This window comes from Balaenoptera ricei, chromosome 13 (genome assembly GCF_028023285.1).
Source record: "Balaenoptera ricei isolate mBalRic1 chromosome 13, mBalRic1.hap2, whole genome shotgun sequence".
In the NCBI taxonomy this organism is placed as follows: domain Eukaryota; kingdom Metazoa; phylum Chordata; class Mammalia; order Artiodactyla; family Balaenopteridae; genus Balaenoptera; species Balaenoptera ricei.
Genome location: NC_082651.1, coordinates 39208424 through 39785139, shown reverse-complemented (window position 1 = coordinate 39785139; position 576716 = coordinate 39208424). Strand labels below are relative to the sequence as shown.

General features: G+C 41.9%; 9 protein-coding genes, 1 long non-coding RNA gene and 1 pseudogene across 23 annotated transcripts; 4 read left to right on the top strand and 7 right to left on the bottom strand.

Moving 5' to 3' along the window:
• The first annotated feature begins 55633 nt into the window (after nt 1–55633).
• On the top strand, nt 55634–60721 carry NOTO (notochord homeobox). Its single transcript, XM_059943516.1, has 3 exons — nt 55634–56066; nt 58533–58747; nt 60563–60721. Exons 1-3 carry the CDS (start codon nt 55634–55636, stop codon nt 60719–60721), a joined length of 807 nt encoding a protein of 268 aa, XP_059799499.1.
• A 2153-nt stretch (nt 60722–62874) lies between these two features.
• SMYD5 (SMYD family member 5) lies at nt 62875–74680 on the top strand. 3 transcript variants are annotated; one of them, XM_059942953.1, is made up of 13 exons: nt 62875–62997; nt 66724–66832; nt 67604–67743; nt 68185–68306; nt 68688–68757; nt 69354–69458; nt 70285–70347; nt 70555–70625; nt 70941–71047; nt 71441–71497; nt 72349–72443; nt 73111–73181; nt 73284–74680. In XM_059942953.1, the coding sequence occupies exons 1-13, from the start codon at nt 62902–62904 to the stop codon at nt 73429–73431; spliced, it is 1254 nt and encodes a 417-aa protein (XP_059798936.1). In that variant the 5' UTR covers nt 62875–62901; the 3' UTR covers nt 73432–74680. The 3 variants fall into 3 exon arrangements, 2 of the variants coding, with proteins under 2 accessions (XP_059798936.1, XP_059798934.1); XM_059942951.1 differs by having other exon boundaries at nt 66724–66895; XR_009506502.1 differs by lacking the exons at nt 73111–73181; nt 73284–74680 and adding an exon at nt 71887–72022 and having other exon boundaries at nt 72349–72425.
• Nucleotides 74681–75157: 477 nt separating this feature from the next.
• PRADC1 (protease associated domain containing 1) lies at nt 75158–79240 on the bottom strand. The gene is made up of 5 exons (XM_059942954.1): nt 79064–79240; nt 77006–77106; nt 76369–76478; nt 75921–76088; nt 75158–75695 (listed from the first exon to the last, which is right to left on the bottom strand). The coding sequence occupies exons 1-5, from the start codon at nt 79128–79130 to the stop codon at nt 75575–75577; spliced, it is 567 nt and encodes a 188-aa protein (XP_059798937.1). The 5' UTR covers nt 79131–79240; the 3' UTR covers nt 75158–75574.
• Nucleotides 79241–80214: 974 nt separating this feature from the next.
• On the top strand, nt 80215–96680 carry CCT7 (chaperonin containing TCP1 subunit 7). 3 transcript variants are annotated; one of them, XM_059942947.1, is made up of 13 exons: nt 80215–80350; nt 84289–84380; nt 85208–85361; nt 86019–86125; nt 87501–87626; nt 88504–88556; nt 88908–89079; nt 92276–92440; nt 93264–93452; nt 94085–94182; nt 94570–94702; nt 95200–95406; nt 96318–96680. In XM_059942947.1, the coding sequence occupies exons 3-13, from the start codon at nt 85334–85336 to the stop codon at nt 96537–96539; spliced, it is 1500 nt and encodes a 499-aa protein (XP_059798930.1). In that variant the 5' UTR covers nt 80215–80350; nt 84289–84380; nt 85208–85333; the 3' UTR covers nt 96540–96680. The 3 variants fall into 3 exon arrangements, with proteins under 3 accessions (XP_059798930.1, XP_059798929.1, XP_059798931.1); XM_059942946.1 differs by lacking the exon at nt 84289–84380; XM_059942948.1 differs by lacking the exons at nt 80215–80350; nt 84289–84380; nt 85208–85361; nt 86019–86125; nt 88504–88556 and having other exon boundaries at nt 87565–87626.
• Nucleotides 96681–102293: 5613 nt separating this feature from the next.
• Nucleotides 102294–111472, bottom strand: FBXO41 (F-box protein 41). Its single transcript, XM_059942775.1, has 12 exons — nt 110577–111472; nt 108825–109050; nt 108243–108316; nt 107617–107975; nt 106593–106834; nt 106244–106359; nt 105971–106123; nt 105733–105828; nt 104202–104320; nt 103885–104043; nt 102497–102612; nt 102294–102365 (listed from the first exon to the last, which is right to left on the bottom strand). The coding sequence occupies exons 1-12, from the start codon at nt 111470–111472 to the stop codon at nt 102303–102305; spliced, it is 2619 nt and encodes an 872-aa protein (XP_059798758.1). The 3' UTR covers nt 102294–102302.
• Nucleotides 111473–132567: 21095 nt separating this feature from the next.
• EGR4 (early growth response 4) lies at nt 132568–134725 on the bottom strand. Its single transcript, XM_059942868.1, has 2 exons — nt 134283–134725; nt 132568–133883 (listed from the first exon to the last, which is right to left on the bottom strand). The coding sequence occupies exons 1-2, from the start codon at nt 134416–134418 to the stop codon at nt 132568–132570; spliced, it is 1452 nt and encodes a 483-aa protein (XP_059798851.1). The 5' UTR covers nt 134419–134725.
• Nucleotides 134726–230120: 95395 nt separating this feature from the next.
• ALMS1 (ALMS1 centrosome and basal body associated protein) lies at nt 230121–462490 on the top strand. Of its 10 annotated transcripts, XM_059942935.1 has the most exons (24): nt 230121–230443; nt 248219–248344; nt 257390–257585; nt 261054–261171; nt 262303–264077; nt 264331–264449; nt 264556–264705; nt 270207–270366; nt 293987–298471; nt 299515–299648; nt 340560–342403; nt 365678–365919; nt 371678–371803; nt 384828–384998; nt 392950–393087; nt 395030–395200; nt 414608–415770; nt 448777–448894; nt 450637–450840; nt 451287–451516; nt 452572–452755; nt 454917–454980; nt 460984–461083; nt 462330–462490. In XM_059942935.1, the coding sequence occupies exons 1-24, from the start codon at nt 230147–230149 to the stop codon at nt 462372–462374; spliced, it is 12360 nt and encodes a 4119-aa protein (XP_059798918.1). In that variant the 5' UTR covers nt 230121–230146; the 3' UTR covers nt 462375–462490. The 10 variants fall into 10 exon arrangements, with proteins under 10 accessions (XP_059798918.1, XP_059798920.1, XP_059798922.1 ...); XM_059942937.1 differs by lacking the exon at nt 371678–371803; XM_059942939.1 differs by lacking the exon at nt 384828–384998.
• Nucleotides 378037–378597, bottom strand: LOC132377023 (mitochondrial import inner membrane translocase subunit Tim8 A-like; annotated as a pseudogene).
• On the bottom strand, nt 388939–390177 carry LOC132376643 (eIF5-mimic protein 2-like). The gene is made up of 2 exons (XM_059942415.1): nt 390094–390177; nt 388939–390004 (listed from the first exon to the last, which is right to left on the bottom strand). Exons 1-2 carry the CDS (start codon nt 390175–390177, stop codon nt 389081–389083), a joined length of 1008 nt encoding a protein of 335 aa, XP_059798398.1. The 3' UTR covers nt 388939–389080.
• Nucleotides 462491–463540: 1050 nt separating the features above from the next.
• On the bottom strand, nt 463541–464244 carry NAT8 (N-acetyltransferase 8 (putative)). The gene is given in 5 exon segments (XM_059943515.1): nt 463541–463760; nt 463762–463781; nt 463783–464042; nt 464045–464093; nt 464095–464244. Coding segments are annotated over 5 exon segments (699 nt in total).
• A 25100-nt stretch (nt 464245–489344) lies between these two features.
• Nucleotides 489345–497863, bottom strand: LOC132377016 (uncharacterized). Its single transcript, XR_009506501.1, has 3 exons — nt 497617–497863; nt 491278–491324; nt 489345–490568 (listed from the first exon to the last, which is right to left on the bottom strand). It is a non-coding gene; the product is annotated as an uncharacterized LOC132377016 (long non-coding RNA).
• Nucleotides 497864–576716: the final 78853 nt, after the last annotated feature.

Sequence of the window (576716 nt, the reverse complement as noted above, 5' to 3'; positions counted from 1 at the left end):
ACTCCATCCTATTAGAACCTATTAGAACCTTTACTTACTCTGCTCCTATATAGTGGCTTCCTTGCCTGTCTCACTCTGTTCACAGGTGAGCTTCCTGCCTCCTCCCACCCACCCACCTGCCACCCCTGCAGTCTGGCGTCGACCTCACCCACAGCTCGTCCTGAAGTTACCAATAACCTCCAATTTGCCAAATTCAGTAGATACTTTGCAGTCCTTCCTTGGCCTCTCTGAGGCAACTGACACAGCCAACAACTTCCTTTTTAAAAGGGAATTTACACAAATAATATGTAAGTACATTCTATTATTCCAAAAGAAGAAAGAAATCAAAACCATACTGATATAGATAAAGGGTAAAATTCAGTCTTAGCCTCCACCCCTGCCTCTTCTTGCCCCAGAGGTAATTTTTATTAACAGACTGCCGTGGCTTCTTCAAGGGCTTTTTAAATTTATGTACCTCCATATAGATTGACTTGGACTTTTTCTAGTATATAAATTGGATAATGCCACATTGCTTTTTCATTAAACATGTATAAGAGATTTTCCAGTCATTATGCATAAATCCATCTCTTTTTTTATTGAGGTATAATTGATTTACAATATTATGTTAGTTTCAGGTGTACAACAGAGTGACTCAAAACTTTTATAGATTATACTCCATTTAAAGTTATTGTAAAATATTGGCTATATTCCCTGTGCTATATGACATATCTTTGTAGCTTATTTATTTTATACATAGTAATTTGTACCTCTTAATCCCATACCCCTATCTTGCCCCTCCCCCCTCCCCTCTCCCCACTGGTAACCACTAGTTTGTTCTCTATATCTGTGAGTCTGTTTCTGTTTTGTTATATTCACTCGTCTGTTTTATTTTTTAGATTCCATATATAAATGATAACATAAGAGTATTGTCTTTCTCTTTCTGACCTATGTCCATCCATGTTGTTGCAAATGGCAAAATTTAATTCTTTTTTTATGGCTGAGTAATATTCCATATATATATATTATCTCACATCTCATTACCCATTCATCAGTTGATAGACACCTAGGTTGTTTCCATGTCTTGGCTATTGTAAATAATGCTGCTATGAATATTGGGGTGCATGTATCTTTTCAAATTTTGTTTTCTTCAGACATATTCCCAGGAGTGGAATTGCTGGTAGATCCATCTCTTCTATTTTTTTTAAGACTTTTTTTGATGTAGACCATTTTTAAAGTCTTTATTGAATTTGTTACAATATTGCTTCTGCTTTATGTTTTGGTTTTTTGGCCATGAGGCATGTGGGATCTTAGCTCCCCGACCAGGGATCGAATCCGCACCCCTTGCATTGGAAGCCGAAGTCTTAACCACTGGACTGCCAAGTCCCCATCTCTTCTTCATTTAAACTATTCCATAGTGTTCCATTGTAGCAATGTTCCATAATTCATTAAACTGTCACCCTACTGATGCACATTCAGGTTGTTTCCACATTTTAATTCTACAAACTGTGCTGTCGGCTCCCACTTCCTTCCAGGAGTGTGGCTTACTAGATACTTATGAAGGGCCCTCCTACTACAAAACAACTAGAGGTTACATAAAACATGAATTTTTTCTGAGCTCACTTAAAAACAAGAAAAATCTCAAAAAAGAAAAGAAAAACAAAACCAAACAAAATACAAAGAAGCAAAAACTTTAAGCTCAAACCAGAAAGGTAAATGATAGGAACTCAAGTCAGGGCTGCCTGAGCCAAATGCCAACAGCAGCCCTCAAGAAATCTGCAGGACTGAAGCAGGTGGGCACCTGAGCCTGGGGCTCAACATTAAGGCCAGGACTCTATAAGGGAACCAAGGTGGTTCCAGGCCCTGGTGCCCACAGTTTCTCCTGGAAGCAAAGCCAGCCCCTTTCTGGAGGAAAGCATCCCTATTCACCTAAACAGTCAAAGAGTACCACGCAAACCACGAAGAGTGGGAGTCAGCAGAAACAATAAACAACAGATGTAGATTCTCAATTAAAGTGGAATTATCAGCTACATAATGGAAACTCCTATGTATGAAATGTCTAAGGAAATAAGAGATGGAATCACAAATGAGCAAGAGAAAAGAGACTATTTAAAAGGACAAAATAGGACTTCCCTGGTGGTCCAGCGGTTAAAAATCCGCCTGCCAATGCAGGGGACACGGGTTTGATCCCCGGTCCGGGAAGATCCCACATGCCAAGGGGCAGCTTAGCCCGTGCAACACAACTACTGAGGCCGAGCTCTAGAGCCCGTGAGCTGCAGCTACTGAGCCCACGCGTCACAACTACTGAAGCCCGCGAGCTCTGGGCCCCGCGTGCCACAACTACTGAGCCCACAACGACTGAGCCCGCTGTGCCTAGAGCCCGTGCTCCGCACAAAGAGAAGCCAACACAATGAGAAGCCCACACACCGGAACGAAGAGTAGCCCCCGCTTGCTGCAACTAGAGAAAGCCCACACGCAGCAACGAGGACCCAGTGCAGCCAAAAAATTAAATATGTAGATAGAATTTTTTAAAAAGGACAAAATACAATAGAAAAAATTAGTGCTTCTAGAAAAGAAAAATGGAATTGTTAAAGTGAGAAAACAGTGAACATGGAACAAATGGACAATATGAGCATGTTGATGTGATGCAATAAATAGTACACAGCCCTGTGTACAAAGTGGTCTCAACAAAACAAGAACCCAAAGTTGATCAAGCCTTCAGAGCTGATTTCCAGTTTACAGCAACACAGGACAGAAAAAAAAAATTAAACAATACCACAACACGAGGAAGGTCAAAGATAAAAACAAAAATTGGGACATTCCACAGGACAACTGATCCAGTTTTTTCAACATGTCACTGTCACGAGAAAAACAAACAACAAAGTAAAAAAGGAGAGATGGCCCTAGACTAAGAAAAATTTATAAGACACAATTACTAAATGTAGTATGTGGATCCTAATGCAAACAGACCAACTATGAAAAGACATTTCTGAGAAAATTGGGGAAATTTGAATATGACCTGATATTAGAGAACACCAAGGAATTATTGTTAATTTTGTTAAATGTGATAATGGCATTATGTCTATGTAAGAAAAAGTTCACATATTTTAGCGATGCATTAGGTCTAAATTTAGTTTCCAAATAGTTCATCAACACACACACAAGGGGAAAAGCTGAAGCAAGTTTGACAAAATTTTGATAATTGTTGGCTCTGGGTAATAGATATATGGCAATTCATTAAACTGTTCTCCCCCATTTTTCAGGTATGTTTGAAATTGTCCATAATAAATTACTTTTAAATATCTAGAGAAGGATATTATACATATCTTGTTAACATTTATAAAATCTCCCAAATTTTACTGTTAGAGAATGCTTTATAAATTCTATATGAACAATTTTATGCTTAGTCTTTCTAATTCATTTTTCACAATAATTAATACTTGTAGAATACTGTGTAGCATTCTCTAAGTGTCATCACTTTGAGATCATTGCAATAATCTTGTGAGGTACATATTATTGCCATCATGTAAAAAAAAAAAAAATGTTGTTTTCTTCTTATGCATGAAGAACAGTAAAACATCTCACCTAAATTTTGGGGTTTTTTTTAACATTCCAATATAAGTCTCATTTCTTTTTTTTTAAACTTTTAAATTTTTATTTATTTATTTTTTTGGTCGTGCCTCACGGCATGTGGGATCTTAGTTCCCTGACCAGGGATTGAACCCCTGTCCCCTGCATTGGAAGCATAGAATCTTAACCACTGGACCACCAGGGAAGTCCATGAGGCTCATTTCTAAAAACATTCTTCTTTTTCCTGCCAACTTTCCAACTTAGCTAGGAGATTTTTTCTGATGATAAAAGTAATACATTCTTGCTGTATAAAATTTTAATGACATATAAAAATATAGAAGAGGGGAAAAAAATCATACATAATCAAAATGCCCAGATGCAGTAATGAATATCACTGTGATATATCTCCTTTTATTCTTTTAAACATATGGTCTTATTAAATACTGAATAATTATAAAAGAATATTTATTACATATGTTTAAAATACAAGGGATAAAAACAAAGCAAACATCAGTGGATCCACCACCCAGTTAATAAACCAGAACTTTTGAAATCCCTGCTGCCCTTCCCAGATCCCAGCCCTTTCATTCCCAACAACATTAATGTGTTTTGAATTTTGTGTTTTCACTTCACTTTTCCTTATAGTTTTACCACATATGTATTAAGCAATTCCACATGGTCCAAACTGGAACCCACTTCTAAGCAATATGTTGTTTCATTTAGTCTTGACTTTTCTATAAAATCATACTGCATGTATTTTTCTGTAGTTTGCTTTTTCATGGTCATGAAATTTGTTCGCGTTGATTTGTGTAGCTATATTGCATTTATTTTTCACTGCCTTATTGTGTTGCAAGGACCACAGTCTTATCTATTTTTCTTACCCTACTTTCAATGGATCACACTTTTATTTCTGTGCATAATTTATATATAATTGAGATAAGTTGTATATAACTGATATATTGATTTTTTTGCTTAAAATTATTTAAGATAATTTTGTACACTATTTTTAAAACTTTATCAATACCATGCAAATGACTTCATAATATTAATTTTATGTACATATAATAATTTACTTAAACATTCCCCAGTGGTGGAATTTAATCTTCCTTCAGTTTTTCCATCAATAAATAATACCACACAGGGAACTATATTCAATATCCTGTGATAAACCATAATGGAAAAGAATATGAAAAAGAATATTATGTAAAAAAAAATACAAATAATACTACAATAAAAAAGCACTTCACTGGGTATGCTGAGCCACAGATCAGACACAGCTGAAAAGAGATATAGTTAAGAAAGAGCTGAAGAAATTATTTAGAGTGCAGCAAAGAGAAACAGGAGATGGAAAATGTGAAAGAGGTTTTAAGAGTCTTGGAGTATAGAATGAAAAGGCCTGTACTTTGTCTAACTGAAATCCCAGAAGGGCATTATAGAGAGACTATAGGAGAAGCAATATATGAAGAGATAGAGGAAGAGTATTCCAGAACTGATGAAGTATATGAATACACAGATACAGAATGGATGCACAGCATAATATCAAGCATGATAAATAAAAAGAAATCCACCCCTAGATGCTTGGAAGGAAAGTGAAGAATACTAAAGACAAAGAAAGAGTTGTAAGAGCAGCCAGAAATTAAAAATTGTTTAAGTTTAGTTAAAAATCTTATAATCTTAAAATTGAATTGACAATATCAATATGAACTCAGGGCTTACTTTTTAAAAAAATAACATGTATTTTCCAGCTCTGTCTTCTGAAGAAATGAGAATCCAGTAGCAATAAGCACCTTTAGTGACCAAATTTTGCTCTCTAAATACCATCTCTCACAAAAAGGAACCAGGGCTCCCTGGAGAAATGTATGATTCCAGCTCTAGGGCAGGAAATGTTCAAGTTGAACCTAGGAGATCTATTGAACCATAAAGTAAAGAAGTTGTCAACAACTACCTGAGGAATTTTTTTTTTTTTGGCTGTGTTGTGTCTTCGTTTCTGTGCGAGGGCTTTCTCTAGTTGTGGCAAGCGGGGGCCACTCTTCATCGCGGTGCGCGGGCCTCTCACTATCGCGGCCTCTCTTGTTGCGGAGGACAGGCTCCAGACGCGCAGGCTCAGTAGTTGTGGCTCACGGGCCTAGTTGCTCCGCGGCATGTGGGATCTTCCCAGACCAGGGCTCGAACCCGTGTCCCCTGCATTAGCAGGCAGACTCTCAACCACTGCGCCACCAGGGAAGCCCCTGAGGAATTTTTAAAAGATCATGGGAGGCAGCTTGAAGTGACATTGGCTAAAGATCGAATAATTTCAGCATCAAAAATAATAAATAATAATGACTGTATATTGAAGCACATAGAATACAGAAACTTCCATAATGTCATAATCCCACATATACACACCCCTCATCAGTCACCTTGAGGGTACATCAACTGCATTTCAATCAAGTAGTCAATGAAGAAAAGTTTCTGATAGATTAATTCCAGCTAATAAATGGAGAAGGAATGACAGATTAGAAGGAAATTGCCATTTTGCACTCCCTAATTCAGTAACGGATAAATTTAACATCAAAGTGAAACAATCAGGGACTTCCCTGGTGGTGCAGTGGTTAAGAATCCACCTGCCAATGCAGGGGACATGGGCTTGAGCCCTGGTCCGGGGAGATCCCACATGCCACGGAGCAACTAAGCCCATGTGCCACAACTGCTGAGCCTGCACTCTAGAACCCGTGAGCCACAACTACCGAACCCTTGTGCCACAACTACTGAAGCCCGTGCTCCTAGAGCCTGTGCTCCGCAACAAGAGAAGCCACCGCAATGAGAAGCACATGCACCGCAACGAAGAGTTGCTCCCACTCGCCGCAACTAGAGAAAGCCCTCACACAGCAACAAAGACCCAACATAGCCAAAAATAAATAAATAAAATAAAAAATAGTAAAAAGCCAATTCTTTAAAAAAAAAAAGTGAAACAATCAAACACAGTGTGCCTCCTGTCATGATGCACCAGGAGCTACATAGTGCCACCTATGCAGGTTTTCCAAAATAATTTAACCTAAATCTAATTAAGGTTCTAGATATAACTACCAATTTATGGGAAATACAGGGCTAGAGGAACAAGTGATATGACACCATGAAGAGGTAATCAGCAAATCCTGTTTGTGGGAAATTCTATAGGACAAATACCCTGTTTTTATCAACAAATAAATGACATGAAAAAGGAGGTGGAGTGGGGCTATTATAGATGAAAACAGATTTGAAAGCCATATAAACCAAATGCACAGTGGACTTTGAACGCTGAGTCAAACAAACCAATTGTAAAAGACCTTTTTGGAACAGAGGAATTTGAACATGCATGAGGAATTAGATGACATTAAGAGATTAACATTAAAATAAAGCAAAAAGTCCTTATCTATCAAAGACGCAATCTGGGGACTTCCCTGGTGGTCCAGTGGCTAAGACTCCATGCTCCCAATGCAGGGGGGCCAGGGTTCAATCCCTGGTCAGGGAACTAGATCCCACATGCCACAACTAACAGTTCGCATGCCTCAACTAAAGATCCCGCATGCTGCAACGAAGATCTCACATGCAGCAACTAAGACCTGACACAGACAAATAAATAAATAAATAAAAATTTTTTAAAAAGACACAATCTGATCCATATAAGATGTTTCCATAGCATCTTATGGAAAAACCCGAACGAATTTTTTGGCCAACCCATATATAATCTGAAATTTGCTTTAAATTCTCCAGCAAAAACAAAAAATGCTTCTGGAAGCCAGGTATTGGGAATGTAGAAGTTCATTAAACTCTTCTCTCTGCTTTGGGATACATTTGAAATTTTCCATAAAACAAAGTTTTTTGGGGAATTCCCTACTCGTCCATTGGTTAGGACTCGGCGCTTTCACTGCTGGGGCCCGGGGTTCAATCCCTGGTCAGGGAATTAAGATCCCACAAACTGCATGGTATGGCCAAAAGAAAAAAAAGTTTTCTTAAGGCAATCAGGAATAAAAGTCTTATCACCTACAAAGAAACAATAATTAAGCTGACAAAGATTGATCAACAACGAGTGGGGAACAGAAGATAGTAGAACAATATATACAAAGGACTAAGAGAAAATAGCTGCCATGCTAGAATTATATATTCAGCAAAACTATCTTTGAAGAATGAGGTGAATTAGGGACATATACAGATAAACAAAAACTGAGCTTAGCACGAATAAACCTGTACTAAAGAATGCTCTTTCAGGAAGAAGGAAAATGATCCAAGAAGGAACGTCAGAGATTTAAGAAGGAATGGTGAGCAAAGAAATTGGTAAACAAGTAGGTAAACAAATGTTGCTTGTATAAAATAATTCTAATAATGTCTAATTTGTGTGGTTTAAAAACATAATTAAAATACTAAACAACAATAGTATCTAGGAATGTGGTGTATCTCTCCATTTGTTTAGCTTTTCTTCTTTTAAGTAATGCTTTAGAGTTTTCTTCATATAGGTGTTGCTCTTTTTTTTATTAATTTAAATCCTAGGTATAGTGTTTTTTATTTTTTTATTGTGTAAAATATAAATAACATAACATTACCAGTTTTAACCATTTTAAGGTGTATATGCACAGTGTTTTATAGTTTTGGGGGTTTTTTTTGCCACACCACACAACATGAAGGATCTTAGTTCCCCGACCAGGGATTGAATCCTTGCCCCTTGCATTGGAAGCGTGGAGTCCACTGGACCACCAGGGAAGTCACAATACAGTGTTTCAGGTTTTAGTTCCTATTGGAAATGGTATCTTTTGACTCATGTTTTTTAATCACTTATTGTTGGTCTGTAGGAGAACTGTTGATTTCTGTATGTTGATATTGTATTGGCCACTTAATTCTCTTGTTCATTATAATAGTCTTTCAGTTAACTCTCTTTTCTAGGTACATAATAGCAACATCTGCAAATAATAATATTTTGATTCTTCCTTTCCAAAAAGTAGACTTTCTTTGTATCTTCTTGTCAAAGTAGGACCTTCAGTACAATGTTGAGGAATAGCAATGATAATGGACATTTTTGTCTTGGTCTTACGTTTTATGGGAATGCTTTTAACAATTCACTATTAAGTATGCTACTGATTTCTGGTAGTTTCCCTTTGTCGTGTAAAGGAATATTTTTTTCTATTTCTAGCTTGCTGAAGTCTAATGAATTCTAATAAAGCTGAGATCCTATGTGATTCAAAGATGTGTTTCATTCAAAGATGTGTTATCTGGCCTCCAAATAGAAATTAAGAAGAAACTTCTATTTATATTCTACTAGAAGAACATACTTTCCAAGAGCCCCTTTTTCTTTCCTTCCTCCAGTTTTCTTTTACCCTGGACCTACTCTGGAGACCTTAACATTCCCAAACCCAAAGCTTTTCTTAAGCACCAATGCAGTGACACCGCCCCGCCACCCTGCATGGATTTTCTTTCTCTAATTTTTAAAATGTACTCTTTTTATTAGGTACTTAGCCTCTCAACCTAAGGGTCCCACCTTCCCTCCAGCCTCTTGGTTTTGTCTCTCTTTTCTTACTCTCTGGGCCATACATCATAAAAGATCTTGGGACCAGGCTGGCAGCTTCTTCTTTAGAGGACTAGCAGTTGGGACACTCATCTACTTTTAAACTGTCTCATCCCTTGCATCTACCACATTATCCCTTGGTTATTCTCCAACCTCTCTGATGTATCCATTCCCTCTCTTCCCAGCCCCTGAAATACTGAGGGTCCCCAGGCCTCTGCCTTTGGGCTGTCTCTTTCTCATGCTCCCTGGGCAATCTCAGCCACTTCAGATCTTGCACCATTGCGTACACAATGATGACCCCAAATCTGCATGTTTACCCCAGATCTCTCCCCACTCCAGAATTGTATATCAATTGCCTAGTACACATCTCCCACAGGGTGTCCCTCAGGACCTCGTACTCCACAGGTATGAGAACCCCACTCACCTTCCCTGACTACCACCACACTGCTCCTCTCCTGCATTCCTGACTTTTGGATGTTATACATGCGAGAAACGTGGAAGTCAGCTAACCTCTCTCTCACACTTGCTTCCCACATTCAATAGCTTATCAGAACCTTCCCATTACATCTTACCTGGCACACCCCTCCCGCAAGGAGCAGAGGTGAACTGAGCGCGCCCTCTGCTGGTAGTTTGAAGAACTACAACTCCTTCGAGCAGCTGCGCTCCTTGAGTCGCTCTGGACTTGGACTTGGATCTCTCCATTGAATTTGGTTGCTTTGCCCCAACCAGCAAGGCCGCCCCCAGGGAGGTCTGCGAGCAGTGAGGAAGTCGCTCATTCCCCCCTCTTCCAGCTGCTGGCCATTCTCACTGCACCCACTGCTCCACGAGGCACACCGCCCCTCTGCCCCTTCCCCTCCCCTCCTCCCACCTCTCCTGGCTCACCGCAGAATGGGACCTCCCCGAAGCAGGAGTCCCCTGCTTTCCTTGGGCTTAGTTGGATATGCAGCCTGCTGGACCAGACTCTGGGCGTGGATGGATCTCGCCTTTGAGTGTTTAGAAAGAGCTGCCCCTTTTGGTGCAACCCTGAGGACACGCAGATTTAAAGGCTCCCCTTCCCCTTGGATGGAGGGTGGCGGCCAGGGAGGCATAAGAGGAAGCCCTGTGCCAGGTCCCACAGTTTGGTGCCCTAAGAGCAGGCTGGGTTTCATTCTCCTGTAGCATCTTATTAAAGTGTCCTGTGTTCACAGCTCTGCCACCTCCGAGATGGGTTCCACAGTCTAATGGAGGAACAAACAAATAACAGGCAATAGAAGATGGTGGAGGGGGGCCAACAGGTCTTAGTGTCATTCAGAGAGTGGAATCAGCTGGACTTGGTGGTCGATTAAAATCATTAAATGAGTATTAATTGAATGTTCCTGAGTGCTGGACACTGTGTGGAGTCTGAAGAAGTGGGGCAGGGGACGGGGGGAACTCCCAAGTACCTAGTGTGAGAATCTGGAACCAGGAAGTGGAAAGGACAGACTAGAAGGCTAGGGGAGGAAGATAATGGGACAAACTGAGTGCATGGTGCATGTGAGACCTCCACATGAGCGGCCCAGCAGACAGCTGACAGACAGGCTGGAGCTCAGGTGTGACGTGACAGCAGGGAGCTCACAGGACCTCATGGGAGCCCTCAACGTACAGGTGTGACTGCAGCCATGGTGAGTGGGCTCCCGGGAGAGGGGGGTGTAGAGTGAGGAGAGGAAAGGACCAAGGAGAGAGACGCCCCAAGATCATTCACTCTGAAGAGCCTGAGAAAGAGGCCACAGAGGAGTGGGCAGACAGGTAGGGAGAAGGTGTGTGGACATGGAAACCCAGACAGAGTAGTTCAAGAAAGAGGAAGGGGGCAACAGTGGGAAGTCCTAGGGTAATAAAGGTACAGAGAAGTGGCTAGGACTTAACCACAAGGAGACTATGGAGGAGGGAATGGTTTTGTTGAATGGATACAGGCAGCAGGTGCACTGCAGTGGACAGAGAATTTGGTAGTGAGGAAGGGGAAGTAGTGAATGTACGAATTCTTGGGGAAAGAAGAGTGCTGTTTGTCTTAATGAGAGAAACCTGAGTGGGGTCTGGGAAATCAAGGAGAGAAAGTAGAAGATAAAGGACAAGAATTGGTGATAGAATAGGTAACATAACATATGGCCCCAAACAATTTGGCCAAAAGTAATCTGGTTTGAGATGGCATGGGATCACTTAAATATCCAAAAAGGGATTGTTTAGGTCAAATAAATGTCTAATAATATGGGATTTATAGCAAAATATTCATCTAAAAATTGGTAACTAATTGGAACAAACACAACATCTAACAATATAATTTTAAATGTTTTCTTTTCTTATGTTTTCTTTTTTTAAATATTTATTTATTTATTTGGCTGTGCCAGGTCTTAGTTGCAACCTGTGGGATCTTCATTGCGGCATGCGGGATCTTTAGTTGTGGCATGCAGGATCTAGTTGCCTGACCAGGGATCGAACCTGGGCCCCCTCCATTGGGAGCGCACAGTCTTAACCACTGGACCACCAGGGAAGTCTCTGTTATGTGTTCTTATAACTAAGAAATACATACTTATTTCAGGAAAAATCAGAAAATGCCATGAAACGAAGGCACTTAAAGAACACCCATAATCACTCACCCAAAGTGAGTGGTACTTATACTGGCATTTTTTATTCCAGATCCTCTTCTATGCATTTATCATTATTCGGCAAAAACTGGGATCATAGTGCACATATTAGGGTATGCATATTATTGATCTCCTGCTGCAGAGTACGTTATCCCAATTCTTAGTGGACTAAAACAAAAGTTGTTTATAGTTAGTCCTCCTTATTTGTGTATTCTGTATTTGTGAACTCACCTACTCATGAAAATTAATTTATAATCCCAAAATCAATACTCAAAGTGCTTTCATGGTCATTTATGTGTGTGTGTGTGTGTGTGAGTGTGTGTGTGTGTGTGTGTGTGTGTGTATATATATATACAGAGCAGCAAAAAGTTTGAGTTGCCCTGTGGGCATATTCCCAGCTGAGGTTGAATAGGGTGTCCTGATTCAGCTTTCATACTTAAACAAGTGTCCTTTTCTTGGTCTATTTAGTGCCACGTTTTTTGTATTTTTTGCTTTTTTTTGGTGATTTCACCGTTTGAAATGGCTCCCTTAGGCATAAGAAGACTGTGACGTGCTTTACAGAGGAAGCACGTGTGTGAGAGAAGCTTTGTTCAGACATGAGTTGCAGTGCTGTTGGCCATAAATTCAGTGCTAATGAATCAACAATATATGTTAAATTAAGGTATCCTTAAACAGAAACACAAATAAAACAGGTTATGTATTGATCAGTTGATGAAAATGTGACCAGAAGTTTGCAGGAACCTAACTATATTTCCCCTAGGAGCAATGGTTTAGTATATGAAAATTCAGTGTTCTTGGTGACTTTATAGAACATAACTGCCGTGAATAATAACAATCAACTGTATTATCTCAATTTCTGTAGGCCAGAAATTTGGGTACTTAGCTGGGTGCTTTTGGCTCAGGGTATCTCATGAGTCAAGTTGCAGTCAAGTCATGGGCCAGGACTGCAGTCATCTGAAGGCTTGTCTGAGGCTGGAAGTTCTGCTTCCAACACACCTCCCTCACATGGCTGTTGGCAGGAGGCCTCAGTTCCTTGTCATGCAGGCTACTCCAGAGGGTTTGCTTGAATGTCCTTATGACATGACAGCTAGATCCACTAGAGCAAAACAAGGAGAAGGCCAAAATGCCTTTTACACACTAGTCTTGGCAGTCCACCCACTACCACAAGAGAGTCAATTAGTCCAGCCCACACTCAAAGGAGGAGTATCAAAGAATTTTTAGACATTTTTAAACTACCACAACCAACTATCTCTGAAAAAAATGCACAAGATACTAATAATATTTGTTTCCTGTGAGCATAAGAACTGGGTGGCAGGGAGATGAGAGGGAGAATTTTACTTCGTACCCTTTCTATCTGCAGAATTTTTAACAATATAAATCTATTCGTTATCCAAAAATAAACAAATGAATTTTAAATGACTCTGGAATATCCTTTTTTTTTTTTTTTTCCATCAAACTGGTTTCAGTCCAGCATAGTCGTTAAAAGAGACCTCTGAGCAGGTAGGGCTGGTTAGAGCGGGAGTACAGAGGCTGGTAAGGAGGAGAGAAGTCTGAGTTGAGGGTATTCTCTTTTTATGGCCACTATTTACTCTGTGAAGTGGGAGGCTTTGCGGAGGAGGTAACATTTAGCTGAGCCATAAAGGATGGCAGGGATTTGACCTGGCTGAAATGAAGGGCAATGGCACTCCCAGCAAAGGAACGCGTGAGCCGAGATGGAAACGTGGGACTGAGGAGGACACACCCGGACAACCGGAGGTTCAGGCGCGTGTGGGAGGCTGGACGGGCAGGCTGCGCCCAGGGCATGGAGGACCTTGTATGGCAAGGCTGGCATCAAGGTTTTATTTGGAGGCAGTGAAGGGTTTTGATCCAAGTTATGGCCTAGTTAGAGCAAGGCTTTAGGGATATCAATCTGTGAGCCGACTATCAGTTGGATATGGTAAGGTCTGGAGGCCAGACAATCTGTTATAAAACAATCTCAGTGAGTAAGGTGGTGCGATGATGTAGTCACATGCACAGGCTCTGGACTGCTCGGGACCAAATCCTGGGTTCACCATTTCCTAGATGTGCTACTGAATCTGAGCTTTAAAGGCTAATAGAATCTTTCCTGAAGGCTGTGTGAGGTTTACATTCTCTTGGTAATTCTTGCACCATGCCTGGGACACAGCAAGTGCTCAGTAAGAGTCAGCCCTTACTGTTAAGGGAAGCCCAGCCCCAGAGTGATTGGTCGTGGAATTAGAAGGGGAAGAATCATGCGAGGGGCAACTTTGGGTGACTAATTAGTAGGAGGAGAGAGTGAGGGGACACAAAGCCCTCCAGTTTCCTAGAAGCATGGCAGCTGCATAAATAAAGCCAGGGCTGGCAAGTGAGGAACAGCTGTGGAGGGCAGCAAGATGCTGAGTCAGGTTTGGGATGTTGGGCTCACCATGTGGGCAGGAAGTTGACTAGAGCTGAGAACAGAGCTCAGAACCGTGGACTTTAAAGCAGGAGCTGCCTGATAGCAAGTGCAGCTGAAGATGGGGGTGGGATGCAAGGGGCGCAGGAGAGAGCCGAGTGTATCATGCTGAATGTCTGCAAGGGCTGTGGGGAGGAAGTAGAAATGTGGAAGAGATCATCAGACAAGTAAGGAACCCAAGAGAGACCAGAAACCCCGAAAGGAATGTTTCAAACAGAAGGGTGGTGTCAGCAACACTGACGGCCTCTGAGAAATCGAGGAGGATGAGTGTGAAGGGCCGGTGGTAGCCTTGGTGACAGCCATTTCACTGGTGTGCTGGGGGCACTGGCCAAACTGCTATGGGCCAGGCAGGAGCGGAGGCAGGCGGCAACTGGCAGTTGGGATGTACACTATTCTTTTAAGAACTCTTCGTTTGAGTTATCCTGTAGTCGTGCTCAAACCACAGCGCAAGAAGCATATACAGGTGTCCCCCACTTTTCAAAAGCTCACCCCATGCCACTTCGATCTTACGATTTTACGAAAGAGGGGCATTGGCAACTGTTTTTGCTAACCAAAAGAAATTTGAAGAGGAGTTCCCCTTTTACGGTGAAAAGTGAAAATAGCCTTCTGCGTTTGTTTTGCAGTGAGCTGTCCTGGAGGCAGCTCGCACCCTCAGCAGCAAGAGGGGCACCACCAAGCTCCTCCCCTGGAACTACTCTCAGCATCTCAGCATCAGCTGCCATAGCTCTGAACTGGGTCCGTGAGCATCTGTGCTTTATCTCCATTTATTTTGTGCATCTGTTAGCAAGATGTGTCCTAAGGTATATGCTTCTTCACTTTACATCATTTCAGCTTATAAAAGGTTTCATAAGAACACTTTACTTTCAGACAGCAAGGAAAACCTGTACAGGATGTTTGTTAAAACATTGTAATTTTAAAAAAAAATCAGAAATCATCAATACGGAGTTGTTAAGTAAAGTATGGTACATCCAGTACTCATAGAAAAGAATGAGACAGAGCTATATGAATTAGGAGGGTATAATCTTCAAGATCCATTAGGTGAAAAAGGCAACAAAAGCAAAATATGTGTATTATCTGATCACTTCTATTTTTAAAAAAAAGATTATATGTTTTCTCTCTGTGTGTGTGTCTCTCTCACACACACACGCACACACATCTTTGGAAAAATACAAAGAAAAATGTAACGGAGGCTGCCCGGGGAGCTAGAGGACTGGGAAGGAGATTTGTTCTCTTTACTTTGAAATAACTTGCCTGTGACTTAGCAACCCTACTCCTAGGTATTTACTCAAGAGAAATGAAAACTCATGTTCTTACAAAAACCTGTACACCAACATACATATAGCAGCTTTATTTATTATAGCCCCAAACTAGAAACTACTCACATGTCTGTCACCTGTAATGGGTAAGCAAACTGTGACATACTTATACAATGGAATACTACTCAGCAATAAAAAGGAACAAACTATTCATACATGCAATAACATGACCGAATCTCAAATGAGCTATGCTGAGTGAAGAAGTCAGGCTTAAAAGGCTACATACTCTAGCATTCCATTTATATGACATTTTTGGAAAAGGTAAACTACGGGGAAGGAGAACAAATGAGTTGCTGCAAGGGGGTGGGTGGAGGAGAAGCTGAGTAAAGTAAGAGGGAGGATGAAATTTGGGGAGGTGATAGACTGTTCCATATCTTGATTTTGGTGGCGGTTACAGGACTCTTTGCATTTGTCAAAACCCATAAAACTATATGCCAGAAAGAGAAAAATTTCAATTTATTCAAATTTAAATGCTGGGGCTAGTTCTCTGGTGCTTCTTTGTTCCACCCTTGTGTTGTTTGTCTCCATTAAGACAGTTAAACAAACAAACAAACAGCCCTTTTGAATGCTTTTTTCAGGTTTCTAAAGATGAAGAAGTTGAAGGTGCTGGCCTCTTGGCCAGTGATGGCTGAGATGGGCCTGGCTTAACCCAGGTCAGGGAAAGGGCTTTGGGGAGCCAAGTGCATTCTGGATGCTTTTTAGCAGGATCAGAGAAGAGAGGAAGGAGGCTGACCTGAGGACGAAAGCCCTGGGGAGAGGTGAGCTTGTGCAAGAGTGCTGCACCTGGTGGAGGGGAGGAGCAGAGTTGCGCAGGAGGGAAGTGGCGGGCTGCTCCCACCTTGCCAAGCGACCTTAGGTTGGCGCACTCATTCCAGGTCTGCAGGGCGTGTCTGTCTCCCGCCCCACTGGCTAGGGGAGGGAGGTGGGCAGTGCTGGCCAAGATAGGCCTGCCTGGGGTGGGGGGATGGAAGGAGTCAGGGGTCGGCGGCCAGGCCCCCCAGGCTGGGTCACAAGGGAGCGGAACTCGTGGCTTATCAACCTCATCGGTGCCTGCCACACTCCACCACCCCTCACCCCGACCAACTGCTCCAGCCCATTGCCCAGCCGAAGGGAAAGGCTGGAAATAGACTCTCCTGGATTTCATTCATGTCTGCAGTTATTTGACCACTAAAGGGCTGCCCGCCCGCCAGTCGCATCTCCAGAGTGGGAGCAATCGGAGGGAAAGAAGTGTGATAATAGCTTACACTTACTGACTGCAGACACTGTTCTTAGGGCTCTATACGTATTAACTCATTTGATCTTTGAAACTCTTTGAGGGAAGGAGGTATTATTACCTATGCCCATTTTACAGATGAAGAAACTGAGACACAGAGAGGTTAGGGAACTTGCCTAAGGCCACTTTTGAACTTGGGTGGGATTTGGTTCCATTCTTAAGACTTTGCTACACCAATGGGGGGAGGGGGAGTCTGGGCCGCTCACTGTGGAGTGTCTTGAGTTTTTGCTTTGTTTTCTATATGGGGGCCTGCCTGTAATGCCTTTCGATTCAGGGGCCCCTTGGGAGGTGGGGGTGAGCATAGGTGATGGTTCAATTCTGTTTTAAAGATAAACTTCTGGGCTGACGCTTGGGTTGGTAGTGAATGCAGCCCGCGCTGCCACCCTGTGGTCATACCGGCAAAGAACATCTCTCCCAGTTCCCTCAGGGACTTGAAACAGAAAAGTCTCCTCGCTTCCTCTCCAGACCTGGCGGGACCTTGACAGCCAAGACTTTCTTAAGAGGGCCCAGGAGCCCCATCAGTTTAGACAGTGTTTTCCAAACTGCAGTTTGGAACCCATTAACGCTTGAAATCTATTTAGAGGATCACAACCAATAGTTTTAAAGGGAAAATTTTAAAAGAATAGAAAATACTATGGTGTATGACATATACTAAATGCAAATATCATTTTGTGGAATTTCAGATATATATACATGTGTGTACTGGGATCCGCTAAAAACCTATTTCTCACTATGACATGAGGCCAAAATGATTTTTTTCAATCTCAAATCTACTGATTCGAGAGTCTAGACTTCCTGGGATTAAGGATCTATTTTCTTCAATTTATCTAACCCCTACATCCTCCTCTGGGCCATTTTTTAAAAAACATAGCTATTTGGTTTTTTTCCTAACAGTATTCTTCACTATATTCTTTTCATTTTAATTATAGAAGTTATATAAGAATACATTCTGGTTGTAAGAGTCAAGCATTTCAGGAGTGCCGAGTAAAACAAGAACCTTGCCTTCTTCTCCCTCCACTCCCAGGCACAGAGGTCACCCCAGAACAGTGTGTTGCACTTCCCTGGCCCTCTTCCATAGATGGGCAGGTATATGTGCACATGTGCACATTGTTTTACTTAAACCGTGTGTACTTAAACTCTGCATTTTTTTCGCTTATGATATCATAGAGATCTTTTGCTGTCTGTACATATAAATTTATCTCATGCCTTTTAAGGGCTGAGTGATATTCCACAGTATGAATGAACCACAGCGTACTTAGCCTCTTGCCTGTAGGTCCCTTACCCTATTGTCTGCTGTCCCCTCCTATGAGCCTTAGCCTCCCTTTTCTAGACACTCTTCTTCCCTTCTCTCTCCAGGGCACTCCTCTCCCTTACCCTGGCCCTGAAACATCTGGGGCTCCCTCCCCTCTCCAACCTCTGGCTCCGCCCACCAGCCTCCCTAGTCTCTGCTGTGGCCAGACCCTGGCTGGCAGCAGCCACGGCCTGGCATGGGGGAGCCTCCAGGACTGGAAGATGCTTTGCTACACTCTGAGTTAATTATTTAATTGGGCGAAACATCCATTAGGGAGGATTCTCACTTTCCAGACAGCCTGTGAGTAAACATGTCAAGAAGAGTGAGGTGTTGGCGAAAGCTGCCATTCACCCTGGCTCCTCCCCCAGCCCCCACTCCCCGGCTAGGGAAGGGGAGCCTGCAGGACTCTGCCCAGATGCTTCTGCAGCCTGGACCAGGACAAGCTGGCCAGGCAGGCCCCAGAGACAGGCTGTGTCCCTGAGGAGGGAAGATGTGGCTCGGGGCCCTCAGCCCCACTACTGGCATGTATGGGGAATAATGTTACAGTCAGGAAAAGCCACTCACACCAGATAGCTCACTACAGAGGGGATTTAATTCGAGAACCCAGTTACAGGAGTGTTGGAAGTGATGAAAACGGGGGAGGGCGAGGCAACTGAAAGATGAACTGTTGCAGGAAGCTGCTAGGACCCCGGAGCTGGACCATCAGGGGAGGAGGTGGTATTGACCAGAGGCAGAGGCTGGGGCTGCCAGGTCAGAGCTACAACTCCGAGGGGCCAACAGCTGGGAGCTGGAGCCATTTGGGGGAGGGTGGTGCCTGGCAGAAGCTGGCTACACAGAATAGATGCCACTGGAAGCAGAGAGGATGAGAAATACTCTGGGCTTTTCCCTCCTCCCGCCCTCCAGCGTCCCACCAGTGCCTCACGTTGGTTGAACCCAGCAGGAAACCAGTGGACACAGCAGCTTGGGAAACATAATTTGCAGGGTCAGCTCCCTGCATACGGGGCAGAGCAGGGGAATGGCAGGAGGTGAATGGAGGTGCAAACGGGCAATGACCAGCACATGAAGCCCATGTGGTGCTGGGTCTGCAGGTGTGAAGGGTAAGGCTTTCTCTGAGAGGCAGAGACCCTGTAGCTGCTGCGCTGTGGGTATGCAGGATAAAGAGAAGGCCTGGTTTGCACCTGTGCCTGTCAAGGTTCTGTGTAGAAAAACCCTTCGGACATTTTAACCAAGGAGAGATTTAGTACGGAGAATGAGGTGTTTTCCAAATTGTTGGAAGGGCCAGAATAGTAAATTTGAGACAGAACACCCAGGAATGATTTCCAGAAGAATTCTAAACTGACCCCAGTGGCACTACAACCTCTGTCTATTGGTCTCATCTTTTGAATGGGTTCAAAACCACTGTAGCTAAAATACAGAGATCAAGAAACCAGAATCAAGTCACTACTGACATTGTCACCACTGTCTTTGCCTCTTGATATCCAGAAGCTAGAGAAGGGACCATGTGAAGCTGCTGTAGAAAACAAACAAAAACCCAGAAACAACCAGAGACAGAAAAAAGCCTCAGCCGCACATCCACCTTCCAAATGTCATGAATGTAATTGATTGGTGGAATCCTATTCACTTCTAGAGCCCTAGCTGCAAGGGAGACTGGGAAATGCAGGTTTTAGTTTCCCAGCCTCTCCAGGCAAAAGGAGGGAGGAGACATGGGAGGTTGAGGGAGCCCATTCTCAGTGTCCACCACCCCACTTGTGGGAAACTCAGATGGAGGAGACAGTGCAAGACTGCAGGCCACATAGTGTGATGGGGACTCCAAGTGGCACAGAGGTTCTGAGAGGGCAGCTCACCTTATGGCCTCCCAGAGTGGTAAGCTAACATATTCACACAGTCACAAGGGCCAGCCCCCTGCACAGCTCATTCCATCCTCCCACCTACCTCATAAGACAGGGCTGAGTACATCCCCATTGACTCACAGGGAAACTGAGGCTCAGAGAGGTTAAGCAGTCTGCCCAAGAGCACACACAGGTAAAGGGCAAAATAGGGCACAGAACCAGGGTTGGTTGACACCAAAGCTCTTTGGCTGGGTATGAAGAAGGGGGTGGAAATAGAGTAGATGGGAGGTGGGAGGGGGCTGAAGGAAGACCCTCCGGGTGAGGAAGCCACATGAGCAGAGGCGCTGAGGTGTCTGAGCGTGCTGGATGTGTGCAGCAGCGAGCAGGAGGTCTGGCAGGGAGTGGGCATGCTTAGGGGAAGGGTGGAGAAGGGGTGGGCCATGCTCGGGAGGAGACTGCCTGCTGCACACACCATGAGGGACACTCGCTGAGCACAGAGGGAAGGGGAGCTGCAGGGCCTGGCACTGCGTGGGCAGGAGCCCATGGGGAAAGGGGCAGGAACTGGAGGAAGGCACTGGTGAGGGAAAGAGCGGGGCCAAGGTCAAAGGCGGAAGCCGAGGCTCAGGTGAGCAACAGAGCATGGGGGCAGCCTTGCCCAGGTGGGAGCTGTTAGCTCCACCACCAAGTAAACATCATTTCTGGGCTGGAGAACAGGCACTGCCAAGGGGAAACACAGCCGTGCTGAGAGCTGTTCAGGAGCTGGGGGTTCCTGCCTTGTCCCCTCCACCCAGCCAGGGCTAGCCCTGGTCAGCTGGGACCCTCCCCAGGGTCTCAGGAACAGCACTCCTTGCTTAAGAATGGCCTCATTCCTCCCCCAGAAAGCCTTCTTGGATTACCTCCACCAGGAGCTCCTGGAGCCAGGGCCAGCTACATGTATGGCCTGTGCAGTTGCCCAGGCCCCATGCTCAGAAGAAGGTCCCCATGCTTGGTTTAGTGCTCTGCCATCATCACCTTGAAATTCTCAATAATTTTTTAACAAGGGACTCTGCATTTTCGCTTTGCACTGGGCCCACAAATTATGAAGTTAGTCCTGCCTGGAATGAAGAATAATCTAAGAAAGGTTTCCATGATTCCTTGGGATCGGGGTGGGGGCTCCCCATGGAACTTTCAGGGAGGGTGACTGAAGGCCTTAAAAGGCATTCCTCCTGTTGTTTTGGATTCCTGCACCTCACATGCCCCCGGTATATTCCTCTATAAGTGCGTGTGGCTCTCCCATATCCTGTACCCAGCCCTGCTCTAAGCTCTGAGAAGCAGCGGCTGTATCAACTGTTTAGTGCACGCTGGTCCCCAACCCCCTGCCAACTCCACAAAGAGCCATGCACGTGGTGGGTGCTCCACGGGGCTTGCTGAGCCAACGTGAAGGCCAGCTGGACAGGGTGGACAGACTGACCATCTCCGATGGTCCTCTTCTGCAGCCTGGGAGGGAGTGGAGTGGGGAGAGAAGGGAGGGAGACCGAGTGTGTGTGTGTGTGTGTGTGTGTGTGTGTGTGTGTGAGAGAGAGAGACAGAGACAGAGGGAGGGAGGGCGCACATAAAACAGAAACAAATAAAGAGTTCAAATGTGAAACGATTAAAAAAATAAATCGAAGAGAGTGAGATAAGGCAGAGGAGCCTCTGCTCCCTAGTTAACATTCATTGGACTGAATAATCAGGCTTCATTATCTCAAATTGTCTGCATATTTGCCCTCAAAATGCTAATTTACAGTTGGCTGGGAGCAGTCTCGGCCTATTTTGACTAAAATATTATTTCACTTTATTGAGCATTGTTCTTAGCTGTCGGGCATCTTGGTTCGCAGGGAAAGGAGGGGAAGAAATAGAGGGAGGGAGGAAAACATTTTCTATCAAAGCTCTGCCCCGCTCAAGTCTGATTATGGGCTCCCTGTTTTGCGTAGAAATGGCATTTCTGAGCCTCCAAGTAAAATTAGAGTCTTTATCATTTTCTTTTAGGGAATAGACAGTTTATCATTAATCTCAGCCAAGGAAATAGGAGAAATAATTTTTTTTGTTTGTTTCACTGAAGGGATGGAAAATCTCGCTCACCACTCCCCCCTCCCTCTTCAGTGCTGAGGCAGCCGCTCCCTCCTCCTCCACCACATTCTCCCGACCTCCAAAGGTCTGGTGTTCTCTGCCTCTTGCCCTTCTCTGTCCTAAAGGCCCCAGTGACCAAAGAAATGGTCGCAGGTTACTCACATCAGCTCTGGAGTTTGGCTGGACTTTCCCAGAACCTCAGCCCTGGAAGTCTTAAAGATGTGAGCTCCAAATTTGATTCTAGAATTGAGTTAGAAAGACACAGCCCTCCTTGGAGCTAAAAGTTTGTAACTGTCCTTTCAAGTCTTTGTTCACTTGTGAGCATGATGTTCCAGACAGCGAGATCTGGGCCCCGGGCTGGGTTTCCACTCCACTGAGCGGCACACACTCTCTCCCAGCCTCCCCGTGACTGAGGGCAGGAGCTTGTGTGAGCCGTCACTGGGTCAGGCCGAGGCCAGGCCATTTCTCTGTGGTTAGAGTCACAGGGAAATGCACCTTAAAATTGTTTTAGTTCAACCCCCAAAACCAGATGACAAAACTGAGGACAGAAGTTAGCAGTCGGAGGTTGCAAATCCAGTGAGTGGGTCATCTTGGTGACTCTTATTACTGTTTGGGAGGCTTCTCTCCTCTCCTCTATCAAACTCCTCTCTGGATGCCCTTTTTGGTCAGCCCTCCTTCTACTTTTTTGTCATCCATTCCCTGTCTTAGCTCTTCCGTGGGCAATGAGTGGCCATTCTTGCGCTCTGTGGAGCGGAGAGGTTCTGGATTGCTGGTGCCTTCTGCCTTGCCTTCCCTGTGAAGGTCAGCCCAGGACCCAGGAGTCAGTATGCCCAGCCAACAGGCCTCCAGCTATCCTGCCCCAAAGCCATCCCCTCCTCAGCCAGCCAGGCCTTCCACCTCCTTCAAAGCCTGAGAAAGCCGTCCTCTTCTTCTCTACCCCAGAGTAAGCAGAAGTTGCAGGTCCCCAGGCCAAGGTCCCGGGTCACCGCGTGCACTTGGGCAGATTGTACATTGTACGAGGGCACTGGTCAGGTCGGCAGTGGGGCTGAGATCCAGCCCCTGCTTCCTTAGCGCTCAGAGCTGACTCACTTCTCTTTCCCACCCGCCCTAACTATCTGAGCTCAGCCTTCTCCCAGGGCTCTTCTCCTTCTGAATTGTCCTAAGCCTGAATGTGTTGACTGGATCGAGACCCAGATTGATGTGTCCACTCCCCTCCCCCACCCTGGATCTGTGTGGTGTGTGGGGCCTTGCCATCTGTACTCAACAGGATTCGAGGCCTGCAGGCACTGGCCTCTGTCCACTTATTGCAGCCAGCACCTGTCCCTGCCTGGGTCTCCATGCCTCTGGTCACAGTAGTTACTGCTGTCTCTCAGCTTCCTGACCTCCTGAGACACTGGACTCCCCAGACCCTCCGTGCATTGCTCCCTAGCCAGCCTAGGCCTAGGGGCAGCAGCCTCTGGCCAGGCACAGGGTCATTGGTCAGGGGATATCATCAGCCATTTTGCACAGAGGCTTCTGGAAGGCAGTATCATGAAACAGCCTATAGGCCCTCTAGCCATCATGCACACAGAGCAGACATCACATACACACATCCCAGCCAGCACAGCACACACTCCGCAGACACACCCCACCCCACAGACAACACTTGCCCTCACCCTTAGCAAACACTACCAACACATAGACACAACCCAAGAGATACTACGCACACACCCACACTCAACAGACACACACACGCAGCCAACACCCCCCCACCAACCTATGCTCATATCCAGCAGAAGCCATATACACCCTCACACTTTCCCAGGCACACACACACACACACACCCAACAGATACTATATACAAGCCCACCTGCTCACACGTGCTCTGTCACATTTATCACAGTTGGTGGCCATGCACCTGGTATGATATGAGAAAGCTGAGAAGCCCCCAGCAGGCCGTACCTAAATGCATGAGGTGGAGAGCCTTGTACCTTCATAATTTGCCTGATGAAATTACAAAACAGGAGGAGGAAATTCCACTGCTTCTGGGATGCAGGACCCTGGCTTTAGCTCAGTTCTGTCACTACAGAGACATGTGACCTGGATCACCCTCTCCACAACAAGAAATAAGGCATTAGGAGGACTTGTACAAAGTCTTCAGATGGGCGTTAGGGCCCCGGCTGTTCATCATACAGCATATGTTGAGGGCCACCCTGGCCTGGGTGCTGCAGGGCAGATAAGGAATTCCAGGCCAGGCTTGGTCCCTGTCCTCAGAGAGTCAGCGTCAGGCTGGAGAGAGAAGCAGGGCTTAGTATCAGAGGATGTAAGAACAAACACACACCAATTGTGCAAATTCACTCTCAGGCAGAGGGCCTGAGGATTAAACGGGGTTCGAGGTAAAACAAGAAACCCCGGGGTGGCCACTGCAGCTGGCCATGTCCAGAGGGAAGAATTCAGACTTGGGGTCAAGGAGGGTAGGAGATACAGTCATTTATTCATCCATCAGCTATTTATTTATTCAGCACCTACTGCCTACCTAGTGCTTTGAGGAATGAGGTCCCTGCCTCCTGCTGCTTCTGTCCCAGCTGAGAGACTGTCAGTATGAACCAAGTGAATAGTAAGGATGATATCAAGGTGATGTCAGGCTATGAGACAAATCGGCAGGTAATGGGCAGTGACTGGGGCCACCTTTGTACAGGGGAGGGCTCACTTAGGGCAATGAGGGCAGGCCTGGGACTAGGGTGAAGCAAGGAGACACTCCCTCTCAGGAGTGTACGACCTTGAAAGGGAGTGCCTCCTTAAATTTGTGCCCTCAGTGGTGCCTCACTTGCCTCACCCTCATCCCAGCCCCGTTCAAGGGCATTAAGGGGAGGCACCTAGGCATGAGCCTCTAGTTTGCTGTCAAGTCCTCGCAGCCTGATTTCTCTCCTATATCTCTGTTTTTGTGCTCCATTTCCGTAGACCTCCACTTACTCTGGCCCAGCCTACGGCCCCAGCCCTAGCTTTCCTTCCCGAGGCCTCAGGGTGTCAGAGAAGGCCCCTGCTCCCTTCCCACCAAACCCCCCCACTACCACCACCAGAGCGCCGAGGCTTGCCACCGCACAGAGAAGCCAAGCTTTGAACTGTGGGCATAGGCCCAGGGAGGTCGCTCAGAAGGCCAAGGTTCAGTTTCCCTGGCCTGCGGTGGCTGTGCTGCGAGGGGAAGGGGTGCACTGTGGGGGCCTGGATGGGAGGCTGGGAAGAAAGAAAACTCACCCCAGCGAGGAACAGAGTCTTGTCCCTGTAACGCCATCACTTGGCCTCAGTGGGTTTGCCCCCAAAGGCTCGCATATCACGCTATTTCTCTCTTCCCCTGGCACTGACCCCTCTCATTAAGAACTTGTAGAAGAGACCATGTCTATTTCCCAGCTTGGAGCACTTGGCACTCTGCACCCCATATTCAGTGAAGAATGACTGAATGCGGTTGCAGTGAGATTCAGGCCACTCTGGCAGATCCCAGGAAGTGGGTCCCCGCCACTGCAGAAGCACTGGGGCCTACGGGGTGGTTTGGGGCACACAGGGGCCTCTCAACCCCCAGCTCCATAGTGGGCTCTCAGGGGGTCAAGCCCAGCCAGGCCCCTGTGGGTCCTCTGCACCCCCTGCCTCACCTAACAAAGGCCGGCGCGATCTGGGATCTCACCTCCCTCAGCCTGGCAGGCCGGGGCAAGTTTGCGGGTATTCCCCTCTTCGCCCCTCCCCCCCATTTCCCCCTGGCAACCTCCATGCCCTTTCCAAGGACATTCTCCACCTCCAAGTCCGGACTGACCTCGGCTAGAGAGGGGCGCTAGGGACAGGACATGGGGGACGGGTAGGTGGGTCCGGACTGCCTCCTAGGCCCCGGGTAGGGGGTGGGGCGCCCCTCCCGGAGCTGGGCCGAGACCCCGGCTCCTGCGCTAACAATCAATGGGCCGCAGCCGGCGGGCGGGGCCGGGCCGGAGGATTAGGGCGGGGAAGCGCAATTACAGCCGAGCGGCCGAGCTCCGGATTTCGTCCGCTGCGCTGCTCAAATGCCACATTTCGGATGCAGCGCCGCGCCCGCCCTGTTTGCTCGGGGAGTGGGGGCCCCGGGGCAGGAAGCCAACTCGCAAGTGTATCGGAGATTAGGGCCGGCGGCGGCGGGGGCGGGCACTGGACAAACACGCGGCGGCCGCCTCAATCCTCCGTCCTCTATTCCGCCCGCGGCGACGCTGGCCGGGCCGTGACTCGGCGACGCGCGGACGCGGGTTGGGAAGGCCGCGGCCCCGCCCCCGCCCAGGGCCTCCGCGCCCGCCTCAGGGGACTCTCCGCCTGGGCTCGCGAGCGAGCGGGGGCGGGGCGCTGAGCTAGCAGGGCCGACAGGCACCTGGCGGGGGAGCAATGGATTTTTTTTCTTCCTTCAAATATTTATGAATTTTGCATCTTTTCCTTAATGAGCTTACACGTGGAGGACCAACTCCCGTAAAAATTGGGTTGGTACCAAAGATCATGGTGGGAGAATGAGGAAAAGAAGGAGGGCACGGAGACCGAGCAGGGCTTGGGTGGAGTCGGGAGGACGAGGAAAGGGCGGAGGAAGGGGAAGAGGGAGGGCGAACGGAGGAAACCCAGGCACGGTCTCCTTCAGTCCCTCCATGACTCGCCCCCCAGGCCTGGCTCAAACCCTCCTCCTCGCACCCCTACTTCCCCATCTGCCTGGTGGCGCGAGGGGAAAGAGCCCCCGGTTGGGGATGGGGAAGGAAAAAGAGGCAAAAGTGAAGGTGTGGGAGTGGTGGGCCCCTCGCCCGGGGGGAACACCAGGGAGCTAGCAGCACTGCGGAAAATGCAGCGGTCCCCGGGCGGAGCAGCCCCGGACCCGCGCGGCAGGGGATGGCGCCTCCTGGTGTCCAGGAGACCGCGCTGCCCGGCGCTAACCGCCGCCCTAGGTCTGAGTTCAATGGCCTGGGAAGTGAGCCTTTGATAGGCCTCCAGGAGCCCTGGAGGATATGTCCAGACTCTTAAGCCAGAGTTTCCAGGGACCCAGAGGTCAGAAGGACAGTCTAGGACCCCAGAACAAATTCCTCTCCTGGGAGCTGTAGGGTTCACCCCTACACTGGCTTCTGCCACATCCCCAGCTAGAGCTCCTCCTGCCCTTCCACAACTCACCCTCAATCCGTGCTGCTTCCTGTTCCCTGAGCAGACTGACCATTCCTACAAACATGCCTTTGCTCAGGTTTCTGGGAGGGTCCAAATCCTGACCACCTACCAAGGCACATCTAGCGTCCAACCTCTTCCTCCAGGAAGCCCTCCAGGGCTGCTCCAGCTCAGAGGCTCTTTGAACCAGTCAGGCTATATGTTCTCTTGGAACTGAGTGGTTTTGGCCAGGGACCAGATCTGCCCACACCCACCCCTACCCCCCCCCCTCCAGACAGCTGGAGCTTAAAATGTTAGTGGGCTGGTCCCTGAGGCACCTGTGCCCAGGAGCGCCCTGGTCCCTTAGGAGTGACACAGTTTCTCTTCCAGGGAACCCCACCCAGTTCCTCACTCCTCTGACTGGCTCCCCTGCTCCATCCTCCACCCCACCATGATCCCTTGGGAGGTAAGGCCACTTTGTAATCACCCCTGTTCTTGGAAAGGTTATGAAGTCCTTTCTCTTGCTATTGACACCTCTGAACTGAACAAACAAGCTTCCTTTTCACCCTCTCATGAGGTCCTTAGTGAGCTGCTGAAACCTCCAGAAATGACCAGTTCAGGCAAGTTCCAAGATTTGGGAGGTTAAGCCCTCACCTCAAGAGAGGTTGTGGCTAAACCCACCAGGAACCTGCCCTCACCATGGGTGGATATACCGACCAGACAGACAGTGCAGCCTGTGGAGGGCAGTGCAGCAACATCAGCCATTTCAAATGAGCCTCTCTCTCATCCCAGGAACTGCACATTTAAGAATCTCTCCTAAGGACTTCCCTGGTGGCGCAGTGGTTAAGAATCCGCCTGCCAATGCAGGGGACACGGGTTTGATCCCTGGTCCAGGAAGATCCCACATGCCGCGGGGCAACTAAGCCCATGTGCCACAACTACTGAGCCCGCGTGCCGCAACTACTGAAGCCCACACGCCTAGAACCCGTGCTCTGCAGCAAGAGACGCCACTGCAATGAGAAGCCTGAGCAGCGCAAAGAAGAGCAGCCCCCGCCCACTGCAACTAGAGAAAGCCCTCGCGAAGCAACGAAGACCCAATGCAGACAAAAAAAAAAAAAAAAAGAATCGCTCCTAAAAAGTACTTGCAGGGAGCACAGCGCCTGTAAGGATCTTGCCATGAGGGGAAAGGGAAAACCATCTTTTTTTTTTTTTTTCTTGTGAATTTTTTTATTTTGGAAAATATAGTTTCTCCCATAAAATATGCTATTTATGTTAACATATAATGCTTTATTATTGTTATTTTAAACAAATAAATATTTTAAAGTTTTCTCAGTTTTAATTTTTAATATAGCAAATACCAGTAGATAACATCCACAAAAGCAAAAGCTCTGCAGGATCCTCAATAATTTTTAAGAGTGTAATGTACTCATAAGGCAAAAAGTTTGATAACTGCTGATCTTAGTAGTATGTCAATGGCTGACAGCATCACTAAGAGAGAGACATACAGACATTACTATTACTTCCATTGGAAGTAGACACTACCTATGAAGAAGTCTTGCTAAAAGTTATATTGAACCTGACTCTGAACAAAGTTCTATGAGCAACTACCAATTTATAGGGAATGCAACAGATGAACATGTGGGAGATGCAATCAGCAAAATCCAGACTGAAGGAGATTACAATAAAAGCACCATTTTTCTTGAACAAAAATGGCAAAGTCGGGGTGTGGGTGAGGAGAGGAATGGGGAGACAGAGACTTTGACAAGAGAAACAAAAGGCAGATCAAACAATTTTAAAATATGGACTTTTCCTGGAACCTGATTTGAACAGACATTGTTAAATACTGTTATAAGAAAATGAGAAAAATGTAAATACTGACTAAATATTTGTTGGTATTAAGAAATTGATCATTTGGGGGGGTGATACCAGTATTGTAGTTATGTGTGTTTTCTTTCTTTTTTTTTTTTTTTAATGTAGCAATTCTATAGAGATGCAATTTTTGCAGGTGAAGTGATATAATGCCTGGGATTTGCTTCAGAGTAATTTGGAGAAGTAAGAGGTAGTAATAAACGAAACAAGCCTAACCATGAGTTAATTATTGAAGCTGGGTGATATTAAATAGGGTTCATTATATTATTTTCTTTACTATTTTACATGTTTTCAAATTTTCGTAATAACAAGTTAAACAAATATATAGGCGATGCAAACTCCACATTGTTCTGTGGGATGGCTTGCCCACACGCCTAGAACCCGTGCTCTGCAGCAAGAGAAGCCACTGCAATGAGAAGCCTGAGCAGCGCAAAGAAGAGCAGCCCCCGCCCACTGCAACTAGAGAAATCCCTCGCGCAGCAACGAAGACCCAATGCAGACAAAAAAAAAAAAAAAAAAGAATCGCTCCTAAAAAGTACTTGCAGGGAGCACAGCGCCTGTAAGGATGCTTGCCATGAGGGGAAAGGGAAAACCATCTTAAAGCCCATCAGTGGTGGGCTGGCTCAACTATTGGCATGCTGTGCAACCATTTGTTAAAAATTTGGTGGAGGTATATACACTGACACAGTGACGTGTCCAATATATATTACGTGAGAAATAAAGCAAGTTTAAAAACAGTTTAAAATACTTTGATTCAATGATTTTTGTAAAAATCATTATAATAAATATGTTAGTATATGTATGGAATAGAAGTAAACCTGAAAAAAGGTGGTTATTTTGTTAGTGGATTATGGAGGGGCTTTCATTTTCTTAATGGTAATTTTGGTATTGTTTAATTTTTATGCAAAATGTATGTATTATGTTTGGAATTAGAAAAGGAAAATAAGTCTATGGACCCATCTTGTCAGGACAGAAGGGTCTTGGCTGGAAGCACATTTGAGGCTGGCAAGGGTTGTGGTCTAGGAGCAGGAAGATGGGTCCCACCGACACACAGCCACCTCCTAGGTGTGACTGCGTAGGAGGAGGGTGGATTTCCTCGTACCCCCCCTCCCTCCGTCCCCCACCCCCCCCCCACCTCCCCGCCCCAGGGTCTGGAGGGGAACCAGACGAAAATTGTAGTCTTTTTCGTTTTAACATTTGGGAATCTCCTGCAATTCACTATGCTCTTCCCCCTGGGAGGAGGGGGGGACATGCTTGTTTCTACCCCGCAGTTAAGAAGCGTTGACTCCACCAGCCAGAGAGCAGTGATCTTAAGCACCCGACCTAACTAACGCCCTTCCTTCCCCCTCTACTGCCCTCTGGGCACAGCGCCGCGCGCCACCTCCCGAATCGGGCTTCATTTCCCGGAGCTTCTGAGGCGTGTGTACAAGCTTATCCTAACTCCTAGCCTCGCGGGTGAGGAGCCTCTCCCTCCTCGCACAGCCTCCTCGCGCGCCCTTGCCCAGGCTGCTGAGACCCCGCAGGCGCGGTTGCAGGGGACGGCCAGCGGAGGCGGCGCCCCCATCCCACGGTCTGCGCGCGCCCCCTGCTGCCCGCCGCGAGAAATGACACACCCCACCGGCCTGGCCCTTTGGCCCTTCAGTCCCTGAGTGCCAAGCACACCCCGCCCCCCACCCCGAACCTCTCCTATTACATGCGTTCCCCAGGCCTTGCTAGGACAGAGCCCAGGAGGGACAGGCACTTAAAAAGCAAAATGGTGCCCCCGAGGCTATCATCCCACTTCAGAGGAGGCCTAAGTGCCTGCTGCATCACATCACGCAAGTTAGATACACGGGCAGAGCAGAGCCTACATTTCCTGACCGCATGTCCAGACCTCTACAAAGCACTGAGGGGACAGAGGGCTTAAATTCTCCAGGGCACTGTATGAGAAGCTCTGAGGAGACTGAGAAAACGGGGTCCTGCCTTCCAAAAACCTAGAGCCCCAGAGCAGGAGCAGGACTGATTCTGTGTCCTGTCAGCTGCCCACACAGGCCAGGGGCCAGCATTGTGAGTGTACCTGTTCTGTCACTGGGCTGGGCCTACCCAGGTGATGAGCACTGACAAGGGCCTCCCCAGTACCAAGTCCAGGTGTGCTTCCAGTCAACAGAAAAGCACCAGCTCAGGAAAGCTCCAGAAGCACCTCCTCCCCCAGGGCTGAGGCTATGAGTTCCCTGCGGAAGAAGAGACAATGCAAGATCAGGGCCAGAGGATCCTGGAGGGAGGAGAGGGTGCCCTTCTACTATGTACTAGCTGTATCACCTGGATAAGTAGCTTACCCCCTCTGAGCCTTATATTCCTTATCTGTAAAGTAGCATTCATGATTTTTCACAGATTGAGATTCGGATTCACTGCTACAGTTTTGCTATATCCAGCACATAGCACATGATCCATAAATGTCCGTTAACAGTGTAATGGAAAAAATAAATTGTAGTCTATTCATTTTTGGAATACTCTATAGCAATAAAAATTAATAAACTATGGCTATGTATATAAAACTCACAAACATAGTGCTGAGTGAAAGAGACAAGCTGAAGAATGACAAGTACAGTATGATGCCACATATATAAAGTTTAGAAGCATGCAAAACATTTCATGCTATATGCTGCTTATGGGTAAGTAACTATAGAGCAATTGTATGAGACCATGAATGGAAATGATAACACCAGGTTAGAATAGTAATTAACTCCAGTGAATGGAACTGGTGAGAGGTGCAAAGGGGCTACATATGTGTCCATAATGTACTTTTACTTAAAAAAACAAAAACTGAAAAAAAAAAAAAAAAAAAAAACAAAAACTGAAGTAAACGTAGCGAAAGCTGCAGTCGATAAAGTTGGATGTTGAGTTCTTGGGTGTTTATCATATTTTTTTTTTTTTTTTTTTAAATTTAATTTATTTATTTATTTACTGTTGGCTGTGTTGGGTCTTCGTTTCTGTGCGAGGGCTTTCTCTAGTTGCGGCAGGTGGGGGCCACTCTTCATCGCGGCGCGCGGGCCTCTCACTATCGCGGCCTCTCTTGTTGCGGAGCACAGGCTCCAGACGCGCAGGCTCAGTAGTTGTGGCTCACGGGCCTAGTTGCTCCGTGGCATGTGGGATCTTCCCAGACCAGGGCTCGAACCCGTGTCCCCTGAATTAGCAGGCAGATTCTCAACCACTGCGCCACCAGGGAAGCCCTATCATATTTTTATGTATAACGTTCTTAGTGTTTGAAATATTTTATTGTAATAAAAAAGGAGAAGAAAACAATTGCTTACCTAATAATAGACCCTATGATAAGCCCCTGCTTTCAGCAGCCCCACCCACTCACCTCCCCACTTGACCTATTCTCCTCCATCTTTGATCTCATCCATCCATGTTTTTCTTTTCAAACTAGAACCCAAATGCAGATGACTCCCAAATCCAGCCCAGACACCTTCTCTTACCTAACTTCTTGTCAGATGTCCCTACTGGAATATTTCTCAGAAAACTCACCCTCAATACAGCCAAAAGTACCCCCTTCCAACTGCCTGCAGCCCACAGCTGGAAGGACATGCATGTTGAGAGAAGATAGATACCCAAACATCTTGTTGAAATTTTTGAATGCTGATGATAAATAAAAAGATCTTCCAAGCTTTTTAACATTAGAAAAGGTTTTCTACAAATAAAAATCAACCTGACAGCGGACTTTTCATCTGCAATGTGAAATACTAGAAAACAGCTGTTAGAAGCAATGAAACTTCTATCCACAGAGCACCAAAGAGAGAACTTTAAAATGGTTTTGAGTAAAGAGGAAAAGAAAAAGAAAGGTTTACCATTTATGTAAATTAAAAACATATATACAAAACAGCCCTACATGTTTTACATGGGTCCATAGATAGTCAATAACAAATGGTTTATTAGGGGAGCAGGGGAATTGGCAAGGGGATGAGGATAAAGAGGAAAAGACAGACAAAAAGAAGAGTGGGATCTGGTATGGACCTCAGATGGTAATGGCCATGAACAGGTAGGAAAGATTACCTCAACCCTCTGCTCCTGAGGTCCAAAAGGGGGGAAAAAAATCATTACAAAAGAAAAGTGTTCCCAAATTCAGAAAAAAGGTTGAGAGGCCATGGATTAAATGATGAGTTAGTTATAAGATGATTTGGAGAGGTGGCAAGGAGAGCTTGCAGGAACTTGAGATCAGGTATTTATTTTTGCTTAGAAAAGTGACATTTGAAGAAATATGGCAATGTATTTGCCTAAATCAATCCCTATCCCAAATCCCTTAAGTAAAAGCTGAAGCCCTGGTAATCCTGGGCCGGAAACTCAGGCTGGTGGCAGCTCACCTGGCTCCTTTAGAGCCCTTGAGAGGGACACCTGGCCATAGGGGCAGACACTGATCAGGCTGATGATATGTTCCTGCCCTGCTCACGTCCCATGAGCCTCTGTTCCATGCCAGGAACTGTATCCTTATTACTTGTTTTAGATTTCACTAAACCCAACAAAGTGGGCTGTATTAGCTGAAGTTAATACCATCAGTTACATTCATTCACTCATTGGTTTATTCATGTAACAAATATTTGTGGGCTGACCGTTCTGTGCCAGGCTCAGTTCTAGGCTCCAAGAGAAAAATCAGTAAGCAAAGCAGATAAAAGACCTCTGCTCTTTAGGGAGCTTACATTATTGTTGAAAGAGCTAATAAAAATAAATAAATAAGGAAAATATATGTTTGTTGGATAGTAATAAGTACTATGGAGAAAAATTAAGCAGTACAGGGAAATAAGGAGCGTAGGACAAGGCAGGGAAGGCCTCATTAAGAAGGTGATATTGGGACTTCCCTGGTGGCGCAGTGGTTAAGAATCTGCCTGCCAATACAGGGGACACGGGTTCGATCCCTGGTCCGGGAAGATCCCATGTGCCGCAACTACTGAGCCCACAGGCTACAACTACTGAAGCCCGTGTGCCTAGAGCCCGTGCTCCACAACAAGAGAAGCCACCACAATGAAAAGCTCACTCACCACAACGAACAGTAGCCCCTGCTCACCGCAACTAGAGAAAGCCCGTGCGCAGCAACGAAGACCCAACGCAGCCCCCCCCAAAAAAAAATTAAAAGAAAAAGAAGGTGACATTGCAGCAGGGACTGAAAGAACGTGAGGGAATGAGCCATGCAGATAGCTGAAGGACAAGCAGGAGGAGGGAACAGCAAGTGCAAAGGCCCTGAGGCAGGAGTGTATTTAGTCAAGGGAAAGCCAGAAGGCCAGTGTGTCTGGAGCAGGGTGAGACACAAGAACAGTAGTGGATGAGGTTAGAGAAATAAGGAGAGTGGAGGGCCTTGTCAGCCCCTGCCTGGGGTGACTTGGGGAGTCAGTGGAGTTGAGAAAAGGGGTGACATGATCTTACCCTGTTTACCAGAACCATTGAATTGAAGTCTGTAGAAGAACAAGGGTGGAAGCAGGGGAGCAGATAGGTCATTATTGCAGTCATCCTAGCAAGAGACAGGAGGCTTGGTGCACAGTGATATCAGGGGAGGTGACTGGGCGAGGTCAGATTCTGGATATATTTTGAAGGTAGAGCCTTATGAGAAGTATGCTGATGGACTGGATGTGAGGATGAGAGAAAGAGTGGATCCAAAGATGATTCCAAGTTTTTTGGCCTGAGCAGCTAGAAGGATGAAGTTGCCATTTTCTGGGGTGGGAAAGTCTGTAGTGGGAGCAGGATGGAGACAGGTGGGGAGGTGGGAGGCCCCTCAAACTCTCACAGCTTGAATGTGCACAAGCCTGATGTAAGCCTACATCTGTCTGACTCCAAAGACCCTTCTTCTTTAGCTCCTCCACACTGCCTGCCCCAGAGAAAAGGCAAAGCAAGAGGGGTCCTACCCCTGCCCTCCTCTGCCCTCGTCAGGTCAGCATATTGTGGGGAAATGACACCTTCAAACACTGGATTATAGTTAGTTTTTGACTCTGTTGCATTCTGTAAGCTGTCTTCATCTTCAAAGATCTGTCCGTTTAGTGAACAAGCATTATCATTTTTCATTGGTCTTAACCCATGAGATTCCCAAATCATTGACCTTCCCCATCCTCCTCTCATGAGTCTCCCATTCTACCAGAGTAAACCATTCAATGTGTTTTGGTTATCTGCTGTTGTATAGCAAACCACCTCAAAACTTTGTGGCTTAAAACAACTATTTTACCTGCTCACAACTCTAGGGGTCAGGAATCTGGGCAGGGCTCAGCTGGGATGTTCTTCTTCCTCACAGGGTGTCAACTAGGATCTCTTATGAGGTTGCAATCAGGCCTGGCTTCCTAGGTGTGGTACCTATGCAGTTGCACAGGGCCTCACGCTGAGAGAGACTCTGCAATTGGTTTAATGCTCTACTCTTGCTGTCTTGAAATTCTTAACCATTTTTGAACAATAGACCCTATGTTTTTACTTTACACTGGACTCCACAAATTATGTAGCTGGTCTGGCTTGCAATCAGATGGTGGCTGGGACTGGAACATTCAGGATAGCTTTATTCACAAATCTAGTGTCTTGGCAGGGTTGGCTGGGAGGCTGGGACTCTCTCATTCTCTCAACATGACTAGCTTGGGCTTCCTCACATAGAAGCTGGATCCCAAGGGCGAGCACCCCAAATAGCAAAGGGAAAACTTCAGATCATAGGGTCCTGCCTCAGAAGTTACACAGTGTCACTTTCTTCATAGTCTACTGACCAGAACAAGTCATAGGGCTAGCCGACATCCAACAAGAGGGGCTAGGGAAATGGCAAGGCCTCTCTGCAAACAGAGCATGTGGGAAGGAAGCCATCTTTGGACACATACCCTACCACTCAATGTTTGTGTCCTATCTGCCCATAGGGCCTGCGTTCCCAAGAGGACAAGAGAAGGATGTGCCCGCTGCTTCTGCTGCTGCCCTCTCCCTACCTCTGCCACACTCCCCAGCTGCAGCCAGTTGAATTGGTTTGTCTCAGGTAGGGTAAGGGATCTCTTTTGTCCACTTAGACTCCAAGAATGACTAGAGGACTGGCCTTGGCCAGAGAGGCTGTGAAGTATGCCGATCACTTTACCAAGCATGGTGGTGGGGAAAGGGTGGGCCGAGTAAACAGGTGCAGAAAGCTTGGGGACATGGCCCCACCCCCTTCCCCCTGGTAACTGGAAGGAGGAGTTGAAAGCAGGTCTAGGGGCTTGCCATTCAAGGAATGGGCCCCAGGCTAACAGCACCAGCATCACATGGGAATGTGTTAGAAACGCAGAATGTAAGGACCCAACCCAGACCCACTGAGGTGGATCTACAATTTAACTAGATTCCTGGGTGATGTGTATGCACATTAAAGTTTGAGAAGCTAGTAGACTCTAGAACAGAGGTTCTCACCTTGGCCACACAGTGGAATCACTTAGGAAAGTCGTACAAGTCCCGGTGCCCCAGGCACACCCCAAACCAACTAAATCAGCATTTCAAGGTGGGAGCCTGGCATTAGGTTACTTTGTTCCTCACTAGGCACTTCCCCTGGTGAGTGAGGAAGCCAAACTCCAACGCTTCCTGCCTTAGGACTCCTCACTGGGTGAGCCCCATGTGGTTCTCTTCTGGAAAGCAGGGAGCCAGGGCTGAGCTTCCAGTGGGTTCCAACCCTCCCTCTCCTCATCAGGAGCTTGTAGGCATTGATTTTCCCAGAGTACTCTCTGGACCCTGCAGGCTCTGAGTCTGGCCATTACTCCCACTTCCCATGCCTACGCCTACGTTTGAAGCCAGGACTCCAAGGGGCAGCTCTCCATGTGAGTGTGAACAGCAAACAAATCAGTCTGAACACAAATAAGGTAACTTCCTAACAGGAACCTCAGTTCAGTGCTGAACAAACAGGCAGCCAGAGCCCCCACCCGACTCCTAGACCCCCAGCTGGTGGCAAGGACCAGCCTCTGCACCTGGCTTGGAAAGTGAGGTTTCCCAGGACTGCCAATGCTCCCTTCCACCCAGTTCTCTCCGCATCCCTGGACTTGACCTCCTCAACCTTAGTAGGGGATGGCAGAGGCTTGGTGACAACCCCAGAAGCCCACTTGTGGAAGAGCCTTAAAAAGGTTACAAGGGCATGAGGGAAGGTCTGGGCTGGTGTGAGGGCCTGTGACAAGTCTGTCCTCTTCTCCCCGCCCAACACCCCTGACATCTGCCTGCAAACCACACACACCATCACCACCACCACCACCACCATCATTTCTATTTTCCTTTCTTCTGAACACAGAAACCGCTTTCTAGGTGGTTCTTTCATCCTCTCCCCCTCCAACTCCATCTGCTTACAAGACACTTGGAGAGATGACACACATGATAACCCAACTCCTTCTGTGTTTTTCCATTTCAACAACACCCCTGAGTTTCTGGACCCTCAGACCAGGTTTGAATGTGATGATGCAGAGACGGGCTGAACCTGACTGTCAGTGACTTTTTAAAAAGAACCGATACCTTTGTTCACCTCTTCTACTGGTGTTGGAAGTTCAGTCAGTTATAAGTAGTTGAAACAAGTCGGTCTTTAAAAGGATTTACTTTCTCTCTCACACACACACACCCTTCTACTACAGCTCCATCCCCCATGCACCCCCAAAGGGAAAAAATAATCCTCCCCCCTTGAAGGGCTGTGGGGCACAGAGGAGAAATTAACTCAATTAAATTCAATTTCAGCCATTTAAGTTGACACTCTTAGTGTGGAATTTAGCGTCAGATGGACCTGGGTTTGAATTCTTACAGTTCACTAGCTGTAAAACAAATCTTAGCTCTTCAAGATCCAGTTTCCCCATCTATAAAATGGGAATAACAGCAGAATCATGGGGATCAACAAGATACACCCCTTACCCAGTGCCTGTGGTATAAATAGGGGTTTGGTAGAGGACCATCCCTCTTTCTTGTTCCTTTCTTTAGAAACTGGAGGAATAAAGGAGAAATAGAATTCAATTCAGCAAATATGTGTGTACTTACTGTGTGCTGGGTACTGTGGTAGGCGTGGCTGGTGGGTAACATGACAAAGAAGCTGCTGACCTGGGTCTGGGGTTGTCACAGGGGTATGGTGTACAGTGAGCTGGAAGCTGAGTCCTGGACCAAGTTTTGCCTTTTGTGCAAATCTCTCCCCACTTAGTTCAGTCTCAATGTCCTTCCTTTCAGTACAACAAAGGGCTTTGACTAGTTGGCTGCGGAGGCCCCAACCAGCTCTAAAGTACTCTAAGTGGGTAGAAAACATACTAGTCTCACTGAATGAGGGTTGTCTGCCCTGGTCCTTACACTTCCTCTCTGATCACTGCTTCTTCCCTCTGCCTTTGCCCATCCTTAAAGCTGGGAGTCCACACGGGTCCATACTAGCTAGCCCTTCTCTCTTCTCTCACAGCACATTCTTTTTGCATAATCTCCCCCACTCCTTGCCTTTGTAGGCTATCCTCTCTTTGGAAGTATCTGCAGAGGAAAGCCTCCCCCAAGAAGCCTTCCTGGATCTCTGAAGCTATAGCTAATCTCTGTCCTTCATACTCACATAGAATCTGCCCTTTTAGTTTGACAGTCACATTACTTAGTTGTGAATCTCCCCCACCATGAGATTGTGAGTTCCCAGTGGGAAGAAACGGTAGTCTTCATTCCTTTGCACCCCTCATAAACCCAGCACATAAAATAGGTCTCAAACAAATAGATGTTTGTTGACTTCAGTCTAATTAAAGAGCACAGGATTTCAGAGAAAGTCTTAAAAGCAGCATACATAAGAAAAAGCTAGGAAACAGTAGGTAACTGCAAAGTGCAATGTGTGTTAGCAATGTGCGCCTCTTCTGTGTCACTGTGCATTCCTGGGAGAGAGGAACAAACAACAACTTGTTTGCTCTTGGCCTGTCAGGTGCAAGGGGGTGCAGGAGGGGCAGAGGAGGGGAGAAGCAGGTGTGGGGGGAGCTGAGACAGCTGGGCAGTGGGAGGAGGTGTGGGGCTTCCCCCGAGGTGGCCCTCAGGCCTTCTCTTCCTGTAGGCTGGGCTGGACTTGAGGCCTGATGTGTGTGGGCCCTGCATCTCAGCTGCAATGACCACCATATTCCCTAGTTAGCACCTTTCTTCTGGGTGAAAAAGTCTCCCTTTGGCAAGATGAAAGAGAAAGAGGGATGGAGAGAGACTCTGCGAAAGAGAAGGTGGAAAAGGAGAAAAGGGACAAGGATTCTCGAGGGTGTTGGAGGAAAGGGCAGCCAAGGGGTCTCCCAACATACCTTCTCCAACTTCCTCGGTCCCCGGTGGCCCTGGGGTCCTGACTAGGGTTCAGAATATTGGTGTCTACAGCTATGTTTCTCCCCTCAGTCCAGAGAAAGAAACTAGTTCTCTACTTAAGTGAGATAATCCAAGTGTAAAGCTTAAGTGATCAGTAAGTATTAGCAATCATTATTATTACCTTTTTCCCCCTCTTCCTCCTCTCTACATGTAAAACCTATAGACAAGTATAGAGAATAATACAAAGCATATCCATATGCCCACCACCACCCACTTTTATCAAACATTTTTACTCTAGTTGTTTTAAGAAATATTACAGAAAATTAACAGCATATGTACCCCTCCCTAGTCCCATTCCCTTCTTCTTCCCCGGAGCTTATCCCTATTTTAATTGTCATATTTATCATGCTCAAGAATGTCTTTATACTTGTACCACTTATTTATGTTTTATCTTATGCATGTTTGTTTATTTATTTATTTATTTATTTATTGGCTGTGTTGCCTCTTCGTTGCTGCACGCGGACTTTCTCTAGTTGTGGTGAGCGGGGGCTACTCTTCGTTGTGGTGCGCAGGCTTCTCATGGCGGTGGCTTTTCCTGTTGTGGAGCACGGGCTCTAGGCGCTCCGGCTCAGTAGTTGTGGCACACGGGCTTCAGTAGTTGTGGCGCACGGGTTTAGTTGCTCCGCGGCATGTGGGATCTTCCTGGACCAGGGCTCGAACCCGTGTCCCCTGCATTGGCAGGCATATTCTTAACCACTGTGCCACCAGGGAAGCCCCTTATACATGTTTAAACCTTTTTATAAATAGGCTCGTGGCTTTGTACTGGGTCAACTTAGCTAAGCTAGAACTACATTTCCCAGAATTTCCTTCCTTACATGGTTCTGGGCTAGGTTCGGCCACAGGAGAAATCCGCATGATACTTGTGTGGCAGAAGTGACGCTGCAGGCAGCACGTTCACACTGTGTGAGGTAGGCGCTGGGGTGGCTCACGCGCCGCGGCTGAGCTGCTGGCTCCCCTTGCTGGTGGGGGCAGCAGCTGGACACAAAGCTCCTTTATCTGTCCCCAGACCCTCTTCACTTTCCCCAACTCCTGGGCTAGGTATGTATTTAGTTCTAGAACAAAGGACACCAGAGTCTTTTGCAGGTCACCTACATCAACGAAGTTAGAGGCTTGGAGGTGGTGTGAGACTGGGGCCGTTTCCAGCTCCCTCTCGCTCTTCCTCCTGGATCCTGGTTCGTCCTTGCTTCCCCACTTCATATCCATCTTTCCTTCTCGACTGCCTGCCCAGGGGATTTCAGTCCCCAACCCCAGAAAAAGAAGTAACAGCCTCACATAGACTCTATAACCAGCTCCCATAATTGCATAAAGTCAAATTCCCATAATAAATTCCTTATCCTATTGTCACTCCTAGTGGTTCTGCTTCACAGACTGGATCCTGACTGGAATAGAATTTGCTAGCAGACATAGTTCCAAGAAGAACAGAACCTTAGTGAGTGATGGGTTCTCTAAATTTGGTCTAAATTGTCTAGAATTGATTCTGTGATCTAATTAGATCTAAAGGCATACATGACCCTTACCAAGGGTCACCAAGGGTTACCAGGGGTAAAGGGATCACTGTTACTCCATGGCATATAACAGGAGAAAATGTTTTAAAATAATCACGTGTAGGGACTTCCCTGGCAGTCCAGTGATTAAGACTCCAAGCTTCCACTGCAGGGGGCGTGGGTTCGATCCCTGGTTGGGGAGATAAGATCCTGCATGCCCTGTGGCATGGCCAAAAAATTCAAAAAAAAAAAGAAAGAAGGAAAGAAAAAAAATAATCACCTGTAGACAATTGCAATCAAGTGCCTATAGAAGTCAATGCTTTGATTGACCAAGTATTTGCTTGAGCATAACAATTAGAATGAGATTGGTAGGTTGCTAAAGTGCCCTGAAGAACTTGGGGAAAGAATATGATGAGTCAGGGCTTTACATTCCCATCTCAAGGTCCATGTAGGGACTATGGCTTGTGTCCTCAGAATTCTCTTCTGTTAAAATTAGGTAGTTGATTGGGAAGGAGTGGGACCATGAAAGTTAGGATGGAGACATGTATTGACAGATTCCCATGAACCTGGGGACCTTGAGTCCCTAAGTTCTGCTGAACCTCTTTTTTCAGTAGAAATGGCACTTCCACCCCTATCTGAGGAAGTCTCCCTTGCCTGTGGGGCCTGTAGTGGCCTTCCCTGAAGTAGAAGTATTGATTTTTCTCAGGATCTACCTCCATTGCTTATAGGCTCAAGTCCAAACAGACTCCAAAGGGTGAAGTACAAAGCATGATTCAAGAGAAGGTGTGATATACACCAAAATAATTTCATGACTTTGCCAATTTATATCAATGGAAACCTGGGGAAATGTGTAGATATGGATCCCTAAGGTGCAGACTCAGGGTGGAAGGAAGGAATATAAAGTCAGATTAGGCTACATTTATTTATTAATGTAGAAATTTCTGATTCAATGTGTTAGCTTGAGTGGTTCCAACCATTTGCTCAGTTGGCTGATTGAAATCTGGAAGCTAGAATGTCAAAACTTCTTTGGTATACAGTAGAAGAAAGTATTCAAAGGCTAAGGAAGATTGGAATGCTACAGTAGATTTATCATATAAGACCTATTTACCTACCTCCTAAAAAATGTGCTCAGGAAAGTCCAGAGGACACTCCTTTCCCCAAGCCTGTGAGAAGCACATTCACAAGGAGAGCCCTGATATCCTTGAAGAGCTCTATGGTGGCTATTCTATGTAGGCCAAAAATAATGGTAGGAATTTACACTATTGAATCTGGCTCCCCAAATTCAATGGGGATGATGAAATCCCAGGTTAGCAGGGACCAAGTAATGGTACTTAGTCACCAAAGACAAAGTAGGTAGAGTTATTATTAATGGACTCATGAAAAATGTGGCCATGGTGGGAGGGATAGAGGTCATGCATGGGCTTAGTAACATGGATTCTCACTCACCAAGGCCAGTCTGGCTACAGCCACTGCTGAGTGCCCAACCTGCCAACAGTAAAAGCCAACACTGAGTTCCCAATTTGGAAATCAATCAGCCACATGGTGGCAGGTTGTTTACAAAGGAAGGAGCAGGGCTTTGTTCTCAATGGAATATCCAGTAACTGTGACATGGATTTGCCTTCCCTGCCCACAATGCTTCTGCCAAAATCACCATCTGTGAACATACAGGATGCCTTATCTGTATGTCATGGCATTCCACATAGCATTGCTTTTGACCAAAGAATTTCTTTTACAGCAAATGAAGAGAAACAATGGGCTCAGGCTCATGGTCTTCACTGGTCTTACCATGTTCCCCATCACTCTAAAGTAGCTGGCCTGAGAGAACAGTAGAATGGTCTTTTGAAGACTCAGTTATGGTTCCAGCTGGGTGGCAACACCTTGAGGGCTTGGGTAATGCCCTTCAGGATGCAGGATGTGCTCTAAATGAGCAACTGACATAGGGTGCTGTTTCTCCCAAAGCAAGGATTCGTGAGTCAGGAAACAGAGTATAAATGAGATAGCACACAGTACTTCTCTAGCAGAATTGTTGCTTTCTGTCTCTGAAACTTTGGGCTATGTTAATCTAGAGTATTAGTTCCCCAAAGAGAAATATTTCCACAGGAAACATAGCAGTGGTTCCATTGAACTGTAAATTGAGACTGGCCCTGGCTACTTTGGGCTTCTCTTACCAGTGAATCAACAGGCAAAGAAGGTTATTGTACTGCCTGGGGTGGTTGGTCCTGACAATCAAGGGGGGAAAGGGGAGTCTCTTTACCAAGTATTCTCACCTCCTGTGATTAAAACTGACAGCAAAACTACTACAAACTAATGCAGGAAGGAGTGCTATTGGCAGAAACAAGGGTCACCCCATCAGGCAGGGAATATGAAATGGGGAGTGGAAGCGTATTTTTAAATATCAGCTAACACAACACAACCAGTTGCAGGAATGAGGACGAAACTTTTCTTCTTATTTCAATGTAAATATTTTTGTGTTTTAACCAAAATTTCCCTTCGCCTTCCCATCCCCCTACTGTCTAAATAAGTTTTTAACATTATTCATCAGTAATTGTTACAGGATATCACAGGGGCAGTGTGACATAGCTAGAAGAGAGGTGAACATCACCAAACTATGAAAACTATGAACTTACAGACTTTGTATCTTCTTTTGGCAGGGGAGGGTTAGAAATGAACTTTTTCTTTTTCCACATGGATAACCAATTGCTCCGACATATTTTCATCGTACAGGGGTAGGTATATGATGTTAAGCGGAAACAGAATTTCGCTGTAGTTTGCTTTCAAACTTTATTTGAAAGTTACGTCTGGTGAAAACAGGTATTTATGGATGCCAAGTTGACAAAGGGTGGACGGTGATGGCTTTGGACTGTATCACCTTAACTAAGCTGGAATCATACTTCCTAGAATTCCCTTTCCTCTATGGTTCTGGGCTAGGGTTGGCCACAGGAGAAATTTCCATGATATTTGAAAGGTAGAAGTGAAGCAGCTATGTTTATACTTGGAAGGTCGCTGTAGGGTCAGGTGTTATTGCAGTTCAAGCACAGTGTTGTGGACCTGTTGGTTCACTTTACTGGCGTGAGGCAAGAGCCAAGTCTGCAGCTCTTTCAGCTCTCATTGGATCTCCTCCTTCAGCTTCTTCAACTCCTGGGCTAGGTGCATTTTTAGCTCTGGGATGAAAGACACCAGATTCTTCTACTGATCTCCTGCATCATGGAAGTTGGAGGCTTGGAGGGAGTGAAAGAAAGAAGTGAGTTCCAGTTTCTTCTTGAGAGCTTCAGCTCTTCCTCGAAGGTTCCAGCTATCCCGATCCTCCCCACTTCATGTTCACTTTTCATTCCTCACTGCCTACCTTGCCTAGTTGAGCCCTCAGTACTAGATGCAGAAGCAATAGCTGTATGTGAACTGTTTAACTAGTTCCCATAATTATATAAGATCAAATTTCCATAATAAATGCCTTATGGCATGTCACCCCTAGTGGTTTGGATTTTCTGATTGAACCCTGTCAGCTCTGGGGGTTGTACATATATTCTCTCAGTTTGTGACTTGGCTTTTATCTTTGTTTATGGTGTCTTTTATTGTACAGAAGTGTTAAGTTTGAATGTATCAAAATTTATTGTGTTTCTTGTATTTAAGCAAGTCTTCCTTATCCTGAGGTCATAAAACTATGCCCTTTTGAAAAAAGAAATCTCCTTTTTTCTTTATACATATTCATAACCAAATAATCTGTCTACATTTTTACTATAGCTTTATTAGAAGTGTTGATATTGGGTAAGGTAAGTTCCTTTACCTTATTCACTTTTTTCAAATTGTCTTAGATACTCTTGGTGTTTTGTTCTACAGTTTTTGAATCAGTATGTCAAGCTCTATAATTGGGATTTTTAAAAATTCTAATTGCATTTAATTTTTGGATAATTTTGGGAATAGTTGTCATCTTTTGACCTTGAGTCTTCCCGTTCATTTATTAAGGTCTTATTTTATGTCCTTCAATACTGTTTTCTACTTTTCTCTTTAAATATTTCACACATCTCCTAAGTTCATTCCTATGTACCTTATAGTTTATGTTGCAGTTATGAATGAGATATATTTTTCTATTACATTTGCTAATAATATTTACATTTACCAATTTTTATATATTGATCATACACCCAGCAACTTTACTAAATTTTCTGATTAGTTTTAATAGTTTCTCTGTGAATTTACTTGAATTTTCTCTGTAGGTAGTCATATTGTCTACAAATAAGAGTAATTTTATCTATTCCTTTCCAATTCTTACATCTTTCTTTTTGTGTCTTATGGCATTGTATCTCCAGTACAATGATAAATAGACACTACAATACTGGATATACATCTTATTCCTGACTTTAATTAGGGCTACTTCTGAAGTCTCATTTTGAAATATAATTCTTCCTGTAGGTTTTTTTGTTTGTTTTTTTTGTTTTTTGGCTGCGTTGGGTCTTTGTTGCTGTGTGGGATTTCTCTAGTTGTGGTGAGTGGGGGATACTCTTTGTCGTGGTGCGTGGGCTTATCGCAGTGGCTTCTCTTGCTGCAGAGCACAGGCTATAGGCCCGCAGGCTTCAGTAGTTGTGGCTTTCAGGCTCTATAGCGCAGGCTCAGTAGTTGTGGTGCATGGGCTTAGTTGCTCTGCAGCATGTGGGATCTTCCCAGACCAGGGCTTGAACCCATGTCCCCTGCATTGGCAGGTGGATTCTTACCAACTGCACCACCAGGGAAGTGCCTAATGAGGATAGTTTAAGAGACTTCTGGGACAATATCAAACATGGTAATATTCACATTCCAAGGGCCCAGAAGGAGAATAGAGAGAAAAGGGGGCAGAGAACTTATTTGAAGAAATAATAAGTGAAAACTTCCCTAACCTGGGAAAAGAAACAAATATTCAGATCCAAAGAGCATAGAGTCCCAAACAAGATGAACCCAAAGAGGTCCACACCAAGACATGCTGTAATTAAAATGGCAAAAATTAAAGATATTTAATTATATTTAGATATAAAATAATTGGCATAAATATAAAGATATTTAAAAGCAGCAAGAGAAAAGCATTAGTTATACACAAGGGAACTCCCATAAGACACTCACAACAAAGGAAAGGAATCCAAACATAATACTAAAGATAGTCATCAAATCAAAAGGGAAGAGAGCAAAAGGAGAAAGAAACAAAAAAGAACTACAAAACAACCATAAAACAATTAAAAAGGCAATAAGTGCATACCTATCAATAATTACTTTAGGGAATTCCCTGGTGGTCCAGTGGTTAGGACTCTGCGCTTCCACTACAGGGGCCATGGGTTCAATCTCTGGTCAGGGAACTAAGATCCTGCAAGTCACACAGCATGACCAAAAAAAATTACTTTAAATATAAGTGGATTAAATGCTCCAATCAAAAGACATAGAGTGGGGCTTCCCTGGTGGCGCAGTGGTTGAGAATCTGCCTGCCAATGCAGGGGACACGGGTTCGAGCCCTGGTCTGGGAAGATCCCACATGCCACAGAGCAACTGGGCCCGTGAGCCACAATTACTGAGCCTGCGTGTCTGGAGCCTGTGCTCCACAACAAGAAAGGCCGCGATAGTGAGAGGCCCGCGCACCGCGATGAAGAGTGGCCCCCGCTTGCCACAACTAGAGAAAGCCCTTGCACAGAAACGAAGACCCAACACAGCCATAAATAAATAAATAAATAAATAAAAGAAAGGCAAGTAACTTTAAAAAAAAAAAAAGACATAGAGTGGCTGAATGGATACAAAAATAAGACCTATATATATGCTGCCTATAAGAGACTCACTTCAGATCTAAAGACAACACACAGACTGAAAGTGAGGAAATGGAAAAAGTATTCCATCCAAATGCAAATGAAAAGAAAGCTAGGTTAGCAATACTTATATCAGACAAAATGGACTTTAAAACAAAGACTGTAACAAGAGACAAAGAAGGACATTACATAATGATCAAGGGAACAATCCAACAAGAAGATATAACAGTTGTAAGTTATATGCACCGAACATAGGAGCACCTAAATATATAAAGCAAATATTAACAAAACATAAAGGGAGAAATTAACAAAAATATAATACTAGTTTGGGACTTTTATGCCCCACTTACACCAATGGACAGATGATCTAGACAGAAAATCAATAAGGAAACAATGGCCTTAAATGACACATTAGACCACATCGACTTAATAAATATATATAGAACATTCCATCCAAAAGCAGTAGAATATACATTCTTTTCAAGCACATATGGAACATTCTCCAGGATAGATCAAATTCTAGGCCACAGAACAAGTCTCAATAAATTTAAGAAGCTTGAAATCATATCAAGCATCTTTTCTGACTACAACAGTATGAGACTAGAAATCAACTACAGTTTTTAAAACTGCAAAAAATGCAAACACATGGATGCTAAACAAAGTACTACTAAACAACCAATGGGTCACTGAAGAGATCAAAGAGGAAATTTTTTAAATACCTGAAGACAAATGAAAATGGAAACACAATGATCCAAAATCTATGGTATACTAAAAAAGCTGTTCTAAGAGAGAAGTTTATAGTGATAAAAGCCTACCTCAGAAAACAAGAAAAATCTTAAATAAACAATTTAACCTTACACCTAAAGGAACTAGAAAAAGAAGGACAAAAAAAAACCCAGATGTTAATAAAAGGAAAGAAATAGTAAAGGTCAGAGTAGAAATAAATAAAAAGAAACTAAAAGAACAATGGAAAAGATCACTGAAACTAAGAGCTGATTCTTTGAAAAGCTAAATAAATAGATAAACCTTTAGCCAGATTCATCAAGAAAGAAAGAGAACAGTCCCAATAAATAAAATCAGAAATAAAAGTTACAACCGACACTACAGATATACAAAGGATCATAAGAGATTATGATGAACAATTATATGCCAATAAAATGGACAACCTAGAAGAAATGGATAATTTCCTAGAAATGTACAACCTCACAAGACTGAATCAGGAATAAATAGAAAATATGAACAAACCAATTACCAGTAATGAAATTGAATCATTAATCAAGAAACTCCCAATGAACAAAAGTCCAGGACCAGATGGTTTCTCAGGTGAATTCTACCAAACACTTAAAGAAGAATTAACACAAATTCTTTTCAAACTACTCCAAAAAATTAAAAAGGGAGGAATGTTTCCGAACTCATTCTACAAGACCAGCATCACCCTGATACCAAAACCAGGCAAAGACACCACAAAAAAATAAAATTACAGTCCAATATCTCTGATGAACATAGATGCAAAAATCCTCAATGAAATACTAGCAAATCAAATTCAATAATACATTAAAAGAATCATATACCATGATAAAGTGAAATTTATTCCACAATGCAAGGATGGTTCAATATCTGCAAATCAATCAATGTGATACACCATATTAACAATTTGAAAATAAAAATCATATGATTATCTGATGCAGAAAAACTCTTGACAAAATTCAACATCCAAAAAAAAAAAATTCAACATCCATTTATAATAAAAATTCTCAACAAAGAGGGTATAGAGGGAGCATACCCCAACATAATAAAGGCCATATATGATGAACCTATAGTCAATATCATATTCAATGGTCAAAAGCTGAAAGCATTTCCTCTAAGATCAGAGACAAGACAAGGATGCCCACTCTTGCCACTTTTATTCAACACAGTATTGGAAGTCCTAGCCACAGGAATCAAACAATAAAAAGAAATAAAAGTAATCTAAATTGGAAAGGAAAAAGTAAAACTGTCACTGTTTGCTGATGACATGATACCACATATAGAAAATCCTAAAGACGCCACCAGAAAACTACTAGAGCTCATCAATGCATTTGGCAAAGTTTCAGCATACAAAATTAATATACAGAAATCTGTTGCATTTCTGTACACTAACAAAGAAGTATCCAAAAGACAAATACAGAAAACAATCCCTTTTACAATTGCATAAAAAAGAATAAAATACCCAGGAATAAATCTAACTAAGGAGGTTAAAGCCCTGTACTCAGAAAACTGAGACATCAATGAAAAAAACTGAAAATAACACAAATGAATGGAAAGATATACCACGTTTATGGATTGGAAGAATTAGTATTGTTAAAATGACATACTACCCAAGGCAATCTACAGATTCAGTGCAATTCCTATCAAAATGCCAACAACATTTTTCACAGACTAGAACAAATAATTCTAAAGTTTTTGTAGTAACACAAAAGACCCTGAATGGCCAAAACAATCTGAGAATGAAGAACAAAGCTAGAAGTATTATACTCCCTGATTTCAAGTTATACTACAAAACTACAGTAATCTAAACAGTATAGTACTGGCACAAAAAGAGACACATAGATCAGTGGAACAGGATAGAGAGCCTAGAAATAAGCCCATACACTTACAGTCAATTAATCTATGACAAAGGCAGCAAAAATACACAATGGAGAGAAGACAGCCTCTTCAATAAATCGTGCTGGGAAAACTGGACAGCTAGATGCAAAAGAATCAAACTGGACTACTTGCTCATACCATATACAAATATAAACTCAAAATGGATTAAAGAATTAAAAGTAACACCTGCAACCATAAAACTCCTAGAAGAAAACATAGGCAGTATGCTCTTTGACACAGCAATATTTGGGGGGATATGTCTCCTCATGAAAGGGAAACAAAAGAAAAAATAAACAAGTGGGACTACATAAGGCTAAAAAGATTTTGAACAGTGAAGGAAACTATCAACAAAACGAAAATGTAACCTACTGAGTGGGAGAAGATATTTGCAAATGACATATGCAAGAAAGGGTTAATATCCAAAATATACAAAGAACTCATACAACTAAATAGCAAAAAAACAAACAACCCAATTAAAAAATGATGAGAGGACCTGAATAGACATTTTCCCAAAAAGACATAACAGATGGCCAACGGACACATGGAAAGATGCTCAACATCACTAATCATCAGGAAAATTCAAATCAAAACCATAATGAAATATCACCTCACACTTAGCAGAATGGCTATTATCAAAAAGACAACAAAAACAAATGTTGGTGAGGATGTGGAGAATAGGGAACCCTCATGTGCTTTGGTAGGAATGAAACTGGTACAGATACTATGGAAAACAGTATGGTGATTCCTCACAAAATTTAAATAGAACTACCATACAATCCAGCAATTCCACTTCTGGGTATTTTTCTGAAGTAAACAAAAACACTAATTTGAAAGCATATATGCACATCTATGTTCATTGCATCATTATTTACAACAGCAAGATATGGAAGCAACCTAAGTGTCTATCCATAGATGAATGGATAAAGAAGATGTGGTATATATACATATACAATGGAATATTACTCAGCCATAGAAAAGAATGAAGTCTTGCCATTTGCAACAACATGGATGGATTTAGAGGGTATTATGCTATGTGAAGCAAGTCAGTCAGATAAAGACAAGTACCATATGATTTCACTTATATGTAAAATCTAAAAAACAAAACAAATGAATAAACTTAAAACAGAAACAGACTCAGAGATACAGAGAATTAACTGGTGGTTTCCAGAGTGGAGGGAGGGAGATGAGTGAAAGAGATTAAGAAGTAAAAACTTCCAGGGACTTCCCTGGTGGTCCAGTGGTATAAAATCCACCTTCCAGTGCAGGGGACATGGGTTCGATCCCTGGTTGGAGAACTAAGATCCCACATGCCGCAGGGCAACTAAGACCACGCGCCACAGCTACTGAGCTCCCACACCTCAACTAGAGAGGCTGCGTGCAGCAAACTACAGAGCCCACATGCCCTGGAGCCCACACGCCACAACTAGAGGGAGAAAACCCACATGCCACAACTAGAGAGAAGCCCACACGCTGCAACGAAGAGCCCACGCACCACAACAAAAAGATCCCGCGTGCCACAACAAAGACCTAATGCAGCCAAAAATATAAATAAATAAATAAATAAATAGAAGTACAAACTTCCAGTTATAAAATAGGTTAGTCACAGCCCTAAACTTTGGGGTGCCTGTGTCTTGTTGATTTTTAGTTTTCCCAATTTATATGCCCATGAGTGGAAGTGCCCTATGCTCTCTAGCTGTGTTTTTTAGATGTTTCAGGACATACCGTACACTTCTCCAGAGTGGCCGTTGGCAATTTACATCCCACCCATCAGTGTAACAAGGCTTCCTTTTCTCCCTGGCCTGTCCTGCATTTCTGGTTTTTACACTTTTTTAGGATGGCCCTTTTGCCCGATGGGAAGTGAGACTTCTTTGTAGTGCTGATTTGCATTTCCGGCTTGCTTGGTTGGCCAAAAAGGGTGTATGCGTTTTTTCCTAAATATATTCAGGAAATATATTTATATATAGGGAATATATATATATATATATATGGAATATAGTCAATAATATTGTAATTACTCTGTATGGTGACAGATGGTAACTAGATTTATTGTGGTGATCATTTTCAATTATACTTCAGTAAAAAAAGAAAAAAAGAAAAAAGATTCCATTGTATGTATAAACCACGGTTTGCTTACCCATTCTTCCATCAATGGACACTTGGGTTTCTTCTATGTTTTAGCTATTGTGAATAATGCTGCTATGAACATGGGTGTATAAGTATTTCTTTGAGACCCTGCTTTCAATTCTTTTGGGTATAGACTCAGAAGTGGAATGGCTGGATCATATGGTAATTCTATTTTTAATTTTTGAGGAACTGCCATACTGTTTTCCACTGTGGCTATACCATTTTACATTCCCACCAACAGTGCATAATGGTACCAATTTCTCCACATCCTTGCCAGCACTTGTTATTTTCTGTTTTGTTTTGTTTTCTTTCAATAACAATGGGTATGAGGTGGTACTTCACTGTAGTTTTGACTTGTATTTCCCTAATGATTAGTGATGTTGAGCATTTTTTCATGTGCTTATTGTTCTTTCATATATATTCTTTGGAGAAATGTCTATTCAAGTCTTTTGCCCATTTTTGAATCAGGTTGTTTGCTATTTTGTTGTTGAGTTTAGGAATTCTCTATATATTCTGGATATTAATCCCTTATCAGATACACAATTGCAAATATTTTCTCCCATCCTGTGTGGCCTTTCTACTCTGTTTATAGCATATTTTGATGCACAAAATTTTTAAATTTTTTGTTGTTGTTGGGTAGAGTGTTCTGTATATGTCTGTTACATCTAGTTGGTTTATTGTGTTATTTAAGTCTTCTATTTCCTTACTTATCTTCTCTCCGTTTGTTCTATCCATTATTGTAAGTAGGATATTAAAGTTTCCAACTATTATTGTTGAACTATTTCTCCCTTCAATTCTGTCAATTTTTGCTTTGTATATTTTGATGGTCTGTCATTAGGTACATAAATGTTTATAATTATTACACTTCTTCCTGTATTGAATATTTTATTAATATATAATATCCTTCTTTGTCTCTTGTAACCTTTTTTTTTTTTTGGTTTAAAGTCTATTTTGTCCGATATTAGTATAGCTACTCCTATTCTCTTTTGGTTACTATTTTCATGGAATATCTTTTTCCATCCTTTCACTTTCAACCAGTTTATGTCTTTGCTTGTCAAGTGAGTCTCTTGTATAGAGCATATAGTTGGTTCATGTGTTTTTATCCATTCTGCCAATCTCTGTCTTTTGACTGGAGAGTTCAATCTATTTAAAGTAACTTAAAGTAACTGATTATTACTTTATTGATAAGGAGTGGCTTACCTCTGTCATTGTGCTGTTTTCTGTATGTCTCATAGCTTTTTTTGTCCCTCATTTCTTACAGTATTGTCTTCTTTTGTGTTTAGTCAATTTTTTGTAGTGAAATGTTTAAATTCCTTTCTCATCTTCTTTTATGTATATTCTATAGCTATTTTCTTTGTGGTTACCATGGGCATTACATTTAACTTACATCCTAAGTTATAACACTCTAATTTGAATTTATACCAGCTTAATTTTGATAACATACAAAAACTCTGCTTCTTCACAGCTCCATCCCTACCCTCTTTAAGTTGCTGATGTAACAAAATTACATCTTTATATGGTGTGTGCCCCAAAACATAAGCTAATACTTTATTTAAATGCATTAATCTCAAATTATGTAGAAAACAAGATTTGGAATTACAAATCAAAATTACAGTAATACTAGCTTTTACACTAATAATTTTTTCTTTAAATGTGTTAGTCTCAAATCATTTAGAAAACAAAGTACAGTTACAAACCATTATTATAATTAATTTTTAAATTTTTGTGTATTTGAATCAATCAATATTTTCCTTTATTGCTTCAGATTTTGACTCATCCTTGAAAAGTCTTTTTTCTAACACCTCCACAAAAATCAATTCCAGACCTAAACATAAAAGGCAAAATAACAAAGAATTTTAAAAATAACAGAAGAATATCTTCATGACTTTGGATAGGCAAAGGTTTCTTTTAAAAGACACAAAAGCAGATGATTAAGCTTTACTAAAATCAGTAACTTTGTTCACCAAAAGAAAACTTTAAAAGAACGAAAAGGCAGGCCGCAGAGTGGAAGAAGATATTTGCTTCTATATATATTGTAACAAAAGACTTGATTCCAAAATATCTATCTCTATCTATACATAAATATTCTTACAAATTAATACGAAAAAGATAGTAACCCAATGGAAAAATAAGGAAACCACTGGAACAGGCGCTTCACACAAAAGGGGATATCCAAATGGCTGATAAGCTTAAGAAGAGATGCTCAACTTGAACAGTCTTCAGGGAAATAAATGTAAATTAAAACACATTTTGCTAAAGGTCAAATAGCTAGGGGATTTGAACCTAGGCAGTCTGTTAACCTCTCCTGCTCTATTTACTTATATGTAAATTGAGGATATTAATGTCTATATCCTCAGGAGCTTACAGTTTGAGGAGAAATAAGTGAAACAACAGAATATAGATAACTACGTACTGAAATACAGTGAATTATGTATGGAAAATCCAGACCTAGAGACACAGTGACCATATTTTTTACCTAAAAATCAGCACAAACATACTTAACAAAATGTTCATACACCTTCCATCTTACAAGCTTTTTCTTGTTCTTTGTCAACTTCCCCTGATTCCAGGGTGCATGCTGTTATTGTAAATAGCCTCTCTCCTCCCCAAAATAGCTAGCATGTAGCTAAAAATTCAATCTCATTCAACTCTTGTAAGAATCCCATTAGGTATTATTTTCTCACTTAAGAGACCATTCCCAATTTATAAGAAATTGAGGCTTAGAGTGAATAGGCCACTTATCTGAAGTCACAGAAAAGTTCAGTGACAAAGTTGGGATTTGAAGCCAGGTTTGTCCAACTCCAAAATCCACATTTTCCATCATCTTGCTCCACTGTTCCCTGACTGCATAAGCTGCTGTCTTTGTGGGCCCGAAAAAGTGGGTGTGTGTATCCAGGCTCACAAGGCCTGCTTCTGGTGCCTTGGCACTGCAGTCTGGGTGGGTTCTGGGTGGGTCCTGGGTGGGGTGGGGGTGTAACACAGCCCCTCCTTCTTAGAGGAAAAGCTCCTCAAAAAGAAACACGTTGAGAAATGGAATGGTGTGGGTAAGATTTGGGAGTTATGGGGGGGGGGGGCCGGGGAGCATCTAGAACTTTCCAGATCCCAGTGGGTCTGACCTCACGTAAGAGAGAGTCATTCCCACCCATGCCCCATCCCTAAGGCTCTCATTCCTGTATCCTCATCTCTGACCCTGCGTACTCTGGTCAGAACACAGTAAGCCTAGACCTGGGATCAGACTGGATGCTTGCGCATCATTTTGCCCACAATCTCACATTCCAGGCTGCCTGGGGGGTTGCTCAGAAGGCAGGGCCGGTAGTTGCTGAAGTGGGAAGTGGGGGAGGGCAGGAACCCAGCAAGGTTCCTCCAGCCCTTACTTTGCAGAGCAGACAGGGCATGTTGGTGTTCCAAACAGCTGACACCTATGGACAATGCCACTGAACTGCAACTCGACCTGGTAGAGTGGTTTCAATGTTAGGCATTGATTTGGGGAGGCAGAATGCTATGGGAGGCTGGAAGGCAGGAATCCCTCAGAACTCTGCAATCACAGCATAGTGCTCACTGGCCAATTCTAAATGATTTACATGCATTAACTCATGTAATCACACAGCAACTCCATGAGGTACCTACCATCGTTATCCATTTTACAGGTGAAGAAATTCAAACAGTCACTTGTAACTTGCCCAAGGACATGGGTAAATACTGATTATCCAACTGTAAAACGGGATACAAATGCCTGCCTTACACCTACATAATTCAGGTTTTGTAGGACGTCAACTCTCATGCATTTGCAATAAATTAGTATTTCTTAATCTGGAACCATTAATCTTTTTACCCTTCTACTTTTTTGTATACAGGAAAGATTTTTCCAGTGGGGCCTAAGTAATGTGGGTGCAGAAAGTTCCTGGAAAGACCCAAAAGAAATTGGTAACTACAGCAGTGTCTCCAGTCAGGGAAAGGTGGGAAATTAACACTTCACAGTGGTTAAACAAGATATTTAAATTAAATTTTTTTAAAAATTTAAGGGCTTGCGCAGTCACAGGTGAGTGTGGCCAGGGCTTCTGCTTCACAGACAGTGAGAGGATGAGCCAAAGCTTGAAGGCAAAGCTTCACATCCATCTACACTGGCAGGGTGGCTCGCCCGGGATCACCAGCAAGTCACAGCGAGCTCAGGGTCCTTTACCCGACAGCACGGGCCGGGGTTGGGGGTGGGATTTTTTTTAATGCATAAGGAGGGAGGGCGCTGGGGCACACCGAACTTTGGAACTTCGCGGGGTCGGCTGCGCCCGGGAGGCGGCGCCTGGGCTGCGGGAAGAAAAGGCCCGGCCAGTCCGGCCCCGCCCTGTCCAATTTAAGAGCCCTCGCCGGCAGCTGCGGCCGTTCCTGGACAGCAAGGCTCGCTCCCTTATTTAAAGCAGGTGTCCTCACTCGCTTCTCGCGCTGCCCACACAGCCCAGAGGCCCCCGGCTCCCCTTTCTGCGCCCGTCCGGGCAAGGGCCGCGCCATGCCCAGCCCCGGGCAGCGAGGCTGCCGGCCGCCCGCTACCTCGGGCGCCCGGGTCCAGCGCCCGCGCTCCAGCTGCTCTCCCGCGCCCGCGTCCCCCGCGCCCGCGTCCCCCGCGCTGCCGCGCCGCTCGGCAGGCCCAGGCCCACCCCGTGCAACCGGACGCCTCGAGTCCTCCTTCTCCGTCGAGGCCATCCTGGCCAGACCCGACCACCGTGCGCCCGCCGTCTCCCCTCTGTCTGTCTCCGCCGGCGCCGCCGGGGGCCTCTGGACCGCGCCCTCCCGGCCTCCCGCTCCGGTTCTGCCCGGCGCGTGCCCGGCGACGTGGCTGCCCGCCTACCTGAGCGCGGGGCTCGACCAGCCGTGCCCCCGGCTCCCGGTGCTGCGGCTGCGCGCCGCCCACTTCTGCGGCCTCCAGGGCCTCGGCGTCCCAGGTACGAGGTGGCGGACGGCCGCGACGGTGGGCACAGGGTAGAGGAGAAGTCCCCGAGGTTGAGAGCCACACACGGTTAGAGTGGGTGGAAACGCTATGACCCTTGAGCCTGCCGTTGATACTGGGCGGAGAGAGACACCGGGTGGGAGGCTGCCCGGCCCGCCGCTGAGGTGGGAGAAGGTGTGTGTGGTGAGGCGGGTGCGGAGCGGGAGGTGAGGGCGGGCCAGAGGGGGCTCGGCAGACAACCAGGGCCAGCGCAGGGTTGCAGGGGGCCCAGCCCCGCGTCCCTGGACGAGGGATTGGTAGAGGCCCTTGCTGTCTCCCACACCCGCTTTGGATAACGCTTGGTGGCGGAGGCTCTTGCCCAAAGCGGCTCTCGTCGCGAACCCAGGGCCCGGTCTTAGATGGGAGAAGCGGATGCTGCCGCTGGTACCCTCCAGCGAGGAGCCGTAGGGAGTTAGCCGACCCGCTTACGGCCTCTGCTGCTCACCTCTGTGGGAGCTTAGGTTCCGCACTTCACTGCTCTGCGCCTGCTTGCTTATAGCTCCTAGAGTGGTACCTTGGGGCTCTGGGCCCTGGAGCGCAGTCACTTAAATCCCAGCGAGCCTGTAACCATTGAGGTAACTTTCTCCTCTAGCATTAACATCCATCTACACGAGTTTCTGCCGTTTTTGGCTATCTGGTTCATGTATCCGCGTGGTTCCCATGAAGGAAAACAGAAGCGAAGTTAGTGCAAGCCTTATTGACCCATACCAAGATCCTTGTAAGACAATCTTACCTGGTTCCTAATTCCTGGGTTCCCCCCATCCTGCATCTCCTCAACTCCCTTCGGCTGGCATTTCTCCTAACCATGTGGGAGAGAAACACTGGTCTCCCAACCCCATCCAGATTCGTGCCGCTGAATGAGAGCCACAGCCCTCACTCCAAGCCACCTTTTTCTAACATCCCCACACACCTGAGGTTTGAATTGCAGTTTACTACTTTGTATATGGTTGTCTCATTTTCAAGTTAGTTTTTGCATGGGTGTTACATCCACACAGTTCAAACTTCAAAATGTTAACTAAGATATAGTATGGAGGAGAGTTTCCTCTACCACTCCTGTCCCCCAGCCACCTGGTTCTCCCCACCCCACAGGCAGCCAGACACCAGTTTCTTTATCCTTCCAGTGGTATTTTATACATATTTAATACCTGCACACACGTATATATGTGTGAAAATAAATACATATATACATACATACACACACACACACACATTCTTCTAACCCCCATACTAGACACACTGCTCTGCACCTTACTCTTTTCACTTGACCATGTATCAGAGATTTTTTCCTTGTAAGTCCATGCAGAGCTTCTTTGCCACAGAATGGTCCATTGTAAGGCTGTACCATATTTTAAATCTGGCCCCATTGATTATTTTTCATAGTTTGCTATTAATGCTTATGTTTATGGTAAGCCAGGTGAGCCCAGTGGTTTGGGTCTTGGGCAGCCAGGCCTCACTCCCTTCACTGGGGCAGTTTCGTTTGCCAGCCCTGGAGCCTCCCCAAGGCTAGTGGGAGCTAGCACTGCGCTTGCCAGGCCTCTGTCTGGAACACTTCCCTCCAAGCTAGCCCAAGGGCTCACTTCCTCACTCCTTTGGAGTTATGACTCAGGTACTGCCCCTTGGCAGACCAATCTCCATCTCTGCTGGCCCACAGCTCTATGAGCTGAAAAGCACCCTTGTGTGCATTAGAAAAGGTCACCCCCTAACTTCAAGCTGGCACAACACCTTGTCAGGCAGGAAGAATTGGCCTGTGGAGAGTGGGCAGAATTTCAGACTCCACTTACCCTCTCAGCTGGGTACCTGTGTGCAGGGCATAAGCTATACATAGTGGCCCTGTTCAAGTGTCAACTTAGTGAGGTGCCTACCTTTCTAAAGATACAAACTATCCCCCCTCCCCCTCCCACACACTTAACCCTGTCCTTCCCTGCTTTATTCTTCTCACTGGTGTTAATCCCTTTCTGACATACTCAATATTTTACTTATTTGCCTTTTTTACTGTTAGGGATTTTCTGTTTTGTCCTGGAACCATGCCTGAAACATAGTAGACATTCAAAAAGTTGAATGAACGAAAAGGATGAACTCTCACTCTTTGTTGAGAAGCAGGTCTCTTCTCTGCTCATCCCATAGGGTTTTCCTGAAGTAGCCAAGGAAAGGAAAGGAGAGATGGAGGTTTGGCATCTCCTCTTAGGGCCAAAGATTATGCCACTCACTTGAAGAATAATGGAGGCCGAAGCGGTCTCACAACACTGTCCCTTCTTTCTCATTTGTTTTACTTCTGCGCAGTCTCTTCCCACCCTGTCTTCTTGCTGTGTTACCTGGCCAAGGGTAAGACAGGGCAGTGGAGCTGTGAGCTTGTCCTCTCTCCTCTAAGATGAGAAGCTAGGGGGTTACCGGCTAACCTCTCCTCCTGCTAATTGCTCTTCAGGCTTGGAGCTGGCTCACTGCCTAGGCCTCTGGGGTCCTCGAGACTGGGCCCAAACTCAGGACCTTCAGGACACTGAGAGATCCCAAAAGAGAGTTCGAACCATGTTTAACTTGGAGCAGTTGGAAGAGTTGGAGAAAGTGTTTGCAAAACAGCACAACCTAGTGGGGAAGAAGAGAGCCCAGCTGGCAGCCCAGCTCAACCTTACAGAGAACCAGGTGAGAGCAGGGGACTCCTGTGGGGCCCGGGCTGCACCTAGGGACAGATACTACTCTCTCAAAGACCCTGAGTGGGGGCTGGGAGGAATTTATGGGCCTTCATCCTCTGTGCCAGGCCGATGGGGGAGACAGGCCCTAACCACTGGCACACTCCCTTCCCTGTATGATGAGAAAAATAGTCCTATTTGAAATCACATTATGGAAACAACACATGGTGTTAATCTAGAACTTTATAACGTAATGTTTCCATGCTAAGTAAGGAGCTGACAGTGAAATTAAGTAGGTATTCAAGGGACTAAATATTAAAAATAATAAACATTCCCTTGACCCCATATTCCCCTCTGGCTACTGCATCATCTCTCTGCTCTTTTCAGAGGCAAACCTATCAAGAACTGGCTATGTTCTCTCTATGTCCTCACCTCCCATCTACTCCTTAACTCATTGCAATGTGAATTCTTTCCCTACCATTTCATTGAACCTTCTCATCAAGGTCTCTAATGTCCTCCATGTTGCCAAAGTCAACAGATGCTTTCCTTTCCTCATCTTACCCCACCACTCAGTACAGTCAACCACTCCTTCTCTTATGAAATACACTCTTCTCTTGGCCTCCACACCAAGACACCACACTCTCTTGGTTTTTCTTCTGGCTTTTTGGTCCTTTCTTCTTGGTTGCCTTTGTAGGCAACTCTTCTCTAAGTGACCTCAAATTTTTTTCCTCCCTAGCTGATTTAATCTATCCCCATGGGTTTTAAATACTATCTGTAAGCCAATGACTCCCTAATTTTTATCTTCAGCCCACCTCTCTTTCCTGACTTGTACATCTACCTACCTTCTTGAGGCCTCCACTTGGATGTCTTGTGGGTAGCCATTTTAAACTTCAGTCAGAACCTCAATTCTTGATTTTATTTTTCTCCCCAAATCTCTTCCTTTTCCCACACATGGCACCACTGTCCACCCAGTTGCTCAAAATACTTAGTCATCCTAGATTCCTCTTTCTCTCCCACTTCCAATCCATCAGCCAGCCTTTTCACTTCTACCTCCAAAATACAACTGGAATCATTTCATTTCTCTCCATTGCCCCCAGTTCCAAATGGGACTGTTTTTCTCATCACACAGGGAAGGGAGCCTGCAGACCCAGCTCTCGCTGGATCCCTGCAATAGTCTCCCCAGCTGTCTCCCCGAATCTGTTTATATCCATTCTTCACACAACTGCCAGATGTGCAATTTACTTGACATGTAAATAGGACTGTGTTGCATCCCACTTAAAAGCTTGAAGTTGACACTTCTAACCCATGGCCTTCACAGTTTCCCTTCCTTTGCTTTCCCCTCTCTCAGATGTGTCTGCCATGCTCTCCTCCTTTTTGGTCCTCAGACGCTCCAAGCTTGGTTCCCCTGCCCTGGCTTGCTTTTTTCTCTGACCCCATCGGGCTGGCCTCTCATCCTCTGAGCCTCAGCTTAAGTGCTGGTTCTTCAGGGAGGCTCAAACCCCTGTTCATACCCCCATTTGTGTTTATACATTTGTCTCCATGTTTGTTATTAGTCTCCCTCCACTGGACTATGAGCTCCATGAGGGCAGAGACCATGCCTCTACTGCTCACTATTATCACCATCACCTAGGGTGATGCCTAGTTCATATCAGGAGCCCAATAAATATTTGTTGAGTGAATGAGTGGTGACTGGAATTAGAGGGAAGGGTGTGCTTCCCTTAGAATGAAGAGTAAATTTTGGCCAGAGAGGAGTGGGCACTGTGGGAATGGGGGAAGCAGTGGGAACTGCTGGTCACATTCTGATCTCTTCTCACTGCCTCAATTACAGGTGAGGGTCTGGTTCCAAAACCGCAGGGTTAAGTATCAGAAGCAGCAAAGGCTGAGACTGCCAGCTGCATCTGCCATGGCTGCCTCCCCGGACGAGCCCTCCAGCAGCTCCAACACCACCATCCAGAGAGAAGACGCAGAGTCAGGAATGGACAGCTGAGGACTGGGACGGAGGCTCAACCCAAACTGTTTGGTCTAGTTCTTCCTGAGGGCACCAACTGGACCTCCCTGTTCCAATTCTTAATGAAGAGCTTGTCAGGTCAAAGGGCATCAGGGGAATCTGAACTGTCAAGCAGGGGCCCCCCTTTTCTATATCTACCCCTGGGAGCTGTAATAATGCAAATGATCATGGGTACAGACTTTGGCCTTCAGCTATGTCCTTGGCTAAGTTACCGAACTTCTGAAGTTTTTTTTTCCCCACCTGTATAATGGGTATGTTGATAACGTAGACCTCCCAGGGCTGAGATGATGTCTGTAAAACACTTATAGTGTGCCAGGCTCAGTACTAAGTGTGCAGTAACTATTAAGGCTTATAGGTCCCCTTCACCTGTGGGAGTAATACCTCACCCCTGGCTTCTCCAGGGATTAATCTTTGCCTGGCCTGGCTGTAGACGAGAGAGGGCCTCCTTGAATCAGTATCTGGGCCTAGAAGACTCTTCCCCATTGGAGATGGTGGAGTTGAGAGCAAAGAAGGAAGGGCAGACCATTTAGCCCACTTCCTCTTGCAGAATTTCCCAAAGTTTTCTTATTTTGTCTGAACCGTTAACACTCTCAGAAGGAGCTCAGGCCCAGCTGCCTCCTTGGAGCAGACATGCTACCCTGAACACCATCTTTTTCCGTCTAGCTACTTGAGTTGACCCCCTATCCATCTTCATACAGAGTAGAGAGATTTAACTCTGCCTTTGCCAAAACTGGCATTTTGTCATAAACTCTGCTGTATTATTTATTATTCCCCTGCTTCACAACCAGTTCTCATGGCTCCCATTCCTTCCCAGGAATCTACTCAGCTTCTTTCCAAGAAGCGTTGCTGATAGCCTACTCTTGTGAAACCTGCCACCAACATTTCCAGAGCTAATTTCTCTAGCACTCCACATTCCCTGGCGGGCTTCCGTTGAGGGTATTCATTTAAAACACATAATGACTTCTGGGTGTTGAGATGAACTGGTGGAAGGAGGACTGCCCTGCCACCTAGTGGTGAGAGAGGGCATGGTCCACACTGCTCTCCAGAGTTTTCTGAGGGAGGAAGGAAAGGCAGGGAGCAGGGGTGGCCTTGGAAAAACCACCTGCCGCCAAGGCAGTTGACCATCGTCTCCAGGACCAAGCTGCAGCTGGAGGGAGGCCAGGGTCCAGCTTCAAGAACCCTCCTGTTCCTGTCTTCCGGGAATTCCTTCCTAATGCTGGACCCAGTCAGCTCTATTAAAGGAACACAGCTACATCTGCCTCTTCCAGGAACCACTGGCTCACTTTTTTTTTTTTTTTAAATCACCAGCAGTGACCTATTCAGCAGTTACTGGGCTCTATCAAATCCCTAAATGTCACCATGAGACCGCAGCAGATGCAGACACAGGTCCCTTTTCAAGTAGCACAGAATCAATTGGAGCACGAGGGAACAAACTGAGACATGGTGGTCAGGCTTGGCTGTGGGGACAAATGTTCAGGTCAGTCCTGAACAAGAGAATAGGTCCCTCTCCGGTTGTCAGGACAATGTGCATCTGCGGACTCACTTCTGCATACAATTTCACGGGTCCTTAGACCCTCCAGCACCCCCAGGCTACAAGGTCCCTACGCCCTGAAGAGTCTGAGGAAGACACACGTCCAGCTTGATCTGTCGTAGGACAGTCTGCCCCGCTGCCAGACTGCCTAAGGAAATAGGAAATCTTGCGCCGTACTTTGTAGGATGGATAGGTGGAGTAAGCTAGTTCTTCCCTTCAGGTTGAGGGTCAGAGAGGATAGCAGTAAGTCAGCCCGTTGCTGTCCCACCCCATGACTAGGTCCAGAGAGCGCTTTACTCAAGACGGACCACTGGGTGGCAGAGACAACAGACACAAAGGTGAACTCGGATACAGGTACACAGATCAAAACTACACGCACACGCAAGCTCTGGTACTGGCCACGAAGATAGAGACAGAGGCAAAACTGCGCAAAGGCAGGCCCAGCTACACCCAGTAAACGAACTACTTAACCTACAGATACAGAAACCAAAAAGATCCAAATTAAGACCGGCTAGCGCGCAAACCCTCGCAGCCTCGGGGACACTCACGCTGGGGTCGGGGCCGGTGAGGGGCGGGGCCTCCCGGGTCGAGGCGGGGTCAAGGGTCAGCAGGCGGAGGTACGCCCAAGATGGCGGCCTCCATGTGCGACGTGTTCTCCTTCTGCGTGGGCGTGGCGGGCCGAGCCCGGGTCGCCGTGGAGGTGCGCTTCGTGAGCAGCGCCAAGGTGAGGCCGCGACGGACCGTGCCGGGGTCCCCCACCCCGCCCGGCGTTGGAGACAGCCCCACCGGACCCCACGCCTGGAATCTAGAGGCTCCTCTGCCGCTCGGACGCTGCGGCCCGTTCCCGGCTCGGGGCCCGGGGCCTCCCTGTCCCCGCGCGCAGGGTTCCGGGGCGGTCATGCGGTGGGCCCGAGCCCGCTGAGTTTCCGTGCGCGTCCCCTGCCCCCGTGGAACCAGGCCTTTCCGCCAGTGGGGCCGGGGAGCGCCAGGCCGGGGGACGTTACTTCTGGGTCCTGGGAGCTGTGGGCGGGACGTGCTGGGCAGGGGGAGCTGCAGTACAAAAACGCGTGGGTCCTCAGGGAACTTTCTGAGTGAGATTTGGGTGGGGGTTGAGGGAAAAGGCCAGGACACTTCACGAAGGGTCTTGGAGTGTTAAGGAGTTTGGACTGAAGCCCGTAGTAGCACTGAAGGGTTTAAATCAAGAGGGTGACATTTTGTTGTTTTATTATCGTGTTTTAGAAGTTCATTGTAGAAAAAAAAGCGCATGTAAGGAAAGAGAAGGTAAAACACTCAGAATCTTATATTTGTGCAAATATGTGCATATTAAAACGGTATTTCTAGAAACTGCTTTTTGATGCAGCAGTAAATATTTCAATATCAATAATGCTACATATTAATTTTTAAGAGTTGAGTAATAGTCTGTTTTATGGGAGGACCACTGTTCATTCAACAACTGCTCATTTATGGACCCTTATGTTGTATCTTGTTTTTCAATCCTGAGGTCAAAGATATTGGAGCTCAGTGACTGTGCACACATCCTTTTGTTCTCACCAGCACTGAGTATTTTCTTTCTTGGTTATCTTTGCTGGTTGATATGTGCAAAATGATATCGCTTTGTTCTCATTTATATTTGTTTACTAATGAGGTTGAACACTTTGTCACGTGTAGTGGCTGTGTGTATCCTTGGTCCTTGCCGTAGATGTCAGCCTTCTAGTCTCATCTGTCTCCTGCTCTCAACATCATCGTACTCATCCAGTTCCCGAACCTAACCTTCCACTGTCCTCTTTTCACTCCAGCGGTACATGGAGCATTCCTCTCTTTCCGTGATAAATCACCTCCCATATCCTTGGCCTCCTCAGCTGCCCACAACTCCATCTCCACCCCGAGGCCTCCAGTGCTCGTCATTGGCTCACAGTTTGATGGTGTCTCAGTTCCATCGCTCCTAGCCTGCAGAGATATTCACCTTTACTTTCACTTCACCCCTATCTCTCAGGCCCCTCCTTTTTTTACTTCTTCCCTCTTACTTCATCACTTCAGCCACTCTCCTTGCCCAATTGTCCTGTCCTAGCCTTCTATCAAAACCCCAGCTCTGGAAGAATGAGCTGGCTTCCCTCTCCATGCCTACAACTGATCTGCTGCTGCAGAAGAATCACATACCCAGACCTGGTGACAAGATGGCTTATCCTGGGCTTTTTGCCTCTACATTCATCAAGTGAGATTGGTTTGTGATTTTTTTTTTTCCTTTATGGTATCTTCCTTAGGTTACCACATCAAAATTATGCTTGTTTGTTTTTTGTTTTTGTTTTTGTTTTTTTAATAGAGAAGCTTTCCATTTTTTCTCTGTTATTGAATAGTTTAAATAGCACAAGAATTACTTATTTGGTTTGAGACAGCTGGCTCATGAAACCATATAGGGGCGTCACATGGGGGTAGTTTTTGACCACTTTCTCTATTGCTTCTATGGATATTGGCAGGAGTGATTTCCAAAATTTTACCAATTGCTATGCCAGGGACATGACCAGTCAGAACAGAAACCTGACCAAATATGGTAGATGTCAACCGGGATGCTGTACTAATGCACATCAGGCAGGTATTGGCATTGCAAGTCTGTCTTGGCTTTCTTCCTTTTGAATTCACTTTTGGCACTTAATATTTTTCTAGAAAATAATTTAATAAAGAATTAATTTACTACATAGTCTTAGATTTTTTGGTACAATCTTTTTTTTTTTTTTAAACTTAAACTTTTCAAATTGGAGATAACTTTGCATAGTTTGTACCCTTTCCATTCAGGTTCCGTTCTCTCCAATCTTCTTGGTAATATGAATTAGAGTTGTTTTTCTTGAAATACTTTATATGTTTGGGGGATAAGTGGTTTCATAGAGGAACAGCTCTGATTCTTTCCTTTGCTTTACTAAATATTTCCTACATTTGGTCCTCCAGAAAGAGGGAGAAAGAGATCAATATTTATTCAATATTGAGATTTGAGATTGTCAGAAGTAATGTGGATACCTTTCTATATCTTGTTGTCCCACAGAGGAAGGCCAGGTTTTCATTTTGCTGGGTGGGTCCCAGGGGCTACTAGGCATGGAGGTGGGCTTCTAGAAAGACAACCAGGCTGCATCCACGGCTTTGCCAGTGGTTTTGTTCCAGCTGTCCCACTGTACCATATTAGAGCTCCCAGAGTTATTCACAGGATTGAGATTTGTGGCTCACGGGGTGCTCAGGGCCTGTCCAGGTCTATACATCCTGCTGCTCTGATTTTGGGAGGTGCCCCTGTCTATCCAGAGTGCCAGTGCAGAAGGAAACCGGGAGCTACCCAGGAGGCCACATGACAGGACACTTCACTGCTGTGTCAATCATTTCCTTTCTCTCTCTTTTCATGACAGTTCACTGTTGGCAGGGGCACCACTCTGTATAGTGGGAGAAAGTGCCCAGCTGGGCCAGTAACTGCCTAGGTTCTGAAGCTGTCTCCTGAGTCCCTTCGCACATGTGAGAGATGGCAATTCAACAGTTGTTTTCTCATCCTTCATCCCCTACATATCTACAGTGCTTTAGACCAGTACTTCTCATTTAATGTGCATATGAATCACCTGGGCATCTGCAGCTGATTTTAACAATGCAGATTCTGATTCAGCACGTGTGGAGTGGGGCCTGAGATTCTGCATTTCTAACATCTCCCAGGCAATACCCATGCTGCCCAGTCCATCACTTCACTTTGAGTAGTAAGGAGCTAGAGTTCATGAAATTCCTTCACCTGTGCTATATCATTGCATCCTGGAAACTACCTGGTAGGTATTATTATAATACCCGCTTTTCACATGGTAAAAAAGTGAAGCAACTGGCTCAAAGTTTCACAGCAAGTTAGCAGTAGGACTGGCGCTAGGATTAGTCATTCCTTTCAGTGTAACACCTGAGAACTTGTTGGGTACCAGGTACTATGTATGCTAGGTGCTGTGAGTACCCAGCTGACCAGGGAAGAAGGGCATATTCTCCCGCATAGGCCTCTCCCTCCCGTGGTGTAGGATTTCTCTGCAACCCTGAGGAGCAGCTTCACGACCAGGATCCTGGAGGGGCACGTGGGTGACTCAGAGAAGGCCGCCCTGTACCAGTTCCTGGTACTGGAGGCTCCAGCCTGCTGTGAACCTTGGCCCTGCTCTGGCCATCCTAAAAATTCTCCTCTCATTAGTCTGACACGGCTGATGTGGTGGCTCTCTTCCCATCCCAGGCCCTCTGCTGCTCCCCCTCCTGGACAGGCTGGTAGAAGTGCGACTGAAACTGGGCAGAGCTGCATTTCCAGAGGAGGCAGTCACGGAGGGTGCCGACCACGCTCCATGAACCCTCCTGAGGCAGAGGCTTCTGACAGGAGGGAAGCACGTGGGGGTGAGGAGCCCCTGAAGCTATGTCCTCTGTCTCTTCTTATGGCCATCCTATTCCTTCTCTGCCCTCTTAGGGAAAGGGGTTGTTTGCCACACAGCTGATCCAGAAGGGGGAGACCATATTCATCGAACGGCCCCTGGTGGCTGCACAGTTTCTCTGGAATGCACTTTATCGCTACCGAGGTGAGCACATCTCACCTACTCCTGAGGGCTGTTGGGCCCAGCAGCGTTTGCGCATGGAAGAGAGTACGTACATCCCTACCGGCTGACGTCTCTAGGACTCCAGGTGTTGGGAGGAAAGTGCGACTTCCCTTGGAGAGCTGCGCCTGAGAACCATGCCTCTGTCTAATCTCAGGCCATTTGCGGCTGTAAGCCTGCTGCAGAGAGGTTCTTCCAAAGTGCTCCCTGGGGGAGGATTGTCACTCAGGTGGAACTCAGTGTGGCCTATACTGTAAGGTACTAGATGTCGTGCTGAAGGGCTCTGTGCCAAAGTGGAGCCCCCTACCAAGAGGAGACCCCATGCCCCTTGGTTAAAAAAGGCTGTTAGGGGTCGGAGACAAATAGGACGCTCTTAGCTTTGCCAGTCACGTGCTTTTTTCACACTTTTCTTGGGCTAGAGAAAAATCTGTGAAAGGAGGGTCACTCGGCTCCAGAATGTGGGGAAAGCCCAGTTTGGGGGCTGGGTGGGGAGCCCCGTAGACTAAGTCCCATCAAGAAGCAGAGGGAGTCTGCCGGGATGGGTGGGGACTCCGGGGAGGGAAGAAGGCATCATCTATAATGCGTGTGAAATTCATTCATTTAACATAGTCATTCATTCACTCACTGCTCAGACTTTTATTGAACACCTTCTCTGAGCTAGGTGCTATATTAGCCCTGGGGATATTGCTGTGAAAAGGGCAAATGCGGCCCCTGCTCTCAAGACACTTAATTGTCATGTCTGGCTCTCTCCCCCAGCCTGTGACCACTGCCTTCGGGCACTGGAGAAGGCAGAGGAGAACGCCCAGAGACTGACTGGGAAACCAGGCCAGGTTTTGCCTCACCCTGAGCTGTGCACTGTGCGCAAGGACCTGCACCAGAATTGTCCCCACTGCCAGGTGAATATCCCTGGGGGCTAAGCTGAAGTCCTCTCTGGGGAGACAGGAGTGAGGACAGACTTGGTCATGGCCCTTGAGAGCCCGAATGTAGGGAAAGACATTAAAAAGACATTACTGTTCCAGTTTCGTCCTCTCTGTTCCAGTCCCATTGTGTAGAAAATAGGCTTGGTGGGAGCTTGCCCTCTTCCTAGGAGCCTGGCAGGGGCCCTTCCCTGTACCTGAGAAGCAGTCTCTCCTTCCCATGGTTTTACAAGCCTGGGTCAGGTGCCCCTCTCGCATGCCCCCAGAGCACTGTGTGCTTTTTCATCTCATAATACCACTGACTACTGCTTAGGGGGTATTTATGGAAGGAGTGCAGTTAGAGGAGGTGAGACCACATGGGTGTCTGTGCCTCACCCCACTGCCAGATCCTAGGGTGCTGACCTCCACCTCCCCTAACAGGTGACGTACTGCAGTACAGAATGTCTACTAGCCGCAGCTGAGCAATACCATCAGGTCCTGTGCCCAGGCCCCTCCCAGGATGACCCCCTGCATCCTCTCAATAAGCTGCAGGAGGCATGGAGGTAGGTAGCATTTCCTCTCTTCTTTCCTTTACCCTTCCCTCCCTGCCTGCCTTCCCCGTGCTTAGTGGATGCAGCCATCTTTGTTAAGTTACCACCCCCTAGATTTTTCCTCCATTCTTAGGGCTGAACTATCACCCATTCCCCCTGCCTTAAATCTGAGCCGCCAGTCCCACCATTCTCAGCATTTTACGCACTCCCAGAAAGAGCCCCATTAAGCCCATAGGGGTATAAAATCCTGCCCAAGTCCTTGCCAATGACTTTCTCTCTTTGGTTATAAATGAGATTGGTAGGAAAGATTCTCTGTAGTAATCAGACTGGGCGTCCCTGAATTCAGCTACTGGGGAGGGAATTTCTAGGCCAAGCCTTTTTCTTTCTCCCCAGGAGTGTTCACTACCCCCCTGAGACTGCAAGCATCATGTTGATGGCCCGGATGGTGGCCACGGTGAAACAGGTGAGCCCACCTGATCTTCTCAGGGAAGCTGACTCCGGCCTCATTCAACCCTTGGCCTCAGTTTTCTTCTCACCTTAACACTCTGGCTTGGATACAGAGTTCCTTCTGGGCTTCCCAAAGGAGAGCTGCTTTCTGTGTAAACCTTAGGAGTAGCTAACCATAGATCTAGCAGGGGAAGTGGGGGCTCATCTTGCCTGTGGTCTGTGACCTATGGGTGACTTCCTGTGCAGCAGCAATTCATATATAAGCACCACCTTTTCAGGATTGTGTCTCTTAGATAAAGCGAGAGAAGCCACTCTGACCCCTTTAGTATTGTTGCTCCTCAGCCTCATTCTGTCTTCCCAAGTGTCGTGAACTGGTTAGGTTGGCACCAGCTGCGGAAGATGGTTGGGTGTGGGCAGGGTGTGGAGGAAGGGTCTACTTAGAAGCTCATGTGTGATGGTGTTTCTCTGAGGGCAGGGGCTTTAGAATGACAGCTTACTCCTCCCACACGGGCAGGAGTGGCAGTAAAGAGGAGGGTATCCGTGAGTCCATGTGTGCACAGGCATGCGTGAGCATGTGTGAACCTGACCCTGAAGTATATTTGTTCACTGCAGGCGAAGGATAAGGATCGTTGGATCAGGCTCTTCTCCCAGTTCTGTAATAAAACGGCCAATGAGGAGGAGGAAATTGTCCACAAACTCCTGGGGGACAAATTCAAGGTTGGTCTCCCCACATGACCCTCCCACCGCCCCCCAGTAGCCTGGGGATGTCCGTGGCTACCTAAGGGAAGCTCCACATTTGCTGCCTTCCCAGCCACAGGAAGAAATTAGAGCCTGGGTCCAAAAATCTGTTCAGAGACTTGTATTCCTGCCGCTATTTAACTTCATGACCTAATGTGGACTTAAAATTGGGAAGTGGGGTGATGACAGAGGATGGAAGGGCTGGGTGCCCTGATGTGGGAAGGCAGGACCCCATGATAGGATTCGCAGTGGGCGAATCAAGTGTAATGGAAAATGGAGGGCTGGGGGTTCCACAGGGTCAGGGAGCGGTGTGAAACAATTTTAGTTGCCAATGTACTGAGCACTTGCTTCAAATCAGAGTTACACATTCTCCCTGAGAATAGCAGACTTCCATGCAGGAGCTGCCTGAAGGTGGAGGTAGGTGTGTGAAAGGGCATCTGGGGTGGGCCTTCCTGCACTGAATCTGGGGAAAGGAGGGGGAGGGTCAAGCTGGTCTGGAGGCTGGGGCAGGGAGCCTGGAGGGTGGTGGTGAGGACAGAAATTCTAAGCCAGGCTGCCTCCGCCCTGCTGGTACAAGGGCTAGAAAATAGGGAGGAGTTTGGGGTTCGCTACCCTGGGTTGGAACAGGCCAGAGACTGCCAAGTCTCTTGGAGATAAGGATTCTGTGGCTTTCCTTTGCCCCCAGGGAAAGCTCGGTCTACAGAGCTCGCCCTCTTCCTTCCCTTACGTGGTCTTCTGGGCCCTGCCTGGGTGCTAATGGGAAATCCCCAGGGATGCAAGTCTCTCCCTGCTTCCCCTAAACCAGGGCCAGCTGGAGCTTCTGCGGAGACTCTTCACAGAGGCCCTTTATGAGGAAGCACTCAGCCAGGTGAGTGTGGGGAAGGTGGGACCAGTGGCCTCCCAGTCACTCCAGCTCTCCAGGAGCAACCAGGTCAGCGTCTCCTACTGGGACAGCTAAGCCAGAGCAGACCTGGTCTTCTGGAGTTGGGATGGTACTGACTCACAGCAGACTTCCACAACAGGAAGAAAAGCTAGTGGCTGTAACCCGAGTGCTCTTCTCCCTTTCTCCCCACAGTGGTTCACTCCAGATGGATTCCGGTCTCTCTTTGCTCTTGTTGGGACCAATGGCCAAGGAATTGGGACCAGGTTAGGAGGGAATGTTCCAGAGCTGTTGGACTTGTCCCTCAGGGCTGGGGTGGGAGATGGACTGAGGAAGGTAGCCACATCTCTTTTCAAGACTAGGGTGGGGCAGGGTGTGACTCTGGCCAGAATGCTGGACTAAACTCAGTGGTGGAGGTCAGAAAGACTGAGTCTTGGGAGCACTTGGTCTGTTGGGGAAGGACACACCCACCCACCCCCACCCTCCCCCCGGAGAAAGAAATGGACTTAACTTGCTTGGAGTGGGAGAGCCCTGTGAGCTGGGCCTCTTCCTCTCCAACCATGGCTGCCTGGGACCCCCAGCTCCCTGAGCCAGTGGGTCCATGCCTGTGACGCTCTGGAGCTGAAGCCTCAGGACCGTGAGCAGCTGGACGCCTTCATTGACCAGCTGTACAAGGACATCGAGGCAGGTTGGTGAGATGGAGCCTTGGCCTCACCCAACTTTGGAGACATCCATCAGTTAGGCAGTGGACACAGTCTTCCCCCAGGCAGCTCTGAGTTCGTGGTTGGGGAAGGTAATCCCTGTGTGCCTATGGGAAGCTTCAGATCTGTCTGCGGGACATACAGGAGAAATGGCTCCGCGATCTGTGCAGAGGCTTGATGCTGGGGGTGGGGGAGGGCCGGACAGTAAGGTGGTACCATTTATAGGAAAGCAAGGCTTGCGCCTCAGAGAAGCAATTTCAGGTAAAATAGTAGTGATTGGGTGGCAAGACAGTGGAGCCACTGCCTGTCCTTATAAGCCTAGTTCCCTTTTCCCACCTATAACGTGGATGCAATAACATCTGCATATTACTGTCTTACAGCAACTGGTGAGTTTCTTAACTGTGAAGGATCTGGCCTCTTTGTGCTGCAGAGCTGCTGTGAGTCCCGGCATTGAGAAGGGGTAGCGTCACAGCTGCAGTTCATCTCTCTTGGCCCCTTCTGGGCTGGTAGAGTTGAGTCTGGGAGTGGGGTTAGGGCTGAGCTTCCTTGGGGATTTCCCCTCAGCCTTCTCCTTCCATTATTTTTTCATTCATTTATTGGACTCTTGTGCCTTGATATAAAACCTTCCAGTGGGCTAGGCCCAGTGCTAAGGCAGGGCACAGAGCTCTGATTCTTGCAAAGGGGAGCCTGGGTTTTGCCCCACCACTGCCCTGTGAGCTTTGGTAGGAGAGTGTTGTGATAGCCCGGGAGGAGCTCAGGCTGGAAGGCAGTCTCATCAGCACCTGATGGAGGGGGCAGAGCCAGCTCAGACTGTTGTCTTTTCCAGATCCCAGCCTCCCACCCTCTGCTCTCCTCACTGCAAAACCTTCCTCCCAGGCTCTGGGGACACTACTCCTCCCAAACTAGGCTCTCAGAGGGCCTGGCTCAGCTGTTACCAGACATCCAATAACAGACAGGACTGAGTTAAGTGGCCTGGCACGGGCATCCCTTTCACAGCCCTGTCCCTCCCTTTGTGAGACACTGGGAACGCATCTGAGGATCAAGTTGACCAGTGAGGAGAGAAGGGGCAGTCATGGCAGGAGGGGAGGGGAGCGATGCGGGAGTGCATTAGTGCCTGTGCTCTTCCGGAAAGAGCACTGGACAGGGATATAGGAAACTGGGGTCCCAAGACCTGCCTAGCCCTAGCAGGGATCAGAGAACAAGGAAAGATGGGACCCAGTGCTCTGCACAGTTAAGGCTGTTATTTTTATTAGTCAACAGTCCTCATTACCTGCCTCTCATGACCCAGGCAACCACAGCTGTGTCCCCAATGCAGAGACCTCCTTCCCAGAAAACAACTTCCTTTTGCATGTCACCGCCCTGGAGGATATTAAGCCAGGAGAGGTGAGGGGGCCAGTAGCTGTCGGGGTGGGTGGGCAGTGGGCCTTGCAAGTTCTCTCCAGGAATTGGGAGCAGCAGTGGCTACAGTCCCAAGTTCAGGCTGTTGGGTTGAATCCCCACATGCTCCAGGACATGAGTCTTCCCCATGAGTATACTCTAACCCCACCCCACTTCAAAAAATAACTCCAGAAAGCCTCAGAGCAGTGTTTCAGAGACAGCTGTGTGCCTAAGTTCTTGTCCCCAGCTATCTTTTGATCAAGGAATCTGCAGCATCTAAGGAAGCAAGACACGGCCCTTTGTAGCTTGGACTGTGGGGTGCTAGTGTGGGTTTGGGGCCCTGGCTCTTAGAGCTGTGCACGGAGCCTGGCTGAAACTTCTTTCAGGGCAAGTAGCTTCACACCAAGATAACGTCTGCCCCAGCCACAGACCTTGGCCATGGCCCGAGGCCAACCATAGCCCCCTGTCTCAGACACAGATTGTGAAAGCCTCATAGTGGCCTCTGCTGTGAGCACAGGGGAGTGGATCAGGGTGGCCTGCTCCTTCGCTGAAGGGCAGCTCTGGCTCCTGGGGATGGGGCAATGGTTGGACATAGGGCAGAGGCTGGGGAGGCCCTAATGCCATCTGTTAGAAAGCACAGACTGTCAGAGCCCACCTCTCTTCTGCCCGTTAGGAAATCTGCATCAGCTACTTAGACTGCTGTCAGCGGGAGCGCAGCCGCCACAGCCGCCACAAGATCCTCAGGTGCCAGCTGGGGGTGTGCTGGGCTGCCGGGCTCTGGGCTTCTCCGTGCTGGTGGCTGCCTGACTTTGTACCCTCACCATCAACCCCCCCAACCCTCTGCAGGGAGAACTATCTGTTCGTCTGTTCCTGCCCCAAATGTCTGGCAGAGGCTGATGAACCCAACATGACCTCTGAGGAGGAGGACGAGGAAGAGGACGAGGAAGGAGAGCCGGAAGATGCTGAGCTGGGGGATGAGATGACTGATGTGTGATGTCACCCTGCCTAGAAGTGGTCCTACCCCAGACCCTGCCAGAAGAGGGGGCCTTGCCCCAGAGCAGAGGCTTGGAAGGAACTCCCACTCCTGTTGCCTGCTTTCCCCCCATGCCAGCTCTGTTTCTTCCAGAGGGTAAGACAGGCTGGACCCTAGGCCCTCCATCTCCCGCCAGACCTCATGCCCAGGACACTGCTGCTGAGCGGCTCAGGCTCTGCGTTGTCACTGAGCCTCTCAGAACTGGCCTCCCCCTGAGGTACGGGTGTAAGTGGCTGGAACCAAGGTCACGGCCTAACAGTGTTTCTTCCCCTTGGCCCCATGGCCCCGCTTACTCATCCACCTGAGGCTTCATCCTCCTCAACTCACTGTTGGTGGGGGGGCGGTTGGGTCACAAAGTGGCAGCCTGAGAACAGCCTGACTCCACTGAAGAAGAGAGGGGGTTAGACACCCTTAGCCTCTTCCCCACTCGCACAGCTGGGAGAGGCAGGAGGGAGGAACTGGGCCTCCAGAGTACCTTCCCTAAGGCTTTCTGCGGGGCAACACCGAACCAGGGGGATTACCTCCCTCTGCTCACCTCCCCACACCCACCATTTCCACATCTGGGGAGTAGAGAGTCTCCCCAGACAACAGACTCTGTCCTTATGCCTTGCCTCTCAGGCCCTAGCACAGTGGCTGGCCTCACAGGGTATGGAAGAGGTCTCTGCCTCCCTTGGGAGGGACATCATCACCCCTTCCTCCCCCCTCCTCCCACTGAGGACTCTAGCAGCATGGCTGAGCTCTGGGGGATGAAAGGCCGGTGCTCCTTAATTTAGGATGTCATAGAGTCTTCTAGAGCATGGGTCAGTAAGGGGCTCTCCTAGTCTCAATCTCCGTCTTTAGGATCCCTGCAGAGGAACATTGAAGTCTTCCAGAAATCTAGGAGAGCTAGGCTAGATACTCAGATTAGCCCTGACTGTGTCCCTCTCCTCCCCAGATTAGCACTGCCCCTTACTCTTGGGTTGGAAGCTGTGGAAGTTATAACCCATCACCTGCAATTCCTTTCTGCCTACCTTTCCTGAGGGGCCTGCCACATGCCCCTGCTGAGGGATCCCAGGGAGGGCAGGTGCCGCCCCACAGGCCCTTTCCTGCATCATGAGCCAGGTGGAATCTGCCTGTCTGGCCTATTGGGTTCTTAATCCTTCACAGCAGCCAGCACCCCCTCCTCCCCACCTGCCCACTGTTCTCAATAAAATATGAGTGGTGACAGGCCTTTGCAGGAATGCTTTGTGGAGAATGGCTTGACAAGCTGCTCCAGGAAGGCAGCAGTCACACAGGTGGTGCAAAAGTGCATAGGATAGAGCAGGTGACGGCAGGAGATGGGAGCTCCAGCTCCCCAGTTTGGGGTCATCCCTGGTCTTGCCTATACTCTGCTGTGCAAATGTTTCTAAAGTCCAAGAGCAGGGCTCCTCTGAGGCCCAATGTGGGTCCTCAGTACCAGGCTACAAGATGGGGCTTTTGCTCAGGGACTGAACTACAGCTTCCCAAGTTTTTGAGCAGGAGGCTGTTGTGATCCAAGATTAGCAATCTGAGCACTGGTCCTAAAGGGCCTTGGGCAAGTCATGTATCCTCTCTGGACCTCAATTTCCTCCCTTCAAAACAAGAGCATGGGACCAGATAAGTGTTTGAAGGCCCCTCCCACCCCTGTGTGCTTTTACTCTAGGACACAGTTACAACCCTGATGAGAGGCTTTATTGCTAAAAAGTCAGTGAGGGTTTATTATGTAGTCCTCAAACACCAGCTCCTTATACCATTCCAGCAACTGCTATGAAAGACCCTGGGTGGGGAGGCTGAAGCCAGGTGGGATGTGACAGGTCTCAGATGGCTCTCAGACCACCTGCTGTTGGCCCCTTTAGTTCCAGACCCTAGCCCATAAGACCTGGGGCCTGGCTCTTGCCTCTTCCCATAGCATGAGACAACTTAGGAGCCCAGGGGAGGGAAGGCCAGTGGTGTGGCTTCCTTCAACTTAGCCAAGGCCCAAGCCCTTTTCCTCTACCTGGCTCCCCCAGTCCCCAGATGCTATCCCCAAGTCCCAAACAGCAGAATTCCTGGATTTTCCCCTTCCCAGCCCAGAGTTGCTTATGGCTGGAATGTAGGACCAACTCTTCTACCAGAAGGTCCAGGGCGGTTGCAGCAGCTCAAAGGTGGGGATGCTGGTGACATTGACTGGGATGGAAATGATGGCCCATGGCAGCCCATGCTGTTCCAGGGAGCGGCGGATCATGTAGCTGGGAGAGCATGAAGAGAGGTGGTGATGGTCACTTTCCTGGCACCCCATCCTGCCCCACTGTCCCCATCACTCTGGGAGTTCCAGAGCCTGAGGACTTTTTTGGCCCTCCAACCAGGGCATCCCAAGATGAGGCCTGTGGGTAGGGACTGGTGATTGCCCTTGACCTCCCCGAGTCATGGCACCCAGCTTGGTGCTGATACAGCCAGAGACAAAGAGCCCTCACCCATCTCGGCCAAGCAGGAAGAGGGCAGGGATGTCAGCTGTGCGCTGGGTACTGTCTTGGATCATCTCCACGTAGAAGCTGTCATTGTCAACTGCGTTGTCAGAGATGATCACTGCCCGCCCACCGTGCTCCTGCACCACCCGGGTCTTGGAGAGGAAGGAGCAGCCCCTGGAAGAGGTGGTGATGAGACCAAAGGAAAGGCGGGGTCCTAGCTCTCTGTTCCCCAGACCACCACCCTGGGAAGATGAAAGGAGGGCCCTGGAGGCTTTTCTATAAAGGCTCACAAGTAAATGGCCAAAGGCTTGGATAATCTTAAGATGTTTCTTAAAGACCCTTAAAAAGATGAATTATTTAAAAGCAGCTATTTCAAAGCATCACCACCAACATTGATCTCAGAATCTACCCTATGCCTGCCTTCCCCTTGTGCCCATGCCTGTCCGCTCCTTACCCCCTCTCCACCAGAGCGATCTGGTCCTGGATGAAGAAACCGTTGCTGAGTTCCCCGCAGGCCTCTGAAGGTTCAGCAGGGACAAGGTGAATCTGCTCATACCTTGTATGCTGAAAGACATTTAGACAGGTGAGAGTGTGGGGAGACACACCTGCTTTAGGACTGGGCTGACCATCCCATGTTATCAGCTTCTCACAAAGTGTGAGGGAAATGAGGAACGATTTCTGTGTACTGGACACTTGAGCATTTTTACTTAATTCTCACAAAGGTCTGTCTAGTCCTATCCCACCCTGCCTTTCCCAGACATAGGTAGGGAAGTTGGTATGGACCCAGAGAGGGGAAGTAACTTGCCTTGAGTCATGTTGTTCAGAGGTGGAGCTAGCAGAGCCCTTGATTTTTCACTACTTCGTGTCCCTAAGAAAACAGCTTTTCCCTCTGTGGTGCCCAGGTCTGTATTATACCCAGAGGAATAGCTGGAAGCCCTTCCTGGCTCTGTAGCCCCTGGAAGACAGAGCTGGATTCTGCCCCCTTCTCTGTCCCAGCACTCAGGTATGGGTTGAAGCGATGAGGGTCACCTCAACTTAGTGTGGGGAATGTGGAGACAGGATCAGAGATGAGGGGGCCTCCCTGAACTTACAAAGATACCACCAAAGTCCTTGGCAGGTGTGGCTGTGAAGATGTATCGAATGTCCCCAGGACTCAGCACTTGAAAGTACAAATAATCATGGATGCGTAAGCCTGAAAGGTAAAATGTACAGGTGAGAAGGCTCCAGGGAAAAAAGCTGGTTCAGGTTCAGATCATGGACCCCATGCCTTCAACGGGGCTGGTTAAGGTCTGGGCCCAGAGACCCAGCTTCAGCCAGTTGGGTCTTCCAGGTGGGTAGGATAGATGGTCTCTACCCTGGAGAGGATAGAGTTGATGCAGACAGAGTTAGTAACCCCAGAGATTTACAGCTATTGCTGCTGCTGCTTACACAGGTGAGCCAGGAAGACAGAACTCCAGTGTTAACCTCTCTGAGGGTTAATTCATTGATCTTTGCTCTGAAGCAGACTTGGGAATTTCAAGATGGAGATGTGGTAGCCTGCGTACAAACCAGCTGTCACCAAAACTTAAAAGTTGACTCTGGTTCCACTGCCATCCCCCTAGTCCAGCCACTATCATTTCTTGTCCTGGCTGTTGCAGCTTTTTAACTGGTCTATCTTAGCCTCCATTTTTGCTCCCTACGGTCCATTCACCCAATAACTGCCAGGGATTTTCTTAAAACATCTTAAAGCAAATATCATGTCACCACTTCAGTACCCTTCAATGACTTCCCTTTGCACTTAAAATCTAAACTTAACTCTGGTCTGCAAGGCCCTGCTTGATCTGGCCCTCCAACCTCATCTCTTCCTATGTTCAAGCTACACTGCCCTCCTTTCAGTTTCTTCACATCTCCAAGGCTTCTTGCAAGTTCCCTCACCCTATCCCCACCTCTACCCCTTTATATGGCTCACTTCTATTCATCCACCAGGTCATAGCTTAAATGTCACTTTCTCAGAGAAACCTGCCCTGTGACTGCTCTCCCCTTATGCCCATTCAAAATGTACTTTTTCTCCAGTGACATTTCTAACATCATTTGTAATTATACAGTATTTATAATTTTTTGTTTATTGTCTATCTCCTGCACTAGGACAAGGACCTAAGTTTGTAACTTCATTCAATACTGTATCCACACTATCTAACATAGTGGCTAGGATACAGTTGGTACTCAAAAAGGTTGTTGAATGAATGAACAACTATTTCCAGCTCCACTGCTTTGAGGAAGGGAATTGCCAGAATAACCAGATATTTCTGGGGTGTGGATCTCTTCAGCACCAAAGTGTAATGTTTTACCTGAACTTAAGTCCCTGGTTTCCTTAGCCCAGAGAGACTGAGGAATGTGAAAGGGTGGAAGTTGCTGCCACAGGTCTGTTAGTCAATCAACAAACTATCAAGTCGCTACTGTGTGCCAGAGCGTTGGGATGGATTGTGGCTTTAGCTGTCCTTTTCTACTGTCCAAAATCAGCTGCCAGGTAGAGCTCCACTGGCTTGGCACTGGGCTACATATATGGCCTTTTATCCCGGGAGTGGAGACTTCCCATCGGGTACAGATACACTCCCAAGGAAGCTTTCCTGGATTAGCACTAAACTTCCCCTCCTCCCCACACACATCTTTGCCTGGCCTTTGCATCTGCTGATCTGTATAAATCAAGCGTAGGTATACACATGTGCTCACGTACGTATATGGGTGTATGTTTATGTTCTCGTGTAGGTGCAAACAAGTTGGGTGTGTACGTATGTGCTAGTGCCTGTGAACCCACGTGTAGCAACGTGTGGCCCCGTTTATGTATGTGAGTGCTCACGTTATCTCCAGCTTGTAGTATCGCTAGTTGCTCCTTGTTGCTCGCCCCCTTCGCCACCTAAGTCAGCGCTAGTGGGGGTAGGGGGAGTCTTACTTCGACGTGGGGGGCTGAGGACTCACAGCCCAGCCTCAGACCGCACCCAGTTCATGTCCCTGGGGAACCACTACCCACCCACTCCAGGCGCCCGTCTCTGAACCTGCCCTGCTCCGAATTCCCGGGGTCCCCAAGGTGACCCGTGGCCCCCGGCCCGAGACGGGCTTAAGCTGGACCGCCAGCCCCGCCCTGAAGCGCAGCCCCGCCCGTTGCTGCTCACCGTGGGCCGCGACGCACGCGGGGAGCCAGAGCACGAGACAACACCAGCCCGCGGCGCCGGCGACCATCTCCAGGGCCCGGCCCGGCGCCGCGCTTCCTCCAGCCGCCCTGCAGCGCGTAGCTCGCCGGACTTCGGCCTGACAGCTGCTCTGGACTACCGCCCCCAGACCCGCTCACGCCGCCGGTTGGCGCACCGGAACGAGGCCCAGGGCTGATTGGTTCTGACGCCTGCTCGTGTAGCCACATTTTCCGCCCCTGTGCCCGCCCACTTCCTATTGGTGGAGCGAAATGGGGCCGAGGAATGATTTGTTTAAACTCTTAACTGCAACTGCCGTCCCCGCCCCAGCATTTCTCAGATTGGATGCGACTCCGTAGGACCTCGCTGGCTGGCGGGGCGGGAGAACTGCAGGTGGGAGATCCGCAGGACTCGCCTCAGCCGCCGAAAGTCTTGGCCAATCAGCTCGTGCGGTCTCGGCCGGATCCTTCCTGTGGCCGCTTCGCAAGACGACGATTTACCTTCCCCTAGTTGTGCTTTCCTCCTTCCCATCCCCTCTTTGGGAAGGCATTCGTCTAGCGCCCAGGTGGTCTCCGGCGATCCCCGCCTAGTTCCACCCGCGCTTGCGCTCTCATAGTCAGTAGGCTCTGGGGACATAGACTGATGTACACGACCCTCGAAGCTCTGCCCAGTGCCCAGCCAGAAAACGAGCATTGGGGCCAGGTGCCCGCGCCTGTTTACCTACCATTTACTGTACAACTGTGATTTTGGACACCTAACCTCACAGCCTCAGTTCTCTCATCTGTAAATTGGTCATGATTTCAGTACCATCGCGATAGCGTTGTGAGGGTTAAATGAGCTCACGTCAAATGCTTACTTAGCAAAAGCCTGTTTCGCAGTCAGCGTTCAATAAATACTTGCGTTTATTGCATTCCTTGGGCTGGCGTTTGAGGGGAGAAGGGAAATGGAATTAGAGTTAGTGGGTGACGCGGGCCAAGCAAGGATCCTACATGCTCAAAAAGAAGGGCACCATCGAAAACCGGCAACTGTTCCTTAACCACTGCTTATCGTAAGAGCGCCAGCGGAGGCCCAGCCTCTGGCCCTTCTAGCCACGCCGACTCTGTGGTAGCGAACCATAGAGTGGCGGAAGTGGCCCATCCCCTTCCTCTCCCGGTCCAAAGACTTGGCGAAGCTTCTGGGGGTTTCTCTGGCGCGGAGCATTGTGGGGTTGCTGGGCGGCCCGGGCGCAGAGAAGAGGAGTACCGGGCCGCTGAATAGGCTTCCAAGATGATGGTGAGTGGTGTCTTGCGCATCTGGCTCCATCCGCTGCCATCTGGTCGGTAGCTGGCGCCGCCTGGCCGGGGCCGGTACAGTAGGACCCCCCCACCCCCACCCGCCCACCCGCCGCCAGCCTACTGCCTCGGTCCTTCCCCCGAGCCCTGTCTGTGGGTGATCCCGGCCCGCCGCCGCCTGGTGGGCCCGGGCACGGAGCAGGGGCCCTCGGCGAGGGTTGTGTGGGGTTCAAGAGGAGGCTCTGGTCTGGCCGGCTGGGGATTACGAATCCCAGGGTGCTTCGGGGCCGCGAACCCGCATCGGCCACCCGGTTTTCTGAGCCCCCATAATCATGACATGGGTTAAATGACTGCGGGTTGAGCGTGCATACGCGGTCGAGGGCCAGACTTGGAAGCTCTGGCTGCCCTGGAAAATGCGGATGTGAAGCGGGTGCTTCCTAGAACCTGCAGAGGCAGCATGGGGACCTTATGTTGGGCCGAGCCCAAGGTCTCAACTATGGTCGCTCACTTGCTGCGTAAATGGAAACAGACCTCTCCGCTCGTACTTTAATTAACTCACTCATTCATAAAGTAAACACATATTTATTACATTTAAATAATGTACCTGAATGTACCAGGCTCCGCTGGTTGTCGGAGGTCCAACTCTTCAGCCAGGAGAATAGGTAGGGCAGATGGGGACACTGCATCAGAGGTGGGAAGACCCGGCCTCTGACTCCGACCCTGTCTGCGCCTCCAGATGTGACATTAGGCGGCTTTTCTAGTTGGCCACCTAACTCTGGTTCTCGTTTTCTTAAGTTAGGGAGGTTGGTGAATCCTGGAGTGTCTCTGTAGCCCTCCTCCCCTCCCCGCTTCCACGGCGTCCCTTTTTCCATCTCAGAGCTGCAGAAACCTTACGTGGGTCCCAAAGCACCTCGGTGGCATCTCCTGAGTTGCTGTTGAACAGGGTCAGCTTTTAAGTGTTTGAAGCAAAACCCTAAGATACTGCTCCCTGTGCACTTGGCAGTTCACTCGTTCATTCTAGCCTACCAGTCCAACTCAGTTCTCTGTTCTTTTCCTGCTTCCTCAGCTTATCGCTGACCTAGTAGATGTCAAACTGACACTTATGAGGTGTTCATTATGGCCACATGCCCTGTGAATCCCGCCTGTACCCAAGATAGAAGGAACCTGGCACTAATCTGTATTCCCTCTCCCTTTCATACCTCCAGTACTGCCTTTTTCAGTCCATCTTCAACGTTACTATTCCTGAAGTCATCTTCATCTTGTGTGCAGAGGCAGCATAGTAGAGCAGTGGAGAGTAAGGGCTCTGGAGCTACACTGAATGCCTAGGTTCGTAACTAGCTCTGCCACTTACTAGGTGTGTGACTTTGAGCATGGTGTTACATTTCTGGCCCTCAGTCTGTTAAAGAGGATTAAATGAATGAATACGTATGAAGTGCCCATCAGGTAGTAACACTCAGCATGTTAGCTAGTCTGCTAGGTGGTTGCTTGCCCTTTCGTCCTTGTAATCCACCTTCCTGCCAAGGCTACCATAAGAGTTTTGGTTGGCCTTTAAAGAACTGGGGATCAGAACCAAGATTCTTCTGACTGGTGATAAAACCCTTCACCAAGAGGCTCCAGACCACCACCTTGGGTTTTTCCTGAACTGACGTCTGTTCTGTTTCTTTGCTGTATTGACCATTTATAGCTCTCCTTTTGGTGTGTGAAACTTCAGTCACCAAGAATTCTCCTTGCTGTTATTGAATTGGTACCTGATATTCTGGAAGCCTTCTGTGGTTGAAAGAGAGGTAAAAGGGTTCCCCAGAAAGCTCAGTCTTTGGTACAGCCGTACAGAATGTATGCTTGCCTTTGTGGTATTGAGAACTACATGCCTTAGCATATGAACACCTGTTGTTTTATAGAGCATCAAGCTTAATAATGCTTAATAAAAGTTTTTAAGGAGGATGAAGAAGAAGACTATTAAGCTGAAATTACCAAGCCTTCCATGATACCCTTGGCAGATTACTGGATTCTGCTGTTGTTTCTTTACTTGAGTAAAAATGCCGTTGGAAAGTAACTTAGGGACAGAAGCTGGGCTTTCCATAGTAGTGCTTGCCCCCCTGAAACGGATAGAAGAGGACCCATCCTGATTGACCTGGCTTGGCTCAATCCAGCCCTGCCACCTTTCCCTCCTTAAATGATCTCTGTACCCAGCCTGCCATTTCTGTAGGGCCTTTAAAGCATAGGGAACTTGGGGACAACGTGGTGAGCTGCTTCCAAGGCCTCTTTGCTTTGTACTTAAGAATTTTCAGTGAATTTAGTATCACCATGCTGCCGATGCTTTTCCAAAAATAACTGACTGCTACCTTATTTCACGGCTTGTATAAAGCATTTTCAAGTGTAGTTGACCCTTGAAGAGCTCGGGGGTTAGGGGACCTGACGCCGCTCAGTTGAAAATTTGCATATGATTTAGTCAGCCCTCCATATCCGGGGTTCCTCTGTATCCGAGGATTCAACCAACCTCAGATAGTGTAACACTGTAGTATTTACTATTGAAAAAACATCCAGGTATAAATGGAGCCACACAGTTCAAACCCATGCTCTTCAAGGGTCAGTTGATATGTAACAGTTGAATTTTCAGCACCAAAAGCTTCTGTATATTGCTTTGTATGTGACCAAATCTAGGCATTCTGCACATTGAGATTAGTGTACTCCTTACCTTTGGGAAGCTTGTACTTTAAGATGGATGGCAATATAAACATTATGCTCAAGAAGGAGCAGAGAGAGTGTTGGGATCCCCTGTTCCCAATGCTCATGTTAACGGCTGTTGAGAAAACTTGGAAGAATGGAGGCTCTGAGGAGTTGCTGGCCTAGTGGAAAGAAAGTGGTTTTGGTAGAACGGGGCAGTGTGGCTCTTGTTGGTGGGGTTACAATTTGGAGGTAGAGGGAGAAAAAGTTTATAAAAACATTGGATAAGTTAGCCTTGGAGAGGTGAAAGAATCTGTCGAAGGAAATAGGAAGGGATTAAGACTCAAGTTGGTTTTTGATTTAAAACCTAAGGCTTCATCCGGGGCAGGGTTGGACCAGAGGTGACTTGAGGTTGCCCTGAGGAATGATTTATAGCAGGACTGGGAGAAGGTGGGGCCTTTTGGGGGACACAGCTTTCCTTGTGAGGAACCTGAAGGAAGGCTGAGAGTATGGAGAAGCCATTTCTTGCCACTAAACCTGGGATACTACCATGAAAAGGAAGGAATTTTCCTTCCAGTATTCTTTAAAAAAAAAGTAATGTGTGATATGTTTGTTAGAAAAAGTTGAAACAAAACAAAATATCCAAGTGTCAAAACTTTTTTACTTACCACTCTTACTCATTAGAGTTTGTTGTACATTTTTCCAGCCTGTTTTTATGCATTTGCACATTATATCTTGCCTCTTCTTACCCATTTTCTATAGTTGTTTTTTGGGTTTTTCCCAATGTAAATTAGACTATGCCATTCCTCTGCTAAAAGCCTTTCCAGGGCTTCCCTTCTTTGTAGGACTAAAATCTAAACTTAACGATAGTCTATAAGTGAGTAGTGACCTGGTTCCTGCCTGCTTCTTCAGCCTGATTCCAGTCTTCCACTTACTCACTACCCTCCAGCTACACTGGCCAAAGGAGTCGAATTTTTAAAGAAACTGCTCAGTTAATGTGGAGTCAGCCTCATGGGTTGCTCGACTTTGTAGGGTGTGAATTCCTGGTTCCTTTTTGTTGGGCTGAGAAAGCCCTGTGCTTTCCTATGCCTTCCCTGCTCGGACACCTGAAGTACCCCCTAGGAGTGGACATGGGCAGTGATTTTCAAACTTTATATTGCAATCCACAGGAAAAAATAAATTTCAAAGCATAGCGTAATAGCACACGCGTAACTAACATAGCAAAAATGTTGCAACGGTATTTATCCTTAATTTGTTTTACACACATAAAATAAGTCACAAATGCAGGGAAGACTGGGCCTGGTTCATGAGCTCATCTCTGAAGGCACAGCCTTGGATGCAGAGAGGAAGCAGTCTTGTGTGCTAAGGTAAGGAATTACTGTCTGCTAATGGTCACTGGAGCAAAGGTACCTCAGCAGGCGCTTTAAAATAAGCAGATATCCCTGTCTTCCCAGAGTTTCTAAAGCAGTTCCACAGATTAAGCCTCTGCGAGAACAGTGACTGTTCTGGAGACCAATGCAAAATAGAGAAAAACTTGTTTAGGGTATCTGGTTGGAGATTAGTCACAAGGAGGCTTTATGGAACCAGCATGAGAGAGGGAAACATTGCTGTGCAAATTAGATTTGTTGTCATTTTGTGAGGCGGACAAAGGTGCCATTTGTTTCTCTGCCTAGCCATTTCTCTACACTCCAGCTATACATCATTGGTAAAGCTGTCTGCCTGGGCATCTCCAGGACAACATCTGAAGCTGTTAGCACCTTATGTTTTGCATCAGTGCCCCATATACTTCTCTACGATTAAGCTCTAATGCAGATAAATGGATGTTTGCTGGAGGGTGAACACTGAGCGTGGCCTAATTCCTTAAAACAGGGAATAAGGTCAGCAGTTGAAAGGGCTATGCTTATGCATTTGGGCACTGGAGAACACATTCTTTGATTTGTTCTTTTTGACTAAATCAGTGCTTCTCAAACCATTTTCTGGCACACCTGCAAGTATGCTATCTCTGGAGGTAGAGGCAGTTTAAGGAATGGATATAGTGGATGGACATTGGAGGAATGTGGTTTAAAAGGGCCTCCAGGTATTTCTGTTACTGGGGAGATGAGAGCATTTTTCCTCTCCCTCCTTAAGTCTTATGTAATGAATGATTATTTTTCAAAAACAAAAAAAAAACATTCAATTGCTCTTTCTTCTCTAGCCCACACCAGTTATCCTGTTGAAAGAGGGGACTGATAGCTCCCAAGGCATCCCCCAGCTTGTAAGTAACATCAGTGCCTGCCAGGTGATTGCTGAGGCTGTAAGAACTACCCTGGGCCCCCGTGGTATGGACAAGCTCATTGTGGATGGCCGAGGTAAGTCTGCAGAGTTCCTCAGGCCAGTTGCAGAAGAGGAGGCTCCCCCAGAGTGTTTGGGGCTAGCAGAGGTTGGCATTAGAAATCTCAGTGCTCTGAAGATCTCTGAAGGATTGCTCACTGTGAAGCAGTTTCTTTTCAGACATTGTCCTGAATGCTGAGCCCCCTGGGAATATATGGGAGAATCCCGGCTCAGGAGCCTGTTGCTTTGTAGAGAGATTTAGCCTAGAAACACTATAGAACCTTCCGGAGTTGCCTGTGGTCACTTCCATTGTATCATGTTGCCAAGACAAATTCCCCCTTATGTTTTAGTGTATTAATTTACAAGTGAAATACTAGGGTATCAACTGTTAAGAATATCTAAATGATTATTTATTCTTATTTTTAAAAATGTTTTCTACATCCAGTAGAGGTGTGCTCTTTGCACATTTGCTCATTTTTTCATTTCAAGGAAAATCAGGAGTTCATGGTCTTTGGAATGTGTGATTTTAGGTGGCCCTTTTCGCACAGAGCTAACTCTGTAAAAAGATCAGTTCATTCCCACCATGAGCCCCTCTGTCCCATCCCAATAATGTGTATATGGGCTCCAAGTCCAACTAGAAGACAGAATTTAAGAAAAGGGCTTTACATTTTTACTTTGTGTTTGTTCCTTTTAAGGCAAAGCAACAATTTCTAATGATGGGGCCACAATTCTGAAACTCCTTGATGTTGTCCATCCTGCAGCAAAGACTTTAGTGGACATTGCCAAATCCCAAGATGCTGAGGTAGGAAAATCAAGCCTATGTGTTTCAGTGAAACACATGCCTGCTTGCTCCTTTGCTGTCCTTTCTTTAAAAATTTTGATTTTATGTCTAAAATTATAATTTCACAAGTAATTGCTTGGGAAAATATTTAGGTGGAATTAATAGTCTTTTAATATTCCTGCTCTTCCACTGTGTGGCTGAGATCTTAAGATCAGGCCTGTGTGCTGTCATTCATTTGAATTGCTCGGTAAATAATTTAACCTCTCATCTGTTGGTTGCCGTATAAGATGGGGCTGGAGACTGTTTCCAGTTTACCTTTCTTTTTAAAAGAAAATTTTTTTATGATGGTAAAATATACTTAGCATAAAATTTACCATCTTAATGTGTGCAAGTCAGTGACATTAACTCGTCTGCCTTTTTAAAGACCATTTCTGACACTGGAGTCTTGATAATAAATGTTGAGAGAGACAAGTTTGCATATCAGAGTATTACAGATATGTCCTGAAGTTATATCAAAAGGTCTGTTAGGACCCAGTAGCCTATAAAACAGTATGGCTTATATAAAATTAAAGTGAGAAGAGTCTAGATTTGATTGGTTAATATTTTCAACAAAGGAATACCTTTCTGTCCAGGAATTTGGCAGCTTAAACCCTTCGCCACAGTAACCTTTTTTTCTCCCTGAAGTCCCTTATATTATACAGTGGACATAAGTGAGTAAAAAATAAGTATCTTCTAAATCAGAAGTTAGCCAGTTTTTTTAAAAGCTCTTATTCTTAAAAAAAAGAGAGAGAGAGAGAAAGCTCTTATTCTTTTTCTCCTTCATTAAAAATAAGGTTTAGATCCTATCATAGAAAATAGCCATGTAAGAAAGATTAGCAGACTAGTGATCTGCTAATTCCGAATAGTGTTTAAAATAAAAAGGACCTTAGCTGGTCCTTAGAGGTTTGTTTTGTAAACTCCTGTAGTATTTTGTGCTCCTTAAAGAATATTTATCTCATATCTCTTGCTACTGTGGTTATTTGTGACATGTGAGCATTGTATTATAAGCATCTCTGGAACTGTCTTACTTATCATAGTACCTTGTCCGTAATAAATAAGTTCTTGGCTAATATACATATATGATTTCATAGTCTGGGGAAATTTGTCCAAATCAGCCCTCTTTGGAGAATGGCCTGGCTGGGGAATTAATTTTGTGGCCCAGGACCATTAGATGGGGTGAATACCTATCCACCAACACCTTTCTTCTACTTGTTGCAAAAAGCTGTGCTTCCCAGAAAAGGCTTAATATCCATTTAAACAGTCCCCAGTTTAAATGGGTAGATTGCTTAAAAAGTGGAGTTTTGGGGCTTTATCCCTGAACGTGAGAAAACGTGAATTTACTGTCATCCTCTTCCAGGTCGGTGATGGCACCACCTCAGTGACCCTGCTGGCTGCAGAGTTTCTGAAGCAGGTGAAACCCTATGTGGAGGAAGGTTTGCACCCACAGATCATCATCCGAGCTTTCCGCACTGCCACTCAGTTGGTATGGGAGTGCTGGTGAACTTGGGCGCTTTGTGCACCTTTGTATTTCTCTTAGGATACTATCTTTATTGGGGTGTGGAGGGACTGGGAACAAGGTTCTTTGGACATTTTCTGAATTCTACTGCCTAGGAATCTCAGTTCTACCATTCAGTAGCTTTTGACTAGGTATATTACTTAATCTCTTTAAGCCTCAGTTTTCCTGATAGACTATGATAATAAGCTCTTGGTGAGAGCTATTTTTGTTTTTATCAAGTACTTCATCATGGCACATCTTGAGACCTTGCTTTTATTGACCTTTGACTTTCATTCTGTAACCTGGGGTAAGTCAGTTCCTCTGTGCCTTACTTTGTCTCTTTACTATCTCTGTTTTGGGGTGGTGGCATTAAAATGAAATCATACATGAGAAGTAAGTATGAACGGATATCTTTTGAAAAAGATGGCTTTGAAAAGATACCATGTTTAACATACAAATATGTGTATCGTATATTATATAACATACCTAATTAACATATAAAGTGCTAGAAGTTGTCACAGGTGCTGTTTGTAAGCCAGAAAATTTGGCCTAATTTAGTGTCATAGTGTGTTTCCATTCATTTGTTTTAGTGTGTTACCTGCAGATCCAGAGCTGAATCCTGATGTACCCTGATGATTCTTCAGAACTATACCTACTCTACATTTCTAACTTTGGGCATTTTCTAAACTATAGAGATTTATATTTTTCTGGGCAGCTACAAGACTTAGAAATGTTGTTTCAGCTGTAGAGTAGAAATGCTTGAGATTTGGGAGCAAACGGATTAGGGGCTAGCAGGAGCTATTGGGATCCACTTCTCCGGTTTGTTTTTAGCCTGAGATACTCACCCAGCTTCTGTTCTTGGCAGGCAGTTAACAAGATCAAAGAGATCGCTGTGACTGTGAAGAAGGAAGATAAAGTGTAAGTTTGCAGTGAGCTTTGTCAGAACCTTGACTTCCCCTGACCAAATTGAATGCAGAAGCATGTGGAATCCCTGCATGGCCTGGGGCTGTTTGGCTCTTGCTAGACCTCTGGCTGTGCCCCAGCCCATGCATTACAAGAGAGGCTGTAGGTTGTAGTTTAAAAGCTATCACTCATAACGTCTTTGATTGCAGTCACCGCCTGTCACTGATAATCTGCCCTAAAGATACAGAAGGTGAAATTGTTGAGGGCTGAGTTTAGAGACTAGAACAGAAACTGTCTCCACATTGCAGTAGAGTCAGGTAAGAGGGGCTTTCAAGGCCTGATGCAAGTCCCACCCTTGTGTCCCAGCGAGCAGAGGAAGCTGCTAGAGAAATGTGCCGTGACTGCTCTGAGCTCCAAGCTGATCTCCCAGCAGAAAGCCTTCTTCGCTAAGATGGTGGTGGATGCGGTGATGATGCTCGATGACTTGCTGCAGCTTAAGATGATTGGAATCAAGAAGGTTCAGGGTGGAGCCCTAGAGGTGAGCCTGCCGTGGCCTCCCTAGGAGGCTCTTGCTTTCGCATTGACCCTTCAGACAGCTTGGTGTAGGAGGAGAGCACACGGTACAGGAACAGAGAGAATGCATGTTGGGCTGGAAGGCAGACTGGAGCTGTTCCCCATACTGCTGCTACAGGCTTCTCCTGTAGGTGCATTTTGTAACCTCTGCAGACCTATATTTACTTGTCGGCAGAATGGAAGATTGAACTGGCTGATTTTAAGAATCTCATTGTTAATGTGGGAGGGGGATAGGACTAGCTCTGATAAATCATCTAAAACCCTCAATAAATATGAGAAGTACATTTCAGTCCATTCTTCTCCAAGTGATACGGCCAACCTCTCCCTTCTTTTATTCATTTATTTTGAATAGATAATACATAATTCAAACTGTATAGAATTCCTAAAGGAAAAAACAAATGTTCCCTACACCACTCCTGCCCCGGATACAGCCACTGTTTGTGTGTGTGTGTGTGTGTGTGTCCCCGTCCGTCCGTGTCCCCATCCTTCCAGAAGTACTCTGCATCTATAAGTGCAAATGTAAATACTGTTTTCTTAAACAAATGCTCAGTTGTAATACATAGTGTTCTGCAACTTGCTTTTGTCTACTTAACATATTTTTTCACTTATTTAAATTTAAATAGAGACATGTTGGCTAGTGGCCACTATATTGCACAGCATAACTATAACTTTGTTCTTTTTTAACACACAAGTATCTGTCTGGAAACCTTCTTTGATGTTGGTGTCTCCATGTTGGACCTTTTCTAGTCTTTGGCCTGCTCTACTTCTTACTTTACTCTTCCTTGGTGACCTCAGCCTGAGGTGATTTGGACAGGACAAGACCTGCTTGAAATATTATTTCCTGGCCCTTGTTCTTTGAAGTCTTTGGAGGGACTTCTACCCCTCCAAATTGCAAATTGCATTTTCATTCTGTCCACCTCCCTCCTCTTCCTCCTGTCATGGCACATGTCAGTGGGATGAGGTTCTTTTTATATAATAAAGCTGTGAGGAATCTGGAGGTCATCTGAGCTATTCCCCATCTTCAGCCCCCACTACCACTCATGTTTCCGCCCATTCTTTGCATCATGGCTTGCCGACTTTGTCTTTACACACTGCTTTGGTAGCAACATTCCACTTTCTCCTGGGCCTTCCTATTTCCGTAAACCCTTGAGATTAGATTGGCATTCACTAAACTAGGGATCAGAACTAATAATCTTATCTGGCGAGAGAGCCAGGGGCTCCAGGCCACACATATGTTCTTCAGACTGTCCCACATCTCTTAAATGCATGTAAAACCCTTAACACAATACTTGACACACACAATTCAGTAAATGGTGGTAGTAATTATTTACTTACTCTCAGGATTAACTGAAAACTTCCTGATCTATATCTTCAGCCCTTAGCTCTCTCGAGCTTCACATTCCTGGATCTCACTGCTACTGCACTCATTATGTTGTCCTCCAGACCTGTAATATTTTCTGTATTCCTTGACATAGCTGGTATCACCACCACTATTCAGTCACTCAACCCAGAAGCCTAGGGTCATCCTTAAAAATATTTCCAATTCCCCACAACCTGTTGATCACTGTTGTTTCATTTTACCTACCAATTTGTTGTTTCTTAAGTCTGTCTCTTTTACTAGACCATTGTCCTGGTAGTGGTCACTCTTCCTCCAGTCTTGCATCCCCTAAGTCCATTCTATTTTTTGTTGCAGCGTGAAGTTCCCCAGTTTACACTCTGTGTGTAAAGCATATTGGGGTTCCACATTGTGTACAGGATAAGAGTCAGGCCTTAGCAGAGCCTTTAAGATTCTCCTAAACTGGTCCCTGCCCTCTTGTTTTGTATTCCAGCAACTGCAGGTAGCTTTTCATCCCCTGATTGCACCACACTGCCTCTGTCTCTTGGGAACATCTCTTTCTTTTTTCTGTTTGACTAATTTCTGCTCATCCATCTTGAGTCAGCTCAGGCATCACCCCCTTTAGGAGGCTGTGGATTTGAATGATGTAGGAATTTGTTTCACTGATAGGCTACAGTATTATAGGCTAGGATTGTAGATTAGCAGTGGCAGAGAACATATAGGTCGTTGAACTGAATACACTATTTTAAAAGATTTATTTTTTTGACGTATAGTTGATTTACAGTGTTGTGTTAATTTCTGCTGTACAACAAAGTGATTCAGTTATACATATATATGTATATATTCTTTTTCATACTCTTTTCCGTTATGGTTTACCACGGGATACTGGATATAGTTTCCTGTGCTATATAGTAGGACCTTGTTGTTTATCCACTATATATATAATAGTTTGCATCTGCTAATCCCAAATTCCCAGTCCATCGCCCCCATCCCTTGGCAGCCACAAGTCTGTTTCTGTGAGTGTTTCTGTTTCATAGATGAGTTCGTTTGTGTCATATTTTAGATTCCACATGTAAGTGATATCGTATGGTATTTGTCTTTCTCTTTCTGACTTACTTCACTTACTGAATACACCCTTCTTTACGGAGTGGGAAATGACTAGGTTTTTTAGTAAGAAAGAGATCTGAGATTTGAACCTGCCTTCTGATACTACTGAAGCCACTCCCAAGTGTAGCATGCTTTCTATTATGCCCTGCTGTTAAATCCGCCCCACAGCAAGCTCTGTTATGGAACAAGTGGTAGTAGTTCATATTTTGAGGGATCAAGATGGGAGTAGCCACAATGATAGCTTGGGAACCGCAGGAAATTTCTGACGCTTAGGATCTTTTGTTTTCATCTGGAAAGAGGAAGCATCTAGGCTACAGCACACAGGTATGTGTGTGCTCGTGTGCAGTACAGGTAGGGAGGGGTATGTGTACGTATGTGTAGAAGACTGGGAGGTGGGGAGTTGGGATCAAAGTGCATCCCTTGGCACCTGCTTTGGAAGTCAGTCTTAGAGAACAGCCCAAACAGGCCTTTACCATGCTTAGTCTCTGCAAGCAAACTGGTTTTCCTTATACGGAAGGCACAACCAAAATATGTTCTGTATTTTTCCTAGCTTTTAGGATGATGGAAAAACTTTGTTACAACAGTGAAATAAAACATAAACATGGTTAACTCCTTCAGGTTCACAGAAATGGACATGCATTATTAGTCCAGCACACCACTAACTTGATTTCATTTCATGGCAGTACTGAACTGTTGAACTGTTTGTTTTTTTAAACAGGAGTCCCAACTTGTAGCTGGTGTTGCATTCAAGAAGACTTTCTCTTATGCTGGGTTTGAAATGCAACCCAAAAAGTACCATAATCCAATGATTGCCCTTTTAAATGTTGAGCTCGAGCTGAAAGCTGAGAAGGATAATGCGGAAATCAGAGTCCACACGGTTGAGGTAGGCCCTACCAGCTGGCAGTGGCATGGAGATGGGCAACATTCTGGGCCACAGCCTCGGGCCTTTGTGGCCATCTTGGGCTTATCTTTGTTTCTCAGGTACCTTATGGGCTCCTTTCTCCTCCTATCCCCCTAAATATTAATGTCTAAATACTGGGCCCACTTCTTTTCTCACTCTATGCTCTCTCTCAGTGACCTGGACCTGAGGAGGTTTGGATAGGGCAAACATGCTGAAATATTATCCTCTGGCCCCAGGGAAGGGGCTTGCAGGGGCCTCTCAGCTATATAGTGAGCCCAGTATTTTGATTCCTCTTATTTGAGCAGATGTGAACTCTGCCCCTTCTATACTGGGTCCCGTGTTGCAAGGACAGGTGTGCTCCCAACATTGATATCACCAAGGCTGTCTCTGGAGGTAGCAGTGTCACCCATCTGTAAGCAAGTATTCTTGGAAAATGTGTCCCCAACACAGAATGGCCTTTGGGGGAAAGGGTCTTGTCATTGGTAACTCCATGGGTGCAGTGCCTCAGAGGAGCTAGAACTTAGCCGGGCTAAAGTATGTCTCACACCGTAGCAAGTGCTAGCTCTGGAGTAGCTCCCAGTCCTGGGGTTACTTTCTGCCTTTGTGTTTGAAAGTTTTAGGTGATTCCTAAGTTACCTTATAGGGTCCTTGTATATTTGGACTGAGAGGAGGCTATTCTGTTTACCCCTGTTAATTCCCAAATAAATCAGTATATTTTATTTGGCGGGGGTGTGTTATGTTTTAACATACCATATAGGCTAACCTCCACCCCAAAGCATCCTCATCCTTTTCTGTGTCTCTTCAGGATTATCAGGCAATTGTTGATGCTGAATGGAACATTCTTTATGACAAGTTAGAGAGGATCCATCACTCCGGAGCCAAAGTCGTCTTGTCCAAACTCCCCATTGGGGACGTGGCCACCCAGTACTTTGCTGACAGGGACATGTTCTGTGCTGGCCGAGTGCCGGAGGAGGACCTGAAGAGGACAATGATGGTAACCAAACTTTCACAGGCTGCTTCTTGGTCTTTGTGGCCCCAGGGGGGTTTTCACTTACCCCTGGTGTACCGGAGTGGTTGGTATGTGAATCTAGACCTGTCTTCTTAACTCTTTTTGCCATGAAACACTCCAGTTCCAGTGTGTATATGCTCAGTATACAAGAGTTAATCTAACCAAACAAGTCAGGAAAGCTAATTTGTAAGGAAACCTAGCAGTAGGGCTATGATTAGCTGGCTAAACTCCAGTCTGGATGCTTCCGGCCAGGTTTCCTCCCTTTCTTCTTGAGCATCTCACCAAAGATGCTTCAGGTCTAAAGCACTGATCCTGGCTTCAGTCGCTGGGCCCAAAGCACCCTAGTTTAGGGGAGGGGGTATTGGGTGAAACAAAGGGTCACCATCTCCTTTTAACCAGGCTTGTTTGCCCTTCGTGTGTCTTAGTTCTGTTTTGTTTTCTCCTCTTCCAGAGGGAGCCTGGAGGTCAAGGGTGAGAGTGGGTCATCCAGTGAGGAGAGCTCCGGGGCACCATGGCAGTCTAACATGGGAATTGGCTTTAAGACTAAGGGTCAGGAAGCTCACTTCTGGCCTCGTGTGAGCCTTCACTGCTAGATGATGTTGTCTTGTGTTCTTCAGGCTTGCGGAGGCTCCATCCAGACCAGTGTGAACGCTCTGTCATCAGATGTTCTGGGCCGCTGCCAGGTCTTTGAAGAGACCCAGATTGGAGGCGAGAGGTGAGCAGTAGGCCTGGGCTCCCTGTGTGCCTAGCTTACGAGACTTGCCTGATGGCCTTCTGCCGTCTTTGGGGTGTGGTGTATGTATAGCACATGCTCTTCTCTTCTGAGGTCTTATATCTCTTGGGGCATAAAGAGCTCAGATATATAGAGTGATTTGGGAGGGAAGAAGATCAAGTTGGGTCTGAAGTCTGATTCCACAATCTTTTATGCCCCTGTGGTACAGCCCTAGACCTTCCCAAGAACATGTCTTTAAGGGTGGGCTTGGAGAACCTTAGTGAGGAACAGAAGAGCAGCTGCTGAGTGTTGGGAGGACTTGGTGAGGTTAGAACACAGCGGGTTGGCAGCAGAAAGGAGTTCACAAGTATGATTTGACCCTGGGTGTAGGTACAATTTCTTCAAAGGCTGCCCCAAGGCCAAGACTTGTACTATCATCCTCCGTGGTGGCGCTGAGCAGTTTATGGAGGAGACAGAGCGGTCCCTGCACGACGCCATCATGATTGTCAGAAGGGCCATCAAGGTACTAGGCTGGGAGCTTCCAGCCTGCACAGCTCACTCTGCCTCTTGAGCTGATGAGACCCTGGATTTGTGTGGTGATTCCTTCCCTGTATAACCTGTCCTTCCATGTGGGGCATGTGGGCCCTGATTTGTCTCACAGATGATAAAGAAACAGCCTCAGTCTCTCAAAATAAGTCATGCTGCCTTAAACGCTAAGACTTGTTCTTGTGAGCAGCTGTGGAGCTGATGGAGTCAGCCATCCCAGGGATTGTGCCAGTGCCCTCAAGCTACAGGTGACCTTGAAGATGGTCAGAAACCATAAGCTTCACCAGATTGAAGTTGGGATGTGCTAGACACGGTCCATGTCTGGGCTTCCTGGGGCTTGGGCTGAGGGAGGGAATGTGGAACCAGCCCTCTTTCTGGGCTAGAGGGCCTATTGACTGAACGGCCCAATTTGGCCATGGCTGGAGCTTAGACCGGGGGACCCCTTGCATTTAGTGGTGGGTCTGGTCTCTGCAGAATGATTCAGTGGTGGCTGGTGGCGGTGCCATTGAGATGGAGCTCTCCAAGTACCTGCGAGATTACTCAAGGACCATTCCAGGAAAACAGCAGCTATTGATTGGGGCCTATGCCAAGGCGTTGGAAATTATCCCACGCCAGCTGTGTGACAACGCTGGCTTTGATGCCACAAACATCCTCAACAAGCTGCGGGCTCGGCACGCCCAGGTGGGTTATTCCTCTCCTCCGTGTCCAGGGACTGGGTGGACGGGGCTAGACTCTGAGTGTGTGTTGTGCTTACTCAAGCTCTGTGTGGTCAGCCCAGGTGATAGTGCTGGAACCAAACCCAGTACCAACTGCCTGCCTCCTCTGAGGTCAGAAGGAAAGACCAGTGCTGGGACTGGTGGTTCCAGGGTTTGTTCAGTGCTTCTTCCAAGAGTCTGATCACTCCTCACGGTGCAGTGAGAGGAACCAAAGGAACCCTGTGGCCTCCTGCCTGGAAGCACATACCATGTGTACTGGGTTCCTTGGTGGTGAAGCACTCCAGGGCCCTGCTGACAGCAGTCCGGCCATGGCTCTACCACCTCCAAGTTGTGATCTCTCTGAGAATTTAATTTGTTCATCTGCTGTTTAGCAAATACTCATTTAGAGATGTTTCTTAAATGCTGTCTGTTAAATGCTCAGTGTGGTGACAGCAGCATTTAGTGAGTGACTTAATTTCTGACTTGTGTTAGAACTTTAAGTAAGTCACTTTGTCTATTTCCTTGTCTGTAAAATCGGGACTAATGGAAGCAGTGAGATGATGAAATGAGATAAGGGATTGGAAAGTGTTCCTCTTGAGAAGCCTGGTTTGACATACGCAGTCCTCAGGTGACCTGAGGATGGGGCCTCCCTAAAAGCCAGCAGCTTGCCTGGGAGAGGGCCCGGAGGTCTTCTGTGGTCAGCACTTCTCAGGTTGGGGGTGGGGGAGGGGCGGGAAGAGGCTTCCAGGCTCCTGTTGTGATGCCACCTTCCTCAGGGAGATGCCAGCGGGTTCAGAGAGCCTGAAGATTCCTAACAATCCGAGTCGTTCAGAGGGTGTGCAAGAAGAAATTTGAGAGCAGTTCCACGTCACTTTCCCTCTTTTTCTGCTCTTTCAGGGGGGCATGTGGTACGGTGTGGACATCAACAATGAGGACATAGCTGACAACTTTGAGGCGTTCGTGTGGGAGCCAGCTATGGTGCGGATCAATGCCCTGACTGCAGCCTCTGAGGCTGCGTGCCTTATCGTGTCCGTAGATGAAACCATCAAGAACCCTCGCTCAACAGTGGATGTCCCCCCAGCTGCTGGCCGGGGCCGAGGTCGTGGCCACCCCCATTGAGAGGCACCCCAGCTCTCACAGGAGTGGCTGGCAGGCTGTGCTTACTCTGTCTTGGTGAAATGGTATTACGAGGAAGGGGTAGTATTTGACCCACTCTGTTCTCACTGGAGGTTATTTAAATAAAACTTAAAAGACTTAGAATTCATTTTGCAAATTATTTGGGCACAGGAGTTTTACTCATAAATGTCTTGACTGCAGCTCAGAATTGTAGCTTTATATGTACTCACCGAACAGGTAGAAAAGAGAAAATCATCATCCTTCTTGGGCTGAGTGCTTCACAGCCTCTAGTCATTGTTAGGCAGAGTGTAGGTCCACTCTGCCAGGGGAGGAGCTCCACCTGAGTGGCCCCTGTCTGGAAGTTTAGCTTTGGTTGCTTTCTCAGTCCTAGCAGTGGCTGGGAGGTGTGGAGTTGCTTCCTTTCTTCTGACATCACCTTATTTAGCCCTGGCCTCGCCTGGCTCTGCTCCCAGGGTTTCTCTAGGTTTGAGTTAAATGCATTACGTTACCTTGTCTACCCCTTCTACTTCCGTATTCTTTTGGCTCAGTCTTTTCATCCCTCTTTTTCAAAATCTTGAGGTGGAGGGCTTTTGGAGGAATCTTTCAGAGAGGACAGATCCTTTCTAAACTCTTGTGACTTCTTAGAAGTAAGTCCATTGAGGAGGAGGCTGAAGGAGCCACCCTGGTCTTCTCAGTTCAGCCACCAGTGGTCCTTTCTGCTTTCTTCTGACCAGTGGAAGTTTAGAACGGCCAGCACAGATAAAATCAGCAGTCTAACTGCCTCCTTGTTTATTGCTAGTTCTGAGAGTTGGCCTGCAGCTACCTGTAATTAATAGGAAGCTTCTGCTCCCTAAATCTGGGAAGTGATTTTTTTTAAAAATCTGAGTTCCAGCCAAGTCAGATGAACTCAAAAGCAGAATGGGGGTGGTGGCAGGTCCAGACTTCAGAGTTTGGCATCCCTCCTAACTTGATGGTCTGTAAGTAAATTTTTTTCAGCTGTTCTACCTGTAAAACGGTAATAGCTGACTCAAGCCTTGTGGGGATAAGTGCTCGTCTACTTGTTTGATGCTAGAGCCACACACAGTTTAAGCCTAAACACCTGTTCTTTTTTGTGATTTTAAATATTTCAAGACCTGAGTAATCAAATCTGTGGGGCAACCCCATTTTGTAAAATGGGAAAGTTGAGCCAGACCGTGATGGGGAACTGGTCTCCATCAGGCCAAAGTTGGATTGGCTGTCCAGAGCATCCTAAGGTTACCAAGCCAGTGAGGGGATGGGCAAGTGTGTGCTGTTCCTGCTATATTTGTGCTGGGGTTGCCCTTAAAGATGGCTTCTCCTGGCTGAGAGTCAGAAAGGACACCCTGAGGCTCTTTATCTGCCTGCACACATTGAAAGCTATGGCACGGTCAGTAACCTGCATGGCCTTCCTCCAGCAATGATGTCTACTGTCCTGAGACAGGTCTTCCTAATGCTGCAGTTCACCTCACTGATGCCGTTCAGATCATCCACCTCCTTCCTACCTCAGTGCATTTCAGCTGAAGGAATGTTTGGTGACTGGCAGATGTGGCCACCTGCCATTTACTTCCCTGAGGCAGATATGATTCCAGTTTCACCATCTTTTATTGGATACAGAGCCACAAATTCTGATGCCCATTTGAGTCCTTTTAAATACATACGCTCGGGTACATTAAGCAAAGGGCATCTATGGGTGATGTGGAGCAAAGTGCTGGGATGGTGATGCCTGGGTGGGGCAGAAAAGTGGGGCCAGGGAAGGCCCCCTGGGGGCTGGAGGTACTGGCGCCACTTCAGAAACAAAACCAAAAACTGCTCTCCACCCCTCTGCCTGATGTGCTTGGGGTGAGGGAAGCTCCCTTCTCACAGCTCAGGCCCACTGCAGCCTGGCTGTGCAGGGAAGGCAGGGCCTGGGGCCAGTTGTGGAGGTCCCCGCCAGCAGGGCTCGCTAGAGCCAGGCCTACTGGCACCAGCCATGAGGCGAGTCTGCCCCTGCATGCAAGACCCCTGCCAGGGCAAAGCTGAGGCCTGGGGCCCTGCCAGCAGTGGCAGACAAGGCTCGGACTTGTGGCGGGGAAGCCTGCCTGATTGTCGGGGCAGTCTTGGGACTGGCCAGGGTCCCAAGGGGTTGGGGTCAGACTAGGAGCTGGTTGCCTTAGTTGGCCCTGGTATTCTGATCTTCACCCAATCCTAAACCTTATCCTCAGGCAAGGCTGTAGATGAACACACTTGTCTGGGAATAAATACACACACGATACACAGCAATATATACAGAAATGGGGCCTGGGACAAGGCTGGGTGAGAAAGCACAGCCACCAGGGGTAAAAAGAGAAGTGCCAGGCCCCTGGGGGAGGGAAGTTACACTCATCAGGGACACATCCCATTGGTATGAGTTAACTCCTCTGGGCACTTGGGCCCTGCACCCAGTCACTGTCTCTCCCGTTTTCACCCCAAGTCCACCAGGAACTGGGTCTTTGGCACCAATAGTCCCTCTGGAAAGATCTTCAACTTAGCGCCCAAGAGGGACTGGGGCATGGGCAGCTCCCCACCGGCAGCCCAGAGGACTAGAGACCAGGACCAGGCGGACAGGCGGGACCCAAAGGCAAAGGACAGAGTCAAACCTTGGAGCAGCACGCCTTGGGAAGGAGGTGGCGCTTTTTTTTTTTTTTTTTTTTTTTTTCTCCCAGCAACTGCTGAGGGACTGGCTCAAACTCCACTCTCATGGGACTAGGAAAACATGAGCTGCCTTGGTCCTTAGGTGGTCTCCTGGCCAGTGAAAAGCCATGGTTCTGGGCAGCCCACTTTCTGTCCCTCAGGGATGCAGATACAGCATCTCCTTTGTTCTCTGCCAGTGCTGTGGGGAGGCAGCCTGAATAAAGCATGATATACTCAAGCCAAGTACCCCAAGCCTCCCAGGTGCTGGGCTGGCAAGGAGAGGTGGTAAGGACACCAAGTGGCCATCACCCATGGGGCCTCTACACATGCTGGGACCCCTGGAGCAGGGCCTGTGTTGGTTTGCTCTCACAGATACTCCTCTTTTGCATCTCATCATCAGGTGTGAGATGTGGAAGAGGGCTCTCCTGTGGGTGAGTGAAGGATAAGGTGCTCCTAGGGATGGCCAGGCCCTCCATCCCTGTTCGCCATCCTCAGCCCTAGCTGTGTGCTTGCCAGAGAAGTGACCAAGTAAACAAAAGCTCTCCACTCAGCAGCAGGGCTCATCCCCCTGGGGAGAGGCAAAAATAGCATCAAGCTGGTGGGGAGCCCGCAAACCCGCCAGTTCTCAGGGCAGATATGAAGGCCAGGGCACACAAGTCTGTCAGCCCCAGGTGTGCAGCGGTACAGGCTGTGACCCATCGTTCCCATGGGCAGAGGCTTGGACCCGTGCAATATGCACCCCACACATCCCTCACACACTCAGCTGGAAAATACAGGGCGGGGGGCTTGGCGGGTTTCCTGGCAACAGCCAAACTTGTTGAGAGGCAAACTTCCCGCCAGCAGGAGAGGGGAGTCTTGTTCACTCTGCTGCCCCAGTGCTGGCGGTGCTCGGCGCTACTGCACAGAAGGAAGCTACGACAACCGTCAGGCCTTTCAGCACCACCTTTCTCCCACTCAAGCCTGCTGCCTGTGCACCCTGACCTCTCCCAGAACTGATGCCAGGCATTCCAGCGGGCATCTTCCCAGGGAGAAATTGCCCAAAGCCTTGTACTCAGGGATGGAGGCTACCTAGGGCAGAAAAAGCCCCTCAGTAGGACAGGCTCAGGCCAAGCAGGGCATCCCTTTGTGCTTTGTCCAGGAGACAGAGGGTCACAGGGAGCAGGGGCTATGGAGGGAGGATGCAGTTGGCAAAGCAGAACAGACACACCCAGGGCAACCAGGCCGAGTGGACCTCCACCTCCCTTCCAGGCCCCAGACAGAGGAAAGTTGTGCTTCTCCTTCGTGGCTCCTGGGGACAGGGCTGGAGAGGTAAGAGCCAATGGAACCAGCTGCTCTGGGGTGGGAATGCCACACAGCCAAGGCTTCGTGCAGGACTGGACAGGGAGTTGCCAACGTGCCACCCTTGGTATTTGGGGTCTTCAAAGGGCAGGGCCAGAACAAGCCACGGGAGGAAAATCAACAATGAAAACAGCCAGGACACAGCTGAGTGGGGAGCCAGGAGAGCTGGGTACACTTCTGATCCTATGGGGGTCCCAGCTCTGGAGGCCTCCTTGCAGGGTAACCCAGAGCGGGGCTGATGTCCGTGCCAGGTTGCGGCAGAAAGTTGGGTTCCTGGAAAGGATTGAGAAACTAGAGGAGCCCAGCCCCAGCCAGAACCAGTGGCCTAATGATTAGGACTGAGAGCCCACCCTGTAACAGGAGCGAAGGAAACCCTAAGATGGACCTAGATCAATGTTTGAAAGAACTTTCCAAATGAAGGTTGGCAGGACCCACGGCCTTTGCGCCACTGTGGGAGTCCTGAGAGGCGGAACTGGGGAGACCTGAGTCTTTAGAGCCATAGTGCCAGGAGCTAGCCCTCTGGGAACCGTGCAAGGGTCGGTGAAAGCCCCCATTTGCATTTTAAGCCAGTGGTTCTGGCTCAGGTCCCAGCACTGCCTCCGGCAGAAGACCCCCAACACAGCCCTCAGCCTGTGGGGCCAGTGGAGATTGAGGAGGGGGAAAAGTCCAATGAGGGGGGGGGGGGGCTCTTCCTCATTCTTGGCCCCATGGGTCTGGCTCCCTACCAAAGCCACATCTTCAAGCAAGCTAGCCAGACGAGGAAGCAAACTAAACCACCCTCCTTCCGGACTCCTCCAGGCCCTAGCACAGAGGGCAGCCTAGTGATTCCCTCTCACGTAGCCTTGGGGACCCAAAGACCATCAGATTCCTGCCCAAGCACCCGGATTAGAAGTACATTCCTTGAGGACAGGAACTGCTTCTCACTGCTGACACCGTTTCCCAGAGGCTCGGGATTGGTGGAAGTTATAGAAACATGCACCTTTTAGCTCTGAATTTAGTTCTGGTGTGTCGTGGGTATGTGGTGGCTGGGAGGGATCTTGTCTTTTCTACAGCAATAAAAACTCGAAGTTTTCTCTACCTTGGGAGGGGTGGTCTCGATGTCCTGGGGAGAAGTTCTGGACGAACGTCTTGCCCTTCCACGCCCACCCCACTACCTCGCTGCACCCCTACCTCTCACTTTCGGCTGGCCACATCCCCAGACCGCTAGGGTTATCCCTGGAAAATACGGACCCAGAGCCCCGGCGGGCTGCCTGGAGGGGGTGCCCCACAGAAGGCTGGGACAGGGCAGGGGGAAGAGAAGAGCCCTCCTTGCCAAGTCTGAGCTGCCTTGTGGAGCAACCCACTGGCATGGAGCTTAACAGAGGCTCCCGACCAGGAGGCTGGGCCTCACAAAGGGGAGACCTGCCCCAGCAGCCCGAGCGGCCGAGGCGCCACTGGTGGTTATTGCAGATCCTCAGGGCGATGACACCAAGTGCTGGTGGGACTCAGCTCTTCGCTGACTGGGCCCGGAAGGCTGCTCCAGCTGGGGTTGGGGTGGGAGTCGGGGGACAGCTGTCCAAGCCCCTGCCCTGGAGAGGCAGTGCTCAGGGCCAGGCCTGTTGCTCCACTGTCCCAGCAGGACAGGAGACTGACAACCCCTCCCCAGAAGCCAGGGATAACACTAGGCCTCCAAAGGTCTAGTACAAATCAGGGTCCCTCTGGAGGTCCAAAGAGAGTGCCCTGGTGTGGGGCTGGCAGGGGCCCTGCCGCCCCCCACCCGGGTTAGCAGCCGCCTTCCACCTTGATGTGCAGGATCTTAGAGAAGCCGGGCCTCCGCCGTAGGGCCTGCAGACCAAACCTGCGTTAGTTCCCCTCAGGGCAGACAGGTGGAGCCCTCCCTTCAAACACCCAGGTCACCAACCCCAACCTAGGGATGCCACTGGGGGTCTTGGGCAGCCTCAGAGACAGCTGCTCACCTGGAGTTTTGTCACCATGTCCTCAAACAGCTTCTGGGCCTCAGGGCTGCTGGGCTCTTTGAAATAATCGGCAATCCCAACCTGGACCACAATGGACTTGAGGTTCCGGCAGATGCCTGGGAAAAGGTAAGGTGGGGGCCCATGTCTGATCTGGGCAATGGGGCTGTCTTCCCTCCTCTTACTAACTAACAGAATCAGAACCCTCTGAGAGACAGTCGTGTGCCAGGCACTGGGAGCAGATCCACGCTGCCCCGGGCTCAACTGGGCAAGGGGAGAAGGTGGAGGGTGAGGTCAAAGAGCAGTGGCTGTGGGGGACTCTGGGAGGACGAGTGGACGACAGCCAGCTGCGCAGGGGCTCTAGCACCTTCCCTGGCAGAGGGGACCGCTGTGCTCTGGTCTGGGCATGTGGAAATGAGTTACAAGGACGGAGTGGCTGAGGTTAGGCTGATGGATCTCGGCTGGAGCACTGGAGGCGGGGAGGCAGGGAACAAATAAGCGGGGAGCAGAGGGCTTAAGGGACTGGACGTTGCCATGAGGTCAGGGGAGGAGGAGCAAGAAGGTCAGGAGGCTGAGAGGATTCTAAAGGTTATGATTTTGGAGGCCAAGCAGTTAGTTCTGGTGGTCAGTCCAGGGTGGGGCCCTGAGGCTGAAGTGGGGGAAGAAGAGGATCCTGGAGATGACAAGAAGGTCGAGGAACCTTCAGTGCTCAGGACGTGAGGTCCTGCCAGGGGCCAAATGGTCCCGGATGATGGTCTACCCTTGCGCGTGTGCAGCCCCAGCTGGGCACCTGTGTCCTTAATGAAGGTGGAGGAATGACTGGGAGGGGAACGGGGGCTGGAGGGAGGCAGGGGCCAGCGGAGGCGTGTGTGTGAGCCCCCTGAGAAGTGTTCTAGGGGGCTCACACACATTATCTCATTAATCTTCCCACTCATTCGGTTTAGAAGTCAGCTTAAAAGATGGGGATACAGAACCCAAGAGAAGTACAGTAATTTGCCCAAAGTCACACAGCTAATAATCAGTAGAGCCAGAACTGAGACCTAGGTCAGCCAGTTCCAGAACCCATCTGTTCTGCCTTTGCCCTTGGCTGGAGGCTCGTGTGGGGGTACATGGTAGATGGTGCTGAACAGCTCCTGCCTCCAACGTGGACAGAGCACAAGGCAATACATATCCACTGAACTGAACCATTTGGGTCAGATGCTGGCAGGCCTTAAATGCCACACTGGCCTCAGAAGGCACTGGTGGCAAAGCCAGGACTAGAACGCTGGTCAATCTGACCCCAGTGCTGGTGTTTGCTGACTAGGAGCGAGAGGGAGTCGGTTATGCTACTTGCTGACAAGACATGGTAAGAGGCAACAGTGGGACCCCACCCCACGCTCCCCATCACTCACTGTTGAAATGCAGCAGGGCCTTGGGGGTGACAGGGGTGGCCGTGAGCACCAACATCTCCAGTCCCTTCAGGCCTTCCCGGCAGACCTCAGCCGCCACCTCTTGGGTGATCTCCGACACGTGGTCCAGCTCCAGGACCTGCAGTCGCATGCAGTTTCTCGCTAGGAAGAGGGAAGAAGAGGCAAGGTCCTGCTGACAAACACCCCAGGTCACCTCCTGCCACCACCCAGGCTGCAGCCCCGAGTCCCTCTGGGATTTCAGTGTTGCATCCACGCCTGCTTCCCATCACCCCCTACCCCAGTCCCAAGGAAAGACTCACCGAGTGATGCCAGGCCCTGCACCCCACAGCCGGCACCCCCGACGCCCAGGGCCCGGAGGTGGGGCCAACAGCGACCGATCATCTGTAGGCAGCGGTTACTGAAGCGCGTGGGCTGCTGGCTGGAGAACAGGGTGGAGGGAGGGCTGTCAGGGAAGCCCCTGGCTGCATGATACCCTAAGCCTGCTTCTCTGTCAGGACCTGCCTCTCAAAGGCGAGGCCCCACCAACCACCCAGCTGTTCAAGTCAGAAACCTGGGATCTTCCCTGACTCCTCCTCCCTCACCTCCTGCCAAGACCTGCAGATTCTGATTCCTGAATAACTTTCAACCCACAGTTCAGACCACCATCCATATTCATCTGATTATACAGCTAGTCTCCCTGCCAGTTCATCCAGCGGCTGCTGACAGCCAGCCCCTCACTCCCATATCCTTTCACTCAGTCATTCAACAAAAGCTTCTCAAGTGCCTGTCACGACCAAGAACAATTGAGCTGGGCCCTGGGGACACAGTGGTGACATAGAGACATGGTCCCTGCCTCCAAGAGGTGGGCACTGGGGAGGATGACACAGAACATTCCTAGTCTGATGTATCCCGTTTTTTAAGATCTAAAATCCCCCAGTGGCTTCCCAGTGCTTTCTAGACAAAATGCAAACATCTAAAACCCCTTAGGCAAAGCCTTCTGACCTCGGCCCAAACCTTCCTTTCCACACTCATTGCTCGCTGGGCCCTGCCCACCACTCACACCCCACTTTCTCCTTCACTGAACACTTCATCACTTAATAATCGCCCAGCCTCTGCCATGTGCTCAGTACCAGGGATACAGAAATGGACATTCACAGCCTCTGCCCTGAGAAACATGAGTCTGGTGTAGACTGAAATATAGAGAAATTTTTGCAAAATGGACTACAGCAGGGGCCAGGACAAGGTGCAAGAGGAATGGAGACAGGGGAGCAGTGACAAATTCTACCAGGGTGTTAGTGACAGGACACTGGGGGACCCGGAAGGAGGTGTCATGTGGAGAGGGGCTTGCAGGGCAGGTGCAGGGAGTGAAAAAGCCTGGTATGTTTGAGGACTTCCAAGTAAAGCGATGAATGATCTCACACCCTGGATTCTCGGAAAACCAGCTCTTTTGTACATTATACAATGACCTCCCTGAACTGCCTTTCATGTGCCAAACAAACCTGGCTATTTCCAGCTAGTGTGGTAAATAGCCCACTGTGGCCTCTGCAGCCTTTATGCACACATCTCATTTGAGCCAGCTATAGTCCTAATAAGATCGACAGATCTAATACCCCCTTCACGTTACAGTTGAGAAACTAAGGCACGACTGGGTAGCCCAAAGTCACACTGCTAGCCGGCCAGGACATGATCCCAAGTCTGATTCTGAAGCCCTGCTCCTATTGCCTGAAGACACAGACTGATGAATGTGAATCTGTCACCCCAAACTGCATATGGAATGGGCCCAGATCTGCTCAGTCCTCAGCCCCACACCCAGCCCCAACCCTGCCCTTCCGCACCCCTGCCTGGGCTCACCAGGGGTGAAGTGGCGCCACCTGGAGGGAGACAATCTCTCTGCAGCCTGCGCCCAGGGCCCAAATGACCTCGTGGCCCACCGGGTCTGTGGCGCTTCTGTTGAAAAGACAAAGCTGGGGCCACCAACTCTGGTGGCCTCTGCTCCTTTCCCTTGGGCCACAGAGCTCTTGGGTCCCTTTGCCTGAGAGCCCAGGGATCCCTGGGGCCCGAGGCCTTGCTTCTTGCAGTGTGGACCCACCTGTAGGTGACAGCCTGCAGGGCGCGGCAGTAGCAGCTGGCCAGCCAGAGCGAACGGTCAGTGAGGATGTTGGGACAGTGGGAGATGCGCAGGATCAGCAGATTCCCCCCAGCCGCCTTCAGCAGAGACTCTAGCCCTGCTTCCAGACAGCCCCTGGTGATAGCCAAGAGGTCAGGGCACTGTTTGTGGCCAGCTCCTCCTCTGGGAAGCTTCCCGACACCACTCTGGGTCTGCAGCTCAGAAGCAACCCCCACCCACCCACCGTGGCCTCACCGGGTACTCCGGGCATACTCTTCTTTGCTCTCCTTCTTGCCCCGCTGCCGGGGCTTCAGGTTCTGCAGTGTCAGCGAGTGGGCCTGGGTGCACCACTGAGCCAGCATTGCCAAGAACTGCAGGGAGAGAGGGGTTACCTGGGGATGAGGGGATCTGGGTTTGGTTGGCTGGAAGTGGACCAGCCCCAGGATAGGAGGCCTCACGAGAGCATTTCGGGGAGTCAGGTTGGAGCTGGGGTGCTGTAAAAGGCTGCAAGGACCAGACCTTGCGGGGCCAGACTCTGCCAGGGAAAAGGAGGGTTCACAGCATGGGTGATTGGGAGGGCAGGGCGGCAGGCAGGGACAGGCACCTTGGAACAGACGCGGGCGTTCTCAAGCAGCACCCGTGTCCAGACGGCAGGGTGGCGGGCCACAAAGCGCCAGTCCCGGCAGACCTCGGCGGCATGTAGCAGTGTGCGCGTGTCCAGGTAGGTGAAGATGCAGAACAGGGCGGCTCGCATCTTGAGGATCTCCGGGCTGATGACCTCATTGGAGCGTGAGGGGCTGCCCCTCTCGGCTCGCCGACCCCGCCCACTGCCTCCCTCAGGGCGGGCTGCACAATATCACGGGGTCAAAGGTCAGTGTGGGGTATGGGTGGGGAGCTGGGGTAGGGTAGGAGCTGCAGGAGGAATGGGCGTGACAGAACCATGCCAGGGGACCAGCAACTTGGGAGGAGGGACAAAGGGCCTCTGCTTCCCCCTCCTCTGCATCACCCTCATTCCTAGTTTTGCAAATTAGAAAAAGGTGGCCCTTCCTCAAGGGAACTTTCTTTTTAAGGTCATATATCATCACATAGTCCAAAGTCATCCCCTAGATGAGGTGGCTGAGTCAAGGCTGGAGAAGGAAGGGGCTTGGATAGAAACCCTGCATCTGTGAACAGAATGCAGGTGAGAGGTTGCCCAGAGCAGCCACCGGGGCACAGCCATGCACCCTGACCCGAACTCTCCAGCCTCCTGACCCCGACCCACTCACATATGCACATGGCTTTGTGTGGATACAGGAGAGGGTTCGCCCTGCTGTCCCCAGGCTTCAGTTTGAACACTCAACTCCTCTCCTGTGAATGTCATGTGAAGGGACCCCCTGAGCTGTGGCATCCTTGTGCAATACCCAACCTGAGTGCCCCCGTGCTACAGCAGCGCCCTGTCCCAGCAGCTCCTGCTCCAAACTTGCTGGGCCCTGCGTGGGAGGGAGTTTGTCATTCTCATTGTGGGAAGTCTGGGGCCAGGCGAAAGGCGGTGCAGGAGCCCAGGAGATTTACTGCCTCTGCCCTGTGTCCCCTGAGAGCGTCTGGCACCATGGAAAGACTGGCCTCTCAGTCCCCCTCCCAAGACTCACCAGAGAGCCGGCAGCTGCTCAACGGCCCAGCCATAGCAGGCCCAGGGCGGGGGGCATCCGAGGGGCCCTCAGCCTCTGACTCGGTGGTTCGGGAGCCCACATCCGAGACGTCACCTTCCTCCCCCTCCGTGCTGTGTCGGCGAGGTCTGCGCTGCCAGTTCTGGATGGCCTGGCGCCGCAGGCCTGAGCTGCGAGGGGGCTGGGCCCGCTCCAAGCCGCCGTTGGCAGCCTGGACCCGTGTGCCCAAGCCCCCGGGGCCACTGTCCTCAGGGGCCCCCTCTTCTGGCCGGGGCAGCTCCAGACTGTCACTGTCATAGCAGCCTGAGCTCTGGGATGCAGCTGGGATGCGACTGCAGGCCCTGGGGTAGGGTGGACCAGATGGTGAGGAGCAAGGGGTCCTAGGCCTGCCTGAACTCCCCATGCCACCCCACCACTGGCCAAGGGCAACCCACCCACCTTACTTTCCAAGAGTCCCCTCTGAGTGTGGAAAGCCAGACAGAGGTGACCCGAGGAGGACGGGGGGAGGAGGAGAAGCCACGGCCCAGATGGGCCAGCCAGCCAGCGGGCCAGTGGATCTTTCCAGGGGCAGGGAGGGCTGTGTGGGGCGGGCCAGGCCCGCGGCTTACCCTGTGCTGGGAGAGGAGCCATGCCGTGACACCGCGTATGTGCTAGGCATGGCCAGGCCCGCGTGGTGTTCTCGCTGTGGGCCCCCAGAGAGGGAGGGAAGGGCAGGGGGGCAGAGGAGGCCAGAGGATGAGAAGGAACAGGAGAAACAGGGTACAAGATGGAGAGAAGGGGGGGTGGAGAAGAGAGAAGAAGGAGAACAGTTGGGAAAGATGGACAAGTAGACAGATAGACAGCCCAGAGAGGCAGGCTCACCAGCCCCCTCCCCACGCCCACCAAGCACCCCAGACCCCGGCTTGTGGCTCCTGGGCTCTCATTTGCAGGGATGGGCAGAGGCAAACCCCTGCCTGAGGACTGGGGTTGCTGGATGGTATCTCACTACAGCCTCAGGGCTGGCACTTCTGCTGTCACAGGGGCTCCCCTATTCCTGGACCCCAACTTCAGGCCTGGAATCTGCTCATGGGGAAGAGCCAAAGAAGGAAGCACGGAACATCGTGGGGCGGGGGGTTGTCAGGCCATGTATGAGGCATGGTTGTAGGGGGTCAGGTGTGCAGGTGGAGGAGGGAAGGCAGGTGGGCACTCACCGTCCTGCCTGGGCCCCGGGTACTGGGCCCAGCACCACTTCCCCCACCTCCGCGGCCCAGGCTGGCACTGGGAGTGCTGCCACAGCTGCTGCTGATGACCTGCAGCTGCCGCTCGGCGCGGTCGGCCCGCTCGAGGAGCTCCTCGATGAACTGCTGCAGCCGCAGCTTGGCGCTGGCCTCCCGCGCCGCCGTCTCCTTCAGGAACTGGTCAATCTGCACCACCTCCCTGGGCCCGGAGCAGTCTCCTTACCCCAGTGCCTTGGCCTGGCTGCCCACCCACCCTCCGGAGGAGACCCTGAGCGGCAGGGAGAGACACGGGCACAGCTGGCCGCAGTGTCCGCTCGTGGTCACGTGGGCACACACAGAACACACCCAGGAACACTGCCCCACACAACACAACGGCACACACAGAAACGCAAGCGCACGCTCCGAGTCATACACGCACACCCCACCAACCCAGCCCTAAACACACAACCAGACACCCTACTCCCCGCAGAGATACTCACAGGCGTGCTCAGTCACACACAGCCATCTCCTCCCTCCAGAAACACTCACGGGCACACACTTACAGTCCACACAGCCCAGCAGACAGCCCCCCACGCTCATGTACACGTACTCATATCCCGTTCATTCACAGGCACACAGTCTGAGGCACAGTCCTACCAACACATTCAAACACACACACTTTCAGAAACATTCTCAGATTCAGAAAAGCACACTTATAGTTGCACCAACCTCCAGGAGTTGCACGGACACACAGTACACTTAAGAGTCATGTGAGTATTTACTCTCGAGTGCATTCACAGTTCTTCATGCATCCATTCACCAATTACAGGCACCCTCTAGGCGCCAGGCACCATTCTAGGTGTTGGGGTGTCCAGCAGTGAACAAAGCAGAGAAAACTTCCTGCCCCCCCATGGAGCTTATATCACAATGGGGAAGAATAAATAACATCTGTGTACTTCATAATTCTACACTGAAAGACCAGAGGAATGAGGAGAAGCCAGCAAAGAAGACTGAAAAGAAGCCAATAGAAAGAGAGACGGTAATTCCAAGGAGAGTGTCTTAGAAGCCAAGTTAAAGAGGTGTTTCAAGGATCAGCTGTGTCAAATGCTGCCAATGGGCCAAGTAAGATGATGACTTGGCCTCGGTAACATGAAGGTCATTTATGACATGGAGGATAGTGATGGAGGTGGACAACTGATCAGAGTGGGTTCAAGAGAGAAAGTGGGGAAAGAAATTGAAGACGAGGAGTAGAAACAATATTTTCAAGGAGTTTTTCTGTAAGGAGGAGAGAAGGGGCGGTAGCTTAAGGGGGAGATAGGGTTAGGCAGAGTGGAGAAAGGACCGTATGTCTGTATGTTTTTAGTAATGATACAGTAGATAGGGAAAACCTGACGGCGGCAAAGGGAGAGGGGAGAATTGAGCCATGTCTTTGAGTAGGCAAAAGGGAAGACGATCTGGTGTCACAATCAGGAACTGGCCTTGGTAGGAGGATAGAAAAGGAAGAGAAACCGTCTTTACACACGCGGTCACACTGCCATATGGACCCAGAGTCCTAAACACACACCTTCATGACACTCTTGGCCACACGCGCACCACCTTTACATGCTAGTGGCCACCGATCCCATATAATTTGGCCACATACATAGCCACACCCACGGTGGTGGCGGCGGCACAGTGACACGCGTGGTCACCTACTCAGGAACATTCGCGGACACACCCACCCACAAGGCCCTTCGGGCCACTCACTGCTGCTTGCGGCTCAGCTCCTGTTCCTTGTGCACCAGGTCCTGCTTGAGCGAGGCCAGCAGCTCCACACTCACGTCCACCTGGCGCGAGAGCTCGGAAGCGCGCTCCTCCAGCTCCTCCTTCTCGCGCCCCAGCCGCGCGCTCTCCTGCCGCGCAGTCTCCAGCTCCGCCGCCTTGCGCTCCAGCTCGGCCTGAAGCCGGCCCACCTGGCCCGCGATTTTCTGCTCCACCTCCTCGCTCAGCCGCTCCAGCCGTCGGTCCACCTCCAGCTTCTCCAGCGCGCGGATCTTGAGGCGAGCCAGGCCCTCTTCGTAAGCCACATCGGCGGGCGAGGGAGACGCGGGTGAGGCAGAGGCGGGCCCGGGGCCAGGCCCGGGCGGCGGCGTCGAGCACGCCGAGGAGGCCACGGACTTGCGGGCGAATAGCTCCCCCAGCGGGATCTCGATCTCGCGGAGCGCGTAGCGCGCGGCGGCGGCGGGCACGAGGCCCGGCTCAGCCAGCTCCTCGCAGGGCAGGCTGGCGGGCACCAGGTCGCCAGGGAAGTGGGCGAGGGGTGCGTGGTGGTGATGGTGGTGCAGCAGGTGTGGCGCCGCGGGGGACGGCCCGGCCGCCTGCTCCTTGCCCTGGAAGGACGTGCTCTCGAAGACCTCGCGCCGGGCGCCTGGCACGGCCAGCAGGGCGGCAGGCTCAGGCGCCAGAGGGAAACCGGAGGCGGCGGCGGCGGCGGCAGCCGCGGCCGCCGCGGCGCCGTCGCAAATGCTGTTGGTCTTGGAGAGGATGTAGAGCGTCTCGTACGTGTGGCTGTACTCCAGGTGCGCGCGCAGCGACGACAGGCTCCGGAAGCGCTTGTGCTCCCCGCAGCGGGGGCAGCGGTAGGGCAGGTCCAGCGAGGCCATGGTCCCGCCGTACCCGCTGCGCCCGGGCTCCACCGCGGCCGCCCTGCGGGTCAGCCGGGCGCGCTCATGGGGGGCCGCGGGCGAGCCCCCCTGAAGGGTCAGGCAGACTCAGGGCGCTGGCGGCCAGGGGCAAGGAGGCTAGAAGAGAGGGAGCAAGCCTTAGGAGGGTGGTATCCGTCCCCACCTCCAACCCATATCCCCCACCCATGACAAAATTGACTTCCCCAGAAAACACGTGCCCAGAAGAGAGAGGCGAGGGGAGACCAATGGCCAGACCTCCCAGAGGGGACTGGCCTGCTCCAGTACCTGTGTGAGGGCTGGGCATGTATGAGAGTGAGAAAGAATGAGAATTCTCTAAGAAAGAAAAAAAAAAAAAGCATTAGTTTTATTTATAATAGTTACAACCTGGACATAACCGAAGTGCCCATCACCAGTAGAATGGATAAATTGTGTTATATTCATAATGGGATGTTACCCAGCAATAAGAAAAGGAACCACTGGTACATGCAACAACATGGGTGAATCCATTTAATATTATGCTGCATGAAAGAAGCCAGACTAGATTGCATACTGCTGGATTCCACACATATGGAGTTCAAGAACAGACTAAATTGATGATGATAGAAGTCAGAATAGAGTTTACCCCTGGGGCCTATACAGACTGGGAAGGGGCAGGAGGGAACTTCATGTAATGCTGAAAATGTTCTCTATCTTGATATGAGTGGTGGTTATACAGGTGTGTATGTAAGGTTATACAGTTTATACATATGTACACTTACGATTAGTGTACTATATGTACTAGCTTGTTACATCTCAAAAAAAAAAAATGCTTATTTCGTGTCTTGCAAACCACACTCATTAGACCAGCTGGACTATTGGTACCAGGTTGCAGTGACCAAGATGTCACCTCACCTGATGATACCTATGTATGTCACTGTTCCTGTTCCTGCTTCTGTCCCACTCCCTCCCATCCCTGCTCTGCCCTTTGCTTCAAGGGCCATGATACCTGTCTTCTCCAGGTTCCTTCTGGCACAAGTCACCACCCTTCCTGGCATCCCACTCCTGGTCACCCTGAACGCCTGCTGCCCATCCCCCCTCATCTCTGGCTTCCGGTCACCCTTCCCCTGCCTTGTGGGATCCCTACCCTATTCTTCACTGCCCTCCTCTTCCTAACTGGCTGTGACCAGGCTTCAACCACCTCTGCTATCACTGTGCTCTTCCAAGTCACAGACCACCAGCTAATCAGACAATGTAGTTGTCATCAAAGGTCCTCACCTACTTCGTCCCTTGGATAATACTACTGACTGCTCCATGTTCATAGGCTGCCATGAAGCTGCCCCGTTTGGGTTCTCTGACCTTTTCTTCTTGCTGTCTTCCTAATCTTCCTATCTCCTGATTGGAGGTCTGCCTTCAAGCCCCCTTTGCCTCTATCTGGTTCACTCCCACAGTCTGGTTTACTCACATCTTTAAGCCTTGACTCTCAGCTCTACCTCTCCATCCTGACCTACTCTTGAGTTCCGTTTGCCTTCTGGCTTTCCACATGGATGTATGGGTGGATGCCTGTTCCCTTTGCCAGCCCAGCACCCAGTCGTCCCCCTGGCAACAGCACCCTGCTTTGACCTTGGGGAACCATCCTTCCTTCCCCACTTTCTCAGTCCATGTGGTCTGGGTGGCGGTTGATGGTTCACCCTTGCTCCATGGGTAAGAATGTGATATAGGCCTGGCCAATCAGAGTCCTGAGATGGGCACAGATCACCCAACTTGAGTCAATGAGTCATTTCTCCGGGACTTCTCTGGCATTACTGGGGAAAGCATCCTCTTTGGGCTCAGGTTTCAAAGCTGATGGGGAGGGCCAGAGCTGTGAGGGCCATCTTTGCCTCCTTTGGGAGGAACCACCTGGGAATGAAGGCAACACAGACAGGTAGAAGTAAGATGGAGAAAGATTCCTCACACTGTTTGAGATCCTGGTCTGTTCAATTGTGTGAGCCAATCAATTCCTTTTGCTTTAGCCAGCTGGAGTTGGGTCTGTGTTATCTGCACCAGAAAAAATTCCAAACTCAGAAATTAGAATCAGAAGTCAAATTTTTTGGGAAAAAATTTTAGAAGGAATTAGCTGAACTAAGAGGGACAGTACCGCTTCCCCTGCTCAGAAGTTGGTGAAGCCTGCTACACAGCAGCAAAGCAGCTGATTAAACTCTCCCACGGCCTCTAGAGCTCAGATGTTCCTACCAAGGCTGGAACTTTAGCGGACTTGTAGAAAAATGTCCAACAAGAAAGAGACACACTCTGGCTAAAAGGGGCCCATCTGAAAGCAGAGAGGAAGAAAATGCTCCTTTGCCCAGAGAGGCCCTTTCTGCCTGAGGCCAGTAATTCAATATGGCTGAGAGTCAGATAATTAAGAGCCAGTTCTCCGCTTCTAGCTAAAGTCAGCTCAAGCAAAGACAGGCAGGCTGGAAACACAGAGGGAGACAAACCTGGGGCCTGATAGGCTCTTGACTCCTCAGGCCCTCTTGAACCCCTCCTGCTGTGCCCTCCCAGCTCAACAGAGGCAACCGTTGCTTCCAATACAAGCAGCCTTCCAGTGGGATGCAGCTTCAGGGAGAAGGGGCAAACGAACTCTGCCTCTCATCATAGACTAGGAGTTTGCATTGCCCTGCGGCAGAGGCCTAGCTAGAGCCACAGAACCACGGGCTCCTGGGACAGGCAGAGCACCAAGCCCTGTTGCTAAGAGACAACTGCTCCTCCTCCCCCAGCACCATCACCAGGGACTTGATTCAAGAATTATAACTTTCAATGGGTCTCTAGTTTGGTTAATAGCTCTGGGGATGGCTGAATACGAACTGACTGAGAGCTTTCTAATCATTAAAGGGATTGTATTGCCAGGAAAACCCCACAAACCTGGAAAACAAAGGCCAGGGATTACTCAGCCCTTAAAGTTTCCCACCCCCAAACCTGCACCAATGGGAAGTGACCCCTCAAAGCCCCTTTTGCACATGGCCACAGAGCATGAAGGATAAGGGATGCTCTCCGAGACAGCAGAACCAGAGCAGCCGATAGGTGGGCCAGGGAACCTCATCCACGCCGACTGGTCAAGCATGTGGACTGGGCTATGGACTTGTGACCCCTGAGTGTTCTCCCTCACCTCCCCTCTTCAACTGGGAGGGTTTTGTTCTTTCAGTTATCCAATTTTTCTTCCATCATTGTAGTTTGGCCATAAATTGAAAGACCATGAGGGGCTAGCTCAGTACCACGACAGATACGATCTTGAATTGGGGCTGGGCATGGTAAGTGGTGAGAACTTGGAACATCTCCTTCCGGAGGTGGGACAAGTGTGTTTTAAGTTTTGTGAGGGACAGTTGCATTATGATAAACAGAGAAAATTTTTAAATTATACGAGAAGGGGGATCTGTCTAGATCTTGGACAGAGGTGGAAGGTAGTGGACATTTATTGGTTTTGCTGTTCAACTCCAGTCCCCCTTTGTAGGTAGACACCCCAGTTTTCCCTTGGAGAACCGTTCCCCGCCCCCCACTCTGAGCTGATGTTGTTTGGGTAGGGCTGACCCCACCCCCCAGGCTCCAGGGGAGCTCATTTGACCTTGGCCTGTTCATCAGTCACAGTTATCTCTCTGTACTGGGCGAGTTTCCTAGGCCAGGCCAATACAGCCACTCTAGACCTGTGCTCAGCCGGCACAGTGTGAGGCTGGAGCTGCTGGTGGCCCTTTCTGTCCTCTCTCTGGGTAAGAAGAAGAAAAAGACTCCTCATGACATCCCTTGAGCACCCAGATCCAGATGTGCCAAAAACGTTAACCCAGGACTTGTCAACTGTGTGAGGCGGCAAATTTTTTTGGAGATTAAATCATTTGAATTGGTTGCCAGTAATGAGGCTCTAAACTACCACAATGACCCACAGCGTCAAAAAACAAACCTTGGACTTCCCTGACCCACTCTCCAGCATCCCCGTTTCCCTCAACAGTGCCACTGTCCTCCCAGGCACCCCACAGCCCTGGCCATCTTGATTTTGCTGTCTGCTAGCCATCAAGACCAGCTGATTTTTCCTTTGAATTCTCTCAACGCAACTGTTCTCGTCTCATGCTTTGTGGTTCCCCCCACCCCTGGACTGCTAGTGCAGCCTTTGGTCTTACAGCTCTCTACCATCCTATATAAGGCACCAGATGCCTCTGACTGGAGATAACTCCTGCTCGTGATCCTTCAATGATGCCGATCACCTGTCAGCTGCAACCAAACTCCAGAGCTTCCTGCTTTGGCCTTGATGTACTCTTGCCAATTTGAAAAATGTCCTGGCTGTTTCACTTGCATTTTTTTGATGACTAATGGCTGGACATTTTTTCACAATTTATCAGTCATTTATATCTCTTTGGTGCCTTGACTATGTACTACTTTGCTCATTTTTATACTGAACATACATCTTTTCTTGTTGATTTTTGAAGTCTTATTTATAATATTGATCTTTTGTCATTTATATACTACAAATATTTTTCTCGAGTGTGTTGATTAGCTTTTACTTTTGTTTACAGTCTTTATTGATATACTAAAGCTTTAAAGTTTCCTTCAGTAAAATCTTTAGGATTTCTCATTTTGTTGTCATGCTTAGGAAGTCCATCCCTATCCAAGGATTATATAAACTTTTAGTACTTTGTGAGCTCCCTTTTTAAAAAAGTCCAGAACGTTTTTTAAATTAAGGGCTTTAAACAAATAACCATAATATTATAACTGACAATGACTGGTAGCATGCAAATATTTCAGGCTGTGTGGTTTCCTTTATACACTGGACTTTTCATCCATCTAGAAATTTTTGGTATGCATGGTGAGACAAGGATTTTAAAAAACCCAGCTTTTTTGTTATGGAGATTTTCACACATATTCCAAAATAGAGAGAATATGATGATGAACTCCTATGTACCCATCATCTAGCTTCAGAAATTATCAACTCGTGGCCAGTTTTTTTCATCTGTACACTGTCCTCCGGCTTCACACCTCCTCCACCTCCACCACTGGATAATTTTGAGCAAATCCAAGTTATTGTATCATTTCATCTAAAAGTACATTAGTATGTATAAGATAGGGACTTAAATTTCTTTTTAAAAACTAAATATTAGTCACTGTTCTAACATCACCATCTTTTAGGTATATTAACACTCAAGAATCTGAAAAAGTTGGTATAGACGATCTTATTTACAAAGCAGAAATAGAGACATAGACATACACAACAAACGTATGGATACCAATGGGGAAAGGGGAGGGTGGGATGAATTGGGAGATTGGAACTGACATATATACACTATTGATACTATGTATAAAATAGATAACTAATGAGAACCTACTGTATAGCTCAGGGAACTCTACTCAATGTTCTGTGGTGAGCTAAATGGGAAGGAAATCCAAAAAAAGAGGGGATACATGTATACATATAGTCGATATACTTTGCTGTACAGTAGAAACACAGTATTGGGGACTTCCCTGGTGGCGCAGTGGTTAAGAATCCGCCTGCCAAGGCAGGGGACACGGGTTCGAGCCCTGTTCCGGGAAGATCCCACATGCCACGGAGCAACTAAGCCCGTGCGCCACAACTACTGAGCCTGCGCTCTAGAGCCCGCGAGCCACAACTACTGAGCCTGTGTGCCACAACTACTGAAGCCCGCGCGCCTAGAGCCTGTGCTCCGCAACAAGAGAAGCCACCTCAATGAGAAGTCCATGCACCACAACAAAGAGCAGCCCCTGCTCGCCACAACTAGAGAAAGCCTGCGCGCAGCAACAGACCCAATGCAGCCAAAAATAAATAAATTTATTTTAAAAAAACGTTAAAAAAAAAAAAGAAACACAATATCATAACGCAACTATACGCCAATAAAAATTTAAAAAAAAAAAAGCGAGAGGAAAAAAAACCCCTCAAACAGTTGCCTTGAGGGGTAAATCCAAAAGATGGTTCTCTGAAAAGACCAACAAAATAAATCGCCCTCTGGCAAATCTATTCAAAGAGAAAAAGAAAGAAAACAAATACATAACACTATAATGAAAAGAGGGATATAACCACTGACACAGAGATTTCTTTTAAATTACTGAAATGCTACCAGTTACAACCCCTGGCCCAAATTTTTGAAAATCTGGATGAACTGAATGCTTTTCTAGGAAAATATGAATTATCAAAATTGACTCAAGAAGAAATAAAAAACCTGAATAGACTAATGGCTATAGATAAAACTGAGGAAGTTGGCAAAGTGACCAGGTGTATATTATAAGGAGAACTTGGTTCACACACACACAACTGTTCAGGAACAGGGTTATTCTTCATGCGTGTTCAGCCAGCTTTCTGAGCGCCTGTGTGTGCCTGTCCATCTCAGCTAAGCGCTGGTCCTTCCTGTGGGGGAATCTTGCCTACACAGCACCTTGCTAGCCAGGCTTCTAGAAGAGCAGAGGAAGGGGGAGGCGTGGGGGTATAGGCCTGAGTGTGGATGTGCAAGCTAGAGGAAGGAAGGGGCTTCTGGGATCCAGGTGGCTCTTCACCTGAGGCCAGCCCACCCCACAGTTTCCCTCCATCTGCTGGAGCTGAGGAATGGCTATGAATCATTCTTAGGAATATTTCTGCCTAGATCTACCCACCTCCTCAGCATGAGCATGAAGCTTTGCCTGAACGCAAGCAAGAAGGTGATGGAGGGAGGAGGGGAGAGAAGGAATGGGCAAAATAGAAGTGTTGTCTATTCAAATTCCATCACAATCCTGTACTGTGATCACCTTGACAGAACAGTCAGAGATTTTCCTTTGCATTCTAGTCTCCCCAAATCAGCAACCTCTGCAGACCTAAGACCTGCCTCCTTTTTCAGCCTGGCCCTGCCTCCTTGCCATCCTCAGAACTTGTTATCTCCTTCCCCCATTTCAGACGTCTATCTCAAGTCTACTTTCTTTTTTTTTTTTTTAAATCTAGGGGGATTCCAGGGACTCCAGTCCCCAGTCAATACTATTACTACCTAATTTTTTTTTAATTTATTAATTTATTTGTTTTTGGCTGCGTTGGGTCTTTGTCGCTATGCGCGGGCTTTCTCTAGTTGCGGTGAGTGGGAGCCACTCTTCGTTGGGGTGCGCGGGCTTCTCATTGTGGTGGCTTCTCTTGTTGCAGAGCATGGGCTCTAGGCACACGGGCTTCAGTAGTTGTGGCATGTGGGCTCAGTAGTTGTGGTTCGCGGCTCTAGAGTGCAGGCTCAGTAGTTGTGGCACACGGGCTTAGCTGCTCTGCGGCATGTGGGATCTTCCCGGACCAGGGCTGGAACCTGTGTCCCCTGCATTGGCAGGGGGATTCTTAACCACTGAGCCACTAGCGAAGTCCAAGTCTGCTTTTTTTTAAGTCCAGCCCAAGGTTGTTTTCTTTGGGTAGAAGACTCAATCAGAAGCATTAGCTTTTTTTTTTTTTTTTTTTTTTTTAAGGCTTTCCAGTGTGTGAGTTTCATCTCCTCAAATAAGACCAACCATGTCAAGATGTGTGTCTTCTCTGGCTCCTGTCTACTGTCACATTTTCACATGTTGACTCTGCCAGAAACACAGATAGTCTTGCATTTTCATGGCCTCCACTAACATGTAGTCACTGGGAGTTCCTGCAGTGAACATTATTATTTTTATCTGCTCAGCAAGTCTTCTTCACCTTCTGGTAATAGCAACATCTCATCTTCTCTTTGGTGAGCTGCCCCTCCCCACTCCATGTGGTTCTGACAGGGCTGCCAATCCCAGTAGGGTGGACCCAGACCTGACCAATCACTGTACCCCCATCTTCTTGGCCGTCATGATTCCTCAGGCTGAGCCAACTGAATCCTTCACTGAGAATTTATATGAAAGACTGAGGAGTCCTCTTGACTCTCTGGGATCACATGCTAGGGATGATGAAGCTGTCTATGGCCTTTTGCAACCTCCACCCATCACATGGAGAAAACCCATGACTGGTGGGGAGAAAATGTGGCAACACTCAGAATGAAGCTGAGTCAAGAGTTAGAGAGTCTTCACCCACTTTTTTTTAAAAAATATTTTTCTTATTTATTTATTTATTTATTTGGCTACATTGGGTCTTCGTTGCGGCACATGGGCTTTCTCTAGTTGCAGTGAGCAGAGGCTACTCTTTGTTGCAGTGCATGGGCTTCTCATTGCGGTGGCTTCTCTTGTTGCGGAGCACGGGCTCTAGGCATGCAGGTTTTCAGTAGTTGTGGCACGCGGGCTCAGTAGTTGTGGCCCGCGGGCTCTAGAGCGCAGGCTCAGTAGTTGTGGCGCATGGGCTTAGCTGCTTCGTGGCATGTGGGATCTTCCCAGACCAGGGCTTGAACCTGCATTGGCAGGTGGACTCTTAACCACTGCACCACCAGGGAAGTCCTTCACCCACTTTTGAAAACCTGCGTACAGTTATGCCCAAGATCCACTCATCCCTCTTTTTTCCAGTTATATGAATTGGTACATATCCTTTTTTTGCTTAAAATAATTTGGGTTGGGTTGGATTTCTGTCATTTGCAATCAAAAGTCTTAACTAATACCCTTATAAATCTGTATTTCAAACCTAGAATTCTCTCCTCAACACTATTCCAACATGAATTCATTCAACGTACATTTACTGAGTACCTGCTCTGTGCCATGAACTATACCAGGTGCTGTGCTAGGGATGTTGAGGACACACAGACCTACAAGATCCAATCCTGGCCTTCAAGCAGCCTGTGATCTGGGGCAGACTAAGGGATTGGATGGTGTAGTCATGAGATAAATGTTATGCCAGAGACTGGCACAGAATTCTACACTTAGCTTGAGGAACTGGGGGGGGTTGGGGAACCCCTAGATGTAGTAGCATCTAGGCTGACTCTTTCTTTATTATTAATTTTTATTGGAGTATGGTTGCTTTACGATGTTGTGTTAGCCTCCACTGCAGGCTGACTCTTGAAGAGCAAAATAGAGTTGTCAGGTGAGGAAGGGCAATTATAAGGTTGGGGAGGTGAAGAAACAATCCTGAGCAGCAGAAAGAGCACATACAAAGGCAAGGAACTGAGAAAGAGTATACCTCTCACAAGGAAGGAAAATGTAAACTCCATGAGGGTAGAGACATTGTCTTTCTCGATCACTGCTATTTCCCCAGCACTTAACAACAGTGCCCGCTAAGTGCTCAGTAAATGTTTGTGGAATGAAGGGATGGCAAGGACTTAATCAGATGTAGTTTAGAGAATGGACTACAGAGGGCCAATGTCAGGAAGAAGGCTACAGGAACACAACACGGAAATTGTTAGCCAAGGTAGCAGGAGTGCAAATTGGGAGAAGGATGGATCTGGGAACAATTAAGAAAGGAGAGGGGAGAAGGCTTGGTGACAGAATGACTGCGGTGGGTACGAAAGGGAGGAGTCAAGGCTCAGGCTCAGGTTTGGAGTTTGAGCTTCTATGTAGATGGGGATGAGGCTCAGTAAGGAGGGAAAATGAATGAGGGCAGGTTTGGGGGAGAGAGAGTGAGTTTGGTTGTAGATTCCATGAGTTTGAGGTTCCAGTGGGCCTTGGAAATAGAGATATTTGGTACATAGTTTGCAATATGCAATATGGAGCTGAAAATACATTTTTGGCAATTTAAGCATAAAAACAAAAGTGGATGAACAGGACCACAGAGAGGGTGCAGAGAGAGGAGAGCAGGGGGGGGAAAGGTGGACCCTCAGAGAGACAGAGGAGGGAGAAGAACCAAGAAGTTCCTAAGAACCAGCAGCAGAAATTGTTATTCTGGCAGGAAACCTTAGGGAAGAGAGGATGTCATGGATGGAAGGAGTGGGAAGGAGTATAGAAAACAGTGTAAACAACAGGAGTTGACAACTCAGGTCAGAGCAGAGGTGGAAAAGGTCCACTAGTGACTTTAGAGAGGGCCACTTTGATGAGCCTGGCTGCTGTGGGTTGAGAAGAGAGTGAGGTGAGGATGTGAGTAGACGCAGGAAGCTCAGCTGTGAAGGGAAGGAGGCTGCATGGGAGAATCAGAGACAGTATTGAAAATGAAAGACACCTGAACATATTTAAATGCTTCTTAGAGAAAACCTAATTTTAATCTATACCATCACTTCCGCTAGCCTGAGGCATGGATAACTCAATGCCTCAGACCTGTAATTTATAGCAATTCTTTTTTTAAAAGTGTTTCTTAGAAGCAGCAAGTAGGGAAGACGAAATGGATGATATTTCAATGTAGGTGGCTGAGAGCTTAATATGACCAATAGTGAACTCATGATACCACAATGCTCACCCTGAAACCTGCTTCTTCCTCCTGTTTCCCATCTTGACCAACATGCTCATTGTCTACTTGGCACCCTGCGTGCAACCCCCAACGCATCTCTGAATTCTCAAAGTCCCCCTCAGATCTCATCAGTTGCTGATTTTTGTCAACACTATCTTCTAAATATTTGACTCTATTTGTTGCTTTTCCTATAGCCCTTTTCCTATTATCCTCTTCTATCTGGACACTGATACTGTTTCTAACTGGAGTCTCTAACTCCTCCAGCTTTGAACTCTCATGGTTTCCTCAAAAAGAGATCCAGTCATGTCACTCTTCTTCTTATAAAACATCTCTGAAGGCAGGTCATCTTCTAAGAATTCAAGTCCACCCTGCCTTGCCTGACCTCAAGGCTGACTGGAATCTGACCACCACTCAGCCTTGTCGGCCCTAGCTTACGCTTCCCACGTGCATCCTTAGTGAGCCCTATGGGGCTTAGCTTCACTGAGAAGTGCCATGTGATGTCATATCCTTGAGTCTTGGCTCATGCTGGTCCCTCTTCCTGGGACTACCTCCTCTAATCGGTGAATTCTGCAGGCCCAGCTCAGATGCTACCCTTTCCATGAAGCCTTCTACCCCCTCCTCCAGCTCAAGTCACATCACAACATGAATCAGTCCTCACCATAGCTCTTCACACATGGTAACAAGTATCACATACTGGATGGTCATGGACCTGTTTGCACATCAGATCCTACCCTTCACATACATTGGAGGGCAGGGGCAATGCAACTGACTCATCCTCACACCTTCCACACACACACACAGTAGACCTCAGTATATTCTTAGAGGAATCACAATGAATAATGGAGGATGAATTGATTGATTTATGTAACCAAAGTGATTTCCACCACTCATCGTCATGGAACTGGGTGAATTTGGTTACAATTAAATCAATCCGAGAATCACCTTGAATAACATTTGCTTCCCCAGCTCTGCAAGTCACCCACTGGAAGGTAAGAACTTGCTGTGTCTTCTCAACACTGTCTCTCTAGCAGAGCTCCAAGGCTTAGGACTTGTCTGCTTCATTCTATTTTATCCACCCAACAAAAAGATGTCAAACACAAAGGCCCATGCCAGGCACTGAGGACACAAAGATGACTAAGACAGTAATGCTCTCAAGGTGCTTGCAGTCTAATAATCAAAGCAGTGAACATTGACCTACTAGTTATTCTGGTGAGACAACATGGTTTTCACTTAGCTCTCACGACAGTGCTGCCAAGTACGTAGTATCACCTCCAGTTTAGGATGAGGAAATTGAGGCTCAGAGTGGCCAAATCACTGGTCCAAGGCCAGTAAGTGACTTAAACTGTTGCTTTAGTGGCACCCAATGAGCCATGCCTCCCAGTATTCTTGCCCTTATGCGGTCCTCTCCCACACTGACTCAGAGCTTGGCCATGTGACTTTGGGCAATGGGACATTAAAGCCTGATGCAGGCAGAGGTTTGATAAGCAGATCCATAGAGCTTATCCTCTTTGAATACTTCCTCTTGGGATCCGGCTGCCATGTAGAAAACTTGAGCTAGACTACTGAGTGATTAGATGCCACGTGTGGAAAGGCCCTGGAGGATGAAAGGCCATCTTGATGTTCCTTTCCAGCCAGTCTCTCTCAACTGTATGCACCTGAGAAGAGGCAAGCGAGCCCACAGTCACAGCCAACCCACAGACCATAATAAATAATAAATCAGTGTAGTTTTAAGCCCCTGTATGCTGGAGAGGTTTGTTATACACCAGTGAATAACTGAAACAGTGACAAGCTGGGATTTGAACCCAGTACTATTTGACTGACTTCAAAAACCATGCTCTTAGTTTCAGTACTATGTTCCTTCTGGTTGGGAGTGGAATGTCATACCAATACTATAATATTCATAGGTTGGCCCATAGTAGCACTCAATAAGCATTTGTTGAATGAATGAATAAAGGGTGTGGTGGGCTACCAGAGAGGTAGGAAAGTCCAGGGAATTCAAAGGCAGGTTGGCAATTACCTTTCCACAACCATGACCCCCTTTCCCACTACAAATATTCCAAAAACAAATATTCCCTAAATCTAGAAACAAGTATGTGGATATCACCAAACTCCCTCTCTCGGTCTCTTTCTCTGTTAAATTCAGATCAGGCAAAATTGAGAATTTCACAGAGTTTGGTTTTCGATGTTCATTCCCCTTGCCCCCAACTCTCTACCATGCCCCTGGCATCTTCTCTCCCTCCCATGCCCCTGGCATCTTCTCTCCCTCCCACCTGGCCTTCTGGGCCCAGCAGCTCTTTCTCCCTCTTTCCATATAAAATCCACACGCAGGAAAGCAGAGAAGGTGGAAATTACAGAAATGGGGGAGGAAGATTTGGATATTAGTAGATGGCATTACAGGCCAAAGAAATGAAACTCTAAGCTCAGTGCTTCCAGCAGACATCTGCCAGCAGGTGGAGGAGGTATTTTAAGGATGGGGAGCCAGCTGGAGGTGTCCCTGTGGTTGGGGAATAAAGGAATGCCCCCTGAATCCCCCAAGAAGGCAGAGGCTCTGGCTCTCCACACCTGGGGCTGTGGCCCAACATCTGTAGCTCCCAGAGTAGTCACTATAGCCTGGTGAAGACCCACAGGGGTCACTGTGTCCAGTCCGCTGCTTCTTGGCAGCTCTGACACTGCCTTTTCTGTTCTAAGCTCCCCCTCATTCTTAGGCTCCTGCAAGCATGCACACACCCCCCAAGGTCACACACACATGGCTCCAGCACCTGGATCCCACACCCTAAAAACCGTCTGGGCCCTTCACTGCAGACTCAACCTAAGGAGAGAGCAGGCCCCACTCCTGCTCACAGGCAGACTGTGGCAAGTGCACACAGGCACCGTGGCACACACTCACATGCAAAGCAATGCAGTGGGGAGCACACATCCAGACCACTGTGGGCACAGTCACCGGTGGAGGCACTGGGATATGAGGAGACATAAACATGCGTGCACACACATGCACACCTCCAGACCATCCAGGCTTAGCACACGTGCACAGGGGCACCCAAACCCTCCCACCCTCAGACACCCGCACAGGTGCCCAGCCAGGCCGCAACACCAAGCCCCTCCCCCACCCCTTTTCAGAAGCAGGTGGAGAGGGCTGGGGTTTGAGGGCGCTCTTCCTCCTCCCTCCCTCTGGCCCCAGCTCTCCAAGGTCCAGAGTCCCAGTGGGATCTGGAGCCCGCCCCGCCCCCCAGCCTGGCTCGAGGAGCGACTGGCGAGAGGGGGGATGGGAAGCCTGGTCTCAAATTGTTCTGATTTTAAGTCCTTAAATTAACCCCTTCCTTGCCTCTGCCCTGGCCTGGCCTGCCCAAATCCCCTCCCCCGCCCCGGTCCGGGAGCCTCTCCGGCCTCCAGAGGGCTGTGGGAGAGAAGCAAGAGAAGGCGGCAGCGGCTGGGGTCCTCCCTGCCTTCTCTCCAGGAGCGGTCCCGCAGCACGCCCGCGACTCGCCCTTACCTACTCCACCCCGCGACGAGGCCAGGCCCCGCGGCCCTCGGCTGGGGGTGCAGAGGCAGCCCCCGCGTGCCCGGGCCAGATGCAGGGCCGCCTCGGGGCCTCGGATCTCGTTACCCTCCGCAGCCTCGGGTGGCCGCCGCGGCTTGCGCCCCCGCCTCCCTCCCGGGGCGGGGGCGGCCAAGCCTCCCAGCCAGTCGCAGCGGGAGGGGCACACAAACAGGGTGGGGGAAGGATGGAGGAGGGAGGAGGGGGCGCGCGGCCCGAGGAAAGGAAGGGAAGGGGGAGGGAGGTGGCAAGGAGGTGGGGCGGAGCCGGCCCCTCCTCCGGGGCGGGCTCTCCTGCGAGCTGGGGAGCCGCAGATACCGCCAGAAGCGGCTGCGCCGGGACCCCACGTTTTCCGCTGAAGGTGGCTTCGGTGGGGGAGGGGTCCGCGGCGCCGCCCTGGGGGTGCAGGGGCCTCTCCGGCCGCGCTCCTCCTGAGTCCCTGTCTTCCGGGGTCGCGGCACCGCCCAGTGCACTCTCCCTGCCCCGGGGACCTCCGGTTGTGACCTTTGCTGCCCACCTTTAATCCGAACCTCTCCGCCCTAACCCTTCCACTCTGGCTTGGGCCTGCTTCCACTCGGGGCACATCCTGGGGTGGGCGATTCTGTGGGTCGGGAAGAGGGCCGGCGCGCTGCATTACTCCTGGGATCTGCACCACGGGCTCTATGCAGCCTCCTGGGACGCGCGCCTGGCTGTGCACTCAGCGACCCCGGGTCCGAGACACAGTCTCCGGGGAGACTGCCTGTGTCAGTCCCCTCTGGGCATCCCTAGGGAACCACGGGAACTAGGAGTGTCTTCGGTCAGACTCCGTCATGTCCCGGACCCAATCTTGCCCTTGAGGGTGCCGTCTAGGAGCACGTGTCCCCATCACAAATCCTATCCGGGACCTGGTGGAGGAAGAAAGGGACAGTGGGCTCCGGCCCTGGTTCCTTCCCACCCACTCCCACCTCAAACTTGGTTAGGGGAGAAGCCTGGCTCCCTGGGACTGGAGCACCTAGAGGGCCCGCCCTTGGCTTAAGGCCCATCCAGCTATTGAAGCAGGAGCAATCTGACTGTCCTGGGCTTGGAGGAAGTTTACAGGGCGGCAGTGGGTAAATCAGATAGGGTGTTGGGGCTACTAAGCCCAGGGCTGAGATGAACTGAGCTTTGGATGAGGAAAAGAAGAAATGGCATTTCAGGCTAGGGGTAGTGCTTGGACAACGGCAAAGAAACTGGCTTGCGCAGGGCTGAGGTCCAAGACCACCAGGGGTAGTACAGCTGCAGCAGAACAGAAATCCAGCATAGCCCCAGGATTCTCCAATAAACAAGGCTGATGGGGACTTTTCTTGACCCCATTCTATTCCTGCTAAGGCAGGGGCATTGGGCATTTAGTATCTGGAGGGATAATTCGTAGAGTTGTCAGGTGGCTTTTGAAGAAAGGCAAATTTAATAAGGACCCAAGCCAGTCAGTTCAAACTTCCCTCCTCCCCCACATCTTCTCTTCCTACCCCTAGCTCCTGAATTTCCTTTCTCCCCAAGAAAGTCTTAGATTGAGCAAATAAGAAATCACTTCTCCTAAGACCTAAGTTATACCAGCTCCTATTAACCAAATGCTGGGCATTACACTAATCATTTTTATGCATATCAATTGTCAAACCTATTGAGTAGGTGTTATTATTATCCCCACTTTACAGATTGGGAAACTAAAGTTCAGAGCTCAAAAAAGGGCACAGTCAGGATTTGAACTCAAGTCACCAAATTCCAAAGTCTGTGCTTGAATACAGTGCCCTCCTGCCACCCCTTTGCTGTATTAAGCCCACTGAGCCTTCCACTGCCAAAATGAAGATTTTCTAAATCCACCTGCTTTTGCAGACTGCCAAAAATATCCATATATTGTTTTTTCTTCTAGTGATGTTTGTTCTCACTCTGTGCTTCCTATGAATGTGCAAAACCAATTTGAGGGACTTCCCTGGTGGTGCAGTGGTTAAGAATCCACCTGCCAATGCAGGGGACACGGGTTCGAGCCCTGGTCCTGGAAGATCCCACATGCCGCGGAGCAACTAAGCCCGTGCGCCACAACTACTGAGCCTGTGCTCTAGCCCATGAGCCACAACTACTGAGCCCGCATGCCACAACTACTGAAGCCCACGTGTCTAGAGCCCATGCTCCGCAACAAGAGAAGCCACCGCAGTGAGAAGCCCACACACCGCAACGAAGAGTAGCCCCCACTCGCCCGCGCGCAGCAACGAAGACCCAACACAGCCAAAAATAAATAAATTTTAAAAAGAACAAAACAATTTGAGGCATGCTTGTGTATGAACACGTGTTTTCGTGAATGTGTACATACATGCATGTGCATACAGGTGTATATCTGTGCATATGCACATGTGTGCATTGTGAGTGCATGCATGTGTGAATGTATGCATGTGTGTACATGTGGGTGTGCTTGTGCATATGTGTGTATATACGAGCGAATGCACACGTGTATGTAAGTGGGCATGCATGTACTTCATGTGTGTATTCGGGTATGCATGTGCACACGTGCACACATGTGCATATGTGTGTGTGCATGTGTGCCCAGGCTACATTTTATGGACAACAGTTCCTGCTTGGTTGTTATGGGAACCACAGTTCTAAAAATGCTAAACTGAATCCCACTCCATGTGGGCCAGAAAAGCCAAAAGGGAGAGAGAAAGCTGAATGACAGACACATCTGGGGACCCAGACCTGAAGCAGAGAATCATGGGCTCAGGAAGAATTAGACAGGCACAGACCATCCAGAAGTGTGGTCCTACTCATGGGACCCTGTGGACTGCATCGGTGCCTCAATCTTGCTTCTTCCCATCTCCCTCCTGATCCTTTCCCAGTTTCATGCTCTCCAACCACCTTCCTTCCTTCCTCTTTCCCCTTTTTCTCTTCTCCTTTTAGCCAACCAATCAACCCAATAATTAAGCACTTAAGGTGTGCTGGGCAGAAGGCCTAGTGATATGGTGGCCACACATGTGGATGATCAGACAAGGTCTCTGCCCTTGAAGGAGCTCAACGGTGGGAGGATTTGGACAATACGTAGTGGGGAGGAACGAGCACAGAGCAAAGGGAGAGACTACAGAGGAGGGTGGACGATAAGTTTGTATCATATGGAGGGCTTTAACTGCGATGTGTTTTTTGTAGGAAGGTGGAAATTGTGGTCAGTTTGGGATAAAACACTATGAATAATGGTTTAGGGAAATTACATCAGTAGCGCTGTGCAGTGTGAAACGGAAGGAGAGAGAATGGAGGCAGAGGGACCACAGGAAGCAGTTTGGTGTAGTGCAGGCTTGTTTCAAACAGGGCACAGAGGTTGGGGTGAAGAGGGAGAAAGTAGCGCTCTGGGTTGCTTTGTCAAACTCTGCCTCATCAAGATTCTTATTGCTCTTCCCTGTCTCTCCAGGGTGAAAGTCAGGATTTGAGTGAGGCTTTGTTACTAATGTGCATGTATCGAACTCCTCAGTTGCACTAGAAAGGAAAAAAGTTGGGAACCACGGGCCCAACATATGGTAGGCACTCAGTAATACTTGTGAAACAAGTGGATATATGGATATGCACTGGTCTTGGAACTGGAAAGCCCGAGTTCAAGGCCCACTTCAGTCTCTCATCATCTGTGTCCCCTTAAGAAAATCCCAAACTTCTTGGGCCTCAGTTTCCTACTCTGTACAATGAGGGGTCAGACAGGATGTTTTTGTAAGCTCCTTCCAACTATTATGTGATGTCATAGCCAAAGTGTTTGTGTATGTGGAAGGGGTGGAATGGACTGAGGTGCTGGCAATAGGAACAGAGAGGATAAATGGGGGAAATATTTTAAAAGAGGAATCAATATCTTCTGGCTTTAGTCTTCAGCAATACTGTGGAATAAACCAAAGTCCCGCCTGCTAAAGAATGCATGGACTGATTCACAAAACATAACGGACATCTGAAATGCTTAGCTGAGCTTGCAAGAAAGGGAAAATCTACTTGGACCGAAACAAGGGAACTGAGACCAACAAATGTAAGCTCAAGATGTGCTGTGACTAACCCCAGGAAGTATAGGGAAGGAATACCTTCCCATGTTGCTTGTCTGTCCTGACCTGGGCCCTGGGTGGAGAAGGGGGAGTTGCCTCTGAGAATTTATAACTACTTGAGTTAGAGTTTAAACTCACAACACCTGCATAGTACAAGAACCCCAAGCCAAGAAATTAACATAAAGATTGGTCTTCGTCAGTTGATATTCCTGGAATGCCTGGCAGAAGAAAGCACAAAACTGCTCAGGAGAAACATACCCTCAACCCAGGCTACAGAATATTACTGACCAGGTAAATCCCCACTTAAGATGAGCTCACAAACTGAAAATTACAGTATGTAAAAGGAAACAATGTACCATGAATTAGAGTAGTTAAGACCCTTTAGAACTTCAATAAGATCCAGTAAGTCTGAGTGACAGCCTGGATGTGGGGGAAAGAGGGGTAAAAAATGAATCCCACAGAAGAACTGTAGTTATTTAGGTGATTTTGGGGAACCAAACAAATGATAGTCACCATTAGCATAAACTGGGTATATGGAAGGATGATTTGATTTTAGACAGATAGTATTTGAAATTGTGGTGAATATCCCCATATGGAGGTGTTCATTAGTCAGAACCATGGGCTTCAGCTGGAGTAGAGATGAGGGCTGGCTGGCTTAGAAGTCGTCTATGCATCAGTGATAGCTGAAAGCCTAGGAATTAATGTGCTCTCCAAGAAGAGTGTGGAAATGGGGAAGGAGGGGGCTCAGAACTAAGTCTGGGAAAACAACATTTTGAGGACCAGATAAAAAATAAGAGCAAGTAAAGAAAATGAGCTGTTAGTCCCCGATTATGTTTGGGTCCTGGGTTTGGGACGATTTTCTGATTGTTTTATTTAATTCCTTCCATCTCTGGGCTAACATTCTTTTCCCTCAAAGTCCCTAGGGGAAGTTCCAGTAAATGGAGCAGTTTCCCTTGGGAGTAATAGGAGGGACTTCTCAGCTGGGAGTTGTAGAACCAGGCTGGGCCCTGGTACCAGCACCACTACTAAGTCACTTCTTTGGGGTGCAATTTTCTCATCAGTGATTTTAGGCCTAGGTGGGTATGAGGACAAGGTGGGGCACAACAGAGCTGATAGTACTTGATGGAATGCTGCTCAAGGGGGCAAGGGTGGACTGGTTAGACACCACCCACCTACAGCCTGTCTGCCCTTCTTCCTTTGTTCAGGTTGTGTGGTTTGGGACCAGTTGCTTGAAATCTGGGCCTTTATGCTCTTTCTTACCCTACTCTGCATGGAAAGTGAAGTCAGGTGGTCCATGCCTATAAGTGAAAGGTGTGGTCACTTAAATAGTAAGATAATGAGAGTCATCATCGTCTTATGTCTCCATGAATCTACCACTTCCCTGTTACAGTGCCTGATGGTCCATCATTTGAGCCTCACTACAGGGTTAAACATTGCCCTCTATAGGCTACTCTATTAAAATGTTAACTCTCCTAGAAGAGGTAGTATTGAATCCTTTACCACAAATTGGTTTATTAGATGCAAGGTACTCAACCACATGAAAGCACTTACCACTCAGGGAGAAAAATGGGTGGAATTCACTGATAATTGAATTGATCATTTTGTCTCTGGTCAACTGGACTGTGGGGGTGGAGGGTGAGCACATCTGAGAGTGAAGGGATGAAGTAGCCAAAGGATTAGAAGCTGGGTTGTTCTGGCATCCTAGGGCTGTAGGACTCTCTTAATTCAAGAATAGCTTAGCTCAGAAAAGAAAGAAGCCCCCAGACAGGCTCTATCCTTTCCTTAGCAGAGAGGAGTTGTTGGGGAGGAGAGATGGGAGCACAGCAGGCTTTTAATGCTCCAGCGTCTACCCAAGATCGCCAGAAAGAGTAAGAGCTTTTGGGTTGGGAGTTTAGGGAGTAAAGGGGGGGGGGAGTTTCACCCATTCCCCACTTTCTCCATCACAGGATCATACTTTCCTCACCACCCTCCTAGCTCCACCGCCTGCCCCCCGCCCCGGAAAGCCATGGAAGTTTCATCTGGAAGGAGAGTTAGGGAAAAGGGGCTGTGGCCAGTGCTTGACTAGATGGTAAATGGGCTGCTGTGGGAAAAGCAGCCTCTGGCAAGCACCCTCTCCTTACTGGGCTTGGCTCTGCCCATCAACGGTCTAGCTGAATGCTGAGTCCCTTTTGGGCCTGACAGCATGTGATTCTCATACAGATGCATAGGCACTGGCTGGAGCCTCTGTGATACCCAAAGCTCTGGGTGTTCACAAGCAGCACTGAAATACTGCAGTCTTTTGCTGCTGTTGCTACTGCCTGGAGCTCCCTCTAGTTGCCAAATCTATTTCACCTCTTGGTAGGATGCCTTTCCAAACAGTGCTGATAAGCTGAGGTGCCGCCATTCTGGGGCTGGGAAAAAAAGCACTGGCTTTGGAGCCAGACAGATCTGAGTTTGACCCTGTGTGTTCCTAGCTGGGTTACCCAGCAAGTTATGTACTTTGCTTCCTCATGCTGCACTCAGGATTGTGAGGACTAAGGAGGATAATACATGCACAGTGTTTAATACCTAAGCCTCTCAACCACTCTCAAGTTCCAGAAACACCTTGAACCCTTAGGTCAGCTATGATTAAATTCATTCGTTAATTCAGTACATATTTATTGAATGCCCACCATGTGCCAAGGTGCCTGACGGTAGGTGTGTAATGATGCCATGAGCATGAGGATCCCCTTTCTCTTCTGGCACATATACTCCTGGGGGAGTGGGTGCGGGAATGGTCAGGAGCTTGGATGGCAGATTCAGTAAGCTTTTAGCACAATAATTTTAATTGCAAAAATAAACAGTTTTGTCAACTGCTTGAGAGTAGCGTCTGCTTTACAAAAATGAACGACAACAAAAAAGGAAATAACCCCAAAGCAAAACGTTACAACCAACGGCTGCTGAAAACGACATTGCTGTACAAAACCCCGCGCGAGACCAGCTCGGCTCTGCCCCTGCCCGTCTCTGGGGGTCTAGGAGAGGGCGTGGGGCGTGCGCCATTACAAAAGAGAGTCTTAAGTCCCAGGGAAGTGCCTACTCAGTGGGTGGCCTGAGAGAACTTCCCTCCAAAGCGTGGCTGACTCGGAAGACAGCGCCCGGACCGCAGGAGCTGTCCATGGAGCTAGTGCTGTACGGGGAGTGTGCGGCGGGCGCTTCAAGGGAACTAGAAGCCGGACCAGAGGCCCGCCCTAGGGCGTGCCGGAAAAAAGTGGGCAGAGGAGCGGGGAGGGGTGGGCAGGTTTTCTCGTGCACGCCGGACTGCGGCGCCCCAATGTGCAAACCCATTTCACCCTCACAGCGCAGCGAAGGAGAGGCCCAACGAGTAAAAGCCAAGGCCCTTGAGCCGCTCCTCGGCGCGCGCCTTCTGCTTGAGGTGCACCTTGCTGTGCCGTTTCTTCTCATCGCTGCGCGCGAAGCGGCGGCCGCACACGTCGCAGGCAAAGGGCTTCTCGCCTGTGTGGGTGCGCACGTGTGTGGTAAGGTGGTCGCTGCGGCTGAAGTTGCGGAGGCAGATGCGGCACTGGAACGGCTTGTGGCCCGTGTGGATGCGCAGGTGGCGGTTGAGCTCGTCAGAGCGCGCAAAGCTGCGCACACAGCTCTCCACCGGGCAAGCAAATGCCTTGGCGTGCGGCCGAGGGCAGAAGCAGCGTGCGCTGCACTTGCCGCCCCGGCGCCCCTTGCGCCGCGCCTTGGCCTGGGGGAATGGGACCGGCGGCGGTCCTGCAGGCTCAGGCACGCCACTGCTCCCGGGGAGGTCCGCCACCAGAGGTTTCGGGAAGTCCGCCCCGGCGCTGCGGAGGCCCAGCGGGGAAAGCTCAGGCTGCGTACCATCTAGAAACTCTCCGCCTTCGCCGCTACTCCCTCCCTCCCCACTAGTAGGGGTCAGGAGCCCCGGGAGGCTCTCGGTTCCCTCCCCTAAGTCACCCGGGGCCAGCGGGAAAGCATCGTAGGCCCCCGCCGTGTACAGTCTGCTGGAGGGGCCAGCCGGCAGCTCCGCGGGGCAGCTGATGGACAACAGGTCTTCAATCTTGGCCCCCATCGGGGGGAAACGGGCCTCCGGGGCGCCCTGGTAGCCTCCCTGTGACCCACAGCTCCCTGGAGCCCCGGCTGAGAGCAGCTCCCATGGAGCGTAGGGACCTTTGAAGGCCGGGGCAGTGTCCAGCGCAGGAGAAGCCGGAGGAGCCCGGAGGCCGGGCTTAACGTCGGGTGGGGAGAGATGAGGCTCATACAGGCACTGTGGGGGGGCGCCCGCCGAGGGTGAGGCCTCCCAGAACGCCTCTGGGAAGACGGTAGCGCCCAGATCCGGGGAGAAAAGGTCTGGCGGACCCGGCAGCAAGGCGTCGGAGCCTGCGGGAAAAGAGGCGTCCAGAGGAGACCGGGATGCTGCCGCCTCAGCGCCCGGGAAAGGTGCCAGGCCTAGGATGCCCGACATGAGGTTGAAGAGTGCCTCCGGATCGTGCGGGTGTTCGGGTACTGCCTGGATGAAGAAGCTACCACTGTAGCTGAGGCCGGGAGGAGGCGTGGGCGCAGGCCCCTCCAGGAAGCAGGAGTCGGCTAAGTCCCCCCCGGCGCCGCAGCTGCTCAAGGCCCAGCTCAAGAAGTCACCTGCTGAGGAGGGAGCAGGAATCAGCTCCGCGCACATTAAAGACTGTGCCTCGGAGCCCGCAGCCCCTACCCAAGAAGCCCTTGGTGCGCACTGGCACACACAAAGTGCCTTTTGCACATTCTGATCCAGCCGGAGCCAGCATACGCCCCAAGACGCACATACAAACATGCACACGCAAAACACACGTGCAAAGGCAAAAGGACGCCTTGATACACGCACAGGTTCCTGCGGAGGCGCTGGAGGCCGGGTGGGGGTGGGATTGGGGGTGCGCACACACAGGACCCCGAATCTCCTTCCGCCCCTAGCCCCACAGCTCCAGCGTCCCAGTCCCTGCCTGTTCTCAGGCACCTTGCGTCCCCGCGCTGCGCCGCCGTCTGAGCACCCCCGGCCGCGCTCCTTACCTCCGGGATAGCCGGCGGCTGCGGGTGGGTCCCTGGCGGGCAGCCGGGTCAGTTCGGTACTGGGTTCAGAGCAACAGCCCTCGGTGGACTTTACCAGGAGCGCGTCGGGGCCAGAAAACTCGCTAAGGTGGAGCATGGCTCGACTGCGGCTGCGGGGCTTCGGGGGCCTCGCCCGCTGGGCTTGGGGGCGCGCGGATGGCCGGGAGGCCGACAGTCGGGGCGCCCCGCGCCTCGCAGACCCAGGCTCTCGGGCTCCTGGCTGCGGGCTCTCACCTCTGGGAAAGGGTTGGGGGGTGGTGGTGGCCGAGGCGCCCTTGCTCGCCTCAGGTGGCGGTTCCTCGCCGGTCCAAAGCGCAGCCGGGCTCCCCCAACCCGCGGCCCCCCCACTTATATAGCAGCGGCGGCGCTGGCTCAGGGCTTCCGACTCCCAGGGCCACTGCCATTTCGGGAGGCCCCGGCCCAGCCGCCGTGACGTAAATGCCCAAACTTGGACACAGGATGTGTACCGGGGACTCCCGAAAAGGAAAACTCGGGCTGTGACGTCTTTGCCACAGCCGCCGACGGGCCCGCGCCGCTGCGTGCGCGCGCACTCCCTGAGCGTGGAGCCCCGTGCGCGCCGGGACCGCGGGTGCGCCTGGCTGGGGCGCTGCGTCGCGTGGGTCTGGACGTCAAGTAAGTGCACGTCTCTCCTGGAGGCAGAGGCCGAAGGACGGTTAGGAAAGACAGTGGGCTTAGGGATTCCACAGTTTGGGTTCGAATCCTCTCTCTGCCACCTTCTAGCTCTGTCATTTCATCTCCCCAAACGTCAGTTTCCTCATCTGTGAAATGGAGATACGTACGTCTACTTCATAAATTTGCTATAAAGATTAATTGGGTTAGAGCATATGAAATTCTAGGCACGGGGCACTCAATGAACCGTAGAGATTATTGCCATTATTCATTATTTCCTCACATCTGTGTGTTTTTCATATTCTTAATAGTTTTTTGTTGTTTAGTTCTAGGAAAAATAACTTATTTAAATTAAAAAGGATCATATCGTGAGAGAAAACGTCAGTTAGCACAGAAGGATATATTATAAATTGAAAAGTAAAAGTCTCTCTTTTCTCTACTCACCTCCCTCCTGAGGTAGCCACGTCTAAATTTCCTGTGTATTCTTTAAGAAAAAAAATTATGCGTATTGCAAGCATACACACTGTCCTGCCATAGAATTTTCCCCCACTAACAATAGCTGAGAGATTGCTCCATGTGCAAACATAGAGAGGTTGGTCATTCTTTTGTAAGGCTGTATAGTACTCCACTGTAAGGGAGGTCAGTTTGTCCCCTATCCATTAGCGTATAGGAAGTTTCCAACCTTTTGCTTGTCATCGTTGTTGTAGTCCTTGAGTAAATAAATGTGAATGTATCTGTGGGATAAATTCCAATGAGTGTAACTCTGGATCAAAGAGAATGTAAAATTTTGATACAACTGGCAATTGTCCTCCAGAGAAGTAGGGCCAATTCCTGCTCCCTCTTCTCTCACCCACAGGGTTTGAGATGCTTGTGTAGTAAACTTTTTTTTCTACCTGTGTATAAATGACTTTACTCTAGGAGGGTTGTTCCCAGGAGCACACAGAGAATCTACAGGCTATATTTCCCTGGAATCAGTTTCTGGAATAATTGGGCTGCTTCTGAAAAACCTAAAAAAAATATTTCATAGCCTTATGGAAGCCGTGGCTATTAGCTGCAGAAGGCTAGTCAACTCCTGCAAAGAAGCCTGCCTACTCTCCTGATCTCATCTCTCTTCTGCTGTGGTTTTCCCTTTGTTTTATCTTCTCATCTTTTTAAATTTTTCATTTTATTTTGTGTTATAGTTCACTTAACTCCTTTCTGGACCAATTAGGGGATTAGGTATATACATGGGATAGTATGTTTTTCTTTATGAAGAGCATCAATTCTTGGGACTCTGGGTGCCAGAAGGTAGGAGGGGCAGGGCTGGGATTCCCTCTTACTTCTCTGCTTTCTTAGGAATGGGCACAAAGCCATTCAGGGGTGATGGGCTACAGCATGACTGGCAGTGTATCTCCCAGGCCCCCTTGCCCAGCCTCCTTTTTCAAGGGAGAGTGCCAAGAATGCCCAAACTCCACTAAATTCTCAGGTCTTTCACCCTGTGTTCATTATGCAAACATTCATTCATTCAGCTTCTCAATGTTTATTCATTCAGTATTCATTCCTTAAGTGCTTACTATGGACCAGAAGGTGGATTTTGGTTTTTATTCTACAAGGACTGTGAGACCTATCTCCGTCGCTAGCTGCACTGTGAGATCCATCTCCATCCCTAGCTGCCCTACCCACCACCCCACAACAATGTTACAAGTGTGTTCACAGAATATGTCATCACATAATCACCTGCAAAATACATGCTGACACACTTGCATTTATTCTCTTGTGTCTGGAAATCATGCACGTGCAGCATGACCTAACAAATGCCACAGACATAGTTCTATGTTAGCAGCACATGTGTTTCCATTTAGGAAATGCAGAAACCCAGCACTTTGTAAGGATTAGACACACCAGGCAGCATGTCCTTTATACTCTATTTCAGACTCTGGGTTTGATTCTAATCCAAATGCATTGCTAAGGCCAGGTGATCCCACACCAGACATACAGGGCACACATGTCTCAAATCCATGCTGGCATCTTGCTGCCTGGGAGGGAGGGGGAGTGGAGGAGTTTGGCTAGGCCGGTGTCCAGGGCTCGCCAGGTTGCCCCGTCAGGCCAGATTGGCCAGCCCCAGGTTCTCCATCCCTCTGCTGTTCTTCCCTCTGCCACGGCATTCCTCCTCCTTCTTAGTCATGGATAATTCTCCTACTCCTTTGGCAAGTTCCCAGGCCATTGCTGCTCTTTGCCAAGGGCAGTTGGGCTAGGTCTGTGTTAAGACAAAGGTCCAGCTTCCTCTTGTTAGAGGCCAGGCCTGGAGGCAGAGCTGGGGAGGAAAGAGTGAATAGGAGAGGAGATGGGGGACACAGCTTGTGCTCCGGGTGTGGGCTGGCCCACATTCCTACCCCTGTGCCCCTCACCTTCAGCGGACACACATACACATACTCTCGCACATGGGATGGTTACCTCTGGAGGGCAGTTGCATCTACATTTGGCTCCTTGAGGGGGGAGGAGGGAATATAAAGAGGGTGGACATTTTGTAGCCCTTCCCAGCTCAGTCCATCTTACTCCCAAATTTTAACAGCTTAAAAATAGATTCCTGGTGGTCTAGTGGTTAGGATTTCACGTTTTCACTGCTGTGGCCCGGGGTTCAGTCCCTGGTCGGGGAACTAAGATCCTGCAAGCTGCGTGACGTGGCCAAGATAAAAAAAAAAGAAAAGAAAAAAGATTCTGGGCCCAGATAGAATAAAGGTCTTTGGGCGGGCATGGAAGAGAGAGGAGTTTAGATTTATGAGCTCTACTTTAATTCACACTTCAAATATAAAAACACGAATTTACACACAAGAGGGAAATCTCATACACTGAACACTCTACAAACATATCATTTAATCATTACAAAAGCTGTGGAATAAGGAATTGAAGACCCATTTCACAGATGAGGAAACAGACTTGAAAAGGTTAAGCAACTCACTCAAGGCTATACTTCTATTCAGTGGTGGAACTGAGAGTCAAGCCCAGGCTAGCCTACTCCACAAGATAATTTAGGAAAAGATCATTCATTTTACAAAAAGTTTAACTTTAAGATGGCTTTAGGTGGAGAATCTTCCTCTAGCTTTTCAAATGTGCAAACTCCATCTGGCTGGTTTCCATCCCTGCAAGAATTCTCCGGAGTGACTGCCATTAGGAACACTGTGGGTCACATCAGACACATGCTGAGGAGGAGAGCATGCCAGGTTCTTAGGAGCCATTGTGAAAGGTGGTGGTGGTGATGGTGTGTATGTGACTCTGGGGAGGCTGAGAGGAAGTTTTGGATTTCCATGGGAAAAGGTGATGGAAGGAGAGTTTACTTTCTAGACAAGCACTGAATAGACAATTACTGAATGAATTAATGAATGAACAAATTCATTCATCAGATGTTCATTGAATACAGCCCTGTGCCAGGGGCGCTGCATGGGCCCTTTGGGTGCTGACGCTCATGTCGCAGTGGATGAGACTGGAAGCTCTGGATCCAGGGAGGGCGGAGGGAGAGGGATCAGAGAAGTAAGCCTCCTTTTCTGTCTCCTGGGAAGGGCCCAGCCCCTGTCATCATTCTGGTAATGCAACTGTCTCCTCCCCCACTCCCCACTTTGATCTTTCTGCTCTAAATATCATTGTGTTCAAATAATAGTGTATATTTTAAAAGACTCCAAGAAGACAGCTGCCTCAGAGTATTAATCATGAAGAGGCCAGCGCTCAGTCTCCATGGCGACTCCTGGCACAGAATGCTGAAGAGCAGCTCCACGTCCCACTTCCTGGGGCCATGGAGATGCAAGCACATAGCATTTCTCTTTCCTCTCTTCCTCTCCTCTCTCCTCTGGCCCCTCTTCCTCTCCTTTCTTCTTCTCTCCCATACCCCCTTCCACTGCCTCTCATTTTCTCTCCCTAAAGGATCTATTTAAAAGCATGGGCAGAGGCAAGATCCAGACATCCGACTAACACGGAATAAGGCCATTGAGGCTATAGCAGAGATGAAGTTTGCCTCGAGCTGCAACTTCTGCAGTACACAGCTCCTGTCCCCAAGGCCCTGCGGTGCCCCTAGGCTTCACTGACCACGAGGCCAGAAGGAGTCCAATATCTGTCCCTGAGGCAAGGTACCCATCATCAGGGTCCTTCTCTGTCCCCTCCCTCTTCCCTGACCATGTTCAGTTGTTGGTTTGTGGTTTGGGTTCTCACTATTATTATTTTTCTTAATGACCACACAAGTAATATAGGCTCGCTGGAAAAAGACAAACATGTTAAAATTTATAATGCAAAAAGTGGAAATATCTTTCCCTTCTCTACCCAGATATATAAAGCTTAAAAGTTTTAGGTTGATTCCTATAGATTTTTCTTCATGCGTATTCATTCAACATTCATCTATTCAGCTGTAGCATAGCTGTAGTTATCATTGTTGATACCGATGGTATCATACTATACATACTCTTGTAACGAACTTGACATTGTACCTTGAACAGTTTCTTTTTCCCCCCAATCATGGTACAGACTATAGTATTAATAACAGTTGCTTCAGAGTATTCCATCATGTAGATGTACCTAATTTTTTAACTCGATAGTTCCTATTTTTCACTGTTATGAAGAATCAGGCTGTGCATAGCCCTTTATGTATACTTGGTGTACTGATAGGGGTAATAATAATACAGTATGCTAGCTAACATTTGTATACCACTTACTGTGGGCACTATTAACTGGGTATTGAGAGCTTTACATATACTCACAATTTAATCCTCACAACAACTTGCTAAGTACTATTACTATCTCTACTTCATGGAGATAGTGATGGGGAAATCGAGGCACGAGGAGGTTAAGAAACTTGCCCGAGTGCACAAGGTTAAGATTAATGAGAGTGCCAGGATTTGTATAACCATAATATACAAACCATAACCATAGAATAGATTAACCATAGAATAGATTCCAAGAAGGAGAATTCCTAGGTCAAGGTAGAAGTATTTAAAATTACAATATATGTTGTCAAACCTTCCTCTAAAAAGATTGTTCCAGTTTGCAGACCAGAGAGCAGCATATGAGAGCCAACTGGTAAGCAGAAAAAGGTATCCCTGTGATATTTTCATTTGCATTCTAAAAATTATCAGTAAAGACAAGGTACTTTTCACAGGGCCTTGCTCTTTATTTCCTTTTCTGTGATCTAGGGGCCTAATGCCTCACCCAAAGACATCTGCGTGGGAGCTTTCCTCATGCTCCTTACAACCCCGCACTGGGCACTAGAGTTGAGGCTGTTCTCACATGGACTGGCGTGGGGACGTGGGGTATAGGGGCTTCTGCACCCTCCTTAGTTTTGTTTTTTCTAGTTTGGGTCATGGGGGAGGTGGAGAGGAGAACAAGGCAGCTGCAAACCATTCAGGAAAAGCTTCTTAGATTCTTCCAAAGCAGCTTCTAAGCTTTTCTCCCACAGGAGAGAGGGAGATTATTCTTTCTCTTATCTTCCATTCTACATTCCTCCTTGGGCAAAATCAACACTGGACAGAGCTGATCACAGACGAGGTGTGACTAGAATGGGTTCTAGGAAGGCCAGAGGCAGGGGGATGGACAGAATGACGTCTCCATGCTGCTACCCACCCTGGAATTTGGAATCAGCCTCCCACCACCCCTTTGCCTCTAAGCCTGGTTCTCCCTTTGTGGGCAGTAATGGACTTGGATCTTGATATGTGTTTTCATCTGATTAGGTAATGGTGTTCAGAACGTTGGTTTTCAATTCATGAGCTGAGAAGGTGAAAAAGAGGCTGAGAGTAGACTGAGAGGCCTATAGCTCTAAAACAGAAGCGGAATCAGAAAGAAGCCCGTTAAACCAACCTGGTGTGCTTCTCTTCTCCCTGGCCTCCTCCTGCTTCCTCTCACCTGCGCTCATCTCCTGTTTTTTATCATCTCTCCTCCCCCATCTTGCAATAGTTTTCCTTAAACTGCTTTGAAGTAGATTAGTCAGTGTACTGGGATCTGACAACATAACTCCAAAACACTCAGGCAGTTAGTCTACAGCTGGGCCACTGAGCCATAGCCTGAGTCCTCTGTGTGTCCCTGAACACTGTCCACCACTAAGCTAGGCTTCTGGTTGCAAGTGATAGAAATGCAACCTGAATTAGTTTAGACAAAAAAAAAAAAAAAAAAGAAAGAAAAGAATTTATCAGCTCACAGAATCCAAGGGAGTGTCAAACAACCAACCTGCAAGGGAGTACGGACACAGCTGGTGTCAGGAGCTAGTGGAACCAGAGGCAAAGAGTTTTTCAAATACTTTCAGCTCTTCCTCTTTTCTCCCACTGATGACTGAAAACCTGGCCACTAGCAGATTCTGTGTTCTCCATGTCCACCTCCTGTGATGAATGGGTTCTCATTCTCAATTCCAGGTAGGAGATCCCAGGAAAGACCTCTGCTGTCCTTCCTAGGACAGTGATCTGGCTAGGGGTCAGAGTAATACACCTGACAAGACCAATAGGGGCTTACACTTGGGTTTTGAGAGCAATTCCTGGAGAAGGGGAAACCAGTGGGAGCCAGGAAGCCTCCCAAGAGGCCTCCACCTCAGGTCTTGAGGGCAGGAGCTGGGCAGCACTGGGCTCTGCAGGTTCTCATAATGGGGGCAGAAGTGGATATTTCCCTCTGCTTAACAATGCCCCTGGAGCAAGTTGCGTACTCCATCTGTCTGCGAGCTCCAAGGAGCACTGCCCAAAATAAAAAGCCCTAATTAGCAATTCCTGCAATCCAAAGCGAAACAATGTATTTGTTTCCTAGAATAATCTGGAGCCATATTTGGCTTGGCAACCAGTGTGTCCCACACATGCATGTGGTGTGCCATGTGAAGACTCCAGCAGGGACCTTTCCTCAGTCAGGGCATGAGGGGGAAGGCCCCAGGGGCCGCTGCCCAGATAGCAGCAAGCTGGGGCCCAGAACAGAACCGGCTTTATCAATCATGTACAGCAGGTTTCTGAAACAGGGAGGTAAGGAATGGAAGGAACGTCAACAGGACTTCTAAGTCCAGTCCCCATAAAGGCCAGACTAGGCACACACGGCCTGCAGGGTCATAGAGAATCCCATAATAGAGTAGTGACCTCCAGCCTGGAGTCAGGGGAACAGATTCCAACTCAGCTCTGCTGTTAGCTTGTTCTGTGACCTTGAACAAATTCCCAATCTTTCTGTGCTTGCATTTCCTCACCTGTGAAAATGGGAGTATGTTATTTGCTCTACCTACAGTCTGAGGACTGAGAGCTAGAATTAACAAATTAGGCAGCCGAAGCACAAGCACTTTCTGTAGCAATGAGAGGTGATGTGAGAAGCAGTATATCCAGTTAAGAAATAGTGGATAAGGAAAACATAGGCAGAACACTCTATGACATAAATCACAGCAAGATCCTTTTTGACCCACCTCCTAGAGAAATGGAAATAAAAACAAAAATAAACAAATGGGACCTAATGAAACTTAAAAGCTTTTGCACAGCAAAGGAAACCATAAACGAGACGAAAAGACAACCCTCAGAATGGGAGAAAATATTTGCAAACGAAGCAACTGACAGAGGATTAATCTCCAAAATTTACAAGCAGCTCATACAGGTCAATATCAAAAAAAAAAAACAAACAACCCAATCCAAAAATGGGCAGAAGACCTAAATAGACATTTCTCCAAAAAAACATATACAGATTGCCAACAAACACATGAAAGAATGCTCAACATCATTAACCATTAGAGGAATGCAAATCAAAACTACAATGAGATATCACCTCACACCGGTCAGAATGGCCATCATCAAAAAATCTACAAATAATAAATGGTGGAGAGGGTGTGGAGAAAAGGGAGCCCTCTTGCACTGTTGGTGGGAATGTAAATGGATACAGCCACTATGGAGAACAGTATGCGGATTCCTTACAACACTAAAAATAGAACTACCATACGACCCAGCAATCCCACTACTGGGCATATACCCTGAGAAAACCATAATTCAAAAAGAGTCATGTACCACAATGTTCACTGCAGCTCTATTTACAATAGACAGGACATGGAAGCAACCTAAGTGTCCATCAATAGATGATTGGATAAAGAAGATGTGGCACATATATACAATGGAATATTACTCAGCCATAAAAAGAAACGAAATTGAGTTATTTGTAGTGAGGTGGATGGACCTAGAGTCTGTCATACAGAGTGAAGTAAGTCAGAAAGAGAAAAACAAATACCGTATGCTAACACATATATATGGAATCTTAAAAAAAAAAAAAGGTTATGAAGAACCTAGGGGCAGGACGGGAATAAAGACACAGACCTACTAGAGAATGGACTTGAGGACACTGGGAGGGGGAAGGGTAAGCTGGGACAAAGTGAGAGAGTGGCATGGACATATATACACTACCAAATGTAAAATCGATAGCTAGTGGGAAGTAGCCGCATAGCACAGGGAGAGCAGCTCGGTGCTTTGTGACCACCTAGAGGGGTGGGATAGGGAGGATGGGAGGGAGGGAGACACAAGAGGGAAGAGATATGGGGATATATGTATATGTATAGCTGATTCACTTTGTTATAAAGCAGCAACTAACACACCATTGTAAAACAATTCTACTCCAATAAAGATGTTAAAAAAAAAAAAAAAAAAGGAAATAGTGGATAACCCTGACAACCCCAGATGTGCTCCCTATGTTTTCTGGGCACCGCCTTATATGGGGGTGGGATTGGTCACCATGACCTGAATTTTTTTTTTCAGTATAAAACAACATCCATTTTATTATATCTCATTATTTTTGTGGGTAAGGAATTTGAGTAGGGCTTGCTTAGCCAGCCCATTTTTCTGCTCCACATGGCTTTTTTAAAATACCATTAAAAAAATTGAAGTATAGTTAATTTACAACATTGTGTTGGCTTCAGGTGTACAGCAAGGTAGTTCACACACACACACACACACACACACACACATATACGTGTATATATATGTATATACAGATATATATTCTTTTTCAGATTCTTTTCCACTAGAGGTTATTACAAGATACTGAACATAATTCCCTGTGCTGTACAGTAGATCCTTATTGTTTATCTATTTTATATATAATAGTGTGTAGATGTTAATCCCAAACTCCTAATTTATCTCCGCCTCATCCCCTTTGGTAACCATTAGTTTGTTTTTTATGTCTGTGAGTCTTTTTCTGTTTTGTAAATAAGTTCATTTGTATCATTTTTTTAGATTCCAAATATAAGTGATATCATATGATATTTGTCTTTCTCTGTCTGACTTACTTCACTTAGTTTGATCATCTCTAGGTCCATCCATGTTGCTACGAATGGCATTATTTCATTCTTTTTTGTGGCTGAGTAATATTCCATTGTATATATGTACCACATCTTCTTTATGCATTTATCTCTCAGTGGACACATAGGTTGCTTCCATGTCTTGGCTATTGTAAATAATGCTGCTATAAACATTGGGGTGCGTGTATCTTTTCAAATTAGAGTTTTCTCCACATAAATGCCCAGGAGCACTATTGCAGGATCAAATGGCAACTCTATTTTTAGTTTTCTAAGGAACCTCCATACTGTTCTCCATAGTGGCTGCACCAATTTACATTCCTATCAACATTGTAGGAGGGTTCCTTTTCCTCCACACTCTCTCCAGCATTTATTATTTGTAGACTTTTTAATGATGGCTATTCTGACTGGTGTGAGGTGATACTTCATTGTGGTTTTGATTTGCATTTCTCTAATAATTGGTGATATTGAGCATCTTTTCATGTGCCTGTTGGCCATCTGTATGTCTTCTTTGGAGAAATATCTATTTAGGTCTTCTGCCCTTTTTTTTTTTTTTTTTTTGACCATGCCACACAGCATATGGGATTTTAGTTCCCCAACCAGGGATCGAACCCATGCCCCCTTCAGTGGAAGCATGGAGTCTTAACCACTGGACCGCCAGGCAAGTCCCTCTTCTGCCCATTTTTTTATTGTTTTTTTTTAATATTAAGCTGTATGAGCTGTTTGTATATTTTGGAAATTAATCCCTTATCAGTAGCATTATTTGCAAATATTTTCTCCCATTCGATAAATTGTCTTTTTGTTTCGTTTATGGTTTCCTTTGCTCTGCAAAAGTTTTTAAGTTTAATTAAGTCCCCTCCCCCTTTTTTTTTAAATTTCCATTACTGTAGGAGATGGATCCAAAAAAATATCACTGTGATTTATGTCAAAGAGTATTCTGCCTATGTTTTCCTCTGGGAGTTTTATAGTATCTGATCTTACATTTAGGTCTTTGATCCATCTCAAGTTTATTTTTGTATATGGTGTTACAGAATGTTCTAACTTCATTATTGTACATGTAGCTGTTCAGTTTTCCCAGCAGCACTTACTGAAAAGACTGTCTTTTCTCCATTGTATCTTCTTGCCTCCTTTGTCATAGATAAGTGCATGGGTTTATTTCTACGCTTTCTATCCTGTTTCATTGATCTATATGTCTGTTTTTGTGCCATTACCATACTGTTTTGATGACCATAGCTTCGTAGTATACTCTGAAGACCATGACCTAAATTTTTTTAACATCTTTATTGGAGTATAATTGCTTTACATTGTTGTGTTAGTTTCTTCTGTATAACAAACTGAATCAGCTATACGTATACATATATCCTCATATCCCCTTCTTCTTGCGTCTCCCTCCCACTGTCCCTATCCCACCCATGACCTAAATTTTATGACTAGCTATTTTCTTCTAATCCTTGCTCTCCTTCACTCATTTATTCATTCATCTAAATATTTATGGAGGACTTAGCTTATCAGTACTTCAGTAGATTATTACAGAAATGTGTGATGCATGTGAAACTAGGGGAAGGACAGGGTGGTTTGGGATCATAGAATGAGGCAGAAGGTAGTTATCTAGCCAAGAAATTTGGGGGAAGCTTCCTCAAGGAAGTGACATTCTAATTGAGACCAGAAAGTTGAGTAAAAAGTTAGCCAAGAAAAAAGGAAAAGTTGAGTGGGGAGAATGTTCTAGGCAAAGGGATAGCATGTGAAAGGCCAGAAGGTAAGAGAAAGAGGGGTGGAGGAGAGAGAAGGATTCAAGGAACTGACAGAAGGCCATGATGGCTGGAGCATAACGTGTAAAAGAGACTAGGAAGTGGGGAAGTGGGGTCAGGCTGGAGAGATGGGCAGACTCAGGATCATAGAGGACCTTTTTTTTGAATTTTATTTTATTTATGTTTTTATACAGCAGGTTCTTATTAGTTATCCATTTTATACATATTATTGTATATATGTCAATCCCAATCTCCCAATTCATCACAGCACCACCCCACCCCACCCCCGCCACTTTCCCCCCTTGGTGTCCATATGTTTGTTCTCTACATCTGTGTCTCAATTTCTGCCCTGCAAACTGGTTCATCTGTACCATTTTTCTAGGTTCCACATTTATGTGTTAATATACGATATTTGTTTTTCTCTTTCTGACTTACTTCACTCTGTATGACGGTGTCTAGGTCCATCCACCTCACTACAAATAACTCAATTTCGTTTCTTTTTATGGCTGAGTAATATTCCATTGTATATATGTGCCACTTCTTCTTTATCCATTCATCTGTTGATGGACACTTAGGTTGCTTCCATGTCCTGTCTATTGTAAATAGAGCTGCAGTGAACATTGTGGTACATGACTCTTTTTGAATTATGGTTTTCTCAGGGTATATGCCCAGTAGTGGGATTGCTGGGTCATATGGTAATTCTATTTTTAGTTTTTTAAGGAACCTCTATACTGTTCTCCATAGTGGCTGTATCCATTTACATTCCCACCAACAGTGCAAGAGGGTTCCCTTTCCTCCACACCCTCTCCAGCATTTGTTGTTTGTAGATTTTCTGATGATGCCCATTCTAACTGGTGTGAGGTGATACCTCATTGTAGTTTTGATTTGCATTTCTCTAATAATTAATGATGTTGAGCAGCTTTTCATGTGCTTCTTGGCCATCTGTATGTCTTCTTTGGAGAAATGTCTATTTAGGTCTTCTGCCCATTTTTGGATTGGGTTGTTTGTTTTTTTAATATTAAGCTGCATGATCTGTTTATATATTTTGGAGATTAATCCTTTGTCCATTGATTCATTTGCAAATATTTTCTCCCATTCTGAGAGTTGTCTTTTTGTCTTGTTTGTAGTTTCCTTTGCTTTGCAAAAGCTTTTAAGTTTCATTAGGTCCCATTTGTTTATTTTTCTTTTTATTTCCATTACTCTAGGAGGTGGATCAAAAAAGATCTTGCTGTGATTTATGTCAAAGAGTGTTCTTCCTATGTTTTCCTCTAAGAGTTTTATAGTGTCCGGTCTTACATTTAGGTCTTTAATCCATTTTGAGTTTATTTTTGTGTATGGTGTTAGGGAGGGTTCTAATTTCAGTCTTTTACATATAGCTGTCCAGTTTTCCCAGCACCACTTATTGAAGAGACTGTCTTTTCTCCATTGTATATCCTTGCCTCCTTTGTCATAGATTAGTTGACCATAGGTGCGTGGGTTTATCTCTGGGCTTTCTATCCTGTTCCATTGATCTATATTTCTGTTTTTGTGCCAGTACCATATTGTTTTGATTACTGTAGCTTTGTAGTATAGTCTGAAGTCAGGGAGTCTGATTCTTTCAGCTCCGTTTTTTTCCCTCAAGACTGCTTTGGCTGTTCGGGGTCTTTTGTGTCTCCATACAAATTTTAGGATTTTTTGTTCTAGTTCTGTAAAAAATACCATTGGTAATTTGATAGGGATTGCATTGAATCTGTAGATTGCTTTGGGTGATATAGTCATTTTCACAATATTGATTCTTCCAATCCAAGAACATGGTATATCTGTCCATCTATTTGTATCATCTTTAATTTCTTTCAGCAATGTCTTATAGTTTTCTGCATACAGGTCTTTTGTCTCCCTGGTAGGTTTATTCCTAGGTATTTTATACTTTTTGTTGCAATGGTAAATGGGAGTGTTTCCTTAATTTCACTTTCAGATTTTTCATCATTAGTGTATAGGAATGCAAGAGATTTCTGTGCATTAATTTTGTATCCTGCAACTTTACCAAATTCGTTGATCACCTCTAGTAGTTTTCTGGTGGCATCTTTAGGATTCTCTATGTATAGTATCATGTCATCTGCAAACAGTGACAGTTTTACTTCTTCTTTTCCAGTTTGTATTCCTCTTATTTCTTTTTCTTCTCTGATTGCCATGGCTAGGACTTCCAAAACTATGTTGAATAATAGTGGTGAGAGTGGACATCCTTGTCTTGTTCCAGATCTTAGAGGAAATGGTTTCAGTTTTTCACCATTGCAAATGATGTTTGTTGTGGATTTTTCATATATGGCCTTTATTATGTTGAGGTAGGTTCCCTCTATGCCCACTTTCTGGAGAGTTTTTATCATAAATAGGTGTTGAGTTTTGTCAAAAGCTTTTTCTGCATCTATTGAGAGGATCATATGGTTTTTATTCTTCAATTTGTTAATATGGTGTATCACATTGATTGATTTGCATATATTGAAGAATCCTTGCATCCCTGGAATAGACCCCACTTGATCATGGTGTATGATCCTTTTAATGTGTTGTTGGATTCTGTTGGCTAGTATTTTGTTGAGGATTTTTGCATCTATATTCATCAATGATATTGGTCTGTAATTTTCTTTTTTTGTAGTATCTTTGTCTGGTTTTGGTATCACAGTGATGGTGGCCTCATAGAATGAGTTTGGAAGCGTTCCTTCCTCGGCAATTTTTTGGAAGAGTTTGAGAAGGATGGGTGTTAGCTCTTCTCTAAATGTTTGATAGAATTCACCTGTGAAGCCATCTGGTCCTGGACTTTTGTTTGTTGGAAGAGTTTTAATCACACTTTCAATTTCATTACTTGTGATTGGTCTGTTCATATTTTCTGTTTCTTCCTGGTTCAGTCTTGGAAGGTTATACCTTTCTAAGAATTTGTCCATTTCTCCCAGGTTGTCCATTTTATTGGCATAGAGTTGCTTGTAGTAGTCTCTTAGGATGCTTTGTATTTCTGCGGTGTCTGTTGTAACTTCTCCTTTTTCATTTCTAATTTTATTGATTTGAGTCCTCTCCCTCTTTTTCTTGATGAGTCTGGCTAATGGTTTATCAATTTTGTTTATCTTCTCAAAGAACCAGCTTTTAGTTTTATTGATCTTTGCTACTGTTTTCTTTGTTTCTATTTCATTTGTTTCTGCTCTGATCTTTATGATTTCTTTCCTTCTGCTAACTTTGGGTTTTGTTTGTTCTTCTTTCTCTAGTTCCCTTAGGTGTAAGGTTAGATCGTTTATTTGAGATTTTTCTTGTTTCTTGAGGTAGGCTTGTATTGCTATAAACTTCTGTCTTAGAACTGCTTTTGCTGCATCCCATAGGTTTTGGATCATTGTGTTTTCATTGTCATTTGTCTCTAGGTATTTTTTGATTTCCTCTTTGATTTCTTCAGTGATCTCTTGGTTATTTGGTAACGTACTGTTTAGCTTCCATGTGTTTGTGTTTTTTATGTTTTTTCCCCTGTAATTCATTTCTAATCTCATAGCGTTGTGGTCAGAAAAGATGCTTGATATGATTTCAATTTTCTTAAATTTACTGAGGCTTGATTTGTGACCCAAGATGTGATCTATCCTGGAGAATGTTCTGTGCGCACTTGAGAAGAAAGTGAAATCTGCTGTTTTTGGATGGAATGTGGTATAAATATCAATTAAATCTCTCTGGTCTATTGTGTCATTTAAAGGTTGTGTTTCCTTATTAATTTTCTGCTTAAATTAATGATGATCTGTCGACTGGTGTAAGTGAGGTGTTAAAGTCCCCCACTGTTATTGTGTTACTGTCGATTTCCTCTTTTAGAGCTGTTAGCAGCTGCCTTATGTATTGAGGTGCTTCTATGTTGGGTGCATATATATTTATAATTGTTATATCTTCTTCTTGGATTGATCCCTTGATCATTATGTAGTGTCCTTCCTTGTTTCTTGTAACATTCTTTATTTTAAAGTCTATTTTATCTGGCATGAGTATTGCTACTCCAGCTTTCTTTTGATTTCCATTTGCATGGAATGTCAGTTTCCATCCCCTCACTTTCAGTCTGTATGTGTCCCTAGGCCTGAAGTGGGTCTCTTGTTGACAGCATATATATGGGTCTTGTTTTTGTGTCCATTCAGTGAGCCTGTGTCTTTTGGTTGGAGCATTTAATCCATTCATGTTTAAGGTAATTGATATTGATATGTATGTTCCTATTACCATTTTCTTTATTGTTTGGGGTTTGTTTTTGTGGGTCCTTTTCTTCTGTTATGTTTCCCACTTAGAGAAGTTCCTTTAGCATTTGTTGTAGAGCTGGTTTGGTAGTGCTGAATTCACTTAGCTTTTGCTTGTCTGTAAAGCTTTTGATTTCTCCATCAAATCTGAATGAGATCCTTGCCGGGTAGAGTAATCTTGTTTGTACGTTCTTCCCTTTCATCACTTTAAATATGTCATTTAAATATGTCATTTACTCCCTTCTGGCTTGTAGAGTTTCTGCTGAGAAATCAGCTGTTAACCTTTTGGGAGTTCCCTTGTATGTTATTTGTCGTTTTTCCCTTGCTGCTTTCAATACTTTTTCTTTGTCTTTAATTTTTGCCAAATTGATTACTGTGTGTCTCAGTGTGTTTCTCCTTGGGTTTATGCTGTATGGGACTCTGCGCTTCCTGGATTGGGTGGCTATTTCCTTTCCCATGTTAGGGAAGTTTTCGACTATAATCTCTTCAAATATTTTCTCGGGTCCTTTCTCTCTCTCTTCTCCTTCTGAGACCCCTATAATGCAAATGTTGTCACGTTTAATGTTGTCCCAGAGGTCTCTTAGGATGTCTTCATTTCTTTTCATTCTTTTTTCTTTATTCTGTTCCGCAGCAGTGAATTCCACCATTCTGTCTTCCAGGTCACTTATCTGTTCTTCTGCCTCAGTTATTCTGCTCTTGATTCCTTCTAGTGTATTTTTCATTTCAGTTATTGTATTGTTCACTCTGTTTGTTTGTTCTTTAATTCTTCTAGGTCTTTGTTAAACATTTCTTACATCTTCTTGATCTTGGCCTCCATTCTTTTTCCGATGTCCTGGATCATCTTCACTATCATTATTCTGAATTCTTTTTCTGGAAGGTTGCCTATCTCCACTTCATTTAGTTGTTTTATCTTGTTCCTTCATCTGGTACATAGCCCTCTGCCTTTTCATCTTGTCTATCTTTCTGTGAACGTGGTTTTTTTCCCACAGGCTGCAGGATTGTAGTTCTAAGAGGCTTGTGCAAGTTTCCTGATGGAAGGGACTGGTGGTGGGTATAGCTGGCTGTTGCTCTGGTGGGCAGAGCTCAGTAAAACTTTAATCTGCTTGTCTGCTGATGGGTGGGGCTGGGTTCCCTCCCTGTTGGTTGTTTGGCCTGAGGCAACCCAACACTGGAGTCTACGTGGGCTCTTTGGTGGGGCTAATGGCGGACTCTGGGAGGGCTCACACCAAGGAGTACTTCCCATAACTTCTGCTGCCAGTGTCCTTGTCCTCATGGTGAGACACAGCCACCCCCCCACCTCTGCAGGAGACCCTCCAACACTAGCAGGTAGGTCTGGTTCAGTCTCCTATGGGGTCACTGCTCCTTCCCCTGGGTCCCAGTGTGCACACTACTTTGTGTGTGCCCTCCAAGGGTGGAGTCTGTGTTTCCTCCAGTCCTGTTGAAGTCCTGCAATCAAATCCCGCTAGCCTTCAAAGTCTGATTCTCTAGGAATTCCTCCTCCTGTTGCCGGACCCCCAGGTTGGGAAGCCTGATGTGGGGCTCAGAACCTTCACTCCAGTGGGTGGACTTCTGTGGTATAAGCGTTCTCCAGTTTGTGAGTCACCCACCCAGCTGTTACGGGATTTGAGTTTATTGTGACTGCGCGCCTCCTACCATCTCATTGTGGCTTCTCCTTTGTCTTTGGATGTGGGGTATCTTTTTTGGTGAGTTCCAGTGTCTTCCTGTCAATGATTGTTCAGCAGTTAGTTGTGACTCCAGTGCTCTCGCAAGAGGGAGTGAGAGCACGTCCTTCTACTCCGCCATCTTGAACCAATCTCTCTCTAGAGGACCTTTTAAAGCATGTTTAGCATCTGGACTCTATCCCTAGGGCCATAAGATGCCTTTGAAGAGGTTTAAGCTGTGTAGGAGATGCAGGTTTTATTTTAGAAAAATCAATCTGCCTCCTGTATGGAAGGTGACCTGGAGGGGAGGTCAGTTAGGAAGGAGGCTGCGGTAGTAATTCAGGTGAGAGAAGTGCATGAGGCCTGAACCCTGGTAGCAACAGGAAAGGAGAAGCTTTCAGAATCAACAGCCATTTAGGAGCTAGTCTATAATGGACATATGTGGGTGCTTAGCTACACCTGGGGCAGAAGGGAGAGGAAGGAATCAGGGTTGACTCTTGGGTTCTGGGTTTGACAATGAGGTAGTCATTTATTTAGGTGGAAAATCAGCAAGAAAAGCAGAGTCCTCCAACCAAACAGAAGTGTTTTATTTATGGAGCTATAATTCACATTCAGTAAAAGGAACAACTCTTAAGTGTACAGTTTAATGACTCTATACCCACATCAAGATATAGAACATTTATATCCCCCAGAAAGTTCCCTTGTGCCCCTTTCCAATCAGGGTAACCACTTTTCTCAATTCTATCCCAATAGATTAGTTTTGCCTGCTTTTGAACTTCGTATACATGGAATAATTCAGTAAATACTGTTTTGTGTCTGACTTCTTTTTCTCAACACAATGTCTGTTAGAGTTATCCACTCCATGTTTTGCATGTATCAATAGTTTATTCATTTTTTTGGTAATCACTGACTAATATGCCATTGTTTGAACATACCACAGTTTGTTTATCCATTCTCCTACTGATGGAAGTAGGTTTTTGTTGTTGTTATTGTTTGCTTTTATGTTTGTTTGTTTTGAGGAATCCAAAAAGAAAATGATTTAGAAATGAATGACAATGAAAAGATGTAACAGGGGCTTCCCTGGTGACACAGTGGTTAAGAATCCGCCTACCAACACAGGGGACATGGGTTCAAGCCCTGATCCAGGAAGATCCCACATGCCTTGGAGCAACTAAGCCATGCGCCACAACTACTGAGCCCATGTGCCACAACTACTGAAGCCTGCACACCTAGAGGCCATGATTTGCAACAAGGGAAGCCACCGCAATGAGAAGCCCGTGCACCACAATGAAGAGTAGCCCCCGCTCGCTGCAACTAGAGAAAGCCCGAGCACAGCAACAAAGACCCAGTGCAGTCAAAAATAAATTAAAAAAATATATATATATAACAGTTATAAACTCTTATGCCCTACTATATAGCATCAAAATATATAAATAAAACTATGAATAAAAGATCTCATTTACTTCAGCAAAAAAAAAGAAATTTTGTAAAAATTTAGTAATAAACTCAAGAATGTGTAAGATGAATATGAAGAAAACTATAAAAATTTCCTAAAGGACATTAAAAAATAGAATAAGTGGGGAGATATGTTTTTTTGGATGGAAAGACTCAATATTATAAATATGTCAATGTGTCAGTGTCAGTGGGTTCTCTGTGAAGCAAACATTGAGATGGAGTTAGGAGTACACAGGGTTTATTTGGGAGTAACATATGTGACAGATAAAAGAGAGGCAGGAGAGCCTCAGCCTGCAATGCATATCTGACAGGGTTTCAGTCAACCCAGTGATGAGTTCCAGAGCGAAAAAATGCGCATTACAAGAGTCTTGCCCTGGGAAGACGTGGCCAGTTCCCCGATACCCCCTCTGTACTCAGTCCCTGGTGGGAGCCTTCCTGGAAAAGGCATGGCCTTGGCTTGAAAGCTGAGGTGAACCTTAAAGGTGCTAACGGCTGGAGGCTCAGCTATATCTGCACTCCATGCAGCTGTACAGCACGTTCTTTCCTGAAGCAAAATTTAAGGGGCACACCTCCATAGCTGCCACAGTTAGTTCTCCCCAAATTAATCTGTAAATTTAATGCAGTTCCAATAAAAAATGCAAAGATGACATGATTATGTACAGGAAAAAATCCAAAGGAATAAACAGATGAATTATGAGAAATTATGAGACTTTATATAAGTTTCTTGTTACAAAGTCAACATATAAATATCTATTTTTCTATATATCAGCAAGAATGAGTTAGAAAATGAAATGTAACAGGATAAGAAAACAAAGCAGAATTTTAAAAATTGAATCATTTTCCAAAAACAAAAATATGAAGTACTGAAGTATAAATATAACAAAAAAGTAAAATATAAAGAAATTGTTAACATTTTATTGAGAGACATTATACAAAGCTTAAATTAAGCGGGGCAATCTATCATTTTCATGTATTGAAAATTAAGAAATTTTAAGATAACAGACTTCCCCAAATTCATTGATAGTGAAAACAAACAAAATAATGTTTTTTTGAGTTCTTGATAAGTTGATCATGAGGTATTTATGAAAATGCAAAGAACCAAGAGCAGTTAAGATGCTTTTTGAAAAGAATAAGGATGGGTGGGTCATGCTGCTTAATATCAGAACATATTATAAATCTAGAGTAAATGGTGTAGTATTGTCATAAGTAGTAGGGGAATGTATCCATGAATACACACACACACACAAAATGCCAATAAGGTGTGGGGTTTTTTAGGAATTGGGGTGCAATTTAACAAATTAATTCTGAAGTATGTTTGGAAGAATATGAGAGAATAATCAAGAGAATTTTAAAAATTATGACTAATGCTCTATTAAATATCAAAACCTATTAAAATAATGTAGTGTTTGAACAAGGGATACCCAAATAAATCAGTGGAATAGTTAAGAAACCAACCCACATGTATATGGAATTTAGAATATGATAAAAGACAAATTGTCACAGTAATGACAGAAATTTGATTATTGACTAAATGGCATTGAGAGAACAGGGTAGACCTATAGAGGAAAAAGTAGAATACATATTTTATAAGATATTCAAAGTAAATTACAGACGTATTAAAAAATATAAGAAACCTAAAACTATAAAATGGCAAAAGAAAATTGTATGGGAGAATATTTTTATAATCTTGGCATGAGGAAGGTCTTTGCAAGCATGAAATAAAACTTGGAAGAAAAAAATTGGCAAGTTTCTCTATGTGAAAATTTTAAATGTTTGACAAAAGCCTTCATAAAATTTAAAACAAAGGACAGTCTTGGAGAAAAAAAATCTCTCTATATATTTAATAGACATGGCTTAATACCTACAAATAAATTTAAAAAGACAACCCAGTAGAAAGATAGCCAGAGGATATGACAGGCAACTTAAAGAAGGAACAATACAAATGATAAAGAGATAAAAGATGTTCAACCTCATTGTTAATAAGATAAATGAAAATCAAACAGAGATGTAAGAGATGAAGATTTTTACCCTTCAGACAAGCAAAAGCGTAAGAGGTTAATAATATTCACAGTGGCATTAAAAAAGAATGAAGTGTATCTAAACAGAGAGAGTTATTTGTGATAATGCTTATTATTATACATTTAAGTTTTTAAAATATTGTTAAGTTTAAAAGCAACACAGAACAATATATACATAAAATGATCCCATTTTTGAAAAACAATTTATGTGTATGTGTTTCTGCTGTGTGTGTTTGCATATTCGTACAGGAAGGCCTTGAAGGACACACATCAAACTGTTAAGAGTATTTAACTCTGGGGAAGTGTTGTGGAGGGATTTCTACATTTTACTTTATATAACTCCTTGTTTGAATTTTTAAACATTAAAAATGGCTTTAAAAATCAAGAAAAACAGTAAGAATTTCCTTTGATTCAACAGCTACACTTCTACATCTCCATGCACCACAACTAGAGATCCTGCTCACCACAGTGAAAGATCCTGTGTGCCACAACGAAGATCCTGCATGCTGCAACTAAGACCCGACACAGCCAAATAAATAAATAAATATATTTTAAAAAATTGTTAAAGCAGCAACAATCATTTATTTTGCTCACAAATCTGTGATTTGGGCAGGGCTTGGCAAGGAAAGCTCATTGGAGGGGCTCTACTGAAGGCTAACTATGCACTTTCAAGAGGGCTCACTCATATAGAGGGCAAATTGGTGCTGGCTGTCAGCTGAGTTGCCTCTTCCTATACCCGTGGGCCTCTCCTCACAGCACAGTGGTTGGGTTCCAAGGATGAGTGTGTGTGTGTGTGAGATCATCTTTATTACTTACCTTCAGAAGTCTGTAGCATCACTTCTGCCATACTGTAGTAGTCAAGACAGTCACAAAGATCCACCCGGGTTCAACCCTCTCAGGCTCAAGGGGAGGAGACTTAGATACAACCTCTTGATGGAAGAGTGGCAAAGTTCTAGAAGAGCATGTGGGATGGAAGTATTGTGGCCATTTTTAGGAAGTACAATCTGCCACATTCCTGCTCTGAAACATAACTGATACAGTTAATAACAAAGTTGCTTTTCTTATTAATCCTTAAGAATAAAAGGTTAAGCTAAAATTAAATTCAACAGAAAGTATTAAGTCTGAAAATATCTAAACAAGTAACATTTTAAAGGAATATACAAGAAAAGAAAAGAAAGGGTAGATTTTTACAAGATTAATTTTTTTAAATAGAAAGCCTAAAATATAGAAGCAAATAGTTTTCTAAAGAATAAAGTTTAATGCATAGGATGTGAAGGTAAAGGAAAATAACAAAGAGAAGGTAGAATTAGAACAGGAGTCCCCAACCCCCAGGCCATGGACCGGTACTGGTCCGTGGCCTGTTAGGAACCAGGCCGCACAGAAGGAGGTGAGCAGTGGGCAAGCGAGTGAAGCTTCGTCTATATTTACAGCTGCTCCCCATTTCTCGCATTACTGCCTGAGCGCCGCCTCCTGTCAGATCAGCAACGGCATTAGATTCTCATAGGAGCACCAACCCTACTGTGAACTGCGCATGAGAGGGATCTAGGTTGCGCACTCCTTATGAGAATCTAATGCCTGATAATCTGAGGTGGAGCTGAGGCAGTGATGCTAGCATGGGGAGCGGCTGCAAATACAGATTATCATTAGCAGAGAGGTTTGACTGCACAGAGACCATAAAAAATCAATTACTTGATGGGGAAGAAGAAAATATTGAAAATGTGATTGGAAATATTTAGACTGTCTCCTTCTTTTAGAAAATTAAAGAATGGTGGGTGTGGTGGTGGGGTTCAATGGGGGATGAGACCCCTGCCCACCGCTGCTTTCCTATAGGGCCCCCCCCCCAAGACCAAGGGAACCTGTTTTCCAGTGGCTATCTGCTCCCCACCAGGGTGGGGTCTGTGCTGGAGGTGTGCTTCATCTCTGATGTAGAACCAAGAAGTGTTAGTGGACCCATAGAGAGACAGAGCCCCAACCCACTGCCTCAGTAGTACACGTTTTGACCAACTGAATGAATTGTCCCTGGATTAAATGGAATGTGGGGATAGAGAGATGACGGGCAGGTGTGGGGCACTGAGGCTGAATGCCTAGAGGCTAATCCTAGCTAACACTGTTGAGGGCTAACTGTATGCTAGTATTTGTCAACTCATTTCCTGCTCATCTCAGCTCTAAGAGGTAGGTGATATTATTGTCCACATTTTACAGAAAAGAAATCTGAGGAACAGAGTTTAAACTTTAATCCAAGATTAAGGAGCTAGGAAGTGGAAGATATGAGACATAAATGCAGAAGTTGGATTCCAGACCATGTCCCTGGCCACTACAGTCTGATGACTATACTTCTCACATCCCAAGCAGCACCTTCCTACCAGTATCTTGACCCAGACCCCGATTTGCCTCTCCAACCAGGGAGCCTCCTACCCTGCACCAGAGCTGCCCCTTCACAGACAGCCTCCCAGGTGGTGGGTCCCAGGACAGATGCAGCCTTTTGTCTTTCCCAGCATCTATGCCCGACCCTCCTATCATTTTGGCCATGTTAGCTTCATTCTTAGGGACCCTTGGGCCTTCTGGAAAGCCCAGAGTGTGATTCAGATTTAGAGGCTGCCCTTCCTCATGCCCCTTGTTTTCGTTGCTTCTCATCCACCCTTTCTAAGCCTTCGAGCATATGGTATCCCTGTCTCTCTTCTCCAAGCCCCTCACTCATGGACTTCTCCAATGAGGCTCTCCCTGGCTTTTCCTCCGGGCCCCAGCATAAAGTGACTCAAATTTCCAAACTAGTCCTTCCCCTTCTCACTGTGCATTCATTGTCCTCCCCCCTCTCCCCACCCCCCCCCACCCCCCGGTTTTTAATTCCTGTGTTTTTGTATAAAACAGCTATCTGTGTAGACACCTATCTCCCCAGTGAGACTCCAAACTCCTTGAGGGCAGGCACCGCTCCTTATTCATGTTTGCAACCTTTTCAGCACCCAGCCTGGGCCTGGCACACCTTAGACGCAATGCACGTTTGTCCAGGTGACTTGCCAGAGGGTTGCAGGTTATTCTTGGCCCCACAGTTTACTTGTCACTCATCAAATGCCCTTTACTTTTTTCTTGCTTGAATGGAGTGAAAGCACCCTTCTTTACATTCATGTAGTCATTTAATAGCTGGTGTTCCAGTCTTTCCTAATCATTCCTAAATAGCAAGCTCATGAGAGTTCTAGGATCTGGGTCCATTCACCTCACTTTGCTCATTACTGAGACTCACATCATGGCAACAATTTGTGTGGAAACACTTTTGAAGATATTTAAAGGGATATTTTAACCAAATGGATTGAGGGAGCTGATGAAGCAGAAGATCTGCCTACTATATTGCCATTTTCTAAGTTAGGAAATGCCCACCCCAACCCCACTGTGGTCCCCTTCAGGATTTGGAGGGGTGGTGGGAGAAATGTTTATAATTTTCACATCCAACACAAAATAGGATTATAGAGATGTTTACTCTTTTATCAATCTAGTATTTTCTAAACATTAAAAAAAATCCCATTTAAAAGATAGGAACATGGAGTTGCTAAAGGCTGACTCTTCCGCCCTACCCCTCATCCTCCTTTATATTTAGTTAATTTAGTTAATTTTTTATTTAGTTAATTTTAATAATGTAATAAGCACCCATAAACTCACTACTCAAAACAAAACCTGGCCCTTGGCAGTACTCCACATCTGACTGTGCAGTCCCCCATCCCATGCCTTCACCTCCCCTCACCCAAGGTGACTTTCCATGCTACACTCAGATCAGGTTTGGAGTCAGGGACCTGCCTTGCCATATTACTTTCTCATCTGTTCCCATTGCCACCAATAGGGCAAATCTACTTTAGCAGGCTTAACATTTTAAAATATCCTTAAATGGCCTCACTTGGCAGAGAATAAAGCTCAGATTAAATGCTACTTCTTGTAGGATAATTTTCTATGTTTAACAGGAGCTCAAATATAGCTGAGATATTATTCATCTTGAAGCCATCACCCACTAATTTGGATATAACTTCTTTTGTCATATTCCAGAAATTCTTCTCTCTAGGATAGGACCAGGGCCGCTGACTAAGAGATCCCCACCCCACACTCCCTGCCCACCTCCTCTCCAATACCGATTAGTGTTTTTCCCTCAGCCTCTGCCATGGGGCATAATGGCTCCTGAGTGACAGTCTCCATCTAGGCTCATAATGTAGAGAATTTAGAGGCTGCTGCATGGAGTGACACATACTGCCATTAGTCACTCCTCCCAGCACTGAGTTAGTATCATGTTTCACAGGTACAGACACCAAGTAGGAGTCATAAGACGCACACCCAGACTTGAAGAGGGGATAAAAAGAATGATACATGTTGTGGAACCCTTCTTGGGGAGAGGGTCTCTTAGAAGAAAAATGAATTCTGAGGTATAGAAAACAAACTAATGGTTACCAGTAGGGAGAGGTAATGGGGGAGGGACAAGATGGGAGCAGGGGATTAAGAGGTACAAACTACTATGTGTAAAATAAATAAGCTACAAGGATATATTGTACAGCACAGGGAATATAGTCAATATTTTATAATAACTGTAAATGGAGTATAACATTTAAAAATTGTGAATCACTATGTTGTACACCTGAAACTAATATAATATTGTCAATCAACTATACCTCAATTAAAAAAATGAATTCTGGGAGATGATTTGAATTAGCAGGATAAAGCCCTGTTTGTCTTATAGATGTTTTACTCTGAAGAATCTGCAAGACCTAAAGTTATCTAGACTTGAAGTGCTATAAGGAGGCTCCATCTGCCACCAAGAGAATGCAGTCTCTAAGACATTGACCACAAGGGGCTCTGTCAGAGTGGAACTGGAGCCTGAAGCCTGTGGGTAGGGTGAGGGTGGGGGTGGGGTGGGATAGGTGGGAACAGAGGAGCAGAAAGAGAAGAGGGAGGGAGCCAGGGAAAGAAGGGCCTTGGGACTTCCCACCTAAGGCTGATTCAGTCTGCACTGAAGGGCTGTATTAAGGAAAAAGTAAGGACATGTTTATCATTCTCTGGGTTCTTTGTGTCATCATGGCTGGCCACAAGAAAGATTGTTTCTTTCTGGTCAAGACATTGAAGGACATAAGAACAGGGTGACATAAGGAAGATCATAAGCATGGGCAAAGGTTTGGGTTGGTTCCTGCAAGCCAGAGCTCTTCTAAGATGTTGTGCTAGTGGATATGGCTTATGATGGGCCCTGTGGTAGGGAGCTCTGTAGGTGGTACCCAGCCCACAATTGCTCCTTGTCTGAGAGCTGCCCCCAAATTATAGCAGCATGGCCCAGCAACCAGATCTGTGTTCTTTAAATCTTCCCCGACGTAGGTGATTGGCCCAGAGGAGAACAGGTCCAGGTTGGGCCAATTGTATCTTATCTTCTGATAGGATCTGTAACGTGAAACAGAGAGACACATGGAATGGGAGTCCCTAGAGCCAAGTCACATCAGTGGTGATGTTCTAGAGGGAAATGGATCCTTCAGCCTCAGTCAGGCTTTCAGGCCAACATCTTTTTATTTATTTATTTAGCTGCGCCAGGTCTTAGTTGCCGCATGCGGGATCTTTGTTGCCCCATGCACGTTCTTCATTGCGGCATGTGGGATCTTTTTTACTTGCAGTGTGCGGGGTCCTTTTTAGTTGCGGCATGTGAACTCTTAGTTGCAGCATGTGGGATCCACTTCCCTGACCAGGGATCGAACCCGGGCCCCCTGCATTGGGAGCGCAGAGTCTTTTAGCCACTGGACCACCAGGGAAGTCCCCAGGCCAACATCTTGACTTTAACCGCCCGAGACTTTCACCAGAGCCAGAACCACCTACTTAAGCTACCCCTGAATTCCTGAGCCATAGAAACTGTGTGAGATAATGTTTTTTGTTGTTTGTTTCCAGCTGCTAAGTTTTGGGGTGATTTGTTATACACCTAAGTACATATGTATATACATTTAAGATGTATCAACTAGGAACGTTTTTGGCAGCAATTAACAGAATGCCTGACCACAGTAAATCTTGAGGACATTTAGAAGTATGAGTTTCCTAGAGCTGCCTTAATAATGTCCCACAACCCGGGTGGCTCAGAACAACATAAAGTTGTTGTCTCACCAGTCTGGAGGCCAGAAGTCTAAAATCAAAGTGTCAGTGGGGCTATCCTCCCTCTGAAGGAGCTAAGTAAGGATTTGATCAGGTTTTCTCCCGGCTTCTGATAGCCTCAGGCATCCCTTGGCTTGTAGTTGGCTGTTTTCTCCTTGTGTCTCTTCACATTGTATTCCCTCTGTGCGTGTCTGTCTTTGTGTTCAAATTTTCCCTTTTTATAAGGACAATTGTCATATTGGATTAGGGCTCACCCAGATGACCTCATTTTAACTTGATTACCTCTGTAAAGACCCAAAGAAGGTCACAATCTGAGGTATTGGGAGTTAGGACTCCAACATATCTTTTTCTGGAATATAAAATTTAACCCAAACAAACGTTTACATATCAAGAAGTCTGGAGGCAGATCTCAGGACTTGTGTGGATTCATTAGTGTAATTCCTAACCTTTGACCAAGGAAAATGAAATGACTTCTCTGATCAATAAAGCTGGGTAGAATAATCTGAGTACCTGTTTTGCTCCAGCTTTTTCCCCTCATGGCAGTCAGCTGCCAGCAGAAAGGTCATGTGTTCTTCAATGCTATTTCTCATGACAAAAGTTATATGGGAATGGGCCTTGCCCCTGGATGAGCCTTCAGTTTTGGAATGTGCAATCTCAGAAACTTGGGCATCTGATACATTGGCCAGAAACATTTAGAAACAACCTAAGAGTGGATGTGGAGGAACAAAATATTCATATGGAAAAGGTTTGGGTGGGCCAAGATGTGTGGTTTTTCTTGTACTCTAGTTATGGAGGTTTGTTAAAGGAGGAAGGACTTTTTCTGCAGCTCGTTTTTTAATTTTATGACCCAGGTGACAGGCTTTTAGCTGCCTATATGGTATTTAGTTCTTAAAGTGACTGTAACTGATGGAGGTTTTGTCTGTAGCTGAGTGACTGTTTCAATGGAGCAGTGGTTCTCAACCTTGAATGTGGATAGAATCGCCCAAAGGTCTTGTTAAAACACACTTCATTGTTCTCTTTCCCACAAAGGAATACTCTGAGGCAGGATTTTTCCACATGGCCTACCTGGAAGATATCCTGTATGGCTGAGCAACCAGCCATGTTTCCTGTGAAGCTGTGGCCAGCTTGCTAGTGCAGCAGCTTGGGTTTGCTCCCCTCCTTACCTGCCTTGCTTCCCATTTTCCCTCACTCTTGGTGCCCTGGGCTTGTCTCTCTCAGTAAAACACTAGCACATAAGCTTTGCCTCTGGGTTGTTTTCTAGGCAACTGGGGCTAAGAAAGGGCTGAAAGGGAAATGGAAATTAAGGGATTATATGTAGGTGGATTCTCCCCACAGAAATGACTTAACACAAAAGTCATAGCTTTTAGCAAAACAGCCCCTATCAAGTCTGAACACCCTGTAAGCCTGGGCTCAGCTGAGGATGTGGGGACTAGAGTTTGGATTTCCCATTTGTGTCCCAGTGGGAACCAAGAGCAAGAGATCAGACTCCTTCTGGTCTACAGCTACCAAGTTATGTAACCCTGGGAAATTCACGTAGTTTCTTTGAGTCACAATTTTATCAAATCACAGGTGCTGAGAATTGAAGGCTCATTTTACAAAAAGGTGTGTGTAGTGTGAAGAGCACTGGACTGAGAACCAGGAGAGGTTGCTAGACTTTCTGAGCCTTAATTTCTACCTCTATAAAGCAAGGTGGTACAACAATGTAACCAGCAACCAGAGGAAGAAATAAAATATTAACCTGCACATAAAATAAAAACAAAAACAAAAATGAGGTGGCAGGAATAAATAAACTTCAAGACTTCTCACTCTAAATTGTGAAATTAAAGATTTTGAGACTTACTTGGGGTCATAGCATGAAGAAATCGTGAACTAAACCTGCCTTTCCCTGCCCCCAATCTGGGATTCCAGTTTTATTGCTTGAGACTTGAATGTGCTCACTGTCTTTGACTCTTTAGCTCTGCTCTCCTCTTGACTCTTTGGGGTTGGGCTATGTAAGTTTGGGACTATGTGGGATTTGAGGTTGGACTAAGTGTTTCAAGACCTTCCCAAACCTGTGGGGACATTGTTTATAACACTGTATACTTTGTGTTTTGTTTTGTTTTTGATGTGGACCATTTCTACAGTCTTTATTGGATTTGTTACAATATTGCTTCTGTTTTATGTTTTGGTTTTTTGTCCACAAGGCATGTGGGATCTTAGCTCTCTGACCAGGAATCGAATCTGCGCCCCCAGCATTGGAAGGCAAAGTCTTAACCACTGGAGGACCAGGGAAGTCCCTAGCACTGTGTACTTCGGAAAGAGCTTTTAAATATATTATCTGGCCAGGACCCGACAGTCTGCTAAGAACTACGTATTTATATCTACTTTCCAGATGAGAAACTGACTCTTGGAAGAGTTAAGGACTCAAAGTCCCAAGGCTGGTGAGTTAGGGGCAGAACTGGGTGAGAATCCAGGTCACCTGACTTCCAGCCACAGGCTGTTTACTCACAAATGTAGAGGGTTCTGGGGAGAAATAGAGTGGCTCAATGAGGGGAAGCAAAATGTAGTAGGAAGGAGTTGAAGTATGGCTCAAAGGAGAAGAAAAGAGGAGGGGTTTCCCTGCCTGGCTCCTCTTCCCTGCTGTCGAGCCAGGTTAATGCCTCTGTTTTCTTTCAATCACCTCTTTATTACTATAGAAGCCATATGGGCTCATCATAAGTGATTCCATTAGAACAGAAGGATAGAAAGTAATATGTCAAACTCTTCTGCTCTCATCCATCTCAAGAGTCCTCTCAGAATGTCTCAAGAGTGTCTGGATTAGTGTTGCCACCTTTCCATGGTCCCTGGCATGGGTCATGGACTCTTGAAATGTTTGTGAAAATATTGAGGTTCATCCCACATGTTCCCTACTTCAATTTGGGGTGGGATTTTAGAGTCCGGATCATAGCACATGTCCCTTATCCATCCTGGGATTCCCTCAGCTACACGTGGAAGTGGGAAACACAGAATCACATGAGTAATAGTGCACAAGTAGATGTCACCTGTAAGAAACAGGGCTTAGTTCTGAAAACCTAGGAGGGGCTTCTTATGCCCTCTCTTCTAAACTGAGAAAAATTGAGCCTGCAGAGCCTACACACTCCCCTCCTTCCCACAGATCCAGGCAGACAAGACAGAACAGGATGGTTGACCAGAAGGACAGCCAAACCTGCTCTCTCACTGCATGAAGGCAGGGAGTGGAAGAAAGAGTAGAGCCCAAACTTGCACCTGTTACAAAATGCAGTCACTCTGCCCACCGGTAAAACATGGCTCAGGAATGCCCTGGGCTTTGGGCAACTCCCCCTCCCTCAGAAATGACTAATAATGTGGTATTCCCTCCCTTAAGGGCAAAAATGGACATAGGAGTAAAATAGTAGAAATATCCTTGTTTTACATATAACTGAAGTTTCCCCTTTTGGGAAACAAAAGTGACACTTCATTTAGGGCACAATCCTTAGAACAGCCCCATTTAAATGTACAAATTACCCTTTGAGCAGAATATATTAACACCTACTGTGTTAGGGATTGGGAATCAGAGATGACAAAGATGTAGTCCCTGCTCTCAAGGAGCTTACAATCCAGAATGGGAGACAGACACCCACCTAAATGAAATAAAGTTCTATAATAATAACAATGACAATAGCTAAATGTCCATGGAACAATTACTCTGTATAGGTATTATGCTGACCACATTACATGTTTTATCTTGTTTAGTCTTCACAACAATCACACTAAGGTAATTTTAGTATTCCCAGTTTTCAGATGAGGGAGCTGAGGCTTAAAGAGGTTAAGAGCTTGCCCAAGTCCACACAAATAGCATGAGGCAGAGCCTGGAGTCACACTGAGTTCTGATTAAAGTCTCTGTGTGCAATCACTACATGATGTTCCTACAATAGAGGACAACACGGGTGCTACAAGAGCCCAGGAAAAGGCAGTCACCCTGATTTCTGGGGTCAGGGGAGGATCACAGAGAAGCTCACACATCACTCTGTGAATACTTGAGCACCTATTAGGGACCAGCCAGTTAAATTGCAGAAAGAGGGAGCATTAGTAGGTCAGGTGTGCACAGGATATCTCAGTGGGAGAGGGAGGGGAGGAGGATGCTGAAAGGGGCAAGAGGAGTGGAAAGGGGTGATATGAAGGCTGAACTTCACAAGTATATATCATTAAGCTCATTCACCTCAAAGTTAATCCAGAGATGTTCAATAATGACCACTATTGAGGCTGGTTGATATAAAAATATTTATCTTTGAGGAGAACACAAATGAAAATATCTAAGAGAGGAGGGAGGGGGAGACATCAGGGCATCAGGAGCCGGAATCTCAACCATCTGGAATCCTACTGAGATTTGGCGGCCCATTCCAGAGTCTCAGGTATCTTGCCAAAATATTTTTGAAAGGAGAAAAAAAAAATAATGTTGCCTGCTATAATAATGCACTGGAAACTCCTCACATTGACATTTACAGATTTCCTGCCAGTGACCCAGAGAGCATATAATGGATGGATAGCAAAGGCAGCAAGGGGGAAAAAAGCAACTGAGTGATTGAGTTGTGCCTCCTTGGGTTTTTATTATCATTGCTGCCTTTAGCCATATGCTTTTCAAAGGCACTGACAAGCCTGGACCAATTTCAAAGGAATTCCTAAACCCAGATTTCAAAATCATCATTGCATCTCCGGATTGTCAGTGCTCTGTACAGGAAACATAAATTTATGTAAGTTCTTAAATGTTTCCCCTAAATGTTGATCAGCCTCTCCTGTCAATACATGAGATGCCTCGGATGTTGAAATAGATGCTAATAAATTGCCAATCCAGCTTATTGCCAAGTAATGAAAAGCATTTCTCTTCCTTGGAATAGGATGTCTTACCACTTGAGTGGCTTCCAGAAGCTGCATTAAAAAAGGAATAAGATGGTTTCTTTTTTAGCCTGGTTGTTCCTTACCACCCCCACCCCCACTGCCACTCTTTAAAATGGAATGAAAACAGATTCATTCTGGTGGGAACACCGGTTTTTAAGTACAGGATGGACTCTGTTTGTGCTGCAGCTGTCATCCAAGACTTTTGTCATTCTTTGCCACCACTGGATATCCTAGATGGTATGATTCTCCACTCATTCCAGGTCTTTCCCTATCCATTTTCTTGTCCCCCTTCTCCATACCAATTTTGCTCAATCTTACGAACAGAAAAATTAAACCAGAGGCTGATGAGTTAGGTGGCTGATGAGTCAGGAACAGAGTCTGGGAGAACCCACAACCAAGTGGGACTCTGGAACACTGCAGTGTCCCTGACTCCATCTCCATCCCAAAGGACAGCATGCTGCTTTGCAAGAATGATGGTGTCATGCTAAAGGCTCTGGAGAACTAGAAGCCACAAGTACACTGGGTATTTTGGTAAGATTTGTGTGAAGAGAGCAAAGCAAAGGGATAAATCCTGTGAAAATACAGAAGTCTTTTACTTTAGAGAAATTCTTGGTTGGATGGAATGTGCAGAAATCTGGGTTATTTTGGGATATTCCGTCCAAAATGAAAGACAAGTTGCTTCACCTTGTGCCTCATCACTGAGAAGAAGACCAATGTTTCAAAGACAGCCTTGAATTTTGGAGGCAGCATAATAATATTTTAACTCTCTGCTCCACACTACTAATTGGATAACACAAAATACACCCCAGGAACCAATACAAAATCACATTCAACACCTTGAGATGAAAGCATGGGACTATTAAATTCTTTTCCCGAACACATATTGTGTGTCAGGCATTTTTCTAAGTATTTTATTCATGTAGTCCTCACAGGGCACACATGTCGTATGGCAGAGCGAGTATTTGAACCCAAGCATGTGGCTCCCAAGTCCATTGTTCTTAACTACCATGTTCTACTGTTTTCATTTTCAGAGCTGCTAGTTAATCTTGGAGATTGCAATTTCCAGGTGATGCCCATTCCTCATCTAGTCTATCATAATTCCAGGATTCTTTGACCTATGAAATGAATGATAAATTTAACTACTGCCTACGCACCCACTTAGAATAGTGAGAGGTAGGAATGAGTAAGAGGAAGAAATTTGCCATAAATAATATTTTAAAGGAAAGGAAAAGGAGAAAGTAATTATTCAATCTTCAAATACTCAAGAAGTAGTACATAAGTATGCAATTAATTAAGAATATGGTATCTACACATATTTGTCCCTTTTTCTTCACTACCACAATTGGGGAAGTATATAGCCTCCAGGATTTAAGGATGAATCCAAAAGCCTATAACTTCTAAAACAATATTTTTTCAGCATTTTCCTTCAGAATTCTAACGTCAGATAAAGCAGTGCTTCTTGTCCATGTCTCACACAGCCTTGAGTACTTTAAAGCTCTGGTGTGATTCTTCCTTTGGCTGCACTTAACATTCTACCCATGTGAGAACATACTTTGCTCCCAGCCCTGAGCTACCTCCTCAACTTCTTCTTTCACTCCTCAGTAAATGGAGGGTCCCCAAAGTCAAATTTTCAAGGCTTATTTTGTAGAACTCTCAAATGTGGTAGAACAAAATTTTCCTATTATTTTTTAATCCCCCACTGCCCTCTAAAGATGATGGGGTCTTTTGTTTGCTAGGTTCAAATGAAGTCATCATCCTTAGTATAATAAGAATATACATATATACTTCTACATTCTTGAGGATAGAATGTAAATGCTGGGAGGGGTATAGGTATGCAATTTTATTTTTTTTCTGGTTTTTTTTTTGGCCACGCCACGTGGCATGCAGAACTTCCCCGACCAGGAATTGAACCGGTGTCCCCTGCATTGGAAGCACAGAGTCTTAACCACTGGACCAACAGGGAAGTCCTAGATATGCAGTTTTAGATACAGAGGCTAGAAGAGAAAAAAATTACTGTGTTTACAGAATAAGGAACTATAAAATAGAAATAATAATTTCAAGACATAGGATTGTTTTGAGGGCTAAATGAGATAATATAAAGTGTTTGGGTAATAATATCGCTTATATGTGGAATCTAGAAAAATGGTAGAGATGAACTTATTTGCAAAGCAGAAATAGAGTCACAGATGTAGAGAACAAACATGGTTACCAAGGGTGGGGGGATGAATTGGGAGATTGGGACTGACATATATACACTACTATGTATAAAATAGATAACTAAGAAAACCTACTGTATAGCACAGGGAACTCTACTCAATGCTCTGTGGTGACCTAAATGGGAAGGAAATCTAAAAAAGAGTGGATAGGGACTTCCCTGGTGGTCCAGTTGTTAAGAATCTGCCTCCAATGCAGGGGATGCAGGTTTGATCCCTAGTTGGGGAAATAACATCCCACATGCAGCGGGGCAACTAAGCCCACGCACTCTAGGGCCCATGCACCACAACTAGAGAGAAGCCCACGCACTGCAACTAGAGAAGCCCACGCACCACAAGGAAGAGCCTGCATGCCACAACGAAGATCCCACTTGCCTCAACTAAGACCCGATGCAGCCAAATAAATAAATAAATATTAAAAATTAATAAATAATAAAAAGAGAGAATATATGTGTATGTATGACTGATTTACTTTGCTGTACAGCAAGAAACTAACACAGCATTGTAAAGCAACTATACTCCAATTAAAAAAGAAAGTGTCTGGGTACAGTTCTCAGCACAAAGCGAGGGCTGAACCAATGTTAAAATGTTTTGCACTGCTATTGTTGTTGTTGTTGTTGCTATTATATACTGCTGTTGAAAAAATATGCTAATGATAGAAATAGAATCAAGAAGAGAATCAAAATAAGAACTAGAGAAATGTTTGGAAGTGTTATTTGCAGTACTAATTTAAACATAGAGATAGAAATAAACACAAAAAACTAAGGTTACCAAATGAAATGTATACGTTATAAACCTTGACAATGGAAAATAAAATAACATGTACTAAAAGTCAGGGAATGGGAAGAAGTATAAAAATATTAATTTGTTTTAGGTGTGTCTCTAGAATATAGCATACAGTTGGCTTTTGCTTGGTAAGCCAACCTGAAAGTCTTTTTGTCTTAATACCTAAATTTTGCTCATTTACGTTAATTAATATGTTGTGTTTTGCTTTGTTTCTGTAATATTTTAGTCTTCAGGGCTTTTTAGCTTTAAAAATATTTTGCTCTGTTTGCTTTGTTTTCTTTTTCATTGCAATTTTAACTGAGATAATTGTAGATTCACATGCACTTGAAATAATACAGAGAAATCTCATGTACCCCTTATCCAGTTTCCCTCAATGGTAATGTTCTCCAAACTCTAGTACAATATCACAACCAGGATATTGTCACTGATACAACCACCAATCTTATTCAGCTTTCCTCAGTTGTTTGAGTGTGTGTTCCTTCTAATAATTTGGAAACTAAACATTTTTATTCTAGTTTTTAGCTTTGTAATTTTAAGTAACTATCTTTTAAAAATTGATATTAATTGACATGTAATGTTGTCTGAGTTTTAGGTGTACAGCATAATGGTTTGATATATGTATATATTGCAAAATGATTATTAGAATAAATTTAGTTAACATCCATCACCCCACACAGTTACAAAACTTTTTTCTTTTTTTTTTTTTAATTAATTAATTTATTTACTTATTTATTTTTGGCTGCGTTGGGTCTTCGTTGCTGCGCGCAGGCTTCCTCTAGTTGCAGTGAGCGGGGGCTACTCTTCATTGTGGTGCGCGGGCTTCTCATTGTGGTGGCTTCTTTTGTTGCGGAGCATGGGCTCTAGGCGCACAGGCTTCAGTAGTTGTGGCACGTGGGCTCAGTAGTTGTGGCTTGCAGGCTCTAGAGCGCAGGCTCAGTAGCTGTGGCGCACGGGCTTAGTTGCTCCGCGGCATGTGGGATCTTCCCAGACCAGGGCTCGAACCCGTGTACCCTGCATTGGCAGGCGGATTCTTAACCACTGTGCCACCAGGGAAGTCCAAAACTTTTTTCTTGAGATGAGAACTTTTAAGACCTATTCTCTTAGCAACTTTCAAATATACATACAATACAGTGTTGTTAACTGTGGTCACCATGCTCTACATTACATCCCCATGACTTGTAACTGGAAGTTTATACCTTTTGACCACCTTCACCCATCCCACAGCCCTACACCTGCCTCTGGCAACCATCAATTTTTTCTCTGTAAATATGAATTCAGTTTTTAAAAATTTGCTTTATTTTTATTTTTTAAAATTAATTATTTTATTTTATTTTTAAAGGGCTCTTTTTTTTTAATATAAATTTATTTATTTATTTTTGGCTGCCTTGAGTCTTCGTCGCTGTGCAAGGGCTTCCCCCAGCTGCGGTCATTCCTCGTTGCAGTGCACAGGTCTCTCATTGCGGTGGCTTCTCTTGTTACGGAACACGGGCTCTAGGCGCACAGGCCTCAGTAGTTGTGGCTTGCGGGCTCAGTAGTTGTGGCTCGCAGGCTCTAGAGCGCAGGCTCAGTAGTTGTGGCACATGGCCCAGTAGCTCCGTGGCATGTGGGATCTTCCCCGACCAGAGCTCAAACCCGCATTGGCAGGCGGACTCCCAACCACTGCGCCACCAGGGAAGTCCCAATTAATTTATTTTTTTGGCTGCACCGCACAGCTTTCAGGATCTCATTTCTCTGACCAGGGATTGAACCTGGGCCACAGCAGTGAAAGCCTGGAATCCTAACCACTAGGCCACCAGGGAACTACCAAATTCAGTTTTTTTAGATTCCACATATAAGTGAGATCATACAGTATTTGTCCTTCTCTCTGTCTGATTTCATTTCACATAAAGACCTCAAGGTCCATTCATGTTGCAGCAAGTGGCAGGATTTCTTCTTTCCATTGTGTGTATCTTTATCCATTCATCTGTTGATGGACACTTAGGTTGTTTGCATGTCTTGGCTATTGTAAATAATGCTGCAATGAACATGGAGATGCAGACATCTTTTCGATAGTGATCTCATTTCCTTCAAATCAGATCAAATCTAGTGAAGGGAAGTCCATATTGTTGAGTTCATACATAGTATCCATCCCGGCCACTAGGACTACTTTGTTCAGGTGCCCATGCTCTGGACTGCATTCTAGGCACCTACTACCCATAGAAATTTTCTGTTTCTCCACTGAGTTCCATGAGCTACTACTTTCCTTTCCCCCAATATTAATTGAAATCTCACTGCCTTTTGGGTCACCCCATATAGGGTCACCCTATATGAGGGTGACCTCATATAGGGACTCTATATGAGGGGTTCCCATATAGGGTTGCTGTAATCTTCCATTGACTTTTATTACAGCATATGTCATTGTTAGGAAGTGTTCCAGAGGATCATTTGTGTTCCAGACATATTCTTCTCTCACTCAATGTTGTGGCAGTGTTCCTATTTCTCTTTGATAAAAGTATTTCCCTTTGGTAATCCCCAGCCAAACAGTAACCTCCTTTTTGTCCTGTTAATCCAGGTGCATAAGGAGCGCAAAATGGTCAGGTGACAGTTTCAACTTTCAGTTCAGTGGAACCCTTGTTTTGTCCAATGGTGGAAACACTAATTCCTTGGGTACAAAGACCTCTTAACGAATAGGACCAAAAATTGAAGGAACAAGAAGCAAACATTTAGATTTAATATTGAAAAGTAACACTGCCACTTTCATCCCTTTGGCTCTCAGATCCATGTATTCTGACTGTATGGGAAAGAGCACTGTATATTAGTTACTAGTTCAGAGCATGTATTGCACCCACCCCTTTCCCCTGACTGCCCCAGTTTTTTGCCAGCCAGTTCACTGACTGAGTTTTAATTGGACAGTTAACCATTCTATACGTTCAGTTATTTCTGGATGATGAGGCACATGACAAGACCACCAATTTCTGTATGTATTAGCCCATTGCCTTCTCTGCTAGCTAGAAACAATGTTGTGCAGAATACCATGACCAGGAATAAGGCATCCAGTAATTTCAAGGATGGTGTTTGTAGCAGAAGCATGATAAGTAAGAAAGGCAAATCCATGTTTAGAATAAATGACTATTCTAGTATAAATACCCTGGCAGAGATCCAGTAAAATCAGCCTGCCACCACATGGCTGGCTGGTCTGATCAGATTATATTACCATATTAGGTGCTCACCATTGGTTGGTTTTGTTGGTTGGTTTGGTTCTTTTTTCCCCCCAGCTTTATTGAAATATCACTGACATATAACACTGTGTAAGTTTAAGGTGTACGACATGATGATTTGATACACGTATATACTGCAAAAATGATTACCACAATAAAGTTAGTTAACATATTTACCACCTCACATAATTATCATTTTTTGTATACATGTATATAACATTTCTTTATCCATTCATTCATCAATGACACTTAGGTTGTTTCCATGTCTTGGCTATTGTGAATAATGCTGCAGTAGAACATGGGGGTGCAGATAACTCTTCAAGATAGTGATTTCATTTCCTTCAGATATATACCCAGAAGTGCAGTTGCTGGATCATACAGCAGTTCTATTTTTAATTTTTTGAGGAACCTCCAGCTCCATACAGTTTTCCATAGTGGCTGCACCAGTTTACATTCCCATCAACGGTGCCCAAGGATTCCGTTTACTGCACATTCTTGCCAACATTTATTTCTTGTGTTTTTTGTATTTATATTACTATCTTAATTTTCTATTTTTCTAAATAGTCTATTAATTCCTCACTATGAGCAATGGTGAAATTAGCATATTTCTACTTCCTTCCCATTTCCTCTACTCTCCTCCCCCCTCCTAATTTTAATTGATAGTTTTATTTTCATAGAGTTAAATTTTGTATTGTTAAATATAATTCTCTCACTTGACTTGGCAGCTCTGTAGCCCAAGCTATTAAAGATGAAGAAACACATTTATGCTGCAATGTATTTATACTTTATCCTACCTTTGTGTCCCCTTTTCATCTGAACTTTTGTCAGTTAGATCATCTGCTCTTCAGCCATATTCACTGCATGTGTTTTGTCTTGGTCTATAGCAATATACATCCAATGCTCTCTGCCAATTCTTTTGTTGCAGCTTTTCCATCATCCCTTGGTAGGCCCAAGTTTATACTCCAATAGAATCTTCCATTTGAACTCATAGGAATTCTCAGAATTCTTTTATGTTCGAAGCTGTTTATCTGTTACCTATGTACTTGAATGACAGTTCGGCTTGGAGTAAAATGTCATGTTTATTTTCCTTGAGGTTTTCCTGATTCTTCACTGTCTTACAGCATTTAAAAAGTTGTGGTGACGTCACATGAAAATCAAGTTATTATTCTTAAGGAGAGAGAGAGAAGAAATGAGGAAAGAGGACTGAAAAATAAAAGAGGTTGTTTTAAAATTTGTATTTATTTTCTTTTTGACTGCATTGGGTCTTCATTGCTGCCCGCGGGCTTTCTCTAGTTGCGGTGAGCGAGGGCTACTCTTCTTTGAGGTGCGTGGGCTTCTCACGGCAGTGGCTTCTCTTGCTGCGGAGCACAGACTCTAGGCGTGTGGGCTTCAGTAGTTGTGGCACGCGGGCCCAGTAGTTGTGGCTCGTGGGCTCTAGAGTGCAGGCTCAGTAGTTGTGGTGCACGGGCTTAGTTGCTCCACGGCATGTGGGAACTTCCCGGAGCACGGATCGAACCCGTGTCCCCTGCATTGGCAGGCGGATTCTTAACCACTGTGCCACCAGGGAAGCCCCCAAAAGAGGTTATTTAATAATATCAATAAAGAAATAGACGTCATTAAAAGGAATAAACAAAAAGAAAGTTGGGTAGCAATCTTTGTGTCTCATGAAATATCAGTGGATTCCTAGACAAATATAATAATAACAGACAAAGATTATCATCGTATGCTGGGAAAAGGAACCACAGGACAAGGACATATAGCCATCATGAACATGTATGCAGCAACATAGCCTCAAAATATATAAAATAACAACTGACAGAACACTGAGAGAAATAGATTACCAATTATCATCAGAGATTTTAAGTACAAGTTGATAGACCAGCAAGCAAAAAATTAGAGATATGGAAAATCTGAATATCATTAATATCTAGCTGATAAATTTATGTCAAACTCTACACTAAACAGAGAATGTATTCTTTTTTAGTATATGTGTAATATTTATAAAAATTTACTATATACTAGACAACAAAGTAAATCTTTAAAAATTCCATAGAATCAATATCACACAGACTATTTTCTGTAAAGGACCAGATAGTACTAAATATTTTTGTCTTTGCAGGCCAGACGGTATCGGTCTTAACTACTCAACTCTGCAGTTGTAGCACAAAAATAGCCATAGATAAGTGAGTCGGTGTGTTCCAGTAACTTTTTTTTTTTTACAAAAAAAATGGTGTTGGGAAAAAATTTTAAAAATTAAAAAAATGGTGCTGGACAAATATGAAGCATGGACTTTAGTTTGCTGACCCCTGGTGTAGGCTAATAAGGACATTCTAGAGGGTAATAATATAATCTGTGGCTTAGTAATCCTACTCTGCATATATATCACAAAAGAATTCTCACACAAACTCATAAGGTGGGGGGGCAGATCTGGAGATTTCAATGCTCTTTGCAGGGATTTGGAGGCAATCTAATGTTGATTTCTGGGGAGTTGGATAAGTAAAATGCACTGGACATACCCATCCAGTGTAGCATGTAGAAGCAAGAGACTGGATGTGCCCAAGCAACACGAATATAATATTAATAACAGAGTGCTGGGTCAAAAACATGAGAAACAGAATGAGGTCTAAAACAAAATAATAATTTAAAAAACTCTTAATAAATTAAGAATATGGGATTAACAGATACAGACTACTCTACATAAAATAGATAAGAAACAAAGATTTCTGTATAGCACAGGGAACTATATTTTCTGTATAGCTCAGGGAACTATCAATAGCTTATAATAACCTATAATGAAAAACAATCTGAAAAAATATATATAACTGAATCACTGCCAAAACCTGAAACTAACACAATATTGTAAATCAACTATTCTTCAATAAAAAAATACACAAAACATAAATACATGTTTTGCGAGACATGTATGCAAAATGTATGTTATACATGTGTATATGTTAAACACATTTGAATGTGTTATACACACATTATACATGTATGTTATGTATAATGTATGTTTATATATCTCTCCCTGTGCATAAAGGATACATTATAAATTCATTTAAATACTTGCCTGTGTGTGTATGGGGGTAGATAGATTTTGGGGAATGAGCATAAAAAGAGAACAAACTAGAAAGTGCTTTGCCCAGAACAAGCATGATAATGGCCATAGATTATCTCCGCATCTGAGGTCCAAGATGTTACAGATCAGTTGTAGAGTGTTTTCAACTACTTATACTCATTTCTCTTTGAGTGCATTGTTGTTTCACTGTCTTCCCATTCAGCAATTATAGTTTGATAATTACAGTTTAAACAGTGTTATAATGTTGTAATTTATCTTTTGATAATGTTTCGGTATAGCTAGTTTTGCAAAAGCATTACTTGTTTATGACTTGTATCTAGTTAGAACCACATAATCAATTGCTCTAATTGATTTGGCTCCTAATGTTACACTGCAATCAACAAAATATTGCCCAAGTATGCATAGCCCCATGAACAGTATGAAACAAAAATGTTCAAATTTTAAAACTTGGATGTACACTTTAAGTATCTTACACTTTTTATTTGTCAATTATACCTCAATAAAGCTGAAAAAAGCTTGATTAAAATCTTATCATCAATTAGGACTTCCCTGGTGACGCAGTGGTTAAGAATCCGCCTGCCAATGCAGGAGACATGGGTTCGATCCCTGGTCTGGGAAGATCCCACATGATGCGGAGCAACTAAGCCCGTGCGCCACAACTACTGAGGCTGCGCTCTAGAGCCCACGAGCCACAACTACTGAGCCTGCGTGCCACAACTACTGAAGCCCACGTGCCTAGAGCCCGTGCTCCACAACAAGAGAAGCCACAGCAATGAGAAGCCCACACATCGCAACGAAGAGTAGCCCCCGCTCGCCACAACTAGAGAAAGCCCGAGCACAGCAATGAAGACCTAACACAGCCAAAAATAAATAAATTAATTAATTTTAAAAAATCTTATCAATCAAAATGTACTTAATTTTAAAATTTATTGTACATATTTGTCTTTGTTGTACTCAATGACTAAAACATACAAGCTACTATTAAAGACTTTGAAATAGATATTACTATCCATAGCAAATGAAATTGTTCCTGAGAATTCTTTCAAAAACAGATTTGGCTTGAGGGTTGAACTTATTTACTATCCCAGTCTAGGGGAAAGGATCTCACATTTATAGAGCAACTACCATAAGCCAAGCACTATACATATATTATTTCAAATAATACTCACAACAAGTCTCTAAAGTAGGCAGTATAATCCCATTTTATAGATGGAGAAACTCAGGTTCATATAAATCAAGTAATTTTCCCAAGGTCTCGTAGCCGGTAAGCAGTGATGTTAGAATCTAGACTGAAAAAACACAAGTTTTATATCAATATTCAAAGTTTAAAACATGATGACAAGGTTTGAATTCTACCATGGTGGTATGCACAGCCCATCTCTCCTGCTGATTGCGACTAAGATCACTAGACAAAACACAAAAAACCACTACCTGAGGACTCTGAAAATTGAAAAAAAATTTTTTAATTAAAAATGCAAGCAGATTGTGGAGGAAAGTAAAAAATTGGAGAGGCAACCACCATGGGGTGAGCTGCCCTTTGTTTCCCCTCTTTTCCCTTTTGACCTTGCTCTGTGGCTGAGCCCTGGTTGTGGAGAAGTATAGAGGCACCTACAGCTAAAATGTGATCAGAAACCCAGTGTTTAGGGCCAAAGAAACCAGGAAAAGAGTCCCTGCATGCCCGATACTATGGAGTAGAATCCTGTATGGAGAGACCCAAAGAAGGAAATCCATTAATTCTATATATGAACCCACATAAGTCTTAGCACAAGCCCTGAGCTATGAATGCACGGACAGATGCCAAGGTTTGAACCACATGATCAAATATTTGTGTCTAACCACTGAAGAGCACATATGCAGAACAGATGCAAACAAAGGTGGCAAAGGCTTGGAGAACTAAAGCAGAATTTGAACCACCCGAACAACTTTCAGAATAATCTCTGTTTTGCACCTGAACAGGTCAGAGCCAAAGCAACATTGCAGAGGCTTAGAGAACTGAACTGTGATTTGAACTACCAGAGAAGGTGAGGCAAAAAGGTTGATTGCTAAAACAAAAACATAAACATTCTCCAGAGGACTTTAATAGAATCCAGAGTCTATCCAACATGACATTCACAACTTCAAGATACAATACAAAATTCCTCAAGATAATAAAGAACCAGGGGGACTTCCCTGGTGGCACAGTGGCTGGGAATCCACCTGCCAATGCAAGGGACACAGGTTCGAGCCCTGGTCTGGGAAGATCCCACATGTTGTGGAGCAACTAAGCCTGTGTGCCACAACTACTGAGCCTGCTCTCTAGAGCTCGCAAGCCACAACTACTGAAGCCCGCATGCCTAGAGCCCATGCTCCGCAACAAGAAAAGCCACTGCAATGAGAAGCCCGTGCACCGCAACAAAGAGTAGCCCCCACTCGCTGCAACTAGAGAAAACCCGTGCACAGCAACAACAACAACAAAAAAACCACCAACACAGCCAAAAATAAATAAATAAATAAAATTAAAAAAAAAAAAAAGAGCCAGGAAATGTAAATAATTCTTGAGGGAAAATACAGTTGCCAAACCCAAGATAACCCAGATGGTAGAATTATCAGACAGAAATTCAAAAGAAGCTATTATAACAAATATATAAGTATATAAAATAAGATTATAATAATCTGTATACATGCATATATAAAAACAATTATATTATATAACTATTATAACAATGAGGTAAAGAAAAATATGCTTATGTGAAAGAAAAGAGAGTTATTCTCAGCAAAGAAATAGAAACTATAAAAACGAACCAAATGAAAAGTGCACAGCTGAAAAATACAATCTCTGAATGAGAAACTCCCTGGAAGTGCTCAGTATCAGAATAGAGATGACAGAGGAAAGAATAAGTGAAATTAAAGATAGATCAACAGAAATTATCCAATCAGAAGACCAGAGATTGTTCTTGGAACATAGGTTGAAAAAAAATGAATAGAACTTCAGGGAATCTGTGAAAAAGTATCAAAAGATCTAATATATGTGTGATTGCAGTTCTAAAAGGAGAAGAAAAAAAGGTTGGTACAGTAGAGAATATTTGAAGAAATAATGATTCCAAATGTCCTAAATTTGGTGACGGGCGTAAATTTACAAATTCAAGAAGCTTAGCAAACCCTAAGCAGGATAGACTTAAAGAAAACCAAACTTAGAATCTTCATAATCAAAGTGCTTAGAACCAAAAATTAAGGAAAATCTTTGAAACTAGCTAAAGAAAACAAAACATTACACACAGGGAACAATGATATGTTTACAGGTTTTTCATCAGAAATTACAGAGGCAAGAACACAATGAAGTCACTAACCCAGAATTATAGAGCCAGCAAAAATGTTCTATAGGAATGAAGGTGAAATAAAGGCATTTTCAGGCAAAGGGAAACTAAGATAATTCATTGCCTGATCTACAAGAAATGCTAAAGAAATTCTTCAGGTTGAAAGGAATGTTACCAGAGGGAAATTTGGATCTTCAGAAATGAAGAACCACATAAATGATAAATAGGTATGTAAAAATAAACAACTACCCTTTTTCCTCTATGGTGGAGTTTTCAATGGATGTAGATGTTATACATATGATAACTATATCATATAGATCAGTGGTGAGGGGGTTCTAAGTGGACCTATATAGCTGCAAGTTTTCTATATTTTATATGAAGTGGTACAAGGTTAACTCTGAACTGTACCCTTAAAATGATTAAAATGGTACATTTTATGTATATTTACCACAATTAAAAAAATTAAACATAGAGTTATCATATGACCCAGCAATTCCACTTGTAGCTTCTACCCGAGAAAAATGAAAACATGTTTCCACATAAAACCTATAAATGAATATTTATAGCAGCACTATGCATGATAGCTAAAAAGTGGAAACAGCCCAAATGTCTATCAACTGACAAATGGGTAAACAAAATGCGGTATATTATACATTGGAATTATTGTTTGGCAACAAAAAGGAATGAAGTATTTCTATAACAGGGGTGAACTTTGAAAACATTATGCTAAGTGAAAGGAAGCCAGTCACAAAATATCACATATTGTATGATTCCATTTATATGATATGTCCACAATAGTATTAGCTAATCCATGCACAGCCCAACTGAAAGACATTAATTCATGGGTTCACATACCTCATTTTATTTTATTTTATTTTTTAAAAACCGAACAGTACTCACCCCAGTTATGCCTTTCATTCCATTAGCACTTAGCAAGGGTGTTTCTTTCTTTCTTTCTTTTTAAAAAATATTTATTTATTTATTTGGCTGCATCAGGTCTTAGTTCCAGAGTGTGGCCTCTTCATTGCAGCACATGGGTTTCTCTCTAGTTGTGGCGCTTGGGCTCAGTAGTTGCGGCACGCAGGCTTAGTTGCCCTGCAGCATGTGGGATCTTAGTTCCCTGACCAGTGATTGAACCCGCGTCCCCTGCATTAGAAGGTGGATTCTTAACCACTGGACCACCAGGGAAGTCCCACATCTCTCATTTAAAAAAGACCCCTCCCTGAATGCACTTTGACCCCTGTTTCTAGCACCTGGCTTCACCTAAGCCAAGCATCACCAGGCTAAGACAAGAAGATGACAACAGTAGCAGACAGCTGACCCAAGAGTCCAGAACAGGCTCGTAAGACCCATCTTACCAGTTCAATAGTACTGTTTACCAAATGTCTGTCTCTCTATCAAAATTAAAGGTTATTGTTGGGCTTCCCTGGTGGTGCAGTGGTTGAGAATCTGCCTGCCAATGCAGGGGACATGGGTTCGAGCCCTGGTCTGGGAAGATCCCACATGCCTTGGAGCAACTGGGCCCGTGAGTCACAACTACTGAGCCTGCGTGTCTGGAGCCTGTGCTCCGCAACAAGAGAGGCCGTGACAATGAGAGGCCCGTGCACCATGATGAAGAGTGGCCCCCGCTCGCCGCAACTAGAGAAAGCCCTCGTACAGAAACGAAGACCCAACACAGCCAAAAATAAATAAATAAATAAATAAATTTAAAACGCATCTCAAAAAAAAAAAGTTATTGTTTTATTTTTAGCTATGTTTTTGTCCCAATGTTTAGGATGGAAAGAAAATTGTTTAGTAACACTCTCACAAATTGTAGCTACTGGAGGCAATTTAACTGATTGTTGGATTTGTCATCAAATTCCTTGGTCAATACAAGGCCAATATAAGCCCCTCATAATTCTTGTCACCAACTTTTCAAATGTTCCTATAATCTATAAAATGTTTCCCCATCAGCATATACCTCCATGTTCATTTACTACATTCAATTGGTCTATTCAGTTCTGAAGTTTCTATGATGAGAAAGTGATGTTGCAAAACCAAATGGTTCTTGATTTTTAAAACTGCTTTGCAGGGGGAAACATATGCTATAATCCAGACAATGTTGTCCTTTTATATCAGATTAGTCCTCTAATATAACCATCTAATGACTCACATATAAAACCAAATTTCTGTATTGAAGGATCCCCTTTCTAGTTTAAATGACATCTTGGGTGAGTGGTTCAGTTCTGGGGATTCATGACTTCTGACTTTGTTATTGTTGTGGGCTATTTTGTTTGTGTTCTATATCATTTATAGAATAATAATCTATTGTGCCTCGATGTATATTCAACTAAAATAATGATGTCTAAATGACCTGAAACTATTGATCATATCTATAGTTCTATATAAAATAATGAACATGTGCAAAGCACATATAGGATAAAATTGGCATAAGTCCTATTTGACAACCTAGAATTACTATCCTTCCTTGCCAAGCATTCTACTAGACTAACCCCCTAAAAGGAAAGAAAGAACCAGGCTGTTAAGACCCGGCATCGAGGGACATGATGGATCCAGGGAAGGTAAGCAACCACCCTGGCATCAGGGGGATGAAATATTTGATTTGCTTTCTATTGAAAAATTAATTGATCAAAAGGGGGGAAATGACGAAATAAAATTTATATTTTAAGGCAGGAACAAGAAAAAAAAAACATAAAATTCTCTCCGTGTATTTGTTTGGGCCTCCTCCTTCCCAAATGTGCAGGGTACATCTGCATTACACATTAACCAGAGCTCCTCAAAGATGGAAGTGCCTGCTTAACTATAAAGATCAATTTTTTCTTTCTTCTGACACTAGCAATGTAACTTCTTAAAAGAATAGTGTTCTTTCCCAGCTCTGTAGGGGGTCATGTGACTTGCTGCTTACTTTGTATGTGCTTACCTGGACCATGTATCCTTGGTGAACTTTACATAAAGTATCAGTATCTCATTTTGATGTATGATCCTGCCTCAAAAATGTATATGACTATGCGTTTGACTTCTAACAGGTGGAACAGTTCTCAGAGCTTTCTGAGAATCTGCTTCCCAGGTTATAATCCTCCGTTTGGCTTGAATAAAATTCCCTTTTTTCTTCTTAACTTGGTAGTTAATTGAATTTTCATCAACAATAGGCAAATCCATAGAGACAGAAAGTAGATTAATGTTTGTCAGAGGCTAGGGACAGGGGAAAATGGGAAGTAACTGCTAATGAGTATTGGGTTTTGGGGTGATAAAAATGCTCTAAAATTAGATAGTGGTGATGATTGCAAAATTCTGTGAAAATACTAATATTGACTGGATTTGTGCACTTTGAAAAAATGAATATTATGGCCTGTGAATTATATCTCCATAAAACTGTTATTTAAAACCTGCTCACATTCACTGAAATGTATCTAGAATGGTATTCACCAAATGTGTGCAATTTTAGGTGATTTATTGTTTTTATATATTACTTATATTTAAAAATGAGGAACATCATTACATTTTTATAAAAATAAGTCGGGACTTCCCTGGTGGTCCAGTGGTTAAGACTCCACTCTTCCACTGCAGGGGGTTCAGGTTCAAGCCCTGGTCAGGGAACTAAGATTCTGCATGCTGCATAGCCCCCCACCCCCCCCCCCCCCAAAATAATAATAAGTCATTGCTTTCAAAGAAGTAATGGGGCAAGTCAATCCAGACTATAGAGGTCTCAGAACTAAAGGAAGGGGAATGATTGTTCCGTGGTAAGAGGGGTAGATTTTGGAGAGAAAAATCTTTTGTTCCAGTGGTTGTTACCTGCTGTGCCTACGCCTGCTGAAGAAATGCAAACTTCATTAGCATGATTACAATTAGTAACATAAGTTTATTTTTATGTTCTCTTAAGCTGAGTAATTTTCAAATAAAAAACTCCTCATGATGCAGTTTTACCAAACTCAAAGAGGATCTGTTGGGACAGATAATTTGCTGACAGAAAAGCAATTTTCAAAGAGCAAGAACAGAAATATCTCCTTTCCATGGTGTGCCACTGATTTAATCATGAAAAGTGTGCTGGCAAACATTATCTCAGCAGGTGAATCCATAATTAGAGCTCTAATTTTCCTCCTGGCTTTCTTCTCAATTGTCCAAGGGATCCAATGAAGAGTATCTATAAAACCATGATAATGGTTCTAAATATTTTCAGTGCCAGCACTACTACAGAGCTGATGTGCGGGAAGTGGAAAGTTTCATGGTGCTATGGGAGAAAAGCAACTACATGACCATAAGGCTTGCATCCAAATTCCTCCCTCTCTGTCAGGTTTGCTGATCTCCCATAAACACTTTCTCTGAAGATGCTTTCCTTAGGAGCACCCATCCCAGGTAAAGTTTGCCTTGGTCACCAGAGAATCCAGAACATGATGAAGATAATCCATAAGACAAAAGTTTGGGAGGGACTTCCCTGGTGGCGCAGTGGTTGAGAATCTGCCTGCCAATGCAGGGGACACGGGTTCGAGCCCTGGTCTGGGAAGATCCCACATGCCGCGGAGCAGCTGGGCCCGTGAGCCACAATTACCGAGCCTGCGCGTCTGGAGCCTGTGCTCTGCAACAGGAGGGGCCGCGATAGTGAGAGGCCCGCGCACCACGATGAGGAGTGACCCCCGCTTGCCGCAACTGGAGAAAGCCCTCGCACAGAAACGAAGACCCAACACAGCCATAAATAAATAAATAAATAAATAAATAATTAAAAAACAAAACAAAACAAAAGTTTGGGAAACTTCCTTTGCTGCAAGTACAATAAATCAATGACAGGTCAAAGGACAAGTATCTAAACATCTGTCACAGGACTTCCTTGGTGGCACAGTTGTTAGCAATCCCCCTGCCAATGCAGGGGACAGGGGTTCGAGACCTGGTCCAGGAAGATCCTACATTCTGCGAAGCAACTAAGCCCATGTGCCACAACTACTGAGCCTGTGCTCTAGAGCTCGCAAACCACAACTACTGAAGCCTGCATGCCTAGAGCCCGTGCTACGCAACAAAAGAAGCCACCACAATGAGAAGCCTACACACCACAACGAAGAGTAGCCCCCGCTGGATGCAACTAGAGAAAGCCTGCACGCAGCTACGAAGACCCAATGCAGCCAAAAACAAACAAACAAACAAACATCTGTCACCATTGGCTTCTGCACATCTCCAATATCTTGATTTCAAGCATCCCTTTCTTTGAATATACCTCTTATCCTTCCAGTGTACTTGCTCTAGTAACCCATTCCAGCAATTCTTAACCACAGTGAGATTGTAATTCAATGATTTTCACTATCCATCAACCCCTTCACAACCTCATTCAGTTCTTATCCAGCCTGGGCATCTAAGACTCAGGGAAGTTGTGAATCTATATGTTTATTTACTTTTAGTTGATTCCTTACAATTTACCTACTTCCCAGAACAGTTTGAGATAGATTGAAATAGGAAAAACACTTATGGCAGAACAGAGTACAGATTAAGAAAGGGAAACAAAATTATTAAAAATGTCAATCAAGAGAGAATTGGTTACATAATTAGAAGAGGAAACACCCATTCTCTCTCACTGTCAGAGAGTAGAGGGAAAATAGGCCTTGGCTAGTAATTTAATTTGGCTGATGGTTAAGAGAAAGGGCAATTCCAAAGACAGTTCTTTGTGTAGCTAACCAATAGTTATTAAAAGGTCTGTAGTTTAATAATGAGTCCAGAACACTAGTGGTTTGAAGGGAGTGAAGAAAGGTTGAAGGAGTAAGATGAATAAGAGGAACCCGCAAATTTTGTATAATTTCAGGTACTCTCAGGTAGGGACTGTCTTAAATTTATGTGACACTAAGGAAAAATTTTTTCTTCTGCAATATAAATTTAGACTGTGCTATCTCCAAGAAATCAGTATTTGCTCTTGGGAAGTAAGTGTGATTGTGTGTGTGTGTGAGTGTGTGTGTGTATTTGATCAGTAGTTACCTGTTGGATATCAGGAAGACAGAAAGGAATAGATACAGCCCACTCCATGTGGTGAACAGACTCTAAGGTGGCTCCCATAATTTCTGCCTCCTGGTGTCCACAGTTTTGGTAATCCCCTCCCTTCAGTGCAGGTAGGACCTGTGACTTATTTCTAACCAATATAATGTGGTAAAGATGATGGGAATATCACACTTGCAATTACATAATATAGCATAATATAATATATAATATAGTGTGAAGTTCCATTTTGCTAGCTGACTCACACACACACACACACACACACACACACACACACACACACACTGGCTTTGAAGAAGCCAGTTGCCATGGAATAAGTGGCTGTGCTGGAGAAGCCCACATAGCAAGGGACGGTGGGTGGCCTCTTGGAACTGCAAGGAAATGAATTCTTCCAACAATCTAAGGGAGCTTGGCAGTGGATCCCTTCCCAGTCAAACCTCTAATGAGACCACAGCCTCAACTGACTCATGGATTGTAGCCTGATGAGGCCTTGAGGCAGAGAACCCAGCTAAGTGTGCCCAGACTTCTGAGCTACAGAAAATGTGTGGTAATAAATGTGTTTTTTAAAAATTAAAGAAAAAATTTATACAATTTTTAAAGGTTAGTTTCCATCTACATATATTACAAAATATTGGCTATATTCCCCATGATGTACAATACATTCTTTTTTAAAAATTTTTATTCATTTGTTTATTTATTTTTTGGCTGCATTGGGCCTTCATTGCTGTGCACAGCCTTTCTCTAGTTGTGGCAAGCAGGGGGTACTCTTCATTGCAGCGCACGGACTTCTCATTGCAATGGCTTCTCTTGTGGCAGAGCATGGGCTCTAGGTGCATGGGCTTCAGTAGTTGTGGCTCACGGGAGCTAGAGCCCAGGCTCAAATAGTTGTGGCACATGGGCTTAGTTGCTCTGCGGCATGTGGGATCTTCCCGGACCAGGGCTCCAACCCATGTCCCCTGCACTCAGGCGGATTCTTAATCACTGCGCCACCAGGGAAGTCCCTACAATACATTCTTGAGGCTATCTTACACCAATAGTTTGTATCTCCCACTCCATCACCTCTCTATGTTTCCTACCTCTGTCTCCCCACTCGTAATCACTAGTTTGTTCTCTACGTCTGTGAGCCTGCTTCTTTTTTGTTATATTCAGTAGTTTTTTTTTTTTTTTTGGTATTTTTAAGATTCCACATATAAATGATATCATACACTATTTGTCTTTCTCTGTCTGACTTATTTCACTTAGTAGAATGCCCTCCAAGCCCATCCATGTTGCTGCAAATGACAAATTTTCATTATTTTTTTATGGCTGAATAGTGTTCCATTGTATATATATGCCACATCTTCTTCATTGATTCATCTGTTGATGGACACTTAGGTTGTCTACATGTCTTGGCAATTGTAAATAATGCTGCTATGAACATTGGGATTCAAATTAGTGTTTTTGCTTTTTTCGGATATATACCCAGGAGTGGAATTGCTGGGTCATATGGTAGTTCTATTTTTACTTTTTTGAGAAACATCCATATTGTTTTCCAGAGTGTCTGCATCAATTTACATTCCCACCAATAGTGTACAAGGATTCCCTTTGCTCCACATCCTCACCAATATTGGTTATTTGTGTTCTTTTTGAGGATAGCCATTCAGACAGGTGTGAGGTGATATCTCATTGTGGTTCTGATTTGCATTTCCCTGATGATTAGCGATGTCAAGCATCTTTTCATGTGCCTGTTGGACATCTGCATTTCCTCTTTGGAAAAGTACATATTTAGTTCTTCAGCCCATTTTTTAATTGGGTTGTTTGTTTTTTGGATGTTGAGTTGTATGAGCTGTTTACATATGTTGGATATTAATCTCTTATTGATCCAATCATTTGCAAATATTTTCTCAGTATATTGTCTTTTAGTTTGTTGATGATTTCCTTTGCTGTGCAAAAGCTTTTAAGTTTAATTAGGTCCCATTTGTTTATTTTTGCTTTTGTTTCCTTTGCTTTAGGAGACAGATCCAAAAAATATTACTGTGATTTATGTCAGAGAGTGTTCTGCCTGTGTTTTCCTCTAGGAGTTTTATACTATCCAGTCTTACATTTAGATCTTTAATCCATGTAGAGTTTATTTTTGTATATGGTGTTAGAGAATGTTCTAATTTCATTCTTTTACATGTAGTTGTCCAGTTTTCCAGCACTTATTGAGAGACTGTCTTTTCTCCATTTTATATTCTTGCCTCCTTTGTCATAGATTAATTGACCATAAGTGTGTGGGCTTATTTCTGGGCTTTCTATCCTCTTCCATTGATCTATGTGTCTGTTTTTGTGCCAGTACCATACCGTTTTGATTACTGTAGCTTTGTAGTATAGTCTGAAGTTGGGGAACATGATTCCTCCAGCTCTGTTCTTTCTCAAGATTATTTTGGCTATTTGGGGTCTTTTGTGTTTCCATACAAATTTTAAAATTATTTGTCCTTGTTCTGTGAAAAATGTCATTCGTATTTTGATAGGGATTGCACTGAATCTGTAGATTGTCTTGGGTAGTATGGTCATTTGAACAATATTGATTTTTCCACCCAAGAACATGGTATATCTTTCCATCTGTTTGTATTGTCATCAGTTTCTTTCATCAGTGTCTTATAGTTTTCAGAGTATAGGTCTTTTGCCTCCTTATGTAGGTTTATTCCTAGGTATTTTATTCTTTTTGATGTGATGATTAATGGGATTGTTCTCTTAACTTCTCCTTTTGATATTTCGTTGTTAGTGTATAGAAATGCAACAGATTTCTATATATTAATTTTGTATCCTGCAAATTTACCAAATTCATTGATAAGCTCTAATAGTTTTCTGGTAATGTCTTTAGGATTTTCTATGTATAGTATCATGTCATCTGTAAGCAGTGACAGTTTTACTTCTTCCTTTTCAATTTAGATTCCTTTTATTTCTTTTGCTTCTCTGGTTGCTGTGACTGGGACTTCCAAAACTGTATTAAATAAAAGTACAAGACTGGGCATCCTTGTCTTGTTCCTGATCTTAGATGAAATGCTTTCAGCCTTTCACTGTTGAGTATGATGTTAGCTGTGAGTTTGTCATATATGACCTTTATTATGGTGAGCTATGTTCCCTCTGTGCCTGTTTTCTGGAGAGTTTTTATCATAAATGTGTATTGTTTTAAGCCAGTACATTTGTGGTAATATGTTACGTAGCAATAGAAAACTAATACACTGGGGATGGTGGTGCATTTTTGGAAACTGAAAGCACTGGGGAGAAAGAGATTGGAGACATAGTCATGTCTTAAAAGTTATGTTTCAGCCATGTTAAATTTAAGTTTCCTATTAGATATCAGAGTGAAATGTTAAGCAGGCAATTAGACATATAAGCCTGGAACTTAAAGAAGAGCCAGAATCATAATATAATTTGGGGAGTCATCAGAAGATGACATTAAAGTCATGAAACTGGGTGAGCTCTCTACAGAGAAAGTGAAGAGAAAAACGAGAAGAGGGTCCAGATTGATCACTAAAATATACCAACATTTAGCTGTTGGACAGAGGAGGATGAGGAGAAATCAAGGGAGAGAGAAAAAGTAGAGAAGTTAAAGAGAAACTAGGAGAGTGTGGAATCCTGATACCAAGAAGGAAGGAATGATTATACGTATTGAGTGTTGCTAAGAGGTTGAATAAGATGAGAATAGAGAAGTGGCCATTGCGTTTGGCTGCATGGAGGTCACTGGTGACCTTGATAAAATCAGTTTTAGTGGAATGTAGGAATGAAATAAGAGGGATGAGGAGGGAATAGAAGGTGAAGGGCCAGGAAGTGTGAGCATAGGCAAATTGCTAAGTTTTGTTGTAAAGAGAGACAGAGATATGGGACAATATTTGGAGGAAGATGTATGGATAAAGGTGGGTTTTCCAATGATGGGTGATCCTAGGACATGCTTATAATCAATGGGAATAATACAATAGAGAAGGAGAAATTAATGATGTAAGAGAACAAGGGAATGGTTGCAGGTACAAGATCTTAAGGCAAAAGGCAATGGGATTCAAAGCATTAATGGAAGGACTGAACTTAGATAGGGTTGGGAATCCATCCGCTGTGAGAGGAAGAAAGACAGTGCATGGATATAGATAGAGGCAGCGGATCCGGTGGCGGAAAGGTGAGACTGTTCCTATCTGGCTGTCACTGTGATTAGTGACATTTGACATGAGGGCTTCAGCTGAGAAAGGGGGTGGAAAGGGTGTTGGAGGTTTGAGGAGAGATAGGAGAAGCTTTAAAACAGACTTCTCTTGCACATTCATCTCAGTAGAGAAATGTAGGACTGCCAAGCAGTATGGATTTGCGATCCCACTTTAAATTTTCAATCGTGACTTTAGAGTGAAACCACTTTAAATTGGAGGAAATAAGTCAGACAGAGAAAGACAAATACTGTATGATATCACATATGTGGAATCTAAAAAATAAAACAAAGTAGAGAATATAGCAACAACAAAAAAAGAAACAGATTCTCAGATATAGAGAACAAACTAGTGGTTACTGGTGGGGAGAAAGGAGTGGGGAGGGGCAAGATGGGGTAAGGGCTTAAGAGGTACAAACTACTATGTATAAAATAAATAAGCTACAAGGATATATAGTACAACACAAGGAATATGGCCAATATTTTATAACTATAAATGGAACATAACCTTTAATAATTGTTACTTTGTTGTACACATAATATTGTACATCAACTGTACCTCAATTAAAAATAATAAAAAATAAATAAAGTGAAACCAGTCCAGATAGTAATACAGGAAATACTGGGGAGAAACAGTATTGTTCAACTCTTCAGGTACGTAAATAGGCAGATTGTTGAGCTTGACCAGCCAAGTGCGTTGGAAGAAGAGAGGGTCAAGGAATTAAGATTGTTTGCAAATAAGTGTGTGTAGTGAAAGACCATTAGGAAGGGTCTGGGTACAGAGGATACTAAGAGAGGGGAAGGGAGAATGAGAAAAGGCAGAGTCACTGGAATGGAGAATTGCCTAGCGTGGGGTACTAGAATTAGCAGACTGGAAGTTTGGGTGGTGGTCAGAGAGATGCTTGAAACTGAAATTTTTGGAGGCAGCATATTGATTGATAATGATAGCTATTTGGATACTTGTCCTTTGCTTTTTATCAACCATCTGAACCCTTGAAATCCTACTTTCATGATTCACACAGACCACAGTCTCTAATTATTTAACCTCACTCTTTCTCTTATTCCTAAAATAGTGAAATCACATCATTCATGTTTTAAACTAATTTAAATTTGGTTCTACAGCCTGGGAAAAAAATGAGAAAAAGAAAGAAAGAACAATTTAAATAGCACAGTTGTGGGACTTCAATGGTGGTCCAGTGGGTAAGACTCTGAGCTCCCAATGCAGGGGGCCGGGGTTCGATTCCTGGTCGGGGAACTAGATCTCGCATGCATGCTGCAACTAAAACATGCCGCGACGAAGATCCCACGTGCCACAATTAAGACTGGTGCAGCCAAAATAAATAATTTTTAAAAATAAATAAATAAGTAGCATAGTTGTTTCATGGCCTTTTCTTTCAATGAGTGTGTGTTGAAGAGTGAGGATGAGGTGAGAGCCATGACTGTTGTTTTGTAGGTTAACCTCAGTTCCCTTGTACCTCTTATTGTGGGAGCATCTCGTTGCCCTCACTGTGATTCTAGGGGTTAAAGAAACACTCCTTATTTTTGTCAGTATGGCCTCTGAACACATGCCAACTACTCACATGCTGCTCAACCAAAGACAGAGTTCTAGGCCAGTGCTGACTTACTGAAAAACAGTATGTCAAGTTGTCAGTGCAAACTATACTTTAAGGCTAATTTAAGGAATTTCCAAGGGGAAGTTTGACCTCATGAAATTTATGCCCCAAGTGCTGCCTTTAGAATCTGGTCCCTTCTGTGATGCGACTCCCTATATTCCCATTTTGGCCACAGTCTGACAGTAGGTCCCTTGTCCACTCCATTTTTTCCCAGTGAAATCAGCATCCTCATGCCATCACTTGTTTCCTATTGAATCTATAACCTTTTATCCTTTCTATTTCCCTAGATCTTTTTGACCTTTGACACGCCAGTGTACTTGACCTACAGAACCCCAAACCTCAGTTAATCCAAGCATTCAATTGCTCAGTATATTGCTGCTGAAGAAATTTACACAAGAGTGCTTTCCAATCAAAGTCTCCAATTTCATCTGGGTCTTTATACCTGCTCATCAATCCCTCTCTGTATTAGAAGTTATGCCCCTTTCCATCTCTCCAGCACTTAATTCAACCTCTTTGCTCTTTCCTCAAATCTCTTTCCCCATTATCTTCTTCTCAGCTAAGGACTTGCCTATTCCATTGGGAAAATTGAGGCCATTAGGCAAGAACTCTCTCAACTTCTTTCCCAATCACCTACAAATTAAAGCCTCTCTTGACCTGTCCCTGTCTCCTTCCCTCTTGCCTCAGGGAAAGTGGTTTCTCCCTCCACCAGGCTTGGAATCTCTCTCACTTCTCAGGAATTTGTTCACTGACCTACAACTCTCTCCCCTGTATCTTCAACCTCTTCTTCACTCACGGTGCTTTTCCTTAAGCACTTGCTCAAGTCAAATCCTCCCTATCTTACTATCCTATAACTCTTCATCATTTCACAGCCAGGATATTTGAAAGAGTCATCTACAAGTACTATTGTTAATTATTTCACTCAAAACCACCGCAGCCATACTTCTGTCCCCACCACTCCAGTGAAACTCTGTTCCCTGAGGTCACTGATGACTTCCTGAATGCCAAACCCAACGGACCCTTGCCTTTCCTTATCTTATGTAACTTCTCACTTTATTCCTCTTTGAAATTCTCTTGTTACTTGGTTTCTGTGATACCACACTGTCTTGGTTTTCCTCTACCCTGTCTGAACCAGCTTAGCACCCCAAAATCTCCCTCCTCACTCTGGCCATGAAGGAAAGGGCTGCCATTACAATCTAAAAATCTATACAGCTATGATCTATTGTACCAGTCCTTAGGCCAGTGGTTCTCAAAGTGTGGTCCTAGACCAGCTGCCTCAGCATCACCTGGGAACTTGTTTAAAATGTAAATTATTGGGCCCTGCCCCAGATTTACTGAATCAGAAACTGTGCAGATGGATTCCAGCAAACTGTGTTTTAACAAGCCCTCCAGGTGCTTCTGAAACAAGCTCAAGTTTGAGAATCACTACCTTAGGCCTCTGACTCCCAGCTTTCCACCCCAATTAAAATGTCTTCATTTATGTGGTTACATCTCTGGGGGTACTTCCAACTAATAGCTGGGAAAGCAACGATTGGAAGATGACCTTAGCCATTTTGGCTTTGCCATGATGCCTGTATGTTTGGGCAGAACTTTGAAAATTTTTTGGCACTTAATAGTCAGCATCTTGAGTGTCCATAGTGAAAAGGAGCAAGTATTTATAGGGAAGGGAAAATAACAGTAGGAAAGGCAAATATATAAAGGGATTGACGATCACTTAAATAAGGCAGTACATAGATTAAAAAACAATTAAAATTTTTTGTAAAAGTGATTGTAACTACAATTAAGAGCAAAAGGATAAGCATGAAGATGTAAAATAGGACCTCAAAATCACAAAATGTGGGGGAGGGGGATATAAAAATATAGATCTTTTAGAATGTGTTTGAACTTGTATGACTCTCAGTTTGAATGTCCACAGAACTCTGGATAATACCCTGATGCATTCCCAAAACTGACATCTCAGTAGTCATGTATTCTACGCAGTCCTCGCTGTCTGCTAGGTGCTTCCCCTGGAAAAATCTGGGGAAGTGGGGGCCTGGTAGTTCAAGGTAGAGTTTCCAGGGTCTTGTTCTATCCAGCCAAGAGGTGGGCACACTTACCAAAAAGAGGCCTTTGATGTGGAGTGGGGCCTCTGCTTTCAGACAACCAGAGTCTCGTGAGATTGCCAGATTCTCCTGATAATTCGTTCCTGACATTTTCACCCTCATTGTTCCAATATCAGACTTCCATAGGAAGGAACGCTTGGGTGATGAAGATTTGTACAGCCAAGGTGCTTATTACACAAGTCTCTCTCCTGGACACTTTTATGGGTCTGTCCTCCTCCATGGCTCTTCCCTGCTTTTGAATCCTGGCTTTGCCCTTTACTAACCAGGTAACCTTGGCCAAGTTGTTTAACCTGTTTGAGCTTTAGTTTCTTCATCTGTAAGATAGATATAAAGATACTACATTTTAGGGTTGTGAGGATTAATTAATGTTAAGCTTTTAGCACTGTGTCTGACAATAATAGGCATTTCATATATGGGGTTTAGTATGAGTATTATTACTTTTTTTTTTTAATAAGCCACCTACCATGGTTTATGTCTGGAGATTTTGTGGCTGTGTCTCTTGTAGACAGAAAAAAATCCAAACACTGAGAAAATATACAGAGAAACAGAATGACTTTAAATCCAAGTTCCAGCAGGACACTGGGAACAGAATATTAGGTTCAAAGAGATCAAATGAGAGAAACAAGATCACACAACAGGAAAGCTCTAACTGAAGCCATTTCAGATTTTTAGTTTAATGATTTGTATAGTGGGTTAATTTTGCTTTCTGCCTGATTCAGATACCATGGGGAGAATAAAAGACTACTTTGATAGAATCAGGGGATATATAAAAGAGTATTTAGTGGATTGCCAACAAAGTTCTGAATAGATTTTCCCTCTCCTTTTTTTTCAACATTTAACAAAATATAAGTAGAACGTTTATGATAGAAAAATCAAATAATTCAGAAAGGCAAAAAAAGAAAGAAACCTGTAATCACCAGTTAATGTTTTGGAGTGAATCCTTCCACTTAATTTATGAACACACACACACACACACACAAACCAGAAACACATGCCACATATATATATATTTTTTAAATATTTATTTATTTATTTGGTTGCACTGGATCTTAGTTGCAGGAGGCAGGCTTCTTAGTTGTGGCATGCAAACTCTTAGTAGCAGCATGCATGTGGGATCTAGTTCCCTGGCCAGGGATCGAACCTGGGCCCCCTGCATTGGGAGCGCAGAGTCTTAACCACTGCACCACCAGGGAATTCCCACCACATATATTTTTAAAAAACAAATGGACTTGCACTGGATATACTATTTTGTAATCTGCTTTTTCCACTTAGTAAAATGTTATGAAAGTTTTCCATAGGCGTTATTTCAAATGACAACGAAGTATTTAATTACGTGGATGTACCTCAATTTATTTAACTAATACCATAACTGAGGAATCCAATGACATTATAGATAATGCAATGAGGAACATTGTTGTATATATGTATTTTTCATTAATAAAATGATAATTGAGGTATAACATACATACAAAAATGCAGGAATTATATGTGCATAGCTTGATAAACCATCGAAAAATAAATATACCCAGGAAACTCCTCCCAGCTCAAGAAATAGAAATATACCAGCATCCCAGAAGTCCCCCATTGTGTCCCTCCTAATCACTACCCTGTTCCCATTCCTCAATCTTAACCATTATTTTGATTTCAAGTACCATAGATTATTATTGCCTGCTTTTGCATTTTATATACATGGAATCCTACAATATATGTTATTTTGTGTATGGCTTCTTTCACTCGATGTTATGAGATTGATTTAGCATTGGTTTGTTCATATTCATTGCTCTATACTATTCCATTGTATGAGTATACCTTTATTTATGTATTTATTTGTTTGTATGTTTGTTTTTGGCCCCTCCCTGTGGCTTGTGGGATCTTCATTCCCTGACTAGGGATCGAACCCGGGCCCTCAGCAGTGAAAGCACAGAGTTCTAACCACTGGATCGCCAGGGAATTCCCTATCATAATTTATTGATTGATATTATTGTTAATTGACACTTGGGTTGTTTCCATTCTTGTCTATTAAGAAAAATATTGTTCATAAGTGTTCTTCTACATGTCTTTTGAAACACAAATGTATATATTTCTGGAGTATAGGAGTAGGAGTAGAATTGCTGAATCATAGTATATTTTCAACTTCAATTTATTTTCACTTCCAAAGGGATTGTATCAATTTATATGTGTGAGAGAGCTCATTGCTCCATATTCTCTCCAACACTATATTGTCAGTTATTTTAATTTTAGCCATGCTGGTAGGTAATATCTCATTGTTGTAATATTTTGCATGAGGTTGTGCCCTTTTTAATATGTTTATTGACTATTTGGATATTCTCTTTTGTGAAATGTCCATTCAAGTCTTTTGATGATTTTTCCATTTGGTTGTTAATTTTTTCATTCTAAGAGTTCTTTCTGCAGTCTGGAAAAGAGCCATTTGTCAGTTATATGTGTGCTATGGCCTGAATGTTTTTGTCCCCCCCAAATCCACGTGTTAAAGTCCTAGCCCACAATGTGATGGTATTAGGAGGGAGGGCATCTGGGATGTGATTAGGTCATGAGGGTAGAGCTGTCATGAGTGGGATTAGTACCCTATAAAAGAGACCCCAGAGAGATCTCTCACCCTTCTTCCATGTGAGGACACAGAAAGGAGATGACTCTACATGAACCATACAGCAGACCATCACCAGACAATGAATCTGCAGGTGCCTTGATCTTAGACTTCCCACTCTCCAGACTGAGAAATAAATGTTTATTGTTTGCCACCAGTCTGTGGTATTTTTGTTATAGCAGCTTGAACTAAGACAATGTGTTACAAATATCTTTGTTAGTATGTGGCTTATACTCTTTTTTTAGACATCTTTATTGGAGTATAATTGTTTTACAGTGTTGTGTTAGTTTCTGCTGTATAACAAAGTGAATCAGCTATATGCATACGTATATCCCCATATTCCCTCCCTCTTGCATTTCCCTCCCACACTCCTTATCCCACCCCTCTAGGTGGTCACAAAGCACCGAGCTGATCTCGCTGTGCCATGCAGCTGCTTCCCACTAGCTACCTGTTTTACATTTGGTAGTGTATATATGTCAGTGCTACTCTCTCACTTCGTCCCAGCTTATCCTTCCCCCACCCCATGTCCTCAAGTCCATTCTCTATGTCTGTGTCTTTATTGCTGTCCTGCCCCTAGGTTCATCAGAACCATTTCTTTTTTTTTAGATTCCATATATATGTGTGTTAGCATATGGTATTTGTTTTTCTCTTTCTGACTTACTTCACTCTGTATGACAGACTCTAGGTCCATCCACCTCACTACAAATAACTCAATTTTGTTTCTTTCTGTGGCTGAGTAATATTCCATTGTATATATGTGCCACATCTTCTTTATCCGTTCATCTGTCGATGGACACTTAGGTTGCTTCCATGTCCTGGCTATTGTAAATAGAGTTCCAGTGAACACTTTGGTACATGACTCTTTTTGAATTATGTTTTTCTCAGGGTATATGTCCAGTAGTGGGATTGCTGGGTTGTATGGTAGTTTTATTTTTAGTTTTCTAAGGAACCTCCATACTGTTCTCCATAGTGGCTGTATCAATTTACATTCCCACCAACAGTGCAAGAGGGTTCCCTTTTCTCCACACCCTCTCCAGCATTTATTGTTTGTAGATTTTTTTTTTTTTTTTGCTAAAACATGAGTCTTGCTTAGCTCTTTTTTTTTTTTAACATCTTTATTGGAGTATAATTGCTTTACAATGGTGTGTTAGTTTCTGCTTTATAACAAGGTGAATCAGTTATACATATACTTATGTTCCCATATCTCTTCCCTCTTGCATCTCCCTCCCTCCCACCCTCCCTATCCCACCCCTCTAGGTGGTCACAAAGCACGAGCTGATCTCCCTGTGCTATGCGGCTGCTACCCGCTAGCTATCTATTTTACGTTTGGTAGTGTATATATGTCCATGCCACTCTCTCACCCTGTCACATCTCACCCCTCCCCCTCCCCATATCCTCAAGTCCATTCTCTAGTAGGTCTGTGTCTTTATTCCCGTCTTGCCACTAGGTTCTTCATGATCTTTTTTTTTTTCCTTAGATTCCATATATATGTGTTAGCATACTGTATTTGTTTTTCTCTTTCTGACTTACTTCACTCTGTATGACAGACTCTACCTCCATCCACCTCACTACAAATACCTCCATTTCGTTTCTTTTTATGGCTGAGTAATATTCCATTGTATATATGTGCCACATCTTCTTTATTCATTCATCCGATGATGGACACTTAGGTTGCTTCATGTCCTGGCTATTGTAAATTGAGCTGCAATGAACATTTTGGTACATGACTCTTTTTGAGTTATGGTTTTCTCAGGATATATGCCCAGTAGTGGGATTGCTGGGTCGTATGGTAGCTCTATTTTTAGTTTTTTAAGGAACCTCCATACTGTTCTCCATAGTGGCGGTATCAATTTACATTCCCACCAACAGTGCAAGAGTGTTCCCTTTTCTCCACACCCTCTCCAGCATTTATTGTTTCTAGATTTTTTGATGATGGCCATTCTGACCAGTGTGAGGTGATACATCATTGTAGTTTTGATTTGCATTTCTCTAATGATTAATGATGTTGAGCATTCTTTCATGTGTTTGTTGGCAATCTGTATATATTATTTGGGGAAATGTCTATTTAGGTCTTCTGCCCATTTTTGGATTGGGTTGTTTGTTTTTTTGATATTGAGCTGCATGAGCTGCTTGTAAATCTCGGAGATTAATCCTTTGTCAGTTGCTTCATTTGCAAATATTTTCTCCCATTCTGAGGGTTGTCTTTTCGTCTCGTTTATGGTTTCCTTTGCTGTGCAAAAGCTTTTTAGTTTCATTAGATCCCACTTGTTTATTTTTGTTTTTATTTCCATTTCTCTAGGAGGTGGGTCAAAAAGGATCTTGCTGTGATTTATGTCATAGAGTGTTCTGCCCATGTTTTCCTCTAAGAGTTTGATAGTGTCTAGCCTTACATTTAGGTCTTTAATCCATTTTGAGTTTATTTTTGTGTATGGTGTTAGGGAGTGTTCTAATATCATTCTTTTACATGTAGCTGTCCAGTTTTCCCAGCACCACTTATTGAAGAGACTGTCTTTTCTCCATTGTATATTCTTGCCTCCTTTATCAAAGATAAGGTGACCATATGTGTGTGGGTTTATCTCTGGGCTTTCTATCCTGTTCCATTGATCTATATTTCTGTTTTTGTGCCAGTACCATACTGTCTTGATTACTGTAGCTTTGTAGTATAGTCTGAAGTCCAGGAGACTGATTCCTGCAGCTCCATTTTTCTTTCTCAAGATTGCTTTGGCTATTCGGGGTCTTATGTGTTTCCATACGAATTGTGAAATTTTTTGTTCTAGTTCTGTGAAAAATGCCAGTGGTAGTTTGATAGGGATTGCATTGAATCTGAAGATTGCTTTGGGTAGTATAATCATTTTCACAATGTTGATTCTTGCAATCCAAGAACATAGTATATCTCTCCATCTGTTTGTATCATCTTTAATTTCTTTCTTCAGTGTCTTATAGTTTTCTGCATACAGGTCTTTTGTCTCCTTAGGTAGGTTTATTCCTAGGTATTTTATACCTTTTGTTGCAATGGTAAATGGGAGTGTTTCCTTAATTTCTCTTTCAGATTTTTCATCATTAGTGTATAGGAATGCAAGAGATTTCTGTGCATTAATTTTGTATACTGCTACTCTACCAAATTCATTGATTAACTCTAGTAGTTTTCTGGTAGCATCTTAAGGATTCTCTATGTATAGTATCATGTCCTCTGCAAACAGTGACAGTTTTACTTCTTCTTTTCTGATTTGGATTCCTTTTATTTCTTTTTCTTCTCTGATTGCCATGGCTAAAACTTCCAAAAGTTGAATAATGGTGGTGAGAGTGGGCAACCTTGTCTTTTTCCTGATCTTGGAGGAAATGGTTTCAGGTTTTTCACCATTGAGAACGATGTTGGCTGTGGGTTTGTCATATACGGCCTTTATTATGTTGAGGTAGGTTCCCTCTATGCCTGCTTTCTGGAGAGTTTTTCTCATAAATTGGTGTTGAATTCTGTCGAAAGTTTTTTCTGCATCTATTGAGATGATCATATGGTTTTTATCCTTCAGTTTGTTAATATGGTGTATCACATTGATTGATTTGCATATATTGAAGAATCCCTGCATTCCTGGGATAAACCCCACTTGATCATGGTGTATGATCCTTTTAATGTGCTGTTGGATTCTGTTTGCTAGTGTTTTGTTGAGGATTTTTGCATCTATGTTCATCAGAGATATTGGCCTGTAGTTTTCTTTTTTTGTGGCATCTTTGTCTGGTTTTGGTATCAGGGTGATTGTGGCCTCGTAGAATGAGTTTGGGAGTGTTCCTTCCTCTGCTATATTTTGGAAGAGTTTGAGAAGGATAGGTGTTAGCTCTTCTCTAAATGTTTGATACAATTCGCCTGTGAAGCCATCTGGTCCTGGGCTTTTGTTTGTTGGAAGATTTTTAATTACAGTTTCAATTTCAGTGCTTGTGATTCGTCTGTTTATATTTTCTATTTCATTCTGGTTCAGTCTCGGAAGGTTGTGCTTTCCTAAGAATTTGTCCATTTCTCCCAGGTTGTCCATTTTATTGGCATATAGTTGCTTGTAGTAATCTCTCACGATCCTTTGTATGCAGTGTCAGTGGCTACTTCTCCTTTTTCATTTCTAATTCTATTGATTTGTGTCTTCTCCCTTTTTTTCTTGATGAGTCTGGCTAATGGTTTATCAATTTTGTTTATCTTCTCAAAGAACAAGCTTTTAGTTTTATTGATCTTTGCTATTGTTTCCTTCATTTTTGTCCCATTTATTTCTGATCTGATCTTTATGATTTCTTTCCTTCTGCTAATTTTGGGGTTTTTTTGTTCTTCTTTCTCTAATTGCTTTAAGTGTAAGCTTAGGTTGTTTATTTGAGATGTTTCTTGTTTCTTGAGGTAGGATTGTATTGCTATAAACTTCCCTCTTACAACTGCTTTTGCTGCATCCCATAGGTTTTGGGTCATCGTGTTTTCATTGTCATTTGTTTCTAGGTATTTTTTGATTTCCTCTTTGATTTCTTCAGTGATCTCTTGGTTATTTAGCAGTGTATTGTTTAGCCTCCATATGTTTGTATTTTTTACAGATTTTTTTCCTGTAACTGATATCTAGTCTCATAGCATTGTCATCAGAAAAGATACTTGATACGATTTCAATTTTCTTAAATTTACCAAGGCTTGATTCGTGACCCAAGATATGACCTATCCTGGAGAATGTTCTATGAGCACTTGTGAAGAATGTGTATTCTGTTGTTTTTGGATGGAATGCCCTATAAATATCAATTAAGTCCATCTTGTTTAATGTGTCATTTAAAGCTTGTGTTTCTTTATTTATTTTCATTTTGGATGATTTGTCCATTGGTGAAAGTGGGGTGTTAAAGTCCCCTACTATTATTGTGTTACTGTCAATTTCCCCTTTCATGGATGTTAACATTTGCCTTATGTATTGAGGTGCTCCTATGTTGGGTGCATAAATATTTACAACTGTTATATCTTCTTCTTGGATTGATCCCTTGATCATTATATAGTGTCCTTCTTTGTCTCTTGTAATAGTCTTTATTTTAAAGTCTATTTTGTCTGATATGAGAATTGCTACTTCAGCTTTCTTTTGATTTCCATTTGCATGGAATATGTTTTTCCATCTCCTCACTTTCAGTCTGTATGTGTCCCTGGGTCTGAAGTGGGTCTCTTGGAGACAGCATATGTACAGGTCTTGTTTTTATATCCATTCAGCCATGTCTTTTGGTTGGAGCATTTAATCCATTTACATTCAAGGTAATTATCAATATGTATGCTCCTATTACCATTTTTAAAATTGTTTTGAGTTTGTTTTTTGTAGGTCTTTTCCTTCTCTTGTGTTTCCTGCCTAGAGAAGTTCCTTTAGCGTTTGTTGTAAAGCTGGTTTGGTGGTGCTGAATTCTCTTAAGTTTTGCTTATCTGTAAAGGTTTTAATTTCTCCATCGAATCTGAATGAGATCCTTGCCGGGTAGAGTAATCTTTGTTGTAGCTTTTTCCCTTTCATTACTTTAAATATGTCCTGCCACTCCCTTCTGGCTTGCAGAGTTTCTGCTGAAAAATCAGCTGTTAACCTTATGGAGATTCCCTTGTATGTTACTTGTTGCTTTTCCCTTGCTGCTTTTAATATTTTTTCTTTGTATTTAATTTTTGATAGTTTGATTAATATGTGTCTCAGCTTGTTTCTCTTTGGGTTTATCCTGTATGGTACTCTCTGTGCTTCCTGGACTTGATTGACTGTTTCCTTTCCCATGTTAGGGAAGTTTTCAACTATAATCTCTTCAAATATTTTCTCAGACCCTTTCTTTTTCTCTTCTTCTTCTGCGACCCCTATAATTCGAATGTTGGTGCATTTAATGTTGTCCCAGAGGTCTCTGAAACTGTCCTCAATTCTTTTCATTCTTTTTTCTTTATTCTGCTCCCTGGCAGTTATTTCCACCATTTTATCTTCCAGCTCACTTATCCATTCTTCTGCCTCAGTTATTCTGTTATTGATTCCTTCTAGAGTATTTTTACTTTCAGTAATTGTGCTGTTCATCACTGTTTGTTTGCTCTTTAGTTCTTCTAGATCCTTGTTAAATGTTTCTTGTATTTTCTCCATTCTGTTTCCGAGATTTTGGATCATCTTTACTATAAGTATTGTGAATTCTTTTTGAGGTAGGTTGCCTATTTCATCTTCATTTATTTGGTCTTGTAGGTTTTTACCTTGCTCCTTTGTCTGTAACGTATTTTTTTGTCGTTTCTTTTTTTTTTTTTTTTTTGATGGGTGGTGCTGTATTCCTGTCTTACTGATGTTTGGCCTGAGACATCCAGCACTGGAGTTTGCAAGAATTTAGATAGAGCTGTGTCTTGGTGCTGAGATGAGGACCTCTGGGAGGCCTCACTCCGATTGATATTCCCTGGGGTCTGAGGTTCTCTGTTAGTCCAGCAGTTTGGACTTGGAACTCCCACCACAGGAGCTCAGGCCTGACCTCTGGCCTGGGAACCAATATCCCGTAAGCTTCGTGGTGCAGTTAAAAAAAAAAAAGGTAGAAAGAAAGAAAAAAGGAGCAGTACAATATCAAAGAATAAAAAACAAATAAAATTAGAAAGATAAAAAATAGATTAGGAAAAATAAAGCTATAATTGAAACAACTGCAACAAGGTAAAATAAAACCACAGCAGAAAAAAGAAAAAAAAAAGGTGGGGGGGGGGTGGCAACAAGCCGAAAGGAGAGATCACTAACAAAGTATAAAGAATAAAATAAAATTAGAAAAATAAAAGATTTATTAGGAAAAATAAAAATATAAAAGAATCAACAACAATGAATCAACAAGGAACCCCAATCTAAAAGAGGAAAAAAGAAAAGGAAAAAAACAAATAGCTTTGGCTATGCGGGCAGAGTTTAGGTGAGGTGGAACTTAGGCAGGGGCAGGGTTTAGGGTGGGGCAGGACCTAGGCGGGTGCGGGGGTGACGTTTGAGCGTGGGGTGGGGCCTATGCGGGGCAACTTTCAAGCATGGGGCAGGGCCTCTGCTTAGGACCTGCGCAGAAGGGGAGAGGCAGCAAGTGGAAAGGAGGGCCTCTGGAGTGTGGGATTCCAGAGCCTGTCGGTAGGGCCCTGAGTGAGGGTGTGTGGGTGGGGTTTAGGCCCAGTTCGTTGGAGGGGGTGCCTGAGTGTAGAGGTAGAACCCTGGGTGGGCATGTAGGCACAGGGCTTGGGCTCTGTGCTACAGGAGGGAGGTTCTGAGGGCAGAGCCGAAAAGGCTTATCAGTGCCTAAGTGGACAGGGAAAGCACTGGCCCCATTCCCTTCTGTTCCTTTGCGCCCCTAAACCGCCATCTCCCCCAGGGTCTCCCCCGCCATTTCCGCTGGACCCCTAACTGTGGATGGGTCCCACTGGGTGTAGGAACTCCTTCCCTCCCTCAGCCACCCCTCAGAGGTGCCGGCCCAGATGTCCAGCCTTTACTTTTGCTCACCCTTCCCTCCCTCCCACTCCCTCAGGACCCACGCTGCTGGAGGGGCCCTCAGTGGGCAGAGGATCAGGCCCAGGATCTCAGCAGGTTCCTGGGGGACCCAAGTGAGCAAGGGAAATGTGGCCACGCTCCCTTTTGATCCTCTGCCCTCCCAGTGGTTCCCCAATTTCCCCCTTCGGGCGTGGGATCCCTTCCCCTCCCCCAGCCTCCCCTCAGGGATGCCAATCCCGTCCCGCCTACACATCTCCTCCTCCTTCACTCCCCTCAAGCCCCACGTCCTACCCAGTCACTGGGGTTTCCTCCTGTCCCCTTAGGTGTCCGTGGTCCCCCACCGGTGCCTGGTAGGTGCCCTAGATGTGAGGAGATGCAAATTCAGTATCCTCCTAGTACGCCATTTTGACTCCGCCCTCTACTCTGTACTCTTTATGATGTCCTTTGGTGAGCAACAATACCTGATCTTAATGGAATCAAATTTATTAATCGTTTCCTTCTTAGCTAAGCACTTTGTGTCCTGTTTAAGAAATTTTTGCCCTACCCCAAGGTCATGAAGATATTCTCCCATGTTTTCTTCTAAATCTTTATTGTTTCACCTTTTGCATTTAGATCTGCAATCCACCTGGGAATGATTCTTGGGTATGGTGTGAGGTGTGGTCAAGTCTGATTTTTTAGGTAGGTATATTCCATTGACTCAATACCATCTACTGAAAGGACTATCTTTTTTTTTTTTTTTCTGCTCTACAGTGCTACCTTTGTCATTAATTCAGTGTCCATGTATGTGTAGAACTGTTCCTGGACTCTAGTCTTCTCCATTTATCCATCTTTTTACCCAGACCACACAGTCTTAATTACTTAGTTTTATAGTAAGTGTTCATATCTGTTTGTGTAGGTCCTGTCACTTTGTCTCCTTCAGCAACTGTAGATGAGACTATGGAGCAAGAGGAAGTCTTCTATACTGTTTGAGAATGTAAACTGGTACATGCACTTTGAAAAACAGTTTGGCAATACATGCTGAAGATTCATATATGTTATGACCTTGCAATTCCATTCCTATGTATATACCCAACAGAAATGTATGCAGAAGTTCACTAAGAAAGTATGTACAAGAATATTCTTAGAAACATTATTTATGAGAACAAAAATCTGCAAATAACCCAAATGTCCATCAACAGTTGAATGGATGAATGCATTGTGGTATAGTCATCTACATAGCCATACAAATGAATGGATCCAGGGTGTGACTGTGTCCTTCTACAACTATAGCTCCTGTCAGGTGGCTCCTCCATCCCCCAGCTCTTGATGGGCTCCTGTAAGACATCTCCTCTTGTCTTCAGGGCTCCTGTAAGACATCTCCTCTTGTCTTCAGGGCTCCTGTAAGACATCTCCTCTTGTCTTCAGGCTTTGGAGGCGTAACAGCTTCTCACTGTTGTGAGTCTGTAAGTACAGTAATCCTGCCCACATGTCTGTATCTAGCTCCTTCATTACATCTTTTTATTAAATCATATATGATGAATTATTTTTCTTGCCAGGACACTGGACAACTACATACACACACAAACTTTTCATATGGATGCATAAATGTGATCATATCATGTATGCAACTGTTAAAAGTTTTATACAATTAAACTGTTCTAATACAATCTCTATTTTATTTCTTTCTTTTTTTTTTTTTTTAGATTATCAGATTCTAGAACTAAGAGAGACTTAAAAACTCAACCTAGCCAATCCCAACTTTGGGCAGATAAACTGTTTTCACCATGTAACATATGTGTCACTGTGACCCATAGAGGTTAAAACCCTTACTTCAGGTCACACAGCTGTATTGGTGGCTATGTGAAGACTTGAACCCAGGCCCCTGATACTGAGCCAGTGAAATACCATTCCTCTTACACAATGGTTCTTAAACTTGGCTGCACTTTGGATCACCTGGGAGCTTTAAAGAATATTCATGCCTGGGTCTCGCCTCCAGAGAACTTAATATAATTGGCTGGGGTGTGACTGGGGTATAGGAAGTTTAAATATATACATTTTTTGTTATAAAATAAAACACCATTACAGAACACCACACAAATAAAACGTGTGGCTTAATGAATTATTTTAAGGTGAACACTATCCAGACAAAAAAAAGTAGAACTTTGCCAGGCATTCCAGAAGCTCCTTCCATGTACCCCATCCCAATCACACATTCCTTCCTCCCATAAGTAACCACTATCCTGACTTTTATAGTATCAGTTCACTGAGTTTTCCTTTTTTATAATTTTATCACCCAAATGTGCATTCCTAGATACCACAGTTTACTCTTGCCCATTTAAAAAAACATATTCAAAAAAAAAAAAAGAAAAAAGGAATTCCCTGGTGGTCCAGGGTTAGGACTTGTCACTTTCACTGCCCAGGGCCCGGGTTCAATCCCTGGTTGGAAAACTAAGATCCTGCAAGCCACGTGGCGTGGCCAAAAAAAAGAAAAAAAAATTTTATATAATGTTAAGTATCTTTTAATCTGTAGGTTCCTCTTCGATCTTTTCTTTTGCTTTCAGGCCTTTTGATCTGTAGAGTCTCCCCGGGTCTGGAGTTTGTTACTTGAATACTCTTGGTGCAGTTCAGTGTGTTCCTCTGTCCTCTGAATTTCCTACAGATAGACAGCTGGTCGAGAGGATGCAGAGATACAGGTTTGATATCTTTGACAAAACTATAAGTATTATATGGCAATACTATAGGAGGCACATGGTGTCTGGTTGGCATTTTCTGTGATTTTTAGCAGATGCATAATGCCTATATCTATTATTCACTGGGGGAGGCTTGCCAAATGTTGATATTCTGATGCTATAATGTCGTTTCATTTTTTATTGGAATACTCCTATAAAAACACACTTTCCCTCATCCACTCTTTTGTTATACAGTAGTAAAATTCATATAGAAAAGGTAGGATAATTGTTATATTTATTCCTTTTATTTTTTTATTTTTAATTTATTTTTTTAATGATATTCTTGTCTGCTTACATTCTTTTTATGTATGTATGTATGTATGGCTGTGTTGGGTCTTCATTTCTGTGCAAGGGCTTTCTCTAGTTGTGGCAAGCGGAGGCCACTCCTCATCGCGGTGCGGGGGCCACTCTTCATCGCGGTGCGTGGGCCTCCCACTATCGCAGCCTCTCGTTGCCAAGCACAGGCTCCAGACGCGCAGGCTCAGTAATTGTGGCTCACGGGCCCAGTTGCTCTGCGGCATGTGGGATCCTCCCAGACCAGGGCTCGAACCCGCGTCCCCTGCACTGGCACGCAGACTCTCAACCACTGCGCCACCAGGGAAGCCCTATTCCTTTTATTTACCAGTTTCAAGATAATAAATCGGTTCCCTATTATTCTCTGAAGGTGACCAATTCTTGTTTTTAAAAGTATCATTATGAACTTGTAGATTTAGACATATTTGATGAATTTCAATCCATTGCAATTATTATCATTATTGAAGCTCAAATAGTCTTATGGCCAGTGAGAACCTCCTCAAATTGGCTCTTGAGTCCTTTTGACATAATCCTAATAGTCTTCAGTAGCTTCCTTGCAATCTGGCATTACAAGATGCTCCAGGTTCATCTTATACATTTACTTGCCCCAGACTTGAGATGAGATATTTCTTCAGAAGTCCTGATTTGTTTTTTTTTTCCCCCCACCTCACGGCTTCTGGGATCTTACTTCCCAAACCAGGGATTGAACCCAGGCCACAGCAGTGAAAGCACCGCGTCTTAACTACTGGACCATCAGGGAACTCCCCAGAAGTCCTTATTTTTTTTAGTGAGAAATGGTATTTCAAGACAAGAGTCTAGATACTAAGGGATGCTCCTTGTTACATAGTTGCTTATTATCTTTAGGCTTTTTCAGCAGACAGAGCTAAATAATTCATGAATTCATATTAGTATTTATAATTCCAATGAAAGACTATAGAACTTGTTTAACCTCTTCTCTATTATGATAGCCTTCTTTCTTTTATGCTGAGAATCCTGGTTCTCAAGGATATAGGGGATGACAAATTACTCATTATTTTTATCCCATATTACACATATGACTGTCAGAATAACAATTCTACTACTACCACCAATATAATTGCTGAAAACACTTAAAATTTGCATAATCCTTCTCTGTTCTCTCTCACCATTAAAAAAAAGAGTTGTTCTACCAGGACAACTGGATCCCACATTCAAAAGAATGAAATTGAACCTCTTTATGCCATAGAAAAAAATTAACATGGATCAAAGATAAAAATGTAAGAGCTAAAATGGTAAAACAAACTCAAAAGATAACATAGGTGCAAATCTTTATGACCTTGGATTAGTCAACAGTTTCTTAGATATGACATCAAGAGAACAAGCAAGAAAAAATAGGTAAACTGACATCATTAAAACTAAAAACTTTTGGGAACTTCCCTGATGGCACAGTGGTTAAGAATCTGCCTGCCAGTGCAGGGGTCACAGGTTCAAGCCCTGGTCTGGGAATATTCCACATGCCACGGAGCAACTAAGCCCGTGAGCCACAACTACTGAGCCCTTGCACCACAACTACTGAAGCCCGCACACCTAGAGCCCATGCTCTGCAACAAGAGAAGCCACCTCAATGAGAAGCCTGCGCACCACAACGAAGAGTAGCCCCCGCTTACCACAACTAGAGAAAGCCCACATGCAGCAATGAATACGCAACGCAGCCAAAATTAAGTAAATAAATACATTTATATTAAAAAAAACTAAAAACTTTTGTACTTCAAAGGATGCCATCAAGAAAGTGAAAAGACAACCTACAGAATGGGAGAAAATATTTGCAAATCATGTATCTGATAAGGGACTTGTAGTTAGAATTTATAAAGAACTATTACAATCCAATATTGAAAAGGACAAATAATCCAATTTAAAAATAAGCATTGGATATGAATAGACATTTCTCCAAGGAAGATGTACAAATGGACAATAAGAACATGAATAAATGTTCAGCATCATTAACCATTGGAGAAATGTAAATGAGAACCACAATGAGACATCACTACACACCTACTGGGATGGCTATTATCCGAAAAGATGAGAAGTCAGCATCCTTATACATTGCTGGTGGAAATATAAAATGGTGTAAACTGCTTTGAAAAATAGTCTGGCAGTTCCTCAAAAAGTTAAACATAGAGTTGCCATATGACCCAGCAATTCCATTCCTAGGAATCTACCTAAGAGAAATGAGAACACACAAAAAAGTGTGCACACAAAAACTTGTATAGTTGACCCTTGAACAACTGCTGGGGTTGGGGTGCCGAACCCCCAGCAGCAGAAAATCCATATATAACTTCATAATCTGCCCTCCGGACCTGCGGCTCCAGAGGATTCAACCATCTGGGGATTCAACCAACTGCAGATCAAGTAATACTACGTAGTATTTATTGAAAAAAAATCCACATATAAGCGGACCCGAGGACAGTTCAAAGAGTTCAAACCTGTGTTGTTCAAGAGTGAACTGTACTATCTGACTACAAAGTAGTCAGTCACAAAGGATCACATGATGTATGATTCCATTTATATGAAATGTCCAGAGTAGACAAACCTACAGAGTCAGAAAGCACATTAGTAGTTACCTGGGGCTAGGGGGTTTGGCTGGGAGGTTTAGGAAATAACAGTAAAGAGGTATGGGATTTCTTTTGGGGATAATGAAAATGTTCTAAATTTGATTGTGGTGATGGTTGCACAACTCTGTAAATATGTTAAAAGCCATTAAATTGTATACTTTAAATGGATGAACTGTAGAGCATATGAATTATAACTCAATAAAGCTATTTTTTTTTTTTTTTAAATTTATTTATTTATTTATTTTTGGCTGTGTTGGGTCTTAGTTTCTGTGCAAGGGCTTTCTCTAGTGGCAAGCAGAGGCCACTCTTCATCGCGGTGCACGGGCCTCTCACTATCGCGGCCTCTCTTGTTGCAGAGCACAGGCTCCAGTCGCGCAGGCTCAGTAGTTGTGGCTCACGGGCCTAGTAGATCCGGGGCATGTGGGATCCTCCCAGACCAGGGCTCGAACCCATGTCCCCTGCATTGGCAGGCAGATTCTCAACCACTGCGCCACCAGGGAAGCCCAATAAAGCTATTTTTAAAAATTAAAAATAAAGAAGACACTGACATATTTACATTGTCAGAGTACATATTCATTATATATGATACTCTATCTTTTAACTCTCATTTATTCATAGTTCTACAGGTAATTATATATTGAGTGCCTAACATCTGCCCTTATATCAGTGACTCTCTAGTTATTTTGGTGGTCTGAAGCTCTTTCTCTGATAGATTTTTCCAGGAAGGGCTCATAAGAATAATATTCCCTGGTCTTCACATGTTCATAATAGTTTCTCTATGTCCTTTATATCTGAAAGTAATTTGGGGGGGATATAAAACCCTTGTTTCACATTTTCTTTCCTTGAGTAGCTTATGTTACTCCTTTTCTCTCTCTCTCTCTCTTTTTCCTGGTGTAAAGCATTGTTTAAAAATTCTGGGGCTTCCCTGGTGGCGCAGTGGTTGAGAATGTGCCTGCCAATGCAGGGGACACGGGTTCGAGCCCTGGTCTGGGAAGATCCCACATGCCGTGGAGCAACTGGGCCCGTGAGCCACAACTACTGAGCCTGCGAGTCTGGAGCCTGTGCTCCGGAACAAGAGAGGCTGCGATAGTGAGAGGCCCGCACACCGCAATGAGGAGTGGCCCCCGCTTGCCACAACTAGAGAAAGCCATCGCACAGAAATGAAGACCCAACACAGCCATAAATTAATTAATTAATTAATTTAAAAAAATTTTATTTCTAAAAAAAATTCTGATGATAATCTAATTTCCTTTTCCTTAAAAATCACATGCTCTTTTTTCTAGACATTGAGACTTTCTCTTTTTCTTTAAAGTCCAATAATTTAAATAATGTGTGGTACTGTTTCCTCTGGGTCAATAACCTCAACTGCGTGGTATGCTCTTTTGCATGTGCAGTTTCAAATCTTTTCTATATTCAGGAAAGAGTTGTTGTTGTTGTTATTTGTTTTATTTTTTAATTTATAAGTTGTAGCACTTGTTCTATGTCCTTGCTTTGGTTTTCTCCTTTAGGAATTCCTATTCCCTGTGTGTTTGATCTCCTTTACCTTTCTCTCTCTTCATTTCTTTTTTATTTAAAAAAATTTTTCCTCTTTTTCACTTTCTATTTCTCTTCAGATATTATCTTGTATTTACTTGCTCTTGTGTTCTTTCTTGTTTAGTTTTCATTTATGAAATGATTTTTTTCCTTTTGATTCTTATTCTTCCTTGAGTTTGGTCACCTCATTTCTGAGTTTTTCTGATTTATGTAGTTTTCTGTGTTTTCTATAATTTTCTTAATATTTATTTTGAAATAGTATGTTACAACTTTTGTGGGCATGTCTTTTTGGCATGCTTTTGTTGTCTTTGGGATGTTTTATGCTTCTTATTCCCTTTTTTCTTATAATAATTTTGCGTGAGATTTGACTTTGAAACTACGTATTCTGTTCCTTATTTTTGTGTGAAATTAGTTTTCCTGAACTTATAAAGAAATAAGATGGAGTTCAGGAAAGTTTTTCTAATTTCATAGAGCTCCCTCTTCTGTTGTTTCTGTGTAGTGTTCAGAAATACGGTGGTTTGCTTTCTGGGGTTTTCTGGTTCTGTTCCCCTCCCCCATTTAGATCTAGAGTTTCTATTTCCATGCAATATTTGGGACATACTTATACTAAAAAATTATTTATTGTTTACCGAAATTTGAATTTAACTGGGCAGCCTGTATTTTTATTTGTTAAATCTGGCAATCCTAGTTGTAAGTATTTTTCATGTATGTTGGTTTTGCTATCTAGTTGTTCTGCTGTTGTTATGTGGAGATTTGTAGAGGTTGAAAAACTATGCTGATGCTACTACTGCCACCTTCCAGGAATCCATCATGTAATTTTCAAACGTCTCCTTTCCTTTCTTCTTTCTTCCTTGGTATAGTCTTCCCTTCCCTCACACATATATCACCCCATATCTCCTCTGATAACCCATGTTCTAAACTCACTGCCTGTTTTTCTACAGTTTTTATTATATTCATATAATCATGTACATTAAGCATTATATATGGTTTCCTTTTAATTTTTTTTGACAGAAACAAGATCATATGTACTTTTTTTTTTTTATCTTGCTTTTTTGTCAACATCCTAAGGAAATTGCTCCAAGTCACCTTATAGAACTCTATTTCCTTCCTTTTAATTATAGCATTCAGAGATGTGCATGGACTGTAAATAATTCAGCCATGTTCTTAGTGTTGGGCCTTCACTTTGTTTATGGATTTTTGCTGCTACAAAAGCATCTGTAATAGACACCCTTCCATAAATCCTTACATGTGAGTTCTTTTGTTTCCATGAGGTAGACTATCAGGAGTATATTTACTGGGCAGAAGGTGTTTCTCATTGCTGCAGGAATGAAGATTGGGTCATTCAATATCCGTTGCATCCCTCTTCTAGCATGCTTTCCCATAGAAGCAGGGATGGAAAACTAAAACAAAATCCTAGACTCCAATTAGTTCATCCAAGTTAATACACCTGTGCAGGATTAGTTGCTAGAAGTGAGCTATGTGAAAGTGGTTATGCATATCATGTGGTGGAAGCATTTGATTCTTTTGGGGGAAGCTGTGTTGGAGTTCCTTTCTACTGTCTTTCTCCAGCCTCGTACATGTCTATAAAAGGTAGTGGTAGCAGTAGAATGTCCACTGGGACCTTCCACGGTGAGGTTGGGTGTTTCTCCTGGCTGCGTTATCACCCCCAATTTCCTGGAAATTCTTAAGACAATATTATATAGCAAATCTCTCTTTATTAAAACATGCTAGAGTAGATTCTGCTGGCTAAAGCAAATAATCCTGACCAATAGCAGCTGTGACTGCAGACAATACTACCTCCGTGAAATGGGAAAGTGGGATTGGTCATTTGACCTGGGTGTTTCACATCAGAGAATGGGTTGCTAGAATGTTGCATCATACACAGTGGTGAACAATTACTTCAACTATCATCTGTGGTTGTCTGGAGTGAAAAGTACATATTGAAGACAATACTGTGGGACTTCCCTGGTGGTCCAGTGGGTAAGGCTCTGCGCTCCCAATGCAGGGGGCCCAGGTTTGATCCCTGGTAGGGGAACTAGATCCCACATGCATGCTGCAACTAAGAAGGCTGCATGCCATAACTAAAGGATCCCGCATGCCACAACTAAGACCTGGTGCAGCCTAAATAAATAAATAAATATTAAAAAAAAAAGACAATACCTTAATGATCAAAGTGGTTGCTGTGATAGACCATGTGAAGAGCAGAGAAATATAAAGGTTGTGGCTTGGACTGGCTATTTCTAACTCTGCTTAAAGAAAGAAAATGAAAGCCTATGGGTGTTAAATTCTTGCCTCGAGGCATAGTTAGAGAATCAAAGAGTTCTTACTGACTGCTCTAAAAGAATCTCTTCACTGTAGTCCCACATGGCTGAGTGGGTTTCTGGATTAACATAAACTGAACCCTTAGTCTTATCTAATCTTTTAGGCAAAAGTTAGGGCATCAGTTGCGAAAGGGTGGTACTATGAGATTGGAATGGGAAAGCTGGAGGATCTGGCTGATACCAAGTACCTTAAACCCCACTGAGCTTCTCTTCATAGCAGAAGAAGCCCCCCTTCCCTGCCTTTGTCTGATGTGCCTATTCCTGCCCTGGTTGAAAAGCCTTTCTTATGACTTTACCTGAGATAGTTTCCTTGCAAGTGAATGCCCATTCTCTTCACACCCCTCCTATCCCCTCTCATTACATTCAGACATATGTCATATTGTCCCATGTCCCAGGGGACCAATTACAAAGTCAAAAATCACTTAGCAAGAGAATTGCAAAATTTTGCTAATTTATTTCAACACAAAATGTATAATATATGTGAACATGGAGTTCAAGAGATTAGGGACATGATTCTGTTGGTCTAAATTAATTTTAGAGGCTCTAACGGCTTAGTTGGTTGATTGAAACCTGGTGTGGCTTATGCTACATGAAGTTGTTTAGATACCAGAAGCTCTTCAGTATGACATAGAGAAATCCGAAGACTTTGGTATTTTGGTATTCTGGAGTGGATTTATTAAATGTGGATTTATCATTCACTCACCCCTCTCCTAATTAAATCACTTAAGAAGTCTCAGAGAACATCCCCTTCATTATGGCATAGAAAAATACACTGTTGCGGAGAGCCCCATATCTCTAAAAGGAACCATAGTAGCTGTCCTCTGTAAGCTGTGGATGAGGTGAGATATTCTGCTATTGAAATGCATTCCTTGATTTCAGTGGAGATAATCATATCTCAGAATGGCAGAGGCTATAGCCTGGCACTTAACCAACGGAAAAAGGTGAGCATGGCTACCACAATAGGCAGCAAGGCTAGAGTGGTAATCAGGATAATTTGACCCACAGAAAACTTTGATAATGCCTAACATGGGGTATTTAGGGCCAAAACAAAGAGCCCACTGAGGTTCTACTAAAATTGCAATAACAGGAAAAACACTTTAGGTGTATGAAAAGAGTCCTGACATAAGCCATCGCAGTGAAGAGTCATGGCCTCTTACCTTCTTTCCGTTTCTGAATCATTTCAATGTCCTAGGACCCCTTGAATGAAGGAGAGATCAGGAACCCTTGTGGAAGTACCATTTGATAACTTAGATACCTACAAAACTCTTTTTCTTAGTCTTTCCCAAAGGGACTCATGCCTACTTACTGTGGCAACTGAAGCTAGGGAAAGAGAAACACCCAGACCTCTCAGGAATTATTAGTTACTAGCTCAGAGCCAGAGTTAATCCCTTAAGGAACTTGAGTTCCACTGTGGTCTGCCAGTCAGTGTGGGGCTTATGAGAGCTATGTGATGGAGTTTGGTTATCATTCTTCTCACAAGGGCCCAATGGGTCTTTAAATCCATCTGTGTTTATTTTCCTAGTTCTTGAGTTTATAGTTGGAGTAGAGATATTTAGCTCCAGATAAAAAAATATACTTTGCTCTCTGACCCATGAAATAACGTCTATTATGGTAGAAAGAACCAAATGGAATGTCCCTTAAAAACAATTTTTTTAAAATTTATTATTTTTGCCTGGGTTGGGTCTTTGTTGCTGCATGCAGGCTTTCTCTAGTTGTGGCGAGTGGGGGCTACTATTAGTTGCAGTCGCGGACTTCTCATTGTGGTGGCTTCTCTTGTTGTGGAGCACAGGCTCTAGGCACATGGGCTTCAGTAGTTGTGGCATGTGGGCTCAGTAGTTGTGGCTTGCGGGCTCTAGAGCACAGGCTCAGTAGTTGTGGCGCACGGGCTTAGTTGTTCTGCGGCATGTGGGATCTTTTCGGACCAGGGATCAAACCCGTGTCCCCTGCATTGGCAGGCGGATTCTTAACCACTGCGCCACCAGGGGAGTCCCAAATGGAAGTTCTTAAGAGTTACTTCCCTACCAAAATTATAAACTAAAGACAATATCAAGTCCCTTGGGGGAATTTAGGTGACTAGGCACCATCAAAGACTTGGAATACTTATAATTGGTGATTCTTATCACATCTCCATTTCACTCACCTGTTTGATGTGTTTGATATTTTTATTGGATTACCATAAGCTTAATCAGATGATAAATTTGATTGTAACTGCTGATTCAAATGTGATCTCTTTATCAGAGAAAAATCAGTACAGCCCCTGGTATCTGGTAGGCTGCTATTGATCTTGAAATTGCCTTTTTTCTATCTCCGGAAGAGCAGAGAACAGGAGAAGCAATTGCTTTCACCTGGAAGGTCAGTTGTATACCTCTCTTCACTTGGTTCAGAGCTACTTCGGTTCAGCATTGGGTCATAATTTGGACTATATGGACATGATTATCTCACCATCCTATTGGATATTGCATTGATTCAATACATTGATGACATTCATTCTGATAAGACTGCAGAGCAGTAAGCAGGTATCCTCAATTCCCTGATAAGATATATGCATACTAGGGAGTGGCTGGGAAATCCTACAGAAAATTCCAAGGTGTCACCTCAAGGAAAGACTCAAGGAGTCTGGGACTCCAGTGGCCCAGGGAATGTTGAGAGGTCATCTTCAAATTAAAAAATAAATTGCAAAATAAAAAAACACCTTGCATCCCTACCTTTAAGATTCAATATATAGCATCATTCTGGGTTTTTGAGGCAACATATACCACATTTACTGAGTAATCCATACTCCAACCCACTGATTAAATAACTTGGAAGGGTTACTTGATTTGGATCAAATCCAGAGTAAGAGAAAACTTCAGCTTGTTTAAGCTACTCTGGCATCCAGCTGTTTTGACCCAAAATATCTAAAGGTGCTTGAAGTATTTGTGGCAGATTGAGACACTCTGTAAAACTTGTGAAAGTCTAGATTAAGAATCACAGTGTAGCCCCTTAAGATTTTGGAGCAAAACAAAATCCTACTGGGAAAATCACTATTTTCTTTTTGAGACTGTAGGTTGCTAGAGGGTGATAGAGATTACATTGACTATAGTACACCAAATGACCATGGAAGCTGAATTATCATCATGAACCGAGTGTTATTTGGTTATATCATGCCCTGAAGTAGGGTATGCCTAACAGTACTTCATCATCAAGCAGAAGTAATATGTACAAAATTGGGCTCTAACAGCTCTGGGAGGCAGAATTCAGTTAAATAAATCAGGGCCAATATTCCAGGCAAAACTATTGTTTTTCAACATTTTATAAAAATTTTCAAACATATAGAAAAATTGAAAGATTTGTACAGCGAGCATGCATATACACACCACCTAGATCCTACAATTAACATTTGCTATATTTGCTTTATTTCACATTATCTGTCCATTCCTCTATGTATCCACCAATTTTTTTTGATGTGTTTCGAAGTAGTTCATCTAGATCTCTACTTGCATCTTACACCCAACTATCGCTCAATCCACACCTCTAGCCTCATGCTTCTGCTACAAACACCATCCTTGAAATTACTGGATGCCTTATTCCTGGTCATGGTATTCTGCACAACATTGTTTCTAGCTAGCAGAGAAGGCAATGGGCTAGTACAGACAGAAATTCGTGGTCTTATCATGTACCTCACCACCAGAAACAGCTGAGCTTATAGAATGGTTAACTGGCCAATTAAGACTCAGTTATTGAACCAGCAGGCAAAAAACTGGGGCAGTCAGGGGAAAGGGGTGGGTGCTATACATGCTCTGAACTAATAACTAATATACAGTGCTCTTTCCCATACAGTCAGAATACATGGATCTGAGAGCCAAAGGGGTGAAAGTGGTAGTGTTACTTTTCAATATTAAATCTAAATGTTTGCTTCTTGTTCCTTCAATTTTTGGCCCTGTTGGTTTAGAGGTCTTAGTACCCAAGGAATTAGTGTTTCCACCACTGGACAAAACAAGGGTTCCACCGAACCGAAAGTCGAAACTGTCACCTGACCATTTTGTGCTCCTTATGCACCTGGATTAACAGGACAAAAAGGAGGTAACTGTTTGGCTGGGGATTTCCAAAGGGAAATACTTTTATCAAAGAGAAATAGGAACACTGCCACAACATTGAGTGAGAGAAGAATATGTCTGGAACACAAGTGATCCTCTGGAACACTTCCTAACAATGACATATGCTGTAATAAAAGTCAGTGAAAGACTACAGCAACCCTATATGGGAAGGACCCCTCAGAAATTGTGGTTTGGGTCACCCCAAGAGTAAAAAAGCCCAGCTGGTTGAGATGTCTGCTGAAAGGGAACATGAAATAGACATTATAGAATCATAGTAGTGCTGTGTAGCTTGTGCCCAGCTACAGAAATGAGGACACTAGGAGTCATCTTATTTTCCTCACATTATGCATATACATATGTAATTATATATGTGAATAAATATCTATTCAGAACTATACATCTTAATTTTCCCTGTATCTTTCTTCTACTATTTTATATAAGGTGGATGCTTTGTTATCTGTTGCTGGGTAACAAACCACCTCAAAATTTAATGGCTTAAATCAACGATTTATTACCTTTCACGATTCTGTGAGTTGACTGGGTAGTTCTGATTCATGTAGTATGTGAGCTAGACTATATCTTTTCAATAAATTTCTCTTTAAATTAAGTTGACCAGAGTCATTTCTATTGCTTATAATCAAAGAACACCAATTGGAACAGAAATTGTTACCTGAGAGTGTGTCCCAAGCGAAAGGCCCTTGAAGAAATATGGGGTATTTGGAATCGATCATCAGACCAAGATAAGGCAAAAGGCAGTAAGATTTCAATTAATACTGGGGGAGAGGAAAGTAGTAGCTCATGGAACTCAGTGGAGAAACAGAAAATTTCTATGGGTAGCAGGTGCCTAGAATGCAGTCCAGAGCGTGCTCATATGGACACCTGAACAAAGTGGTCCTAGTGGTGGGGATGGATACTATGTATGAACTCAACAATATGTACTTCTCTTCACTAAATTTGATCTGCCTACCACCACTGTTACCTACCCAAATGCTGATAGTAGCAACCAGTTGTGATCCAGTAATGTGGTAGCAACCCTCAAGGGGATCAGTGAGTTGAGACAGTAATTTTGCACTTACAGGAATAGAAACTTTTTGCGTAGTCTATGTTGTCCTCACTGATCTATCATCTACTAAAATTATTATATATATATACACACAGACACACGTATACATGTATAAAACAAAACTTCTCTCTACATATGCCATATATTAACTTTTATAATTTCTTTTTTTGATTATAAAAGCATTATAAAAATGAAGCTATTAATGGATTAACTTAGCCATCAGTGGAAATGACTCCTCCTAAGGGAGAGTTTGCCACCAGGAGTCAACTGCAGGTTGTAATCAGCTTCCCCTCCACCCACTCAAGCACCTGAGATGCACCTCACTTTCTGCTCACCTAATACCCCCAGGAGCCAGGTGGGAGAGGAAGTTAAAGGTTCCCTAGTAGGCAGACATCTTTATCAGCTTCAGTGAAACCAAACTTATTCTGAGGTTCTATTCAGAAACTTTTGACTGGCTAATTCAATTCAATCTCCATTCATTTCATTCAACAATGTTTACCTAGCACATTTTTTGTGCCAGACTGTTTTAGGCACTAGGCATACAATGGCATGCAAAACAGACAAAAAAATTCCTTCTCTCATGGAGCTTGCATCCTAATGGGGGGTGGGGTGGGGAATAAACAAGACAATAACAAACAAATTTTGGGTAGTGATAAGAAGAAAAATAAAGCATAGGTAAGGGTGTGGGTGTATTGGGTTACTAGAGAAGGCCTGTCTGATACAATGAGCAGAGACTCTGTGGTAGTGTGTTCCAGCAGTGGGAACAGCAGGTGCAAGGGCCCTGAAGTGGGAGTGGGCTTTGCATATTGTGGAACAGTGAGGAGGCCAGCGTGGCTGGAGTGGGGTAAGCAAGAAGGATGGGCAGAAGTTTAGATCTGGAGGTATCCGGGTAGGAGCCAGATCATGTAGGCTCTTGTAGGCCCTGGTTAGGACTTCGGATTTTATTCTGAGTGATGTTGAAAGCCCTTGTGAGGTTTTGAATAGAGACATGAAACGCTCAGATTAAAGATTTAACTAGATCCCTCTTGTTCCCCTATAGAAAATTTTCTTTGATGGAAACTAGTTCCATACCTCTAAGTTTCTTCATTTCAGCCACATCCACACAGGTAAGCTCCTCCCATTTCCTGTTGCTGCAGGGCTTTCCTCTGCATATTTCTGCAAGTCTTCTTTAGCTCTTCTTCCTGCTGACCTCCTTCTCCAAAACCTATCCCACAACTGTTGAAAGCCTTCCCTCGTCCCCACAGCCACTCACCTCATTCCGCCCTCAACTGATACCCAGTTTGCTCCTGAGGACATGGCTGTCCTTGTAGCCTCTGCAGGGAAGGTTGACAGTTTCCCATGTTCCACTTGCAACTGGACTAGGAGTTGGGCTGTGCTTGGTCCTACTGCCCCACTGGAAGCTTCTACACCACATGGTTAAACAGGAAGAGGCATAGACTGTGTAGTCAGACTGGGCTTGGAGCCATACATCACCCACTCTTACTGACTGGGTTATTTTGGGCAAATTATTTAACTTATTGACCTTGGATTCCTCATCTGTAAAATGCTTTGTCAAATTGTTGTGAAGATTAGAGGAGGCAATGATTGTAAAATACCCATCACAGTGCTTGGCACTCAGAAAACCATTGACTTCCCTTCCCCCGTCCCTTTGATGTCCATATTGCCCTCCTTGTCACTCATCTGGTTAGTGTGCAGGGAGAATGTGGCATCTGGCCCACCTTCTCTCTAATTCAGCTTTTGTCTCCATCCTAGGGGTTTTTAGTAAGCGCATAAGGAGACCTGTTTTAGGAACTCACTCCTGTAGCCACACCTGAGGCCTTTTAAACTCCTGTAGCCACACCCTGGACCTTCTAAACACCAATAACTTGGTCTCCAGTCAAAACCTCCTATTTCTCCACTCACCCCTTCATGCCATCTCACCATCGTGTGCACTTAGTCTCCAAGTGCTTCTTTTCCAAGTCTGACAGCTGCATCCTGGGTCTCCACCTTCTCCTCCATTTGGCTTAGACTTCCTCCTGTGGATCAGTCAGTGAGGGTTTTTGGTTTCAGGCAACAGAAGCTGGCTCTGGCTAGCTGCAGCAGAAAAGGAACCTCCTGGAGGGATTTTGCAGGGGTCCTAGAACCAGTGGGAAAGCTGGAAGCCAGGCTTAGAAAAGGGGTGGTATCATATGTTAGGTTTATCATTCAGTAAATATTTATTACTTCTCCTCCATCAGCCTCCATGGGAGAAGCATGAAGTTGGATGGGCCCATGTGATTTGCTTTGGCCAATGAAGTGTGGGAGGAACTGCACACTTAAAAAGGATTCGTGTTTCCTGCAGCCTTAAAAAGGATTCGTGTTTCCACTTACCTCTGAGAGCTTCCTTCCTCCGTCATGGAAGGAGCATGCATTGGGTAACCTGACAGTCCCAGAATAATGAAAAACTTGTGGAGAAAAGTCACCTCAGCCAAGTCATTCACTGAAGACACAGATATCCCCAGGCAACCCTTTGGTACACAAGCAAGAAACAGTGCTTTTTATTATAGGTCACTAAGATCTTGTGTTTGTTTGTTACACAGCGTTGTGTGAATAGCTGACCAAGAAAGGCATGAACCAAGGAAGGCGGGGGAGTAGAACCCATGACTAAGGTCATGCCAGAAGAACAAGTTGGTGAGGATATCTCTGCTTGTTCCATTGGTTGTTGCTACTGCTGAACTCTCGACTTCACTACTACTACTTCCAAGCCAGTGCTCTTCAAACTTTAATGTGCCTACGAATCACTTGGGTCTCTTGTTAAAATGCAGATTCAGTAGGTCTGGATGGGGTCTGAGATTCTGCATTTCTAACAAGCTCTGGGTGATGCTACTGGTTCCCAGACTATACTTCGAGTAGTAAAGTTCTGAACTGTTTCTGCCTTACCCCCTTAAGAGTCAAAGTCACAGATGAGAGCAACCAAATGTGTGAATCTAGGTCACATGTCCATTCCCTGGCTGCTGGGTAGCAGGGAGAGGGATGGCTTTCTATAGTGGGTGGGGAATATTGTCCTTGAGAAAAGAAAGGAGTGATTCTCTACCATGACCGTGCATCAGCATTACCTGGGGGTGGTATGTGTGATAGTTTAAAGATCAGATCCTGAGCACCAATCCAGACTCCCTGAATCTTATTCTCTGCATGATGGGAGCTGGGATTCTTCATAAAATATATACCTCAGGTAATTCTGATGAAGGTAGCCTGTGGATCACACTTTGGTTAACATGAATAAAAACCAGGAAACATGAATTCAATAAACTTCTTGCCCCACTCTCCTGAGTAAATGATATTTATTGGCACCTATCTTTCTTCTTCTGTATGTGGCTGAGAAAGCCACATACTTCTCTTGTCTGAGGGTAATTCCTCCACCTGAATCACCCAAAATTCTCTCTGCTTTTATCAATTTCCTTTTTGTGTTCTAGCTTCAATGTCTTTCTTTCCTTTGGGTCAGTCATCTCAGCATACCAATATTAAAAAAACCCAAACTCCAATAGTTCCTTTCCGGCCCTAACTACTAGCTAATCAATTTCCTTTCTTTTCATGGCCAACTTCCTCCTTTCTATACTCAATGTCTCACCTTCCTCACCCCCAACCATTTCTCAACTGCTGGACAAGTTTCCACTCACTATCCCATCAAAATAATTTCTTATGCAAGTTACCAATAAATTTCTTAATGCCAAATTCAATAGACACTTTTCAGTCTTATTTTATCTTTCTGCAGCATTTGATCCTGTTGGCTTCTCCCACCTTGAAACTCTTTGATTTCCCATATTCTATGATACCACTCTTTTTGTGTTTTCTTCCTATCTCTCTGGTAGTTCTTTCTTAGTCTGTGTTCACCTCTTCCTCTTTTGGGATGTGTGTATTATTCAGGGTTCCATCCTTGGCACATGTACTGAGTTATGACTTCCTCTAACACATATATGCTCTTTGTCAGAAACCCACACCTCCCTCTTTCCTGAGTCCTAGATCTGTATATACAGCTGCTAACTGAACATCCTTCCTGGGTATCTCTCAGGCAACTAAAACTCAATGTGCTCATAATTAAACACATGACTTTTCCCTTCAGACCTGCATCTTCCTACTTCTATATTTCTATCATCAACTCAGTTGCCCAAACCAAAACCTGGGATTTAGCTTTATTCTTTCCTTTCCACCACTCTTCCCCACATCCAGTCACCAGGTACTACTGATGTCACTCCCTACATAGCTTTTGCATCTGTTCTCTCCTCTCCTCCGTTCTTTCAGTCATCATCTGAAGTACTGTTGTAACTTCCTTAGGGGATCTCCTTTTTTCTACCAGGGCTCTCCTCCACAACATCATATGTTTTTATTTCTAAGGACAATGGGTGAAAAGATATAGGGACATATTTGTATAACTCAAGGATGCAACCATTTGTTTAAAGGGTGCTGTAGTTGAAGGATGATTCCAGTTTGTTCTCTAAAAAGCTCAGACTCAGGTGACATCAGTTTGTCTTTCAGACTGTCCGCTTGGAATGTGAAAGCTGCTGGACAGGCTTAAACATTTCAGATGTAGACATTGGGATAGCTTGCCACCAGCTGATAGATCTAATTACTTCCTCACTTATACCTAACTTTATACATTCTTGAAGAGTCATCTTTGGAGAAAGTCACAGTATGCAATCACAGCAGAAGGACTCAATGAGAGCTCTGCCATATTGACCAGTCCCAGCCTTGGTTCATACACTATTGAGAGCAACAGCAATTAAAATGACTCTAAAAAAAAATTGTAGTAAGAACCACATAACATAAAATCTACCCTCTCAAATTTTCAAGTATACAGTATACTATGGTTAACTCTATTACAAGGATTACTGAAGTTCCTCAATTCATAATTTTATTAGTGGCTTCATGAAAAATATCACCATGGTGGAGTCCAGTGATTCTTTGGAAATGAGATACAAGCAAGACTGGACATTGATTTCTAAGGGTCAAGCCTGGCTACGTCGCCCCATAGATTGTAACTCTTCTGAAGGCAGAGAAAGTGTCATTCAATCTCTGTTGCTCTAGTATCTGGCAAAGTGACTGGCATTTAGTAGTTGGTCAATAAATATTTGTTGAGTAAATGCCATTGGAGACTTGGGGCTGACCCAGAGATGCCAAGATGACAAGGCACAGCCTCAGGCCTGACAGGTAAATAAAGAGGGATGTAACTTGATTAGCTGGTTGTAACCTGACTATCTGGGGTAATCTGCCTATGTACACTCTTTTCCCATTGAAAAACAAAAGCCTGAACCTTTAAAGGCTTCAGTTTGAAAAGTGAATCTTTTGATGGGAGAAAGCCAGCTGACCCTGCAATTTGAAGTAGCCCCCTGAGTTTCCTCTTTCACAGGCAGTAGGCTCAATTTAATGACTCCTGTCACTGCCATACAGGGCCCACATGCTTCACATGTTCTGGCTCAAAGGTCGTCGGAGACTTTTTCCATGGATTTCCCTTAGCACAGCTCTGGCAAGCTGGAGATTCATAATGTTTTTCCAAACTAAAACTTCACCAGCCTCTGGCTTCAGATAAGTCCCAAGTTAATAGTAATCTCCCAATTCATTGGTTCTGTTCTTTCTTCAAATAGTGCCTCATCTCCCCCTTGCCTCCAGGTAGTGGTGATATTAAAATATTTAACAACTGGAATGGCAAGGGCATAGGCCAATCAAACCAGAGGCTCAAGCTATAACAGGCATTAACCCTTTAGTTTTTCTATCCTAGGGAGGTAGGTCTGGGGTACCAGAAAGTAATGGGAGTGGAGACGGGAAGGGTGCTTGAGGCATTGGCTAATTACCAATGAATACAGAAATATCTCAATATTTTAACAGCCAATATGGCTGTACCTGTGCACATCAGATGAGTATCGGCCCTGCCTCCAGATTTTTCTGGAAGTTGTCAGTCTGTCATTCATGACTTTCCCAAGAAGCCCAGCTAGCTGTCATGTGATGGGTGGCATTGTTGCCACTCCAGCAGTGGACAGCTTCTCCCATGGTCACACTGGCCTCATCTGGAAACGGCTGTAGTTTCTCCTAGGTTGTTCATCTCTGGAGCACTAGTTCCTCCACTAGACTCTATAATTGCTTCTGCTATTGCCTGATAGGCCCTGTGGTCTTCAGTGGGCATCAAAGCTGCCTTGGGCATCTCTGGACCTCACCACCAAAGTCTGGAAGCCCTCACATCTGATTTTCCAGACATCTATGTTAGAATGGGTGAGAACGCCTCTTGCTCCTTTTAAATTCCTTTTGTGAGAGGATTACCAAAATAGCATTCATTTATTCATTCACTGGACAAATATTGAGGGCAACTATATAGCAGGCATAATTCCAGGTGTTAAAGTTGTGAAAAAGATAGGGTCTCTGCTTTCATGAAGTTTATATTCTAGTGGGTAGAAATAGAAAATAAACAAACATATACAATGTCAGCTAATGATAAATGTATGAAGAAAAATAAAGCAGAGTGATGGGTTAGAGAATGAAGGAGGAGGCGGGGGATAGGGATGCCGTCTTAGACCAGGTGATCAGAGAAGACCTCTGACGTTTGATCAGAAACCTTAATAAAGTAAAAGAGTGAGCAACAGGGGTTATCTGGGGGGACAGCAAGTGCAAAGACCTTGTAGTAGTTTGCATGTGATCTAGTGTTTTATGGTTTTAGTGGATCAGATCCTTCACTTTTTACTGAAATCTGCCTTTTGCTCTACATTTGAACTTCAAAAACCCAATTAAGATTTCTTTCCTTCCTAATAGACAGCTTTTTTCTTTCCTCATCTCTGTTTATCCAGAAAAGGAGAGGGGGAAGAAGAAAGGAGGTGGAGGAGGGTGAGGCAACGACAATGGATGTGGGAGGGGGAACGGAGGGCGTGAAGCTCTTACCCCTGTTTCACTACCTCCTGGCTCCTAGATGAAGGAGTGGGCATGCCCCATGAGTGGGCAGGTCTAGTCTGAGCAGCCTCTCAGTTCTGTGGGCACATTAGATATGTGGTATGGGACTCTATACCATTTTGAATTGGCAAACTTCAACTTTTTATGCACTCATTTAGGTGTAGTCCTGCTATAGGAAGGGATAGCCAGGAAACTTCACTGTAAGTCTCAGTCGTCAGACCCTCTGTTCAAGGTGTATGGGTAGGTCTCACACTCCCCATCGTTCTCCACCTGTCTTTTCCCATCCTTTGGGCCCCTGCCTCAATAGATGGCTATCACAGATAACAGTAATTTTTTTTTCTGAGTGCAGTATCAGTACCTAATTTATGCTTAACGTTTTTAGCTAGGACCCTTTGCCATAATCTCAGGCAGTATGCAAGGTAAACTTATTATTCATTGATGTATCTATGTACTTAATCTATAAACAGGGTTAAGTGGTTAAGAATCCGCCTGCCAATGCAGGGGACACGGGGTCGAGCCCTGGTCCGGGAAGATCCCACATACCGTGGAGCGACTAAACCCGTGCGCCACAAGTACTGAAGCCTATGCTCTAGAGCCCACGAGCCACAATGACCGAGCCCGCATGCCTAGAGCCCATGCTCCGCAACAAAAGAAGCCACTGCAATGAGAAGCCCGCGCGCCACAACAAAGAGTAGCTGCCGCTCGCCACAACTAGAGAAAGCCCGTGCACAGCAACGAGGACCCAACACAGCCAATCAATCAATCAATCAATCAATCAATCAATCAATCTGTAAACAACATTTGCACAGCACTCTTTGCCAGAGCTGGAGCCACTACAATGTATTATGGGTGGTAAAAGTGTATGTGTGTGTGGTTTTTGATGTCTCCAAGCGCAGTGTACTCAGAGTCACCACTCTCTTTTGGTGACTAAAGCTCTCTGTTCCTGCACTGAGTGCATCCTTGCCCAGTTTCTTCCTTCCTAGAGAAACAGGAAGGCCTGAATCCTGATTTGGGCAAAAGCTGAACTCCCCAAAGAGATAACAGCAGGGAAATAGTATGGAGAACCCAGGGAATAGGAAGAGTCTGAATGATGAGGCCTGGGTTTAATCTTACTATAGTGGGTGGCCAGGTTTCTCCGTGCTCTCAGGGAAAAAGGATCCTCAGCTCCTGTCCTGTCCTCTTGTGGCAGCGCCGTCTTTAACACCAGCTACTACTACTGCTAGAAGGAAATATCAACAGGGGCGCTTGCTTAGCCATAGAAAGATTGGTGCCAGGAGACGGCATTCCTACTTCCTAGCACAGTGCCTTGAACGTACAAAGCAATCAATCTTTGATCAGGAGGTATTGTGCTTCAGAGCAGAAACCAGAATTCTAGTAACTGAAAATGCACTCCACTCACAGTAAATTTAAAACTAGCATAGAACTTACATAGTTCCTTCAGTTTAATATGTCAATGCTCTCCAGCCAGTGATCACTGGGAACATTCCTATAGTTAAGCAAAGTTGGATTTATTATTTGTTGCAACAAGGGAGAGCACACATAATGGGAAATTGTGGAGTATCTCAGTAAGAGGATGTTGTTAGGACTTACAGAATTTGGGCTTGTGTTAAGTGATTTTGAGGAAGGTTCAGAGAAGCAGGGCTTTACTGAGTTGGATGATATCAAGGGGGATAATTCTATGATTGAGTACCTTAATGAATCTTATCTAGAAGAAGGGAAGAACGGAGCGATGCTAGAGCTATAACTGATAAAGCGGCAGCAGTCGCTCAAATTAGTTGGAAGAGGGAGATGTTTAGTATGCTTATGGTTTGCACAGTAACACTGTTTCTGTCTGTGCTTAGACAAGACTATGAAGCGGTCTTGTTTTTTGTCTCCATTCATCACAGTCACAGAGTGACCCTGTGTGATGCTGGTGTTCTATGAGATTGCTTATGCTCGATAGGAAAATATCATGGCATAGCTCCGACTGCCAGGCCAGCTCCTAGCAACACTGAGGCTTAGTTCTTAGTGTCAGGCCAGTTTCCAGATGCCAGAGGTTTATTTTCTTAGTCCCCCAACCCCAACACTTTTGGTCAAAGGCAAAGTTAGGCCATGGAATGTTAATCCGTGATATTCAGATTTTTTTTTTTTTTTTTTTACTATTGCTGGGTTCCTGCTGACTCAGAGAATGGACTGTAGTTGGACTAGGGTTAATCTTTCCTTGTCCTCCAGCTGTAGGATAAGTTGTTGAATCATACGCCATGACAATGACTGTGTAGTAACATTTAGTACTCTGGACAGGGTACAGTGACCAACTGCCAAAAAAACAATTACCAGAAACAAAATGATTATTCACCTTTGCAGTACGTCTGGAAGCCAGGGGCCCAGATTATAAAACCTTGCAATGAAAAAATACCCCAGAATAATCCAGCTGGGTCTGTTTTAGAAAGCTAGGTGGTTTTATCATCTTTTAGCCTACTCATGTTCTACTACCCTGAAGGATACAGATGCAGCAATAAGTATTGCTAAACACAAACTCCCCTGTGGCTAGCTAAACAGAAATCAAGGCCTATGTGATTGTTCATGAAAACTCTGGCTATTGAACTCAAATTTAATTGGCTGAACTTCTAAAGCAGAAGTTGTGATATTTATTTATTTTTATTTTTTAAAATTTAGGAACAGGACCTTTTTTTTTTTTTTAATTATTTATTTATGGCTGTGTTGGGTCTTCATTTCTGTGCGAGGGCTTTCTCCAGTTGCGGCAGGTGGGGGCCCCTCTTCATCGCAGTGCGCGGGCCTCTCACTATCGCGGCCTCTCTTGTTGCGGGGCACAGGCTCCAGATGCGCAGGCTCAGTAGTTGTGGCTCACGGGCCCAGCTGCTCCGCGGCATGTGGGATCTTCCCAGACCAGGGCTCGAACCCATGTCCCCTGCATTGGCAGGCAGATTCTCAACCACTGTGCCACCAGGGAAGCCCAGTTGTGATATTTATAATGTTTGCTAAAGTCAGAGAAAAGAGTTTGGAGCGTCTTTTTCAGTTGTGTTACTTTTGTTGTGGGACTGAATTTCATTCAGAGTACATATGCAGAGAAAGTCAGTTATCCCTCCTGGGAGTTCTCCCAAGTAGTCTGTGAGTCTGTGCTTGCCTCATTTTCTTTGGTTTGTGGGTATTGTTCTCAGAGAAATATGAGCCACTGGAGGAGTGGTAATTTTAAGCTCCTGAAAACCTCTAACAATTAGATTCAATATACAGGGTAAGTTAGTAGGAGGGTGTAAGCCTGATGTTTATGTAAGAAGTAGTACTCTAGTGGGGTACAGACTATACTGGGAGTATAAATATTATTAAGTATATCAGGAGCAAGCCAGTATTTTGTCCTCAAGATGGGCAGATTTCTTGTTTAAGTAAAATAGGCTTCTGCAAAGTGGGCTGCAGTGTTTCTGAAGAGAACAAACTGACTATTGGAGCAAGGATAGCCCCAATATTAGTTGCTATTCCTGAAGGGCTAGGTTTTTCTGATAAGGTTGTGATACCCTCAGAGAAACATTTTGTTGAGGTGTGGATCAAGGTCCAATTTCTATAAGATTGAAGTTTGGGATTAATCACGTGAGAAAAGCTTAAGAACCAGAAGGGACCTATAGATGAAAATCTACATTATGAAGTGTTTAAAAGTGCAGCTACTGAATTTTGTCAATAGTTTAATTAAGAGCAGTAGCTATGGTTTGAGAAAAATACACCACGAGGCTTCTTTTTCTTAAGCAGCAGAAGAGCACAGGGAGTCAAACGTAACAGGATGAAGATAAGGGAGATCATACTGAGAAATCATTTTGTTAGTTGTTAAAGTACAATAATAGGCAAGATTAGTGGTAGGGTAAAGGATGCTGAAGAATCAGAAAATTAATCTTTTTCTGTTGTCATGGGCACAAGCTGTCCATTTCTATAATCAGCAGCTTCTGGAGAATTCCCAAGGATCTTCAGTCTTCCAAAGGAATGGACGTCCAGTAGTCAGGCAAAAATGATGCATGTATTTTTGGCTGGGAAACGTGAACCCAAGATCAATGCCTTGGAATTTTACTGCTGAGTCAGTTGTTAGCAGTGCCTAATAAGGTCTTTTCCATTGAGGTTCATGGGAAGTTTTCTTCTGATGTTTTTTCAGAAAGATCAAATCTCCAGCTTTGAGGTCATGCAAAGGTTGCTTAGGTGGGTGCTTTGGAAATGCAGCCCCTACCTATTGTTCATAAAGCAGTAGTTATTGTGTGGGCCCCCTGCAGTAATTAGTCATATTAGCTTGCATCAAGGTAGAATCTAGTATTGGAAGTAATTCCCAAATACATGAATTTTATTATTATTATTAACTCAGAAGGAGATATGTATATCCTAGAATGGTTCATGTTATTGCTATCAAGGTAAATAGAAGTTCTTTGGGCCTTGGAAGTTTGAGGGTTTCTGAGAGCTTTGATAATTAGTTTTATAATTCCATTAGTTCCCTTTATTTTTCCTGACATTTGTGGATGATAAGGAGAGTGGGGTTTCTAAGTAAATGGTAAAGCTTTACAGAATTACTTAATGATAGTGTCAGTGAAATGTGTGACCCTGTTACTGGAGAGGTACATTGGAATTTCTCAAGTCAGAAATATAAAATCAAGCAATTTTTTTCCCACCATTACAGCCATAGCTCTCCAGCAGGGAAAATCTTCAATCTACCATAAAAAAGAATTGTATTTGTATGTACTCATAGTTCATTTCGAGGTGTTCAAAGGAGCACTGAGGCTTTGGGCTCCAGTCCATATTCTATCTTTATAGTTTTGCCAGGATTGAGTCATTGGCAGATAGGACCTACATCCTTGGCAATACCCCTAATTTATGCCACCAATGTTGGTTGCCAATTTATCTCTGCTTTTGTGGGTAATACCGTGAAGAATTTTTTGCTGGACTCCACTTTAATTGTGGCTATCTCCTTAGATAATAGCAAAGGATCTCAAGGTTCTTTAATTTGCCATTCATTTCATAGGGGTTCTTAGGTGATAGGGAAATCTTTGTTTTTAAAGCATTTTGAAATCATTGACTAACCCCCAAATGTAGGTACTATCAGTATAAATATTTGCTCTTTTATCCTTTATTAGCTGATAGGTCTGGGCGAGGGCAATTACTGGACTTACAGAAGGCCTGGGATGGCATTGCCAGCCCCTTACGAGGTAAGAGACATTGGGCAAGTTATTTTTCTGAGCCTTAGATTCTTCAAATACAAAATGGTAATAATACTTGTCTCACAGAACTGTAAGCATTTAATGTTACTGTACAATAATCAACAAATAATACCTACCACTGAGTTCTTCATATTGGTTATCTCCCTTAATTATCACAACCATCCTATGCGAGGGCCTATTACCGCATTTCATAGAGGCTTAGTCTCACTGCTGTTAAGTGGCCATGTTTGGATTCAAAGTCCCATCTTTCTGATACCAGAGCCCAGTTCTTAATTAACCCTCTACTGCCTCTGACACTTTTCCACTGTTAGGTTCAAGTGCCCATGATACAGCCTGTCATACATTAGGCACTCAACGTTTAAAAATTTATAATTTGCAGGTTTGATTATTTTGGGTTTGTCCGAGGGTCTGATCGTCCCTCTGTGCAGGGACAAAATTCAATTTTGGCCCGGCCCAGCCGAGGACTATAAATTCTCCCCGCTTCCGACAGGGGCCCAGTCCAGGTTTATTGTGAGCTTACAGTACTGTGAGCAAGATCCCATCTCGTGACAGGGGCGAGGCGTCGGCGTCGCCTGTCAGCAGCTCCGCCCCTCTGGCCTTCCCGCTGCCGCCGCCGGGCACCCTTAGCAACATGCGCGCACACTCCCCGCCCCGAGCAGTCCGCGCGACGCCGGCGCGAGGCGTCGGCGGTCTCCGCGCCTGCGCGCGGCCACAACCGCCAGTAGGCTCTCTTCCCCTCCCTTCCCTCCCCCCTCCCCTTTCCTCCTCTTCAGCCTCCTAGAACTAGAAGCCAATATGGAGCCAGAGGACATGCCTTGGCCAGGAGAGCTCGAGGAGGAGGTGGAGGAGGAGGAGGAGGAGGCGGAGAACTTGGACGAGTACGAGGTGGTGATGGTGGAGGAGATGGAGGAAGAGGAGGGGCGGGAGCCGGACGCGGATTTTAACTACGAGAGCCAGCGTCGGGAGAGTACGGACGACGAGGAGGATGAGGAGGCCAAGGCCTGGCTGCAGGCGCACCCCGCCGGGACTTTGCCTCAGCCGTCGCTCCCGAGGCACCGCTACTCGGTGGGCGAGCTGACCAGCCCGGGGAAGGTGAGCCGGGTCGGGGAGGGGTATGGGCCGTCGTCGGGCAGGGTGACGGGTGGTCCCTGAGCGCTTTGCCTCCTCTCCCTTGCGGGCTGCCTCTTGCTCTCTGCCTGTCACGGTGCCTGACAAATAGTACGCGTGCTTTTAAAGGCTTGTAGGGCCATTTCGTCTCCTAGGCTCCGACTCTTGCCCAGGCTTCCGGCCGACTACTCCAAGTCTCCTGTTCTTTCAGGCAAAGATCTCTCTTGTTTCCTCCCCACCCTCCCTCTCTCCCCTGGGCTTTTTAAATTACTCCAGATGTTCAGAGGAGCCAATATTGTGGTTAAGAAACGCTTTTGGGAGGAGGTGGGCCTTATACCCTGAGGGAGGGGAAAAGGGCGTTGTAGGAGTGGAGAGAGTGGTTGCCCAGGGACTATCTTGTGGGGGAGACAATTAGGAGATTAGTTTGCCTAAAGGGCGGGACTCCCCTTGAGGGAGCAGAGTGGATTCTGTGCACCCTTTGAGTAGTTAGTCTCTAGAGGCTTCTTGCCAATTGTGCTTCTCTGACCTCTCGTTTGTAGCAATAAAGGGGTCCCCAGCCGGTAGGAGGGGCTTAGAAACGCAGGAGGCTTATGCTGCAGCTCCCAACAGTCTGGAAAACTAGAAAGAGCTGATTTTATGGTTGGCTCCTGAAGATCATTTTGAAAATAACTGCATTTAGTTGATTCCTTTTCAGGGACAGAGGAAAGGTTTGCTATACAATTCGGGTATCTAGTCATCAGACATTTATTAAATTTTTATTCTGTGAAAGGTACATTGTGGGGACAAAAAGAAACCTAAGGTTTATTGTCTAGGACTGCTCCTTAGACAAGATGTCAACTGTGCAGAGTAAAACAACAAGGTACAACAATTGAAAAGACAGAGGAAAGACTATATAGACCTGTGCCGTCAATACAGTAGTCATAGCAGCGTGTGGCTCCTTACATCTTAATTTGTTAAAATTAAATAAAATTAAAAATTCAGTGCCTCTGTTGTACGAACAGTGCTCAGTAGTCGCACTTGACTAGTGGCTATGTAATTGGACAGTGCAGATACAGAATAATTTCATCACTACAGAAAGTTCTACTGGACATTGATGCTGTAGACTGTTGATCATTAAAGAGTAGTAGTTGTTGTTTTGCCTGGTAAATATTCCAATCGGTGCTGAATTCATTGAACATGTATTATTGAGCATTCTTCATGGGCCACACATTGTGCTGGATGCTATGGAACCTTGGTGAACCCAAACATTTGTTGTCTCTGCTTTTCTAGTGTACGCAGTCTAGAGAGGGAGGCAGACAAAATTCAGTTGGGTCACAAAAATAAAAGTAAAATTGATATGTGCTAACATGCTTTGAAAACATTCAGTAAGGGAATCTGATCTTGTCAGCGAAGCTGGGGAAAGCTTCCCTGAGGAAGTTATGACAAGCTGAGATCTGAAGACAGGTTACAGTTAACTAGGTGAAGGGAAAAGGAAGGAGCTTTGCAGCTGAGGGAAAGGCACATGGAAAGGTACTGTCGGTAAGAGAGAGCGTGGCATTTTCAAGGAACCAAAAGCCAATATGGGTTGAGCAGACACTTCAAGGCTTTGTGTGCTATGCAAGGAATTTGGAAGCTTTATCCCGGGAAGTCATTGAAAATGTTTTAAACAAAGGGGTATAGGATAAGATTTCTGTTTCAGAAAGATCACTTTGTAGCACAGTAGAGAACAGCTTTGACAGCAGGTTGGGGTGGGGAGCTGCAATAATAAGTCAGGGATGCTAATTAGGAGGTCATTGCAGTATTGCCAGGCAAATGATGATGATGATATTTTGGAATAGGGAAGTGTTGGTGGATATAGAAAAACGTAGACTGATTCGAGAGAGATTTAAGAGGTAAAGTAATCACACTGATACACTAATTTTACATTATTATTACACTAATAATGGATTAGATGTGGAACACAAGGGCAAGAAGGTGTCAGGTTATTGGATAAATGGTTGAAATATGGCCAGGTTTATGGTAGGGTTGGTGGCCATGGGGTGGGGTGATGGGATGGTTGGGATGGGTGTTAAGATTATGGGTTTGGTTTTAGAGATCAGAGGAGGGGTCTGGGCTGGACATTTCAAGTTGTTAAGTTATCTACATATGGACCATAATTAAAGCCACACTTGTGGATGAGGTCTCCTAACTTTAATTTTGTTCCATGACTTCTTGTTTGAATAACTATTAATATATAAATTTAATATTCCTAGAAGATTTTAATTAAACCACTTTACCTCTTATTACAGCCAGTGTGAAAAAATTATTATCCTGTCTAACAGTGATCTATCTATGTGTAATAGAAGATATCGCTTCTTAGAGCCCAGAGTGTTTTTTCCGTAGAGGTGTTTTGTTTCTGTTTTTGAGAGAAATCAGATATTGTCCTATTTACCTTGGAGGGTATATGAAGGTGTGGGTGATGTGCTGTATTAAAGGCAGTTTTAAGATGATATAAAGAGTATTAAGATAATTTTTTGTTCACTAACATATTAAGATTTACTGGTGTAAGTTGGAAAATGTTTAAAGGAGAAACTTTAATATGTTTCTTGCTAGAAATTAATGAACTATAAAATTTTTTTTTAATTAAGTAATTTATTTTTGGCTGTGTTGGGTCTTCGTTGCTGTACGTGGGCTTTCTCTAGTTGCGGTGAGCGGGGGCTACTCTTCGTTGCGGTGCGCCGGCTTTTCTTTGCGGTGGCTTCTCTTGTTGCGAAGCATGGGCTGTAGGCGCACAGACTTCAGTAGTTGTGGCACATGGGCTCAGTTGTTGTGGCTTGCGGGCTCTAGAGTTCAGGCTCAGTCGTTGTGGTGCACGGGCTTAGTTGCTCCGCGGCATGTGGGATCTTCCCGGGCCAGGGCTCGAACCCGTGTCCCTTGTGTTGGCAGGCAGATTCTTAACCACTGCGCCACCAGGGAAGCCCTGAACTATAAAATTTTTGAAGATGAGTTTGTTGTGTAGTATTTAATTCAGTGTATTCAAAGGAAGACACCAAATGATAGGAAACATTAATTTCATTCAGTCTAGTCTCAAGTTAAATGACAAAATTGTAATATTTGATTCACTCTCATGTATCTCTCTTAGTAGGCAATTAGGATGTTCTAGTGGGGATCTGTAAGGTGTTGATTAAGTTTGCAAGTCCTATTAATGAAGCTGAGCTAAGGCGTGGAACTGTTCTAAGTTCAATGCAAAATATGACCAGCCTTACAACCAATTATTTTTGAGTTCAGGGAAGTGAGCCTTTGCTTTATTGGTCTTATGCTGGTTCTGCAGACCATTCAACATGGACCATTTCAAACACCTCTACTTGTAATTCCTAAACCTCAATTTCTGAACTGTGCTAGGGAAAATAATTCAATTCTGTGGATTGGTATCATAGAAATTCTTGGTCTTCAACTTTTTTTTTTTTTTTAGTTTTTAGTTTTATTGTTTATTTTCTTTTCTTCCAGTTTTATTGAGTATAATTGACATAAAGCACTGTATAAGTTTAAGGTATACAGCATAATGATTTGACTTATATACATCATGAAACGGTTATCACAATAAGTCATCTCATATAGCTAGAAAATTAAAGAAAAAGAAAAAATATTTTTTTCTGGTGTTGAGAACTCTTAGGATTTACTCTTAACAATTTTCGTATATAACATACAGCAGTGTTAATTATATTTATCATGTTGTGCATTGCATCCCTAGTACTTACTTATCTTATAACTGGAAGTTTGTACCTTTTAACTACTTGGACTCCAACTTTTTTTTTTTTTTGGCTGCGTTGAGTCTTCATTGCTGTGTGCGGGCTTTCTCTAGTTGCGGCGAGTGGGAGCTACTCTTCATTGCAGTGAGAGGGCTTCTCATTGCGGTGGCTTCTCTTGTTGTGGAGCACTGGGCTCTAGGCGCACGTGCTTCAGTAGTTGCAGCACGCGGGCTCAGTGGTTGTGGCACGCAGGCCCTAGAGTGCATGGGCTTCAGTAGTTGCAGCATGTAGGCTCAGTAGTTGTGGTGCATGAGCTTAGTTGCTCCATGGCATGTGGGATCTTCCTGGACCAGGGATCGAACCTGCGTCCCCTGCATTGGCAGGCAGATTCTTAACCACTGCACCACCAGGGAAGTCTGGTCTCCAACTTTTAAATGGGTCATCAACAGTGCTTGGAAATCTTTTTATGTTTCCTCCTTCAGCTTCTTTGGCTTTTTCACTCTTATCCTCTAGATTTCACCCAATGTTCAGCATTCTCCTATCAACAGGTTACCATTTCATAGAAGGAGAGAACACAGGCCTGAACCCCTACACCTTCCTGCTCCCTATCTCCAAATTTATCTACACTGTACAATTCTTAATCTTTTTTGACCTGTTAATACAGATTTTATTCTTAGTATTAATCCTTTCTTGTGCTCCTAGGATAAAAACTATCAGTTATTGTGTGTTTTTCTCTTAAGGAAGTGCTGGATTTTATTTGGAGATATTTGATAAATGATAATGGTTTAAGTTTTTAAAAAAGTGTTTTCTTGACCTTTCTTTGTCAAGTTTGGAATCAGAATTATGCCGTTTTTCTGCAAGGTACTGGGAAGATTTTTATTTTTCTGTGTCTTGGAACAGTTTAAATAATGTAAGATTTTCTTGCATGTTTGAAAAATAATCACTTGTGAAACTGTGCCTCTGGATTCCTTTCAGGGTTATAATCTGTATATACTCTCTCACTTTTCTTGGGTTAATTTTGTAATTTATGATTTTTCTAGAAAATCATTTCAGCAAGGGTTTCTAGTTAATTATAATGGAGTGTTACATAGTATTCTTTATTTTTTTCTATTGCATCTGTGGTTATTTCCATTTCTCATTCCTGATTTTATATAATTATGTTTTATTCTTCTCTTGATCCGACTAGCTATGGATTTGTTTTGTTAATTGTTTTCATCCAAGGAAACAGCTCTTAAATCTAAGTTTAATTCTATTGCTTTTCATCATTTAATTCATTAATTTCAGTTCTCATCTTTTACTATTTCCCTAGATTTATTTTATTTAATTTTACTTAATGTGCTGAATGCTTACCTGGCTTATTTAAAAACATTTTTAACAGTTTTGTTGAGATATAATTCAAATACCATACAATTTACCCTGAATTTTAATGCACAATTCAGTAGTTTCAGTAAATTAATGGATATGTGCAGCCATCACCACAATTTTAGAACAATTTTTTCATTACCTCAAAAAGAAACCCTGTATACTTTAGCTGTCACCCCTCTAGCTTCCATTCTGCTAAGCAACCATTAATCTACTTTCTCTCTCTTTAGATTTGCCTATTCTGGGCCTTTAATATAAATGGAATCATATAATATGTGGTGCATGCCGTACAGCTTTCAGGATCTTAGTTCCCTCAGCAGTGATCGAACCCAGGGCCCTGGCAATGAGAGCACCGAGTCCTAACCACTGGACCACCAGTGAATTCCAATATGTGGTCTTATGACTGGACTCTCACTTAGCATAATGTTTTTAGGAAACATCCATGTATATAACATCAATTTTTCATTCCTTTCTATGACTTAATAATAGTCCATTGTATGGATATACTACATTTTTTTATCCATTCATCAATTGATGGACATTTGGGTTGTTTTCTGCCTGTTGTCTATCTCAGAATGTTTGAAAATTCTCTTTGTGATTTCTTTTTTTGACCCGTTGGTTATTTAGGAGTCTGTTGCTTGATTTCCATGTATTTGTGAATTTCCTCAATTTCCTTCTGTTATTGATTTCTAATTTCATTCCATTTTGGTTGGAGAATATACTTTCCATGATTTCAATTATTTAAAAAATTTGAGGCTTATGTTTATAACTGAGTCACTGTGCTGTACAGCAGAAATTAACACAACATTGTAAATCACCTATACTTCAATAAAATAAAATTAAAAAAAAATTTGAGGCTTGTTTTGTGGCCTAACATGTGGTCTGTCCTGGAGTTGTTCCATGTATGCTGAGAAGGTGTATTCTGCTACTCTAAGATGGAGTGTTCTATAATATCCATAGATGTAGTTTGTTTACAGAGTATTCACATCTTATATTTCCTTGTTGGTCTTGTCACAGGTAGCTGTCCTTTTTTTTTTCAGTTTAATTAATAGACTTTTTTGGGAGCAGATTTATGTTTAGCAGAAAGTACAGAATTCTCATGTACCTCTTTTTCCTCCCCTGTTTTCTCTATTATTAGCATCTTGTATTAGGGTGGCACATTTGTTACAATCGGTAAGCCGATATTGATACATTATTAATTAAAGTGCATGTTTTTATCAGAGTCCACTTTTCGTACATTCTGTGGGTTTTGACAAATATATAATGACATATATCCACTATTACAGTATCACACAGAACAGTTTCACTGCCTAAAAAAATCCCTGTGCTCTACCTGTTTATCCCTCCCTTTCTTCCTCTGAAACCCTGGCAGCTGCTGCTATTTTTACTGTCTCCATAGTTTTGCCTTTTCCAGAAAGTCATATAGTTTGAATCATACAGTATGTAGCCTTTTTATTTTTTTATTATTTATTTATTTTTAAAATAAACTTATTTATTTTTGACTGTGTTGTGTCTTTGTTGCTGCGCGTGGGCTTTTTTTTCTGCTTGCGGTGAGCCGGGGCTAATCTTCGTTTTGGTGTGCGAGCTTCTCATTGCGGTGGCTTCTCTTATTGCGGAGCATGGGCTCTAGGTGCGTGGGCTTCAGTAATTGCAGCACACAGGCTCAGTAGTTGTAGCTTGCGGGCTGTAGAGCCCAGGCTCAGTAGTTGTGGTGCACAGGCTTAGTTGCTCTGCGGCATATGGGATCTTCCCAGACCAGGGCTTGAACCTGTGTCCCCTGCATTGGCAGGCGGATTCTTAACCACTGTGCCACCAGGAAAGTCCCTATGTAGCCTTTTTAGAATGGCTTCTTTCACTTAGCAGTATGCATTTAAGGTTCCTCCATGTGTTTTCATGGTTTGGTAGCTCATTTCTTTTTTTCCAACTTGATTTCTTTTTCTTTTTTTAAAAATTGTGGTAAAATATACATAACATAAAATTTACCATTTTAACCTTTTAAAAAAATTATTATTTTGGCCATGCTGCGTGGCTTGCAGGATCTCAGCTCCTCGACCAGGGATTGAAGCCATGGCCCCAGCAGTGAAAGCACTGAGTCCTAACCACTGGACCACCAGGGAATTTCTCCATTTTAACCATTTTTATGTGGCATTAAGTACATTCACACTGTTTTGTAATCTTCACTACCATCCATCTCCAGAACGTCTTCATCTTTACAAACTGAAACTCGAATATGTCTGCCTTATCTGATTCTGGTTCTGATGCTTGCTCTGTGTCTTCAAACTAGTTTTGTTTTTGTCTTGTATGTCGTAGTTTTTTTTGTTGAAAGCCAGGCATGTACTGAATGAATATGATATGAAAGGAACTGAAGTAAATAGACCTTTAATGTGAAGTTTTTTAAGTTTATCTGGTTAGAGGTGGTTTTGTGTTTATTGTTTGCTGTAGCTGTAGGTGTCAAAGGCTAAAATTTCCTCTGGTGACCTTGTTTTTGTTCCCCCTGTTGTCTTTGGATTTCTCTAAGGACTTCTTTTTTTTTTTTTTTTTTTTTTAGTATGGAATTAAAAAATAAATTTATTTATTTTTATTTATTTATTTTTGGCTGTGTTGGGTCTTTGTTGCTGTGCACGGGCTTTCTCTAGTTGCGGCAAGTGGGGGCTGCTCTTTGTTGTGGTGTGCAGGCTTCTTGTTGGGGTGGCTCCAGGCACGCGGGCTTCATTAGTTGTGGCACATGGACTCAGCAGTTGCGGCTTGCAGACTCCAGAGTGCAGGCTCAGTAGTTGTGGTGCATGGGTTTTGTTGCTCCGTGGCATGTGGAATCTTCCTGGATCAGGGCTTGAACCCGTGTCCTCTGTGTTGGCAGGCAGATTCTTAACCACTGTGCCACCAGGGAAGTCCCTCTAAGGACTTCTTAAGTAAGGTGTGAGTTGTGCTGTTCTTTCATTCATATACCATCATTATCAGGAGCCCTGTTGATGTAGTGGTAAGGTGTGGGTGGAGGGTAAGTGTTTTTATAGTCCTATTATTAGGACTTTCCCTGGGCTGTGATCTTCACTAGGGTTTCTCATTGTTTTCCCCTTAGGTGAGACAGGAAAGCTAGAAGGGGGCTGGAGTTGGGTATTTCCCTTCCCCTACATCACTTAGTCTCTGGTAAAACCCCAGGCTCTGGTAAAATAGTTTCTTTTGAGGGCAGGTCTTGTTAAAAACAGAATGCTCTAGGCTTATTTCAAAATGGCTACTTTTGCCCTCCCCCTGCCAGAGCAAGAGGAGATTTTTCTCTGATCTTAACTGTGGAACCTGGTACAGTTCCTGGAGGTAAAACTCATAAAGTGTGGGAGCCCCTCTAAGATTGTTTCCCAGGAATTTTTAAATCTCAGGGTTGTCTACCCTGAGCCTCTAGCAATTTGTCAATTACAATTTAAGGCTTTCCTACCCTAGTACAGGTCCCCATGGTGGTGTCTGCTCTGGGATTCTGTTCCATTAAGTTGTGATTTTCTGTATCTGTTTGTCTTTCTAATTTGGGGGACTGTGTAGTTTGCCCTTCACTTCAGTTCTCTGGCGGATGTAAGAAGAGTTGTTGATTTTCAATTTGTTCAGCTTTTTTTCTTTTTGTGGGGATGGGAGTGATGACTTCCTAACTCCTTGCATGCTGGACCAGAGCTTTTTTTGTTTTGGTTGTTTTTCAATAGACTATGTTGTTGTTTGTTTGTTTGTTTTTTCTTTTGCTGCACCCCGCAGCTTGTGGGATCTTAATTCCCCAACCAGGGATCGAACCCGTGCCTTTGGCAGTGAAAGCACGGAATCCTAACCACTGGACCACCCTGGGGAATTCCCTCAACAGACCATTTTTTAGAGCAGTTTTAGGTTCAAAGAAAAATTGATCAGATAGTACAGAGATTTCCCATCCACCTCCTGCCCCCACACATGCACAGCCTTCTCCACTGTCAGTATCCCACATCAGAGTGTAGTATGTTTGTTACAGTGAATCTACATTGACATCCAAAGCCAGAGTTTACATTAGGGCTCACTTTTGGTATTGTACATTCTATGGTTTTTGACAAACGTATAATGGCATGTATCCACCATTATAATACAATATAGTTTCTCTGTGTCTTTTCATGACTTGGTAGCTCATTTCTTTTTAGTGCTGAATAATACTACGTTGCCTAGATGTACCACAGTTTATCTTATCCATTCACCTACTAAAGGATATTTTAGTTGCTTTCAGGTTTTGGCAGTTATGAGTAAAGCTGCTCTAAACATCCATGTGCAGATTTTTGTGTAGACATATCTTTTCAATCCATTTGGGCCAGTACCAAGGAGTTTGATTACTAGATTGTATGCTAATAATATGTTTAGTTTTATAAGAAACTGCCAAATTGTCTTACAAAGTGACTGTACCATTTTGCTTTTCCACCATCATTCAGCAGTGAATGAGAGTTCCTGTTGTTCCATATCCTCGGCAGCATTTGTTGTCAGTGTTTTGGATTTTGGCTATTCTAGTAGGTAGGTAGTAGTGTCTCATTGTTTTACTTTACAGTTCCCTAATGATAAATGATACTCAGCATCTTTTCATATGCTTATTCCAGTTGTATATCTTCTTTGGTGGTCTGTTGCCCATTTTCTAACCAAGTTGTTTGTTTTCATATTGTTGAGTTTTAAGAGTTCTTTGTATGTTTTGGTTAACAGTCCTTATCAGGTATGTCTATTAGAAATATCTTCTCCCAGTCTGTGGCTTGTTTTCTCATTCTCTTGACATTGTCTTTCACAGAACAAAGGTTTTTAATTTTGATGAGTGCAGCTTATCAGTTATTTCAGGGATTTTGCCTTTCGTGTTGTACCTAAAAAGTGATCACACTAGCCAAGGTGATCTAAGTTTTCTCCTATATTATCTTCTAGGTGTTTATAGTTTTTATAGTTTTGCATTCTACATTTACATCTATGATCCATTTTGAGTTAAGTTTTGTGAAAGGGGTAAGATCTGTGTCTAGATTCACTTTTTGCACGTGGATGTCCAGTTATTCCAGCATAATTTGTTGAAAAGACTGTCTTTGCTCCATTACGTTGCCTTTGTTCCTTTGTCAATTATCAGTTGTCTTTATGTGGGTCTATTTCTGGACTCTGTTGTGTTACAGTGATCTGTTTGTCTAGTCTTTCACCAATACCACACTCTTGATTGCTGTAGCTTTATATTTATAGTAAGTCTTTAAGTCAAGTAGTATCAGTCCTCCCACTTTGGCTTCTTCAATTTTGTGCTGGCTATGCTGGGTACTTTGACTCTTCATATAAACTTTAGAACCAGTTTGTCAATATCCACAAAATAATTTGCTTGGATTTTGATTGGAATTGTATTGAATCTATACACCAGGTTGGGAGGAACTGACGTTGACAGTATTGAGTCTTTCTAACCATGAACATGGACTATCTATCCATTTAATTAGTTCCTTTTTGATTTCTTTTGCCAGAGTTTTATAGTTTCCCTCATATAGATCTTGTATATATTTGGTTAGATTTATACCTAAGTATTTAATTTTGGGGGTGCTAATGTAAATGGTATTGTGGTGTTTTTTTTGGCCATGCCATATGGCATGTGGGATCTTAGTTTCCTGACCAGGGATGAAACCCGCACCCCCTGCGGTAGAAGTGTGGAGTCTTAACCACTGGACCGCCGGGGAAACCACAATGGTATTGTGTTTTTAATTTCAAATTCCAATTGTTCATTGCTGGTATATAGGAAAGCCATTGACATTTGCTCTGGTTTTTTTTTTTTTTTTAATGTTCAAGAATCATGTACAGAATCTCTATCCATCCTGCTTTTGGGAACTGGAGTATTGAGGTCTAATTATTGTTGGATTGTCTCTTATTTCCTTCAGTTCTGTTAGTTTTTTTTTTTTAAATAACCTTATTTATTTTTTTATTTTTGGCTGCGTTGGGTCTTCGTTGCTGCGTGCTTGCTTTTTCCCTAGTTGTGCAAGCAGGGGCTACTCTTCACTGCGGTGCCCAGGCTTCTCATTGCGGTGGCCTCTCCTGTTGTGGAACATGGGCTTTGGGCATGCTGGCTTCAGCAGTTGCGGTACATGGGCTCAGTAGCTGTGGCTTGTGGGCTCAAGAACGCAGGCTCAGTAGTTGTGGCACGTGGGCTTAGCTACTCCGTGGCATGTGGGATCTTCCTGGAGCAGGGCTCGAACCCATGTCCCCTGAATTGGCAGGTGGATTCTTAACCACTGCACCACCAGGGCAGTTCCCAGTTCTGTTAGTTTTTACTTAAGGTGTTTCGGAGCTCTGATGCTAGGTGCATATATATTTTTAATTATTAGGTATTCTTGGTGGATTGACCCTTTTATCATTTCTGAAATGTCCCTTAGGCACTTCCCTTAGTATTTCTTGTAAAAGAAGTAAAGAAATTTTCTGTTTTGGTTTATCTGCGGATTGAAAATTTCTTTTTAAATTTTATGTGGTAAAATACACATAACATCTTAACCATGTTAACCATTTTAAAGTGTACAGTTCAGTAATGTTAAATATGTTAACATTGTTGTGCAACCAATGTCCTGAACTCTTAAACTGAAACTCTGCACCTGTAAACAACCAGCTCCGCTTTCCCTCTCACCCCAGCCCCTAGTAACAACCATTCTACTTTGTGTTTCTGTGAATTTGATTACTTTGGATACCTCATTTAAGAGGAATCATACAGTATTTGTCTTTTGTGACTGGCTTATTTCACTTAGCTTAATGTCCTCAAGGTTCATGCATGTTGTAGCATGTGACCAAATTAACTTCCTTTTAAGGCTGAATAATATTCTCTTGTACTTATGTATCACATTTTGTTTATCCCTTTGTCAGTTAATAAGACACTTGGATTGTTTCTGCCTGTTGGCTATTGTGAGTAGTGCTGCTGTGAACATGGGTTTGTAAATATCTCTTTGAGACAGTGCCTTCAGTTCTTTTGGATATATACTCAGAAGTGGGATTGCCAGATCATGTGGTAGTTCTGTTTAGTTTTCTGAGGAACCTCCCTCCTGTTTTCCACAGTGGTTGCACCATTTTATATTCCTCCCAACACGACACAAGGGTCCCAGTTTCTCCACATCTTCACCAACATTTGTTATTTTCTCTCTCTTTTTTTTTTTGTTTTTGATAGCAGCCATCCTGATGACTGTGAGGTGATGTCTCATTGTAGTTTTTTTTTTATTGTTTTTACAGTAGGTCCTTGTTGGTTATCTATTTTATTTTATTAATTTATTTTTAAAATATTTATTTATTTATTTGGCTGCACTGGGTCTTAGTTGTGGCATGTGGGATCTTTTAGTTGTGGCTTGCAAACTCTTAGTTGCGGCATGTGGGATCTAGTTCCCTGACCAGGGATCGAACCTGGGCCCCCTGCATTGGGAGCACAGAGTTTTAACCACTGGACCACCAGGGAAGTCCCTCATTGTAGTTCTGATTTGCATTTTTCTAATGATTAGTGATGTTGAGCATCTTTTCATGTGCTTATTGGCCATTCGTATATGTTTGGAGAAATGGCTCTGCAAGTTTTTTGCCCATTTGATAATTGGTTAATTGGGTGTTTTGTTTTTGTTTTTGAGTTTGAGTTCTTTATATATTACGGATATTAATCCCATATCAGATATGTGATTTGCAAATATTTTCCCCCATTCTGTGGGTTGCCTCTTTACTCTTTTTTTTTTAAATTGGGGTGTAGTTGCTTTACAATGTTGTGTTAGTTTCTGCTGTACAGTGAAGTGAATCAGCTATATGTATACATATATCCCCTCTTTTTTGGATTTCCTTCCCAGTTAGGTCACCACAGAGCATTGAGTAGAGTTCCCTGTGCTATACAGCAGGTTTCCTTTTTACTCTGTTGATGGTGTCTTCTGATATACAGAATTTTAAAGTTTTCATGAAGTCCAGTTTGTCTGTTGTTTCTTTTGTTGCTTGTGCCTTTGGTATCATATCCAGGAAATCATTGCCAAATCTACTGTTGTGCAACTTTTGCTCTGAGTTTTCTTCTAAGAGTTTTATAGTTTTAGGTCTTAACATTTAAGTCTTTGGTCCATTTAGAGTTGAGTTTTGTATATGTTGCTAGGTGAGAGTGTAACTTCCTTCTTTTGCATGTGGATATCCAGTTTTTCGAGCAACATTTGTTGGAAAGACTATCCTTTTCCCATTGAATGGTCTTGATACCTTTGCTGAAAATCATTTGACCATGTATGTGAGAGTTTATTCCTGGGGTCTCTTTGATCTAGCTGGGACTTCCAATAATGTGTTGAATAGAAGTGGCAAGAGTGGGCATTCTTGCCTTGTTCCTGGTCTTAGAGGAAAAGCTTTCAGTTTTACACTGTTGAGTGTGGTGTGAGTTAGTTGTGGGCCCTCATAAATGGCCTTTATTATATTGATTAGTTTCCTTCCATTCCTGATTTGTTGAGTGCTTTTTCATGAAAGGGTGTTGAGTATTGTCAGCTGCTTTTTCTGTAGCAGTCAAGATAATTGTGTGGTTTTGTCCTTCATTCTGTTAATGTGAAGTATTTTATTGGTTGATTTTTATGTGTTGAATCATCCTTACATTCCATGGTTAATTCCCACTTGATCATGGTGTATACATACTTCTTTTAATGTGTTGTGAATTCTGTGCGCTAGTATTTTGTTGAGGATGATCGAAGCCATCTGGTCCTTGGCTTTTCTGTGTTGGCAGGTTTTTGATTACTGATTGAATCTTCTTGCTAGTTATATGTTTGTTCAGATTTTCTATTTTTTCATGATTCAGTCTTGGTAGGTTGTGTCTTTCTAGGGATTTATGTTTGTCTTCTTGGCTATCCAATTTGTTGGTATACAGTTGTTCATAGTATTTATTCTCTTATAATCCTTATTTCTGTGGCATTTCTTGTAATATTCCCTCTTTCATTTCTGATTTTATTATTTGAGTCTTCTTTTTTTCCTTAGTCAGTCTGGCTAAGAGGTTATCAATTTTGTTGATCTTCTGAAAAAAACACTTTTAGTTTCATGATTTTTTTTTTCCTGTTGACTATTTCATTTATCTGTGCTCTAATCTTTATTATTTCCTTCCTTCTGCCTGCTTTAGGTTTAGTTCTGCTTTTAGTTCCTTGAGGTACAAGTTAGATTGTTTACTTGAGGTCTTGCCTTTTTTTAATATATGCACTTACGGCTATAAACTTCCTTCTTAGTACTTCTTTTGCTGCGTCCATAAGTTTTTTGGCATTTTGTGTTTTCATTTGTGTCCAGGTATTTTCTAATTTCCTTTGTGACTTCTTGTTTGACCCATTGGTTTTGTAAGAGTGTAGTGTTTAATTTCCACATATTGTAAAATTTCCAGTTTTTCTTGTGCTATTTGTTTCTAGTTTCATTCCATTGTGATTGGAAAAGATACCGTGTATTATGATTTCAGTCTTCTTGAATTTATTAAGACTTGCTTTGTGGCTAGACATGTGTTCTATCCTGAAGAATGTTGCATGTGTACTTGAGAAAATGTGTTCTGCTGTTGTTGGGTGGAGTGTTCTGTATATATATCTGTTACGTCTGATTGGTCTATAGTGTTGTTCAATTTCTGTATTTCCTTATTTTTCTGTATGGTTGTTCTGTTCATTATTGAAAGTGGGTGTTGAAGCCTCTTAATATTATTATGTTGCTGTGTATTTCTCCCTTCAATTCTTTCAGCATCTGCCTCATTAATTTAGGAGCTCTGAGGTTTGGTGCATAAATACTTATAAATCTTCTTGGTGAATTGACCCCTTTTTTTTGTTTTTTTAAACATCCCAGGCTCTCATAGGAACCTTTACTGTTTTGTTTTGTTTTTTTAAAATTTTTTATTTACTTATTTATTTATTTTTATTTTATGGCTGTGTTGGGTCTTCATTTCTGTACGAGGGCTTTCTCTAGTTGCGGCAGGTGGGGGCCACTCTTCATCGCGGTGTGCGGGCCTCTCACTATCGTGGCCTCTCTTGTTGCGGAGCACAGTCTCCAGACGCGCAGGCTCAGTAATTGTGGCTCACGGGCCTAGTTGCTCCGCAGCATGTGGGATCTTCCAAGACCAGGGCTCGAACCCGTGTCCCCTGCATTGGCAGGCAGATTCTCAACCACTGCACCACCAGGGAAGCCCTTGACCCCTTTTTTTAAAAATAAAATTTATTTATTTATTTATTTATGGCTGCATTGGGTCTTCGTTGCTTTATGTGGGTTTTCTCTAGTTGTGGGCTTCTCATTGCAGTTGCTTCTGTTGTTGCAGAGCACGGGCTCTAGGTGCATGGGCTTCAGTAGTTGTGGTATGTGGCCTTCAGTAGTTGTGGCTCGTAGGCTCTAGAGCGCAGGCTCAGTAGTTGTGGCTCATGGGCTTAGTTGCTCCGTGGCATGTGGGATCTTCCCGGACCAGGGCTTGAACCTGTGTCCCCTGCATTGGCAGGTGGATTCTTAACCACTGTGCCACCAGGGAAGCCCTGAATTGACCCTTTTATCATTATATGATGTACTTCTTTGTCTCTTGTAATGGTTTTTGACTTAAAGTCTATTTTGTCTGAAATTAATATAGCCACTCCTGTGCTCTTTTGGTTACTATTTGCATGAAATCTCTTTTTTCATCCTTTTACTTGGAATTGATATGTATCCTTACATCTAAAATGTTTCTTTGATAGACAACATGTAGTTGGAAGACCACTAAAGACCGCTAATTTTTTAAAAAGTATTTATTTATTTATTTTGGCTGCACTGGGTCTTAGTTGTGTCACACAGGATTTTCGTTGTGGCACGTGGGATCTTTAGTTGTGGCATGCATGCGGGATCTATATCCCCAACCAGGGATCGAACTTGGGCCCCCTGCATTGGGAGTGCAGAGTCTTAGCCACTGGGCCACCAGGGAAGACCCAGACTGCTAACTTTTAATATTAAAAAATGACTCAGGGAAAGACTCTGAAACTGTTTATTTATACCAAAAGACATTTAATCTCAGATCAGAGAGTTGCTGATGACACCTGCTTAGTTTTGAAGCATTCATCTTAAGAATTCTCTTTCAAGTATTTGGGTTATACCACTATCCAAAGGCAAGTGTGGGAAAACTGATCAAACATATGGAAATTATTAGAAATTAATTTCCTTAATGAAGTCTATAAACCATCAAGTAGGTAATAAAAGTCAGTTCTGGGAAATGTATTTTTTAATAAGAACTTTTAATATTTAATTTTAACTTTTGAGGTTTTTTTTTTTTAGCTGATAAAAGTGAGAGAGAGAGTTCTTTTTTCTCACACGTTGGGTTAGTTGTCAAAGTGCTGGTTTCTTAATATTGTATCATTAGTGTTCTATAAATATCCTAATGAATCAAACTCTCTTTTTGTAAGCTAATGTGAATCAGCTATTTTCAAAGGCAACACCCTGTGCTCTACACCCAGCATTATTTAGTTGCAGTGAATAGCCATTTTGAACATTCATTTTGGCATTCTTTCCTCGAGGGCTCAAAGAAGACTAACTGTGCCAAAACATTGGCTGTATTGTTATTTATTTAGGGATTTCAAATTGCCAAAATGAATTTGCAAAATGCCTTTCTTTGCTTTTTATTCTTTATCCCTTAAAAAATGCCATGGAAGCAAGGTGGGTGTGCCCCATGGTGTTCTACCTTTTGAGAAAAACCTCTTGGAAGAGTTGTTACCATAGAAATCTCTTTAGTAATTGAATAGATTTTAAGTTAAGCTTGCTTTTCTATGATCAAAAGCACATTGTTGTAAGCGCTCTGTAAAAATGTTTTGTTAGTGTAGTAACTTTTAATTCTGGGGGAAAAAAATCTTATGACCTTGGGTTTCCTTCAGAGGCTCTTTCACATTTGTGGTTGTGTTAGCAGTCATCTTTTCTTGACTCATAACTGCCTGTTTTACTTTTAATAACCTCTTCTTTTTTTATGGACATTGTGTCTTTTTAAAAAGTCTCTTTAAGGGTCTGAGATATTCTCATTTTAAAGTCTTTTGAAAGTATAGTTTGTAATCTCATTTTTAGCAGGAGTGTTATTTTGTTTTGTCTTTTGGTGCATCCTTCTCTACCTGGTGTTTTTTTGGTTGTCTATGCCTTGCCCCTTGTGGCTCCTTCTTTATAAGGAAAGTTTGTATTGGAAGCTTTGGGTTCTTACTCTCCAGGAATATAGGGGAAAAATCTCAATAACCAGTCCCTGAACCAGCAGGTGACTTGACTGAGATCACTTTTGTTTGATTACCTCTGATCTTTTCCATGTGCATTGCTTCAGCCTTGGGCAGTAGTCACAACTTTTATTGCCTTCTTTCACAGATGGGAGAGCCCTGCTTCAACTCCTGATTTCACAAAATGAGCCTAACTTTGTCCCCACTTTCCACGCTATAAGATGATTTTAGTTCCTATTGTTAGAGTTAATTTCTTAGGTGTCTCAAATAGTAAGATTGTAAAATAGATAACTGGCTTGTTTCTGCTTGCTTCTTTTACTGCTACAAATATAGGAGGTTAAAGAACTGCTGTGGTTTGTTGGAATATGTTGAGTCCTTACTGGGTAACCTTAAATCCCTGTTTCCTTATTTTTAAGTGAAGATAATTTGGACAGTGGTTGTGAAGCCCAAATGTTACTATATTTGTGAAACTGCTTTATAAACGGAGAAGCATAATCTAAATTTAGACTTTATTATTGTTTAGTCATAAGGATTGTGTTATTATTCTATTTAAATCTTTTGATTTTCAGGTTGTTCCATTGACCTGTCATGTATGGCAACAGCCATTATATCAAAACAATAGTGGAATACAGATTCCTGATACTAATGTGGTCTCTTTGGAAAAAACAGCTCAATGGGGTTCTGGGGATGATCAGGTATGTCTTGTGTAACTGGCAAACTATCTTTTGGTAAGCAGCATGAGAAATTCTGATTTAGCTATGAAGAATGGAAAGGGGTGAATTACTTTAATATTCCATTTTTCTGATAGATCTTTGGCAGCCTTAATTATGTAGAACAGCAGTTTACTTTTTTTTTTTGGTCTCAGGACTCCTTCACATTTTTCAGAAGTATTTTAAAGAGCTTTTGTTTATAAGGGTTATCTGTATCAGTATTTAGGTTACAAAAAAATTAAAACGTTTAAAAAATATTTATTTAAAAATAACAAACTGGGCTTCCCTGGTGGCGCAGTGGTTAAGAATCTGCCTGCCAATGCAGGGGACACGGGTTCGTGCCCCGGTCCGGGAAGATCCCACATGCCGCGGAGCGGCTAGGCCCGTGAGCCACAACTACTGAGCCTGCGCGTCTGGAGCCTGTGCTCCGCAACGGGAGAGGCCGCGACAGTGAGAGGCCCGCGCACCGCGATGAAGAGTGGCCCCCGCTCGCCGCAACTGGAGAAAGCCCTCGCACAGAAACGAAGACCCAGCACAGCCAAAAATAAATAAATAAATTAATTAAAAAAAATAACAAACCCATTACATATTAACATACAAATATATTTTAAAATGAAAAATGGCTATTTTCCAAAACAAAAAAAAAATTAGTTGGAAGGGTGGCATTGTTTTACAGTTTTGCATATCTCTTTAATGTCAGGCTTACTAGAAGACAGTTGGTGTATTAGGCAGGGTTCTCCAGAAATAGGAAACATATACGTACATAAATAGGTATATACAAATATATATATGTATGTAAAATAAGGAATTGGTTCATGTGATTATGGAGGCTGAGAATTCCCAAGATCTGTAACCTGGGGATCCAGGAGAGCTGATAGTATAGTTCCAGTCTGAACCTGAAGGCCCGAGAACCAGGAGCTGACTGATGGTGTGTGTTCTAGCCCAAGCCTAGAGGTCCGAGGACCAGGGGAGCTGATGGTGTAAGTTCCACTCCAGGTCCAAGTCCGAAGCAGAAGACTGATGTCCCAGCTTGAAGACCATCAGGCAGAGAGGGCAAATTATCTTTTGCTCAGCCTTTTGTTCTATTCAGGCCTTCAGTGGGTTGGATGAGGCCTGCCCACCTTAAGGAGGGCAGTCTCCTTCACTAAGTCTGTGGATCAGATGTTAATCTCATCCAGACACGCCCTCACAGACACACCCAGATGTTTAATCAAATATCTGGGCACCCTGTGACACAGCCAAGTTGACACATAAAGTTAACCATCATAACTGAATTCTCAGATTTGCTTCTGCATTTAGTCCATTGGGATATATTGTTTTGGTTGAATTATGTGAAGAAAATCTGACCTTACATAGATATGTAGTTAGAAAAGGGAGGCCCACTTAAATTCTCTGAAAGGGTGTCAGTGACCCCCAGGGATCTTTGGACCACACTTTGGGAACCACTGATCTAGAACATAGTAATAAACTTAGAAATGGAAAAAATTGTGAGCAGATAGGAAAAAGCCTCATATATGTTTGTTGGAGAAAAAAATGTGTCCTTACTCATAATGATTAAATATTTAAGGTTGATTATCTAATAACTTGGGTATCAGATTTCTTCTAGTACCTTCAATTTCCCCTAAATTGCATTTATTATCCATTAAATGCAAGGTATGGAGGAAGGAGATTTACTGTCGCCAAGTGAAAAGGGTTAAGAGAAACCCTGACCAGAAAAAGCACGGTACTCTGTGATCATTAAATGGAAGGGGGATTGTTATGGGTTGAATTGTGTCCCCCAAAATGATGTGTTGAAGTCCCAATCTGCAGTACCTCAGAATGTGACCTTATTTGGAAATATAGTGATGGCAGATAGAACTATTTAAGTTAAGAAGAGATCATACTGGATTTAGGGTGGGCCCTTAATCCAATATGACTGGTGTCCTTGTAAGAGAGAGACACACAGGAAGAGGTCTGCCATGTGAAGACAGAGGCAGAGACGCAGTTATACTGCCATAAGCCAAGAAATGCCTGGGGCTGCGAGAAGGAGGAAGAGGTAAGAAGGATCCTCCCTCCCCTAGAGGCTTTGGATGGAGCATGGCCCTGTCAACACCTTGATTTCAGACTTCTAGCCTCCAGAACTGTGAGAGAATACATTTCTGTTGTTTTAAGCCCTCCACTTTGTGTAAGTTCATTATGGCAGCTTTAGGAAACGAATACAGAGGTATATTCCTAAATAGTTTAATATTCTCTGAGGGCATGTTTATGGTAGAGCACAGTCCAAAAATGGATATCTTCCCTTTTTTTGATCCTTGTTTTATAAAATATAAACCATGGATAGATCCTGTAGCTCTTCATTTCTGCCTTTATGCCTGGGTTCCTGGGTTCCTCAGAAGAACTGGAGGATTATACCACTTCCTAATTCTCTCCCCTCTTTTCTCCTTCTGGTTATTCTGCTCATTCATCCTTGTTGCTGTCATCCAAGTTAACTTTTTTTATTCATTGAAAACTATAGCTCTTGCTACACTGTCTTCTTTTAGTTTCTTTCACTTCAGCTTACATTACCCATCCAGTGTCTGAAACTCTTGGATCTTTGATCTAATGTGCAGAGATTTTTTTCCTCCACTCCTCCCAACCTTCTCCTATCCCTGCTTACCCCGTGGTCACAGTCTAGACCTTATCAGCTCCAGCAACTTAAGTACAAATGTCTCATCCTTTCTTCCCTCCAGCTACTGCCCCATTTAATATTTCTGCTCCCTGTTAAGTGAAATTTTCAAGAGTTTTTGGTCTCTGTTTTCTGATATCTTATCCTCATTTTTTAAAAAGTCAGGTTTATTGAGGTATAATTTAAATACAGCAAAATTAACTCTTTTAGGTGTACAGTTTGATGAGCTTTGACATATATATACAGTTATATAACTACTACACATTTGATTGCCATCACCCCCAAAAAGTTTCCTTGTGCCTCTTTGCAGTCAGTGAGATGACTGAACCCCCTGCTTAGTCCCTGGCAACCGCTAATCTCATTTCTGTCTCTATAGTTTTGCCTTTCAGAATTGTGTGTAGATTTTTTTTAAAAATTAATTAATTAATTTATTTTTGGCTGCATTGGGTCTTTGTTGCTGCACGCGGGCTTTCTCTAGTTGCGGCAAGTGGGGGCTACTCTTCTGTGCGGTGCGTGGGCTTCTCCTCGTGGTGGCTTCTCTTGTTGTGGAGCACGGGCTCTAGGCGTGCGGGCTTCAGTAGTTGTGGCACGCGGGCTCTAGAGCGCAGGCTTGGTAGTTGTGGCGCATGGGCTTTGTTGCTCTGTGACATGTGGAATCTTCCCGGACCAGGGCTCAAACCCGCGCCCACTGCAGCGGCAGGCGGGTTCTTAACCACTGCGCCACCAGGGAAGTCCCATGTGTAGATTTTTGAATCTGGCTTCTTTCACTTGGCACATGCTTTTGAGGTTCATCCATGTTGTTGCATAAATCAGTAGCTCTTTAAAATTTATTTCTGAGTAGTATTCCACTTATGTACAGGTTTTTAGGTTGACAGCTGGTTTCACTTCTCTTGGGTAAATACCTAGGAATGGGATTGCTGACTGATACGGTAACTGTACGTTTAACATTATAAGAAAGTGCCAAACTGTTTTCTGAAGTGCCTGTACCATTTTGCATTCCCCACAATGTATAGGAGTTCTAGTTGCTTTGCATCCTTGTCAGCTCTTGGTATTGTCAGGTTTTTTTTGTTTTTGTTTTAAAATTTTTAGTCATTCTAGGTATGTTGTGGTGTCTCATTGTGGTTTTAATATGCATTTTACTAATGATAATGTGCATCTTTTTGTGTACTTATTTGCCATCCATGTTTCTTCTTTAGTGAAGGGGTTGGTTTAAATCTCTTCCCCATTTTTTATGGGTGATTTGTTCCATTTGTTGAGTTTTGAGAGTTCTTTATATATTCTAGATGTAAGTCCTTTATGTGTTTTGCAAATATTTTCTCCCAGTCTATGGTTTTTCTTTGAATTGTCCTATTTGTTTTTTGAAGAGTAGAAGTTTTAATTTTGATGAAGTTGAAGTTGGTTTATTGATTTTTTTTTTTTTTTATGGTTTTTACTTCTTATGTCTAACCTGGTAAATTTTGACCTAATCCTAGATCACAAAGATTTTCTCCTATATTTTTTTCCAGAACAGGGTTTCTCAGCCTTGGTGCTTTTGATATTTGGGCTAGATAATTCTTTATTTTACAGGACTGTCCTGTGTATTGTAAGATGTTTAGCAGCATCCTTGGCCTCTTCCCACTAGATATCAATAATACTGCCCCATGTTGGTAAGCGTCAAAAATGTCTCCAAACATTGCCAAATGTATCATGGTTGAGGGGAGAGGAGGGTGTCAAAATCTTGCCCAGTTGAGAACGAGTTTTTGAAGTTTTATAGTTTTAAGTTTCACATATCTAAATCTGTTTTGAGTTGGTTTTTGATTATGGTGTGAAGTAGGGGTCCAGCTTCTTTTTCTTACATATGAATATCTAATTGTTATTCCAACACCATTTGCTGAAAATACTCCCTTTTCCCTTGGCATCTTTGTGTGGGTCTATTTCTGGACTCTCTATTCCATTGATTTATATCTCTATCATCATGCTAATACTGTGCTTTTAATTACTGTACTGTCTTGAAATCAGATAGTGTGAGTTCTCCCACTTTGTTTTTCTTTTTAAAAATGGTTTTGTTTATGCTAGATTCTTTGAATTTCCATGTAAATTTTAGAATCAGTTTGTCAATTTCTATTTAAAAAGTCTGCTGGAATTTTGATTCAAATTGCCTTGAGTCTATAAATGAATTTGAAGAGAATTGACATCTTAACAATATTGAGTTCTCTAATTCATAGACACAACAGTTCTTACAGTTTTATTTAGATCGCTAATTTCTTCATCAGTGTTTTGTTGCCTTCAGTGTACCAAACTTAATACATGTTTGTATTAGACTTACTGAAATGTTAAAAAAATTTCAATTCCTACTGTTCATCACAATTATATAGGAATATAATTGACTTTCTATATTGACCTAGTATCCTATGACCTTGCTAATCTCATTTACTAGTTCTAGTATAGTTCTTTTGTAGATTCTTTAGGACTTTTTAATGTATAGACAATCATATCCATTGTATTTTTTTTTCCTTTTTCCTTTTTGATATATATGCCTTATCTACTGGCTAGGATCTACTTATTCTTCTATTTGATCTTCTTGCGTTCTGACCTCACTTCTGTGAAAGCAAGTGTCACGAACAAATTTGTGTAGCTGAATACAGTAAGCACTTTTCTGTCCTCATCTTAGATGCAATAAATAGCATTTCATATTCTTAACCAATGCTTAACTTCTTAAAATTATTTCCTTTCTCGGCTTCTCCTGGTTTTCTTTCTACTCCTCTGGCTATTCTTTCTCAGTTTCCTTTGCTGCTTTATCGTCCCCTGTTAAACCTTAAAATCAGAGGTTGCAAGCTGTGGACCTGCATATGGCTCAAATGTGGTTTGCAGGAAAAAAAAAATGGGGGGGCACAGTGTTTTAAAAACTTTTAAACAGAATACTTTAAAGTGTGCATGCAGTGCATAGTTGGCCACAGGTCCCATTACTCTCTAATATCAGGCAGGTTTACTCATTTCTTTCACCTCCCTGTACCTATACACATTTGAGTTTTTAACTTCTGCTTGAAATGTTGGAATGTTTTGGTTCTCATCTCGATCTAGGGCTTTAAATATGCCTGTGTACTTAAAAATCCCAAGTTTGTATCTCCAACCTTTACTTCTCCCTCAAAATTTGTTTGTATTTATTCTGTTGTTTATTTGTCATCCCTCTTCACATCTGTCAAAAAATATTTAGAGATTTGAGGCCCTTTTTATATTGGTTGAAAAAGTATAACACTCAGAATCATAGCAACAAAATAAGCAGAAAGAAAAGAATGGTCAACAGATTTTTTAAAATTTTATTTTATGAGGGGAAATTATAAGAGCATGTTTACATGGAGAGAGGAATGATTCAGTAGAAAGGGAAAATGCATGAAGGAAAATGGGAGAATCACATATAGGAAAGAAATCATTGAAAATAAATGGAATGAGGTGGGAAGGTCTTTGATAGGTAGTAAGACTTTTTTTAAATCACAAGATGAAAATCTGGGTTAGGTAATGGGGTTGTAGATCTTGTGCTAGGAAGATAAGGAAGGTCCATCTCCTGTTCTTCGCTTACTAAAGTAGGAAATGAGGTCATCAGTTGAAAAATGAGGAAGGAGGGTTCAGTAGTTCTGAGGAGAGAAAGTATGAAGTAATCATTTTAGCCAATCAAGTTACCCGGAAAATAGAGTAGAATTTCCAGGCAGGGCTGAGTGCCCTTGAGGTTTAATGTCATCAGTCTAAAGGAAAACTAGTGTAGGTGTGTGCTTTCTTCAGCAGTGTGCTGCTGCTTGGATTAAGACAAGCAGAAGGTTCAACCAGAACTGAGCTTTTGCCAGGCAAATAGGATAGTGGGGGAAAAGGGTAAGAAAGAAGAGATGTTTGCAAGGTAGTGATTATAAGGATGATTATGAACTCTCAGAGTGGTAAAGAGGGAAATACAGGTAAGAAAGGAATTATGAAAAGTGTAAATGTGACAGGATAGTTGTCTTCATAAGGTTACAAAATTATTGCCGTTGAAGAGCTAGAGTTAAGTAAGTGATCTGTGGAGGTCAAAGGATGGGCGGGAGAACACATGGATACGTCTCTCATCAGTAGTGAGGAATAAACTATGGAATGAGGCTCAAACCCTGGTCAAAGGGGCTAAGAGATGAGTTGGGGACCCGAGATTTTGCTGTAGTGAGAGTCACAAGATGACTGGAATTCCCTTGCTTTAAAACCCATTCATTTGACCCACTATCCCCTATTGAATAGAGTGCTCTCAAAAGAAAAAAATTAAAATAATCATTCTCGTATTCCTTTTATTTTCAAGTATTAAAAATGTAAAAAGCATGTTTCCAGTAGCAATGTTTGATGTTAAGGATTTGACTAATTTATCTGACATAGATGGGATTGATATACTTTGGAATGTCAAAGGTCTATAATCCCATAAGCCATAGATGAATAGTGTTAATATTTTAGAATATTCACTCCAATATTTTTCTCTGTATCTATTTATATAACTGATATTAGGTAGTGGATAGTTGTGTATCTTTTTTTTTTTTTAACTTACTGTAAGAGCATTTGGTTGGTGAATTTTAAATACTGGAAATAATCCTTTAAAGAAAAAAGTCTTGTTGAAATTGTGAAATCTTTCTAAATTGTAGTACAACATATTTTTATGGGTGGGTCATTTGGTAATGAAAAAAATATTCTCCTAAAAAAATTTGAGTTGGTTAAGGAAGAAGAGTAATAGACTACAAAATAATGCAAATCAGTACATTATATATCTAAGCATGTTGATTGCCATCAATATAATGTCTCATCTTTTTATTTAAACAAATAAATGTAAATCAAATGAATTCATTTAACAAAAAATTTTATATAAATAATGAAAAACTGCAAGTAGAGGAAACATGGCAAAGAGAAAAACAGAAATAATTAAGTTAGAAAATAGAATTGTTAAATTCAAGGCAAAATATGTACATTCCTAGTAGATCCAGTCAAGAAAAAAAAAAAACCTTAATGAAATAGACTTAATACAAACCTATCAAAGCTTATAGAGTTGGATTAGAACTAGGAAGAAATCAAGAATGTTATAATAGTACCAGCTATCAAAAAGGTTTCTGGATCTAATGGATTCACTGGTGAAATCTTTTATATTTTTAAGGAAAATCAAATTTCCTTGTATTAAAAAAATATAGAACAAGGTTAGAAAACAAAAGAAGCATTCTACAATACTGATTAATCTTATGAGTGAAAATGTTAAAGACTGTGCTAGCAAATATGATTAAGGTCTAATCTACCACTACCAAGTAAGAAATGTGAAGTTGTTGCAATATGAAGAAATTTATTGCTGTATTTTATCAGATGTAATTGGGGAAAAAAAGATGCTATAATGTAGTTTGATCAAATTTAGTACTCATTCCTAATCAAATTAATTTAAAATGAAAATAAAAGAATACTTTAATAGCATGATAGGATGAATATTCTTAACTATTAAGTAATACCAAATTTAAAAAGAAAATGTGTTTAAAAACTGCTTACCATTAGTATTTAATTCAACTTTATTTCAACATTGCTACCTAGTGTGGTCTGTGGATTGGTGCCAGGACATGAATTGCTTGTTACTGTCAAGAGATAAGTACAAGAATTAAGAAGAAGTGTTTAGAAACTTTTATAGCAATTTGATGTTCTTTAGAACTAGAAATCAGATACTTAGACTTGTGTTTTGTATTTTGGGCTTATATATCTTTTCAATTTCATTTTCCTAGTTATTTTTACTAGTTTTTAAAATTAGTTTATTATTTTTCTTTACTTGTTACCTGTTAATTTTTATTCGTATTTTAATAAAATGTCAGTCTGTAATGAATTGGAAGTAGGAAAAACTGATCCTTCCTATAGATACTTTGAGAAACATTTTTCTGAATCATGCCACTAATATAAGAGTAAATATTTGAAAGAGACAAATGAACCACTCACTACGCATGAACCATATGATGTTTTGCACCGAGAAGTCCGCTAGAAACTAGTATAGCAAGTAAGAATTCAGTAAAGTGGTCACATGTAGAGAATATCGTAGTTTTAGGTTTGGAAGTTTTTTTTCAGTTTTATTATTATCAAATTGTAAGATTTCATCATGAAGAACCAAATTTATTGTTTTAATGATGAGAAGTAACTATTAAAGAATAGCAGAAATGCCAGTGATTCAACACGTTAAAAGATGGGTAATAATGGGAAAAGATAAAAATGTTATTAATACTGTGAAAAACACAGAAAGAACAGCTTTACTTTTTACAAATTTTGATGGGAATGTTGTGAAATAAGAAGCTGTATGCTACGTGAATGGATGTTTTAATCTAAATGTTAATATGTATGGTAACTCAGTTAATGATTTAGCATATTTTCCTTCAAAATTATTGTTTTAGAGAACAGAATCTTGGCATTATCTTCCTCAAGAAATGGACTCTTCCCACACCTTGGATACAACCCAGACCAGGTTTAATGTGAGAGAGAAAGGGACTGAAGTGACAGACTTCCCCTCTCTGGAGGAAGGTATATTGATCCAATCAGAAAATCAAGTAAAGGAGTCGAACAGAGATCTCTTATGTTCTCCATTGCTAGGTAATGCCTCTTTATTTTTAACTCGTAGTAATACCTCACATTTGTAAAATACTTTTGGGAGACTGCAAATCTTGCATCTAAATCCTTTCTTGAGTTGAGGAGCTCTGTAGAACTGTACTCAAAGGTATTAGCTTATTTCTGGTTTTCCACACTGGCCAGCTGGTCTAGTTATATTTAAATGTGCAGTTGCTCCTCATTTTATCTCCCTCTGTTGCTCTCAGAAGGCAAAAAGGTGGTAACTTCCTCTAGTGGGTATGCCTCCTTAGTCCTGAATTTGTGGAGTTTTTCTTGGGGTAAACCATATATTATCCTTTGACTACTTCTCTCAGCAGTGGAGGCTCCATGATGTATAAAAAACAAAAAACAAATGTTCATGCTTAAGCTCATTAGATTCTTAAAATTAGTTAAGACATATATTATTATCCTAAGTTTTCAGACCCAAACATTGAGATAAAGAGGTTAAATGACTTGTCTGAGGTAGAGCTTCCTGCTTTCCTCTGTTTAATATGGAACTGATTTATTAGCTCTTTACAAAAGATGAACTTTAAGTACTTTTCAAATCATCAAGGTAGGAGGTAGAATTGTATTATCACTACTTTGGATTGTTGCACATATATAAGAATGCTTAGCCAATATGGTAATTTCAGTTTTTTCATGCCTAAATCATAATTCAGACAAATATTCTTTGGTTTTTCCTTCCATTTTCTTCAGATTTTTATTTTCAAAAATTGAAGAAAATGCAACAACCACATATTTTACAATTAACTTTTGTCAAGGGAGTGGGATTCAACCATGGAGCTGTCTTATCAGAGTTTTGTAGAGGAGCAAGAATTAGGAGTTAATTCAACAAGTTCCTTTCAAATACAAGCAAATACTATCCAAGTAAAAATACTAGGGCCAATATATTCAGTGATGTAGATCATCAAAGTCAATTTTAGTTTTATATTTTAAGAAAGATGTTAACATTAGAGTTCCCTTGTGGGAGGAGATTACTATGATAGTAGATGAAAGGGAAGACTTTGCTATGATCAGGTATTTGAAGGGCTGTCATGCTAAAGAGGAAGCAACGTATTTTTCATTTATTCATTTACTTAACAAATATCTAAGTGCCTATTGTGTGTTGGATGCTAGGGATATATAGATGAAAGCTACTTCCTCTTTTGGGAAGACAATACATTAAAAGGAAAATAATAGTAACATGGGATGAGTTGGATAGTGGTCTAGAGCAGGAGTCTGCAAACTACTAGCCATAGGCTAAGGCCTGATTTTGTGAGCTAGAAAAGGTTTTAGCATTTTTAAAGGATTGTAAAAACAAAAGAAGTATATGGGATAGAGATACCATGTGTGATCAACAAAGCCTAAAATATTTACTAGCTGACCTTTTATAGAAAATGTTTGCTAATTCCTAGTGTAGAGGTTAAAATGAGACTACGTAGCTTATAGGGAGGCTGTTTTCAACTTGATACAAGAAAGAACTTTCTAATAGAGCCATTTAATAATGGAAAGGCTATATAACAAAAAAAAAGTGAGCATTATGTCATAGCAAAATGTCAAGCAAAGTTCTCTAATAGAATAGTTTCAGCATTGGGTTGGAGAATCATCGTGCTACATGGCTTCTAAAGTATTTTCTAATGTAAAGTTTTATAACTCCAGCTTCTCATTTACCATACATAAAGTAGAACATTTTAATCATTAGATCAGATCCCAGAATCTGATGGCCAGAGGAGATTTCATCATTGCTTTTTTGTTATGCTTGAATCCAGTCATTCTAGTGTGTATCTCACCAATGGCAAATGTCATGATGATGACTGGTGCCAGAACAGTTAGGTATCTCAAAAAAGAGTGATCCAGGCCATCAGCAGTTGCCCAAATATGAGGAAATGTGGGGTCTTTGTTAAAAAATCTTCATGATTCTTAGAGGGGTAAAGATTTCTGTTATGAAGGTTTAAGACTGAGTCTGTAGCCAAAGAGGAACCATACCGATTAGTCCTTGGTGGTAAAGGTTATCGTTATCTTTCAGTTTCTCATTTTTAATTAATCCATTCAGTAAATAAATAATTGTATTTTGAGTGCCTACTAAGTGTAGCTGGTACTTTGCTAGGCATTGAGGGTACAGCTGTGAATAATGCAGACACGGAGTTGATAATCTAGGTGGGAAGCAGACAGACCAAAGATTAAAACAAGAGTGTGACAGTTATGATAGGGAAGGTATGCAGTATTTATTATAGATTTATTTATTATATATATATATATATTTATTATTATTTATTATAGATTATAGATTATAGATTTCTTGAAATCAAGAAAGTATACTGTAGCAACAGTATTACCTTCATATTGAAAGAACAATTCAGTTTTAGCAAAACATCACCAATCTAGTTAAATTAATATGAAATAGAATGCTGTTGGTTTTATAGTTTTGTTTCTATTAAAATTTAATTTTTTGTTTTATAGTTGTAGAAATACTATAAGGAATAAAGAGTTTATACCTAGTTGTACATATTTAAGGACATTATAATAAACCTTACTTAAGGTGGCATTCAGGAATTCAGAAGAATTTTTTTTCCTTTAAATTAGCAGTTCTCAAACTTTTTGTTCACAGGATTTCCTTGACACACTTTAAAATTACTGAGAGCTTTTGTTGATGTGGATTATTGATATTTTCCCATATTAGAAATTATTAAAACTGAGAAATTTAAAAAATATTTATCAACTCATTAAAAAGTAACAACTCCATTGCATGTTAACATAAATTATCTAGTTTTTTAGAAAAATAACTATTTTCCAAACCAAAAATATTTAGAAGACTAGCGTTGTTTTACTTAAAAAAGAAAAAACTGTAATGTCTGACTTAATAGAAGACAGGTGGGTTCTGATAATCTGCTTCTGCATTCAGGATGTTGCTTTATCATAGGTAATGTAGCTTCTGGAAAATTCCAGTGTATCCTTATGAGGGAATGAGAGTGAATAAGGCAAATGATATGTTAATATTACTTTGAATATAATTTTGACCCCAGGCATCTTCTGAGAGTGTCTTAGGGATGCCTGGGAGCCTGTGGACCACACTTTGATGTAAGATAGGAAGAAACACTCATAATGGTTAGGAGCACTTGCTAAAAAGTAGAGTGTTTAGGCTCAGATTGCACTCTGGCACTTAAGCTATTTGAATGTGGACAAATTACTTAGTATTCTTTAAGATTTATGATCATGTTTCCTCATCTATAAGATGGGTATAAAAATACCTATACTTCAAGGTTGTTATGAGGATTAAATAAAATAGTGTATGTTAAGTGCCTGGATCTTGTCAGGCTATTAATAAATGGTATTTGCTGCTGCTGCTGTTATATTATCATACTAATGCTTGTAGAAACTTCCAGATGGCAGCATATTTAGGTTCTTTAAAATATTATATAAGCTAAACAATTAATTTTCAGCATTCCCAACATCTTTATATTTGAAACTTTGCAGTCATACAAGACAATTTCGCTTCTCCTGATTTGCCTTTGCTGACATGTTTGACAAAAGATCAAGAGTTTGGGCCTGATTCCTTGTTTCACCAAAGTGAACTAGATTTTGCACCTCTGAGGTAGGATGATTTATTTTTCTGTTTGCATGTAACCTTTCTACTCTTTCTTTTCTTCTAAGTTGTTACTAATATTAATGACTTCAGGTGAGACTTTGGGTTGGGAGCTAGATATTCTCAGTACACACTGAAGATAACAAGGCCCTAAATTAAGGCATGATACATGTTAATTTGGCATAGTAATATGTGTAAAAATGAGCCAGGGGACTTCAGTTTCTTTAAAAATAATTTCTAATGTATTCTAGTATATTAGGCATATTTTAATTTAGAAGGCACACTAATTTTCTTCCTTATAAATCTCCCCTTTTGCTGCCCATCAGCCCACACCCATTCTGTAAAAAGCATTCATTTCATGGTCACTAGCTTGTTTGGCACTGTCATTTTTGTCAGCCAATATTGAATGAACCTAGCTATCTCTCCTTCGTAGGAGGTGCGAATATGAGCTAACACGATTTTTCTAATAGACACATCGAAATTAACAGTTACTCCAAATTAATGCCCTTTAGTCATAATGAGAGACAAGTTGAATTCTCCAAAGCATATTTGGAATTATCCAAGAATATGTTTTCTTCTTTTAGAAATAAAAAAGATGCCTTAAATTAAAAGTATAAATGTTAACAGAGTAAAAACCTCTGCCCTGTGCTATGTATTACTTTAAAATTACTTTTATGAAAAGTGTTCTATATGCAATAGTCAACCAATGATTAGGTTACTCTTTTGTTTGGGGAGTAGCTCACTTAATTGGTTTTCAAGAGCATAATAAATGAGTAGTAGAAGAATTAATGCAGGTTAAATGAATATTAAATTATGGTAGGTGATAAATTACAGATTTTAAATAGTAAAGTTTGAAATTTTCATTTAAAGAATCACTTTTTGGGGCAATATTGTTTTGAGGGAAGCCTGAGAAAATATCAGGGTCATAGGATGGTAGTTTACCTTCTGTTTTAAAAAAATTTGCTTTGTTCAATCATTAGCCACCCTAAAGGAATTTGAAATTAGGACTTTGTTTTTCAGTATACTTTCAAATAACCTCGATTTCAGTGACATATCAGTTTTGTATTTTTTCATGTTAGTATTTTAAAAAATAAATGTTTTTAATGTGTTATTTATTTATTTTTAACTATATATTTTCAGGGGAATTCCTGGTAAGTCTGAAGACACTGAATGGTTTTCTCGACCGTCGGAAGTTAGTGAAGCTTTATTCCAGGCAGCCTCAGAGGTAGCTTCAAACTTAGTTAACAGTTGCTTTAGTGTATCTCAGCACCCACTTATAGGTAGTACAGCTATTGAGTCTCAGCGCTCTTTATTAACTCTTGAACAAGGGACTGAAGAAGAGACTGTTTCACCTGACACACTTGAGGATCTGAAAACCCCCAAAGACTCTGATAGTTATGATGCTCTTTATTCATATATGTCATGGAAGACACAAGAAGTTATACAGGAGCCAGAAACCAATTTAGCTGATAAAGATCAAGTTTCTTTTTCAACTGCATCTGATACAAGTGATGAATACGTAACTCCTAAAGGAAGTGACAGTTTTGATGCTTCTTGTTCATATGTGCAATATGGGGAACAGGAAGCTTTACAACAGTTAGAAAAATATTTAACCAGTAGGGACCGTGATTCTTATTCAGATTCATCTGACACAATTGATAAAAATAAAATTCCTAAGGAAAGTGACAATTTTAGTGCCCCTTTTTCAGATATGCCATGGAGCAAACAGGGAGCTTCACACCATCCAGAAATATGTCTAATCAGTAAGGACTGTGTTTCTTTTCCACGTGAAGTTGCTCCTCGTTTTTATAGTAAAATGCCACATTGTTTTTTGCATTGTTTGTTGGAAAGAGGAGGAAGAGAGGTTCCCTTGACAGCTGATAGTCATTATTTTGAGAGTGTTTATTTAAGGGCTCCTGCTGAGAATGAGATGAAACAAAAGATGGATTCTTTGGAGGGTTATAAAAGAAATGAAGAAGATCTGGGGAAAGAATTATCTCAATGTTTTGAACTAAAGGAGAATAGAAATACTTTAGGATTTTCAGAGGTGCATCCCAGATCTTCAGAAATACAATATATTGAGAATGTTGTAGTTACTGATAATTCTGTAGAAGTGCCAGAAGCACATATACTCTCCAGGGGGCATGATACCTCTAAGATGGAGGTTTCTGGTGGTCCTCTTCACACTATTAAATCCAACTCAGATGAGACATCAGAACAGCTGTGTTTTCAAGAAGAAAGAAACCAAAAGCCACCTTCTGCTTTTGGTGGGAAAAATGTTGATGCTACTGAAAATGTAGCCTTTCAGGCAGTTATTGCCTCTATTGAACCTTCTGAGAAAGAGAGTACAGTAAATGAAATCCAAACTGACATCAATAAATCTTTAACAAATGACAGCCAAGAAAGTGAACCAAAAAATCCAGATCTTTCCTTATTAAATTATTATGAAAACTTTTTCTTTGATAAACTTAATCATCCACCCTATCAATCTACTCCTGGGGTGTTTGAATCAGCAGCTTCAAAACCATTGTTGTATAAAAAAGATGATGGTGATAGCTCCCTGTACTGGCATCCTAATTTAAAATCACTCCCCAGTGCTCCTCAGGAAATATTCATTAAGCCACTTTCTCTTAGTCCAGAGCTTAAGTCGTCATCTTCTTTAAGTGAAAAATCTCTCAGACAGGCTGTTGGTCTTGGCAAAACACAGTCGGCTTTATTTCAGTATGATACAGACAATGAACCGTTTCTTCCCATTGGGAAGATAAAGTCTGTTTCTGCTCTTGACCTTGCAGAGAAGTTAGGATCTTCAAACATTATTTATCCAATGAAAATACGGACTTCAGATTCTTTGGTTTTACAAGATTTAAAGCAGCACACCTTTGAAGAAGTTGCAGATTCCTCAAACTGTATTTTGGGTAAGAATGGAAACTCTAGTAACGTCATTGAAGGTCCATCTGCAGCTGTAGGAAGCAGCTTTTCAGCAAACTTGGTGGCATGTGATGCAGTCACAAGGTGCTTTGCCAGTGATCAGTGATGCATCATTAATTGCAGTTGGCCAAGAGACATTGCTGAAAGCTGATACAGACCAAGGTGAAATTCCTCGGCCTGTGGGAGCCAAGTCCAGTTTTACTGTCTATACAATTATGCAAAATGACTCCTATTTTGTAGAGGGCCTGCAGGGGAAGGCTGAATCTGACATCTATACTCTGGATGATGATACTGAATGCTGTAGCCTAGATGAAAATGCTGTTGTATGCAGGAAAAGAGTTGTTGAACTACAAAGAGAGGTGAGACAATAAAATGATTGTTGGGGAGAGACATGGTCTTTTCCAGTATTGTTTCAGGAAATGGTATTGTTATTTGTTTTTACTTTTACTCTTTACTGTTTCCCAGATACGTGACCAAGGTGACTTGACTGGTGAGTGCATTAAGCTAGCAGGTTTAGAAAATTTGCTTGATGATCTAGAGATTTGTGACAGCTCCCTGCACTGGCAATCTACTGTACAGCTGCCATCTAAGGAAGAGAGCAGTTTTGAAGAGCCTGTAAGTTTTTCTGTTTGACATTTCTTATGCGGTAGGGAAAGAAATATTTTATTTGAAAAATGAGGATGAAAGTAAAGGGCCGTTTATATCCTCTAATACCAAATTGTGATGTCTAATCTGGTTTTCATCTGATATCCAGGAATATGCTGCATTAATTTGTTAGAGGTTGGCATAAAAGAAATATTTGTGCTTCGTAGACCATGAGACTTAGTGACTTCTGTGGTGTTTTGGAAAAGACCATCCTTTGGAGCTTGCAGGCCTTTCATCTTGAGGCATCTTAACTCTTCCAAATTGTGCCAGCAAGAACCTTTGGGATGGTGTTAAGATTAGACTCATTCATGGAGATATTCAGTTGTGCTTTTTTCCCCCTCTGGCCTTCAATGTACGGGCCTTGGTATATAGGCCCTGACATATTCAAGTATTTGTTTAGAAACCCCTGAAAGATTTTAACTTCAGAGGTATCTTGAAGTCAAAATTTTCTTTTACATACAAGGCTTCATTTACCTGGATCCTTGGATCTTTTGGCTTTAATGTTTCTCTGGTCCCATTGCCCATCTGGTTTTGTCTGATACTGTCAGCTCCAATCTGGGTCCCGCTTGCTGATAATATATTCTTACATTCTGTTAGTCATTAAAGACAGTTAGGTCATATATGTGGTATACTTAATGTTACCTTCCCATTCCTATTTTCCCATGTATAAGATTAGTATGTCATTGGAAAGCTGCTAGTTTGAGTTGCAATTATATTTTAAAATATTTATTTATTTATTTCGCTACACTGGGTCTTAGTTGCGGCATGTGGTATCTAATACCCTGACCAGGGATCGAACCCTGGCCCCCTGTGTTGAGAGCGCAGAGTTTCAACCACTGGACCACCAGGGAAGTCCCTGCAATTATATTTTGACCTTTAGGTTCAGGTAGTTGAAAAGAGAAACTGAACAAAGATTTTGTGATGAACTTTTCCTTTTATTTACAATTTATTGAATTTATTTAAAAATTTTAATATAGAGAACTGTTAGGTTAGTTTTATTTTCTTCAACATTCTAGACATTGTTTAATTCTAATTTTCAATTTAATAACGATGGGGATGAAAATGATAGCTTACACGCTGTGCTCAAATAATATGCTAAGAGATTTACTTACATGCCTCAATTCATTTAGGCCTTTGGTCAATCCTATCAGGTAGGATTGTTGGGGATTATTATCATCCCCATTTTACAATTGATATTTAGAGGGTTAAGGAACTTGCAAGTAGGGGAACTAGTATTTGAAACTAACCTTGTCAATATACTTAACCACTATACCATAAACTGTTCTTCAGTGAAACCAAAGCCAAGATTTTGCATCATTTTGGCAAGAGTGAAGGTCAAAGTTAGTTTTAATAAGAATGAGAAACAAAATATCAATTTTAAACTTAGTTTCTTTTTTCCTTTTTCTTCCAGTTTTATTGAGATATAATTGACATACAACACAGTATAAGTTTAAGGGATACAGCGTAATGACTTGACTCACATCCATCATGAAATGATGACCACAATAAAGTTAGTGAACATCCATCGTCTCATATGGATACAAAATTACAGAAATAGAAAAAAATTTTTTTCCTGATGATGAAAACTCTTAGGATTTACTTTTAACAACTTTCATATATAACATACAGCAGTGTTAATTATATTTAAACTGAGAGTTTCTGATTTTTTTGATAGTGCTACTTTTGTAATTTATGTCAACTTTTCATGTAGATAAAATATATTTAAAGACATGAAGATGTATTTTCAGTTAACAGTGATGTGCTGAGATTAACTCTTACACAATTTCAATTTTTTTTGGGGGGGGGTTTATTTATTTATTTATTTATTTATGGCTGTGTTGGGTCTTCGTTTCTGTGCGAGGGCTTTCTCTAGTTGCGGCAAGTGGGGGCCACTCTTCATCGTGGTGCGTGGGCCTCTCATTATCGCGGCCTCTCATGTTGCGGAGCACAGGCTCCAGACGCGCAGGCTCAGTAATTGTGGCTCACGGGCCTAGTTGCTCTGCGGCATGTGGGATCTTCCCAGACCAGGGCTTGAACCCGTGTCCCCTGCATTGGCAGGCAGATTCTCAACCACTGTGCCACCAGGGAAGCCCCAATTTCAAATTTTATTTGCCCTTAACTGTAGGTTTTTAGTCCAGGGAGGATGCTGTTCTCTATATTGTCTTTCACTCTTAGCTCTCTTCTGTGGTCTGGGAGTTACGTAATGCTAACATGAGGGAAACAATGAGCCAGACATGGTGATAATTTTCCTGCATGGCCCAGCTTGCTCTCAGGGGGTTTGCCTACTCTTTGGTTTCTTCCTTATTCTCATCTGTGTCTCAAAAGAGGCATTCATACTTGTTTGCCTCACTTTGATACGTATCCGTCATTCTCTAAATGATTATTTGAGGATCCACTTATGTATGATGTAGGCTGGGGCTATGAAGAGACTGTGGAGAATTGGAGTCAAAACCCTGTTCAGTTACTTTGTTAGCCTTGTGCCTTGGGCAAATGAGTTTCGAGGATCACTCTCCTTCCTTGTCTACATAAAGAATAGGAACAATAATAATCAACCTCAAATGTTTTTATGTTAAATGGGGTGTAAGGTATGTAGCACTTACATGGTTAGTGCCTGGCTGTTAGTTCCCTTTACTGAAACTAGACCATTAGACTCTTACCAGGGCTTTCCTACTCTAATTCGTTATTCTGTTCCTTCTCTCTCCTTGTTTCTGGCAGCAGCATATTACATTCTTTTAGCCTCTATAATAAAATACTGTTTTAGTATCCCTTATTTTGGCCACGTAACTCTTAAATATTATTTAAGGTTGACTCCTTAGATTTCTTTCGTGTTTTTGTTGGTCCCCCCTCCATCCCAAAGAATTTGTTTCCTCTCAAGGTTTAAATGCTTTTCTCTGTGTGGATGGTTATCATCTCTATTTTAAGACCCTAGTATTATTTCTCTTAGGTAGACCCATATTCTATCTTGCATGAAATTTTCCTGTGAATCGTCCCAACATCTCATTCACCTTGCTTAGATCAGAATGACTCATTTTTTTCCTAAAATCAGAGTGACTTACAGATTTTCTCAGTTCTTATAGAGGTGTTAGCATTTCTTGGTTTCTTCATTGTCTTTGATTCTGTCTTCATTATTGATAAAAACTAGGAGATAAACCAATCTTGATTTTGTTTTCCCTCCTGACTCCTTTAATTTTTAGTGATAAACATCTGTTGATCTCTTAAACAAATACGTCTCATCTTTTTCATTCTGCATTTTCTTTTTTATTAACTGCTCTAATAATCTATATATTTCGAAGCTTTGAAATGTTATCGAAGTCAAGATTGGAATAGAAAATTTTTTCCCTACGTTTGGAAGCTTTAGGGGAAAACTTCTATTAAACACAGTGCATGCATGAGCACACACAAGTACTTATCTATCATATATGTGATATATACAGTTGACTGGGAACAATGTGGGATTTAGGGGCACTGACCCTCTGCGAAGTTGAAAATCCACAGTTGGCCCCCTGTATCCCCAATTCCACCATATTCATGGTTCTTCCACATCCACACATTCAACCAATCTTGGATCATGTGTAGTACTGTAGTATTTACTATTGAAAAAAAAAAAATCCATGTATAAGTGAACCAGTGCAGTTCAAACCCATGCTATTAATGAGCTGCATGTCTCCTTCGGCAGTAGGATAATTGAAAACTAAGAACTTCATGCTATGTTTAGAGCAAGGTTCCTCTGCATTATTGCTTTGGGATTGGATAATTCTTTGTTGTGGGGGGCTGTTCTGTGTATTTTAGGATGTTTATCAACATCCCTGGCCTCTACTTACTAGATGTCAGTAACATTACCCCCACTAAAGTTATGACAGCGAAAAATGTCTCCAGGTATTGCCACATGTTCCTTGGTGGGGGGAGGTGGAGGAGTGCAAAATCTTCCCCATTTGAGAACTATGGGTCTAGAGAAACTATATGGGCAGAAGAAGTAGAATTATTTATTTCCACATTCTGCCAGCTTCTTAAGAATGTTTGTTACTACACACTGAAAAACCCTTCATAAAAGAGGATAGAAAAATTCATGCTTATGTACATTTTTAGACTCCCTCCTGAGAGGGCAGCACTGGAATAACTTTTTAGGAAAATAAAAGTGGTATGTTGTTTTTATATGAGAGTATACTGTGAATTTGGTGAAAAGTTGTGTAATGTTTATGTACCAACATCAGTACTAATAGTTTCTAATTTCTTTTTTCTTTTTTTTTTTAAAGATTTTTTTTTGATATGGACCATTTTTAAAGTCTGTTGAATTTGTTACAATATTGCTTCTGTTTTATGTTTTGTGTTTTTTTGACTATGAGGCATGTGGGATCTTAGCTCCCCAACCAGGGATCGAACCCACACCCCCTGCATTGGAAGGCAAAGTCTTAACCACTGGACTGCCCGGGAAGTCCCCTCTGATTTCCCTTTTTTTTTTTTCACAGAAGCCATGGTTTGTATGAAGATCCAATTATTTTTGAATTGTGTAGACTATTAGTAAGAAGGAATCCTTTTTTTTTTTAAACCAGATTTTATATTTTATTCAAATCACATTTATTTTAAATTTATTTATTTATTTATTTATGGCTGTGTTGGGTCTTCGTTTCTATGCGAGGGCTTTCTCCAGTTGCGGCAAGCGGGGGCCACTCTTCATCGCGATGCGCGGGCCTCTCACTATCACGGCCTCTCCCGCCGCGGAGCACAGGCTCCAGACGCACAGGCTCAGTAATTGTGGCTCACGAGCCCAGTTGCTCCGCGGCATGTGGGATCTTCCCAGACCAGGGCCCGAACCCGTGTCCCCTGCACTGGCAGGCAGACTCTCAACCACTGCGCCACCAGGGAAGCCCTGATTTCCTTTTTAACGAGGACTTGCTGGAATGTCATGAAACTTCAGGAACTTCTTTTTCAGCATTTAACCTTTACTTCATCAGTTTATATTTCCCACTACTTTTGTTTCAAAAAATTTGAGAACTTATGTTTTTTGGTAACTGATCACAGATGCAGTTCTTTGATGTGTTTATTTTTCTTCTAAACATTTGTGGATTTCTTGAAAATATTTCTGTTATCTCTTCCCTCCTTTCCTCTTTCCTTTCCCTAACATACCTCTCCTTCTTAAAAAAAAAAATGTCCTTGAGCTTGTCAAGAATATTACCATAGTTCAGATCATACTATTGTTAAGTAGCAAACTTCTGAGTAATAGAACACTTCTAGGTCTCCTATCTGTAATATTCTATACAGGTAGACTTCCAAACCCTCAAATAATTTGTAGAGCCTTCCTGGAATTAACCAAACAAGATATGACCTATATATGAATTCAGGAGGGTTGAGAATATGATCTTGAGGAACTGGTATAGCTGCTTAGCATTCATTTTCATAAAAATGAGGTTATTTTTTAGTAGATGAAGTCTAAAATTAATCTTATTTTCTTCGTTTTTTATCTCTTTTCATAGGTATATCCTTCTAATATGGACATTAATCAGTCTTTTTCATCTGTATTGCCTCCATTTGTTCCTCATGAGCCAACTAGAGAGTTGGAGTATCACTCTTCAGATCTCAGAATGTTGAGGGTATCTCCTGACACTGTGCCAGGGACTCTCAAACATTCAACAGGTACGTAGAGAAGGAGATTTTTTTTTTTTAATTAATTTATTTATTTATGGCTGTGTTGGGTCTTCGTTTCTGTGCGAGGGCTTTCTCTAGTTGTGGCAAGTGGGGGCCACTCTTAATCGCGGTGCGCGGGACTCTCACTATTGCGGCCTCTCTTGTTGCGGAGCACAGGCTCCAGACGCGCAGGCTCAGTAGTTGTGGCTCACGGGCCCAGTTCCTCCGCGGCATGTGGGATCTTCCCAGACCAGGGCTCGAACCCGAGTCCCCTGCATTAGCAGGCGGATTCTCAACCACTGCACCACCAGGGAAGCCCGAGAAGGAGATATTAAGTGTCCTATGACTAGCTTGTTAAAAATATCTTGCTGTGCCTAATTTTTTACTTTTGAACTCCTGCAATAATGTTAACTTTGGATTAGGTGTATTTATAAATCCTCAGATCTTTTATTAGATGAAGCATTTGATTTTCATTGCATTCTTCATGACAGTGTTTAGAACTGAATTACATGGAGGAGTCTGATATTAGAGTCAGTTTGTTTCTATATTCCTTTCTGTGACTTGAAGGGAAAAGGGAATTAAATGAGCATAAGAACAGATACAAGTTTACAGAGAGGAAACTGAGAGATTAGTTTTGAGGTAGAAAGCAAGATTGTCTGCTGAGGGAGGTTGAGAGTTGTGGAGGTGGGTTAAGGGATTTGAGGAGAGTGGCTTGATGAAGGCTTAGAATTTATGTTGAAGTGAATAGGGGATGGAGCTGACCAAGGATAAGCAGATGGATTGGCAGGTAGTTCTGAGAAGTCAGCTGAGGTTGGAGATGCCTATCCTGGACATTTTCATGTAAGTGAAATCATACAATATGAGATCTTTTGTGGCTGGCTTCTTTTACTGAGTACGTTTTCAAGATTTATCCATGTTATAGTGTATATCGGTACTCATTCCTTTTTATTGCCAAATAATAGTCCATAGTATGGATATGTCACATATTGTTTACCTGTTCATCAGTTGATGGACACTTGGGTTGTTTTCCACTTTTTCATGAATAATGCTGTTATGAACATTGACGTACAGGTTTGTGTATTTGTTATTTTTATTTCTCTTTGGTATATATCTAGGAGTGGGAATTTCTCGTTCATGGTAACAGTGTTTAACATTTTGAATAACTGCTAAACTGTTTTCCAAAGAATATGCACCATATTACATTCCCACCAGCATTATGAGGTTTCCAGTTTCTCCACACCCTCAACAACAGTTGATTTTCTGTCTTTTTGATTATAGCCATTCTGGTGGCTGTGAAGTGGTATCTTGTGGTTTTGGTTTACGTTTCCCTAAATGTTACATTATTGATTTGAGATGTTTCTTTTTAATGTAGGTATTTACATTGATAGATTTCTAAACACTACTTTAGCTGTGTGCCTTAAGTTTTGGTTTGTTGTGTTTTTGTTTTAATTCATCTAAACTATTTCCTAATATACTTTATAGGATTTTTGTGCTTTTAAATTTTACTGAGGGATGTTTTATGTCCTACCATAATGTTTATCCTGTAGAATGTATGGTTCGCGCTTGAGAAGAATGTGCATTGTGCTGTTGTTAGGTGGTGTGTTCTATACATGTCTCTTAGTTCTAGTGGGTTTATAGCATTCAAGTCTTCTGATCCTTGTTGATCTTCTGTTAGTTTTCTCCATTTTTGAAAGTAGGGTATTGAAGTCTCCAATTATTATTGTTTGTCTGTTTTCCCCTTTTCTGTCAGAATTGTTTCATATATTTTGAGACTTTGATATTAAGTGCATTTATGTTTATAATTGTTATATATTCCTGATGAATTGACCTTTTTGCTGTTGTCCCTCTTTAATTCTAGCAACATATTTTTTTGTTTTATTTTATTTTATTTTTTTTTGTTTTTTTTATTTTTTTTTTTATTTTTTTTTTTATTTTTTTTTTATTTTTTTTTTATTTTTTTTGTTTTAAAGTCTATTTTGTATTATGTCTGTGTGGACTTTCCAGTTCTTATGGTTGCTGCTTGAATGTTGTATCTTTTTTCATCCCTTTACTTTCAACCTATTTATGTTTTTGAAGCTGAAGTGTATCTCTTGTAAATAGCTTATAGTTGTATCTTTTTTATTTCTTAATTCCAGACTGACAGTCTTTGCCTTTGATGTGATTGTTTAATCCATTCACATTTAATGTAATTATTGATAACATTGGATTTACACTTGCTGGTTTACTTTTTCTTCTCCATATGCCTCATGACTCTTTTGTTCTGTTCTTCCTTTACTGCTTTTTATTGCATTAAGTGAATATTTTCCAGTATTTTAATTTCTTTAATAATTTTGTAGCGGGCTTCCCTGGTGGCGCAGTGGTTAGGAGTCCGCCTGCCAATGCAGGGGACACGGGTTCGAGCCCTGGTCCGGGAAGATCCCACATGCCGCGGAGCAGCTAAGCCCGTGCGCCACTACTACAGAAGCCAACACGCCTGGGGCCCATGCTCCACAACAGGAGAGGCCCGCGCACCGCAACAAAGAGTAGCCCCCGCTTGCAAAAGCCCGCCCGCAGCAACAAAGATCCAGCGCAGCCAAGAATAAATAAATTAATTAATTAAATTAAAAAAAAATTTTGTAGCTAATTTTTATTTTTTTTTTAAATTAATTAATTAATTTATTTTTATTTATTTTATTTTTGGCTGCATTGGGTCTTCGTTGCTGCATGCAGGCTTTCCCTAGTTGCAGCGAGCGGGGACTACTCTTTGTTGTGGTGTGGGCTTCTCATTGCGATGGCTTCTCTTGTTGCGGAGCACGGCTCTAGGTGTGCGGGCTTCAGTAGTTGTGGCATGTGGGCTTCAGTAGTTGTGGCTCACAGGCTCATTAGTTGTGGCACATGGGCTTAGTTTCTCTGCGGCATGTGGTATCTTCCTGGACCAGGGCTCGAACTCATGTTCCCTGCATTGGCAGGCGGATTCTTAAGCACTGCGCCACCAGGGAAGTCCTAGCTAATTTTTAAAGTTATATTATTAGTGGTTGCTCTAGGGCTTATAAAATTTATCTTAACTTACCAGAATATACTCCCAGTTTATACTAACTAAATTCTAGTGTGATACAGAGATGTTTCTCCTATATAGATCTATTCCCTCTTCTTTGTATTTGCTATTATTATAATACATAATACACCTATATGTTACAAACCCAAGAGTAGATTGTTACATTGTCATAATTATTTATATAATTTTATGTATTTTAAAGAAGCTCAGAGAAGTAGAGAGAGCAAATATTTATATTTATAGAGCTTGTTACATTATTATTTGAATTTATTCTTATTTCTTATTCTCTTTATTTGTTCCTGTGGATTTATTATCACCCAGTGTCATTTCCTTGCTGTACTCTAACTTTGCTCCTATGTACCTCCTTTTGATGTTATTGTTGAATATGTTACATTTCTATATGTTATAGCCCCAATAATACAATTATATATGTGTTGTTTTATGTAAGCTTGCTTTTAAAATCTGTTAGAAGAAAGGAAAATATGCAAGTGTCCTGTCTTTTTGTAATTACCTAACAATTATCTTTACTAGCACTATTTGTTTTGTTCTGTAAATTCGAATTACTGTTTGGTGTCACTTGCTTTCAGCCTGAAGAACTTCCTTTAGTATTTTTTGTAAGATGGGCCGGCCACCAACAAATTCTCTCAGTTTTTGTATATCTGGGAATGTTTTTATTTTATCTTTTCGAAAGGTAGTTTTGCTGGGTTTTGAATTCTTGGTTGACAGTTTTTTTTCCCAGCACTTTGAATATGTCTTTCCACTGTATTCTGCCTTTATTGTTTCTGATGAGAAATCAGCTATTCTTATTAGTGTTCCATTGTATGTGATTTGTTTCTTTCTTGCTGCTTTCAGGATATTCTCTTCGTCTTTCAGCATTTTGATTTTGATTATGATGTGTTGGTATGGATCTCTCTGTTTATCATTGAGTTCATTGGGATTCTCAGAAGTGTAGGATAATGTTTTTCATCTTTTTCATCAAATTTGGGAAGTTTTCGGCCATTATTTTTTTCTGCTCTTTTCTGTTTCAGATATCCCCCATTATATATATGTTAGTGCACTTAATCTTGTCGAATAGCTCTCTGAGCCTTTGTTCATTTTTATTTATTCTTTTTTTTTGCTGTCCTTCAGCTTGCATAGTCTCTGTTATCATCATATTCACTGATTCTTCTGTCTGTCCCTATTTACTGTTGAGCCTCTAGGAAATTTTTCATTTTAATTGTACTTTCCAACCCCAGAACTTCCATTTGCTTCTTTTGTAAGTTCTATTAGCTTATTTTCTATTTGATGAGACATTGCCATTACCTTCTTTTAATTTTATTTTTTAATGTTTCCTTAACATCTTTATTGGAGTATAATTGCTTTACAATGCTGTGTTAGTTTCTGCTGTATAACAAAGTGAATCAGCTATATGTGTACATATATCCCCATATCTCCCTCTTGCCTCTCCCTCCCACCCTCCCTATCCCACCCCTCTAGGTGGACACAAAGCACTGAGCTGATCTCCCTGTGCTATGTGACTGCTTCCCACTAGCTATCTGTTTTACATTTGGCAGTGTATATATGTCCATGCCACTCTCTCACTTCGTCCCAGCTTACCCTTCCCTGTCCCCATGTCCTCAAGTCCATTCTCTATGTCTGCATCTTTATTCCTGTCCTGCCCCACGGTTCTTCAGAACCAATTTGGTTTTTTTTTCTTTTTAAGATTCCATATATATTTGTTAGCATACAGTATTTGTTTTTCTCTTTCTGACTTACTTCACTCTGTATGAACAGTCTCTAGGTCCATCTACCTCACTATAAATAAATAACTCAGTTTCATTTCTTTTTGTGGCTCAGTAGTATTCCATTGTATATATGTGCCACATCTTCTTTATCCATTCATCTGTCGATGGACATTTAGGTTGCTTCCATGTCCTGGCTATTGTAAATAGGGCTGCAATGAACATTGTGGTACATGACTTTTTGAATTATGGCTTTCTCAGGGTATATGCCCAGTAGTGGGATTGCTGGGTCGTATGGTAGTTCTATTTTTAGTTTTTTAAGGAACCTCCATACTGTTCTCCATAGTGGCTGTATCAATTTACATTCCCACCAACAGTGCAACAGGGTTCCCTTTTCTCCACACCCTCTCCAGCATTTATTGTTTGTAGATTTTTTGATGATGGCCATCCTGACTGGTGTGAGGTGATACCTCATTGTAGTTTTTTGTTTGTTTGTTTGTTTTTGTTTTTTCACACACACACACTGTGTTTTATTTTTACAAGAGATAAAGACTGACACCAAGCATTGTAAATGGATGACCACAACAAAAGCAACAATGATTACAGTTACCAAACACGAAACACACTCATACTATGTCATAATATTGACATTCAGTCCAGTAATCCTCCACTGTAACAGCTCCTTTACTTTGCAGTGAAAACTGATTTGTATATTCTTTGCCTCTGAGTCCTTGTGGGATTTTTTTTTTTTAATTCAAACAGAAAGTCACAAAAATTATAATCATTCTCATCAGTTCACTCAGTCCCATGTAATTAATTTTTTTTTTATCTTGATCTTTTGTTAGCACTTTTATGAGTTCATCAGTTTTTCATTAGAGTTCTGAAAATGCTTATTCATTCAGTTCAGCAGTACAGTTACCAGAAACCTGTACTTGTCAGAGTCTTTTCTATGCATTCCTTGAAGATGAACCCTTTTTATAGGAACATATTTGCAAAAGCATCAGAGTACACCCAGAACTGTCTGTAACTGACAAAAGACTTAAAAATGACCACAGTTAAAGATTTGATGAAAGTTCATAATAGTGCAATTGACAAGGAAATTTAGTTATTTCTGAGATATACATTTTAAAGTAATAACTAGAATTATGACTTATAACATTATACCAGAACATATAAGATTTTTAGAAATTTCATGTAATGTCTGAAACATTTATATTAACATATTTCCATACAAATAAGCCAATGAAAGTTTAGTATTAGTTGTTTTGTTTGTTTGTTTTTTTATATTGCAGGTTCTTATTAGTCATCAATTTTATACACATCAGTGTATACATGTCAATCCCAATCGCCCAATTCAGCACACCACCATCCCCACTCCACCGCAGTTTTCCCCCCTTGGTGTCCATATATCTGTTCTCTACATCCGTGTCTCAACTTCTGCCCTGCAAACCGGCTCATCTGTACCATTTTTCTAGTTTCCACATACATGCGTTAACATACGATATTTGTTTTTCTCTTTTTGACTTACTTCACTCTGTATGACAGTCTCTAGATCCATCCACGTCTCAACAAATGACTCAATTTCGTTCCTTTTTATGGCTGAGTAATATTCCATTGTATATATGTACCACAACTTCTTTATCCATTCGTCTGTCGATGGGCATTTAGGTTGCTTCCATGTCCTGGCTATTGTAAATAGTGCTGCAATGAACATTGGGATGCATGTGTCTTTTTGAATTATGGTTTTCTCTGGGTATACGCCCAGTAGTGGGATTGCTGGATCATATGGTAAATCTATTTTTAGTTTTTTAAGGAACCTCCATACTGTTCTCCATAGTGGCTGTATCAATTTACATTCCCACCAACAGTGCAAGAGGGTTCCCTTTTCTCCACACCCTCTCCAGCATTTGTTTTGTAGATTTTCTGATGATGCCCATTCTAACTGGTGTGAGGTGATACCTCATTGTAGTTTTGATTTGCATTTCTCTAATAATTAGTGATGTTGAGCATCTTTTCATGTGCTTCTTGGCCATCTGTGTGTCTTCTTTGGAGAAATGTCTATTTAGGTCTTCTGCACATTTTTGAATTGGGTTGTTTGTTTCTTTAATATTGAGCTGAATGAGCTGTTTATATATTTTGGAGATTAATCCTTTGTCCGTTGATTCGTTTGCAAATATTTTCTCCCATTCTGAATGTTGTCTTTTCGTCTTGTTTATGGTTTCCTTTGCTGTGCAAAAGCTTTGAAGTTTCATTAGGTCCCATTTGTTTATTTTTGTTTTTATTTCTATTACTCTAGGAGGTGGATCAAAAAAGATCTTGCTGTGATCTATGTCAAAGAGTGTTCTTCCTACGTTTTCCTCTAAGAGTTTTATAGTGTCCGGTCTTACATTTAGGTCTCGAATCCATTTTGAGTTTATTTTTGTGTATGGTGTTAGGGAGTGTTCTAATTTCATTCTTTTCCATGTAGCTGTCCAGTTTTCCCAGCACCACTTATTGAAAAGACTGTCTTTTCTCCATTGTATATTCTTGCCTCCTTTATCAAAGATAAGGTGACCATATGTGTGTGGGTTTATCTCTGGGCTTTCTATCCTGTTCCATTGATTTTTATTTCTGTTTTTGTGCCAGTACCATACTGTCTTGATTACTGTAGCTTTGTAGTATAGTCTGAAGTCTGGGAACCTGATTCCTCCAGCTCTGTTTTTCTTTCTCAAGATTGCTTTGGCTCTTCAGGGTCTTTTGTGTTTCCATACAAATTGTGCAATTTTTCGTTCTAGTTCTGTGAAAACTGCCATTGGTAGTTTGATTAGGATTTCATTGAAGCTTCTTTTAATTTTTAAAGCATGATTTCCTTTTCTTCTTTGAACATATTCATAATGGCTGCTTTGAAGTCTTTGCTGGCTAAATCCAAAATGTGGGTCTCCTTAAAGGCAGTTTCTATTGCTTGCTTGTTTTTTTCCTGTGAATGGGTCACTTTTCTTTTTCTTTGTGTGTGTCACAACTTTTTGTTATAAACTGCACATTTTAGATAATATATTGTTGCAGCTCTGGATACTGTTTCCCTCTCTGGGCTGAGAATATTTGTTATTGTTTTGCTTGTCTGGTTATTTAGTGACTAGTTTGGAAGTGAAGTCTGTTTCCCCTGCAGTATGCACCTTCTGAATTTCCTCACTGGAAAGCAGAGTCTTTTTTTTTTTTTTAATTGGATTTACATTTAATTAAAAAAATACTTTATTTATTTAGTTGCGCCCTGTCAGTTGCAGCAGACAGGCTCCTTAGTTGTGGCATGCATGTGGGATCTAGCTCCCTGACCAGGGATTGAACCCAGGCCCCCTGCATTGGGAGCATGGAGTCTTAACAACTGTGCCACCAGGGAAGTCCCAAAAGCAGAGTCTTTGGTATATGTACAACCTCCCTGACTGTGGTCTCCATCCATTCCCTCCTCCTATGACTATGGCTTTAACTCAGTTCTCTTTAATGTCTCTTTCATCTCCTTGTTAATCTTCTTGTTTGTCTTGCAATATTGGCATCAGCTGTTAGCCTCAGCTAAGCTGATTGCTGTATTGTTTTCAGCAATGCCTTGAGGCATAAATTGCTCCGTGGTCTGATTCAGTTACTGTAACGCCCTTTCTTAGAGGTAGTCTTTTAGGTCAGTCTTTGAGGCTTTCTTTTAAACTTCTAGCTTGTCTACTGTATGCCTTTTTCGTATCATGTAGCTAGCAGCTTCCTCTTAATTGCTTACCACTGTGATCAGCATTGGTTTTGCTGGCGTTCTTAGGCTTGAACTTCTCCATGTTCTATTCCAAATGAAGTCAGTCTGCTTGTGGAGATGTGTGGAGCTCTCTGTTCTTATGGCTTGCCTCTCCTGGGAAAAAGCTTTGTGACATTGCTCTGGGAGTTGGAACAGTGACCCACTTATATTGGAGTAACACGTCCCTTCTTTATAAGAATGGTGTTGGGTGTGGATGGTATTCTCTGGTCTTCTTGGATTGCCTCTTCTGGAGTGGAACCTCCGCCCTACGAGTAAGGTCGGGTGGGGCCGCAGCCCAGTATTCTCAGCCTGCCATGTCTGGGGTAGATCTCTAAAAGTGGGGAACTAGGTAGAGGTAGAACACTCTTTGTGCTCTTCTTTTACAGCCTCTCTTCCAAGACATCTTCTCTGTTCAGCCTCTTTACCTTATGCATTATTTCTATTGATGCACCCAATTGTACCATTTGGTTGTGTCTCATTCCTCCCAGTAAGACCCTGAGCTCCTGAGTGATAGTAGTTTGATGAAAAGCCTGAAATTAGATTCAGCTGCCTTGACATCTGAAACAGTCGAAAAAATGGGAAATGAGAAAGATAAATTTGAAAGACTTCAACAACCCATGATTAAATTATGCTGTAAGAATAGTTAAGCTCTCTGGGGGAGCCTGAGTATAGAGAACAGCAAAATTCCAAGGATAAAACTTTATAGAATATAGTAGGAGAAAGGGGAGCCAATAGAGAATACAGAAAAGGAACAGATATTTTGTTTAATTTATTAATCAGATTTAGTTTTTACTCTTTCAGTTTTCATTCCCATTTCTTACTGCCTTTGTCACATCACACTGGATTTGGTTGCATACACGTGTAAGATTGCTATGTCTTCTTGGTGGATTTATCCTTTTATCATTATGTGGTAATGCTCTTTGTTTTGAGTAATTATTTTTATTCTGGAGATTACTTTATCTGCTATTATAGCCATTACTGCTTTTAAAAAATTGTACGGTATTTCTTTTTCTGTCTTTTTACTTCAACCTTCTTATGTCATTGTGTTTGAAGGGATTTTCTTCAAACACAATGGGCGTATAGTTGTGTTTTTTTAAACACTGTGTTAACATCTGTATTTTAGTTGGTGTTCTAGACTATTTGCATTAAAACCATTATTGATATACTGGGCTTAAAGTCTGCCATTGTATTTGTTTTCTCTTTGTTCCTCTGTTTCTCTTTTCTCGACTTACTGTGGGTTACAGGAACATTTTGATCTATCTATAGTATTTTTTTAAAAATTAATTAATTAATTAATTTACGGCTGTGCTGGATCTTCGTTTCTGTGCGAGGGCCTTCTCCAGTTGCGGCAAGCGGGTGCCACTCTTCATCGCGGTGCGCGGGCCTCTCACCGTCGCGGCCTCTCTTGTTGTGGAGCACAGGCTCCAGACGCGCAGGCTCAGTAGTTGTGGCTCACGGGCCCAGTTGCTCCACAGCATGTGGGATCTTCCCAGACCAGGGCTCGAACCCGTGTCCCCTGCATTGGCAGGCAGACTCTCAACCACTGCGCCACCAGGGAAGCCCTGTCTATAGTATTTTGAGTATATTGCACTGTATTGTTTCTTTAGAGGTTGCTTTAGGTGTTACAATATACATACATAATTTATAACTGTTTACTGGTATCAACTTTCACCTCTGAGAGTGAAGTAGAATTAGTTCCCTTTACCCTTCCCACTTTAAAAATAATAATTGTTTTAATATTTCCTTTACATATATTGAGTACCACAGCAAATAGTGTTAGACTGTTTGCTTCAGTCATCAAATATGATTTAAGAAACTCATAAAGAGACTGAAAGTCTGTTATATTTCCTCTATTTTTATCCATTCTATTGTGGTTTTTGTTTTTTTTTTTGTCTTTATGAACTTTCAGGTTTCTTCCTGCTTTTTTCTTTCAGTTGGAGAATTTCTCAGCCCCTCTATGTGGGTGAGTCTATTAGTGACAGATTTGTTTTCTTTACCTGAAAATGTCTTTATTCCTCATTCATTCTTGAAGGATAATTGAGCCAGACAGAATTAATGGTTTATGGTTTTTTTCTTTCAGCACTTGCAAAATGGCATAACACTTCCTACTGGCTTCCATGTTTTCAAATGTGAAATCTACTATCATTCAAATTGGTGTTCTCCTATATTTTATGAACTTTAATTGTGTTGTGTCTTGGTGTGGATATCTTTGAGTTTCGTATTTGGGATTCACTTAGCTTCTTGAACCTGTAGATATATGTCTCACCAAATTTGGGAAGTTTCCCATTATTTCTGTGAATAATTTTTTTTTAGCGCATCCCTCCACACCCCCACCCCCCTTCTCCTCTGCTTATGGCATTCTGTTGATATGAACGTTAGAGCTTTTGTTATAGCCCAAGAGCCCCTATCTTTTAAAAATTGATTTTTCAAAAAAAAAAAAATTTGATTTTCTTTCTGTTTTTCAGACTTATTAAATTGTATTGATACGTCCTCAAGTTCACTTATTCTATCGTCTGTCATTTCCATTCTGTCACTGAGCCTCTCAAATGAGGTTTTTATTTGTTACTGTGTTTTTTTCAATTTCCATTTGTTCTTTTTTATAACTTACGTTTCTTTGCTGAGATTTTATCTTATTTCATTTTCTTCAAGAGATTCTTAATTGCTTGCTCAAGCATATAAGATAGTTGCTTTTTTTTTTAATTTTTAAAATTTATTTATTTATTTTTGGTTGTGTTGGGTCTTCGTTTCTGTGCGAGGGCTTTCTCTAGTTGCGGCAAGCGGGGGCCACTCTTCATCGCGGTGCGCGGGCTTCTCACTATCGCAGCCTCTCTTGTTGCGGAGCACAGGCTCCAGACGCGCAGGCTCAGTAATTGTGGCCCACGGGCCCAGTTGCTCCACAGCATGTGGGATCTTCCCAGACCAGGGCTCGAACCCGTATCCCCTGCCTTGGCAGGCAGATTCTCAACCACTGCGCCACCAGGGAAGCCCAAGATGGTTGCTTTTAAATCCTTGTCAGATAATTCCATCATCTGTTTCACCTTGATGTTGGAATCATCTGATTATCTTTCTCATTCAAGCTGTGATGTTCCTGGTTTTTGATATTGTGAATGATTTTTAATTGTGTTTTGTACATTTTGAATGTTACAGTAAGAGACTGGATCCTATTTAATCTCTGTTTTAGCATTCAGTTGTCCTATTTATATGTAACATATAGGTCCTGGCCTACTTATATGGGCTGTGGTTTCAGAGACTGTTTAGTTTTCAGTTTTCACTGAACAAAGTAGACTTGCATTATAGTCTACTTTGCTCAGTGGTGCTGCTGAGGCTCATGCTTGATCTCTGCTGGTGCTGCTCATGCGAGTGGAATGCTCTTCCTTAGGCCTACTGCTGTTGAGTGGAAAGTGGGAGATATTGGCCCATAGGGTGGAGGGTGCTTTCCTGGGCCTGCTCCCTGGGCACCTGATGCCAGTGGATCTCCCACTTGATTCTTGCTCCTGCCATCAGTCGGGGAAAAAAGTGCTTTTCTAGGCCTCCTGGTGCATTTAGGTGGGGGATGTAGGAATTCTGGGCTTCTAGGATACAGACTTTTCCTGGGCCAGCTCTCTGGGCCTCTTAATGCTGGTGGGCTTCTCTCTAAGTTTCTGCCAGTACTGTTGGGGAGGAAAGCACCTACCTGGGTTGCCTTCTGTCACTGGGTTGGAAATCAGGAGATTTGGAATCAGTTGCTGGCCAGAGGGTTAGGAGATTCCATCCAGGCCTTCTCTTCCTCCTTCCCCATCTTGGTGCAGGTTCCAGGATACTAGCCTCTCCTGGGTGCATTCAGGATATATGAGAATTAAAAAGAAAATCCAGGGAACTCAGTGTTGTGTTGTTCCTCAAGTTCCTCAAGTGTGGTCTCTAGCCATTTGGCCTTCCACTTTCCAACCTTTCAGAGTCTTTTTATGATTTTCTGTTGAATTGTTTACAGGGAGGAGCAGAGAAAGGTGAGTTTATACTATTTTTGTCTGGGGACTAGAAGACAACTGGAATTTTGAATATGTGAAAACTTTGGAGGCATTATTGTTTTTGGGCTGTTGGTAGAAATCATCAAATGAGGGAGTCACGGTGGTAAGTAAAGATCTTTCTCAGGCAATATTGAATAAGTTCAGGGATCTCTAGTCACAGAAGGTAGGGACACCTATGCCATGAACTTTCCCTAGGTTTTCTAAAATATGCCCCATCATGGACTAAAAATAATAGCTAACATTCATTCCTTGCTTAGTTTGTTAAGCATTTCCATAGATCATATTATTTTATATCTATACCTAACTTATGATGTTAGGTACTACTATTATCCTATTTGATAACTGAGCAAAATGAAGCTTAGAGAGGTTAAATTACTTGCCCCATAGCTGGTAAATTGGTGGAGTGCCAGTTGTGAACCCAGGTAATATCCTCCAGAGCCTGCATTCTTAATCACTACATTATTCCACCTTTTATCTTCCCTAAACCCAACTCTTTTATTCTTCTTAAACATTGGTAATAATGTATTTTTCTTCTCTGTCAAATCTAAACTGTTCTGGCTGATTAAGACCTTCTAAATTGTATTTGTCCAGCTTTAAGTTTGTACATTTTAGTCCTTCCAGGCAAACTATTTTATTGTTGTTACTTTTGTTTACTTTTCTACCTCTAAAGTCATGTTCATTCCTTACCCTGGTATTTTACTTATACATTTTCCCTTCCCTGGAATGCCAGTTCCTTTCTTTATATCTCTACATTCTACTTATAATTTAAGGCCTAGCTCAAGCCCCACTTTTTCTAAGAGGATTTTTGATTACTTCATTCCATACTGTTCTTCCTTTTTTTTTTTTTTTGAATGTTAAATGCCTATGTAACCTCACCATAATAGCACACCTACAGTTTACTAAAATTCTCATGTATAAAGGGCACCACATTTTATTTCTGTCCAATGCCTAACATAAATATTGGCACATAATAAAGGCATGGAAAAATCTTGATGGTTGTTTCCTAACTTAAGAGTATCAGTCAGTGGAACAGTACTGGCTGTCCTCAGCTTGTTTACAGCAGCAGGCAGAAACATGGTAGGAAACAATGCTTTGCGCAATAAACGATCTTAAGTTCTTCTGAGATGATATCTGCTCCCAGTGCTTCATTTACTTTCTGTGGCTGATGACTTCCAAATGTAGCACTCTATCCAGATGTGTCTCATACTGTGTAGATGTTTGTGGCTAACTACCTATAGAAAATCTTCATTTGTATATCCCATGGCACTGTAGCCCCAGAACTCCAAGGAACTGATCATCATCTTTTCAAACGTACTCTTTCTTCTTAGTGAATGGGCATCTACTTAGTTGCCAAGCTAGAAACTTCTCTCTCTTCTTTTGCTCTCACCCCTGTCCATTTACACAGTCCTTTTGATTATGATTCTCAAACTACTATTTTCGACATTTTGGATTATTGCATTAGTAATAGGAAACTCGTCATCTTTTCTGCCTTCCTATCCATTCTTTGTATTAAGCCAGAATAGTCTTTTTTCATGACATACTTGATAATATCACTTCTAGTTTGAAACCCCTGCTTTCCATTGTTACCTTCAGGATAAATTCCAAACTCCTTAGTATGTCATAGGAGGTCCCTGCTCACCTCTTTAGCCTCACACTTGCCTCTTTGATCATATTGAACTACTGCTATTCATTCATTATGCTAGGTCCTCTAGTCTCCTTGATCTTACAGATGCTGTTTTCTCTGCTTGGATGACTTTCTTCCTCTACTCCTTGTGCCCCATCTTTGCCCAACTCTTCACCATTTCATTCTCAGCTTAGATGTCTTCTAGGAAATATTTCCTGGTTTCCACCATTCACCATGCGTCCTTGAGAAAGAATCAGTACTCCTTGTATATGTGTTCTCATGGTATTCTATAAACACATTCATCACTGCTCTGAACACATAGTATAGTAATTGCTTGTTTACTTATTTCTGTTTCCCACTAGACTTTAAACTCTTTGAGGGTAGCGCTGGGGCTTTGTTAATATTTTATTTACTTCTGGCCATGAGAGGTGCTTAGTAAATAGTACGTATTGAAGGACTTAGTGAATTATTGAATATTAAATGAATTAGATGTCTGGGTAGACTTCAGTAAGAGATGGGTGAAATAAGGAGGTAGGCTTTGTCCTTTTTGGGGAGATCAGTTCTCAAGAAAGTTGGTCAAATGAAAATAAAAATCATATAAACAACTTTATTTCAGTTGTTATTATGAAGGCTTGTGGATTTGTTTCTTGTATTAAAAGCTTTTATTGATCTCATTAATATGGGGCCATCTCTATGACTTGTATGCATATATGCCTTTTTTTATGTTGTTTGGTTGTTATTGGGGTTTGTGATCCCTGACTACAAACTTAATTGGTTTAATTATCCATTAGTTTTCTTGCCGTAATTTACAATTAAAGTCACGTCTTTGGTTTAGCCTACTTCACATTATTTGTTTGGTGTCTCTCTCGGAGATGTGACTTTGGTTTGGGGCAGGACGTTGGGAGCATTCTCTGAAAGATGAAGGGCCTGGAAGCAAGACCCAAAATACCATCTTCTGCTTGCTTTCCCTTCTGTAAGGGTGCACTTACTGTTTGCCAGGTATATTACATACTTATCTCGTTTAACCTTCACAACCCTATGAGGGTGGTATGATGAGGGAACTGACTTTCTGGTTATTCTATTAGGAAATAGTAAACTTTGGATTTGAACCTGTGTCTGAGTGCAGGGTTCATGAACTTTACACAAGACCAGTAGTTCTTTAGCTTTTAGGAACTGCTGCCCTTTTAGGAGTGCAGAGGAGTCTATAGCCCAGTTACCTTAGCAAATACCACTTTCACATAGAAAAAGAACTTAGTGATCGCAACAAAAAAGTGAGGTTATCTAATGAGCTTGTATATGTGATTTTCATGTTACAAAACAGTGCCCTATAAACTCAGCATTTTTCTTACATTTAACCTGATATTGTGTTGCAAGTTATTCAGATGACATACATTTGCCAACAAGACAACATCCATAAAGTATCACACTATATAGGCACTTTGTTTTCTTAAAAAATATTTATTTATTTATATATGTATGTATGTATGTCTGTGTCAAGTCTTAGCTGCGGCACGCAGGATCTTTTGTTGCAGCACACAGGATCTTTCGCTGTGGCATGCAGGCTGTTCATTGCGACGCACGGGCTCTGTAGTTGTGGTTTGTGGGCTTAGTTGCCCCACGGCATATGGGATCTTAGTTCCCCGACCAGGGATTGAACCCACGTCCCCTGCATTGGAAGGTGGATTCTCAACCATTGGACCACCAGGGAAGTCCCTATAGGCACTTTGGAAGGGTTATATTTACATCTGCTTTGTCAATAATGGTATCAAGAATTTCTATTTGAACTATAATATATACATGTATTATAGTCTAGTTTTGAGAAGACTTAGGTTAATGTTGATGCAAACATCTATCAATTTACTCAAGGATTAACCAAATAACGCACAAAAAATTATACTTATCTAGTTATCAGTAATTACTAATTAGGAAATTGTAAAAACAGTAAAGTTACAGTAGTTCATAATAGAGAGCAAGAATAACAGCAATGAAAACAAAGACCAACTTAAAATATTACCTTAAAATAGTATCCTTTTTAAAACTGCAGGAATTTCAGTGTACTTGCTGTGCAGACAAAATAGATTCTTTTCAGAACAGCCAGACCTGTTAGTGGTGACTGAATTGGAAGTCTTGAAATCCAGAAATATGCTAATTTATTTTTGTGTACTAATATTAATAATCCATAATAATTCACTTGGAATGATTACTAATAAGAAGCCCTTAGTTGTATGTAAAACGAAACTGGAATTGCATCTCATTTTGTCTGTGAGAAATAAAGTACTTGCTTGTTGTTCTTATTAAATGAGGTCATAGAGGATTTCAGATTATACTTTGAGAAATAAAACTATGCTCTCTTTGTCTCCCAAAGAAACCCTCTATGTTAATAAGCATTTGGCTCCAGTGGGTAAAGAGTTCTTCAGCAAATCCTAACCAGGTTGTTAGTCTGTCTCTAAAAGGCATCAGTATAAACTTTTGGAATATTATAGTCTTTTTCTGGGCAGTTCTCTTTTTCGTCATGTCCAGACTTTTCTCTTCAACCCTACCCCTAAAAATGGACTTTGAAGAATTCAATAGATATATAGTAATATTGTAACGTTCACAGTCAGCATATTTATTCCTGTTTCAAGGGCTGAGAGAGTAGTACTCTACAACTATGCCATCCATCATCATGTATTCCTTATGTATGCAAACATATTTCAAAAATGATAGTGGGTTTATGATCAACATTGCTTCTGACAGTTTGAAGTGTATGTCCTTAAGCTTATATGGAACTGCCAGAAATTTCTTCGGGAACACCACAAGTCTCCTCCTACACTTTTTGCAGCTTAACTTGCAGTAGTTCTTTTAGTTTCCTTTACTTATCTTTTCCTTCCTGCTGAGGTCTTCTTAAGTAAGGACTCATTATTTTGTGTAACACATCTTTCAAGGATCTGGGCTCTATATCTTAACTCCTTGGTTGTTATCTCATTTGTTCCCTTCTAGGTACTAGATGTCACTATTAATTTGTAATGATCAATACATGTAAAAACTTTGAAAAATTAGAAAATAATTTGGAACAAGTGTTTGTTCTTTAATCTGTTTATTTTTCATTTTTAAATATGTTTCACATGTACAACATTATGTTTCGACATCTGTATGCACTACAGCATGTTGATCACCAAAAGTGTAGTTTCCCTCTGTCACCATACAGTTGACCCCCTTTACCCATTTCAGCCACCTCCCACCCTCCTTTCCCTCTGGTAACCACTACTCTAGTCTCTGTATCTGTGTGTTTTTTTTAGTTTGGTTTGTTTGTTTGGGTATTCATTATTTATTTATTTATTTATATGAGTGAAATCATGCAGTGTTGTCTTCTCTTTATGACTTATTTCACTTAGCATAATACCCTCAGGGTCTATCTGTGTTGTTGAAAGTGGCAAGATTTCATCTTTTTTTAATGGCTGCGTAGTATTTCATTGTATGTACAGTTGACCCCTTGTACAGCGCGGGGGTAGTCTACATATAACTGCGGATTCAATCAACCACAGACTGTGTCATACTCTAGTGTTTACTGTAGAAAAATATCCACTTGTAAGTGGATCTGCAAAGTTCAAACCCACAGTGTTCAAGCGTCAACTGTATGTACCACATCTTATTTATCCATTCATCCGTCGATGGGCACTTAGGTTGTTTCCATACCTTGTCTATTGTAAATAATGCTGCAATTATGGGTGTTATAATTAGTGTTTTCATAGTCTTCAGATAAATACACAGAAGTGGAATAACCAGATCATATGGTAGTTCCGTCCTATTTTTTAGTATTCATTAGTCCATACCCTTGAAGGGGTCTCTTTATGTATTTCTCCTTGATTCTTTCTTTTATTATTTATTTATTTATTTATCTATCTATCTATTTATTTATGGCTGTGTCGGGTCTTAGTTGTGGCACACGGGATCTTTCATTGTGGCATGCAGGCTCTTCATTGCAGCGCATGGGCTTCTCTCTGGTTGTGGCGTGTGGGCTCTGTGGTTGCAGCACGTGGACTCTCTAGTTGTGACATGTGGGCTCAGTAGTTGCAGCACACGGGCTTAGTTGCCCTGAGGCATGTGGCATCTTAGTTCCCTGCCCAGGGATCGAACCCACGTCTCCTGCATTGGAAGGCAGATTTTTTAACCACTGGACCACCAGGGAAGTCCCTATTCTTAATTTTTTGAAGAACCTGCATACTGTTTTCCATAGTGGCTACGCCAATTTACATTCCCACCAACTGTGCACAGGAGTCCCTTTTTTTCCACATCCTCGCCAATACTTTTTATTTCTTGTCTTTTTATTAATAGCCATTTTAACAGATGTAAGGTGATAGTTTCATATGATTTTGATTTGTATTTCCCTAATGACTAGTGATGTTTAACATCTTTTCCTGTGTCTGTTGGCTGTCTATATGTCTTCTTTGGAGAAACGTCTTTTCAGGTTCTTTGCCTATTTTTAATCAGGTTGTTTTGTTGTTGTTGTTGTTGTTGAGTTGTATAGGTTCTTTACGTATTTTGGATATTAACCCCATATTGGATATATGATTTGCAAGTAGCTTCTCCTATTTGGTAGGTGATCTTTTCATTTTGTTGATGGTTTCCTTTGCTGTGCAGAAGCTTTAGTTTGATGTAGTTGCTTTTGTTTCCATTGCCTGAGGAGACATATCAGGAAAGATACTGCTAAGACCAATGTCAAAGAGTGTACTGCATATGTTTTCTCGAGGAGTTTTATAGTTTCAGGTCTTACGTTCAAGTCTTTAGTCCATGTTGAGTTACTTTTTGTGTATGGTGTAAGATGGTGGTCTAGTTTCATTCCTTTGCAGGTGCTTTTCCCGTGCGGTGGTGGTTTTCCAACACCATTTATGGAGGAGATTGTTTTTTCTCCATGGTATGTTTTTTGCTCCATTGTCATAAATTAATTGTTCATATTTGTGTGGGTTTATTTCTCGGCTCTCAATTTTGTTGCATTGATCTTTATATCTTTTTCTGCCAATACCATGCTGTTTTGATTACTATAGACTTGTAGTAAAATTTGAAATTAGGGAGTGTGATACCTCCAGCTTTGTTCCTTTTTCTGAAGATTGCTTTGAGCATTTGGGTCTTTTTTGCTTTCATATAAGTTTTAGCATTGCTTCTTCTATTTCAGTGAAAAATGCAATTAGTATTTTTATAGAGATTCCATTGAATCTATAGATTACTTTAGGTAATACGGACATTTTAACAATGTTAATTCTTCCAGTCCATAAGTACAGACTATCTTTCCATTTCTTTGGGTCTTCTTCCATTTCTTTCAGCTGTGTCTTATAATTTTCAGTGTATAGCTCTTTCACCTCCTTGGTTAAATTTATTCCTAGGTATTTTATTCTTTTTGATGCAGTTGTAAATGAGATTGTTTCCTTAATTTCTTTTTCTGATCATTCATTATTAGTGCATAGAAATGCAGCTGTTTTTTGTATAGCAATTTTGTATTCTGCAACTTTACTGAAATCGTTTTTTGTTGGAGTCTTTAGGATTTTCTATATATAGCATCATGTTATCTGCAAATAGAGACAGTTTTACTTCTTCCTTTCTGACTTGGATACCTTTTATTTCTGTTTCTTGCCTAATTGCTCCAACTAGGACTTCCAGTACTATGTTGAGTAAAAGTGATGAGAGTGGGCATCCTTGTCTTGCTCCTGATCTTAAGAGGGAAAGCTTTTAGCTTTTCACCATTGAGTCACTGAGTATGATGTTGGCTGTGGGCTGGTTGTATATGACCTTTATTATGTTGAGGTACATTCCTTCTGTATCCCTTTTGTTGATAGTTTTTATCATAAAGGGGTAGTGAATCTTGTCAAATGCCTTTTTTTTTTTTTAAGGAAAATCATTTATTTTTTTACACTAGAAATAATGTACTTTAAGCTGAGGAAATTCTACATTATAAAATGATATAGTTTGTTGTAGGAAAAAAATAAGAGTAGTGGATAGGGGTCTTGGTTTTCATATACTTCCCTATTACAGATGAGAAAATCTAAGTTCACAGAGACCAAGCAAAATTCCTAAGGCCATAAAGGAAGTTGATTACAGAATGATTACCAAAAACCGAGGTTTCTGAGTCCAGGTCAGTTACTTACCCAGCATGGCCTTGGATGCATTTGGTCATTTTTTTCCAAAACACTGGTTTGTTTAATGGGGCAAAAATGAATCAGTTGTTAGGCCAAGGGAGCCACTCAAATTTGAGAGATTTATACAATGTTATGAGGTTATAAATTCCAAGTCTATGTAAGGTAAATGAGGAAACTGAAGGCTATAGAAGTAATTCAGACATAGTCACTCAGGAAGATAAGGACTGATGTAGAGATAGAAACAAGTTCTGCTTCCTGACCTATTACCCTTCATAGGAAGCTTTTTTTTTTTTTGAATTTACTTTTTTATACAGCAGGTTCTTATTAGTTATCCATTTTATACATATCAGTGTATATATATCAATCCCAATATATTACATATATTGAGATGATCATAATTTTTATTCTTCATTTTGTTAACAAAGTGTATGTCATTGATTGACTTGTGGATGTTGAACCATCCTTGCATCCCTAGAGTAATTCCCACTTAATCATGGCATATCACCCCTTTCATGTATTGTTGAATTTGGTTTGCTAATATTTTGTTGAGGATTTTTACATCTAAATTCATCAGGTATACTGGCCTGTAATTTCCTTTTCGTGTAATGTCCTTGTCTGGTTTTGGTATCAGGGTAATGCTGGCTTCGTAAAATGAGTTTGGAAGTGTTCTCTCCTCTTGTATTTTTTAGAAAAGTTTGATAAGGATTGGTCTTAATTCTCTGAATGTTTCATAGAATAAAACAGTGAAATTATCTGGTCTTGGACTTTTGTTTGTTGCAACACTTTTTTTTTTTAATATCTCATTGCTTCGTTTTATTTATTTATTTATTTGTTTATTTATTTTTGGCTGTATTGGGTCTTTGTTGCTGCACGCAGGCTTTCTCTAGTTGTGGCAAGTGGGGGCTACTCTTCGTTGTGGTGTGTGGGCTTCTCAATGTGGTGGCTTCTCTTGTTGTGGAGCACGGGCTCTAGGCATGCAGGCTTCAGTAGTTGTGGCACCTGAGCTCTGTAGTTTGTGGCTTGCAGGCTCAGTAGTTGTGTCGCATGGGCTTAGTTGCTCTCTGGCATGTGGGATCCTCTTGGACCAGGGCTTGAACCTGTGTGCCCTGCATTGCCAGGTGGATTCTTAACCACTGTGCCACCAGAGAAGTCCCTTTTGGGACACTTTGAGTGCTGATTCAATCTCCTTACTAGGCTGTTCAGATTTCCTATTTCTTCATGATTGAGACTTGGTAGATTGTACTTTTCTAGGAATTTATCCATTTCTTCTAGGTTGTCAAATTTGTTGGCCTAAAATTGTTCATAGCAGTCTCTTACCCTTGTTATTTCTGTGCTATTATTTGGAAGTCTCCTTTTTCATTTCTCAGTTTATTTATTTGAGTCCTTTTTCTTCCTCTGTCTAGCTAAAGGAGTGTTAGTTTATCTTTTTTAAAGAACCAGCTCTTAGTTTCATTGATCTTTTACATTGTCTGTTTAGTCTCTATTTCATTTATTTCAAGTCCAATCTTTGTTATTTCCTTCCTTACTAACTTGGGGCTTTGTTCTTCTCTTTCTAGTTCTTTGAGGTGTAAAGTTAGGTTGTTTATTTTACATTTTTGTTGTTTCTTGATGTGGGCATTTATCACTATAAACTTCCCTCTTTGAACTTTTTGCTGTATCCCGTAAGTTTTAGTATGTTGTATTTCCATTTTCATTTGTCTCCAGGTATTTTTTATTTCCTTTTTGATTTCTTCTTTGACCTGTTGGTTGTTCAGTTTGTCAGTCTTTGTTGATTTATTAATTTTCTGAGCTGTTTTATTCTCACAAAAATTTCTGTATCCCATTTTCCTTCTCAAGTTACTATGCAGGTTACATTGTTCCTTGTCGTTTAGTTTTTTTGAAGAGTTAGTACTTGGTACTTTACTTCTTTACTTTACAATCATTATTCAAGCTGTTTCATCATACATTCAGCTACTTTTTTGAAGCTCATTAGTGGATTTAGAATGGCAGTTTGTTGTAGTGAGAAGAGTTCAAAATTTGGAGTTAGGATTAAAAGGTTAATAAAGTGCCTGTTTTTGTCACTTACTCAACATACAACTCTAGAAAAATTATATATTTTTACTACTCAAAATGTAGTCTGAGGATCAGTAGTATTGGGCATTATCAGGGAGCTTGTTAGAAATGCAGAATTTCAGATCCCACCCCAGACCTACTTACTCACTCAGAATCTGCAAGTTAACAAGATCTCCACAAAGAGAAGCACTGTTATATCATCATCTTTGAAACTTAATGTAATGTAGAGATAATACTTGCTGTATATATAATCGTCTTATCACTGTCTGACATAGTGTATGTTTTAGTAATTTGTTTATTGTCTGCTTCGTCCTATTAGAATGTAAGCTCTGTGAGGGAGAACTAGAATGTAAGTTTTGTCTGTTTGTTTATTGCTCTATTTTCTATATCTAGAACAGTGACTAGCACATAGTAGACATTCATTTTTTTGAATCAGCAAATGAATGTCAAATCTTGTAATTTTGATTGCAGTCATTTACTTTTCACTGCTATTTAGAGCTACTTTCATTTAGTATTAGATAGTACAAATATAGAACGTTTCCATTGTTGCAGAAAGTTCTTTTAGATAGTACTGCTTACCACGCTTTTGCATTCCCTTCCACCCAGATTCAAGAGAATCTGTATTTCTGCAGTACAGTTCTGATCAAATCTGTCAACAACTCCTCATGCCATGTAGAATTAATTTCAAACTCCGTAGTGTAACCTTTAGAGTCTTTACAGTTTCATTTAATTAAAAATACATATTTTATTCAGGGTGTGTTTATTAGGAGAGTCAGTTAAATCCACTGCATGCATAGCATCCATCTGGGCTATATTGCTTTGCCCTCATATGACTTAGGGGAAAGGGGATTTCATGAAAATAAGCTGATGATCCTTTGCTATGCCTTGGAGTAAAGTATTTTGTCTCTGATTGAGGAGTCTTATGTCTTCTGACAACATACATAACACAATAACAGGCTAACTTATTAGCTTAGGGGGAAATCAAATCCCATAGTAGATAGGATTTTTCCATCACATTGAAAATTCTTTAAAATCTAAATTTTAAGATCCACATAATATTCCATAAAATATATATACTGCTATTTAAAAAAATTACTCTCGTTGAATATTTAATTATTTCCACATTAGTCTGCTCTTATAAATCACTTTGTAATTAATATCTTTATATATAAATCTTTATTTCTTCTGATGAGTATTTCTTTAGGAATCCTTTCTGGAAGCATAAAGGCCAAAGGAAGGAAAGCTTGCTTTATTTCTTTTAGTGCATAAAAGGAATCTTTTTAATTCAATATATATATATAATATCAACAGTATTAACAAATCTCTTTTTCTTTAGGGGATACGTCCAAAGGAGACATAGCTGAAATTCCTCAATCCACCTTGAAACCAGGCATCACTACCACTCCTGAAGATTCAGACACTGTATCTCATTTATCCTTGTCCCCTGAGGACTTTCCTCAGTTGGCTGGAAGGTCTCCTCAAGTGAAGAATATTGTTCAACATACTGATACTCCCAACCAACAGACATTAGCAGACAGTCGTCTAACTGAAGAGGCTCTAAAAGTTTCAGCTGTTCCTGGGCTAGCTGACCAGAAGACTGGGATAGCAACAGTGCCCTCTAGTTCCTACTCACAAAGAGGGAAGCCAAATATTTTCTACCCACAGGGCTTGCCAGATGGTCATCTAACTGAAGAGGCTCTAAAAGTTGCAGCTGTTCCTGGACTTGGTGACCAGAAGACAAGTATATTTACAGTCCCTCCAAGTTCCTACTCACTTGGAGAGAAGCACAGTATTTTCTACCCACAGGCATTGCCAGATGGTCATCAAACTGAAGAGGGTCTGAATGTTTCAGTTCTTCTTGGACTAGCTGATCTAAAGACTGGAAAACCAACAGTACCGGCTAGTTCCTACTCAGTTGGAGAGGAACCTGGTATTTTCTACCAACAGGCCTTGCCAGGCAGTCATCTACCAGAAGAGGCTCTGAAAGTTTCACCTTCTCCTAGACCAGTTGATGAAAAGACTGGGTTGCCTACTGCATCCTCTACCTCTTACTCACATGGAGAGAAGCCTCGTATTTTCTATCAACAGACATTACCAGAAAGTCATCTAACTGAACAGGCTCTGAAAGTTTCAGCTGCTTCTGGACCCCCTGAACAGAAGACTGGGATTCCTATAGTAACTTCTACTTCTTACTCACAAAGAGAGAAGCTCAGTATTTTGTGTCAGCAAGAGTTGCCAGACAGTCATATAACTGAACAGGCTCAGAAAGTTTCAGCTGCTCCTGGATTGGCTGAGCAGAAGACTGGGATTCCTACCGTACACTCTACTTCCTATTTACATAGAGAGAAGCCCAGTATTGTGTACCAGCAAGAGTTACCAGACAATCATCTAATTCAGCAGGTTCAGCAAGTTTCAGCTGCTCCTGGATTGGCTGAGCAGAAGACTGGGATTCCTACCGTACACTCTACTTCCTATTCACATAGAGAGAAGCCCACTATTCTGTACCAGCAAGAGTTGCCAGACAGTCATGTAATTCAAGAGGTTCAACAAGTTTCAGCTGCTCCTGGATTGGCTGAGCAGAAGACTGGGATTCCTATAGTAACTTCTACTTCTTACTCACATAGAGAGAAGCCCAGTATTTTGTACCAGCAAGAGTTGCCAGACAGTCATGTAACTGAACAGGCTCAGAAAGTTTCACCTGCTCCTGGACCCCCTGAGCAGAAAACTGGGATTCCTATAGTAACTTCTACTTCTTACTCACATAGAGAGAAGCCCAGTATTTTCTACCAACAGAATTTGCCAGATAGTCATCTAACTAAAAAGGCTCAGAAGGTTCCAGCTCTTCCAGGACTAGCTCACCAGAAGAGTGGGACACCAATAGCACCCCCTGCTTTCTACTCACATAGAGGGAAGACCAGTGTTATCTATCAGCAGGAGTTGCCAGACAGTCATCTAAGTGATCAGACTCAGAAAATTTCAGCTATTCCTGGGCCAGTTGACCAGAACACTGGGATACAGACAGTACCCTCTGGTTCCTACTCACAGAGGGAGAAGCCCATTATTTTTTACAGGCAGGAGTTTACAGACAGTCTTCTAACTGAAGAGGCTGTAAAAGTTTCAGCTTTTCCTAGAACAGCTGACCAGAACACTGGGATACCAACAGGGTCGTCTAGGTCCTACTCATTTGGAGAGAAGCCAGGTGGTTTTTTCTACCAGCAGGTGTTACCAGATAGTAATCTAAGTGAAGAGGCTCTGAAAGTTTCACCTGCGTCTAGACCAAGTGACCAGAAGACTGGTATACTCTCAGTACCTGCTAGTTCCTACTCACATAGAGAGAAGCACAGTATTTTCTACCCACAAACCTTGCCCGGCAGTCATCTATCTGAAGAGGCTCTGAAAGATTCAGCTATTTCTGGACTAGCTGATGAGAAGACTGGGACATCCGAATCTTCTGGTTCTTACTCACATAGAGAGAAATCCAGTGTTTTCTACCAACAGGAGTTGCCAGATAGTCATCTAACTGAAGAGGCTCAGAAAGTTTCAGGTGTTACTGGAACAGGTGACCAGAAGACTGGGATACCTATATTAACCTCTAATTCTTACTTACATAAAGAGAAGCCCATTATTTTCTACCAGCAGGCCTTACCAGATAGATATCTTACTGAAGAAGCTCTGAATGTTTCAGCTGCTCCCAGACCAGCTGACCAGAAGGCTGGGATACCTGCAGTACCATCTAGTTCCTATTCATATAGAGAGAAGCCCATCATTTCTTACCAGCAAGAGTTGCCAGATCTTACTCAAGTGGCTTTAAAAGTTTTAGAGGTTCCTGGACCAGCTGACCAGAAGATTGGGATACCATCAATAATCTCTACTTCTTCCTCATATGGAGAGAAGCCCATCATTTCTTACCAGCAAGAGTTGCCAGATCCTAATGAAGATGCTTTAAAACGTTTAGAGCTTCCTGGACAAGCAGACCAGACCACTGGTATGCGAACTGTGCCCCCTACTTCCTATTCACATAGAGAGAGCCCCATCTTCTCTTACCAGAAGGAGTTGCCAGATATTACTGAAGAAACTTTGAAAGTTTCAGCTGTTCCTGGACCAGCTGACCAGAAGATTGGGATACAAACAGTCCCCTCTAGTTCCTACTCATATAGAGAGAAGGCCGATGTTTTTTACCAGCAGGAGTTGCCAGATCTTACTGAAGAAACTTTAAAAGTTTTTGCTCTTCCTGGACCAGCTGACCAGAACGCTGAGATACCAACAGGGCCTTCTAGTTCTTACTCACATAAAGAGAAACTCAAGATTTTACCAGATGACCAGAAGGCTGAGTTACTATCAGCTCCCCTTAGTTCCTACTCACATAGAGAAAAGCCTAAAACTTCAACTGTGATTGGACCAGACGACCAGAAGACTCCATTACTGACAGGTTTTCCTAATTCTTATTCTCAGAGAGTAAAGCCCAGTATTTTCTTTAAACAGCAGTTGCCAGATGGACATCAAAGTGGAGATATTCTTAAGATTTCATCTGTTCCTGAACCAACTGATGTGAATTCTTGGATACAAATACCTCTTTCTAGTTCCTATTCACAGAGAGAGAAATCTAATATTTTCTACCCAGAGGAATTGCCAGACAAACATCTCACTGAAGATTCACTGAAGGTTTCAACAGTTCCTGGACCAGCTGACCAAAAAACTGTGTTACCAGCAGTTCCTCCTAGTTCCTTTTCACTTAGAGAGAAACCAATTCTTTTCTACCAACAGGATTTGCCAGAAAGACATCTAACTGAAAATAACCTGAAGTTCTCAAGTAGTCTTGGGCAAGCTGGTCAGATTACTGGGTTATCAACAGTTCCCCCTAGTACTTATTCACATAGTGAGAAGCACAAACTTGTTTCAGACCATGTCCAAAGGCTGATAGATAATTTGGATTCTTCTAACGCCAGTGTTATCTCAAACAATATGCCTTTGAATTCTCAGGCTGATGGTACAGTTGTAATAAATAAGCCAGAATCTTCAGGTTTTGAAGATGTTGGCTCTAAGGAAATCCAGGATATGGAAAACAGTTCCAAAACTCTTAAAGAGGTTCAGACACTTTTAATGGAAGCAGAAAATATAGCACTGAGACGATGCAATTTTCCTGTTCCCCTTGTCCCTTTCAGAGATGTTAGTGATATCTCATTTATACAATCTAAGAAGGTGGTTTGCTTCAAAGAACCCCCCACAGCTGATGCATCTAATGGTGATTTGTCTCAGAGACAGCCATTCACAGAAGAAAGCCCAAGCAACAAGTGCATACAGAAGGATATTAGCACACAGACGAATCTGAAATGCCAGAGAGGCACTGAAAATTGGGAGTTTATTAGTTCAACTACAGTTAGAAGTCCTTTACAGGAAGCAGAAAGCAAAGCCAGAGTGGCATTAGACGAAACCCTTAGGCAATGTAAAGCAGCCAGATCTGTAATGAGATCTGACCCTGAAGGGTATAGTAGAACCATTGAGAATAAGATTGTTATTCCTATGATGACTGTCATTAAAAGTGATTCAAGTAGTGATGCAAGTTCCTGCTCATGGGACAGTAATTCCTTGGAGTCAGTTTCTGATGTGCTTCTAAACTTCTTTCCAAATTCTTTACCCAAGACAAGCATGACAGATAGCAGAGAGGAAGAGGGTGTGTTAGAGAGTGACGATGGTGGTGGTAGCAGTGTAGATTCACTGGCTGCACATGTGAAAAACCTTCTGAAATGTGAATCCTCATTGAACCGTGCTAAACAAATACTCAGAAATGCAGAGGAGGAGGAATCTCGGGTACGGGCACGAGGTAGGAAAAGATAATTTGTTATAAAGGCAGGTTAAACTCATAAACATTATAGTTTAATAATTTGCTTAAAGTTAAGTGTTTGGAGCTCTAAATTAATTTTCTTGTAGAACTGTTAGATGATTACATTTTCTACCGGCAACCCAGAATAAAATCATTTAACCAAGAATGAAGTCACAGTATTAATAGTGCTAGTTTAAGGTCTTAAGGAAAAGTAAGTTCTGATGTCTGAAGAAAAGGGGAGATAAAACTTGGGTTTCCCAACTCCTAAAGCTTGGATGTTTTCCTGATCTTTTCATTGCACTGTCCTTATTTTGGAGGCAGTAAAAAACTTCAATTTGTGCTTCTCTAAGTCACTCTGTATCATCAAACTGCATATACTTTCTATCCACTTTTCTAATAAAATTCTTAAAGCAGATCTTAGATAGACGTCAGAAAAAACCAAATCAAGGTATTTCACACTAAAACTTGGGTTAGAGTTAAATTCCATTAATCTCTAATTGTAGAATTCCATTAAAAAAAAAGAAAAAAAGTCTTTAAGACAACATGGCGAATAAATATGTTTTGGAAGGCAACTTACAAGCAGTTCAGGCCTACTTGGAAATCTTCTCTTGAGATTAACTTCCTACACCTTTCCTTCTATCACTTATGCATATTTTGATTCTCCAAAAACTTCAAGTTTTATTTATTATTTTAAAATATTAACTATCTTGGAAGTGGCAGTGACTATAGCAGGAACTAATTGGGGAGACATAGGGACTCTTTTGATTGGAAGGAAGATAAAGATAAAATGGCTGAATACCATATTTAAAGTGGTCTCTTTGGAGAAATGTCTGTAGAATGTTTTTTTAAAAAATCTGACTTTTCAGTGAAATTATGTCTCTCAAGAACTTCTGATAGTTTGTCATAAAATTGAGAGTACACACTGTTTACTAAGCACTGTGGTAGGGCATTAAATTGCATATATTGATGATCTTCTGTGCTCTTACAATCACTGATACTTTTGCATTGTATGATCTTGAATGTTTTTATGCTTTTCTCTCTAGCCTGGAATCTGAAGTTTAATATGGCTCATGAGTGTGGCTACTCCATTTCAGAATTAAACGAAGATGACAGGAGAAAAGTAGAAGAGATCAAAGCAAAGTTGTTTGGTCATGGGAGAACAACTGACTTGCCCAAGGTATAAAAGAAATCTAGAAATTAAGAGAGAAAATGTGACAGAAAGGGTGTGGAATTTGGATCTCTTACCTGGGCATTGATGACTCCGGCTGAGTCACTGATAGTCTTTGGCTAAAGTGTTAGGAGTCTTAAGTCTTCAAAAGTTAAGATTTAAGGATTAGGTTCTATAGGTTTTGATTAATTCTAAATTAATCTGTTAAAAATTTTTGTCTTAGAAAAATAAGAATGGATTTGCTTATTTTATCAATGTATTCTTATCACTTTTATTTTCTCTTGAGGGTGGTATCTTGAGATGCAGATGCAGTCCAGCTATTTTCAAATGTATATTCTCTGCTTAAGAACACACAGCTATAATAGCTTATGTATAAATGACTTTCTTTTTGATAGTACTCATTTTCCATCTATAGTGAACTATTTCATGCATAGAAAAGAATATATATGAAGCGTGTATAAAGAAAAAGTAGAAATAATTCCTGTTTATTGGCCATCCAGCTTGAGAAGTAGAATGTTACCAAATATCACTGAATGACTGTGTTCTCTTCCCCAGTTATATCACTCTTACTTCCTATTCTGACATGTATTGGTTTTCTTGCTGCTCAGTATGGTTTTGAACTATATAACAGATGGAATAAAGATGTTATATATTAAGATGTTATATATTCTTCTGAGAATTGCAATTTTCACACAGTCTTTGGCTTCTGAGGTTCTTTTAGATAGATATACATAGTTTTAATTTATTCCTTTTTATTGCTGTAAGTATTCCAGTGTATGAATATATCATTGTTTATCCATTCTCTTGTCATGGGGCATTTGGTCTGCTATTATGAATAATAATGGGGTATAATGATACCTATCTTACAGGATTTTGCTATGGCTTACATGAGATAATGCCTATAAAATGCTTATTAGGGTGTGTGATATTGCTCAATAAATTGGCAGCTGTTATTATTAATTCCATAAAAATTGATATAGCTATCAGGTATGTACACTTAATGGCCTAATTCATACAGTTTCTTAGAAAATTGTCAGTGATATAACATACTTATTTGACTTATCAATTTTGGAAAAGTTTTTTGAAAGTATAAATTAGATTGGATTTTAGTTTTATGTATATGCTTGTGAAAAACAAAATTAACAGATAATAAAATGGATAAGTACTTGTTCTAGCACCCTTTTTTTAAAAGCACATGTTTTCCCTAGTGATTTGCCTGCCTGCCTGCCTGCCTGCCTTCCTTCCTTCCTTCCTTCCTTCCTTCCTTCCTTCTGGAGTTTTTTATTATGGTAAGATAACATGGGATCTACACTCTTAACCAAACTCTTAAATGCAGAATACAGCATTAACTATAGGTTTTATAGTTAATGTTGTATAGCAGATTTTTTGACTCTGCTGGTAATTTTTCTAAATGTTCTTCCGTGAACACATAACAAAAGTCAAGTTGTTTTTTCTGACTGTTAAGCTATTTGCTGTTCATTTTCCTCAGAATGAAATGTACAAGTGGATATATTAAATTACCTTTTTAAAAGTTGAAGTACAAGTATAATTGACTGTGTTAGTTTCAGCTTCACAGCTTAGTGGTTTGATATTTCTAACGTTACAAAATGATCACCAAGATAAGTCTAGTTACCATCTGTCACGATACAAAGTTTTTACACTAGTATTGACTGTATTCCCCCATGTTGTACATTTCATCCCCATGACTCATTTTTTTTGTTTATCTTAGTCTTCCTCACCTATTTTACTCTTCCCTCCCATCCCTCTCCCCTCTGGCAATCACCTGTTTGTTCTCTGTATCTATGAGAATACTTCTGTTTTGTTATGTTTATCCATTTGTTTTGTTTTTAGACTCCACGTGTAAGTGAAATCATACAGTATTTGTCTCTCTTTGTCTGATATATTTCATTTACCATAATACCCTCTAGGTCCATCCATGTTGTTGCAAATGGCAAGATTTCATTCTTTTTTATGGTTAATAGACCATGATATATATATATCATGGTCTATTAACCATATGGGGTGTGTGTGTATATATGTGTGTGTGTGTGTGTCTATATATATATATATATCTTTATCCATTCATCTGTTGGTAGACACTTAGGTTACTTCCGTATCTTGACTATTGTAAGTAATGATGCACTCGATATAGGGGTGCATGTATCTTTTTGAATTAGTGTTTTTGTTTTCTTTGGAAAAATACCCATAAGTTAATTGATAGATCATGTGGTAGTCCTATTTTTAATTTTGTGAGGAACCTCCATATTGTTTTCTATAGTGGTTGCACCAATTTACATTCCCACCAACAGTGCACAAGTGTTCCCTTTTCTTCACATCCTTACGAACACTTGCTGTCTTTTTGATAATAACCATTCTAACAAGTGTGAGGTGATATCTCATTGAGGTTTTTATTTGCATTTCCCTGATGATAGTCATGTTGAGCATCTTTTTGTGTATCTGTTAGCCATCTGTATGTCTTTTTTACAAAAATGTCTATTCAGATCCTCTGACCATTTTTTAATTGGGTTGCTTGTTTTTTTTTGATTTAAGTTGTATGAATTTTTTGTATATTTTGGATATTAATCCCTTGTCAGATATATCATTTGCAAATATCTTCTTCCATTCAGTAGGCTGCCATTTCGTTTCGTTGATAGTTCCCTTTGCTGTACAGTAGCTGTTTAGTTTGATGTAGTCCGTTTGTTTATTTTTGCTTTTGTTTCCCTTGCCTAAGGAGATATATTCAAAAAAATATTGCTAAGACTGATCTCAGAGTGTACTGCCAATATTTTCTTTTAGGAGTTTTATGGTTTCAGGTCTTCCATTTAAGTCTTTAATTCATTTTGAGTTTATTTTTGCATATGGTGTGAGAAGGTAGTCCAGGTTGCTTCTTTTGCATGTAGCTGTCCAGATTCCCCAATACCATTTATTGAAGAGGATATCTTTTCCCTATTTATTTTTGCCCCTTTGATCATAGATTAGTTGACCATGTAAGTTTCTGGGGTCTTTATTCTGTTCCATTGTTCTATATGTCTGTTTTTGTGCCAGTACCATACTGTTTTGACATCTGTAGCTTTATGGTATAGTTTGAAATCAAGGATAGTAATACCTCCAGCTTTGTTCTTCTTTCTCAAGACTGTTTAAGTCATTTGGGGTCTTTTGTGTTTCCATACAAATTTTAGATTTATGTTTTCTTGTTTTGTGAAAAATGCCACTGGTATTTTGGTAGGGATTGCACTGAATTTGTAGATTGCCTAGGGGAGTATGGTCACTTTAACAATATTAATCTTCCAGTCCATGAGCAAGGTATATCTTTGGATTTTGTGTTCAAATTCAAGTGTTTATTTTTTTTAACATTCTATCAACTTTTGTTTAAAAGATTATATCTTTTAGAGCTGTTTTAGGTTCGTAGCAAAATTGCGAGGAAGATACAGAGATTTCCCATATACCCCCTGCCCCCATCACATGCATTTCCTCTGCCATTATCAACATCCCCCACCAGAGTGGTACATTTTTTACAATGGATGAACCTACATTGACATGTCTTAAGCACCCTGAGTCCACAGTTTACATTAGGGTTCACTCCTGGTGTTGTACATTCTGTATGTTTGGATAGTGTATATAATGACATGTATCCATCATTATTATATACAGAGTACTGTCACCACCCTAAAATTCCTCTGTACTCCATCTATTCAAGTCTACCACCCACACTGCAACCGCTGATCTTTTTACTGTCTCCATACTTTACCATTTTCCACATTGTCTTATAGTTGGAATCATACATTTTGTAGCCTGTTCAGATTGGCTCTCTCAATTAGTAATATGAATTAAGGTTCTTCCATGTTTTGTTATGGCTTGATAGCTCATTTCTTTTTAGCAATGAATAATATTCCATTGTCTGGATGTACCACAGTTTATCCATTCACCTACTTAATAGAATTTATCCCTACATCTGAAGGACATCTTGGTTCCTTCTAGGTTTTGACAATTATTAATAAATCTGCTATAAACATCAGATGCAGGTTTCTTTGTAGACATAAGTTTTCAGCTCTGTTGGGTAAATATCAAGGAGCACAAATGCTAGATTGTATGGTAAGAGTATGCTTAGTTTCATAAGAAACTGCCAAACCATCTTATAAAGTGACTGTTTCAGTTCACATTCCTACCAACAATGAATGAGAGTTTCTGTGGCTCCACATGCTCGCCAGCATTTGTTATTTTCAGTTTTCTCAATTTTGGCTATTCTAATAGGTGTGTAAGTAGTGTCTTATTGTTGTTTTAGTTTTCACTTCCCTGGTGACGTGATGTGGGGCATCTTTTCATATACTTATTTTCCAGTTGTATATCTTTTTTGCTGAGGTATCTGTTAATGTCTTTGGCCCATTTTTATATTGGGTTATTTTGTTATTGTTGACTTTTAAGAGTTCTTTGTATATTTTGGATAATAGTTTTTTATCAGATGTGTCTTTTGCAAATGTCTTTCTCCCAGTCTCATTCTCTTGACATTGTTTTTCACAGAACAGAAATTTTAAATTTTAGTGTGTCCAGCTTATCAGTTATTTCTTTCAAGGATTGTATCTCTGATGTTGTATCTTGAAATTCATCACCATATCCGAGGTCATATAGGTTTTTTCCTATGTTTTTTTCTAGGAGTTTTGCATTTTACATTTAGGTCTACGATCCATTTTGATTTAATTTCTGTGAAGGGTTTAAAGTCTGTGTCTAGATTAATTTTTTTCTACATGGATGTCCAGTTATTCAAGCACCATTTGTTGAAAATGCTACTTTTACTCTGTTATATTGCCTTTGTGCCTTGTCAAAGATCAGTTGACTATATTTACATGGGTCTATTTCTGGGCTCTGTTCTGTTACGGTGATCTATTTGTCTGTTTCACCAGTACGACACTGTGTTGATTACTGTAGCTTTATAGTAAGTCTTGAATTCAGAAAGTGTCAGTTTTCCTACTTGGTTCTTCTCCTTCATTATTGTGTTGGCTCTTCTGGGTCTTTTGCCTCTCCATATAAACTTTGGAATCAATCTTTCTGTATCCACAAAATCACTTACTGGCATTATGATTGGACTTGCACTGAATCTATACATCAGTATAGGAGGAACTGAGGATCCTGAAAATATTGAGTCTTCCTGTCGATAAACATGGACTCTGTCTCCATTTATTTAATTCTTCTTTAATTTCTTTCATCAAGAATTTATAATTTTCCTCATATAGATCTTGTGTATATTTTGTTAGATTTATATGTAAACATTTCATTTTTGTAGGATGCTAATATAAATGGTATTGTGGTTTTAATTTCAAATTTCATTTGTTCATAAATGATACATAGGCAAGCAGTTGACTTGTATATTAACCTTGTATTTGGCAACTTAGTGTAATTGCTTATTAGTTCCAAGAGTTTTTTTGTTGAGTCTTTCAGATTTTCTACAGATCACCATGTCATCTGCAAACACAGTTTTATTTCTTCCTTCTCCAGCTGTATACTTTTTATTTCCTTTTCTTGTCCTAAAGCATTAGCTAGGAATTCCAGTGTGATGTTGAAAAAGAGGGGTGAGATGGGCATCCTTAATGAGTTTCTGATCCTTGTGGGAAAGCTAGTTTCTCACCATGAAATATGGTGAGGAAGTTTTCCTCTATTCCTGGTTTACTGATAGTTTTCTCATGAATGGGTGTTGGATTTTTTCAAATACGCTTTTTGCATCTATTGATATAATTGTGTGATTTTTCTTTTTTAGGCTTTTGATGTGATGGATTACATTAATTGATTTTTGAATGATGAACCAGTCTTGCATACCTGGGATAAATCCCACTTGGTCACTGCATATAATTATACTTTGTTGGATTTGATTTGTTAACACTTTATTGAGGATTTTTGCAACTATATTCCTGAGAAGAGATATTGGTCTGTAGTGTTTTTTTGGTTTTTTGGTTTTTTTCCCCTTGAAGTGTCCTTGTCTGGTTGTTTTGTTAGGGTAATGCTGGCTTCATAGAATGAACTAGGAAGAAGTATTTCTTCTGCTTCTATCTCTGAAAGAGATTGGAGGGAATTGGTATAATTTCTTCCTTAAATGTCTGGTAGAATTCACCAGTGAAGCCACTTGGGCCTAGTGCTTTCCTTTTTTAAAAGGTTATTAAGTTACTGATTCAATTTCTTAAATAAATTGGTGCCTATTCTGCATGTCTTTTTCTTCTTATGTGAGTTTTGGCACATTGTATCTTTTAAGGAATTGGTCCATACCATCTAGGTTGTCGAATTTGTGGGCATATGGTTTGTTCCTAATATTCCTTTGTTTTCTTTTAATGTTCATAGGATCTGTACTGATGTCCCGCTTGCATTTTAGATATTAGTAATTTGTGCCTGCTCTTTCTTTTTCTTAGTTTGCTTGGCTTATTGATATTTATTTATTTATTTATTTGTTTTGCTTACTTTGGACTTAATTTGCTCTTCTTTTTGTAGTTTCCTAAGGTAGAAATTTAGACTATGGATTTTAGATCTTTCTTTTCTAATATATGCATTCAGTGCTGTAAATTTTCTATGCACTGCTTTCACTGCATTCCACAAATTTTCACAAGTTGTCTTTTCATTTTCATTTAGGTTAATATATTTCTTCCTTGATTTATATATTTTTAGAAGTATGTTGTTTAATCTCCACATATTTGGGGGTTTTCCAACTGTTTTTGTGTCATTTCTAGTTTAGCTTTATTTTGGTCTAAGAGCAGACATTGTATGGTTACTATTTTTAAAAATTTGTTAAGGTGAGTTTTATGGCCCAGAACATGGCGTATTGTGGTTAATGTTCCATGTGAGCTTGAGAAGGATGTGTAGTCTGCTCTTTTTGACTGAAGTAATTTATAGATGTGCATTTCTATCCAGTTTATTGATGTTTTTGAGGTCAAGTATGTTCTTACTGATTTGCTGCCTGAGGGATTTGTTCATTTCTGATGGAGGGGTGTTAAAGTCTCCAACTATTATAGTGGATTCATCTATTTCTCTTTGCAGTTCTATCATTTTTTGTCTCATGTAGTTAGACAGTCTTGTTAGCTGCGTATACATTGTTTCATCTTCTTGGAGAATTGACCCCTTTATCGTTATGTTATGCCCTTCTTTATCCTTGATAACTTTCTTTCCTTTGAAGTCTGTTCTGTCTGAAATTAATATAGCACTTCTACTTTCTTTTGATTAGTATTAGCATGGTATATTTTTCTCCATTCATTTACTTTTCATCTACATGTGTTTTTATATTTAAAGTGGCTTTCTTGTAGATAACATATAGTTGGGTCTTGTTTTTTGATCCACTCTGGCAATCTCTGTCTTTTAATTATTATACTTAGACCATTGGCTTTCAAAGTGATTATTAATATAGTTGGATTGATATCTATCATATTTATTACTATTTTCTATCATTGCCCTTGTTCTTTGTTCATATTTTTGTCTTCCACTCTTTTCTGCTGTTTGTGTTTTATTTTGTGTGTATATATAAAATGGAGGATTTATTTATTTAAAATTTATTTTATTGAAGTATAGTTGATTTACAATGTTGTGTTAATTTCTGCTGTACAGCAAAGTGATTCAGCAATACTGCCTTTTATGATTTTGTATGTATGTATTTATTTATTAACTTTTTGTTTTATACTGGAGTATAGTTGATTAACAGTGTTGTGTTAGTTTCAGGTGTACAGCAAAGTGATTCAGTTATACATATACATGTATCTGTTTTTCAAATTCTTTCACCATTTAGGTTGTTACATAATATTGAGCAGAGTTCCCTGTGTTATATAGTAGGTCCTTGTTATCTATTTTAAATATAGCAGTGTGTACCTGTCAATCCCAAACTGCCTAACTATCCCTCCCCACCGCCCTTCTCCTCTGGTAACCATAAGTTTGTACTCTAAGTCTGTGAGTCTGTTTCTGTTTTGTAAATTAGTTCATTTGTGTGTGTGTGTTTGTGTGTGTGTGTGTATTTGTTTTTACATTCCGCATATAAGTGAGATCATACGATATTTGTCTTTCTCTGTGTGATTTCAGTGTGATTTCACTCAGTATGACAATCTCTAGGTCCATCCATGTTGCTGCAAATGGCATTATTTCATTCTTTTTATGGCTGAGTAATATTCCATTGTATATGTGTACCACATCTTCTTTATCCATTCATTTGTCGATGGACATTTAGGTTACTTCCATGTCTTGGCTATTGTGAACGGTGCTGCAGTGAACATTGGGATGCATGTATCCTTTCGGATCATGCTTTTCTCTGAATATATGCCCAGGAGTGGGATTGCAGGATCATACAATAGCTCTACTTTTAGCTTTTTAAGGAACCTCCATACTGTTCTCCACAGTAGCTGTACCAATTTACATTTCCACCAACAGTGTAGGAGGGTTCCCTTCTCTCCACACCCTCTCCAGCATTTATTGTTTGTGGATTTTTTGATGATAGCCACTCTGACTGGTGTGAGGTGATATCTCATTGCATCAATGGTTTTGATTTGCATTTCTCTAATAATTACCGATGTTGACCAATTTTCATGTGCCTCTTGGTCATCTGTATGTCTTCTTTGGAGAAATGTCTATTAGGTCTTCTGCCGATTTTTTGATTGGGTTGTTTGTTTTTATGTTATTAAGCCGCATGAGCTGTTTGTAAATTTTGGAGACTAATCCCTTGTTGGTTGCATCTTTTGGAAGTACTTTCTCCCATTCTGTGGGTTGTGTTTTCGTTTTGTTTATGGTTTCCTTTGCTGTGCAAAAGCTTTTGAGTTTAATTAGGTCTCATTTGTTTATTTTTGTTTTTATTTCCATTTCTCTGGGAGACAGATTGAAAAAGATATTGCTGTGATTTATTGAAAAAGATATTGCTGTGATTTATTGAAAAAGATATAGCTGTGATTTATGTCAGAGTGTTCTGCCTATGTTTTCCTCTAAGAGTTGTGTATGGTGTTAAAGAATTTTCTAATTTCATTTTTTTTTACATGCAGCTGTCCAGTTTTCCCAGCACCATTTATTGAAGAGACTGTCTTTCCTCCATTTTATAGTCTTGCCTCCGTTGTCATAGATTAATTGACCATAGGTGCGTTGGTTTATTTCTGGGCTTTCTATACTGTTTCATTGATCTATATTCCTATTTTTGTGACAGTCCCATACTGTTTTGGTGACTATAGCTTTGTAGTGTAGTCTGAAGTCAGGGAGCCTGATTCCTCTAGCTCCATTTTTCTTTCACAAGATTGATTTGGCTATTTGGGGTCTTTTGTGTCTCCATACAAATTTTAAGATTTTTTGTTCTAGTTCTGTGAAAATGACCATTGGTAATTTGATAGGGGTTGCATTGAATCTGTAGACCACCTTGGGTAGTATAGTCATTTTGACAATATTGATTCTTCCAATCCAAGAACATGGTGTATCTTTCAACCTGTTTGTGTTGTCTTTGATTTCTTTCATCAGTGTCTTACAGTTTTTGGAGTACAGGTCTTTTGTCTCCCTAGGTAGGTTTATTCCTAGGTATTTCATTCTTTTTGATGCGATGGTAAATGGAATTGTTTCTTTAATTTCTCTTTCTGATCTTTCATTATTAGTGTATAGAAATGCAACAGATTTCTGTGCATTAATTTTGTGACCTGCAGCTTTACCAAATTCATTGATGAGCTCTAGTAGTTTTCTGGTAGCGTCTTTAGGATTTTCTATGTATAGTATCATGTCATCTGCAAACAGTGACGGTTTAACAACTTCTTTTCCAATTGGATTCCTTTTATTTCTTTGTTTTCTCTGATTGCTGTAGCTAGGACTTCCAAAACGATGTTGAATAAAAGTGGCAAGAGTGGACATCCTTGTCTTTTTCCTGATCTTAGAGGAAATGCTCTCAGCTTTACACCATTGAGTATGATGTTAGCTGTAGATTTGTCGTATATAGCCTTTATTATGTTGAGGTAGATTCCCTCTATGCTCACTTTCAGGAGAGCTTTTATCATAAATCGGTGTTGAATTTTGTCAAAAGCTTTTTCTGCATCTATTGAGATGATCATATGGCTTTTATTCTTCAATTTGTTGATGTGGTGTGTCATACTGATTAATTTGTGATATTGAAAAATCCTTGCATCTCTGGGATAAATCCCACTTGATCATGATGTATGATCCTTTTAATGTATTACTGGATTTGGATTGCTAGTATTTTGTTGAGGAGTTTTGCCTCTGGTTGTTCACCCGTGATATTGGCCTGTAATTTTCTTTTTTTGTGGTATCTTTGGTTTTGGTATCATGGTGATGGTGGCCTCATAGAATGAGTTTGGGAGTTTTCCTTCCTCTGCAAATTTTTGGAACAGTTTCAGAAGGATAGGTGTTAGCTCTTCTCTAAATGTTTGATAGAATTCGCTTTTGAAGCCATTTGGTCTTGGACTTTTGTTTTTTTGGGAGTTTTTAAATCACAGTTTCAATTTCAGTACTTGTGATTGGTCTGTTCATATTTTCTATTTCTTCCTGGTTCAGTCTTGGGAGATTGTACCTTTCTAAGAATTTGTCCATTTCTTCCAGGTTGTGCATTTTATTGGCATACAGTTGCTTGTAATAATCTCTTATGATCCTTTGTATTTCTGTGGTGTCAGTTGTAACTTCTCCTTTTTCATTTCTAATTGTATGGATTTGTGTCCTCTCCCTTTTTTTCTTAATGAGTCTGGCTATAGGTTTATCAATTTTGTTTATCTTTTCAAAGAGCCAGCTTTTAGTTTCATTGATCTTTGCTATTGTTTCCTTCATCTCTATTTCATTTATTTCTGCTCTGATCTTTATGATATCCTTCTACTGACTTAGGTTTTGTTTGTTCTTCTTTCTCTAGTTGCTTTAGGTGTAAGGTTAGGTCGTTTATTTTACATTTTTCTTGTTTCCTGAGGTAAGATTGTTTTGCTATAAACTTTTCTCTTAGAATTGCTTTTGCTACATTCCATAGATTTTGGATCATTGTGCTTTTGTTTTCATTTTTCTCCAGGTATTTTTTGATTTCCTCTTAGATTTCTTCAGTGATCCATTGGTTGTTTAGTATAGCATATTGTTCAGCCTCCATGTGTTTGTGTTTTTTACAGCTTTTTTTTCTTGTGGTTTATTTCTAATCTTATAGTGTTGTGGTCAGAAAAGATGCTTGATATGATTTCAGTTTTCTTACATTTACCGAGGCTTGCTTTGTGACCCAGCATGTGGTCAGTCCTGGAGTATGTTCTGTGTGCACGTGAGAAGAATGTTTATTCTGCTGGTTTGGGATGGAATGCTCTATAAATATCAATTAAGTCCATCTGATCTAATGTGTCATTTAAGGCCTGTGTTTCCTTATTGATTTTCTGTCTGGATGATCTGTCCATTGATGAAAGTGGGGTGTTAAAGTCCCACACTGTTATTGTGTTACTGTCGATGTCTCCCTTTATGGCTGTTAGTATTTGCCTTATATTCAATATATTGAGGGGCTCCTATGTTGGGTGCATATATATTTACAGTTGTTATATCTTCTTCTTGGGTTGATCCCTTGATCATTATGTAGTGTCCTTCTTTGTCTCTTATAACAGTCTTTGTTTTCAAGTCTATTTTGTCTGGTATGAGTATTGCCATTCCAGCTTTCTTTTGATTTCCATTTGCGTGGAATACCTTTTTCCATCCCCTCACTTTCAATGTGTATGTGTCCCTAGGTCTGAAGTTGGTCTCTTGTAGACAGCAAATATACGGGTCTTGTTTTTGTATCCATTCAGCAGGTCTGTGTCTTTTGGTTGGAGGATTTAATCCATTTACATGTAAGGTAATTATGAATATGCATGTTCCTATTGCCATTTTGTTAATTGTTTTGGGCTTGTTTCTGGAGGTCTTTTTTCTTCCCTTCTCCTCTTGTTTGATGACCATCTTTAGTGTTGTGTTTGAGTTGTTTTTTCTTTATTGTGTGTATCTATTGTAGTTTTTGGGTTTGCTGTTCCCATGGGGTTTTGATATAGCCGTCTGTATATGTACAAGATTGTTTTAAGTTGCTGCTCTCTTTCTCGCCTACAGAAGTTCCTTTAGCATTTGTTGCGAAGCTGGTCTGGTGGTGCTGAATTCTCTTAGCTTTTGCTTGTCTGTAAAGCTTTTGATGTCTCCATGAAATCCCAATGAGAGCCTCACTGGGTAGAGTATTCTTGGTTGTAGGTTCTTCCTTTTCATCACTTTAAATATATCATGCTACTCCCTTCTGGCCAGCAGAGTTTCAGCTGAGAAATCAGCTGATAACCTTTTGGGAGTTCCCTTGTATGTTATTTGTCAGTTTTCTCTTGTTGCTTTTAATACTTTGTCTTTAATTTTTGTCTATTTGATTACTATGTGTCTCGGTGTGTTCCTCCTTGGGTTTATCCTACCTGGGACTCTCTGCACTTCCTGAACTTGGGTGACTGTTTCCTTTCCCATGTTAGGGAAGTTTTCAGCTATTATCTCTTCAAGTGTTTTCTCAGGGCCCTTCTCTCTTTCTTCTCCTTCTGGGACCCCTATAATGCGAATGTTGGTGTGTTTAATGTTGGTCCCAGAGGTCTCTTAGACTGTCTTCGTTTCTTTTCATTCTTTTTTCTTTATTCTTTTCCGTGGCAGTGATTTCCACCATTCTATCTTCTAGGTCACTTATCCGTTCTTCTCCTCACTTAATTCTGCTATTGAATCCTTCTGTATTTTTCATTTCAGTTCTCGTATTATTAATCTCTGTTTGTTCTTTAGTTTTTCTAGGTTTCTGTTAAACATTTCTTGCATCTTCTCTATCCTTGCCTCCATTCTTTTTCCCATATCTTGGATCATCTTCACTATCATTATTCTAAATTCTTTTTCTGGTAGGTTGGCTATCTCCACTTCACTTAGTTGTTCTTCTCGGGTTTCATCTTGTCCTTTCACAAATTCCTCTGCCGTCTCATTTTGACTAACTTTCTGTGGTTGTTGTTTCCATTCCACAGGCTGCAGGATTGTAGTTCTTGCTTCTGCTATCTGCCCTCTGGTGGATGCCTTTTATGGTTTTAGTTGAGTATTTATGTGATTACATTTTCTCTCATTTCTTAGCATATGTGTTATAGTTTATTCTCTTTTTAAATTTTTTTTTAGTATTTGTCCTAGAATTTGTTTTCCGAGATCCTGGATCATCTTCACTATCATTATTCTGAATTCTTTTTTCTGGAAGGTTGCCTATCTCCAGTTCATTTAGTTATATTTCTGGGGTTTTATCTTGTTCCTTCATCTGCAACATAATCCTCTGCATTTTCATTTCGTCTAACTTTCTGTGATTGCGGTTTTCATTCTGCAGGCTGCAGGATTGTAGCTCTTCTTGCTTCTGCTGTGTGCCCTCTGGTGGATGAGGCTATCTAAGAGGCTTGTGCAAGCTTCCTGTTGGGAGGGACTGGTGATAGAACTGGGTCTTGCTCTGGTGGGGAGAGCCATTCTCAGTAAAACTTTAACTTGGTCGTCTGCTGATGGGTGGGGCTGTGTTCCCTTACTCTTAGTTGTTGGCTGAGGTGACCCAGCACTGGAGCCTACAGGCTGTATGGTGGGACCAATGGCAGCCTCCAGGAGGGCTCATGCCAATGGGCGCTTCCCAGAACCACTGCTGCCAATGCTCCTGTCCCCATGGTGAGCCACAGCTGCCCCCTGCTCCTTTCCCCTGGGTCCTGGTGCGCACAGGACTCTGTGTGTGCCCTCTAGGAGTGGAGTCTCTGTTTCCCCCAGTCCTGTGGAAGTCCTGCAGTCAAATCTCGCTGGCCTTCAAAGCCATATTCCCTGGGGATTCCCAGTCCTGTTGCCGGACCCCCAGGCTGGGAATCTGGACATGGGGCTCAGAACCTTCACTCCAGTGGGCGGACTTCTGTGGTATAATGGTTCTCCAGTTTGTGGGTTGACCACCCTGTGGGTATGGGATTTGATTTTATTGTGATTGCGCCACTCCTACCGTCTCATTGCGGCGTTTCCTTTGTCTTTGGATATGGGGTATCCTCCTTGGTGGGTTCCAGCGTCTTCCTGTCAATGGCCGTTCAGCAGCTAGTTGTGATTTCTGTGCTCTCGAAAGAGGAGGTGAGTGCAGGTCCTTCTACTCCACCATCTTGAACCAATCTCTAGAATTTGTAAAATACATTTGCACCCAATCTAGGTCTACTTTCAAATAACACTACACCACTTCACAGATAGTATTGAGCACCTTCTAATACCAAAATAATCCCAATTCTTCCCTCCTATTTCTTATATCATTGCTGCCATTCATTTCATACATACACATACACATGCACAACCTGTATATATATATCTTTTTTTCCTCCCAGCTACAAATAATTTTAAAGATCACTTAATCATTTTTGAATAGTATATAATGAAGACGTAAATTTATTTTTTTTTTAATGTGGCTGTTTTGTTATAAAACTTTATTGACAAAAGCAGGAAAAAATAAACAGGCAGTAGACTGGACTCAGCCCACAGGCCATAGTTTGAGCTATAGTGTAATACAGTATAATGTCTCATCAATATACCTTAATTTACTCAACTATTTTTTTTATCACTGGGCATTTATTTTATAATTTATAAAAAAATTTTTTTTGGAACGATCGTTGATTTACAATATTGTGTTAGTTTTAGGTATACAGCAAAGTAATTCATACATATTCATAATTCCCATTATAGATTATTTTTCAGAATCTTTCTCATTATAGGTTATTATAAGATATTGAACATAATTCCCTGTGCTATATACAGTAAACCCTTGTTGTTTATCTATTTTATATATAGTGGTGTGTATCTTATTATTATTTTTTGAAAAATTTTTTTAACCTCTTTATTGGAGTATAATTGCTTTACAATGGTGTGTTAGTTTCTGCTTTATAACAAAGTGAATGAGTTATACATATACATATGTTCCCATATCTCTTCCCTCTTGCATCTTCCTCCCTCCCACCCTCCCTATCCCACCCCTCTAGATGGTCACAAAGCACCAAGCTGATCTCCCTGTGCTATGCGTCTGCTTCCCACTAGCTATCTATTTTACATTTGGTAGTGTATGTATGTCCATGCCACTGTCTTACTTTGTCCCAGCTTACCCTTCCCCCTCCCCATATCCTCAAGTCCATTCTCTAGTAGGTCTGCATCTTTATTCCCGTCTTGCCCCTAGGTTCTTCTGATCTTTTTTTTTTCTTTTTTTTTAGATTCCATATATATGTGTTAGCATGCGGTATTTGTTTTTCTCTTTCTGACTTACTTCACTCTGTATGACAGTCTCTAGGTCCATCCACCTCACTACAAATAACTCAGTTTCGTTCCTTTTTATGGCTGAGTAATATTCCATTGTATATATGTGCCACATCTTCTTTATCCATTCATCTGTTGATGGACACTTAGGTTGCTTCCATGTCCTGGCTATTGTAAGTAGAGCTGCAATGAACATTGTGGTACATGACTCTTTTTGAATTATGGTTTTCTCAGGGTATATGCCCAGTAGTGGGATTGCTGGGTCATATGGTAGTTCTGTTTTTAGTTTTTTAAGGAACCTCCACACTGTTCTCCATAGTGGCTGTATCAGTTTAAGTGGTGTGTATCTGTTAATCCTATTCTCCTAATTTATCCCCCCTCCCTTCCTTTCCCCTTTGGAAACCATAAGTTTGTTTTCTACGTTTGTGAGTCTGTTTCTGTTTTGTAAATAAGTTCATGTGTATTATTGTTTAGATTCCACATGTAAGTGATGTCATAATATTTGTCTTTCTGTGTCTGATTTCACTTAGTATGATAATCTCTAGGTCCATTCATGTTGCTGCAAATGGCATTATTTCATTTTTCTTTTTATAGCTGAGTAGTGTTCCATTGTATATATATGCCACATCTTCTGTATCCTTTCATCTGTTGATGGACATTTAGGTTGCTTCCATGTCTTGGCTATTGTAAATAGTGCTGCTATGAACGTTGGGGTGCATGTATCTTTTTGAATTAGAATTTTTGTCTTTCCTAGATATATGCCCAGGAGTGGGATTTTTGGATCATATGGTAACTCTATTTTATTTTTTAAATTTATTTTTTATTTACTTATTTATTTTTTAATTAATTTATTTAATTTATTTATTTTTGGCTGCATTGGGTCTTCGTTGCTGCACACGGGCTCTCTCCAGCTGCGGCGAGCGGGGGCTACTCTTCATTGCGGTGCGTGGGCTTCTCATTGCAGTGGCTTCTCTTGTTGCATGCAGAGCACAAGCTCTAGGCACATGGGCTTCAGTAGTTGTGGCGCGCAAGCTCAGTAGTTGTGGCTTGCAGGCTGTATAGCACAGGCTCAGTGGTTGTGGTGCACGGGCTTAGTTGCTCCGCAGCATGTGGGATCTTCCCAGATCAGGGCTTGAACCCATGTCCCCTGCCTTGGCAGGTGGATTCCTAACCACTGCGCCACCAGGGAAGCCCCGGTAACTCTATTTTTAAAGTAATGTCCATACTGTTTTCCATAGTGGCTGCACCAATTTAAATTCCCACCAGCAGTGTAGGAGGGTTTCCTTTTCTCTACACCCTCTCCAGCATTTATTATTTGTAGATTTTTTGATGATGGCCATTCTGACTGGTGTGAGGTCATTGTAGTTTTTTGTTTCTTTGTTTTTTTTAATGGTAGAGAATCTTTATTTTTTTAAATTTATTTTTGGCTACATTGGGTCTTTGTTGCTGCATGTGGGCTTTCTGTAGTTGCGGCGAGTGGGGGCTACTCTTCGTTGCAGCGCACGGGCTTCTCATTGGAGTGGCTTCTCTTGTTGCAGACCACGGGCTCTAGGTGCACGGGCTTCAGTATTTGTGGTGCATGGGCTCAGTAATTGTGGCTCGCGGGCTCTAGAGCACAGGCTCAGTAGTTGTGGTGCACAGGCTTAGTTGCTCTGCGGCATGTGGGAATCTTCCTGGACCATGGCTCGAACCTGCAGCATGTGGGAATCTTCCCGGACCAGGGCTCGAACCCATGTCCCCTGCATTGGCAAGGCAGATTCTTGACCACTGCGCCACCAGGGAAGCCCTCATTGTAGTTTTAATTTGCATTTCTCTAATGATTAGTGATGTTGAGTATCTTTTCATGTGCCTGTTGGCTATCTATATGTCTTCTCTCTAGAAATGTCTATTTAGGTCTTCTACACAGTTTTTGATTGGGTTGTTTGTTTGTTTGATATTGAGTTTTATTGGTTGTTTGTATGTTTTGGAAATTAGTCCCTTGTTGGTCTCATCATTTACAAATATTTTCTCCCAGTCCATAGGTTGTCTTTGTTTTGTTATGGTTTCCTTTGCTGTGCGAAAGCTTGTAAGTTTCATTAGGTCCCATTTGTTTGCATTTGCTTTTATTTCTTTTGCCTTGGGAGCCTGATCTAAGAAAATATTTCTGTGATTTATGTCAGGGAATGTTTTGACTATGTTCTCTTCTAGTTTAATGGTGTCATGTGTTATGTTTAAGTCTTTAAGTCATTTTGAGTTTATTTTTGTATATGGTGTGAGGGAGTGTTCTAACTTTATTGACTAATATGAGGCTATCCAGCTTTCCCCGCACCACTTGCTGAAGAGACTGTCTTTTCCCCATTGTATATTCTTGCCTCCATTGTCGAAGATTAATTGACTGTAGGTTCCTGGGCTTATTTCTGGGCTCTCTGTTCTGTTCTGTTGATATATATGTTTTGATTACTGTAGCTTTGTAGTTTTGTCTGAAGTTGGGAGGATTATGCCTCCAACTTTGTTCTTTTTCCTCAGCATTACTTTGGCAATTCTAGATCTTTTGTGATTCCATATAAATCTTAGGATAATTTGTCCTAGTTCTGTGAAAAATGTCAGGTAATTTGATAGGGATCACATTAAATCTATAGATTGCTTTGGGTTATATGGCCATTTTAACAGTATTAATTCTTCCAATTAAAGACTATGAGATATTTCATTTCTTTGAATCGTCTTCTATTATCTTTATCAGTGTTTTATAGTTCTCAACATATAGGTCTGTCATCTCCTTGGTTACATTTTATTACTAGGTTTTTTTGTTTCTTTGATACAGTTTTAAATGTGATTGCTTTTTTAACTTTCTCTTTTTGTTATTTCTTAGCTAAAGAAATGCAACAGATTTCTATATATTAATCTTGTATCCTGCTGCCTTGCTGAATTCCTTTATTAGTTCTAATAGTTAATAGTTTTCATGTGGAATCGTTAGGGTTTTCTGTATAGACTATCATTTCATCTGCATTCAATGACAATTTTACCTCTTCCCTTTCAATTTGGAAACTTTTAATTTCTTTTTCTTGTCTGATTGCTGGAGTTAGGGCTTCCAATATTATGTTGAATAGAAGTGGTGAGAGTAGGCATCTTTGTTTTGTTCCAGAATTTAGCAGGAAGGCTTTCAGGTTTTCACCGTTGAGTATTATATTGGCTGTGGGTTTGTCATAAATGGCTTTTATTATGTTGAGATTTGTTCCCTTTATACCGACTTTGGTGAGAGTTTTTTATCATGAATGGATGTTGAATTTTATCAAATGCTATTTCTGCATCTGTTTAGATGATCATGTGGTTTTTGTCTTTTCTTTTGTTGATATGGTGTATCACATTGATTGATTTGTGTATGTTGAACCATCCTTGTGACCCTGCGATGAATCCGACTTGATCATGGTGTATGATTCTTTTTATGTGTTGTTGAATTTGGTTTGCTAATATTTTGTTGAGGATTTTCGCATCTATATTTATCAAAGATATTGGCCTGTAGTTTTCTTTTTTGGTAGTGTCTTTGTCTGGTTTTGGTTGTCAGGGTGATGATGGCTTCACAGAATGACTTTGGGAGTATTCCCTCCTCTTTGATCTTTTGGAAGAGTTTGAGAAGTATAGGTGTAAGTTCTTCTTTGTATGTTTGGTAGAATTCCCCACTGAAGGCATTTGGTCCTTAACTTTTGTTTGTAGGGATTTTTTTTTAAATTACAGATTGTATTTCACTTTTAGTGATTGTTCTGTTCAAACTATCTGTTTCTTCTTGATTCAGTTTTGGCAGTCTGTATGTTTCTAGAAACTTTTCCACTTCTTCTAGGTTGTCCATCTTGTCATATAACTGTTCATGGTATTTTCTTATGATATTTTGTATTTCTGTGATGTTGGTTGTTTTTTTCTCCTCTTTCATTTCTTATTTTGTTTATTTGGGTCCTCTTTTCTTCTTGGTGAGCCTGGCTAGAGGTTTGTTGATTTTGTTTATCCTTTCAAAAACCCAGCTGTTGCTTTTATTGATTCTTTAATATATTTTAAAATCTTTATTTTATTTATTGCCTTCTGATCTTTTTCATTTGCTTCCTTCTGCTGACTTTAGGTTTTGTTTGTTCTTTTTTTAAAAAAATGATGATTTTGTTTTCTTTTTTGTTAATATTTATTAATTAATTTATTTATTTTGGCTGCACCAGGTCTTATTTGCGGCTTGCGGGATCTTCGTTTCGGCATGCAGACTCTTAGTTGCGGCATGCGGACTTCTTAGCTGCAGCATGCAAACTCTTAGTTGTGGCATGAATGCAGGATCTAGTTCCCCAAGCAAGTATCGAACCCGGGCCCCCTGTGTTGGGAGCAATGAGTCTTACCCACTGGACCACCAGGGAAGTCCATGTTTTTCTTTTTCTAATTTTTAGGTTTTTTATTTGAGATTTTTCTTGTTTTTTGAGTAAGGCCTGTATCGCTGTGAACTTCCCTCTTCGGACTACTTTTGCTGCATACCATAGATTTTGTATAGTTGTGTTTTCATAGTCATTTGTCTTGAGGTATTTTTGATTTCCTCTTTGATTTCATTGTTGACCCATTGTTTTTTTAGCAGCATATTTTTTAGTCTCCATGTAATTGTTTTTTTCTTGTTTTTTTTTCTGTGGTTGATTTCTGGTTTCATGCCATTGTGGTCAGAAAAGATGCGTGAGAAAGTTGTTGAGAAAACTATTAAGACCAATTAGAGATAAGGGTAAAAAAGTGTTGTTTGTTTTTTAACCTTCACTTGTTTCTTCTTTGATGCTCTCCCTATCATTATGTAGATCTGAGTTTCTGAACTATATTTTCTCCTCTAGAGTGCTTCTGTTAACATTTATTGCATGGTAGACCTACTGGTAACAAATTCCCTCAATTTTTGTTTGTCTGAGAATGTGTTTCTTTATCAGTTTAAAAGATAATTTCATAGGTAGGGTATAGAATTCTAAGTTGGAGGGATTCTTCTCTCAACACTTTAAGTATTTCACTCTATTTCTTCTTGCTTGTATGGTTTCTGTGGAGAAGTTGGAAGCAATTGTCTGTTTCTCTTTAGATTTTTTTTCCCCTCTGGCTTTTTTCAGGATCTCTTCTTAATCTTTGATTTTTTGTACTTTGAAAATGTTATACTTAGGCAGTGTTTTTTCCTTGACATTTATTCTGCTTTGATGTTCTCTGAACTTCCTGAATCTGCAGTTTGTTGTCTGACATTAATTTCGGGAAAATTCTTAGTCATTGTTGCTTCAGATATTTCTTCTGTCCTTTTCTTTCTCTGGTATTTTCATTCTCATATATTACACCTTTTGGAGCTTTCCCAGAGTTGTTTGATGTTCTGTTCTGCTTTTTTTTTTCCCTCCAGTCCTTGTTCTTTTTGCTTTTCAGTTTCAGAGGTTTCTATTGAGATATCTTTAGCTTAAAGTTTCTTGTCTTGACCATGTCAGTCTACTAATAAGCCCATCAAAGGCATTCTTCATTTCTGTTACAGTGTTTTTGATCTCTACCATCTGTTTTTTGTTGTTTTTTAGGGTTTTCATCTCTCTGCTTACGTTGTCCCTTTGTTCTTGCATGCTTTCCACTTTATCCATTAGAGCCCTTAGCACATTAATCATAGTTGTTTTATATTCCTATTTTATAATTCCAGCATCTTTGCCATATCTGGTTTCGGTGCTTGCTTTTCCCTTCAGGTAGTTTTTTTGCTTTGTAAGTATGTTGTGTTGTGGGGCTTGTAGCTTGTATATTAAATTAAGAATATTCTTAATATTAAGAACATTATGACTTGCTGAATGAGTAGGCACAAGCCATCCACATGGGGTTGGCATACTGTTCTCTTAGCATCTGAGCTTTCACTTTGGGGAAGTGCAAACACTGGGTCATTTTGATTGAAGGCACAATGTCAGTACACTCACACAAGGAAGGAAAGTCACAAGATTTATTACTTACGATCCCAGAAGTGGGGGTGGGGTGTGCAAGAGCCTGGGAAGGGCAGTCCTCCGTCCCAGGTCACAAGTGAACAGGAGATAGAGAGCAGAGTAGCAAGCACCTATTACTTGTAAAGTGTTTGGGGCAGATTTTGCTACCTTTTTCGAAATTCAACTCTAAGTGGTTATTTTAAAAGGTTCCCTGAGAAAAAGCAAGCAGGAGCTTGTGGCAGGAATCCTAAGCTCAGGTCCTTATCTAACTATCTAGACTCTGGGTGTGAGCAGGGTTGTCATACTGTAAAATGCTTAGGTAACAACTCAAGAGTAGCTGTTTTCTCATCACAATTGACTCTGTGATGCCTAGGCATTAGTCTTTAGGGAAAGTCATGGGCACTGTTTAGATGGTGGAGATTTTAAAAGCCACTGGCGGGATTTTGGTCACCCAGCACATGAAACATCTGAGCAAAGCAAAAATGCCACTCAGCAATATCAATAGGCAAATGGTAGTTTGAAATCCTGTCTGTAACCATCTCCTCTCATTTTTGGGGGTCCAGACAAGAAAATAAATGAAAGCCCATGGATAAGATTAAGGTAGGTATTTGATTTAAAACTTGGGTGAGATTATGGAATACTTGTACCTGTTGGGCCATCTTTTGTAAATTACCAGAATTTTTCCAGAATTATTAATATACATGCAGCAAGAGGTACCCTTTACAGTTCCCCCTTCCTTGGCCATTAGTAACCTAAATGGTTATCCAAAACCATCTGCACTAAAGAATCATGTTGTTGTTGCATTAAGGCTGGGCTTTCATGTAACAGCCCAGTGTGTTTAGCCAGGGTAGCTGACAGTTTTATGTTTGCCTTAATAATTTGTTGTTGCATGCCTATTGTGGTGGTGCCTAACCCAGTCCCATGCAGGATTGTCGCAGCCCTACTCCCAACATATTGGGGATGAGTACTGCACATTTTTTACATGAGGTGGCATAAAGAGATACAGTTTGGGGATCCTATTCAGTGATTTGTAAGGGTAGTCCCAGCGAGACTAAAGTACCTTGGTATGAACAGACAGGAGGAGGCAAATGCATTGGAGGCTGAGGAAAGGAGAAGTGCATATATGGGGAATCATGTATATATGCTGGCTCTTGGGTACTGGACCCACAGCGGACACTGACTGTTGGATTGGGGATGTCTAAGACCATGGGGATTGTGCTTCTTGGGATGAGAGGTATAGGTCGTATTCATCCATGTGGTGTCACAGGTGGAGTGTGTTAGTGCCTGGACAGATATGGGAGATTATAAAGGGCATATGGGCATGTGGGGGCTCCTGCCAGATGCTACATACAGTATTGCAAAGTGTTGCATGGGAGCTGTTGAGCACCGTAGAGAGTAGCTGGGTAAGCCACAGGGATGCATGGGATGCCTCTGTTGGGCAAATGGGGGCAGAGTCAAGAAATTAGCCAGGTAGGCCACTAACTCAGGAAGAAGCCTTTGTTGAGTTTGATAATATGTTCAGCAATTACAGCAGCCCAAAAAATGAGCGCTGGTTTCTGCCCATTGCATAAAAATATTAAGACTGTGGGAGGGTTTGAATGAGAAGATTGTGGAGCCCTGAGTGCTGACAGTGGGAAGGGACCCCCTCGGGGTGGTGTAGGGAGATGACTCTGGCTGCAGTTGTGGAGGGTGTATGTGTGTGGGGGGTTGGGAAGGTCCTCTGGTGGTTGTAGCATCTGTAGCCAGGGAGGGTCCTCCTAACAGAATTTAAATTCACTAACCCTCAGTAGGTCACATAATGTGGAACAATCTAGTGTGTGTAGTGAGGGCAGGCAATTAAATGAAGCATTTAATCAGACCTCTGTAAGGTTATGAGACTCAACACATACCTTGGCCTACCAAAATTTAAAGGTGCAGTGGAGAGCAGCCTGGCAGTCATAGTGCCACCGGACACTTGAGCAGCAAGCATAATAATAATAAGCAAGGGGACCTTGGGGTAAATAATATTTAACTCTACAAAATGCCACTGAAGTAGGTCATCAGCAGGGAATTTAGATAAGCATTCCATTCAGCAACCAAGTCCTGGGGAATGCTTGCCATCATCAGCTGCCATGTCTTCCTGGGTGTCACCTCTTCTATAGTGGAAGGTTGCGGAGGTGGCATTCGTGATGAAGTTGTGTCCCGTGCTGTCATGGGCTGGGGCGTTGTCATCAGCAGTGTTGTTGCAGGTGAAGGGAGCCATTCTAGAGTGGGTGGCTCTCCAGCCACCCAGGAGGGGAACTGAGGGGCCAAGGGGTCTAATAGTGTTGCATGGATTTGGGATGCTCTGATTAAGGTTTGCTTGCACCATTGGGAGTGTCTGTTGGTATCTCAAATTCTCAGTAAACTTCAAGGGTCTTTGGGTGTGCCCCTCGCAAGTGATTAAGCAGTGCCGTTCTCATAGGCATAGGAAATCTCCATCATAAATAGTAAAGATTAGAGGCCCAAGAATATTTAGTTATATGTTCATGACAATTTAATGTTTGGTCTTGTATTACCAGAGATGGGTCTGAACTGCATAATCTTATCAGCCAATTAGGGTTGAAATTAGGGCAGTGTAGTGGCTGGTGGCAATTAAGCATTTGTGCCCTTGGTCCCATTTAAGATAGAGGGCTTGAATTGTCCAGCTAATATCTATACCTGGTGACATTTTGGGCCCAGCCCCTCTAGGGCTGACTTCCAACATACACTATCCCCCCATCCTGGGGTTCAGTTGTGGGTGAGTGCTGTGGTCTTCCAGTAACTTTCTGGTGTTGCCTCTTTGGGGTCATGGAGAAAGCCCCATGACCCAGATGGCACAGAGTAGGGACAACAGTAGCAGGCATCTACATTTTACAGTTTTGTGCCTGCCTGCTGTGTGCCCCATGTGATGATTTGTTATTGGGCTCTCATAGGTCAATATCTCATTGGCAGCCTCCTCCACAGTGAGGTAGGGCCAGGTGCTGTGATTGTATCACTATGATGTCATCTTCTAATGTTGCTGGTGTCAACCTGAGTGCCTTTTCCCCCCTTTTGAAGTTCCATCCACACCATTCTTTCACTGGGTCCAAGGTTAATTATTTCTACTTCCTGTGGGGAGGTATAGTTAGGAGAAAGGAGCCATCCACTAAAGGCACTCACTGTACATTGGAATTTCAGCAGAATTTGCATATCAAGTGGATAAGTGTGGTCCAGCAGTAATCTAGTGGGTCTGTGTTCCTCTAATGGGCCAGGACTATCTCTGACCAGGGTGGGTCATAGCTAACCACCCATCCCCAATCAGGTTGCAGGTGAGTATTGGAAGGCAAGATGATTGACATTTTAAAATCTGTAAGGGGACTCAAAAATGTTGGGGAAAATGTAAATTATATTGTCCTGTGAGATGAAAGCATCAGATTTCCCCATGATAACAATCTGTCTTCCTTTGTGATTTGTAAAATTTTTTTGTAGGGATATACTTAGACTGTTTTCTTTCTTTCTCTTCTTATCTTTCGTGGTATTTTCTTTGTGGCTATCATGAGACTACATAAAACATGTTATGGGTATAGCATAGACAACAAAAGCAATAATGGACAGCTGGGACTATATCAAATTGAAAAGCTTTTGCACAGCAAAGAAACAATCAATAGACTGAATAGGCAAACTATGAAATGGGAGAAAATATTTGCAAACCATGTATCTGATTAAAGAGGTTAATACCCAAAATACACAGGGAACTCCTATACCACAATAGCCAAAAAAAAAAAACCCAACCTGATTAAAAAATGGGCAAAGGACTTGAATGGACATTTCTCCAAAGATATCCAGCTCTCCAGCAAGTACATGAAAATATGCTCAACATTGCTAATCAAAAGGGAAATGCAAATGAAAACCACAAGGAGATATCACCTCAGATGCATCAAGATGGCTACTATCAAAAAGCCAAAAGAGGGCTTCCCTGGAGGCACAGTGGTTAAGAATCTGCCTGCCAATGCAGGGAACATGGGTTCGAGCCCTGGTCCGGGAAGATCCCACATGCCGTGGAGCAACTAAGCCCACGTGCCACAACTACTGAGCCTGCACTCTAGAGCCTGTGAGCCACAACTACTGAGCCCACGTTCGACAACTACTGAAGCCCGCGTGCCTAGAGCCCATGCTCCGCAACAAGAGAAGCCACCGCAATGAGAAGCCCGTGCATCGCAATGAAGAGTACCCCCCCTCACCACAACTAGAGAAAGCCCGTGCACAGCAACCAAGACTCAGCACAGACAAAAATAAATAAATAAAATAAATTTATTTAAAAAAAAAAAAAACCAAAAGATAACAAGGGTTGGAGAGGATGTGGAGAAGTTGAAACCCTTGTACATTGTTGAAAGAAATGTAAAATTGTGCAGCCACTATAGAAAACAGTATGGAGGTTTTTCAAAAAGTTACAAATAGAATTACTATATCATATAATAATCCTACTTCTGGGTAGATATCTAAAAGAATTGAAATCAGGGTCTCGAAGAGATATCTGCACTCCCTTGTTCTTTGCAACATTATTCACAGTAGTCAAGATTTCGCAATAGTCAAGATATGGAAATAACCTATATGTTTATTGATGGATGCGTAGATGAAGAAAATGTGGTAAATATGTGTAATGGAATATTAGTCAGCCTTTAAAAAGAAGAAAATCCTGCCATATGCAACAACATGGATTAATATGGAGGATGTTATGCTAAGTGAAGTAAGCCAGTTACAGAAGAACAACTGCATGATTCTACTTATATGGGGTTTCTAAAATAGCCAAATTCATAAAAACAGAGTAGAATGGTGATTGCCAGGGCTGTGATGAGTAGGAAGTAGGAAATTAGTGTACAGTTTCAGTTATGTAAGATAAATAAATCCTAGAGAGAGACCTATTCCCCAACGTGATGCACTTAAAAAAATAGACCCTTTGTCAACAGGACAGATCTCATATTAAGTGTTCTTAACACAATATACATATTAAAAAAATAATGTAATGTGTCAAATAGATGAAAAATGTTTAAATAAATATTAGTATTTGGTATTCAGTATCATATTTTTAAAAATAATGTATCATGAACAGGTAGAGCATAAGCCAGCAAAGCAGATAGTTCAGTCTTAGGTAATTTATAAACGTACATTTTACATTAGCAGGAAAACTGTAGTTATTTCAGTAGGTTCCAAAAAGGTATTTGGGAATAAAAATAAAAAGTAAAAATCTGTTCCCAATTAAAAATACTTCTCTAAATTAGAGTAGAGCAATAATGCCTCAGTATAATAAAGAATATGTGTTGAAATTAGCAATCAGCATAGTCAAAAGTCATATACTTTTTTTATACATATAAAACATTTGTGAGTGATGTTACCATAAATGGTCAAGTAGGGAACTCCAGGGCTCCATTTCTGCACAAAAAGAACTAATAAGCTGGCAAAATCTGTCAGAACCAACTTTTGTAGATCTCTGGAATCTGGTCAGAACTTAAAAAAAAAAAAAATAGTAAAGTAAAGAGCTGTTGTACTATAGTAGGAGAGCATTGGCTGAGTTATCTTAAACCGTAGCTTCAATGATGACAGACCACACTCCTAACGCAGGTTAATAGTTAGAGAGGGCACAATACAAACCTTATTCTTAAAAAATTGTTATTGAGTGTTTCAACCTGTCTGACAGCTCCCTGAAGGACTCGTGCAGGAACTTCCCTTTGCTTTACTCAACTAAAAGCTTTCCCAAGGCTGAGGCAGCTTCCCTGCCAGTGTTTGACAAAAGCATTTAATGGCCAAAGCATCGGCTGCAGTAGCCTGGGTCTAGGGATAACAGTCAAGATAAACAATAGGCACACTGAAAAGCTTGGGAAGGAAGCAGCTGAGAAAGGAATACATGGGGAATAGGACTTTTTAAAGGTCCTGCTTATACTGGGGAATTGAGGAGGCCATGTGCATGCCCAGAGCTCGACTTATTCTCAGCAAAGGCCTAAGAAGACCTTAAGCTTTCACCTCTGGCCGACCTTTCAGGCTTTGCATTGCACAAGCTGTACTGTAAGTGAAGGTTGAAGGACCTGGCTAAACTAAGTGTTGGAATGCTTCAACATAGAGAAAATCAGAACAGATTGGGAGAGGTTGTTTTCTGTTTTCTTTTTCTTTTTTGGCCGCAGGTGTTTAAGGAAACTGTCAAAATAAGAGCTGACAGTTAAGCTAAGAGAACACAGACTTCAGTGCCACGCACAACAAAGAATACAAACTTTTTACAAAAGTAGTTTAGAAAAGTATCAAAGAGCCAAACAATAACCCACAACAAGCAACAACACCAAACTCCAGGTAGGGGGCAGAATCTGGTGTCCAGAGTTGCCAGACTATATTTGATATGTCCAATTTTCAACAAATTATGAAACACTTAAAGAAACAAGATATGGCTCTTGTCAGGAGGAGAAATACAGTTTACAGTAACACTACACAGGGATTAAGTCACATATAACATATTCGGTTCTCCATTTCTGTGATATTTTTTCCCTGTTATGTGGATTCAACCAACCACAAACCACGATGTACTGTAGTATTTACTATTGCAAAATATCCGCATACAAGTGGACCCTCACAGTTCAAATCCAAGTTGTTCAATGGTCAACTGTAATTAATAAACTGTCCGTGAGGAAGCCCAGGAATAATAAGAAAAAGATTTTAGATCAGCTGTCTTAAATGTTCTCAAAGAGCTAAAGAAAGCCATGGTCAACAATCTAAAGAAAACCAAGAAAAGGATGTCTCACCAAATAGAGATGTCAAAAAAGGGATAGCAATTAGAAAAAAGATCCAAATTCAAATTCTGGAGCTGAAAGTACAATAACTGAAATGAAAAGTCCAACTAGAAGGACACATTTGAGCAGGTCAAACAAAGAATCAGTGAACTTGAAAATAGGTCAGTTGAGATTGTCAAGTTTGAAAGCCCAGAAGGAGAAAAGAATGAAGAAAAATTAACAGAGCCATGAGGTACCACCAGCATACCAACATGTGTATAATGGAAGTCCTAGGGAGAGAGAAAAGAGAAATGGACAGAAATAATACTTGATGAAGTAATTGTTGAAAACTTTCCAAATTTGATGGAAAACATGCATATATACATCCAAGAAGCTTAATGAACTTCAGGCAGGAAAAACTGAAAGAGTTCCACACTGAGACACATCACAGTTGGTCCTTGAACAATGCGGAGGTTAGGGACTCCGACCCCCCCTCCCCCAACCCCCGCCAGTGCAGCTGAAAATTCACATATAACTTTACAGTCATCCCTCCGTATCCATGGTTCTGTATCCTCTCATTTAACCAACTGCAGATCGTTTCGTGCTGTAGTACATATTTATTGAAAAAAAATCCATGTATGAGTGGACCTGCATAGTTCAAGACTCGTGTTGTTCAGGGGTCAAGTGAATAGTCAAATTGTTGAAAACCAAAGACAGGAAATCTTGAAAGAAACAATAGAGAAGCAACTCATCACTTACAAGGGATCTTCAATAAGATTAGCAGTCAACTTCTCTTAAGAAACCTAAGAGAACTAAAGGAAGTGGGATGATATATTTAAAGTGCTGAAGGAAAAATTGCCAACCAAGAATTCTACATCAGGCAAAACTATCTTTAAAAATATATGAGAGGGGCTTCCCTGGTGGCACAGTGGTTAGGAATCCGCCTGCTAATGCAGGGGACATGGGTTCGAGCCCTGGTTCAGGAAGATCCCACATGCTGCAGAGCAGCTAGGCCCATGCGCCACAACTACTGAGCCTGCGCTCTAGAGCCCGCGCACCTAGAGCCGGTGCTCCAAGACGAGAGAGGCCACCACAATGAGAGGCCCGCACATGGCAATGAAGAGTAGCCCTTGCTCACTGCAACTAAAAAGAAAGGCCACGCACAGCAACGAAGACCCAACGCAGCCAAAAATAAATTAATTAAAAAATGTATTTCCAATTAAAAAAAAATATATATATATGAGAATTTAAGACCAGATAAATGTTAACTTAGGAAGTTTGGCATGCAAAAAATGCTACAGGAAGTCAGTCATCCAGGTGAAATGAAAGGACACTAGACAGCAACTCAAAGCCATGTGAAGAAATAAAGAACAGTGGTACCACTTCAAACCTACTAGGATAGCTGTATTTTTTTTTTTTTTGTATTAGTTGTTTTGTTTGTTTGTTTGTTTGTTCTATACTGCAGGTTCTTATTAGTCATCAATTTTATACACATCAGTGTATACATGTCAATCCCAATCGCCCAATTCAGCACACCACCATCCCCACCTCACCGCAGTTTTCCCCCCTTGGTGTCCATATGTCTGTTCTCTACATCTGTGTCTCAACTTCTGCCCTGCAAACCAGCTCATCTGTACCATTTTTCTAGGTTCCACGTACATGCGTTAATATATGATATTTGTTTTTCTCTTTCTGACTTACTTCACTCTGTATGACAGTCTCTAGATCCATCCACGTCTCAGCAAATGACTCAATTTCGTTCCTTTTTATGGCTGAGTAATATTCCATTCTATATATGTACCACAGCTTCTTTAACCATTCGTCTGTCGATGGGCATTTAGGTTGCTTCCATGACCTGGCTATTGTAAATAGTGCTGCAATGAACATTGGGGTGCATGTATCTTTTTGAATTATGGTTTTTTTCTGGGTATATGCCCAGTAGTGGGATTGCTGGATCATATGGTAAATCTATTTTTAGTTTTTTAAGGAGCCTCCATACTGTTCTCCATAGTGGCTGTATCAATTTACATTCCGACCAACAGTGCAAGAGGGTTCCCTTTTCTCCACACCCTCTCCAGCATTTGTTGTTTGTAGATTTTCTGATGATGCCCATTCTAACAGGAGTGAGGTGATACCTCATTGTAGTTTTGACTTGCATTCTCTGATAATTAGTGATGTTGAGCATCTTTTCATGTGCTTCTTGGCCATCTGTATGTCTTCTTTGGAGAAATGTCTATTTAGGTCTTCTGCCCATCCATTTTGAGTTTATTTTTGTGTATGGTGTTAGGGAGTGTTCTGATTTCATTCTTTTACATGTAGCTGTCCAGTTTTCCCAGCACCACTTATTGAAGAGACTGTCTTTTCTCCATTGTATATCTTTGCCTCCTTTGTCATAGATTAGTTGACCATATGTGCATGGGTTTATCTCTGGGCTTTCTATCTTGTTCCATTGATCTATGTTTCTGTATTTGTGCCAGTACCATATTGTCTTGATTACTGTAGCTTTGTAGTATAGTCTGAAGTCAGGGCGTCTGATTCCTCCAGCTCCGTTTTTTGCCCCCAAGACTGCTTTGGCTATTCGGGGTCTTTTGTGTCTCCATACAAATTTTAAGATGATTTGTTCTAGTTCCGTAAAAAATACCATTGGTAATTTGATAGGGATTGCATTGAATCTGTAGATTGCTTTGGGTAGTATAGTCATTTTCACAATATTGATTCTTCCAATCCAAGAACATGGTATATCTCTCCACCTGTTTCCATTTTAAAAATGGAAAATAAAAAGTCTTGGCAAGGATATGGAGAAATTGGAACCCTTGTACATTGCTGGTGGGGGTGTAAAATAGTGCAGTCACTGTGTTTTGCGGCTCCTCAAATAGTTAAACATAGAGTAACAAATAATAATAGTGTGGAATAATAATAATAATGACCCAGCAATTCCACTACTAGGTGTATACCCCAAAGATTTGAAAACAGGTGTTCAAACAAAAAATTGTACATAAGTTTTCATAATAGCACTGTTCATAAAAGCCAAAAGTTGGAAATAGCTAAATGTCCATCAATTAATGAATAGATAAAGAATGTGTGGTATATCCAATACAATGGAATATTATTCAGCCATAAATAGCAATGAATTTCTGATACATGCTATAGTATAGGTGAACCTTGAAAGCATTATGCTGAGTGAAAGAATCCAGATATGAAAGGTCACATATTATTCCATTTATATGAAATATCCAGAATAGTTAAATTAACAGAAACAGAAAGCTTATTAATAGTTGGCAAATGTTGAGCAGAGAGGGGAGAAGGGGTAGCTGCATAATGGTTATGGGTTTCATTTTGGGTTGATAAAACTTTTGGAACTAGATAGAGGTGATGGTTATGTACTGGATAGAGGTGGTCTAAATGCTAACAAGTTATGCGCGTTAAAATGGTTAGCTTCATGTTATGTGAATTTTACCTCTATAAAACATTTGCATATAAGTTGACTAATATATTTTTATATTGTCTCTGATCTTTTGTGTATGTTGTGCTTGTTTTTACATTAAACATTCTTCCGGAAGAATGTATTTTACAGAGCTGTAAAATATCCACACGCATACAAAGTATTGTTGCTTAGACTTACTGTTGTTTTGAATATAAATAATGAAGTTCTCATCCCAGTAGGTTTAGGGTTGATTTTAAATGTATAGCAAGATTTTCAAGTTTTTCCAGAAAACATTTTAAAAGAAGACTTAGCATACTCATTGGTTCTAATGCAAGTAGAAATTGCTTTAACTGTTGTAGTTTTTGTTTTTTTTTTAAGTTTTGACTTTGAGGTCCTAAAATATAAAATTATGAACAATCTAGAAAATTAATCCTGTCAAGTAATTACGTGGTAGTTTATAGATTTTTCTAAAATTTTACACTCAAGCTTATAATAACCCTTATTTATTTTTAAAACATTTGTTTCCATAAATTTATTGATTTTCAAGGGAGTTTTTAAAATAATTTTAATTTTTTTAAAAGCTTTACTTACTTCCTTATTAATTAATTAATTAATTTGGCTGCACCGTGTGGCTTGTGGGGTCTCAGCTCCCCGAGCAGTGATTGAACCAGGGCCCTCGGCAGTGAGAGCACGGAGTCCTAACCACTGGACTGCGAGGGTATTACCTCAAGGGAGTTTTGCATGAAATAGTAATCCATGTTTCATTTCTTTGTAGAGAGTAGATTTTTACTTTTAGTGCTAGATGACTGTGTATGTGTGGCTGTGTGTGTGCGTGCACATGTGCATGTGTGTGTTTAGTTTTGTTTGTTTTATGTGACAAGGAGGAACTATTATTTCCTTTCTGGTTTGTTACATGAGGTCTGTGACTTGTGATATTAAGCTGAGCAATGAGTGAATAATCTGACAAAACTCAAGTAGCTCTGTTAGGTGAAAATTTTAATTAAGAAATAGTCTGGAAATTCATAAAGGACATATCAGCTAAAAGTACTTTTGTAACAGCTTTATCTCACTACAATTTATATACAGTAACATTCACCCATTTAAAATATATAATTCAATCATTTTTACTTTATTTACAGAATTGGCCAATAACTAAATTTTAGAACATTTTTACCATTCTACCCCTCCACCTCCATTCCCTTAGCCCTAGACAACCAATAATCTACTTTCTCTCCTTATGGATTTGCCTATTCTGGACGTTTCATATAAATGGAATCATTTAATATGTGATCTTTTGTGACTGCCTTCTTTGTTACTTAGCATAATATTTTCAAGATTCATCCATGTTGCATAGTAGCATGAATCAGTACTTCAGTACTTTTGATTGCCAAATAATATACCATTGTATAGATATATTGTATTTTATTTATCCATTCACCAGTTGATAGACATGTTGTTCCACTTTTTGGCCATTGTGAATAGTGCTGCTATAAACATAAGTGTACAAGTTTTTGAATGGACGTGTTTTCCTATCTCTTGGCTATATATACCTAGAAGTGGAATTGCTAGGACATACGATAACTCTGTGTTTAACATCTTAAGGAACTGCCAAACTGTTTTTCAAAAGTAACTGTACCATTTTACATTCCCACCAACAGTTATGAGGGTTCTAGTTTCTCATACTAGAAAACCTTTTCAATGTCACTATTTTCTACCTTTTTGATTATAGTTATTCTGATGGGTTTGAAGTAGTGTCCCATCTTGCTTTTAATTTATTTTCCTAATGATTAATGATACTGAATGTCTTTTCATGTGGTTATTTGTCATTTATCTTCTTTGCAGAAACACCTCTATTCAGAGCTTTTGCCCATTTTAAAATTTAATTGTCTTTTTACTGTTGAATTGTAAGACGACTTTGTATATTCTGAATATTAGATTCTTATCAGATATATTACTTGTACGTATTTTCTCTGATTCTTTATACTGTCATTTCACTTTCTTGATGGTGACCTTTGAAGCACAAGTTTTTAATTTTTTTATAAATTTATTTACTTATTTATCTTTGGCTGTGTTGGGTCTTCATTGCTGCACGCGGGCTTTCTCTAGTTGCAGCAAACGGGGGCTACTCTTCTTTGCAGGGTGCGGGCTTCTCATTGCGATGGCTTCTCTTGTTGTGGAGCACAGTCTCTAGGTGCGCAGACTTCAGTAGTTGTGGTACGCAGGCTCAGTAGTTGTGGCTCACGGGCTTTAGAGCTCAGGCTCAGTAGTTGTGGCGCACGAGCTTAGTTGCTCCACGGCATGTGGAATCTTCCAGGACCAGGGCTCGAACCTGTGTCCCCTACATTGGCAGGCGGATTCTTAACCACTGCGCCACCAGGGAAGTCCCACAAGTTTTTTATTTTGACAAAGTCCAAATTATACTTCTCTTTTATTGCTTGTGCTTTTGGTGTCATATTAAGAAATCATGGCATAACCCAGAGTCACAAAAATTTATCATTATCTTCAAAGAGATTTAGTTTTAGTTCTTATATCTAGGTCTGTGATCCCCTTTGAGGCAATTTTAAATTATTTTTATTTTTGTTTTTAAAAATTGTGCTAAAATAATACATAACAAAATTTATCATCTTAACCATTTTTAGCTCTGCAGTTGAATGGTGTTAACTGTATTAACATTGTTGTCATCCAATCTTCAGGACTCTTTTTCTTATAAAACTGAAACTCTATATCCATTAAACCACAATCTCCTATCCCCTCCTCTTCTCCAACCCCTAGCAACCACCATTGTAATTTGTCTCTGAATTTGACTCCTTTAGGTAGCTCCATAAAAGTGGGATCATACAGTATTTTTCTTTTTGTGACCGACTTATTTTGCTTAAATTGTGTCCTCAAAGTTCATCCATGTTGTAGCATGTGTTAGAGTTTCCTTTTTAAGGCTGAATAATATTCCATCACATGTATGTACCGCATTTGTTTATCCGTTCATCCATCAGTGCCACTTGAGTTGCTTCCACCTTTTGGCTATTGTGAATAGTGCTGCTGTGAATATGAGCATATAAATATATCTCCTTGAGACCCTGCTTTTAAATTCTTTTGGTATAGACCCAGAAGTGGAATTGCTAGATCATGTGGTCATTCTATTTTTATGTTTTTGTGGAACTGCCATACAGTTTTTGATAGCAGCCATACCATTTTACATTACCATCAATAAATAGTGCATAAGGATTTAAATTTTTTCACATTCTCACCAACACTTAATATTTTCTCTGTGTGTGTTTTTTTTTTATAATGGCTATGCCAGGTATGAAGTGACAACTTATTGTGCTTTTGATTTGCATTTTGCTGATGATTATTGATTTGAACATCTCTTCATGGACTTGTTGACCAGGTGTATATCTTCTTTGGAGAAATGTCTATTCAAGACCTCTACCCATTTTTGAATTGGGTTGTTTTTTTGTTTGAGTTGTAAGAATTCTTTACATATTCTAGATATTAACCCTTTATCAGATACATGATTTGCACATACTTCCCCCATTCTGTAGGTTGCCTTTTAGCTCTCTTGGTTGTGTATTTTGATACAGAGTTTTAAGTTTTGATGTCTAATTTATATATTTTTACTTTTTTTAATTTATTTTTTTATTTTCCAGTTTTTATTTTTCCTACTGAAGTGAATCAAAAGAGTTAATCTGAGTTCCTGTGAAACCCTTTACCATTGAATGCTGTGATCAATTTAAGCTCAAATTTGTAAATTTCCTTGTTAAAACTAAAATAATTATATATGAAAGATTCAAACTTTACCTCTCTTTATTTCAATCTAGAGATCTTCAATATTTCAAATTTACTGAAAAATAACCAAACCAGTGCTTATGTCATTAGGATTTCTCTCTTTAAAAAAACAACAAAAGTGGGCTTCCCTGGTGGCACAGTGGTTGAGAATCTGCCTGCCAATGCAGTGGACACAGGTTCGAGCCCTGGTCTGGGAAGATCCCACATGCCGCAGAGCGGCTAGGCCCGTGAGCCACAATTGCTGAGCCTGCGCATCTGGAGCCTGTGCTCCGCAACAAGAGAGGCCGCAATAGTGAGAGGCCCGCGCACCGCGATGAAGAGTGGCCCCCACTTGCCGCAACTAGAGAAAGCCCTCGCACAGAAACGAAGACCCAACACAGCCATAAATAAATAAATAAATAAAATTAAAAAAAAACAGAAACAATGAAGTATTAACATTAGTTTTCTTTGAGGAGAAGGGTCTTTCACTGATTATATGCACCTGTATGTTTTTTTTTAATTAATTTTTATTGGAGTATAGCTGCTTTACAATGTTGTGTTAGTTTTTTGTTGTACAGCAAAGTGAATCAGCTATACGTATACATATATCCACTCATTTTTAGATTTCTGTCCCATTTAGGTGACCACAGAGCATTGAGTAGAGTTCCCTGTGCTATACAGTAGGTTCTCATTAGTTATCAGTTTTATACATAGTAGTGTTTTTATGTCAGTCCCAATCTCCCAGTTCATCCCACCTCCCCCTTCCCTCCTTGGTAGCCATACGTTTGTTGTCTACATCTGTGACTCTATTTCTGCTTTGCAAATAAGTATTTTGAGTTATTTTTGTGTATGGTGTTAGGGAGTGTTCTGATTCAATGCAATCCCTATCAAATTACCAGGGACATTTTTCACAGAATTAGAACAAAAAATTTTACACTTTTTATGGAAACACAAAAGACCCCAAATAGCGGAAGCAATCTTGAGAAAGAAGAACAGAGCTAGAGGAATTAGGCTCCCTGACTTCAGACTATACAACAGAGCTACAGTAATCAAAACAGTATGGTACTGGCACAAAAACAGAAATATAGGTCAGTGGAATTATTGATTTTCTAGAAAGTCCAGAAATAAACCCATGCAGCTATGGCCACCTAATCTATGACAAAGGAGGCAAACATATACAATGGAGAAAAGGCAGTCTCTTCAATAAGTCGTGCTGGGAAAACTGGACAACTACATGTATATATTTTTATTTTTGTTGCCTGTCCCCTTAGAGGCATTTATTTTTATTTTTTTATTTTTTTAAAGATTTATTTATTGATTGATTGATTACTATGTTGGGTCTTCGTTTCTGTGCTAGGGCTTCCTGTAGTTGCGGCAAGCGGGGGCTACTCTTCATCGCGGTGCGCGGGCCTCTCACTATTGCGGCCTCTTTGTTGCGGAGCACAGGCTCCAGACGCGCAGGCTCAGTAGTTGTGGCTCACGGGCCTAGTTGCTCCGTGGCATGTGGGATCTTCCCAGACCAGGGCGCGAACCCGTGTCCCCTGCATTAGCAGGCAGGCTCTCAACCACTGCGCCACCAGGGAAGCCCCTAGAGGCATTTATTAATGTATGGAGTGCAAATTCATTCTTTTACACATGGTTGTTTAGTTGTCCCAGCAATGTTTGCTGAAAAGACTATTCTTTCCCTATGAATTTTCTTGGCCTTTTTGTCAATTCATCATAAATGTTAGTGTTTATTTCTGGACTGTCAATTCTATTCTCTTGATCTATATATCTGTTCCTGTGCCAGTACCACCCTGATTTGATTACTGTAGCTGTGTGATAAGTTTTGAAATCAGAACTTGAATCCTCCAGCTTTGTTCATCATTTTCCAGATGGGTTTGGCTACAGTGGGTCCCTTGAATTTCTGTATGAACTTTGGGATCTGCTTGTCAATTTTTGCAAAGAAAAAAAGCCAGCTGGCATTTTGTTAGGAATTGCCTTGAATCTGTAGATCAATATGGGAATATTGCCGTCTTAACAATATTAAGTCTTCCAATCCATTGGGCCAGTTTTCCATTTATTCTGATCTTCTATAATTTCTTTCAATAATGTTTTGTGGTGTGCTAGTTTTATTTATTTATTTTGATTAATATATTCTTAAGTATTTTATTCTTTTTTATGCTATTGTGAATGGAATTGTTCTATTTCATTTTTGGATTGTTCACTGTGTATGGAAATGCAGTTGATTTTTGTCTGTTGAGCTCACATCCTAAACTTTAATGAACTTGGTTATTAGTCCTAGTTGGTTCTTGTATGATTTCCTTGCTATTTTCTGTGTAGAAGATCATGTCATCTGCAAATAGAGATACTTCTTCCTCTCCTTTCTGGATTTCTTTAAATTGCTTTCTAGATTGCCCTGGCTAGAACCTCCAGATGATAAGAGGAAGTATGGACATACTTGTGTTGGTCTTATCCTAAGGAAAAAGCATCTGATCTTTCACTATTTAGTATAATGTTAGCTGTGCATCTTTTGTAAATGCCATTCATCTGTTTGAGGAAGTCTCTTTCATTTATAGTTTACTGAGTGAGTTTATCATTAAAGAGTGTTGGATTTTGTTGAGCTAAATGGTAGCTTTTAACATGTGATACATTGTTGGGATATAACATAAGTTTTTACGGCTTATCTGGAAAAGGTTATATGAAAATACTAAAATTTATTTGCCAAATACCAAAGCTATAAGAATTTTTTAAATGGAAAAGTTATTTGAAAGCTGTTTATAATTATTATAAAGCTTGAAAGAGGTGATGGAAGGCTGTAGGGTTTGGAATGTTCCAAAAAATTGTAAGATACGGATTATTGGAAAGGAGGAAGAAACATCTTTTGGGGTGAATATAAATCTAATCATGCCCTGTTTTAAGAGGCTGGACTAAGTTTATGATTCTTAGTCATTGGAGTATTTATTTCCAATTGGAATATTTATTTCCCAGTGATATGTCAGGCAGTGTCAGGGTAATAAGAAGCCATGGAATAAATATCACATTTTTAAAGTGTTTTTTGTTCAGTGGTGTTTAATTAGTTTGTTGGCTTTTTAAAAATTTAAACATTTTACTTTGAAGTAATTGTAGATTCTCATAAAGTAGTAAGAAATAATATAGAAAGATTGCTTTTCCCCTTTACCTGGTTTCCAACAATGATGACATCTTGCAAATCTGTAACAATATATCACACCAGGATAATGACATTGATACGGTCAGGCTACTTAATGTTTACACCATTGCAAGGGTCCCTTATGTTGCCTTGTAATAGCTACATCCACTTCTCTCTTATTCCCATTCCTTTTTTAACCCCTGGCAACCATTAATCTAGTTTCTATTTCTATAATTTTGTCATTTTAAGACTCGTATAAGTGAAATCATACAGTGTGCAGTCATTTAGTATTGGCTTTTTTTTCACTCAGCATAATTCTCTGCAGAATATTCAATATCAACAGTATGTTCATTTTTACTGATGTGTAGTATTCCATGGTATGGATGTACTACAATTTGTTTAAATATGTACCTGTTGAATGACAACTTGGTAGTTTTCTAGTTGTTCGCTATTACAAATAAAGCTGCTATAAACATTCCTCTGCAGGTTTTTGATGAATATAGGTCTTTATTACTATTGCTGGGTCATATGGTAATTGTATGTTTTAAATTTTTGAGAAACTTCCACACCATTTGTACCATTTGACGTTTGTACCATTTTACATTCCCACCGGTAATGTGTGAGTGATCTCATTACTCCACAGCCACACCAGCATTTGATGTTGTCATTATTTTTTTTTAATTTATTCTATTTTTATTATTTATGTTTTGGCTGCGTTGGGTCTTCATTGCTGCACGGGCTTTCTCTAGTTGCAGCAAGCAGGGGCTACTCTTCGTTGTGGTGCGTGGGCTTCTCATTGTGGTGGCTTCTCGTTGCAGAGCGTGGGCTCTAGGCTCATGGGCTCTGGAGCACAGGCTCAGTAGTTGCGGTGCACGGGCTTAGTTGCTCCACGGCATGTGGGATCTTCCCAGACCAGGGCTGGAACCTGTGTCCCCTGCATTGGCAGGCGGATTCTTAATCACTGCGCCACCAGGGAAGTCCTGTCATTATTTTTTATTTTAGCCATTCTCTGATAGGTGTGTTGTGATATTTCATTGTGGTTTTAATTTCCATTTCCTTAATGATTAATGGTGTTGAACATCTTTGCATGCCCTTATTTCCCATCTCTGTCCTGTTCAGTGAAATGTATATGTTTTTGCCCCTTTTGGGGGACTGGATTGTTTAAAATTTTTTTTTTTTTACTCCTCAATTTTGAGAGTTCTTTGTAAGTTTTTTATTGGATATGAGATTTGCAAATCTTTTCTTCCAGTCTGCAGCTGGGAGAGAGAGAGGCACCTCATTACTGCTAAGTGGGAATGAAAGCTGCTCCCCATGTCGTCTCTACTGACATCACAGGGAGGGGTAGCTCATTACTAGCCATCAGGGGTGAAAATATTTCTGGGATCTTGCTTGACCATCTCTAATTCCACATTGGCCTGGATGTTGGGGTTCCTTATTAGAGTTTTGAAAGGATAGATCTCAAGCTCCTCACTTGGCTTTTGCTGGTGTGAGTGTGGGTGAGGCCACAGTGTTTTTCTGTGATGTTTGGCTGGAAGAGAGTGGTTATTGTCTAAAAGTTTTGTGTCTTGCTAAACTTTACCTTTGCTTGTTTTATAGCTCATGAGAGCAGGTTTTTGTTAGAGCTTTTGTGCTCTTTGTGCTCTTCTGTGCTCTTTGTTCATGGGTTGCTGTCTTCACCTCCAAGTCTGGGATATTTGAAGTAAAAAGAAAACCCAGGGATCTCACTACCTTGTTACTCCTCAGGTTCCAAGGTCCCTAGCCAGTCTGCCTTTTTCTCTACACCTTTCAGATTCTTTTTAAGTTTGTTGTATATATAATATCCAGGATTTTTAGTTGTGCTTAGCAGGAGGAATAGGGAAAAGTACATCTCCTCCATTATGTGAGAAATGGCACCATAATTTAAAATATTTTTATATGAAATCAAATGTGGCACTAAAATTAAATAGAATGCCAGGTTATAACTTTATAGGTAAAACACAGAAATCTCAAAGAAATGTTATATTTATCGTTAGGCACTGATCCTATACACCAGAAAGAGGTACTAGTTCTTTTTCCTATTGTTAATGGTAAATATTAGGTTGTAGGCCAAGCTTCTGTAACAAAGAGACTCAAATACAATGGTTCAAATAAGGTAGAACTGTATTTTTCTCTCATATCCAGGGTAGGAAAGAAAGCTCTGCTTCTTGAGGTCTTCTGAGGAACCCAACTGGGTGGGCAGCTGAGCCATCCTTACATTTGGCTTCCCAAGGTTGTTCTAGACATCACCATTTTCAGTTGGCAAAGGTAATGGTGATGGTAATGATGGTTGTGGTAGGGAAACATAGAGGTCAGGAACTTGATTTTTTTGAGGACAGGAACCAGAAGTTGTACTTACTGCTTTTGCTCACATCCCATTGGCCTACACGTAGTCACATGGTCACATCTGGCTGCAGAAGAAACTGGAAATGCCTCTGCTGGTAGTCATGTGACCAGCAGAAGTTGGGGTAAGGGACCTCTGTTACTAGAACAAAAAAGGTGAGTAGTAGTCTTTGCTTTTGTTGCTTCAGTGAAAATTTTTAGAAGAAATTAACTGTGTGGTCTTACTTATCATGAGCCATTTTATTCTATAGTTAGCTGTCTTTTTCTTGTTGTGTTCTTACCTGTTTCATTATAAAAGATCAACATTACCTGCATGGTCAGATCTTAGCCTAGATAGGAATCTAATTTTTATATAACTATTTGGACTATGTCAAGTAAGAACTTGTTTATATCTTCTAGGGTTTACAGAGTCCACAGGGAATAGGATGCAAGCCAGAAGCTGTATGTAGTCACATTATTATTGAGGGCCATGAAAAAGGATGTTTCAGGACTCTAACAGCTGAACGGCCAGAATTGGACAGCCACCCTTGTGTTTTCAGATCTGCTGAACCCTCAGAAATGATCAGAGGGCAACGGAGCCCATCATCATGGACAACCAGGCACATCAACCTTGCCAAGTCACTGGACCAGAACAACTCCCATTTCAAAGTTTGGAATTCATTGCAGTTACAAAGTCATTCCCCATTTCAAAACTTTATAGGTGATGACTTGAAAATTAGCAAGGGTCTTCGAATGCCATTCCGTGAAAAGTTGGACCCTTGGCTGTCAGAATTAGTAGAACCTGGTTGTATGCCACCTGAAGAAATGGATTGTCAGTCTTCATCACAAATGCTGCCCCCAGAACCCATGAAAAAGTTTACTACCTCCATCACTTTCTCATCTCACCGACATTCTAAATGCTTTTCAGATTCCTCTTTTCTTAAGGTTGGTGTTACTGAAGGTAGCCAGTGTACTGGAGCATCTGTGGGGATAGTTAATTCTCATATCACTGAAGAGCAAAATCCTCCTAGAGATCTAAAAGAGAAAACCTCTTCCCCTTCATCATTTAAAATCATTAGTCAGTCACCAGATAAAGCTGTGACTATTTTAGCAGAAAATAGTAGGGAAAGCCAAAAATTATCTGTTGAACCTTCTCACCAAGAAGAAAAACCCTTAGAAAGATCAGATTTTAAAGGCAGTCATTCTAAGCCCAGTACCAGTGCAAATGATAGCAATTTCAAGGAAGTTCATTTTTCTGATGACGATACTCTCATTAGCATGGGCAGACCAAGTTCCACACTAGGAGTAAAAGAGAAGAATGTAACTATAACTCCAGATCTTCCTTCGAACATTTTTCTTGAACAAGAGCTCTTTGAACAAAGCAAAGCCTCACATGAAGATCACCGTGTGAGAAAACACAATTCTCCCCCTCCTCAACATCAGGATTATGTAGCTCCAAATCTCCCTTGTCGTATTTTTCTTGAAAAACGAGAACTCTTTAAACAAAGCAAGACCCAACATAAAGATAATCAGTTGAGAGAAAACCACTCTCCCCTTCCTCAAAGTCAGGATTATATAGCTTCAGACCTTCCTTCTCCCATTTTTCTTGAACAACGTCAGCTCTTTGAGCAAAGCAAAGCCCCAGATGTAGATCACCACATGGGAAAACACCATTCTCCCCTTCCTCAAGGTCAGGATTGTATAGTAGAAAAGAATAATGAACATAAGCCTAAATTACACATTTCTGATATGATAAATGTTGAAGCCAAATTCAGTGATGTGGCCTCCCCATCAGCCCCAAATCAATGTACAGTAGTAACATCTGCATCTACTCCACCTTCAAATACAAAAGCACTTTCTTGTGTTCGTATAACTCTTTGTCCCAAGACTCCTTCCAAGTTGGATAGTGGAACCTTAGATAAAAGATTTCATTCATTGGATCCTGCCTCTAAAACAAGGATGAATAGTGAGTTTAACTCTGGCCTACAGACTGTATCTTCAGAATCATTGGAACCAACCTCCAAATTATTGACCAGTAAACCTGTAGCACAGGATCAAGAATCTTTAGGTTTTCTAGGACCTAAATCTTCACTGGACTTCCAAGTCGTACAGTCTCCTCTTCCAGATAGTAATATTATTTCTCAGGACTTGAAAACCATACCTTTTCAGAATAGCCAGATAGTAACCTCAAGGCAAACACAAGTGAACATTTCAGATTTGGAAGGATATTCCAATCCAGAAGGGACTCCGGTATCTGCAGTTCGGTGAGTCTCATTGTGATGACAAGCAAGCTGATGGAATTTATGATAAAGGGTTTAAAATACTTAAGCAAATGTAAGTTCTTGGGGGAGAGGCAGTATGATTTCTCTTAGGGGAGGTTGTATCTGCCTAAGCTAGAATTCTTTCAAGGAATAAACACCTAACTAAGAGAAAACACCTGAGAGTAATGTATTTATACTCTCAAAGAGCTTTTAGAAAACGACTTGACATCAAGTATTTTAAAACACTGAATTACTCTAAGAAGAATCTTTGATCATTGAGTGGTACAATTTACTAATTCCTTATTTATTACATTGGAAATATGCTGAAGACCAGGCTTTGCTCCCTCTCCCCCTCTCTCTTTGTTTCCATTTCATGATTCCCCTCAAATATTTAGTACTTAGAATGAAAAAAAGTGAAATTTCCTGGCAGACATCACTTCAGCCAAGTTGCCAAGGTTAACATCACCAGTAATGCACATCAACCTAATGTGGTCCCTGATGTGATGCCTTATTACTTCACAATGATTGTAGGAATGGAAACCCAATTCAGGGATAAATGCATTAGATTTATACTATTCAGATTGATTTTAAGACTGTCATTGATTCAGTTTTACATTAATGAGTCTTTTACCATATGGCTAAACGAATTACCGTCTGTGTTTAATGTTTCCACCTTGTTTCCACCAGTTGAGAAGGTAGTATTTCATAGTGGAGAGCACTGGCCTTAGAAAGAGGGAAAAAATGTTTAATCGACATCCGCATGTGGTAGTCATGGCAGTGAGGGACTTAAATATGTTATCTCATTTAATACTTGTGATAACCCTATGAGGTAGGTGGTGGTATCCTTATTTGCCCTCTGGGAAACTGAGACACTGACATTGCTACCTTTTCAGCAAACCTCATTGTCTCAAATAATGCAGTATGTTCAGTCTAAGCAAGAGCTTGTTCACCACGTGGTACTATCTCTCCCGAATCCTAAACCCTACTTAAACTATTCTATCAACTGTTCTCTTGGACAAGTCATTTAATATCTTTGGCACTCATATATAGATGATTGATGGAAGGAAAGGGTTGGAAAGCTTAAAGGTCCATTACAGCTTGAAAAATTAGTGGTTGAGAATTGGATTGGGGCAGGAAAAAACAAGGTCAATCTCTGATTTCAGTACTATTATAAATAGTAGAGTGTTATAGAGATCAGTACTGTGTGTGAAAAATGTTTAGAAATTAAAAGATTGACAAGTTTACATACAATACTTAAACTCTTCTAAGTGATAAAATGCCAAGTTATTGGAGCTGAATTCCTTGAATGAGAAGAAAATTATAGATGATTTTAAATATGAACTAATAATAATGCTGTTTGTTCAGAATGTACTAAATGCCAGGCATTGTAGTCAATGTGTATATCATTTTATACTTAGTATAATCATCCAGAGGTAGATATTATTACCTCAGTTTATAGATTTTAAAAACCTAATACTTAGAGAAATTAAATGTTTTGCCCAAGATCACATGGCCATTAAGTGTTGGAGGTGGCATTTGAACCTAGGTTTGTCTGACTCCAGAGTCCGTAAATAATTCAAACTGTATATACATATACACACTTATCTATATATCTATATCTATCTATATATATGCATAAAACATTTATATATGTACTAAACTTTTTTATTTTGAGATGATTTTAGACTTACAGAGGAGCTGCAAAAAATAGTAGAGTTCCTGTGTTATTTATTGCAGTGTAACCTATTACCCTGAAATGTAGCAGCTTAAAACAATAAATATTATCCCAAAGTTTCTGTGGGTCAGAGATCTAGGCATGGCTTAGCTGGGTGCTTCTGGCTTAGGGTCTCTCACAAGGTTGCAAACAAGGTATTGGCTACAGCTATGGTCCCATCTCAAGGCTTGACTAAGAGAATGTCCTTCCAAACTCACTCACACAGTTATTGGCCAGAAATAATCAGTTTCTTCTTTCCATATGGCAGCTATGACAGCAAAGCTTTTCTCAGAGTGAGCAATTGAGAATGCAGGAAAAGGTGCTGAAGACAAAACCCACAGTCTTTACTTTGTAACCTAACCTTGGAAGTGAATCTCACCACATCTGCCACATTCTACTAGAAAGAAATGAATCAGTATTTCCAGCCAACCCTCAAGGGTTAGGGATTACACAAGTGCATGAATACCAGGAGGCAGAGATCATTGGGGGGATTTTTTTTTTTTTTTGGCCACGCCGTGTGGCATGCGGGATGGGATCTTAGTTCCCCGCAGGGATCGAACCCTTGCCCCCTGCATTGGGAGCGTGGAATTTTAACCACTGGACTGCCAGGGAAGTCCCATTGGGGGCATATTTTAGAGGTTGCCAGTATACCCTTTGCTAAAGCTTCCCCTTATGTTAACATCTTACCCTAATGTCATAACCATAAAACATTTACCAAAACTAAGAAATTCTCCTTCATATAAAATTATAATTAAATGTATAGACCAGTTTGGATTTCACCTGGTTTTTCCACAAATGAACCTTTTTTGTTTCAGATCCATCCCATAATCTCACCTTGCATGTAGTTGTGTCCTTAATCTCCAGTCTGTGTCAGTTTCTCAGACTTTCCTTGTTTTTCATAACCTACACACTTTGAAGAGAATTAGTTATTTTGGAGAAAGTCTTTTCCATTTGGCTTTGTCTGATGTTGTCTCAAGATTAGATTGAGGTTATACACTTTCAGTGCATTTCATCAGGGAGCACATTAAGTTGATATGCATGACTAGTGATGTTAACATTGATCACTTGGCTAATGTAGTATCTACCAAGATTCTCCACTGTAAACTTAATGTTTTTCCTTTGTAGATACTAAATTTTTTTTTGATACTAAATATTTAAGGGAGATACTGATAGACTATGCAAATGTCCTGTTTCTGCTTAAACTTTGACCACTAATTTTAAGCATCCTTCAGTGGATCTTGCTTGTAGCAATTATTACTCTGGTATTCTAATGGAGTTTTCATATTTCCTTTATTCCTTCTACATTTATTAACTGGAATTCTTCTGTAAGCAAGAGCTGTTGTTCCTCCCCCATTTATTTATTCCTTTAGTTTTCCATGTACATTAGTATGAACTCAGGGGTAATTATTTCATTCTTTGGATTACAATCCAATACTACTCAAATTGTTTTAGTTTTAGCTATTGAGAACACTTTCATGTTGGCTCCCGTACCTTGCCACAGCCCTGAAATCAACTATTTCCCCAAAGAACCCTCGTTTTTTTTTTGTTTTTTTTTTTTGAGAATAAGATTTTTTTTCCCTAGCTTTATTAGATAAAATTGACATAACATTGTTTAAGTTTAAGGTTTACAGTGTTTTGATTTGATACACTTATATTGCAAAATAATTACCATCATGGCATTAGCTAACACCTCCATCACGTCACATAATTATCATTACTGTTTTTGTGGTAAGAAAATTTAATATCTACTCTCAACAACTTTCAACTATATAATACATTATTGTTAACTGTCATCACAATGCTGTGCATAGATCCCCAGAACTTATTTATCTTCTAATTGGAAGTTTGTACCCTTTGACCAGTAGCTCCCCATTTCCCCCACCCTCCAGCCCCTGGTAAACAACATTCTACTCTGTTTCCACAAGTTTGGCTTTTTTAGGTTCCACATGTAAATGGTATCATACAGTATATCTCTTTCCCTGTCTGGTTTATTTCACTTAGCATGATGCCCTCAAGGTCCATCTATGTTGTTGTTGTAAATGACAGGATTTCCTTCTCTCTAACAGCTGAATAATATCCCTTTGTGTATATATACACCATGTCTTTCATTTCGTTTCATTTCATTTCATTTCATTTTATTGTGCCGGGTCTTAGTTGCAGCTCACGGGCTCCTTAGTTGTGGCATGCGAACTCTTAGTTGCGTCATGCATGTGGGATCTAGTTCCCTGACCAGGGATCGAACTTGGGCCCCCTGCATTGGGAGTGTGGAGTCTTACTGACTGCACCACCAGGGAAGTCCCTACACCATGTCTTCTTTATCCATTTATCCATTGATGGACACAAGATCTGGTTGTTTCCATACCATGGCTATTGTAAATAATGCTGCAACAAATATGGGAGTGCAGATACCTGTTTCCATTTCCTTTGGATGTATACCCAGAGGTGAGATTGCTGGACTATATGGTAGTTCTATTCTTAATTTTTTAAAGAACCTCCCTACTGTTTTCCATTGTGACAGCACTAATTTATATTCCCATCAACAGTGCATAAGGGTTCTGTTTTCTCTACATCCCTATCAACACTTGTTATTTGTTGTCTTTTTGATAATAGACTTTTTGACAGGTGTGAGGTGATCTCATTGCTGTTTTGATTTGCATTTCCCTGATAAATAGTGATGTTGAGCACCTTTTCATCTACCTGTTGGTCATTTGTATATCTTCTTTGGAAAAATGTCTATTCAGTTCTAGTTCCTCTGCCCATTTTTAAATCAGATTTTTTTTTGTTATTCAGTTTTATGAGTTCTTTATATATTTTGGATATTAATCAGTTATCAGATATATGGTTTGCAGATATTTTCTCCTCTTCTGTAGGTTACCTTTTCATTTTGTTGACTGTTTTGCTGTACAGAGAATTTGGGGTTTGATGGAGTCCTACTTAGTGATTTTTGCTTTTGTAGCTTGTGCTTTTGGTGTCACATCCAAAAAAATCACTGGTGAGACCAATGTCAAGGAGTTTTTCCCTATGTTTTTTCCTAGGAGCTTATGGTTTCAGGTCTTACGTTTAAGTCGTTAACCCATTTCGCATTAATTTTTGAGTGGTAAAAGTAGGAGTCCAATTTCATTTTTTTGGCATGTGGTTATCTAGTTTCCCCAGCACCTCTTATTGAAGAGACTATCCTTCCCCTACTGAGTATTCTTGGCTCCCTTGTAAAATATTAGTTGACTATATGTGGGGGGTTATTTATGGGTTCTCTGTTCTGTTCCATTGATCTATGTATCTATTTTTGTGCCAGCACCATACTGTTCTGATCACTATAGCTTTGTAGTAGTTTGAAATCAGGAAGTATGATGCCTCCAGTTTTGTTCTTTCTCAGAATTGCTTTGGCAATTCAGAGTCTTTTGTGGTTCCATATAAATTTTAGAATTGTTTTTCCTCTTTTTATGAAAAATGGCATTGGAATTTTGGTAGGGATTGCATTGACTCTATCAATGGCTTTGAGTAGTATGGATGTTTAAACAATATTTATTCTTCTGGTTCATGAACACATTTCATGTGTCTTTCCATTTGTTTGCATCTTCCTCAGTTTCCTTCATCAAAGTCTTTTAGTTTTCAGTGAACAGATGTTTTAGCTCCTTGGTTAAATTTATTTCTAGGTATTTATTGATTTGATGCTGTTGTGAATGGGATTGTTTTCTTTAGTTCTTTTCAGATATTTTGTTGTTAGTGTATAGAAACAACTGATTTTTGTATGTTGATTTTTGCATCCTGCAACTTTACTGAATTCATTGATTATTTCTAACAGTTTTTGGTGGAATCTTTAGGATTTTCTATTAGATGTTAGATCATATCATGTACAAACAAAGACAACTTACTTCTTCCTTTCTGATTGGATGCCTTTTATTTCTTTTTCTTGCCTGATTGCTCTGCTTGTGACTTCCAGTCCTATGTTGAGTAAAAGTGGTGACAGTGGGTACTCTTATCTTGTTCCTGATATTAGAGGGAAATCTTCAACCTTTCACCATTGAGTGTGATGTTGGCTGAGGGTTTGTCATACATGACCTTTATTATGTTGAGGGATGTTTCTTCTATACTCAATTTGTTGAGAGTTTTTATCATTGAAGGATGTTGTATTTTATCAAATGCTTTTTCTGTATCTGTTGAGATAATCATATGATTTTTATCTTTTATTCTATTAAAGAAGCATATCATATTTATTGATTCGTATATGTTGAACTATCCTTACATCCTAGGGATAAATCCCAGTTGATCATGGTGTATAATTCTTCTATGTGCTGTTGAATTCGGTTTGCTAATATTTTGTTGAGAAATTTTATGTCTGTATTCATCATCTGTTGGTCTGCAGTTTTCTTGTAGTGTCTTCATCTAGCTTTGGATCATCATGGTAATATGATGCCCTCATAAAATGAGTTTGCAAATGTTCCTCCCTCTTCAATTTTTGGACAAGTTTGAGAAGGATTGGTGTTAATTCTTCTTGAAATGTTTATTAGAATTCACCACTTAAACCATCTGGCCCTGGACTTTTCTCTGTTGAGAAGATTTGATTACCGATTCTATCTCCTTACTCCATGGGTCTGTTTATATTTTCTCTTTCTTCATGATTCAGTCTTGGTAAGTTGTATGTTTCTGGCAATTTTTCCATCTCTGCCAGGTTATCCAGTTTGTTGACATATCATTGTTCATAATTGTCTCTTATGATCCTATATATTTTTGTGGTATCAGTTGCTTTGTCTTCTCTTTCATTTCTGATTTTATGTATTTGAGTCCTCTCTCTTTTTCTTAGTCTAGCTAAAGGTTTGTCAATTTTGTTTATCTTCAAAAATCTAGTTCTTAATCTTATTGACCTTTACTATTTTTCTGGTCTCTATTTCATTTATTTCTGCTCTGATCTTTGTTATTTTCCTTTCTTCTGCTGACTTTGGGCTAGTCTGTTGTTTTTCTCATTCCTTGAGATGTAAAGTTATTTATCTGAGGCCTTTCTTTTTTCTTAATAAAGGCGTTTAGCACTATAAATGTCCTTCTTAGAACTGCTTTTGTCTCATAGGTTTTGATATGTTGTGTTCACATTTTCATTTGTTTCAAGATATTTTTTGCTTTCCCTTTTGATTTTTTTAGACATAGTTGTATTCAGTACTGTGTTGTTTAATTTCCACATATTTGTAGAATTTCCTGCTTCCCCCCAGTATTGATTTCTAGTTTCATATCATTGTGGTCAGCAAAGGTACTTGGTATGATTTAAATCTTGTTAAATTTGCTAAGATTTGTTTTGCAGCCTATATGTGATCTAACTTGGAGAACGTTCTGTGTATGCTTGATAAGAATGTATTCAGCTGCTGTATGTTCTGTATGTGTCTGTTAAGTCCATTTAGTCTAAAGTATGCTTCAAGTCCAATGTTTCCTTGTTGATTTTGCTATCTGGGTGATCTATCCATTGTTGAAAAGTGGGGTGTTTAAAAACGTAAAAGGGTAGTGATTTTGTATGTGATTGAAGTTAAGTTGTTATACTATAAAATATATTGTTATCTGTAAGATGTTTATGTGAGCCTTGGGGTAACCACAAAGCAAAAATGTATAGTAGATTCACCAAAGAGAAGGCAATCAGAAAATATTACTACGGAAAATCACCAGTTCACAAAGGAAGGCAGCAAGAGAGGAAGAAAGGAACAAGAAAACTACAGAACAGCCAGAAAACAATAAGATGGTATAAGTAAGACCTTACCTATTAATAATTACTCTAAATGTAAATGAATTGAATTCTCCAATCAAAAGACCTGATGGATACAAAATCAAGACCCAACTATATGCTGCCTACAGGAGACTCACTTTAGCTTTAAGGACATATGAGCTCAAAGTGAAGGAAAAAAGATACTCCTTACAAGTAGAAACCAAAAGAGAGCAGGGGTGGTTAAACTTGTAGCAGACAAAATAGTAACAATAGGCAAAGGGGAGGTCATTATATAATAATGAAGGGGTCAATTCATCAAGATGATATAGCAATCATACACACACACACACACACACACACACACACACACACAGAGTACACATACACACACACCCCCCAACATCAAAGCACTTAAATATATTAAGCAAATACTAACATCTAAAGGGAGAAGTAAACAACAATACAGTAATAGTCGAGGACTTCAGTACCCCACTTTCAACAATGGAAAGTGGTGTTTAGAAACCAATGAGGTTTGCTCATTGCTACTAGGATGACACTGCTTCTTGCCCCTCTGAGTGAATAAAACTAAAGATTATAGGTGTTAACTCATGCATATATGTACACCTATATTCATTTCCATCTCTATTATAATATGTGTGTATATATGTATGTGTATGTTTTTTTTTTTAAACCACAAGTCGATGTTGATACCTCCAACTAGTCCAGAACCACAGGGTTGATTCTAGCCTTTTCCCTTTCTTTATTTATAACTTCTTTCTCCAATGGTGATAAACATGGCTGTCACTATTTACAGTATATTTACCCTAGTATATAAATAAAGTTTCAGAATTCTTATCCCATACCCAGGTGAGAAACAAATTTTCCAACTAGAGTACAGGTTTTATGTATAGTATCCAGTCCAGACATTGTTGCTGTTTCCTGGGTTAGCTTTTTTCTTCCTTATATCCTTCAGCATGAGGATGTGATTCATTTATAATACAGATAGATTCATTTCTTACATCCTATATTCCATTTTGCCCCAATATCTTGGTTAATTTTTTTTAAATTTACATACTGTAAAATTTACTTTTTGTGGTGTATAGTTCTATCAGTTTTGATAAATCCACATCACAGTTCCATACAAAGCATTTCTGTCAGTCCAAAAATTCTCACATGCCATCCCTTTATAGACAGTCCCTCCCCTGACCCCTAGTAATTCCTGGTCTGTTTTCTTCCAAGTTTTACCTTTCCAGAGTGTCATGTAAATGAAGTCATGAAATATATATTAGCCCTTTGGGTTTGGCTTCTTTTTTTAAAAATTAATTAATTAATTAATTAATTTATGGCTGTGTTGGGTCTTCATTTCTGTGCGAGGGCTTCCTCTAGTTGCGGCAAGTGGGGGCCACTCTTCATTGCGGTGCACGGCCTCGGGCCTCTCACTATCGCGGCCTCTCTTGTTGCGGAGCACAGGCTCCAGACGCGCAGGCTCAGTAATTGTGGCTCATGGGCCCAGTTGCTCCGCAGCATGTGGGATCTTCCCAGACCAGGGCTCGAACCCGTGTCCCCTGCATTGGCAGGCAGACTCTCAACCACTGTGCCACCAGGGAAGCCCGGTTTGGCTTCTTTTACTTTACAAAGTATATTTAAGATTTATCCATCTCATTTTATGAATCAGTTTTTTACTTTTTAATGCTTTATTACAAGCATAAAGCAATAAAAATTTTAAAAAAGTACAGTTTATTGATACATTCACTCTTCGAAGGATATTTGGGTTGTTTCCACTTTGGGGTGATTACAGTTAGAGCTGCTGTTTCATGTGGTATATGTGTGTGTTTAACTTTACAAGAACTGTTTAGAACTAAACTATGCTAAACTGTTTTTCCAGGGTGGCTGTATCTTTGTATTTCCACTAGGAATGTACAAGTGTTTCAGTTACTCTCCATCCTTGCCAACTTGTGGTATTGTCAGTATATTTTAACCATTATAATAGGTGCTTTCCTCTATATGTTTCCCCTTGAGCTCCCCTTTTTTGGTCCTCAGAACAGAAGGCAAGGGCTTAATTTACCCCTCTCTTTTATGTGCTTCCTGTGGCTGCTTCTGTCAGTGCCAGGTGGCTCAGTAAAGAGAAAAAAAAAAATCAACACAGGTTCACCTCACCCTCTTGAGACCACACCTTCTCTGGTAAAAGAGGAGGGTTTCCCTCCCTCAGAATTTTAAACTTCTTCTGGTCCCTGTTACTGCTGTACCACTGCCTCCATGAGATTAGTTGATTGCTTGAGATTACTAGAAAGGGAGAAAAGAAAAACAGGGATTTTTCACACTATTTCTGCTTCCACTCCTCATGCCTGAATAGAGGGCTCCTTCTGGAGGTCTTTCTGTCCGTGCTAATGTCCACTTCTAAGTGTCAGACTCTATTATTGAGTTCAGGTCATTGGATACTAAAAGAAACAATGATAAACTAACTCATCACCAATTTAATGGTACTTCAGATGTTGCTGGTCTTCACCAATTTGCCTGCTCCTATTTTTCAAGAGTCTTCTAATAGCTGCTCCATGTAGTTTGTCTAGGTTTTATAGCTGCACTTAGTGGAGAGACAGAATGGGTTATGATTGATTACCCCAAACTGGAGCTGAATGTACCATTTTTCGTTCTCATTAACAGCATATGCAAGTTCCATTGCAACACTTGGTATTTCCAAGGTTTTTAAATAATTAATTAATTAATTAATTAATTTTTGGCTGCATTGGGTCTTTGTTGCTGTGCGTGGGCTTTCTCTAGTTGGGGCGAGCGGGGGCTACTCTTCGTTGTGGTGCGTGGACTTCTCATTGCAGTGGCTTCCCTAGTTGCAGAGCACGGGCTCTAAGTGCGCGGGCCTCAGTAATTGTGGCACGTGGACTCAGTAGTGGCTCGCGGGCTATAGAGCACAGGCTCAGTAGTTGTGGCGCATGGGCTTAGTTGCTTCGCAGCATGTGGGATCTTCCCAGAAAAGGGCTCAAACCTGTGTCCCCTGCATTGGCAGGCAGATTCTTAACCACTGCGCCACCAGGGAAGTCCCTCCAGTTATTTTTAATTTTAGCCATTCTAAATGTGGATGTGAAATGGTATGTTATTGTGGTTTTAATTTGTTTTTCCCTGATGACTCATGATGCTGAGCATTGCTTCTGTGCTTCTTGGCCATTTTTATGTCTTTATGAAGTGTCTGTTTAATTTTTCCATTGGATTGTCTCATGACTTTAAGAATTTTTAATATATTCAAGATACAGATCCTCTGTGTATTGCAAATATTTTCTCACAGTCTGTGGTTTGATTTTCATTTTTTTACTGGTGTCTTTTGATGAAGAAAAAGTTTTAATTTTTATGAAATCCAGTTTGTTAATTTTTCTATTGGAAGTATAGTTGATGTGCAATATTGTATAGGTTACAAGTGTACAATATAGTGATTCACAATTTTTAAAGGTTATACTCCATTTATAGTTATTATAAAATATTGGCCATATTCCTTGTGTTGTACAATATATACAGCTTATGTAGCTTAATTTATGCATAATAGTTTGTACCTCTTAATCCCCTACCCCTATATTGCCCCTCCCCCTTCCCTCTCCCCACTGGTAACCACTAGGTTGTTCTCTATATCTGTTACTCTGTTTCTTTTTTGTTATATTCACTAGTTTGTTGTATTTTTTAGATTCCACGTGTAATTGATATCATACAGGATTTGTTTTTCTCTCTCTGACTTAATTTCACTTAGCATGACACTCTCCAAGTCCATCCATTTTGTTGCAAATGGCAAAATTTCATTCTTTTTTATGACTGAGTAGTATTTCATTGTGTGTGTGTGTGTGTGTGTGTGTGTGTGTGTGTTCATCAGTTGATGGACATTCTAAATTTTTTTTTTATGCTTAGTACTGTTTTGTGTCTTGTCTAAAAATACTGCCTAACCCAGAGTTAGGAAAATTTTCTCCTGTATTTTCATCTTGAATTACAGTTTTAGCTTTATTTTTTAAGTCTGTGATTTATATCAAATTAATTTCTGTATATACTGTAATTTACACAGTTTAGGATCATTTTCTTTCACTGGATATTCCAGCACCGTCTTTGAAATAATGATTAGTTCCTTTTTGAACATAGTTGGCACCTTTGTCGAAAATCAGTCGGCCTTTTACATGTGGGTTTATTTTTAAGAGTTTCTACTCTGTTCCTTTGAACTGTCTGTCTTCACACCCATACCATGATGTTTTGATTGCTGTAGCTTTATAATAAGTCTTGAAATCAGGTTATGTCCTCCAGCCTTGTTTTTATTTTTTTTTTATTTTTATTTTTTTTTTTAATTAATTAATTTATTTATTTATGGCTGTGTTGGGTCTTCGTTTCTGTGCGAGGGCTTTCTCTAGTTGTGGCAAGTGGGGGCCACTCTTCATCGCGGTGCGCGGGCCTCTCACTATAGCGGCCTCTCTTGTTGCGGAGCACAGGCTCCAGACGCGCAGGCTCAGGAATTGTGGCTCACGGGCCCAGTTGCTCCGCGGCATGTGGGATCTTCCCAGACCAGGACTCGAACCCGTGTCCCCTGCATTGGCAAGCAGATTCTCAACCACTGCACCACCAGGGAAGCCCCTTGTTTTTATTTTCAACAATATTTTTTCTATTTTAGGTTCTGTGCATTTCCGTATAAATTTTAGAATAGTCTTCTCAGTTTCTCCAAAAAAGCCTCCTGAGATTTTGTTCAATGTTGCATTGAATCTATAGATCATTTTGTGAATGATTGACATCTTAGTAATATGGAGTCTCCCCATGAATGAACATGTTTTTTCCCCCAACTTATGTGATGTCTCTCAGTAAGATGTTGTAATTTTCAGTGTGTAGGCTTGCACATTTTTCATTAAATTTATTCCTCATTATTTTGTTTTATGATACTTTTGTATATGGTATTTTAGATTTCGTATTTTCTAGTTATTTGTTGCTTGTATATACAAATGCTGTTGTCAAACCAGTTTATCAATGCCAACAAGTTAATTTTAATTTTAATTTCTTACTCACTGGGTCAGAGCTTCCTTGCTTACTCCAGGATAATTTAGGCAATTTGTGTGCAGTGACCATAGGGAATTTAGGCAAGGTAATACTTCTGGTGGTTAAGCTGAGGCATACCTATTTGTCCTCAATTTGTGTCCAGTAACTTCCCTAAGATTTAGGGAGTGCTTTGTTTAAATTTAGTGATATCCTCAACTTTAATGTCTATTCTTCATAGACACTCATGTTGCCAGGGAATGAACAGCAGTTTTACTTCTTCCTTTCCAATCTTCATGTCTTTATGTTTTTATTTTTTTGCCTAATGCACTGGTTAGGACATTCAGTATAATATTAAACAGAAGTAGTAAGAGCAGTCATCTTACCTTATTCTCCATCTTTGTGTGGGTGGGGGAGTGGATTTAGTGTTTCATCAAATTTGATGTTAGCTGTAGATTTTTATTAGATGCATTTTATGAGATTAAGGATGCCCTCTTATATTCTTAGTTTGCTGTGAGTTCTGTGAGTGGGTGTTGAGTTTTGTCACATGCTTTTTCCTGCTGTATTATGATCATATTTGTTTTCTCCTTTCTGTTGATGTGAATTATATTGATTAGATTTCAAATATTATTCTTACTGGGATAAATCCCACTTGATTATGATATATTGTCCCTTTTTATATTTATTGCTGAATTCAACTTGCTAATATTGGTCTATAGTCTTCTTGGAGTGTCCTGATAGCAGAGTTACAGTGGCTCTTAAGAAAAAAAGCTCTTTCTCATTTTCTGAGTTTGTGTCAGAATGGTATTATTTGATTTAAATCTACCATATTACATTTTGCTTTCAATTAGTACCATATGGTTTTTGTTCTTTCTTCCCTTCTTTTGTATTAATCATTTATCTTTTATTATTCCATTTTATTCTCCTTATTGGCTGCTTTAATATACATCTTTGTTTATTTTTTAGTGGTTGTGGTCATCCCGCAGAAGTGGGATGGACTCCCACCCCAAATTTGGTTCAGATACCTAGGCTTAGGACACTCCTCAAACCCAGAGAATTTGAGAGGAAGTTTATTACTCACACAGGGGACCCCTGGGAAGAGTTGGGTGGGCACAAGCAGGTCCAGGCTGGCTTGGGCACAGCAGAGAGAGCTTTGTAGGGTGGAACTGAGAAAAAAGTCCATATATGGGCAGTTTAAATTTTCTGCTGGTGCCAAAGGAGGAGGCAGTCATACTCAGGCTTTCTTATCAGCCTTTCCAGATGTGGAGCAAAAGGTGAGGCTTAAAAAGAAGTCAGTAATCAAACATCAAAAATTGTGTCAGACTCTATTGCAGTAGTTATTGTAGAATAATAGGATATAGGATATCATATGTATTGATATCATATGAATAGGAATATCATATGTATTCCTAATTTATGTATTATCCTTCTTGCCAGATACAATCTACCTAATTAATATTTTGTTAGGAATTGTACATTTGTGTTCATGGGGGATATTCACCTAAAATTTTCTTCTCTTGCAATATCTTTGTCTGAGTTTGGTGTGAGCATTGGGCTGACCTCATAAGTATATCGGGACACCCTGAAAGAGTTTGTATAAGATTGGTACTATTTCTTTCTTAGATATTTGGTAGAATTCACCATTTTGGCCTGGAGTTTTTATTATAGATTCAATTTCTTTAGTAGATTTGACTGTGCAGATTTTTTTTTTCTCGTGTCAGTTTGGAAAGTATTCTTCAGTTAAATAAGTTGTCAGAAATTGTTGGCATGAATTATTTTCACAATATCCTCATATCCCTTCAATTTCTGAATCTCCAGTGATATTAGCTTTCTTATGTCTGATATTAGTAATTTGTGTTTTATCCTTTTTTTATGTGGTCACTCTTGCTAGGGCTTTAGCAGTTTGGGTTTTTATGATCCTCTGATGTGTTTTTTCTGTTTCATTAATTGCTGCTTTATCTTTTTTTTTTTTGGGAGTTTAGCTTAACTTTTTCTGTCTTTCTGAGGATACTTTTTTTTACATATTCATTAATTTTTAGCTTTCTTTTCTAGTGTACACAGATTTTTATGTAGTTTTTCATCATCATCTTTGTACAAAATATTTTCTCATATCATAACTTTTTCTTTGATCCATGGCTATGTAGAGATGTGTTTCTTAATTTCCAATTATATAAGAACATATAAATGATTTTTTATTGTTAGTTAATTCTTTTTGGTCATTGAGATTATATTCTGAATGATTTCAGTATACTTAAATTTTTTTAGAACTGCTTTATGATATGATATATTTTCATTTTGGTCAGTGTGCAATTGAAAGAAATGTGTATTCTGCCATTGCTTCTTGTGATATTCTGTGTATGTTACTTTGGTCCATTTGGTCAGCTGTTATGTTGAAATCTTCATTTTTACTGAATTTTTGTCTGCTTGTTTAATCAGCATTTGAGAACAGCACGTTAATGCTTCCTTTTTTCTTCTTAGCTATGTGGTAGTAAGTTATTGACTTACTGCCCCATCACTCTCATCGTTTCCTATGAAAAAAACATTCTCCTACATAACCAGTAAAGCTGTGAAAATCAGGAAATTAATATCAGTGTGTTATAGACACTATTCCGGTTTTTCCAATTGTCCCAGTAAGATTTTTTTATAACAAAAAGGAGCAATTCAAAATCACATGTTGCTTTAGTTGTCATGACTCTTTAATTTCCTTTAATCTGGAACAGTTCTTCAGTCTTTCCTTCACTTTCATTACCTTGACACTTTTGAAGATTACAGGTCAGTTACTTTGTAGAGTGTTTTTCAGTTTGGGTTTCTCTGATGTTTCTTCATGATTAAGTTCAGGTGAGATATTTTTGGTAGGGGTATCACAGAATGGACATTGAATTCTTCTTATAACATCTTAGCAGCTGTCATACAACTTCTATTTGTCCCACTGCTGACAGTGATCACTTTAACTACTTAATAAGGTTGTGGGCTAGGTTCCTCCACTGTAAAGTTACTGTTTTCCACTTTGTAACTAAGTGTTTTATGGGGAGGAACTTTGAAATTATGTAAGTATCTCAATCCTCAGCAGACTTTTAGTTTATTTATATCTGTACAGAATCATGCTTTCATTCAGTGGGTTATGATTTATTACTATCTTTTCTTCACTCTTTATTTTAAAAATACATAGACTTAACAAGAGATTACAAAAATAGTCCAGAGAGTCCCAGGTATCTATCGCTCAGCTTTCCCATTGGTAATGTCTTATATAACTGTAGTACATTATCAAAATGACATTAGGAAATTGACATGGGCACAATATAATTAACTAAACTACAGAACTTAACCAGATTTCACCAAGTTTTGCATGCACTCAGGTTTTTTTGAATGCATGTGTGTGTAATTCTGTGAAATTTAATCACATTGTGATTTCACATAACCACTACTATAATCAAGATACAGAAATATTCTGTCACCACAAAGAAATTCCCTTATGCCTGCCCCTCTGTAGTCACACTCCTCTCCCCTGCCCTCTGCATTCTTTAAATCCTGGAAACTAGTGATCTGTTTTCCTACTATATGGTTTTGTCATTTTGTGAATGTTTTGTAAATTGAATCATATAACATGTAACCTTTGAGATTAGCTCTTTTTACTTAACATGATGACCTGGAGATCCATCCAAGTTGTTGTGTATATCAATAGTTTTTTTTTTTTTAATTGCTAAGTAGCATTCCATTGTATGGATACATACCAGTTTATTTAACCATTTCCCTGTTGAAGGACATTTGGGTTGTTTCCAACTTTTGACTTTTATTAATAAAGCTGCTGTGAACATTCATATACTTTTTTTTTTACACAAATGAAGTTTCTGTTTCTCTCAGACAGTGATTCTCAACCAGGGGTGAGTTTGGTCCCCCGGAGACAGTAGCAACATCTGAAGTCATTTTTGAGTGTCACAACTAGGAAGGAATTTTGCTGTTGCCGTCAGGGATGCTGCTGAATACCCTGGAATGCACAGAGTAGTCAGTCCGCCACAACAAAGAATTATTTGGTTCAATTTTAGTAGTGCCAAGGTTGAGAAACTGCTCTAGGATAAATGCCCAAGAGTGTGATTGTTGGGTTGTATAGTAAGTATATGTTTATTTTTTAAGAATCTGCCAAACTGTTTTCCAGGGTGGTTGTACCATTTTGCATTTCTACTGGCAATATATGAGAGATCCAGTTTCTTCACATCCTTGTCAGCTTTTGTTATTGTCAGTATTTTTTATTTTAGCCATCCTAATAAGTATATAGGGATATCTCATTGTTGTTCTAATCTGCATTTCTCTAAATGACTAATGAGGATGAACATTTTTTCATGTGTTTGTCCTCTGTATATTATCTTTGATGAATTGTGTGTTTAAGTTTTGCTATTTTCTAACTGCATTTTTTTTTTTTTACTGTTGAATTTAGAGAGTTTTAATCTATTCTGTATAAAAGTTTTTTGTTGGATATGAGATCTTATACAAAGTTATGTTTTCTTATATTCAGTGTTACTGTTGTAATTTGTTTTCATGCTCAAAATGTCACTGATTCACTGACCGGAGGCAGCTCCTTCAAGCTGGTTTCTGTATCCTTTTTACATGTTCTTGTCATCTTTTGCGCATGTCTTTGCCTTCTGGCACAACAAGATACTTCAGGCTCATAACTTTTTCTTCCCCAGCTCTGAAATTGGCCATTTCTCCAAGGAACCTGCTTTCTTTTAGTGGAAAGTGATATTTAGAAGCCAAGATTTGAGCATTGCTATCGGGCTGCTCCCAGCCTTCTTTTTTTTTTTAATTGTTAATTAATTAATTAATTTATTTATTTATGGCTGTGTTGGGTCTTAATTTCTGTGCGAGGGCTTTCTCCAGTTGTGGCAAGCGGGGTGCCACTCTTCATCGCGGTGCGCTGGCCTCTCACTATCGCGGCCTCTCATTGCGGAGCACAGGCTCCAGACGCGCAGGCTCAGTAATTGTGGCTCACGGGCTAGTTGCTCCGCGGCATGTGGGATCTTCCCAGACCAGGTCTCGAACCCCTGTTCTCTGCATTAGCAGGCAGATTCTCAACCACTGCGCCACCAGGGAAGCCCCCAGCCTTCTTAGTGGATTTATGTACATACGTATATACATACATACATAAATACACACACACATACACACTCATTTACATTTATTTCTGTATCTGTCTCTATATATTAAAAACCATAAGCTCACACCCATGTATACAATTCTAATTCAGTTTTATTATACTTTTTTTTCTCTTGCTGTGTTTGTAACTCCCTTATCCAGTAGTGAGAACCCTCACTTCTTATGTGCTTTATATATTTATTTATTTGCTTAATCTGCCATTGTGTAACTAATCTCCCATCATTCCTGCCATCCTCTCCCCAGCTCGGATTGCCCTCACTCACTACTTGGATTCTGACTCTCCATTCAGACTACCTTTTTGTGTGGATGTTCTTCTTACCCTGCTGGGGTTTGACACTTCATTCTAGACTACCCCTAAAGATAGATAACATCCCCCAACTTGGTTTTTGACTTCCTCCCATCAGAATGCTCACCCCATGTACGTGGGCACCCTCCTCACCTCACTTAGACTCTAACTCCCCGAGATGGACTACTTCCTCACAGGAGCATCTTCCTCATCCTGCTTAGGCTTTTGATATCTCACATTGGGCCTCCTCTCTGCTTGGATGCCCTCATCCTGTTTAGGATCTGACTCAAGATGCCTCGCTACCCTGTTGGACACCCTCATCACCCAGGCTGTGTGTGACATCTCAGGTCAGATTACCTCCCCTTATCCTGTATGGTAGATATTGCTCTTACCTTGCTTGAGCTCTGACTCACCAAACCGGGCTACTCCCAAGCCCTGGATGACACCCTTCTCATTCTGCAGGGGATCTGACTTACCAGCCCAGGCTGCCTGTCTGTGAAGATTATTTTCTCTACTATGTTTTAGTTCTGCCACTTTATGTTAGGCTGCTCCACTGTAGAGACACCTTCCTCATTCTGGCTGGGCAGTAAGTTCACATGCCAAGCTGGACCTTCTTCTTCATGGAAACCCTCCTCATCCTCCTCTGATATTGCATAACAAGCCACACCTCCCCAGATTCTCTTTGCCCTGATTGGATTGTGATACTACATGCTAAAGCTACTCTTTCACATGGGCACCCTCCTCACCCCGATGAGGCTTTTATACCTTACTCTGGGCCACTGTTGCCCCACCCGCTACGAAAGTCCACCTAATGGTTTTAAGATTCAGTTGTTCAGGAAGGGAAAGGTAAAAGGAGAGAATAAAAAGCCAGGAGGAAGAGAAAGATAAGGGGAAGCTTATTTTTGATTAGTGTTTGCTTGGGGTATCTTTTTCCATTCTTTTAACTTAGTGTACCTATGACCTTATGTTAAAGTGTGTCTCTTGTGAATAGCATATAGTTGGGTCTTATTCATCTTGTCAACCTTTGTCTTTTAATTGGGATATTTAGTTCATTTATATTTAATGTAATCATTGAGGTGGTTGACTTTAAGTTTTGCCACTTTGCTGTTTTCTATTACTCTTGTCCTTTATTATTTTAATCAATTATCTTGATTTCATGTTATCTCCTTTACTGGATTTTTTTGTTCTACTTTTTCTCTATGATTCTTTTAGTGATTATTCTAGAGATTATACTTCTTGACTTTACAATTAACCTTAAATTAGTATTCTTACCACTTTATGAAAAATAAAGCATCTTACAACAGTTTAACTCCATTTGCCCCCTCCTGCTGTTTGTGCTTTTGTTGTATATTTCTGTTCTACATCCCCACAAGACATTATTATTGTCGTTTATTTGTAAAACAACATATAAATATGAAGGTGTATGTACCTGGGTATATGTACATGTATATATTAAACACGCACACACACTTTAAGTGCTCTTTGTTCTTTTCTGCAGTTCTGTTCTATGTTGGGCCATTTTACTTCAACCTAAAAGAATTTCTTCTAGTATTCCCTAAGGTCTGCTGGGGATCAGTTTTCTTATTTTTCATTTATCTGTATTTGATTTTTTAAAATTGATTCCAATTTTCTGTTGAGATTCTCCATATTTTAATCTATTAATCTCCATCTTTTACTCTCAATATAGTCATTTTAAAGTTCTGTGCTAACTCCAGAATCTGAATTCCCTCTAAATCAGTTTTTCTTGGATTTTTTTTTTTGTCTTAATTTTTAGTCACTTTTTCCTGCTTCATGAATTTCATAATTTTTGACTGTGTGCCGGACATTGTGAATAAAAAAATCATAGAGACTGAAGATGCTTTTACTTTGCACCAGAGAAGATTTACCCTTTTCTCTGTTAATCAGAGTGGCTGATCATTTCAGTCATTTCAGGAATTTTACTAGGTCAGAACTGGGTTGGAGCTTTAGTTGTCTCATCCTACCTATGATTTTTCCTAATTTGTGGCCTCCCTGGATTTTTGCTGTGAGCCTGACAGGTCTTTGATTCTTCAATAAATACAGTCAGTTATTGACTTCAGTCTTTCAGATGTTTGAATTCAGCTCTTTAGGCTCTCAGTTCTCACAGCTTCAGAGTATGGCAAATGTAAGGAGAGACCAGCTATGTATTTGTTGCCGTTACACTTTCTCAATGAAAATTTGTCTCATAAACACTGAAACATTGCAGATGATTTCACTTTTTCTGACTCAGCCCCCTTCTTGGAGATGGCACTTCTGGGTTTTTACTGTGAGTCTGGTAGGTCTCTAATTCCTCACTTTGGAAAGTTCTCTCCCTCAGGCATTAGGTATTTAGCTTCCTGCTTTAAATAGGTTCAAAAACTGGCAAATGTCTTGAAGAGGAGACCTAATGATTGTCACAGGCCCCTTTATCTAGCGGGATTTGGTTTGTTAGTGCCATGACTGTGCAGGAAATTTCACTCTGCTTTCTTGGCTCAGTCCCCCATCATCGTATACCACCCTGACACTAAGGAAATGTCCTGTGGGGGAAATCGGCTTGACATTCTGCTAGATTTCACTCCATCATGCCAGCAAATGAGTTCATCAAAAGGTATGGTGATTTCTCTTTTCCAGTGGAGTATGTCTCCCTACACCAAACCCCTGCTCCAAATCTCTAAATGTCCCTCTCTAGCATATTAGTTGATATTGTTTCTTGATTGCTTCCTTAGCTCAGTGATCTTTTATTCAAGTTTGTTTGCTTGTTGCAGCAGGAGTGATGGCCTGTGCCTACCTAGTGCAGGCATATTATTATGGAGATATGGCTTTGGTCCCAGACACCACAATAAGGAGAATATCATAAGAAAGCAAGTCACATGAGTTGTTTGGTTTCCCAGTGCATGTAAAAGTTATGTTTATGCTATACTGTAGTCTATTAAGTGTGCAATAGCATTATGTCTAAAAAAAGTACATATCTTAATTTGAAAGTAGACTTTAAGAATGCTACCCATCATCTGAGCCTTCAGCAAGCTGTAATCTTTTTGCAATAGTAACATCAGAGATCACTGATCACAGATCATGTAACAAGTATAATAAGGAAAAAGTTTGAAATATTGTGAGAATTACCAAAATGTGACATAGAGACACGAAGTGAGCAAATGCTGTTGGAAAATGGCACCACCAGTAGACTTGCTTGATACAGGGTTGCCACAAACCTTCAATATGTAAAAAAAAAAAACAAAAAACAAAGCATTATCTGCAAGGTACAATAAAGTGAAGTGCAATAAAGTGAGGTATGCCTGTACATCCTGCCTCAAAGTAGAAATCCTATTTAGATCACCTTTAATTTCTCTCTATGATATATTAATACTTTTCTGTTTAGGGTTCTTACATTTTTTATTATACTTACTATTAGGTATATGATGTTTTGATGATAATGTAGATGGCATATTTTTTAGTTTTTAATTTTATAACTTTTCAGACACAGAAAAATGTTAGTGGAATTTTTTAATGTTTGGTCTCTTATCTGGCAACTCTTCTAAAAACTAACTGATATTCTAATAAGTTATCTGTAGATTGTTTTGGATTTTCTGTATCCTTAATTATATCAACTATGGAAAGTGACAGTATTATTTCTTCCTTTCTTAGCCTTATATTTCTTATTTCTTTTTCCTGCCTTATTGCTAATGCCATTTAATACTTTTACTAACAGGTTGAATAGAAAAGGTAAGAGTTGGCATTCTTATTTTGTTCCTAATCTTAAGAGTGGACATTCTCCACATTTCACTATAAATAGGATGGTGGCTCTAAAGTTTTTTGTAGTTTCCCTTTGCTATGAGTTTTTAATCATACATAATTATTGAATTTTATCAAATGCTTTATCTGACTATACTGATATGATCATATACATTTTCTCCTTTATTTTATGGATGTGGTACATGACATTTATTGAAATTTGAATGTTAACTCACCTTGCATTTCTGGAGTAAAACAGCTTGGTAGGAATTCACACACACACACACACACACACACACACACACACACACACATTCACTCACTCACACACGCTACATTTGATTGTCTAACATTTTGTTTATGATTTTTGCTTCTATATACATAAGGGAGATGGATCTATTTTCTTTTCTCATAATTGTCCTTTTAATTAATGAATAGTATATAAAGGGTGGAGATTTAAAAGACCTTTTAAAAGGTCTTCTTCTTCTGTAATATAATACAATACAGTATTACTCCATTTTTAAAAAATGACCTTTTTTATTTTCAAATAATTTCAAATCTGCAGAAAAGATACAAACATAATACAGTTCCCTTTACCTCTCTCCCACTTTTTCCTATTGCTATCATTTATACATTACTATTAACTAAACTTAAGACTTTTTTTGGATTTCACCAGTTTTCCCGTTAATGACCTTTTTCTGTTCTAGGACCCAATCCAGTATATCACATTCCACTTAGTTAGTTGTCATGTCTCCTTAGTCTTCTCTGGTCTATGACAATTCCTCATTCCTTTCTTGTTTTTCATGATTTTGACAGTCTTGAGGAATATTTGTCTGATATTTTGTAGAATTGTTCTCAGTCTGGGTTTGGCTGATGTTTTTCTCATGATTCGACTGGAGTTATAGGTTTTGGCAAAGAATACCGCAGAAGCGAAGTAACCTTCTCATCACATCATAACAGAGAGTATGTAGTGTCTCCGTGACATCACTGGTGATGTGAAACATCATCACTTGCATAACATGGTGTTTGCTAGGTTTCTCCACTGTAAAGTTACTTTTTCTCCCATTTTGTACTCTGTTTGGAATTCAATCATTAAGACCAGCCCAGGACTGGACTTAAGGGGAAGATTAAGCTTCACCACCTCCTTGGGGAGGAGATGGATGCCGGGGGGGAGGTTACCTACATATGGAATTCTTCTGTTGGCAAGATTTGTCTTCTCCCTCCCTCCTATTATTTATGTATTTATACACTCATTTATTTACTCCATTATGTTTTAATATGGATTCTTTATAATCTATATACATAATTACAACCTTAAAAACCTCTGGTTCCCCCACTGACATATAAACTTCTTGAGGAAAGTCTTTGTTTCATTTTTATTTTTGTACACTCTGTGCGTTTAGCATAGTCCCCTAATTTATAGTGGACTTCCTGTAATTATTTTTTAATGGATATCTTTCCACTTCAACTGAAAAGTACCCTTTCCTTATATAATAGCATTCTAAATCCAAAATAAAAGTAGATTTTAAAATAAGTAAAAGTAAACTCATGCATGATCACCCTGTAATAAGTATGTAAAAAAGCAAAGGGTACTGCAGAAATAACTTAACCATTTGAGTTGGATGTATCTCCAAAAAATATTGAAGCCACTGGAAAGAAATTACAGTATTTGATAAGCCAAGGATATGACCTGCTGTGTGCTTTCTCCTTTTTGTTCAGATCACCAAAGGAGATTAAGACCCCGTTTTCTCCCTTCTCTGGAAAATTATCATCTGATGCAGTCACTCAGATAACAACAGAAAGTCCAGGAAAAGCCATGTTTTCATCTGAGATTTTTGTTAATGCTGAAGATCGTGGACATGATATTCCAGAGCTCAGTACACAGAAGTTGGGCAAAGTTCCTGTCAAGTTTGCTTCACCATCTTCAGTCCAACAGATTACTGTTCCTCATGGCACAGATGGTAAGAGAATTTTAGGTCATATTACCAACTTTTGTGTGTCATTAACTAAGAAATTTCTTGATTGGGTCTTTCTAGTTAGAAAACCTAATTTTAATTTTAAGCATTAGGTTGTACGTGATTATATCATCTTTTATTTACATAGCTATGAAAAGAATATAATTAATTATGTTTTTACTTCAATTTCTAGTGAAGTTAACAACCTATGTGAAACTCATGCTACTTGTGGTTGATGTATTTTCAACTCATAATACTTGTCATAAGAATGCAAGTAGTTCACGAAAACTTGAAAGCTATAGAGGTTCAATTTTAGGGAGGTAGATAATTATTTGGCATTGTTTTCTTTTACTATTGTTTTGCATGATACAATGAACAGATAGCAAACACAATACCAGTCTATTTCTTGCTCAAGAAACGTTGACCAGGGACCCAGGTTGACTGTGACCCTGCTTTCTTTAAAACATGGAACCTTGGATTCATCATCATAGTCAACTGGAAGGGACGAAAAGCATGGAGGAGCATATGTTGGGAGGCTTTTATGGGCTAGGCCTAGGTGTGGCCCACATCACTTTCCACTGACTAGGAATAGTTTAGCTGTGCTTTCCAGGATGAAGAAGAAATGAGTTTTGGTGAACAGCTAGCAATCTCTACCATAAGGTCTACATTTAGAGTGTTCATCTGCTATCATGACAGTGATATTTTTATTGTGCTCATACTATATAACATTCACAATTATAGCAGGTTATTTTCTTTTTCAGACCAGTAACTGGAAAGTTAAGTTCCCATTCTACCTCCAAAGGAGGGTGGGAACTTTCAATTACTAATTTTAAAGTATTCAACAGTTTGTACAAATCTATTCAAAATATATTTTAAGTTTTCCTACTTGTGCAAAAAGTTTATCTGTCTGTAGGTATAAATGGAATATGCCTAAATGTATAAAGAAAATTGCTTAGTTCCACATTTAAATTGCACTGAATTTAATTTGAATAAATAAATTTATATGTTGAAATGGTTATATTTCTTTTTTTTTTTTTTTTACTTTTATTTATTTTATTTTTGGCTGTGTTGGGTCTTCATGGCTGCGCGCAGCCTTTCTCTAGTTGTGGCGAGCTGGGGCTACTCTTCATTGCAGTGCACGGGCTCCTCATTGCAGTGGATTCTCTTGTGGCGGAGCACGGGCTCTAGGCGCGTGGGCTTCAGTAGTTGTGGCGCATGGGCTCAGTAGTTGTGGCTCGCGAGCTCTAGAGCGCAGGCTCAGTAGTTGTGGCACATGGGCTTAGTTGCTCCGTGGCATGTAGGATCTTCCCGGACCAGGTCTGGCACCCGTGTCCCCTGCATTGGCAGGCGGATTCTTAACCACTGCGCTATCAGGGCAGCCCGAGATGGTTATATCTCTTATACATTTTTATTGTGAAATAAAATTATGCCCCCCAAATGTATAGTCTAATCAATATCACACAGAACACCTTTAATGTGTCAGTTACCTATTGCCACCGTGATACTGTATAAGAACCTCGAAAATCTCAGTGCTTTATAACAACAGACATTTGCTTTCCTCACTCATGGGCTTATGAGTCAGTTGGAGTTTGGCATCAAGATGCAAAAATGGTTTGGGTCTGTTCCACATGCCTTGTACTGAAACCCAGGCTACTCTGGGCTATGCTGTTTTCATGTTGGTGGCAGAGCACAGGAGAGGAAATCCAACTGTGAAAGTGTATTTTATACCTCTTCTGACATCAATGGTAGATCAGTCTATATAGAGCCCTCAGTTCATGGTTTTACCTTTATATACAGGTACTTGGTAGAAAGGACTCCTTTAAAAGAGAAATATTATTTGGTTTAATAATAAAATATTTTTAACTCTGTGGATTCAGAAGTAAAATTTTAAAAAATATTTTAAAAGTATACAGAATAGCATGTTGAATTTATGACTATGTGTCCACTGCTCTGAATTAACAAATTAAGAGTAATATGCTATATGTTTATATTTAGTTCCATTTGCAAGTTTTTTGAAGAAATAAATTTTATGGTTGGACTTTCTTCTTTACCCTTCCCCAGTCCTTTCTTTCTCTCCCAGGAACAACCATTATTTGCTGAATAGTCGCTTCTTCCCCCAGAGATAGGCAGTCCAAAGTAACTAAGACTTCTGCATCCAAACATAAAGTTGTTGAGAATTTCAAAAAGCCACTTATCTTGCCTCTGAATTCTCCATCTCCACATGGTAGCCATTCTTGCTCTGGGTCCATTGTAATTCTGCCCAATTGTTGTTGTCCATTTTCTGCAAACTTTGAACTAAATGGTAAATTTAACCATCACCACCAAGCTTTATATACACTGGTGGAGGAAGAAAACTACTAAATCAGTATTCTAACAATAATGACTACAGCAACGTCCAAAGAGAAGTAGAGGCTACAGCCTATTTTTCCTGTTATTTAAATTCTTCCAGCCTCTATACATTTCTTCATTCTCCTTGAATTCAGCCAGGTTCTCATTGGCTGGGGTTTGACCTGATAGGTTGGTACAAGTATTCCTAAGTAGCCTAAGGCTTTGCTAGCCCTGCATAGGTTTAAGGTAATTTTTTGTTAATTTCTATGACCAGGCTTGGTAAAGTAGTCCCCTAGGTGTAAGCCATACTCCTACTGACTTTCTTCTTTTAAGGTAACCTTATTTCTCCCTGATAGTTAAGGTCAATTGTAGTTTTAGTCAACACTATGGCATCCTATTCCCTGTATTGTTTCAGTGACATAAAGAATGTAAAATGACTAGATGGCTCCTGTCTCCCGGTAGAAGTGCCCCTCCCTTATTTCTAAGATCTTCCATCAAACAAAGCAGAGTCACAGAGATAGAAAGCAAAAGATTTTAAAGGCTTCTGCCTTTGTTCCTAAATACATGCATTCTGTCTGTGGGATAGGCAAGTGCCACATGTGGTTCTGAGCACATGCCGTATTCGGTAAGCTAGCATTCCAGCCTCAGAAAGTGATGCCTCCCAGCTTGTGCCATGACAGTTATCAGTAAATTGTTCACTCGCTTTTTTTTTTTTTTTGAGTTTACCGTAGCTGTGGGTGATCAGGCTTGTGAGGAGAACAGTGACTCCCTTTAGGCGTCAGCCTTTTGTCTCATTTCCTTCACTATGAAGTCAGTTCCTTGGTTGGAATCAGGGTACTAGTAATATGGGTTCCATGTCAAATCATCAGAATGATGGAATGGTCAAGGATGGTAACACAATTCTAAGTAATATAAAAGTTGTTAATGCGTCCAGAATGAAGGAGATCTCATTCGACTCTGGGACTATCAGACTCTGTCTAGAGTATTTTGATTTTTATAAACTAGACATGGGCAACTAGGAGTCCATCTAGAGGTGATTACAGGATGCAAGAGAAGACCATGGTCCATAAGGATAAACTGAAGAAGCTGTTGTGTTTAATCAGGAGAAGTGGTAGCTATCTACCAAATTCTATTTGAATGAGCAGTACAACCCCATGAATACTGAGGAGTAACCTAAACAAGAATTTTATAGGACTCATGTGATGGCAATACTAATCCTTTGTGTAGGCATAGAAAAGGAGAGTAGACTAAAAGGAGGGATGGGATATTTCTGAATGGGAAAATTGAATATTTAAAGATGTCATTTATTCCCAAATGAATTTAAACTCTAATGTAATTCTACTCAAAATTCTAATGGAATTGTTCTTTTGAACTTATTTAATTGATCTTAAATTTTTTCTGGAAGACTAATAAAGAAAATACTGGAAAAGAAGAGTAATGGGGAGGATAAATTTTAGCAGCAACCAGTGGAGTGTTTTAATGGGATGCCTGGAAGTTGCAGACATTATTCTCACCCTTGACCTTTGGGCCCAGACTTAGTCATATGTCCATACATGTCTGCAAGGGAGATTGGGAAATACAGGGTACAGATGAGCAGTGTGTACGCAGCTAAATATCAAAATGCTGTTACAGAGAGAGAGTTTCTACCACATCATGAAAGGAAAACAGTATATAGAAAAAGCTTTCAGGGACTTCCCTGGTGGCACAGTGGTTAAGAATCCGCCTGCCAGTGCAGGGGACACGGGTTTGAGCCCTGGTCCGGGAAGATCCCACATGCCGCAGAGCAACTAAGCCCGTGCGCCACAACTACTGAAGCCTGCGTGCCTAGGGCCTGTGCTCCACAACAAGAGAAACCACTGCAGTGAGAAGAGTGAGAAGCTCGCGCACCACAATGAAGAGTAGCCCCCCTCGCCGCAACTAGAGAAAGCCCGCATGCAGCAATGAAGACCCAACGAAGCAAAAAAAAAATAAGGAAAAGAAAAAGATTTCATTTTCTATAATAATCAAATTACTACTATGTCACAGACATTTTAGAAAGAATTTTAGCAGTTAGTATTTAAAAAAAAGAAACTATAAATGGCAATTTTTCACTCTGAAATCAGAAAATTCATGTGAGATGGGGCAGCAGAGGATAATGGGTATGCTATAAACAGGAAGTCTTTATTTAGAGAATTCTTTATTATTGAAAATTTAATTTAGCCTAAATTTTTAACATTATGAGAAGGGTTAAATACACTTAATGTGTAGTAGAATGATAAAAAATGTGAAGATAGGAAATAAAATGAATATTTTATTATCAATGTAAAATAGAAAAACTGAATTCCACATTATACATACTATACACAACTATGTAAACAAATAAATACAGAGGAAAGACCTATAGAAATACATTAAAATATTAATAATAGTTATCTTTGAGTGGTAAGACTTTGTCTTTTTTATTTCTGTGTATTTTTTTAATATTGAGAATTTATACTTTTATAATGGAAAACTTATTTTGAAAATCTGCCACATAGAAGAGAATTAGATTTACTTTCTATGACTCTGGCGGGAGAACCTCCAAAGATCAGTAGTAGGGGTTAACAACGACCAGGTTTGGGTTCAATATAAGATAAAGTGTTTCTTAGTTAGAGCCATCTAAATATGGAATAGATTGCTAAGAAGTCGTCTTCTCAATGAATCCTACCTACCCGTACCACTCTATTTAAACTGCATCCTGCTGCAATTTCCCAAATACTTCTAATCTTCCTCAGCATTTTCTAATTTTTTGGGGGGGAGTGGCTGTTTTCGGTCTTTGTTGCTGCACGCGGGCTTTCTCTAGCCGTGGCGAGTGGGGGCTACTCTTCCTTGTGGTGCATGGGCTTCTTATTGTGGTGGCTTCTCCTGTTGCGGAGCACGGGCTCTAGGTGCGCAGGTTTCAGTAGTTGCAGCACGAGGGCTCAGTAGTCGCAGCACGAGGGCCCTAGAGCGCGTGGGCTTCAGTAGTTGCGGCACATGGGCTCAGTAGTTGTGACGCTCGGGCTCTAGGGAGGACGGGCTTCAGTAGTTGTGGCACACGGGCTTGGTAGTTGTGGCACGCAGGCTCAGTAGTTGTGGCGCACAGGCTTAGTTGCTCCACAGCATGTGAGATCTTCCCAGACCAGGTATCGAACCCATGTCCCCTGCATTGGCAGGCAGATTCTTAACCCACTGCACCACCAGGGAAGTCCCAGTATTTTCTTAATTTTTTATGTCACTAATAATTTATAAAAATACTAGATGATTTACTTATTTAGTATGCTAATTGTTTACTGTATATCTCCCTCTTCTAGAATGCTAGTTTACTGATATATTCCAAGAATCTTGACCACTGCTTGGCACATTAAAGGTACTTAATATTTGTTCAGTTAATTAATCAATGTTTTCTTATTAATTATTCTGATCTTTATCTCCTTAGGCCAGCCTTTACTGTTGCCATATAAGCCTTCTGGTAGTACGAAGATGTACTATGTTCCCCAATTAAGACAAATTCCTTCATCTCTGGATTCTAAGTCAGACACCACCATTGAGAGCTCACACTCAGGTATTATGCAGAAATTATTCAAAATTTTATTTTTTGAAATTTTATTTGTGGATTGGCTGTTTAATTCTGGATGACATTTGAAAGCACAGTGCTATTTAATCTTTAAGTGATACATAGAGCTTTTCATGCCTCAGTCTCTGGTTCAGATAGGTGAGTTATTTGGTCAGATGTATTGTGTACACTCAAACATTTGATAAATATTTGAAGAAAATTGTATGAACAGTTACTTGTTTGGGTTAGTGGACTCCATCTAGGACAAAGGTTTCCAAGTTTTCTCTGTTCACAGTCACCTTAGTGTTTGGGTGATTTCTTTTCTCATCATCATAGGGATATAAATGATCAGCAGCATATAAATACATGAAGTATTTTTTCAGATACTAAGCTATTATGTTATTAGGGTATAAAAATACTTACCGTTTTGATCTTACAACTTAATAAACAAAAATATTTTTGGTTTTGTGTTTGAAAGAAAACATTTTACTTTGTTCATAAATATGCATAATTACTTGCTAATGAGATATGTGTGGCTATTAGGGCACAGTTTCTCAAACCTTGAGATGAGATTGGACACAACCACCCTCATTTATTGCTTTTGGTACAGAAACTGTCAAAAATCCAACTCTCCAGAGATACAGACAGCAGCATTGAAAGGAATGTAGCAGTATCTAATGTTGAAACTTTAAACTATCTTTAGCTATTAGTTTTTGTCCTGTACACCAGATATTACATATCACTGTTTCCCTAGAATTTTAAAATATCCCACAGCACCCCTGTGAGATCACTACAATAGAACTGCAGATTTAGAAAATGAATAGCATCCCGTGGAGGAACTGAATAAATATTTTCTGTGGAAAATTATAAGGATACGGAGTTGGTATGGTGCGGGGTTTTGATTGTTGGGATAACATATTGATTGGTCCACAGGAGTTGACTTGGTTCAGTTTAGATATAAATTGTTCATGATTTGTCAATAGACATCTTTATAGGTGTAGAAATTAAAAAGAAAGTAGTTGTCCCTGGTCTTACGCAGATTTTCTGTTAATTTTAAGAGGACCCAACTAGTATCTAATGGTAACTGAGTTAAAGCCCCTGGTATAATTGCTCCTGATTTCCCACTGTGATGTCACTGAAAAGAAGAACCACAAAATGCTCATATGTTAGGACTGATTATGAAGCCTATAACCAGGAACTGGAAGAAATTTTCACTACCCGCATGGCTATGATTTTAAAAACACACTTAATGGCTACCAGACATAAAACAAGCTTACTTAATTGATTGTAGGTAGGAAAATCTTTTATCTCAGTCTCACTTTCAGCCCCCTAGTTCAGAAGACAGAATGTACCAATAGAAGTCTAATCAGGTGTTCCAATATTTTTTGAGGCCTCCTGTGTACTTCTATTCATTTACATCCTAACTCTTCCCTTTGGAGATATTAACTGTGAGAAAAATTGGACAGCAGTGGGAAGAGGAAATGACTCAGGGATGGTACATTGTATACTGAGAAATACTGTCCGTATAAATAAAGTACTGAATGCATCAATTAGACAAGAAGAGATCTGTTAGCTATATAGACTTGAGGTTGTCATTTATCATGTTCTGCATCTATTCTGAGAGTGAGGGAGTTGACAGTAGAAAATAATAGTTTCTTAGATCAGTAGAGCTGATCTAGATGAAAGTCTAGGAATTGTTCTGATAGATATTGTCTATTAGTATGTTGTGATTCTATAGATATTAGAAAGATCCAACTAGAGTTTGGGGCCAAGGGAAAGTCATAAACCATTGCAGATATTTAGACCAAATAGTTTCTCCTCAGTTGAGAATGAGTAAACAATTGAACTCATAAAATTCTTTTAAAAACAAAAACAAAGGGACTTCCCTGGTGGTGCAGTGATTAAGAATCTGCCTGCCAATGCAGAGGACACGGGTTCCAGCCCTGGTCTGGGAAGATCCCACATGCCACAGAGCAACTAAGCCCGTGCGTCACAACTACTGAGCCTGCTCTTTAGAGCCTGCGAGCCACAACTACTGAGCCATGTGCCACAACTACTGGAGCACGCACGTCTAGAGCCTGTGCTCCGCAACAAGAGAAGCCACTGCAATGAGAAGCCCGCGCACTGCAACGAAGAGTAGCTCCCGCTCGCTGCAACTAGAGAAAGCCCATGCACAGCACCGAAGACCCTACACAGGCAAAAATAAAAATAAATAAATTAAAAACAAAACAAAAACAAAAAAACAAGGCAAAGATAACCTCGCAAAGAAAGAGATAGATGTTAGAGATTTACTCATTAGGTCAAGTAACACTCTGAAGTAGTAACAGGATTTCATTTATATCTGACAGTAAGTTCTGTGAAGATAGGTACTATGTCTTTTTTTTTGTAAGCCATTTTATACCTCATACCAATATATAATATAGATGTTATTTTGATATTCATTTAAGACATTTAAATACTTTATATACTAATACTTACTGTCAATAGGAGCAAAAAGCCATGGGGAGAGAACTGGCTGGGATTTTTAAAACAAAGTGAGGAGTTAATAGCAGAAAAAAATGGTGGAGTAAAGACCTCCAACATTTTGCCCTGTGATAAAAGCAACAGAATTTTGGCAAAACTTTATGGAAAACTTTTCCAAAACTCGAAATTAACCAAAGGCTTGTAGCTTTTGTAGTAAGCATTTATTCAAGAAAAATGGCTGAACCTTGATAAGAATAGTAAGCTTGTGGCATTTTACCTTGCCCTATTCTCATTGCCACACTCAGCTCAGTGATAACCTTGAAAAATACCAGCCTGCATTCCCAGGACTGGAGGGAGCAGAACAGAGCTGGACCTCTTTCACAATTTCATTCCCAAAGAATTGTCAGTATTTGACCTGTCTGATGGCTCTCTGGAAGACTCCACTCAAAAGGCTTATCTTTATTTGACCTTACTCAGAGCTATCCAGTGCGTATGAGCCTCTGTGTCTATGTGTGAGGTGTTTGTCAAAAAACACTTACAGGTAAGTGTTTTATTTTAGTTTCTTAAATATTTATTTATTTAATTTATTTATTTTGGCTGCGCCGGGTCTTAGGTGCACCACTCAGGATCTTCGTTGCGGCATGTGGACTCCTTAGTTGCAGGACCTAGTTCCCTGACCAGGGATCGATCCCGGGGGGCCCCTGCATTGGGAGCTCGGAGTCTTACCCCCTAGACCACCAGGGAAGTCCCCAGGCAACTGTTTTAATGTCACAATGCATGAGGCAGTGGATAACACTTTAGACAAACAATAGACTAACCAAAAGCTTTAACGGAAAAACTGAGGATGAGATGTCCATAGATATTTTGAAAAGCATTGATATATTCCTAGGACTCTAGAAGACCACAAGTGTGCACAGGCCTGAGTGCATGCTCAGGAAAGATCTGAGAGGGGCCTACCCTTTACCTTTGGCTGCCCTTGAGGCTCTGGGCAAGAAGAAAGGGAAGGCTAAGGCAGAATTGATAACTCCCTGCCCTCAGCGTTGATGGCTATGTGCACGTAGTCCCTCGGCAAAGACTGGGAGATTTATTGTTTCTAGATGTTTAAGGGTATCTCCATCTAGGCGTTAGCTGACCACTAAGCTAGTTGAGTGGCAGCTTCAGTAGACTTTATAGAATTTGTTCAGAAAAGTTACTTAAAAAAAAAACGCATAAAGCAACAGCAGGAAACCCTAGGGAGGTAGTAGACTCTGATTTCCAGGGTTGTCACATTATATTTTTTAAGATGTCGAGTTTTCAACAAAAAGTTACAAGATATGGAAATTCAAAGTAAAAAAAAATATATGGACCATACAAAACAAAAATAGCAGTTTAGAAACTGTCTGTGAGGAATCTCAGACATTGGACTTACTAAATGAAGATGTTAAAATAGCTATTTAAAATATGTTCAAAGAACTAAATGAAACCATGTCTAAAGAAGTATAAGAACAGTGTCTTACCAAATAGAGAATATCAATAAAGAGAAATTACAAAAAAGAACCAAATAGAAGATCTGTAGTTGAAAAGTACAATAACTGAAATAAAAAATTGACTGGAGAAAGCTCAGTATCAGATTTGAACAGGCAGAAGTATGAGTCAGTGAACTTGAAGATAGGCCAATTGAGATTATCCAGTGTGAGAAACAGAAAGAAAAAAGAATGAAGAGAAATTAACAGAATCTCAGAGTCCTATGGGACACCTTCAAGCATCCTATTATACACGTAATGGGAGTTCCAGATGAAGAGACAGAAAAAGAGACTGAAGGAGTATTTGGAGAAATAATGGCCTAAAATTTCACAAATTTGATGACTGCTGTTAATCTGCACATCCCAAAAGCTCAAGGAAGTCCAAGCATGATACAGTCAAAGAGAGCCACATCTAGATACATCATAAACCATCAAATGACAAAGACAGTGTCAAAGCAGCAAGAGCGGAGTTATCATGTACAAAGAATCTTCAGTAAGACTAATTGCTGATTTTTCATCAGAAACCATAGAGGCCAGAAGGCATTGCAATGACATATGCAAAGAGCTGAGGAAAAAAACCTGCCTACCAAGTATTCTGTACCTAGCAAAACTACCCTTCAGAAATGAAGGAGAGATGAAGACATTCTCAGATAAACAACAGTTGAAAGACTCCACTGCTAGCAAACTGACCCACAGAAAATACTAAAGAGATTTTTTTCAAGATGGAATGGTGAACACCAGACAGTAACTTAAATCCACATGAAAAAAGTACTAAAGGTAACTACATAAGTAAATACAAAAGACAGTATAAATGTATTTTTGTTTGTAAGTCAGTTTTTCTCCTATATGACTTAAAAGACAAATGCAGTATAAGCAAGTCCCAAATACATAAAGAAAAACTAACAGAATTAAAATGAAAAAACCTGACACTATTTTTTAAATAAATTTATTTATTTATTTATTTGTATTTTTATTTTTGGCTGCGTTGGGTCTTCGTTGCCGCGCGCGGGTTTTCTCTAGCTGTGGCAAGCAGGGGCTACTCTTTGTTGTGGTGCGCGGGCTTCTCATTGCGGTGGCTTCTCTTGTTGAGGAGCATGGGCTCTAAGTGCATGGGCTTCAGTAGTTGTGGCTCTTGGGCTCTAGAGCGCAGGCTCAGTAGTTTTGGCACACGGGCTTAGTTGCTCCGCGGCATGTGGGATCTTCCCAGACCAGGGCTCGAGCCCGTGTCCCCTGCATTGGCACGCGGATTCTTAACCACTGTACCACCAGGGAAGTCTGAAAAACTGACACTATTAAAGGGAGAAATATTTCAAGCCAATAGCAAAAGGTCATATATTGTATAATTCCGTGTATATGAAATGTCCAGAATAAGCAAATCCATATAGACAGAAAGTAGATTAGTGGATGCCAGGGGATGTTGGGGAGGGGAAAATAGGGAGTAACAGCTAACATATACAAGATTTCTTTGTGGGGGCGTGACAAAAATGTTCTGGAATTAGATAGCAATATTGGTTGTGAAAATACTAAGAAGTAGTGAATTGTACACTTAACTTTAATCGGTGAATTTTTTTTTTTTTGAATCTTGTAGGAGTTTTTATTTCAGTGATTAAAACAATGCAGTAAATGGAAACTATGCTGGTTTACATTAGGCATGCACCTCTACCTGAAACTGCTGTTAGTTTTTGACTGGCCTAAATCTTTATAACTTATTTTTTCATTTAGGCACATCTTTAAATTTTTTTGGACCCTGACATACAGGGTAAGTTAACTTCTTTCTTGTGGCAGTTTAGTATGAGAATTATGTTCGCTGGCTAGATTCCTTTAACTAAAGGCCTCTAGACTCTCAGCCTACCTGTACTAGCTCAAGACTGTATTTTATATATAGATATTTAAGTGAATCACAGTATAAGGGAGGGAGATAATCTAGAAAGGTGAAATGTACTGTATGAATACTCCATACATTTTTTTTCCAGCACTGATAATCAAACACTAGATAAGGAGGCCTACAGTCAAGTACCAAATTGCTCTTTCCCCCACTGCTGCCCTTTCTGAGAGACACAAAGATGTATATCGATCTCTCCAGAAATCTGAAAGGAATCCACACAAATAACAGATTATTACCTATGTGGTCCCACATATCAAATTATAGAGCAGTTCCACTATTAAAATTATAGGAAGCAGTTAATGGGACTATGAGGAAAGCATCGTCCCACATACAGCAACATACACCTAGTAGAGTTTTCCATTCATCTGTCAATTGTTTTCCCAAGATTAGCATTAAAAAACACAACCCCAAACACATTTGACCCTCAAACCACCCCCACACACAAAAATTGGTCTTTGTTCATTCTTAGATGACAGGATGTCCCAAGAGTGACAAAGGTGGGAGCCGATCCCCCCACAGCCTTTTCTTCAACCATTCCATCAACTGCTCTTCATTTCTTGAACTACCTTCCTTTTCCAGAGAGGTAATACTCAGGTCAGTCAGAAAGGCTTTCTGAGAAGACTGGCTTGGATTTCTGGGTCTGTTCCAGTCGATTCTAGATGAATTGGCTTGTATCAATGAAGCGCTCAACGCAGTTCACAAAACAGGCCTCAGCCCGACTGTCCAACTTTGGCCCAGGCTTGTCCATGCACTTTTCCCAACAAAGTTCCGTCATCTGGTGCACCAGCTGCTGGAAGCGCTGCTTCTGAGTCTCTACCTCGATGAAATGCTGCAGCTGCGGGTCGACCGAGCCCAAACCCGCTGCGGAGGAAGACGAGGAGGACGCCATCCCAGCGCGGCCACGCATGCCGAGACAAACTCAGCACCAACTCACCGACCTTCACGTGTCTCCGCGGCGGAACCCTTAATTGGTGAATTTCATGTTTTGTCTCAATTTAGAAAAAAAGTGTGTGGGGGGGGTGGGCAGGAATGAACATATGAAGGAAAAGACTGCCTAAAACTGTAAAGATTTGGTAACAGATTTAAAATACGTTTTGCAGGCAAGAAAGGGTGGAATTAACATGAAGGAAGTTAAATTAGTGATGAGGACAAATCTGAGAGTCTGCAAAATTACAGAGGAAAAAGAAGAAGAAAATGAAAATGCTGTGAAAGATGATGAGAGACATAAGAAACATAGCTAAGTAAACCAAACCAAGAATTATATCTGTAGCTGAGGAAGAAAGTAATATTCAAACACTTAATTGAATAAAACATCCTTCTCCTGAAAAGGGGAACACTGTATGCAGATTGAAAGTTGCCATAAAAATCCAGGGAAAAATCAGAGACTGAGACACATATCAGAAAAAGATTTTTGAGTCAAAATAAATAGAAGAAAATCCCATAAATATACAATTTAAAAAAAAGTTGAAAAGAAAATTTAGTCTGATATCAGGCTTATTTAAAATACTAAATGTAAAAATAATGGAAGCAAATCTGTATTTATTGGGAAAATTATATAATTCAAGGATTTATGGACCCAGTGCATTTTCATTAAGCACTATGACAATGAAAAGACATTTTCACAAGTACACAGCAGCTAGAAAGTATATTCAACCTCTGTACCTTCTTGAAAAATTCACTTGAAGACTCACCCAGCTGAAGAGATGAATCAAAATGAAGACTTCATTACAGAGAAATGAAGCAATGCTGAAAGTGATCAGTGGTGAACTTTGAAGTCAGTTTGACACAACACTCATCTGAATAGCAAATTTAGTTACAAGGTGGAAAAAAAAATGCCAAAAGTTAATTTTGGAATGAAAGGCATGAAAAGAAAAAAACAATTGTATTTTTTGTCTTTTTGACTAAAGAGGTGTCATTTTATTCATGACTTGGTGATCAGATAGGTTAAAGAAGTTTTCATAAAAAATAAATTTGACTTGATTAAAATTTAAAACTTGTGTGCACCAAAAAAAAGAACACCAGCAAATAGTAAAAAGGTTGCACACAGAATTGGGAAAAACATTTGCAATTCATATATCTGATGAGAGATGACTATCCATAATATATGAAGAACTCGGGGCTTCCCTGGTGGCGCAGTGGTTGAGAATCTGCCTGCCAATGCAGGGGACACTGGTTCGAGCCCTATTCTGGGAGGATCCCGCATGCCGTGGAGCGACTGGGTCTGTGAGCCACAATTACTTAGCCTGCACGTCTGGAGCCTGTGCTCCGCAACAAGAGAGGCCGCGATAGTGAGAGGCCCGCGCACCGCGATGAAGAGTGGCCCCCACTTGCCACAACTAGAGAAAGCCCTCGCACAGAAACGAAGACCCAACACAGCCATAAATAAATAAACAAATAAATAAAATTTAAAATACTTAAAAAAATATATATATGAAGAACTCTTACAGTTCAACAACAGCAAAAAGCAATCTAATTTTTAAATGAGTACAGAATCTGAAGAGCCATTTCTCCAGGAAAGATACAGATGGCCAAAAAGAACGTGAAAAGATGTTTTACATCATTAGTCATGAAGGAAATGTAAATAAAAACTACAAAGAGATACCACTTCATACCCATTAGGATGGCTTTTATGAAGTAAAAAAGAGCAAGGGTTGGCAGGGATATGGTGAAATTGGAACTCTTGTGTATTGCTGATGGGAATGTAAAATGGTATAGCCACCGTGGAAAACAGTGTAGTGGTTCCTCAAAAAATGAAACATAGAATTACTATATGATCTAGCAATTCTTCTTCTAAGTATATACCCAAAAAAATCGAAAGCAGGGATTTGAACAGATTTTGAACACCCAGGTTCATAGCAGCATTATTCACAATAGCCAAAGGGTGAGAACAATCCAGATGTCTACCACCTGATGAATGGATCAATACAATGTGATACATACATACAATAGAATATTATTCAGCCTTAAAAAGGAGTGAATTTCTGACACATGCTACACTGTGGATGGACTTTGAAGGCATTGTGCTAAGTAATACAAGCCAGTCACAAAAGGGTTGGAGGAGGAGGAAAAGGGAGCTATTGTTTAATAGGTACAGAGTTTCCATTTGGGAAAATGAGTTAATTCTGGGGATGGATGGTGTGATAGTTGCACAACAATGTGAATATACTTAATGCCTTAACTTGTACACTTAAAAATGTTTAAAATGGTAAATTTTATGTATATTTTACCACAATGGAAAAAAGCTACCAAAACAAAAAACTCTAAAAGAATTTTAAAACTAGATTATCTGTCTTCCAAATTATTGTTGAGTATATAAAATAAGCAAAATAACATAGAACAAGAACAGGAAACAAGAGGGGCTTCCGTGGTGGCGCAGTGGTTAAGAATCTGCCTGCCGTCGCAGGGGACACGGGTTCAAGCCCTGGTCCAGGAAGATCCCACATGCCGCGGAGCAGCTAAGTCCATGCACCACAACTACGGAGCCCGCATGCCACGACTACTGAAGCCCGCGAGCCTAGAGCCCATGCTCCGCAACAAGAGAAGCCACTGCAATGAGAAGCCCGCGCACCACAAGGAAGAGTAGCCGCGGCTTGCCGCAACTAGAGAAAGCCCACACATAGCAACGAAGACCCAACGCAGCCAAAAGAAAAAAAACAAACAAAAAGGAAACGAGAAACTTTAAGATAGCATGAATAAGTCAGATGAATAGATTACGATGAAATGTCTTTAACTATGATAAGTAATTTTGGCGTACATTGGCATTGTGTCATACCTGCATTTAAACAAGTTCAATTACATGTATTTAACAAAAAGAGAAGAGGAGAATGAACCTTAAGAGTACAAGTGTGTTGTATCCTCCACACTCTTATCAGCATATTAGCATGAGAGAGTTTGAAATGAGAGGTGGGAAACCTCAGTTCTCGAAGTTCAGTGTCCTCATTTGACTTTTATAGTTTAAGCATCTTTTAACTTGCTTCCCTGAGTATGGTTCTAGAGTTTAAGTGTTTTTAGTACAATGTGGTCTCTAAACACAAGTCAGGTACTTCATCAGGTGCTTAGATGCAGGCACAGTGATCTGTTACAAGCCAGGGGGAAAAAGTGGACTCTGATGGATTTATTGAGCAGGCAGGATATCAGTTTCAACCTTCAAGGATGATTTTGACCCTGCATGTTTTTTCACTTTTTATGCTGACTTTAAATTCCATTTAAACAAAATATATCTCTATTTGGGTGGGAAAAAAAGATATTGAAACTATATACATTTTGATCCCACTATATATTCATTTAGAAGGATCTATAACCAAAGTATGCTCGAGTTTTTTGGTTTGTTTTCTGCTTACTTTTCTGAACTTTCTGCAATGACCTGGTTATTTTTTTTTTAAGGTCACAGAAACTTTCAGCTTATGTTCATTTTTTCTTCAACCAAAAAAGTATTAAAGTTCTTACTGTGTTTCTGGCAGATACTATGCTAGGTGCTACATTTATACGGCTGTGCAAAATAAAATAAACATGCCCCCTATGATCATGTTCAAGTGGGGAGACACATATTAACAAATAGATACACATAAGTACATAATTACAAATGACGAGTTAGGAAAATAAAGAAGAGTTTTAAGAGAGTAAAAGGATCCAGTTTAGCTTTAGGAGCCCATGAAGGCCTTTCCAAAGAAGAAACTTCTGAGCTGAGATCTAGAGGATATAGGTAAGTTAGGCAGGCAGAGAGTGGGGAGTGAGAGTGTGCTGGCGGAAGAGAACAGAATGGGAGGAGCTCCAGAAACAGGAAAGTTGGATGCATTTGCCAAGTGAGAAGAAGGCAGTGTGGGTAGAGCAGAGCTGTGGCTAGATACGGTTAAAGATAGATAGGTTCAAGATCATCCAGGGTTGTGTAAACCATATTAAGGCACTTGAACTTTCTTCTAGTAGGCAGCTGTGGTTTGATTTACATTTGTACATTTTTTTCAGGCTGCTATATGGAGAATAGCTTGTGGATGGAAAGGCAGGGAGCCCAGGTGAAGGAAGGGAGGGTCAAGAAGTGGAAGTGAGGATACCAGTTAGCTGAAGGCTGTTGCAGTAATTAGTGTCAGAGATGGTAGCACCTAGGATTAGAGTGATGATGACAGAGATGGAGAGAAGTGGACACATTCAACTTATTTTTAGGAAATAGTTCTTCCTGGACTTGGTAATAGAATATGGAGAGTGAGGGAGAAGGAGGTGAAAAAAAAACAATTTCTAGTTTTCTAGAATAAGTAACTGGGTAAATAAAGGTGCCATTTACTGAGATGAAGAAACCTGAGGAAGAAGCAGATTTGGAGAAGATGGTCAAAATATCTACTTTGGACATGTTAAAAATGAGATTTCTGTTCCACATCCATGTGGAGATGTTAAAGCTGCAGTTGAATGTAAACAAAGTCAGTTTACAGTTAAGTTTTATGCAAGGGCACTATCGAGAAGGTGGCTCTGTTCACGTCATAAACATATGCCATTTTTTATGAAAACACCCAGGTGTGAAGATTCCAAATCTCCTGTTAGCGTTCTGGAGCAATAACGTTAACTCTCTTCCTGCCCGAAACGTAAATCTGCACACGTTCTGCAGCTGTGCACAGATGCAGGAAAATAAATACACATACATCCAATGGCATAGACACATATGTGTGGCTACACTCTCTTTCAACTGCCTCTCAGCTCCAAGGAGGTTGATTCTCTTGTACATCCATGCACTGCTCTCAGGAACTTAATTATTCTTCCTTGCCTAACTCTGAACCTGACATAATCACCTCTCTTGGAGGATAAAGGGAGGTGGTAAAGAGACCCTCACGTATAGTTGTTTGTGTTGTATCATAATATATAAAACAAAAAATTTTTTTTATGAGGAAGGGACATCGTTTTCTAATTTTTCCTCCAAATGCTTTAGAGGCTAGCTGTGTCCTGAATGCTAGAATCTGAAGCTCAGAAAACAGGTTCCAGCTAGAGATATCTATTTGTTGGTCATCCACATATAGTGTTCCATACATTGATGATCAATGAGTTCATCCAGGAAGAGAAGAGAACCCAGTTCTGAAACCTTGAGGAACTCCAGCATTGAGAGATTTGGTAGAAGAAAGGACACTAAGGATCTACCAGAGAGGTAGGGAGCAAATGAAAGAACGTGATGCCACGGAAGCAAAGAAAAGCTCAGTGTACATATGACCCAGAAGGCTTAATAGGATCCTTGCAATCTGTCCTGAAATAGAACTCATGACTTACTTATACTTATACTGTACAAATGAACTGATACTTACCCAGCTTTTATTGCCATACACATTTTAGGTGCTTAGAAAATGCATGAAGTATGGAGTACCAGTTAAGAAAGAAAAGCATCTTTGCAGAAGATAATTCTATAGTTACTATAAACTCTTGTTTGTCCAGAGATATTCTTTTGCCTCTTATATGTGACATGGATAAACTTCTCTTATCAGTTCCTATATTAGTGGATTTAAGAATATTGAAATATATTTTAAAGAAAATAAAGTTACTTTCAAATCTTGTATTACTTTATGACATAAAATTTTCCTTACAATGTTTTGTCTTTTGTATTATTGTCAGATTAAGCTTCCTACAATGTAACTGATTGCAGTTCCCTTTATTAAAAAATCCTTAATGATGTTGCATTTCATGTACAGTAAAATTTACACTCTTTACCCCTTTAGCTTGGGATTCCATGCCCTGCTGAATTTTGTCCCAAACAATTTTTAATATCTCCTACCACTCTCTTTAATGTAGTACATAATACAGTCTGACCACAGAAGTGTCTGATTGTTTTGCTTAATCTGTTTTCCTGCTTCCTGGTCTTTGCTAATGCTGTAACCTCTACCTAGAATGCATTTGTTTCTTCCTCTCCATATTTCAAAAAGCCTACTTACTTTCCAAGGTACAAACTATTTTCTCCTCCTCTGAAAACGTTCCTGAGCTGGAAATTGTCTCCCTTCTAATTTATATGTCTCCTCTTATGTCACTTGCTTCTCCAGTATATTGTTGCAATATTGTACATTTCTGACAGCTTCAGTTTGACTCATGTCTCCTTCTGATTACCCTGTAACACTCCCATGGTAGTGCCTTTTTTATAGAAGTGGTTTAAGAGGTAAATTTTTTGTCTTTCTTCAATCTGTACTTGTGTTAACTGTACTACTTTTCCATTTTTCTGTAGGATCCAATGATGCCATTGCTCCAGATTTCCCGGCTCAGGTGCTAGGCACAAGGGATGAGGATGTGGCAGACACTGTTAACATTAAACATAAAGAGGGGATCTACAGTAAGAGGGTGGTAACTAAGGCATCCTTGTCAATGGGGAAAAAACCCTTTCAGAAAGATAATGCAGGTGACTGGATTGGCTTTGTGTATTCTGTGGCCTTTTTTTTTCATGTTCATCTTAAATGAGAGTATTGTCCAGGCTTTCTTTTTTTTCTGCTTTGTTAATGCAAACTTTTCTCCTAGCTGTTTTATTGGATATGTGCAAGAAGGAAAATATAAAATCTTTTTAAATGCTTTAGATTTTTTAAAACTGTAGACTTTATTTTCACTATGGGAAATATATTGCAACTTTTGAAATGAAATAATATCCATTTAAGTATGTTTTAAAGACTAAAATTCATAGAAAATCTGGATTAAAATGCCTCATGAATTTATCTGTCAGATGGTACAAACTAATATCTCATAGGTTGGATTCTGCAGTAAACTGTGTGGCTCACATGGTGTTTTAAATTTTGAAAACTTTTGCTGCCAACATCTTAAATTAAGATTTTGGGCTTCCCTTGAGAAGTCAGAATATGTAGTTGCACTCAACTTGTATTCCTCCATGGCAGTTATCGTTGACCCTGAGGCATGGTTGTCCTCTGCAGAGAGGACATACATTCTCCTGTTTGCTTCAGTCCCCACGAGTCTCAGACTCAGTCCACTTCATACATCTACCTTGTCAGTCTGGTGACTGTGGGTATTTGAGTTTTCATCCTTGCCCCTAGATATAGGCCCCACTGTTTTATAAAAGCTTTTAATCTTTAGGAGTCTGCATGATTTGTTTTTCCCTTTGCATCCCTGACATTGTGCTTCTTTAACTGATGCACAGTAGTATTTATTAAATGAAAATTCCAGGAGCCACTGAAAATTCTACATGTATACTTGCGTGTGTTGCTTTGTTGCATTTACAGTTTTTTATTCCTGCGCATAGCTATTAGCCAAATAGGACCTACTGATCCCGGGGCAGTATTCAAACATAGGCTGGCTCTATGTTCCAGTTTTGGCATAGTGTTAATGACTTCATGTGATGTTGTTAATGCTTTTATGAGGAAACCGAATGAAAGGCTGCTTGCTAAAGTGCACACATTTATTCTTCCAGATAACTTTTTGTTGCCCTGAAAAGCATTTTGAAGTCTTTTGAAATAAGATAAAAGAAGCACATCTGCCAGTTAACATGGAGGCTGCCAAGTAAATAGAAAGGCAAATATTTTTGCAAAGTATAGTTCATAAATAAAAACTCTCATATACTAGTGGCAATTTGGTACATATAGATAACCCTGTGATCCCACTGTCAGACAATTGAGAAGGAGGTGGATATGGAAAAATTGACAGGGAACAAAGTGATAGACTAAGGGAACTCCATCAGAAGTCTGCACAATGAACTTACCAAATATAACTCACCTCTAGTTTGCATTTGGTAAGGATGATGTGTGTGAAATAAAGTTGGGCTTTGTTAACTGAGGGACCCCTATAACCTCCCACTTGTTATGGGGGTCTACTGCTACTATTATTGTTGGTCTATTTCCAGACTTTGCATCCTAAGGAAAAGTCCTCCTATTTCACCGTCAGAGAAGCCCAGCCTCAGAGCCTCTCACTTTAAAGGATTAAGAAGAATAGGGGGAAGATACCTGCTGGGGAAAATTGAATAGTGACTTTTGTATAATAGCTAAGTGAGCCCATTAAATATACCAGAAGTAACAATCTCAGTAGAAGGATTGGAATATAAAAGTGAGAAAATCTGTTAGGAAACAGAACATAAAAAGAAGGGAAAAGAAAAAAAATTCAAGATTGGCCCCAAAGGGTCAACATCAAAAAACAGGTGTTCCATAGAGATAATAGAGAAGATAGAAAAGAAGGACTCAAAGGACTAATATAGGAATAAATTCCAAAACTGAAGGATATGAATTTCCACGTTAATAGGAACTGTCATGTACGTAAAAATCCACACGACGGCACATGACCTTGAAATTTTGAAACACTGGCAAGGAAAGAGATTCTGAAAGCTTCCAGGAAGAAAACAGGTACCATATAAAGAAATGCAAATTAGACTGACATTAAGCTTTTCAAAAATAATACATGGAACTAGAAACCAAAGGAGTAATGCCTTGAAATTCTGAGGGAAAACTATTTCACTAAATAAAACGAAGGAGTAGATTTAATATTTGTTAAAGGAAAACATGGGATGGAGGAAATGGGGCCAACATAGGAGAGAGGGGAAAGGAATTGCCATTGCAGTGGTGGTACAGAAGATCTAGAACAAGTTCAGATTGAGGACTGCAAGAAAAAGGTCAAGTTGATAGAATACCTTATGTAGTTGACTGTATTTAGAAGAGATTTTCAATTCTCTTTACATTTATGAGGATGATGTAGGGATTGGTATATAGAAACATAGCACATGCAAAAATAGGCAATTATTAACTCCTCAGTAAAAGCAAAACTTTGTAAAAGAAAATAAATGTGATTACAGTATACTAGTTGGTTTAACTGTGAATAATAGAAACATAACACAATCACTGAATATTGATTTAATCATCATGACTACTATTTACATAATGTATAAACAATGAACATTAATATAGGGCTAAAACTTTTCAGAAGATAGATTGAGGGAATATGGGTGTGACAGGAAAGTTCTATAAAAGGTAAATCCATATTGATCATAGAAGGAAATCAAAAAATAATTTCTGGAACTAAAAAGGATACTGCAATGTAAAGCATGTTATTTGCAAACAAGGATAGTGATACTAGAAGAAATGGCTAAATAAATTGGTGGTATTTGAAAACTGTTGATTTCTGTTACAAGTTTACTGGAACTGTTTGACTTTCAAAACCATTTGTATATGTTATTTTGATTAGATTATAGTTTATTTTGCCTTCCCTCCCAAAACATGGAAGAGATGGAAAATGATATATTTGGCAAATACTAACTAAAATAAAGCTAATGAGCAATGTTAATATTGACAAAATAAAATTCCAGGCCAAAAAATATTAATATATATTATGAGTTTACCACGTAAGAACAAAAGGCTCAAATATACCAATGAGATAAAATTTGACTTTATTTTCTTTTACTCAAACTTCTATGCAGGAAAAATGACAGGAAAATATAGGTAAACCCAACAGTACATATCTATCAGAAACTGAGAGACCAGGAAAGAAAATTAAAGTAGACAAGATTTAAAAATGGAATTTAAAATTTGACTTACTATAGAGAACTTTTCATGTTTTAAAGAACACACGGAACACTTAGAAAAATTGATGAAGCTGTTGGTTTTGAAGAATTGATGTTCAAACAGAACAGTTTCTTTGACTACAGTGTAGCTAAATTAGAACTCAACAATAAAAACATGGAATAACAAACTGAAACAAAAATCTGTTTTATGGGTTAAGTAGTAATCCCCCCAAAATTCATGTCCACAGGAAACTTCAGAATGTGATGTTATTTGGAAATAGGGTCTTTGCAGATGTCACTAGTTAAAGATCTCTAGGTTATATCATCCTGGATGTAGGGTGGGCCTTAAATCCAATGATTAGTGTACTTATAAAAAGAGGAGGGCTTCCCTGCTGGCGCGGTGGTTGAGAATCTGCCTGCCAATGCAGGGGACACGGGTTCAAGTCTTGGTCTGGGAAGATCCCACATGCCGCGGAGCAACTGGGCCCGTGAGCCACAATTACTGAGCCTGTGCATCTGGAGCTTGTGCTCCGCAACAAGAGAGGCCGCGACAGTGAGAGGCCCGCGCACCACGATGAAGAGTGGCCCCCACTCACCGCAACTAGAGAAAGCCCTCGCACAGAAATGAAGACCCAACACAGCCAAAAATAAATAAATTAATTAATTAATTAAAAAAAAAAAAAAGAGAAGAGGAGGCCATGTGAAGACAGCAGAGATTGGAGTTATGCTGTCCAAAGCCAGGGAGCACTAGGGTTCACTAGAAGCTGGAAGAGACAAAGAAGGATTCTCCCAGATAGACTAGTTCTAAAACATGGTTTTAGAAACTAAATCCAACATTTCCAGTAACCATAGAAACAGTTAAAATGAACTTTGCCATGAAAGCCCTTATATCATGCTTGATATAGGGAGGTAGGAAGATGTAAGAACCAGGACACATGAGACATGACGTTTTATCTACAACTCCTGTTTGCTTTACTGAGGATGTAGTTTCAAATTCAGTCACCCTCTTCAGCTTCAGACTCAGATTCTTCTTCAGCATTTTTGAGCCACTCTCCAAACTTTTTCATTTGCTCAAGGAAGACACGTTTCCCCTTGGCAGCATGTGCATCTTTATACCACTTCAGAATGGGTTCTTCACTCAGAACTTCAGCTTTATAAAAAAGCACCACTGTTTTCTGGAAGGCTTTCATGAAATGAATGTTGTCATAGCAATAATCCTGAATCTTCAGTAACAGAGTCAGCTCAGACTGACCTTGAGTTGTAAAGGCAGCAAGGAGAGGGCTGTATTGCTTCAAGCGCTTGATGGCTTGCTCTGCTACAAGCTCCTCTTTTTTGTTCCATTCCACGGTGCTCATTACACTGGACCATACTATTCCGATGACAACTGGTTCTGGGATGTTGTTTTTTTTCATCTCCTCCTTGACATACAAAATTTTATCCTTAAATGGATCACCACGGGACATCTGTTCTCGAAGTTCTTTCTGGAGTTCCTTACGAGCTCCTATGGTTTGCTGATTCCAAACATACTCTGAAAGCTCTTTCAAGCCTGCCTCAGTAAAATACTTTGTGAAGTGTTCAATGCTTTGTTTATTGGCAGGAAAAAGTTCCATCAGTCTGTTATCCATGCTCACTTTCCGAAGACTTGGAGCTACTGCATTGATATCTTTTTCATTTATCCATGATTTAAAGAGCTTTACAGCAAAAGCTGCTGAAACCCCTTCTTTAACCAAATTCTCATTATAAAGGCTATTAAGAATGGATGCATTAAGTGTTCCATTAGCCAGAAGAACACTGGTCAACATAGCCAGCTTGTTCCTCTCCGACTCTGAAAAACCCTTTAAGAACAGCAGCAGCTTTTTAACTTCATCTTCAAAACCTTTCTCCAGGTATTTGTAGCACCTGATTAACTTGTTAAAAACCTGAGCAAATGCTTACATCGTCTCTAGGTCTTCTTGTGCTCCGAACACACAGACATCTGTATGCATCATGTCATCTGCCAGTGTACCACCTGGGGCCAGCATTCCACCGGCCACCAGAATGTCAAAGAGTGTTTCTGCATATCGGCAGTAATCAAGTTTTGCTCCAGAAGCATCAAGAAACTTTGCTACTGCTTCCAAATCAGTACCAGTTTCAGTTAAGCCTTGAATAATGCAGTCTTGAAACTGAGTAGAGTCAAACCTCTTTTTCATCTCTTTTTCTGGTTTTAAAACCCTGGCCTGATAGCGTTGCCTTTTGCTGCTTTTGATTATTCATAAAAGACACCTGAATTTAAGGCGAAGAGAAAAGAGCCAGAAATCCCGGAGGTGGCGGCAACTGCGGTGGTGGTGTCTCCTCTGCCACATGAATATTCTTTACAGCAGTTTTCGTAATAGCTCCAAACTGGCAATTACCCAGATGCCATTATTTTTATATTTATTATGCCATTATTTTTCCAGTAGTATGAGTGAATTGTAGCATATTAACACTGTTGAATAGTAACTAGTAAATGAGACTGAGTAAAAGACAAATATATGTTTTTAACACTTAACGAGTCTTACAAATATAATGTAAGAGAAGAAAGCAAGACATAAAGGCTATGTGTTGTATTATTCCATTTATATAAAGTTCAGAAATATAAGTAATTTGTTGCATTTAAAATGGGGTGTTATGCTCAGCCTGGGGGAGATTGAAAGAATGAAGGGAGAGCATGTAGGGTTCTAGGCAGATTTTTTTTTTTTTTCCTGGTACCTGTTCACTTTTTACCAATTCACTGAGTTCTCTGTGCATTTTTTGATACATGTCTTCCAATACATAATGCAAAAGATTTTTTTTAAGATACTTTTTTGAAAAACAACAAAAAATAAGTACTTAGAAATGAATCTAACAAAGGACATGTAAAACTAATGTAGAGAAAATGATAAAGCTTCATTGAAATATATTAAGGAAGACTTAAATAAATTCAATGAATCGCTACTCAAAATTCCAGTAGAATTTTTCATGGAACTTGACAGGCTGATTCCAAAATTTTTTGGAAAATCAAAAAGTATATTTAAAGAATAAGGTAAGAGAACTTGCCATACCGGACGTCAAAAGACTTATATGTGTGTGTGTGTGTGTGTGTGTTTATGTATATACATATATAAAATTTATATATAATTTATATATATATAAAATATATATATTTAAGACCTCACTTGCAAAGGAATAAACAAAGAAAAGTGGAACAACATGTTGACCCAGAAACACACCCATGAATGTGGAAACTAATATATGACACAGATGACATAAGAATCCTGGAGAAAGGATGAACTATTCAATAGTGTTTGGGCCATTGATTATATATGTAAGAAAAAATAAAATCAGATAGATCCCTGCTGTACACTAAACAAAAAAGTAGTCCAAATGATATTAAATGTAAAAAGGAAAACTTTAAGCTTTTAGAATTTAGATGACTATCCTTTGACCATGAAATAATGATTTCTTAAAGAAGACACACAGAGCACAGGCCATGAAGGAAAAAGAAAATAAGTGGCATTATTAAAATGAAAAATTTTGTGCACCGAAAGACATCATAAATAATTCAAAGACAAGACACAGACTGAGAGAAGATATTTGAAACTCATACAACCTACCAAGAAATTTTATAGTAATGTTCATTGTAATGCTTTTCAATATTAAAAAATTAGAAATAGCCTAAAGTTTATCAACAGGTGAAAATTGATATATTAATTCCATAGAATTCTACATAACACTGAGAATGAGTTAATTAGAGTCACTAAGAGTAAATCCCCCAATCGTAATACTGAGTGTAAAAGGCAAGTTACTTAAAGGTACACAGAGTATTATACCCTTTATATAAAGTTTAAAGACATGCAAAACAATCCAGTACCTTGTTGACTAATACATGCAGCACTGTATAGTAAAAAGTTCAAGAACATCCTTGAGATTGACGAACTCTAAATTGAGCTTAAGGTTGCTACTGAAAAGAGAGAATGGTATCATTGAGGTTTTACACAGGGTATCATTATCATTATATCTGTAATGTTTTATCTTATTTCTTAAGCTCTATAGTAGACACATTGGTGTTCATTATGTTGTTTTTAGTAATCTCTATTGCCTTTCTGACTGCTCTGTTGAAAAATATTCATGCTTGGAGATAGGAAGTGAATCTCTTGTCAATCCATTGTAAAAAACATAACCATATTAACTGCTTGATAACTGTATCCTAGTTGTTGTATTGGTGATTTTTAATTTATTTACCAACATTAGTATTTTGCACTTGAGTTTTCTCATACAATAAAAAAGAAAAGAGCTGATTTTAAAAGACCAATAAGGTAGATAAATCTCTAGCAAGTATGACCAAGAAAAACAGAAAGAAAATAGAAAGCATTAGACAAATTTAACCTCAGGAGATTTTAAAAAATTATATGAGTATAATATATAAAATCTAGATGATACAGATGCTTTTCTAGGATTATACGAAATATCAAAATTTGCCCCCTAAGTGACAAAAATTTTGAATAGGCTTGTTCAGATGTACTTTACTACTTTGAAAGATACCTGATCTGGATTTTTTTTTTTTTTAACTGTTGCATCAAATCAGCAAAGAACAGATTTTGTTTAAAGTGATTGTACACAGAAGAATATGGAAAACTTTCCAAACCCCCCAAAACTGTCATATGTTATAAAGTCCTTAAAACTGTCACAGCTTTTACATGGTTGAGCCTAAGAGATTCTTTTTTTCCTAATATATAAAGAGGTTTTTGTTTTTGTTTTTGTTTGGGGTGGAGTGGGTGGATTGTTTTTGTTTGGGGTGGAGTGGGTGGATTACTTGCTTGTGTTATCTTTTCCTTCTCCCTGGGATCAAATGACATCATTATTCCAGATGCTCAAGTTCAAGTACTCATCACTGGGGATGAGGACCTCTCAGACAAAAACCAGAAAAAGGAGATCTACAGTAAAAGGGCAGTGACCGAGGCTGCTGGATCTGAAGAAAAAGAATCCTTGCAGAAAGACACTACAGGTAGTGGAACTGTAGAATTATCTGCCATTGTTCTATTCTGGCCTTCTAAAATGAATATAAATAGAAAAGTATTATATATTCTTGCTCTCTTCAATCCTCCATCTTCTTCATATGTGAAATAGGATGTTAGCTGCAAATTTTGGTATACACTGGCAGGTAAAACTAACATTTTTAAAGCTCTTTGAGATATTTTTGGAGAACTTTGTGAATATTGTACACAAATTAATCTCATTGCCAGAAATTCACATAATGGACTTTTTTTAAAACTCTACTGATAAAAATATTTGTTGCCATGAGATGCTAATTCTCTAATAAAATTGTTTTACATAGGCCTTTGTTCTTCAGGAATTTAGCTTGTTTACTTCCTAACTACCTACCCAGTTAATTTACTTCGGTAGGACTGTGCTGATTAAAAATGCCTGTAAAAGTGTGTTTAGTTTAGGATAGTTTTGGCTCTGAGAGATGAAAACAAAAACAAAATGACATTGGCTTAAAGAAGACAGAAAAGAGTATCAGGGAACAAAGCTCTTTCTCTCCTGTTGCTTCAACATTTTAGCCTCCATTCTCATGCTGTAGTCATCAGACACGTATTCCAGCCAGCAGAAAGGAAAAAAAAGGAAAAAGAAAAAAGTGTATTTCTTCCTTTAAATACTTCTCAAAAGTTAAATGTACCATTCCCCTTCCATCCTATTGGCCAGACTTATTCACATGGTCACACCAACCTGTGTTGCCAGGGAGGCTGGGAAATGTAATCTCTATTATGGTATGCCCAGCTAAGTCAGGTTCTATTTTAGAGGAAAAGGAAAATGGATTTCGGAGGACAGCTGGTAGTCTGCCACAAGTATAAATAGAAACATATTTTGGAGTATAATTAGCCACTTCTCTTTTTTGGTGTATTGCTTCTTTTTCAGAAGTTATATTGTATTCTGGGCAATATTGTATTCGAAAATTTACCCACTTTTTTGCTGTTTTTAAACGAATGCTTCAGAAAAAGTTTTGATCATGTTAATCTCATCAAAGTTTTCATTGCCCTTGAAAATAAAAACTACGACTTCGCTGGTGGTGCAATGGTTAAGAATCCTCCTGCCAATGCAGGGGACTCGGGTTCAAGCCCTCCTGTGCTCCGCAACAAGAGAAGCCACCGCAATGAGAAGCCCGCGCACCACAATGAAGAGTAGCCCCGCTTGCCGCAACTAGAGAAAGCCCGCGCGCGGCAATGAGCACCCAATGCAACCAAATAAATAAATAAATAAATAAATAAATTTATTTTTTAAAAAAAGTATGAAAGCTAAACTTTTTTAGCCTAGTCTTTCAGAACAATAGAATGGGCTCCCAAAGAACTTTTCAAATGCTAATTTTTCTCTCTTTTCCTTACAAATTCTATAATCTAATAAATTATATACTTGCACTGTTTCTTAGATGTTCAGTTGCTTTCCTGATTCCATTTTTTTCATATGTAGTCACCTTTGCCCAAAATGCTTTTCTCTTTCCATCTCAGTTTTTTTTGTTTTAAACATCTTTATTGGAGTATAATTGCTTTACAATGGTGTGTTAGTTTCTGCTTTATAACAAAGTGAATCAGCTATACATATACACATCTCCTCCCTCTTGCGTCTCCCTCCCACCCTCCCTATCCCACCCCTCTAGGTGGTCACACCGCACTGAGCTGATCTCCCTGTGCTATGCGGCTGCTTCCCACTAACTATCTATTTTACATTTGGTAGTATATGAGTCCGTGCCACTCTCTCACTTCGTCCCAGCTTCCCCTTCCCCCTCCCCGTGTCCTCACGTCTGTTCTCTACGTCTGCGTCTTTATTCCTGTCCTGCATCCATCTCACTGTTTATCCAGTGTAACTCTCTTCTCACACTAGTAGATGCTTGAGAGGTATTTTAAAATAATTTTTGTCAGCTTCCTGTCTGAATCGTGATTTCCCTCTCTTAGGTTCCAGGGCTGCTGCTGCTTCAGAGCAGTCAGCTCAACTACAAGACACGAAGATTGATAATCTAGCAGACACTAAAGCCATTAAACAGAAAGGGGAGATCCACAGTAAGAGGACCGTTCCTAAGGAAGCCTGGCCCGAAGAGAAGAAATCCTTGCAAATAGATATTGCAGGTAATGGGGAGTGGGGTAGGGGGTGTGAGAGAGAGAGAGCATGCACACGCAAACGCCTGTGTCTACGTGTTTCCACTTAATTCTGATGAGACTATAGTCTCACAATTTAAACAGAGTTCCATCTTTTTATTTTTTGCCTTCTTATGCATATCACTTCAGTGCTTCTTTGTCTGTGTGGATGTATGTATTTATTTGTAAGATAATTGTTACTTCTGGGAAAAGACACTGGCAATTTAGAAACAAAATTACAATTAAATACCCAAGGCTGATAGTATTAGAAGTGAAGTATCATGTCTCAACACTGAAACAGGGGAAGGAAAGCTTAAGGCATTCCAGATGACTGTGACAAAGACAGAAAGAATCTCAATACAAACTTTTAAAAAATTACAATAAAAAAGACCCAAGATCAAATCTATTTATGTTCACCCATGGCCCCCTTTTTCTAATAACATAAAAGAAAAGTGTATAGGACACAAGCCATTACTACCTAGCTGTCAAAGGAAAACTGGATATCCACATGCAGAAGAATTAATTTGGACCATTACCTTTTACCATATACAAAATTAACCCAAAATGGATCAAAGATCCAAACAGAAGAGCTAAAATTATAAAACTCTTAGAAGAAAACATGGGGGGAAAGCTTCATGACATTGGATTTGGCAATGATTTCGTGGATATGACACCAACAGTATAGGCAACAAAAGCAAAAATAAATAAATTATACTATATCAGAATTTAAAACTCTGCTTCAAAGGACACAATCAACAGAGTTAAAAGACAACCTGTGGAATAGGAGAAAATATTTGCAAATCATGATAAGTGACCAATATCCAGATTATATATGGAACTTCTAAAAGTCAACAACAAAGAAACCCAATTTAAAAATGGGTAAAGGACTCGAATAGACACTTCTCCAGGGAGTATATATGAATGGCCAACAAGTATATGAAAAGATGCTTAATATCACTAATCATCAAAGAAATGCAAATCAAAACCACAATGAGATACTACTGCACACCTATTAGGATGGGTAGTATCAAAAGAACAGAAAATAACAATCGTTGTCAAGGATGCAGAGAAATTGGATCCCTTGTGCACTGCTGGTGGAAATATAAAATGGCACAGCCATTATGGAAAACAGTGTGGAGGTTCCTAAAAAATTAAAAATAGAATGACGATATGATACAGCAATCCCACTTCTGGGTGTATATCCAAAGGAATTCAAAGCAGGATCTCACAGATATCTGCACACCCATGTTCATTGCAGCATTACTCAGAGTAATCAAGATATGTCCATCAGCAGATGAATGGATAAATATAATGTGATATATATATATAATAGAATGTTATGCAGCCTTAAAAAAAGAAAATCCTGTCACATGCTATAATATAGGTGAATCTCAAGGACCTTGTGCTGAGTGAAATAAGCCAGTCACAAAAAGATAAATACTGTATATTCCACCTGCATGAAGTATCTGAAATAGTGAAAATCATAGAAACAAAGTAGAAAAGTGGCTGCCAACGGCCTGGGAGAGAAAGGAGGGAGAATTAATGTTTATTGGGTATAGAGTTTCAGTGTTGCAAGATGAAGATGTTCTAGAGATCTGTTGTGCAACAGTGTGAACATACTTAACGCTGCTGAACTGTATGCTTAAAAATTGGTTAAGATGGTAAATTTAACCTTCTGTGTTTATCACACATAAAAAAGAATGTGTAAGGTGAAAAAACAACATTGCAACTCTGCAGTGGGTAGTCTAGGAGACATAGCTTGGAAAAGAAAGATGGAAATATAACCTGCAGAAGCATACTCTAGCCCAGGCCGCACAGAGGTGAGCGGCGGGCGGGCGAGCGAGAGAAACTTCATCTGCAGCTCCCTATCGCTCCCCATTTCTCTCGTTACCGCCTGAACCATCCCCCCACCCCCCACCCCTGTCTGTGGAAAAATTGTCTTCCATGACACCAGTCCCTGGTGGCAAAAAGGTTGGGGACCGCTGCCCTAGAGGACCCTCAAGGAGAAATGGATAATACAGAACACTAGAGAGCTTGAACACACATACTTAGCCCATGACAGACCATAGAAATGAAAGTAGAAAAAAAAAAAAAAAAGCAGATTTAGAGAAACATCTGGAAATAATGAGGTTGATGTGTATAAATGTTTGTATGCTTTTAAAAAAAAACCTTTCAAATGCTCATAGAACATTTTTTTTCAAACAGCTTTTTTAATATGTAATGCACATATATAATTCTCCCACTTAAAGTGTACCATTTAATGATTTTTATCCTATTCACAGATACGTGCAACCATCAACACAGTTGACTTTAGAACATTTTTATCACCTCAGAAAGAAACCCTATACCCCTTAGCTATCACCCCTCTATTTCCTCATCACCCACCTCCCCCCAAGCCCTAAGGCAACCACTGATCTACTTTGTCTCTATTATAAATTTTCCTATTCTAGACCTTGATACAAATGGAATCATTTAATGTGTGGACTTTTGTGACTGGCTTCTCTTAACTCATCATGATGTTTTCAGGTTCATCCAAGTTAGGGCTTGTATCATTATTTTATTCCTTCTAATGGCTCAATAATATTTCATCGTATGTATGTATCACATTTTGTTTATCTGTTTGTTGATGGACATTTGGTTGTTTCCACCTTTTGGCTACTATGAATAATGCTTTTATAAAATAATGATTTTATATTTATAAAATATAAATGCCTTTATATTCATGTACAGGTTTTTATATGGACAGTATGTTTTCATTTGTCTTGGGTACGTACCCAGGAATGGAATTCCTAGATCATGTAATAACTTTATATTTAATCATCTGAGGAGTTGTCAGACTGTTTGCCAAAGTGGCTGCTCCATTTTACGTTCCCAGTAGCAATGTATGAGGATTTCAATTTCTCTACTAACTCACCAACACTTACTATCTGACTTTTTCATTGGATCTATTCTAGTGGATGTGAACTTGTATCTCATTTTGCTTTTGATTTGCATTTGCCTCATGATTATGATGTTGAACATCTTTCTGTGTGCTTATTGGCCAGTTGTGTGTTATCCTTGGAGAAATGTGTATTCAGATCCTGCCCTGGTTTTTATTTGGGTTATTTCTCTTTTTTATTGAGTTTTAAGAGTTCTATGTATTCTAGATACACATTCTTATCAAAATTTTGATTTTGATATATTCTCCCATTCTGTGAGTTAAAATTAGGAAGTATGAGTCCTCCAACATTATCTTATTTTTCATGATTGTCTTGGCTATTCTGGGTCCTTGACAATTCCATATACTCAAAATTTCTACTAAGAAATCAGCTAGGATTCTGATAGGGATTGTGTTGAATCTGTTATCAGTTTGGTGAGAATTGCTTTCTTAACAGTAAGTCCGTGGACTTGGGATGTTTGATTTAGATAGATATTTATTTATTTAGATATTTATTTATTTATTTAGATATTCTTTAATTTCTTGCAGTAATTTTTTATAGCTTTCAGAGTAGAAGTTTTGCTCTTCTTATGTTAAATTTACATTAATATTTTAATTTTTTTGAGGCTGTTGTGAACAGAATGGTTTTCTTTTGCTTTTGTTTTAGTTTTTGTTTTCATTTTTGGCTGTGCTGCTTGACTTGAGGGATCTTAGTTCCCCAACCTGGGATCTAACTTACGCCCCCTTGCAGTGGAATTGCAGAGTCCTAACCACTGGACTGCCAGAGAATTCCCCCAGGATGGTTTTCTTAATTTCATTTTCAGTTTGTTAATTGCAAGTATATAGTAATACAATTGATTTTTTTAATATTTAACTTTTATCCTGCAACCATGCTGAACTTGTTTATTAGTTCTAAATGGTGAATGGGATTGTTTGCTTAATTTGTCTTTCTTTTTTTTTTTTTTTCACTCACACACACACACTGTATTTTATTTTTACAAGAGATAAATAGACTGACACCAAGCATTGTACATGGATGACCACAACAAAAGCATCAATGATTGCAATTACCAAACATGAAACACACTCATACTATGTCATAATATTGACATTCAGTCCAGTAATCCTCCACTGTAACAGCTCCTTTACTTTGCAGTGAAAATTGATTTGTATATTCTTTGCCTCTGAGTCCTTGTGGGATTTTTTCTTTTTTTAAATTCAAACAGAAAGTCACAAAAATTATACTCATCCTCATCAGTTCACTCAGTCCCATGTAGTTAATTTTTTTTTTCATCTTGATCTTTTGTTAGCACTTTTATGAGCTCATCAGTTTTTCATTAGAGTTCTGAAAATGCTTATTCATTCAGTTCAGCATTACAGTCAGTTACCAGAAACCTGTACTTGTCAGTCTTTTCCATGAATTTCCTGAAGATGAAACCCTTTTATAGGAACATATTTACAAAAGCATCAGAGTACACCCAGAACTGTCTGTAAATGACAAAAGACTTAAAAATGACCACGGTTAAAGATTTGATGAAAGTTCATAATAATGCAGTTGACAAGAAAATTAGTTATTTCTGAGATATACATTTTAAAGTAATAACTAGGATTATGACATAACATTATACCAGAACATATAAGATTTTTAGAAATTTCATGTAATGTCTGAAATATTTATATTAACATATTTCCATACAAATAACCCAATGAAAGTTTAGTATTAGTTGTTTTGTTTGTTTCTTTGTTTATACTGCAGGTTCTTATTAGTCATCAATTTTATACACATCAGTGTATACATTTCAATCCCAATCGCTCAATTCAGCACACCACCATCCCCACCCCACTGCAGTTTTCCCCCCCTTGGTATCCATATGTCTGTTCTCTACATCTGTGTCTCAACTTCTGCCCTGCAAACGGGCTCATCTGTACCATTTTTCTAGGTTCCACATACATGCGTTAATATACGATATTTGTTTTTCCCTTTCTGACTTACTTCACTCTGTATGACAGTCTCTAGATCCATCCACGTCTCAACAAATGACTCAATTTCATTGCTTTTTATGGCTGAGTAATATTCCATTGTATATATGTACCACAACTTCTTTATCCATTCGTCTGTCGATGGGCATTTAGGTTGCTTCCATGTCCTGGCTATTGTAAATAGTGCTGCAATGAACATTGGGATGCATGTGTCTTTTTGAATTATGGTTTTCTCTGGGTGTATGCCCAGTAGTGGGATTGCTGGGTCATATGGTAATTCTATTTTTAGTTTTTTAAGGAACCTCCATATTGTTCTCCATAGTGGCTGTATCAATTTACATTCCCACCAACAGTGCAAGAGGGTTCCCTTTTCTCCACACCCTCTCCAGCATTTGTTGTTTGTAGATTTTCTCATGATGCCCATTCTAACTGGTGTGAGGTGATACCTCATTGTAGTTTTGATTTGCATTTCTCTAATAATTAGTGATGTTGAGCATCTTTTCATGTGCTTCGTGGCCGTCTGTATGTCTTCTTTGGAGAAATGTCTATTTAGGTCCTCTGCCCATTTTTGGATTGAGGTGTTTGTTTGTTTAATATTGAGCTGCATGAGCTGTTTATATATTTTGGAGATTAATCCTTTGTCCGTTGATTCGTTTGCAAATTTTTTCTCCCATTCTGAGGGTTGTCTTTTCGTCTTGTTTATGGTTTCCTTTGCTGTGCAAAAGCTTTGAAGTTTCATTAGGTCCCATTTGTTTATTTTTGTTTTTATTTCCATTATTCTAGGAGGTGGATCAAAAAAGATCTTGCTGTGATTTATGTCAAAGAGTGTTCTTCCTATGTTTTCCTCTTAAGAGTTTTATAGTGTCCGGTCTTACATTTAGGTCTCTAATCCATTTTGAGTTTATTTTTGTGTATGGTGTTAGGGAGTATTCTAATTTCATTCTTTTGCGTGTAGCTGTCCAGTTTTCCCAGCACCACTTACTGAAGAGACTGTCTTTTCTCCATTGTATATCTTCGCCTCCTTTGTCATAGATTAGTTGACCATAGGTGGATGGGTTTATCTCTGGGCTTTCTATCTTGTTCCATTGATGTATGTTTCTGTTTTTGTGCCAGTACCATATTGTCTTGATTACTGTAGCTTTGTAGTATAGTCTGAAGTCAGGGAGTCTGATTCCTCCAGCTCCATTTTTTCCCCTCAAGACTGCTCTGGCTATTCGGGGTCTTTTGTGTCTCCATACAAATTTTAAGATGATTTGTTCTAGCTCCGTAAAAAATGCCATTGGTAATTTGATAGGGATTTCATTGAATCTGTAGATTGCTTTGGGTAGTATAGTCATTTTCACAATGTTGATTCTTCCAATCCAAGAACATGGTATATCTCTCCATCTGTTGGTATCATCTTTAATTTCTTTCATCAGTGTCTTATAGTTTTCTGCATACAGGTCTTTTGTCTCCCTAGGTAGGTTTATTCCTAGATATTTTATTCTTTTTGTTGCAATGGTAAATGGGAGTGTTTGCATAATTTCTCTTAAAGATTTTTCATCATTAGTGTATAGGAATGCAAGAGATTTCTGTGCATTAATTTTGTATCCTGCAACTTTACCATATTCGTTAATTAGCTTTAGAAGTTTTCTGGTGGCAGTTTTAGGATTCTCTATGTATAGTATCATGTCATCTGCAAACAGTGACAGTTTTACTTCTTCTTTTCCAATTTGTATTCCTTTTATTTCTTTTTCTTCTCTGATTGCCGTGGCTAGGACTTCCAGAACTATGTTGAATAATAGTGGTGAGAGTGGACATCCTTGTCTCGTTCCTGATCTTAGAGGAAATGCTTTCAGTTTTTCACCATTGAGAATGATGTTTGCTGTGGGTTTATCATATATGGCCTTTATTATGTTGAGGTAGGTTCCCTCTATGCCCACTTTCTGGAGAGTTTTTATCATAAATGGGTGTTGAATTTTGTCAAAAGCTTTTTCTGCATCTATTGAGAAGATCATATGGTTTTTATTCTTCAATTTGTTAATATGGTGTATCACATTGATTGATTTGCGTATATTGAAGAATCCTTGCATCCCTGGGATAAATCCCACTTGATCATGGTGTATGATCCTTTTAATGTATTGTTGGATTCTGTTAGCTAGTATTTTGTTGAGGATTTTTGCACCTATATTCATCAGTGATATTGGTCTGTAATTTTCTTTTTTTGTAGTGTCTTTGTCTGGTTTTGGTATCAGGGTGATGGTGGCCTCATAGAATGAGTTTGGGAGTGTTCCTTCCTCTGCAATTTTTTGGAAGAGTTTGAGAAGGATAGGTGTTAGCTTTTCTCTAAATGTTTGATAGAATTCACCTGTGAAGCCACCTGGTCCTGGACTTTTGTTTGTTGGAAGATTTTTAATCACAGTTTCAATTTCAGTGCTTGTGATTGGTCTGTTCATATTTTCTGCTTCTTCCTGGTTCAGTCTTGGAAGGTTATACCTTTCTAAGAATTTGTCCATTTCTTCCAGATTGTCCATTTTATTGGCATAAAGTTGCTTGTAGTAGTTAGTCTCTTAGGATGCTTTGTATTTCTGCGGTGTCTGTTGTAACTTCTCCTTTTTCATTTCTGATTTTATTGATTTGAGTCCTCTCCCTCTTTTTCTTGATGAGTCTGGCTAATGGCTTATCAATTTTGTTTATCTTCTCAAAGAACCAGCTTTTAGTTTTATTGATCTTTGCTATTGTTTTCTTTGTTTCTATTTCATTTATTTCTGCTCTGATCTTTATGATTTCTTTCCTTCTGCTAACTTTGGGTTTTGTTTGTTCTTCTTTCTCTAGTTTATTTTAGGTGTAAGGTTAGATTGTTTAGTTGAGATTTTTCTTATTTCTTTAGGTAGGCTTGTATAGCTATAAATTTCCCTCTTAGAACTGCCTTTGCTGCATCCCATAGGTTTTGGGTCGTCGTGTTTTCATTGTTATTTGTCTCTAAGTATTTTTTGATTTCCTCTTTGATTTCTTCAGTGATCGCTTGGTTATTTAGTAACGTATTGTTTAGCCTCCATGTGTTTGTGTTTTTTATGTTTTTTTCCCTGTAATTCATTTCTAATCTCATAACGTTGTGGTCAGAAAAGATGCTTGATATGATTTCAATTTTCTTAAATTTACTGAGGCTTGATTTGTGACCCAAGATGTGATCTATCCGGGAGAATGTTCCGTGCGCACTTGAGAAGAACGTGTAATCTGCTGTTTTTGGATGGAATGTCCTATAAATATCAATTAAATCTATCTGGTCTATTGTGTCATTTAAAGCTTCTGTTTCCTTATTTATTTTCATTTTGGATGATCTGTCCATTGGTGTAAGTGAGGTGTTAAAGTCCCCCACTATGATTGTGTTACTGTCGATTTCCTCTTTTATAGCTGTTAGCAGTTGCCTTATGTATTGAGGTGCTCCTATGTTGGGTGCATATATATTTATAATTGTTATATCTTCTTCTTGGATTGATCCCTTGATCATTATGTAGTGTCCTTCCTTGTCTCTTGTAACATTCTTTATTTTAAAGTCTATTTTATCTGATATGAGTATAGCTACTCCAGCTTTCTTTTGATTTCCATTTGCATGGAATATCTTTTTCCATCCCCTCACTTTCAGTCTGTATGTGTCCCTAGGTCTGAAGTGGGTCTCTTGTAGACAGCATATATATGGGTCTTGTTTTTGTATCCATTCATCAAGCCTGTGTCTTTTGGCTGGAGCATTTAATCCATTTGCGTTTAAGGTAATTATCGATATGTATGTTCCTATGACCATTTTCTTAATTGTTTTGGGTCTGTTTTTGTAGGTCCTTTTCTTCTCTTGTGTTTCCCACTTAGAGAAGTTCCTTTAACATTTGTTGTAGAGCTGGTTTGGTGGTGCTGAATTCTCTTAGCTTTTGCTTGTCTTTAAAGCTTTTGATTTCTCCATCAAATCTAAATGAGGTCCTTGCCGGGTAGAGTAATCTTGGTTGTAAGTTCTTCCCTTTCATCACTTTAAGTATATCATGCCACTCCCTTCTGCCTTGTAGAGTTTCTGCTGAGAAATCAGCTGTTAACCTTATGGGAGTTCCCTTGTATGTTATTTGTCATTTTTCCCTTGCTGCTTTCAATAATTTTTCTTTGTCTTTAATTTTTGCCACTTTGATTACTATGTGTCTCGGCATGCTTCTCCTTGGGTTTACCCTGTATGGAACTCTCTGCGCTTCCTGGATTTGGGTGGCTATTTCCTTTCCCATGTTAGGGAAGTTTTGGACTATAATCTCTTCAGATATTTTCTCTGGTCCTTTCTCTCTCTCTTCTCCTTCTGGGACCCCTATAATGCGAATGTTGTTGCGTTTAATGTTGTCCCAGAGGTCTCTTAGGCTGTCTTCATTTCTTTTCATTCTTTTTTCTTTAGTTTGTTCCACAGCAGTGAATTCCACCATTCTGTCTTCCAGGTCACTTATCCATTCTTCTGCCTCAGTTATTCTACTATTGATTCCTTCTAGTGTAGTTTTCATTTCAGTTATTGCATTGTTCATCTCTGTTTGTTTGTTCTTTAATTCTTCTAGGTCTTTGTTAATCATTTCTTGCATCTTCTCAATCTTTGCCTCCATTCTTATTCTGAGGTCCTGGATCATCTTCACTATCATTATTCTGAATTCTTTTTCTGGAAGGTTGCCTATCTCCACTTCATTTAGTTGTTTTTCTGGGGTTTTTTCTTGTTCCTTCATCTGGTATATAGCCCTCTGCCTTTTCATCTTGTCTATCTTTCTGTAAATGTGGTTTCTGTTCCACAGGCTGCAGGACTGTAGTTTTTCTTGCTTCTGCTGTCTGCCCTCTGGTGTTTGAGGCTATCTAAGAGGCTTGATGGGAGGCTCTGGAGGTGGGTAGAGCTGACTGTTGCTGTGTCGGTCAGAGCTCCGTAAAACTTTAATCCACTTGACTGTTGATGGGTGGGGCTGGGTTCCCTCCCTGTTGGTTGTTTTGCCTGAGGCAACCCAACACTGGAGCCTACCCGGGCTCTTTGGTGGGGCTAATGGCAGACTCTGGGAGGGCTCACGCCAAGGAGTACTTCCCAGAACCTCCGCTGCCAGTGTCCTTGTCCCCACGGTGAAACAGAGCCAGCCCCCGCCTCTGCAGGAGACCCCCCAGCACCAGCAGGTATGTCTGGTTCAGTCTCCCCCAGGGTCACTGCTCCTTCCCCTGGGTCCCGATGCACACACTATTTTGTGTGTGCCCTCCAAGAGTGGGGTCTCTGTTTCCCCCAGTCCTGTCGAAGTCCTGTAAGCAATTCCCACTAGGCTTCAAAGTCTGATTCTCTATGAATTCCTCCTCCCATTGCCGGACCCCCAGGTTGGGAAGCCTGACGTGGGGCTCAGAACGTTCACTCCAGTGGGTGGACTTCTGTGGTATAAGTGCTTGCCAATCTGTGAGTCACCCACCCAGCAGTTATGGGATTTGATTTTACTCTGATTGCGCCCCTCGTACCGTCTCACTGTGGCTTCTCCTCTGTCCTTGGACGTGGGGTATCCTCCTTGGTGAAGTCCGGTGTCTTCCTGTCGATGATTGTCCAGCAGCCAGTTGTGATTCTGGTGCTCTCGCAAGAGGGAGTGAGAGCATGTCCTTCTATCCGCCATCTTGGTTAATCCCTAATTTGTCTTTCTTATCTTTCGTTGTTAGTATGTAGAAATGCAGCAGATTTCTGTGTATTAATTTCATATCCTGAAACTTTAGCGAATTCACTGATGAGCTCTAGTAGTTCTCTGGTAGCATCTTTAGGATTTTATAGTATCGTGTCATCTGTAAAAACTGACCGTTTTACTTCTGCTTTTCCAATTTGGATTCGTTATATTTCTTTTTCTTCTCTGCTTGCCATGACTAGGACTTCCAAAACTATGTTGAATAAAAGTGGCCAGAGTGGACATCCTTGTCTTGTTCCTGATCTTAGGGGAAATGCTTTCAGCTTTTCACCATTGAGTATAATGTTAGCTGTGGGTTTGTCATATATGGCCTTTATTGTGTTGAGGTATGTTCTCTCTGTGCCCACTTTCTAGAGAGTTTTTACCATAAATATGTGTTGAAATTTGTCAAAAGCTTTTTCTGCATCTATTGAGAGGATCATATGGTTTTTTTTAAAATAAATTTATTTTATTTATTTATTTTTGACTGTGTTGGGTCTTCATTACTGCGCGTGGGCTTTCTCTAGTTGCAACGAGCGGGAGCTACTCTTTGTTGCGGTGTGTGGGCTTCTCGTTGCGGTGCCTTCTCTTTGTTGCAGAGCACGGGCTCTAGGCGCACAGGCTTCAGTAGTTGTAGCACGCGGGCTCAGTAGTTGTGGCTCACAGGCTCTAGAGCACAGGCTCAGTAGTTGTGGCACACGGGCTTAGTTGCTTCGCAGCATGTGGGATCTTCCCAGACCAGGACTCGAATCCGTGTCCCCTGCAATGGCAGGTGGATTCTTAACCACGGTGCCACCAGGGAAGCCCGATCATATGGTTTTTATTCTTCAGTTTGTTAATGTGGTGTATCACACTGATTGATTTGCAGATATTGAAAAATCCTTGCATCCCTGGGATGAATCCCACGTGATCATGGTGTATGATCCTGTTAATTTATTAGTGGATTCGGTTTGCTAGTATTTTGTTGAGGATTTTTGCATCTATGTTCATCAGTGGTATTGGTCTGTAGTTTTCTTTTGTGTAATATTTTTGTCTGGTTTTGGTATCAGGGTGATGGTGGCCTCCTAGAATGAGTTCAGAAGTGTTCCTTCCTCTGCAAATTTTTGGGACGGTTTCAGAAGTATGGGTGTTAACTCTTCTAAATGTTTGGTAAAATTCTCCTGTGAAGCCATTTGGTCCTGGACTTTTCTTTGTTGGGTATTTTTTAATTGCTGATTCAATTTCAGTTCTGGTATTTGGTCTGTTCATATTTTCTGTGTCTTCCTGATTCAGTCTTGGGAGGTTGTACCTTTCTAAGAATTCATCAGTTCCTTCTAGGTTGTCCGTTTTATTGGCGTGTAGTTGCTCATAGTAGTCTCTTATGATCCTTTGTATTTCTGTGGTGTCGGTTGTAACTTCTCCTTTTTCATTTCTGATTTTATTGATTGGGGCCCTCTCCCTTTTTTTCTTGTTGAGTCTTCCTAAAGGTTTATCAATTTTGTTTATATTTTCAAAGAGCCAGCTTTTAGTTTCATTGATCTTTCCTATTCTATTTCATTTATTTCTGCTCTGATATTTATGATTTCTTTCCTTCTACTAACTTTGGTTTTTATTTATTCTTCTTTCTCTACTTGCTTTAGATGTAAGTTTAGGTTGTTAATTTGAGATTTTTCTTGTTTCCTGAGGTAAGCCTGTATTACTATAAACTTCCCTCTTAGAACTGCTTTGTCTGCGTCCCATAAGTCTTGGATCATCGTGCTTTCGTTTTCATTTGTCTCTAGGTAGTTTTTGATTTCCTCTTTGATTTCTTCAGTGATCCATCGGTTGTTTAGTAGCATATTGTTTAGCCTCCACGTGTTTGTGGTTTTTGCAGGTTTTTTTTCTTGTAGGTGATTTCTAGTTCCATAGAGTTGTGGTTGGAAAAGAAGCTTGATATGATTTCAGTTTCCTTAAATTTACCAAGGCTTGTTTTGTGGCCTAACATGTGATCTATCCTGGAGAATGTTACATGTGCACTTGAAAAGAATGTGCATTCTGCTGCTTTTGGGTGGAATGCTCTATAAATATCAGTTAAGTCCCTTTGGTCTAATGTGTTATTTAAGGCCTGTGTTTCCCTGTTGATTTTCTCTCTGGATGATCTGTCCATTGATGTAAGTCAGGTGTTAAAGTCCTTACTATTATTGTGCTGCTGTTGATTTCTCCTTTTATGTCTATTAATATTTTGCCTTCTGTATTCAGGTGCTCCTATGTTGGGTGCATATATATTTACAGTTGTTATATCTTCTTCTTGGATTGATCCCTTGATCATTCTGTAGTGTCCTTCTTTGTCTCCTGTGACAGTTTTTATTTTAAAGTTGATTTCATCTAATATAAATATTGGTACTCTGGCTTTCTTTCGATTTTCATTTGTGTGGACTACCTTTTCCATCCCCTCACTTTTAGTCTGTATGTGTCTCTAGATCTGTAGTGAGTCTCTTGTAGGCAGCAAATACACGGGTCTTGTTTTTGTATCCATTCAGCCAGTTTGTGTCTTTTGGTTGGAGCATTCAGTCTGTTTACGTTTAAGGTAATTATCGATATGTATGTTCGTACTGTCATTTTGTTAATTGTTTTGGATTTGTTTCTGTAGGTCTTTTTTTCCCCCTTCTTTTGTTCTCTTCTCTTGTGATTTGATGACTATCTTCAGTGTTATGTTTAGATTCCTTTTTTGTGTATGTGTGTATCTGTTACAGATTTTTGGCTTGTGGTTACCTTGAGGTTATTGTATAGCAGTCTCTGTATACATATGGTGATTCTTCTAAATTGCTGATGTCTTAATTTCAAATGCATTTGCCATTACCCTCCATGTGTACTCTCCTCCCCTCATGATTACTGTTTTTTATGTCATGTTTTACATCAAATTGTTTTGTGTATCCCTTAACTGCTTATCGTGGATACAGATGATTTTACTACTTTCGTCTTTTAATCTTCCTGCTAGCTTTGTTTGCGAATGATTTCCTACCTTTACTGTATGTTTACTGGTGAGCTTTTTTGTTCCATAGTTTTCTTATATCTAGTTGTGGCCTTTTCTTTTGCACCTGGAGAAGTTCCTTTAACATTTGTTGTAAAGCTGGTTTAGTGGTGCTGAATTCTTTTAGCCTTTGCTTGTCTATACAGCTTTTGATTTCTCTGTCAAATCTGAACAAGAGCCTTGCTGAGTAGAGTATTCTTGGATGTAGGTTCTTCCCTTTCATCACTTTAAATATATCATGCCAGTCCCTTCCGACCTGCAGAGTGCCTGCTGAAAAGTCAACTGATAGTCTTATGGGAGTTCCTTTGTATGTTATTTGCTGCTTTCCCCTTGCTGCTTTTAGTATTCTCTGTATCTTTAATTCTTGACATTTTGATTACAGCGTGTCTTGGTGTGTTCCTCTTTGGGTTATCCTGTATGGGATTTTCTGCGCTTCTTGGACTTGGATGACTATTTCCTTTCCCAGGTTAGGGAGGTTTTCAGCTATTATCTCTTCAAATATTTTCCTGAGCTCTTTCTTTCAAATATGTTCCCGGGCTCTTTCTCTCTTCTTCTGGGACCCCTGTGGTGCGAATATTAGTGCTCTTGATGTTGTCTCAGAGATCTTTTAAACCGTTCTCATTTCTTTTCTTTTTTAAATCTTTTTTCTGTTCAGTGGCAGTGATTTCCACTACTCTGTCTTCCAGCTCACTGATCCATTCTTCTGAATCCTTTAGTCTACTTTGATTCCTTGCACTGTATTTTTCATTTCAGTTATTGTATTCTTCATCTCTGGTTGTTCTTTATATTTTCTAACTCTTTTCTTAAAACTTATAACTTCTCGTTCTGTGCATCCATTCTCCTCCTGAGTTCTTTGATCATCTGTATGATCATTACTCTGAACTATTTCTTGGGTAGATTGCCTATTTCCACTTCACTTAGTTCTTCTTCTGGGATTTTATCTTGTTCCTTCATCTGAAACATATTGCTCTGCCATCTCATTTTGTCAATAAGTTGCTATTTGTATTTTTATGTATGTAGTAGGTAAGTTACATCTGTCAACCTTGGAGAAGTGGCCCTCTGTAGGAGGCGTCCTGTGCATTTCAGCAGCACACTCCCCTCTCGTTACCCAAGCTGTGTGCTCTAGGGGTTCACCCTAAGAGGGCTACTTGGGCCTTCTGTTGTGGTGGGCTAACTATGTGGGCAGTCTGGTAGGCCCCTAGTCTGGTTGGTTGCCAGGTCCTGCCTTGTGTGGATGCTGCTGGCTGCTGTTTAGCAGGGCCTGGTCACAACGTGGCTGGTTGCAGAATGCTAGGGGCCCCGGGGCTAATGCTGGCTCACTGGTGGGTGGAGTCAGGGTCCTGAAGACCCTAGGGTTGTTGCCTACCCACTGGTAGTTGAAGCCAGATCATGGGGTTAGTGCTGGTCTACTGGCAGGCAGAGCTGGTCCCTGGAGTCCAGCTGCAGGGTCCTGGGATCCCAGAGCTCATTTCAGATTGTTGAGGGGGTGGTGTCGGTTCCTGACACAGTTGGGTACAGGGTCTGGAGTGTCCTGAAGGTTTCCTTGGCCTGCTAGTGGGCCAGTCCAAGGCCCAGCTGGTCCCAGGGTAGGCTCTGGCCTGCATTGAGGAATCATAGTTTTCTTGCTTTTGGTGCCTGCATCCTGGTGAATGAGACTGGTCTAGAAGCTTGGCCTGGCTTCCTGGTGGGAGAGTCCTGTGCCTGTCTACTGGTGGGTGGTGCTGGGTCTTGGCCCTCTGGTGGGCTGGGCCATGTCTAGGGGCTAGTCCAAAGGCAGCTGTGAGCTTTTTTGTCTTTAGGCAGCCTGTCTGCTAATGGGTGGAGCTGTGTCCTGACCCAGTTAGTTCTTTGGCCTGAGGCGTCCCAGCACTGTTGCCTGCAGGCTGTTGGGTGGGGCCAGGTTTTGGAGCTAATGAGCCAATATGTCATCCACCAACAGTATTCCCCAATATGTCTGCCACCAGTGTCTATGTCCCCAGGGTGAGCCGCAGCCACCCTCCCCCAACCCCTGCCGCTCCAGGAGACTCTCCAAGACGAGCAGGTAGGTCTGGCCCAGGCTCCTATCAAATTACTTCTTTGGCCTGTGTCCCAGGGTATATGAGATTTCATGTGCACCCTTTAAGGGTGATATCTCTATTTTCCCCAGTCCTGTGGGGCTCCTGCAATTAAGCCTTTCTGGCCTTCAAAGCCAAATGCTCTGTGGGCTCATCTCAACAATGCCAGACCCCCAACCTGGGAGAACCTCTGGAATATATTTACTCTCCAGTTTTCGTTGCCTACATAGGGGTTATGGAATTTGATTATATTGTGAGTCTCCCCCTATTACCGGTTTTGTTGCCGTTCCTTCTTTATGTCTTTTGGTGTAGGAGATCTTTTCTGGTGGGTTCCAGTGTTTTGTGTGTGTGCGTTTTTTTTTATTGGTTGCTCTGCGGATAGTTGTGATTTTGGTGTGCTTGTGAGAGGAGGTGAGCTCAAGGTCTTTTTACTCTGCCATCTTGCCCACTTTCCTCTATACCACATTTTCTTTTTTTTGTTTTGTTTTAATTTTTATTGGAGTATAGTTGCTTTACAGTGTTGTGTTAGTTTCTACTGTACAGCAAAGTGAACCAGCTATACGTGTGTATATATATATATATATATATATATATATATATATATATCCCCTCTTTTTTGGATTTCCTTCCCATTTAGGTCACCACAGAGCATTGAGTAGAATTCCCTGTGCTATATACAGTAGGTTCTCATCAGTTATCTATTTTATACATAGTATCAATAGTGTATATATGTCAGTCCCAATCTCCCAATTCCTCCCACCCCCCCCCCCATACCACACTTTCCTTATCTATTCATCCATCAGTGGACACTTAGGTGGTTTCCATGTCTTGGCTATTTTAAATAATGCTGCAGTGAGCACAGATCTACGAATATCTCTCCAAGACCAAGCTTTCAATTGTTTTGTGTGTAGACCCAGAAGCAGAACTGCTGGATCGTATGGTAGTTGCATTTTAACTCTTTGGGTAACCTCCATACTGATTTCCATAGTGGCAACACCAATTACATTCTCACTAACAGTGCACAGAAAAAGGAACCTTTAGCTCCATAACCTCACTAATGCTTGTTATTTCTTGTCTTTTTGATGATAGCCATTCTAACAGGTGTGAGGTGATATCTCATTGTGGTTTTGGTTTACATTTCCCTGATGATTATTGGTGCTGAGCATCTTTTCCTGTATTTTTTAGCCATTCGTATGTCTTCTTCACAAAAATGTCTATTAAGATCCTGTGCCCTCATTTTTTAATTGGGTTGTTTGTTTGTTTGTTTTTATTTGAGTTGAATTCGTTGTCTATTTTGGATGTTAACCCCTTGTCAGGCATGTCATTTGCAAATATCTTCTTCCATTCAGTAGTCTAATGGTTTCTTTTGCTGTGCAGAAGCCTTTCAGTTGGATGTACTCCTACTATTTACTTTCGCTTTTGTTGTCTTTGCTTTGGGCGTCAAATTCAAAAAATTATTGCTAACACCAGTGTCAAAGCTCTTACTGCCTATGTTTTCTTCTAGGAATTTTATGGTTTCAGACCTTACATTTAAATCTTCAATCCATTTAGAATTGATTTTTGTGTATGGTGTAAGATAACGCTTCAGTTTCAGTCTTTTGCATGTGGCTATCGAGTTTTCCCAGTACCATTTATTGAAGAGACTATCCTTTCCCCATTGTATATTCTTGGCTGCTTTGTCATAAGGTAATTGACCTTATATGTGTGAGTTTATTTCTGGTCTCTCTATTCTTTTCCATTGATCTACATGTCTGTTTTTATGTCAGTACTATACCATTTTGATTACTGTAGCTTTGTAATATAGTTTGAAATCAGGAAGTGTGATGCCTACAGTTTTCTTCTACTTTTTAAAGATTGCTTTGGCTATTTGGAGTCTTTTGTGGTTACATACAAATTTTAGGATTGTTCAATTTTTGTGAAAAATGCCATTGGAATTTTGATAGGGATTGCATTGAATCTGTAGATTGTTTTGAGTAGTATGGACATTTTAACAATATTAATTCTTCCAATCTGTGAGCACAGAATATTTTCCCATTTGTTCATGTCTTTTTCAGCTTTTTTCATCAATGTTTTCAGTATACAGGTCTTTTACCTCCTTGGTTAAATTTATTCCTAGGTATTTTATTCTTTTGATGCAATTATGAACAGGATTGTTTTAATTTCTTTTTCTGGTAGTTTATTATTAATGTATAGAAATGCAACAGATTTTTGTCTGTTAAATAATTTTGTATACTGCAACTTTACTGAATGTTTTAGTTGTAACAGTTTTTTTGGTGGCGTCTTTAGGGTTTTCTATATCTAAAACCATGTCATTTTCACATAGTGACAATTTTGCTTCTCTTCTGATTTGGGTGCCTTTTGTTTCTTTTTCTTGCCTAATTGCTCTGGCTAGAACTTCCAATACTGTGTTCAATAAACGTGATGCCAGTGGATATCCTTGTCTTGTTCCTGACCTTAGAGGAAATGCTTTCCATTTTTCACTATTGAGTATGTTCGCTTTGGTCTTGTCAGAAATGGTCATTGAGCTATGTTTCCTGTATACCTACTTTTTTGAGAGTTTTTATCATGAATGGATTTTGAGTTTCTCAAATGCTTTTTCTACATCTATTGATTATATGATTTTTATCGTTTATTTGGTTAGTGTCATGTACCACATTGATTGATTTGTAGATGTTGAACCATCCTTGCATCCCTGGAATAAATCCCACTTGATCATATTGTATAATCCTTTTAATATATTATTGAATTTGGTGTGCTAATGTTTTGTTTGATTTTTTTTTTTTTGCATCTATGTTCATCAGGGATATTGGCTTGTAATTTTCTTGTAGTGTATCTACACTTGGTATCTAGGTAATGTCTGGATAACAGGGTAATGTGGGCCTTATAAAATAAGTTTGGAAGTGTTCTCTCCTGTTCTGTTTATTGGAAGAGTTTGAGAATCTTTCATATTAATTCTTCCTTAAATGTTTGGTAGAATTCAGCAGTGAAGCCACCTGGTCCTGGACTTTTGTTCATTGGGAGGTTTGAGAGTCTTTTTATACTTTAGATATAAAAGCAGATTCCAAGTATCCCACTATATTTTGGGGAAATTGTCTTAGGGATTCCCAGAGTATTTAGTGAAAATTCTGATTACCACTAATCTATAGAGAAGGTAAAATGGATCCCATAGTTACAAGTGATACTTTGTTTCATGTGTATGTCTGTTTCTTCCATGACTTAGAACTCTAAAAATGTATATGGAAACTGAATTAATGTTTACAATTACGGTTTATAGTTGTTAAGATGTTCTACATCTTAAAATGCCTATTTTGATATAGAATGACTGTTAAAATGTGAAGATGGAAGATGGTAATTTATATTAGGTGTATTTTACCACAATACCAAAAATTAAGGTGGTGTGAAGATGGTTCACAAAAAGGGAAAAAAACAGATATAGAGCATATATCATAATACCCCACACATAGCAAGCAGTAATACATAGCAGCTGCTGTTACAATCCCAAGAAGCTAAATGCCCTCCTCAAGGTCATACAGCCAGTCTGTGGCAGAATCCAGCCCAGAATCTGGGTCTTTTGATCCTGAGTCTCTTAAACTATTACCATGCCAATCTGACCACTAGGCACAAGGCATGAGTCCTTTGTCCAGGCAGTGAATTTTCTGAATCTTTATATAGACCATTCTTTCCTTCAGTCTTTGTTTTGTATCTAAAGAATTAAATGTGAATACCACTTCTAAAGGCAATACAAATATTTTGAAAGTCCTTCAAAATCTTTTTTTTTTTTCGCCTTTTCAGAGTCCAGATGTCATTCAGAATTTGAAAATACCACCCATTCTGTCTTCAGGTCAGCTAAGTTTTACTTTCATCATCCAGTGCACCTACCAAGTGATCAAGATTTTTGCCATGAATCCTTAGGAAGAAGAGTTTTCATGAGGCATTCTTGGAAAGATTCCTTTCAGCATCATCCAGACAAACAAAGAGAACACACTTGTCTTCCTTCCTCTTATCAAAATGTGGCAAAGACAAAGTCAGATTATACCACAATAGAGAGCCTCAGTATCAATGTAAACTTGGAAAACAAAGAAGTACAGCATACTACTAAAAGTCAGGCTAGAGATTTTCCAAAATATGACAAACAAGTTAATGACCTAAAAAGGGATCATAAGGCCACCCCAGAGTTAACAACTCAGCACACTGTGAGTTTAAATGAACTCTGGAACAGGTATCAGGAGCGACAGAGGCAACAGAAACCTCCTGAGTTCAGTGCCAAGAAGGAACTTTCCTTGGTGGAGCGACTTGATCGTTTGGCTAAACTTCTTCAGCGTCCCATCACACATTCTCTCCAGCCCTCAGAAAGTACACAGGATGATAGCAAGGGGGAACAAGATGTTAAGGAATGGAGTGGTAGACGGCAACAGCAGAACAACAAGCTTCAGAAAAAGAAACGGTATAAAAGCCTGGAGAAATGCCATAAAAACACAGGCGATCTTAAAAAAAACAAGGTTCTTTCTACTCATCAAGCTAGGAGGTCCAATCAGATTAAAATTGAACAGATTAAATTTGATAAATATATTCTGAGAAAACAGCCAGGTTTTCATTATATAAATAACACTTCTTCAGATTCTAGACACTCAGAGGAGAGTGAGCTGCTCACAGATACTGCCACCAACATCCTTTCCACCACCACTTCTGTGGAATCAGATATATTGACCCAAACAGATAAGGAAGTGACTCTGCATGAGAGGAGCAGCTCTATTTCCACCATTGATACTGCCCGACTGATCCATGCTTTTGGCCATGAAAGAGTTTGTTTGTCACCCAGGCGAATTAAACTAGACAGCAGCATCACCGACCATCAGAGGAGACACCTTGAGAAGCGGAGCGAGAAAAACAAGAAACCATTGAATACAGGTTACCCCCAAATTACTTCAGAGCACACCAGAAGGAAACACGTCCAGGTACATGGCTACAAATTCCATCTGGCAATGTGACTGCATTTTTCATGGACTTTTTAGTTAAACTTTGCCCACAGGGGAAAAAAAGCCAGTTGCCCTTTCCTCATTATAACATTTCTTACCAGCTGGAAAAGAGTGAGAAAGTGTAGTACATTACTGTTTCAGTTGTCATTCTTTTCATCAACACTCATTTACGAATTACCCTTTGGATGAAAGGCTTTGCTGCTAAATGCTTCAAAATCTGCAAAGTCTATACCTTTGGTACAGGGGAGCTTCAAGTTTAGAATGACCTCCATTCTGAACAATATTGCCTGTTTTTTTTGCCTTTTGGTTTTTGTTTATTCATTCCTCCCTGTCTTTTAAGAAATTTTGAGGTGCTTTTAAGCACACACACACACACACACACAGAGACACATACATATATAAGTAATATGATATGATTGTTTTTTAAGTAAATGAAGAATTGGAATGATGGAAAATTAGACTGAAGCCAGGGAGGGGTGAGCTACAACATGATTTGAAAAATAAATACATGAAGAATTAAGAGTGACGGGAAGGCAAGTTGATACCTTGTGGATATGGTTGCTAAAAATGAGCCACAAATTTTGCTTTATGTTTTCTAGCAATTAGTGTTGCTGGAATTTTGTGATCACTTACGTAACTCTAATATAAAAGCAAGCGAAATTTTCAAAAGCATTACAGATATTTCTGGTACTAAGACTTCTTAAATTTCTCTCGTCTGTCCTCATAAAGAAGGCGTTGCGGTGTAACAAAATCCTCAATGGCGTCCTTAGAGTACATTCTCAGTAACAACAATCATATAAGGCTAATAGGGCCTTAGTTTAGGGAATTCCATAAAGGCAGATTTCAAGGGGTCAGTAAATGCAGACCATTACTTTAACCCAAGATAAAATTGATTTGGAGAGGTGCTCTCCAAATAGGGATACTTGCAAAATGGTTCATTGGAGTATGAACCTTTTAAAATTTATATTTTTGTGTATGTTTTACAGTGTATGAGTATAGCAATAATATATAATTTATAAATAAATATCTACTTTAGTAGTTTGTACTCAAAAATATTTTATCAGTGGGACCCCATGATCAAAACAATTTGGAGACCACTAGTTTAGCTGAAAGAAGGCACAAAACATTCAGACATTTAACCATAAATATTATTTCTCAATTGAGTTTTTGGTAGGTATTAAATGACAGTAATTACACATATAAATAGTACAATAAGACTCTTTTTTAAAGTAAGCCAAAAATTGGGACAGACACAGATTGAGGCTTTTTGTTCCATAGAGGAGGTAGGGGGAAAGGATGCAGATAGAGGGTTTTTTGGTGTGTGTACTAAAATACATATACGTAACAAAGTTTACAGTTTTATCATTTTAAAGTATGCAGTTCAGTGGCACTGAGTATATTCAGTGTTTTACAACTATCACCACTATCTAGTTCCAGTGCTTTTTCATCACCCTAGTGGAAACCTCATACCCATTAAGCAGTTACTCTCTATTCCCCCTTCCTACCAGCCCCTGTCAATCACTAATCTACTTTTTGCCTCTGTGACCTTGCCTATTCTGGTTATTTCATTTAATTGGAATCATATCATATGTGGCCTTTGTGTCAGTCTTCTTTGACTCTAGAATAATCTTTCTGAGATTTATCCATGTCCTAACATCTGTCAGTACTTCATTGCTTTTTATGGCTGAATAATATTATATGTTTAGACATATTTTATTTATCTGTTCATCCATTCGTGGACATTTAGGTTGTTTCTACCTTTTGGCTATTGTGAATAGACCTGATGTGAACATTTGTGTACAAGTTTTTATTTGAACACCTACATACAGTTCTTTTGGGTATACACTTAAGAGTTGAAAATGCTGGGTCATTTGGTAATTTTATTTTAAGCTTATTTAGGAACCGTCAAACTGTTTTTCACAGTGGCCACACCATTTTACATTCCCAGCAACAATTTCTAAGGGTTCCAATTTCTCCACATTCACCAACACTCTTTATTTACTTTTTTAAATTTTTTTGCCACCCCAGTAGGTACAAAGTGGTATCTCATACTCATTGTCATTTTGATTGTGGTTTGTTTTGCCTTTCCCTTTGCATAATGACTAATGATGTTAAGTATCTTTTTATGTGTGTGTTGGCCATTTTTAAAATTTAGTTAATTAGTTAATTAATTAATTTTTTGCTGCATTTGGTCTTCGTTGCTGTGCATAGGTTTTCTCTAGTTGTGGCGAGCGGGGGCTACTCTTCGTTGTGGCATGTGGGCTTCTCATTGCGGTGGCATGTCTTGTTGCAGAGCACGGGCCCTAGGTGCATGGGCTTCAGTAGTTGTGGCTTGCTGGCTCAGTAGTTGTGGCTCATGGGCTCTAGAGCGCAGGCTCAGTAGTGTGGCGCCTGGGCTTAGTTGCTCCGTGGCATGTGGGATCTTCCTGGACCAGGGCTTGAACCCTGTGTTGTCAGGTGGATTCTTAACCACTGCGCCACCAGGGAAGTCCCTGCCCACTTTTTAATTAAGTTGTTTGGCCTTTTTGTTTTTGAGTTGTAAGAGTTCTTTATATATTCTGGATTGTGGAATCTTATCAGATGTGTAATTTGCAAATATTTGCTTCCACTCTCTGGGTTGTGTTTTCACTCACTTACTACTGTTTTGTGAAGCACAGCAGTTTACTTTCAATGAAGCCCCAGTGTACCTATTTTTTCTTTTGTTGCTTGTGCTTTTGTTGTCATATTTAAGAAACCATTGCCAAATCCAAAGTCATGAAGATTTGTCCAAATATTTTCTTTCAAGAATTTTATACTTTTAGTTCTTTCATTTGCATCTTGGATGTATATTGAATTAATTTATTTATATGGTATGAGGTAGGGGTCAAACATTCTTTCCACATGGAATTGTCCCAAAATCAGCTGTTGAGACTGTTCTTTGTGCATTGAATGGTCTTGGCACCCTTGTCAAAAATCAGTTGACCATAGATGTGAGGGTGTATTTCTAGGCTCTCAGTTCTGTTCCATTGATCTATGTGCCGATCTATATGCCATTACTGCACTGATCTGGTTACTGGAGCTTTGTAGTAATTTTTAAATTGAGAAGTATGAGTCTTCCAACTTTGTTCTTTTTAAAGACTGTTTTGGCCAATCAGGGCCCTTGTGTCTCCATATGAATTTTAGGATCAGCTTTTTTTCATTTCTGCTGAAAAGGTTGTTGGGAATTTTATATTAATTGCATTTAATATGTAGCTTGCTTTGGGGTGTATTGCCATCTTAACAACATTGTCTGTCTTCCAGCCGATGAACACAGGATGTTTTTCAATTTATTTAGGTCTTTAATTTCTTCCAGTAAGGTCTGGTAGTTGCCAACGTACAAGTGTTATACCTTCTTGTCTAAATTTATTCCTAAGTATTTGATTCTCGTGTTTTCTTTCTTTTTCTATATTATTTTTAATTGTGATAATATATGCATAAAAAATTTATCATCTTAACCATTTTTTCTTTGTAATTCTAGTTTATTTATTTTTCTTCCAGTTTTATTGATTTAATTGACATACAACACTGTTTGTTTGAGTACAGCATAATGATTTGACTTACATACATCAGGAAATGATTATCTCAGTAAGTTTAGTGAACATCTATCATCTCATACAGATACAAAATTAAAGACATAGAAAAAAATATTTTCCTTGTGATGAGAACTCTTAGGATTTACTCTCTTAATCACTTTCTTATATAATATACAGCAGTGTTAGTTTTATTTATCATGTTGTACATTACATCCCCAAGAGTTGTTTACCTTATAACTGGAAGTTTGACTGCCCTCAACCAATTCCCACTCCCTCCCCCCACCCATTGCCTCTGTTAACCACAAATCTGATCTCTTTCTATGAGTTTGTTATTTTGTTTCTGAAGTATAATTAATCTATAACATTATGTTAGTTCCTGTGCACAAAATAGTGATCTGATATTTCTATACATTTCAAACACCACGGTAAGTCTAGTTACGATATGTCACTATGCAAAGATATTACATAGTTATTGACTGTATTCTCCACACTGTACACTTAATACCCGTGACTCATTTATTTTACAACTGGAAGTTTGTACTTCTTAATCTCCCTCACCTATTTCTTTCCTCCCTTCCCCACCTCCCCTCTGACAACCACCTGTTTGTTTTCTATCTATAACTCTGTTTCTGTTTTGTTATGTTTGTTTGTTTTGGTTTTTAGATTTCACTTAGCATAATACCCTCTAGGTCCATCCATGTTGTTGCAAATGGCAAGATTTCATTCTTTTTATGGCTGAGCAATATTCCATTTCATAAATATATACACCACATTTTCTTTATCCATGGGCATTTAGGTTGCTTCCATATCTTGGCTATTGTAAGTAATGCTGCAGTGAACATAGGGGTGTATATATCTTTTCAAATTAGTGTTTTTGTTTTCTTCAGAAAAATACCCATATGTTAATTGTTGGATCATGTGATAGTTCTGTTTTTAATTTTGTGAGGAGCCTCCAAACTGTTTTCCATAGTGGCTGCACCAATTTACATTCCCACCAACAGTGCACGAGTGTTCCCTTTTCTCTTCATCCTTGCCAGTACTTGTTGTATTTTGCTAATAGCCATTCTCACAGGTGTGAGGTGATATCTCATTGTGGTTTTTCTTTTTGTTTTTTGTTTTTTAAATTAATTAATTAATTAATTTATGGCTGTGTTGGGTCTTCGTTTCTGTGCGAGGGCTTTTTCTAGTTGTGGGAAGCGGGGGCCACTCTTCATCATGGTGCACGGGCCTCCCACTATTGCATTCTCTCTTGTTGCGGAGCACAGGCTCCAGACGCACAGGCTCAGTAATTGTGGCCCACGGGCCCAGTTGCTCCGCGGTATGTGGGATCTTCCCAGACCAGGGCTCGAACCCGTGTCCCCTGCATTGGCAGGCAGATTCTCAACCACTGCGCCACCAGGGAAGCCCCTCTCATTGTGGTTTTGATTTTCATTTCCCTGATGATTAGTGATGTTGAGCATCTTTTCATGTGCCTCTTGGCCATCTGTATGTCTTCTTTGCAAAAATGTCTATTCAGATCCTTTGCCCATTTTTTAAAATCAGGTTGTTTGGGTTTTTGATGTTGAGTTGTATGAGTTCTTTGTATATTCTGGGTATTAACCCCTTATCAGATAGATTGCTTGCAGATATCTTCTCCCATTCAGTAGATGATAGTTCACTTCACCTTGGAAAAGCTCTTTAGTTTGATGTAGTCCCATTTGTTTATTTTTGGTTCTGTTTCCCTTGCCTGAGGAGACATATCCAAAAAAAAATTACTAAGATCAGTGTCAAAGAGCTTATTAGTGCCTATGTTTTCTTCAAGAAGTTTTGTCTTTTTTTCTGGTTTTGGTTTCAGTTCTTAACATTTAAGTCTTTAATCCATTTTGAATTTATTTTTGTGCATGGTGTAGTTTAATGGTATTAAATACATTCATATTGTTGTGCAGACATCACTGTCACCCATCTCTAGAACTCTTTTCATCTTGCAAAACTGAATTTCTACACTGACTCAAATAGCAACTCCCCATTCCACCTTATGCTCAAGCCACTAGCAACCACCATTCTGAGAATTTGACTACTCTAGGTACCTCACGTAATTGGAATACAGTATTTGTCTTTAAGTAACAAGTTTATTTCACTTAGTATAATGTCCTCAAGGCTCATCAGTGTTGTACCATCTGACAGGATTGTCTTTTTTTTAAGACTGAATGCACTGTATGTATATACCACATTTTGTTTGTTCATTCATTCATCCATCCGTTAATAGATACTTGTGTTGCTTCCACCTTTAGGCCATTGTGAATAATGCTGCTATGAACATGAGTGTACAAATATCCATTCAAGATCCTGCTTTCAATTTTGGGGGTTACATATCCAGAAGTGGAATGGCTGGATTATATGGTAGTTCTATTTTTAATTATTTGAGGAACCACCCTACTGTTTTCCACAGCAGCTGCCCATTTTACAGTCCCACCAACAGCACACAATGGTTCCACTTTTTCCACATCTTTGTCAACACTTGTTATTTTCTGTTTTTTTTTTATAGTGGCATCCTAGTGTGTATGAAGTGATATGTTTTTGATTTGCATTTCTTTCATGATTATATTGAGCATCTCTTTATATACTTCTTGGCCATTTGTATATCATCTTTGGAGAAATGTCTATTCAAGTACTTTGCCCATTCTTTTTTTTTTTTTTTTTTAATTTATTTATTTATTTTTGGGTGTGTTGGGTCTTTGTTTCTGTGCGAGGGCTTTCTCTAGTTGCGGCGAGCAGGGGCCACTCTTCATCGCGGTACGCGGGCCTCTCACTATCGCGGCCTGTCTTGTTGCGGAGCACAGGCTCCAGACGCGCAGGCTCAGTAGTTGTGGCTCACGGGCCTAGTTGCTCCGCGGCATGTGGGACCTTCCCAGACCAGGGCTCGAACCCATGTCCCCTGCACTGGCAGGCAGATTCTGAACCACTGCGCCACCAGGGAAGCCCACTTTGCCCATTCTTGAATCGTGTTATTTTTTGGTCATTGAGTTGTAGAAGTTCTTTACATATTCTGAGTATTAACGTCTTATCAGATATATCATTTATAAATTTTTCTCCCAATCAGTGGGCTGCCTTCTCACCTTTGTTGATTGTGTCCTTTGATGCCCAGAAATTTTTAATACTGATGTAGTCCCAATTGTCGAGTTTTACTTTTGCTGCCTGTGCTTTTGGTGTCATATCTAAGAAGTCATTACCAAGTCCAGTGCCATGAAGCTTTTCCCCTGTGTGTTCTTCCAAGAATGTTATGGTTTTAGGTCTTTATTCCATTTTGAGCTAATTTTTGTATATGATGTAAGATAAGGCTCCAACTTCATTCTTTTTTTTTCCCCCCCATTTCATTCTTTTTAAGAGCATGTGGATATCCAGTTTTCCCAGCACCATTTGTTAAGGAGACTGCTGTTTTCCTGTTGAATGGTCTTGGCCCCTTGTCAAGGGTCAGAGATCATTTGACCATGTGGCACAAAGGTTTATTTCTGGGCTCTCTGTTCTAGTCCATTGATCTATTTATCTTTATGCCAGTTCCACACTATTATTGTATTACTGTTTCAAAATCAGGAAGTGTGAATCCTCCAACTTTGTTGTTCTTTTTCAAAATTATTTTGGTTCTTCAGGGTTTCTTATCATTTTTAATGATTTCTTACTGTTTTCAATATTTTTTATTGCTATATGATTTTCTTTGAGTTGTTTTTTTGCTAACTTAACAGCCATGTAATTAACAAATATGCTTAAGCCACTGTCTCAATGTATCACCCAGATATGAAATAGTATCTATTGACTCCATTATATGAAAAATTAAGAAACTGGTTGCACTTGCCCTACTTCTCCCCACTCCCCACCTACACACACTTCCCCCAAAATAACAATATTCATTATATTTTGTGAATGTTGTCTCAGTTCATTATGGTAGTATTACTACTGTATTGATTAGCTTTATTTTTAAGAAGTATAACATTTTTCTTCCATGTTATAAGCAAAATCACCATTTTATGTGTTTTTTAAAGAGGGTCAGTATCATGAGTCTTTTCAGTGTAACTGTGAGTTTATTAATTTAAATAATTTTATTGTTTAGCTAGATTTTTCAACAGTTGTTCAGGAGTGAGCATCTCTTCAGTTCTTATAAATTGGAGATTATCATTCTGTAACCTTTGTGTAGGAATAACAATTTGTTTGGGTATAAAACTTTTGAATAATAATCTTTAATTCAAAACTCAGTCAGATTTGCTCCCTGTTTCTGGGTACATACATTTAATATTTCTGTGCCAGAGGCAACCCTAATAGTTTTTCCCTATTTGATCCTGGATTGTTGTTGGGTTTTTAAAATCTAAGTTTTCTTACTTTCCCAGGGTATGTCTCAGTGTTGGTCAATCTCTATTGATTTTTTAAAAATAAAATTTACATACCTTACAATTCATTCTTGTAAAGTATACAATTCCGTGGTTTTTAGTATATTCAGAGGAGGTTATACAACTGTCACCACTAATTCCAGAACTTTTTGTCATACCAAAAAGAAACCCTGTGCCCCTTCACAGTCATTTCCTAGCCTTCAACCATTAATCTACTTTCTGTATCTATGGATTTGCCCACTGGGCACATTTTCTATAAGCAAATCATGCAATGTGTGGCCTTTTGTGTCTGGCTTCTTTTACTTAATATTTTCAAGGTTCATCCATTTTGTAGCAGGAATCAGTACTTGTTGTTTGTTATGAACAGTAACAAACAGTATTTCAAATACATATACAACATGTTTATTCATGAGTTCTTGGACATGTGGATTGTTTTGCTTTTTTGGCCATGATGAAAAATGCTGCTATAAACATTAATGTACAGGTTTTTGTGTGGACATGTTCCTTCAATTTTCTTACTTATATACCTAGGAGTAGAATTGCTGGATCATATGGTAACTGTTTAAGCTTCTGAGTAACTGCCAAAGTGTTTTCCAAAGTGGCTGCACCATTTTATATTCCCACCTGGATCAAATTTCAGTTTGTCTACATCCTGATCAACACTTGTTGTCTGTCTTTTTTTTTTTTTTTTTTTTTTAATTTATTTATTTATTTATTTATTTCTGGCTGTGTTGGGTCCTCGTTTCTGTGCGAGGGCTTTCTCTAGTTGTGGCAAGTGGGGGCCACTCTTCATCGCGGTGCGTGGGCCTCTCATTATCGCAGTTTCTCTTGTTGCGGAGCACAGGCTCCAGACGCTCAGGCTCAGTAATTGTGGCTCACGGGCCCAGTTGAACCCGCGTCCCCTGCATTGGCAGGCAGATTCTCAACCACTGCGCCACCAGGGAAGCCCTGTTGTCTGTCTTTTGATAATAGCTATCTTAATGGGTGTGAAGAGGTATCTCACTTTTTACTGATTTTAATTTGCATTTCGCTAATGACTAAGATGTTGAACATCTTTTCATATGCTTATTGGCCATTTGTTTACCTTTAGAGAAATGTCTATTCCGATCCTTTGCCCATTTTAAAATTGGCTTATTTGTCATTTTATTACTGAATTGTGTTTCTTTGTCTATTCTGAATACAAGTCCCTTATTAGGATATGTTTTGCAAACATGTTCTTTCATTCTGTGCCGTTCTTTTCACTTCTTGATGATTTTATTTGTGGTACAAAAGTTTTAATTTTGACAAAGTACAATTTGTCTGTTTCTTCTTTTGTCACTTGTGCTTTTCATGTCATATCTAAAACTATTGTCTAACCCAAGGTTACAAAATATTGACTCTTTTTTTTCTTCTAAAAGTTTTATAATTTTAGTTCTTACTTTTAGTTCTATGATCATTTTTTAGTTAACTTTTGTATGTGGCGTTGAGGTAGTACAGTTTTATTCTTTTGCCTGTAGATATCCAGTGTCTTAGTACCATTTGTTGCAAAGACTACCCTTTCTTCCATTGAATTGTCTGGGCGCCCTTGGCAAAAATCAATTGATCATAAGAAAAAAAAAAATCAGAAAAAATAAAAATAAACTTAAAAAATGAAAAAAAAGCGATTGATTATAAATGTAAGGGTTTATTCTAGACTATAAACCCTATTTTATTGATCTATATGTCACTCTTTATGCCACTACCACACTGTCTAATTAGTGTGACTCCTCCAACTTTGTTTTTTCTTTTTCAAGATTGTTTTATCTATTCTTAGGTCATAGGAATATTCAGATCAGCTTGTCAATTTCTGCCAAAAAGAAAAAAAAGAAAAGACAACTTGAATCTTGGGTAGGGATTGCATTGAAACTGTAGAAAAATTTAGGGAGTACTGCTGTCATAACGATATTAAATCTTCTAATCCATGAACTGGGGTGTTTTTCCATTTATTTAGGTCATCTTTAGTTTCTTCAACGATGTTTGTGGGTTCCACTTCTTTGTAGTTTGGCACTTCTGTTGTTAAAAGTATCCCTGAGTATTTTATTCTTTTTGATACCATTGTAACTAGTATTGTTTTCTTAAGTTCATTTTGGGAATTTTCCTTGTTGTACAGGAATATTACTGATTTTTGTATTTATTTTGGTTCGTGCAACTTTGCTGAACTTGCTTATAAGTTTGAGTAATTTGTGTTTGTGTGTTCCTTAGTGTTTTCTGTATAAAATATTGTGTCATTTACAAATAGAGATAGTTTTCCTTCTTCTTTCCAATGTCATGTCATTTATCTCTTTTTCTTGCCTAGTTGCCCTTGCTAGAACCTCCAGTACTGTGTTGAATCGAAGTGTTACGAATGAATATCCTTGTCTTGTTCCTGATTTTAAGGAGAAATCTTTCTGGTCATTAAGCATGATGTTAGCTGTGAGGTTTGTTTTTGTTTTTTTTTAAAGATTTATTGATTGATTGATTGATTCCTATGTTGGGTCTTCGTTTCTGTGCTAGGGCTTTCTCTAGTTGCAGCAAGCGGGGGCCACTCTTCATCACGGTGCGCGGGCCTCTCACTATCGTGGCCTCTCTTGTTGCGGAGCACAGGCTCCAGACGCACAGGCTCAGTAGTTGTGCCTCACGGGCCCAGTTGCTCCGCGGCATGTGGGATCTTCCCAGACCAGGGCTCGAACCGGTTTCCTCTGCATTAGCAGGCAGATTCTCAACCACTGCGCCACCAGGGAAGCCCCTGTGAGTTTTTTTATAAATGCCCTTTATCAGGTTGAGGAAGTTCTCTTCTATTCCTGTTTTGTTGAGTGTTTTTATTATGGAAGGTTTTTGGGTTTTGCCATATGCTTTTTCTATGTATAATGAAATGATCCTATGTTTTCTTTATGAAGATGGTGTGTTACGTTGATTGATAATCATATATTGAACCAACTTTGCCTTCCTGGGATAAATTCCTCTTGGTTTTCATGTATAATCCCTCTTCTGTGTTGCTGGATTCAGTTTGCTAGTATTTTGTTGAGGATTTTCCTTCTATATTCATAAGGGGTATTGGTCTGTAGTTTTACTGTATCGTTGCCTTTTTTATCAGGGTAATACTCTCCTTATAGAAAGAATTGGGAAGTGATCCTTCTTCTCATTTTGTTTTGATGATGATGTTGTTTTTTGAGTTTGTGAATGGTTGTTGTTAATTCTACTTTAAATGTTTTTTAGAATTCACCAGTTTGGGCCTGGGCTTTTCTTTCGGGGGTGTTTTCTGATTACTGACTCAGCCTCTGTCCTTATTATAGGCCTGTTCAGATTTTCTATTTTTGCTTGAGTCAGTTTTGGTAGGTTGTTTTTCTAGGAATTTGTCTTATTTCATCTAGGTTACCTAATTTGTTGACATGTGATTTTTCATAATATTCCCTTATGATCCTTTTTAATTTCTGTGTGATTGGTAGTAACATCTCCTGGTTCATTCTTAATGTAAATGATTTGAGTTTTCCCCTTTTTTCCTTTGGTGAGTTCTAGCTAAAGATTTGTCCATTTTTGTTGACCGTTTCAAAGAACCAACTTTTGATTTCTTTGATTTTTCTCTTTTTTTGATTCTCTGATTCATTTATTTTCATTCTAATCTATATAATTTCCTTCATTTTGCCTGCTTTGGGTTTTATTTGGTCTTCTTTTTCTGGTTTCTTAAGGTTGAAGGTGAGGTTATAGTTTCGAAATCTTTCTTCTTTTAATATGGACATTTACAGATACAAATATCTGTAAGCTCTGCCTTCACTGCATCCCAAAGGTTTTGGGATGTTTTGCTTTCGTTTTCATTCATCTCAAAGTATTTTCTAATTGCCCTTGTGATTTCTTCTTTGAACATTGGTAGTTAAGAGTGTGTCGTTTAATTTCTCTGTACTTTTTAAAATCCCAAATTTCCTTATTGATTTCTAGTTTCATTCCATTGTGGTCAGAAAACATACTTTGTATAATTTGTAAATGTATTGTGACTTGTTTTATGGCCTAGCATATGGTCTCTCCTGGAGAACATTATACGTGCCCTCAGAAGAATGTGTATTTTGCTTCTGTTGGTTGGAGTATTATGTATATGTCTTTAGGTCTAGTTGGATTATAGTGTTGTTCAAGCCTTCTATTTCCTTATTGGTCTGTCGAGTTTTTCTATCCATTTTGAAAGTGTAATATTGCAGTCTCCAGCTATTAACTATTGAATTGTCTATGTCTCCCTTCATTTCTGTCAGGTTTTTTCCTTTGGTACCTGTCCTTGGTTTTCCAACACATGGCAGACATTCATTAATTTTTAGATGAAGTGTGTTAATTTGTCAGCTACCTTTTAGTCTCCCTGTATTGTCCTAGCTTATCTTGGATCCATTTCATTAAGTCCATGTTCTTTTAAAATTTTTGTCTAGAGTGAGAGTACAAATTCTTTATTGACTAAAATGGGTAAACCTTCTGGCAAAATAAATTCTTTCCCTTCTTTTTTTCCTTCCTTTCTTCCACTTTTTTCTTTATAAATTTATTTATTTTATTTATTTAGTTTTGGCTGCGTTGGGTCTTCATTGCTGCGCCCGGGCTTTCTCTAGTTGCGGTGAGCAGGGGCTACTCTTCATTGTGGTGCACGAGCTTCTCATTGCCGTGGCTCCTCTTGTTGTGGCGCACGGGCTCTAGGCACGCAGGCTTCAGTAGTTGTGGCGCGTGAGCTCAGTACTTGTGGCTCGCGGGCTCTAGAGCACAGGCTCAGTAATTGTGGAACCCTGGCTTTGTTGCTCTGCAGCATATGGGATATTCCCGGACCAGGGCTTGAACCTGTGTCCCCTACATTGGCAGGCGGATTCCTAACCACTGCGCCACCAGGGAAGCCCCCTTTCTTCCACTTTAATGCTATAAAATATTTTCATAAATCCTTCTCTTTTGTTTTCAGATGACCTTTATCTCAAAACAGTTCTGTGGAAACCATTTATTTGATCACATCCATTTATTTGATCACATTTGACAACCTTATTACCTATTTACAAGATACTGCTTGAGTCCCCTTCCTAGGACATGAACTTGAAGGCTCATTGTGTATGGCTTGTATTTCTTTTGTCCGTCAGAGTTTGGGAAAGGCAGAAAGATAGTAATTGATTCTAGGACTCTGGACAGCTACAGTAGGTGACATTTTTCTCTGCCATTGTTTTGAAACTCATAAATTGATGGCCACCTTATCAAGTGTGGAGGTGAGGAAAGTATCTTGTTCTATAGGACATGCCCTTGGAGTTTTGCTATTACACTACTGTAAAGTCACCTGGCAGCTGCTTTCATAGCATTGTTGTGTGGGCAGTGATATGACTGAGGCCTTATTTTTTTCTAGAAAATCTTAGTAATAAAACTAAGACATTTAGACTTAAAAGGTTATTTCCCATCCCTTTTTCTGACTTCTTCCTGGCCAGAGTAGGCATACAGTAAACCATTCTGGCAAGGACATAAGGAGCTATTTTTTCACAGGGAACGTGTCTCCAATTGGGACATTATCTTTCTCCTGGGCCACTTATTACCTCAGTCCGTTTTCTGAGATACCAGTGGGGTATTTTGAATTGTTGACTCACCTTTTACCCTTCTGTATGGTCCTTTGTGTAGGGAGAGCTTTGTGGTGGCTCCTTATATTTATTCCCAGTTGTTTCTTTAGATATTATTTCTGGAATTTTGTAGTGTGAGTTGAGTCTGTTCCCTAGATTCTGAATACTTTTTTACTTTTTAAATAAATTTATTTATTTATTTATTTATTTATTTTGGCTGCGTTGGGTCTTTGTGCATGGGCTTTCTCTGGTTGTGGCAAGCGGGGGCTACTCTTCGTTGTGGTGCGCAGGCTTCTCATTGTGGTGGCTTCTCGTTGTAGAGCACGGGCTCTAGGCATGTGGGCTTCAGTAGTTGTGGCACATGGGCTCAGTAGTTATGGCTTGTGGGCTCTAGAGCACAGGCTGAGTAGCTGTGGCACACAGGATTAGTTGCTCCACGGCATGTGGGATCTTCCCTGACCAGGGCTCGAAGCCATGTCCCCTGCCTTGGCAGGCAGATTCTCAACCACTGTGCCTTCAGGGAAACCCTGTTTTTTTACTTTTTGATGCTTTTTGTTTGTGTCTTTCAGTTATGAAAGAAAAGGTTCATTAAGGTCTCTGTGCTGTCATATTTTCTAAAATCCATTATCTGTTTTCTCAGTTTTGTTTTCTCTCTCTCTTTTATATTCGATTTCTTCCTTTTCTGTAGGCTCCTTCCTCTCAGCTAGAACCATGCTTATGTCTCTCCTTATCATAGACTGTGGAGTGAAGGGCTTCCCTGTGATTGATGCTTCTACCACTTTACATCTCTCTCTTCTCTTTATTACTAAATACTTTTGTCAAAAAAGATATTTTACTACTTTTGAGTATAAAAGTAAAAAGATAACTAAATATAAAGAGTTTAGATAATACATAAAATATAAAGACCTTGGAAATCACCCATAATTCTCACCATCATGAAATAGTCGTGATTAACATTACAGATAAGCTTCCAGGTTTATATTTTATGATTCGCATACCTACTTGCCTATCTTGGATATATTTTATTAGGTCTACAATCTAATGAAGCTAAATATCAAATGAAGAACTCCATGAGAGCATAAAATGAAAGCTTTATTAATGTTTAATTAAATGTTTACCAGTGTTTCCTACACTTTTATAAAACAGGATGATTTCATATCAGTCTTCACAATCGTGTTCATACATGGAGAGAAACAACAGTCCAAAAAAATGAAATCATACTATGTATATTGTTTTGAAGCTCTGCACTTAGTATATCATAGACATCTTTCTATGCAGTAAATAAAGATTTATGTAGTCATTGTTAATAGCTTTATGTGTTCCATTGTATAAATATAATAGTTAGTCCCTAATGACAGATATTTAAGGTTTTTTTGAATTTTTCTTTATCATAGTCTGCACTTCGATGGGTAGTCTTGTTACATCTTTTTGAATTTTTCAATTTCCTTGAGAAACATTTCTAAACACGGAATTTCTGGGTTACCAAGTATGCACATTAAAAATGTTTAATCCACACTACTAAATTGTCCTTCTGAAATGTTGATTCAATTATTTGTTCACCAGTAATGTGCAATAATATTTTGGTCAATACCTGCCAACAGCATTCTTGTTAATACTTGCCACATAGGCCAGAAATATGGTATCTATCCTGATCCACGTTTCTTTAATCACATGGAGTTTTTAGTTTCTTTTGTGTGTTTATTGACCGTATTTCTTCTTTTTGGAACTGCCTATCTTATCTTTAACCCAGGTTTCCTTAGATATGCTAATGCTTTTTTTCCCTGAACATGTGTACCCAGGTCATGTACATTTGAGGGGTTTAGAGTGAATATAAGGGAATAAGTGCTACTGCCTGCTTGTTCTTCCCTTCTTCCTTTGATTACACCTACTCTTTCTTTGACTTATTCTTTCTGTGCCTCTCTCTGCTGTGTCTATGCAGGCTGTCCCCAGGCTCTATAGTTCATGCTTTTCTCTTATTACAGTGTCTTTGCACCCTGTCTGCTTCTGTGTTCTTTCTCTCTGCCTCTGTGCACCCGCATTCTGTGCACTTGTGCTGTCCTCCACCCCACCCCATGCTGTCTCTTGTCTCACTGTCTCTGCTATGTATCTCTTGTTTTTCTGGTTACTCCTTTTCTCCTCTCTTTCTCTCATGTTCTTGCTGTGTTTGTCTCTGTGCTCTTTCTCTCTCTCCCTGTTTTTTCTTTCTTTTCCCCTCCCTTTCCCATCTTTTTCTCTCAATGTCTGGGTGTATATTGGGATCAAAGAAAAGGGATACTTTACTACTGTCAGTACAAAAGAAGTCATATTTATCAGTTTTTGTTTACAGAGAAAAAGCTGAAGATGAATGATTTCTCTGTATTTTTGACCTCTTATTATTTCCAGTTGCCCACGTTTTCAGCAGTGGGGCAAATGAACAACACAAACTAGCTATGAAACAAAGAGACCTCCATGAGAGAATAAAATGAGAGCTTTAGTATATTTAATTAAATGTTTACCAGTGTTTCTTACCTTTTTATAAAACAGGCTAATTTCGTATCACTCTTCACAATCACACATATATGGAGACAAACAACAGTCAAAAGCAGTATCTTGGAACCCAAGGATAAATTTCATTATATGCTAAGAGGTAAAAAGCAAGATATAATATTTACATGTATTTATATGACTGGAACAAAATTAAATATTAGATTATTTGAAGATTATGGGATTATACATTTTTTCTTTTTAATTTTTCATGTTTTTTTTAAAACAAGAAGCACATCTTTTCTAATATGAAACCATAAAAATTTCTTTGTGACATTAATTAAAAAGTGACCTCAGCCAGACTGATCAAACATACAACGTTACTTATGAGCTGGAAGAGAGAATTCTCAAGCTTTTCATTGTGTTCTAGTTTCTGCCTAAAGTACCTGTTTGAACATCCAAACTAGTCATAACAAATCCTTCTAGAAGCAGAGTGAAAGAATAGAATTACTATGCAGTTTCTATGCCAAGATAAAGTTAAAAAAATTTTTTAAACTTCAGCTGCCAAGGGTTGAGTTAAGTATACTCCTAGGTTCATGGCCACTCTTTTTATTTTTATTTATTTATTTTTTTAACATCTTTATTGGAGTATAATTGCTTTACAATGGTGTGTTAGTTTCTGCTTTATAACAAAGTGAATTAGTTATACATATACATATGTTCCCATTTCTCTTCCCTCTTGCGTCTCCCTCCCTCCCACCCTCCCTATCCCACCCCTCTAGGTGGTCACAAAGCACCGAGCTGATCTCCCTGTGCTATGCGGCTGCTTCCCACTAGCTACCTATTTTACGTTTGGTAATGTATATATGTCCATGCCACTCTCTCTCTTTGTCACAGCTTACCCTTCCCCTCCCCATATCCTCAAGTCCGTTCTCTAGTAGGCCTGTGTATTTATTCCTGTCTTACCCCTAGGTTCTTCATGACCGTTTTTTTTTCTTTCTTAGATTCCATATATATGTGTTAACATACTGTATTTGTTTTTCTCTTTCTGACTTACTTCACTCTGTATGACAGACTCTAGGTCTATCCACCTCACTACAAATAACTCAATTTCGTTTCTTTTTATGGCTGAGTAATATTCCATTGTATATATGTGCCACATCTTCTTTATCCATTCATCTGTCGATGGACACTTAGGTTGCTTCCATGTCCTGGCTATTGTACATAGAGCTGCAATGAACATTTTGGTACATGAATTTTTTTGAATTATGGTTTTCTCAGGGTATATGCCCAGTAGTGGGATTGCTGGGTCGTATGGTAATTCTATTTTTAGATTTTTAAGGAACCTCCATACTGTTCTCCATAGCGGCTGTATCAATTTGCATTCCCACCAACAGTGCAAGAGTGTTCCCTTTTCTCCACACCCTCTCCAGCATTTATTGTTTCTACATTTTTTTATGGCCATTCTGACTGGTGTGAGATGATATCTCATTGTAGTTTTGATTTGCATTTCTCTAATGATTAATGATGTTGAGCATTCTTTCATGTGTTTGTTGGCAATCTGTATATCTTCTTTGGAGAAATGTCTATTTAGGTCTTCTGCCCATTTTTGGATTGGGTTGTTTGTTTTTTTGTTATTGCGCTGCATGAGCTGCTTGTAAATCTTGGAGATTAATCCTCTGTCAGTTGCTTCATTTGCAAATATTTTCTCCCATTCTGAGGGTTGTCTTTTGGTCTCGTTTATGGTTTCCTTTGCTGTGCAAAAGCTTTTAAGTTTCATTAGGTCCCATTTGTTTATTTGTGTTCTTATTTCCATTTCTCTAGGAGCTGGGTCAAAAAGGATCTTGCTGTGATTTATGTCATAGAGTGTTCTGCCTATGTTTTCCTCTAAGAGTTTGATAGTGTCTGGCCTTACATTTAGGTCTTTAATCCATTTTGAGTTTATTTTTGTGTATGGTGTTAGGGAGTGTTCTAATTTCATACTTTTACATATACCTGTCCAGTTTTCCCAGCACCACTTATTGAAGAGGCTGTCTTTTCTCCACTGTATATATTCTTGCCTCCTTTATCAAAGATAAGGTGTCCATATGTGCGTGGGTTTATCTCTGGGCTTTCTATCCTGTTCCATTGATCTATATTTCTGTTTTTGTGCCAGTACCATACTGTCTTGATTACTGTAGCTTTGTAGTATAGTCTGAAGTTAGGGAGCCTGATTCCTCCAGCTCCATTTTTCGTTCTCAAGATTGCTTTGGCTATTCGGGGTCTTTTGTGTTTCTATACAAATTGTGAAATTTTTTGTTCTAGTTCTGTGAAAAATGCCAGTGGTAGTTTGATAGGGATTGCATTGAATCTGTAGATTGCTTTGGGTAGTAGAGTCATTTTCACAATGTTGATTCTTCCAATCCAAGAACATGGTCTATCTCTCCATCTATTTGTATCATCTTTAATTTCTTTCATCAGTGTCCTATAATTTTCTGCATACAGGTCTTTTGTCTCCTTAGGTAGGTTTATTCCTAGATATTTTATTCTTTTTGTTGCAATGGTAAACGGGAGTGTTTTCTTAATTTCACTTTCAGATTTTTCATCATTAGTGTATAGGAATGCAAGAGATTTCTGTGCATTAATTTTGTATCCTGCTACTTTACCAAATTCATTGATTAGGTCTAGTAGTTTTCCGGTGGCAGTTTTAGGATTCTCTATGTATAGTATCATGTCATCTGCAAACAGTGACAGCTTTACTTCTTCTTTTCTGATTTGCGTTCCTTTTATTTCTTTTTCTTCTCTGATTGCTGTGGCTAACACTTCCAAAACTATGTTGAATAATAGTGGTGAGAGTGGGCAACCTTGTCTTGTTCCTGATCTTAGTGGAAATGGTTTCAGTTTTTCACCATTGAGGACAATGTTGGCTGTGGGTTTGTCATATATGGCCTTTATTATGTTGAGGAAAGTTCCCTCTATGCCTACTTTCTGCAGGGCTTTTATCATAAATGGGTGTTGATTTTGTCGAAAGCTTTCTCTGCATCTATTGAGATGATCATATGGTTTTTCTCCTTCAATTTGTTAGTATGGTGTATCACATTGATTGATTTGCATATGTTGAAGAATCCTTGCACTCCTGGGATAAACCCCACTTGATCATGGTGTATAATCTTTTTAATGTGCTGTTGGATTCTGTTTGCTAGTATTTTGTTGAGGATTTTTGCATCTATGCTCATCAGTGATATTGGCCTGTAGTTTTCTTTCTTTGTGACATCTTTGTCTGGTTTTGGTATCAGGGTGATGGTGGCCTCGTAGAATGAGTTGGGGAGTGTTCCTCCCTCTGCAATATTTTGGAAGAGTTTGAGAAGGATAGGTGTTAGCTCTTCTCTAAATGTTTGATAGAATTGGCCTGTGAAGCCATCTGGTCCTGGGCTTTTGTTTGTTGGAAGATCTTTAATCACAGTTTCAATTTCAGTGCTTGTGATTGGTCTGTTCATATTTTCTATTTCTTCCTGGTTCAGTCTCGGTAGGTTGTGCATTTCTAAGAATCTGTCCATTTCTTCCAGGTTGTCCATTTTATTGGCATAGAGTTGCTTGTAGTAATCTCTCATGATCTTTTGTATTTCTGCAGTGTCAGTGGTTACTTCTCCTTTTTCATTTCTAATTCTATTGATTTGAGTCTTCTCCCTTTTTCTCTTGATGAGTCTGGCTAATGGTTTATCACTTTTGTTTATCTTCTCGAAGAACCAGCTTTTAGTTTCATTGATTTTTGCTATTGTTTCCTTCATTTCTTTTTCATTTATTTCTGATCTGATGTTTATGATTTCTTTCCTTCTGCTAGCTTTGGGTTTTTTTGTTCTTCTTTCTCTAATTGCTTTAGATGCAAGGTTAGGTTGTTTATTCGAGATGTTTCCTGTTTCTTGATGTAGGCTTGTATTGCTATAAACTTCCCTCTTAGCACTGCTTTTGCTGCATCCCATAGGTTTTGGGTCGTCGTGTCTCCATTGTCATTTGTTTCTAGGAATTTTTTGATTTCCTCTTTGATTTCGTCGGTGATCACTTCGTTATTAAGTAGTGTATTGTGTAGCCTCCATGTGTTTGTATTATTTACAGATCTTTTCCTGTAATTGATATCTAGTCTCATAGCGTTGTGGTCGGAAAAGATACTTGATACGATTTCAATTTTCTTAAATTTACCAAGGCTTGATTTGTGACCCAAGATATGATCTATCCTGGAGAATGTTCCATGAGCACTTGAGAAAAATGTGTATTCTGTTGTTTTTGGGTGGAATGTCCTATAAATATCAATTAAGTCCATCTTGTTTAATGTATCATTTAAAGCTTGTGTTTCCTTATTTATTTTCATTTTGGATGATCTGTCCATTGGTGAAAGTGGGGTGTTAAAGTCCCCTACTATGGGGCTTCCCTGGTGGCGCAGTGGTTGAGAATCTGCCTGCCAATGCAGGGGACACGGGTTCGAGCCCTGGTCTGGGAAGATCCCACATGCCGCGGAGCAACTGGGCCCATGAGCCACAACTACTGAGCCTGAGTGTCTGGAGCCTCTGCTCCGCAACAAGAGAGGCCGCGATAGTGACAGGCCCGCGCACCGCGATGAAGAGTGGCCCCCACTCGCCGCAACTGGAGAAAGCCCTCACACAGAAACGAAGACCCAACACAGCCAAAAATAAACATAATAAATAAATAATAAATAAAAATTTTAAAAAAAAAGTCCCCTACTATGATTGTGTTACTGTCTATTTCCCCTTTTATGGCTGTTACTATTTGCCTTATGTATTGAGGTGCTCCTATGTTGGGTGCATAAATATTTACAATTGTTATACTTTCCTCTTGGATCGATCCCTTGATCATTATATAGTGTCCTTCTTTGTCTCTTGTAATTGTCTTTATTTTAAAGTCTATTTTGTCTGATATGAGAATTGCTACTCCAGCTTTCTTTTGATTTCCATTTGCATGGAATATCTTTTTCCATCCCCTCACTTTCAGTCTGTATGTGTCTCTAGGTCTGAAGTGGGTCTCTTGTAGACAGCATATATATGGATCTTGCTTTTGTATCCATTCAGCCAGTCTGTGTCTTTTGGTGGGAGCATTTAATCCATTTACATTTAAGGTAATTATCGATATGTATGTTCCTATTCCCATTTTCTTAGATATTTTGTGTTTGTTATTGTAGGTATTTTCCTTCTCTTGTGTTTCTTGCCTAGAGAAGTTCCTTTAGCATTTGTTGTAAAGCTGGTTTGGTGGTGCTGAACTCTCTCAGCTTTTGATTGTCTGTAAAGGTTTTAATTTCTCCATCAAATCTGAATGAGATCCTTGCTGGGTAGAGCAACCTTGGTTGTAGGTTTTTCTCCTTCATGACTTTAAGTATATCCTGCCACTCCCTTCTGGCTTGCAGAGTTTCTGCTGAAAAATCAGCTGTTAACCTTATGGGGATTCCCTTGTGTGTTATTTGTTGTTTTTCCCTTGCTGCTTTTAATATGTTTTCTTTGTATTTAATTTTTGCTAGTTTGATTAATATGTGTCTTGGCGTGTTTCTTCTTGGATTTATCCTCTGTGGGATTCTCTGTGCTTCCTGGACTTGATTAACTATTTCCTTTCCCATATTAGGGAAGTTTTCAACTATAATCTCTTCAGATATTTTCTCAGTCCCTTTCTTTTTCTCTTCTTCTTCTGGGACCCCTATAATTCAAATATTGGTGCATTTAATGTTGTCCCAGAGGTCTCTGAGACTGTCCTCAGTTCTTTTCATTCTTTGTTCTTTTCATTCTTTTTTCTTTTTTCTGCTCTGCAGTAGTTATTTCCACTATTTTATCTTCCACGTCACTTATCCGTTCTTCTGCCTCAGTTATTCTGCTATTGATCCCTTCTAGAGTATTTTTAATTTCATTTATTGTGTTCATCATTGCTTGTTTCCTCTTTAGTTCTTCTAGGTCCTTGTTAAACGTTTCTTGCATTTTCTCTATTCTATTGCCAAGATTTTGGATCATCTTTACTATCATTATTCTGAATTCTTTTTCAGGTAGACTGCCTATTTCCTCTTCATTTGTTAGGTCTGGTGGGTTTTTACCTTGCTCCTTCATCTTCTGTGTGTTTTTCTGTCTTCTCATTTTGCTTATCTTACTGTGTTTGAGGTTTCCTTTTTGCAGGCTGCAGGTTCGTAGTTCCCGTTGTTTTTGGTGTCTGTCCCCAGTGGCTAAGGTTGGTTCAGTGGGTTGTGTAGGCTTCCTGGTGGAGGGGACTAGTGCCTGTGTTCTGGTGGATGAGGCTGGATCTTGTCTTTCTGGTGGGCAGGTCCACGTCTGGTGGTGTGTTTTGGGGTGTCTGTGGCCTTATTATGATTTTAGGCAGCCTCTCTGCTAATGGATGGGGCTGTGTTCCTGTCTTGCTAGTTGTTTGGCATAGGGTGTCCTGCACTGTAGCTTGCTGGTTGTTGAGTGAAGCTGGGTCTTGGTGTTGAGATGGAGATCTCTGGGAGATTTTCGCCGTTTGATATTATGTGGACCTGGGAGTTCTCTTGTGGACCAGTGTCCTGAAGTTGGCTCTCCCACCTCAGAGGCACAGCACTGACTCCTGGCTGGAGCAGCAAGAGCCTTTCATCCACACGGCTCAGAATAAAAGAGAGAAAAAAAGAAAGAAAGAAACAAAGAAAAAGAAAGAAAGGAAAGAGAGAAAGAAAGGAAGAAAGAGAAAAAGAAAAAAGGAAGGAAGGGAGAAAGAAAGAGAAAGAGAATAAAATAAAATAAAATCAAAGTAGGATAAAATAGTTATTAAAATATAAAATAAAAAATAATTATTATGAAAAAAATTTTTGAAGTAAAAAGAAAAGAAGAATGGACGGACAGAATCCTAGGACAAATGGTGAAAGCAAAGCTATACAGACAAAATCTCACACAGAAGCATACACATACACACTCACAAAAAGAGGAAAAGGGGGAAAAATAATATATCTTGCTCCCAAAGTTCACCTCCTCAATTTGGGATGATTCGTTGTCTATTCAGGTATTCCACAGATGCAGGGTACATCAAGTTGATTGTGGAGATTTAATCCGCTGCTCCTGAGGCTGCTGGGAGAGATTTCCCTTTCTCTTCTTTGTTCGCATAGCTCCTGGGCTTCAGCTTTGGATTTGGACCGGCCTCTGCGTGTAGGTCGCCTGAGGCCGTCTGTTCTTCGCTCAGACAGGACGGGGTTAAAGGAGCAGCTGCTTCGGGGGCTATGGCTCACTCAGGCCGTGGGGAGGGAGGGGTACGGATGCGGGGCTAGCCTGCGGCGGCAGAGGCCGGTGTGATGTTGCACCAGTCTGAGGCGCCGTGTGTTCTCCCAGGGAAGTTGTCCCTGGATCGCGGGATCCTGGCAGTGGCGGGCTGCACAGGCTCCCGGGAGTGGGGGGTGTGGATAGTGACCTGTGCTGGTACACAGGCTTCTTGGTGTCGGCAGCAGCAGCCTTAGCGTCTTATGCCCGTCTCTGGGGTCCGAGCTGATGGCCGCAGCTCGCGCCCGTCTCTGGAGCTCCTTTAAGCAGTGCTCTTAATCCCCTCTCCTTGTGCACCAGAAAAGAAAGAGGGAAGAAAAAGTCTCTTGTCTCTTCGGCAGCTCCAGACTTTTTCCCAGACTCCCTCTCGGCTAGCTGTGGCACACTATCCCCCTTCAGGCTGTGTTCACGCTGCCAACCCCAGTCCTCTCCCTGCAATCCGACCGACTGAAGCCCGAGCCTCAGCTCCCAGCCCCTGCCCTTCCCGGTGGGTGAGCAGACAAGCCTCTCGGGCTGGTGAGTGCTGGTCGGCACCGATCCTCTGTGCGGGAATCTCTCTGCTTTGCCCTCCACACCCCTGTTGCTGCGCTCTCCTCCGTGGCTCCGAAGCTTTCCCCCCCTCCGCCACCTGCAGTCTCCACCCATGAAGGGGCTTCCTAGTGTGTGGAGACCTTTCCTCCTTCACAGCTCCCTCTCACTGGTGCAGGTCCCGTCCCTATTCTTTTGTCTCTTTTTTTTCTTTTTTCTTTTGCCCTACCCAGGTACATGGGGAGTTTCTTGCCTTTTGGGAGGTCTGAGGTCTTCTGCCAGCGTTCAGTAGGTGTTCTATAGGAGCAGTTCCACGTGTAGATGTATTTCTGATGTATCTGTGGGGAGGAAGGTGATCTCCGCATCTTACTCTTCCACCATCTTCTCCTGGTCCCTAAGGCATCCATGGCCTCTCTTTTTAAAATTTCATTCCCATATCCCATCCTCATTCCTGTCCTCCCGTCGGAACTGGCCTTGTTATGTAAATATCTTTTGGCTTACAAGAGTTCTTACAAAATATGTATTCTGTGTTGTCATGTATTTTCAATGTATATAAAAGGTGTGTCATTACTTTTGTTATTTTCACTAAGCTTGTATTTTTAAGATTCATCACATTGCTATACATACGTCTAATTCAGGTTTCTGATCACTGCATAGTACTCCATGGAGTGCATCTACCAATCTACCTATGCACTTGCCCTGTAATGGACACCCAGGTCGCTGTCAATTCCCAACAAGGCAAAACACCAGCAGTGCACATCCTTGTCCATATTGCCTTATGGACCTTGTGAGACTACCTTTGTTGCACAGACCCAGAAGTGGAAATCTTGGATCATAAGCTATATGTATACTTAATTTTCTACATTAGTACCAAATTAATTTCCAGTCTATATTCCTACCTGCAATGCATGAAAATTCCTATACTTCCACCTTTCTGCCAATAATTTATAGTTTTTCCAGATTAGAAATACTAGTTTCTATACCATGGAAAGGTAGGGTTTTTTGGTCGTTTTTAATTAAATGTTACTTGTCTTGAGAATCTACCCTATCTCCACTCTGTAATTTCCAAGGGAAGAAAGAGTCTTTCAGAGACTTCCAAAATTACTGCTGTGCTTTCAACTAGAGTGCATTCATATGTTCATCCAGACTTAATTACAATATACAACGTGACAAAAGTACAAGAATGGGATATTTTCATTGTTTTTATCAGATTTTGACATATAACAGATAAAAGATATGGAAGATTTTAATAGCAATATTAAGAAGTTTGATTTAAAGTATCTATATTAAACTTTATTCCCAAAACACAGCATCCACAGTTGTTCCAAATGCCCATGGAATATTTACAAATTTAACTGTACATTTAGGCAAAATGTTGATAAATCCCCAAAGTAGAACATTTCTAACTAAGCTTATATTCTCTAACCACAATACAATAAGGTTGGAATTTAACAACTATAACTTTTTCCTTAAATAAACATTTTAAAACATTCTAAACTTTTGGGCTATAGGAGAACTCAAAATTGAGATTATAGAATTTTTTTTCATTAATGACAGTAAAAGCACATATCCAAAACTTACGGGATGTGACTAAATCTATATTGAGAGGAAAATGTATAGCCTTCAATGATATTTTAGTTCAACAAACTCAACTAGGAAATAATTGAAATAAGCATTCTATAAATCAGTCCCCAGAATTGATCGATTTAACCAAGATCTGGTTCTTTCAAAAAAAAAAAAAAAAATAGACCAAATCTCTGGTTATTCTGACCATGAGGAAAAGGATCAACACTAATAGTATGGAAGGGTATAACCACAGTCAAAGAAGTGATTTTTTTTAAAAAAAGATTACTGTATGCAACTTTAGGCTGATATATTTTAAAACCTAAATTAGATGGGTGATTTTTTAAGAAAATATAAATTAACAGAATTGACCAAGAAGTTTTAAATCCTAAGTAGATCATTAATAATAGAAATTTAAGAGACTGTCAGTAATCTGTAGACCTCCCCACCTCTAACTATGTGCCCTCCAGGAATTTTGTACAAATATATATGTCCACCAAAAGTATGAGAGGATGTGTTTCTTCATTCTTTTGCCAACTATGGGTAGTATCAGTCTTTTTAATATTTGCTACTCTGATGTGTGAAAAAACTCATTGCTTTAAATTGCATTTTTTAAATATTAGGTTTCAGAGATTGCTCTTTACATTTCTTGTTTTGAGAATTAGCTGCTTATATCCTTTGCCCATTTTTCTCTGAAGAATTTTTCTTATTAATTCTTGAGCATTATTTATATTGTATTAATAGTGTAATAGCATTGTTGTGTATTCAACTTCTTTATTTATTTTTTCCACGCTAAGAAAGTTGTCCCCAACCATAAGATTATAAAAAAGTATTCTCTTTTTTTTTTAATACTTCTTTAGGGTGGAGGGCAATGCATTTAAACACTTAATCCACATGGAATTTATTTTGTGTGTCTAGATATAATTTTATTGCCAAATGTTTAGCTAATTGTCAGTAGAGATTTTTAAATAAGAAAGTGATATTCATCAATTAATTTATGAGAAGAAACTAAGCTGGACTCTCATCACTTGGACTTGGTAATTAATAGCCGTGGTTCTTTTGAAATTACCCAAAGCAACTAAAATACTATGCAAACACCTTATCAAAATGGAGAGATTGGAAGAGGAAACTAATTCTGACTGAAATATGAAGGAGTTTTATTTATTAAACTTGAAGTTAGATCAAAACATCCAAGTGAAAATATCTAAAAACATAGATACATATGACCTCATGAGTATGTCATGAGTGGAATAAAGATTTTAGAGCCATCCATGTAAAAAAGGTGATCATAATCCTCATAAATACTAAAGCTAAGAGGAAAGATTTCAGAGAATGCAGAGAAGAAAAGAGAGTGAGAGGTCACTTCCAGACCATAATTTTTCAAACCTGATAGAAAATCTTTTGGGCCTTATGTCATCTAGCTCTACGACCCTCTACAAGATTTTAATGATCATTTGCTAACCTTCCAGTTTTTCCTGTATATTAATTGAGGACTTTAGCTCTTGATTTTCTTTCTTTTCTAACGCAAACCCAGCCATTATCTGGGAAACCTTACCATCCTGTTAGTTTCTTGACCTCGGTTCTAATGACAAGTACTTCCATTACATTTTAACTCTACAGTCTCATGGCCATACTTTGAATTTTGGCATTATTCAGATTCGTTATGTCTCCGCAATCTTTACTCATTCATGTATGAAAAGAAATTTTCTGAGGACCATTCTGCAGGCGCAATGCATTTTTGATTTGAGGGGGAGGATATATTAGAGTTATCATCTACCATACTTGCAGAAATAATTGACCAGTTCTGATTTTCTGATGGTGACTAATAGACAGTTATCACCTTAGTTCCTGCTTTTAGAAGTTCTAATCTTGCCTTTCAGAATTAAATCTACGTCAAAATGTTATTTTGGGGGCAGACGAGCTAGTAAGTTTTCGTACTGAAACGCCAGTTGCCAGTTTGAACTGTGCATATCTAAAAACTTTTCACAAGAAAAGACTGTCTTTTGGTGCCATCGACTGTATTTCTAATTTTGACTCTGTCTTATCAATGTGTATCTCTGGTCCTAAACTTTAGTGGTTATAAATAAATTAGCATAAACCCATTTTTCTGAAAGAAAAGCATCTTTCAGCAGGCACCTTGCCGGCAGAAGGTTAGCAATAACAATCTTCATACATGAAGAGTAGCTGTATAAGGTGATGTAAGAAAATACAGCCTTTTTCCTATATTAGAGATGTTTTCCTAAGCTCAGTTTCCACATAAGAAGTCATTATTTAATTGAAAAGCTTTTTTTTTCCCCCCTGGGTCTCTATGATGGTTTGTCTGATCAATGAATACGGGAATGAATTTCACCTAGATTTTAATTAAAAAGTACTACAAAAAGCCTGAAACATCTCTGAGATGGTGGCAGTTACTTTTTCCCCAGTTGTAATAAGGCATGAACAGGTGAGTTTACTCTCACAATAATAGAAATTAAAACAGAAGAAGCCAGCCAGTGTGTATCTCCTTTTAAGACTCTCTGCAACAGAAAGCTTAAACCATGGTAGCTGATAATGTGAGTTGACTTGTAGTCACTTCAGTCTTTATGTGTAAGCCCAGTTGCAGAGAACTGAGTGGGTTGATTCACATCCAGGCGCTAAGGGATGATGAGATCATTAGAGGAAATGCCTGAGACTCTCCCACGGACTAAGGAAAGTGGATTGTTGTGGTTTACCGACAGCATCTGTAAATGAATTCAGCAACAATTATTTTCTATCCCATGGTGGGTCCTCAGCACAAATTGTCAGACACAGTGCAGGCCTGTGAATTGTGGTTATTGATTGAATCTGTGGAAGTCAAAATAGCGTGACGGCACGGTTCTGACGGTTTGCACTTAGCGCTAGCCGTAGTGTGTGTAGTGCTGCACCAAACGTACAATACCCAGCGCCCACATTTTTGTTCGGACTGTCCACTGTTAAATGGAAATGACGCTGTTGGTCACCTTCCATTGTTCTTGTACCCCTGATTCAGTAACAGAAGATATAAGAACAGAGAGCACGAGCAGCTTTTTTCTCCAAATAAGTCTTCATAATCGACATGTATTTCAGTTTGCGTACATGAATAAACACATTGTTATAGCTTTCTTGAGCTCTTTAACATACCATAAAAGTCACCTATTTAAAGTGTACTGTTAAGTGTGTTTTGGTATATTCACAGAGTTGTGCAACCATCACCCCAATTTAATTTTAAGACATTTTCAACACCTACCATAAGCACCTTATATACATTAGCAGTCACTCATTTCTCCCAGTCTCCCACCCCTGCCCCAGCCCCTGCCCCGGCTGTGGTTACTAAGTTGCTTTCTGTCGCTATAGATTTCTTTATTCTGGACATTTCATGTAAATGGAATCATACAATATGTGATCTTTTGTGACTGGCTTCTTTCACTTAATATTTTCAGAGTTCATCTACATTGTAACATGTATTCTTTCCTTTTTATGGCCAAATAATATTCCATTGTATGAATATACGTATTTCACTTATCTATTCATCAGTTACTGGACATTTGCATTTCTTCCACTGCTTGGCTACTGTTAACAAAGCTGCTGTGAACATCCATGTACAAGTTTTTGTGTGGACGTACTTTACATTTCTTTTGGGCATATGCCTACAAAAGGATATACTCTGGATAATATGGTTAACTCTATATTTAACCATTTGAGGAACTACCAGACTGTTATGCAAAGTAGTGTTACCATTTTGCATTCCTAGCAGCAATGTGTGAAGGTTCCCATTTCTCCACATCCTTGAAAACACTTGTTGTCGTCTGTCCTTTTGATTTTCAGCATTCTAGAGGGCTAACTAGATACATTTTGTTGAGAAAGAATTTATTTTTAGACTATTTTCTATTTTTAAATGTTTACCGTTTTATAGGCAGGAATGAACTTAATCAGAAAGATTGAAACTAGAAGCAGAAACACACACACCAAGGCTCCTCATTTAATCAGATGTAAACGTGTGTGCTTTACACCCAGCAGTGCATACCATGTCCTCTGGAAGTGCCAGAGGTTCTCAGACTCGTTCTCGGAAGGGACCGTCAACACTTCCGCTGCCTCTGCTCCACAGGGTGCTCCAGCCTCTGCTTCAACAGCTCCACCACCCACTTGCCGCTCATTGGCAACTTGTTTCATTTGTCTAAGGCTCCAGCTGGCAAAGGTTTTAAAACTTAAAAAGATCCAAAATCTGCCTGTACTAGATTTCCTGGCTCTGCTTCCAGTTCTGCTCTCTGAAGGCACAAAAGAGACCTAATCTTCTACCTCTCAGGTCCCCACTTCCTTCCCTGAAGTATTTTCCCTCAGGTCTTCACTCTTTGAACCATTTCTCACAGGTCATCCTTTCTACTCCCCTTTCCTAAGTTGACAGCTTCTGGGCCTATTTGTTGACATCCTGTTTTTAAGCATGTCCCTTTGAACTAAGCATGTTGTGCTTCAGATGGTGACAGAGGATTTATCATCTTCCTTTCTGTAAGCTAGAACATTTCTATGGCCTAACATATGTTTTACTCCTATTGAACTCACCAAAGCCATTAAACCTTTATTGCCACACTCTTCCTTATAAGTTTTTGTTTTGTTTATTCTCATTTCTTAAACTGATAATACATGGTACAAAATTAAAAATATATAAAGGAGTATTTGATAAAGTGTCTTCCCTCTCCCATTTCCCAGGCACCCATCTTTCCTTTCCAGAGCTACTCAGTGTGACTTGTTCTTGCATATCTTTACAGAGATTTTTAAAACACTTTATAGAAGTTTAATTTACATACCATAAAATACATCCATTTTAAGTATACAATTCAATTATTTTTAGTAAATTTACAGAGCTGTGCAATCATCACCATAATGCAGTTTTAGAACACTTCTGTTACCCAGAAATGTCCCTTATACCTGTTTGCGATCAATCCACATTCCCAGCCCCAGACAACCTCCAATCTGCCTTTTTCCTTTTCTGCACATTTCATGTAAATAGAATTATATAATATCTAGTCTTTTGCATCTAGCTTCTTAGCATGATGTTTTCAAGATTCATCCTTGTTATAGTGTGTACCAGTACTCCTTTTTATTGCTGGTTAGTATTCCATTGTATGGCTCTACCACATTTTGTTTATCCAGTTGCCAGTTGTTGGACATTTGGATTGTTTGTTTGTTTGTTTTTTTTTTTTTCGGATAATGTGAATCATGCTGCTATGAACATTTTTGTAAAAGTTTTTGTGTGGACATATGTTTTCATTTCTTTTGCATATATATGTAGGACTGGAATTGCTGGGTCATATGGTAAGTTTATGTTTAGCTTTTAAGAAAATGCCAAAGTGTTTTCCAAAGTAGCTGTACCATTTTACATTCTCAGCAGCAGTTTGTGAAGGTTCCAGTTTCTCCACTTCCTTGTCAACACTTAGTACTGCCCATCTTTCTTATTATAGCCACCCTAGTGGGTGTGAAGTAGTATCTCATTGTGATTTTAATTTGTATTTCCCTAATGACTGATAATGTTGAACATCTTTTCATATGTTTATTGGCCACTGTTATATCTTCTTTGGTGAAATGTCTATTCAAATCTTTTGTCCATTTTTAAATTACATATGTGGAATGTCTCACGATTTATTTAAACCTTTAATTTCTCCCACCAATGTTTTATAGTTTTCAGTGTGCAAGCCTTGCAGTTATGTTGTTAAATTTATTCCCTGATTTTGTTTCCTTAATTTTATTTTCAGATTGCACATTGCTAGAATATAGAAATACAATTGATTTTTTATCTTGTTGATCTTGTATTCTGCAGTCTGGCTAAACTTATTTATTAGTTCTAATACTTCGGATTCCTTAGTATTTTCTACTGATAGCATCATGTCATCTGCAAATAGAAAGTTTTACTTCTTCCTTTCCAATCTGGGTTCTGTTCTTTCACAGATATTTTATACATAAAAAAGTAACTGCATATGTTTTCTTCCCTTTTCACAAAAATGGCAGCAATCTTTGTTTTTTGTACTTGACAGTCTATATTGAAAGTCCATTTTAGTGCATAAAGTGTTCTCTCTCTTTTTTTTTAAAACAGCTGCAGAAAAATTATAGTATATTGCCAGTCAGATCTTCCTCACCACCCTTTCATACATACTGATTTAACAGCATCATAGTCTCATAGTTTTATATTAGTAGCTTTTTACATTTTTTAATCTAAATCATTTGTTCTTTGTAACATTTCTATAATTTCAGAAATTTAGGTGTTCCCTTTTCTAGATGGGGAAACTGGCACAGAGATTATGGCTTGCTCAAGTGGAGACAGCTAGTAAAGGGAAGATCTGAGACTGGTTTAGGTCTTTGGACACCCGACTCAGAGCTTTTTCTACTGCGTCGGAGTTGCTGCTATTCCTCCTGCCTGCTGCGTAGGGCCTTACAGTTATCCCTTGTTTGATTTGGCCTATCATTCCTGTTATTATTTGGGATCTTGACAGCCCTTTCGGCCCTCCCAGATGTGCATTATATGGGAAAGCTGGTTCCACCAACTTATCCTTCAACCCCTATAACTCCATCTTGCCCTCAAGTATGTAATGAGAAAGTTTGTTGTTTTATTCAAATCTAGTTGTGACCATGTCTACTAGGAAAAACAAGGCTAACCTGGCAGGGCTTGTTCTGCCAGCCTTAATGAACCTTGGCTAAAATTTTCTCATCTTTTCTTTAACCTCCAAATGCTTGCAAATTATCAAATTTGTGATCCATGCTAGAATTTTACAGGTCATCATTATTAAACCCCACAGTTTGCATTGCTTATCTTTTTGAAAATTGAAGTATTTCCTGTCCCCAGACATGTAACTTAGCCAGCCCCGTCTCCTCCAGGATCTGTTGCAAATTCCCTGAAGACCCTGAAATATAGTTTATCTAGTTCAGGGAAGCAGATACTCTGTTTCCTTTCCTGACTTGGGCTTCAATTTACTCTACCAAATGTGCTTAAGTAGACAAGCACCTGACATTTATTCAAAATATAGATGCCCAGAGCCCTCACCTAGAAACTCCAATTCATTGTTCTGGGTTAGGACCCTTCCTCAGGAGATTGTTCTGATGAACAAGTTTAAGAAATACTATTTTATATCATATTTGTTCGACTATATTTTGGTAATCTTTTTGTCATCCACTAACACTCCACCATCAACTCCCTTTATTGCTCTACTTGCTAAAAACAACCTTTTGGGCTCAAATCTTTAAGTGCTTTTTGCAGTATTCCACTCATTCAGGATTTCTCATGGCGCCTCTCAGGTCTTTGGCATTTACCCTTTAAGTTTCTAAGTTGGATCTTATTGGAAAGCACTCTCTGCAGTTCATCACTCACTCTCTTTAGTTATCCCCTGCCTTCTTTATCTCTCATCAAAATTTTATGCTGGTGTCAACTCAGAATTTCACTCTGAAGGCACACCAGGCTAATCTTTGTCTCGCATCCTCTTCAGAGTTTTTTCAAGTCCTGGGAACATAGCCAGTCTGTCCTGCCTTCTTAAAACAGCTCAGGCCCGCGTCCAACTGCAGCAGCATCCCCTCCCCATCCCGAAGTGTGCAGTAGCATGTTCACATCGCCACAAGCTTCCTGGCAACCTCATCTCAACAGTTTGAACTGAATTAGAAAGGGCTCTTGGTGATAGTATTTTCTTATCCCTTGGGTAACTGTGCCATTGACTACAGGTAATGATGACAGGATCTCTTGTTTTTCCAGGTGACAGACCATATTTCTTCTGACTCTGTTTCGTCTTCTACCAGCAGTTTCTGGAGCTCGAGCTCTACCCTTTGCAACAAGCAAAATGTACATATGTTAAATAAGGGCATACAAGCAGGTAAATTAATTTAAACATTTCCATTGAAATACAGGAAGCACTTAAAACTATGGTAAGATACTTAACCTCACAATAAAAGAAATGAAGATTAAAACTATGCTTAAATGCCATTTGTCACCTATCAGATTGACAAAAATCTAAGTTTGATAGTAAGTTTGTGGGCAAGCCTGTAAGGAAATAGGTACATTCTAGTAGGAATATAAGTTGGGAGTACAACCCCTATTTGGCAGTTTCTATCAAAATTACTTTGACCCAGCACTTTTACTTTAGGAGTTTAGCCTATAAATATACAGTGCATGTGTGTAAAATGGCAAGTGTACAGAATTAACCACTGGAGTATTGTTTATTATAAGCAGAAAAGTAAAATCAACTTAGATGTCCATCAGTAGCCAAATTGTTAAATAAATTATTGTATATCCATATAATGAAGGCCTACATGGGATGAGGAAGCTCTTGCTAGTAATCGGTCAAGATCTCCAAGATATATAGTTAAAAAGAAAAAGCAAGGTACAAAATAGTGTATAGCATGCTACTACATGTATTTAAAAAATAAAGGGAGGAAGAGAATTGCTTGAATGTGTGCAAAAAATTCTCTGGAATCACAGGGTTATAAACTTAATGAATGGAGAACAAGAGTGGGAAGGAGGCTTTTCACTTTATGACTTCCTATATCTTTTGACTTTATAACACAGAAATAAACTTGCCCCTTGATTATTTTTCCCTTCGAGTCATGTCTTTACATCTGTTAACTTCTTCCTTACCTGGGTAACTGCCAGTAGGACTATAAGCACTTACTGTCTCTCTCAGTTGGGACCAGAACTGAAATCCTTTTCCCATTGAATCCATATTAATAGTTCTTTCCCTCCAATATCTAAACTGACAAATGAAAACCCTTTCTCCCTCTCTCTCTCTGTCACAGACACACACACCCTCCATCTCTCTATCTCTACCCTCGTCTTCCCTCTCTTCTTCTCTCTCCCTCATACCCCTTCACCCCACCCAAGAGGAAGCAGTAGCCTGCGATTTTGAAGGCTTAAATTTTTTTCATTTACTGAAGTGGAATAAAAAAATCCAACTCTAATGGTAATAGTGAAACTACCCTTCCTTATTCAGGTATCATAATAAGAAAAACATGTATATTACCTATCATAGTTAGAATACTTTCTGATGACAATAAGAGAAAATACAACTCAAACTTGTTCTAAAAAATAAGGAAATATAAAATCTCACATACCGAAATTACAATAAAACTTTGAAGAGGCTTGATGTAGTAAGTACAATAATATGATTCCAAAACAGTTTATATCACTTTTCAACTCTGCTTGCATTGTCTTTTGCATTCATTCAGAGCACTATCTTCAACAAATATTTTTACATAACGATACTTGTTAAAAATGTGTCTCAATGATTGTTTTGAATATTTTACCAGATTTATTTATTTATTTTATTTATTTATTTATTTTTGCCACACTGCGCGGCACGTGGGATCTTAGTTCCCCAACCAGGGACCGAACCTGTGCCCCCTGCAGTGGAAGTGTGGAGTCCTAACCACAGGACAGCCAGGAATTCCCTATTTTACCAGATTTAGATATGAAAATTATAGATCTTCTCAATTCCTTTTCTTTGCAGAATAGAAAATAAATGATTTTTTTTTTTTTTAAGTTTTCATTTACTGACTTGAATATACCTGCCAACCAAGTCTCAAGGCTCTTCCCAGAGATAGCTGTGATCTTTCCCCTTAGGTACCTTGGAGATTGTGAATGGTGTCAGAAAACACACTCGAGATGTTGGAATGACTTTCCCAACTCCAAGTTCTAGCGAGGCTAGAGTAGAAGAGGACAGTGATGTGACTTCTTGGTCAGAAGAAAAGATAGAAGAGAAAAGGCTCCTTACCAATTATCTTGGGGACAGAAAGTTAAGGAAGAATAAGCAGAGCTGCTGGGAAGGTCAGTTTCTAATTCTGCTTTCTTAGTAGAAAAACTAGTGAATTTCAAGTCTTTTGCAAAGCTAAGATTCTTTGTTTCTAAATGACTTAATGTTGACCCTATCTTTCCCCAGCACCACCTTGGCAAATTTTCAAAGTACAGTCATCCCTCCGTATCTGCAGGGGATTGGTTCCAGGACCACTCATGGATACCAAAATCCATGGATGCTCAAGTCCTTTATATAAAATGGCATAGTACTGCCCCCTGAATCCAAGGATTCCGTGTACATGGATACAGAGGGCTGACTGCATCCAGCACTACAATTACTGAGTCCCACCTGCAGTTAAGCAGACTCCAGGGCATCCTGGTGGCCGCTGACAGCTGAGTCCCTGAGAGCCTATATTATGCACATCTCTGATGAAAAAAGTGAAAAATCTTTTTTTTTTTCTTAAAAATAATTCCTATAGGAGTTTCATGGTTTGTTCCTGTGGAAAATGTGAAGTCTGGTCCTAAGAAGGAAAACCTGCCCAAGTTTCATGGCCCTGGTGTCTCCTGGTTTGCACCAATAACCAACACCACACCTTGGAGGGAGCCACTACAGGAACAGAACTGGCAAGGACAGCACACGGACAGCCGCAGTTCACTAGCAGGCCCAGGCAGAGATCCACTGAAGCCATTTGTGAGAGCAACCCTACAGGTACAATGACATTGAGTTAATTTTAGCCATATGTTTAAGGAGGAGGAAGGGGCAGGATACAAAAGAGTTAAACCTGTGACTTGGCTTTCTGAAGTGCAGTCAAGTGATCCTCGTTTCTAGCACCTCCACAGTTCATCTGTTGTCACACTCATTAATCAAAGGCTGCCTTACTGTTAGCCGTTATAAATCGTGCATCACCCTCAGTATCTGGGGGCAAGGCAACAGAAGGGAGGATGTTGTGTAGCTGCTCATTGGGTTTGTAGACAGATACCAGCACATGGAGTGCAGTAGAGGCCTCATGTTTGCGTCAGCCTTATATTTGTTCCTGCATTTACATAACTCCTATTTCTGCTTAACACAGGGTTTTAAAGGCACCGGCTCTCTTCTTTATAAGTACCTGGGGAGCTAAAGAAAATGTTTTTGTTTTGTTTTGTAAATTTATTTATTTATTTATTTTATTTTTGGCCGCATTGGTTCTTCATTGCTGCGCGCAGGCTTCCTCTAGTTACGGCGAGCGGGGGCTACTCTTCCTTGTGGTGCACAGGCTTCTCATTACGGTGGCTTCTCTTGCTGTGGAGCACAGGCCCTAGGCGCGCAGGCTTCAGTAGTTGTGGCACGAGGGCTTAGTGGCTCCGCGGCCTGTAGGATCTTCCCAGACCAGGGATCGAACCTGTGTCCCCTGCATTGGCAGGTGGATTCTTAACCACTGCACCACCAAGGAAGTCCAGAAAATTTTTTTTTTAATGATGTATTTCTTTGAAGGGAAATTAAAAATAGCACAATGGGCCAAGCTTTATCCCATCAACACTGGGGAGAGCTGTAATTGCCACAGTCTTAGTTCTTGGCTTATTCCAAAGGCATTTCTTTGATCCCTCTGATTTTCCTACTGGAGCTTTCCCGCACAGGGAGTTGTTAGATAATTCTTCAACTCTAGATATTTTCTATAAGTTACAAACAGGCTTTCCAAACCTGTTAGGCAGGTACTGTTTTTTCTAGGCCCTTGGAGAAAAGCCTACATCATTAATGTGAGGTTGGGGGCTTTTTCTCCTCCTCAGGAATCACTGCAACTTCACAGACCTGACTTCATCTCCAGCTCTGGGGAACGGATAAAGCGCCTGAAGTTTATAGTCCAGGAGAGGAAGCTGCAGAACATGTTACAGAGTGAACGGGAGGCACTGTTCAACACTGTGCGAGGATGGCAGGGCCACCGGGACGCCACGCACCTGCTCCCTAAGAGAGGTACACTCTTCCTGTTCACTTTCCTATTACTTGGTAGAGAGGGCAAGGTCTGCTTCATGCAAGGCAGCACCGCTCAGTGCCAGGCTAGTTACAGGCCAGAAAGTGACCTTTTGCTTGTTGAGACTCAAATCTCCTTAGGCAGCAGAACCTGCCCAATTTAGCTCTCAGCACCTTCACAATCCAAATAAGCCCAGTTACTCTTGCCCTGTCACTACACTTTAAAAATGAGAGTGTGCAGTGAGAATGGTGTTTGGGTTTGTTTTTGTTTTGGGGGCGCCACGTGGCTTGTGGAATCTTAGTTCCCTGACCAGGGATTGAACCCGGGCCCTCAGCAGTGAAAGCACAGAATCCTAACCACTGTACCGCCAGGGAATTCCCAAGAATGGTGTTTTTAAAAACCAGCTCTGTCACCATGAGCAAGTTAGTTCCAAAAGTACAATGTTTTGAGGGGCTTGGGGCTGATTCCAGGCTTGCCTTCCTCATAGGGTAGCAATAATAATAATAATAATAATAATAATAAATACTTATATAGCCCTTATGTTTTGCCCAGACATTGTTCTTGTTTAATGCTTACAGAACCTCTCTGAGGTGATACTGTTAATATCCCTGCTTCACAGATGAGAAAACTGGGCCAAAGAGAGATTAAGTACCTTGCCCAAGATTTACACACCTGTTAAACTGGGATTTGAACCCCGGTGGGCTGGCGCTAGAGTCTGTTCTCTTAACAATTATGCTAGATGTAAGATCTCAATAAAATAATATGTGAAATCTGTGAAAACTATAAAGTACTACCTAACGCTTTCATCACAGCCTTACCTGTAAACTGGTCAGTGTTTTAATGCACACTGTCTAGTCTGTGCCACAGTGTTGTGTCTTCAGAAGCCTCAGGCTGCTATCATAGTCATCACAGTCTAACCCTGGCCTTGGCCTTGGCCATTACTCACCACCCAGCACTGCCAGCTCAGGGTAGGGGCGCAAAGTCCTAGCAGCTCCCTCTCACAGTTCTTGAGCAACACACCCTTCCTTACTAAGACACTATCCCGTTACTGATCCCCTAAGTGTCGGGGACCCCTCAATGGGTCCTCTGCCTAGAGTCACAAATGTCAATTGAATGAGACCAGGTTCAACATAGCAGAGCATAGACTTTATTCATTGATCAAGGAATGGAGAAAGGAGAGCTCATGTTCTAAAGATACTTTCTCCCTGAAGGGAGCAGAGTAAGGGATTTTAAGGGTTAGGAGGCAGATAGATCATTAGGGCTTAAGGAAAGGGGTGGAGATTTTCAGGGGCAGCCGGGGGCAGCCAAGGCATGCACAATCTTCCATGGTCCTTCGCACATGGCACAGATTGTGCCGAGCAGAGTACAAATGCCCCCTTTGAGCAGAGATCATAGCATGGTAATGAAGCAAAGGTAACTTTTGGACACTTCCAGGTTTCATCCGTGCACGCTTGTTCTTATGGTCAAGTCAGAACCGGTTTGGGGGAGTTCACCACTATATATCTCTCAAAGCATGTATCTCTCAAAGTACAGCTGCAAAACATCTCTGCCAAATGCCGGGTACTTTTGAAACAAACACAAAGATAAATCAGGGCAAGTGTCCTTCAGCCCTCAGGGGCTGGTATGGAAACAGAGAGATAAATCAAGTCACAGGTCCTTCAGTTTTTAGGGGCTGGTATGGGTGACACCACTGCTACTCAGCCATAAAAAACAATGAAATTTTGCCACTTGCAACAGCATGGATTAACCTGGAGGGTATTATGCTTAGTGAAATAAGTCAGACAGAGAAAGACAAATACTGTATTATATCACTTATATGTGGAATCTAAAAAATACAACAAACCAGTAAATATAACAAAAAGAAATAGACTCACAGATATTGAGAACAAACTAGTGGTTACCAATGGGGAGAGGGAAGGGGGGAGGGCCAAGATAGGGGTAGGGGATTCAGAGATAAAATAAATAAGCTACAAGGACATATTGTACAGCATAGGGAGTATAGCCAATATTTTATAATAACTATAAATGGAGTATAACCTTTAAAAATTGTGAATCACTATGTTGTACACCTGAAAGTTATGTAATATTGTAAATCAACTATACCTCAATTAAAAAAAAAAAAAGACACAATCCATTAAAAAAACCTGTTCTTCTTTTGCTTAGGCTTCCTGGCTGCCCAAAAGAAAAGGCCTGTTGGAAAGAAGGAAATGATTCAGCGGTCTAAATGGTAAGGCCAAAAGAATAAGTAACTATAAAAATATAAATCAGGCCACCAAATGGTCAGGAGCTATAGCTTGGCCCCAGAATAAAGGCATTATGCTCTAGTTAAAGCATTATGAGAGGTAAAAAAAAACCAAAAACAATACATTATGAGAAAATTAGTTATAAAAATAGTTTCTCACTTATGGCACTAAAAATGAAATAAAAAATAGCAGATCATGGTATGGATGCCTCATATATAAAAAATACAAAGAATCGCCACTAATTTGCTTGCCTTAATCAGGCTTGTGTTTGTTAGAAACAAATATAAATAAAAAATATTTTTAAATAAAAGTAAATATCTGAGACCTTACATCTAGGCAATCCTTTTACTAGGAATTGTATCCAGTACAATGAGAGATAGGGGAATGGTTTCCAAGACACAGTAAATTAGGCTTAAAAAAAAAAATCAAGTTTCAGAAGCATGTGTACACTGCCACCATTTATAGTCTTTAATAAAAAAGTATTTGTGCTTACATAGATGCATATACTTGTACATGCATAGACTATCTCTGGAAGGATACACAAAAAATTGGTAATAGTTGTTGCCTTTGGGACAAGGAACTGAGTGACTGGGGTACAGAGGTTGGAAAAAGACTAATTTTTTACCTTTTTAAATTTCGTGCCTTTGCATTCATTAGCAATTAATTAATTAGAGATATGCATATATTGCTCATGAGACTGCCATAGAATAACTAAGTTAATGGTTGGTTACCTCTTAGGGGTTCACTGGAGACTTCCTTTAATAAGAACAGTTTTATAGTTGGCATAGTGCTTGAAAACAATTTATCTTAGGTAATTAAAGCATTCCTCTTGAAATCTTTTTACTCTCCATTTAGTAAACCATTTCCTTATAGGTATTTCAAAGGGATGCTTTAATCAAGTGGTTCTCCAAGTGTGGTCCATGGGCCTCTGGAAGCTGCTGAGACCCTTTCAGGGGATTTGCCAGGTCAAAACAAATTTCAAAATAATACTAGGATATTATGTGTCTTTTTATCTATATTGACATTTGTACAGATGATGCAAAAGTAATGAAGGGAGGACTGAAACTGCTGATGCCTTAGCACTATTTGAGACAGTGGACCAAACTGTGCTAGTCTAGTTGGCATTTTATTCTTCACAGCCACATGGCAGCAGTGTAATGGAAGTACACATAAAGCACTTCTGCTGCATATCAAGATACGATGATTGGTTCAAGGAAAAGCCTTGGTTTGTGTAGTGAGCTGAACTAGCTACCTTTTTCATGGAACATAGCTTTTACTTGAAAGAATGACTGATAAACTAATTATTCCAAATTGGGTATATGACAGATATTTTCTTGAAAATGAGGAAGTGAATCTGTCACTTCTCCAGGAAAACAGCTGACAGTATTTATTGCCAAAGAGAAAATTTGAGCTTTCAAGCAAAGAATAGAATTCTAGAAAACTTGTGTCTACCACTCTGAGGTTGACTATCTCCCAGTACTTAAGACTTTTCTGATGAGATCAGCAGTGACATAAATAATTGTAATATTTTTCATATTATATAAGTAAATATGTCAACATTTAAACTACCACTTGTCAAGATTTGGTATAGTATCAAGAAAATCAGGGAATTCCCTGGTGGTCCAGTGGTTAAGACTTGGCGCTTTCACTGCTGAGGGCTCAGTTTCAGTCCCTGGTCGGGAAACTAAGATCCTGCATCCCGAAAGCTGAGCAGCCAAAAAAAAAAGAAAATCAGCAATTATCTGAAAAGAATATTAAAATACTCTTTTCTTTTCCAATTACATATGTGTGTAAACTGGATTTTTGTTAATGTACCCTTTAACCAGAACAACATATAACAGCAAACTTAATACAGAAGCAAATATAAGAATTCAGCTGTCTTCTATGAAACCAGACATTAAAGAGATTTGCAAAATATGTATAACATGCCACTCTTCTTATTTTTGTTTTGGAAAGTATATTTATTTTATATGTTAGCATGTAACAGGCTTATTTTTTTTAATAAATTAAGAAACAAGTTTTTTTTTTATTGAAGTATAGTTGACTTACAATATTATATTAGTTTCAGGCATAAAACATAGTGATTCAATATTTTTATAGGTTATACTCCATTTAAAATTATTACAAACTAATGGCTATATTTCCCTGTGCTATACAATATATCCTTGTTGCTTATTTATTTTATACATAGTTTGTATCTCCTAATCCTATACCCCTATTTTGCCCCTCCCTCCTTCCTTCTCCCCACTAGTAACCAGTGGTTTGTTCTCTGTATCTGTGAGTCTGTTTCTGGTTTGTTATATGCATTCATTTGTTTTATTTTCTGGACTCCACACATCAGTGATGTAATACAGTATTTGTCTTTCTCTGTCTGACTTGTTTCACTAAGCATAATACCTTCTAGGTCCATCCATGTTGTTGCAAACGGCAGAATTTCATTCTTTTTATGGCTGAGTAGTATTCCATTGTATATACATACCACACCTTCTTTATCCATTCATCTGTTGATGGACACTTAGGTTGTGAAATAAGTATTTTTTAAATTCTTTTTAAATGTTTTAATTTCTAATACAGTAAGTATCAATAGATAAAATCCACATGCACCAAAATTGCCCTCAATTTTTAGGAGTATAAAGGTGTCGAAAGTCCAAAAACGTTGAGAATTATTGCTTCATTCTGAATGTCACAAAATTTAATTAATGGCAGTTACATAGTGTTCATTGTGTGGCAGCTAATAGCACTCTAACCTCAGCAAGAGGAGTCCTTGCTATATGGGACTATGAAGCTCGCCTGCAAGAGGTAGGGCATCTTCTGAAAGGTATCTGTGCTTTAAAATATAAGTATAGTTGTAGGGGTGGATTAAATACCCATCTTCTAGGAAGAGACAGGTTTTAAATTGATACATTTTCATTAGAGTACTTCTGTTCCATTTTATTTCTGATATGGCCCCCTTTCAAAGAAGCCATCTACTTCCATGTGAGAATCAGAGAGTTGAATGGGATCTTAAAGATCATCTAGTCTACCTTTAACTTTTAGGAAACTGTAACCCAGAGAGAGGTTGCCAGCAAGTCAGGGCCAGAGCTGGGGTTAGAGTCCGGCAGCAGGCTCCCCACCCAGCACTCCTTCAACTGTATCATGTGGAGGACTTGGAGCTCTGGATCTCTGTGTTACTCATCATCTTTTCCCATCACCTACCTCTACCAAAGATGTTTAAACGTTTCTGGTAAGAGAAAAGATTTGGAGAAGAGAGAACCTGACTCTCTTAACTTGAAGCATTTCTTCCAATGTGTCCTTTAATAGAAGTGTTTTCACTAACTTATTAATGCATATATTTGGGTATGTGCCAGGCACTGGACTAGGTACTACAAATGAAAGATAGTTGACTCCAGACCATGAACAGACAGACAGTTCCAATAGTATGTAGTAATTGCTTTCAAGGATCCATTTACAAAATGCAATTTCTGGCTACTCTGATTAGCCCGACTCCCAGCTTTCCAGCCCTAGAATACAACATTTCCTGGCCCAAGCAGATTTTCTCTTCACATCACATGTTCTCCTTGGGATAACTCGTCTTTTTTCCAATGGCCTTTGTTATCCCTTCTCTAACTGTGACTTTTTTTCCAGCTTTACTGTGATATAATTGACATTTAACATTGTATAAGTTTAAGCTATGTAATGTGATGATTTGACATACATTTGTATTGCAAAATGTTTACCACAATAAAGTTAGTTAGCACATCCTTCACCTCACATAATTACCATTTTATTTTTCTTGTTGTTGTTATAGTGAGAACATTAAAGCTCTACTGTCATAGCAACTTTCAAGTATACAATGCAGTGTTGTTAACTACAGTCACTGTGCTGCATATTCGCTCCCCAGAGCTTATTCATCCTAAAACTGCAAGTTTATACTCTTTGACCAGCATCTCTCCACTCCCCCATCCCTCAGCTCCTGGCAACCACCATTCTGTTCTCTGTTTCTATGAGTTTGATGTTTTTAGATTCCACGTATAAGTGAGATCATACAGTTTTGTCTTTCTCTGTCTGACTTATTTCATTTAGCACATTGCCTTCACGGTCCATACATGTTGTTGCAAATGGCAGGATTTTTTTCTTTTTTTATGGTGATTCCATTATATGTATATATATGTATATATATCACATTTTCCATTGTATGTATTCCATTATATGTAGATATATATATCACATTTTCTTTATCCATTCATCTGTCGATGGACACGTATATTGTTTCCATGTCTTCACTATTGTAAATAGTGCTGCAATGAACGTGGGGGTGCAGATATCTTTTTGAGATCATGATTTCATCTCCTTCAGTGGGATTGCTGGATCATACAGCAGTTCTATTTTTAATGTTTTGAGGAACCTCCACACTGTTTTCCATAATGGCTGCACCAGTTTACATTCCCCCCAACAGAGCACATTCCCCGCCTCCTCACCAGCATTTGTTATCTCTTATTTTTTTGATAATAGCCATTCTAACAGATTTGATGTGCTATCTCAGTGTGGTTTTCATCAACAGTGACTTTTTAAAATATATGTTTGTTCTTCTTTGGTCTCTTTCCTGACCTCCACTTTTGTGTTTTCAGTTAGTGATTATCCTCACTGTGTCCAAAGTGGAACTACCCATTTTCCTCTCCCACACTTACTTGGGCCACCCACTCACCCGCTAGAAAAGCTGGGGAGCTATTGCCTCCAGCTCCGTGACCCCGCACTGCACATGCAGCCGGCTAGTGCGTCCCGGAGACTCGCCTTCACGTTTGCTCCGCAGCCCATTCTCCTCACTGCCTGCTGCGGGCTTGGCCTCCGCTCTCGGAGGACTGCTCTTCTCCCACTTCTGCTCTTTATCTTCTCTAATCTCTTTCCCACAGAGCCTCTACATCATTAGCAATGATTTTTTTTTCAGATTATAGAAAACTTCGGAAAATATAGAAAAAATTAGAAAGAAGAAAACAAATGTCACTCATAATTCTTCCATCTAAACATAACTAACCCTAGTCCTGTTTCTATGGGGATTTTGCAGAGACCTGTGTTAACACACTTCTTTCTCCCCAGATTGTTTATCATACTATATATATATACAGGTTTGTAGCCTGCTTTATTTTGCTTAACATTGTATTGTGAACATTTTCCCATAGCATAAAAACTATTTGAAACATTTTATGCTTTGTAATAATTTTATTATAGCCCATAATTTGTTTAACTGTTCTTTTTTTGTTGGAGATTTACATTATTTCCAGTTAGAGTGTATTTATCAAATGCATGTTTGATCATGTTCCTCCCTACTTAAAATCAGTGGCATCCAGTCCCCGATAGGACAGAGCCCAAGGTTTTCACATGGCTACGAGACCTTCACCCCATCTGCTTCCCTCCTGTTCCCCTACACTCTCTCCGTGAAGCCTTGACTCCATTCTTACCAACACTCCCTTCCCCCCACCTCGCCTTTCTGCTCCTAACTATTCTTCAAGACCTACCTCAAGCTTAGTCTCCTCTCTGGTCTTCCTTGACCTCCTTCAATCAGAATAAGTTTTGTTTCTTTTCCTATAACTCTATGTAGCATTTTGTAGATATGATGATTATTTTCTTTTGCATTATTTTTCATGCTTAAAAATATGGTAGTAATACAAAGTCATTATCTTATATTGAAACCATACATTTTTCCATATAGAGTGAAAAGAAGTTCATCTCCACCCCTTATTCCACTTCTTTCCCATAAGTAACCACTATTAGCAGGATTTTGTTATGTTTTTATCTGTATCCCTTTTCGGATCATGAGCACTCCAGGCCAGGGTTCTGTGTGTCCAAGTGTCTAACAGGAAGCTGGGCACACAACAGGCCCACAGCCTGTCTGAGGGACTGAGTGCCTGGAGAGCAGTAGAGCTTACGGAGATGTGGGGAGGAGTGATCGTGTGCCTCTGTGGTCAGGTGACCTCACTGCTTTCTGTCTTTCCATCGGTGCCATTTCTAAGGGTTTATGAACAGCTTCCAGAAGTACAGAAAAAGAGAGAAGAGGAAAAGAGGAGATCGGAATATAAGTCATACCGGCTGCGAGCCCAGCTATATAAAAAGGTCAGTCAGTCCTAGAGCAGGATTGATGAGATTTATCAGGGGAAAGAGAAATTGAGAAAAACACATCTGACCTGTTTGAATTAACCACATTTGGAGAGTGAACTTAAGCTCATAATGCATTGTACCACTACTAAAATTTAGAAGATAAAAGCACCTGTAACTAGACTTCAAATCTGAAAATCTAGAAAGGCAAATCTAAAAAAGGCATCTTCCAGGGACTTCTGTGGTGGTCCAGTGGTTAAGACTCAATGCTTCCACTGCAGGGGGCACAGGTTTGATCCCTGGCCAGAGAACTAAGATCCCACATGCCGCACGGCACGGCCAAAAAACAAATTGTTTTAATGTTTTAAAATTGTTTAATAAATAAATAAATAAGGCACCTTCCAGGCATACATTTGGAATGAAACCAAATTTCATACTTGGGTGTCAGTTTAGATGCCATGCTGGAAATGCCCACATCTTTCAGAACTGATGAGTTTTCATCCAGAGTCCCAAATGATAGTTTTATGCCCCTTATGGGTGAATCATATACCACTAGAACTTTTTAAATAAATTGGAAAATGTCCAAGTGTAGCATACAAGTTGGCAGTTTGGGTACTCAGAGCCTTGAAGCCACTACCATTTCCTGCCCACAGCCCCAGTAGAATCAGTGGTACTGCAAGTCCCAGAACCTCACAGGCCAGGGGACTTGCTACCAATTAATTCCTTGAGAAAGCAGATGGGCTCCGATGCCTGAAGGTCCAGATCCTCCAGTGTTCTCATTTCTTTCCCAACCCCCTCACTTCACCCCCAGAGGACTCTGAAAGTCAGAAACCAAGAGACGAGTTCATACCAGACCGATGTGGGATTGGAGAGCTGCTTCTGGAGCGCATACCGCAGCTCAGGCTGGGCTCCCTCAAGTGGGGACGCCCCAGGCACTACATGACCTGTCTGGTGTGTCAGCATCACAAGGCCAGGCCTCTTATTGTGCTTGTGTGTTTGTGAACTGATGGATGGATTAGTCTATTAGGATTATATTAATATTATATTTCTGTATAGACTATAATAGACTACAGATCATCTTCCCTAAACACTTCAGGAAGTATTTTTTGTATAATTACCATAGTTTCTGTAGCTGGGAAAGATAAAGAAGATTTGGGGAGAACAACACTGGTCTCTTCAGCAGCATGTCTGGGGTGAGGAGTGGCTGTCTGCCTCTAGGGGCAAGAGTATCTAACTTCTTTCCTGCCCTTCTTTTCTTCCACAGAAAGTGACCAATCAACTCTTGGGGAGAAAAGTTCCTTGGAACTGACATAAGAGTATTTTCCTCAGAGCCTTGGAATTATATTTTATCATCAACCTGGAGGAGCACAATCCTTGCTTTTATGAGTCTGGTTTAATAAAACTTATCTTGTTGTCCATGTGTAATTTAGAAGTAGTAACCTTCTAAAGAGTCTTGGGTAGAATGATTAGGAGCAATACTTTCTCCACAGTGGCCTTGCCCACAGGGATGTTTGTTACAATGGTATTATCTTAATTCTAGGCAAGAGTAAGTAAGTCCCTTTTTGTATGTGTTTTTATAGAAAATGACTTCTGATTGACTCATAGTAAAGCAAGCAGCAGAGGGTTATTTCCCATCTGTAGAGGTGCAGGGAGCTATGCAGTGTCTCCCTGAGGTGTGTGGGGAACTTCAATCTAAAAGCACCAATCAAGGAAAAGAAATGCAGCATAACACGGTGAGAGCCCTTTTGTTGACTTGGTGTCAGACAGTGTCTGGTTAGGGTAGCCATCAGGTGGGCCCAGAGACTCTCAGCAGACACAGGTGCCTTGGGTCCAGAGCTACCTCCTAGCCTCATTCCAGCTTCCTTTGGAGCCATTAGCCTTTAGTAGACACAACTCAAGAGGCAACAGAAGCTTGATTTAAATCATGACCTGGCCCTGGCCAGTGGGATGTGGGTTGTGCCACTTCTAGGTCTAGTCCATGTCAAATCCCACACTCTGTCCCTGGCTGCCTTCTTCCCCTTCAGCAGAGACCTTGGGGGCCATAGCAGATTGATGGCATCATTGGCCCTGATCCTCCTTACGTGGATTCTTCTCACACTCCTTCTCCACGCCCTTTCCACATGACTTTGCATTTCCTCTCACTGAAGAGGCAGAGCATGACACCTGGAGATCTAAGGGGCGGCCCAGCCGAGCTCAGCCCAAGCTGCCGACCCACAGACTCATGAGCTAAAAAAATGTTTATCATTATTTTGTGGTGGTTTTTTATGCAACATTCTCGTGGCACTAGATAAATGAAACAGTAGCAACCCCAAAAACTGAATGGAGCAGAGCCCCCCCCACCACCACCCAGGCCATTGGGTTCCAATGTGAACAAGCAGTAAGCTTTTACTGTGCCGTCACAGTGAGACTTCAGGGTTTGCTTATTACTGCAGCAGAGCCGATCCCTCCTAACTAACTAATCCACAACGAAACGGATCATAGGCCCCGTCCTTGCTCCAGTGCCTGAGAGACCTGAGCAGAGGGGAGACGGTAGGTAAATTGAATTGCAGGGACAGCAACTAGCCTATAGCTTGTGGAGAAGAAAAACTAGCCCATCTTCCAGAAGCCGAGGCGCTTTTAAAGGGCCAGGGCAGAGTACTGCAGTGTGCTGGTGCTGAGGACCACTTCGCTGTAGCCCTGGTCCCACGCAGACTCGGACAGTCCTGACCAGGGCTTTTACTTATCCCCTGACCACGGTGCTCCAGGGCCACACGTAGGTGAAGCAGCTGCAACTGCTCATTCCACAGGGCGGGCTTCTTAACGGGCAGCGCTCCCACCATGCCCACCACCTGCCCCTCAGACTCAACCACCCAGAAGCAGGAGCCACTCTCACTGAAGTAGGATTTGGTGATGTCAGACATGTCTGTGTGCAAAGACATGATCTCAAACTGGATCCAGGGGTATTTGGCAAGAAACCTCAGGGCAGCAAGGAGGGGGGGCTGGCCACGAAGGCCAGGACCCAGGAGCCAGAGACCAGGAATAGGGCAAGGGGCCCCCGCAAGCAAGAGCACAAGGGTTCGGGGCAGCTTTAGGATGTGGTGGAAGGTGGTGGGAAGGTGCTCGGTCATCACCTTGGAGAACAAGCCCACGACCCATTTGCAATAATTTTCCTGGTATTTGTGGATTTGATAAGGAGCCATGGAAGACTTCTGTGTCTGGATCTCAAAGTTCACGAGAGAGGTAGGAGTCCCTGTGTGACTTCCTGGCAGCCCTGGGGGAGAGAGAAGAGGCCATGTGAGTGGCTTATCCTCCCACCCACCAGAACCGGGGATGACCCTGCTCAAGGATGTGTCTTTCTGCTTCTACCCAAGAGGAAATAGGCCACAACCACTGGGAGAAGGTGTAGAGTCAGAAAGGTCTGCATTTGATCCTGTCTCCATGCATGACCTTGGGCATGTTACATAATCTTCTCTAAGAGCCTGCCTTCTGAAGTTGTGTAGAGGATTTAATAAAATAACACATACAAATCTCTGGTTATAAGTCCCCTCCCCTCCCCCTCTTTCCCCTTTCCCTGGCTCTCTCAGCTTCTCCATACGTTGGGGTGGCACCATGCAGCAGCCAAGTGTGTGTCCCTCTCCCAGGGACCATACACTGCAGTAGTCCTGTGTTTCCAAGTACAGGTTTCAACAAAGGCTTCTTCCCACTTGCTTGCAAATTTTCAGGCTGTTGAGGTGGCATAAGAGCCAAACAAACACCAAAAATAGACCAGCCTTGAGAGCCAGAGGAGGGTCCAGAGCTCCAGGCCACACCTAAGAACACTGTCCTTCCACCCATGGCCTCTCACCTGCTATCACAAGAGCCTTGAGTGTCCAGGGCAGCCTCTGCCCTCAGCCTCCAACTGGCATCCAGGAGAGACTGCAAGGGCATGCTCCACTTCCAGGGACCAGGTCCTGGATGGCACCTCATTGGCCAGCTCCTGGATATTTGTTAATCATAAATCCCAGGCTCAAGTAGCTGGGCTATGATGGAGCAGGGAGTCCATTCTCTGATCACTGGGGAATTAGCCTGGAGGGGGTACGCAGGGTCTGGAACAGCTCAGGAGTCCTTGCCCTTGTGGACGGCCTACACCCCATACCATGGCAGTCCACCAAGCACCTTGGTGCTCTCTGATGTCCACCCTCAGCCCCTCCACACAGCTGCTATGACCCTGGGGAATTTGCCCCTCACCCTGTGCTCTGTCATCACAGACCAGAGTCCAAGTCCCCTGGCTCAGCATACGAGGTGCTTCACAGCCAGATGAGGGCAGCAGGGACCTGGCCATGCAGGGCCTATCATCTAGGTTAAGAAGTTTGGACTCTATTCCAAGAACACCAGGAGGCCATTGCTATGCTTTTAGCTGGGGAGTAACATAACCAGAGGTGGGGTGTGTGTGTGTGTGTGTGGTGTGTGTCTATTACTCTGGCTACATGTGGAAAATGGATTGGAAGAGCCAGGAATGGAAGCATATATCCCCCTGCCCCCAGAGGCTAGCACAGCAGTCCAGGCAAAAGAAGGGCCTCCAGATACAGATATGCAGGCTGCTCACTGTAAAAGAGCACCTCGTCCAAGAAGGCTAGTGGGAACTAAAATCCATGAGCCCTGGCACAGAGCTGCGTCTGACCAAAGAAAAGGCACCTCTTTCTTATTTGCTCAAAGGTGTCACTGCTCACTGAACTGTGTTTCCAATAGGTTGTGTCTTTGTGAAGGGGGTGCCTTGTTCTATGTTCACAAAGGAGCCATCTAGGCTAGCAGGGGTCCTACGAGAGAAAGCAGTGACTTAGACCAGAGTTGGGCCATGGGTGTGACCTGGCCCACTTGGAGGTGCACCTTGGGGGCAGAAATGGCAGGAGTTGATGATCTGAGGATGAAGAAGTTGTCAGCGACGACAGCCAGATTTCTGGCAAGAGCATCTAGGAAGACGCTGGAGAGAGACCAGACTTGGAGAGAAAGATCATAACCACCCCAAAGGTGCCATCCTGGCAGCTGGAATCCAGGGCTGGTGATGGAGACTGCTGAGGCTCCAGATCTTTGGCACGCAAAAAGGCCACAAGGGTTTAACTAACATGAAGGCAGGGTGGTGAGCCATGGGTATGTTACATTGTTTTCAGTACATTTTAATTTTTTTTAAATGTTAAGCAAAACTTGAACTAAGAATCAAAAGAGAATAGAAGGCTCCAAAATACAGCTGAGTATCCCTAATGAGTCTATCTAATAATAATCAGTCAGAAACCTAATAGTCAAGCTGAGGGGCCAGAGGTCCTTGATCTGTCCCTGCCCTCTCTTTCCTGTATTCTCACCGGCTTCTGTGGCTTCCTCAACACCCAATGGCCTTGGTTTACATTCAGGGTTTTCAACCTTCCTCATAGCCATGAATAATGAGGAGGATTTATTGACATGAAAAATAATTGTCAAAATATAGCACCAAACTATAAAGGTTATAAAACAGTATGTTTTCATTCATTTTTGGAAAAATATAACAAAAATAATTTATATACACAAGCATGCAGAGAGAAAAGTCTGAATGGTTACACCAAACATTGGCAGCATTTGTCTCTGGATAGAGGAATTATGGGTAATTCTCTGTGTAAGAAATGAAGTCTGGAAGTCTCAGCACATTCCAGACTCTTGGCCCTGCATGCAGATGATGAAACTGAGGCTTGGCCTACATCAAGAAACAGGAAACATCTCGAATAAACAACCTAACCTTGCACCTAAAGCAATTAGAGAACGAAGAACAAAAAAATCCCAAAGCTAACAGAAGGAAAGAAATAAAGATCAGATCAGAAATAAATGAAAAAGAAATGAAGGAGACAATAGCAAAGATCAATAAAACTAAAAGCTGGTTCTTTGAGAAGATAAACAAAATTGATAAACCAGTAGCCAGACTCATCAAGAGAAAAAGGGAGAAGACTCAAATCAATAGAATTAGAAATGAAAAAGGAGAAGTAACCACTGACACTGCAGAAATACAAAAGATCATGAGAGATTACTACAAGCAACTCTATGCCAATAAAATGGACAACCTGGAAGAAATGGACAGATTCTTAGAAATGCACAACCTGCCGAGACTGAACCAGGAAGAAATAGAAAATATGAACAGACCAATTACAAGCACTGAAATTGAAACTGTGATTAAAAATCTTCCAACAAACAAAAGCCCAGGACCAGATGGCTTCACAGGCGAATTCTACCAAACATTTAGAGAAGAGCTAACACCTATCCTTCTCAAACTCTTCCAAAATATTGCAGAGGGAGGAACACTCCCCAACTCATTCTACGAGGCCACCATCACCCTGATACCAAAACCAGACAAAGATGTCACAAAGAAAGAAAACTACAGGCCAATATCACTGATGAACATAGATGCAAAAATCCTCAACAAAATACTAGCAAACAGAATCCAACAGCACATTAAAAGGATCATATACCATGACCAAGTGGGTTTATTCCAGGAATGCAAGGATTCTTCAATATATGCAAATCAATAAACGTGATACACCATATTAACAAATTGAAGGAGAAAAACCATATGATCATCTCAATAGATGCAGAGAAAGCTTTTGACAAAATTCAACACCCATTTATGATAAAAGCCCTGCAGAAAGTAGGCATAGAGGGAACGTTCCTCAACATAATAAAGGCCATATATGACAAACCCACAGCCAACATTGTCCTCAATGGTGAAAAACTGAAACCATTTCCACTAAGATCAGGAACAAGACAAGGTTGCCCACTCTCACCACTATTAGTCAACGTAGTTTTGGAAGTTTTAGCCACAGCAATCAGAGAAGAAAAAGAAATAAAAGGAATCCAAATCGGAAAAGAAGAAGTAAAGCTGTCACTGTTTTCAGATGACATGATACTATACATAGAGGATCCTAAAACTGGCACCGGAAAACTACTAGAGCCAATCAATGAATTTGGTAAAGTAGCAGGATACAAAATTAATGCACAGAAATCTCTTGCATTCCTATACACTAATGATGAAAAATCTGAAAGTGAAATTAAGAAAACACTCCCGTTTACCATTGCAACAAAAAGAATAAAATATCTAGGAATAAACCTACCTAAGGAGACAAAAGACCTGTATGCAGAAAATTATAAGACACTGATGAAAGAAATTAAAGATGATACAAATAGATGGAGAGATAGACCATGTTCTTGGATTGGAAGAATCAACATTGTGAAAATGACTCTACTACCCAAAGAAATCTACAGATTCAATGCAATCCCTATCAAACTACCACTGGCATTTTTCACAGAACTAGAACAAAAAAATTTCACAATTTGTATAGAAACACAAAAGACCCCGAATAGCCAAAGCAATCTTGAGAACGAAAAATGGAGCTGGAGGAATCAGGCTCCCTGACTTCAGACTATACTACAAAGCTACAGTAATCAAGACAGTTTGGTACTGGCACAAAAACAGAAACATAGATCAATGGAACAGGATAGAAAGCCCAGAGATGAACCACGCACATATGGTCACCTTATCTTTGATAAAGGAGGCAAGCATATACAGTGGAGAAAAGACAGTCTCTTCAATAAGTGGTGCTGGGAAAACTGGACAGGTACATGTAAAAGTATGAAATTAGAACACTCCCTAACACCATACACAAAAATAAACTCCAAATGGATTAAAGACCTAAGTGTAAGGCCAGACACCATCAAACTCTTAGAGGAAAACATAGGCAGAACACTCTATGACATAAATCACAGCAAGATCCTTTTTGACCCAGCTCCTAGAGAAATGGAAATAAAAACACAAATAAATGGGACCTAATGAAACTTAAAAGCTTTTGCACAGCAAAGGAAACCATAAACAAGACCAAAAGACAACCCTCAGAATGGGAGAAAATATTTGCAAATGAAGCAACTGACAAAGGATTAATCTTCAAGATTTACAAGCAGCTCATGCAGCTCAATAACAAAAAAACAAACAACCCAATCCAAAAATAGGCAGAAGACCTAAATAGACATTTCTCCAAAGAAGATATACAGATTGCCAACAGACACATGAAAGAATGCTCAACATCATTAATCATTAGAGAAATGCAAATCAAAACTACAATGAGGTATCATCTCACACTGGTCAGAATGGCCATCATCAAAAAATCTAGAAACAATAAATGCTGGAGAGGGTGTGGAGAAAAGGGAACACTCTTGCACTGTTGGTGGGAATATAAATTGATACAGCCACTATGGAGAACAGTATGGAGGTTCCTTAAAAAACTAAAAATAGAACTACCATACGACCCAGCAATCCCACTACTAGGCATATACCCTGAGAAAACCATAATTCAAAAAGAGTCATGTACCAAAATGTTCATTGCAGCTCTATTTACAATAGCCAGGACATGGAAGCAACCTAAGTGTCCATCATCGGATGAATGGATAAAGAAGATGTGGCACATATATACAATGGAATATTACTCAGCCATAAAAAGAAATGAAATGGAGGTATTTGTAATGAGGTGGATGGAGTTAGAGTCTGTCATACAGAGTGAAGTAAGTCAGAAAGAGAAAAACAAATACAGTATGCTAACACATATATACGGAATCTAAGGAAAAAAAAAAAAAAGGCCATGAAGAACCTAGTGGCAAGACGGGAATAAAGACACAGACCTACTAGAGAATGGACTTGAGGATATGGGGAGGGGGTGGGGTGAGATGTGACAGGGTGAGAGAGTGTCATGGACATATATACACTACCAAATGTAAAATAGATAACTAGTGGGAAGCAGCCGCATAGCACAGGGAGATCAGCTCGGTGCTTTGTGACCACCTAGAGGGGTGGGATGGGGAGGGTGGGAGGGAGGGAGATGCAAGAGGGAAGAGAAATGGGAACATATTGTATATGTATAACTGATTCACTTTGTTATAAAGCAGAAGCTAACACACCATTGTAAGGCAATTATACTTCAATAAAGATGTTTAAAAAAAAAAAAGTATCCCTGAGTATTTCATTCTTTTTGATAGCAGTGTAACTAGTATTGGTTTCTTAAGTTCATTTTGGGAATTTTCCTTGTGGTACAGGAATATTACTGGTTTTTGTATGTATTTTGGTTCCTGCAACTTTGCTGAACTTGCTTATAAGTTTGAGTAATTTGTGTTTGTGTGTTCCTTAGTGTTTTCTATATAAAATATTGTGTCATTTGCAAAGAGAGATAGTTTTCCTTCTTCTTTCTGATATCATGTCATTTATCTCTTTTTCTTGCCTAGTTGCCCTTGCTAGAACCTCCAGTACTGTGTTGAATAGAAGTGTTAAGAATGAGTATCCTTGTCTTGTTCCTGATTTTAAGGAGAAATCTTTCTGGTCATTAAGCATGATGTTAGCTGTGAGTTTTTTTTATAAATGCCGTTTATCAGGTTGAGGAACTTCTATTCCTGTTTTGTTGAGTGTTTTTATTATGGAAGGGTTTTGGGTTTTGCCATATGCTTTTTCTATGTATAATGAAATGATCCTATGTTTTCTTTATGAAGATGGTGTGTTACGTTGATTGATAATCATATATTGAACCAACTTTGCCTTCCTGGGATAAATTCCTCTTGGTTTTAATGTATAATCCCTCTTCTGTGTTGCTGGATTCAGTTTGCTAGTATTTTGTTGAGGATTTTCCTTCTATATTCATAAGGGGTATTGGTCTGTAGTTTTACTGTATCTTTGCCTTTTTTATCAGGGTAATAATCTCCTTATAGAAAGAATTGGGAAGTAATCCTTCTTCTCATTTTGTTTTGATGATGATGTTGTTTTTTGAGTTTGTGAATGGTTGTTGTTAATTCTACTTTAAATGTTTTTTAGAATTCACCAGTTTGGGCCTGGGCTTTTCTTTGGGGGGTGTTTTCTGATTACTGACTCAGCCTCTGTCCTTATTATAGGTTTGTTCAGATTTTCTATTTTTGCTTGAGTCAGTTTTGCTAGGTTGTTTTTCTAGGAATTTGTCTATTTCATCTGGGTTACCTAATTTGTTGACATGTGATTGTTCATAATATTCCCTTATGATCCTTTTTAATTTCTGTGTGATTGGTAGTAACATCCCCTGGTTCATTCTTAATGTAAATGATTTGAGTTTTCCCCTTTTTGCTTTTGGTGAATTCTAGCTAAAGATTTGTCCATTTTTGTTGACCTTTTCCAAGAACCAACTTTTGATTTCTTTGATTTTTCTCTTTTTTTGATTCTCTGATTCATTTATTTTCATTCTAATCTATATAATTTCCTTCATTTTGCCTGCTTTGGGTTTTATTTGGTCTTCTTTTTCTGGTTTCTTAAGGTTGAAGGTGAGGTTATAGTTTCGAAATCTTTCTTCTTTTAATATGGACATTTACAGATACAAATATCTGTAAGCTCTGCCTTCACTGCATCCCAAAGGTTTTGGGATGTTTTGCTTTCGTTTTCATTCATCTCAAAGTATTTTCTAATTGCCCTTGTGATTTCTTCTTTGAACATTGGTAGTTAAGAGTGTGTCATTTAATTTCTCTATATTTTTGAATTTCCCAAATTTCCTTATTGATTTCTAGTTTCATTCCATTGTGGTCAGAAAACATACTTTGTATAGTTTGTAAATATATTGTGACTTGTTTTATGGCCTAGCACATGGTCTCTCCTGGAGAACATTATTATGTTCCCTCAGAAGAATGTGTATTCTGCTTCTGTTGGTTGGAGTATTATGTATATGTCTTTAGGTCTAGTTGGATTATAGTGTTGTTCAAGCCTTCTATTTCCTTATTGGTCTGTCGAGTTTTTCTATCCATTTTGAAAGTGTACTATTGCAGTCTCCAGCTATTACTATTGAATTGTCTATGTCTCCCTTCATTTCTGTCAGTTTTTTTCCTTTGGTACCTGTCCTTGGTTTTCCAACACATGGCAGACATTCATTAATTTTTGGATGAAGTGTGTTAATTTGTCAACTACCTTTTAGTCTCCCTGTATTGTCCTAGCTTATCTTGGATCCATTTCATTAAGTCCATGTTCTTTTTAAATTTTCTCTAGAGTGAGAGTACAAATTCTTTATTGACTAAAATGGGTAAACCTTCTGGCAAAATAAATTCTTTCTCTTTCCCTTCTTTTTTTCCTTCCTTTCTTCCACTTGTTTCTTTATAAATTTATTTATTTTATTTATTTATTTTTGGCTGCATTGGGCCTTCATTGCTGCGCCCAGGCTCTCTAGTTGTGGTGAGCGAGGGCTACTCTTCATTGTGGTGCGGGAGCTTCTCATTGCCGTGGCTCCTCTTGTTGTGGCGCACGGGCTCTAGGCACACAGGCTTCAGTAGTTGTGGCGCGTGAGCTCAGTAGTTGTGGCTCGCAGGCTCTAGAGCACAGGCTCAGTAATTCTGGCACCCTGGCTTTCTTGCTCCGCGGCATATGGGACCTTCCCAGACCAGGGCTCGAACCCGTGTCCCCTGCATTGGTAGGCGGATTCTTAACCACTGCGCCACCAGAGAAGCCCCCTTTCTTCCACTTTAATGCTATAGAATATTTTCATAAATCCTTCTCTTTTGTTTTCAGATGACCTTTGTCTCAAAACAGTTCTGTGGAAGCCATTTATTTGATCACAACCATTTATTTGATCACATTTGATGACCTTATTACCTATTTACAAGATACTGCTTGAGTCCCCTTCCTAGGACATGAACTTGAAGGCTCATTGTGTATGGCTTGTATTTCTTTTGCCCCTCAGAGTTTGGGAAAGGCAGAAAGATAGTAATTGATTCTAGGACTCTGGACAGCTACAGTAGGTGACATTTTTCTCTGCCATTGTTTTGAAACTCATAAATTGATGGCCACCTTATCAAGTGTGGAGGTGAGGAAAGTATCTTGTTCTATAGGACATGCCCTTGGGGTTTTGCTATTACACTACTGTAAAGTCACCTGGCAGCTGCTTTCATAGCATTGTCGTGTGGGCAGTGATATGGCTGAGGCCTTATTTTTTTCTAGCAAATCTTAGTAATAAAACTAAGACATTTAGACTTAAAAGGTTATTTCCCATCCCTTTTTCTGACTTCTTCCTGGCCAGAGTAGGCATACAGTAAACCATTCTGGCAAGGACATAAGGAGCTATTTTTTCACAGGGAACGTGTCTCCAATTGGGACATTTATCTTTCTCCTGGGCCACTTATTACCTCAGTCCCTTTTCTGAGATACCAGTGGGATATTTTGAATTGTTGACTCACCTTTTACCCTTCTGCTGTATGGTCCTTTGTGTAGGAAGAGCTTTGTGGTGGCTCCTTATATTTATTCCCAGTTGTTTCTTTAGACATTATTTCTGGGATTTTGTGGTGTGAGTTGAGTCTGTTCCCTAGATTCTGAATATTTTTTTACTTTTTTAATAAATTTGTTTATTTATGTAGTTAGTTATTTTGGCTGCGTTTGGGGCTTTGTGCACGGGCTTTCTCTGGTTGTGGCGAGTGGGGGTTACTCTTCGTTGTGGTGCGCAGGCTTCTCATTGTGGTGGCTTCTCTTGTTGTGGAGCACGGACTCTAGGCATGTGGGCTTCAGTAGTTGTGGCACATGGGCTCAGTAGCTGTGGCACACGGGCTTAGTTGCTCCACGGCATGTGGGATCTTCCCTGACCAGGGCTCGAACCCATGTCCCCTGCCTTGGCAGGCGGATTCTCAACCGCTGTGCCACCAGAGAAGCCCTATTTTTTTACTTTTTGATGTTTTTTGTTTGTGTCTTTCAGTTATGAAAGAAAAGGTTCATTAAGGTCTCTGTGCTGTCATATTTTCTAAAATCCATTATCTGTTTTCTCAGTTTTGTTTTCGCTCTCTCTTTTATATTCCATTTCTTCCTTTTCTGTAGGCTCCTTCCTCTCAGCTAGAACCATGCTTATGTCTCTCCTTATCATAGACTGGGGAGTGGAGGGCTTGCCTGTGGTTGATGCTTCTACCACTTTACATCTCTCTCTTCTCTTTATTACTAAATACTTTGGTCAAAAAAGATATTTTATTACTTTTGAGTATAAAAGTAAAAAGGTAACTAAATATAAAGAGTTTAGATAATATATAAAATATAAAGACCTTGGAAATCACCCATAATTCTCACCATCCTGAAATAGTCGTGATTAACATTACAGATAAGCTTCCAGGTTTATATTTTATGATTCACATACCTACTGCCTATCTTGGATCTATTTTATTAGGTCTGCAATCTAATGAAGCTAAATATCAAATGAAGAACTCCATGAGAGCATAAAATGAGAGCTTTATTAATGTTTAATTAAATGTTTACCAGTGTTTCTTACACTTTTATAAAACAGGCCGATTTCATACCAGTCTTCAAAATCATGTTCATATATGGAGAGAAACAACAGTCCAAAAAAATGAAATCATACTATGTATATGTATGAATACATATGTATGAATACATACTATGTATATGTATGAATACAATATATGTATTGTTTTGAAGCTCTGCACTTAGTATATCATAGACATCTTTCTATGCAGTAAATAAAGATTTATGTAGTCATTGTTAATAGCTTCATGGGTTCCATTGTATAAATATAATATTTAGTTAGTTCCTAATGACAGATATTTAAGTTTTTTTGGAATTTTTCTTTATCATAATCTGCACTTCGATGGGTAGTCTTGTTACATCTTTCTGAATTTTTCAATTTCCTTGAGAAACATTTCTAAACATGGAATTTCTGGGTTACCAAGTAGGCACATTAAAAATGTTTAAGCCACACTACTAAATTGTCCTTCTGAAATGTTGATTCAATTATTTGTTCACCAGTAATGTGCAATAATATTTTGGTCAATACCTGCCAACAGCATCCTTGTTGATACTTGCCACATTGGCCAGAAATATGGTATCTATCCTGATCCACGTTTCTTTAATCACATGGAGTTTTTAGTTTCTTTTGTGTGTTGATCGACCGTATTTCTTCTTTTTGGAACTGCCTATCTTATCTTTAACCCAGGTTTCCTTAGATATGCTAATGCTTTTTTCCCCCTGAACATGTGTACCCAGGACATGTACATTTGAGGGGTTAAGAGTGAATATAAGCGAATAAGTGCAACTGCCTGCTTGTTCTTCCCTTCTTCCTTTGATTACACCTACTCTTTCTTTGACTCATTCTTTCTGTGCCTCTCTCTGCTGTGTCTATGCAGGCTGTCCCCAGGCTCTATAGTTCATGCTTTTCTCTTATTACAGTGTCTTTGCACCCTGTCTGCTTCTGTGTTCTTTCTCTCTGCCTCTGTGCACCCGCATTCTGTGCACTTGTGCTCTCCTCCACCCCACCCCATGCTGTCTCTTGTCTCACTGTCTCTGCTGTGTAGCTCTCTTGTTCTTCTGCTTACTCCTTTTCTCCTCTCCTTCTCTCATGTTCTTGCTGTGTTTGTCTCTGTGCTCTTTCTCTCTCTCCTTCTTGTTTTTTCTTTCTTTCCCCCTCCCTTTCCCATCTTTTTCTCTCAATGTCTGGGTGTATACTGGGATCAAAGAAAAGGGATAGTTTACTACTGTCAGTACAAAAGAAGCCATATTTAACAGTTTTTGTTTACAGAGAAAAAGCTGAAGATGAATAATTTCTCTGTATTTTTGACCTCTCATTATTTCCCGTTGCCCACGTTTTCAGCAGTGGGGCAAATGAACAACACAAACTAACTACCAAACAAAGAGACCTCCATGAGAGAATAAAATGAGAGCTTTAGTAATATTTAATTAAATGTTTACCAGTGTTTCTTACATTTTTATAAAACAGGCTAATTTCGTATCACTCTTCACAATCACACATATATGGAGAGAAACAACAGTCCAAAGCAGTATCTTGGAACCCAAGGATACATTTCATTATATGCTAAGAGGTAAAAAGCAAGATATAATATTTACATGTATTTATATGACTGGATCAAAATTAAATATTAGCAGATTATTTTAAGATTATGGGATTATACTTTTTTTAAAAAAAATTTTTCATGTTTTTTTTTAAACAAGAAGCACATCTTTTCTACTATGAAACCATAAAAATTTCTTTGTGACATTAATTAAAAAGTGACCTCAGCCAGACTGATCAAACATAAAACGTTAGTTATGAGCTGGAAGAGAGAATTCTCAAGCTTTTCATTGTGTTCTAGTTTCTGCCTAAAGTACCTGTTTGAACCTCCAATCTAGTCATAACAAATCCTTCTAGAAGCAGAGCGAAAGCATAGAATTAGTACGCAGTTTCTATGCCAAGATAAAGTTAAAAAAATTTTTTTAACTTCAGCTGCCAAGAGTTGAGTTAAGTATACTCCTAGGTTCATGGCCTCTCTTTTTAAAATTTCATTCCCATATCCCATCCTCATTCCTGTCCTCCCGTCGGAACTGGCCTTGTTATGTAAATATCTTTTGGCTTACAAGAGTTCTTACAAAATATGTATTCTGTGTTGTCATGTATTTTCAATGTATATAAAAGGTATGTCATTACTTTTGTTATTTTCACTAAGCTTGTATTTTTAAGATTCATCACATTGCTATACATACGTCTAATTCAGGTTTCTGATCACTGCATAGTACTCCATGGAGTGCATCTACCAATCTACCTATGCACTTGCCCTGTAATGGACACCCAGGTCGCCGTCAATTCCCAACAAGGCAAAACACCAGCAGTGCACATCCTTGTCCATATTGCCTTATGGACCTTGTGAGACTACCTTTGTTGCACAGACCCAGAAGTGGAAATCTTGGATCATAAGCTATATGTATACTTAATTTTCTACATTAGTACCAAATTAATTTCCAGTCTATATTCCTACCTGCAATGCATGAAAATTCCTATACTTCCACCTTTCTGCCAATAATTTATAGTTTTTCCGGATTAGAAATACAAGTTTCTATACCATGGAAAGGTAGCGTTTTGGGGTCATTTCTAATTAAATGTTACTTGTCTTGAGAATCTACCCTATCTCCACTCTGTAATTTCCAAGGGAAGAAAGAGTCTTTCAGAGACTTCCAAAATTACTGCTGTGCTTTCAACCAGAGTGCATTCATATGTTCATCCAGACATAATTACAATATACAACGTGACAAAAGTACAAGAATGGGATATTTTCATTGTTTTTATCAGATTTTGACATATGACAGATAAAAGATATGGAAGATTTTAATAGCAATATTAAGAAGTTTGATTTAAAGTATCTATAGAAAACTTTATTCCCAAAACACAGCAGCCACAGTTGTTCCAAATGCCCACGGAATATTTACAAAAATTAACTGTACATTTAGGCAAAATGTTGATAAATCCGCAAAGTAGAACATTTCTAACTAAGCTTATATTCTCTAACCACAGTACAATAAGGTTGGAATTTAACAACTATAACTTTTTCCTTAAATAAACATTTTAAAACAGTCTAAGCTTTTGGGCTACAGGAGAACTAAAAATTGAGATTATAGAATTTTTTTCATTAATGACAGTAAAAGCACATATCCAAAACTTACGGGATGTGACTAAATCTATATTGAGAGGAAAATGTATAGCCTTCAATGATATTTTAGTTCAACAAACTCAACTAGGAAACAATTGAAATAAGCATTCTATAAATCAGTCCCCAGAATTGATCGATATAACCAAGATCTGGTTCTTTCAAAAAAAAAATAGACCAAATCTCTGGTTATTCTGACCATGAGAAAAGGATCAACACTAATAGTATGGAAGGGTATAACCACAGTCAAAGAAGTGTTTTTTTTAAAAAGATTACTGTATGCAACTTTAAGCTGATATATATATATATTTTTTTCCTTTTTTTTTTTTTTAATATGAATGGCTGGATTTTATTTATTTATTTATTTTATTTTTTTGGCTGTGTTGGGTCTTCGTTTCTACGCGAGGGCTTTCTCTAGTTGTGGCAAGCGGGGGCCACTCTTCATCGCGGTGCGCGGGGTTTTCACTGTCGCGGCCTCTCTTGTTGCGGGGCACAGGCTCCAGACGCGCAGGCTCAGTAGTTGTGGCTCACGGGCCTAGTTGCTCCGCGGCATGTGGGATCCTCCCAGACCAGGGCTCGAACCCGTGACCCCTGCATTGGCAGGCAGATTCTCAACCACTGCGCCACCAGGGAAGCCCTAGGCTGATATATTTTAAAACCGAAATTAGATGGGTGATTTTCTAAGAAAATATAAATTAACAGAGTTGACCAAGAAGTTTTAAATCCTAAGTAGATCATTAATAATAGAAATTTAAAAGACTGTCAGTAATCTGTAGACCTCCCCACCTCTAACTATGTGCCCTCCGGGAATTTTGTACAAATATATGTGCCCACCAAAAGTATGAGAGGATGTGTTTCTTCATTCCTTTGCCAACTATGGGTAGTATCAGTCTTTTTAATATTTGCTAATCTAATGTGTGAAAAAACTCATTGCTTTAAATTGCATTTTTTAAATATTAGGTTTCAGAGATTGCTCTTTACATTTCTTGTTTTGAGAATTAGCTGCTTAGATCCTTTGCCCATTTTTCTCTGAAGAATTTTTCTTATTAATTCTTGAGCATTATTGATATTGTATTAATAGTGTAATAGCATTGTTGTGTACTCAACTTCTTTATTTCTTTTTTCCATGCTAAGAAAGATGTCCCCAACCACAAGATTATAAAAAAGTATTCTCCTTTTTTTTTTAATACTTATTTAGGGTGGAGGGCAATGCATTTAAACACTTAATCCACATGGAATTTATTTTGTGTGTCTAGATATAATTTTATTGCCAAATGTTTAGCTAATTGTCAGCAGAGATTTTTAAATAAGAAAGTGATATTCATCAATTAATTTATGAGAAGAAACTAAGCTGGACTCTCATCACTTGGACTTGGTAATTAATAGCCGTGGTTCTTTTGAAATTTCTACCCAAAGCAACTAAAATACTATGCAAACACCTTATCAAAATGGAGAGATTGGAAGAGGAAACTAATTCTGACTGAAATATGAAGGAGTTTTATTGATTAAAGTTGAAGTTAGATCAAAACATCCAAGTGAAACTATCTAAAAACATAGCTACGTATGACCTCATGAGTATGTCATGAGTGGAATAAAGATTTTAGAGCCATCCATGTAAAAAAGGTGATCATAATCCTCACAAATACTAAAGCTAAGAGGAAAGATTTCAGAGAATGCAGAGAAGCAAAGAGAGTGAGAGGGTCACTTCCAGACCATAATTTTTCAAACCTGATAGAAAATCCTTTGGGACTTAAGTCATCTAGCTCTACCACCCTCTACAAGATTTTAATGATCATTTGCTAACCTTCCAGTTTTTCCTGTATATTAATTGAGGACTTTAGCTCTTGATTTTCTTTCTTTTCTACCCCAAACCCAGCCACTATCTGGGAACCTTACCATTCTGTTAGTTTCTTGACCTCGGTTCTAATGACAAGTACTTCCATTACATTTTAACTCTACAGTCTCATGGCCATACTTGGAATTTTGGCATTATTCAGATTCGTTATGTCTCTGCAATCTTTACTCATTCATGTATGAAAAGGAATTTTCTGAGGACCATTCTGCAGGCGCAATGCATTTTTGATTTGAGGGGGAGGATATATTAGAGTTATCATCTACCATACTTGCAGAAGTAATTGACCAGTTCTGATTTTCTGATGGTGACTACTAGACAGTTATCACCTTAGTTCCTGCTTTTAGAAGTTCTAATCTTGCCTTTCAGAATTAAATCTACGTCAAAATGTTATTTTGGGGGCAGACGAGCTAGTACGTTTTCGTACTGAAACGCCAGTTGCCAGTTTGAACGGTGCATATCTAAAAACTTTTCACAAGAAAAGACTGTCTTTTGGTGCCATCGACTGTATTTCTAATTTTGACTCTGTCTTATCAATGTGTATCTCTGGTCCTAAACTTTAGTGGTTATAAATAAATGAGCATAAACCCATTTTTCTGAAAGAAAAGCATCTTTCAGCAGGCACCTTGCCGGCAGAAGGTCAGCAATAACAATCTTCATACATGAAGAATAGCTGTATAAGGTGATGTAAGAAAATACAGCCTTTTCCCTATATTAGAGATGTTTTCCTAAGTTCAGTTTCCACCTAAAAAGTCATTATTTAATTGAAAAGCTTTTCTTTTTTCCCCCCCTGGGTCTCTATGATGGTTTGTCTGATCAATGAACACGGGAATGAATTTCACCTAGATTTTAATTAAACTAAAAAGTACTACAAAAAGCCTGAAACATCTCTGAGATGGTGGCAGTTACTTTCTCCCCCGTTGTAATAAGGCATTAACAGGTGAGTTTACTCTCACAATAATAGAAATTATAACAGAAGAAGCCAGCCAGTGTGTATCTCCTTTCAAGACTCTCTGCAACAGAAAGCTTAAATCATGGTAGCTGATAATGTGAGTTGACTTGTAGTCACTTCAATCTTTATGCGTAAGCCCAGTTGCAGAGAACAGAGTGGGTTGATTCACATCCAGGCGCTAAGGGATGATGAGATCATTAGAGGAAATGCCTGAGACTCTCCCACGGACTAAGGAAAGTGGATTGTTGTGGTTTACCGACGGCATCTGTAAATGAATTCAGCAACAGTTCTATGTTCTATCCCATGGTGGGTCCTCAGCACAAATTGTCACACACAGTGCAGACCTGTGAATTGTGGTTATTGATTGAATCTGTGGAAGTCAAATTAGCGTGACGGCACGGTTCTGACGGTTTGCACTTAGTGCTAGCCGTAGTGTGTGTAGCACTGCACCAAACGTACAATACCCAGCGCCCACATTTTTGTTGGGACTGTCCACTGTTAAATGGAAATGACGCTGTTGGTCACCTTCCATTGTTCTTGTACCCCTGATTCAGTAACAGAAGATGTAAGAACAGAGAGCCCGAGAAGCTTTTTTCTCCAAATAAGGCTTCATAATCGACATGTATTTTAGTTTGCGTACATGAATAAACACATTGTTATAGCTTTCTTGAGATCCTTAACATACCATAAAAGTCACCTATTTAAAGCGTACAGTTAAGTGTGTTTCAGTGTATTCACCGAGCTGTGCAACCATCACCCCAGTTTAATTTTAAGACATTTTCAACACCTACCATAAGCACCCTATGTACATTAGCAGTCACTCATTTCTCCCAATCTCCCACCCCTGCCCCAGCCCCTGCCCCGGCTGTGGTTACTAATCTGCTTTCTGTCTCTATAGATTTCATTATTCTGGACATTTCATGTAAATGGAATCATACAACATGTGATCTTTTGTGACTGGCTTCTTTCACTTAATATTTTCAGAGTTCATCTACACTGTAGCATGTATTCATTCCTTTTTATGGCCAAATCATATTCCACTGTATGAATGCACATATTTCACTTATCTATTCATCAGTTACTGGACATTTGCATTTCTTCCACTGCTTGGCTACTATTAACAAAGCTGCTGTGAACATCCATGTACAAGTTTTTGTGTGGACGTATTTTACATTTCTTTTGGGCATATGCCGATGAATGGATATACTCTGGATAATACAGTTAACTCTATATTTAACCATTTGGGGAACTACCAGACTGTTATGCAAAGTATTGTTACCATTTTGCATTCCTAGCAGCAATGTATGAAGGTTCCCATTTCTCCACATCCTTGAAAACACTTGTTGGCGTCTGTCCTTTTGATTTTCACCATCCTAGAGGGCTAACTAGATACATTTTGTTGAGAAAGAATTTATTTTTAGACTATTTTCTATTTTTAAATGTTTACCGTTTTATAGGCAGGAATGAACTTAATCAGAAAGATTGAAACTAGAAGCAGAAACACACACACCAAGGCTCCTCCCTCATTTAATCAGATGTAAACGTGTGTGCTTTACACCCAGCGGTGCATACCATGTCCTCTGGAAGTGCCAGAGGTTCTCAGACTCGTTCTCGGAAGGGACCGTCAACACTTCCGCTGCCTCTGCTCCACAGGGTGCTCCAGCCTCTGCTTCAACAGCTCCACCACTCACTTGCCGCTCATTGGCAACTTGTTCCATTTGTCTAAGGCTCCAGCTGGCAAAGGTTTTAAAACTTAAAAAGATCCAAAATCTGCCTGTACTAGACTTCCTGGCTCTGCTTCCAGTTCTGCTCTCTGAAGGCACAAAAGAGACCTAATCTTCTACCTCTCAGGTCCCCACTTCCTTCCCTGAAGTATTTTCCCTCAGGTCTTCACTCTTTGAACCATTTCTCACAGGTCATCCTTTCTACTCCCCTTTCCTAAGTTGACAGCTTCTGGGTCTATTTGTTGACATCCTGTTTTTAAGCATGTCCCTTTGAACTAAGCATGTTGTGCTTCAGATGGTGACAGAGGATTTATCATCTTCCTTTCTGTAAGCTAGAACATTTCTATGGCCTAACATATGTTTTACTCCTATTGAACTCACCAAAGCCATTAAACCTTTATTGCCACACTCTTCCTTGTAAGTTTTTGTTTTGTTTATTCTCATTTCTTAAACTGACAATACATGGTACAAAATTAAAAATATAGAAAGGAGTATTTGATACAGTGTCTTCCCTCTCCCGTTTCCCAGGCACCCATCTTTCCTTTCCAGAGCTACTCAGTGTGACTTGTTCTGGCATATCTTTACAGAGATTTTTAAAACACTTTATAGAAGTTTAATTTACATACCATAAAATACATCCATTTTAAGTATACAATTCAATTATTTTTAGTAAATTTACAGAGCTGTGCAATCATCACCACAATCCAGTTTTAGAACACTTCTGTTACCCAGAAAAGTCCCTTATACCTGTTTGCAATCAATCCACATTCCCAGCCCCAGACAACCTCCAATCTGCCTTTTTCCTTTTCTGCACATTTCATGTAAATAGAATTATATAATATCTAGTCTTTGCATCTAGCTTCTTAGCATGATGTTTTCAAGATTCATCCTTGTTATAGTGTGTACCAGTACTCCTTTTTATTGCTGGTTAGTATTCCACTGTATGGCTCTACCACATTTTGTTTATCCAGTTGCCAGTTGTTGGACATTTGGATTGTTTCATTTTTTTTTTTTTTTTCCGGATAACGTGAATCATGCTGCTATGAACATTTTTGTAAAAGTTTTTCTGTGGACATAGGTTTTCATTTCTTTTGCATATATACGCAGGACTGGAATTGCTGGGTCATATGGTAAGTTTATGTTTAGCTTTTAAGAAAATGCCAAAGTGCAAGCCCCACAAACAGCAAGAAAGTTGAAGAATGAGGTCAGCATTCAAAAATGGGGTCAAATCTACAGCTGGGAAGTGGTGTACAGACAGGTAGAATTTAGATCCTGAGCCTTTAATAAGCACTACCTTCGCTCAGTGCTCTCTGTTTTTAGACTCTATATGAGAACACCTAGGGCTTCCCTGGTGGCGCCGTGGTTAAGAATCCGCCTGCCAAGGCAGGGGACACGGGTTCGAGGCCTGGTCAGGGAAGATCCCAGATGCAGTGGAGCGACTAAGCGCATGTGCCACAGCTACTGAGCCTGCATTCTAGAGCCCGGGAGCCACAACTACTGAAGCCCATGCGCCTAGAGCCCATACTCCGCAACAAGAGAAGCCACTGCAATGAGAAACCCGCACACCGCAACCAAGAGTAGCCCCCGCTAGCCGCAACTAGAGAAAGCCCGTGCACAGCAATGAAGACCCAGTGCAGCCAAAAAAATTAATACATAAAATAAATAAGTTCAAAAAATAAATAAACAAATTAAAAAAAAAAAAACAGAACACCTAATGCAGGTGGGAAGGTGGGAGGGACACTGTAAAGGTCATCTATGCTACATGTACAAGAACCCCGAGAGCACACCAATAGGTACCACATTTTTCACTGCTGTAGCCGATCATTCCCCCTGTACTACCACACTGTAGCATTCCCTTCCCTGATCTACTGCTACAGTCTCTTTGGAAGGTGTTTCAGAACTCTTGTTATGAGAGTGCCAGTTGAACTGTCCTCACTTCCTTCATTTATACCAGGATTGAAGACCTTGTGGTCCGAGATCCTGTCCAGAGAGCAAGCAGGCTAAGACTCTGTCTTTGTTGATGTATTTCATCAGAAAGGGCTCTACCCCCTCTCCTAGTTCATGGTGTGAAGTGTTCTTAGCCTCTCAGGAAAGTGGGGAGAATTGGAAAGACTCTACATGAGAATGCTAGGCTTTGTAAAACACTTTAGTTTTTTAAAAATAAGACTCATTTTGTATTGGACTTATAACAATCCTATGAAATACAAAGAAAGCCAAGAATCAGTGACATGAAATGATCACCAGTAAGAACTACAACAGTCACCGCTTATCTCGTAGCACAGGGCATTGTCCATGATCCTTAAGAAGAGTTACTAGAAATGCCTCGCCCATCCTGCCCCTAAACACCAACACAGCAATCATGTACCTTGAACGGTACATGATTGCTGTGTTGGAGTTTAGCGGGAGCATCTCACTTACCAGGGACTGGACTTTTACCTTGATTCCTTTGTAGTGACGGAGACATCCCTGGTGATGAAAAATTCCCTGGGATTGCAACCTCCAAGCCAGACATTTTGTGTGACACAAACTCAAGAACTCCCCAAGTCCTGCAGTAGCAGAAACAGTCACATATTTGAGAGTAACCCAGCATCTGAACTTGGGGACATTTCAGTGACAGCTCCAGTCCAGAGTGCCAGGCGTCTCCTGGCCCTGCCTCCAGCTCCAAGCCAGGGACAAATAGAGAGTAAGAACGTGGATGATATTAAAACCAAGCTTTCAAAGATTCTGGATGCCTAACACATCCCAAAAGAAAACCAAGATCCTCCACTACTCCCTTTAGGAATCCCTGATATTCACCAGCCGCTGGCCTGCACCGATCCCCTCAGCCAAGAGGAGCAGCCTGGTTCTGAAAATGCTGATCTGGGAGAGAACAGCCGGAGTCGTCAGGACCTAGGGACACTTGAAAATGGGACTGAACCTAGCAGTGGTCTTGCAGACATTACTACACTGGCGGAGGATATTCACCTTCCCCAGCTCTTTAATCCTTTGAAAGAGCTTGATCAATCCCAAGGTCGCAACGTGATCAAAGCTAAAGACACCAGAGCCATTAAGGTGAATCAGGTGCAGGAAAAGCCAAGTGTCATAAAGGTTCCCTCTGATCAACCCAGGAAGAACAAACAGAAAGCCTCTGAGCCTATCAGTGGCGCTCCCAAGGCCAAAATCCAGCCAAAGAAACCAGAGTGCCTGTTAGGGGGAGAAGTGGTTACCTGCCACGCTGCAGTCAGTGACAGGGCTCCTGTGAACACGGCCAAGCACTCTCAAGGCAAACCTCAGAAAGCTGCATCCAGAAAGATCAGCAAAACTAAGAGCCACGGGCAGGAAAAGACCAAAAGGACCAGAGGGAGAAACAAGGCTGAAGAGAACAAGCAGTCAGGGAACAAAGTCAAGGCAGAAGAGAAGCCAACAATTCCCGAGACGAAGCGAAAAAAACACCAAACTGAGCTTTAAAAAGCCTCGAACCTCCCTAGGCATGCGCATGCTGGAGTCTGTGAAGGTTCTTCATGCGCTGGGGAAGAAGGATGATAAGAAAACTGGGCTCTCTTCCTGTCGGGTCTTGGGAAATTCAAGCAACCCCAAAGACCCCCAGCCATCCAGCCATGGCGGCATACCCCACATGAGGGTAAGAGTGCTGAGAAAACTCAAGTCGAAGCCCAGAAACCAGTCAGCAGTGCTGAAACAGAGTGTCTATCCTCATCCCAGTATGAGCGGCCTCCTCCTGGGAAGGTCAAGTTGATACCTCTGCCTTTTTCTGCCTGGGACAAGCCTCAAGCTCGACCCGCTCCTCAGAGGCCACAGTCTCTGGCCTCACATCGGCCTGCTGGGGCTTACCGTGCCCAGCCTGGTTCTACTGACTCAGCGCAACCTGCTGCAGTCAATTCATCCCAGCCAGCTCCTGCCTCTCTGCCAGGTCCCGCCAAACCAGCTCAGCCAACTGTGACCAACCCAACCCAACCGGCTTGGACCAACCATACCCAGCCTCGTGTCCCCTCAGTCTGCTGCTCTTAGGCCTGCACCCTACAAAACTTCATCTGGCGCTTCTCTCCAGCGGGAAGCCTGTTCCCCCTGCTGTGACTAAGCGCCAGTCCCCATCCAAGCTCCAAACCCAACTTCTATGCCAAGACTTCAGCAAGCAACGAGTTCCATGGAGGGAACCCAATGTGCCTGAGCCAGTCATGTCAAAGCCCATCGAACAAGAGCAGAGGCCAGAGCGAGAGGCCATGAAGAGGCGGGCTCAACAACGTGAGAATGCTGCCAGATACACCTCTTCGGGGAAGCTGCAATTTTTCACTGAGAGGGAAAAAGAAATGGAAATTGCTGTCTACTACGGATACGTCAAGTGAGAGCTGCTAGGATTCTTGGTGCCACCTTGGCTACCAGCTGTTCTTCCATACATAGGTAAGATACGTATAGAACTGAATAAGTAAATGGAATACAATTAATAGATGAGTAATAAACCTTAAGAATTTTGAGATGCTGCTAACTGGGGCGTGAGAAAGGAAGGACTGAAAGTTGGATGGGAGAATGAAGGAAAGGGGTAAAAACTGAGCAAAGAGGAAGGAACTTGGCCCAGGGCTAGGAAGGCCAAAAGAGACGTATGGATTTAGGAAAGGAAGCAGGAGTGAGGATGAAATGGCAGAAGTAAAAAGCAGGGTCAGAGGTCTGGGTTGAAAGAACACAATTGGAGTAGAGTTGAAGGTGACAGAAGAGGAGTCTAGGTTTACTAGGAGAAATAGAAAAAGTCTCTCGGGGACGCTGGCCTTAAGTCTCACAACCACCAGATAGGTATTTCAGAAAACAAGAGGTTCAGGACACATCTCTGAAAGGTCTGAGTTGCCTTATTCAGGTGTGACTGTAGTGGGGGAATAGGGAAATCTACCAGAGAAGTGGCTAGGGCTCAGAGTTATCCTAGGGGCAGCTGACGACAGGGGCAGAGCCAAGGGAACTGCTGCATCAGGAGGCCCACGAATAGGGCCTGGTATGTAAATCACGATGTACTCAACACCTAAGCACGAGGGGAGCGAATGCGCTCTTCAGTTAACCTTGGCAAAAACAGGCAAGGCCAGTATTCCTGTGCCACTTCACTTACAGAGGTGCAGCAAAGGGCTGAGGTCACATCCCATGTGGAGGTACAAGGACTCAATTTGAGGCCCAAATGCCTCTGAAGTCCTCTGTATTTGCAGATGCCCGTAGGCGGCCAACCTGGCTTTCAGAGCACAGCATCCTGAGGTTACTGGTGGACGAGATCAAACTTGTGCACGCGCCTAAATATTAACTTGAGGGGCTTCCTCCATTGAGCAGGGCACGTGCCGCCTTTTGTAAACATCACCATCTACTGAAACGCATGAGAAAAAAATCCGACGGAAGCGTCCACTCTCACGGGTGAGAGTGGTGGGGGCACGCGCACTGGGCAGCAGCTCCAACAGCCACAGGACGCAGGCGCCCAGGGGTTCAGAGGCTCCCTGGGAGGCCTCGTGGGGCAGCTCGAGGGAGTGACGATGGGAGAGAGCGGCAGGGCTGGGCGTGAAAAGGAATGCAGTGGGGAGAAGGGAGAGATGGAGACAGTGGATAGTGACTATGGGAAAATGGGCAATTTTCATTTTCAAAATTATTTTTTTGAGATGTCATTCACATGCCATAAAACTCACCTTCTGAAACTGCAAATTCAGTGTCATTTAGTACATCCACAAGCCTATGCAACCATCACCGGCATCTAACCCATCACGTTTTCATCACCCCAAAAAGAAGCCCCCTTAAGCATCAGCAGGCACTCTTCATCCCCTCTTCCTTCAGCCCTGGCAACCATTAATTTGCTTTCTGTTGCTATGGTTTTGCCTTTTCTGGACATTTCATGAAATAATACAAATGTGACCGCTGTCTCTGGCTTCTTTCACTTAGCATAATGTTTTCAAGTTCGTCCATGTTGTAGCATGTGTTAGTACTTCATTCCTTTTTATGGCTGTATAATATTTCACATATCCACCACATTTAAAAAATCCATTCATCCACTGATGGGCATTTGGGTTTTTTTCACTAATAATGTCCATTTTTTGAGAGTTTATTCTGTGCCAGGCAGCACCAGGCTGAGTTACTAACCTTACTTCACAGATTAAGAGGCTTGGAGAGTGTGAAGAGTTTGCCCTAGATTAAGAGCTAGCAATTGGGGGAACTGGGGTTTGAACTCAGGCAAACTTCAGAGGTAATAGATTCACATGACAGAACACTAGAAAAGGTACACAAGGGTATTCAATGAAAAGTGACCCTTTTCCCCACGTTCCCCAGCCACACATTTCCCTCCTCAGAGACATCTGCTTTGGCCGTGCTGTGGATCCTTCCAGAGAAATATTTATACCCCAACATTTATGTATCACAACTTATTGACTAATCTGTCCCACTGATTTGAAATGTCACTTTTATGGTATAACAGATTCTTATACGTATATATATATATATATTTTAATGTATTTATTTATTTATTTTTGGCTGCTTTGGGTCTTTGTTGCTGTGCGCAGGCTTTCTCTAGTTGCGGCAAGCGGGCTTCTCATTGCGGTGGCTCCTCGTGTTGCCGAGCACGGGCTCTAGGCGCGTGGGCTTCAGTAGTTGTGGCACACAGGCTCAGTAGTTGTATCTCACGGGCTTAGCTTCTCCATGGCATGTGGGATCTTCCTGGGCCAGGGATCGAACCCATATCCCCTGCATTGGCAGGAGGATTTTTAACCACTGCACCACCAGGAAAGCCCCTTATACGTATTTATATTTCTCTTTTCAGAGCTGTCCTGACTCTTTCTTGCCTATCTGTTATGTTTGCCATTTCTCTAAAATTCTTTTTATCTTCTTTTTGATTTAAAAAATTTTTTTCCTCTTCTTGTTTGTTTCTCTTAAGGCATTATCCATTATGTTCATTCACTCGTATTATTTTATTTAATTTATTTAATTAATTAACTTATTTATTTTTGGAGGTGTCGGGTATTAGTTGCAGCACGTGGGCTCTTTGTTGCAGTGCGTGGGCTCTTCCTTGCGGCTCGTGGGCTCTCCAGTTGTGGCGCGTGGGCTCCAGAGTACGTGGGCTCAGTAGTTGCGGCGTGCGGGCTTAGTTGCCCTGCAGCATGTGGGATCTCAGTTCCCCAACCAGGGACCGAACCTGCATCCCCTGCACTGCAAGGTGGATTCTTAACCACTGGACAACCAGGGAAGTCCCCACTCTTGTATTATTTTAAATTTAGTCCTCATTTCTGAAACTTTTTTCTTTTATTTTGAATTCTGTCTTGAGTTCTATCATCTTACCTAATTCTGGTTTATGCTGTTCTTTCATCTTTTTTTTATTATGGTAAAATATACATAAAACAAAATTTATTATTTCAACCATTTTCAAGTATACAATTCAGTGACATTAAATACATTCACAATGCTGTGCAACCATCACCACTGTGCAAATTCAAAATAATTATGTCAAAAGATTGAGCAGGACATCAGAAAGATGGAGGCAGCAGCATAGCTTCTGAATCTCTCCAAACCCTTTCATGGAAGAAGATCAACTAAAACCAAACACCCATAGGTGGCATTTATCAGCATTTACCATTTCCAGAACTTTTCCACCATCCCAAACAGAGACTCTATAGCCACTAAACAATAACTTCCCATTCCCTCCTCGATCCATGTTCTTTCATCTTTCGCATTGTTTTTCCTAACATCTTTTAGCCCACTTTGAAATAATAGGTTACAGTTTTGATCTGTTTTGTGGACCTGTCTTTTCCAACTTGATTTTATTGTCTGAAGACATGCTATTCTGCTCCTTATTCTCTTTTTTCTTACACTACCTCTGTACGGGATTTGATCCCAATCCTTTTCTGTTACTGATTTTTGGATGAAAAAAGTTTTACAGCACTTTGAAAAGGTGGTGCGAGGCCATGTGGAAACATGTTCTTCATGGCTGTTTCATCAATGCTTCACTTATACTGCTTTGGAATAACTGTTTTCCAGGAGGCATAAACCAGTGGGCTTTACCATTGGACAGAGTGCAGAGAAAGGACCCCACGAAAGCTGATCACCTTAGCAGAAATGACTTAGTTATGATTTCACCCAAGATTGGTCACAAACCAGCCTGGGAAACTCAAGGCACCAGAGACAAGGCATAATGCCATCTTTCCTTCTCTCTGCCTCAGCTCTCAAGGATTGGTCACCTCCATGTTATTAGTAACTATTATTTGGTTTCTGTTCATAATTACTATCAGGAGACACAGCACTTAGGGGCCTAATTACACTGCCCAGCTATGCACCATTCTTCTTCATCTTGGCTTCCTGTCCACCAGCAGGAACCTGATTTAGTTTTGTTCTCCCTTCACCACAGCCCAGTAATTTTTGTGCATGACTCTCAGTCTCACCAGAATCTGTATCTCTCACTCTGCCCCAACATTCCACCCCATCATTCGCTCCCTGAAGTGTACTCTAGAAATTTCGGTCAACTGGATATTTTACCACTGTTCACCATCTCTTATGAAACCAGAAGACGAGCAGCTTTCTTATGGAATGACGGAGAACTTGTAAAGATAAAACACCAGTCTGCAGGAGAAAGGGAAGAAGAGAATGATGGAAATCGTTTCTGCAAAACTAGTTTTACATTACGTTTTGTTTGTTCCTGGTAAAGAAACTGAAATCTTCTAAACATTAAAAAAAAAATCTAAACCACTAAAGTCAATAATACAGGAATATAACTTTTGAAAAAAAGTTCTTTGGCTGCGCAGCATGTGGGATCTTAGCTCCCCAACCAGGGGTTGAACCCACGCCTGCTGCATTGGAAGCGCAGAGTCTTCACCACTGGACCACCAGGGAAGTCCCAGGAATATCACTTTTAAAGGAGAAGTTATAAACCCCTTGGTTCTATGAACTGGAGATTTTTAGTAAGAAGTCATGTATTTTAAATGACTTGGAGCTTTAAAGGAAGGAAGGAAGGAAGGGAGGAAGGAAAGAAGGAAGGAAGAAAAAGGGACTTCCTTGGTGGGGCAGTGGATATAATATCAAAAGTAAATTAATTAATTAAATAAATTTAAAAAAGAAAAAAAAATGCTGAAATCCACTGACTAATTATTCAGGCTATTATATCTTGCTATTTCCAGATACATCCCTTTATAAACTTTTGGTAAAAGGTTATCGTATGTCAGAACAAATGAATTACAGACTTTTCTATTTTTCCAAAATTTGAGAAATTCCCTTACATTTCTCCCTTCAAATTTTATAACAAGGGAAAAGTAGTGACAACCCTTATACTTACATTCAATTGCATCATCTGGCCACATGCCTTCTACATCAATCAAATATCTACAAAACAACAAAATTCGAGTCATTTGTAAATAAAAAGGAAAGAAAATCAAGTTTTTGCAAAAAAAGGTCCAATTGTGCTTTACAAATACAGATAGAAAAATCCTAAGAAAATATCAGCATATCTAATCAATAATTATTAAAGCATGATATATACCATGACTACAAAAAGGCTTTATTCCGGAGTTTCCCTGGTGGCGCAGTGTTGAGAATCTGCCTGCCAATGCACGGGACACGGATTCGAGCTCTGGTCTGGGAAGATCGCACATGCCCCGGAGCGACTGGGTCCGTGAGCCACAACTACTGAGCCTGCGCGTCTGGAGCCCGTGCTCTGCAACAAGAGAGGCCGCGATAGTGAGAGGCCCGCCCACCGCGATGAACAGTGGCCCCCGCTTGCCGCAACTAGGGAAAGCGCTCGCATAGAAACAAAGACCCAACACAGCCAAAAAAAAAAAAAAAAAAAAAAAAAAAAAACAGGCTTTATTCCAAGGACCAAGGATGCAAGGATAACGCAACTTTAGAAAATCTATTAATATAGTTATTTACATTAATACAACAATTTAATCAATAAATGAAAGAGAATAAAATACAGGACCAAACTGGCAGATGTTAAAAAGTTATCTGATAACATACAACGGTCAGTTTCGGTCAAAATGCTTTGTACACTAAAAACAGGAGACTTAATATGACAAGAGTATTCATCAAGAACCAACAAATAACAAAAGACAAATTAGGACAAATATTAACATCATATCTAAAAAACCCTATCTAACCAACCATAGGAGCCAGAAACTTAGGAATCACCATCACTGACAGCTATTTCTCCCTCACCCTCATCCTCAACCCACCACCAGTGCTGACAATGATACTGCCTACATACCTCTAGAATCTGTCCACATCTTTCCACCAAAATGACCACCATACCCTGGTCCAAGCCACCATTATGCCCAATTTCTACACAAGTCTCCTAACTTGCTTCCTCGCTTCCACTCTTTCTCCCTGCAGTGCATTCTCCACTCGGTAGCAAAACGATAGGTTGAAAATGCAATTGGGTATGTTCCACACACTCACCTTCAACAAAAATAGTTCAATGGTTTTCTATTACTCTTCAAGTCTGAAACCTTAAACATAAGCCTGCACGATCGAGCTCCTACCCACACTTGCAGCTCCATTATAATGACATGCTCCCCCAACGGCCCCACCTTCCTGGCCAGTTCCTCCAACACAGCATATGCTTTCCTCTTAGAGGGTCTTTTGCTATTCCTTATGCTCAGAAATCTCTCCCCAACGTCCCTATCTGGTTAATACCTACTCATCCTTCAGATATCAGCTGAAACATCCCTAAACCTTCTCTAATCTCCATGATGAGATCAAATCCTCCCTAAAATATGCTCTCATGGTACCATGTCCCTCTCCTTGGCACCTGTCAGAGTTGTAATTCTACATGCAGAGTGTGATTCTTGAATAGCTATTCCCTCTCTGGACTGCTAGAATTCACAAAGGGCAGGCAGGTCAAGTCTCCTCACTCACAAAATTTCTCAAGTCTTTTTGCTAGCACCCAGCACAGTGCTTAAACATAACAGATGCTCAATACGTATTTCCTGCATGAACAACCATACATTGGTACAGTGTAGCAACACCCACAAAAAGCATAAGGGCATAAACTCCTTGATGCAGAAGTCCCATTCTGAGTGAAGTTAACTGAGACAAAGCATATATATTCAAAGATGTTCACACAGGAATGTTCATTACTTTGATGTTTTATAATATCAAAAACTTCTGACTTGTACATGTTCATCAGTAAGCAAAGGAACAATGCAGCCTTAAAAAAAAAAATAAACCGATCAACAAAGGATTAATCTCCAAAATATATCAATAGGTCATGCAGCTCACTATTAAAAACACAAACAACCCAATCAAAAAATGGGCAGAAGACCTAAATAGACATTTCTCCAAAGAAGACATACAGATGGCCAAGAAGCACACGAAAAGCTGCTCAACATCACTAATTATTAAAGAAATGCAAATCAAAACTACAATGAGGTATCACCTCACACCGCTTAGAATGGGCGTCATCAGAAAATCTACAAACAGCAAATGCTGGAGAGGATGTGAGGAAAGGGAACCCTCTTGCACTGCTGGTGGGAATGTAAACTGATACAGCCACTATGGAGAACAGTATGCAGGTTCCTTAAAAACTAAAAATAGAATTACCATATGACCCAGTAATCCCACTACTGGGCATATACCCAGAGAAAACCATAATTCAAAAAGACATATGCACCCCAATGTTCACTGCAGCACTATTCACAATAGCTAGGTCACGGAAGCAACCTAAACGCCCATCGACAGGTGCACGGACAAAGAAGATGTGGTACGCATATACAATGGAATATTACTCAGCGATAAAAAAGAACGAACTTGGGTCATTTGTAGAGACGTGGATGGACCTCGAGACTGTCATACAGAGTGAAGTCAGTCAGAAAGAGAAAAACAAATATTATATATTAATGCATATATGTGGAATCTAGAAAAGTGGTACAGAAGAACCGGTTTGCAAGGCAGAAATAGAGACACAGATGTAGAGAACAAACGTATGGACATCAAGGGGGGAAAGCGGGGCAGGGCGGGGGTCGGTGGTGGTGAGATGAATTGGGAGATTGGGATTGACATATATACACTAATATGTATAAAATAGATAACTAATAAGAACCTGCTGTATAAAAAATAAATAAATTTTTTAAATTCAAAAATAAATAAATAAATAAACTAATTAAAAAAAAAAAAAAAAGAATGAGGTTGGGAGACTGTCAAAACAGCACACAGATCACACACTCAAGCCCCGGAAGATGGGGAACTGCCTTAAGTCCCCCACTTCGGATGACATCTCCCTGCCTCACAAGTCTCAATCCGACTGGGCTAGCTTTGGCAAGGGGACGGAGCTGGATCAGGAGCTGCTGCTGCCATATCTGGATCAAGTTCCAGTTTTGGTCTCTCATCCAACACCTAGTCAGACTCGCCTAGCACCTCAGCTGAGAGGAGCAAATTAGGATAGCTCAAAGAATAGGCCTCATACAGGATCAGCCTGAAGGAGTTTATGACCCTGGAAGAAATGGATCAGAAAAAAGGATCCGGGGGACTTCCCTGGTGGTGCAGCGGCTAAAGACTCCACACTCCCAACGCAGGGGGCCCGGGTTCGTTCCCCGGTCAGGGAACTAGATCCCACATGCATGCCGCAACTAAGAGTTTGCATGCCACAACTAAGGAGCCCACCGACTGCAATTAAGACCCGGCGCAACCAAATAAATGAATAAATAAAATAAAACAAATATTTAAAAAAAAGATCGGGGAGTGTGTGATCTGTATGATGCACTTTGTTTATGAGAACCCAATTTGATTTCTGCTGTGTATGCAGATCACCTGGGCTGTACAGATGACTGGCTGATGAGATCCTTCACGTGCCCCTCCTGCATGGAGACAGTTGATGCAGCACTGCTTTTGTCCTACGAGACTAACTGAGCCAGTGTCTCTCACCTGACTTCAAGTGAACCATCATTTTTGGTGGTTTTGATCTTTTGTGGTTGAGCCCAAAGAGCCAGGGATTAGGAATTAAGATCATGCATGAAAGTTTCCTAAAAATTCCTGAACGGCTGCAGATGTTGGGGAAAAGCACGTGATATTTTAGAAATTTAGGGGGAAAAAGGAGGATGGTATTTTTATGTAAAGCCTTCACCCAGTGTTGAAAAATATAATTGTTATTTAGATCTTGTTATTCCTCCAGTACATAGGAATTGTGTAAAGTGTTACAGCAGCTGTATATGTTTCAACTGTGTGCCAAAGATTAGGATAAAGATAGTGGTTGTTTTTCCTAAGTGAGATAACTTTCTTCTTCCCCCTACCCAAATTCTTTTCTGAAGTTGCTGGCATTTGGGTCAAGGTTTTATGAAAAGCCACATTTTAGAACACTGGCACAAAAAAAGGAGTTTTAAGCTGGTCTGCATAGTTCTTTTTTTGTTTTAGAATAAACATAGAGCACTTATTTTTTACTTTATAGGAACTCCACAAGTTAAGGTCCCATTGTTCTTTTGCTGTGATTGTTGTTACTATTGATGTTGCTGTTTTCTGTCTTTGCTGGTTCTTTCTAATCTACCATTTGTCATTATTGGCATATGATCATCTCAGGGTCACAAGATGGCTGCTGTAAAACCAAATATCATATTCTCACAAAACAAGGAGGAAGCAGAAAAAGAGCCCAAATGGTCATTTTCCTAATGCCTATTTATCTTTTCTCAGAGAAAAATATCATTCTCATAAGCACAATAACAGCCTTCCCTTAATTACTCATTTGCCAAAACAGACTGATATGACCATTCATAAGACAATTCATGGCAAAGAGGGATATGATAATGATTGTCTTAGCCTAACAAGGATTTATCCACTCAAGCTGAATGCTTCACTCCTCAAAAAAGTCATAAAGCTCTATGAGCAAGGAAGAACTACTAAGTGACTGTTAAGTAAACCATCAGAATTGTTTGTCCAAGACCATACGATTCTTTCTTTCCACTGGAAATGGAATTCATTGCCTTAGGTCTTTTTCAATAGTGTACTATTACTGTTGGGGCTGGCTCTGTGCTTGAAAACCAGCTGAAAACCAGTTATAACCTGTTACAAGTGCTATATCTGTTTGCAGTTAAGAAATGCAGAATTCAAAGTGATCTCCTAGCTTGTAAGCCAACTGAGATTCACTGTCCCTCTTCTATAAAAAAAATGAGCTAATGTGTCCAGAAACTAACTCTAGTAAAGTGGGGTTTAACATTACCCTTTCTTATGAGTTTCGTCAAATTATTTTGGTTGTTAACATGGTGATAATTAAAAGTCAAGGTAAATTTTAAATATTAAGAATTCTGATGTATTGAGCTTGAATTATGCCACCATGCTTATGTAAAAATGAAAGTGGCACCATGGTTACACTGAGAAAAGTTTCTCAGTTGTAACCATTTTGACTTCTTCTTTCCTGTGACCTCCTTCCCTGTTGTCTTGAAGCACAGCAAAAGGATACTGCATGTCTTCTTACTGTAGTGCTGAGGTTATTGAAGTTATATAAAACACATCTCAGTCTCTTGTTTCTTGGAAGGAAAGTCCTGCTAGTTGACTGACAATTCTAAGCAGGGAGAATTAAGAGAAATGTGTTTCATGTTTTGCACACAAATGAAGAATTTGTATAATCACGACTTCACAGCTGTGATCTCAAAAAAGAAGGAATTTCTCTCTTTCTATTTTTCTTGCAATTAACGTAAGAACACTCTAAATCTCTAAGCTTCTGAAGCGTTAGTAGAGATGGTCTAGTAAAGATGTAGTTGTAATGTTTTACCCATTTAGCATGTGTTTATTTTTCCTTATGTACTCCAAGGTGACATATTTGTTCAGCTCAGTGATATTACAGCTAAAACAATCATTCATTAGTAAAAGGAGAAGCAATCTCAACCTAACAAATCAGAAGTGTTTCTTATTATTTTATACTGAGTTGAATATTTGACTCTTAACACTTTTTGCTACATACAAAACACAAGTCTCTTGAAGGGTTCCTCATAAGTGCATTATACAAGGATTTAGTATGTCCTAAGCACTTAAAGATTTGACATTCAACTGTAGTAGTATATCCATGTTGGTTACTTTTCTTACGAGCCCCATGATGAGTTGGAGAAACACTGAAAGAATTAAGAGTATCAGGTTCTATTAAATTGTTACATGTATCTTGCTTAAGTTTGTGCTCATTTATTTATATCCAACTACATAAAGCAAATTTGGAGGAAAAAAAAGAATAATAAATAAATAAGAATGAGGTCTCCAAATATTGTCAGACGAAGATGTCCTCCATATATTAAATTATAAACCAGAATGTCTAAAACACTATACCATTAAATCACAGGTACAGTCAGTTCTGTATATCCAACGGTTCCATAACCTGCAGATATGGAAGCCCGACTGTACTACACCATTTTACATACGGGACTTGAGCATCCGAGGATTTTCGGATCCATGGGGAGTCCTAAAACCAATCCCCCTGCAGATACCAAGGGACCATTGTATATGCTTATATCTGCATTTTTTACGTCTGAAAAAATATGTGCTAAATTATTACTGGTGGTAACATCTGAGTAGGGGGCAAAATTGCCTTCCACTTCATACACTTCTCTGACTGCATTTTTTGCATTCAGCTTACATTAGCTTACATTACTATTGTAAACAGAACAATTTAAACATGCTCTGCCTCTTGGGGTTGGCAACTCACCTGCACATGAGGTAGCCAGTCCTGTTGAAACCATGGGTACAGTGGACACCAAGAAGTCTGTCTAGAAAACAGGGAATATGGAATTAAGTAAGCGAAGTAGATACACTAAAAACGAGTTATACAATTTTCTGAAGAGTAGCCTTTATTAGTTACCACAACACTACCACTATCCTGAAAAGGAAAAACTCTGAAGAAAAGAGTGTTTTTGCAGGAACGTACTATAAAGAATTAACTACTATACAGTCAAAATTCATTGTCTCTGGGAAATTTTGCATAGCCTCCAATCAGATGCAATAGTGTGGACTGGAGAATGCCCATCAGGAACTGATCTGACTATAGAAAAAGGGAGTGGAAAAAAAAAACAGGCTATCAGAAGAACAGAATTTGTTTTTGAGTGAAACAAATGGAATGCCTTCACTTTTAATGCTCAATATTAAAAAGAACAAACGGTTTCTGAAGGGCTCTTGGGGTCCCCAAAGCACTTCCATTCCTTCTCTCCTTCACTGCTCCTCACACGCCACGGGTCTATGTGCCTGGGGAGTTCTCGGGTTAAGTAGCACCGTTCTTATTTCACAATGAAAAAGTAAGGCTGGAGAACGTAAGCCCAACCTGCAGAGCAGGCAAACAGAAAAAAGACTAGAATCGAGTCTCAGATTTTTCCAACGATGCCACAGTATTTTGTGGTCCAGGACTTAAAAAAAATTATATGAGAGAGTAAATTAAAAACAACAACATGTAGCTGATCTCTGCAAAAGCTATGTCTGTGACTAGGTGGTGTCTGGCATTCGTCATCTCCTGCCTGGAATACTACCGCCCTACAATTCTAACAATCTCTTCTATTTCAACTGATCCTCCACATGGAAGATGTTCTCTCTCTAAAATATAAACTTGGCTGGATTGCCCTGTTGCTTAAAAATCTGTTGTAGCAACGCAACTTCCCTAACACGAAGCGTCTGCAACTTCTCCAGAGTGCCTGCTCCTGTCGTCAGTTCGGCATCGGCTACTGGTACCCCTTTCCAGACACTCATGGGTAGTGCCTACCTTTACCAACATTCTAGCACGACTATGTTATCTGGAGTTACTGACCACAGCCAGATCTCCACTTCAGCTGCTTCCTATCCAGGTGTTCTTGAGTGGGACATCACAGCAAGCACTGAAAAGAATTCTTCTTCACTCGGAGACTTTACTCTGGCACTCACTGACCGCCACACAGCTGCCTCCTCCATGTTTCTGGCAGCCCAGTATGATAAAACTTCAGACGCCAAGAACATGGTCCCTCTACATCCATCGCTTTCTGCCAGCCTTGCTCAGGGAACACCATCTCAGATTCCAAATCAGGGGCAGAGCCGCCTGCCACTTCCCTGCCAGGAAGGAAGCCAGGTATATTACTATAACCAAGGCACACTGGGGTCTTTACTGTATGGAGAACTTGGCTCCTGCCCGCAATCCTACGGCTCGGCGTCATACACAGGAAGTCGGGCCTCTGGGCAACCAGAAATGGGAATGGGACTGAAGGAGATTCAGCCCACAAATATCCGACCACCAGCTTCCACCTCTGCAATCTGCCACCCTGTGTCTGCTCAACGCATCACAGAAACAAGTTTTCAAGGTGAGTACACAAACGGCAGAGAAAGTTGAAGAATGAGGTCGGCATTCAAAAATGGGGTCAAATCGACAGCTGGGAAGGGCTGTAGAGACAGGTAGAATTTAGATCCTGAGCCTTTAATAACCACTACCTTCGCTCAGTGCCCTCTGTTTTTAGACTCTATATAAGAACACCTAGGGCTTCCCTGGTGGCGCCGTGGTTAAGAATCCGCCTGCCAATGCAATGCGGGGGACACGGGTTCGAGCCCTGGTCTGGGGAGATCCCACATGCCGTGGAGCAACTAAGCCCATGTGCCACAACGACTGACCCTGCATCCTAGAGCCCGTGAGCCGCAACTGCCGAAGCCCACGCGCCTACAGCGCATGCTCCGCAACAAGAGAAGCCACCGCGATGAGATGCCCGCACACCGCAACCAAGAGTAGCCCCCGCTAGCCGCCAACTAGAGAAAGCCCGTGCACAGCAATGAAGACCCAGTGCGGCCAAAAAAATAAATACGTAGAATAAATAAGTTCAAACAATAAATAAATAAACATAAATTAAAAAAAAAAAAAAAAAAAAGGAACACCTAATGCAGGTGGGAAGGTGGGAGGGACACCGTAAAAGTCATCTATGCTACATGTACAAGAACCCCGAGAGCACACCAATCGGTACCACACTTTTCACTGCTGTAGCCGATCATTCCCCCCTGTACTGCCACACTGTAGCACTCCCTTCCCTCATCTACTGCTATAGTCTCTTTGGAAGGTGTTTCAGAACTCTTGTTATGAGAGTGCCAGTTGAACTGTCCTCACTTCCTTCATTTATACCAGGATTGAAGACCTTGTGGTCCGAGATCCTGTCCAGAGAGCAAGCAGGCTAAGGCTCTGTCTTTGTTGATGTATTTCATCAGAAAGGGCTCTACCCCCTCTCCTAGTTCATGGTGTGACGTGTTCTTGGCCTCTCGGGAAAGTGGGGAGAATGGAAAGGACCCTATATGAGAATGCTAGGCTCTGTAAAACATTTCAGGTTTTTAAAAATAAGACTCATTTTGTATTGGACTTACAACAGTCCTATGAAATACAAAGAAAGCCGAGAATCAGTGACAGGAAAGGATCACCAGTAAGAACTACAACAGTCACCGCTTACCTCGTAGCATAGGGCACTGTCCGTGGTCCTTAAGAAGAGTTAGTAGAAATGCCTTTGCCCATCTTGCCCCTGAACCCCTTGAAAGGTACACGACTGCTGTGTTGGTGTTTAGGGGGAGCATCTCACTTACCAGGGACTGACTTCTCCCTTGATTCCTCTGTAGTGATGGAGACTTCCCCGCTGATGAAAAATTCCCTGGGATTGCAACCTCCAAGCCAGACAGCTTTCCTATGGAATGACAGAGAACTTGTCAAGGTGAAACACCAGTCTGCGGGAGAAAGGGAAGAAGAGAATGATGGAAATCGTTTCTGGGAAACTATTTTTACATTATGTGTTGTTTGTTCCCGGTAAATAAACTGAAATCTTCTTAACAGTAAAACAAAATCGAAACCACTAAAGCCAATAATACAGGAGTATAACGTTCGAAAAAAATTTCTTTGGCTGCGCAGCATGTGGGATCTTAGCTCCCCAACCAGGGACTGAACCCACGCCTGCTGCATTGGAAGCGCAGAGTCTTCACCACGGGACCACCGGGGAAGTCCCAGGACTACCACTTTTAAAGGAGAAGGTACAAACCCCTCGGTTCTATGAACTGGAGAGTTTTAGTAAGAAGTCAATATATTTGTTGTTAGGCACATTTTATGTTAGGCTGTCTCCCTGCACAGGATGCAGGCGCCTTGAGAATGGAAGTCATATCCCTCTATAGTGCGTCCCTCTTCTTTCTGCTTTGCAGTTTGCTGCTCCACTTGTTCAACCCCACCTAGTAATAACCTATACTTCCCTTGTTCCTGTTTTCCCATCTGGAAAACAGACAAAAGGCAACCAAACAACGCAAAGGTCTCAACAAATAAGGGATATCCAAAACCAGAGATGGCCAGAACTTCTGTACCCCTGATGAAATAGTCCTCATACAAAACCTGATAATCAAATTCCTTAATGCTAGGAATCACAGTGAAAAATAGTATCTGAACTGACTTCTGTCAGATGAGTGAGAACTAAGGTTAATTCAGTGTATCTGAAGCATAGAAAGTGAGGGCAAAAGTGGCACAAGATGGGGCTAGAGAAGCAGAGAGGATTCTAGACCACGCAGAGTCTTAAAGGCCAACAGTGTGTTTTCTATTCTCAAAACAATGTTTGTGAGCGATGTTTATGAGCAACGTTCCAACTTGCTTTGAAGGTTTCTTGTGTGAAGAGTGGATGGGAAGGAAACAAGACATATGGACACTAGTTAGGACCTAATCGCAACAGACAGGCAAGTTCAGTATTAGGAAGTTGAGGAAGAGCTGGCTGACAGATTCCAAAGAAATTCAGGAGATGAACTGAAGCGGGCTTAATGGGGTAGGAGATGGAGGAAAGGAAGGTCTTAGGGAATTCAAGGGTTTACTGCACACATGAGCAAAGTCTCAAAATTAATCATTTGAACGTACAGAGGCGGATCTCCCAAATGACACCGGTTAGGAAGCAACGGTACGCCCTTTAGAATTCCTAGAGACAACACAAATCAACTGTTTCGATGGAAAATTCGGCGGGACTCTTGATTTCCATGGGAATACAGAGAAAAGAGACACTGATCTGGCTTGCAGGTATATTTAGGAAGTTGTTAGCCGGACATCACCTACTAGTATCATGTAAGTAGGCCGTCCGAAGTAGGAAGCTTAGGGGAAAAACCTGGAGGAAAACTTAAAAGCTGAAGCCACACCTCCACACTACACCACCTTTCACAATTTCTTCTCAGATAAGCATCATCCCCATCAGTGAAGAAACTCGTACCTCATAATAGGAAAAACAGGCCTAAAGATTCAATGTGTGTCTTGGGAGGTCCCATCTATGCGATATCTTCCTGGGACCAGAAAAGGCCCCAGGAAGATCAATCTCTGCACCCCTGAAAGCTTACCACCAAGGAAAATGACTAGGTCCATAGATTTCCTCCCTCAAACCAGCTTACCTCACACATAGATCATTAGCAACTCAGCCCGTACTCACATCATCACAGTCACAAGAGTGGTTAGGGAGAAAAGCACTAACCAGGGGAACTAAAACAGAGGCAATCCAGGCCAAGCTGGGCTGGTGGCAGATATCTGCTCCTTACGCTCGGGTGCATAATGCGACTCACCACAGTGCCTTTTTCACAGACCCTTTTGAACGTTTCTCCACAGAATCCAACAGCTCAAGTTAGTTCATGGCGCTTCAAGGTCAACAATCGTCAAGAGAAAAACATGCAATATGTCTTACAATGTTGGATTCCTTACAAACAGGACAAGGAGATAACCATGTAGACAAAACCAGAGCATTTGAAAACATCTGTATTCTACAAACACACCAGTGAATGCTATAAATAAGGTACTATGACATAAAACAAAATGAAAACTAGATGTGAGACTGTTCTCTTCAGTGTACAGACTTCATGGCAGTTGCTGCACACTATATCTAGCTACTTAGATCTTTAACTCTCTGTTCTGTTAATACCAAATGAGGCCCAAGTGTGTCAACCTGTTTCCCACAGAAACCAAAAAGTCTACATGCATCTCTTTTCTCCTGTGCCCTTTCACCTTACCTGCTCCCAATTCTCCACCAACGTCCTCCTCTTTCTCTAATTATTCTCCTCTTCATTTTGCTTGGCCTTGCACCCAAGCATGCAAGACAGAGAGTCCTAGAGGTCCAAGATTCTAGAGTGGCTGTTTGCAAGGCGGAGGAGATTACAGTAACTGCCACACTGTATATACTTCTGTGCAAAGAAAAAGGGACAGTGTTCAGAATGTCTCTCACATATAACAAGAGCTGGAGATGGCAGGATACCTGTGTGGCCCAAGGAACTAGAGCTAGCAAATTAGGGGCCAAACAATTGCAACCAAAGGCTGGAAGAGGAAAGGTCTGCAACCAGCTCTGTCTCCTAGCTCTCTGGTATTTGCTGCCAACGGGCAGAGTCTATTTCGTGAGGCATCAAGCACTGAAAAGAAGACTCCTGCTGCTGGAAGTTGACAGGAAGTAACGTCCAATGCAAGATCAAGGCTTGTCCTCGAAGCAATGCCCATAATGGAAGAAAAAAAAACAAGAGAAAGCGGAAGAGAAATGTTAAGTCGCAAGTCCAACCTGGCCCCCAGCCTAGCCCAGCCCAAGGAAGGTAGGAGTCAAGGAGAAGAAACTAAAAGAGAAGAGCCTTGGACCACAACATTCTCCACAAGGTACACTCAAGAAACTTCACCCTACTCTTGAACCAAGTTACAAAGAGAGCTTCTTAATCCCTACTTTGGCTCCTTAAAAGCTGCTATCAGTTCACTCATTAGACACATATGATTTCAGAACAACTGTAATAGTTCAAACTAGATGGCTCTTTCCTTCCTAAGGATTATTAATTAAATAAGATCTATATAGCTCTAAGTATATGATACATAAAATAGAATACTCTGTAGAATGTAAGTAACTCTTAGTTCAGTGTATTAATGAACGTCTGTAAGAAATGTTGCAATGATTTCCCTAATGGAAGAGCCTGGGGGAGGTAAATCTGTCTTCTAGGATTTCCTCCCCAGAGCTCAGAAACTCAGGTGTTGTTTTAGCTCTCCTACACTCTCTTCACCCAAGCCCGCCTTCCTGTTGGGGATCGGACCTCCCTATTGGCTCTCTCATACCTTTCAACTGCCTGCTTTGTGACATCACTCTCCTACCAAACCTACTACCACTTGGTAGAGCCTTGGGGTTTCCGTGGAGCTGTTTGGACCAGTAACCAGTGACCTCTGTACTGGACACGTGCGCCGTTCAGCTGCAGCCACTCAGACATCCTCTAGTGTTGTCTCCTCATCCCTTGTACCTGCAGTGGATGCTTCCTCTTCTCTGACCATGTCAGGTAAGAAAAGAAACTTTGGAAAGTTTTGCGTTCGATTTCTTTTGCCCCTAAATTGAGTAGGAGAGTCAAAATAGCATGGAATAATGAGGGAAAGTATTGAACTACAAGTCTGGAGACCTAATTTCAGTTTTGACTTTGACGTTTACTATCTGTGTGACTTTGGACAAATCACTGGCTGTCTCACAAAGCCTGTTGCTTTCCTTAACTGTTACGTTAGGATACCACATTGGGTTGATCACTCTGATCCCCTTCTTTTCCAGTACTGAGCCTTAAAGGGTACCCATGTAGAAAACGAAATCAGACACTTCTCAAGAGTGTTTCAACAGAAACATAGAAAAGCCAGGGGACATAGAAAACTAGCAATATATACCAAGATGTTTCATCTCTAATGGTCTCCCTCCACTAGGATTTCGACTAGTTGAAAAGAGAGAATAGGGAGAGAGGATGGAGAGTACTGGGCTCTACAGGGAGGCACAGAGTCGAGCGTAAGGAAGTTTAGGATGGTTTTCATTAGCACAGGCCAACAGGCACCAAGAGATGGGAGAAAATGTAAGAATGAAGAGGGAAAGCATAGAGGAGCTCTCAAGAAAAACGGAGTTTGTAATGGAATGCTGATGGGAACCAAAGATTTTCAATTAAAGCAGAAACAGCACAGAGGGAAACCTGCTCAGAGCAGGGCAAAACCAAGTTGATGGTAGCAAACCCTTACATTAACAGACGAAGAAGGAAAGTAAGGCCAGAACAGGGGATCACCAGGAAAGGCAGCTTATCAGAAAAGTCATACTCCGTTTTCTTTCTTTTATTGCCTCTCTGAATACAGTTGGCCACTTGACAGTTTTGAATATAAACATTTTAGAAACACGTTTTAGAAATGATGCCTCCTATAAACAAGCAACCACAGTGGTTATCTAGGGGGCTGCTTTTCAGTGTTTTATTCTTTCTAATTTTTAAACTAGGTAGACATTTCGCCAATTCAACATTTTAAGTGATATCTTCTAAATTGAATCAGAAGGACTATTTTCCTTTGTGTGATATGTAGGTTCTAAGGCAAGGCTGCTTTTCATTTTTACAGTTATTTCCTTCCTAACACAGAGAGCACATTGATCAACAGCCATCGTTCGCTTGTAGATCTTAGCTACCGAAGAAGAAGAAGAAGAAGAAGAAGAAGAAAAAGTCAAGCCCCACATCTCTAATTCCCCCCCACTTAGGGAATTCCCTGGCGGTCCAGTGCTTAGGACTCGGTGCTTTCACGGCCAGGGCCACGCGGCGCGGCCAAAGAAACAAAACAAACAAACATCCACGTTTATCGAAAACCATATTGTGGAGTCCTGTGGATTTTCTTACATTTGAAAATCTTTTTTAATTGGATTCTAGGCATGATGGTTTTTTGAGGTTTTGGGATGCCATCTTCTTGGATGCTGAAGATGATTCTAATCTAAGTTCTAGGATAAATCCAAAAACCTTCCTGATACATTTTAAGCTTCCTTTCTGCTTATTATATAAGCTATATTCATTGAAATATATATTTCTCCTAGGCTTAATACCTCTTACTTGCTGGGTAAAAATATGAAGGAGCACAATAATGAAACTCTTTTACACTTATTATTTTGCTGTCTGCTTCGTACCGGTTTTCATTGAAATACTTGTCTATATGTGTTGTGGCTACCTATACATGCACATTTATTGCATTCTGTTGCTTGTTATGCATTTTTTACTGACATACCTTCTCTGTCTGTATGCATTGGCTAGGAATTCATTCACCTCTATCACCTCCATCGTGTTTTCTGGTTAATAGTATTCACTAAAATAGAGTGGGCAAAATTCACTTTCATAATATTGCATGGATAGTACAGAATGCCATTTGTTAGTAAGTTCATTAGGCTTCGATACTTGCCACATACCCCCGTTTTCATTAATATCTATGGATTTCTTTTTCGTTAACGTAATATGCTTGTCATGATTTTTCTTTGTCTTTCTAGAACTTATTGTATCTTCCTCCATATAAACCATACGCAATAGATCAGCTTATTCATCTATTAATTATTACTGCTATTATTATTGGTGGTGGTGTTATAACCACTTTATAGATGAGTAATCTGAAGGAATCAGATAACTTTTCCCTTTCCAAAAGCACTTAAGAAATCCACTTTCGGGTAATCATTTTGAGGTAGGATGAGAAACCAGGCTTGAAGAGGGCAAAAATGACTCTTTCAATTCACCAGTTGGACTGAGCTGTACGTCACCTCTAGGTAATAGCGTGGGAACTGCACAAGCAAAGGGAGACACTGAAGACGACAATGGTAATAGCCGTACTGTTTTCTAATGGACAAAAAAAATGCCTATATTATAAGTTCTGTTTCTCCTGCTTTCTGGCAGTATCATGCTCAGAGTGGAGTCCTGGCAAGGAAGTCAGGATACTTAGGTTCTGAAACCTGGTAATGATACTAACATAATGAGAGAACTTGAACAAGTCAACCCGACCTCTCTGAGCCTCAGTTTCCTTACTCACGAAATGAGACTGAGAACATCGAAGTTCTCTAAGGGCCTCCTAGTTCTAAAATGCTTCCAGTCTAGGAAATAGCATAGAAGTCAATACGAGTGCAGGCTGAAGGGAAAGACAGGGCAGGGAGAAGGTTGCTTCCAGCCTAGAGAACAATCTCTGAACCACACCACTTGGCTCTTCTGCCCGTCTGTGCCCAAGATTGGGAGCACAGGCAGTTAATAGAGAAGAGTGGAAAACTGCTCAGTCCTTACAGCCATCATTAACTGTCTGATTTTGGGTTTCTCAGGAAGTAGTGATAGTAGAGGTGTCCTGATAGCAAGAACCTTCAGATGATGCCGTTCCTCAAACGTAGTGAGAATTTCTCAACCTCCCTGAGTTTGTCATGACCCTCTTGTTCTTACAGAAAATTTCCAACATCCATCTCTACTTGGAACTCTAAATTCTCTGCAGCATTCTCCTCCTGTGGTGAGCAATGCAACTTCCCTAACACGAAGTGTCTGCAACTTCTCCAGAGTCTCTGCCCCTGCCGTCAGTTCGGCATCGGCTACTGGTACCCCTTTCCAGACACTCATGGGTAGTGCCTACCTTTACCAACATTCTAGCACGACTATGTTATCTGGAGTTACTGACCACAGCCAGATCTCCACTTCAGCTGCTTCCTATCCAGGTGTTCTTGAGTGGGACATCACAGCAAGCACTGAAAAGAATTCTTCTTCACTCGGAGACTTTACTCTGGCACTCACTGACCGCCACACAGCTGCCTCCTCCATGTTTCTGGCAGCCCAGTATGATAAAACTTCAGACGCCAAGAACATGGTCCCTCTACATCCATCGCTTTCTGCCAGCCTTGCTCAGGGAACACCATCTCAGATTCCAAATCAGGGGCAGAGCCGCCTGCCACTTCCCTGCCAGGAAGGAAGCCAGGTATATTACTATAACCAAGGCACACTGGGGTCTTTACTGTATGGAGAACTTGGCTCCTGCCCGCAATCCTACGGCTCGGCGTCATACACAGGAAGTCGGGCCTCTGGGCAACCAGAAATGGGAATGGGACTGAAGGAGATTCAGCCCACAAATATCCGACCACCAGCTTCCACCTCTGCAGTCTGCCACCCTGTGTCTGCTCAACGCATCACGGAAACAAGTTTTCAAGGTGAGTATAACAAACGCCAGAGAAAGTTGAAGAATGAGGTCGGCATTCAAAAATGGGGTCAAATCGACAGCTGGGAAGGGGTGTAGAGGCAGGTAGAATTTAGATCCTGAGCCTTTAATAACCACTACCTTCGCTCAGTGCCCTCTGTTTTTAGACTCTATATGAGAACACCTAGGGCTTCCCTGGTGGCGCCGTGGTTAAGAATCCGCCTGCCAATGCAGTGCGGGGGACACGGGTTCGAGCCCTGGTCTGCGAAGATCCCACATGCCGTGCAGCAACTAAGCGCATGTGTCACAACGACGGAGCCTGCATTCTAGAGCCCGTGAGCCTCAACTACCGAAGCCCACGCGCCTACAGCCCATGCTCCGCAACAAGAGAAGCCACCGCGATGAGAAGCCCGCACACCGCAACCAAGAGTAGCCCCCGCTAGCCGCCAACTAGAGAAAGCCCGTGCACAGCAATGAGAGACCCAGTGCAGCCAAAAAAATAAATACGTAGACTAAATAAGTTCAAACAGTAAATAAATACATAAACATAAATTACAAAAAAAAGAACACCTAATGCAGGTGGGAAGGTGGGAGGGCCACTGTAGAGGTCATCTATGCTACATGTACAAGAACCCCGAGAGCACACCAATCGGTACCACACTTTTCACTGCTGTAGCCGATCGTTCCCCCTGTACTGCCACACTGTAGCACTCCCTTCCCTCATCTACTGCTATAGTCTCTTTGGAAGGTGTTTCAGAACTCTTGTTATGAGAGTGCCAGTTGAACTGTCCTCACTTCCTTCATTTATACCAGGATTGAAGACCTTGTGGTCCGAGATCCTGTCCAGAGAGCAAGCAGGCTAAGACTCTGTCTTTGTTGATGTATTTCATCAGCAAGGGCTCTACCCCCTCTCCTAGTTCATGGTGTGACGTGTTCTTGGCCTCTCGGGAAAGTGGGGAGAATGGAAAGGACCCTATATGAGAATGCTAGGCTCTGTAAAACATTTCAGGTTTTTAAAAATAAGACTCATTTTGTATTGGACTTATAACAGTCCTATGACATACAAAGCGAGCCGAGAATCAGCGACAGGAAAGGCTCACCAGTAAGAATTACAACAGTCACCGCTTACCTCGTAGCATAGGGCACTGTCCATGATCCTTAAGAAGAGTTAGTAGAAATGCCTTGCCCATCTTGCCCCTGAACCCCTTGAAAGGTACACGACTGCTGTGTTGGTGTTTAGGGGGAGCATCTCACTTACCAGGGACTGACTTCTCCCTTGATCCCTTTGTAGGGATGGAGACCTCCCCCCTGGTGATGAAAAATTCCCTGGGATTGCAACCTCCAAGCCAGACGTTTTGTGTGACACAAAGTCAAGAACTCCCCAAGTCCTGCAGTAGCAGAAACAGCCACATACTTGAGAGTAACCCACCATCTGAACTTGGGGACATTTCAGTGACAGCTCCAGTCCAGAGTGCCAGGCGTCTCCTGGCCCTGCCTCCAGCTCCAAGCCAGGGACAAATAGAGAGTAAGCACGTGGATGATATCAAAACCAAGCTTTCAAAGCCTCTGGATGCCTACCAGATCCCAACAGAGAACCAAGATCCTCCACTACTCCCTTTAGGAATCCCTGATATTCACCAGCCGCTGGCCTGCACCGATCCCCTCAGCCAAGAGGAGCAGCCTGGTTCTGAAAATGCTGATCTGGGAGAGAACAGCCGGAGTCGTCAGGACCTAGGGACACTTGAAAATGGGACTGAACCTAGCAGTGGTCTTGCAGACGTTACTACACTGGCGGAGGATATTCACCTTCCCCAGCTCTTTAATCCTTTGAAAGATCTTGATCAATCCCAAGGTCCCAACGTGATCAAAGCTAAAGACACCAGAGCCATTAAGGTGAATCAGGTGCAGGAAAAGCCAAGTGTCATAAAGGTTCCCTCTGATCAACCCAGGAAGAACAAACAGAAAGCCTCTGAGCCTATCAGTGGCGCTCCCAAGGCCAAAATCCAGCCAAAGAATCCAGAGTGCCTGTTAGGGGGAGAAGTGGTTACCTGCCACGCTGCAGTCAGTGACAGGGCTCCTGTGAACACGGCCAAGCACTCTCAAGGCAAACCTCAGAAAGCTGCATCCAGAAAGATCAGCAAAACTAAGAGCCACGGGCAGGAAAAGACCAAAAGGACCAGAGGGAGAAACAAGGCTGAAGAGAACAAGCAGTCAGGGAACAAAGTCAAGGCAGAAGAGAAGCCAGCAATCCCCCACACGAAGCGAAAGGAACACCAAACTGAGCTTCTCCAACAGAGCTTTCAAAAGCCTCGAACCTCCCTTGGCGTGCGCATGCTGGAGTCTGTGAAGGTTCTTCATGCGCTGGGGAAGAAGAATGAGACGAAAACTGGGCTCTCTTCCTGTCGGCTCTTGGGAAAGTCAAGCAACCCCAAAGACCCCCAGCCACCCCCAGCTATCCAGCCATGGCGGCATACCCCACGTGAGGGGAAGGGTCCTGAGAAAACGCAAGTCCAAGCCCAGAAACCAGACAGCAGTGCTGAAACAGAGTGTCCATCTCCAGCCCAGTATGAGCGGCCTCCTCCTGGGAAGGTCAAGTTGATACCTCTGCCTTTTTCTGCCTGGGACAAGCCTCAAGCTCGACCCGCTCCTCGGAGGCCACAGTCTCTGGCCTCACATCGGCCTGCTGGGGCTTACCGTGCCCAGCCTGGTTCTACTGACTCAGCTCAACCTGCTGCAGTCAATTCATCCCAGCCAGCTCCTGCCTCTTTGCCAGGCCCCGCCAAACCAGCTCAGCCAACTGTGACCAACCCAACCCAACCGGCTTGGACCAACCACACCCAGCCTCGTGTCCCTCAGTCTGCTGCTCCTAGGCCTGCACCCTCCAAAACTTCATCTGGCGCTCCTCTCCAGCGGGAGCCTGTTCCCCCTGCTGTGAATAAGCGCCAGGCCCCACCCAAGCTCCAAACCCAATTTCTACTCCAAGACTTCAGCAAGCAACGAGTTCCATGGAGGGAACCCAACGTGCCTGAGCCAGTCATGTCAAAGCCCATCGAACAAGAGCAGAGGCCAGAGCGAGAGGCCATGAAGAGGCGGGCTCAACAACAACGGGAGAATGCTGCCAGATACACCTCTTCGGGCAAGCTGCAATTTTTCACCGAGAGGGAAAACGAAATGGAAATTGCCGACTACTACGGATACGTCAAGTGAGAGCTGCTAGGATTCTTGGTGCCACCTTGGCTACCAGCTGTTCTTCCATACACAGGTAAGACAGGTATAGAACTGAATAAGTAAATGGAATACAATTAAATAGACGAGTAACAAACCTTTCGAATTTTCAGATGCTGCTAACTGGGGCGTGAGAAAGGAAGGACTGAAAGTTGGATGGGAGAATGAAGGAAAGGGGTAAAAACTGAGCAAAGAGGAAGGAACTTGGCCCAGGGCTAGGAAGGCCAAAAGAGACGTATGGATTTAGGAAAGGAAGCAGGAGTGAGGATGAAATGGCAGAAGTAAAAAGCAGGGTCAGAGGTCTGGGTTGAAAGAACACAATTGGAGTAGAGTTGAAGGTGACAGAAGAGGAGTCTAGGTTTACTAGGAGAAATAGAAAAAGTCTCTCGGGGACGCTGGCCTTAAGTCTCACAACCACCAGATAGGTATTTCAGAAAACAAGAGGTTCAGGACACATCTCTGAAAGGTCTGAGTTGCCTTATTCAGGTGTGACTGTAGTGGGGGAATAGGGAAATCTACCAGAGAAGTGGCTAGGGCTCAGAGTTATCCTAGGGGCAGCTGACGACAGGGGCAGAGCCAAGGGAACTGCTGGATCAGGAGGCCCACGAACAAATCAGGGGCAGAGCCGCCTGTCACTTCCCTGCCAGGAAGGAAGCCAGGTATATTACTATAACCAAGGCACACTGGGGTCTTTACTGTATGGAGAACTTGGCTCCTGCCCGCAATCCTACGGCTCGGCGTCACACACAGGAAGTCGGGCCTCTGGGCAACCAGAAATGGGAACGGGACTGAAGGAGATTCAGCCCACAAATATCCGACCACCAGCTTCCACCTCTGCAGTCTGCCACCCTGTGTCTGCTCAACGCATCACAGAAACAAGTTTTCAAGGTGAGTATACAGACGGCAGAGAAAAGTTGAACAATGAGGTCAGCATTCAAAAATGGGGTCAAATCGACAGCTGGGAAGGGGTGTAGAGACAGGTAGAATTTAGATCCTGAGCCTTTAATAACCACTACCTTCTCTCAGTGCTCTCTGTTTTTAGACTCTATATGAGAACACCTAGGGCTTCCCTGGTGGCGCCTGCCAATGCAGGGGACACGGGTTCGAGCCCTGGTCTGCGAAGATCCCACATGCCGCGCAGCAACTAAGCGCATGTGCCACAACGACGGAGCCTGCATTCTAGAGCCCGTGAGCCTCAACTACCGAAGCCCACGTGCCTACAGCCCATGCTCCGCAACAAGAGAAGCCACCGCGATGAGATGCCCGCACACCGCAACCAAGAGTAGCCCCCGCTAGCCGCCAACTAGAGAAAGCCCGTGCACAGCAATGAGAGACCCAGTGCGGCCAAAAAAATAAATACGTAGAATAAATAAGTTCAAACAGTAAATAAATACATAAACATAAATTACAAAAAAAAAGAACACCTAATGCAGGTGGGAAGGTGGGAGGGCCACTGTAGAGGTCATCTATGCTACATGTACAAGAACCCCGAGAGCACACCAATCGGTACCACACTTTTCACTGCTGTAGCCGATCGTTCCCCCCTGTACTGCCACACTGTAGCACTCCCTTCCCTCATCTACTGCTATAGTCTCTTTGGAAGGTTATTTCAGAACTCTTGTTATGAGAGTGCCAGTTGAACTGTCCTCACTTCCTTCATTTATACCAGGATTGAAGACCTTGTGGTCCGAGATCCTGTCCAGAGAGCAAGCAGGCTAAGGCTCTGTCTTTGTTGATGTATTTCATCAGAAAGGGCTCTACCCCCTCTCCTAGTTCATGGTGTGACGTGTTCTTGGCCTCTCGGGAAAGTGGGGAGAATGGAAAGGACCCTATATGAGAATGCTAGGCTCTGTAAAACATTTCAGGTTTTTAAAAATAAGACTCATTTTGTATTGGACTTACAACAGTCCTATGAAATACAAAGAAAGCCGAGAATCAGTGACAGGAAAGGATCACCAGTAAGAACTACAACAGTCACCGCTTACCTCGTAGCATAGGGCACTGTCCGTGGTCCTTAAGAAGAGTTAGTAGAAATGCCTTTGCCCATCTTGCCCCTGAACCCCTTGAAAGGTACACGACTGCTGTGTTGGTGTTTAGGGGGAGCATCTCACTTACCAGGGACTGACTTCTCCCTTGATTCCTCTGTAGTGATGGAGACTTCCCCGCTGATGAAAAATTCCCTGGGATTGCAACCTCCAAGCCAGACAGCTTTCCTATGGAATGACAGAGAACTTGTCAAGGTGAAACACCAGTCTGCGGGAGAAAGGGAAGAAGAGAATGATGGAAATCGTTTCTGGGAAACTATTTTTACATTATGTGTTGTTTGTTCCCGGTAAATAAACTGAAATCTTCTTAACAGTAAAACAAAATCGAAACCACTAAAGCCAATAATACAGGAGTATAACGTTCGAAAAAAATTTCTTTGGCTGCGCAGCATGTGGGATCTTAGCTCCCCAACCAGGGACTGAACCCACGCCTGCTGCATTGGAAGCGCAGAGTCTTCACCACGGGACCACCGGGGAAGTCCCAGGACTACCACTTTTAAAGGAGAAGGTACAAACCCCTCGGTTCTATGAACTGGAGAGTTTTAGTAAGAAGTCAATATATTTGTTGTTAGGCACATTTTATGTTAGGCTGTCTCCCTGCACAGGATGCAGGCGCCTTGAGAATGGAAGTCATATCCCTCTATAGTGCGTCCCTCTTCTTTCTGCTTTGCAGTTTGCTGCTCCACTTGTTCAACCCCACCTAGTAATAACCTATACTTCCCTTGTTCCTGTTTTCCCATCTGGAAAACAGACAAAAGGCAACCAAACAACGCAAAGGTCTCAACAAATAAGGGATATCCAAAACCAGAGATGGCCAGAACTTCTGTACCCCTGATGAAATAGTCCTCATACAAAACCTGATAATCAAATTCCTTAATGCTAGGAATCACAGTGAAAAATAGTATCTGAACTGACTTCTGTCAGATGAGTGAGAACTAAGGTTAATTCAGTGTATCTGAAGCATAGAAAGTGAGGGCAAAAGTGGCACAAGATGGGGCTAGAGAAGCAGAGAGGATTCTAGACCACGCAGAGTCTTAAAGGCCAACAGTGTGTTTTCTATTCTCAAAACAATGTTTGTGAGCGATGTTTATGAGCAACGTTCCAACTTGCTTTGAAGGTTTCTTGTGTGAAGAGTGGATGGGAAGGAAACAAGACATATGGACACTAGTTAGGACCTAATCGCAACAGACAGGCAAGTTCAGTATTAGGAAGTTGAGGAAGAGCTGGCTGACAGATTCCAAAGAAATTCAGGAGATGAACTGAAGCGGGCTTAATGGGGTAGGAGATGGAGGAAAGGAAGGTCTTAGGGAATTCAAGGGTTTACTGCACACATGAGCAAAGTCTCAAAATTAATCATTTGAACGTACAGAGGCGGATCTCCCAAATGACACCGGTTAGGAAGCAACGGTACGCCCTTTAGAATTCCTAGAGACAACACAAATCAACTGTTTCGATGGAAAATTCGGCGGGACTCTTGATTTCCATGGGAATACAGAGAAAAGAGACACTGATCTGGCTTGCAGGTATATTTAGGAAGTTGTTAGCCGGACATCACCTACTAGTATCATGTAAGTAGGCCGTCCGAAGTAGGAAGCTTAGGGGAAAAACCTGGAGGAAAACTTAAAAGCTGAAGCCACACCTCCACACTACACCACCTTTCACAATTTCTTCTCAGATAAGCATCATCCCCATCAGTGAAGAAACTCGTACCTCATAATAGGAAAAACAGGCCTAAAGATTCAATGTGTGTCTTGGGAGGTCCCATCTATGCGATATCTTCCTGGGACCAGAAAAGGCCCCAGGAAGATCAATCTCTGCACCCCTGAAAGCTTACCACCAAGGAAAATGACTAGGTCCATAGATTTCCTCCCTCAAACCAGCTTACCTCACACATAGATCATTAGCAACTCAGCCCGTACTCACATCATCACAGTCACAAGAGTGGTTAGGGAGAAAAGCACTAACCAGGGGAACTAAAACAGAGGCAATCCAGGCCAAGCTGGGCTGGTGGCAGATATCTGCTCCTTACGCTCGGGTGCATAATGCGACTCACCACAGTGCCTTTTTCACAGACCCTTTTGAACGTTTCTCCACAGAATCCAACAGCTCAAGTTAGTTCATGGCGCTTCAAGGTCAACAATCGTCAAGAGAAAAACATGCAATATGTCTTACAATGTTGGATTCCTTACAAACAGGACAAGGAGATAACCATGTAGACAAAACCAGAGCATTTGAAAACATCTGTATTCTACAAACACACCAGTGAATGCTATAAATGAGGTACTATGACATAAAACAAAATGAAAACTAGATGTGAGACTGTTCTCTTCAGTGTACAGACTTCATGGCAGTTGCTGCACACTATATCTAGCTACTTAGATCTTTAACTCTCTGTTCTGTTAATACCAAATGAGGCCCAAGTGTGTCAACCTGTTTCCCACAGAAACCAAAAAGTCTACATGCATCTCTTTTCTCCTGTGCCCTTTCACCTTACCTGCTCCCAATTCTCCACCAACGTCCTCCTCTTTCTCTAATTATTCTCCTCTTCATTTTGCTTGGCCTTGCACCCAAGCATGCAAGACAGAGAGTCCTAGAGGTCCAAGATTCTAGAGTGGCTGTTTGCAAGGCGGAGGAGATTACAGTAACTGCCACACTGTATATACTTCTGTGCAAAGAAAAAGGGACAGTGTTCAGAATGTCTCTCACATATAACAAGAGCTGGAGATGGCAGGATACCTGTGTGGCCCAAGGAACTAGAGCTAGCAAATTAGGGGCCAAACAATTGCAACCAAAGGCTGGAAGAGGAAAGGTCTGCAACCAGCTCTGTCTCCTAGCTCTCTGGTATTTGCTGCCAACGGGCAGAGTCTATTTCGTGAGGCATCAAGCACTGAAAAGAAGACTCCTGCTGCTGGAAGTTGACAGGAAGTAACGTCCAATGCAAGATCAAGGCTTGTCCTCGAAGCAATGCCCATAATGGAAGAAAAAAAAACAAGAGAAAGCGGAAGAGAAATGTTAAGTCGCAAGTCCAACCTGGCCCCCAGCCTAGCCCAGCCCAAGGAAGGTAGGAGTCAAGGAGAAGAAACTAAAAGAGAAGAGCCTTGGACCACAACATTCTCCACAAGGTACACTCAAGAAACTTCACCCTACTCTTGAACCAAGTTACAAAGAGAGCTTCTTAATCCCTACTTTGGCTCCTTAAAAGCTGCTATCAGTTCACTCATTAGACACATATGATTTCAGAACAACTGTAATAGTTCAAACTAGATGGCTCTTTCCTTCCTAAGGATTATTAATTAAATAAGATCTATATAGCTCTAAGTATATGATACATAAAATAGAATACTCTGTAGAATGTAAGTAACTCTTAGTTCAGTGTATTAATGAACGTCTGTAAGAAATGTTGCAATGATTTCCCTAATGGAAGAGCCTGGGGGAGGTAAATCTGTCTTCTAGGATTTCCTCCCCAGAGCTCAGAAACTCAGGTGTTGTTTTAGCTCTCCTACACTCTCTTCACCCAAGCCCGCCTTCCTGTTGGGGATCGGACCTCCCTATTGGCTCTCTCATACCTTTCAACTGCCTGCTTTGTGACATCACTCTCCTACCAAACCTACTACCACTTGGTAGAGCCTTGGGGTTTCCGTGGAGCTGTTTGGACCAGTAACCAGTGACCTCTGTACTGGACACGTGCGCCGTTCAGCTGCAGCCACTCAGACATCCTCTAGTGTTGTCTCCTCATCCCTTGTACCTGCAGTGGATGCTTCCTCTTCTCTGACCATGTCAGGTAAGAAAAGAAACTTTGGAAAGTTTTGCGTTCGATTTCTTTTGCCCCTAAATTGAGTAGGAGATTCAAAATAGCATGGAATAATGAGGGAAAGTATTGAACTACAAGTCTGGAGACCTAATTTCAGTTTTGACTTTGACGTTTACTATCTGTGTGACTTTGGACAAATCACTGGCTGTCTCACAAAGCCTGTTGCTTTCCTTAACTGTTACGTTAGGATACCACATTGGGTTGATCACTCTGATCCCCTTCTTTTCCAGTACTGAGCCTTAAAGGGTACCCATGTAGAAAACGAAATCAGACACTTCTCAAGAGTGTTTCAACAGAAACATAGAAAAGCCAGGGGACATAGAAAACTAGCAATATATACCAAGATGTTTCATCTCTAATGGTCTCCCTCCACTAGGATTTCGACTAGTTGAAAAGAGAGAATAGGGAGAGAGGATGGAGAGTACTGGGCTCTACAGGGAGGCACAGAGTCGAGCGTAAGGAAGTTTAGGATGGTTTTCATTAGCACAGGCCAACAGGCACCAAGAGATGGGAGAAAATGTAAGAATGAAGAGGGAAAGCATAGAGGAGCTCTCAAGAAAAACGGAGTTTGCAATGGAATGCTGATGGGAACCAAAGATTTTCAATTAAAGCAGAAACAGCACAGAGGGAAACCTGCTCAGAGCAGGGCAAAACCAAGTTGATGGTAGCAAACCCTTACATTAACAGACGAAGAAGGAAAGTAAGGCCAGAACAGGGGATCACCAGGAAAGGCAGCTTATCAGAAAAGTCATACTCCGTTTTCTTTCTTTTATTGCCTCTCTGAATACAGTTGGCCACTTGACAGTTTTGAATATAAACATTTTAGAAACACGTTTTAGAAATGATGCCTCCTATAAACAAGCAACCACAGTGGTTATCTAGGGGGCTGCTTTTCAGTGTTTTATTCTTTCTAATTTTTAAACTAGGTAGACATTTCGCCAATTCAACATTTTAAGTGATATCTTCTAAATTGAATCAGAAGGACTATTTTCCTTTGTGTGATATGTAGGTTCTAAGGCAAGGCTGCTTTTCATTTTTACAGTTATTTCCTTCCTAACACAGAGAGCACATTGATCAACAGCCATCGTTCGCTTGTAGATCTTAGCTACCGAAGAAGAAGAAGAAGAAGAAGAAGAAGAAAAAGTCAAGCCCCACATCTCTAATTCCCCCCCACTTAGGGAATTCCCTGGCGGTCCAGTGCTTAGGACTCGGTGCTTTCACGGCCAGGGCCACGCGGCGCGGCCAAAGAAACAAAACAAACAAACATCCACGTTTATCGAAAACCATATTGTGGAGTCCTGTGGATTTTCTTACATTTGAAAATCTTTTTTAATTGGATTCTAGGCATGATGGTTTTTTGAGGTTTTGGGATGCCATCTTCTTGGATGCTGAAGATGATTCTAATCTAAGTTCTAGGATAAATCCAAAAACCTTCCTGATACATTTTAAGCTTCCTTTCTGCTTATTATATAAGCTATATTCATTGAAATATATATTTCTCCTAGGCTTAATACCTCTTACTTGCTGGGTAAAAATATGAAGGAGCACAATAATGAAACTCTTTTACACTTATTATTTTGCTGTCTGCTTCGTACCGGTTTTCATTGAAATACTTGTCTATATGTGTTGTGGCTACCTATACATGCACATTTATTGCATTCTGTTGCTTGTTATGCATTTTTTACTGACATACCTTCTCTGTCTGTATGCATTGGCTAGGAATTCATTCACCTCTATCACCTCCATCGTGTTTTCTGGTTAATAGTATTCACTAAAATAGAGTGGGCAAAATTCACTTTCATAATATTGCATGGATAGTACAGAATGCCATTTGTTAGTAAGTTCATTAGGCTTCGATACTTGCCACATACCCCCGTTTTCATTAATATCTATGGATTTCTTTTTCGTTAACGTAATATGCTTGTCATGATTTTTCTTTGTCTTTCTAGAACTTATTGTATCTTCCTCCATATAAACCATACGCAATAGATCAGCTTATTCATCTATTAATTATTACTGCTATTATTATTGGTGGTGGTGTTATAACCACTTTATAGATGAGTAATCTGAAGGAATCAGATAACTTTTCCCTTTCCAAAAGCACTTAAGAAATCCACTTTCGGGTAATCATTTTGAGGTAGGATGAGAAACCAGGCTTGAAGAGGGCAAAAATGACTCTTTCAATTCACCAGTTGGACTGAGCTGTACGTCACCTCTAGGTAATAGCGTGGGAACTGCACAAGCAAAGGGAGACACTGAAGACGACAATGGTAATAGCCGTACTGTTTTCTAATGGACAAAAAAAATGCCTATATTATAAGTTCTGTTTCTCCTGCTTTCTGGCAGTATCATGCTCAGAGTGGAGTCCTGGCAAGGAAGTCAGGATACTTAGGTTCTGAAACCTGGTAATGATACTAACATAATGAGAGAACTTGAACAAGTCAACCCGACCTCTCTGAGCCTCAGTTTCCTTACTCACGAAATGAGACTGAGAACATCGAAGTTCTCTAAGGGCCTCCTAGTTCTAAAATGCTTCCAGTCTAGGAAATAGCATAGAAGTCAATACGAGTGCAGGCTGAAGGGAAAGACAGGGCAGGGAGAAGGTTGCTTCCAGCCTAGAGAACAATCTCTGAACCACACCACTTGGCTCTTCTGCCCGTCTGTGCCCAAGATTGGGAGCACAGGCAGTTAATAGAGAAGAGTGGAAAACTGCTCAGTCCTTACAGCCATCATTAACTGTCTGATTTTGGGTTTCTCAGGAAGTAGTGATAGTAGAGGTGTCCTGATAGCAAGAACCTTCAGATGATGCCGTTCCTCAAACGTAGTGAGAATTTCTCAACCTCCCTGAGTTTGTCATGACCCTCTTGTTCTTACAGAAAATTTCCAACATCCATCTCTACTTGGAACTCTAAATTCTCTGCAGCATTCTCCTCCTGTGGTGAGCAATGCAACTTCCCTAACACGAAGTGTCTGCAACTTCTCCAGAGTCTCTGCCCCTGCCGTCAGTTCGGCATCGGCTACTGGTACCCCTTTCCAGACACTCATGGGTAGTGCCTACCTTTACCAACATTCTAGCACGACTATGTTATCTGGAGTTACTGACCACAGCCAGATCTCCACTTCAGCTGCTTCCTATCCAGGTGTTCTTGAGTGGGACATCACAGCAAGCACTGAAAAGAATTCTTCTTCACTCGGAGACTTTACTCTGGCACTCACTGACCGCCACACAGCTGCCTCCTCCATGTTTCTGGCAGCCCAGTATGATAAAACTTCAGACGCCAAGAACATGGTCCCTCTACATCCATCGCTTTCTGCCAGCCTTGCTCAGGGAACACCATCTCAGATTCCAAATCAGGGGCAGAGCCGCCTGCCACTTCCCTGCCAGGAAGGAAGCCAGGTATATTACTATAACCAAGGCACACTGGGGTCTTTACTGTATGGAGAACTTGGCTCCTGCCCGCAATCCTACGGCTCGGCGTCATACACAGGAAGTCGGGCCTCTGGGCAACCAGAAATGGGAATGGGACTGAAGGAGATTCAGCCCACAAATATCCGACCACCAGCTTCCACCTCTGCAGTCTGCCACCCTGTGTCTGCTCAACGCATCACGGAAACAAGTTTTCAAGGTGAGTATAACAAACGCCAGAGAAAGTTGAAGAATGAGGTCGGCATTCAAAAATGGGGTCAAATCGACAGCTGGGAAGGGGTGTAGAGGCAGGTAGAATTTAGATCCTGAGCCTTTAATAACCACTACCTTCGCTCAGTGCCCTCTGTTTTTAGACTCTATATGAGAACACCTAGGGCTTCCCTGGTGGCGCCGTGGTTAAGAATCCGCCTGCCAATGCAGTGCGGGGGACACGGGTTCGAGCCCTGGTCTGCGAAGATCCCACATGCCGTGCAGCAACTAAGCGCATGTGTCACAACGACGGAGCCTGCATTCTAGAGCCCGTGAGCCTCAACTACCGAAGCCCACGCGCCTACAGCCCATGCTCCGCAACAAGAGAAGCCACCGCGATGAGAAGCCCGCACACCGCAACCAAGAGTAGCCCCCGCTAGCCGCCAACTAGAGAAAGCCCGTGCACAGCAATGAGAGACCCAGTGCAGCCAAAAAAATAAATACGTAGACTAAATAAGTTCAAACAGTAAATAAATACATAAACATAAATTACAAAAAAAAGAACACCTAATGCAGGTGGGAAGGTGGGAGGGCCACTGTAGAGGTCATCTATGCTACATGTACAAGAACCCCGAGAGCACACCAATCGGTACCACACTTTTCACTGCTGTAGCCGATCGTTCCCCCTGTACTGCCACACTGTAGCACTCCCTTCCCTCATCTACTGCTATAGTCTCTTTGGAAGGTGTTTCAGAACTCTTGTTATGAGAGTGCCAGTTGAACTGTCCTCACTTCCTTCATTTATACCAGGATTGAAGACCTTGTGGTCCGAGATCCTGTCCAGAGAGCAAGCAGGCTAAGACTCTGTCTTTGTTGATGTATTTCATCAGCAAGGGCTCTACCCCCTCTCCTAGTTCATGGTGTGACGTGTTCTTGGCCTCTCGGGAAAGTGGGGAGAATGGAAAGGACCCTATATGAGAATGCTAGGCTCTGTAAAACATTTCAGGTTTTTAAAAATAAGACTCATTTTGTATTGGACTTATAACAGTCCTATGACATACAAAGCGAGCCGAGAATCAGCGACAGGAAAGGCTCACCAGTAAGAATTACAACAGTCACCGCTTACCTCGTAGCATAGGGCACTGTCCATGATCCTTAAGAAGAGTTAGTAGAAATGCCTTGCCCATCTTGCCCCTGAACCCCTTGAAAGGTACACGACTGCTGTGTTGGTGTTTAGGGGGAGCATCTCACTTACCAGGGACTGACTTCTCCCTTGATCCCTTTGTAGGGATGGAGACCTCCCCCCTGGTGATGAAAAATTCCCTGGGATTGCAACCTCCAAGCCAGACGTTTTGTGTGACACAAAGTCAAGAACTCCCCAAGTCCTGCAGTAGCAGAAACAGCCACATACTTGAGAGTAACCCACCATCTGAACTTGGGGACATTTCAGTGACAGCTCCAGTCCAGAGTGCCAGGCGTCTCCTGGCCCTGCCTCCAGCTCCAAGCCAGGGACAAATAGAGAGTAAGCACGTGGATGATATCAAAACCAAGCTTTCAAAGCCTCTGGATGCCTACCAGATCCCAACAGAGAACCAAGATCCTCCACTACTCCCTTTAGGAATCCCTGATATTCACCAGCCGCTGGCCTGCACCGATCCCCTCAGCCAAGAGGAGCAGCCTGGTTCTGAAAATGCTGATCTGGGAGAGAACAGCCGGAGTCGTCAGGACCTAGGGACACTTGAAAATGGGACTGAACCTAGCAGTGGTCTTGCAGACGTTACTACACTGGCGGAGGATATTCACCTTCCCCAGCTCTTTAATCCTTTGAAAGATCTTGATCAATCCCAAGGTCCCAACGTGATCAAAGCTAAAGACACCAGAGCCATTAAGGTGAATCAGGTGCAGGAAAAGCCAAGTGTCATAAAGGTTCCCTCTGATCAACCCAGGAAGAACAAACAGAAAGCCTCTGAGCCTATCAGTGGCGCTCCCAAGGCCAAAATCCAGCCAAAGAATCCAGAGTGCCTGTTAGGGGGAGAAGTGGTTACCTGCCACGCTGCAGTCAGTGACAGGGCTCCTGTGAACACGGCCAAGCACTCTCAAGGCAAACCTCAGAAAGCTGCATCCAGAAAGATCAGCAAAACTAAGAGCCACGGGCAGGAAAAGACCAAAAGGACCAGAGGGAGAAACAAGGCTGAAGAGAACAAGCAGTCAGGGAACAAAGTCAAGGCAGAAGAGAAGCCAGCAATCCCCCACACGAAGCGAAAGGAACACCAAACTGAGCTTCTCCAACAGAGCTTTCAAAAGCCTCGAACCTCCCTTGGCGTGCGCATGCTGGAGTCTGTGAAGGTTCTTCATGCGCTGGGGAAGAAGAATGAGACGAAAACTGGGCTCTCTTCCTGTCGGCTCTTGGGAAAGTCAAGCAACCCCAAAGACCCCCAGCCACCCCCAGCTATCCAGCCATGGCGGCATACCCCACGTGAGGGGAAGGGTCCTGAGAAAACGCAAGTCCAAGCCCAGAAACCAGACAGCAGTGCTGAAACAGAGTGTCCATCTCCAGCCCAGTATGAGCGGCCTCCTCCTGGGAAGGTCAAGTTGATACCTCTGCCTTTTTCTGCCTGGGACAAGCCTCAAGCTCGACCCGCTCCTCGGAGGCCACAGTCTCTGGCCTCACATCGGCCTGCTGGGGCTTACCGTGCCCAGCCTGGTTCTACTGACTCAGCTCAACCTGCTGCAGTCAATTCATCCCAGCCAGCTCCTGCCTCTTTGCCAGGCCCCGCCAAACCAGCTCAGCCAACTGTGACCAACCCAACCCAACCGGCTTGGACCAACCACACCCAGCCTCGTGTCCCTCAGTCTGCTGCTCCTAGGCCTGCACCCTCCAAAACTTCATCTGGCGCTCCTCTCCAGCGGGAGCCTGTTCCCCCTGCTGTGAATAAGCGCCAGGCCCCACCCAAGCTCCAAACCCAATTTCTACTCCAAGACTTCAGCAAGCAACGAGTTCCATGGAGGGAACCCAACGTGCCTGAGCCAGTCATGTCAAAGCCCATCGAACAAGAGCAGAGGCCAGAGCGAGAGGCCATGAAGAGGCGGGCTCAACAACAACGGGAGAATGCTGCCAGATACACCTCTTCGGGCAAGCTGCAATTTTTCACCGAGAGGGAAAACGAAATGGAAATTGCCGACTACTACGGATACGTCAAGTGAGAGCTGCTAGGATTCTTGGTGCCACCTTGGCTACCAGCTGTTCTTCCATACACAGGTAAGACAGGTATAGAACTGAATAAGTAAATGGAATACAATTAAATAGACGAGTAACAAACCTTTCGAATTTTCAGATGCTGCTAACTGGGGCGTGAGAAAGGAAGGACTGAAAGTTGGATGGGAGAATGAAGGAAAGGGGTAAAAACTGAGCAAAGAGGAAGGAACTTGGCCCAGGGCTAGGAAGGCCAAAAGAGACGTATGGATTTAGGAAAGGAAGCAGGAGTGAGGATGAAATGGCAGAAGTAAAAAGCAGGGTCAGAGGTCTGGGTTGAAAGAACACAATTGGAGTAGAGTTGAAGGTGACAGAAGAGGAGTCTAGGTTTACTAGGAGAAATAGAAAAAGTCTCTCGGGGACGCTGGCCTTAAGTCTCACAACCACCAGATAGGTATTTCAGAAAACAAGAGGTTCAGGACACATCTCTGAAAGGTCTGAGTTGCCTTATTCAGGTGTGACTGTAGTGGGGGAATAGGGAAATCTACCAGAGAAGTGGCTAGGGCTCAGAGTTATCCTAGGGGCAGCTGACGACAGGGGCAGAGCCAAGGGAACTGCTGGATCAGGAGGCCCACGAACAAATCAGGGGCAGAGCCGCCTGTCACTTCCCTGCCAGGAAGGAAGCCAGGTATATTACTATAACCAAGGCACACTGGGGTCTTTACTGTATGGAGAACTTGGCTCCTGCCCGCAATCCTACGGCTCGGCGTCACACACAGGAAGTCGGGCCTCTGGGCAACCAGAAATGGGAACGGGACTGAAGGAGATTCAGCCCACAAATATCCGACCACCAGCTTCCACCTCTGCAGTCTGCCACCCTGTGTCTGCTCAACGCATCACAGAAACAAGTTTTCAAGGTGAGTATACAGACGGCAGAGAAAAGTTGAACAATGAGGTCAGCATTCAAAAATGGGGTCAAATCGACAGCTGGGAAGGGGTGTAGAGACAGGTAGAATTTAGATCCTGAGCCTTTAATAACCACTACCTTCTCTCAGTGCTCTCTGTTTTTAGACTCTATATGAGAACACCTAGGGCTTCCCTGGTGGCGCCTGCCAATGCAGGGGACACGGGTTCGAGCCCTGGTCTGCGAAGATCCCACATGCCGCGCAGCAACTAAGCGCATGTGCCACAACGACGGAGCCTGCATTCTAGAGCCCGTGAGCCTCAACTACCGAAGCCCACGTGCCTACAGCCCATGCTCCGCAACAAGAGAAGCCACCGCGATGAGATGCCCGCACACCGCAACCAAGAGTAGCCCCCGCTAGCCGCCAACTAGAGAAAGCCCGTGCACAGCAATGAGAGACCCAGTGCGGCCAAAAAAATAAATACGTAGAATAAATAAGTTCAAACAGTAAATAAATACATAAACATAAATTACAAAAAAAAAGAACACCTAATGCAGGTGGGAAGGTGGGAGGGCCACTGTAGAGGTCATCTATGCTACATGTACAAGAACCCCGAGAGCACACCAATCGGTACCACACTTTTCACTGCTGTAGCCGATCGTTCCCCCCTGTACTGCCACACTGTAGCACTCCCTTCCCTCATCTACTGCTATAGTCTCTTTGGAAGGTTATTTCAGAACTCTTGTTATGAGAGTGCCAGTTGAACTGTCCTCACTTCCTTCATTTATACCAGGATTGAAGACCTTGTGGTCCGAGATCCTGTCCAGAGAGCAAGCAGGCTAAGGCTCTGTCTTTGTTGATGTATTTCATCAGAAAGGGCTCTACCCCCTCTCCTAGTTCATGGTGTGACGTGTTCTTGGCCTCTCGGGAAAGTGGGGAGAATGGAAAGGACCCTATATGAGAATGCTAGGCTCTGTAAAACATTTCAGGTTTTTAAAAATAAGACTCATTTTGTATTGGACTTACAACAGTCCTATGAAATACAAAGAAAGCCGAGAATCAGTGACAGGAAAGGATCACCAGTAAGAACTACAACAGTCACCGCTTACCTCGTAGCATAGGGCACTGTCCGTGGTCCTTAAGAAGAGTTAGTAGAAATGCCTTTGCCCATCTTGCCCCTGAACCCCTTGAAAGGTACACGACTGCTGTGTTGGTGTTTAGGGGGAGCATCTCACTTACCAGGGACTGACTTCTCCCTTGATTCCTCTGTAGTGATGGAGACTTCCCCGCTGATGAAAAATTCCCTGGGATCGCAACCTCCAAGCCAGACAGCTTTCCTATGGAATGACAGAGAACTTGTCAAGGTGAAACACCAGTCTGCGGGAGAAAGGGAAGAAGAGAATGATGGAAATCGTTTCTGGGAAACTATTTTTACATTATGTGTTGTTTGTTCCCGGTAAATAAACTGAAATCTTCTTAACAGTAAAACAAAATCGAAACCACTAAAGCCAATAATACAGGAGTATAACGTTCGAAAAAAATTTCTTTGGCTGCGCAGCATGTGGGATCTTAGCTCCCCAACCAGGGACTGAACCCACGCCTGCTGCATTGGAAGCGCAGAGTCTTCACCACGGGACCACCGGGGAAGTCCCAGGACTACCACTTTTAAAGGAGAAGGTACAAACCCCTCGGTTCTATGAACTGGAGAGTTTTAGTAAGAAGTCAATATATTTGTTGTTAGGCACATTTTATGTTAGGCTGTCTCCCTGCACAGGATGCAGGCGCCTTGAGAATGGAAGTCATATCCCTCTATAGTGCGTCCCTCTTCTTTCTGCTTTGCAGTTTGCTGCTCCACTTGTTCAACCCCACCTAGTAATAACCTATACTTCCCTTGTTCCTGTTTTCCCATCTGGAAAACAGACAAAAGGCAACCAAACAACGCAAAGGTCTCAACAAATAAGGGATATCCAAAACCAGAGATGGCCAGAACTTCTGTACCCCTGATGAAATAGTCCTCATACAAAACCTGATAATCAAATTCCTTAATGCTAGGAATCACAGTGAAAAATAGTATCTGAACTGACTTCTGTCAGATGAGTGAGAACTAAGGTTAATTCAGTGTATCTGAAGCATAGAAAGTGAGGGCAAAAGTGGCACAAGATGGGGCTAGAGAAGCAGAGAGGATTCTAGACCACGCAGAGTCTTAAAGGCCAACAGTGTGTTTTCTATTCTCAAAACAATGTTTGTGAGCGATGTTTATGAGCAACGTTCCAACTTGCTTTGAAGGTTTCTTGTGTGAAGAGTGGATGGGAAGGAAACAAGACATATGGACACTAGTTAGGACCTAATCGCAACAGACAGGCAAGTTCAGTATTAGGAAGTTGAGGAAGAGCTGGCTGACAGATTCCAAAGAAATTCAGGAGATGAACTGAAGCGGGCTTAATGGGGTAGGAGATGGAGGAAAGGAAGGTCTTAGGGAATTCAAGGGTTTACTGCACACATGAGCAAAGTCTCAAAATTAATCATTTGAACGTACAGAGGCGGATCTCCCAAATGACACCGGTTAGGAAGCAACGGTACGCCCTTTAGAATTCCTAGAGACAACACAAATCAACTGTTTCGATGGAAAATTCGGCGGGACTCTTGATTTCCATGGGAATACAGAGAAAAGAGACACTGATCTGGCTTGCAGGTATATTTAGGAAGTTGTTAGCCGGACATCACCTACTAGTATCATGTAAGTAGGCCGTCCGAAGTAGGAAGCTTAGGGGAAAAACCTGGAGGAAAACTTAAAAGCTGAAGCCACACCTCCACACTACACCACCTTTCACAATTTCTTCTCAGATAAGCATCATCCCCATCAGTGAAGAAACTCGTACCTCATAATAGGAAAAACAGGCCTAAAGATTCAATGTGTGTCTTGGGAGGTCCCATCTATGCGATATCTTCCTGGGACCAGAAAAGGCCCCAGGAAGATCAATCTCTGCACCCCTGAAAGCTTACCACCAAGGAAAATGACTAGGTCCATAGATTTCCTCCCTCAAACCAGCTTACCTCACACATAGATCATTAGCAACTCAGCCCGTACTCACATCATCACAGTCACAAGAGTGGTTAGGGAGAAAAGCACTAACCAGGGGAACTAAAACAGAGGCAATCCAGGCCAAGCTGGGCTGGTGGCAGATATCTGCTCCTTACGCTCGGGTGCATAATGCGACTCACCACAGTGCCTTTTTCACAGACCCTTTTGAACGTTTCTCCACAGAATCCAACAGCTCAAGTTAGTTCATGGCGCTTCAAGGTCAACAATCGTCAAGAGAAAAACATGCAATATGTCTTACAATGTTGGATTCCTTACAAACAGGACAAGGAGATAACCATGTAGACAAAACCAGAGCATTTGAAAACATCTGTATTCTACAAACACACCAGTGAATGCTATAAATAAGGTACTATGACATAAAACAAAATGAAAACTAGATGTGAGACTGTTCTCTTCAGTGTACAGACTTCATGGCAGTTGCTGCACACTATATCTAGCTACTTAGATCTTTAACTCTCTGTTCTGTTAATACCAAATGAGGCCCAAGTGTGTCAACCTGTTTCCCACAGAAACCAAAAAGTCTACATGCATCTCTTTTCTCCTGTGCCCTTTCACCTTACCTGCTCCCAATTCTCCACCAACGTCCTCCTCTTTCTCTAATTATTCTCCTCTTCATTTTGCTTGGCCTTGCACCCAAGCATGCAAGACAGAGAGTCCTAGAGGTCCAAGATTCTAGAGTGGCTGTTTGCAAGGCGGAGGAGATTACAGTAACTGCCACACTGTATATACTTCTGTGCAAAGAAAAAGGGACAGTGTTCAGAATGTCTCTCACATATAACAAGAGCTGGAGATGGCAGGATACCTGTGTGGCCCAAGGAACTAGAGCTAGCAAATTAGGGGCCAAACAATTGCAACCAAAGGCTGGAAGAGGAAAGGTCTGCAACCAGCTCTGTCTCCTAGCTCTCTGGTATTTGCTGCCAACGGGCAGAGTCTATTTCGTGAGGCATCAAGCACTGAAAAGAAGACTCCTGCTGCTGGAAGTTGACAGGAAGTAACGTCCAATGCAAGATCAAGGCTTGTCCTCGAAGCAATGCCCATAATGGAAGAAAAAAAAACAAGAGAAAGCGGAAGAGAAATGTTAAGTCGCAAGTCCAACCTGGCCCCCAGCCTAGCCCAGCCCAAGGAAGGTAGGAGTCAAGGAGAAGAAACTAAAAGAGAAGAGCCTTGGACCACAACATTCTCCACAAGGTACACTCAACAAACTTCACCCTACTCTTGAACCAAGTTACAAAGAGAGCTTCTTAATCCCTACTTTGGCTCCTTAAAAGCTGCTATCAGTTCACTCATTAGACACATATGATTTCAGAACAACTGTAATAGTTCAAACTAGATGGCTCTTTCCTTCCTAAGGATTATTAATTAAATAAGATCTATATAGCTCTAAGTATATGATACATAAAATAGAATACTCTGTAGAATGTAAGTAACTCTTAGTTCAGTGTATTAATGAACGTCTGTAAGAAATGTTGCAATGATTTCCCTAATGGAAGAGCCTGGGGGAGGTAAATCTGTCTTCTAGGATTTCCTCCCCAGAGCTCAGAAACTCAGGTGTTGTTTTAGCTCTCCTACACTCTCTTCACCCAAGCCCGCCTTCCTGTTGGGGATCGGACCTCCCTATTGGCTCTCTCATACCTTTCAACTGCCTGCTTTGTGACATCACTCTCCTACCAAACCTACTACCACTTGGTAGAGCCTTGGGGTTTCCGTGGAGCTGTTTGGACCAGTAACCAGTGACCTCTGTACTGGACACGTGCGCCGTTCAGCTGCAGCCACTCAGACATCCTCTAGTGTTGTCTCCTCATCCCTTGTACCTGCAGTGGATGCTTCCTCTTCTCTGACCATGTCAGGTAAGAAAAGAAACTTTGGAAAGTTTTGCGTTCGATTTCTTTTGCCCCTAAATTGAGTAGGAGATTCAAAATAGCATGGAATAATGAGGGAAAGTATTGAACTACAAGTCTGGAGACCTAATTTCAGTTTTGACTTTGACGTTTACTATCTGTGTGACTTTGGACAAATCACTGGCTGTCTCACAAAGCCTGTTGCTTTCCTTAACTGTTACGTTAGGATACCACATTGGGTTGATCACTCTGATCCCCTTCTTTTCCAGTACTGAGCCTTAAAGGGTACCCATGTAGAAAACGAAATCAGACACTTCTCAAGAGTGTTTCAACAGAAACATAGAAAAGCCAGGGGACATAGAAAACTAGCAATATATACCAAGATGTTTCATCTCTAATGGTCTCCCTCCACTAGGATTTCGACTAGTTGAAAAGAGAGAATAGGGAGAGAGGATGGAGAGTACTGGGCTCTACAGGGAGGCACAGAGTCGAGCGTAAGGAAGTTTAGGATGGTTTTCATTAGCACAGGCCAACAGGCACCAAGAGATGGGAGAAAATGTAAGAATGAAGAGGGAAAGCATAGAGGAGCTCTCAAGAAAAACGGAGTTTGCAATGGAATGCTGATGGGAACCAAAGATTTTCAATTAAAGCAGAAACAGCACAGAGGGAAACCTGCTCAGAGCAGGGCAAAACCAAGTTGATGGTAGCAAACCCTTACATTAACAGACGAAGAAGGAAAGTAAGGCCAGAACAGGGGATCACCAGGAAAGGCAGCTTATCAGAAAAGTCATACTCCGTTTTCTTTCTTTTATTGCCTCTCTGAATACAGTTGGCCACTTGACAGTTTTGAATATAAACATTTTAGAAACACGTTTTAGAAATGATGCCTCCTATAAACAAGCAACCACAGTGGTTATCTAGGGGGCTGCTTTTCAGTGTTTTATTCTTTCTAATTTTTAAACTAGGTAGACATTTCGCCAATTCAACATTTTAAGTGATATCTTCTAAATTGAATCAGAAGGACTATTTTCCTTTGTGTGATATGTAGGTTCTAAGGCAAGGCTGCTTTTCATTTTTACAGTTATTTCCTTCCTAACACAGAGAGCACATTGATCAACAGCCATCGTTCGCTTGTAGATCTTAGCTACCGAAGAAGAAGAAGAAGAAGAAGAAGAAGAAGAAAAAGTCAAGCCCCACATCTCTAATTCCCCCCCACTTAGGGAATTCCCTGGCGGTCCAGTGCTTAGGACTCGGTGCTTTCACGGCCAGGGCCACGCGGCGCGGCCAAAGAAACAAAACAAACAAACATCCACGTTTATCGAAAACCATATTGTGGAGTCCTGTGGATTTTCTTACATTTGAAAATCTTTTTTAATTGGATTCTAGGCATGATGGTTTTTTGAGGTTTTGGGATGCCATCTTCTTGGATGCTGAAGATGATTCTAATCTAAGTTCTAGGATAAATCCAAAAACCTTCCTGATACATTTTAAGCTTCCTTTCTGCTTATTATATAAGCTATATTCATTGAAATATATATTTCTCCTAGGCTTAATACCTCTTACTTGCTGGGTAAAAATATGAAGGAGCACAATAATGAAACTCTTTTACACTTATTATTTTGCTGTCTGCTTCGTACCGGTTTTCATTGAAATACTTGTCTATATGTGTTGTGGCTACCTATACATGCACATTTATTGCATTCTGTTGCTTGTTATGCATTTTTTACTGACATACCTTCTCTGTCTGTATGCATTGGCTAGGAATTCATTCACCTCTATCACCTCCATCGTGTTTTCTGGTTAATAGTATTCACTAAAATAGAGTGGGCAAAATTCACTTTCATAATATTGCATGGATAGTACAGAATGCCATTTGTTAGTAAGTTCATTAGGCTTCGATACTTGCCACATACCCCCGTTTTCATTAATATCTATGGATTTCTTTTTCGTTAACGTAATATGCTTGTCATGATTTTTCTTTGTCTTTCTAGAACTTATTGTATCTTCCTCCATATAAACCATACGCAATAGATCAGCTTATTCATCTATTAATTATTACTGCTATTATTATTGGTGGTGGTGTTATAACCACTTTATAGATGAGTAATCTGAAGGAATCAGATAACTTTTCCCTTTCCAAAAGCACTTAAGAAATCCACTTTCGGGTAATCATTTTGAGGTAGGATGAGAAACCAGGCTTGAAGAGGGCAAAAATGACTCTTTCAATTCACCAGTTGGACTGAGCTGTACGTCACCTCTAGGTAATAGCGTGGGAACTGCACAAGCAAAGGGAGACACTGAAGACGACAATGGTAATAGCCGTACTGTTTTCTAATGGACAAAAAAAATGCCTATATTATAAGTTCTGTTTCTCCTGCTTTCTGGCAGTATCATGCTCAGAGTGGAGTCCTGGCAAGGAAGTCAGGATACTTAGGTTCTGAAACCTGGTAATGATACTAACATAATGAGAGAACTTGAACAAGTCAACCCGACCTCTCTGAGCCTCAGTTTCCTTACTCACGAAATGAGACTGAGAACATCGAAGTTCTCTAAGGGCCTCCTAGTTCTAAAATGCTTCCAGTCTAGGAAATAGCATAGAAGTCAATACGAGTGCAGGCTGAAGGGAAAGACAGGGCAGGGAGAAGGTTGCTTCCAGCCTAGAGAACAATCTCTGAACCACACCACTTGGCTCTTCTGCCCGTCTGTGCCCAAGATTGGGAGCACAGGCAGTTAATAGAGAAGAGTGGAAAACTGCTCAGTCCTTACAGCCATCATTAACTGTCTGATTTTGGGTTTCTCAGGAAGTAGTGATAGTAGAGGTGTCCTGATAGCAAGAACCTTCAGATGATGCCGTTCCTCAAACGTAGTGAGAATTTCTCAACCTCCCTGAGTTTGTCATGACCCTCTTGTTCTTACAGAAAATTTCCAACATCCATCTCTACTTGGAACTCTAAATTCTCTGCAGCATTCTCCTCCTGTGGTGAGCAATGCAACTTCCCTAACACGAAGTGTCTGCAACTTCTCCAGAGTCTCTGCCCCTGCCGTCAGTTCGGCATCGGCTACTGGTACCCCTTTCCAGACACTCATGGGTAGTGCCTACCTTTACCAACATTCTAGCACGACTATGTTATCTGGAGTTACTGACCACAGCCAGATCTCCACTTCAGCTGCTTCCTATCCAGGTGTTCTTGAGTGGGACATCACAGCAAGCACTGAAAAGAATTCTTCTTCACTCGGAGACTTTACTCTGGCACTCACTGACCGCCACACAGCTGCCTCCTCCATGTTTCTGGCAGCCCAGTATGATAAAACTTCAGACGCCAAGAACATGGTCCCTCTACATCCATCGCTTTCTGCCAGCCTTGCTCAGGGAACACCATCTCAGATTCCAAATCAGGGGCAGAGCCGCCTGCCACTTCCCTGCCAGGAAGGAAGCCAGGTATATTACTATAACCAAGGCACACTGGGGTCTTTACTGTATGGAGAACTTGGCTCCTGCCCGCAATCCTACGGCTCGGCGTCATACACAGGAAGTCGGGCCTCTGGGCAACCAGAAATGGGAATGGGACTGAAGGAGATTCAGCCCACAAATATCCGACCACCAGCTTCCACCTCTGCAGTCTGCCACCCTGTGTCTGCTCAACGCATCACGGAAACAAGTTTTCAAGGTGAGTATAACAAACGCCAGAGAAAGTTGAAGAATGAGGTCGGCATTCAAAAATGGGGTCAAATCGACAGCTGGGAAGGGGTGTAGAGGCAGGTAGAATTTAGATCCTGAGCCTTTAATAACCACTACCTTCGCTCAGTGCCCTCTGTTTTTAGACTCTATATGGGAACACCTAGGGCTTCCCTGGTGGCGCCGTGGTTAAGAATCCGCCTGCCAATGCAGTGCGGGGGACACGGGTTCGAGCCCTGGTCTGCGAAGATCCCACATGCCGTGCAGCAACTAAGCGCATGTGCCACAACGACGGAGCCTGCATTCTAGAGCCCGTGAGCCTCAACTACCGAAGCCCACGTGCCTACAGCCCATGCTCCGCAACAAGAGAAGCCACCGCGATGAGAAGCCCGCACACCGCAACCAAGAGTAGCCCCCGCTAGCCGCCAACCAGAGAAAGCCCGTGCACAGCAATGAGAGACCCAGTGCAGCCAAAAAAATAAATACGTAGACTAAATAAGTTCAAACAGTAAATAAATACATAAACATAAATTACAAAAAAAAGAACACCTAATGCAGGTGGGAAGGTGGGAGGGCCACTGTAGAGGTCATCTATGCTACCTGTACAAGAACCCCGAGAGCACACCAATCGGTACCACACTTTTCACTGCTGTAGCCGATCGTTCCCCCTGTACTGCCACACTGTAGCACTCCCTTCCCTCATCTACTGCTATAGTCTCTTTGGAAGGTGTTTCAGAACTCTTGTTATGAGAGTGCCAGTTGAACTGTCCTCACTTCCTTCATTTATACCAGGATTGAAGACCTTGTGGTCCGAGATCCTGTCCAGAGAGCAAGCAGGCTAAGACTCTGTCTTTGTTGATGTATTTCATCAGCAAGGGCTCTACCCCCTCTCCTAGTTCATGGTGTGACGTGTTCTTGGCCTCTCGGGAAAGTGGGGAGAATGGAAAGGACCCTATATGAGAATGCTAGGCTCTGTAAAACATTTCAGGTTTTTAAAAATAAGACTCATTTTGTATTGGACTTATAACAGTCCTATGACATACAAAGCGAGCCGAGAATCAGCGACAGGAAAGGCTCACCAGTAAGAATTACAACAGTCACCGCTTACCTCGTAGCATAGGGCACTGTCCATGATCCTTAAGAAGAGTTAGTAGAAATGCCTTGCCCATCTTGCCCCTGAACCCCTTGAAAGGTACACGACTGCTGTGTTGGTGTTTAGGGGGAGCATCTCACTTACCAGGGACTGACTTCTCCCTTGATCCCTTTGTAGGGATGGAGACCTCCCCCCTGGTGATGAAAAATTCCCTGGGATTGCAACCTCCAAGCCAGACGTTTTGTGTGACACAAAGTCAAGAACTCCCCAAGTCCTGCAGTAGCAGAAACAGCCACATACTTGAGAGTAACCCACCATCTGAACTTGGGGACATTTCAGTGACAGCTCCAGTCCAGAGTGCCAGGCGTCTCCTGGCCCTGCCTCCAGCTCCAAGCCAGGGACAAATAGAGAGTAAGCACGTGGATGATATCAAAACCAAGCTTTCAAAGCCTCTGGATGCCTACCAGATCCCAACAGAGAACCAAGATCCTCCACTACTCCCTTTAGGAATCCCTGATATTCACCAGCCGCTGGCCTGCACCGATCCCCTCAGCCAAGAGGAGCAGCCTGGTTCTGAAAATGCTGATCTGGGAGAGAACAGCCGGAGTCGTCAGGACCTAGGGACACTTGAAAATGGGACTGAACCTAGCAGTGGTCTTGCAGACGTTACTACACTGGCGGAGGATATTCACCTTCCCCAGCTCTTTAATCCTTTGAAAGATCTTGATCAATCCCAAGGTCCCAACGTGATCAAAGCTAAAGACACCAGAGCCATTAAGGTGAATCAGGTGCAGGAAAAGCCAAGTGTCATAAAGGTTCCCTCTGATCAACCCAGGAAGAACAAACAGAAAGCCTCTGAGCCTATCAGTGGCGCTCCCAAGGCCAAAATCCAGCCAAAGAATCCAGAGTGCCTGTTAGGGGGAGAAGTGGTTACCTGCCACGCTGCAGTCAGTGACAGGGCTCCTGTGAACACGGCCAAGCACTCTCAAGGCAAACCTCAGAAAGCTGCATCCAGAAAGATCAGCAAAACTAAGAGCCACGGGCAGGAAAAGACCAAAAGGACCAGAGGGAGAAACAAGGCTGAAGAGAACAAGCAGTCAGGGAACAAAGTCAAGGCAGAAGAGAAGCCAGCAATCCCCCACACGAAGCGAAAGGAACACCAAACTGAGCTTCTCCAACAGAGCTTTCAAAAGCCTCGAACCTCCCTTGGCGTGCGCATGCTGGAGTCTGTGAAGGTTCTTCATGCGCTGGGGAAGAAGAATGAGACGAAAACTGGGCTCTCTTCCTGTCGGCTCTTGGGAAAGTCAAGCAACCCCAAAGACCCCCAGCCACCCCCAGCTATCCAGCCATGGCGGCATACCCCACGTGAGGGGAAGGGTCCTGAGAAAACGCAAGTCCAAGCCCAGAAACCAGACAGCAGTGCTGAAACAGAGTGTCCATCTCCAGCCCAGTATGAGCGGCCTCCTCCTGGGAAGGTCAAGTTGATACCTCTGCCTTTTTCTGCCTGGGACAAGCCTCAAGCTCGACCCGCTCCTCGGAGGCCACAGTCTCTGGCCTCACATCGGCCTGCTGGGGCTTACCGTGCCCAGCCTGGTTCTACTGACTCAGCTCAACCTGCTGCAGTCAATTCATCCCAGCCAGCTCCTGCCTCTTTGCCAGGCCCCGCCAAACCAGCTCAGCCAACTGTGACCAACCCAACCCAACCGGCTTGGACCAACCACACCCAGCCTCGTGTCCCTCAGTCTGCTGCTCCTAGGCCTGCACCCTCCAAAACTTCATCTGGCGCTCCTCTCCAGCGGGAGCCTGTTCCCCCTGCTGTGAATAAGCGCCAGGCCCCACCCAAGCTCCAAACCCAATTTCTACTCCAAGACTTCAGCAAGCAACGAGTTCCATGGAGGGAACCCAACGTGCCTGAGCCAGTCATGTCAAAGCCCATCGAACAAGAGCAGAGGCCAGAGCGAGAGGCCATGAAGAGGCGGGCTCAACAACAACGGGAGAATGCTGCCAGATACACCTCTTCGGGCAAGCTGCAATTTTTCACCGAGAGGGAAAACGAAATGGAAATTGCCGACTACTACGGATACGTCAAGTGAGAGCTGCTAGGATTCTTGGTGCCACCTTGGCTACCAGCTGTTCTTCCATACACAGGTAAGACAGGTATAGAACTGAATAAGTAAATGGAATACAATTAAATAGACGAGTAACAAACCTTTCGAATTTTCAGATGCTGCTAACTGGGGCGTGAGAAAGGAAGGACTGAAAGTTGGATGGGAGAATGAAGGAAAGGGGTAAAAACTGAGCAAAGAGGAAGGAACTTGGCCCAGGGCTAGGAAGGCCAAAAGAGACGTATGGATTTAGGAAAGGAAGCAGGAGTGAGGATGAAATGGCAGAAGTAAAAAGCAGGGTCAGAGGTCTGGGTTGAAAGAACACAATTGGAGTAGAGTTGAAGGTGACAGAAGAGGAGTCTAGGTTTACTAGGAGAAATAGAAAAAGTCTCTCGGGGACGCTGGCCTTAAGTCTCACAACCACCAGATAGGTATTTCAGAAAACAAGAGGTTCAGGACACATCTCTGAAAGGTCTGAGTTGCCTTATTCAGGTGTGACTGTAGTGGGGGAATAGGGAAATCTACCAGAGAAGTGGCTAGGGCTCAGAGTTATCCTAGGGGCAGCTGACGACAGGGGCAGAGCCAAGGGAACTGCTGGATCAGGAGGCCCACGAACAAATCAGGGGCAGAGCCGCCTGTCACTTCCCTGCCAGGAAGGAAGCCAGGTATATTACTATAACCAAGGCACACTGGGGTCTTTACTGTATGGAGAACTTGGCTCCTGCCCGCAATCCTACGGCTCGGCGTCACACACAGGAAGTCGGGCCTCTGGGCAACCAGAAATGGGAACGGGACTGAAGGAGATTCAGCCCACAAATATCCGACCACCAGCTTCCACCTCTGCAGTCTGCCACCCTGTGTCTGCTCAACGCATCACAGAAACAAGTTTTCAAGGTGAGTATACAGACGGCAGAGAAAAGTTGAACAATGAGGTCAGCATTCAAAAATGGGGTCAAATCGACAGCTGGGAAGGGGTGTAGAGACAGGTAGAATTTAGATCCTGAGCCTTTAATAACCACTACCTTCTCTCAGTGCTCTCTGTTTTTAGACTCTATATGAGAACACCTAGGGCTTCCCTGGTGGCGCCTGCCAATGCAGGGGACACGGGTTCGAGCCCTGGTCTGCGAAGATCCCACATGCCGTGCAGCAACTAAGCGCATGTGCCACAACGACGGAGCCTGCATTCTAGAGCCCGTGAGCCTCAACTACCGAAGCCCACGTGCCTACAGCCCATGCTCCGCAACAAGAGAAGCCACCGCGATGAGATGCCCGCACACCGCAACCAAGAGTAGCCCCCGCTAGCCGCCAACTAGAGAAAGCCCGTGCACAGCAATGAGAGACCCAGTGCGGCCAAAAAAATAAATACGTAGAATAAATAAGTTCAAACAGTAAATAAATACATAAACATAAATTACAAAAAAAAAGAACACCTAATGCAGGTGGGAAGGTGGGAGGGCCACTGTAGAGGTCATCTATGCTACATGTACAAGAACCCCGAGAGCACACCAATCGGTACCACACTTTTCACTGCTGTAGCCGATCGTTCCCCCCTGTACTGCCACACTGTAGCACTCCCTTCCCTCATCTACTGCTATAGTCTCTTTGGAAGGTTATTTCAGAACTCTTGTTATGAGAGTGCCAGTTGAACTGTCCTCACTTCCTTCATTTATACCAGGATTGAAGACCTTGTGGTCCGAGATCCTGTCCAGAGAGCAAGCAGGCTAAGGCTCTGTCTTTGTTGATGTATTTCATCAGAAAGGGCTCTACCCCCTCTCCTAGTTCATGGTGTGACGTGTTCTTGGCCTCTCGGGAAAGTGGGGAGAATGGAAAGGACCCTATATGAGAATGCTAGGCTCTGTAAAACATTTCAGGTTTTTAAAAATAAGACTCATTTTGTATTGGACTTACAACAGTCCTATGAAATACAAAGAAAGCCGAGAATCAGTGACAGGAAAGGATCACCAGTAAGAACTACAACAGTCACCGCTTACCTCGTAGCATAGGGCACTGTCCGTGGTCCTTAAGAAGAGTTAGTAGAAATGCCTTTGCCCATCTTGCCCCTGAACCCCTTGAAAGGTACACGACTGCTGTGTTGGTGTTTAGGGGGAGCATCTCACTTACCAGGGACTGACTTCTCCCTTGATTCCTCTGTAGTGATGGAGACTTCCCCGCTGATGAAAAATTCCCTGGGATTGCAACCTCCAAGCCAGACAGCTTTCCTATGGAATGACAGAGAACTTGTCAAGGTGAAACACCAGTCTGCGGGAGAAAGGGAAGAAGAGAATGATGGAAATCGTTTCTGGGAAACTATTTTTACATTATGTGTTGTTTGTTCCCGGTAAATAAACTGAAATCTTCTTAACAGTAAAACAAAATCGAAACCACTAAAGCCAATAATACAGGAGTATAACGTTCGAAAAAAATTTCTTTGGCTGCGCAGCATGTGGGATCTTAGCTCCCCAACCAGGGACTGAACCCACGCCTGCTGCATTGGAAGCGCAGAGTCTTCACCACGGGACCACCGGGGAAGTCCCAGGACTACCACTTTTAAAGGAGAAGGTACAAACCCCTCGGTTCTATGAACTGGAGAGTTTTAGTAAGAAGTCAATATATTTGTTGTTAGGCACATTTTATGTTAGGCTGTCTCCCTGCACAGGATGCAGGCGCCTTGAGAATGGAAGTCATATCCCTCTATAGTGCGTCCCTCTTCTTTCTGCTTTGCAGTTTGCTGCTCCACTTGTTCAACCCCACCTAGTAATAACCTATACTTCCCTTGTTCCTGTTTTCCCATCTGGAAAACAGACAAAAGGCAACCAAACAACGCAAAGGTCTCAACAAATAAGGGATATCCAAAACCAGAGATGGCCAGAACTTCTGTACCCCTGATGAAATAGTCCTCATACAAAACCTGATAATCAAATTCCTTAATGCTAGGAATCACAGTGAAAAATAGTATCTGAACTGACTTCTGTCAGATGAGTGAGAACTAAGGTTAATTCAGTGTATCTGAAGCATAGAAAGTGAGGGCAAAAGTGGCACAAGATGGGGCTAGAGAAGCAGAGAGGATTCTAGACCACGCAGAGTCTTAAAGGCCAACAGTGTGTTTTCTATTCTCAAAACAATGTTTGTGAGCGATGTTTATGAGCAACGTTCCAACTTGCTTTGAAGGTTTCTTGTGTGAAGAGTGGATGGGAAGGAAACAAGACATATGGACACTAGTTAGGACCTAATCGCAACAGACAGGCAAGTTCAGTATTAGGAAGTTGAGGAAGAGCTGGCTGACAGATTCCAAAGAAATTCAGGAGATGAACTGAAGCGGGCTTAATGGGGTAGGAGATGGAGGAAAGGAAGGTCTTAGGGAATTCAAGGGTTTACTGCACACATGAGCAAAGTCTCAAAATTAATCATTTGAACGTACAGAGGCGGATCTCCCAAATGACACCGGTTAGGAAGCAACGGTACGCCCTTTAGAATTCCTAGAGACAACACAAATCAACTGTTTCGATGGAAAATTCGGCGGGACTCTTGATTTCCATGGGAATACAGAGAAAAGAGACACTGATCTGGCTTGCAGGTATATTTAGGAAGTTGTTAGCCGGACATCACCTACTAGTATCATGTAAGTAGGCCGTCCGAAGTAGGAAGCTTAGGGGAAAAACCTGGAGGAAAACTTAAAAGCTGAAGCCACACCTCCACACTACACCACCTTTCACAATTTCTTCTCAGATAAGCATCATCCCCATCAGTGAAGAAACTCGTACCTCATAATAGGAAAAACAGGCCTAAAGATTCAATGTGTGTCTTGGGAGGTCCCATCTATGCGATATCTTCCTGGGACCAGAAAAGGCCCCAGGAAGATCAATCTCTGCACCCCTGAAAGCTTACCACCAAGGAAAATGACTAGGTCCATAGATTTCCTCCCTCAAACCAGCTTACCTCACACATAGATCATTAGCAACTCAGCCCGTACTCACATCATCACAGTCACAAGAGTGGTTAGGGAGAAAAGCACTAACCAGGGGAACTAAAACAGAGGCAATCCAGGCCAAGCTGGGCTGGTGGCAGATATCTGCTCCTTACGCTCGGGTGCATAATGCGACTCACCACAGTGCCTTTTTCACAGACCCTTTTGAACGTTTCTCCACAGAATCCAACAGCTCAAGTTAGTTCATGGCGCTTCAAGGTCAACAATCGTCAAGAGAAAAACATGCAATATGTCTTACAATGTTGGATTCCTTACAAACAGGACAAGGAGATAACCATGTAGACAAAACCAGAGCATTTGAAAACATCTGTATTCTACAAACATACCAGTGAATGCTATAAATAAGGTACTATGACATAAAACAAAATGAAAACTAGATGTGAGACTGTTCTCTTCAGTGTACAGACTTCATGGCAGTTGCTGCACACTATATCTAGCTACTTAGATCTTTAACTCTCTGTTCTGTTAATACCAAATGAGGCCCAAGTGTGTCAACCTGTTTCCCACAGAAACCAAAAAGTCTACATGCATCTCTTTTCTCCTGTGCCCTTTCACCTTACCTGCTCCCAATTCTCCACCAACGTCCTCCTCTTTCTCTAATTATTCTCCTCTTCATTTTGCTTGGCCTTGCACCCAAGCATGCAAGACAGAGAGTCCTAGAGGTCCAAGATTCTAGAGTGGCTGTTTGCAAGGCGGAGGAGATTACAGTAACTGCCACACTGTATATACTTCTGTGCAAAGAAAAAGGGACAGTGTTCAGAATGTCTCTCACATATAACAAGAGCTGGAGATGGCAGGATACCTGTGTGGCCCAAGGAACTAGAGCTAGCAAATTACGGGCCAAACAATTGCAACCAAAGGCTGGAAGAGGAAAGGTCTGCAACCAGCTCTGTCTCCTAGCTCTCTGGTATTTGCTGCCAACGGGCAGAGTCTATTTCGTGAGGCATCAAGCACTGAAAAGAAGACTCCTGCTGCTGGAAGTTGACAGGAAGTAACGTCCAATGCAAGATCAAGGCTTGTCCTCGAAGCAATGCCCATAATGGAAGAAAAAAAAACAAGAGAAAGCGGAAGAGAAATGTTAAGTCGCAAGTCCAACCTGGCCCCCAGCCTAGCCCAGCCCAAGGAAGGTAGGAGTCAAGGAGAAGAAACTAAAAGAGAAGAGCCTTGGACCACAACATTCTCCACAAGGTACACTCAAGAAACTTCACCCTACTCTTGAACCAAGTTACAAAGAGAGCTTCTTAATCCCTACTTTGGCTCCTTAAAAGCTGCTATCAGTTCACTCATTAGACACATATGATTTCAGAACAACTGTAATAGTTCAAACTAGATGGCTCTTTCCTTCCTAAGGATTATTAATTAAATAAGATCTATATAGCTCTAAGTATATGATACATAAAATAGAATACTCTGTAGAATGTAAGTAACTCTTAGTTCAGTGTATTAATGAACGTCTGTAAGAAATGTTGCAATGATTTCCCTAATGGAAGAGCCTGGGGGAGGTAAATCTGTCTTCTAGGATTTCCTCCCCAGAGCTCAGAAACTCAGGTGTTGTTTTAGCTCTCCTACACTCTCTTCACCCAAGCCCGCCTTCCTGTTGGGGATCGGACCTCCCTATTGGCTCTCTCATACCTTTCAACTGCCTGCTTTGTGACATCACTCTCCTACCAAACCTACTACCACTTGGTAGAGCCTTGGGGTTTCCGTGGAGCTGTTTGGACCAGTAACCAGTGACCTCTGTACTGGACACGTGCGCCGTTCAGCTGCAGCCACTCAGACATCCTCTAGTGTTGTCTCCTCATCCCTTGTACCTGCAGTGGATGCTTCCTCTTCTCTGACCATGTCAGGTAAGAAAAGAAACTTTGGAAAGTTTTGCGTTCGATTTCTTTTGCCCCTAAATTGAGTAGGAGATTCAAAATAGCATGGAATAATGAGGGAAAGTATTGAACTACAAGTCTGGAGACCTAATTTCAGTTTTGACTTTGACGTTTACTATCTGTGTGACTTTGGACAAATCACTGGCTGTCTCACAAAGCCTGTTGCTTTCCTTAACTGTTACGTTAGGATACCACATTGGGTTGATCACTCTGATCCCCTTCTTTTCCAGTACTGAGCCTTAAAGGGTACCCATGTAGAAAACGAAATCAGACACTTCTCAAGAGTGTTTCAACAGAAACATAGAAAAGCCAGGGGACATAGAAAACTAGCAATATATACCAAGATGTTTCATCTCTAATGGTCTCCCTCCACTAGGATTTCGACTAGTTGAAAAGAGAGAATAGGGAGAGAGGATGGAGAGTACTGGGCTCTACAGGGAGGCACAGAGTCGAGCGTAAGGAAGTTTAGGATGGTTTTCATTAGCACAGGCCAACAGGCACCAAGAGATGGGAGAAAATGTAAGAATGAAGAGGGAAAGCATAGAGGAGCTCTCAAGAAAAACGGAGTTTGCAATGGAATGCTGATGGGAACCAAAGATTTTCAATTAAAGCAGAAACAGCACAGAGGGAAACCTGCTCAGAGCAGGGCAAAACCAAGTTGATGGTAGCAAACCCTTACATTAACAGACGAAGAAGGAAAGTAAGGCCAGAACAGGGGATCACCAGGAAAGGCAGCTTATCAGAAAAGTCATACTCCGTTTTCTTTCTTTTATTGCCTCTCTGAATACAGTTGGCCACTTGACAGTTTTGAATATAAACATTTTAGAAACACGTTTTAGAAATGATGCCTCCTATAAACAAGCAACCACAGTGGTTATCTAGGGGGCTGCTTTTCAGTGTTTTATTCTTTCTAATTTTTAAACTAGGTAGACATTTCGCCAATTCAACATTTTAAGTGATATCTTCTAAATTGAATCAGAAGGACTATTTTCCTTTGTGTGATATGTAGGTTCTAAGGCAAGGCTGCTTTTCATTTTTACAGTTATTTCCTTCCTAACACAGAGAGCACATTGATCAACAGCCATCGTTCGCTTGTAGATCTTAGCTACCGAAGAAGAAGAAGAAGAAGAAGAAGAAGAAGAAAAAGTCAAGCCCCACATCTCTAATTCCCCCCCACTTAGGGAATTCCCTGGCGGTCCAGTGCTTAGGACTCGGTGCTTTCACGGCCAGGGCCACGCGGCGCGGCCAAAGAAACAAAACAAACAAACATCCACGTTTATCGAAAACCATATTGTGGAGTCCTGTGGATTTTCTTACATTTGAAAATCTTTTTTAATTGGATTCTAGGCATGATGGTTTTTTGAGGTTTTGGGATGCCATCTTCTTGGATGCTGAAGATGATTCTAATCTAAGTTCTAGGATAAATCCAAAAACCTTCCTGATACATTTTAAGCTTCCTTTCTGCTTATTATATAAGCTATATTCATTGAAATATATATTTCTCCTAGGCTTAATACCTCTTACTTGCTGGGTAAAAATATGAAGGAGCACAATAATGAAACTCTTTTACACTTATTATTTTGCTGTCTGCTTCGTACCGGTTTTCATTGAAATACTTGTCTATATGTGTTGTGGCTACCTATACATGCACATTTATTGCATTCTGTTGCTTGTTATGCATTTTTTACTGACATACCTTCTCTGTCTGTATGCATTGGCTAGGAATTCATTCACCTCTATCACCTCCATCGTGTTTTCTGGTTAATAGTATTCACTAAAATAGAGTGGGCAAAATTCACTTTCATAATATTGCATGGATAGTACAGAATGCCATTTGTTAGTAAGTTCATTAGGCTTCGATACTTGCCACATACCCCCGTTTTCATTAATATCTATGGATTTCTTTTTCGTTAACGTAATATGCTTGTCATGATTTTTCTTTGTCTTTCTAGAACTTATTGTATCTTCCTCCATATAAACCATACGCAATAGATCAGCTTATTCATCTATTAATTATTACTGCTATTATTATTGGTGGTGGTGTTATAACCACTTTATAGATGAGTAATCTGAAGGAATCAGATAACTTTTCCCTTTCCAAAAGCACTTAAGAAATCCACTTTCGGGTAATCATTTTGAGGTAGGATGAGAAACCAGGCTTGAAGAGGGCAAAAATGACTCTTTCAATTCACCAGTTGGACTGAGCTGTACGTCACCTCTAGGTAATAGCGTGGGAACTGCACAAGCAAAGGGAGACACTGAAGACGACAATGGTAATAGCCGTACTGTTTTCTAATGGACAAAAAAAATGCCTATATTATAAGTTCTGTTTCTCCTGCTTTCTGGCAGTATCATGCTCAGAGTGGAGTCCTGGCAAGGAAGTCAGGATACTTAGGTTCTGAAACCTGGTAATGATACTAACATAATGAGAGAACTTGAACAAGTCAACCCGACCTCTCTGAGCCTCAGTTTCCTTACTCACGAAATGAGACTGAGAACATCGAAGTTCTCTAAGGGCCTCCTAGTTCTAAAATGCTTCCAGTCTAGGAAATAGCATAGAAGTCAATACGAGTGCAGGCTGAAGGGAAAGACAGGGCAGGGAGAAGGTTGCTTCCAGCCTAGAGAACAATCTCTGAACCACACCACTTGGCTCTTCTGCCCGTCTGTGCCCAAGATTGGGAGCACAGGCAGTTAATAGAGAAGAGTGGAAAACTGCTCAGTCCTTACAGCCATCATTAACTGTCTGATTTTGGGTTTCTCAGGAAGTAGTGATAGTAGAGGTGTCCTGATAGCAAGAACCTTCAGATGATGCCGTTCCTCAAACGTAGTGAGAATTTCTCAACCTCCCTGAGTTTGTCATGACCCTCTTGTTCTTACAGAAAATTTCCAACATCCATCTCTACTTGGAACTCTAAATTCTCTGCAGCATTCTCCTCCTGTGGTGAGCAATGCAACTTCCCTAACACGAAGTGTCTGCAACTTCTCCAGAGTCTCTGCCCCTGCCGTCAGTTCGGCATCGGCTACTGGTACCCCTTTCCAGACACTCATGGGTAGTGCCTACCTTTACCAACATTCTAGCACGACTATGTTATCTGGAGTTACTGACCACAGCCAGATCTCCACTTCAGCTGCTTCCTATCCAGGTGTTCTTGAGTGGGACATCACAGCAAGCACTGAAAAGAATTCTTCTTCACTCGGAGACTTTACTCTGGCACTCACTGACCGCCACACAGCTGCCTCCTCCATGTTTCTGGCAGCCCAGTATGATAAAACTTCAGACGCCAAGAACATGGTCCCTCTACATCCATCGCTTTCTGCCAGCCTTGCTCAGGGAACACCATCTCAGATTCCAAATCAGGGGCAGAGCCGCCTGCCACTTCCCTGCCAGGAAGGAAGCCAGGTATATTACTATAACCAAGGCACACTGGGGTCTTTACTGTATGGAGAACTTGGCTCCTGCCCGCAATCCTACGGCTCGGCGTCATACACAGGAAGTCGGGCCTCTGGGCAACCAGAAATGGGAATGGGACTGAAGGAGATTCAGCCCACAAATATCCGACCACCAGCTTCCACCTCTGCAGTCTGCCACCCTGTGTCTGCTCAACGCATCACGGAAACAAGTTTTCAAGGTGAGTATAACAAACGCCAGAGAAAGTTGAAGAATGAGGTCGGCATTCAAAAATGGGGTCAAATCGACAGCTGGGAAGGGGTGTAGAGGCAGGTAGAATTTAGATCCTGAGCCTTTAATAACCACTACCTTCGCTCAGTGCCCTCTGTTTTTAGACTCTATATGAGAACACCTAGGGCTTCCCTGGTGGCGCCGTGGTTAAGAATCCGCCTGCCAATGCAGTGCGGGGGACACGGGTTCGAGCCCTGGTCTGCGAAGATCCCACATGCCGTGCAGCAACTAAGCGCATGTGTCACAACGACGGAGCCTGCATTCTAGAGCCCGTGAGCCTCAACTACCGAAGCCCACGCGCCTACAGCCCATGCTCCGCAACAAGAGAAGCCACCGCGATGAGAAGCCCGCACACCGCAACCAAGAGTAGCCCCCGCTAGCCGCCAACTAGAGAAAGCCCGTGCACAGCAATGAGAGACCCAGTGCAGCCAAAAAAATAAATACGTAGACTAAATAAGTTCAAACAGTAAATAAATACATAAACATAAATTACAAAAAAAAGAACACCTAATGCAGGTGGGAAGGTGGGAGGGCCACTGTAGAGGTCATCTATGCTACATGTACAAGAACCCCGAGAGCACACCAATCGGTACCACACTTTTCACTGCTGTAGCCGATCGTTCCCCCTGTACTGCCACACTGTAGCACTCCCTTCCCTCATCTACTGCTATAGTCTCTTTGGAAGGTGTTTCAGAACTCTTGTTATGAGAGTGCCAGTTGAACTGTCCTCACTTCCTTCATTTATACCAGGATTGAAGACCTTGTGGTCCGAGATCCTGTCCAGAGAGCAAGCAGGCTAAGACTCTGTCTTTGTTGATGTATTTCATCAGCAAGGGCTCTACCCCCTCTCCTAGTTCATGGTGTGACGTGTTCTTGGCCTCTCGGGAAAGTGGGGAGAATGGAAAGGACCCTATATGAGAATGCTAGGCTCTGTAAAACATTTCAGGTTTTTAAAAATAAGACTCATTTTGTATTGGACTTATAACAGTCCTATGACATACAAAGCGAGCCGAGAATCAGCGACAGGAAAGGCTCACCAGTAAGAATTACAACAGTCACCGCTTACCTCGTAGCATAGGGCACTGTCCATGATCCTTAAGAAGAGTTAGTAGAAATGCCTTGCCCATCTTGCCCCTGAACCCCTTGAAAGGTACACGACTGCTGTGTTGGTGTTTAGGGGGAGCATCTCACTTACCAGGGACTGACTTCTCCCTTGATCCCTTTGTAGGGATGGAGACCTCCCCCCTGGTGATGAAAAATTCCCTGGGATTGCAACCTCCAAGCCAGACGTTTTGTGTGACACAAAGTCAAGAACTCCCCAAGTCCTGCAGTAGCAGAAACAGCCACATACTTGAGAGTAACCCACCATCTGAACTTGGGGACATTTCAGTGACAGCTCCAGTCCAGAGTGCCAGGCGTCTCCTGGCCCTGCCTCCAGCTCCAAGCCAGGGACAAATAGAGAGTAAGCACGTGGATGATATCAAAACCAAGCTTTCAAAGCCTCTGGATGCCTACCAGATCCCAACAGAGAACCAAGATCCTCCACTACTCCCTTTAGGAATCCCTGATATTCACCAGCCGCTGGCCTGCACCGATCCCCTCAGCCAAGAGGAGCAGCCTGGTTCTGAAAATGCTGATCTGGGAGAGAACAGCCGGAGTCGTCAGGACCTAGGGACACTTGAAAATGGGACTGAACCTAGCAGTGGTCTTGCAGACGTTACTACACTGGCGGAGGATATTCACCTTCCCCAGCTCTTTAATCCTTTGAAAGATCTTGATCAATCCCAAGGTCCCAACGTGATCAAAGCTAAAGACACCAGAGCCATTAAGGTGAATCAGGTGCAGGAAAAGCCAAGTGTCATAAAGGTTCCCTCTGATCAACCCAGGAAGAACAAACAGAAAGCCTCTGAGCCTATCAGTGGCGCTCCCAAGGCCAAAATCCAGCCAAAGAATCCAGAGTGCCTGTTAGGGGGAGAAGTGGTTACCTGCCACGCTGCAGTCAGTGACAGGGCTCCTGTGAACACGGCCAAGCACTCTCAAGGCAAACCTCAGAAAGCTGCATCCAGAAAGATCAGCAAAACTAAGAGCCACGGGCAGGAAAAGACCAAAAGGACCAGAGGGAGAAACAAGGCTGAAGAGAACAAGCAGTCAGGGAACAAAGTCAAGGCAGAAGAGAAGCCAGCAATCCCCCACACGAAGCGAAAGGAACACCAAACTGAGCTTCTCCAACAGAGCTTTCAAAAGCCTCGAACCTCCCTTGGCGTGCGCATGCTGGAGTCTGTGAAGGTTCTTCATGCGCTGGGGAAGAAGAATGAGACGAAAACTGGGCTCTCTTCCTGTCGGCTCTTGGGAAAGTCAAGCAACCCCAAAGACCCCCAGCCACCCCCAGCTATCCAGCCATGGCGGCATACCCCACGTGAGGGGAAGGGTCCTGAGAAAACGCAAGTCCAAGCCCAGAAACCAGACAGCAGTGCTGAAACAGAGTGTCCATCTCCAGCCCAGTATGAGCGGCCTCCTCCTGGGAAGGTCAAGTTGATACCTCTGCCTTTTTCTGCCTGGGACAAGCCTCAAGCTCGACCCGCTCCTCGGAGGCCACAGTCTCTGGCCTCACATCGGCCTGCTGGGGCTTACCGTGCCCAGCCTGGTTCTACTGACTCAGCTCAACCTGCTGCAGTCAATTCATCCCAGCCAGCTCCTGCCTCTTTGCCAGGCCCCGCCAAACTAGCTCAGCCAACTGTGACCAACCCAACCCAACCGGCTTGGACCAACCACACCCAGCCTCGTGTCCCTCAGTCTGCTGCTCCTAGGCCTGCACCCTCCAAAACTTCATCTGGCGCTCCTCTCCAGCGGGAGCCTGTTCCCCCTGCTGTGAATAAGCGCCAGGCCCCACCCAAGCTCCAAACCCAATTTCTACTCCAAGACTTCAGCAAGCAACGAGTTCCATGGAGGGAACCCAACGTGCCTGAGCCAGTCATGTCAAAGCCCATCGAACAAGAGCAGAGGCCAGAGCGAGAGGCCATGAAGAGGCGGGCTCAACAACAACGGGAGAATGCTGCCAGATACACCTCTTCGGGCAAGCTGCAATTTTTCACCGAGAGGGAAAACGAAATGGAAATTGCCGACTACTACGGATACGTCAAGTGAGAGCTGCTAGGATTCTTGGTGCCACCTTGGCTACCAGCTGTTCTTCCATACACAGGTAAGACAGGTATAGAACTGAATAAGTAAATGGAATACAATTAAATAGACGAGTAACAAACCTTTCGAATTTTCAGATGCTGCTAACTGGGGCGTGAGAAAGGAAGGACTGAAAGTTGGATGGGAGAATGAAGGAAAGGGGTAAAAACTGAGCAAAGAGGAAGGAACTTGGCCCAGGGCTAGGAAGGCCAAAAGAGACGTATGGATTTAGGAAAGGAAGCAGGAGTGAGGATGAAATGGCAGAAGTAAAAAGCAGGGTCAGAGGTCTGGGTTGAAAGAACACAATTGGAGTAGAGTTGAAGGTGACAGAAGAGGAGTCTAGGTTTACTAGGAGAAATAGAAAAAGTCTCTCGGGGACGCTGGCCTTAAGTCTCACAACCACCAGATAGGTATTTCAGAAAACAAGAGGTTCAGGACACATCTCTGAAAGGTCTGAGTTGCCTTATTCAGGTGTGACTGTAGTGGGGGAATAGGGAAATCTACCAGAGAAGTGGCTAGGGCTCAGAGTTATCCTAGGGGCAGCTGACGACAGGGGCAGAGCCAAGGGAACTGCTGGATCAGGAGGCCCACGAACAAATCAGGGGCAGAGCCGCCTGTCACTTCCCTGCCAGGAAGGAAGCCAGGTATATTACTATAACCAAGGCACACTGGGGTCTTTACTGTATGGAGAACTTGGCTCCTGCCCGCAATCCTACGGCTCGGCGTCACACACAGGAAGTCGGGCCTCTGGGCAACCAGAAATGGGAACGGGACTGAAGGAGATTCAGCCCACAAATATCCGACCACCAGCTTCCACCTCTGCAGTCTGCCACCCTGTGTCTGCTCAACGCATCACAGAAACAAGTTTTCAAGGTGAGTATACAGACGGCAGAGAAAAGTTGAACAATGAGGTCAGCATTCAAAAATGGGGTCAAATCGACAGCTGGGAAGGGGTGTAGAGACAGGTAGAATTTAGATCCTGAGCCTTTAATAACCACTACCTTCTCTCAGTGCTCTCTGTTTTTAGACTCTATATGAGAACACCTAGGGCTTCCCTGGTGGCGCCTGCCAATGCAGGGGACACGGGTTCGAGCCCTGGTCTGCGAAGATCCCACATGCCGTGCAGCAACTAAGCGCATGTGCCACAACGACGGAGCCTGCATTCTAGAGCCCGTGAGCCTCAACTACCGAAGCCCACGTGCCTACAGCCCATGCTCCGCAACAAGAGAAGCCACCGCGATGAGATGCCCGCACACCGCAACCAAGAGTAGCCCCCGCTAGCCGCCAACTAGAGAAAGCCCGTGCACAGCAATGAGAGACCCAGTGCGGCCAAAAAAATAAATACGTAGAATAAATAAGTTCAAACAGTAAATAAATACATAAACATAAATTACAAAAAAAAAGAACACCTAATGCAGGTGGGAAGGTGGGAGGGCCACTGTAGAGGTCATCTATGCTACATGTACAAGAACCCCGAGAGCACACCAATCGGTACCACACTTTTCACTGCTGTAGCCGATCGTTCCCCCCTGTACTGCCACACTGTAGCACTCCCTTCCCTCATCTACTGCTATAGTCTCTTTGGAAGGTTATTTCAGAACTCTTGTTATGAGAGTGCCAGTTGAACTGTCCTCACTTCCTTCATTTATACCAGGATTGAAGACCTTGTGGTCCGAGATCCTGTCCAGAGAGCAAGCAGGCTAAGGCTCTGTCTTTGTTGATGTATTTCATCAGAAAGGGCTCTACCCCCTCTCCTAGTTCATGGTGTGACGTGTTCTTGGCCTCTCGGGAAAGTGGGGAGAATGGAAAGGACCCTATATGAGAATGCTAGGCTCTGTAAAACATTTCAGGTTTTTAAAAATAAGACTCATTTTGTATTGGACTTACAACAGTCCTATGAAATACAAAGAAAGCCGAGAATCAGTGACAGGAAAGGATCACCAGTAAGAACTACAACAGTCACCGCTTACCTCGTAGCATAGGGCACTGTCCGTGGTCCTTAAGAAGAGTTAGTAGAAATGCCTTTGCCCATCTTGCCCCTGAACCCCTTGAAAGGTACACGACTGCTGTGTTGGTGTTTAGGGGGAGCATCTCACTTACCAGGGACTGACTTCTCCCTTGATCCCTCTGTAGTGATGGAGACTTCCCCGCTGATGAAAAATTCCCTGGGATCGCAACCTCCAAGCCAGACAGCTTTCCTATGGAATGACAGAGAACTTGTCAAGGTGAAACACCAGTCTGCGGGAGAAAGGGAAGAAGAGAATGATGGAAATCGTTTCTGGGAAACTATTTTTACATTATGTGTTGTTTGTTCCCGGTAAATAAACTGAAATCTTCTTAACAGTAAAACAAAATCGAAACCACTAAAGCCAATAATACAGGAGTATAACGTTCGAAAAAAATTTCTTTGGCTGCGCAGCATGTGGGATCTTAGCTCCCCAACCAGGGACTGAACCCACGCCTGCTGCATTGGAAGCGCAGAGTCTTCACCACGGGACCACCGGGGAAGTCCCAGGACTACCACTTTTAAAGGAGAAGGTACAAACCCCTCGGTTCTATGAACTGGAGAGTTTTAGTAAGAAGTCAATATATTTGTTGTTAGGCACATTTTATGTTAGGCTGTCTCCCTGCACAGGATGCAGGCGCCTTGAGAATGGAAGTCATATCCCTCTATAGTGCGTCCCTCTTCTTTCTGCTTTGCAGTTTGCTGCTCCACTTGTTCAACCCCACCTAGTAATAACCTATACTTCCCTTGTTCCTGTTTTCCCATCTGGAAAACAGACAAAAGGCAACCAAACAACGCAAAGGTCTCAACAAATAAGGGATATCCAAAACCAGAGATGGCCAGAACTTCTGTACCCCTGATGAAATAGTCCTCATACAAAACCTGATAATCAAATTCCTTAATGCTAGGAATCACAGTGAAAAATAGTATCTGAACTGACTTCTGTCAGATGAGTGAGAACTAAGGTTAATTCAGTGTATCTGAAGCATAGAAAGTGAGGGCAAAAGTGGCACAAGATGGGGCTAGAGAAGCAGAGAGGATTCTAGACCACGCAGAGTCTTAAAGGCCAACAGTGTGTTTTCTATTCTCAAAACAATGTTTGTGAGCGATGTTTATGAGCAACGTTCCAACTTGCTTTGAAGGTTTCTTGTGTGAAGAGTGGATGGGAAGGAAACAAGACATATGGACACTAGTTAGGACCTAATCGCAACAGACAGGCAAGTTCAGTATTAGGAAGTTGAGGAAGAGCTGGCTGACAGATTCCAAAGAAATTCAGGAGATGAACTGAAGCGGGCTTAATGGGGTAGGAGATGGAGGAAAGGAAGGTCTTAGGGAATTCAAGGGTTTACTGCACACATGAGCAAAGTCTCAAAATTAATCATTTGAACGTACAGAGGCGGATCTCCCAAATGACACCGGTTAGGAAGCAACGGTACGCCCTTTAGAATTCCTAGAGACAACACAAATCAACTGTTTCGATGGAAAATTCGGCGGGACTCTTGATTTCCATGGGAATACAGAGAAAAGAGACACTGATCTGGCTTGCAGGTATATTTAGGAAGTTGTTAGCCGGACATCACCTACTAGTATCATGTAAGTAGGCCGTCCGAAGTAGGAAGCTTAGGGGAAAAACCTGGAGGAAAACTTAAAAGCTGAAGCCACACCTCCACACTACACCACCTTTCACAATTTCTTCTCAGATAAGCATCATCCCCATCAGTGAAGAAACTCGTACCTCATAATAGGAAAAACAGGCCTAAAGATTCAATGTGTGTCTTGGGAGGTCCCATCTATGCGATATCTTCCTGGGACCAGAAAAGGCCCCAGGAAGATCAATCTCTGCACCCCTGAAAGCTTACCACCAAGGAAAATGACTAGGTCCATAGATTTCCTCCCTCAAACCAGCTTACCTCACACATAGATCATTAGCAACTCAGCCCGTACTCACATCATCACAGTCACAAGAGTGGTTAGGGAGAAAAGCACTAACCAGGGGAACTAAAACAGAGGCAATCCAGGCCAAGCTGGGCTGGTGGCAGATATCTGCTCCTTACGCTCGGGTGCATAATGCGACTCACCACAGTGCCTTTTTCACAGACCCTTTTGAACGTTTCTCCACAGAATCCAACAGCTCAAGTTAGTTCATGGCGCTTCAAGGTCAACAATCGTCAAGAGAAAAACATGCAATATGTCTTACAATGTTGGATTCCTTACAAACAGGACAAGGAGATAACCATGTAGACAAAACCAGAGCATTTGAAAACATCTGTATTCTACAAACACACCAGTGAATGCTATAAATAAGGTACTATGACATAAAACAAAATGAAAACTAGATGTGAGACTGTTCTCTTCAGTGTACAGACTTCATGGCAGTTGCTGCACACTATATCTAGCTACTTAGATCTTTAACTCTCTGTTCTGTTAATACCAAATGAGGCCCAAGTGTGTCAACCTGTTTCCCACAGAAACCAAAAAGTCTACATGCATCTCTTTTCTCCTGTGCCCTTTCACCTTACCTGCTCCCAATTCTCCACCAACGTCCTCCTCTTTCTCTAATTATTCTCCTCTTCATTTTGCTTGGCCTTGCACCCAAGCATGCAAGACAGAGAGTCCTAGAGGTCCAAGATTCTAGAGTGGCTGTTTGCAAGGCGGAGGAGATTACAGTAACTGCCACACTGTATATACTTCTGTGCAAAGAAAAAGGGACAGTGTTCAGAATGTCTCTCACATATAACAAGAGCTGGAGATGGCAGGATACCTGTGTGGCCCAAGGAACTAGAGCTAGCAAATTAGGGGCCAAACAATTGCAACCAAAGGCTGGAAGAGGAAAGGTCTGCAACCAGCTCTGTCTCCTAGCTCTCTGGTATTTGCTGCCAACGGGCAGAGTCTATTTCGTGAGGCATCAAGCACTGAAAAGAAGACTCCTGCTGCTGGAAGTTGACAGGAAGTAACGTCCAATGCAAGATCAAGGCTTGTCCTCGAAGCAATGCCCATAATGGAAGAAAAAAAAACAAGAGAAAGCGGAAGAGAAATGTTAAGTCGCAAGTCCAACCTGGCCCCCAGCCTAGCCCAGCCCAAGGAAGGTAGGAGTCAAGGAGAAGAAACTAAAAGAGAAGAGCCTTGGACCACAACATTCTCCACAAGGTACACTCAAGAAACTTCACCCTACTCTTGAACCAAGTTACAAAGAGAGCTTCTTAATCCCTACTTTGGCTCCTTAAAAGCTGCTATCAGTTCACTCATTAGACACATATGATTTCAGAACAACTGTAATAGTTCAAACTAGATGGCTCTTTCCTTCCTAAGGATTATTAATTAAATAAGATCTATATAGCTCTAAGTATATGATACATAAAATAGAATACTCTGTAGAATGTAAGTAACTCTTAGTTCAGTGTATTAATGAACGTCTGTAAGAAATGTTGCAATGATTTCCCTAATGGAAGAGCCTGGGGGAGGTAAATCTGTCTTCTAGGATTTCCTCCCCAGAGCTCAGAAACTCAGGTGTTGTTTTAGCTCTCCTACACTCTCTTCACCCAAGCCCGCCTTCCTGTTGGGGATCGGACCTCCCTATTGGCTCTCTCATACCTTTCAACTGCCTGCTTTGTGACATCACTCTCCTACCAAACCTACTACCACTTGGTAGAGCCTTGGGGTTTCCGTGGAGCTGTTTGGACCAGTAACCAGTGACCTCTGTACTGGACACGTGCGCCGTTCAGCTGCAGCCACTCAGACATCCTCTAGTGTTGTCTCCTCATCCCTTGTACCTGCAGTGGATGCTTCCTCTTCTCTGACCATGTCAGGTAAGAAAAGAAACTTTGGAAAGTTTTGCGTTCGATTTCTTTTGCCCCTAAATTGAGTAGGAGATTCAAAATAGCATGGAATAATGAGGGAAAGTATTGAACTACAAGTCTGGAGACCTAATTTCAGTTTTGACTTTGACGTTTACTATCTGTGTGACTTTGGACAAATCACTGGCTGTCTCACAAAGCCTGTTGCTTTCCTTAACTGTTACGTTAGGATACCACATTGGGTTGATCACTCTGATCCCCTTCTTTTCCAGTACTGAGCCTTAAAGGGTACCCATGTAGAAAACGAAATCAGACACTTCTCAAGAGTGTTTCAACAGAAACATAGAAAAGCCAGGGGACATAGAAAACTAGCAATATATACCAAGATGTTTCATCTCTAATGGTCTCCCTCCACTAGGATTTCGACTAGTTGAAAAGAGAGAATAGGGAGAGAGGATGGAGAGTACTGGGCTCTACAGGGAGGCACAGAGTCGAGCGTAAGGAAGTTTAGGATGGTTTTCATTAGCACAGGCCAACAGGCACCAAGAGATGGGAGAAAATGTAAGAATGAAGAGGGAAAGCATAGAGGAGCTCTCAAGAAAAACGGAGTTTGCAATGGAATGCTGATGGGAACCAAAGATTTTCAATTAAAGCAGAAACAGCACAGAGGGAAACCTGCTCAGAGCAGGGCAAAACCAAGTTGATGGTAGCAAACCCTTACATTAACAGACGAAGAAGGAAAGTAAGGCCAGAACAGGGGATCACCAGGAAAGGCAGCTTATCAGAAAAGTCATACTCCGTTTTCTTTCTTTTATTGCCTCTCTGAATACAGTTGGCCACTTGACAGTTTTGAATATAAACATTTTAGAAACACGTTTTAGAAATGATGCCTCCTATAAACAAGCAACCACAGTGGTTATCTAGGGGGCTGCTTTTCAGTGTTTTATTCTTTCTAATTTTTAAACTAGGTAGACATTTCGCCAATTCAACATTTTAAGTGATATCTTCTAAATTGAATCAGAAGGACTATTTTCCTTTGTGTGATATGTAGGTTCTAAGGCAAGGCTGCTTTTCATTTTTACAGTTATTTCCTTCCTAACACAGAGAGCACATTGATCAACAGCCATCGTTCGCTTGTAGATCTTAGCTACCGAAGAAGAAGAAGAAGAAGAAGAAGAAGAAGAAAAAGTCAAGCCCCACATCTCTAATTCCCCCCCACTTAGGGAATTCCCTGGCGGTCCAGTGCTTAGGACTCGGTGCTTTCACGGCCAGGGCCACGCGGCGCGGCCAAAGAAACAAAACAAACAAACATCCACGTTTATCGAAAACCATATTGTGGAGTCCTGTGGATTTTCTTACATTTGAAAATCTTTTTTAATTGGATTCTAGGCATGATGGTTTTTTGAGGTTTTGGGATGCCATCTTCTTGGATGCTGAAGATGATTCTAATCTAAGTTCTAGGATAAATCCAAAAACCTTCCTGATACATTTTAAGCTTCCTTTCTGCTTATTATATAAGCTATATTCATTGAAATATATATTTCTCCTAGGCTTAATACCTCTTACTTGCTGGGTAAAAATATGAAGGAGCACAATAATGAAACTCTTTTACACTTATTATTTTGCTGTCTGCTTCGTACCGGTTTTCATTGAAATACTTGTCTATATGTGTTGTGGCTACCTATACATGCACATTTATTGCATTCTGTTGCTTGTTATGCATTTTTTACTGACATACCTTCTCTGTCTGTATGCATTGGCTAGGAATTCATTCACCTCTATCACCTCCATCGTGTTTTCTGGTTAATAGTATTCACTAAAATAGAGTGGGCAAAATTCACTTTCATAATATTGCATGGATAGTACAGAATGCCATTTGTTAGTAAGTTCATTAGGCTTCGATACTTGCCACATACCCCCGTTTTCATTAATATCTATGGATTTCTTTTTCGTTAACGTAATATGCTTGTCATGATTTTTCTTTGTCTTTCTAGAACTTATTGTATCTTCCTCCATATAAACCATACGCAATAGATCAGCTTATTCATCTATTAATTATTACTGCTATTATTATTGGTGGTGGTGTTATAACCACTTTATAGATGAGTAATCTGAAGGAATCAGATAACTTTTCCCTTTCCAAAAGCACTTAAGAAATCCACTTTCGGGTAATCATTTTGAGGTAGGATGAGAAACCAGGCTTGAAGAGGGCAAAAATGACTCTTTCAATTCACCAGTTGGACTGAGCTGTACGTCACCTCTAGGTAATAGCGTGGGAACTGCACAAGCAAAGGGAGACACTGAAGACGACAATGGTAATAGCCGTACTGTTTTCTAATGGACAAAAAAAATGCCTATATTATAAGTTCTGTTTCTCCTGCTTTCTGGCAGTATCATGCTCAGAGTGGAGTCCTGGCAAGGAAGTCAGGATACTTAGGTTCTGAAACCTGGTAATGATACTAACATAATGAGAGAACTTGAACAAGTCAACCCGACCTCTCTGAGCCTCAGTTTCCTTACTCACGAAATGAGACTGAGAACATCGAAGTTCTCTAAGGGCCTCCTAGTTCTAAAATGCTTCCAGTCTAGGAAATAGCATAGAAGTCAATACGAGTGCAGGCTGAAGGGAAAGACAGGGCAGGGAGAAGGTTGCTTCCAGCCTAGAGAACAATCTCTGAACCACACCACTTGGCTCTTCTGCCCGTCTGTGCCCAAGATTGGGAGCACAGGCAGTTAATAGAGAAGAGTGGAAAACTGCTCAGTCCTTACAGCCATCATTAACTGTCTGATTTTGGGTTTCTCAGGAAGTAGTGATAGTAGAGGTGTCCTGATAGCAAGAACCTTCAGATGATGCCGTTCCTCAAACGTAGTGAGAATTTCTCAACCTCCCTGAGTTTGTCATGACCCTCTTGTTCTTACAGAAAATTTCCAACATCCATCTCTACTTGGAACTCTAAATTCTCTGCAGCATTCTCCTCCTGTGGTGAGCAATGCAACTTCCCTAACACGAAGTGTCTGCAACTTCTCCAGAGTCTCTGCCCCTGCCGTCAGTTCGGCATCGGCTACTGGTACCCCTTTCCAGACACTCATGGGTAGTGCCTACCTTTACCAACATTCTAGCACGACTATGTTATCTGGAGTTACTGACCACAGCCAGATCTCCACTTCAGCTGCTTCCTATCCAGGTGTTCTTGAGTGGGACATCACAGCAAGCACTGAAAAGAATTCTTCTTCACTCGGAGACTTTACTCTGGCACTCACTGACCGCCACACAGCTGCCTCCTCCATGTTTCTGGCAGCCCAGTATGATAAAACTTCAGACGCCAAGAACATGGTCCCTCTACATCCATCGCTTTCTGCCAGCCTTGCTCAGGGAACACCATCTCAGATTCCAAATCAGGGGCAGAGCCGCCTGCCACTTCCCTGCCAGGAAGGAAGCCAGGTATATTACTATAACCAAGGCACACTGGGGTCTTTACTGTATGGAGAACTTGGCTCCTGCCCGCAATCCTACGGCTCGGCGTCATACACAGGAAGTCGGGCCTCTGGGCAACCAGAAATGGGAATGGGACTGAAGGAGATTCAGCCCACAAATATCCGACCACCAGCTTCCACCTCTGCAGTCTGCCACCCTGTGTCTGCTCAACGCATCACGGAAACAAGTTTTCAAGGTGAGTATAACAAACGCCAGAGAAAGTTGAAGAATGAGGTCGGCATTCAAAAATGGGGTCAAATCGACAGCTGGGAAGGGGTGTAGAGGCAGGTAGAATTTAGATCCTGAGCCTTTAATAACCACTACCTTCGCTCAGTGCCCTCTGTTTTTAGACTCTATATGAGAACACCTAGGGCTTCCCTGGTGGCGCCGTGGTTAAGAATCCGCCTGCCAATGCAGTGCGGGGGACACGGGTTCGAGCCCTGGTCTGCGAAGATCCCACATGCCGTGCAGCAACTAAGCGCATGTGTCACAACGACGGAGCCTGCATTCTAGAGCCCGTGAGCCTCAACTACCGAAGCCCACGCGCCTACAGCCCATGCTCCGCAACAAGAGAAGCCACCGCGATGAGAAGCCCGCACACCGCAACCAAGAGTAGCCCCCGCTAGCCGCCAACTAGAGAAAGCCCGTGCACAGCAATGAGAGACCCAGTGCAGCCAAAAAAATAAATACGTAGACTAAATAAGTTCAAACAGTAAATAAATACATAAACATAAATTACAAAAAAAAGAACACCTAATGCAGGTGGGAAGGTGGGAGGGCCACTGTAGAGGTCATCTATGCTACATGTACAAGAACCCCGAGAGCACACCAATCGGTACCACACTTTTCACTGCTGTAGCCGATCGTTCCCCCTGTACTGCCACACTGTAGCACTCCCTTCCCTCATCTACTGCTATAGTCTCTTTGGAAGGTGTTTCAGAACTCTTGTTATGAGAGTGCCAGTTGAACTGTCCTCACTTCCTTCATTTATACCAGGATTGAAGACCTTGTGGTCCGAGATCCTGTCCAGAGAGCAAGCAGGCTAAGACTCTGTCTTTGTTGATGTATTTCATCAGCAAGGGCTCTACCCCCTCTCCTAGTTCATGGTGTGACGTGTTCTTGGCCTCTCGGGAAAGTGGGGAGAATGGAAAGGACCCTATATGAGAATGCTAGGCTCTGTAAAACATTTCAGGTTTTTAAAAATAAGACTCATTTTGTATTGGACTTATAACAGTCCTATGACATACAAAGCGAGCCGAGAATCAGCGACAGGAAAGGCTCACCAGTAAGAATTACAACAGTCACCGCTTACCTCGTAGCATAGGGCACTGTCCATGATCCTTAAGAAGAGTTAGTAGAAATGCCTTGCCCATCTTGCCCCTGAACCCCTTGAAAGGTACACGACTGCTGTGTTGGTGTTTAGGGGGAGCATCTCACTTACCAGGGACTGACTTCTCCCTTGATCCCTTTGTAGGGATGGAGACCTCCCCCCTGGTGATGAAAAATTCCCTGGGATTGCAACCTCCAAGCCAGACGTTTTGTGTGACACAAAGTCAAGAACTCCCCAAGTCCTGCAGTAGCAGAAACAGCCACATACTTGAGAGTAACCCACCATCTGAACTTGGGGACATTTCAGTGACAGCTCCAGTCCAGAGTGCCAGGCGTCTCCTGGCCCTGCCTCCAGCTCCAAGCCAGGGACAAATAGAGAGTAAGCACGTGGATGATATCAAAACCAAGCTTTCAAAGCCTCTGGATGCCTACCAGATCCCAACAGAGAACCAAGATCCTCCACTACTCCCTTTAGGAATCCCTGATATTCACCAGCCGCTGGCCTGCACCGATCCCCTCAGCCAAGAGGAGCAGCCTGGTTCTGAAAATGCTGATCTGGGAGAGAACAGCCGGAGTCGTCAGGACCTAGGGACACTTGAAAATGGGACTGAACCTAGCAGTGGTCTTGCAGACGTTACTACACTGGCGGAGGATATTCACCTTCCCCAGCTCTTTAATCCTTTGAAAGATCTTGATCAATCCCAAGGTCCCAACGTGATCAAAGCTAAAGACACCAGAGCCATTAAGGTGAATCAGGTGCAGGAAAAGCCAAGTGTCATAAAGGTTCCCTCTGATCAACCCAGGAAGAACAAACAGAAAGCCTCTGAGCCTATCAGTGGCGCTCCCAAGGCCAAAATCCAGCCAAAGAATCCAGAGTGCCTGTTAGGGGGAGAAGTGGTTACCTGCCACGCTGCAGTCAGTGACAGGGCTCCTGTGAACACGGCCAAGCACTCTCAAGGCAAACCTCAGAAAGCTGCATCCAGAAAGATCAGCAAAACTAAGAGCCACGGGCAGGAAAAGACCAAAAGGACCAGAGGGAGAAACAAGGCTGAAGAGAACAAGCAGTCAGGGAACAAAGTCAAGGCAGAAGAGAAGCCAGCAATCCCCCACACGAAGCGAAAGGAACACCAAACTGAGCTTCTCCAACAGAGCTTTCAAAAGCCTCGAACCTCCCTTGGCGTGCGCATGCTGGAGTCTGTGAAGGTTCTTCATGCGCTGGGGAAGAAGAATGAGACGAAAACTGGGCTCTCTTCCTGTCGGCTCTTGGGAAAGTCAAGCAACCCCAAAGACCCCCAGCCACCCCCAGCTATCCAGCCATGGCGGCATACCCCACGTGAGGGGAAGGGTCCTGAGAAAACGCAAGTCCAAGCCCAGAAACCAGACAGCAGTGCTGAAACAGAGTGTCCATCTCCAGCCCAGTATGAGCGGCCTCCTCCTGGGAAGGTCAAGTTGATACCTCTGCCTTTTTCTGCCTGGGACAAGCCTCAAGCTCGACCCGCTCCTCGGAGGCCGCAGTCTCTGGCCTCACATCGGCCTGCTGGGGCTTACCGTGCCCAGCCTGGTTCTACTGACTCAGCTCAACCTGCTGCAGTCAATTCATCCCAGCCAGCTCCTGCCTCTTTGCCAGGCCCCGCCAAACCAGCTCAGCCAACTGTGACCAACCCAACCCAACCGGCTTGGACCAACCACACCCAGCCTCGTGTCCCTCAGTCTGCTGCTCCTAGGCCTGCACCCTCCAAAACTTCATCTGGCGCTCCTCTCCAGCGGGAGCCTGTTCCCCCTGCTGTGAATAAGCGCCAGGCCCCACCCAAGCTCCAAACCCAATTTCTACTCCAAGACTTCAGCAAGCAACGAGTTCCATGGAGGGAACCCAACGTGCCTGAGCCAGTCATGTCAAAGCCCATCGAACAAGAGCAGAGGCCAGAGCGAGAGGCCATGAAGAGGCGGGCTCAACAACAACGGGAGAATGCTGCCAGATACACCTCTTCGGGCAAGCTGCAATTTTTCACCGAGAGGGAAAACGAAATGGAAATTGCCGACTACTACGGATACGTCAAGTGAGAGCTGCTAGGATTCTTGGTGCCACCTTGGCTACCAGCTGTTCTTCCATACACAGGTAAGACAGGTATAGAACTGAATAAGTAAATGGAATACAATTAAATAGACGAGTAACAAACCTTTCGAATTTTCAGATGCTGCTAACTGGGGCGTGAGAAAGGAAGGACTGAAAGTTGGATGGGAGAATGAAGGAAAGGGGTAAAAACTGAGCAAAGAGGAAGGAACTTGGCCCAGGGCTAGGAAGGCCAAAAGAGACGTATGGATTTAGGAAAGGAAGCAGGAGTGAGGATGAAATGGCAGAAGTAAAAAGCAGGGTCAGAGGTCTGGGTTGAAAGAACACAATTGGAGTAGAGTTGAAGGTGACAGAAGAGGAGTCTAGGTTTACTAGGAGAAATAGAAAAAGTCTCTCGGGGACGCTGGCCTTAAGTCTCACAACCACCAGATAGGTATTTCAGAAAACAAGAGGTTCAGGACACATCTCTGAAAGGTCTGAGTTGCCTTATTCAGGTGTGACTGTAGTGGGGGAATAGGGAAATCTACCAGAGAAGTGGCTAGGGCTCAGAGTTATCCTAGGGGCAGCTGACGACAGGGGCAGAGCCAAGGGAACTGCTGGATCAGGAGGCCCACGAACAAATCAGGGGCAGAGCCGCCTGTCACTTCCCTGCCAGGAAGGAAGCCAGGTATATTACTATAACCAAGGCACACTGGGGTCTTTACTGTATGGAGAACTTGGCTCCTGCCCGCAATCCTACGGCTCGGCGTCACACACAGGAAGTCGGGCCTCTGGGCAACCAGAAATGGGAACGGGACTGAAGGAGATTCAGCCCACAAATATCCGACCACCAGCTTCCACCTCTGCAGTCTGCCACCCTGTGTCTGCTCAACGCATCACAGAAACAAGTTTTCAAGGTGAGTATACAGACGGCAGAGAAAAGTTGAACAATGAGGTCAGCATTCAAAAATGGGGTCAAATCGACAGCTGGGAAGGGGTGTAGAGACAGGTAGAATTTAGATCCTGAGCCTTTAATAACCACTACCTTCTCTCAGTGCTCTCTGTTTTTAGACTCTATATGAGAACACCTAGGGCTTCCCTGGTGGCGCCTGCCAATGCAGGGGACACGGGTTCGAGCCCTGGTCTGCGAAGATCCCACATGCCGCGCAGCAACTAAGCGCATGTGCCACAACGACGGAGCCTGCATTCTAGAGCCCGTGAGCCTCAACTACCGAAGCCCACGTGCCTACAGCCCATGCTCCGCAACAAGAGAAGCCACCGCGATGAGATGCCCGCACACCGCAACCAAGAGTAGCCCCCGCTAGCCGCCAACTAGAGAAAGCCCGTGCACAGCAATGAGAGACCCAGTGCGGCCAAAAAAATAAATACGTAGAATAAATAAGTTCAAACAGTAAATAAATACATAAACATAAATTACAAAAAAAAAGAACACCTAATGCAGGTGGGAAGGTGGGAGGGCCACTGTAGAGGTCATCTATGCTACATGTACAAGAACCCCGAGAGCACACCAATCGGTACCACACTTTTCACTGCTGTAGCCGATCGTTCCCCCCTGTACTGCCACACTGTAGCACTCCCTTCCCTCATCTACTGCTATAGTCTCTTTGGAAGGTTATTTCAGAACTCTTGTTATGAGAGTGCCAGTTGAACTGTCCTCACTTCCTTCATTTATACCAGGATTGAAGACCTTGTGGTCCGAGATCCTGTCCAGAGAGCAAGCAGGCTAAGGCTCTGTCTTTGTTGATGTATTTCATCAGAAAGGGCTCTACCCCCTCTCCTAGTTCATGGTGTGACGTGTTCTTGGCCTCTCGGGAAAGTGGGGAGAATGGAAAGGACCCTATATGAGAATGCTAGGCTCTGTAAAACATTTCAGGTTTTTAAAAATAAGACTCATTTTGTATTGGACTTACAACAGTCCTATGAAATACAAAGAAAGCCGAGAATCAGTGACAGGAAAGGATCACCAGTAAGAACTACAACAGTCACCGCTTACCTCGTAGCATAGGGCACTGTCCGTGGTCCTTAAGAAGAGTTAGTAGAAATGCCTTTGCCCATCTTGCCCCTGAACCCCTTGAAAGGTACACGACTGCTGTGTTGGTGTTTAGGGGGAGCATCTCACTTACCAGGGACTGACTTCTCCCTTGATCCCTCTGTAGTGATGGAGACTTCCCCGCTGATGAAAAATTCCCTGGGATCGCAACCTCCAAGCCAGACAGCTTTCCTATGGAATGACAGAGAACTTGTCAAGGTGAAACACCAGTCTGCGGGAGAAAGGGAAGAAGAGAATGATGGAAATCGTTTCTGGGAAACTATTTTTACATTATGTGTTGTTTGTTCCCGGTAAATAAACTGAAATCTTCTTAACAGTAAAACAAAATCGAAACCACTAAAGCCAATAATACAGGAGTATAACGTTCGAAAAAAATTTCTTTGGCTGCGCAGCATGTGGGATCTTAGCTCCCCAACCAGGGACTGAACCCACGCCTGCTGCATTGGAAGCGCAGAGTCTTCACCACGGGACCACCGGGGAAGTCCCAGGACTACCACTTTTAAAGGAGAAGGTACAAACCCCTCGGTTCTATGAACTGGAGAGTTTTAGTAAGAAGTCAATATATTTGTTGTTAGGCACATTTTATGTTAGGCTGTCTCCCTGCACAGGATGCAGGCGCCTTGAGAATGGAAGTCATATCCCTCTATAGTGCGTCCCTCTTCTTTCTGCTTTGCAGTTTGCTGCTCCACTTGTTCAACCCCACCTAGTAATAACCTATACTTCCCTTGTTCCTGTTTTCCCATCTGGAAAACAGACAAAAGGCAACCAAACAACGCAAAGGTCTCAACAAATAAGGGATATCCAAAACCAGAGATGGCCAGAACTTCTGTACCCCTGATGAAATAGTCCTCATACAAAACCTGATAATCAAATTCCTTAATGCTAGGAATCACAGTGAAAAATAGTATCTGAACTGACTTCTGTCAGATGAGTGAGAACTAAGGTTAATTCAGTGTATCTGAAGCATAGAAAGTGAGGGCAAAAGTGGCACAAGATGGGGCTAGAGAAGCAGAGAGGATTCTAGACCACGCAGAGTCTTAAAGGCCAACAGTGTGTTTTCTATTCTCAAAACAATGTTTGTGAGCGATGTTTATGAGCAACGTTCCAACTTGCTTTGAAGGTTTCTTGTGTGAAGAGTGGATGGGAAGGAAACAAGACATATGGACACTAGTTAGGACCTAATCGCAACAGACAGGCAAGTTCAGTATTAGGAAGTTGAGGAAGAGCTGGCTGACAGATTCCAAAGAAATTCAGGAGATGAACTGAAGCGGGCTTAATGGGGTAGGAGATGGAGGAAAGGAAGGTCTTAGGGAATTCAAGGGTTTACTGCACACATGAGCAAAGTCTCAAAATTAATCATTTGAACGTACAGAGGCGGATCTCCCAAATGACACCGGTTAGGAAGCAACGGTACGCCCTTTAGAATTCCTAGAGACAACACAAATCAACTGTTTCGATGGAAAATTCGGCGGGACTCTTGATTTCCATGGGAATACAGAGAAAAGAGACACTGATCTGGCTTGCAGGTATATTTAGGAAGTTGTTAGCCGGACATCACCTACTAGTATCATGTAAGTAGGCCGTCCGAAGTAGGAAGCTTAGGGGAAAAACCTGGAGGAAAACTTAAAAGCTGAAGCCACACCTCCACACTACACCACCTTTCACAATTTCTTCTCAGATAAGCATCATCCCCATCAGTGAAGAAACTCGTACCTCATAATAGGAAAAACAGGCCTAAAGATTCAATGTGTGTCTTGGGAGGTCCCATCTATGCGATATCTTCCTGGGACCAGAAAAGGCCCCAGGAAGATCAATCTCTGCACCCCTGAAAGCTTACCACCAAGGAAAATGACTAGGTCCATAGATTTCCTCCCTCAAACCAGCTTACCTCACACATAGATCATTAGCAACTCAGCCCGTACTCACATCATCACAGTCACAAGAGTGGTTAGGGAGAAAAGCACTAACCAGGGGAACTAAAACAGAGGCAATCCAGGCCAAGCTGGGCTGGTGGCAGATATCTGCTCCTTACGCTCGGGTGCATAATGCGACTCACCACAGTGCCTTTTTCACAGACCCTTTTGAACGTTTCTCCACAGAATCCAACAGCTCAAGTTAGTTCATGGCGCTTCAAGGTCAACAATCGTCAAGAGAAAAACATGCAATATGTCTTACAATGTTGGATTCCTTACAAACAGGACAAGGAGATAACCATGTAGACAAAACCAGAGCATTTGAAAACATCTGTATTCTACAAACACACCAGTGAATGCTATAAATAAGGTACTATGACATAAAACAAAATGAAAACTAGATGTGAGACTGTTCTCTTCAGTGTACAGACTTCATGGCAGTTGCTGCACACTATATCTAGCTACTTAGATCTTTAACTCTCTGTTCTGTTAATACCAAATGAGGCCCAAGTGTGTCAACCTGTTTCCCACAGAAACCAAAAAGTCTACATGCATCTCTTTTCTCCTGTGCCCTTTCACCTTACCTGCTCCCAATTCTCCACCAACGTCCTCCTCTTTCTCTAATTATTCTCCTCTTCATTTTGCTTGGCCTTGCACCCAAGCATGCAAGACAGAGAGTCCTAGAGGTCCAAGATTCTAGAGTGGCTGTTTGCAAGGCGGAGGAGATTACAGTAACTGCCACACTGTATATACTTCTGTGCAAAGAAAAAGGGACAGTGTTCAGAATGTCTCTCACATATAACAAGAGCTGGAGATGGCAGGATACCTGTGTGGCCCAAGGAACTAGAGCTAGCAAATTACGGGCCAAACAATTGCAACCAAAGGCTGGAAGAGGAAAGGTCTGCAACCAGCTCTGTCTCCTAGCTCTCTGGTATTTGCTGCCAACGGGCAGAGTCTATTTCGTGAGGCATCAAGCACTGAAAAGAAGACTCCTGCTGCTGGAAGTTGACAGGAAGTAACGTCCAATGCAAGATCAAGGCTTGTCCTCGAAGCAATGCCCATAATGGAAGAAAAAAAAACAAGAGAAAGCGGAAGAGAAATGTTAAGTCGCAAGTCCAACCTGGCCCCCAGCCTAGCCCAGCCCAAGGAAGGTAGGAGTCAAGGAGAAGAAACTAAAAGAGAAGAGCCTTGGACCACAACATTCTCCACAAGGTACACTCAAGAAACTTCACCCTACTCTTGAACCAAGTTACAAAGAGAGCTTCTTAATCCCTACTTTGGCTCCTTAAAAGCTGCTATCAGTTCACTCATTAGACACATATGATTTCAGAACAACTGTAATAGTTCAAACTAGATGGCTCTTTCCTTCCTAAGGATTATTAATTAAATAAGATCTATATAGCTCTAAGTATATGATACATAAAATAGAATACTCTGTAGAATGTAAGTAACTCTTAGTTCAGTGTATTAATGAACGTCTGTAAGAAATGTTGCAATGATTTCCCTAATGGAAGAGCCTGGGGGAGGTAAATCTGTCTTCTAGGATTTCCTCCCCAGAGCTCAGAAACTCAGGTGTTGTTTTAGCTCTCCTACACTCTCTTCACCCAAGCCCGCCTTCCTGTTGGGGATCGGACCTCCCTATTGGCTCTCTCATACCTTTCAACTGCCTGCTTTGTGACATCACTCTCCTACCAAACCTACTACCACTTGGTAGAGCCTTGGGGTTTCCGTGGAGCTGTTTGGACCAGTAACCAGTGACCTCTGTACTGGACACGTGCGCCGTTCAGCTGCAGCCACTCAGACATCCTCTAGTGTTGTCTCCTCATCCCTTGTACCTGCAGTGGATGCTTCCTCTTCTCTGACCATGTCAGGTAAGAAAAGAAACTTTGGAAAGTTTTGCGTTCGATTTCTTTTGCCCCTAAATTGAGTAGGAGATTCAAAATAGCATGGAATAATGAGGGAAAGTATTGAACTACAAGTCTGGAGACCTAATTTCAGTTTTGACTTTGACGTTTACTATCTGTGTGACTTTGGACAAATCACTGGCTGTCTCACAAAGCCTGTTGCTTTCCTTAACTGTTACGTTAGGATACCACATTGGGTTGATCACTCTGATCCCCTTCTTTTCCAGTACTGAGCCTTAAAGGGTACCCATGTAGAAAACGAAATCAGACACTTCTCAAGAGTGTTTCAACAGAAACATAGAAAAGCCAGGGGACATAGAAAACTAGCAATATATACCAAGATGTTTCATCTCTAATGGTCTCCCTCCACTAGGATTTCGACTAGTTGAAAAGAGAGAATAGGGAGAGAGGATGGAGAGTACTGGGCTCTACAGGGAGGCACAGAGTCGAGCGTAAGGAAGTTTAGGATGGTTTTCATTAGCACAGGCCAACAGGCACCAAGAGATGGGAGAAAATGTAAGAATGAAGAGGGAAAGCATAGAGGAGCTCTCAAGAAAAACGGAGTTTGCAATGGAATGCTGATGGGAACCAAAGATTTTCAATTAAAGCAGAAACAGCACAGAGGGAAACCTGCTCAGAGCAGGGCAAAACCAAGTTGATGGTAGCAAACCCTTACATTAACAGACGAAGAAGGAAAGTAAGGCCAGAACAGGGGATCACCAGCAAAGGCAGCTTATCAGAAAAGTCATACTCCGTTTTCTTTCTTTTATTGCCTCTCTGAATACAGTTGGCCACTTGACAGTTTTGAATATAAACATTTTAGAAACACGTTTTAGAAATGATGCCTCCTATAAACAAGCAACCACAGTGGTTATCTAGGGGGCTGCTTTTCAGTGTTTTATTCTTTCTAATTTTTAAACTAGGTAGACATTTCGCCAATTCAACATTTTAAGTGATATCTTCTAAATTGAATCAGAAGGACTATTTTCCTTTGTGTGATATGTAGGTTCTAAGGCAAGGCTGCTTTTCATTTTTACAGTTATTTCCTTCCTAACACAGAGAGCACATTGATCAACAGCCATCGTTCGCTTGTAGATCTTAGCTACCGAAGAAGAAGAAGAAGAAGAAGAAGAAAAAGTCAAGCCCCACATCTCTAATTCCCCCCCACTTAGGGAATTCCCTGGCGGTCCAGTGCTTAGGACTCGGTGCTTTCACGGCCAGGGCCACGCGGCGCGGCCAAAGAAACAAAACAAACAAACATCCACGTTTATCGAAAACCATATTGTGGAGTCCTGTGGATTTTCTTACATTTGAAAATCTTTTTTAATTGGATTCTAGGCATGATGGTTTTTTGAGGTTTTGGGATGCCATCTTCTTGGATGCTGAAGATGATTCTAATCTAAGTTCTAGGATAAAACCAAAAACCTTCCTGATACATTTTAAGCTTCCTTTCTGCTTATTATATAAGCTATATTCATTGAAATATATATTTCTCCTAGGCTTAATACCTCTTACTTGCTGGGTAAAAATATGAAGGAGCACAATAATGAAACTCTTTTACACTTATTATTTTGCTGTCTGCTTCGTACCGGTTTTCATTGAAATACTTGTCTATATGTGTTGTGGCTACCTATACATGCACATTTATTGCATTCTGTTGCTTGTTATGCATTTTTTACTGACATACCTTCTCTGTCTGTATGCATTGGCTAGGAATTCATTCACCTCTATCACCTCCATCGTGTTTTCTGGTTAATAGTATTCACTAAAATAGAGTGGGCAAAATTCACTTTCATAATATTGCATGGATAGTACAGAATGCCATTTGTTAGTAAATTCATTAGGCTTCGATACTTGCCACATACCCCCGTTTTCATTAATATCTATGGATTTCTTTTTCGTTAACGTAATATGCTTGTCATGATTTTTCTTTGTCTTTCTAGAACTTATTGTATCTTCCTCCATATAAACCATACGCAATAGATCAGCTTATTCATCTATTAATTATTACTGCTATTATTATTGGTGGTGGTGTTATAACCACTTTATAGATGAGTAATCTGAAGGAATCAGATAACTTTTCCCTTTCCAAAAGCACTTAAGAAATCCACTTTCGGGTAATCATTTTGAGGTAGGATGAGAAACCAGGCTTGAAGAGGGCAAAAATGACTCTTTCAATTCACCAGTTGGACTGAGCTGTACGTCACCTCTAGGTAATAGCGTGGGAACTGCACAAGCAAAGGGAGACACTGAAGACGACAATGGTAATAGCCGTACTGTTTTCTAATGGACAAAAAAAATGCCTATATTATAAGTTCTGTTTCTCCTGCTTTCTGGCAGTATCATGCTCAGAGTGGAGTCCTGGCAAGGAAGTCAGGATACTTAGGTTCTGAAACCTGGTAATGATACTAACATAATGAGAGAACTTGAACAAGTCAACCCGACCTCTCTGAGCCTCAGTTTCCTTACTCACGAAATGAGACTGAGAACATCGAAGTTCTCTAAGGGCCTCCTAGTTCTAAAATGCTTCCAGTCTAGGAAATAGCATAGAAGTCAATACGAGTGCAGGCTGAAGGGAAAGACAGGGCAGGGAGAAGGTTGCTTCCAGCCTAGAGAACAATCTCTGAACCACACCACTTGGCTCTTCTGCCCGTCTGTGCCCAAGATTGGGAGCACAGGCAGTTAATAGAGAAGAGTGGAAAACTGCTCAGTCCTTACAGCCATCATTAACTGTCTGATTTTGGGTTTCTCAGGAAGTAGTGATAGTAGAGGTGTCCTGATAGCAAGAACCTTCAGATGATGCCGTTCCTCAAACGTAGTGAGAATTTCTCAACCTCCCTGAGTTTGTCATGACCCTCTTGTTCTTACAGAAAATTTCCAACATCCATCTCTACTTGGAACTCTAAATTCTCTGCAGCATTCTCCTCCTGTGGTGAGCAATGCAACTTCCCTAACACGAAGTGTCTGCAACTTCTCCAGAGTCTCTGCCCCTGCCGTCAGTTCGGCATCGGCTACTGGTACCCCTTTCCAGACACTCATGGGTAGTGCCTACCTTTACCAACATTCTAGCACGACTATGTTATCTGGAGTTACTGACCACAGCCAGATCTCCACTTCAGCTGCTTCCTATCCAGGTGTTCTTGAGTGGGACATCACAGCAAGCACTGAAAAGAATTCTTCTTCACTCGGAGACTTTACTCTGGCACTCACTGACCGCCACACAGCTGCCTCCTCCATGTTTCTGGCAGCCCAGTATGATAAAACTTCAGACGCCAAGAACATGGTCCCTCTACATCCATCGCTTTCTGCCAGCCTTGCTCAGGGAACACCATCTCAGATTCCAAATCAGGGGCAGAGCCGCCTGCCACTTCCCTGCCAGGAAGGAAGCCAGGTATATTACTATAACCAAGGCACACTGGGGTCTTTACTGTATGGAGAACTTGGCTCCTGCCCGCAATCCTACGGCTCGGCGTCATACACAGGAAGTCGGGCCTCTGGGCAACCAGAAATGGGAATGGGACTGAAGGAGATTCAGCCCACAAATATCCGACCACCAGCTTCCACCTCTGCAGTCTGCCACCCTGTGTCTGCTCAACGCATCACGGAAACAAGTTTTCAAGGTGAGTATAACAAACGCCAGAGAACGTTGAAGAATGAGGTCGGCATTCAAAAATGGGGTCAAATCGACAGCTGGGAAGGGGTGTAGAGGCAGGTAGAATTTAGATCCTGAGCCTTTAATAACCACTACCTTCGCTCAGTGCCCTCTGTTTTTAGACTCTATATGAGAACACCTAGGGCTTCCCTGGTGGCGCCGTGGTTAAGAATCCGCCTGCCAATGCAGTGCGGGGGACACGGGTTCGAGCCCTGGTCTGCGAAGATCCCACATGCCGTGCAGCAACTAAGCGCATGTGCCACAACGACGGAGCCTGCATTCTAGAGCCCGTGAGCCTCAACTACCGAAGCCCACGCGCCTACAGCCCATGCTCCGCAACAAGAGAAGCCACCGCGATGAGAAGCCCGCACACCGCAACCAAGAGTAGCCCCCGCTAGCCGCCAACTAGAGAAAGCCCGTGCACAGCAATGAGAGACCCAGTGCAGCCAAAAAAATAAATACGTAGAATAAATAAGTTCAAACAGTAAATAAATACATAAACATAAATTACAAAAAAAAGAACACCTAATGCAGGTGGGAAGGTGGGAGGGCCACTGTAGAGGTCATCTATGCTACATGTACAAGAACCCCGAGAGCACACCAATCGGTACCACACTTTTCACTGCTGTAGCCGATCGTTCCCCCTGTACTGCCACACTGTAGCACTCCCTTCCCTCATCTACTGCTATAGTCTCTTTGGAAGGTGTTTCAGAACTCTTGTTATGAGAGTGCCAGTTGAACTGTCCTCACTTCCTTCATTTATACCAGGATTGAAGACCTTGTGGTCCGAGATCCTGTCCAGAGAGCAAGCAGGCTAAGGCTCTGTCTTTGTTGATGTATTTCATCAGCAAGGGCTCTACCCCCTCTCCTAGTTCATGGTGTGACGTGTTCTTGGCCTCTCGGGAAAGTGGGGAGAATGGAAAGGACCCTATATGAGAATGCTAGGCTCTGTAAAACATTTCAGGTTTTTAAAAATAAGACTCATTTTGTATTGGACTTATAACAGTCCTATGAAATACAAAGCGAGCCGAGAATCAGCGACAGGAAAGGCTCACCAGTAAGAATTACAACAGTCACCGCTTACCTCGTAGCATAGGGCACTGTCCATGATCCTTAAGAAGAGTTAGTAGAAATGCCTTGCCCATCTTGCCCCTGAACCCCTTGAAAGGTACACGACTGCTGTGTTGGTGTTTAGGGGGAGCATCTCACTTACCAGGGACTGACTTCTCCCTTGATCCCTTTGTAGGGATGGAGACCTCCCCCCTGGTGATGAAAAATTCCCTGGGATTGCAACCTCCAAGCCAGACGTTTTGTGTGACACAAAGTCAAGAACTCCCCAAGTCCTGCAGTAGCAGAAACAGCCACATACTTGAGAGTAACCCACCATCTGAACTTGGGGACATTTCAGTGACAGCTCCAGTCCAGAGTGCCAGGCGTCTCCTGGCCCTGCCTCCAGCTCCAAGCCAGGGACAAATAGAGAGTAAGCACGTGGATGATATCAAAACCAAGCTTTCAAAGCCTCTGGATGCCTACCAGATCCCAACAGAGAACCAAGATCCTCCACTACTCCCTTTAGGAATCCCTGATATTCACCAGCCGCTGGCCTGCACCGATCCCCTCAGCCAAGAGGAGCAGCCTGGTTCTGAAAATGCTGATCTGGGAGAGAACAGCCGGAGTCGTCAGGACCTAGGGACACTTGAAAATGGGACTGAACCTAGCAGTGGTCTTGCAGACGTTACTACACTGGCGGAGGATATTCACCTTCCCCAGCTCTTTAATCCTTTGAAAGAGCTTGATCAATCCCAAGGTCCCAACGTGATCAAAGCTAAAGACACCAGAGCCATTAAGGTGAATCAGGTGCAGGAAAAGCCAAGTGTCATAAAGGTTCCCTCTGATCAACCCAGGAAGAACAAACAGAAAGCCTCTGAGCCTATCAGTGGCGCTCCCAAGGCCAAAATCCAGCCAAAGAATCCAGAGTGCCTGTTAGGGGGAGAAGTGGTTACCTGCCACGCTGCAGTCAGTGACAGGGCTCCTGTGAACACGGCCAAGCACTCTCAAGGCAAACCTCAGAAAGCTGCATCCAGAAAGATCAGCAAAACTAAGAGCCACGGGCAGGAAAAGACCAAAAGGACCAGAGGGAGAAACAAGGCTGAAGAGAACAAGCAGTCAGGGAACAAAGTCAAGGCAGAAGAGAAGCCAGCAATCCCCCACACGAAGCGAAAGGAACACCAAACTGAGCTTCTCCAACAGAGCTTTCAAAAGCCTCGAACCTCCCTTGGCGTGCGCATGCTGGAGTCTGTGAAGGTTCTTCATGCGCTGGGGAAGAAGAATGAGACGAAAACTGGGCTCTCTTCCTGTCGGCTCTTGGGAAAGTCAAGCAACCCCAAAGACCCCCAGCCACCCCCAGCTATCCAGCCATGGCGGCATACCCCACGTGAGGGGAAGGGTCCTGAGAAAACGCAAGTCCAAGCCCAGAAACCAGACAGCAGTGCTGAAACAGAGTGTCCATCTCCAGCCCAGTATGAGCGGCCTCCTCCTGGGAAGGTCAAGTTGATACCTCTGCCTTTTTCTGCCTGGGACAAGCCTCAAGCTCGACCCGCTCCTCGGAGGCCGCAGTCTCTGGCCTCACATCGGCCTGCTGGGGCTTACCGTGCCCAGCCTGGTTCTACTGACTCAGCTCAACCTGCTGCAGTCAATTCATCCCAGCCAGCTCCTGCCTCTTTGCCAGGCCCCGCCAAACCAGCTCAGCCAACTGTGACCAACCCAACCCAACCGGCTTGGACCAACCACACCCAGCCTCGTGTCCCTCAGTCTGCTGCTCCTAGGCCTGCACCCTCCAAAACTTCATCTGGCGCTCCTCTCCAGCGGGAGCCTGTTCCCCCTGCTGTGAATAAGCGCCAGGCCCCACCCAAGCTCCAAACCCAATTTCTACTCCAAGACTTCAGCAAGCAACGAGTTCCATGGAGGGAACCCAACGTGCCTGAGCCAGTCATGTCAAAGCCCATCGAACAAGAGCAGAGGCCAGAGCGAGAGGCCATGAAGAGGCGGGCTCAACAACAACGGGAGAATGCTGCCAGATACACCTCTTCGGGCAAGCTGCAATTTTTCACCGAGAGGGAAAACGAAATGGAAATTGCCGACTACTACGGATACGTCAAGTGAGAGCTGCTAGGATTCTTGGTGCCACCTTGGCTACCAGCTGTTCTTCCATACACAGGTAAGACAGGTATAGAACTGAATAAGTAAATGGAATACAATTAAATAGACGAGTAACAAACCTTTCGAATTTTCAGATGCTGCTAACTGGGGCGTGAGAAAGGAAGGACTGAAAGTTGGATGGGAGAATGAAGGAAAGGGGTAAAAACTGAGCAAAGAGGAAGGAACTTGGCCCAGGGCTAGGAAGGCCAAAAGAGACGTATGGATTTAGGAAAGGAAGCAGGAGTGAGGATGAAATGGCAGAAGTAAAAAGCAGGGTCAGAGGTCTGGGTTGAAAGAACACAATTGGAGTAGAGTTGAAGGTGACAGAAGAGGAGTCTAGGTTTACTAGGAGAAATAGAAAAAGTCTCTCGGGGACGCTGGCCTTAAGTCTCACAACCACCAGATAGGTATTTCAGAAAACAAGAGGTTCAGGACACATCTCTGAAAGGTCTGAGTTGCCTTATTCAGGTGTGACTGTAGTGGGGGAATAGGGAAATCTACCAGAGAAGTGGCTAGGGCTCAGAGTTATCCTAGGGGCAGCTGACGACAGGGGCAGAGCCAAGGGAACTGCTGGATCAGGAGGCCCACGAACAAATCAGGGGCAGAGCCGCCTGTCACTTCCCTGCCAGGAAGGAAGCCAGGTATATTACTATAACCAAGGCACACTGGGGTCTTTACTGTATGGAGAACTTGGCTCCTGCCCGCAATCCTACGGCTCGGCGTCACACACAGGAAGTCGGGCCTCTGGGCAACCAGAAATGGGAACGGGACTGAAGGAGATTCAGCCCACAAATATCCGACCACCAGCTTCCACCTCTGCAGTCTGCCACCCTGTGTCTGCTCAACGCATCACAGAAACAAGTTTTCAAGGTGAGTATACAGACGGCAGAGAAAAGTTGAACAATGAGGTCAGCATTCAAAAATGGGGTCAAATCGACAGCTGGGAAGGGGTGTAGAGACAGGTAGAATTTAGATCCTGAGCCTTTAATAACCACTACCTTCTCTCAGTGCTCTCTGTTTTTAGACTCTATATGAGAACACCTAGGGCTTCCCTGGTGGCGCCTGCCAATGCAGGGGACACGGGTTCGAGCCCTGGTCTGCGAAGATCCCACATGCCGCGCAGCAACTAAGCGCATGTGCCACAACGACGGAGCCTGCATTCTAGAGCCCGTGAGCCTCAACTACCGAAGCCCACGTGCCTACAGCCCATGCTCCGCAACAAGAGAAGCCACCGCGATGAGATGCCCGCACACCGCAACCAAGAGTAGCCCCCGCTAGCCGCCAACTAGAGAAAGCCCGTGCACAGCAATGAGAGACCCAGTGCGGCCAAAAAAATAAATACGTAGAATAAATAAGTTCAAACAGTAAATAAATACATAAACATAAATTACAAAAAAAAAGAACACCTAATGCAGGTGGGAAGGTGGGAGGGCCACTGTAGAGGTCATCTATGCTACATGTACAAGAACCCCGAGAGCACACCAATCGGTACCACACTTTTCACTGCTGTAGCCGATCGTTCCCCCCTGTACTGCCACACTGTAGCACTCCCTTCCCTCATCTACTGCTATAGTCTCTTTGGAAGGTTATTTCAGAACTCTTGTTATGAGAGTGCCAGTTGAACTGTCCTCACTTCCTTCATTTATACCAGGATTGAAGACCTTGTGGTCCGAGATCCTGTCCAGAGAGCAAGCAGGCTAAGGCTCTGTCTTTGTTGATGTATTTCATCAGAAAGGGCTCTACCCCCTCTCCTAGTTCATGGTGTGACGTGTTCTTGGCCTCTCGGGAAAGTGGGGAGAATGGAAAGGACCCTATATGAGAATGCTAGGCTCTGTAAAACATTTCAGGTTTTTAAAAATAAGACTCATTTTGTATTGGACTTACAACAGTCCTATGAAATACAAAGAAAGCCGAGAATCAGTGACAGGAAAGGATCACCAGTAAGAACTACAACAGTCACCGCTTACCTCGTAGCATAGGGCACTGTCCGTGGTCCTTAAGAAGAGTTAGTAGAAATGCCTTTGCCCATCTTGCCCCTGAACCCCTTGAAAGGTACACGACTGCTGTGTTGGTGTTTAGGGGGAGCATCTCACTTACCAGGGACTGACTTCTCCCTTGATTCCTCTGTAGTGATGGAGACTTCCCCGCTGATGAAAAATTCCCTGG

Coding starts and splice junctions, on each gene's coding strand:
- NOTO (XM_059943516.1), top strand. CDS start 55,634: ATGCCCAGCCCCGGGCAGCGAGGCTGCCGGCCGCCCGCTACCTCGGGC. Junction 56,067..58,532: donor CCAGGGCCTCGGCGTCCCAG/GTACGAGGTGGC, acceptor ATTGCTCTTCAG/GCTTGGAGCTGGCTCACTGC. Junction 58,748..60,562: donor TCAACCTTACAGAGAACCAG/GTGAGAGCAGGG, acceptor CCTCAATTACAG/GTGAGGGTCTGGTTCCAAAA.
- SMYD5 (XM_059942951.1), top strand. CDS start 62,902: ATGGCGGCCTCCATGTGCGACGTGTTCTCCTTCTGCGTGGGCGTGGCG. Junction 71,048..71,440: donor GTACAAGGACATCGAGGCAG/GTTGGTGAGATG, acceptor ACTGTCTTACAG/CAACTGGTGAGTTTCTTAAC. Junction 71,498..72,348: donor CTTTGTGCTGCAGAGCTGCT/GTGAGTCCCGGC, acceptor CTCATGACCCAG/GCAACCACAGCTGTGTCCCC.
- PRADC1 (XM_059942954.1), bottom strand. CDS start 79,130: ATGGTCGCCGGCGCCGCGGGCTGGTGTTGTCTCGTGCTCTGGCTCCCC. Junction 76,089..76,368: donor ATCGCTCTGGTGGAGAGGGG/GTAAGGAGCGGA, acceptor CACCTCTTCCAG/GGGCTGCTCCTTCCTCTCCA. Junction 75,696..75,920: donor TTCCTGCTTGGCCGAGATGG/GTGAGGGCTCTT, acceptor ATGCTCTCCCAG/CTACATGATCCGCCGCTCCC.
- CCT7 (XM_059942946.1), top strand. Junction 86,126..87,500: donor CCAAATCCCAAGATGCTGAG/GTAGGAAAATCA, acceptor ATCCTCTTCCAG/GTCGGTGATGGCACCACCTC. Junction 93,453..94,084: donor ACCTGAAGAGGACAATGATG/GTAACCAAACTT, acceptor TGTGTTCTTCAG/GCTTGCGGAGGCTCCATCCA.
- FBXO41 (XM_059942775.1), bottom strand. CDS start 111,472: ATGGCCTCGCTGGACCTGCCCTACCGCTGCCCCCGCTGCGGGGAGCAC. Junction 108,317..108,824: donor CCCGGGGCCCAGGCAGGACG/GTGAGTGCCCAC, acceptor GGGGGCCCACAG/CGAGAACACCACGCGGGCCT. Junction 105,829..105,970: donor CTGCAGGCTGTCACCTACAG/GTGGGTCCACAC, acceptor TCTTTTCAACAG/AAGCGCCACAGACCCGGTGG.
- EGR4 (XM_059942868.1), bottom strand. CDS start 134,418: ATGCTCCACCTTAGCGAGTTTTCTGGCCCCGACGCGCTCCTGGTAAAG. Junction 133,884..134,282: donor AGCCGCCGGCTATCCCGGAG/GTAAGGAGCGCG, acceptor CTCCCTCCTCAG/CAGGTGACTTCTTGAGCTGG.
- ALMS1 (XM_059942935.1), top strand. CDS start 230,147: ATGGAGCCAGAGGACATGCCTTGGCCAGGAGAGCTCGAGGAGGAGGTG. Junction 264,450..264,555: donor TTGTTGAACTACAAAGAGAG/GTGAGACAATAA, acceptor ACTGTTTCCCAG/ATACGTGACCAAGGTGACTT. Junction 451,517..452,571: donor TTGTGAGAGCAACCCTACAG/GTACAATGACAT, acceptor TCTCCTCCTCAG/GAATCACTGCAACTTCACAG.
- LOC132376643 (XM_059942415.1), bottom strand. CDS start 390,177: ATGCTTCTGGAGCAAAACTTGATTACTGCCGATATGCAGAAACACTCT. Junction 390,005..390,093: donor CGGTGGAATGCTGGCCCCAG/GTGGTACACTGG, acceptor GCATTTGCTCAG/GTTTTTAACAAGTTAATCAG.